General features: G+C 37.8%; 4 protein-coding genes and 2 long non-coding RNA genes across 13 annotated transcripts in view; 2 read left to right on the top strand and 4 right to left on the bottom strand.

Annotated features, from left to right (window-relative positions):
- The window catches only part of LOC131556111 (uncharacterized), a 1,797-nt gene extending 1,070 nt beyond the window's left edge, over positions 1–727 (bottom strand). The window contains exon 1 of the long non-coding RNA XR_009274571.1: positions 641–727. This is a non-coding gene — a long non-coding RNA (uncharacterized LOC131556111). The remainder of the gene's footprint in view (positions 1–640) is intronic.
- An 11,562-nt stretch (positions 728–12,289) lies between these two features.
- Positions 12,290–12,702, bottom strand: LOC131556112 (uncharacterized). Its single transcript, XR_009274572.1, has 3 exons — positions 12,590–12,702; positions 12,476–12,502; positions 12,290–12,378 (listed from the first exon to the last, which is right to left on the bottom strand). It is a non-coding gene; the product is annotated as an uncharacterized LOC131556112 (long non-coding RNA).
- Positions 12,703–75,149: 62,447 nt separating this feature from the next.
- Positions 75,150–76,791, bottom strand: PIGM (phosphatidylinositol glycan anchor biosynthesis class M). Its single transcript, XM_058802696.1, has one exon. It carries the CDS (start codon positions 76,789–76,791, stop codon positions 75,553–75,555), a length of 1,239 nt encoding a protein of 412 aa, XP_058658679.1. The 3' UTR covers positions 75,150–75,552.
- Positions 76,792–102,148: 25,357 nt separating this feature from the next.
- Positions 102,149–352,022, top strand: RGS7 (regulator of G protein signaling 7). Of its 8 annotated transcripts, none has more exons than XM_058800922.1 (19): positions 102,149–102,293; positions 103,405–103,516; positions 200,712–200,808; positions 230,578–230,628; positions 249,864–249,970; positions 259,964–260,015; positions 271,735–271,799; positions 273,517–273,593; positions 273,735–273,816; positions 290,705–290,779; positions 291,840–291,938; positions 292,679–292,740; positions 294,167–294,277; positions 294,753–294,878; positions 302,064–302,250; positions 304,996–305,085; positions 306,348–306,401; positions 307,211–307,291; positions 316,288–316,690. In XM_058800922.1, the coding sequence occupies exons 2-18, from the start codon at positions 103,439–103,441 to the stop codon at positions 307,283–307,285; spliced, it is 1,488 nt and encodes a 495-aa protein (XP_058656905.1). In that variant the 5' UTR covers positions 102,149–102,293; positions 103,405–103,438; the 3' UTR covers positions 307,286–307,291; positions 316,288–316,690. The 8 variants fall into 8 exon arrangements, with proteins under 8 accessions (XP_058656905.1, XP_058656904.1, XP_058656909.1 ...); XM_058800921.1 differs by having other exon boundaries at positions 316,098–316,690; XM_058800926.1 differs by lacking the exons at positions 306,348–306,401; positions 316,288–316,690 and adding an exon at positions 351,963–352,022.
- Positions 352,023–356,071: 4,049 nt separating this feature from the next.
- On the top strand, positions 356,072–396,939 carry GREM2 (gremlin 2, DAN family BMP antagonist). The gene is made up of 2 exons (XM_058802214.1): positions 356,072–356,267; positions 394,082–396,939. Exon 2 carries the CDS (start codon positions 394,083–394,085, stop codon positions 394,587–394,589), a length of 507 nt encoding a protein of 168 aa, XP_058658197.1. The 5' UTR covers positions 356,072–356,267; position 394,082; the 3' UTR covers positions 394,590–396,939.
- A 4,370-nt stretch (positions 396,940–401,309) lies between these two features.
- Positions 401,310–551,196, bottom strand: FMN2 (formin 2). The gene is made up of 20 exons (XM_058801633.1): positions 549,576–551,196; positions 534,383–534,549; positions 521,614–521,766; positions 517,320–517,376; positions 500,588–501,800; positions 500,486–500,554; positions 500,107–500,413; positions 498,940–499,084; positions 488,432–488,519; positions 467,485–467,546; positions 459,966–460,057; positions 459,698–459,827; positions 458,644–458,790; positions 456,771–456,830; positions 456,468–456,588; positions 447,680–447,772; positions 434,054–434,105; positions 418,124–418,273; positions 403,504–403,585; positions 401,310–402,115 (listed from the first exon to the last, which is right to left on the bottom strand). Exons 1-20 carry the CDS (start codon positions 551,137–551,139, stop codon positions 402,089–402,091), a joined length of 4,779 nt encoding a protein of 1,592 aa, XP_058657616.1. The 5' UTR covers positions 551,140–551,196; the 3' UTR covers positions 401,310–402,088.
- Between the last annotated feature and the right edge of the window lie 25,520 nt (positions 551,197–576,716).

Below are 576,716 nucleotides of genomic sequence, written 5' to 3'. Positions count from 1 at the left end.
AAAAATAAAGCAGATATAAACCTAGAGTTCCTTGTTCAAGCTGGAAATAAACAGTGCTGCCAATTAATGTTCTAACATCTATAAACTTGCTGATCAAGTAACGTGAAAATCTGAACACGGGCGGAGAAACAAGATAAGTCTCTCCTGATTTAATGACTTGGAGAAATTTATCTAGGTGGACCAAGGGGGGTGTAAAGTGCAGAAAATATTTGAACTTTAAGAGCTGTGACTGACTATAAATTTCTACCTGTTGCTTTAACAGAAACTCTATATCTCTTGCACTGAAAAGGTACTGGAAAGATGGGAAAAGACTGTGCAAAAGCCCACTACCTGCATGAGGTACAAAGGCATCTATTGGGTTTTGATTCCCAGCCACATTGTATACACACATATTGTGTGCTTTGTGTTAAGCCAAAGCCCCTCAAGCTGCAGGTTATATAAAATATGGCATTTAAACATGAACACTCTTATATGGTGAGAGCTGAAGTTTTTAAAGGAATACCTTCCAAAACTTTGGCTACAAAAGCAAAAAAACCTAACAAGTCCAAGTTGCTTAACTTCCATCTCCAGACAAGAGCAGGGCAAGATTTTACCTTCCATTCCCAAATGGAGGCAAGACAAGGCAATGCAGGGGGCTTACCTCCCATTTCCAAATGGCTCTGGAAAGGCGAGAAGGAGAGCAGGAGCCTCTGCACACAGGAGAAGAGGGGAGGAGCCTCACCATACTGGAAAAGAAAGGACAGAGGAGGAGGGGAAGATGCTTACATTGCATTGCCAAGTGGCTCTTGGTACTTGAGGAGAGGGGCAGGGTTCTCAGCTTCCATTCCCTAATGGCTCTTCATACTTGAAGAGCGGAGACAGGCATGGTTGTCAACATCCATTTCCAAATGGCTATAGGCAGTTGAGGAAAGAATCAGGGCAAGGTTCTCACCTTCCATTCCCAAGTGGCAAGGCAAAGAGAGGTGAGGTGCAGTGCTTACCTCCCATTTCCAAATGGCTCTGGAAAGGATAGGAAGAGAGCAGGAGTGGCTGCACACAGGAAAGGAGAATATGAAGCACTCTATAGAGGAGAGGACAGCAAATGAGAGGAGGGAAAGGTTCTTACCTTCCATTGCCAAATGGCTCTTCATTCTTGAAGAGAAGGGAGGAGAGGGACAAGGGTGTTACCGTCCATTTCCAACTGGCAACTGGTACTCACAGACAGGAGAGCAGTAAGGTTCTTACCTTCCTTTTCCAACAGGAAAAATTTACTGAAGGTGAAGAGGGGGGCAAGGTTCTTACCTGCCATTTGCAAATGGCTCTTCATTCTGAGGAGAAGGGAAGACAGGGGAAAAATTCTAGCCCCTGTCCTTCCTTCTCTTCAAGTATGTCACCATTTAGGAAAAGGAAGGTAAGAATCTTGTTTCTCTCCTGTCCTTGAGTACCAATTACCAGTGGGAAATGCAAGGTAAGAACCTTGCCCCACTCTTCCCATCTCCTCAAGAATGAAGAGCCATTGGGGAATGCAGGTAAGACCCTTGCCCATCTCATTCCTTTTCTTCAAGTATGTCAGCACTTGGAAAAGGAAGGTACCTTATCCCTCTCCTATCCTTTAGTACAAACTGACTTTTAGACAAGGTAAGAACCTTGCCCCTCCCTTGTCCTTGAGTACAAATTGCCTTTTAGAAATGGAAGGTAAGAATCTTGCCTCTTTCTTCTGTTCTCTTCAAGTATGTTGCTATTTGGGAATGGAAGGTAAGAACATCTCCTCTGCTCTTCTTTATTATGAAGACCCATTTAGAAATGGAATGCAAGAATCTTGCCCCTCTCCTTCCTTCTCTTCAAGTATGTCTCCACTTGGAAATGGAAAGTAAGAACCTTGCCACTCTTCTCAAGTTCCAAAAACCATTCAGAAATGGAAGGTAAGAACCTTGCCCATTTGCTGTCGAGTATAAGTTGCTATTTGGTAATGGAAGGTAAGGACCGTGCCCCTCTCTTCCCTTCTCCTCAAGAATGAAGAGACATTTGGGAATGGAAGGTAAGAACCTTGCTCCCCTCCTGGTTTTGAGTACAAATAGCTATTTGGAAATGGAAGATAACAACCTAGTCCCTCTCCTCCCTTCTCTTCAAGGATGTCTCCATTTGGAAACGGAAGGTAAGAATGTTGCCCCTGTGCTCTCCTCAACTGTCAAGATCCATTAGGGAATGTAATGTGATAATTTTGCCCATCTATTCTCCTCAGGTATGAAGAGGCACTTAGGAGTGGAAGGTGAGAACCTTGCCCCATTCTTCTCTTCTCTCCAACTGCCAGGAGACTTTTGGGAATGGAGGTTGGGAACCTTACCCTTCTCTTCTTTTCTCCACATTGATAAAGAGGCATGGGGGAATGGAAGGTGAGGACCTTAGTCCTTTTATCTATTCCCCTCAAGTACGACAAGACATTTGGAAATGGAAGGTAAAATCCTTGCCCCTCTCTTCTCTTCTTTAAGTTCATATCGCCTTTTGGAAATGGAAGGTAAGAACCTTGCCCTCCTGTCCTGTCCTCTCCTTTACGGAGGGCTTCCTTCTCTCCTCTCCTGTGTGCAGAGGCTCCTCCTCTCTTCCTCTCCCTTTCAGAGCCATTTGGAAATGGGATGTAGAGCCTGGCTTCACCTCGCCTTGCCATTTGGGAGTGGAAGTTTAGAACATAGCCCTGCTTCTGTCGTTCACTGCCAAGAGCCATTAGGAAATGGAAGGTGAAATACATGCCCCTCTCCTGTCCTCAACTGTCAAGAGCCATTAGGGAAAGTAACGTGAGAACCTTTCCCATCTCCTCTCCTCAGGCATGCAGAGGCACTTAGGAGTAGAAGTTGAGAACCTTGCCCCATTCTTCTCTTCTCTCCGACTGCCAGGAGACTTTTGGGAATGGAAGTTGGGAACCTTACCCTTCTCTTCTCCACAGTGATGAAGAGGCATTGGGGAATGGAAGGTGAGGACCTCGCCCATATCTCACTTCTAAAAGGAAAGGTAAGAAACTGGCTTCTCTCCTGTCCTTGAGTACCAGTACTGCAAGGTTCTTATCTTCCTTTTCTAAAAGGTAATTTCTACGCAAGGACAGGAGAGGGGAAAAATTCACACCTTCCTTTTGCAAATGGCAATGTGTACTCAAGGAAAATAGTGGGTCAGAGCTATTTCCTTCCATTGCCAAATGCTTTTCCACAATTTCCTAGAAGTGAGATATGGGCGAGGTCCTCACCTTCCATTCCCCAATGCCTCTTCATCACTGTCCATTCCCAAATGCCTCTTGATAATTGAGGAGAAGGGTAAAGAGGGGCACAGTTCTTAGATTCCATTACTAAACACCATATTATACTTGACAGCAGCTGAGAAAGGTTCTTACATTCCATTTCCAAATGTCTCCTAATACTCAAGGACAGGAAAGTGTCAAGGTACTTACCTTCCATTTCTGAATGGGTCTTGGAACTTGAGGAGAGGAGACACGCAAGATTCTTACCTTCCATTTCCAAATGGAGTCATACTTGAAGAGAAGGGAAGAGAGGGGCAAGGCTCTTACCTTCCAATTCCCACTGGTGATTGGTACTCAAGGACAGGAAGGAGGCAAGGTTCTTACCTTCTATTTCCAAATGGAGACACACTTGAAGAGACAGGAGGAGAGGGAAAAGGTTGTTACCTTCCATACCTGTTGAAGTGAGGGGGAGAACGACCATCCTATAATGCATCGAACTCCAAGTTTATTGATCGATCAGTCACTTTAAATAACAGTGTTAATTAACTTCATGCATATTCCAAAATCCAGGTTTACGATAGGCTAACAGAGAAAACTCTAACCACTCCTTTTGTTTTACAATACCGTTGATTGTTTACATCAAACAAAATCAGTGTTCTCACTGTGATACGAACGGTTCTCAAAACTTCCATAACTGTTCCCAGGGTGCCATCTTTTCCCAGAGAGGATGTTACCTTTGTTATGGGAAGACTGCCTGAGAACTTTATTGCTTATACAAGGATGCCTGAGAGAGACTAATTGTTTATAGAAGTCAGGCTGGAAACTGCTTTGAAACTGCTTCACAGCTACCTGTTACTTTTCTCTCAGCTGCATGGCTTCGTGGCCTTTTTCTTTAAGCCATACTTGAACTAAACTCCCGACATTTCCCCCGTCTTTTTCTTTAAAAGAAAGGAGGTTAGTTTGCCACATTTTCTCTATCATCCTACTAACCATCTTTTGGATACAGCTACAGAAACAAGGTAATATAAGTAAAAGCAATAAGAGTACTCCTAATATCCCTATAGCATATGTTATAAGGTTTCTTAGCCAGGGTCCCAATCCGAAACTTTTAAGCCACCCATCAATACCTAATCCTTCTTCTTCCTTAAGCTTATTAAGTCCTAGCCGTAGCTCTTTTATCTTAGCATGAATAGATACAGAATGATCAGATAAATTCATGCAACACATTCCTTCAAACTCTTCACACCCATGGCCTTGAGCTAATAATAAGAAATCTATAGCAGCTCTATTTTGTAGAACAGCGTGATTAACACTTTGTACATCTGAAGTTAACATATCTAATATCTGTGAAGTTTTATTTAGTTCACCCTTAGCCCAACACCCTATTTGTTTTGCTAGAGTCAATGCTTTGCTTGCAGCACCCCAGGGTAGGAAAGCTGAAACCATCACTTGTTTAAATTTACTCCAGAACCACGGATCTCCTATTTGACTACAGTCCAAGTCATGTAAGCTACGCTTTTGCCTGCTTACCTGATGACTTAATTGCATCAGCACAGATATATTAGGGTGAAATAGTGATAACTTGCCTAAATAACAAGGTCCACCCTGAGGTTGAGCAGGTATACCATTCCAGGCTCTATCTCCGCAAATTAGAAATATTCCTGTAGGTAATTTCTTAGGTGTCATGATGCTAGAGCCTTTACAATGGTTGTAGAGTTGTTTAGACACTATGTTTGGCTTTAGAGCTGAATCCAGAGTAGCCCATGTTTGTTTATATGGATTCATCTTTTGAGGATTAGAATAATCAAAGCTAAACCATCCACTGTTGGAAGTGCTGGCCATGCTAGCATTTGCACTTCCAAAAAGCTCCAACTCCTCAGGTGGAGAATGCAAAGGAGTATTAAGTGATTGAATTAACAGACATTGTTGGTAGCCATCACTCTGACTGGCAGTATACCCTTTCTGTGCAGGCAATTTAATATTTACCATACTGTGCATACATAAGGCACGGTTATTAATAAAACTGCAGAATTCTAGAGGAGACCATACTGGGAGTCCTACCAAACAGGTTCGAAAGGGGTTGGTAACTCCTCCAATGCTGAGACAAAGCGAAGTCTGATTAATCTGCCTAGCAAGTGTTAGCCATACATTATTTCTAGGTTGACTAAAATGTGTTAACTTAAATTCTTCAGCTACCACTACACTAAATAATATAATAAAAGGAAACCTCATTTTTCTGGTTTTACTTTGACCTTCTTCTTCTTGTCAGTTTTTAACCTTTAACCCTTTTCAAAATACACTGTACCTCCCACCGATAATAAGCCAAGATTTTCTGCTCATGCGACTCATAAAGATCTAAAGCTGAGGCAGTGTTGAGTCCTGTTGCATTTCGTAGAGCCCACTCCCAATTATATTCCCAGTTATGTCTATGATTACAGGTATCACACCATAAACGAGAAAGTGACAACTGATCCACCCAAAAGGTCTCATCACAACCTCCACAACACAGTGCAACCCAAGCAGCACAATGTGGGCTGTGACATTCAAGGCAGTTCTCTTTTGCCGATCCTTTTATATGGAAAGATGATAATGATTCAATAATGTCAATCAGTTCCCCGGTCGTCCGGCAACAGTGTTTTATCCCAAAGGGTTAAAACCACCCTCAGCTGAGCCACAATGTCCGGCCTTATCAGGCATTGCACGGTAGGTGGTAATTGGACTAAGAAAAGAAAGCTGTTAGCTGTTTTCATTTATATGAACCTGGAGAGGAGGTGAATGACAAGTCTGAAAACGATCCTTTCTGTCCATGAGATTTTCACATCCACCTCTTCCCTGGGTTTCTCAAAAATGTTCAAAATCAGTTTTATAGTCTGTAATCCTTTAGTCATTTGGCTGAAATGGCATCAGCTGGGCGATTCTCAGTCCTTTGTTGATTTGGAGTGGTGAGAAAGTAGTATGTACTTGAAGCACTTAAAATACTTAACTTAGCAGACTTATTTTCAAATTAATAGAACTTAACTGGCTTCAAAATTCTATGGGCTAACTGTGCTACACTCTTTGCAACATAAGAATAGGCAATTCTAATAACTAAATAGTATTTTCAGCTAGCAAGGTTTCTCTGATGTTTACAACAACACTTTGAACACAAGTCATAAAACAAACACCTATCCTAAAAGCATAAATCTATCTAACATCACTTAAACTTAATAGCACTTATACTTAAAATACTTAAACTTAATAGAACTTAACATTACTTAAACTTATCTTTAAACTTAATAGAATTTTAAATCAACAGAACTTACATGTAAAATCTCTTAATTCTAACAAAACTATAACAAAATCTAACTGATTTTAGACTTATTTGTAAATAATGTAAGATCAAACTTAACAGAATCTAACTTATCTTAAACCTAATATGATTTAACCTTAACAGACCTCGAAACTTAACAGCAAATAAACTTAACAAACTTAACCTTAATAGTATTTAGCATTTAATTTAACTTAAACTACTTAATAACAGATAAAACTTACTATAGACATAAAATATAGCATTTACTATAACTTACTTACAGGCCCGATTCTAAAATATTAAGCTAAAATAACTTTGTTCACGTGTTTGCTATAGCATTTCTATATCAAAAAGCACACTCACAACATCTCACTCATACAATCAGTCTAACATATCTTAACATTTTTAAACTTTTCAAAATATAATTCTAGAGTCTGATGTTCCACTGACTGAGCCATCCGGGCTTCTGATGTTAAAGTCTCTGCCAATACAGGTGATTTCAAGACAGCAACCAATGCCGAGCCAAACCGGCCGAAATTTGACCCATGCATACAGTACGCTGATTCCTGTTTCACAGTCTCTGCCAGGAAAAACTAAAGTGCCTTTAACTTTCCTTGTTTACCATCACTTGTTTCTTAATTTCAACAGGGATCTTTTCCTTTTGTTGACAAAAGTTACATCCATTAGGCTGTTAGGTCTTAAACTGAAGCTTTTGCCGGCTGTGGGGGGAGGGAGAAACGCTCCCGCTGCAAAAAGCGCTCCAGTCCCGCGGTGCGTGTGTCGGAGCGGGCGAAAACTCCCCCCCCTGCGCTGGGCTCTTTGTTTACTCGCCGGCAGGCTGACTCCGCTGCAGGCACCGCTGCACCCGTGGCTGCTCCCCCCGCGGCGGCTTCGCTCTCTCCCCGCGGCGGCTTCGTGTGGTGTCGGGTTGGAGACAGAAGAAGGTGCCGATGCTGCAGCGATGACTTCTGTTGGTGCCTGGTCGTCCGAGCGGCATTTTTGGGCCCATATTATTTGATTTGCAAATGCAGCTGACGCTTGGTGAGGTGCAAGAGCAGCTAATACCTGACTCTGAGAGGACTTTGCCTGTTCTTGCAAGCCTATTCCTGACGTTGATTTCTGTTTGATCGCATCTACCACAAAAGCCTGCTGTCCCGTAGATATGAGGGCCATCTTCTCTAATGCCTCTTCTATAGTCCAATTAGTACCTAGGGTGTTAAGTACTCTCCTATTAGTAGAATTACAATTTCGGAGAGCACACTCCCTGAGCAATACTCCCCTAAGATATTTTGGCACCTCAGCTCTTTCAATTTCTGCAGCAACCTTGTCAATAAAAGAGCTAAATGATTCCTCTCTGCCTTGCTTGATTCCTATATATATAGGTCTCTCTTCTGGTTCCTTTACCCTTTCCATCGCGAGTCTGACTAACCTTATTGCCTCCCGGCACTTCTCTTGACCTATTAAGGCTTGTGCCTCAGGACGAAAGAAAGGTCCCAGACCCATAAGCTCACTAACAGTGACGCCATGGAGACGGTCACCCTGCTGCCTTTGTACTGCCACGCACTCGCTAACGAGCGCTTGCCAATGAGCATTAAACAGCAATTGCTGATGTTGGGTAAAGATTAATTTAACTATGCCACGACAATCATTAATAAGAAGAATACTGGTGTCAAAAATATAGTCGAGCATTTGCTTGGCTGGTTCACTTTTAAAGCCAAACTGGCTAACAGTAGCTCGCAACTGAGATAACATCTTCCAATCTAAAGCACTAATTGTCGCTTGCATACCTCCGCCAGCCTGGGGGGTGAAAATAACCGGACAAGCCAGTTCGCTCGCTAAGCTTATCAACTCCTGGTCTCCCTTCTCCATTGCATCTTTGGCAAGAGCTGCCCACGCATCCCGTCTTTCCCGTGCAATCATCACCGCTCGATCGTTTTCCAACCCAGGGCTCTGATTACTTTTCGGGAACGGGACACACGTTTGTGGCCCTGGCTGCTGCGATGCAAGCAATACGGGAGACTCAGAAGTGCTATGCGTAGCCTGCGGCGAAGCGGGCAATAAAGCACCCTGCGGAGCACCCTGCGGAGCTTGGCTCGTCAGGGGGGGCTGGCTCGTTAAAGGAGGCGGTAGAAGCGGCGCAGAGGGTAGTAAAGCGCCCTGTGGAGCCTGGCTCGGCGCCTGGCTTGCCGAGGGAGGAGGCGAGGTCGGTAATGAAACCGTCCTCATTGCAGGGCCGAGAGGAGTCCCCGACTCTTTATCAAACTCCCTCTCTTGATCGTATTCTTTATTACGATCGTGAGCGGCAGTAGCCTGATAGGCAGCCCTCTTTTCCGCCTGAAACTGCAACAGTTCGTTATTAATAACCCGCCATAATTTACCCATTTTCCTAGCAGTTTTATCATCGTCTAACGTAGCCTGCCATAATATATCACCAAATTTACGCCACTCCGACAACTCGTGAACCGTGTGGGGATTCACAAAGACTCCCCTTTCCAGACCATAAGCCAAAAGACCTTGCAATTCTTTCTGTAAGTCTATACCCTTAATTTGCCTTTTTTGCAAAAATGTAATAAAAAGTTCATATGCGGCTTGTCTTTCCATACCTCTTTTTAAGTGCGCACTTTCACCTAGCAGCGTATTCCAAGACTTCTATGCCGCACGTATCAGCTGTCCCATCTAATTATGGTCGCCAGGGCACGGCGCGTATCGGCGGTTTTCTTTTTTCCTCCGCTTTAATTTCGCGCTTATTGCCGCTCCCGCTGCTTCGGAGCCTGAACCATTCCTCACTTATCCTTTGGTGTTCGCAATCCCCGTGATGGCCGCGATCGTCGTGGTGTCCGCTATCACGTCCGGGTGTCACCAATTTGTTGAAGTGAGGGGGAGAACGACCATCCTATAATGCATCGAACTCCAAGTTTATTGATCGATCAGTCACTTTAAATAACAGTGTTAATTAACTTCATGCATATTCCAAAATCCAGGTTTACGATAGGCTAACAGAGAAAACTCTAACCACTCCTTTTGTTTTACAATACCGTTGATTGTTTACATCAAACAAAATCAGTGTTCTCACTGTGATACAAACGGTTCTCAAAACTTCCATAACTGTTCCCAGGGTGCCATCTTTTCCCAGAGAGGATGTTACCTTTGTTATGGGAAGACTGCCTGAGAACTTTATTGCTTATACAAGGATGCCTGAGAGAGACTAATTGTTTATAGAAGTCAGGCTGGAAACTGCTTTGAAACTGCTTCACAGCTACCTGTTACTTTTCTCTCAGCTGCATGGCTTCGTGGCCTTTTTCTTTAAGCCATACTTGAACTAAACTCCCGACACATACCCAACTGGTGACTTGTACTCCATGACAGCAAGGACCTTACATTCCACTTCCCACTGGACATTGTTACTTAAGGGTAGGAGAGAAGCAAGGTTCTTCAATTCCTTTTCCAACAGGAAAATTTTACTAAAAGCTTAAGAGCGGGGGGAGATCCTTAACTTCCATTTCCAAAAGGTGATCTGAGCTTGAGGGGAAGAGAAGAGAGGGGCAAGTTTCTTACCTTCCATTTCTGAATGTCTCGTCGTACTTGAGGGGAATAGATAAAAGGACTAAGGTCCTCACCTTCCATTCCCCAAAGCCTCTTCATCATTGTGGAGAAAAGAAGAGAAGGCTAAGGTTCCTAACCTCCATTCCCAAAAGTCTCCTGGCAGTTGGAGAGAAGAGAAGAATGGGGCAAGGTTCTCACCTTCTAGTCCTAACTTCATACCTGAGGAGAATAGATGGGCAAGGTTCTCACGTTACATTGCCTAATGGCTCTTGACAGTTGAGGACAGGAGCAGGGCAAGGTTCTAAACTTTGACTCCAAAAGGGCAAGGCGAGGCAAAGCCAGGCACTACGTCCCATTTCCAAATGGCTCTGAAAGGGAGAGGAAGAGAGGAGGAGCCTCTGCACACAGGAGAGGAGAAAAGGAAGCCCTCCGTAAAGGAGAGGACAGGAGAGGAGGGACAGGTTCTTACCTTCCATTTCCAAAAGGTGATTTGAACTTTGAGGGGAAGAGATGAGAGGGGCAAGGGTTTTACCTTCCATTCCCAAATGTCTCGCTGTAGTTGGGGGAAAGAAAGCAGAGGGGCAAGGTTCCTACCTTCCTTTACCAAAAGGTGATTTGAACTTTAGGGGAAGAGAAGAGAGGGGCAAGGGTTTTACCTTCCATTCCCAAATGTCTCGCTGTAGTTGGGGGAAAGAAAGCAGAGGGGCAAGGTTCCTACCTTCCTTTACCAAAAGGTGATTTGAACTTTAGGGGAAGAGAAGAGAGAGGCAAGGGAATTACCTTCCATTTCCAAATGACTCATTGTGTTTGAGGGGAAGCGATAAGAGAGGCAAGGGTCTTACCTTCCTTTTGCCAATGGCAATCTGAAATTGAGGGGAAGAAAAGAGAGGCACAAGGGTCTTACCTTCCATTTCAAAATGGCAATTAGTACTTGAGTGGAATAGAGGAGTAGGGCAAGGGCCTTACCTTCCATTTCAAAAAGCTAATCTGACCTTGGGGGAAGAGAGGAGAGGGGCAAGGTTCCTACCTTCCATTTCCCAGTGTCTCATCGTACATGAGGGGAAGAGAGGATAGGGGCAAAGGTCTTACCTTCAATTCCCAAATGGCAATTTGAACTTGAGGGGAAGACAGGATGGGCAAGGGTCTTACCTTCCATCCTCAAATGTCTCATAGTACTTGAGGCAAAGAGAAAAAAGGGGCAAGGGTCTTACCTTCTAATTGCAAAAGTCTCGTCGTACGTGAGGGGAAGAGAAGAGAGAGGAAAGGGTCTTAGCTTCTCTTTCCAAAAGATGATTTGAACATGAGGGGAAGAGAGGAGAGGGGCAAGTTTCTTACCTTCCTTTTCCAAAAGGTGATTTGAACTTGATAGGAAGAAAAAAGAGGGGCAGGATCTTACCTTCCATTCCCCAAAATGTGGTCGTACTTGAGGGGAAGAGAGGAGGGGCAAAGGTCTTACCTCCTATTTCCAAATGGCAATTGGTACTTCAGGGGAATAGAGAAGAGGGGCAAGTTTCTTACCTTCCATTCTCAAATGTCTCGTAGTACTTGAGGTGAAGATAAAAGAGGGGCAAGGGTCTTACATTCCATTTCCAGATACCTTGTCGTACTTGAGGGGAAGAGAGGAGAGGGGAAAGGGTCTTACCTTCCATTCCCAAATGTCTCATAATACTTGAGGCGAAAAGAAAAGAGGGGCAAGGGTCTTACCTTCCATTCCCGAATGGCGATTTGAACTTGAGGGGAAGAGAGGGGGGGCAAGGGTCTTACCTCCTATATCCAAAAGGTGATCTGAACTTGAGGGGTAGACATGACAGGGGAAAGGTTCTCACCTTCCATTTCAAAAGATGATTTGAACTTCAGGGGAAGAGAAGAGAGGGGCCAAGGTCATACCTTCCGTTCCCCAAAGTGTGGTCGTACTTGAGGGGAAGAGATGAGAGGGAAAAGTGTCTTACCTCCCATTCCCAAATGGCAATTTGAACTCTAGGGGAAGACAGGAGGGGCGAGGGTCTTACCTTCCATTTCCAAAATGTGATTTGAACTTGACAGGAAGAAAAGAGACGGGCAAGGGTCTTACCTTCCATTCCCAAATGGGGATTTGTACTTGAGGGGAAGACAGGATGGGGAAGGGTCTTACCTTCCATTTCCAAATGTCTCGTCATACTTGAGAAGACAGGAGAGAGGCAAGGGTCTTACCTCCTATTTCCAAAAGGTAATCTGAACTTGAGGGGAAGAGAAGAGAGGGGCAAGTTTCTTACCTTCCATTTCCAAATGTCTCGTCGTGCTTGAGGGGAATAGATAAAAGGACTAAGGTCCTCACCTTCCATTCCCCAACACCTCTTCATCACTGTGGAGAAAAGAAGAGAAGGGTAAGGTTCCTAACCTCCATTCCCAAAAGTCTCCTGGCAGTCGGAGAGAAGAGAAGAATGGGGCAAGGTTCTCACCTTCCACTCCTAAGTGCCTCTTCATACCTGAGGAGAAGAGACAGGCAAGGTTCTCATGTTACATTGCCTAATGGCTCTTGACAGTTGAGGACAGGAGAGGGGCATGGTTTTCACCTTCTATTTCCTAATGGCTCCTGGCCATTGAGGACAGAAGCAGGGCAATGTTGTAGACTTCCACTCCAAAAGGGCAAGGCGAGGCAAAGCAGGCACTATGTCCCATTTCCAAAGGGCTCTGAAAGGGAGAGGAAGAGAGGAGGATCCTCTGCACACAGGAGAGGAGAGAAGGAAGCCCTCCGTAAAGGAGAGGACAGGACAGGAGGGCAAGGTTCTTACCTTCCATTTCTAAAAGGCGATTTGAACTTTGAGGGGAAGAGATGAGAGGGGCAAGGATTTTACCTTCCATTTCCAAATGGCAATTAGTACGTGAGGGGAATAGAGAAGAGGGGCAAGGGTCTTACCTTCCGTTTCCAAATGTCTCGTCATACTTGAGGGGTAGAGAAAAGAGGTGCAAGGGTGTTAACCTTCCATTTCCAAAAGGTGATTTCAACTTTGAGGGGAAGAGAGGAGAGGGGCAAGGTTCTTACCTTCCATTCCCCAAAATGTGGTCGTACTTGAGGGGAAGAGAGGAGGGGCAAGGGTCTTACCTCCTATTTCCAAATGGCAATTGGTACTTGAGGGGAATAGAGAAGAGGGACAAGGGTCTTACCTTCTATTTCCAAAAGTTTCAAAGTACTTTAGGGGTAGAGAGGAGAAGGGCAAGGGTCTTACCTTCCATTCACAAATGTCTCGTCGTACTTGAGGGGAAGAGAAGAGACAGGCAAGGATCTTACCCTCCATTTCCAAAGGGCAATTAGTACTTGAGGGGAATAGAGGAGAGGGGCAAGGTTCTTACCTTCCATTTCCAAATGGCAACTGGTACTCAAGGACAGGGGCGCAGCAAGGATCTTCCCTTCCTTTTCCACAAGGAAGTTTTTATTAAAGGTGAAGCGGGATGGGGGGGGGGGGGGGGGGGGGGGGGGGGGGGGGGGGGGGGCAAGGTTCTTACTTTCTATTCCCAAATGGCTCTTCATACTTGTTGAGAAGGGAAGAGTGAGGTAAGGTTCTTTCCTTTCATTTCCAGATGGTGTCTTACTTAAAGAGAAAGGACCAGAGGGCAAGGTTCTTACCTTCCATTTTTAAATGGTTTTTCATACTTGAAGTGAAGCCATGAGAGGAGCAATATTCTTTTGGTTCATTTCTAAATTGCCCTTCATACTCATAGAGAGGAGAGGCACAAGATTCTTACCCTCCTTTTCCACATGGTAATTTGTACTCAAGGAGAAAGAAAAGAGAGAGGGAGGGAGGGATGGAGGGGAAGGAAGAGGTCCCCCCTGCCTCCTCAAGGACCTTTTCTTCAAGGTTTTCCTTTGCCAACCAGTCCACCCTTTTATCATCCTATGTTTAATTAATTACACCAGTGACCCATTAAGGGCAAGGCTGTTCCTCTGCTTTGGTAATTAGTACACGTGTGGCTTATCAGGAGCCAGGTTGCCCATTAATGTAATTAGAGGTCCTCCAGTATTTTCTTGGTTTCTTCTTTTAAACTGATTCAAAGCCCCTTTCCATCAATAAGAGGCAACTGTTTGGAAAAGATGAGGGTTTTTTGTTTCAGAGAGATTTATATAGTGATACACCTTTAGCCATAGAAAAAGTGAAGGCATCAAATTCATTTTATCCTTGTATAGTAAACATAAACTTGTCCTGTGTTCTATACACTAGATTTGTTTGCTGTGAGACCATCTGATTTATTTGGGCTGAAGTTGACAGCCAGGTTGGTTTGACATATATTTTCACAAAAACATCCAAGATTGTCTAGGCAGAGATGCTATTTTTTGCTCAAAACCAGTGTTTGCCTGCAAATCCTTGAGGTGCAGCAAAATAGTATGGTACTACATCAATGTATGTTTGCGTCTAAGCATATGTCAGCATTGTCCCAGCATACTGGGCTTTGTTAACATAATTGCAGCTGATTGACAAGGAAAATGATTACTCACCCTTGTCTGGTATTTATTAGATCACATTTTGAATACTTTTAGTTTTGGTTTCCAGTGCAAGACATTGGCAAACTGGAGTGAGTTGAGTGAAGGCCAGCAGAATGATCAGGGCTGGCAGACCTGCCCTCTGAGCAGAAGCTGCAAGAGAGAAGTTGTTCATCCCACAGACCAAATGGCTTTGGGAAGACCTTATAGTAGTCTGCCCATATCCACAGGGAAGTTAGCAAGAGTGTAAATTCCTCTTCTGTTGAGGCATGGTAGATGAATGCCAAACAGCAGTTACAGACTAAAAGAGGAGAGGTTCCAACTGGAAAAAATTGTCCTGGGATCACACTGAGGACAGCCAAGCACTGGTATAGGCTGCCCAAGAAGTTGTGGAGTTTTTGCTGTGGCGGCTTTAGACACCTGACCCAGCAAAGCCCTGAGCAACCTGGTCTAAATGCTGAATTCACTATTAACTCTGAGCTGGATATTAGGGCAGATGCTGATCTGAGATCACTTCCAACCTGTGAAATCCCATGGAAGGCCATCTTCCAAGTGCTCTCATTATTTGCTTTTGAGTTATGCAAGCCACTGAATATATTCTTATTTTCTTAAGCAAGTGCAGAACAAATCCATGAAAAGTATTAGAAATTATAACATGGGAAAAATGTAGAAATTCTGACTGCAAATTGAGAACTCTGAATGGAATTGGTAACAGAATGTCTTGATTGCTAGCAGGAACACTTAAGACCGTGACTTCTAGAGAATATCTAGCTCTTTTGACAATTAGTTCACATTTTTTTTAGGAGCCAATGTTGATTAGGATTCAAACAGGAATGGTCCAAGTCTTAAAGTTTTGGTCTTCAATTAATGTAGTCCATATTTTCATTTTAAAGGGCTGTATCTTATTAGCCCATTATGAATTTTTCTGTATTCTCAAGTGTTTAATAATAAGTGATAGAGTAAGCTGCAGGTCAGATTAATTACTCTTTTTGACTCTATGTGTGCACTAACATTACTGAATGGTCTGTTACTGATAATTAAGCCCACAACATAATTCTTTGCATTGATTAGGTACCATGCAGGTTCTCCAAGTTCAGCTATTCCAAGATATGGACATCTAAGTCAGATGTTACTGCTACTGCTCCTACAGGTTAGAAAATGCCCCAAATAAAACAGGCCAGGATTTTCCAATTAAAAAAAATAGGCATGAGAGATTTTGCTGGAAAAGTGCCATACACTTGATCAAATTCATCAGGGTATGATCAGCAAACTTCAGGCTTATTTAGAAAAACTGCAGGAAGTTTTCAATAATTTATGCTGGATCTTCTTAATAAAGAGAAGTGAAGCTTATTGTTGAACATAGTAATCACAGAAAAATGATGAAGAGTCCCCTTCTTTCTCAAGAATCTAGTAAAGGAGAAAAAACTGCTGTGCTGCTTTCTCACAACTTAGCACATGGGCACCAAAATAACAAAGCATCTCTGATGGTAATTTTGACCAGAGTGGCTGACCACCATATTGAGGCTGTGGTCACACTTCCTTACCTAACTGCAGCAGAGCCAAGTGAAGACACTGCCAACCCTGCCTTGTTCCCAGCTGTTTGTCTGCACTATTTGCTGGGGCTACTGACTTGTGGACCTGCTGGCATAACTATTCAGTCAAGTGCTCTCTGCTTCAATTAAAGCAAGTCAGAAGAGCTGATATGTAATAAATATAAGGTTTTCTCTAGGCTGAGCTGTTGCAACTCACTGGGTGCTGAGGTGATCAATCACCAGCATCTCCAGGGATCTTGAACCTTCCCAGCACTGCCAGGGATCTCGAACTTCAGCTGCCTCTGGCCAAGGACCATTTCTTAATGGAGAAGGGAGACTAACCCTTTGCCCCTCATGCTTCTGAATTCTAACATCTCCATTCTTTTCCCCTGACAACTCTCTCCCTACAAACTCTGCCTTTTAAGTCATGCTAAAATTTTTTCTCTGATTTTTCTGCTGCCTTGGCCATCAGCTTCTTTAGCTGTCTTCAGCCTGCCTCCTTCCCTGGTACTTTGTCCCACAATGTCCAATCTCCCTCCAGCAGAGGCCTACTCCCACCGTGTTCAGATCCCTACAGCTGGTGTGCATTTTGACTCATACTTCCCAGTGCTTTGGTTGTCTGCTCAGTAAAGAAGCTTAAATCCTTTTTGGCAGGGTAGCAAAGTGCATGGGTTCCTCAGGAAAACAGGGAATCAGCTGGTTCTTGCTGTGCATTGAAGCTAGGCACAGAGAATTGCAAGAAGATGGAAATTTCAGTAACTCTCCAGTCCAGGAGGTATGGTGGGCTGGCTTTCAGAAGGCGACACTGAGAAATGTGCATAGGGAATCCCTGTCTTTCTAAAGAGTCTTACCCATTCTTCTCTATGGATTCATCCCCCAGTGATTGATGGATGATCTGAAGGAAAACAGACTACGTTTCCTCTCTGGTCTGAGCTGCCCTTCCTTATGTCTGGAGTAAAGCTTTGTGGCTGACAGGCCAAGCCTTGTTGGCACCCTTCAGCCTGAGCCTGCTGTTGTGGGACCAGCCTTAACAGGGTACCCTCAGCTCCCAGCACTTCAGTGTGTACCTTTAATGTCAGTCTCTGTCTTATGATTTTACTTTCAAATGAGATACACAGTAAAATCTGAAGTGGCAGAGAGATATATATCCTCACAGAGGTGCATACTGTTAAATATTACAGCTGATTTCTCCCCAGAATATTCCTACACTGCTGTGTTGGTACGTGTATCTTAGTTGGTATTATTTAACTAAGAAAAAACACTTGTAAATGCAACAAAAATTATCATAAAGGTATCACAAGTAATTAGTAAAACTAATTTTTTATCACGATGTATAATTAATGAGACTCAGTCTGCAAATACTTATGTTCAGCAGATAAAACTAGAGACTTCCTATTCCAGATATGAGATTTGTGATACACACAAAGGTCTGAAAAATGGACCATCAGTGATGAAAATGTGCATTTGTCACTTATACCTCAAAAATGTCAGAAAAATATGGACAATGATTTTTGAAATGGGCTTAATCTTTTAACAAAAATATTAAAAAGGCTTAGAAATAGATGAATGCTTTAAGGGCTTATTAAGTTCATTTTCCCAAAAGTTCTGAACTAAATTCTTCTGCAATTCCAGCATTACAGTAAGCCATTTATTCTAAATACAACAGGAAAGGAATATCTATCACCTGGATATTTTTAAATAGTCTCCCATAATACATTCCTGATAAATGAAGCATTGTGGGGCCAAGCTATAATGGGAGAAGAGCGCCACCAATGAAAGCACCACTATTGTCCTTGTGCTACCTTGCATCTCAAACTGCAGATGTACAGATAGCCTTTTTTTCCTTGGGAAGAAAATTTTCTTTTTGCACTCTGTTCAATTCATTTGCTTTGAAAGCACAAATACATCCACATATATTTTTGTCAGAGGTTTTTTAACAAAACACTTATCAAAGTGAAGAGACATTGACCTTGTATTCCTTTAATATTTCACCTATATTGAGTCACCACCTAAGCAATGCTGAGTATTGTCTTAATTCTAAGTTATAGCCATATTTGGCAAAGAACCACACTATCAAAATACAAATTTTAGAACCACTTTCCTATTACTAGAGAAAAGCGAATAACTGGTTAAGTCAATAAATGGCATATTAAAAATAAAATTTTAAGAGATTTGCACACAATTAGGGTTCGTGGAAAGTGTAACTTTGTCATTGATTTGGGGTCTGTTATAAATTTTAGTAGTTGTGTTTGAAGCTTGAGTGAGCAAAGCACAAACAGAAAATATGCCCCATGAGCCCTGCTCAACAACCAAAGGTACTTCAGCCAGGAAAACAAAAACCAGTTCAGCATGAAGAACTCTCATATTTTATTTTTAACGAATATGGGATCAGAGCAGAAATCATTGTTTCATCAAAGTAAGCTTTCAGTTCATTAGATACACAAATTTAAAAAACTCCAAAAATGTCATATTAACAATACACCCAAACCTATTCTTCCAAAACAGTATGTTTCAAAGTTGCAATAATTCATTGAGAAATGCATAAGAATTCCATAGAACTTTAGAAAATATAAGACATTCCTTGGTTAGATTGAGAAACTCACAAATGTTGTCCAAGTTACATATCAATATACTTTTCTGTTAACATAATTCTTAGTCATGACCTGGAAGACAGTTGTGCACATCTTGAAGCTAAAACATTCCTGGAATTCAGATTAGTCTTTGAACATGTGAGTAGAGTTCTTTTCGAAACAGAAATAAAAGATATGTCACTCAAAGCAATGAAGTTTTTCCTCATTATCCTACACACATGCAAAAAATCTGTTATAAAATGAAATATTATGAAATTTTTGATTACCCTGCCTTCAGAGGGTAAAAATGAAGTAAAAGCAGATAGATAAAAAAAGGAAATGTCATACTATAATATGGTTATACTAGAAATCTATGCTATGTTATTAGTTCATACACATATGTATCTGTATGAACTAATAACATAGCATAGATTTCTAGTATAACCAAAGTGTCTCTGATAACATTTTAAAATGAAATAATAAGTATAAATATTTGAGGCAACTAATTTAAATGGTATAAATGTCCAAAAATGTACAGTGTTGCAAATATAATTCCTGCACATATTCAGGAATTCAGTTTTCTAATTACATATGCAAACTTTTGCTTAAGAAATACTTCAGTCAATGTGGAAGAGATTGAAAATGATTGCAAACATTTAAAAATTACACATTATTTCCTGAAAGCTACAGTGAGATGTTCAAATACAAATATTGACAACATTCTCCATTAAAAATATAATTTTGAATTATAATGCATTTTAAAGTATTGTTATTTTTTTTCAGTTATATTAGACTTGGGATGAACTAGATTTTCTCCATGATCTCAGAATCTGATTGTTTTCTTGCCTCAAATACAAATTTTAAGTCTTCATCATGTTCCAGTTACTCAGGTTTTTGTCTACGTCCTCTTCAGACCAAATGGCATCTGACCTCTTCCTGAGTTGGGACTCACAGAACTGTTGCACACTAAATGTTCTGTTCTGCCTTCGTAACTCTGGGTGTCATCTTGGTTTGGTTTGTTTCTCTGAACCAGCCCCTGTCACAATCACAAAAGCGGACAATCATGATCCTCATCCGAGCTGCAATTTCCCTCCTCTCCTTCTCCAGTATGGAAAAGAGGTTCCACATCTTCCAAACCAGTTGCTCTGCTGGTACTAACGGTGCACTCTTATGGCATGGCCAGCAGTTAGTTCAGGCCTCTACACATGGCAGGCCATTCTCAATGTCCTTTTCAAAAATTTGATCCTGTCATTTAAATGCCAGAGCATTAAATTAATTAATTAAAGTTAACACATCCAGCAAACTGCCGAGTGAATAGTGACACAACTTTTTCCTTTGCTAGAATGAAAATCCCTACAAAGGCAAAATTCCCTTCCTGGAGCTTCCCTTCTCTTTCCAGAGCTTTCCTTCCTATCCTGGAACTTCCCTTCCCAGGACTTACCTTCTCTTTTCTCTCTCCCTCTCTCTCTCTTTCTTCTAACGTTCTTTTCTCAAAATCTGTGTAACCTAAAGTTGGATGAGTTAGAGTTTGCTAAGTCAGTGCCTTGTGGAGTGCCTTACTTTACTGGATGTTGATTTAAAATTTGCTAAGACCTTTGCTCTCTGAAGCTGGCAAGTAAAAGTTTACAATTCAACCTCCTGAGAAGTTTGTTGTCTTCTCCTGCACTCCACCCAGCAGTGTCAAAGAACTTAAGCCCCTTTAAAACACTCTGGGTGAACTTAGGGTGTAACAAGGCAGGAGAAAAGTGTTTTGAGAACATTTGGAGTCTTGTACATCCCCGGTTCTTTCTATGGGCCAATTAACCTCCTTTAGGTCCTGCCAGAATGGAAGCTGTGTGTCTGGGAGAGTCTCCATCATGGCACAGGAAGTGATAGAAAAATTTAATCAGGTGTAATTCCTTTCTATTGATTCAAGGACAGTGTCTGATCATCTAAATGATGTTTTGCTCATCTGTTCTGCACTTCCGTGACATACATTCATTGGCAGAATAATTCAGTGGCAGAAAATGGTTTAGGAGCATGTTTAATTTACCAGTCATAGCTAGCAAGAGCATAGAGAAACTATGTTAGGTGGGGACATGAGGCTCATCTCCTGACTGTACAGAACCCACATCCTCAGGGATCTGTACTTTTCTTTAATTTGAAAAGGCTACTGGAACAGAAGGAAAAACAGCACACATACCTGCAATGTCAAATAGCTCTTCTGACAAGTTTAAATAGGCTGCTTTAAATTGTAAATGAAGCAAATATCAGAACTGTTATGTTTCAATTTTTAAGATAACACAAAACTCAACATTTGCCATAGTGTTATTTTCTGTGTGGGGTTTTTCATGCTGAAAGCTTTCAGACAAATTCAGACTCCATCACATGAAAGTAAAACCTATAACTAAATTACGGAGACATTATAAGCAAATTAAAACCAGACTTCCTAATATAAACTGTTGCACCTATTTAACAAGATACAGTTCTCCAATGAAAATCTGTCAATCATTGATGTCTTTCAGGTCCACTTTTAGAAATAAACTACTCAGGCCTTTGTATTTTCTGTTCTAATGCTCACCTATTCAAATAACTAATTTGTTATACAATTATTTGGGTTCCAGCAGGATGGCATAGGGCTTTCTGAGGTGTTATAATACATATAAAAACTAAGAATATTAAGATTTTTCTTTAAAATCTTAGGAGCTATTTTTCTACTGACATCAAGACTCTTTGTTGTATTGCAATTTTATTAATAATCTAAATTATTATTTCATGGTCTGAAATAGATGTATCTGACACTACTTGAGTGAATTAATGTAGAAGTCAAAACACGGCCAGTATACTCTGTGCAAGCTTACCAGACAGTAATTAATTCATTACATGTTTTAGGTTAAAGTGAAAATTTGCCATGTTTAAGATGAAAAACGAAAACATACAAATGGCATGATTCATTACCATTTTCTGTAGCCCCTTTTCAGAAGAAATCAGTGCTGCCAGCGTATCTGACTGGAGTAGCTGACCTACTGAAAATTCAAAAGGCTTAAGGAGTTTAAGGATTATTGCAAAGTTCCCATGAATATTTAACTAACCAACCTGTCTGACTGATAGATGCCACTGACACTTTTAGAAATTCATTTATTCAAAGAAATGCCGTGTTGTTGTCAGAAGCTGATCTAATAGACATGTCCTTCTTTCAAGCTGGAACTTTGATCTGTGGTTTTTAACTAAGTGGAAACACTTTTCTGGTTGGAAGACACTGTGTTGTTTACTGGATTTCTCAGCATGAAACTGCAACCAAAAGGCATGTCATACTCTTGCAAATAGTTACAGCAAATTTGAATATGGCTTTTTTTTACTAGACAATGGCTTCACTGAATTTGTGGACTGTTGCAGTTGCTTTAGAATATGGTATATGAAACATTTGGAATTTGTTATCCAGCAGTAAGCTGTCTTTGCAAACACTCCTCTGAACAGGTTCACTCTTCAGCTGTTACATGGTAAGCTGAATGAGCCTGAATAATTTTTTTATGAGACAGAGGTAGAAAAAAAAATAGGAGACATCTAAAAGCCAAAGTGAGAAAAACAAGAAAAGTTCTCTAGGGCTGATGTAGTTTCCATCTATGACTCTGCTGAGCCTCTGTTTTTGAATCACAGAAGGAGGTTTAACCTGCCTCTTAACCTTTGTAAAAGTTTTGGTGTTTTGTCTTCCCCAATGCTCTCAAGAGTAAGATGGGGAGATAGGGCCAAAGTGGAAAGGTGATTGGGTAGGTGCAGATCTTACAAAGTAACTGTACCAGGGACATTGGAAAGTGGGACAAAGCAGTTCTATTCTTTATTTAATCATACACTCCTTTTTCTTTTGCTCCTATACATATTTTAAATCATATTTGCTAAAGAAACATTAGACTTTCCACTTGGAATTTGGAAAGTCTTTAAAAAGAAGAGAAGAAATACTTTCTCACTGTCTTGTATCTTAAGTATGGTTTATTTGAAACACATTCAGTTTCAAAGTCTGCTGTTTTTAAAGATAAGTGTTCTCATTGTGACTTGCAATAAAAGGTTTAAATCTAGATCAGACCTGACCTGGAACATCATCTTGTCTCCTGAAGGCCTAAATTTGATTCTGTGTTTCAAACTCAGCTGCAACTGTTCTATGTCTACAGTATCCCTGAAGAGGGTAGATATTGAGAGATTTATTAATAAATAACCCAAGAAGGAAAGGAAGACATTATAGGCAAAAATCAAACCTTAATGAAGCTATGACACTTCAGTTTGCAGATATTGTATGGCATAGTAGTCAGGTGGACAAACCCCAAACATTTAAAATATAATAAAGCTGTATTAATGTGGAAGAATAGAATGTAAGAAAATAAAGATAGTGCAGAAGGTGGTCTCACACCTGAGGAGTTGCAGCTGTACCAATCACCAAAGATTAGGAACAGGCCTGCCCTTAACAGGCCACAGCTGTGTCCAATAAGAAGAGGAGTGCTACAAAAGAGTGGGTTAGCTGGTGGGGAGGGCTGGTGCTTGTTGGCCGTGCTGTGCAGGAGCTGACCATGAGGAATCACCAAGATGGTATGGAACTTTTGGACTAAGATGACAATGTATTAATATTCCCCATGTCTGCTATTCAAAATAATTTTTAATAGATTTCTGCTTTTGACAAGTATCTGAGACTATCCCACATTCTTTATTGATAAAATCAATCTAAGGAGTAAAAGAATGATAAAAGAAAATTTAGAACTTACAGAAAAAATGTTGATGTTAAAGCTGTTGAGGGTATCTAACTTTTTTATACTGCTTGAAAAAGTGAAAATGCATAAATAGTTCTACCAGAACAGAGTTGTTTAAAGAACGCACTTGTCTCATGGAGGGGATTTATGCAGAAAAGGCAAGGGAAGGAAAAAAATCTTTCAGACATTTAATAACTGTTACTCTTATAAACACGTACTTTTGCAGTAAAACACTCTTTCATGTAGCTAGAAGGTACTTTAAATTTGTGTTCTAGTCAGCTGGCACGAAACAAAAATTAGTCCCACAGTATTACAATGCTCTATCAAGATCCTGAAGGACAATATTAAACCTAAAGTAATTAATGTGTTTCATGAAAAAAATTGCTTTACAGTCAATGCAATATTTGGTATTAATTTAAGGGACTAGCAGAAATACCTCTCACAGAACAAATGACATTTCTGATGGGTCATATCTGATGCTTAAAAGTATTGCTGGACTTATCATGACAGGCAGCCTGAAGGTCAGAAATACTTAATTCTCACTCTGTCAGCAACATTTTCAAGTCTGTTTTTGGCTGTAACCTTGTAAGAGGCTCATTCTTTGCAGATGATGTTTTTTTTTTTTAGTAGGAGGAACATGTGAGGGTTCAGAAAGCTTGTGAATGCTTCTGCTGGGGAGGGAAAATCTCACCTGGTTTCCTCAACTCAAAATTACAAAGAAAATAAGCTGATTATTTTGCTGCTTAGATTAAACAGGCTTAAGCCACAGGAAAAGTGGAACAGAACCAAGCAAGAATATTCAAAGAACTATATTGGCATTTCTTAATGTCTTAACCTTCCTAGGTTTTTACTGTGAGTTTTCTCTTTGTTAGAAATTTGTTTATATTATGCCAAATAAGGCATTTTTTCTTCATTTGACAGGAAGTTTCTGCAAAGTTTTATGGCTTCAATCCACGTGGATACTTTTTTTTGTCCTTGCTCTCTTAAAATGAGTATAAAAGCAATCCATCTTTTTTTTGTTGTTGTTGTTTTAAATTCAAAGATAATTTCTCTATTTCACAAGGACTATAGGAAAGAAAAATAAAATGCACTAGCTTGCTTTATTTTCCTGTTCCTCATGCAAAACTGTTTTGTCAGCAGTCAGAGCTACATTAGAGTTCAGCAGAAATATAGATGCTATGGAATTTTTTTGTCTTGGACTCCTTGCAGTTTGCTCTCTGTAAAGCAGTGAGACAGGACAGCTGAGAGAAATAGGTGGGAGCAAAAAGGGCAGCTAAAAAGGTTGTAAGGGAGAGGTGATGTAAGCCAATAGTTCGTTGGCCATGCTGCTTTTTGTGCTTCCTGTCAAATAGTAGAAAGAGACTGGCAAGGCTTAGAAGCTGTAGGGAAAAAATATTCCTATTTCACTTTTAAGTTGTTCTTCCTGTTACACATTTCTCAAGTATGAGACTTCCTTCACTCCACCTTTCACTATTCCTCCTTTTCCTTAAGTAGAGGAAATCCTCCAACTCTCCATAAATCAGTTACTCAGACTTGTGTGCCTCAGTAACTCTCAGAGGTGGGAACAATTCTGGAACTTGTTGGACTGGATCAGCTCCTAGGATGCACGAACCTCTGCTGGTTTAGGGGACCATCTAGCATATCCTTTCCTGAATGCATTCTACAGTCAGAACTCTGACATTTGAAGGATGAAGTAAACTCTTGTTCAAGATCTATGTACAAAGATGGAAGTTTAAATTTTGCAGCTGAACTCTCATGGCGCTACTGCACTGAGATCTGAAGCTGCAGACAAGAACACTTCTGAGAGTTTCTGCCAAATATGGAAATAAGTTATTACACATAAAGACAGCATTTAGATATATTGCTGGGACTGCATCAGGGCATGGCATCTTAATCTGAGTTATTGATGCAAACAAAAAAGGAAAGAAGGAAGTTTTGTAACTCTTTCAGATACCCCTCAACACTGGTAATGATGCATTTCCTTTGGGAGTTTGTTTCATTCTTGTCCAACCTACTGCACGACTGTACAATACTCATAAAAATTTTAATAGCGTTCTTTCACCTCGTGTCCAAGTGTCTGTATGAGGGATCATAAAGCTGCTTTTTCATTAATGTATAGGCTTTTGCATTAATTTATTTGATTTTTTTTTAAATGCTAAGTCATCCAGAAGGTTTGACTGTTAAGGTCAATGGAAAGAGGAATGACATGATGCGCAAATTCCTCAGAATTCAGCTAATGAACTATTTTAGTATATTTAGACTTATTCTTCTCCTTATCTTCATTAGTCTTCATTTCATTTGAAAAAAGCTGAGGAAGACATTTCCAAAAGGAAGGATTAAAAGCTAATTTAGAAACAAAACCTCTAGAAAATTGATCTTGACATAAAATATGTAACTTTTAGCACAGATTGACCAAGAAGTTGCAGTATTCTTGTCTGAACAAAATCTCAGCTAACAATTTTATTTCTTTAAGTAACACATCAATCCTTGTTATGTAGAAAAACTTATGGTTTGTATGTTGCTTCCCAAATTTAAAAAAAAAAGGCATAAAAATGCCAATCATATGTGTGAGTAAATTACTCTACTTGCTGTTTTTAAGTTTTTTTCTTCAGGATTATTAATTTTCTTTAATAATTCTCATTTAGGTTAATTTCTGTAGACTCCCATTCATAGTTCAAAATCTTTATCATGTACTAAGAAAATCTCTTAATAGTCCTGTCCCACAGAAATATCATGATATTATTCGTCAGTTTCTAGGCAAAAATGACTGGATCTTTCTCAGGATGCTTTGTGGGGAAAAGAAATGAGTTGTAATATGTCAGAACTTTTTTCTTTGATACTAGAGAAGCTTAACAAACATTTGTTACAAAGAGAATATTTGATACTTGAAAGAAGTCAAAACTCACATGCCATGTCTTGTCTCTCAACAAGAAATGCAGTCATAGCATGGCCACTTGAGTGTTGGGTTGTTTGATTCCTCAGTGTCTTTTGACAATAATTGTGTATTTTTTATTTCTGTCTTTTACTGCATGATTGTATAAGAAACTCCTTTCAGCCTTTTAAAGGCATCATGCATTAGATTATTTGCAAGTGAAATAGCTGCCAAGCATTTGTTTTGCAAATACAATTGATCAGGTTTCTTGCAATGCTGTTTTTTAGGCATGTTCGATTTCTCTCACTGAGAATCAAACAGTGGGTTCTATGCATTCCTAGTGACAATTATCTCTTTATATAAACAGCATTGAACTGCAGGGGAAATGCAATAATTGCTTTAAGTCATTTATATCTTTTGTCATCTATCAAAAAGCCCTTGAACTTCAAAATGCTTTCATTTGCATTGGCACTTAAATGCTTCAAGTTCCTCGCTAGAAAAAAAAAATTGAAATACTAAAACAATTCTGTAAAGTTCTTTAAGTTCCAGCAAGTGCAGCAAACAGATTTCAGTGTCAGCTTTCTGCTTTCAAATTCATAATTTGAACTGTGTGATCTCTTTGAGGAGCTCTGCAATATGAAATTATTACCATGTGATACAATGAAAATGAACCAAAGGGGAATGCTGGGTATAAACAGTGCACTTCAATTTCTCAAGATGACACGTTTGGAGAAAGCAAATGCAAATATTGTTGAAAACCAACATCAGCTTTAAGCTCTACTTTTCAGCCACATTGCTGGCCTTGTTCTCCACAGGAGTGGCTTCCTTCTTCCAACACATCATTTATCAGTTGCCTTTGTGTACTGCTCTTGACACTTGACTTTGCACTCATGCTGAGTGATTGGTGTATTCCACTGGCTTAAATGAAGGAATAGCCAGGTTAGCAAATACCTAAACATGGCCATGCTTCATTCAGAGATATTTTTTTTTCCTCTGCATTTGTGATCAGTCTTCACACTCTTTTGGGAGTCCCAACCCAAAGGCTTCCAAGGGATCAACCACTGTGTCTTGTAGGAGATGCAGGATCTGAAGCAAGGCCATCCTATTTTCCTTCTACTGGCTCACTGCTCTGTCTGAGGCTCTTCTATCCTTCCCTGGGAAGTCTGTGTCTCCCATCAGCACTTAAGAAGCACAAGATATTTCTACCAAGCTGAACTACTGTGTCAGCAGGGCAGGGAAGAGCTTGCTGCATAGCCAAATGCTTAACAAAAGAGTCCAGGGACTTTTTCACAGTTGTGCTTCTGTGCTTCTTTCTGGGCTTGCAGATGAGCTTTTATCACATAACTTACCAGGAATGACTCCAACCATGAATTTCATTCCATGAAATGATGAAATCTTATTAGTCAAAAGAGCAAAGGACATTGCTATGCAGGTGCATTGCCTATTGTTTTGCTGCCTTGCTGAAATTAATTTTCATGCTTATGCTGCCCTCACCAAACTTTAAACATGCAACAATTAATGTTTCATCTGGTGCTACTCTGTGCCAAGAACAGGACGACTGTTTTAGTAGATAAATAATGGATTCCTCAGCAATGAGTGCTAATGCCTGCAAACACATGAAGAAATTAGGTGTAATTAGCACTGTGTACAAGTCATTGCCATTTTTAAGCTGCGTAAGAGATACATCTTTAATAATTAGTTTATGTACTAATAGTCTAGTGGTGTCTGTGGGTGTTGGGAGGGCTGGCAGCAGAGCATCTTGCTCCTGGTACATCAGCCAGGGTGCAGATTTGCCTGGGCTGTCTTGGGTCAGAGAGTACAGAACCGACTCCAAGTGCTGTGTATCACTAAGGTATTTGAGTAGAGACTCTTTCCTCCCCTAGATGGACACCAGGCAGTGAAAAATTCTGTAAATTTGTATGTGTGGGCTCCCCTTTTAATGTGCATTTTCTGGCACTGACCCAGGTTGCCGCACTGGTGCCTTGAGGGTAGCAGGGAAGAGTGTGAAAGGAAGAAGTGGTGATATTCTGACTCAGGCTCAGGAGGGCAAAAAGCTACTGTAACTTAAAACCATCTTTTCCCCCTAGTAGCTCACTTTCCTCCTCACCGGCTGTTAGGGATATTCTGAATAGTAAGGCAGAAGCAGATGTGTTAGTGTGCCTTGCTCACTGCAGTTCAGCCTGTTGTACTGGTATGATTCCAGCCTTCCTTGTGGTTAAAATCACATGGCAACTGCTTGCATATTTTCATTTTTTTCTGCCACTGTTATGGCAAGGGTGCTTGGCAGGAACACTGTGTGGACAGATGGGACAGCAACCTCCTGTACTGCCCTTTCTAAATTTACAGCACCCCATGACTGTGATTACTAGTGGAATACATGGCTTGAGATCACTCAGAAGTTCAAAATACTCTGCACAGGATGCAGCTGATTACTTTTCCATCTTCTCCTCCTACTGGCAGTCGTCAATATGTGTTGCAACCAGATATAAATTACTTGTTTTTCTAAGCTGTTTGATTTAAACTACTCTGCAAAAGGGAAGCCTAGCTGGCCTGTTTATCATAGACACATGACCTAATTTTTCTGTCATCTTATTTTGATGATTGTCAAATTGAAGAACTTCCTTCAGTACACAGTTTGATGGGGCCAACACAGAGGTCTGCTTTTGCAATGGGAAGTTTAAGATAAGTGATAAAAATCCAAGATCATGTGTCATGGATTTAGAGTGGGATTCTAAAGTCTTTTTGTTGTTGTTGTTTGTGGTTTGTTCTTTGGTCTTGATTTTGTTTTTTGGTTTTTTTGTATTTGGACATTACAAAACTAAATTATAAAAAGAAGAGATGAAAAAACAAACTGTCAATGAAAATGATGGCAAGACAGAGGAGGATTTCTAAAGGCTGTGCCAAAGAAACAGTTGGAGAGAGAAAAAGGGAATGAAAATTAGAAGATGGTGTCATGGGCACCAATAGAGAGTAATATTTTGGGAAATGGTGTTTCTGGGTAGTACTAAGGCAGCTGAGAGGTCCAGATGGGTGCAACTGATCAGGTTCTGTGGTTTGGTGAAGAGAAATCCATGCAGATTTGAATAAAACCCAAAAAAAGGCTTTTGACCGTTATGAATTGTAATTGGAAAGCGCCTGAAATGAAACTGGAAAATAAAGTCTCCAGGGAAAGCAACTAGAGCAAATTTACAGGTGTGAGAAAAAAGGTGGAATGACAGGTATAGATAAACTGTGTCTGTGCTAATGTGGGTTACTAAAAAGGGTGAAAAATAGCCTGTGATGAGGTAAAGACTAGAAGGTATTCAGTGCAGGGATGCAGGAATGGGTTAACCTGTGGTAAGGCAAGCTGTTCTTGTCACGAAATCTATGGCCACTGTGAAACAGTCCTTGGAGCAAGACACTCAGAGTGGAAAACTGACACATAAATTAACCAGGGAAATAGGTATCAGATTTCTAAATATCTGTCAGTTGGAAGTGAAGGAAGACAGACTTTGGAGACAGAGGATACATAAAAAACCCCAGGTAATGTTGGGGTTGTGCTTTTCAGAAGCAGCAGTGAGGACAGGCAAGGTGGGCCAGTGCAAGGCAGCAGAGGTGCAGGAACTGCTCTGTGCTTCCCTGCCAAGCTTGTAGAGCTGTGCAACCCAGGGATCAGCAGGACTGAGAGCGAAGGGGTATGTCCTGGAGGCAGACTAATGAAGGATTTCAAACTCTCGTACTCTATAAAAGTGTCAGGATTTTATATAGACAAGAATGTAGGCCTATACTTATGTATTATTACTATCATTATCATTATTATTAATTTATAATAATAGTAACAGACTGCATAGAGAGACTATACATCTCAGTGAATCTCAAATCCAACTTTAGAAAATTAAAATACAGTAATGTTGAAAATGTGGTAAAGACTGGCCAATACATCTTCCTTGACCTTTCTGACCACATGTCACAGGTGGTGTTTAAAGTACAAAACCATTTACAGAGGGTAAACTCAGACTACTTCTGTGTCTGCAGGGTCAAGATAGAACAAGCATATGTATCTAAGGGGAAATACTTTTCACTGTATTAATTAGAACAGTTGATGATACTGCATCTCAATCCCATGTCCAGTTTTTGGCCCCTCACTACAAGAAGGACATTGAGGTGCTAGAGTGAGTCCAGAGAAGGGCAGCAGAGCTGGGGAAGGGTCTGGGCACAGGTCTGATGAGGAGTCACTGAGGAATCTGGGGTTGTTTAGCCATAAGAAAGAGGCTCAGGGGTGACCATATGGCTCCCTACAACTCCCTGGAAGGAGACTCTAGCCAGGTGGGTGTCAGTCTCTTTTCTCAAGTAACAAGTGACAGGATGAGGAAAAGTGGCCTCAAGTTGTACCAGGAGAGGTCCAGACTGAGCAGTAGGATTTTTTTTTTGTTTGTTTTTTCACAGAAAAGGTTGTAAAGCAATGGAACAGACTGTCCAGGGAAGTGATGGAGTCACCGTCCCTGTAAGTATTCAAAACATGTGTGGCTGTGTCACTTGAGGAAATGGTTTAATGGTGAACATGGTAGTTATATTGTTGGTTGGACCTGATGGTCCCTTTCAAACCTCGAAGATTTTATGACTTTTAAGTCCAGGAAATTTTGATTCACAAACATCAGCTAAAATTGAAAATACCCTAGAATCTAGAGTATGCCTGGAGTGTTTAGGGTTGGAAGGACCTTAAAGATCGAGTTCCAACCCTCTGCCGTGGAAAGGGCTGCCAGTCACCAGATGAGGTTGCTCAGGGCCCCATCCAGATCTTGAGCACTTTGACGGGTAGAGCACCTACAGCTTCGCTGAGCAAACTGTTCCAGCACCTCACCACCCTCTGAGTAAACAATTTCTTCCTGACATCTAAAGTAAACCTGTCCTCTCTCTATTCAAAACCATTGCCCCTTTTCCTGTCACTATTTGCTTGTGTAAAAGTCCTTTGACCTCCTTTTTATGAGCCCCCTTAACATACTGGAAGGCCGCAATGAGGTCTCCCCAAAGAATTCTCTTTCCCCACGCTGAACAGAAGTTGACAAACCATACCATCTCAATATATATGTAATAAATCAAGGTCTGGGGAGGACAGAACATGTGGGTGTAGACAGTTTTAAATACCAGATGATTCAAGTAGAAATACTGTGATATAAATGACTCTTTTGAAGACAGATTTTTCCTATGGTCCTGGATGTTTCCAAATGCATGGGTAATGTAATATTTGTTTGCTTAATACATTACATCATAAAAGCTTCTGAAGCACAGCATTCCCTATTCTTCAATGTTTTCAGTAACATCTCTCATTTCTTTTATTTATTATTATTGCTAAAATTAATTCAGTCCACATTCTGAAATTGTTCCAGAGTGCTCAATCACTTGGTTTTGCAACTGATTTTATGGTGTCTCAGAAAACATGTATGTGTGAGAAAAGAGGATTTTTCAGAGCTCTTCAATTTTTCCAAAATATTTGCTCAAAGTTTACCAGAAATTAAAATTCTATGTCCAGAACCTTCTGCATTTAGGAGTCTTCTGTAAAATTTGTCAAGCACTTTGATTTGATGAAGTGACAGCAGTTTAATAAGGCCAGACCAACAGACAGAAACATGCAAAACCAGGCCTAATAACTTCAATTTACCATTTTTCACATGCTCATTAATGTGTTCAACTTTCTTGTTAGAAACGAGCTCAATGTCAGTGCAAAAAAGACCAACACTGTGATTTTCATTCAAGGAAAAGCTAACACAATCCATGCCTAACAGGTATCAAAGAGAGTCCAGGAGTTTTGGCTCTTATGTCTGTGCTTGACTCCATTTAGATAAAATTTTGGTTTAAATTAATTACTTGATTTGTACCTTGTCAAATACTTGCTTTAGAGACCCAGCATGACATGACCTCAACAGAGCAGAAATATCCTTTTATAATTTTTTCATGACTAAAAATAGCAAACACACCCAGCTGTCAGCATTCTGCTTCAATTCAGACAACAGGTGAGAAAACAGTGAATTTTTATTTTGTGATTTTTGGGCCCACTTACATCTTATACCATCCTGATTGCTTCCCATTTCTGAAAAGCATAAGGGCTGGGCCCATTTATTGTAGCCTGCACTGCATGTCCAGATGGTAAATCTTGCATTTTTAGAGATCAGAGCATGACAGGCCATTTTGATAGCTGACACCAATGAAATAAAGTAGTGCCCAGCTCCTTTCTCCCTTCGGTCTTCTAATTGCACCTCCTACATATATGAAGAAAGAAAAATGATGCAGGAGCTGGTGGTTTCAAATGCTCTATTTGACTGTCTTTGTGTCTGTGCTTTCAATGACTTGATAAGCTTGAGAAATGCTTTGGGAGAAAAATTCATATTTTGTCATGACTTACAAATAACATATGCCCTTTGTATATTAAAATCAGAATATTTCAGTGATGAGTTGGATTACTAAATTTAGTTTCTGGTTAAATTAACTCACAAATTTATCCTGAGCTTTCATTAACTCTATAAATGAAAGATTTTGCTTTTGTCTTCTTATGCATGGCAGTGCAAAGCAAGACTTGGGCATTGTGTGATACTGTAATTAATCTTTGCTGCAAGAAAAAAAGAACTCATTCAGTATGGAATATGCATCCTTAATCTTGGTTTTTCTCAACTTTTGACTGCTTATTTTTTTATATGTCATTAATATTCCTCTGGTATTCTGCATTCCTCTGCAATGCTCATGCATAGAGGAGATATTTGCATTACATTGGTTTCCTTGCAGAATATAATCTTTCAATGCAGTTTATAGGAGGAAATGCTGGAGATACAATCACAGTAAAAGAAGAAAGCAGTTTTGTTTTTTTGAATGATATCCACAATGAGCTTGCTGTTGAAAACACAGTGAATAATCCCAAACTTTTGACACAAAAACATTCAGAAAGAAGCATTATAAAAATAATTTTTCCTGTGTTTATATATGCAAAGTATCGTAACTTCAGCCCAAGTTCCTGCCAGTGAATCCAGAGAATGAAAAATACATTAAAGAAATGCCATATGTAAACAAGGCAGGTTGTCAGTGCTTCTTAACAGTGTGCTGAGAATAACAGGAGCATTTCCTCCTGTATTGCTCACTGTATCCCATGTCATTTAAACGTGACTGAAATTTCTTTCAGGTGATATACATTTCTTCATGGTGTGTCCTTCAAAGTGAGCATTGGACTACACATATTGCAAAAATTAAGGCAGATTTTCCTGAGTCAAAATCTGCAATTTCTGAGAAGTTGATAATCAGTTAAACCTTAAAATTACAATTGAGAAACCTTATAATTACAATTGTTGTTAAGAGTAGGCTCAAATTTTCTTGAAAGAAAGTTTGAGTGGCTGATTGGATAGTCAAGGTCAGGGACCATTTGGTTTTCCAAAATTCTAGCTATAGTTACTGTGTCCCTCACCCTGGACTACTGTCTCTGATAAGGATGCACATATGTTAGTTTATCATTTATAGCAGCCACACAATATATTAATTTGAGCAGTTTTAAATTTGCCCTTACGTGTACTGGAGTTTGTATTGATTTGCCCTTACTGGATGTTGCTATGATGAAAATCCCTTTTTGAACCCAGTATTATACCAAGCCAAGAGCTGTAACTTCAAGAGAATCATATACATGTATATGTATCAAATATTAGAACCAGTTTTGAGGCTTATGAAACTATGAAATGTACATCAGTAAAAATGATCTTTGAACTTAGATAGTTATAGATGGTGTATAGGCTGTAGCTATATAATTTGAGGTATTTGGGTATTACTTTATATTAATAACTTTATTAATTGTGGTCAGCCTGGTATGTGTTTGGCATTAGAGGCTTCAGGGAACTGGTTGCTCCACCTATGTCAATTCTAAGATAATGACTGTGCTGATTCTACCCATTTATTCATACTTCAAATTGGCAAATAGGCTAATTTTCCTTCTTTCCTCTTTCCTGGAAGGAAGGAAAGTTTTTTACTTTTTTCTGAGGAGTATCAACTACAGCAGAAGCTGAGTAACAGGACAGAATTTACTCTTTTAATTGATTTTACTTTTTTATCTTTTTCTTGATTTTTAGCCTGATTATATAGCTTTTAATCACTGATTGCAAGATAATAAGACAACTGCAAATGGTATCCATTGAGTACTTTATACTGCATTCTTCCTTTAATCTTTCAAATGAAATTGAATTTGGAAACATCACTCATTTGGCAGCAATTCTTAGTTGAAGTCTCTTTTCCTGTTGCTGCCATCAAGCTGTGTTTTGCTAAGGCTGCTACCTCGTTAACTGTCTCATATTCAGTAATATTGCTAATAGCTACTATACACCTTGTGCCAACAAGTGGTTCAGAAAATGAAATATTCATTTGAAATGCACATAACTTAGCAGTGGTAGCTGAAAAGCAGCAGCAGCAAGTGCAGATGGAGTGATTTAATTAATTAGAATTATAGCCTTTGGGCTTTGTATGTGCTGTTGCAACTATAGGAATGTCTTTACTATTACATCCTAAATATCAAAGGAAAATGTGAAATCTTACTGCCTTTTCTATTAAAAGAGGTACATTTTTACAACCTTTGTTACATATTTTGCTGTTCTTTTTCGAGTATTCTGGTTTACCATGGGCAGATTTCGGGGTCAGCTGATAACTCACACACTTCTTTTACCTGTATGACCAACTTAGGTGAAAATTTGGTATTCCCCTATTATCTTAGATGGCTCTAGTCAACACATTGAACATTGATCTTTAAGAAAGGAATCCTTAAGTTTTAGGTTGTATCAGTGTAACCACCTTCCTTTCTGATTTTAAAAGTTACCATGCAAAGCAATAACCAGTGTTCTTTCGTTCCTACCAGGCCCACAAATATCTCCAAGAGCCTGCACTGAGCCCTTTGGTTTGTCCAGCCTGGATTTTTAGTCACAAATGGTGACCATAACATTATGAAGAAGGGAATTCTTTGAGACAGAAAGGACTCATTGCTGTCCTGGGGATAATAAAACACCAAATGTGAGTATCTGTTTCATTTGGCGTGGTGATTTGGATCTCTCTGTTGAGAAGTGGAAGGACTGTTTCATGGAAAGGTGACACTGGCAGCTTCGGAGGAGTCTGATTACTCTGCCTGACAACGTCTTGGGCATGACCAAAAAATATACCAATGTTACTTGTACTTGCTATTTGGCTGAGTATCCAGGTCAAATTGTGGGGGGAAAAAAAATGTGTAATGGGGAAAAAAAAAAGGTATAATTTAGCATGCTAAACTAAAGTGTTGGAGGTTATATAGGTTGCATCTCTAAAGCTTATAAATCAAAGTTTACTCCTGTTGGCAAGGTTTTCTGTGCTCAACACATCATATGATATCATCATTGGAACCATTTTTATTTCAGGAGTCATAAAAGGACATGCAGAGATTTTATCAAAACAGAATTTCACATTTAGGCATTGTGTTAGAAATAATGACAATGATAATGACAGACTAATGGCTCCAAACTAGACATACAATGATGATGGGACTCAAAAGTTGTAAGCAAGTGTGAAATTCCAAATGTTTTTCTCTGCTATAACTGTTTCATTTATATAGACACCAGGAAGCATTATGAACCTAGGGAAAGACTGTTCTGATGCAGGCAGGATCCAATTAAGAAAGGGAAAAAATAATTCTACAGAAATCTGTTGCAAATCCGAAAACTGCCAGTATATCAGACTGGAGCTGCATACTCTGAGAATGGTGCTCTGAAATTTGAAAGGTCTGGGTTCAGTTTCTGGCTTGGCTACAGATTTCCTCTAGGCAAATCACTCACATCTTGCTGTGGCTCAGTTCTCCTGTAAAGGGAAATCTGTGAGAGGGAGATGTTTCCCTGCCTTGCAAAAGGTTTGTGAAGGGGAGTTCATTAATGTTTGATAGATGTAGTGCTGGAGACCATATCACTGTCAAGCAAGAGTGGAATACGGCCTCAGCAGTACCTCCTGAAGCTTGTGAAGTGCAGTCTTTTGGGGAAATACACTTTGTTTTCCCCATCCTGGTGAATGGCTGCAACTTTCCCACTTCATACAATGAGGCACAGGCTTTGGAGAACTGAAGTGAACTGACTGAACATCCACATGAAGACTCCAGATGTTTGAAGAGTCATCTTTCTGGTTTTCTTAGTCTTGTCTTTATGCTGGTTATACTCTGATTTTGCTATTGAGACTTGTTGATATATGCAATTGTCTGACACAGTGAGAGGTTTCTCTGCTTCTTAGTGACTTCTTTCTACCCACTGCAGAATGCAGGAACTGTTGCTTGCTCAATGAACGAAAAATAGATGGAATTTACTCCCTTCCCTATTGCGTTGCTGGTATTTAAACAATGTTTAAATGAGACCCTTTTTAAAATCTGTAAAACTGTAGAACTACAAGACTTAACATGATTGCTACATTATTTAGGTCTGACAGCTCTCTTGTTTTATATTCTAAAGGAGCTGGCCCAGGAAGATGTTACATGTGCTATTTATCAGAGCTGAATTTTCAAACCCTCCCTCTGTAAGTTTTAGTTTTCTGACCTGAAAAGCAGCTAAGAAGAGTTGGTGGATTCTCTTAAGAAAATCCATCCAGAGTCAGTGGGAGGGCATTAGGGCTTGGACCCTTGCACTGCTTTACCCCAGAGATATTATACTAACTAGTAGTCATAAATCCTGTATGAGTAGTATTTGTCAGAAAAGGACCAATATTAGAATTTTATATCTAATATATAGCTATATATCTGTAGGAATGATATTCTGTGTTGTCCCTGTGAGCCAGCAGGGCCTCCTGAAGATAAGGAGAAGCCCTATATCTCTCCTGAAGGAACACCAAGGTCGTTACCACGGAGACCAGAGAAGGAGAGAAAGTTGGGAGATGTGGACTGTCGCTGGCTCAAGAGTGATGTGGCTCTCTGGGTGTCTACTGAGAACTTCGTTTCTCTTTTATGACCAATGGGCACTGTATGTGTTAGAGGGGTGTCAATATCTGGAGGAACTATAAAAGTTACGTTGGTTTAATGAAATCTCTCTTTCACCCTTCTGATGGAGTTGTGCATTACTGTACTGTGTCGCGCTCTACAGCGACATCTGGTGGCCGTCCTCCGTGATTACAACGGACTGTAAAAAAAAAAAAAAAATTGAATGGTACCCTGAAAAATATGAGTGCAGGCAGCAGGGACGCTGCGAAGGTCCGGACATAATTCAGACGTCTGATTCGAGGTGAGCGATTGGGAAAAATAATGGGAAATAATTTATCAAACGAGGAAATGACTGTTTTGTCCACGTGGAAAACTATATTGAAAAGACAAAGTGTTGAAACTTCTGATTATATGCTTCGCAGTTACTGATATGGTGCAAATCACAGGACTTGGAGGCTGATGCCGACAGTACCTTCAGTGTCCGGGCATGGAAAAAAGTTGGGAAGACACTATGGGAAGTGATATCTAAGGGGGATAAGACTGTTGTTGGTTTCGCTGCTATTTGGAGGCTGTTGTATGAGGCATTGAAGGAATGGAAAGTAGAACGAGAGAGAGGAGGAATTGGAGGAGCAGGAGTTGGAGCAAGAAACTGGAGTAGAGGAACAGGAGGAAGGTGAGCTTGAGCCTGTTGATGTATCTTCCCCTGAGGAGGCTGCTGCTGCTGCTGTGGAGCTTCCCCCAGGGTTTACTATCGTGAGAATTAAACGGCAGGCTGCGACTGTTCCTCGGTAATTATCTCCTAAAGACTATGTTAAACCTGTGTGTACTTCGCCTGCTCAACAGCTAGCTGAACTGAGTGCTAGACCAAAACACCTCCCGCCTGCACAGCAACTAGCAAAAATGAAGTTAGAGAAGAAGCCAAGTGAAAAACAGGCTGGGTCGGCCGCTCCCCCCTCTCCCTCCCCGCGGTCAGCCGCTCCCCCCGCACCTTCCCGCGGCCCAGCTGCCCCTCCCGTGCCCGTCCCTCGGTCGGCTGTTCCTCCCCCGCTCCTGGGGTTCGGCTGCTCCCCCTCCGCTTTCCCTTGAGCCCTCCGCCCCGCCTCTGCCCTCCTTCCAGTCGTCTGTCTCCTCCTCAGGTTCTCTTGAGCCAGCCACCCCCTCTCTGCCCCCTTCGAGCAGTCTGCCTCCCTCCCTCCCGAACTAGTCGAACAAATGCAATCTTTAACGTTGTGTCCTGCCCTGTCTAGTGACATCTCTGACGATGAGCTGCCGGTCATGAGTACATCTAAAAGGACCCAGGAATCTGTTTCTGTTCAACCTCGTAGCAGATCCAGGTCTGCTGGCTCTTGGACTCTGCCTCCCTGCCAGGTGGCTGTGACTCCTCAATGTCCTTTGCATTTTTGGGAGCACATAAGAATGAAAGCAGCTGAAGTAGAAGATTGGAATTTGTTAGAGAAAATAGGTCCACCTAGAAGGATGGGGATGACTGCTGCTGCTTCTGGTGGGCCTGTGGCTTTTCCTGTTTTCCAAGCTGCTCCTAATTCAGGACAACAAGACAGCCATCAGGTTTTTTCATGGAGGGCTGTACAGGACCTTCAGTCCAAAGTAGACCAGTATGGTGTTAACTCTTCCCAGGTGATGCAACTGATTTGTGTTCTAAATGCTGATGTACTTGCATCTTATGATATTGTTCATCTTGCCACGATTCTGTTTCAACCAGTGCAGTATGGTGTGTTTCAAGCTACCTGGAAGCAAATGGTTGAAAAGGCAGCACTGGGCAATATGCAGTTACCTCAGCAGGATCCAGGTCAGCTGTGGGAGCTGATGCCTTGCTGGGCAATGGACCACTTTCTAACCCGGATTTGCAGGCAAGCTGGGACCCCCTGGTTCTTGCACAGGCCCAGCAGCTGGGTATGAGTGCCTTGCTTAAGACAATGGAGATGGCAGCTCCTAAACTGAGGTATATTACCATCCAGCAAGGGGTGAAGGAACCTTTTCTGCAGTTTGTGGAGAGGGTTGCTGCAGCCCTCGAGAAGCAAGTTGAGGATGATAAGTTGAGGCAAATTTTATGCAGACAGCTAGCATGAGAAAATGTGAATGACGATTGTAGGAGAATTATTGATTCTTTACCAGGAGAACCTTCACTGTCTGATCTTGTAGTTGCTTACTCAAAGGTCGGTTTGGTGGAACATAAAATGGCTGCTTTAACAAGAGTCATGAAGTCCTCACCCAGATGTTCTGCTTGTGAAGAATCAGGACACGTGAAGACCCAATGCCATCAAACTGCTGGAGGATGTGCACATTCTAGGGTAGTTTGGGCCAGTAAAGTGCCTTGTCATCGATGTGGTAACTTTGGCCATATTGCTAAATTTTGTAAGTTAAGATCTTTTTCAGGTGCTCAACAAGCACGGGGAAACTGGAGGCGGAAGCAGAACGCGAAGGGGCACGTGGAGACAAAAATAGCCTGACGGCAATCACGAGCCCTGCCAGTGCTGCAAAGCTCTCCATTTGTGACGGGTACACAGGGGCCGCAAGAGGCTCGGCAAGGATTGATATACTGGTAGCTGACACAGTGACTGTTTTGACAAGAGGTATATGTGAAGTGCCTCTTGATGCTTATGGACCTATAGGTCAGGGTTTGAGTGCTTTTTTGATGGGAAGATCTAGTAGCACTATTCAAGGTATTAATGTTCATTTGGGTCTTATTGATTCTGATTATGTGGGACAAATTCAGGCTATGGTGTCTCTTAGTGAACCTCCTGTTGTCATTCAAAAAGGTACTTGTATTGCTCAACTTGTTCCTTTTATGAGTTGTGTTCCAACTGTAGTGGACTGGAGTCGTGGCACTGAAGGTTTTGGATCTACAGGACCACCTCAGGTTCTCTGGACTCAAAAGGTGGCAGATGAGCGTCCAGTAATACGATGTTTGCTTACTGCTAAGGGATATCACCCAGAAACAACAATATATCATGTCTACTTGACACAGGAGCAGATGTAACTATAGTTTCACAGCTTGTTTGGCTTCCAACATGGCCCCTCACTCAATCAACCTTAGGAGTTGTTGGGTTAGGTGGATCAACTGCTGGTGCTTTATCTGCAATCGCGATCACTTTAACACATCCGGAAGGCCAACAAGCTAACATTAGACCATATGTTAGTAATGCTCAGCCTATTTTATGGGGATGTGGTTGTTTAACCCAATGGGGTGTTAAAATTACCACAGATTTTTATTGGGGGCCACTGGGATGCAGGGCTTTAAACATCTGGTTGTGTCCTTGACATGGCTGATAGATAAGCCTGTCTGGATTGAGCAGTGGCCCCTGCCTACTGAAAAGCTTCTTGCCCTGCGAAGCTTAGTGAAAGAACAATTACTAGCTGGATATATTGAAAACTCATTTAGCCCATGGAATACACCTGTGTTTGTAATAATGAAGAAATCTGGTAAATGGAGATGTCTGCACGATTTGCAGTGGATAAATGCTGTGATGGCCGCAATGGGTGCTTTAAAATCAGGTCTCCCAACACCTACAATGATTCCACAAGGATGGGAAATAATTATCATTGATTTGAAAGATTGCTTTTTTACAATTCCATTGGCTGATCAGGATAAGGAAAAATTTGCCTTTACAGTGCCTTCTCTAAACCAGACCAAAGATATCAGTGGACTGTTTTGCATCAAGGAATGAGAAAGTCTCCAAGTATTTGTCAGTGGTTTGTGGCACAGGCTTTATCTAAGGTCCAAGAGCAATTTAGCAACTGTTATTGCTATCGTTATATGGATGATATCTTGTTGGCTTCTGAAAATAAACAACAATTGTTGGCTCTTGAAAAATGTGCTGTGAAAAAATTAGAGGCCTTTGGTTTGGTTATCGCCCCAGAGAAAGTCCAAAGACAGATGCTGTGGAAATATTTGGGGTTGATAATCACCAATACACAAATTGTGCCTCAACCTATAAAATTGGACATTGATATTAAAACTGCTGTTGACGTGCAGAAATTGGTTGGTGCAATAAGTTGGCTTAGGCCATACTTGGGGATAACCAATCATCAACTGCAACATTTGTATGACTTTTTATCGGGGATAACTTCTTCTACTGATGACGTTTGACTGCTGCAGCAAAAAAGGCTGTAGAAGAAGTTCAATTGGCCTTAACATCTAAATTTGTCACTAGGATAGATGTTTGTTGGTGTGCAATTGTTGATTTTGAGAGATAATGAAATACCATGTGGATTGTTGTGTCAATGGAATGACAAATGGGAAGATAAATTGCATATTTTGGAGTGGATATTTTTGTCTTTCAGGTCATGAAAAACTGCTCCAGGTCTGTATGAGCTTTTTGCAGACATCATTATCAAAGGTTGCAGACTTTACCATGAAATCCTAGGTTGTGATCCTGTAACTATTATAATACCAGTACAGCAATGGTATTTTGAGTGGTGTTTTTGAAATAATCATGAGCTGTAATCTGCTTTATCTTCCTTTACAGGTCAAATAGCATATCATTTACCCTCTCATCCTATTTTGAATTTCACTAAGGAAATTCCTTTTCAGGGAAAACAACTTTGCACTTCAGTACCAGTGGAAAGCACAACAGTTTTTATGGATGGATCTGGAAGAACTGGAAAGGCTGCTGTAGCCTGGAAGAAAGATGACCACTGGGAACACGAAGTAATGGTTCAACAAGGGTCTCCTCAGTTAATTGAACTTTGTGCTGTACTTTTGGCATATTTACCTTATTTTCTAGCTCTGTAAATATAGTTACTGACTCTGTTTATGTTGCTAATTTAGTAAAGCAGTTGGATCAAGCTGTCCTGTACAATGTAAAGGAGAAACCATTATTTGTCATGTTGTTGAAATTGTGGACTGTTATTCATAACCGAAAGCATTCTTATTTTATTATGCATATTTGTAACCATACATCTCTACCTGGATTCTTTGTGGAAGGTAATGCCTATGTGGATTCCCTTGTGGCTGCCTCAGCAGTAAAAACTGTGCCTAATATGTTACAGCAAGCTGTTCTGTCTCACCAATTTTTTCATCAGGGTGCTCAGGCACTACGGCAGCAATTTAAATTATCACGTAGTGAAGCAAAGTCAATTATTTCTTCTTGCCCTGATTGTCATATGTCTTGTGTCTCAAAATATTAAGGGACTAATCCTAGAGGCTTACTCCCTCTGCAAGAATGGCAAACAGATGTTACAAAAATGCCTGAATTTGGCCGTTTAAAGTATGTTCACGTCACAATTGACAGCTTTTCTCATGCCATGGTTGCTTCAGCATTGGCTGGTGAAACAGCTTGGGATGTTACTTGTCATTTTTGTGATGCCTTTTCCATCTTAGGCGTTCCATCGCATGTAAAGACAGATAATGGCCCAGTGTATGTTTCAAAGCAATTGCAAGTGTTTTTTCGTGTTTGGGGTGTTGGTCATTCTACTGGTATCCCTCATGCTTCGATAGGCCAAGCAATTATTTAGCGTGCTCATGGTGTGTTGAAGCGCCAGGTGCAAAAAACAAAAAGGGGGAATGCAGAAGGAATCGCCTCCAGTGAGATTAGACAAAGCCATTTATGTCTTAAACTTTTGGTGTCCTTTACCTGACTTACAAGTCTCTCCTATATTCTACCATTTTTCATCTTTGAATTCAAAACAGCCAAACTTTAAGAAAGGTATTAAGGTTTGGGTAAAAGATTCAATTATGAGAAAATGGACTGGCCCAGAAGAATTAGTAACATGGGGAAGAGGATATGCATGTGTTTTAACAGAAAATGGCCCTTGATGGGTCTCTGCCTGTTGTGTCAAACCTTATTTGGAGCACACAGAAAAGGACAGGATGAATGGCTCTACAGTGGCAACAAAATGAATAGGTAATTGTATTGGTTATTAGGTAGATGGAAGCGAAGACCCTTAAGGACTGTGTGGTAAAGATGGTAATTCAAGACAGAGTAAGGGTAGTTATAGGCTTACATTGAAATTCCAAAAGTCAAGTTAGCAGACGTTACTTTTGCTTCATTTTCTTGAATTCTCTTATAGAGAGGTTGGTAGTACTGAGAAGTGTGCCTTGTACCATCTCCTTTTGCAGAGCACTGATGGTCCCAAAGTAGGGGAATTTGATGTACCTAAGGGAGAAGTGTTGCTTTTGCATAGGGGTTGAACTAGTGGCTGAAGTCCACACTTTGAGCAACTAGGTTGGTTGCCTGTTATGATAGCAGCAACCAGTTGCAAGGTTAAGTGGATGCTACTTAGTTCTGAGTGGTGACTAGGCAAATGACTTGGTCTCTGACTCTGTGTGGGAGACAGTTATTTGATTGGAGGTGAAAGTGTCATTCTGCTACAAATGTGTTATCTGGAAATTGTGAAGTCTGTAACGGTATTTGAAGATCTGTCTTAGTGTTTTGTTTGTACATGAACCTTGTGATTGTGAGGGTGTGTGTTGTGGAGTTGGTAGAAGTTGGTTATCTGCAAGTGAATGAAGAATGGATCCTTCATCTGCTTGGATTTTTGCAAGGGCCCTGCAGAAGTCCTTAGCAGTTGTATTTGCTGGTCAAATGCAAAAAGGGGAATTGTAGGAAAGACATTCTGTGTTGTCCCTGTGAGCCAGCAGGGCCTCCTGAAGATAAGGAGAAGCCCTATATCTCTCCTGAAGGAACACCAAGGTCGTTACCACGGAGACCAGAGAAGGAGAGAAAGTTGGGAGATGTGGACTGTCGCTGGCTCAAGAGTGATGTGGCTCTCTGGGTGTCTACTGAGAACTTTGTTTCTCTTTTATGACCAATGAGCACTGTATATGTGTTAGAGGGGTGTCAATATCTGGAGGAACTATAAAAGTTACGTTGGTTTAATGAAATCTCTCTTTCACCCTTCTGATGGAGTTGTGCATTACCGTACTGTGTCGCGCTCTACAGCGACATATATCTGTATGTCATTTATATCATTTTATATCCAGATGAGATGTGTCACCCTGCAGAGGGAGCCATTGTGTTATCAAGCCAAACAAGACTCTTATATTTTTGTTGCAGGAATTTGACTTTTTTTTTGCATGTGTGTTCTTGTTAGGTCACTGGTTTTGTTTGTTTGTTTTATAGTGAGCTTGGATGAATGATTACAGATTTAATTTTCTTCAGTCTTTGCTACATTTTGCAGAAATTCATCACTTAAACCATTTGTCCTACCTAGAGATGACAATTACATGCTCAGTGCTTTCTCTACAAAGGTAACAAGATAGGAAAATAGGTTCATCCTGTTCCAGAGTAGCACGGACAATGCTTAATTTGTATAAAATGCAGAATATCTTACAAGGGTACAAACTGTCCAAGCATTATATGTGGCTTTAGACTGCTGTGTGCAAATGGGAGCAGAACTCTGCTGAGGAAAAGACAACAGAGTTTATTTTCATGGGAAAGAAGACTTACTGTCAGGGACAGTCTGTTGCAACATATACAGAAAAGGGATGATTTTTATGGATTAGAATTTAATTTGCTGCTGGTTCTAATTTTAATTATACTGTACCCCAACATTGCTAGGCTTCCCCCAAATCAGGAAGCTGCACTCCTGGTTGTTCTTTGCCAGTCTGCTAAGGTGGCTGTGCCTGGCATTGCCTCAGATGTTGGCAGTAGACACACGCTGAATTACAATTATGTTAGACAGTTCTTGGGAAACTAAAGCTGTTCCGTTTGTGTTATATGTGGGCTGAACTGGAGGACATACAGCTAAGAGATTCTTAATTCCAGATAGAGGTTCAAGTGATGTTTTATGCTGCAGCACCTTACTAATTGAAAGTTAACATTCTATGTCATACTGTCAGATTGCAGTGTTCAGTTAAAAAAGTTATTTTGCTTTCTTCCTAAGTAAATGTGCCGCCAAATTCGGAACCCCACCCATTTCAGAACAATACAAGTCTGAAGAACATAGTAAGCAATTTTCACCATGCCTTTGTTTGTGACATTTTTTCCTTTATTTTGGAGCCATTCAGCACCCATGATCAAAATGTATCTGTGATTTGCAAGACTTTCTGTGTTATGACAGAAGTGTCTTTCTTGGAGTCAGTGTATGTCCAAGAGAGCTTCTATTATTTTTACAAACATTTTTTGCTCTAGTAAACTGTAAGGTTGTGTTGCCTAGAAGTAGTTTTCCTATATTTTCTGGCTTATCCTTGTTCTTTTCCCAGTCCTCCTAAAGTTGTTTTATAACCTTTTTGAAGTGGTCTCCACTGGCTCTTGTATACCCCTTTTTAGAAAATACTGGAGAGTTAGCTCCTCATTGCATTTTTCCCTTCTAAAGAAGAGAGAACATGCTTTAATTTTAAAACTCATTTTTCCCAAACAGGTAGTGTTTTCAGACCAGAGTTTTCAAATGTGTCTAAATTTTGGTCAGGTCATAATGAGACTTACTGACTTATAATATCTTTCCCAGTTATACTTCCCAAATATAACTTGTCTAAAAATTAAGGAGAGGGATTTCTAATATTTTCTTACACTGAAGAATATATATTAAAGATTTGAGAAGTATGCTGGAGGATTAAAGATTTGAAAAATATGCTGGGGGAAGGAGGAAATACCAGCAGGATGGAGAGGCCAGGAATCAATATCACTGCAGCAAACTGTTCATCCTATTCCCTTCCTACCCAGTGAAGCACATGGTTCTCCTGGTTCCCTTTCTCCACTGAGTCACTTTCTCGCCCAGCTAAAACTAATAATTCATAAAGGCAGAATAAAGGGGTTTTTTCCACATCCTTCTTGGACTGTACTTCAATTTACTGTATAAACATGGAAACCTCTTCACAGCAATTTCACATTCCTGTAAAACCCTAAAATGCTAGTATTTTAGTAAATTTTGGCTTTATTTTCTCCTTAGCCCACAAATGTCTTTCTAGGTCGGCCGTCTCTATGCTACTATGACTTTGGGAAAATATGACCATGCAAGGAAAATCTCTTGTTTTGGGTGCTTCAAGATGAACTCATGATGATGCTCCTTCCACTGCATGTCTGGAAGTCCTGGAAATAAAGGCAGTATTTTACTGACAGATCTGATAGATAGAAACTGCCTGCACTGATTTGAAAGAAATTACAGTGGTGTTCTGTCAAACCTGAGTGGTACAGACAATGATTTTACTCAATCCTTTGTTGCCTAAGCAGGCTGGTGGGAGGAACCAGCAAAGCTCTGGTCTCACCTAGCTCGCACAGAGGGGCTTGGGTATTGACTATCTACACAGTATTTTTGTAAAGTAGCAGTATTACTAAACAGAAGTATTGTCACTTTGTCACTACAATTTCATTCTTAAAAAAACAGCAAACCAACCAAGCAAGCACGACTCCAGAGAGCTGTTCAGCTCATCTTGGAACAGCTACATACATTAGATTAAATACCAGATTCTGAGAATTCTGTTGCATGTATTGACTGAAAACTACTGATGGCAATGCTCATCAAAAATGTATGGCCTCAAGCTGTTCCACCGGAGGTGCAGGTGTTCTGTAGGTCCTATATCAAATTTATCATACCTCTGGATGTCTTGAATATCCTAAAGCATCTCAGGTGCCAACAGGCACCTCTACAGGTGCAAAAGCATAGAGAATTAGATCTCTGCTGCCTTCAATGAAAACCTATACATTTATCTCATACCAGAGCTCATATCACATATTTTATGTGTCCATATATGAGTGTCTAAATGTGGTCTTGAATTTTCCCCCACCTGGTTTTTAAAACAATGAGTCAGTCATATCACTTTGTGAGTTTTATTGAGGGCTTCTCTTTCATTTGTTCCTCTCTCTTTCTTTCTTTCTTGAGCAGAATATTATAAACTTCACCTGGACACTGGTTCCCAGGCAGCTAATCACCTACCATCCGGGCTATCACATGTAATAATGCTTTATCCAGATGCATGATCTGGCCCAGTTTTTTACAATTATCAGGTGGCTACACAGCTCAAGGCAAGCTGTTGTCTGGAATGTGCTCTGTGTGTGTATTATGATTGTTGCTGGTTTCTCCTATGAGTTTGACACTAATGAATGCAATTCCACTGAATGGTGTAATTTCCTTGGACTAGTATTCTCTGACTGAAAAGCATTGCACTGAAATATTTTTGGCTAGCACTACTTGAGAAGAATGAGACAAACAGAGATCTTTTGATCTTTTTTATAAATAAAAAATGATCTTTTTTATAAATAAAAAATCTTTAAACATGTGTATGCCATCCCAAGTCAGTAGGGTTTTTTTCATTTCAAAGTGAGCAGCTGATGAAGTATTATGGGCTTCAACAGGAGATATTTAATGCTACTATAAAAGTAGCACGAGAGATGGAGGGAAACTGTTGAGAATATTACTCCTGAAAACTAACTGAAACAGCTTTTCTTAGGAACATATAATTAGCTTGAAAAAAACCAATTCTGATTTCTCCACAATGAGTAAAGCACTGTCAAAAATTTTATTCTTGAGAATCTTTCAAGTCTGGTGCTGTTTGTTCCTTCATACTTGTGGCAGTGTTCTGATTGTTAAACAGTTTTCAACTTGGTTTTATCAGTTTGTTGGCAACTGGTGAAAAGGAGATGCAGAATGCTGCCAAATCAAGATTGCAGTAATTTGCATGCATTTTCCATTCTGGGGAAACTAACTGCATGAGATGCAAGGCAAAAGGGACCCCAACATAATGCTTCTCCAGCAGAATCTACTTTGCATCCCAAAACACTGGGTATTTCTATATGGCTTCTCCATCACTGTACTACCCGATCATCCCAAATTATCCTCGCATTTCTGTACATCAGGACAGTACAATATCTCATACAAGTAAACCCAGCTGAAGACAGGCCCCACAGGAAAGTCAGTAGCAGCAGGAGTATATGAAAAGACAATCACTACAATAGAGATCTGAACCACTTCTCTTACCAGGTAAGAAGATATTCTTACTGCTGCTAACAAAGAAGAAGAAATCAGTTCTTGATCAGAGCACCACAGGGGGGTGATTTTTCTGATACAGTAAGTTATTGTCTTCCATTAAATAACTTGTAATCCCAAACTTCAATATTGCTTTCCTTAGCAGCTATTTTAGGTTTCATGAACATTTGAAAGTTACATGTAATTTCAGTGTCTAATTATTTCTTTAATCTTCATTTTCAAAAGCTGTTGAGATAAAGGTCACAAAATGCTAACTATAAAATTTCTCAGGTCACTGCATTTCCAGAATTCCTTTGCTGTTACTAGAATGAGCAAAAATATTATGACTGCAAAATGGGTAGGCTAAAATATGTTTTTACTCCTACTATCCTTGCAAACATGAAGATCACAAGACATAATGATTGAGCAGACATTTTTCCATGGCTTGATCAACTATTGAGTCAACAAATTAATCCCTTTCAAATATAATGTAATAGGAATGTTGAAAATTTCTTTATATCAGCTAATGATTTAGTTTCAGGGGACACTGGTAGACATAATGGCTATCTTTATTCCACAGTGCAGCACAAAACAAGCCATTATCAACATTCAAACCTTTAAAATGCTGAACATATAAAAGCTGGCTTTGTCTGTCTTGGAGACAGACATTTCCTTAATTCTCTGAAAACAGAGCACAGGGGTTGAGTGCCTTCCCAGCTTGTTGTCATAGTCAGACTCCATCATCTGTCAGATTTCCCTACAAGCACCCTTACACTAAGCTGTCAGTACTACACTACACCCCTAACAGCAGCGAGATTTGGCAACTCGTTAGTAAGAGGACAAATGTAAGTGCTTTGGGAATGAACTTTTTGGTTTGTTTTTGTATTGTGCCCACCGTGGTTAATGTTGACCCTAAGTATTTGAAAGCTGACATTACAAACTGGGACATCTCCTATGGAAAGGAACAGTATTGGCACGCTCTTGCATTTATTATACACAAAATCTAGCAGAAGGAAATTTTGGCACCTGCAGTCATACCTCCAAATGGAAAAGACAGATCCCCATGGAGACTGCTCAGACTGACCTTGGGTAATAAAACACCATTTCATGTTCATGGACATAAATCCAGCATGCAATTGTCTTGCTGGCAGTGCTAGAAGCACTGCTTCAGCTCATGCAGGCTTGATAAGCAGAAATGTTAAGTGGCAAAATAAATGGAGCGTAAAACAATGTGCCGCAGGTACTTGGATGAAGTAACGACCAGACAAAATCAAATAAGAGAGTGAAATCTGTCTGTAGCTGTAAAAAAGGTTTTGGCCTGGGCAAGGCCACGGGTGAATTATGTAGTGAATTATGATGCATCAGAGCCATAGCTATGGCAGAGCAGGTGGTGTATGGCTGTGAAGGTGCTACCTAGGAATTAGGGAGGCAGGTCTGTGGCAGAGAGCTGGGCAGGAGGTGAAAGTAGGGCAAGCTGAGAGAATCTGGCAGGAATCTAAACCCACAGAAATAGCTTTCTTTTCCTGCCTCAGGCTATCTTTCTGAAAATGGACTAGCTGCTGATAGTGTAGATCCTTTGCTGATGATATACAGAAGCTATGTTTTAGCAGCTACTTTGCCAGAGATGTCACTCAGAAAACCCTGAAATCTGAACCAGAATTAAAAAAGAAACTCTTTTTAACATGAGCTGAGTGGTGATTAGTTGCTGCAGTTCAGTTTGCTGAGTCAGAGGAGAACAGACCTCACGGGTCATTTGGTTGATATCAACAGTGCTTGCTCACCACAAAAGAGGTTGAAGTCAGTGGGAGATGGGTGAAGGCAGTGCCCAAACAATTATTTAACAGATTAAATTTCTTTGACCATCTTTGTATTTTTTTTTAATGAAGTTAAACTTTTCCTCCTCCCTCTCTTTTGCATTGGTTTTGTCAGCTGCTGTTGTTTACAGGAAGCATTAGGAGAGAAGCAAAGCTACAGACCCAGCGGAGTTCCTCAAGGTCAGCTATTATGAGGCTGTTGTCTACAAACAACAATGTGCACAGGCTGTCAAGGTCCACAGGCTTTTCATTCCCAGCAACTGCAATTTTCTGTTAGTGGCAATTGGGAGGTAAATCAGGGCTTTATGACATCCAGCCACTGAATCTGTGTTTCACTTCTATTCTCTTTGGTTTGCATGAGCACTGAGAAGCAGTTAGTATGATTTTCATATTATCTCATCTTAATGTTTAAGAGTGCTTGCATATCACAAAGCATCACTAGAATTCAAGGACAGAAAAACTACACCACAGATAAAGAAATGCATGTTTTTTGAGGCTTTAAACACAGTAACAATAAAACCAAACGAGAGAAAAATTATATGAAATACTGTGGCCTGTCAGTGACCCTTTCAAAAGAACAAATTAATAAAGATTAAATTCAAAGTCACTTGTAATAGCAAGCTCAGACCCATGCTGGTCTGAGCCATCATTTTGCAATAACATTATGGAGAAGTAGGGCTGCCCTTTCCTGTACTCTAGAGACGAGCAGAGCTGGCCACAGGGCAACCCCAGGCTTAACTTTGATGCAACAATCTCACTTGGAAATGTTAAATTGGTGCCTATGATGACACAGGAGACAGAATAAAAACTACAAGTGTCAACACATGTCCATCTGTCTGGGCCTCTAAGCATGTTTAGTGTGTGGTTTACCCACAAAGAAAGCTATGAGTGCTCTGTCTTTGCTTCTGGCTCTGCAGACGGGCCTTTGCTTTTCTTTCACCATCACAGTCCTTTGGCAGTATGTGACCTGTGACTAGAAATGACAACACTTTGCTGGCATATGCTATGTGTAACACATGAGATAAAAACACATGGTTGTTTTTGGCTTTTGGGTGCAATGGTCCCAGCTCATTCCAGTACCTCCTTTCCTATCTGCATTTATATTCATGTCAGTGCTTCCTCTCTGACACTAGCAGGAATGCATACTGTCCTGGATTTCCTTCCCAAACTGCAAAATGTCAGAACAGACGTTACTTTCAAACCTTGAAATAGTTATCTTGAACAGAGACAAAGCAACCATGGCAAGTTGAAGCTGTAAAGGAATATAATAAGTGAGGAGTGTCTTCACTTAAAAAACTTAAATAACTTTTTTCACATCTTGATTGCCTCTTGCTACCCCCAAAGGCCATGATGAAACAGTTGTCTTCAAAGCCAAATTTGTGTTCTGGACTCATGCTGGGAGTTCAGCTTGTTAGATATGAGAAGATATTCTTCCAGAAGAATTACAGATTTTGCAGAGGTAAAAATTGGGACAAGTTCACACCTGATACAATTCCTTAAATACCCACCAATGCTAGACCCAGTGTTTAAAAATGCCTGCTGGAAGATCAATAAAAAAATCTGTTTTTCTTTTTTTTTTTCATATCAGTGTCAACCTATGGGTAGTCTGCATTGTGCCCTATAGGGTCATCTTCAGCTACAAAAGACTAATGAAGATGCCTGTCTTTAGTTCAGGAAATGCATCTTCCAGTTTCAGTGACAAGGCAGCTAAAAATTTAACCTGTTTCTTCAGTCCTCACTGTGAAAGTATTCTGTGGGAGAGGGCTCCTGGCGTGGTGTTACAGTATTAAGAAACAGTGTTTTTTTCCACTTTTTAATACTTTAAATATGTGGTAGAGGAGCATCCCTCAACTTATTTCTGTCAAGTAGAGGTGGCAGCTAAACCGAGAGGAATGGGCTGGCAGCTGTCAGAGCAGAGATGTTACTCACACAGCCTTCACAGGTAGCATTTTGGTGTCAGCTGCACCAGAGGTGTCATGGATTGAAGTGGCCTCCAGAGTGAATTTTCCACCCTAAGCTAACTGGGCTGCTCAGCAGCATGACTAAAATAAAATTTTGAAATCCTAAGCATGAAGTACTGTAAGCACAGACCTACCTGGTTGCTCATGTTGTGAGAAGCAAAGGTGTCAGAAAGGGAAGAAATGGGACCCTGAGCTGGGGGAAGCGCCTGGAGAGACCATTTTGCCTCTCCTGCTGCTGCTGAGTGATCAGAAGGCAACTCAACAGCAACTGGTGGGTCCTACCTTATTTTGGGGGGCTGAGGTAACTTAAACCCATCTGAGAGCTGTAGTGAAAGTATCCTGCTTTATTAATTAAACATAGGTGAAATAAAATTAGTATATTTTTGAGGAAATTGGAACTTCCTAATGCCATTCTCAGTTTAACAGCATTTGCAAACATGATTTGCAGCACGGGTGGCTACTTAGTCACTGCCATACTTCGCTCTCTTCTTTCTTCTGTAACAAAAAACCTCTATAAAAACTGTGTTTATGGCCTCTTTTGTGGGCAGTCCTGATGTGTTAGGAAAGCATGTGCCAGTGAAAAAGGCAGAGAGGTTTTGGGATGGCATATTTGTCCTCTGTTATTAAGTGTGGTGGGAGGCACAGAGCTATCCAAGGACATGAGAGGCCAATTTCAGTGACAGGTTTTTGAATATGTCTTAGCATAAAAAATTTCATTATCATTATCAAAACAGCTCTGTCTCTTGGAAATATTTAAGTCCATAACAGCTGCAAGCTTACAAGTGCAATGTTTAGGAAGGGGAGAAAAGGAAACGTTGCTTGAAGGTTTCGTTAATGTGCAGAGCTGTTTAATTAATCAGTGCTGGTATCTATTATCTATTTATCAACCTGACAGCTGCTTCCCTCATCTCCATCCCACTGTTTGTTGACACCCCATTTGCTTCTTCATTTCTGGAGAATGGAACATTAAGGCAGTAAAAAGTGGTGTAAAATGTGACTGGTATGGGGATAGTGTAAATTAAATCTTTCATTGATTTTTCTTGAAAGGGAAGGTGACCCTACTCTCTGTGAAGCTGTAACCATGGCAGCAGATCTAGTCACTGGGAAAAAAATGATGCTGCTTTTACAGTGGGAGGTGGAAATGGACATTTGAGCTGAATGTTTTCTAGCCCATGATTGGGGGCTAGAGACCTTTTCATTTAATAGGCTTTGAAAATAGATTATGCTACTCTGTTTTCTTGCAGAAAAGATGTCAGTGGGAAGAGACCACATTTGGTAATTGGGCTACACCAACACACAGAAATGAGGGACACTTGCATGAGAAGAAAGCCAAATCCCTGATGATAGTTTCCAGTAGCAGGTGCCAGGGACACAGCAGTTGATATGTAGGAATCAACTGTTACTTAGATAAAGGATCTTTACATCATTGGCTGCATAAAGGCACCTTTAAGCATTGATAAATGACTGTATGTAACCAGGAATTCAGGCCATAGCAGCCATGGCACCCTGTAAATATCTGAAGTCCTTTACAAAGAGGCAATTGTCCTTATTTCATGGGAAAGGGGGCAGCAGGAACATTGAGCCAGCAAGGCCAGCTTGCTTGCCTAAGGCTGGAGAAAAATCTGCACTGAATCTAGTGCTGGGAAGCATGGTCTTCAAGTCTGTGCTCAGAGCATTTCAGATCCTACACCACTTGCCCCCACAGCTGCCAGAGTGCTGTCCCAAGCTGTGCACCCTGTGGTTAATTAGAGACCTCTGCCCTTCTTGCTAGTTACTTAAAGAAAAGTTGGCTTGGACTCCAGAAACAGAAACTTGTTCCACAGCAGCATTTTGATTCAAAACTAGTTTTGTAATCCCTGCTGTGCTACAGAACCATGGTAAAATTAAAAACACTTGGTCTTCTAAGGCCAGTTAAGAGAGACAGAGAGGGAGAGAGACTTACATACAAACTGCTGCTTCTGCCTTTTTGGATGGCTGTTGCTCCATGGACAAATTCTCTGCAGTAATACACATCCAATTGGAACTCGGACAAGAGAAAACAATAAGCAACTTCAAATGTACCATTGAAAATCCACCAGCATCAGGAATTCTGCCCACTGACAGAGCCAGACATGCTGCATGCTTTACCCTGTGTGCTTTTTTATACAATATCTAAGGGTTCCCTTGTGAAATCCAAATATCTGATCCCAAACTTCCTTACCAGCTGTACAAAAGGCTGTGTCTCCTTGTTTGGAGACACATTACTTGCTGCAGAGGCCAGTCACATTTCCAGTGCAGCCATTAGGAAATCTGTTTCTCAGGTGGTGACTATTTTGCTCAGAAACAGAGAAATCCCCTGGGTTTTGTATCTACAGCACTGTCCCCCTGGCCAAGCTAAGTGGGAAAGCAACTGTGAGCAGGCAAGAAGGGGAAAGGGAATTCACTTCAGTAGGAACAAAGGAATGTAAGAGTCTTCAAAAAATATTGGTTTGAGGATAATGATCAAAGGAGAGAAGCAGAAGTCAGGAAAAAAGGCAAGTGTGACGGCTAGAGAATCAGAGGGTGGGAGAAAAAGGATTTAAAAAATATAGCAAACACTTTAATGATCTTGCTTGAAGATTTCAAAGGAAGAGAAGGATCACACTTCCTTCAGTGTTGGGTTCTTGCTGAAAGACTTCACTCAGATCCTCAGAAGATGCATTTTCCATTTTGACAGCTAACAAATGATTGTTCAGGCTGACTGGCAAGCCTCTTTTTCAATAGACTAATCTGCTGTTGGAATTTCTCTGACACCATTTTTTTTCTGAGTAGAAATTGGAAGAGAAACAAAAGAGACAAAAAAAGCAGATCTCTCTGCTTCCCTTTTTTCCACCTCATAACTAATTCTGGTGCTGTGTAGGGAGTGTATGTGAATATATATCCGTAATAGTACATGGGAAAGGGTAAAGGGAAAACTGGCCACAAAAAGACAGGAAAAGAGAAAATAGCAGAACAGAATACTCAGTGGCAGGAGAACATCCACATAATACAGCACATTAGAGGACATGAGAAGAAAATAAAGGGGGAAATAGGGGAAATGCTGATGCATATGGACAGATTTAGGATAGAAAATAGCAGATACAGATATGAGCAGTTAGTGGATGCATAAGGTGAAGCAAGATTTTTGTCCCAAACTTCTATTTGGGCAGTAGATAAAACTTCAAACATTCTCTCAGGTTTAGCAAATAGTTAAAAAAAAACCTGTAACAAATACCTTTCAAATAAAAGCTTTAATGAATGTCTGTTGGTTGTTTTTGCCTAACCTAAGCAAGAATAGCAAAGAATATTTCTAAATGACTAAAGAAAAAATTGTTGAAAGCCCTTTGCAAGATCAACTTTGTATGATTCAGATTAGCATATTGAAAAGGCATAATCATACTCCCAGCAGGAGATGAAAATGTCCATTTTTACAGAAATATTTGATTTTTGCTGTATTGTGTTCTGTTGCATATTATGCAACATTATGTTGGGTGTTTTTTAATTGTGAAGCCGCATAATATGAAATACCTTCTAGTGGCATATGGTACCTGCATATTATTTACAAAATCCTTCCTCCCTTCACTTGGGAAAGGTGATATTAGTAACACACTAGAGGAGTTGCTTCAGTGCTGAGAGCTCAGAGTAGACACAGCTGAAAATCTGTCCTCTCCTCCCTTAAATTGCCTTCCCCTTTCTTCTCTGCTTCAGTGTTAGGGTATCAAAATGCCAGGCAGAATATTCAGCAGCTAATAGGTGCAAGGATGAGCAAAATAAAATAACTAGGATCAGTGGGAGCAAGCTAACCTTATTCTGTCAGGAAAGATGTGAGTAGATGTATTAGTAGACAAAATAATGTTTGGTTGTGGATTAGGTGTACTGCCCTGAACTCACTGCAGTCATTTAGGTGAAAAACAATATAAAAGTTAAAAACAGGCCACTGGCAGAAGGGAGGTTTTGTTTTTCCCTAGGGAAAACTAGAAAATTCACACATACATTCCTATAACTTGTTCTATAAGTTCTATAACTTCCTTTCTGTGACTGGGAGAACATCCAGATGGAAATGCTTTCATGGCATGCATAATAAAAAAGTGCCTACTACCTTAGTTTCATCTGACACCTCTGGGTACCAGTGGAGATCAACCAATAAAAATTTACTTGTTCAAAGACAAGTTATAACTTAATTAGATTGTCCTACTGGATGTCTGTCATCCTTGATTAAAAAGTACACCCCTCAAGATGTCATAGCTGAAAAGCAGGAACCACCCAAAAATTCCACTCTGCAACAAAACACCTTGGGATCCATTCTACAAAGTCAGTAGAAATTACTTCATTAATCTCCTTCTGAAGCAAATAGAGATTTCAGCAAGTAAACTGATAGACATCTCTAGTTCTGCTGGCTCAGGAAGGATGTTTATCTTCCTACCTGCATCTGGCCTCCCACATCAGACAAGACAGATGACTACAGGGTATAAGCTTTTTCCCACACAGTCCTTGGAACAGATTGGGATCTCTAGACAGTGATGCACATTGGGAACCAGAGGAGCTGCCCAACAGATGGGTTGGGATTCAAGCTAGTTCAAAAACAGTTTAGGAATAAAGGAGCTGATGGGACTTGCATTTAGTTGAGAAATGGAATTTTAAAATCTGGATCACCGCACTGCTCCCAAATGTTGGCCTCAAACCTAGTTCTATAGAGGATACAGGGTGAGCTAAGAATATTCAGTGGAACTGTGTGGGTGTAAAACCATTTCCAGTTTTTACAGCTATTTAGATTACTGGGGAAGGTGCTGTATTTCTGACTGTTTGACTTGTACATAGAGCTCATGGATTTCAAGTCAAGCACAGCATTTTGAGACCAGAGTTGCTGAACCAAATAGGCAGAAGGATCTGGTCACAGACAAAGCTTGTAAAGGCATTGCAAAGCAAGCTAATTTGGTAAAAATGCAGAAAAGTTTTAGAAGAAAATATTCAGAAATTTTCAGGAGTTTTCAGATTACTCTGGAGAAGCTTTGGCTGGGAACCCCCATTGTTTTTATTTGGAATTTAATTTCCACACACAGAAAGACCAGAATACTAGATGAGAAGATTAAAAGGTGAAATCTGAGGAAAAAAAGGTAGGATCCATCTGAGTCACAGCAAAACATCTAAACCAAAATGCTGGCAGCAGTTAGTTGTGTTTGAGCTGGAGACAGAGTAAATGTGACCCACAGCCACTTGACATGAATAAAAAGAATCTTCTAGACAGAGATACTTTTTAAAGAAGTATCTTTCTGTACTGAAAAGTATGTAAGATTTATCAGGAATGGAGTCAGACTAGCAACTCGGACAGTTTTCAGAAAATACCCCAGCAAGGACAGTCCCTTCCCAGTGGGGAGCAGCAGCATGCCAGAGTGTCAAAGTTTTGACACTGGCACAAGGCCAAATGCCCCCATGAAAATACACTTTCTCTGGTGTCTGCTGTGAGATTTTGACCAGGAATAAACAAAGCAGGCTCCCACTTGAAAAAAAGAAAAACTTATTAACTAAACTACAAAAACAATTACTAAACTACACACAAAAGAAAAGAAAACACAAGGAAAATTAAAATCTCACAAAAACACTCTCCTCCTCCTCCCCCCTAAATTCCCAATACAATACATCTTCCAAAATCACCAATTCTGGGTCCAGCACCACCCTTTAGAATGCTCAACTTCCAGTTCCTCAAGAGGAGAGGGAGTCCTTCCATGTGTCGTGGTGGCCTTTTCCGTCCTTGTTCCGGTGCTCTCACCACCGAACAAGAATCAGGGCTGCTCCCAGGGTTGTCTTTTTAAGGATGCTTTGTCCAGTTCCAGTTCCAGAAAAGTACAGTCTTTCACCTTGGGGACATCTGTCCCCCCCATATTTTATATACCCCCTGGGGCCGAGGGGTACCCACACTGAATCTTCTTTGGCTCTGGGACATTTCTCCCCCTGGACTCAGTCTCTGTATCACACGGAAGCATGGCTCTGTCCATGGCTACACAAAAGAGTCCAGCATAAAATGCCACTCCATCTTCTCCCTTCTTTCAACATCTCTCACTCTCTCTCTCTCTAGTCCAGACCTTCATCACTCGTCTAGGAAGGGTTAATGTTCTGTGAAGTTTTCATTGTCCAAAAAAGGGTTAAAAACTCCTCCAGGCGGCTGGACTCCTGGCTGCACACCCCCCATCTCCTCAGCCGGGCTGCCTGCTGCCAGCACATGTTTGCTGAATTTCAAGGTAACGGCCACAAACCCAGGCTGCACTCTCTCTCTGTCTGTCTCCAAGGGGGGGGGAACAGGCTGCACATTGCTTCCCGGCATTTCTTTACTTCTTCCTTCCACCCTTGGCGGGGGGGCCAGGCCTACCTCTCCTGGGCCGGGCCGCATGGCTTTTCCCTCCCCCCGCCCAGCCAGCAACTGGGCCGGGGGAGAGACCCAACTCCTTCCCGCCGGAAACCCGAAGAGAAACTGCCAGGGGGAGAGCCCTGCTTTTACCCTGTGTTCTCAGAGGTGGATCCAATGCCCAGTGGTTGGGCCAGATGGCAATATTCAAATCTGAGCACTCATTGGCCCTATCTACAGCATCCCAGAAATCCTGTTTCCGGGTCAAACCATGACACAGAGGCATCATGGAAACATTACCAAGGACAACACACAGACAAACATGCTCAGAAATGCCACAGGGCAGCAGCACCAGACTGCTGAACAGCCGAGCAGGGCAAGGATGCTGAGGCCACACTGCTGGGGAATTGAGGCTGTTCCTCAGAGGAGCAGGCAGCTTTGCTAGGCTGTTATTCCGGGGGTGTGTGAGGAAGGGATGGTGATGCTGCTGGGGATGGAGAGTAAGTCCTGAGTTCATGTGGCAGAGGGTGTATAGGTCCGGGATTGCATGGCTCCTTTGCAGCATTATCTGGCTTATCTTCTCATCCTGGAAATGAAATGCTTTCATTCCCAGAAGCACTTGTGCCTACAGCAAAGAACCTTGCTTAGAAATTGACCTAACATTAACCAAAAAAAAAAAAAAAAAGAAAAAATCTGGAGAACACAAGGATATGTAGCCTGAAGTATCATCAGCAAGAAGCTTCCTTGAATCACAGTAAACTCATCATTCTGTAAATTATTAAGCATTGAAGAAACATAACCCCTTGACTTTTATAATTTTATCATTTTTCTACTACTTCGAAATTAAGTAAGAAAAATAAGTGCAAGGATTTTTCACATGCCATTACTGCAGGTGATACTGTGTCTTTTTGAAAACAGTTACATCTGTTTCTAATTTACACTTAAGCCTTTTTACACAATGTAGAGGGGCCTTTAAGGGTGTCATGTATACTCATACACACTTCAAAGGTCCTTTACATTGCCAGTGTACCAAACAAAGCCATGGCAGCCTCCATGAAAGATGAAACTTGCATGGTTTATGGTTTCTCTACAAATGAACTTCATGGCAGATCTGCAGCCAGCACTGAGAGATGGAAGGGCACCTGGACAGTTGAGGAGTAGGAATACTGTGTAGAGTAGTGTCCATGGAGCTTTGTCCTTTAGCACACACCTGTCCTATCCTTCCCTCTCTCCTCTCCTCTGCTGTTCATATATCTGCTGCAGCACAGAAATCTCACAGCTAAAAGAAAGAGAAGATGGAAAAAATTATTTTATCATGATTTCATGTGATCCCCTGGGTAGGTAAAAATAAAGTTGTTAAACTGGTGACCATGCGTGAATCTCACAGAACTGACAGCACCAACTCCTCTGTGCTTTTAGCAGAGCTAAAAATAAGCAATATGATATTGGCATGAGATTTCATAAGACTGTGTTCCCCTGATGATAAAGAAATGACTTGGCACCACCCATCCCAGTGCCAGATCAGGATATGGCATTGAAGAAATTACATGAAGAACAACAAGAAATGACAGGGAGCCTTTCAACAAAATCTTTTGAGGAGATTTCACTGGGGAGAGCAGGAGACTGAGTGGTTAGTGTGAGGCTAGGAGCAGCAGGAGACAGGATGCAATCAGTGTTCTATAGTGAGAGCAGGCATGCCCCCTTCTCTCCTCCTTCTTCCCCCCACAGACAGAGCCAAGGCATTTTGTTTTAAATCTGAACTGAATCTGATATCCAAGAGACTGTTCTGGTTTCAACGTCAATGACTGTACTCAGACAGCACTAGTGATCACTCTCACTATCCTGCCTTTCTTCCTGTTTCCCCACAACACTCCAAACATATCTTGAGACATATCTTTTTTTCTGGCTTCACTCTAGAATCAAAATCTCTGCATTTGTCGTCAAACAGAATTACCACATTCTGGCCAATGCCAGTGAGAAGGAAAATGTGGTGAACAAGATCTGTGTACCTCAGTGGAAAATTATTTTTCAACAAACACTTCAGTAGTATGAGGACTGAGAGAGGTAGTAGAAGTCACTCACAGTCAAGAAATAAAGGGGTCCTCTCTGAGCAGAATTACATCTCTGCAACCTTTTTGCCTTCAGAAGAGTTTCACAAGATGGGCTGGGAGAAGTTCTCACCCAAGCAGACTTTCCATAATTGAAATCTGCTAACAGAAGCATCTAATAGATCAATCATGCAAAAGCACTTCATGGTTGCTATTGCTTTTCTAGCCCACAGTCGTGAGTAATTTCTCATTTCCTTCCTCCTTTCTTCCTCAGGATGTTACAAGACAGAGCAGATTGCCAAGAGAGCAAATGAAGGGATGGCACCATAAGCAGCTGTCAAGCTTGGATTCTTGGAGAAGAACAGTCTGATCACCAGCAAAGCCCACAGAAATATTTGGCTTTGAGTCATTTTCTCAAGCACTATGGGGAACAGAAAAAGGGAGGGGGATAGTAGTGAAGGAGATTATTTTAATCCCTGTTTAATTTTGCTGTACATGGGCATCTTTAATTTGGAGTTGAGTTTTTCATGCACAAAACATAAAGAAGTCTAAAATGATAAGTATGAATCAGATATTTCCCAAATGCTCAAAGGATATTGCTCAGTTTGAGTAGATCACTGCATCATGACAAAGCTGTAACTATCTTTTGTAGTTTGAATGCACAGTTACCTCAAAAGGAGAGTTATTCCCATGCCAGATTAAGTCATGGGCATACAAAGACTTAAGCAGCCTGTTCATTATGGAAATTTTGCTACTTGGGTCAGGACTGCCTTCCTAATTTATTTCTGTAAGCTTCACCTATATGATTTGTTAATTTCTTTCAGCTTTTACCTTTGATATCTGTTTTGTATTTCCAAAGGCTCTTAAGAGATCAGTGTGGTCCCATGGTTGCTGTTGCTGGTCTCACACACAGTTAAGTACAGACAGAAGAGACATTTTCAATGATCTTTCTAACAGCAATATAAGTTGTTTCAATGCTGGTATGATACCAAGCATGTGGAGTGGCAACTTTCCAGTTTTTGTAGGGGCTGGCAGCTAGTATAGCTCCTTAATAGAACAGCAACATATTTCTCTTTCAGATTTGCTGTTTCTAAATGTCACTTTTATTGTTGATTTATAGACATCTTTTCTTGTCAGACCCAACCAGAGCAGTAGATATATATGAAATAGATATTATATACTCCAAAAATTATGCTTTTCCCCTTGATTGAATCAAAAATTATGGGAAAGCCTTGTAAAATTTGTCTCCTTTTAGGCCATTTTATAATCAAATCAAATGGTTGGATCTCTTTGAAAGACAAGTCTTCTAATTTTATGCTGAACATTGCACAGTGCACTGAAGAATTAGGACACATGGTTGCTAATTTACAAAGACTCTTGACCATATATATAGTTCCTGGAAGAGATTGTAATTTCACTGCCTAATTTGATAAATTTGAATGAATAATACATCTGTACTGTTCACTGAAAGGTATGTTCAGATTTCTCTTCTAATATTTCACTTGAACACTCTAATACCCTCCAAACCTGCATAAAGTGGGAAAAAATCTATTAATAAAAGTACAGCAAATGAGATTTTAATTGGACAGAGCCAGGAAAGTCAGTCACTCAGCAGTCTTACCCTGTTATCTCTCATGAAGAAAGAGACAGAATATGTGGTCACTCTTAAAAAATCAGTATTTGAGGGGCAAAGTTCCATCTCAGAGAAAAGCAATATTGTGGTTTCTGCATATTTAACACAGAAGTGGCCCCTAATATTGGTGCAAACATAAAGAGTTTTGGAGTCTTCCCAGGCTCCTGGGCTGCAGATGAGAAACCTCCAGGGCTGCAAGAGTCACTGTGGTCAGTGCCACCCAATTTGCACTGGGCTGTGTTACAAATAACCCCCAGTTCTCTATTTGGCTTGTTCAGTTAAAATAGCTGCTAGTGCTGCTCAGCAGATTTGTAGCTTTCATGACCTTTCAGGTCCCAGTTGACCTGACAGCTTCCCCTTTGCCCCAACACCATCAAACACCATGTTTGTTTGCCCCTGCCCACTCGTGGGGTTTTGGCTCCTCAGGTGAACACAAAGCTGAGTTTGTTGCAGTCAAGATTTCTGCTGCCTCCTGACTTGACCTACGTGGAAAATGGGGAAGAAAATATCCCTTAGTGCCAGTGTAAAGACTAAGCCACGGGAATTGCAGCAGCATCTGAACTTTGTTGCCTTGATAGAAACATGCCCAGAAGGGCTGATAGGACACCTGTAAGACTGCTGGGTCTTACAGGCACAGCACAGTCCTGCACAAATGTAATTTGGTCATTCACAGACAGCTATCATCCTCATGCAATGGACAGATTGGGCTGTAGTTCGAGATTATCTTGTTTGAAATGAACTCTTTGAACTCTGTACAAAGAATTCTTTAGACAAAGGTTTTTCTTTTCCCATTAAGGAAAGCTGAGGGTTTTTTCTGTATTGAAGAAGAGGTTTAAATTTTTCAGAGGAGAATCTTCTGGAAATGGCTGTGAAGTTGCTCAGCTTGGCTCAGTTGTCTTGCAATGTTTTGGACATCAGCTCTGAGTTTTAATGCCCATTTAATGCCCATTCTGTGCACAGCAGTCTTGGGTGCAAGCAGAGAAAATGGCCACTTAGACATTTGTGCCCTCAGGCTTTGTTCCACAGACAGAGATCTTGTCCACAGCTGGACATGGTTCCTTTCCAAGCAAAAGGGAGAAGGCTGGGGCTCCTCTCACCTATCATTTGCATCCAACATGTTGAAGAGTATTTCTACTTTTGACAGAATATCTATATCAAAAGATTAGAATATGAGGCTTTCATTGAATGACTGCATGGTAAATACACCAAATATTTATTGCAGTGTATTAAATGGCTTTGTAAGGCCAGAAAAACGTTTTTACAAGGATTATATCTTTTAGCCACAATTCAGTCTATTGAACAATTCTTGGATAAAATTCTGTAGTAGTATGGAAGTTTAGCAACAAGTGATATGATTTAAAGGAAGCAGAATGGTTGCTGAGGCCTAAAGATTATTAATTTAGATGCAGAGCTTAGTCCAAGTACAAGGTTGAATTTAAAGATGTAAACAGCTAAATGGCCAGTGTGACATAAACCCATATACAATTAATAGGTATGATATTTTAAGATGTACTTGTGGATAATAAGTATGTTTTCAGAAAAGCAACAATACAGAGCAGCAGTGAATGTCTTTCCACTCTGGTGCACTACAGTGCTATTATAATTTCCTGCAGTTTTTAATGAAGTTCAACTGCATCATCTACAGTAACTATTTGTGTGTCTTTGATTAAATTTATAAATAGACCATCAGAAAATAAAATTATGGGATATAATGGAGAACACAACAAAACTGAAAAGATGGAAGACCTTTTAGAATGAATAAGAATATATTGTAGTGGATGAAGTAAAAATAAAAGTGAAAACAAGGAATTGGTAAAACTCCTCCTCAGAGGCACTTGATTACTTTCTAAATGGCTACTGAGTAAAAAGGCTCAAATGATGGTTTTGCCATATCACAGGTTTGTTTATTTTTCTCTGTATTCTTGTTATTTGTAATACTTGTAATCAAATTTATTTTGGCAATAACAATGTATTCAGTGGGCTTTTTCAGATGGGAACCTCTATTCCTCGTTAGCTTTTGTAGTTCTGTGGCCAACTGGCATCAGAAGCAGTGGCATGACCCCTGTTCCATTGAAATCAGAAAGGGGAGTTAGGGACTAATAAAATGTAGCTCCATCCCCAGTTCTTGTGACAAACTGCAATTTATTATTTGTGTGTATTTTAAGTAGAGCACCCAAATAGGAAGTCATGAAACTTCTACAATGTGTTAATAAAAAATAACTCTGTAGATAAATTAAAGGAAATGTAGCAGCTTGTTAGAAGATAGTCAGAAGCAGACTGGATCACATGTTTTTGTTTTAATCCAGGAAAAAAAAGACTTTTAAAAAGATTGGCATGCTTTTCTGTGCTGGATATTTTTCTTTCTTTTTTTCTTGCATAATTTTTGCTCATGTCAAGTGGCCAATCCAGAAAAGCCTAATCCAAAACTGAAAAGGAGACATCAGAAAACATATTTTGCTTCAAGAAGGAAAAAAAAGGAATTGAGATTTTTGACTGATGATTGTCAGAATTACTGTGTCTACTACTGATTTCACGTTTTTCGTTTTGGTATGGTTTGGTTTTTTAATTTATGAAAATCTCAAGGCTCTGCCATATTTTCTGCCTAATTTTTCTGGTAACAGCTATTCAACTGGAAACACAAATTTGCCAAAAGGTAACCACTGGAGTTTCTTGATCCAGTTGCAATTGGTCTAGATTGAATTGGTCTGTATTCCTGCTACTGGGAGAAAGGAAGTTCCCCTTCTCACTGAGGCACCGCAAAAACCTCCTGACAAAGCTCCGGTGTATTTGCACTCTGTAATGCAAACCAGCACACAGTAGAGTGAGGACAGCTGGGGGAACTCACTTCTCTACAGTTCTGACCTAAATTACAAATGATGGCATGCTTAACAACTTCACTGAGGTCTGCTCTCACCTTGTCATGGAATTTCTGTTCATGGCAGCTTGTTCTGCATCCTTTAAAAGGAGACAAACCACAAACACAGCATTTATCACCTGTTTGGGTGATAACCTATGTTCCTATTAATGCTTTCTCCTCTGCTCTAGCAACATAAAAGGCATTTAAGTGGCTGTAATGGTTTTGGAAGGTGTTTGGTGAGCAGTGCTAGAGTCTGGGTTCTCCCAGGTCTCAGGATGGTTTGCACATTACACATGTTACTGGTAAGCCCCTGAAGATAGAAGGATCACTTGTGAAAAGGGATAGTTCACATTTCTAGTGCATCAAACTGTGACTTGTCAATACTGCACAAAAACCATGTTTAATTTATCACAAGAATCTTATTATATATTTTTGTCTTTGTTTGGGAAATAAGTGCACACATTATTTGTATAAACTACTGAAAAACTACCAGATTAAAATCACCTGCTCTCCCATGCAACCGACTGATACTGATGAGCTAGGTGTGACAGCTTCTAGATACCAACCTCTTTGCCATCTGCTCTCCCAGAAAAGAAAAAAAACCTTGCATTTGCTTTGAAAACAGCTATGCCATATGGCAGCATAGTACCTATTTAAATTCTGATGGCTGAAGTATATCCTTTAGTTTTCATAAGTGCTCTTGAAACTTCTTTGTAGACATCTGTCATTGGAATAACATCTGTAATACTCATGTAAAAGCATGTAATTTATTTTTTCAATATTCTGAACCTCCTCTTCTCTAACAGATACATTTTTCTTATTCATTCACCAGGCACACATAAGATTATATGTTCTCATGAATGTATTTGACCTTTAAGCTGCTAAACACTACGCAGATTCAGTCACTAAGGCATCATGATTCCTTTGTAAAGTGTTTTGATTTGGCCTGCAGTCAGAGCACTGGAAATAATTCTAGCACCTTAGCTTGATGAGAAATAATTGTGTTAGTTTTAGTAATTGTGTCAGCTTTTGAAAATACACTTTAATTTAGGTCCAAGTAATGCTCAAATTTCAAGCAGCTAAGTCCCCAGCTGACACCTCCTATTTAGACAGAATGCTAGCTACTAATCAACACTAAAGATCAAATTGTAATTTTCCAGACTGCTAAATTAATATGGTTTTAGCCTTGATGAATTGTAACAAAAATATATTTTTTTCTCCTTCTGCATAGGCATAGGCAAAGACAAAAGTTTGTGAGTGTGAAGCAAGGAGAAAACAGTTCAGCAAATCTCAGTATTAACTACTGGCTTTAAAGAAGGCATTTCCAAACATTTTATGGCAACACTTTACCTCTGGTGTCTCTTGCTGGGCTTCTAACCTCAGTGTGAAAAACAGGTCGAGGTGGCTCTCAGAAGTGCAGAACTACCTCTGCTCGTGTTGTGGTGAAAGAGCCAAGTGTGGCACCCAGGCTCTGCCAAGAGGTAGCCTGCCTGCAGGCAAATGACAGGAAATGTGCTGGTGTGAGAATAATTAAACAAACAAATCTGGTTTAGACAAAAGCAGAAACTTTCCCAACAGTAATCTATTCCAGATTGCAAGGAAGCATTCAACAGCTTTCTTTGAATTCTCAGGGAATCACTGTGAAATCAGAACTAACAAATGACAGAGAAATAGAGGGCAATCTTTTGCACTGGGTTAAAATTAGCCACCAGGTTCAAAGACCTGAGGACCACATCTACATGGAGTGGTCAGATGTAAGATACAGGACTTAGATGGGAGTTGTGTCACAGTAAAGAATTGCCCTGGTGGCTGTGGTCACACAGGTAATACATGAGCAGTTCGAGCTATACCACATACAGTGAAGGTTCTTTTAAGTGTTGCATTCAAAACACTGGGAACATGAGCAAATTCCTTTTGTCCAAAATCACATTTCTATAGCATGCTTGGCTGCTCTCACAGGGAAGGGATGGGAAGCAGGAGGCTAAAATGTGACTGCAGCTGTCCCTGTGAGCCAGCAGATGCCACGCTGAGGTCGGACAGAGGGAAGGAGTGCAACAAGGCACATGCACACTACCTGGAGGAAATGTCTCTGGGGAGCCTGGACCTACCACAGGCAGCTGCCACAAGCCCAGGTGTGACCAGACCTCCAGTCTCTCCAGCACAACAGCTGTTTTCAGCCTGGCCTGAATTCCTGAGATAAAACAATTTCTCAGCATGGGTCAGTCCAAGCCAGGCATCATTGGCTATGCTTGGAATGCTGCTTTTTCCTCTTTATTTAAATCATGTTTTAGATGGCAAATCTGCCAAACTCTTTAACTGTATGCCTTGTCAACTGCAGTAATCTGTAGAAAGGATTTACTTTCTGACAAAAATTCACTTATTTTCTTCAGCCAAAACTACAGGGTAAGCCAATCATCCTAGAGAGTGGTGCACACCATTCCAGAGCTAAAGCCAAACTATTGTTAAAACAGAAGACAATTTCAGCTAAGGGTTGGATCTTAATTTTATTTTGCAATGACACAAGTGATCATTAGTACAGGTAGCTGGAGCTGTGCCAATTTATCTGTTTCTCCTTTACACTCCCCGACTTTCTTTTCTCCACATCGAAAACATGTGAAGTCCCATAAAAGCTGTGGTTTCCTTTAGGGAGAGAAGGCAGCCAAGCTCCAGGGGTTTGGTGTGCTTGAATTAACCTGGTCTAATAAGCTGTCTCAATCTACCTGGTTTTTAATTACCTGGCCAGCTAAAAACACCTCTTTTCAATCAAACAGATCTATTTTGTCAGCTTTGATTTCCCTTTTCTCCCCTTCTCACCTCTCCATCTGTTACTAGCTGCTAGCTGTCATCTGTGAAATACCAGAGAAACAAGGTGCAGTTTTGGTTTACTGGCACACTCTGGAAGAAAAGAGTAAGCAGAGACCCAGGCCCAGAACTGAGGGTCTGTCTGACACAGCTTTGGTGTGTGTGAGATAAAGGGTCTAGCCAGGTGATGGAGCACATTTGGTGATGGGAGTGCTCTGCTGGGGACACTTGCGTGGCTAAGAATCTATGAACAACCATCATGGATCAGACCAGTATCCTTCTCCAAATGTGGCCAGCAACAGAGGAAAACCAGACAGCAGTGAGATTTGCCTAGAAATATTTCCCTAGTTCACCATGATTTGCAGCTTGTTGAATTCCCAAGACCAGAGCATATGGTTTTAGTATTTAATAGCCCCTGACATATTTTTCTATGTATTTGCATCAGTTTTCCACAGTCATGGACCTTAGCACCCTGTGTTCTGTGTCTGTGTCTCCAACATTAGGAGAAGATTTATTCCCCATTTTCTTTAGTAATTAATCTGCAAATTGTCTTTTGGGGAGAGCTAAGAATTTCACCCCTTCCCTCTAGAGGGAGTTCAATCCACACAAACCTACCCCTCCACTCTCAGGACTGACATGTCCCTGTAAACCACAAGGGGCCTCTTCCTACATCCTTAGCAGACATTTACCCAGTCAAGGTGGGCACAAAGTCCCTGAATTTGCTGCTGCAGTATTACGGATGAGGATTTATATGGTTATACAGCATATACATATCTCTTTAAGATATCCATAGATTTATGAGGAGATACATACAGTGATATACTGTAGATCAAGGCAATATCTGAGTATCTTAAGACTGCAGAGAAATCACTTCTGGGCACGCTATGGGGAAACTTGCACTTGTGCATTCCCACCATTGATATGACCTCCAGCTCTCAGCCAGCCCTTGTTCAGGAAGCCTACAAGGCTGATGCAAATGTAGAGCCCCCTGTAACTGCTTCTGGCACAGCACATCTGGTCCAGATTTCAATTTGGTAGTCTGGGCTTCTTTTAACAAAAGCATTGGAGAAAGATCCAGGTAAAGAAATCGTTGCACCTGTATATGAATGCAGAATTGTAATTTGCCTTCATAGTAACTTTTGCACAACTAGTAACTTTTTTCTTGGATAACAGCATAATATATTTTTTCATGGATATACAGAAACAGTTCCTGAGCCATTATCTGTCCCATCTGAGGTAGCTATTTCTACCAGCTACAGAGTTGTCTGCTGTTTCATTTTCCCAATACATTTGCAGTATAAATTTCCAATGCAATCTAACCAGACCAGTAATAATAAAATCTTATTTAATTATGGTATCAGCTCACTATAATTTTTCTAAATTATTTTCCTAAATTGTCTAGCTTTCTACAATGAATTCTATTATCTGCTTCCAGATTTTCATTTAGCTTCAACAGTAATTCACCCTCTCCTAAAAATGTAATGCTGGAATGCACATGAGAGCCTAATATACCCCACAAAAAAAGTTTAAATATATGCAAAAAAGAAGAATATTTTGCAATCAAAATGTCTTTAGTTAAGTGTTTACAGTTTACTGCCAGTCAGACTCATAATTGTTTCAAACAAGACTGCAATCACTTATGGCAGCGTGCTACAGAAATAGATTAGGAGATATCGTGGCTCAAATAAGGTGTCAATTAAATGTGTCAAGCCACCACAACTGGCAAAGGCAAACAGTTCAGCAAGCTGCAATCACTTCTTAGTGATAAATTAGAGGCAGAGGCAAGACAACAGTCAAGGTCTCTTAGGCCTCACTTTTTGCCCTCATTTCTTGTCCACTTTGCTCTATGCTGCATATGTAAATTTTGGCCCTGACCATGCAGCATTTCTTTCCAGTGAACAAACAACATTTGGTTAACTTTGAACATCAAACTTTCTTATACTTAATCAGCCAGTTTATTAGAGCATGAAGGAAAATTGGTCATGACTTCAGTTCCTGTACTGCTGGAATTAACAAGCTGGCTGATGCCAGCACTAAACTTGGAAGTGCTAATGGTAATTAAAATCTATTTTCAAATACATCTGACAGTTTGAAGGTGAAGTACTTGTTATTCATGTGAATTTCCACACTATGTGTAAAAAAAGGTGCTACTTTCTTCACAAAGGTGTCAGCTGTGGGAACAACATAATTAGTTATTAATTAATTATTAATTCTCTCTGATACAGCATTTGTTCCCTTTTAGTGAGTATATAGCAATATGTGTTCTCCACAGTCTCTGAGTAAGGAAAGCTTGAAACTAGAATTTACAAGCATTGCTATTTTAGTTACCCTGTTTTGCACACACACACACTCACCCCTATAAATATCTGAGAAAGATATGACAACATAGTGCTAATATTGAAGCTGACATAAATTATCAGTACCTTTATCATCATTTGACAAAAGTCCATGTAGCCAAACCAGTCAATTTTCTCTTAGGTGCATTTTGGTAAAATACTTCATATTAACAAAGTACTCCAACACCTAGCTCAAATGAGACTTTGTTCTTCCAAAAGGTAATCTTAATTATTCAATATATTCACACTATGTGGGGTGGAAGATAAAGGGAGGATAATCCTACTTTGTTTTCCACTTTGTCTTCTAAGCCTGTTTCCTGGCTAATTCAATCTATTGGATCAGTAGGAGAGACATGGGATAGATTAAAAAAAATGTTGACTGTCAGATCACCAGGGGATTTGAATTAATGTTTTTTGCAGAGAGTGGAGGCATATGGGCCACAGAGTGCAGTTCTCCTTGGAAAATTACTGTCAAAACAGTACCATCTCAATTAACATAGCTGCTGACTTGTCAAGCAGGAATCAGATTTTTCTTGAGTTAACCTTCAAAAAGCAGTTTCAGAGTAACTGCTTACTAATAACCTCTTGCTACACCAACAATATTGCCTCATAATAGCTTATGCAAGTCACACCTGTACAACTCCACAAGTGCTACTGTAGCATACCCTCTCATGATAATGTGAAGGAAGGAAAGTCATACTCATCCCTGACAATTGCTATCAAGATCCCATTTTCCTCCTGTAAAATGGGAAAGCACTTTTGATCGAATACCCTTCATATAAATAATGGGAATTTCACAGTATGAGCTTACTGCTCAATTTGCTTGCATTTCAGCTCATTTCCAAGGCTGAAGTTGTTTTTGTAGCTAATCAGATACAGACATTTCTTTTCGACATTTCTCCCACAGATGTTCTAGCTGGCTTCCCCACCAATTTCCATGAAAAATATGGAAGATCTCTTATGTGTAATTTCTTTATGTGCAAGCTATGAAATGCTTTATCTGAAGAGATCATTAACATCTGAAAGTTAAGCTCTAAGGATAATGAGAGGCTGCAGCTAAAGCTTTATCTACACATGAAGTAAGACTGCAGCCCAGTAAACAACCTCTTCTGCAGAAGCCCCAACCCCTCTCAGTATGTACCAAAAAGGGGTCAAGAGGAATTCTCTCAAAGTACTATCAACTTACACCACTAAAAAATTACAAATAAAAAGAGACATTCCAGCTATTAAAAATGCATGCAACAGTTGCATGAGTTTATTGCATCAATTTATTAATGTCTTAAAATAAATACAATTAAAATAAACCTCAAAACAATGGTACTTGCATCAAAGAAAATTTTATCTTTCTGATACTTTCACTAGTGCAGTGAAAGTGACTAGTGCAGATTTTTATAATGAAGAACATCAGGATACCAGTGGAATGTGCACCTTCAAGTACAGAGTTAGTTGATTCTTTATTGTGACTATTACACTTCAAGATCCCTGCAGCATGTGATTTTATTTTCCATATGCATCAAAATTTGTTATTCATTTTTAGAGACACTAGAGATTCTGAGTGCTAAATATAAGAAACAGGTAAGGAACCTGTTTTACAGAGGGTAGCTCTGAAAAATATTATTCAAAGATGTATTGACTGGGACTTTTTGTTTCTGTATGTGCAGGTAAATGTTTGGGCTTGTAAGTATTGTGCACATAAATACGCTCTTAAGGAAGAAAATTGCTTGAGTGGTTTGGTTTCAGTCTGAGTAAAGGGTTTGTCCTAAATTCAGGGTAATCCTATGATATCACTAGGACAGGCATTCTGCAGCTATCTTTGGCAAATATATGAGGAATATGTGATATATTTTGAGGTTCCCTGTGTTAGCTATGTATTTTTGCAGCCCTTTTGAAGTAGATTACTCATTCTTCTCAGATAAAAAAGGAAACCATTTGCTCATAATTTACTCTCTTTTAACATTTACTTTCTCTATACAATATAACAAAAAATGTTGGCGTTTTCCCTTGCTGCTAAGTGTAAAAGCTTCATGGTTTCTGATGAGCACAGTTTAGCACACCAAATTGCTTTCTTTACTATGACAGGAGTCAATACAAAGCAAGTAACACACACACACAAAAGTTACTTAATAAGGACCAAGTACATTTTGTCACAGATGGTAATTCAGCATTCCCACACTAAACCTGAATGAAATATTTATTATTATTATATTTTTGCTTACCCTGCTTTTTTAATAATTGCATTTATAAACTTTAAAGCAAATCACTGTTAAATGCTGAGCTTTGCCTGAAGCCACCTGAGAATCCAGTCATGAGTCTTTCGACAATAGGCTACAGTGTAAAAATCAAGGCAAAAATGATATTTTCTTGATTCTTTTCCCTCTTTCACCTCTTGTACATTGTGCTAAAGGGCTGGTTTCAGCGCAATGTGAAAAAATTCTGCAGATCAGACACATTTCAATGGGCATTTCAACCTTTCAAAAGCAAAGTAGTCGCCATTACAGTTTTGCAACACATCGTAGGGAAGGAACACTAACATTGAGAAACTTCAGTTCCTAATTATTAGAGGATAAATGGACACAAAGTTATCAAGCAAAATAATCTGAACAGCATCAAATGCAATAAATGTTTCATAGGAAATGAATTTAGTAAATTTTAAGGGCATTATAACTATTCACTATAACTTGTTCAAGAACTTTAACTTATTTGGTACTCCATTAAATTATTTTAACCCTTTTTAAAAAGTGAATAAAATTACTCAATTTCATTTAACTATGGAATTGTTTTTTGAAAGCAATTTGCAATATCTAAACTCTCAAATACCTTTTTGTTTCCTTCAGTTTATTTCTCTTATCCAGCTTTTTATGAGTCATCTGAATTACGTCTAAATCACAAACACATTTGGGTGATTTGGAAAACAACTGTAAAAAGAGGGACTCATCCTGGATTATTAAAATGACGACTGTAAATGTAGTTTTTTTTAAAAAGCCTTTTTATAGCTTGTTTATGCATGGCTTTCTCAAATTGTCACTGCAGGAGTAGTACTGACCTGCAACAGGAAGGTACCCTTCAGCTCCTGTTGCTGAATTCTGAAAAATGATGCAGAATTGCCGAAAAATTTGCCCTCTCAAAATGATGTAGCTATTAACAAGACAAGAATGTAGCTATTAACAAGACAAGAAGGAAATTACTTCTTACCTAAAAAATTACAATTCTGTCACGAATACAGTAACTTAAAATGCTGGGTTTTGTAGGTTTTTGAGGTTAGAAATGCCTTTTGGCTTGCATTTGCTTCCTTTGCTAATAGGAAGGGAAAAAAGGAGGTGTGGAAATGTCTGCAAAGAGCAGAAGTAGGTCTGTTAACGCAATACAGAACATTGCTGTGGGAGAAGAAAACACACTTTTTGCAAGAGAAAAATGTTTAACAGATAATGGAAGGTCAGGTAAAAAGAAAAATGAGGCATTGCCTGGACATCAGGATGGGGTGAGCAGAAGTATTGCACAGCAGAGCCTTTTCAGTCTTCTGCAGAAGCTGGGTATATCCAACTCTGCCCTGGAGAATAAAGCCACATGGGATGATTTTGCTTCATACGCTCACAGCACACACACAATGTCTTGCTGATTAATGTAAAACTGTGTGCAAGTGGCTTCTGCCACCAGTTTTTTGATTGATACACCTCTAGTGGAAGATGTAGACAGGCTGGTGCTATAAAACTTTCTTCATCCCAGACAAAGATGGAAATCAGTGCCACGTCTGTCCCCAAAAACCAAGACAGTCAAAAGAATATCCATTGCCTTACCCAATTTCTGGATTTTCAAAGAGGCTGTCAGGATTTTCACAGCTTGAAGGCAAGTGAGAAGGCAGATGGCAGAGAAAAGCTTTCCAGGGAGGGAACAGAAACACCCCCCCAAATACTCTGACCATGGAAATCACAGGGAAATTGTCCTAACACATCAGAATGTCTAAATTGGGCCAGAGTGGTACAAGGACATGATCACAGCTCCTGATAACATGTCCATTGGCTCTGGGCTGTGGGGACTCAGGGCTTTCCTCTCTTTCATGTAACCACCTCAGTTACATGAAACTCAGTGAGGCTGAGAAGCAATGGGCAAAATTCACAGATTAAAATACTGTCATTCCATGCTGCAAGACAGCACTACAACCAGGAAAAGAAATCCTGCACATGAAGTAGCTGGAAGTCAGTGCAGCGCTGTGCTGAGGAAGAGGGCTGCCTCAGGAGACCACCAGGGATCAGAAGCAGCCTGGCAAATCCACTTGGCCACACCCTTTCACAGCGACATCACCAGGAATTCCACCAAGTAGTTGAATTCCTATTTTGCCTTGAGGCCCACTCTCTTTTATACAGTAGGGGTTTCACTTTTGCATTGGGTGTAACTAAAAGGTGAGGCAAATGTGAAAATTCTTCTATTTGGCATATGCCTATTTAAAGTACATTTTACTAAAATACATTGTCAGTTTCTGCCTCTGTCAAAAACTGTATACATCAGACCTCTTATGGGATGTTCTAGAGAGTATTGATTCCAAAATGGCTCTGCTCTCCTCTCATCATCACCTGGCACTCAATTCCAAATCTTCCTGTGTCTCCTATGGGAATAAATGTGTTTTGACAAGTTTTAGAGCTTCCTATTTCAAAACTTCCCTTTTCTTCTGGGAACTGCTCAATTTCCTCAAATCCTTTCATTTTTTCATTTCTTTTTAATAGCAGAGAAACAGAACCACTGAGAAACAACATTATCAATTACTGTTTTGGCATAAACTCTAGTGCTTTTGGGATACAGGTGCCATTCTAAGTGTACTTTGACTCGGCATTTGTTACTGTTAACACCCACAATAACCATATATTAACAGAAATGTAAGGCAGTGGCCTGTTTTCTGGAGCCTGGCAGAAAAAACAAATATATAAACTTTACACATCTCTGTGGTCCAAGACAGTTATATGGGAAAAACTTTCTCCATGGCAAGGGGAATAAATCTATTCAAAAATTCAAACAGAACAGAATATGCAATAATAAGTGAAAGAGCGGAATATCTGAAATCTAAAATAAATTAAAAGTCTCAAAGAGTTAATTACATAATGAGCAGGTAGAGGCCCATAACAGTGCATAGCTAAAATGCTACTGGAAACAAAAGAAAAAATGAACCCCACTGCAAATGTTAAGTGATTGCCTTGCCAAACACCCCCTGACCTACAGGAATGTACAAAACTGTCAAACCCAAATTTTATAACCAAATTCCACCTTTATTATCTCCCGTGTTATTCTAGGTAAAGGCCAAGGTCCTCATCAGAGTAACACTGAGAATGAGAAAAAAGGTGCCAGGCCTAGTCCATAAGGGAGTACGAGCAGGAACTGAGTGGCCCCAGCACAGGGGTCAAAGGACGGCACAGCCCCACTGTCTCTGGAAGCAGCAGGTGAAGACAGTCAGTGCAGATGGGCAGAGCCCATTCACCAGAGCCCCAAACATGTTTCAGAGATGAACTGGTCCAGGGTATTTCCAGGGATTCTAATCAGGAGCAGGAGGACAGAGCTGGAGACAGTGCTGGAGAGAAGGTTGCAATGCCGTTTCAGGACCCACACAGGAGACAGGTACCCCTGCTGACACTGCTCAGGGCAGGACTGGGCTGCTCAGGGTAACTGAGGCCCATCAGTGCTCTCACGGCCTGAAACAGTAACATTGACACACAATGTGCTTTAGTACAACTTAACTGCAGTTGTTTTAGTTGAAGTGCTGGTGATATGTGATGCCTTACCAAGGACAGCAGGGCTGTTTATGGATTTTGGGCAGTTTATTACCATTGCTTCAGTTTTTTTGCAACTTGTGTTTCTTTTTCATAATGTGCAATAATCTGAACAATTATGAGGCAGTTAATTAAAAGGAAAAGCAAGCCTGCCATCCATATCAATAAGTAAGTGTTATATCCTTTGAACTCCAGAAAGAAGGCAGGAGTAAGCCACAGGCCTTGTCCCATGAACCACAGACAGAGAAGCAGCATGGCCCTATGCCAGGACATCTTAATACTAGGCATTACAAGGGGCAAAAGGCAGAGATACCAGACAAAGTACTGGGATGTGCATACTTTGTTAAAAGTCACAAAAATAGTGGTGTGTAGGAAACAACTGAAGGCAAGGTCTCTGTAGAACGCTATGGAAACAACCAGGAGCAAAAGCAGCTGGGGCAGGAAAGCTGCAAGCCCAAGGGCAAAACTCCATTTGCTCTCTGCTGTCAAGTACAACATGTAGAAATACGGAGAGAAGTTATGACGGATATCCCTCCTAGTCAGGTGATAGAGGTAGGCGTGCTCCAAAAACTCCCAGCCATAGAGGTGATAAAATGCCACAGTCAAGGCAGCCAGCACTGATCCGGCAACTGTTCCAAAGAGCAGCAGGTCGCGGTTCAGCATCGTTACCAAGAGGTGCCAGAGGCGCGCCATGACCGTGCCCTCTGCCGCCCTGTCCCGCAGCGCCCCGCGGCCCGGCGCGGCGCTCAGGCGGAGCGCTATGGGCAGCGCGTAGCTCACGGGATAGATTTTCATGTGCACGGCCAGCCCGTAGCACACGGCGGCCTTGCCCACGCTGCCCGCCTCCACCCAGTAGAGCGTGGCGAGCACCAGCAGCGCCACCAGCGCCTCCGCGTTGCCCCGGCTGGACACGGCCATGGGCAGCGGGTTCAGGAGCCAGGCGGCGGCGCAGCACCCGCAGGCGCGGCCGGCTGGGGTCCCTCGGCGCCGCAGGGCCCGGTAAGCGACGACGGCAGTCGCCAGGTCCCCGGCCACGAAGAGCAGCTTCCCGAAGGCCTCGGTGAGGAGCACGTTGGGCGTCAGCAGCCAGGCCAGGAGCGGCGTGTAGCGGTAGGTGGCCCGCCGATAGGGCGAGCGCCCCTCGGTCACCAGCCGCGCCGCGTCCGTGAATACCCGGTAGTCGACGTCGGTGTAGCGCACCCGCATGGTGCGGTCCTGGTGCAGCCCGTACAGCACCAGCGCCAGCCTCGCCAGCAGCCCTGCGAGTAGGGCCGCGCCCACCCCCGCCATCCGATCCGCGCGGGGCGGGGGAAAAGCGGGAGCCGGGAATGCGGGAGCGGGAACACGCGGGGATCGGGCGCTCCCGGCGGACGGGGCGCGGGCGGCCGCGCTCGGTGCCGCTTCCGCCGGTGTGCGAGGAGGAGGCGGCCCCGCGCCTGCGCGCTGCGCGCCGGGCCCGGGCGGGGCGGGCCGCGCTCCCTCGGGCCAGGCGGGGAGAGGGGCCGGGACAGGGCACGGGGCGCCGCTGGGCCGGGGCGCTGTGGGGAGGGACCCGTGGGGGGCGGCGGGCAGCGGTGCCTCTGCTGCGGGCTGGGAGCCTGGCAGGACATCGGCACCGGGTCCGGGGAGAGCTGCGGGGCACCGCCCCCCACGCTGCCCCGGCACCGCCGCTGCCCGTTTGCCCTCAGCCTGCCCTGAGCTGTCGGCTGCACGGGCAGAGAGGCGGCAGATGCAGGAGTAGTTAAGTAAGAGGGAAAAACAGCATCTGTTATTTACCTTCCGCAAGTGGCGGTGTTTTGCCTAGACCTATGAGCGCTCTCCGGAGCGCTTAGGTGAGCTTCCTGCCGCAGCAGATTTCTCATTTCATTAGATCGTAAACAGCGTCGTGAAAATCGGAGCTTAGAGAGAGTCACTCACAACAAAGGAATTAATTCAGATCTATTTTGAGGGCCTATTATGTATGTTTTTCAGATAGTTTTCCTGTCTGGTTATTTGCCATCTCACATTTGAATTGGGGCTGATTGAAAAACACGCATTTATTACTTATTGCTATTGCGGGTTTCATATTAGAACTTAAAAGGGATTTTCTTAGACATGCTTTATTAATCAAAAATATGAATTTGCTTGTTTAGTAGTTAATTGCAACCTCACTGTTTTTGCTGAGTGGTTTCATTTGGGAATATTTTGGGAGCTGTAGTGTTGATGGCTCACATCACTTACAGGAAATAATCTGCTTTTTCTCAGTTCTGGGGACACCCATCAAAGAACCGGGAACAGATCTTTTCCATTTGGCAGAGGCATCTTGGAGGATGGCCTAACTGGTATGATATTCAGGGAACAAAAGATATTTTTGTTTGTGTGCACACAGTTACTGATTTTTATCTGTTAAGGCTGATCTTCTGTATATAACAGTACAATGGGATATAGTCTGAAATATCGGATGGGAGAAGCATAATAACTAATCTGGAGAGTCAGTTTTTCCTCTGTCAGATACCTGCATTTTTTACTAAACTGGACATCTTCAATAGGAAATCTCAAGGGAATTCTCCATTAACTCACCATATGATGTCACGAAGTCCTAAAACTCATTGTTAGGATGTTTTTGGGAAAGGGAATGAAAGTGGTTGTTGATCCTTGGTAAATAATCACTTGTTCACTATTGCTGTTCTACTTTAGAACGGGAAAGATTGGTAACATTTTCTTTTTTATCCTCTTTTATGTATCTTGTACTAATGGTTGGGGTACTTTTAAAAATGCTTCCATCCCCATAACCATTGTTGTGCCCAAGCTTTTATCTGGAAAAGCTAGGAGATCGATACTGAATAAAATCACTGGGACTGAAATAACTTGGAAGTAGATATATGTAGATACTACTAATTTTTTGGTTTGGAAAAGTTTGCAAAAAACTATTCTTGCTATCTGCCACCGTTCTCCCAGGATTGTTTGCTTTTTTGATGCCTTCATGAATGGAACATGTTTTATTATTTCTGACCCTTGGAGGAAGCTGTTCATGGTCAGATCAGAACACATTGTAGTTTATTTGCTTAAGTGTCCAGGTTTAATGACATTGGTGGAATAATATGAGTTTAATAAATAAACTTAGGAGTATGCTGGTGTCTCATGGTTTTCTTGTCTGTTTCTGACAGTCTGTTTTCAGACAAATCTTTTATCTGACATTAACCGAAGTTGTTAAGCTGTTGGTAGTGACTGTTTATCAGGATTCTAAAGAGGAACAAAGTAGGTAATTTAATTCTAAAGGGTCATGATGTAAATAAAATGGAAAATCTGCCTTAGCTACTCTGACTGTATGACATTGCCTGAGCTGGAAAAAGAATTGATTTTCTTATCAATAATTTAACATCTTCAAAAATGCTTGAAGCTCTTCAGAGAATTAAGATTTGGCTCAAAAATGCATTTGGCTTCAGATTTGATAACAGCTTGCTTAACCTGATTTGTCATGTACTGTAGACTTTAATGCAGGAAGGAGGGCAGTCTTATTAAAGTTATAAATCTGTTGTTCCTGTAAAAAGCTGCTTTTATTTATATCAGTCACCATGAGCCACTTTTAGAAAATGCTGGGAGATAAAAGCTCATAGAACTACTGGGACTGAGGCTGATTGATTCCAGTGCACACGAAGGTACAAACAGCATGAAGAAAAGTGTGGAGTTGCCATTACATAAATAGGATTACATATGTATATATATATTCACATGAACATAAAGGTTTTATTTCACTACCTGCCAGGCATTTTGTTTACATGGTCTCAAAGATGGACCATCTTATAAACTGAGGTCACTTCCAAATTTGCTTCTATTGCATACTTGTGATGGGGGATTATAAACCTGAACTCAAATATTAACTTCTCGCTTCACCTTCTGTAATAGAGACTGCTTGAGCAGCACCAGGACGTATATTCCATAAACTATCTCCTAGGAGCTGCCACTACTTAAGATTTACATGGCAGTGGTAGCATTAAAAGGACAATGACCTTGGCACTGGTTGAGCAAGCATTCTAAAACCTAATGGAAGTTTTAACCATCTAAAAACCAAGGTACAACTGGAGGGTGGCAGCTGGAGTGAAGGAGACAGTGCTATTCTGGTTCCTGCTCAGCTAGGGGCAATCCACACATTTGGCCAGGTTCTTGCCTTTCAGGGGTTTACTCTCCACACTAAGGTGGAAAGTTATGCTTTGAGAAAGGTTAAGCTGAGGCTATGGCCATCAGCAAAGATGAACATACGGTTGAAAGGGTACACAAGGGCTAAATATTGGAGAGACTAACAGATTAAATCTGAGAACTTTGAGGAGAATAAAGAGGCTAGTGAAGGTTGAAAATGAGAAGAGGATTCTGTTGAAGTAACATAAGGGAGATGTTGTAACTGGTAGCAGTGCAATGAAGAACAGAACAGGTGGTGAGTTGTGATGGTGAGAACCTTACTTAAGATCCAGGTGGCCTGAGGGGCTGGACAGGCTGGAATATCTGAAAAATTATGGAAGAAAGAGCAGTAAAAGGCTTTTTAGGGGGAAGGCAGTTGAAGGATGCTTCCATATGATGTATTTTAGGTCATTCTACAGATATCTCAGGGTGAGACATTTCTCATGCAAGTCTCCTCTCAAAATCTAATTGTTAATGGCTAGCTATGCTTTTAGACTTTGTTGTTATGAGATAAAATTTGGTCATAAGAACTGTATGTTTTTCTATAAATTGTCATACTGTATGTATGCAGTGACTCAAGTCTATATGTATAAAAGGTGATAGGAAAGTTGAGTATTTAAGGAAGTAAGGAAGATACTGGGCAATAGCTGGTATTAGGTCTTCAGACTTCTGAAAGCAGAGACTGCTGTGCTATAATGTATTAGAGTTCCCTTTTAACTCTCTTGGGTTTTGGACTCAGAATGTTTCCTTGCATGAGAAGAACTCCTGCCTAATATATTTGTAAACTGACAGTAAGTTTTTGACAATATGATAAGTACAATCTGTTTCTTGTAGTGCATGAAATTCTGTAGAAAAAGTGACTAACACTTTTCTTACATATTTTGAGCTTGATAAAATTAATTGGCTTTGCAAATAGGATTGATGCCTTTCAAGTATTTGTAGTGTGTTGATTATTAGATATTATTAGCAAAAGAGAAATATAATTAAGATTATGTAAGGAAGTGTTTGCTTCTGCTTTAATACTGGAATGAGTAATACAGGAGAGTTTGCAAAAATTAACTGAAAAACACATTAGAACTCTTCACAGAAGAAAATCACCATTATATATAAAATCTACCACTCTCCTTTAAGCTTTCACTGTTAATGTGTTTTCTTAAACTGCCTGATAAATCTATACCCTTATTCGCACATTGTGCTATAAATGTGGCTACTTGGAGAATGTGATTGGAGTTGTAAAGGAATTATTTTTTTCACCACATTGTGATTTTGCACAGTATGCTTTCAAGTGGTGTGGGCAGAGTTCTGCTTGCAATGGTTATGCTGATTTTATGTCAGTGTATTAGGTACAATTCCAACCCTTCAGGCAAAATAAGTACTGGATAAAAATTAGTCTGTGGGGTAACCTCTTAAATTTACCATTAGAAGGAAAAGAAAATATTATATCTGAGAAAACACATGTGGTGGCAAGAAGTGCACGGATGTATGATGCTGGCCTAGGTGGCAATTGCAAAGATATGGCCTGTTTTGCTTTAAGGCCATGGAGAATCTGAGGTGTGATATGGTAAACAGGAGTTGCCTGCATCTAGGATGGACAGTGCCTGGCCCTTACTGCCTGACTTGCAATACCAAAACAAAGCACTTTTCCCCTTTGTGCACTGCTTCTGTAGCTTTGGCTAACGGCACAGGCAGCCCTGTGGATTAGCACTCCAGAACTGGGAGCATCCGGCCGAGGATTCTGTTGAATTTCCTTTGCTTTAAAATTATTTTTCTATTCACTTGTGCTAATAAAAGGATGCAGAGAGAGAATTGATGAACCCAGGCAAAAGAGAAACTGGAGCCAAATGACAAATTATGAATTTAGGAGACTGAGGATTCCTGGCACCAGACTGCTGGATTCTGACCATTGTACAGAATGACACATCCAGTGGCACCTCCAGAAAGCACCTGTGAAAGGCTAAATCTAATTGTGTTAAGCAGCACTTCTTGCTGGCTTTTGAAGGTGTAAGGGAAACATTTTGTGCCTTTTTAGTTTATAACTGCCTAAATTTTTTCCAATTCTTTGGGAGGGGAAAAGAGACAAAACTTGAAATGCAACTTTGCTCTTCTCAGGCTGTGTTGTGTTTGCAGTTACTCACTGAGATAAGAACAAGTAACTGTAATTACAGATAAAGTCTCAAACTAAATCTTGCAGAGCTGGCTGATAGGAGCACTAGGTACTATTCTCATCACCTCTGTTTCTTATGCTTTTGTGCATCAAATGGATTTCCAAGGTACTTTATTTACAATAGATACAAATATGAGTTCCAAGTCTTTAACGCAAATGGAGCAGTTATTTTATTTTATATAGCACTAAAAGGTTTATAAATTTAGGCAATAAAATCAATGATGCAGTTTCCTGCTTTTGACCTCATGGTTAAACCTGATTAGTTGATCGGAGAGGTTAATTTCTTAATTTCTTTTATACTTCTTGACCAAAAAATGGCTTATGAAGCGCTGCCTATCCTTCTCACAATAAACATCTTACTCTTTCTTCTGACTAAGCATGATGACAGTGTTGCATGTACTTGGAATACCAGGTGCAAACACTGATAATCATAAAGAAAATCAGAAATAAAACTTCCTCAGTTTTTGCTGGCATTTTGATCCGGTCACAATGAAAAGAAAGGAAAGATAGTTGGGTAGGGATATAGTTAAAAGTGGGTGTGGGGATCAGTGGGAACACATGCTTCCCATTGGATGATTTTCACTTTCATTGGGGAAATCTCAGATGCTTGGGCAAGGGGTTGTTGTCCTACCACCTGCTTTATTTGAGCTGACAGGATGCCTTAGCTGTTCACACAGACAGAAGACTGAAGCAGTGTGCTGTGAGAGATTCAGATCTGCAAGCGGTGTATTGGACGATAAATAAAAATAAAAGTAGATGCCTTTTGGACTATTATTTCTCTTACTTCTCGATAATATGGTTCAGCCTAACTGTTTTTCCAGCAGTGACTGTGCAGCAGTTTAGAAGCAGCTGCTACAAAAGGCAGAGCTCAGCTGCTGGGGCTGACTGTGCTGGAAGGGCTCCAGAGATGCTGTTTTTGAGGAGCTACAGCATGTGTGTGTGTATAGACACCCTGGGACTCCTCCTGTGGGAGTGGTGGAAGAGAAGAGGGAGTAGCTTGCTGTTTAGTTTCCTATTCTTGACTGGGGATGCCTAGAGATAGGAAAACCCCACTTACCCTATCTCTCTTGGGTGGAATGAAGGAACATCCTGTAGGAGAGAGGAGCAGCTGTTGGGGAGTTCTAGTCTGTAGAGACATAAGTAGTCCTCTGGTCTACCCAAAGCTGATTTTTCCTTTTGCTTCCAAATGTGTTTAAGATCTATCTACCTAAATAGATATCTGAATTTAAAAAAAACCCAAAAAGCCAAAGAAAAACAACAACCAAAACCAAAACCATGTTAGCTTTTCTCAGAAAAGTGCTCTGAGTAATGGTTGGTACTGCTAGCAGGTATACAGTGTGAATGGAAAAATGAGAATGAAGATTATTTGAGTTTCTTCATACTTCAAAAGTTTTGAAACCCCCAGTTCTTTGTTACATTAAGCTTCAAATACTCCCTCTGGAAAGGGAAGGAAACATTCTTTTAGCTGGCTTTGGTGCTTTTGGCCTCAACCAATAACGGGCTTCCCTGTCTTCTCACATGAATTATTTACAACTGGTTAAATAACTGTTTAAAATCTTTTGAACTCTTACTATTAATAAACTTTTCCCCTTCACTATTTTCTTGAGGATGGCATGGTCTTCTTAATATTTTTTGGGAAAGAATCCTCAATTTTTCTAAAACCTTTTAAATGCGTTTATGGGGATATGTCCTTTTAATGCCATTGCCTTTCTCTTTTTGCCAGCTTATCAGAAACAAAATCTTGAAAAGTGTCCTTGAGTAATAATTCTACTTTATTATTCCTTTTGCAGTATCCTGTTGTATTCTGCATAGTGGTTAAAATGCCATTGTACTTGGCACTACAGAATGATAATGTACATAAGAATGCCCAAAAGAATGTGCACATAAGAATGATAAACTAAAGAAAGATGTCTTAGAGACTCAGGTGCACAGGATGTATCCTTCACTAGCTAGCTGGAAATTCACCTTTTTTCTTCCCAGTACCTAGGGTTTTTTATCTCCTAAATATTTAGCTGCTCTTCATTCAATCTCTGGCAGTTTCTTGGCCAGATCATTTGCTTATGCACTGTCTGTCTGAGCTCTGCCTCTTGCTGTGTTAATGATCACAGGTGCTGGTGCTTGTGCAGAGTAGGTAGCAAAGTCCATCCTGTCTTTGGTGCTGTCTTTGGCACTCACAGTTCTGTCCCTTCTTCTTTCAGTGTTGAATGATGCTGTCCCCTAAGCTTATGTATGTCTGTCTCTTATCTCAGACTTCAGAGCTTATTCATTCTCTGCTGATTCAAAGTGACAGCTGTGCCATCAATCTGTTTGTCAGCTTTTCCCCCAGTTGGTGTGTTGGAGATGCTCTGCTTCACACACAGACTCAGGAATGCTGTCTGGCCCTTTGTGCTCTGCAGGTCTGCTGCACCTGGATCAGAAGTTGGAGTCAGACTCCATCGGTGTGAGCACTCGTGGTTTCAGTGGCAGAACTCCCATTATAGGAGGGAAAACCCAAGGAAGAGGACTCAGGCAAGCCACATTTGCAGACTTGGGACAATTCATACACAGTGTTCTGTATCTGCAGTGCAACTGGCAACAGACATGTCACTTGTTTCAGTATTGCTTGTCTTTCTTCATTCTGGTTACTGTTGAATTTCAATATTTGTCCTTGCTGACTGCCACATTGCTGAGTTTGATGGGTTGTTGCCACAATTTGAGTCTGCTGACACAAACTTTGCATATATTTAAGTAGAGATTCAACCAGTGGTTATCCTGTGTCAGAGTGGATCCTGCTTTGTTTGTATATAGTAGAAGATTAGGAAAGGGTGTGTTTTGAGAGAAAGAAGACAGCTATATCTCATATTTATTTGATGAACTTTTCAAAGAGTTGATTGTGCCAAAAAATACAGTATGAAAATATCCCCTGGATAAGATGTATGTTGGGTTGAATACCGATGCAATGAATAGAAACCGTAGTTTTTCCTTATTTTGATTACTGTGTATTAGTACAAATTGTAAAACAATTGTTTCTGTAAAAAGAACAGATTAGTCAGAATTTGATACTTACCAAGAAGTCATGCTATTTAAGGGTGATAGAAATTGTCAGAGTTCCTTGAACAACCAAGACTAGAATCATGCAAAATTGACATTATGTTGAGCTATATGCCATGCCTCTACAGAATGCATATATTACTTGCAATGAATCTTACTACTCAAGTGTTTTCTGGGGTAACTGTGTTATTCCTGAAAATTAGATGAAAAGATAATTTTCAACTCCCAGTAAAAATCCTGCTGGAGTAATTTTTAGCTAGGATAATTCAGACACAGTTGAAAAGTGAAATTTCTGCATCAGTGGAACTGTGGGCTTCTTCAGGAGGACTGCTCTATCTTTTAATTCTTGTTAAAATAATTTGAATTTTTAAAAGATGGAACAGTTCTTTGTACAAAATGACTAGAAAAGTAATTTCTTTTGTTTTGTTCTGTATTGTTTTGATTGAGTTGATGTATAAAGAGAGTTTTCCTTTCTGAGAGCCAAGCTATTTATAGAATTGCATAGGAAAAAATTGAGCAGGTCTTGCCCAAGGGAATATTGCTACACTCCTCCCATCAACTCCAGAAAGATTCATTTATTCAGTGTCCCTTTTGATTTTCCTCTGAATTTCAGAGTTCAGACTTCAATCAAGTAAGAGTACCTCTAGCAGAAAGAGATACCATACTGAGATTTAAGTTCCCCATATTCTTTGATGTCCTAGTGCAAAACTTGGTGTATATTTTCCATTTGAAATAAATGGACAGATCTACCTCATTCCTTGGAGAATTCTTAAAAACTGAAAAATTTCATGATGAGAATTTATCTCTAAGCCTAAGTCTAAAATGGTACATCTGTTTTTCCTTGCACCACACAGATTTGTCATGGTTGCGGCTTTTCATGTGACCATAGGGGCATCACACATTTTTGTTTGAATGGATTTAAAAAGAACACTAAGAAAATTTTCACCTAAAGTGGGGAAATTTTTAATAGATAATTCTAACCTAGGTTGTTTGTTTTAATTTTTAGGCAAATATTAACACATTCTCTGTACTGTTTCTCCAACCCTAACAACTTACAAACGAACACTGATGAAACAAATGTATAAAACATTTTTATTACCACAGTAACTGGCAATATTATTTTGTGGATCTTTAGGATGTCTTGCCATGACTCTCCAGTTTTAGGGATCTATTTTAAAAATAGAAGAAATTTTCTGCACCTCTATTTGAAGAGGGGAGAAAACAAACCAAGTTTTCGTAGATATTATTCAAACCAGGAAAAATCTACTTGTGTTAGCAATCTTTGCCACATTTTCTGTGGATTGAACAAAACCCTGTCACCAAAACTTTGACTTCTGTGGAGATATTTGAATATTCAGATACTGCCATCAGTCTGGGAGTTGTGAAACCAGGGGGTAAACAGGTACCTAGAGTGCTTTCAGCACTCTTCTGCTCTTCTTAGAACACTCATAGTTGACATGGTAGGGATGGTGTAATCACAGATTCATTTAGTTTGGAAAAGACACTGAAGGTCAGTCTGACTGTAATGGTACAGGTTCATTTCCTTCCTGCCTTTTGTAGACCTGGGATATCAGTTCTTGCTGTAGATATCGCTATTCTGATGAGAGAAGTGGATAAGAAGTTCATAATAGAAACATATTTGGTTTCTTGAAATAAACAAATTTAAAAAATTAAGCCAAATATGAGATATTCATTAATAGATTTGCTCCATCTAGCATTCTTGTCCACTTCTGATGTTTCTGGATATGAAGAAGTTTACTGGCAGGTTAGGGGTGGCAAGTGTTTCCTGGCTTTGATTGCAGTATAATCCTTGTAGAGGTGGCAGCAAATGGGCCTTTGAACAAATAATAAAGCAGAAGTGCACAGTGCATTTGTGTGAGTTATTTACTTTGAGATAATATTTACTTATACAGTGAAGCATGCTCCTATTGTACCATGAAAGTACAGCCAATAATGCTGCTCTGAAGAGTTCCTTGTTTTCTAAAGGTAAATAAATTGTTGTACATGGGGGAAGGATAAAAAAAGATTAATATGTAGGAAACATATGTGCAACAGTTCAAGGCTCTTGGTTATCAATCTTCCCAAAGAGTTCTGATTGCATTGATTTTTTTCTTTTTAATCTACTTCAGGTACATCATAATTTATCTTTTATTACATATCAGAGTATGTGGTGATGTTCTGCTTTAATTCTCTGGCAATCCAATGAAAAATTATGACAAGAATTACTAATTTTTTTCCATATTTTTCTTTGCTTAAATGCAGAGGCATATAAAATTGAAGGTAATCAAATTAAACTTGGCAGACTGTTGCTAGCTTAAATTGTTTCAAAGAAAATTACTATGGAGAAGACAAAAAAGCCAGTAGATTTAGAAGTCTTTTTTTTTTTTCCCAAGTTCTCATTAAAAGGCTTTGGCTTGGCATTAACTATTCCATGTGACAGTCAGTTTGATTTGAATGTCACTGAAGGCTGTCTCCACCTTCTGTTCTTCCAGGGTCTAGATGAATCTTTTTGGAGGTGTACTAAATTAAAAATTAATAGCAATAGAAAAGGGAATATCGAAGGGTTAATTCTAAGGCATTACAGGCTTGACTTGCTACCTTTCAGAGATTAATTTGTGACAAAGATTTTTATGAAGTATTGAATTTCATTAACTACTTAAGTCTGTTCCCATGTAAACTTAAGACTTCATTCTTTCAACCTATGTTTAAAAGTTTGAATATGTATAAGTGAAGAAACACTAGACCTAGACTTTCGTTCATCATCACAAAATACAATTCCCCTCAGTAATTTTCCTATTATTTTCTTTAAATGAGATAATGCAGTATTTCAAGTTTTTGTGTGTGTGTATGGTCTGTAGTGATATCCAAGTCAAAAGTGCAGAATTGTACTAGTTGACCTCAGGAGGATTTAAGAACTGAGTGACTTTCTGTATGTTTTTTGCTTTAGGAAGGTGTCAGAAACTCTTATGTAGTATAGAACTGAATGGAAGTAGGGTTATGTTAGAGTCTTTGCCGTCTGAAAGTTCAATGTCCAGCCTATGCTAGCTCTCTACCTTTCCACTGTGATTAATGGAAAGAAGGAGATACCTCTAGAGAGCTGGAGCAGGTGAGTCCACCAAAATGATTTACAGAGAAAAGTAGGCAAGAAAAATACTTTGTGTCTTTCATATATTCCTACAGTAAACATTAGGTGGGAAAATATGAGATAAGGTAATAAGCTAAACTTATTCCTTTATAATTAGTAATTCAGACTACCAATCCACACATAAAACCCCATAGTTCCAATCAATTTTTTTTTTCCCTGTGACCGGTTCTGAATATATATATAGAAGAGATATAAAGGAACACTAACCAGTAAATCATTTGTTATTAGTAATGTCTATCTGATATTATTTGATTGTCCATATAAGTAGCTCCAAGACTTTTGTGAGTCTTAAATTTTTACTTCAATTAAATTTGTTATATAATAAAGCAACTCTTCCTGTTCAAAGAAGGATGACAGCATTTAGACTTTGCCTTTTGTTTTGAGGAAGAAAGTATTTCTTCTTCAGATAAATGGTTCTGTTTATTTTCTTAGATTACATTTTTTTCACCTCCTGTCCTCTTCAGTTTGTGAGCTGAGAGCTTGCTGGGAAATGTGAGATACTATCTTTCACCAAAATACCCTGGAAGAGCAGTGGGAATCTGCAACAGGTCAATGACTTCTTAACCCAGGAAGTCCAAGCACATAAGAATCACCCCTTAATCTTCCTTGTTCTTAGACTTGTCATAATTTGTCCATATGCCCGAATTAATTGTACAGCTGAGAAAGTTACCTTTGTGGCCAGGATTACTCAGCAGTGTAAAGCAGTATCTGTCCTCCTTCAGATTCCTGTACAATCTGTCTCTGCCTACGCACCAGCTCTCACTTCTAGCTTCTTTCCCTGTTCCAGTATCTACTGCCTCGTATTCTCAGTTCATGTCCTTTTGTTGGAACCAGTATTGCTTTCTCCTTGAGTTTTTGAGGTGGCCTTTCCAGGAGGAAAATTCTTCTTTGCTCTTCATCCAAATCTGTTCCTCTCCATTTCTTGTGGAACCCCCACATGAAATACACAACTTGCTTCTCCCTAAAGGGTAGTGGTTGACAATTTAAGATCTCTAACCTCCAGCTTGGCTGATAACAGTCCAAAACAGCAAGGACAAGGATATGCCCAATCACTGCAGCCTTCACTGTCTTCTTGATGTCTTCAGGAAAATTCAGGCTAGGACCAACACCTTTTGTGGGAATAAATTTAGCCCAACAGTTTTTGGTAGATTTCTAAGCAATTTCAACACTTTTAAGAGAATAGCTTTAATAGATGACTTGATGATATGACCAGCCTTTTGTATGCTTGCTTATTCATTTCCTTACCATTGTGTGTTTTAGCTTGGCAAGTGAATCTTGTCAGCACAATTACATCATGCTGTATAAGTCAGGAGCTTTGCTCACACATGAAAATTTATCCAAAACAGAACTGAGCCTTGGTTAATGGAAAGTAGAAATTATAGTCTGAAACAAATAATTCTTGCAGCAAGAACAACCAAGATGTTGAGCATGAACATTTCTAGAAAGCCAAGGACTGCTCAACATGACAGCACTTGTCATAAAATCGGTAGGAGGGATACCTGCTTAAATTTGGAAATGAGAAAGAGTATCTGTATTAAACTGAAAATGTTATTTTAAGGATGTAGCTCTTGCCTTTATAATTTTTTTCAGTATTAGATGTGTTGTCATTTTCACAAACTGTTCTAGTTCAGCTTCTTTCTCCCTCTCTCCCCTCCCATCTTTTTTTGAAGGAGTGGGAAGGAGTCACACATCTTTAGTGCATCTTTAACATGATAGTCTGAAAATAATTCTAAGTATAATACTCACAGTAACTGTGATGAATAAAGAAGCTGTTGTCTTCAACCTTGTTACTTTTGCACTGCACCATCACAAATATATCGCTCTCAGAAAAATTTGAGAGCGCAGTCTTTTTAAAAAGACCTTGCTTACATCTCCACCAGCCAATTGTTTGACTAACCACATGATGTAATAGTACTTCTTCTTGTGCACTAATTAAAATATGGATGGGTGAGGGAGAAATAATCAGTTTGGGCCTTAAGACTGTCTGTGTTAGGAAACTTAGCAGGGCTAGGGATTGTGTTTCAGCACTACCCTGTGTATTCAGTGAATTTTATGGTGTGATTTTCACCTGAGGCAATTGCTTTTTTTTTCTCTGACAGTACATAGTGATGGGTATAATGGACTAGCAACCATTTGCAATGAGGAAGAGCCCTCCCTTGTTTTGAGGGAGTACAGATTACCCATATGGATGCAAGCTGTTGTGCCACACTTCCCAAAAGTAAGTGAATGGAGAGTAGCCTCTTCCATTTCCCCTAGAAATGCAGTTCTGTGGCCCAGTATGACAAGGACTTGGTGATAGGACTGAGGTCTTAAAGGATGGAATTACGAAAAGAATTGGAGTTATTTTCAGTAACTGAAATAGTAGAAGAAAGAGAAGTATCTTGGAGGAGATGGACTGTTAACTTGAGTCTCTCACAGTATACAAATGTTGAAGGTAACAAATGTAGTTAGAGTTCTCCAAGAATAACAATGTCTGTATTTTTAAAAGGAAATCTGAAATGTTAATTTTATCTTATAAATAAAAGTTAATCCATCTGCAAATGGAGAATGGAGTGTTGCCTGTGCATTTTCAACCCAGAAACCTGAGCACATTCAGGAAATTTTGCCTGAAGTTGCTGAAACAACTTGAAAAGCAGCTGTATGTATAAAATCACCTTCACTTACCATTGATATTCAAGTACTGATCATTGTTCAGTAGTAACAGAAAATAACTGATTCCATACCCTTCTAGTTTCCCCCAAGAAGCAGACTAATTATCTGCACTTGAATTTAGTCAGAGCATCAGGACCTACCTTTCAATCTTACTTAATCCAAAATTAAATTATGAAGGTATTTGTTATATTAAAATACCAATCATTCTTTCCCTAAACACTCTCCTTTTACTGAAATTGTGCTCACAAATCCTGCAATAGGGTTTGTATTGAACACTGATTTTTGAAAAGCTAGTATTATTTTCCTGTAGAAACAGAATTTTTTAAAAAGCCTAAGAAAATCCAGGTCTGCATAATTTGTGGCATGTATGAAAGTCCTTGCCTTACATGCTACATGTCTCAAAATACAAAGCAAATGCAATTTTTTCTTCCAAAATAATGCATCTTGTGCTTGAAATTGCACAGGTTTTTCTGTATTTTGGGTTTTTACAAGCCATTCCTTCTAGTCTCTTTCCCTCAAGCAAAATATGATCCTAGGAATACCACACCTAGCTTGTTTGAAAGATTAATTTCTTCTGGAAGAAATGGCTGTCTGCATGCTAAAACTGTTTTTTCTTTCTCTTACTGTGTTCCCACCTACCTCTTTGACAATAAAATCCTATTTTATGTCTTTTTATTCTGTTTTTTATCTCACTGTACTTGACCTACTATGGGCCAGAAAGGTTTTGTACTATTGTCTCTTTCCTTTAAATTCATGGCCCTAACTTTGTCTCTCATTGTTCATCTGCTTGCTTCATATCTGCAAATTTTTCAGTTTTGTTTTGCTCCCTGTGCCAGAGTGGCTGTTTTAGTGCTGTTTGCCAAATTACACATTTCATATGACCTGCTTCCATTTGTGACCTGGTGTAGTTGCACTTTTCTCTGCCATAGTTATCTCCTGTTGTGTTATGTGTCAGAAACAAGCTCACTGGCTATTAGGATGCTGCTGGAATGAGGTTTCAAATGAGCCTTTTCGGTGGGATTCCACAGGGTCTGAAGAACAAAGCCCCTTTCCTTACTCTACCTCAGGGAGCTGTGGTTTCTCAGGAAATTGCCATGAAATGGGACTTCAAAAGCTGTGGCATTACTAAGCCTGTCCTCACCTATGGGGTCTTGCTGTTCAAATCAGGAAGTTGCTGCTGTCCTGAGAAACCCTTCTGGATGTTTCTGCACTTTGGGTAGATGAGCCTTGCTTGGAGCCCTGTGCTGATACTCCAGGTGCTCCTGAGCTCCTGCCTGCCTTGGAAGTCTGAAAAATCAGTGTACCAATACAGAAGGTATTAAAAAAAATTAAAGTTCAAGACTGAGAGAAATACAACTGGAGAGAGGAAGGAAAGGGGATGGTTGCTGTGTCTGCACCACTCAATCTCAACGCTGTAGCTGAAGGGTGAAATTCAGGCCCCAGTGAGCAAGTTGGACTTTTCACTTTTAGGAAGGAGGACAATGGTGGTTTGAGAAGGAAGGAAGGAAGGGCCTGTGAAGTGGGGATGCCTCTGTTACAGTCTGTAGCAAAAGCTGAATAAAGCATCTCATTTCTCTGGAGTTGTAAGACTTACTCTTTGAGGATTTTTGTCCCAGAATAAAAACTGCAGTGTAAGTTTGGCTGCTCAGACATGCAGTCATTGCCTCAAAGCAGTCTACTCTCTGCATCCACAGACTGCCCTACTAACTGTAGAGCAGCAGTTCTTTGCTTTTCTGCAGACTGCAGGAGTCAGGAATCAGCACTGAGGAGGAGGAGGAGGAGGAAGTGTGACTTCTGTCCTGTTCATTCCCTCTGAATTGCTGGCAAGGAGAGGTTATCCAGGTAGCATTGCCCAAATGCTGGGTAGTGAAATGGAGAGAGGCCAGAGTGAAGAGGATGGACCTGGATGCAGCACTTGTACCCTGTGATGATGCCATTATTACCTGGTGATATTTAGAATCGAAACATTTTCACATTTTCACTGTTAATCTTCATCCATTTGAGTTCATGACTTTATTCTCTTTCTCCTCTAATTAACAAATACTGACCTTCCATTGTCACAGATGCCTGCATACAAATTATTGGGATATTGTGTTTAGCCTTGTGGATGAGGCTGGGAAGGACAATCAATAGCTGTGTTGTGACTGGCAAAGCACTCTTACAATATTTAGAACATCAGGAACAATACACTGGAACATGCTTCTCCAAACAAAAATATTTAGTTGGCGAAAAACGTGATTAGGTTGGCATGTGTACTTACATTTCTATATCTGCTGTTTGCTTCCTGGATGTGAGTTTCATGTCTGATGAAGCTTACTCTGAATGTGATTGTGGAAAGTGATTGCTGCTTTGCAAGTTATTGTCAGCCTAAATTGTAGGGTTGGTTCCATATTTCAAGGTCCTTCCTCTTGTGTGTTTGCAAATTTTGATGCTTTAGGGGAATGAAAAATATTCCCGATGATGAGAACAGAAATGCTAATATGGCCATAGAAGTAAATCTCCAAACAACTCAGAAAGGAAACATGAAATCAACTGGGAAGAGCTGTGGTTGAGTCTGTGGACCTAATCACTGCCCCCCCTGGGTGTCTGCTGTATGCCATGAAGTACCTTGATTGCTGCTTTTTGTTTGGTGAGCTTTTGGTCTGAGGTGAACCGAGCTGAAGCCAGATTTCACTTCTGTTTATTCTTCCACTATCAAATAGGACACCACTGTCTGTGATGAATTTGTGCCAGACATAAATGCATTATAATGGCATAACATGACATCTATTACTGTACTGTGTATCCAGACTGGTGAATGTAGAACAAATAGTATCATGAGGTCAAATGCACATTTGCATTGCCATCCTGTAGCACTATCAGGTGACAAGGTGCTGTATAAGAGACAGAGTGTGAAAGAACTATGAACACTGCTTTGACTTTGTGACTGTAAATTTCAGTTCCTTCTGACACATAAAAGCCATTTACCTAGGTTTTTAGCCACCCTACTGTGTTTTTTTCTGCCTTTAAAGAACTCCCTGAAATCCCTTGTGGCTTAGACTAATAAGTTAGCTTTTCATATTTTGCAACCAGTTTTGTTCCTTACTAGCTAAATTTATTCCTATATACAAAGCCATGCTGTCCTCATCTGGAAGTTGCTCAAAACTTGTTCCCTTATTATTTTAGTCAGGAAAGAGATCAATTAAATTTAAAGACTGGTTGTCCTTGTTTGGTAACAGTGGACTCTTTCTGCTCTGTACCTTTATTGCTCTTTGTTTTCTTTTTTGTCCAATCTCCAAGTATTTTGGTTTCCTATGACTCCCTGAGTCTCTTTTATTTGTTGAGGTGAATAGCCAGGTGCATTCTTCTTTTCTATAGCATTCAATTTTTTTCAGTATTCTTGGATTAAGTTTTAGATTTTATTTCATTAATTTTATCCTGAAAATTGAATCAGTTTGCAGAGAAAGTGGGATCAATGCTTGCTTTCTGATTGTCTTCCTTGCTTCCTCTCGTTCATCTTAGTCCATTCTCTTAATTTACCTCTGGAAGCTGCATAAGTTTCATTTGGAATACAGTCATTGAGACAGTGAAATCTGGTTTCACTCTGCTTCCTTATTAAATAAGTAGTACTGTCCTTCCCCACTGTGGATCATTTTCCAGTCTGGATGCATTCACGCTACCTTCCTGCCTTCAATGTTATGACCTCTATATTCATTTTCCCCTATCTCTCTCTCTTCTGTTATCCACAGGCTAAATATCTATCCATGGCTAAATATCTTTATTTCCTCTCCTACAAGGCAAACCTTTATACTGTAAAAATCTCATGCTGGACACTTGATAGCCTTGCATAACATTTTAGTTCCCAGTCTAGCACAGCAAAGCTCTGCTTTCTTTACTACCAGATTATTTTCCTGCTCCTGTCTGTCTCCATGCCCCTGCAAAAAATAAAGTTTAAACCATTGCTGTATTGGGAGGAAAGTAATTCTTTCATGCTAAGCATTTTATCTGTCACATACCTTACCAGGCTTCAGTGTCTGCTTCTTGTACTTGAAGTAAAACCTAGTGACAAAGCCAAATGCATATATCCTTGTGTTAAGCAGTTCTCTGACTGGAGAATGATATTGTGCACAGCGCCAAAATTCAGATATTTTGGAAAGAGAGTACACAAAAAAAGATTTCTTTTTCTACATGTCTTGCTCTTTTAATATACTTCTAGTTTTTCCTCACTGCCTGGGTATTTCAGGCTATAATGTCAAGGCTGCTTTGTTTTCCTTGTTTGCAGAGTGGCTTGGTATTATAATATAGTACAGTTTAGTAAAGATGCATTTTTTACTCACTGACTCTCAAATACTGAAAGCTGAAACAAGTATTATGATACAGGATTTTTGTCAGACTTTTCTTGACTGTCTAAACTACTCTGACTGACCACTTTGAACTACTGAATCTGTAGCCAGTCTAGGTATACTTTTTTTCAAAAATAAATAGCTTGTTATGATTTTAGGTAATACAGCCAAGAGTTTCACACTTTTCTAAAAATAATTTGTTTTCTCAGCCAACTGTTTTGAACTATACATCTAAACTTTTCAATTTAAGGAAGTTTCCTTTAGTATTGGGGAAAATGTATAGAAGTTGAATGTTTGCTAATAATCTTGTAGACTGAAGTAAAACAATGTTGTGGTAAGGAGTGCATTCTGGGAACGACTTGAGTTTATACTGTGGTTTGAAAAAACCCCAGCAAACCCACATCCCTATTTTGTGGTTCTGTTACATTTTTTTTAAATTCTTTTGTTAAATGGAACTATTTAGCCATTATAGACATTTTCTTTCTGTAATTTTTAGTCCTTTGAGTTTCTGGAGAATACGATTTAAAAAATAAAGCTCTCCTTTCAGCCTAAATGCTGTGTAGAGTTTAAAAGAATGAAAACTCCATTTCCTGTTTGAGAATGACTATATTTATTGTGTGTACTTGCATATAAATGGATGTAGATTGGTTCAGTTTGTGATGCACAATCAGCAAATTGATTCTGGCTGATTTAAGCCTTTAGAAAAACAAAGCAACCTTGGGGAAAAAAGTTGTTTTATTCTATTGTCTGTGGATATGAGGCAGGGAATTCATGAATGATATAGGGAACTTCAAAATGAAAGGTGGGGGAAGGAAAGAAAAATGATGAACGAAGCTGGTTAAACTGCTGAGCTCTCTTTTTCTCCAGTGCATTCAGCTCAGTGAATTAATGAGATTAAGTCACATCAACTCTGATTGCTGGAGGGAATGAGCAAAGTGGGCAATTTCAGCAGTAGCTAGCATAGGCAAGTTTGATACTTGCAGGCTGCCTATGATGGCGTGCTGCTGACATCTGAAGCTATTTCCTGACTTGATAGCTGCCACGTTTTTTATTATTTTTCTGGTACATGTAAGCTTTTCTTGCAGTCTAAAAAGTATGTTGTAGAAAAATTATTTTTTAGTAAGATAAAATACCTGTGAGAACTGACAAAAACCTGCAGAAGTCAGCCAGTATTCTGCATTTTTTGGCATTTACCGATTTAACAGGAGTTTCTAGAAATTCTATCTCTGTGTATAGAGGATGAGGTCAGATAGGATAAGGGACAACTTTTACTTTTCAAAATTTCTCAGTTGTTCCCTCATCTCCTTCTGAGCACTTTCAAGATATCTTCCCCCAAAACCGTTTCAGTAGCTGGCAAGAGCCATGCCCTGCTAACTGTGACCAGTGTGAGGGTTTCTGGATTTGTTTTCTCCTTGTTTTCTTCTGCTGCATTAGTCTTATTTATCAGCTCAGTTCTTTGCCACACAAATTAATCCTCCAGATAGTTCTCAGTGTTTCCTGTTAATTCTGTTAGGAGGTCTTTTGACAATTAATCTGTTCTGGTCTGTAACCATGGCATTCTCACACATGGTACTCTTTCCTCCCTCCCTTTATAGGGCTTCTGTGTCCTCCTTTCTCTGGTCCTTTCATGCCAAAGGATTCTAAATCAATGTCTTCCTAACTCATCCTTAATAAGTGGCTTATTCTATTTTGATCTGAGCAAGTGCTGTCATATGAATCAGGCCTGTCTGAGAGATTTTCTGGAGGAATGAAGAGGAAGAGCCTGTTCCTTGGTTTTTTGGAGTTTTTTATTGGTTTAGTCACAAAAAAAATACTATGGGTATTTTTTTCAACCTGAGACTGCTGTCAGATTGAATTAAGCTAATAGCTTGGGCTAAAAGCATTGTAGCTAAATTTACAAAACCACAATCCCTGTGTTTTCTTTCCTTACTTTGTATGAAGTTCCTCAGTAATTGGACACTCCTGTGTGAAGTATATGGCATCTGAAGATGCAGATATTAATCTATAAACTTCTCATCTTTGCCTCTGGGGAGACTGTTGTAAATACCAAGTGATAAGAGATGCTGAGAGCAACACACCCTTATTTTAATTATTTTATCTGAAGAAGGGACAAAATGTCCCATTTTGTGAACTCAGGTTTTGTTCTGTGCCAATAATAATTTTTTTACACAAAATGGAAAACATCCACAAGAGGTATTTTGGAAATTGGGAGACCTGAATTCAGAACTGTGCTTGAATTATGACTGTTAGTATGATGAGATCCAAATTTGACTAAAACCTCCATCTTTTTGTTCTATTTTTCTTCCCTGCAGCTTTGTTCTATCTCTCTGTGCTTGATTGATTTCTCCAGCTTGTAACTTATTGTAAGATAAGGGCTTATTAATCACAGGTCTTCCAGACAGTTTTAAAGGAATGTGGCGTGATGTTTAATTTCTGTAACCACTCTCACTTTTTGATGAAATGATGGTGTATAGCTAGTTGTGGTAACATTTCTAGGAGGGGAAAAAATCCTAGTCGGGTGTCAGCCAGCTATGGTAGCGTCTCTCTCTTTGTCTGAGAAAGCCTGCCCTCTTCTGGGTGAAGTTACAGCTGGATAAATTGTCAGGACTGCAGTGGAACTGCTTGAGGTTGTCCTCCTTCGTCGGGAGAAGCAGTTGGCTTTCCATGGATAGCTTTGGTGGGCCACTACATTGATATAAAATTCTATGTAGCTGTGGACTTTCTGTTACAATAACAGTAAGGGAAAAAATTTGTTGCATTAAGGTTTCAGATATATGCCAATTGTACTGTGTTCTCTGTGGGGGTGTATGTCTGTCTGTCGGTCTGTCTATCTATCTATCTATCTATCTATCTATCTATCTATCACTTAAAAAAAGATTATGGAAATATCGGTTTTCCTTATTTCTAATAATTTTGCATTCCTGTGAAATTATGTCTCTCCACAACTCTTATTTTTCCTATCAGATCAAAATTCTTTTTGTTAATCCAGATTTCTTTTCAGTTACCTCTTTCTTTTATGCTCTAAAAATATCTTTTTGGGTTTTTTTTAGCTCCTTCCCTAGCTGACAGAACACCAATAGCTTTGATCATCCTCATCATAAATTGACAAAGGTAATTAACATTTTAATAGGGTCGTAAGGTAAGTGACAAACCAAGTTCCTAGAGCATAAAAAAATGAAGAAAGTGAAGTTTCCAAGTCAGTCCTGGGTTCAGTTCCAGAAAATATATACTGTGACCTGTAATCATCATGATGACATTTGAAGACCTACATTAAACAGATTGATTGCAATTCACTTCTGAAGGAGCAGGTGTTCCCATCTCATCAAAAAGGCCAAAAGCTCGCCTGGAATCACCAGGTACCTGCTCAGAGCCTGGCATTGGAACACTTGTGGATTGGTAGGGTCACAAATACACGAGTTCCATTAAAGCAGGCAGCTTGTCTCTGTGCCTAATCAGCTAGTGAAAAAAAATCTGGGTCTTATACTTTAAGGTAGCACAATATTAACTCACGTCAGTGTTTGGAGTTCAGTTAGCATGTCTACATTATTTTAGTAAATTGGAATGTGGTTGTTTATAATGCTCTAAAGCTTTAAAAACTTGGTCACAGAACAAGATCATGCTGTGCTAAGAGCTTGCACAGCATGTTGTTACTCCAAGGAACATTTAGTCTAGCCATAAGACAAGATAAATTGATGGATAAAGGGGGCATACTGACATAATGCTGCAGCATTGGCCAGCAGGACAGACAGCAAAATTTCTGATCATATCCAGACAGATTGTTGTACGCATCCTGACATAATATTTTTACTTAAGAATGCCTTGTGCATGTGATATTACTGGAATACTTGAGTTGTACTGACAGTGAAAGCTAAACACAGAAAATGTACTCACCACCTTGCTCAATCATGTGTACTTTATTGCCTTGTTAGATAAAGCTGCCCCTTGGCAGCCTTTCCCCATCATCTTTGTTTTATTAATGAGTAGTTTTGCCTTGCATTTTGAAAAGGCCTTTCCTCTTCTGGCAGACCATGCTTTCTGGGGAGGCTAATGCTGGTTGTATATGAGATAAGTGAGGACTTTCAGCATGGGAAAGATGTGTAAGTGATTTATGAATTAAAGCTTTTTATAGGCTGTTGAACAAACACACCCAAGTACAATAGAATGAGACTATCCGGTTACATATTTTTTAAATAAATTATTTTCTTTCTACTTGTATTTATGAAAGTAGTCCAGCCCAGGGTCTCTTTCATCACAAAATGATGGCAAAAAGCAAATTCTGTTGGGTAGTTTCTGGCCTTCTGTTTAACCCTATTAGGGCTTAAAGGTCTACTTCATTTAGACAGTGGGCATGCTGGTGAAAAAATTTTGTTGTGCTTCAGTGTAGCAGGTCTGTAGTTGTGAGATGCATGACTGAGATGTTTAAGGTGGTCCTCTGGCACTGAGGACAAGATTAAAAACTATGGAGTACACTTCCTTTTGATGTTACTGGAGAAATACCTATTAACTTCCATGGGCCCAAGTAATTGCTCTGCTTTAGAGCTGCATTTATGTTATTAAAATTTGATTATTTTCAAAGAAAATATATAAACTTTGCCTATTAGTAAAGGATTTTGTATTTTATTTACTTGGAAAATAATCAGAATGGTTAAAACAAAGTTAAAGCAAAGGCAAAATTGGAGGTAGCATAGCCAAAATCTCACTCAGTTGGGCTTCTGCCCTTAGTTTTAAGGACAGTCTCAGAGAATAAAAGCTTGGAAAATATTGCTGCCTAAATTAGTCAGCTCTGCTGGGGAGCTTTCCAAAGACACATCACTGCTACCAAAATCTATTTGCAGAATACTTTATAGAAAGTAGGTAGTTTGAAGTCAGCTTTTGAGTAACTTCATGTAGGTAGTTCAAGAATTGTAGTACAAAATGCTTTCATTTTATGTGGGGTTTTTTGTCCCTTAAATTAACAACAAAATTAGGCAGAATAAGAAAACAAATATTGATCTCATTGGAAACTTGCTAATGTTTGATTTTTATGCTCTTTAACACAATTACTATGTTTAGGGCCTGGCAGAGCAAGTGGAAAGAATATGTACCTTATCAATGTTTTAAAAGATTTTCCTCCTGTCCCTCTTTAAGGGTAAAATTATATTTGAATTATATTTTGTGCAGTTCCCATTTTTACTCTGAAAAAGAAATTTAAACTCCAGTCTGATAAAGATTTTGAGTTTATTTTGATGCCATACCACCACAAGGGCGTCACTTGTGTTTTTAGCAGATCTTGGGAGGCATTTCCCTTGTCTTCTAGTGCACCTGTCAGACTTACAAAGTCAAATTGCTGAGCTCTGAACACTGCAGTGCTGCTCATCTGGGATGTCTGTGTAAAAATACACTGAGATCTTTACTGCTGATTCCCATTTCTCAACAGTGGACTGGGCTGAATCAGAGAATCTGTTGGAAGATTAATATTTTGAGCCTTACTTTATTAGTCTCACTGAGATGCTATTGTATGTGAAGTGAGTTTTAGTGGGAAACAAGTCTTAGTTGTCTGTTTAATCTTTGGTTTAATAAATTCCTCTGCTAACTACTTTCAACACTGATACTTCTTCACTTTATGGTTGTGCTGTTGAATTCTTGCCTTTGTTCTCTTCCACCTCAAAACTCCAGAGTTCTGTCTTTTCCAACACCATTTGTTTTCACATTTCCTTTTCCTTGTGACATGATAAATTATTCTCCTCTATCGAAGCTGAGACAGAAAATGTCTGTCTGCTACAGAGCTCCTTTTCTTTGCAGCCAGTGTATCTCACTGAATAGAGTGGGTGATTCTTATTGTGTCATTTCACCTTTTACAACTTCTGTCTCTGAAAAACATTCCTATTTCTGATGGAGATCACAGTTCTTTACTCCAGTGTTCATTCTTAGGACCATTATCAAACTTATGTCTTCCTTTCCTCAGCTCTCCAAAAAGTCTAGATCAGTTCTGTCCTTTTTCCGTCCTTTTATTGTTGCCACTGTGGCTCCCTATCATTGCCTGAGCTAATTTACCACATCCTCTGTTAAAGTATCTCAAGGCATCTGCAAAGTTTGGAAGACTAGTTAAAAGTAGTTGCAGTAGATGACAATGACAAACTTCTTGCACGATATTGTTGGTTTGAGCTCTCTGAGATGTGAGAAAGGTAGAACAAGTAAGGGTGAAGGTGACCCAGTTTGCATGGAAACCTCTGCTTGAATTGCACGATTTACCAGCACACACTCCACAAGGTGCAGTGCACAGTAGAGGATTCTTTTGCAAGATCATTCTTGTAATAAGAGCTACAGTTTCCAGAAAAGACACTTTCGAATCGAAATATACCAAAGTGTAACCACTTAAGTACCTTGTGTTCTTATGGATGTTGAGTTCTGGGCATTTCAACCCCCTTGCAAGAGCGGTATTGCAAAATTATTCTTGTCTGCATATGATGGGGAAGTAAGACTGAGACCTGATCTTTTTCTTTTATTGTAGCCAATGTGAGGCCTTCACAAGTTAGGCAGTTGCCTAGGACATGGCAAAACAGTCCCGAGGGTGTCTTGAGGTGTCCTTAGGGTTTCTTCCTATCTGCTTGAAACAGGTTCACTCTGCTCTCTGTGTTCTACTGCTCAGGAAAGTCTGCAGTGCCCACAGAGCACAGGCTCTCCTTAGTTTTCACTGAAAAATATACATGAGGTGTCCAGTATAAGACAGAGGAAAAGGCAGATTCCTTGTCGGTAAAGAAATATGAGGGAAGTGACCCAGTTTCCCCAACAACTCCCCTTTTCCTTCCCTATCCCATTAGCCCACATTCTCTTCCTGCCCAGCCCACCAGTGATGCCTAATCTCATTTACAGGGCTGCTGCCAGATCTGCTGGCAGCTGCAGTTTCTTGGCCGCTGTTTTCGGTGAGGGAGCCTAGAGCGCCGAGGAAGAGGAGGAGAAGGAAGGAGGAGGAGGAGGAGGAAGGCTGCTGCTGTGTGGCGGAGCGGCGGCAGCGGCAGCACCTTTGACGTGCCCGTCCCCCACGTGACGGCCGCTCCATTGCGGGGAGGGAGCTGAGCTGAGCTGAGCCGAGCTGAGCTGAGCTGAGCTGAGCTGCGCTGCGCTGCCGCCGCTCCGGCAGAGCACGGCAGAGCCGCAGCCTCGGCGGCGGCGGCGGCAGCGGCAGCAGCGCCTCCGCCCGCAGTGCGTGTGTGTGCGTGTGTGTGATGAGCGATCGCCGCGTCCCTCCGCCCGCTGCCGGCTGACACCCACCGCGCGGGGCGCGCCAGGAGCCGCAGGAGCAGCCGAGGAGCCGCGGCCAGCGCGCAGTGACCTTGGCCCAGAGGTAACCGAGCGGGCGGGCTCCGCGCCCCTCCGCGCCCCCGCCCCGCGCCTCCCGCCGCGGAGCCGCGGCCCCGCTCCCGCCGGGCCCCCGGGCGGCGCCGCCGCTGTCCGCGGTGCTGGAGGGAGCTGCGGGCGCCGCGCCGGGCTGCCCGCGGGGAGCCGGTGCGGTGCGGTGCGGTGCGCCCGGCCTTTGGCCGCCCGGAGCCGCGCAAACCCCGCGGGCGCTGCGGGGGCAGCGCGGTCCGGAGCGCGGACGGGGGCAGCCAAGCCCGAAGGCGAGGGGACTCGGGGGCTGGGGAGGGCTCGGGGGTTAGCGCTTGGAGTAGGGCTCGGCGGCTCTCCGGGCTCTCCGCATCCGCCGGTGTGGTCTGTAGATGGAGCACATTCTTACACCTGCGTGCAAAGCCGGAGCTACGGCATGATTCGAGCTCTTGCTCAGTGCAGCTCCCGTGTGACCCGGGGGAGGGCGGGGAGGAGACGGGGCTGGCAGGGAGCCGGTGTTTGGCGGTAAAGTGCGATGAAAGTAGGTGAAAGCAACCGGAACAGTGTTCTGGCTTGGTTCTTCATTTTCCCTCGTCACCTGCTCCCCTGCCCCGCCGTATGTACGAGCACAGATGGGCCGGTGAATGACAGGGAGGTTCAAAGCGTCTGGTTTGCTTTTCGTGCGTTTGGCTGCTGTGAAAAGTTGCTCCGACCCGAGCTGCGAGCGGAGGGCACTGCTGAATGCACGTCACGGGCCGAGTCAGTCCTCCTAAAACGGGCCTGGAAGGCGCAGAGCGTCCCTTGGTGAGCCCCGTGCCGGGGAGGGAGAGGCGCTTCGTGAGGAGGCGTCTGTGTGATGTGGTGGTTAGCGGTGTGGCAGGGAGCTGCTCTCTGTGACAATTCATTAACGTTTAAATTAGATCAACACTTTACATCCATAATTTACCGGCAAAAGAGAGTAATGACAGTAAATGGCGAATTAGGAGCTTTGCTCCCGTGTAAATATCTGTTGGAGTGAGAGCATACGCTGATTTTGATAACGTGTTGGTAGAAAGTCAGGTCCATTAATCATCAGGGAAGCAAGGAGACCTGAGGTGATGCCCTATTGAAACCACTTTTACCTTTTACAGTGCAGCATCCAAAAGCGGATCAAATTTGTGGGACATGGCACAAGGAAATAATTATGGGCAAAGCAGCAATGGGGTGGCTGATGAATCCCCAAACATGCTGGTGTACAGAAAGGTAAGCCTTTGTATTTTTCAGAAGCTGAGGAAGGTGAAGTCCTGGACTTTTTTGCCTAGCAAGTGAAGCCATTATTTTTGTTTCTCTCCAATTTCTTGAATAGAGAAATTACTGTATCTGTTGAATGGTTGTAAATGGTAAAATTTGCACACGTCAACATTGCATCTTGTTCAGAAGCAGCTGCTTTTCAATTTGAGATACTTGATGTATTTCAGTCACTTTCTGCATTGATTCATATGATATGTGATGGTGGTGATGTGCCAGAGACTGGACCATATTTTGAGCTCAAGTGTTCACTTTAAAAGTTTTATTTGTAAAAAGATTTCATATGTATTAAAGCTAAATATTAACTGTACAATACAGTGTTTCTGTCTTGTGCAGAGAAGTCGGAACCATTAATTTATTTAATATGAGGGGAAAAACTGATTAAAGATTTCACTTATGTCTGATTGCCGCAAGTCAAAAACCCCCCCAAAACCATACACTTTAGAATTTTTCTCTGGAAAGGCTTCTAGTGTAGTTATTCTTACAACACCAATACACTAAATTTCCAGGTATTGAACTCTAATAGTGAGGCTTATTTAGTGATTATGCTTTAATTTAAGTGAGAGTAAATGCTTGGAGATTTTGCATTATGTGTTTTTTTTTTAAAGTTCTGAATTGCATCTAAGAAAAAAGAATAACAACATAAATTCCGATAATAGTGGAGAAAAAAAAAATTTTGCTGTTGTAAATTGAAATAAGTAATTACACAACTGCTTGTTTATTCTTAGAACACAGTGCTTCTTAACTTGTTTGTGGTTGTTTTTACCAGGTGGAAAAAAATCAATACTTTACTTTGTTAGAGGCATTGACTTTTCCCCTTATGAGTTAACTATAATAGAAAACATCTGATATATAATCAGTTTAGTCTTTGCGGTGAACTGAAGTATAAACAGTAACTGTGATAAGTGTTATTTTCTCAGAAATTAAAAAATAGTCTCAAATTGAAGTCTGATGCATGCTTTTTTATCTTCATGTTTTCAGATACATTGCTGATTTCACTTAGTTTGTTGTATCTGCTGTTTTGTGAAGTTAGGTTCCTTTTTACATAAGTGAATGTGGTCATCCTTCTACAAATGCACATCTAGAAAAATATAGGATTACCTTGCCATTAACAGCACAGGTGTGTTTCAAAAGGCAATTGCATACATGAAACTATGCTGTACATATGAAAAGCAATATACCAGATCTTATATTGTTCATTATAGGTTTTTGATCTTTCTAAACAGAATCTTTCCACATTTGCCATTTACTTCAATGCTGGCAAAAAGGTCTTTTGTCCACTTATTTAGGACACAGAGGGACAACACACAGAAACTGTTTTTCTCTTCCTTTGGTGAGTTTGGTAAAATTTGTGACCTATGGTGTTTTGTATGACCTCATGCCAAAATTTATCATAGCCTCAGGGCAGCTTCACCTCTGAGCAGCATCCAGATTGAATGAACAGCTGAGAGAAGTGACGAGAGTCCTGGTGGTGCACAGGAGATTTGAAAATGAGGAGTGGGAATAGGACACACCACCTCAGGTGTATGCTCAGCAAATCAAGACATCAGACACTTCTTTTGTTCTCTGTGATACATCTGCAAAGGGATTATATGAATTTGTGTCCTTCAGTGCAGCAGGGGTCCTTCCCTTGCTGTCACTAAGTCACTAAGAGCACAAGTTGTGCTCTGAGTATTAAACTTTGAAAAATACTGACCTTCTACAGCATTGCCTGCCCTATTTGTTTGCGGGGTTTTTTTTGCCTATTTATTTTTGTAGCACAGTGAATTAAAGATAATTTCAGATTATATACACTGTGTTAGAGTAGGGAGAGAAAACTGAGTAGCCCTTCCTTTGGCAGTAGTCAAGAACAGACAACAAAATAATAGATAGCTTTTCAAGAAGTTGTCTGCCTTTTCTTGAAATAAGATATTGGTGTAAGCAAACATGTTCTAAATTCTGGGTCTGGAACATAAAAGGAGGATAGTCAAGTGGAAATGATGTCACTTTAGAGTATATAATCTCTGAGTATAATTCTTTAATAGGAACAACTAAATCACAGGATTCCTTGTAATACATTTGAAAACACAACACTTCTCTCTTTGTCTGTCATTGTGTTGGGAATGAGAGCACTGTATGAACAAAGAACTAGATCTGACAGGTTCGTGAAGGACTCTCTTTTTTGTCAACTGGAAACGTATGAACAGTTTTTAGAAAAAAATATAAACATGCTACTGGCTGGGTTCAGTCAGAACTGAATTTGAAGTCTTATATTTTAAATAATGTTGTCAAAATGCACAAAGGTGGAAATGCTTTCTTCCAGTAGTTTATACATGAACAGATGGAAAATCACACATTTTGTGATATCTGTACTGGCAAAGAGTAGATGGGATATCTCTTACTTACGTTAACGGAGAGTTAAAATTTGGCTGTGCTGTGAAGACTGTTATTTTGGCTATAAACCACAATTTTGTAATCTGGTAATTCTTCCAGTCTGTCTAACTTCTAGACACAATCTGAACTAAATATGTTCCTAACTACATGGAGTTACAGCCCTGTATTGCCTAAATCCTGATTCGGTCAGGAGGATTGTATAAAAAATTTTATACAGAATCAAGTCTTAGTGTTTTCAAATTTGGTTTTTAAGGCTTAATTGTTTCAAACTCTTGGCAAAAAAAGGCTGGTTTTCTATTTTTTAAAATGCATTTGTTTTTTGATTAGTTGCTTATTTGAAGAATTGAACAATTGATAATCAAATTGTAATCTCAAGTAGTATAGAGTGTAGATAGTATCTTATTCTCATAGTAGCTTTTATTCCTAGCTGAATAGAGGTTTCATTACATTTTGCTTTCAAAAAAGAATTTAAAAAAATCAGCATAGGATAATTCAATATTCAATACACACATAACTAAGAATAACTTGAATCTGGAAAAGACAGCAGCACTGATAAAAAGTTTCCTATATAACTTTTACTCTACCTTTTAAGATGCTTGTGTCAGTGTTTTTATGCCTTGGGGAATAATTTTTATTTTAATAGGATGTCAGCTGCATTATTCTTTTTGTCTATCAGCCTAATTATAAAGTAATGACATGTGACACATCATTGGCACTGACATACCTTAGAAAAAGTCCTGAATTTTCTGCTGGTAGCCTGAGGCAAATATGAAAAATGTAAAACCCCTCCTTTCATTTCTTCTCTGACAGAGTCCATTCTAGTCAGCAATTAAAAGAGATAAGAGACTGAAATCCCTACTATTTTAACGTCACAAATTGCTCATGCAGAAATCTCATATTTTGGCAACACTAACTTGCTGCAGCAAGCTAGGTCTTAGGGAAGAAACTTCAGATGTAGTAGTGTAGTGGAAGGCCCATACTGTGGAGTTTTTCTAAGTTTCAGAGCCTGACCAGCCTTTTCTTTTTTTTTTAATAGTTTTAAATCTCTGCGCACAATTAAAATAATGAGAATCTCCTGTTAGGAACTTCTGTTTTAGACCTACTACTGGTCTTGCTAAACCTTTCTTTATCTTCTGGTCTGTGCTTTGCTTACTTTTTCAGTCAAACATATGCTCCAACTATTAGGAGTCCTGATTTGCAAGTTTAATGGTTATTGTATTGCTGCCTGAACTAATTTCATTTGAGAGCTGATAGCTTTATTTTGTAGCAATAAGATTATCCTTGTTTGATAGGTAATATTCTTGTGCCTGAGATTTTGGCTCTCTACCTTCCTCATTGCCCCAAGTATTAAAATAGCTTTTGCCAAGTCTGATTAAAATCACTGACAGTGGGCCTTTTATAATCTAATAAAGATAATGAGGTGTTTGTTCTGTTTCTGTGACAGTGGTGGAAGGTCATATATACTCATGTATAACAAGGGCTGACTTTGTAATCTCAAACTCCTCAGTTTATCATGATCTGATATTCTCCATAGAAACCATGCCTCCAAAGCCTGATACTTTCCAATGTTGGTGCAAACGGGCAATAGCTGCAGGAACAACATCTGAGGAAACAGTGACACCATCTTTTAATAACCATTCTCCATCTCTGCTTCCACCAGAGATGACTTTCAATGTAGACTGCAGATAGTCCTGTGTTCTCATGTGGCCTTTGTTAACTGCTCCCTGAAAAGATTGTTTAAAAAAATGATATCATGGATAACTGTGTTCCTTAGGGCCTGCAAGACTATGGAAGGACATTTTAGGTGGATTTTTCTGAGTGCCATCACTCACTTTGAGAAGAGCAGAATTACTCTGGTACTACATGTTTCTGAATATGCCATGACATTCTATGAGGGCATCTTATTTGTTACTACTTTGGAAAATTCAGGGTGCTCTAAGGTATTAGAGATAAATTGTGTGGGATGTTTTTTTTTTTTTTTTTTTTTTTTTTTGTGTATGTGTGTGTGGTTTTTCCTAGTGTGTTTATAAATTTTTTTAAAAAATATTAAATTACACTCTAAATTATGCTGTTTCTCCTTCTGAGAAGAAGAGTGGCACTGGTGTGAGTCTGGTTGATGGTTTTGGTGTTATTCCAACACTCATCATTATAGAATTGGTGGGGAAGGATCTACATTTGTGAATCTTGGGAATTCCTGCTGTAGGAAGAAAAGAATTTATGTTCCTACCCAATAAGTTATGAGGAAGTTGTAGTCCTGGAATAGCTGGTTGATAGTGAAGTAAGATTTTACACAGGGAAATTTTGGGAACGGGCACTTAATAGAGATGGACAGAATAGTTGCTCAATGCTGTGGAGTGCCTTTTGTTCTCCTATATGCTCTCACCCTCATGTTTTGTATCTATCCTCTGTGCAGATTCATTTGGCTGTTTCCTACCCTGGAATGGTTATAGTTAGTGCTAGGTGTAGCATGTATCTAAATTTTGTCATCATTTGTGATAAAAGCAGTATAAAGGATTTGATTGTCTTCACAACTGCATAGAATGACTGAAAATCCCAAGGAGACTCGATTAAAAAATGTGTCTGAGTCTGCAGGTGGCTAGATCAGTGAGAGGGGCACTTGTCCTGTTTTGGTGCTTCCTGCTGGTATTTTCCATCCTTTCTGTTATCCTCTTCCTTCCACTAGGTGTAGAAATACGTCAAGTGATACTGCAGTGAGAGGTTTACTGCTGCTTACTGTTCTGAGCTTGATGTGCTCACATCACTGGCATTACTGTCAAATGCAAAAACCCCACAGCATTCTGTGCCACCATGGTAATTCCTTTCTCCATCCCACATGTGCCGTCTGAAAAATGTGTGTGCCTGTTTTGATTGTGCATTGTCATTTTCAGTTCCTCTGTTTCTTTCCTTTGAAGCAGTCTACATTTGTAGCTATGGAAACAATGATGCTATTGAGAGTGACGTGCAATATCGAGGCAGAAATTGTTTGTTTTGGAGTTTTGTTTTCTTTCAGTTCAGGCTTAAAACATTCTTTGTGGACTGCAGAAATTTTATAGTAACTCTATCATATCATAATATTTGACAGGTCCCCACCAAAGCTGATAAGAACTATACTGGTAAACACAATAAAATACTTTCATGTACATACAACTTTTTAAAATATGGTACTGCTTTAAAACTTTTCTGTCAGGGGTGTGGAAGGGTAAGCAGTGCAGGTATATAGTAATGTAGAGTGTGAACAATAGCTGGTTTTCAGCTATGACTCTAAAAAACAAAGCTTTTGTGAAAGAGATACAAAGAATTATTCTCTGTGTTGCAGATGGGTAAACTGGGGTGCAATAGTGACATGCCAGAGCAGAGTAGAAGCTAAAAATCCTTTTATTTTTGGTAAAAAAAGGAGCAAACTATTTTCTACAGAAGAGGGAGCATAGAGCTAAGACTGCAAAATACTACCTGGAACTACCTGGAATGGCATCCATTACTCTTGCCTTTTTTCCCCTGCCTCTTTTTTTTTTTTTTTTTTTTTTAAATGGAAACAGATTTCAGTAGTAGGGCAAGAAAAATCTGAATTTTAATAGTGTTAATATGAACCTTACCAAAGTGCATAAGGGAAGAAAACTTTGAGGGTGGGCTTAGTACTAGTAGAGATGGACCACTTCAGAAAAATATCTTCCGCTCAAATTTTGAGATGATGATGCATTGAAGAAAAAGTGCAATTTCCCCTGGTGAAGAGATCAGCTGAGAATTTTGATTTTTGGCGAGAGATTGCCACCAGCTACAACTAAAAACTGAAGATAAAAAAGGTTGAGCTGGTTTTAAAAATACATGTTGGTTATAAGAGTAACTGGAATAGATACAGTGGGAATGAGGCTGGCTGGGGAGCCATGGGGAACAGTGGAGCAGAACAGTCTGAGAAGCAGAGTTGGGAGCTGCAGTTTCATTTGGCACCTGAGAACAGCCTGGGTTAGTGCAGGACAGCAGTCTGGCCAAGAAATAGAGCTGTAGGAATAGGCATAGGAGCATCTCATAAATTCATTGCAACTGCCAGGGGAAGCTTTTACTAGATAACTTATGGAATTCTTAACTGACAGGAATGGGACTGTGGCATTTGGACTATTTAGCCTCCAAAAATCTGGGGCTGGTTTTGTGCTTGTGTGTGTATTTATCTGTGTTTGAAAGCTTCCTTTTTCAGATGCTGCTGTGGATCTTTCTCAGTTTGTAATGCTCAGTGTGTCTTTGAGAAGACGGTTTTATGGGCTTAGTTTCAGAGAAACTGCCTTGTCTGTGAAGGTGGTCAGGGCATCACAAAGCCAGTGACACCAGTCTTGCTTACTCTTACTGTTATTGCCTTCTTACTGTTATTCCCTCAAATATACTTCTGGCTAAAAGTTTATTGCTGATGATTATAAACTGGAAAGATGACATTGTAATGTATATTTTATCCATATTTTTCCAACGAAGAGGCCTATTTTTCAAGATTTTTATAGTTTCACTATTTTTACTCAATTGAGGACATCTCTATAGCTGTTAAATGAAACTGAAGTCTATTAGATCCATGGTGTCATTCAAATAAGAAATCCTTTTGGGGAAGGCTCTAAGAATTTATCATGTAGTATTCATATCAAACATGTGCTGGTTTGAATCTGAAAAACCTCAATCAAGAGCCAAATAATCACCAAGAACCATCTGGATGGAAATTTATCCATTGCAGTGAAATGATCATTCTCCTGGCATTCATGTACTGTTTTAACCCAAACTCAGTAAAATGGGAATTTTGAAGCTGTATTAGCTCTTCTGCGTCACTTCTGCTGGAGTTGTGTGTTTGCTTTCTTGCTGTGACCTGTGCTGAATCCTGTTTACTAATGGAGTGTGAAGTTCTAGGGAGATTGTGCCACAGAGAAAGAGGCAGCAAGCACAGAGGATCTCTTCACAATGCAGTTTGGATGTACAAGGATTATCTAGCTGAAAGTGAAAACTGCTCCCTGTAACATCAAAGGAATTTTTTGTCTCTTCCACTTATTCTTGGTGATGAAAATGATTGTATAATGTGATTGTACATGTGTGTATATGCATATCCTCCCAGCCATGCAGAGTCCTGCTGCCCTAAGACCTATTGATTATTGATTCATTATTGAGTAGAGATGACCAAATAGTTGTATTAAAAATATATAGTATTTGTATTTAAATATATAATAGTTTTTTTACTATGCCTCATGTATGTGATGTAACACTATTGTTCATTGTCTCCCAAGTTATGAAAATGAATTGCTCTGAAACATTTCAATTAGCTGTTTAAAAGCACCCTTAATTCTGATGGAAAGCTACAGTTTTTCTGATTTCCTTTTGTGTCAGGATGAATAAGCAGTTTATTGAATGTTTTTTGAAAGACATATTAATGCTTCTTAACACCTACACTTTTCTGAACTAGAAACTGCAAGAAGTATTAATCTTCTGTGAACTAGATTCTGCCCTCGGATGTAGATTCATGGCATCTCTTGATATCAGCAGGAGCCATATAATTGCATTTGATGTAGAATCAATATCAAAAAGAAGAATGACAAAGCTTAATAATAACCCTCAAAATTACAGAAACTTTAGTCAAGTATTTTACAGTAAGAATTCTCTTTATGTTATATACTTCTGTCTGTATGAAGGAGAAAATACAGAACATTTTGTAGCTGTACTGCAAACCCCCTGATATTAGAATATTTAGTGCTGCAGGCATAAGTCCAAAATTATGAAAAATGATGGCTTCTTAGGAGCAAATGTAAAAGTTAATATATGAATGCTATTGTATGGGGCTATACTAAAGTTTTTGTATGTATAGAGTGGTTTGTTTTAGCTGTGCAAAATAGGTGGTCTGTGGTATAATTAAACAAGTCTTAGTGAAATTTTGTAAAGATCTCTTTGCTCTGTGTGCAGAGTACCTTAAGTTTATCTAAGTACTACATTAGGTGGTAAAGTGCTACAGTTACAGGTATGCAGTTTTAGACAACCAGAATGCTATAAACAAGAGTTCTGTACGGCTGCTCACAGCATTACTAGTTTTCAAATGTCTCAGTTTCTTTAAGAGTTACTAAGCAACAAAAATTCTCATTCAAGTCACTAGGAGCTAAAGGTTTTTAGTGCCCTTTCATAAATCATGTCGGTGACTTGGTGGAGTCATCACAGTACCTGCCTGAAATATCTCGATTCTGGCTCCTGTGAACTGGAGGGTGTATCAGCGTCCATCACAGTACAGGAGCCATACTAATGCCCATTAAAGTTAGTGCATTGGTTTGGTTTCCAAAAGTGAGAAGAAATACCATTGGTTTGCTTAACAGATGAATAGCTGATACAGTGTTTTATCTGTGCTCATTTCTTAAAATCTGCACCACAAGAACAGTACTTCTGCTGTAGGAAAATCTTTTTCAGAGTTTAAGCAACGTGTTGCTCTAGAGACAGTTGTGCCCTGAAGCACTTAAATGTGTTTGGAAAGGAAACAAATGATCTTGCTTTCTCGTCCACTCCACTTCTATAGCATTTTTTTTTGGATGTTGACGTTCATATTCAGCAGATTACTGAACACACTGTTCTGTCCTCAATATAAGTATTGAGGTAGTGTTTGTATCTTGTTTTGAGGTACATTCAGAAGAAAAGCCCGTGGAAATATTCTATTTATGAAGCTGTATTTGAATTTATGTGTGATGTATCTGTGGCTGTCATGCCATCAGCCTTTCAACAGACACTGTGGTGCACAGCTGGTGACGCAAGCCACAGCCAACGCTTGTTGTCTCTGGGATTATTTTGCTTTACATTTGTTTTGCTCCAGAAGTTGAGGGCTAACTTTGATTACAAGTTACTGGACTTGACAATAATTTCCAATTCCATATTCCAAAGTTTAGGAACTCTCAGCTATAAATTACAGAAAATAAGACATGCTGTTTTGCAGGGCAAAGCTCAGGGCATTCACTTGCCATCTTTATATAATATATATATAAATTTAATTTAAATGCATGGAAGATTTATACATCTGCCTTCCCCTTCAAACAGAAATTCTTCCTTTGTGTTCTGTGTAATAATTTATTTCAATAGATCATTGTATGGAGTTTATTCTTGGTCTCTTTTGGCAGTATTAAAGGATATGGAGTATGGTCAAGGACAGAATGCTGAGTGTGAGGCATGGAGAGAAAAAATTTAAAATTGCGTCATTCTGTCACTCGCAATACACTGTATTCATGAGAGCTACACTGTTGAAAGCGAAGGAAGTCGACCCATCCTAATTGATCAGCATCAACTCCGATTTATTGATCAATCAGCCACTTTATATAACAGTGTTAATTAACTTCATGCATATTGCAAAATCCATGCTCATGATAGGTTACAGAGAAAACTCTAACCCCTCCTTTTGTTTTACAATATCTATGATTTGTTTATTGAAAACAGGACCAGCGTTCTCACTGTGATATGAAAAGTTCCCAAAACCTCCATATCTGTTCCCAGAGTAGCTATCTTTTCCCAGAGAGCCCAAGGACAGAGTGTTTTGCCTGTTATGGGAAGACTGTCTGAGAATCTTATTGTTTATAAAGTGGTGCTTGAGAGAGCCTAATTATTTATAGAATCAAGCCTGGGAATTGCTTTACAACTACTTTTTACTTTTCCCTCAACTGTATGCTTTCATGGCCTCTTTCTTTCAGCCATGCATGAACAAGACTCTCCAAACTACACCACCAATTTCTCCGGCTGGGGAATATGGCAAGACAGTCAGGGATGACCAGGACCGCCAGAATTCTGCTGGTGCTTCAAGAAGCTGGAGCTTCACTAGGTGGTGCTCTTCCTCCTGGGTAGGGAACACACATCCCCCAGGGATGCTGAGAGGGGTTCTCTTGAGGAAACAATGAATGCGGGTCTCATAAAGAGGTCTTCCATGCTAGATGTTGATCTTGGTGCCACTTCCCTGATCAAATTGTTGATCAAGTCTTTTGACAGTGGTTTTAGTTCATTAATCCTTGTTCTGCAGTTTCCAGGGTGGGAAGTTTCCACTGTCACCATGTGTTCATCAGTCTAAACATTGCTGTTAATTGTCTGCACTCGTGTTACACATGGGAGGCTGCTGCCTTAGCATTCTGTTGGCAAGCTGAAAGGATATTTTTTGTGCATAAGATTTTCAATCTAAATATAAAATAAGAAGCGCTGAAGTGATTTGGGGAGATCAGTCAGGAAAGGCTGAGAGTAGGTAACTTTTTATTTTTTCCCTCAATGCATGGAATGGTCTTCTAAAAAGCATTTGAGGATCACCAAAATAGAACTGAAATTTGCTCCAAATTCAGTCAATCATGTGATTTTGTCCATATGTCAGGGATTTTATTTTTTATCTTGACAGGTCTTAGCAAGAAGAAATATGTTTCTGTATGTTCTCACTTTTCTCCCATATCCCACCTCTTTAACCTTTGCATATAATCCATATAGATGTGGTAAATGGATTTTAGTCAAATAGGCCATGGTTGATATAAATATATTAGCATCAATTTAAGTTATAGCTATGTGGTTGGTTGCATTGATAATTTTGTCCTATTCTTTTTCAAAGCTATCTTGATTAGTATTTACAAGATGGACTGTTTCTGTGCCTAGAAATTGTATTAGCCACTTAGAGTTCAGAATGTTACTAGAAATGTATTGTTACTTATCCTGGGCACATCTTTGAATGTCTCAAACCTGTAGTAGATGCAGTTAAGGGTAAAGGTGCCTCCTTTTTTTTTTTTTTTAGCCATGTTCTTTCCTATTTACCTTGTAGAAGTAAAGGTGGATTTTTTTGCCTTATTTATGTGGCACTAAATGCAGAGTAACTGCTGTTCTCACTAAAGTTATTAAGGTTAATTCCTTAAAAAGTAGTACCACAAGCTTTCTCTGTTTGTGAAGTGCTACTACAGAAGTTGTTGCACTCTGGGGCTCTGGTGATCGTGTACTAGAAGTGTAAATTCCAGCTTTTCTTGTTTTTCACTGAACTAGGCTACATTGTACAATGAATTAGATGAAACATTAAAAATTTTATATTTTCCACTTTCCCTTCAAAGAAAATGAATTTAATGATGACTTTTAAATTACTTGGTCCTTCTCCAGGCTAAATAAGTTCTTACAATTGATATATCCATTGTAACATGGACAACTAATGCCGTGAATGATATCTGACAAGTGGAATAAAGGACATAATAGTCAGTAGCCAGCATAGCACCTTTTTCCTGGAAATGGATATAGGACATAATCTGCATTAGAACACAGTGTCAGAGAGTGTATTACACTAGAATTCAGCAGTATCCATACTCTCAGCCAAGGCTAGGGTGATTTGTGATCAGTGCTCTGTTACATCACTGTCCTAATGTCAGATCTCAGCTGATTACATCCCTATAGGGCTGAAAGTGATCATGCAGGAGGAGACTGAAAGTGTGAGAAGTTGTCTGGGTTGTGCTGCTGAGTGGTTTTGAATAAACCACTCCGTATCAAGTGAGCTGAAAGACACATAGGCACTTTGTGCTTAACTCTGGATACAGATAAGAAAAAGGTGGGTGTTATTTTAAATAATATGTGAAACAGCATTTATCTTAAATGACCCCTTTCCACTTCTCTAAAGAGGAGAATTGGAATAACAGAAAATCTGGATTTGTGCAGTGCTTTAAAACCATAAACTCTTCATGGCTGCAGAATTCTTGTAATGATACCAGAATGCTCTTTGCTTAAGAGCAAGGAGTTAGTTCAAAAATTGGGTAGTGGAAACATGGAATGAATAATTGTTCTTCTGTCATGTTTGAAAAAATGCTGGTTATTCTCTACCTCTTTCCCATTTTCAATTTGGAGATAATTCAAGTGGATTATGAAGGCACACTGATAATAAGATTATGGTTTTGAACATTGTACAGTATAGTGATGTCAGGTTTGCAATAACTATTATTTCCTTATTTTTCTGATACACCTTTTTCCAGTTGGGATTCCACTGTGATTAATTATGGATCCAAACTTTGGCTTTGGTGAAGTGATTTTGTTTCCCTTTTAAGTTAGGTTTCATCAGCCTGGAAAACTTTGTCTGTCTCCCAGTGGAATGTAAGTGGAGACATTGTGGCTAAATCTCCACATGGTGTGCTGATAATATGCTTTCTAGAGTCATTGCTTCTGTTCCTTTACCTACTTCTAATTCTTCAGTAAGTGATGACAGAGGAAAGGAAATGTACATGACCTATGGTACATGGCCCATCTGTGAAGACCAGATGGCATATTTAACAAATTTTCCAATTATTTGGTTATTTTCCCTTCCATTTCCTGTAAATTGTCTAGGGGAAACTCATGTGCTGAAAGAAGCAAGAATGATGGAAGTGCTGACCTTTATTGACAGAATGGCATTTTATGCTTTATAACCACTGCATCCTAATCTCATTCTGTAATGTCTCTTAAGTGCTGTGTTCAAGTGCTTGTGTTTCTATGGAAGTCAAGCACATGGGTGTTCGGGTTTTTTGTTTGGTTGGTTTTTTTGTTTGGTTTTTTCTTTCTGTTTTTTTTTAAATTCATGCCACTAAAAACCCAGAGGGTATCTGTAACTGATGTGTGGAGCCATGTTTGTGAGATTTTGCTTTTCAGGAATTTAAAGCTAGTCAGAACACTGAATAGGTGTCATGGTGAGTGACTCAAGGAACACTAAACCACGCTCCATTTACCCCGAGGTTTAATTTTTGTAACATATACTTTAATTTAATTGTATCTTTCAGCAGTATATCCTAACATTCATGGTGCTGAAGCAGGCTTTCTATTTACATTCATAGGGAAAGAGTGAGTCTAATGTGGATAGTGATGATTTGAATGAACCTATGCAGCTTCATACACAGTATTCCCACGAAACATGATTATACCTTCAAATCAAGTGGCTTGTTTGTTTCTTTTGCTTGGCAGTTGCAGTTGATTTGTGAATTTTTGGTGGTGTAGTTTTGTTTGCTTGTTTGTTTTCACTGAGGTTGATGTTAATGACTTCTGTGCCATTGCCAGCAGGATGCAATTCCCCAAACTCTGTGTATGCATGTGTACCCATGTAGGGTATTCTGGTATTCTATTTTTGCCTAAGTTGTGCTCTGGAATGATTAGCTTTGCCAATGACATAAAATATTTTCCTCACTCTGGGTTAGTGTCCAGTTTCAGTTTCACTTTTCGTAAACTTTTGTAAAAATAACATTAAGAACACCTTATTATGTCACTTCTAAAATCTGTGATGCTAAACCAATGTATTTGTCAAAAACATCTTTACGTCTCAGAAGCTGTGAGTTTTTTGATTATAAGAGCAACTTATAACACTAAAATCAATATCCCTGTAAAAAACTTTTTAGAATGTTGCTGTGTGCTAGTGAGGTTGTCATGGTCCTAGACACTGCATGATGCTATGTTGGGTTTAGTGCAGTTTCTGGCTGTGACCGAGAGACATACATGACAAATTACAGTTTGAGGCTGATCAAGATTTTCCTTCTGCAATCACAAAAACTTTTATGAGCCATTGGACATCAATTTTTGCAACTTTAGTTATATTTTCAGTGCTTCAGTTCAGTATAGAAATCTAATAAATCCTTAATTTGCATGATTTTATTGCACTGAAATTTAAACCATGTTCCCTGAGCAAGGGACCAAATTAAACATGACATACAGTTGATGTGGACTAAAAAAATGCAGCTTATATACAGAGGCAAGATTTATTTCTTAGTCTAATTGAAGCATTAGCATCCTAATCAGAGTTTTTATTTGACCCATTGTAATATTTACACAGACTCTCAATTCTTTATCCCTAATTATCCTATTGTTCTTGAGATCAAAAAGTTTTAGAGCTAGAACTCAAACATGAGCTGTTTAGTATCCATTACTTTCTCTGGTGTTAGGCTCTTTAGGGCCCTAGGGTCAATAATGCCAAGTTGTCTTCTAGAAGGATGGTGAAGGAACTGCATCCTGATAGAAACAGTATAAGTTTGAAGGTAAGTATTTCTTCCTCATAGCTCTTGGATCTGCTTGTATTTCTTGTTTTGTGTTTGCTAATATGATCATATTGCTTGCTCTTTATTTGTTGCTTCCCAAGTTCTGTTTTATGTTTGAGTTTTACTATATAGGTTTTGTTTTACCCAGCTACTAAGTCTGGATTCCTCAAACAGGAATTTGACCATATAGGATTTGTGTTTTTAGTCCTGGAGCCCAGGTGTAAGCCTATACCAGTACCAGCAAAAACGTCTGCTATCATCTGCTGCATGAACTTTTGGGGATTTCTGTAAAAAGACCCCAACATTTCTTTAACAGCATTCAATCTTCTTTGACATAAGTAACAATTTACTAGGACATCCTTGTATTAGGCTGACTGAATTGTTCACTGTACAAAAACAATGATGTAATATTTAGTGATACATGTAGATATAATGTTTTGGTAATTGATCATTGTTAATTTTTTGTTAATTACATTGTTGGTGTATTGCCAAAAGTCCCCCGTAACTGTTTTCAGAAAAGAAGACAAATTAGTCTGGTTGCAAATACAATGGCCTTTAAAGCGTCTAAATTTTTGCCTTTTCTGAAGTAAAGAGCCAAAGGATTTGTCTTCTAAATCTTACATGGTCTACAATCTGTGGACCAGAACATACCCTTTAAACATTACCAGTAAAACTGAGGTAAATATGACAGATCAAATCCATAGCTGTTATCCAAAAATAGTCACTTGTGCAGACTTAGATTCTCAGTGAGTGTAATCTAAGAGGCCCTATTGAAAACCATGACCTTTAGCAAACAAGTGATTATTACCCCTGTTTCCACTCAAGTCTTATAACTGATGCCTGACTTTGCAGCAGTTTGAACTTTGCAATCATCTTAAATGAAAGCAGGAGAAAGACCTTATTAAATAAAAAAGCAGAAGCAGAATTATTTTGGACATAATTTGAACATCCTCTCAGATTAATGACATTTACAGTATTAATCACAGACCCTGAAAATCAGAGTTGTTGATGCCCAGAATAATTGAAGCTTCTCAGCTGACAATGTTTATGCTCTTGAACTTGATATACATGAAAGGCAGTTTATTTGCATATAACTTCTCTTGTTTCCAAGTGCACTCTGTCATCATTGACTATTTTTAAGAAAGGTTAAGAATTCAATTTCCATTGTGAGGGTACAAAAATATGTATTTTTTATATTAATCAAGCAATATTGCTCTGAAAGCTACAACTCTGTAAATCAAGTAACAATTGCAAGTGATATTTATAGAAGCTCTGTTAGAACCATATGTCTTCTCAACCACTGCAGCCAATGACTCCTGTTTGTTACTTTTTAAGCAAGAAAATCTCTCTGAGCTTATTTTAATAATAGTCTGCAAGGGCCTTTTTCAGTTTTGGCTGTTCATATTTTTTCCTATCTTGAAGTGCTCACCAGACGTTGTAGTTCATCTGAACAGAGTCTTTGATTGTCAGTGCTTCACTAATATGGCAAGAGAAAAATGCCTTTTATCTCACAGCCTGACAAATTGATTTTTTCCTGCAGGGTACTGTTGGATCTTACAGCTTAAAAGTGCTCCAGTAATGTTCCAGATATATTTCCATTTGCTGTTCCTTAAATGGGATTTGCAGTTTCTGAATTTTGCCTTTTTTGGAGACTCTTTGACAGAAATGAGACTTTTTTAATACACAAAAAGGTGAGGAGAATGTTCTATACATTATTTCATGACTAACTTCAACCACACTCCCTCAAAGGAGGTGTATTTATTTTCTTTCACTTTTGAAATACTTTGAATTCAAGTTTTAAAATGAAGTTTCAAGGTTGCATGAAGTTTTGAAATCGTTTCTATTATGTTAGTTCATTTTTCAAATGTTTTAATTTTTGAGGAATGATTGGGTAATTGAAACTAAGCTGTGCACTTGTGATTTTCCTTTGAAATACATACTCTTATCAGTGCAGGTGTCCTAAAATATGATGTGATTTTTGTGAGCACTAATTGGATGAATTGATGGTAAACAGTATGAAAAAAAAAAAGCTGGGTAATATTACAATCTCATTTTATTACATGGAATTAATGTGCTTGGAGAAGGGAATGTTTAGGGAAATAAATTGCCAAAAGAGCACTGGCTTTTATTACTCTGATTTGATTGATCAAATATATGACATTGTTATTCTGTTTTTCAGTTGCTGGACAGATCTTGACTGTTGCTCTGTTTGAGAGGCTCTTAAGTTTCAAGCTTGTATTCTGTCTCATGTGTCTCTGTATGACCACTTGCAATCAGCATTTCAATCCTTGATCATCATAAACTTTGAAATGCTGAAATACTACCTGTAGATTCTTGTTGGCACAAGTATTCCTGTAAATGTGTTGGTGACTGATCACTTAATGGGCAGGCTAGTGTATGCTTTTGAAAGAGATCTATTTTAGTATCTCAGATGCAGAACTTAAAAAAATAAAAATTAGTAATGGCAGCATAAACTACAAGATCCTGATTAGTGGTCAAATTTTATATCTGCCACAAAATGGCACTATTAAGGAATATTCTGAACCACAGTTAGTAGAAAATAATAAAAGATTTTTCTGACTGCATACCCATGACTATCTGAAATTTGACAAATATTAATAACATTGCACAGGTCACAGTAAGTTAGATGACTTTTAAATGTCCCTTCCAACCTAAACTATTCTTGTATTCCATTAAATAATTTGAAAATTGATTTCTTTGTAGGGGATTGGAGTGGTGTTTTTTTCAGTGTGGGTTTTATTTTTTTTGTTATTTTTGTTGTTGTTTTTGGGGTTTTTGCCTTTTTTTTTGTATCAAGACTGGTTCTCTAAGTCTTAGCAGGAGACAGACTGTTGCTGAGCATTTATGTTGCCAAAATGGTAAATCAGATCCATTCATTAGTAGGACTACATGGCAATGTATTTTTAGAACCTTCCTGTAGTTCAATTAAGGTAAACTGTGTGATTTGTCTTTGACACAACAACTAACAGATACAATTTACCATGCTGCTGAACTTACTTTCAGCTTGATCTGGTTTTATGCCTCCTCTTGCACTGCAGAATGTTTGGCTTAGAAGCAAAACACTGGACAGGGTTTTCTAGTTGAAGAATGCAGGCCTTTATGTTGGTGGGTACAACAGCTAGAGGTATGAATTTGGGGATTCCTTATTTTCCTTCTGAAACAATTTCTATATTCAAGGATAGGTAGATTTTTTTTTTGTTTTGGTTGTTTGTTTCCCCGAGGAGGGTCCATCATCTAACCGCCTAACTATAATAAATATATCTTCCTGTCTTTTCCAAATGTTAATTGTCTATGTTTTATAAAGTAGATGATACATATTTTAACTGAACTAGTATTTTAAAATGGACTTTATGAAGGAATTTTAATTAAATTGTGCTTTGTTTATTGGATACAAATCCAGTTTTCTTGATAATGAATTTCCTTAATGTTACTTTGCATATGGAACCATTTGTTGTTTGATGACTTTCTTGCAGGTGTACTAGTTGACATTAAATTAGTGGTTGATATCATTGTAATTTATCAGTGTTCTCATCTTAGGCTGCATTGTATTGATATTTAACTACCTGCTTTACCACTGATAAGTATCTATTGGCTCACCCTTACCTGCACATTACTGTATTGATCTCTCTTCTTATCTTGCATTTTGTACTCTTGTACTTGAGTCAATTTATTCCAAGGACACAGAGTACTTTTCAAGTCATTTAAACACACAGCAGGAAGATTATCCAGGTGATAGTTTTATCATTGATTTTTATAAAAAGGACTGTTGTTCTTTATTCTGAGCTGGCACTTAAGCCCCACACAGCTGCTCGCTCTCTCTTCTCCCTTATGGGACTGGGGAGAGAATCAAAAATTGAGAAAACTAGTGGGTTGATATAAAGACAGTTTAACAGGAGAGCAAAATCTGTGTGCACAAGCAAAGCAAACCAAGTAATTTATTTACCACTTCCCATGGTTCAGCCATTCCCAGGAAAACAGGTCTCCATTATGTATAATGGTGACTTGGGAAGACAAATGCCAACACTCTGAATATCTCCTGCTCCTTTTCAACAGCTTTATATGCTGAGCATAATGCTGTATGGTCTAGACTGCCCCTTGGGTCAGATGTCCTGGCTCTGTCTCCTTTCAATTTCTTTTGCACTCCCAGCACACTTGTTGGTGGGCTGGGGTGAAAAGCAGCAAAGGCCTTGATGCTGTGCTTGTGCTGCTTGGCAGTAAATAAAACTTCCCTGTGTTATCAACATTGTTATCATCACAAATCTAAAACATAGTTCCATACTAGCTGCTGCTTTAAATTATAGTTTAGTGTATAGTGGTTCCCATGTGCTTCCAGGCTTCCACAGCTATGAGGTGTGGGTTTTATTGCTGGAGGACTCATAATATTGTTTTGCAAGCTTGGAACACAGTTTTTCAACAAACCTGCCTCCATTGCACCAGGAGGCATGAAGAGCATAAAATGCTTTTAATTGGATGATTTAATGACTAGGCCCAGAGATAACTTACTGCTCAAACTTTTGTGATGCTACTGAAAAAGTTTTATAAGTGGCTAAATTTTTGTCATCTCATCGCCTTCCTGTGAAAGGTAAAGCCTGTAACACCACTGGTATCTTAATGTTCAATGCACAATGCTCTTGTTGTTGGTTCTGTTATCCTTCCTCCTGGTGCTTAATTTTCCTGTTTTTTTTATCTTGTTCTGTCTTAACATCTTCTGAATAGGTGAACTCTGTCTGAATTTCTTAGTATGTTAGTGAGGTCCTTCTAAATAGACTGCTATGCAAAAATAACATACTCTAAAACTATTGGAAGTCGCTTTTCATCAGGACTATATTCTTTCCTTGTGTGCATTTTCAGAACTGGTAAAAAGATTACCTTTTTATAAAGTGAAAGTGGCTGCAGCCACAAAGAGGCTACTTTTAGTTACCGTTGAAGATTTTGTGTGTGTGTGTGTGTCTCCACACAACTGTGAATTAGCACAAATTTAATGACTCTTTCTTTCCCTGCTTAACATTTTCTCAAAAAGGAGTTTAACAGCTTCCTTTTTCAGGTTATTTATGAGAGTGGACAAAGTGACTGGTTAAGCATCTGTATCCTGCAAATTTGGTGTTCAAATGGATGGGTAATGGTCTTGTCTGCTTGGTTAAGTGAGACGCTCCAGCCAGAGTTTGTTTTCAGCCAACAGGGTTGCATTTGCATAAACTGGTGGAAGATTTAGAACAGCTTCTTTTATCAACTCTTTCCTCACCAGTTCCTGGTTAACACAAGAAAAAGTCTTCCAGAGCTCCACAACAATTGTTTGTCTACTGTCACAGCAAAAGATTCCTTGTATGAAGCCTTCTCTTTTCTAAAATATTAAGCTGTTTTCAATGTATTGAAGTAACAGACCTCCCACACTCTCTCTCTAAATATATGTTATATCCAAAACATGCCAAGATGATAGGAAAAGCTGTGACCAGTTATTTTCTTATAAAATGAAGCTATTCTCTAGATAACTCTCCTAATCGATCTTCTCTTAAAGAAGGCAAACATTAATTTATTGTCTATTTGATTAGTTAATATTCTCTTGCAGAATATTTCATGATTATCTTTGTCTTGTGGAGCCCATTTGTGTCTGCTCCAGCTGACAGAACTGTTCCTGGTACTCACCCTGTTGAATACACTTTAAAGAGTGCTGCAGCACTCTCTATCAGGCAGATTATTCATTGTTGTTTATCTTTTGGTACATTTTCTACTTTGCACTAAAATGGTGGAAAATTTTGGTTGGCTTGCTCCCCGGGTGTTTTGTATTGGTGAAATGATATTTGTGCAAAATAATGCCAACTCTTTCATAGGCTGAGAAGTTTTCTGCTGTATTCCCTGTTCTGTACAAAGAAGTATGAGGTTTCTGTGCTGGCACAGTGCTTCTGATGAGTCAGCTTCCAGCATTGCTGTTAGGAGCCATCCATGGAATTCAGGCCTAAGGTGTGCACATCTCTTTTTAATCGATGCTCTAATTAGAGAAGCTGTGTGGATGTGATGCTAAAACCCTTCACTTGCAGTACCACCTGTGTTTTCCCCTTATTCACTAAAGGTACTCTGCCTCAAAGCACCCCGCAGTAGACACTCTTTAAGTCCAAGTGTTTTGTGATTGGAGTTCTCCTATCACCATGGCACCTTTGCCTTAGAGGCACAGTCACTGTTCTAAGTTGATAATGAATGCTCTTATTAGTTGGTAAGATAAAAACACATTTTCTGAATTTATATAGATATGCCATAGAGCACTGGATTTAAAAAAAAATCCAAATGAGATTCTATAAACAGCTTTGAAATTTAATCTCTTGGCCAAGTCATATGCAGTACACTAAATACTTATTAAGGATAAGCTGTTTCTACTTTTAGAACAAACATTAAATGGCAGATGCCCATAATTCTAATACCAGATGCCCCTGATGGAAAGGATTTGTGACCTAAATACTCCTGAACAACTTCTTCCCTAAATGCACATTCACAGTGGCACATGACTTAACTGATCTAGGTAACTGGAGAAGCCTTTATCTCTGCTCATGTTAGAAAACATATATTGGCTAGGTGCCCTTGATACCATTCTGTTTGCATAGAATGGAGAAGATAAAAGTACAGAAGATATGGAGTTACTCTCTTTAGTGAAATCAGTTAAAGCACTCTGACTCCAACATGGAAGCCTGTGAACCAATATTCTAATTGCAACCTGAGAGTGCTAGAAAAAAGGATATTGCTCACCTTCTCCTAAAGACGAACTTTTGGGTATTTTTGAGTTACTACCAGTTGTACACTGAAATTGCTCATAACAGTGCTGATGTATGTTAAAAGATAAGATTGCTTGGAGAAGAGAAATGTTTGTGAAGACAGGGTGGATGCAAGAGGCTGGCTTTTTGCTTTGCAAGCCATTTAGAAGTCTTAGGCTTGCTGCAGAATTAATTAGAGGAAGTTCTTTTGTACTTTGTTATATACAAGGTCAGATTAGATTGCCGTTATGGTCTCTTGGAGCTTTGTGTTAAAACAGTCACAGTTTAACCCTGGCTAGCAACTAAATAGCAGACAGCTGCTTGCTCACTCCTCTGCCTTCCGGGTGGGGAGGAGAATCTGAATAACAAAAAGTAAAATTTGTGGGTTGAGACAAGAACAGTTTAGTCATTGAACCAAACAAAAATATACTAATGATAATAATAATAAAACAACAACAACAACAACAACAACAACAATAATAATAATAATAATAATAATTGTAATGAAGAGGAGAGAGAAAGGGAGGAATAAAACCCAAGACAGACAAACTATGCAATTGCTCACAACCCGCTGATCAATGCTCAGCCCCCTGAGCAGCGATCAGCTCCTCTTGACCAACTCCCCCAGTTTCTGTACTGAGCATGGTGTTCCATGGTATGGAATATCCCTTTGGCCAGGTCAGGTCAGCCATCCTCTGGATGTTCCCTCTCAGCTTCTTGTGCTCCCTGGCAGAACATGGGAAACTGGAAAGTCCTTCCCTTAGGGTAGGACCTGCTCCACAAGCGAAAAGCATCGGTGTCTTACCAACAGTATTCTCATGCTAAATGCAAACCACAGCACTGCACCAGCTACTAGGAAGAAAGGGAAATCTATTGCAGACAAAAACAAGACAAACAGTCAAAGGAAATTACACTTTCTTATGAAGTTCTAAGATCAAGGTTACCTAAGCTAGAGAAGGTTACTTTTGTTTCAGAATGATTTGTCAGCTTTGCCAGTAAAATATCCAAATTTTTATTGTTATATTTATTTATTTATTAAACAGAATTAATTCTTTTCTGGAAGTCCTTTCTTTTCCCTGTCTGGGGCTGTATATGTCTGCAAATGTCACTTTGAGACCCGGTGCAAGAGATCTCAATCTGTGGTTGATTCTAGCAGTGTTTTAAAGCTCAGTGATTATCAGCTCTAGCTGTTGGCTGTATGCTTGTCACTGGCTATTGTGCCCCAAACTTTGGGTGAAGGGGTACTTATGTATTTTCCACTGCTGGTTGCCCTTGAAATTTTTTTAAATGAACAAAATATGCTGTAAACCAACTGACTTGAAGAAATTTAAAATCCACCTATTCATCTGGATCCTAGCTGACAGGGAAAATTTTGTGTGCATCTATAGTCTCCTTTAAAGTGAATGAAAAAGGCTTGTTTTCCCTTATACATGTGTTTCTTGTGGGCTGGTGGTTGGTTGAATATTTTGTCACAGATATCATCCAGTCTAAAGTTTCAACATTGAGAACCATTTAAAATATTTCTCCTTATCTCCCTCCTCCTTTTTTATTTTTTTTTAATTCTCCCAGGAATAATATGTTTGCATTTTTTCCCCCCAAAAAAGTAAACCAAATTAAACATAGCCTAAGCAATGGCCTTGCTGTATGGTTAGTCAGTCTGTGTTTATTCTGTAATTTGGGGTTAAAATTGGTCCTTGAATCTAAATCTGTCTAATGGTCTCTTTTTTTTAAATTCAGGTTTCTTTTACCTTCTTTCAAGTGTTTTCCTCTCTTCTGTGTTTTTTGTTTGGTTGTTTGTTTTCCTTTTTTTTTTTTCTTTTCCCATCAATTCTATTTGTCTCATTCATAGTGCCAGGTCATTCAGGAATGACGCGTGGAAATGTTCTAATTTTGCCATGGATTAACCTCTAGAAATACTAAACTGTGATGCTTTGCTTAAAATTTGTTTACAATGCCTTTCAACAAATCAAATAGAAATTTGATCTGTAATTATTAAACCTTGTCTCCTGATTCTATTTATTTACTAGATGTTCATTTGAAAAATTGGTGTTCTCAGAAGAGAGAAACTAGTGAGATTCAATGTTGAATTAGAGTTGTAATGGAAGTTCTAATCAAAAGCAGCTTTAAAAAAAATAATATGAACTGTAGAAGGAAATCATAATGAATAAGTAACCTTTTCATTACAGCTGATGTTATCACTGAGCATGTTCTGTATTCTTAAATTTTGTGATATTTGAATTTATGTGTCTTTTCTAGAGAATAAGAATGCAATGTAGATGAAGCTGCAGTTGGTGGAACTTGAGCAGAAACTTCTACATTTATTTATTGACAGCAAAATTAAATTACTTTCTAAAGACATCTCAATACAGGGAAGGTAACAAATGTGACTGAAGCAAATTAATTTGAAACATCGGTTAATTTGTGGGAAGTATTTTCCTTCTTTTTGCCTTCCTCTACTTTCATATTCCAAACCAAACAATGCTAGAATGCCAAAGACAACATAGCTGCTGTGGTGGAAAAGAAGAAAATACTGGAAATCTCAGTGTGATATAACAATAAAACATGGTGTTTTGGTCTAGTAACAAGGTAAATTAACTCCCTTCTCTTTGTAGCTTGTAATGGTACAGACAGGGAAAAATACTTTAGAGCTGTAGAAACCAATAAAAATGGACAGTCTGCATTGCAGTCTGTAGAGAATCAAACGGTTCTGTTGCTAAGACCTTGGTCAATTAAATAATTTTGTTACTAAAACTGTAAACGAAGTTATTTCTGTGACTCAGAAGGCAATAATGCCTCATGGTGTGAAGCAAAAATTCTCCTTCATCTTTGATACTAGTATGTAACTGCAAATTTTGACTGCATTACTTGGAAAATATTCATTTGATTAGAAATGCAACTAATAGGTTGAACAATAGGCTTGTTTTGTTTGTTCGGGGTTTTTTTTTTTCCATTTTAGATGGGGGCAGGGATTTATTGTAAATTTTGTTACTATATAGGAGAAGTTACAACAGGAGAAGTTAACTTATCCCCAACACATGCTCTAGTAAGGTCAGTGACCAATGACAATGCTTCTTGTAGAAACAGTCAATCTTCAGGGAATTTAATCAAGACGGAAAACAAGGGTTGGAGGTATGCAATTCCTCTCTCACATACTCAACGGGACAAGAAATTTCTAGTCTGTTTACTTTGAATTTTAGTGAAGTAGCACCTATCCTCAAAAGCAGTGCTATGTAGTTTTCAGCATAAATACCCTTTAGAAAAAGGTCCCTGTGAGAGTTTTATCATTCAGGTACAGATTCCTGTCTGATTATAATAAACTGGTCTTCATGATATTGCATGCCAACACCTATGTCTGCAAGGCAGAGAGTACTTATTGCACATTATGACATTTGAATTGCCTATCAGCTGCCCATGGCACATTCTAATGTGGCACATTGTCTCTGTTATGAACTCATCTTTTTACAAGTTCAGGGTACAGATTTTTTACAAAGACTAATGAGCAAACAGAAGGAGGTGTATGATGCATGCATCCTTTCAGAACATCCTTCTGTGTACCAGAGAGCTGATACAGAATAGTCTACAGTATGTGAAAGAATAGAATTTTGCCATGAAAGATGGGTTTGGCTTGCACAGTATTTTTAAGAATGAGTTTATACAGTTCATTTCTTGTTAAGATGGAAAGGTGAGACACGTGGCTAACTCTTTCAGTGCATTTCTAGCTAACCCAGGAGAGTATTGTCAAGACTATCCTGGACAATAGGATATTTTTCAATAGCAAAGGTTTACACTAGTGTTACAGCAGGTGAGCACACACTGATATGGCTGTTTTTGTAGTCGTCTGTACATACACAAATATTACTTTAAAATATATATAAAAGGCTGAGTGATGTAATAATAGATTTAAGAGCACTTATTATTATTGCAAACATGCCTCAAGAGAAAGGCAGAATATCTTTTACAGAAAACATGATGGTGAGCAGATAGATAAGTGTGGATGTAGCTGCCATAATCATGTCTAGGAAACAAGTTCTGTTACTCATTTATCTACATGAAGTACAGGGGATGGAATATAAGCAATGGAGGCACACGTATGGAAATTCAGTTCCTAATAGTGTAGCAAATAGGGAAGAATTTAGAAATATGGTATGCTGTAACTGGCATTGCTTGTGAGAATCTGTTATAGTTACTTAGTGTTCACTGTTGAAGTATCTGTACTTACAACAACACAGCTCTCATCCTTCCTATAATTCTCATTTCCAGTGATTATTCCATGAGTGAGGCTATATTTTATGTGTGATGGGGAAAAAAAAAGAAAAGCTTTATGCTGGAAGTTAGCTGTAGAATCTGGAGAGATTATAGCCAGACTCTTCTGATGGGATTTCATTCCAGCCGATACAGCCTCCTTGAGCTCAGTGGGGCTTGCAGGTAGTGAAAAAGTGCTCACTTCACTCAAAAGTTCTTGTCTTCAAAAAACCAGAAAAAAATTTCCTCTCTTCTCTAATGCTAATTGGAATACTTAATTTGATCTCCACTTCAAGTATTAATGTTTAGTCTTTGAAGATTGTGAAGGTAGAAATCTTTGTGCATCTGTTCTGCAGTCTGTGGTGAGTCAAATGGACTTGGGTTTCATGGAGATATTATTTGTTCATATGACGGTGCTGTAGTTTGCCCATTTTGTTTTCTGTCATGTTCTTGATTTGATGCAAATATTCACATTTCATTTAGAGATGTATTTTGCTTTCTTGGTGTTTGTTTGGTAACAAGCTAGGAGTGTTGTAAATTAATTGAATAATCCTCACCTTTCCCCTTTGGAAGTTAGTTTCTCTGCAATTATGTAAACTTCTAAAAAGGTGTGAATGAATGAGAATTTTAGCAAGTAGTAACTTCCCAAGCTCAGTGATCAAGGAGACAGTGAAAAATGCTCTGCTGGACCTCCCTCAGACAGGGAGGTCCAGAAAGCAAGAAAGAGCTCATTGAGAATGTGAATGTGACTATGAGATGATAGAGTTCAAGATTCCGAGATAAGGGAGCAGGTCAAAAAGCAAGATCACAGTGATGTCACTTTAGGAGAGCAACCTTTGACTCTCTGACTTCAGAGATCTGCTGAGTGGCCACAGGATAAGGCCTTGAAGCAAAGAGGGACCCAAGAAAGCTGATTAATATGCAAGTATTTGTTATCATTATATTGCAGGAGTTCTATTGTTCTTCCATTGCAAGGATTCCATATTGCTAGAGTTTTGTACCTCCTTGATATTTCCCATAGGCAGCTCCTCTAGGCACTGACCCTCCCTTGCCCTCACAGCAGGCACTGACTCCAGTTCCCCTCAGCCAGCCAATCCACTCTTCTATAGCACTCTGCTGATCGGCTACAGCTGTGGCCTCTTAACATCCGGCCTGCTCCTAAGCCTTAATAATTAACCCAGCTGCAACTCTTTAGGGGGTAAGATTACTTTCTATACTACCTTTATTTTCTTATATTGTATCCTCCTGCAAGTATTACCTTGTCCAAGCTCAAGAGCAGACCATCTAAAAGGAAAAAATGGCAGGAGATTTACATGGAGTTTCTGTCAAAACTGACTCTCAAAAACAAAGCATATAGAAGGTGGAAGCAGGGATAGGCATTCTGGGAAGAACACAGAGACCCTGTTTGGACATGCAGACATGGAGTTAGGAAAGCCGAATCCCAAACGCAATGAGACAGACTTCTGTAAGTACAAAAGTGACAAAAAGACCAGTAGTGAAAATGTGGACCTGCTGCTGAACAGGGCAAGGTAAGGAAGGCTGAAATACTCAATTCCTTCTTTGCCTCAGTCTTCTAGTAAAGACTGTCCTTCAGGAAATCCAGGCCCCAGAGACTGGGGCAAAGATCTGGAAGAAGGTAAATGTGCCCTTGGTGAAAGATGGTCAAGTTTTAGCAAACTGGACATACATGAGTTGGAGGATCCTGAGGTGGGAGGCACCTACAAGTGCTCAAGGAGCTGGCTGGTGTTTTTGAGTTGTGATTGAGTGTGAGGCCACTCAGTTATCTTTAAATGATTGTGGGGACTGAGAAAAGCTCTTGAAAACTGCAAGAAACCAAGTGTGACTGCTATCTTCAAATAAAATAAGGGAGACTCAGGGGCCTACAGGCAAGTCAACCTTGAACTCTGGAAAAGTGAAAGAACAACTAATACTGGAAACCCTTTCCAGGCACATGGAAGGCTAGAAGGTCATCAGTAGTCAGCATGGATTCAGCAAGGGGAAGTCCTGCTTGACCAACTTGATAAACCTGTACACTGAGTTGACTGGGATCCTGGACTAGGGTGGAGCAGTGGTATATTCCACCTTTACTTCAGTAATGCTTTTGATGGTGTCTCCCATAAGATCCTCATAGAGAAGTTGATGTAGGATGAGCACACAGTGAGGTTGACTGACTTATTGAATGGCCAGAGCCAGAGGGTATTGATCAGTAGTGGAAAACCTAGCTGGAGGCCAGGAACTGGTGGTGTGCCAGGGAGATTTTTAAAGAGTCCTAAGTTTAAGATCTTCATTAATGATCTGAATGATGGGGCAGAGTATTTCCTCAGCAAATTTGCTGATAACACAAAACTGGGAGGAGTGACTGCTACAGCAGAAGGTTGTGCTGCCATCCAAAGGGACCTCAGCAGGCTGGAGAAATGGACTGACAAAGGACTTATGTAGCTGCAAAGTTGTTCCTGAATGTTGGTTGATTTTATAACAAAAATGCAATAGAAGTGCTAAGCACTATGCAAAGGTGAGCATTGATTTATACCATTTCCTATATATTAGTAAACATCGGAAACATACAAACTCATTTGTCAGTCAAAAGCCCTAGACCTTCTATATCTCCTTCTACTTCCCATCCTCCTGCCAAGTCTGCTTTCTTTCATGAGAGGCTGAATATGATGTCATGCTTACTTTAAATTATTTCCTAAATAACTCTGTTGCTATGGCAGCAACTGCTGCTGCTGCTGGAATTTACATGCAGAGCACTCCAGTCAGGAGATTTACAGAAAAGTAATTTAAAATGGTCAAGTTTGTTAGCATTTTTGTAGCCCACCCACAAAGCAGTTCATTATGCACCTCTTTGCTAGAAACCATATGATCTGTTATGACAGGCACAGTTAACAATATAATAAAAGAGAAAGAAAGGCCCAAGCTATCTAATGTAGGGTCTTAAGCAATTTTTTTTAGTCCTTGTGGAATGTAATTTGCTATTGTGTAGGAACAAGACCTCAGTATGATCAAATGATTAAGTGCAATGGCATTTTATGCTTTTGCTTATAAAATAAGGCTTAAGTCTTTAAAAAAAAAAGCTTTTAGATTTATTTTTTTCAAATGAAGACTGTATCAGTATACTACTTTTTGAAACATTCTGACATTGCTTTTGAAAGTGTTGTAGGACTTTTAACTTTGTACCCTGACACCTGCTTTCAGAGGTGAAGCCCAAGAATTGCCATGTTCAATTGATTTGCAGGAGTGGTTTTATATATAGACTGAAGAGAATATGAGTATCTGAAAGGGCTCAGCTTGTGTTGCTCCTTAAACTTTGTGGTAAGATTGTAGCTTTTTCCTGAGCAGTAGTAGTGAATATTGTAATTTTTACTCTATAAGAATTAAAAATAAGAAATTTTTCACTATTTCACAAACCTTGGAACAAAAATCAACTTTAAAAGCCAACTGATTTGCTTTTGAAGTTTAATTACAGGTATTACATTGGGATGATTTGAAATTAAATTTGGTTTAAAATGGAAACTCAAAGTACATATGACAAGTGATACCTGGTTTAGGTGTATTAATTGCATGGCATATACTAAGCTTCATAAGAGGGTTCAGCCTTCCTTCCTTCCTTCCTGCCTTCCTCCCTCCCTCTCTCACTATTCTTTTAAGGATAGGTTTAAGGTGTATTTTTTATGTTTCTGGAAATAAATGTGACAGCTCAGCATTCACACTGACTGTCAAGAAAACTAGTTATGAACATTTGATCTAACAAAACAATGTTACTTGACCTTGTCATACTCAAAATCAAGCATAACACAAATTTATGCTCTCAGAAAAAACACTAATTACATTCTTGGTTCTGTGTTATAGTATGTAAAACAGAGAACTATTAAACTACAAATGGAGGACGCACAGCTTTAATTAGAGACTTTGAAGCAGGATTTGAATTTTAAAAATGCATTTGCCTGTAAAATAATTTGCAACAAACAGCAGTCTATCCATGAGGCTAAATGGAAAATGCAAGTGAAAAGTAAATGCATTCATAAGCTGTTTTTTTTCCTATCACTATGTACTTCCCCAAAGTGAGGTGAAGCCTCAAAAAATATGCCTTAAAAATTTCAGGGCTTTCATTGCCACAAAGAATTTTCCTTGTATGGTGACTTTTAATGCCATAAAAAGACACAGCAAGCTCAGAGTTTCAATAATATCTCTATTAAGTCTGGAATAAAGCAGATCATGCTTTCACTTAATTAAGGAGTACCTGAAGTTTGCTAGACATGTCTTTACTGAATATGTTTTAATTTATTTCAGTTCACAAGCACTTATTTATGAGGTAATGAGTTGCTGAATGAAGTAAATATAGTATGATGCTTTGTCAGTTTTGCTAATCAAAATACTCAAATGACAGGATTGCATGACAAATACAGATGCCTACTTGCAAAAGTTAAAAGTCTTAGGAGCCTCTAATTATACCCCCGTTTGTTTGCTATGTAGAAGAGATTCCAAAATTCTTCTCTGTGCAATCTGTCATTATACTATACCTAAAATGAAAAGGGCAAATCTGGAAGAGTTTTGGTCGGATGTGATGCCTTTGGTGGAAGTTTTGAAACCTGGTTTTGCCTGGGAATGGAAGAACAGAATGCAGGGTAACGCTGTATCAAAGAAGTCACATCCTAAGTGCTCAGGTCTTGGCAGTGGAGCATTAGTCTTGAACAGACTTGCTCTAGACTATGTAGTTAAAAGAGTAGTTTGTATAAAAAGCAGTTTTACAGCATGCAAATAATTGTTTCTGTAAACTTTCAGACTTCAAAAACTCTTGCCTTTTGCCATCTGCCTTCTCTGCCTGCTTTTAACTATCTCTGCCTTTACTCACTTGCTTATAGGCAGCACTTTCAAAATTCATTATCACCATCAAGAAATCTCTTGGAAAAAGTACTCAATACATGATTGGAGGTGCATGCTGAGATTGTACCTAGGACTGGTAGTACCTTAAGCAGAAGTGGGATTTGTTCTCATTTTGTAAATTAATGTTTACATTGTTACTGTAGACATTATTATTTCTTTTTTCCTTGTGGGAGCAAAAGGGAAGTGTGAAAAAAGACAAGATTTCAATGCTAACACCATATTGACAGTGACAGAATACTAGTTGAGCTAGAACCTCAACTAGGGTTGAAAAAGGAGCCATCCCAGATGTCAGTTTACCTTAATATTAAAGGAGCTTCTGATCTGACCTGCCAGATTGTGGCCAAAAAATCTGAAAAATAAAAATTTCCTAAAAGCTTGGTTATTCCCAAATCTTTTGACTGTCCTGCTTATGCAGAACTTGACTTTCTCTGCTTGGCAAGGAGCCTAAAACATGGCATGGTAATATTTTGGGTCACTCTTCACCCTTCCTGCCCTCAAAGTCCTACTTTTAAAGATATTACCTATATCTTTTATTCTTCTTTCAGTTCGGCCAATTATAAAGTTTGAGTCCCATATAAAGTAATAGTAAGAACCTGTCACACTTTTCAGAGTTTTTTGGTTTTGCTTCTAGTACACATTATGGGTACTTTTGAGGAAGTTTTCGAAGGCTGCCATACTTGTTGCATGGATTAAAAGATTTTTTTTGTTTAGTCATGGTAAATGGGCTCCAAAATAAAAATTCTACTCTAGGAAATATCTGTGCTTCCAGTGAGACAATCTCCTCTTTTCAGGTTTTATATGTGGCAGCCTATTGGACAACTTGATAAATGGTAGAATACATGTTTTTTTACTGTTCCTGAAGGAAACCAAAGACTTGCAGTCTTAAATTTAGTGCCTTCAATGTGGAAAGCTCTGTGGAACTAGGAAGTGGCCATTGTCTTAGAAAACGTGTTTGGTTTTACTTGTCTTACTTAGAAATTCAGGGCTGTGCCTCTGAATCTAGGTGATCAGTCAAGATTGCCTTTAGAGGAGGCAGTGATTTTCTCTACTTCTGTTGCAAGGAAGGAATGTAAGAAAGAGGTGTTACAATTCTTAGTAAATTGAAAGCAATGATTAAAAAATAGGCTTTAGCAGTAACTAGTAATTTTTGACAAGGTGCATAGATCTAACATTTTAAATACTTCTACATGGCAAGACATGCTTTCATGAAGAAGCAATTCAATATGTGTGCGATTCTAATGTTTTTTAAAACTGATTTTAAAAAGAAAACAATCCCAAAAGAGTCATGTATGCTTTGCAATAATTATGTAATTATGTAAATGAGACCACTGCAGAGTTTTAGGCTGTAAAATGTCCAGTGCTGCTTGTCAGGACAAAAACTGTGTTGCTGGGAAGAATATATTCCTTTGAGTATGGCACAGCTAGTGTCCTTTTTATGTAATCAAATAATCTTGCAGATTTCAAGTATCTCTAAAATTCCCTTAGAAAATAATGTAATAAAAATGCAATCAAGATGATGATAGTAGTTCTTGTGGAAATTTGTTGGTGGTAGCTTACTAACCAGAATTCTTTTTCGTTTGTAGATTGTGTCGTTCAAGTCATATGCTTTTCAGTCGTGTATATTTCAGCACAAGTCACTGAATACTAATGAAATATGTTCTTTATCAAAAAAAGCTTACATTTTGGGTGTTGAAAATTAGGAGACTTCATACATTAAAAATGGCCATTTGCATCAGCATTTTTATGAATCTTTTAAGCTGAATTTGGCTGACTTCAAAGGCAGCTGTTATGTTGATTTTTGAGAATTACATATCCTTGAATGCTGTAAGGCAGAGCAGCGTTATGCGGTAGAAGATTGGAACAAAGCCACAGCACACCAGAGCAAATAGGCTAAATGCTAAATATTTTACCAAATAATCTCAGTGCTGTTTAGCTTTCTTGTCCTGAGACAAGGATTACTTTTTCCTTTCTAATCCATTAGGTTAATAGATATAGATGGTTTCTGTTTATTTAAGTTTTAGACACACAGTGTCCTTCTCATAATCAATCAGTTTAGGGTAAGTTTGCAGGGTACAAACCTCACAGTGCCCAAAAACGCTGCATTACATTTCTGCACTCATTACAAATCTGGTTAATTATGTAGGGACAGTTTGTTCTGTGGTTACACACAGCAGCCCACATAGGAAGTAACTGATTAAAATAAAGGTGCCTGACCTAGACCCGAGCATGCAACATTAAGAAACTCCCTATCAAACCAGGTTTTGAAAAAGAGTTCTCAATGTCTGACAGCTGTTTTTATGCACTAAGAGTATATACTAGAAAAAAAGGTGACTTGCAATTTCAATAAAATTTCACAAAATGCCAAAACACACCTTTTCTTGGAAGAGATGGAGAAAGAAAAGGAAAAGGATGAGACTTTCTTAGGTAGTATCATGAGGGAGAAATTTTGTCCTTTCATGAAACATGAATTTCCATGCTTATCATGTGTAATGGTATGTTGAGGCCAAGTGAAATGGCAAGCTCTCTTCAGAGCATGGTGAAGGTAGCAGAAAAATCTAAAGATAAGAAGTGATGCGAGAGAAGCTGTGATTAAACTCTTGCTTAAGCTATAGATGACCCAGTTAGGGCTTTGCTTGTAACAGAAACTGTAACTTTAATCAAGCCTATATGTAAAATTAATTATATTTCAATGTGTATTTAAGATTGAAAATGTATTTGTGCTTAGCTGGGGGCAACAAGTTGCAGCTTGCTATAGGCAATTTTGTTTGTGGGTGGTAATGAATGTAAAAATGTAATTCTGTTTGCCTTATATTTTAATTGATTAAAAAATTCTTATGTAAGTCTTCATGTATTTTTACCTTGTTAAAACCACTTTTTATCATCTTCCTCTATCCACAACTCTTTGGGTTTTTTTCTATAGATATGCAAACTGTAGCTTCCTGCAGCTTGCTTTGGCTTTGCAGACAGGGAATTCATATTATAGGAAAATAAGGGGGAGTAGAAGAAACTTCTGCCTTCCTGTAAGATAATTTATTTGTAAGGAGCTATATTACTGTTGGAGGTTTTTTTAAGTGAAGAGTGGAACACAGTGGTTGTTAAAAAACAAAATATTTTACTTTGAAATAATTTATATTTGCTGCTTATAAAAAAATATCTAAAAGTGAACTGAAAGTACATTCAAACTGCCTTCTAGTAAAATTAGTGAGGGAGTGGAAATGACTTATCACCCTGAAAATATAAAATCTTATCACTTGTCATTAGACTCACAGCCATAATCTTCATTCTTCCCCACTGGACATTGTTAGTTTGATGAAGTAGTCTTACACATTCCTTGTATTTGCCTTTCAGGGAAAGAAATTTTATGTGTCAGATTAGAAGTGTTGGTGTTACAAACATCTACTTATTAGAAGAAAATGTATTAAATGGTTACATTTCTGAATCAACCAGAAAGCTAAATTAGAGCCTGAAAACAATACACAGAAAATATCACTCCTCCTTCCTTTTTTCCTGTTCTTTGTCCCTAAGTTGCTTTTTCTTTAATGAAAATTTTGTGAACAAAAGGAAAAGTCAAAGCTAGTAAAGAAGATGAAACAACTGGGGATAGGGGAATTGATGCAGAAGAAAAATAGGGTGGTCCAACTGAACAGGTGAGCATAAAAATAAGTGTGTGTCCATGTCTTCCTGCATTCAGAAGAATTTAAGTCTTAAATTCATTTTAAACAGGACTCTAACCATGATTTGTAGGTCTAATAATTTTCCTACCTCTAGCACTTTTTCATTGTCTGCCATAAGCTGGAAGTCTTAGCTTGAGCTACCTGATCAGGAGATGTGAAGTATAACATGCTTCACTTGGTGAGCAAGAGCTAATTCTGGACAAAGCATGTTTCCCTATATTTCTTTGAGTAAAAACTAGGTTGTTAGCTGTTTTTTTTTTTTTTGGTGAGGGAGACCCCTGTTTTAAACAATGCTCTGCTTCTGGCCTGTTCTCTAAATGAGCCATGTGGCTAGAAAAAGAATGAGTGATTAGATTTCAAGTGTATGATAGCTACCACAAATGTCAGATCTGGCCTACATTATGCCTCTTATCCCATGGTTCAGATTTGCTGTGTTGCAGAATGGGGGCATTCTTAAAATTATTGCTACATTTATAAAAGTACTTACTTTTATCTCTGATTGTGATTAAAAATCAGAAAATAATTATCTCCAAAGCAGCGGAGAAGAAACTAAAATTGATTTAGTGTCCAAGGGCCCAGTAACTTTCCAGTATAAACTGTACGTGCTCTTTTATTCTGACATTGTTTGTTCTAATTGAATAATGTTAAAATTCTATTAAACTCAAGGGAAACAAAATTGGTAGAGGGTTTAGAGCACAAGTCCTACAAGGACCATCTGAGGGAGCCAAGAGTGTTTATCATGAAGAAAAGGAGGCACAGGGAAGACCTTATTTGTTCTCTACAGCTACCTGAAAGAGTTTGTAGAAAGGGGGAGGTTGTTATCGATTCTCCCAAGTAAAAAGCAATAGAAAAAGAGGGAAAAGTCTACAGTTGCACCTGGGGAGGTTTAGACTGAATATAAAAAAAAAATTTCTTCACCTGTGGGGTTGTCAAGTGGAGGCACACAGTTTGTGTTAATTGGCTGAGCCTCATCCCCAATGGGCCCCAGCTGTGAGCAGCAGGTGAGCAGCACTGAAGGCAATGAGAGCTGGAGTGCCCAGGGGCACTGACCAACCACCAAAGGGAACAGAGGCACACAGGTGCAGTGCATCAACATGAGGGTATCAAAGGTTGGGCTAAACAACAAGAGTCAATGCTTGCAGCCTTCTGAATGAGGTGGTGTTACTCTGTAAGAGCAGGTGCTTGAAGCCTTCTGAAGTGGTAAGGTGTTACTCTGTATGGGCTGAAGCTTTCTGAAATTGCGTGATGATACTCTGTGTGTTGTGGTGATCTCAACTGTGACATATGCTGTGATAGTCGAGCATTGGAGCAGACTGCCCAGGGAAGTAAAGTCTAAGTTTAAATACTCCTGGAGGTATTTAAAAAATGTCTAGAAGTGCCTAGAAGGCACATAGGAACATGGCTTAGTGGGGGACTTGGTAGTGCTGGGTTGATGGTTGGATTTGATGATCTCACAGGTCTATTCTGAGCTAAATGATTCAATGAGCTGAAAAATCTGGAGATTTTATCATTAAATTGTATTATGTTTTTGAGGATTTTAATTTTGCTTGTTATGGCTTATTGTCAGAAACAAGGCTTCTGCTGTTCAGATAAGTACCTTTGTTCTGATAAGCACAATTAGGCAATTGTCATTAATGCCAACACCAGCAGCTCCCAGCTGTGACTGGCAGAAGTGACAGAATTACATTTCTAGAAGAATATTTGCTGGGGACATGCTTAAGTGACAGCTCAGTAAAGATCAAGCAAACTATATTTTGCTGAGTAGTTAGTGTGTGGGCTTCATTGATCATAGCTTGAGCCAGCACATATGACCTATATCCTGGCTTTTTCCTCTGGTCCCCCCCTTCCTTGTTTCCCTTGCCCTAATACATAATATTCCAATATATAAGAAATAGTTTAGTGTTGTCATCTCTTATTTCCATAATCATAGTAGGTAGTAATTATTGCAAAATGGCAGCCATAGTATAGCTCCAACAATCCTTGCTCCAACTAGAAAATCACAAGCTGTCAGTGTGACACTTTCTGTATAATTACATTGATACTGTAACCTAATTTTCAAACTTTGAGTTTGCAGTTTGGTTTTTTCAAGGGTGCCCAAAAGTCAAACATTGGAGTGCAGGTCTTCAGATATACTGTTGTTACTACAGCATTTATCATTGTGTATTGTAGCATTTCAAAATGTTTTTTTAAACTTTTAATTTTTTCCTCTCATAGAAGGAAACAGTAATGTGACAAAGAAAAGGTGCTTGCTGAATAAGCATTCAGTATTTCTGTACTTATTTCTTATTTATATGAATACAGGAATACACACAGGTAGGAGGTTTGAGATTTCTTGTCCTTTTTCAAATACAGAATGTTCTAGTATCTGCGATTTCAAGTTTTGGTTGTTCTGAAAGACATCTGTGGCAGAAATGAGTCCAAAAGCAGAGTGCAAAAATGGACAGAACTATTGCTTAGCTCAGGAAAAGATTACTAGTTTGAATTCTTAAAGATTCAAGGTTATGAATAGGAGTGCCCAATACAGCCCATTGGATATCAGGGTAGAATGGCCTCTGTGACTGGCCAGGTTTCAGACTGATTTCTATTCTAAATTGCAGGAGTTGTTTTAATATTACCTTAATAATTATTTCATTTTCTTTTGATTCTTGGAGCTAGTGGCATTTCTGAAATATTTTCAAACAGAAGTCTTTAGCACATGTCAGCTGTTTGGCACCTTTAGTTAATTGGTTTATTTAGTATAATTTTATAAACAACTAGGGAAACTTTTTATTATGGGAAATACCAATCTGTTTTAATAAGCAGTGCTGTAGGCAGCTCTGTTAGGCGGATTTTATCACTGAGCACTGTCCACTGCTAAGCAGAATGGTAGTGACATCTTCCTATTTTACTAAATAGAGTTCCACCTTTTGGGAACCATCCAAGCTGTACAAGTGTCTTTTGTCCCCACTGTGTTAATATCACAAATGAATTTTGTTCTAACCTTGGCAGACTCGATGAGGAGTGCTCTCACCTCTCTGCTCTGTTAGGCAAGTTTTACTGTAGGACACAGGCAGATATCAACTTACAAAAGTACAGGTGATGCCTGGGGTGATATTTTTTGGTATCTTAATTTTTTTTCCTAATTTACTGATAAATGGATGTTGCTTTACAAATGTACAGCTATTCTGTGTATCTCTAGCATTGTGTTGTCTCAGCTCTGGAGATAAACACTCTAGATATACCATGATACTTTATGTATCATGATATGATAAGGAAGATGCTTACTTCCTCTACTCCTTTGCTGTCTCTTCTTTGCAGACAGTAAACATTATTTTCATTTATGTGGCAGAATGCATTCCTGATAAAATAGAATAATTCCTTAATAACAAGGATGTAAATCAGTGGGGATTCACTGTGGCTTTCAATGTTGTTGTTAATGAGGTGCAACTTTCAGGACCTCTGGAAGTGCTTCAAGCTCCCTAATACTGTGTGTAGACTTTCATCATACTGACATCTGAAGTCAGGGTGTTATATTTGGTTATCAACACATTCTGCTTACACATATAACACATATTTAAACTGATTTGGTTCCCCTGTGGTATTAGTCTTGCTAATCTGAGTCTCACTATCATTGCTCTCCAAAATTTTGTACTTCATTTTGATGCACCCTTCTGTGATCAAACTTTGTCATCTCTGAAAAAAATGTTTCTGTATAATATCCAAGTGAATGATGTAGGTCTGAAGCTAATTTCTGTTCCTCCAAGGATGGTAAAGTTCCGTCTCTTGTTGACGCTATAAAAGTGTTCTTCCCTAATTTGATATTACAGCAAATTAATTCTGTCATAAAATCCCGTGAGCTCAGGTTTCTGTTCAAGAAGTCAAGGCCTAGAGCCCCTTAGAGGTTCATGTTAGATGCTGTAGAATCTGAATAACTGTGGACTTCCAGAAAAATCAGTAGAATTTGTTCAGGGATTAAATTTGCTCTAAGGTTTCATGACCTGTAATGTGAACTTAATATTATGTCTAGCCCATTTGTAACTTCATTCTAGATTTTCTGATATCTTCAGATTGTCAATTTACAGCATCTGTTAGCAAAATCTCTTCTAAAGAAATGGATTGTGAATATATATTTGAATAGGCCTCTAAATTTTATACTTATTGAAGGCATTAGGAACTCTGCTTGAGTAAGTCCTTTGCTCTTTACCCTAATTAATTTTTTTTCCAGTGGAACTCTCCTTCAGTTTTGCATGCATAAAGTAACTTGCATGCATAAAGTATGAAAAATTTGTCCCTGAATCCTTAGAATGCCTAGGAGAACACAAACTGGCATCTCTGTCTTCCCACAGTTCTTGTTGGCATGAGATCCAGCCTGAGATTTCTTTAGATTTATCCTCTATACCAAGAGCCAAGTAAACAGAGAGGTATGAATATTCCTGTTAATGTAGAGCTGAATTTAAAGCATATGTTCTACTTTCTGGAATTTAAAAAAAAATTCCTTTTAGGAACTACTTTTGCTTTTGACATCCCTGAGATGTTTGAGCAAAAATGGTTTTCATCTACCTTGAGAGACCTGGAGAAGGATGGTCAGATCACTTCAAACTGTAGCTCACACTCAGGCTTCTGTTTGTTTGAAGATTAAATTCAAAGTGATTTGCAATGAGTACAAACGTCCAGTTCTTGCCAAATTTGCCTCAGTTCTCCAATCACTTTTAACACCACCTCCAACACGATTTAGAGTCAAAGTTATATTTGTTCTGCAGTCATACTAAGATTGCAGTGGGTAGGTAAGGCTCTTCTGAATTTGGCCAAGGCTGCTAAGTGGCTGCTGGCACCCTTTTGTCAGGGATTATGGCATGTTTTTTTATAGTTTTGGGTTGCAGTTGGGAAACAAAAAGCTTTTTTTAAAATGATGCATGTCTGAAAAAATATACATTGTGAGAACATGCTGTGTTGAATACTGAGAACTAAGTCTTATGCATTCCTTGCAAGACAGAAAGGTCTGCATCTGGAGTTTTCATTGATTTCAGATTATAATGTGAAATTGAGTTCTATACTAAAAGCTTTGAATATGAAAATTAATAGTGGGATGTCACGTCCTTCCTGCTGATAAAGTTTTCAAAGGCAAATCATAATATCTAAGAGTTAGAAATAACAGGCTTATTCTTTGCATTCTCATTCTAAGATGTAGGAGAGAGTTGAGTTTGCTTGAAGAGCATATTTGATTAACCATGAGACAGTTAATGCTGATGCTGAAGTGAAACTGAAGAATTCATCGTTCTGAGCTCTTATGTCAGGCTTTATGCAAATTCAGGCAAACATGACTTCAACAGCTTAATTGCAGTTTATGATTTTAGGTCTTATTTCCTACCAGAAAGCTACACTAGAATTATATTTTTTTATGCTACAGTATCTTGATTTTCTACACAGATAGTATGACAAACTCTACAGCTGCAGAATTAAAAAAAAAAAAACAAAAAAACCAGGCTCTAGTATGATTTGTTATTTGATTCTGGCGCTTCACTAATTATACCTATGCTCGTTTATAAAACATTTAGAATATGTCCTTCAGGAAAATATGCATATTTCTTTTAATGTGTTTTGTTAGATAACAAGCTATCTTTTTCTTCGTCTCTAATTTTAATACCATTTTTTTTCAGCTGCTCTGTCCCTACCTACAGGTATACCCATGGAAGTGTACCTGCACAGGGTGAATTCTACCTCTCTTATGCTGTGCTCCCATAAAGTTTGTAGCTGTGTCTCATTAAGTCAGATAAATGAAGGCTGCTTACAGTATGAGAGATAATTGGGAATCTGAACACAATTTTAGCATCACTTTACCTCTGTCAGACCATTCTTATGCCTTTGATTATAGGATGGAATATCTTCAGCAGATTAATGCCTGTAATTAAAGAGCAATGTTTGAAAGTGGTGAATCTGTTCATCAGTGTTTTGTTCCACGACATGGCTCCAAACATCCTGAACAGAAAGCACCATATGCTTTCCAGTAGGAATTGAAATTTGTGAGTGTATATAGGTGCTGGTGAGTAAGAGTAAATAAAAATATGAATTCAAGTTTGATAAGGGAAACTGGCCTTGAAAACCTGTGAAGTATACTCAGGTTTGAGACAGCTTCTGCTCCCAAGTATTACTGCCAGGTATGTCTGGCTGTAAAAAGACAGCTAAAATTGAGTTGTAGGAATAGGGATTTTTTTTTTCTATTTTATCTTTAACAACATTGAGAACTTAAAAGTAGGAGAATTATTGCGTGAAATTGTCCCTGAAGTAGAGAGATATCAGATTTTTTTTTTCAGGCTTAGTTCACTCCATGCAACACAATGATGACTAACAGATAGCACTCTTCCTGGAAAATGTTATTTGGCCAAAATGTTTGTGTGATGCATTATTTAGAGGTAGGAGAATTTACTGAGCAGAGACGTTTATATCAGCATGAATATTTGACTCTGGTTTGAACCCATTTTTAATTTTTACTGGTGATGGGATTAGACATGATCATCCAACTCATCACTGGGCCTTCTCCCACTTTTCAGAAGATAACTACAGGCCAGATATTCAGTTCTGATGAGCTCATGAAACAGTTCTTCCTTCACCACAAAACACACTCCAGCACTTGATAATAAACTGCATATGCTGCCAGATGGTAAAAATGTGAATCTTCAAATTTTTAAATAGTTTAAAATATATGCTGTCTCCTTTCTCCTTTATTTTTCTCCTTCCTTAAGGTTCTTGCTCACTTCTTTCCCACACCTTCCCCCATACTTTATGACTTCACTCTCAAGCACCAATTCTTCTTTTTCCACCCCTTTACCCAGCTGCTTCTATTGCTCCTCAAACTCTTTAATTCTACTCTCTACTTCTTCGTTTTTGTCTTTTTGCTGCTCTGCTAATTTGAAAGCTTTAAATTATTTCCTACATTTTTAATCTGACATTGGAACTTTTCTTCCAAATTGTCTTTGTAAGGTTCTCCATGAGTTGCCCATTCAGAGAGAAATTAGAGGGATGAAATTAACGCTTGGCACCTTCCTCAGGTGTCCAGTGGTACTTGAACAAGATTGAATCAGTTTTTGCTTTCTGCTTATGGACATGATATAACACATTTATTGCTAAACTCAAAGCAGTTCAGTACCTTTAATACAGAAAACAGATGTGTTTTCAGAAAAAAGATTCAAAAGGCTAAAAGACCACTCCTTGAAATGTGTCTTTCTCAGTCACTGCTCTGCCTTTGATCTATTGGTACATCCACACCAAGTAAAAGCAATTCTGATGGTTGGAGCTAGAGTCACTTCCAAATTTCAAGGGACCTAAAATACATTTGCTTCGTTTTGAATGAAATTATCAAACTTTGGCTTTCTCTGATTAGATTTCTTTTGCAAAATACAGCATATCACTCAGATCTGTTTTCTCATCTCCCCTCCATAAATCCTCTGGTTTTTATACATTTGGTGCAGTGCATGCAAACTTTTACCAGTCTAAAGTACCCATTTTAGTGTCAGCCTTGCAAGTCTCTTGGCATATTGGGAAATGTGAATTACTCTTCATGTGAGGAGTATTTGTAAACACAGAAAACCCATTGAATTCAATAGAGAGTGTATCACATCTCTTGTTTTAGGTACAACTGTGGCACAGTGAGGAATAAAATGCTTTGAAGATAATCTCTATCAGTGTTCTGTGAATATTTGTTTTCAATTTCATATTAATTGGTAAATATGCATTTGTTCAATGATTGCTTACCAGTTTGGAACATGAATTGCTTCCTCCATCCCTACTCAGCCATCTCAGCCTCACAAATAAAGACCTAAGTGTAGCTCAATTTTTAATAATCAAACATAAATTATGACAGGAAATATTGTTTCATTTAAGGCTCATTCAAATGGTTCAAAATTATTGAATAATCCAGCCTAGGTTTTAGTGATTTAATTTGACTTTGAACCTTAACAATGATGTAGGCAAATCCAAAATATTTTACTTTTTCCAAGCTGCCTTTATGTAGGGGGAGAGAATATAAGAAAATAGAGATAGTATGGAAAATAATCTTACCTGTAAGGAGTTACAGCTGGGCCAATTATCAAAGATTAGGAACAGGCCTGACTTTAACAGGCCACAGCTGTAACCAGTGAGAAGAAGAGTGCTATAAAAGAGTGGGGTGGCTGGGTGAGGAGGGAATTGGAGTCAGTTGGCTGCTTTGTGAAGAAGGAAGAGTCAGTCTTCTGAGGAGATGTCCACGAGAAACACCAAGAAGGTATGAAACTTTGTGATAGGAGACAACAGTATGGTACCCCTGCAATAAGATAACAACACCTTTATATTTCTGCATAATAGAAACGTGACTTTTTTTTCCTTTCATTTTAGGGCTGAAAGTATGTTTGAAATCTTGTCTCTTTCTTCATGGGAAGGGAAAATCTTGGTCTAGCTCTTAGAGCAACTGATGAGTTTTCTGTTTAACTGTATGTGTAGGAGTTGGGACTTGTATGTAGATTTGAATGGGAGCGGGGATCTTTTAGTGTGAATGAAAAGGACCTGATTCTCCTTGTTTCTGTCTTCATGTCTAGTGTCCCATCTCCTTAGCCAAATGAAGGCTGTGTGAAACCCTGACTGAAACAAGATGTTCTTTTGAGCACGTTATACGTTCCAGAGTTATAAATTTAGGACTGCTGGATTTTTGCCTGAGGAAACCTAGACAGACATGCAGGTGGATGTGTTGGAGAGTACACACGATGTAAAAAAGTTTTACTAGGGATCCAACCACTATATATACTCAGTCAACCCAGCTGCTGGACTGCGCTCAGTGGGTGGAATGATGCTGGAATTGCTAGAATGCTGCAGGCCACGCCTGGGACTCTTAGTTTACTATAGACATGCAGTTGATTTAGTGCCTTCAAATTCTCTTTATGGTCAGTGCTGATAAAGAGTTACTTTGTGTGGTTAGATTTTTTTTCCAGCCAAATGTAAGTGTTCTCTTTAGCAGAAGGAAAATCGCACCCTAGGAAGATTGTTGGGCTAAAAAGAGATCTCAGAAGGATTGGCTTACAGGCAGATGTCTGAATTGCATTGCCTGATGAAACCCATTCAGATGTCAGCAAATCTAATGTGAGTGCATTCCCTCATAAGAGAGGGTCAAAAGTTTTGTGGTCTTTGTACCCTCACTGCATTTTCCAGGTCCAGCCTAAACCCAGTTTTGTCCTGTTGCTGTAGCTGAACTTGTTTGAGGCAAGAGACTGCAATAAGAACCTGGTGTGAGGAGTAGAGAATAAGCCTGCATCAGAAGGAAGTGTTTTTCATATGAGAGATGTATTTCAAGGCTTAGACAATCTGTGGCTTCCTGAACAAGTCCTTCACAGAATCTGTTTGCAGAGTAGAATAGACCACATAACTCAGGCTTTAGTTACATCGTATCAGAAATTCAGAAACATTGAGGGGAAAAAAATGGGGTGAACAGAATCACTCAAGCACTGCAGTGTGCAGGGAGCCTTGCAGAGGACTGAAGGAAGTGCTGTCTTGGTTTTCTAGAAGTGTTTTTCAAGAACCGAGGAAAGAAAATCTTTCATGATTCCTTTCAGTCTTCAAAGTGTTAATGGGCTGCTAAAACACCTCAAGGCTGATGATGGGAAGGATAGATATTTTCCCTTTGACAGCTGAAAATATTGTTCCTTTTTTTTTTACAGACCTGTGCAATTATAAGTATTAAACTAAGTAGTGTGGTAAGACTTGTAGACAGTAGGATTTTAAGTTGGTCTTGATTTTGGTAAGGAGTGGGTAATTTACCTCTTATGAAAACCCCATTTTCCAACTGAATTTTAGTGCAGAGGTTGAAGAGTAGATTGTATTTAATAAAATGCAGACCAAATTTAGAATGGAGGTTGTTATATCCTGTCAAAGGGTGTAGACTTTTTAAAAGAGCATTGCTGTTGTTGACAGCTGTATAATTTGTTTTCAAAAGAATTGACAAAACCCAACAGGACCTGCAATGTCACCTTCTCTCCCGCAGAAGAATGCCACACAACCCTGCTTCACTTGATTTGTGGTTAAAATGCACAGATGGTTAAAATAATCTCTCCTGATGATTTCAGGAAATTAAATGTAGACGAACAAAACTTGTCCAAGCTTTGGCAAGGCAAGGGTTGGAAAATCAGTCTGTGAAATAGAGAAAATGTCTGTGAGGCCAGTGAAACTCAGATAAGATGTGAATCCCAAGATCATGTGTAAGGATGTTTGAGGTGGGATTATACCTGGAAGGCCCTGTGCAGTGTCTGTGTGCACTACCTCACTGCTTTCTGTGCCATTTCACAGGGCAAAACATTGCTCTGTGTCTGGCTGTACAAAGATAGCCTAAGTAATATAAACTGTGACATTGGCTAAGCTCTGAACCAAATGTGAGGCAGCTGTTTAATTTGAGAGTAGTAGCATTCTAAAGGCTCTAAGCCATGCTCTGTCAACTTTAAGAAATGCAATGTACACCCTTTTCCTTTTGAATGGAGGGTATATTTTATGCACTGATCTCTGAATCTTATGCAATTGAGGCTTTTTCTTATTAGTGCTCATATTTCCCTTGGTGTTTCTTTGTATTTCATGCTTTAATTGAGGAAGGGTTTGGCAGAAGGGCCTGTAGTTTAATGTTTCTACCCAAGGAAAGTTTTAAAGGGTTTGTATTTTCTGTTTTCCTCCGGAAACTTTGTTACAAGTCATTTGTAGCTGGCAAAGGAAATTCCTTCAGCTGACTGGTTGTACAGAGATGTGTGAGATGGGTGTGTATCTGGGAGATGATACTAACTATGAGGTAGTTTTTTCATAAGGAATTGCATCTTGTCAAGAGAAATTTTATTTGGACTTGAATTTTAGTTTTCCTCCTTCAAAGGAGGTACCTTAAGATTAAAGGCATCTTTTCTACCAAGAAGGTCATTGTTATTATCATTATCTCTTTAAATCCTGTATTAAGGTATGTTTTTATGGCAGTAGAAGTATGTCTGAAATACTCATTAGGCATTGTAGCATGAAAGCATTTTCCTAACTAAAAAGTATCAGAGCAATGAGCAGATCCACAGAATTGCTTGCTGGCTTGTTTAGGCTGAGCTGATACTGACCCTTGCCTCAAGCTCATCTATCCTGTCTCTTGCTGGGATAGTGCTTAATGACACCATGCCAATTTCTTTCTTATGTGGGCTGTGTCTCAGAGAATTCAGACTTCTGCAGCTCCTAAATTATTTTTTTTTTTTACTAAGTGAAATAAAAATAATGAAAAGTAATGTTTAGCAAGTTGGAGGATGCCAAGGGAGCACCTTTTTTTGCTTCTTGAGGTTTCTTGTCAGGGACATTTCTGTCTGGTGTCATTAACTTTGATTGTTTGCATAAGTTAATGATAGTTAGCTGTACAGCTAATAATCAAGCCTCTATAAAAACTGGTGAAATACATTAAGATTAGAATTCTTTTGCCTGTATCTCTGAGAAATGTTTAATATAGTTGGTGATTTTCCATAATATGAAACAAAATGGAGACTAAATCTCAAATGGAGTTTTCTTAATAGGCAAAAATCCTCAAGGAAGCAGAACATCTTTAGGGCAGGGTTTTTCTTTTTGAGATTGTAAAGCGAGGTATGAGAATTGCTTGATGACCTGTTTTTTTTTTTTTTTTTAAGCATTTCAAGATACATGAATCTCTTTTTTTGCTTATGAAATGAAATCTAAAATGCTGCTGAGGGGAAACTCAGTTATACTCTGAAAACTGGAGCTAATAGGCAGCCTGCCTGCTCGCACAGCACTTACTGCGTTTCTAACTTGTTATTGTTGTATCAGATGACATGGTGTTATTCTCAGAGTGCCAGTGTGGGCTTTAGGGAACTTTCTGGTGACTGGAAGATAAAACTATAATTTTCTTGGTTTTTTTTTTTTTTTTTAATTCTACATGCACTTGATGCCATTAAGTATCAGAAAATAGTCTCTTAGAATGAGCTGGAGGTATTCAGAACCTTTCTCTGTAATGCTACATATTTTGTGGAAGAAAATCATAAAGGAGGTAGAGGAGAAGAATATCTTATTAACTCACATGCATGACCTAAAAGGAAAACCATCTTTAGCACCTCAAACCACAATCTTACTCTTTTTGCAAGCAACAAAAGAATTTTTTGAAAGACTAGATAAAGTCAAATCCTGCCTTTTGATAACTTGTTTTTAGTGAAATTTGCTGGGTCGTAGTTATCCCTTGAGATTACCTATGCTCAAGAATTGTGCTGCTTTGTTTATACTCGTGTTGGTTTTATAAAGCTAAATAGCAGCATTATCATGGGAGGGTTTGTGAGGCAATCCTATTTTTATTTCAGGTAGTAATAACACCACTTTTTTGTAACTATCATGTTTAGTCTCAACACTAATAGTCTCACTATTGTCACAGTTGGAAGCCTCAAGATTTTTGAACTACCAGTAAAAGCTCAATATAACTTGCTGTTTACTTGAAAAAGTCTGTATTGGAATGCTGTCTTGACAGTCATTTAGTCTTCTGACAGTATTTATTTATTAATAGTACCATTTTTTTTTCCTGGACATTTTTTAGTCCTTGACTATCAAATCACTGCTGGAATGTGAGCAAATCCTTACGGTTCTTCTGTGCAATTATTTTGTCCTGGTTGTTACTTTTAGGTGGTAACTAGATGGATGCTGTCTGAAGACGGATATGGGCAGAAAGGTTTGTTTTCTGGGGTAGGCAGCACAGATGCCTTGGGAAAACCCCCTCTGGGGGTCCTTGCAGGACCTTGCATGTGGACTGCAGCTGAAACTTGCTTTGATGAGAAAATGCTTCTCACAGTCAGGGATGATATCAAGCTTTGAGTGACAAAGTCTCCACACAGGGTAGCAGGGGGTAATGAGAGGAGACCTGTGCTATGAAATAATTGCTGTAGTCCCCATCACATACACTTTAGGGACATTATTTCAGCCAGCCTCTTGTCTGGTCCCTGGTACAATGGATAATTAGGAGCGTATTTTTGTGTTTACCTTAGTGTGAAAAGAATTCAGCTGATCTCCTGTGAGGATGCTGCTTCATAATGCGAGATCTCCCTGGTTAGGTGGAAAGCTTGCCTTGGAAGTGAATTTGTCACCTAAACTGGTGCACTAATGTAGATGAGTTCACAGGGAAGCTAATCATCCTGTTAGAAAATGCCAGCAAGAAGTACTTCACCCCAAATATCTAAGCCTTGGGCATGGTAGATATAATGTAATTTCCACAGCTATTGATTCACTGGCAGCTTCTTAATGACAGTATTTGGAATTGTTGAAGTGTGAATACCATCTAGATGTGAAGCCTTTTAAAACCATACTTAATAAGAAGCTTTCTGGAATAAAATATGGCTTTCCTTTTGGAGAATGTTGAAATTTTAAGCATATCTCTTAAGGAAAATTTATTCCTTGAAAGAGAATAAAAACCTCTGAATAACTCTAAAGGAATGTAGTAAATGATTAAATTAACAATTGCAAAAGATTCTTTATTCAATGCATTTCTGTAAATTTTTGTGATGAGTTCTGTTACTGGACAAGAAGGTTCTGAGAGTGTTTGATTTTCTGTTGTCTTTGCATTTAGACTTTTTTTTTATTACCCCACTTTAAGCTATCTGTGGGCAATTGGAAATGCAAATTTTCTTTGAAAAGAAAATTTTCATGCTGATATAAGAAATAAACTTTTACAGTAAGAACAAACTAGAATGATCTCCCAAGGAACATGGTGGAGTCCCTGTGACTTCAAGATTTTCAAGATGGGACTGGACAGGGCGATGAATAATCTCATTTTAAGGCTCCCTTTCCTACAAAAGTTTGGCCTGGAGGATTTCTTGAAGCCTCTTCTAACCTGAACTGCTCTATTTTTCTAAAATGTGATGTCAGTTATTTTGTATCTATGTTACTGGAGGCTCAGTGTGTTTAGTTGCTTGACTAGCAGTTAGCTGGAGTTCAAAATTTTCCATCAGACTTAAACACTGTGAATTGATGCACATAAAACTTATGTAGGCTTAGACAGTTTTGTAGTTGCAAACACTTTTGCTGAGCAATTGAAGTATTTTTCTGAAGTGTAAAGCTTTATTTTCTCACTCCTTACACTGAGTAATAGCTTTGTCCTCCTCTTGCTCCCTCATGTAGCTTAGTCATGCAGGACAGGGTGAACATTTCTGGGAGCTGTTGGTGGCTGTTCATGTATGGCTGGGGAGGCCATAATTTGTGGTGACTTAACTGTCTGTTTTGAGGTTGTTTGTTTTCTGTAAAAGATTCACCTGTCTTTCAAATATATCATATTTGAAGAATGGGAGGAAGGCAAAAAGCCTTCTGTTATGAAGGTGCTTTGGTGGAGAGCAGATGCAATTTTTCTTCTACACGTTAACTTCTTCCAGCTATTAATCTTCTTTCATGAGAAGTTTCTCTCAGATGTGTAAAAATGCTTCCACTACTTTGTACTGTTTTAAATCATGCTGAAGTAATTAGGGTATAAAATGGTTGTTCCTCTGTCACCTTGACCTAGGCAGTAAAAAACCAGTTTGCCATTTGTTCTGGCAGGATAATGCATTTTTCAAGAAAGAAGGGGGCTGAAGAATAAAAATAAGAGTTCAAACAAGGCTACCAAAAGTGTTTCAGAGCTCTGTCTTCACTACAAAACCAGCATGGCTTATTTTAGGGGAGTTAGGAAGCAACTTGGAGGTGATATTTAACAAGTATGTTTAGTATGTGTCATTTTCCCTTACTGTACTCTCATCTTAATGCACAATTGCTCAATTGATTGTAACTATTTTGGATCTCATTGCAGCCTTTTGAGGGAAAAATGAAAAGTTCCTTTTGCTTTTGTCTTCTGATATGTGAATGATTATCTGATATAATGAGATATTAGAAGACATAGGATGAGCTAATTTTATATATAAAATTAGCTTATACTTGCATTAAGATTTAATTTTTGAAATCAACTGGGATTCTGAGTTTCTGGCTGAAAATGAAAAGAAGGGAGGTGATGGAAAAGACTTTCAAACCAGCAATGAATGCATAGAGCAGACATCTAAAGGGATAATGTTTTAAATATTTGAAATCTGTCTCTCAAATATGAAGTCTAGTATGTGTTTTCTAAAAATTATCTTGTAAGTATTATTACTGGTTTCTTTGTTACTGCTCCCTCCTCCCACTATTCATAGTCCAAATTGCCTCGTATGGTACTAAAACCTGGACCTGAGCTCCAGTACTTGCAGCATATTTCTACTATTCAACAGGAGCAGGTCAATGAGTTTAAGTTGCAGATATTCCAGGCCCAATTTGTATCTAACCAGGGTTGTCAGCTTCTGAGAGTAGGATGTTTAATTTTTGTGCCTGTGTGAAAAGGAAAGTTTCTTATTCCTGAATATGTTGGCGAGTTCAGGTTGTAGGGGTTTTCATGCATAAGAAGGTCTGGTTCTCATTATTTTGGATGGGCTTTGGTATTTCCAAGCTAATACAATTTTTAATCAATTTCTAACCAGATAGTCTTCTTTTCTCTTTCCTAGAAACACTGAAATGTAATGTTTCTAAATTTTAGCATTCTCCCTGTATGCTAAAGTTGCTCAGTGACATTATCAAGATAGCAGCCGAGGGTTCCTGAGGTTCTGAGTCACCGTTCTGCGGTAGGGTGCCAAAATCCTTACTAGACTTCCCAAGCATGCCTGATCGCAAGCTGAGGCTCCTGGGACTTCTAGGCTGCCAACGCTGTGACAGAAACTCTGGCATAACTTTCTTTCCAGTATCTGACAAACTGTGAGTGCTGGTGTCCTCTGTTAGATGCACCTGGCACACTTTTCCACAACCCAGAAATCTCATTTTTGAATATCTCATGGTATGAACAGTCTGCTTGCTGTATGTGCCCTACATCTATGGATTTCTTCATTTCACCTGCAGCCTTTTGTGCTGAGAATTTTGAAGAATGTCTTGGAGGAAGTCTTCTGGCAGGAGAAGACCTACTTCTCTGTCCTCATTGTTCTGCAGATAATAGGTGTTAGAGAGTATCCTTTTAAATTAATGTGTATTTTAGGATGCCAGGTACATTTTGAAATTCATAGTTAAAACATAGAATATATTCCTGGAATTGTACCAGAACTTTTTCACCAAAAAAAAAATAAAATCCCAAAAAATTGGGATTGAGGTTTGGATTTTCAGAAAAAAGACTGGAATAAAGTACTCATGAATATCAGTTACATGCACAAATACCTCTTTTCAAAAGCTCCCCCTAATAAAACAGTACTATGTGAGTAATATACATGTTTTTTAAATGTCAAATGTAAGGAAGCAAATTCATACACATGAAGAAGCTCAGAAATCTGAATTAAAAAGAAAATAGTGAAAATAACTAGGAAATGACAGGGAAAAATGTTAAGAATGTCTATGATTATTCATTTATATCACTTCAATACTGCATGTTATTACATATCTAATATGATTTTTATGACTTACCAAACTGCTACAATTTTGATGTTTCAACAAGTTTTCTCAAAGCACCCTGTATTAACTTAAGGCTGATAATAATTGTTTCAGAATAACAAACATGGACCTTGAAACAAGAGCATTATGTGTTATGGCTGTTTGACTAGCAGAACAGTAAAAAACCCTGTGTCTTTCATAATGGTAAATTAATAAAATGTGGCTGTTCACATTATGGAGATATTGGGATTTCATTTTTCAGTCAGGCTTATATTGTTATGGAGCAAAATGGCTTGGATCTAGCATCTGTCCTAGAAATTTTTTCTACCCATGCACACCAGCAGTCAAAATGCCTGGGCTCATTTCTATGTATTTGTGGGTGGAGAAAACCTAACAAGGAGAGTGTTCCAAGCAATGTCTGTTTTTTGTTTTGCTGCTGTTATATAAAAGGCTAAAATAATATTATGAGATCATCTGAGCATCTTAAATATGCAAATATGGGTTACTGTTACCTAACACTAGCTGTTTATTTTTCTGTGATTACTTGTTAGTTTCAGGAGGATTCTATTTTGTAGAAGAGTGCCAAATTTTAGGGATTTGCTATAAGCAGCACATTTAGATTCTGTATATTTTTAATGAAATAATGCAAGTGTAAATTTCTGTAGCTCAGTGGACCTTATTACTCTTATATTTACTTAAGTAAAACATTGAGTTCTCCATAAATTTTGCCTATACCTAATGTGTCAGCGGGGTTTCTGGCATCACAAGTCAGTTGGGTAATTTATGCTGGTGATGTCAAAAGTCAGACAATAAAAATAATAATATATGGAGGTGAATTTGATTAATTCAGTTTATTGAATTGCTTATTTGAAGTGTTTAATTGTATCTGACAGTTATACTGCTTCAAAATGTCGAACAGGATGAGTCTTTCTGTATGTCTGGAGAGCACCTACTGCCTTGATAACAAACTACTTGGAAGAGATGGTGTTTGCCCAGGAGTGCTGCAGGAATTCAAGAGGGAATTCAAGTAGTTAATAGCTATATTACTACTGGTGATGCGCAGTTTCTCATTTAAAATTTTCTTGATGCCTAGGATTAGAGGATGGTTAACTCAATGCCAGTGTTTAGAAAGGACTTAGTATGAAATCTAAACAACTGCAAGCCTGTAAGTCTCTGTTCTATATAATATAGTACAAATTACTTAAAACAGACTTTGTGAACTAATGATAAACATGATATAGGTACAGTAGATACCCTTGGGAAGTGTTGGCATGGCTTTTGTGAGAGGTGGTCTGGCATAACCACTGTTTTGGAGTTCTCTGAAGGATTTGGCTCATTGTTGATGAGGGTGACCTGAATGATGCGCTGTACTTGGACATCCCATATATAGTAACAAAATCTGGCTTCATAAACCAGATAATTTTATGGAAGCAAGGCCCAAGTGGGAAAATCTTTCCTTTGGCAAAAAATCAGTGGAAAGCCAAAAAATAAGAATAGTAATAAATTATTTATTTTGGTGATGGGAGGAGGGAAAGAAGACTTGCAGGGGTTTGATCTGCATTCTGAGCTATTCATTATATTTTTAAATTACTTGGAAAAGGGGACAGTGTAATGACAAGTTATTGTGGGAATAGGGCTAAGGCTGACTGTGAGGAATGGCAGAGGTATGTTAAAACATTGTCTAACTGGTTAAAGAAAGGGCAGGTAAAATTTAGGTAGGTAGATATCGGGATCTTTTTACTTCCATCAATTCATATATGACATGATGTTTTCCAAGTTGGTCCTTGCTACACAATGAGTTACTGTCTAACAAAGACAAACACAATCCATCCTTACAGGTACAGTCATGGAAACACCAACTTAATGCTAAATAGTGGTAAAAGAAGGAAACAAAATGCTAGTAGTCATTAGGAAGAGAATGCAGAGCAAAGCAGAACATCAGGGCAGTGTTGCAGAAATCCGTGATTTGTCAGCATTCTGAATTCTGTGGAGGTTTCTGCTCTTCTCAACGTGATGAGAAGAGAGTAGAGAAAATTAAAAAATGTTTTTCGGTTGCTATCCTTATTATTTCTTATCAGGAAGCTTGTTGCTTGTGCACTCTTTAAGATGAAATCACAATATTTCACCCAGTTTTTAGTCCCTTACAAATAGGAATTCAAGCTACTGCTTCTAAAATATGCCTAGTTTGATACAAATTGCAATATGAATCCAATTAATGTTATTTTCCAAGCAGTTTTTCAGGATGCAGCTGAATCAGAGCTTAATGACATCAGCTGGCTAGGTTCCTGTGAACTGCAGTCGGCCTGGAATCAGGCGTCCCAGAACAAATTACAAGAGGGTTTGGGTTCTTACATAACAAAGCAGCGAAAAATAAGCATTGTGCAGTTTTGCCAAATGTCCATTGGATGCACTCTCCCCTAAAAAAACTAATTCTTTATGCCTGCATCCCAATTTATAAGGGGGAAAAATGGCTTTTTAAAAAACCTTTATCACTCTTCAGATTGTTCTTCCTATTGCCAATATCTGGGTGGGATATTGTGGGAGAATCAAATAGCAAAATATGTAATAAGGAGTAAGATTGAGAAGGTTTTCTGCTTTTTCTTTGTGTAAGAAAACATGTAGCATCTTGAAATGCATAAAGAGATATATTGCAGAACACTCTTTCCATTAAACCACTGCTAGTTACAATCAAGTTTTTGCAAATCTCATCTACTCTTTGTGTTATCATCTGCATATAGGGCAGTTTCTCAAGTTTTCTATTATTTGCAATTTAAACTTGTATTTCAATCACTGGCAGGAGATATTTTTTTTAAATAAGTATAAGCAGATGCCTTCTCTTGCTTTTGGCAACTTTAATGGGGGAGGTGGGGGGAAAAATTTGCTAATTAATGTTTTTGCCTGCTGAGACGTCTTACCTTAAGCAAGCCCTGTTTGTCACAGTTGCGTAGCAAACGTTTTGTCCTGAGGACTAATTGGCAGGCTAGATGGACTGTGACATTCAAAAATATGGAACAGAATTCCAGAAAGTGGAATGCAGCCAGAATTTTAGACACTTCTGTGCATTTAATATGAGGTAATCTCAGTGGTTTTTCATACTGTTTACAGCTTCTGGGTATTTTAAATTGCAATGGATTCTGCAGGTTTTCTTTTATTTATTTCCTTTTTTTCCCCCCTCCCTTTAGAGTAAGCATCTGATTTCAAACCAAACCATTTTTTTCAGAAACTACTTAATATTTTTTTGAAATTGTGGTATAATGATGGAAAATCAATTGTGGTTTCAATATACTCACCCTTGACTGTTGCACTACATTTTGGATATTTTTTCCCCTTCTTCCTTTAGTTTACTGAGAAATTTAATAATTGGCTGTCGTGGGTTGATGCTGGCTGGATGTCAGGTACCCATCGAAGCTGCTCACTCCCCTCCACAGCTGGGCAGGGGAGAGAAGATATAATGAAGTGTTCATGAGTTTACATAAGGGCCAGGAGAGACTGCTCATCAAATACCATCATGGGAAAAGCAGGCTGAAAGTTGAGATAATAGTGGGATTTGTTGCTAACAAAATCAGAGCAGGAAAACGAAACCTTAAAAAACTAGACCTAAAAAACACCTTTCCCCCATCCCTTTCTTAAAAAACACCACCTCCCCCCACCCCAGGCCCCCTTCCCAGCTCTGTCTCCTCCCCCAGTGCTGCAAGGGCATGGGGATTAGGATCAGATCATTACCTGTGCTCTCTGCTATGCTCAGGGAGAGGAGTCCATGCAGCAGAAGACACCTGCTGCACTGTGGGCTGCCTCCCACAGGAGACAGTTTGCTGAGAACTTTTCCAACATGGCTTTATCTCATGAGCGTCTCAACTGCTGCAACCTGACTCCATCCCACAGTCCCCCTCAAATTGCTGTGGCATGGGTCACTCTTCCAGGGGGGCAGTCCTCCAAGCACAGGCTGCTCCAGCCTGGAATCAAGGGCCCCTTCTCTTCACTGGGCCTCTCGCCAGATCACAGCCCCCTTCAGGGATCCACCTGCCTTGGTGTGGGGCTCCTCCACAGGCTGCAGGTGGATCCCTGTGGACCTCCAGGGGCTGCAGGGGCACGGCTGCTTCACCATGGCCATCACCACAGGCTGTAGAGAAATCTCAGCTCCAGCTCCTGGAGCACCTCCTACCCCTTCGTCATCACTGACCTTGGTGTCTGCAGATTTGTTCTCACGTGTTCTCGCTCTGCTCTTCTCTGGCCACAATCACAACTGTGCAATAACATTATTTTCTTGTTCCTTTTAAGTATGTTAGCACAGTGGTGATACTGCTATTTCTAATTGGCCCAGCCTTGGGCAGTGGCTTGTCCATCTTTGGGTCTACCAGGAGCTGGCTCTGCTGGGCATCGAAGGTCCTTCTGCCTGCTCCTCATAGAAGCCATCCCTGAAGCCCTCCTGCTACCAAAGCTTGGCCATGCAAAGCCAGTACATTAACTGATTCAGGAGTCTATCAGTTTAAGAAGTGCACATTACTTTATATGGTTTCCTGAGGAACTTATTGAGGAAACTTCTAGAGAAGTTTCTGCAGGTCGTCACATGTTCCTGCCCGGTGTGGAGACTGTGATCTGAAGCTGACATTACTCTTAGTCCATGTAACTGAAGTTCAGGTATAACTGGTATCATAAATACTCTGCTCCCACTGACTCCATTGTGAATACTGATCTCATTCAAAAAAATTGAACCTTATTTAATATTTGCTTAAATTTGTGAATTCCTTTTGCTTTGTCTAGACTTGTCCTGCCACTCTCCCTTCATTCTCCATAGGTTTTATATTTTTACTTATCTGCTGTGTACACTGTTCAGAATCAAAACTCCTGGTTGCTTGGATTGTGACAGTGCCCATAAACCTCAGCCAGGACCTGCACTTTTCTGCTGTGTTTGACAGAAGAGCATGCTATTTTTTCCCTTTGGGAATCTTCTGGGAGTTGCATCCTGGAGGTTACTTATCCCAGCAACTATAGGCTGGGTACACATCTGACAATTTTCCTGTGTGCTGCAATCCTGTTATATTTTGTGATAGCACACTAATGACCAATATGAGTGCAGAATACTTTGCTTTGGCTTTAATGGTGATATTGAGATCAAGGTGAATCTCTGGTAAAGTAAATTTGAATTTGAAAAGAACAAATTTGGTGTTCTTTGTCGTTTAAAAAAGCTGAGAAAAAACCCAAACAAACCCAAAGCAAACCAAAGAAACCTGTTGTGCCAAGAATCCACAAACCATGAATGGAGAAGGGGTAATTTGCTCACTTGGGGTGTAGACTTTAAATCACTTGTGTTCCCTCCAAATTTGGGCCCTCTCTTTTCAGAATACTCCTAGTGAATGCAGTAAAACAAATCTTTTATGGAATAGTTGCAAGTTAATTCAATGATTGGCAAAGAACATGCTAGTTAAAGTGTAGCCATACTTCCTGTTTGCATTTTCCTATGCCGTTGGCATATTTTATTAAAGTATAATCAATCCTTTTTATCCCCAGATGCTAGCCCTAACAGTGTTTATAGTAATTAGAGAGCAAGTCTCTAAGTTTACCTCATCAATGTCAAACAACATTGAATACCTATTGAGCTATTAACACTATGTCTGTAGAACCTGCAATTGATGTTTTTTAGGAAATATATGGGTTTTACTGTGTTTCTAAGTGTTTGATTATTTGATCCTTGTTTAGACTCTGTTGTGAATAGTTAGCCTGAATGACAAGTTAAAATTATATAAATCATGAATAGATCTTAGATGAATTTTTTAAGACTAAAATATTTGCTGAGAATTTAAGGTATGGGCGAATGTTGACATGAAGGGAAAAATTTAATGCTTAGTAAAATGATGGGGTTTCAGTCACTAATAAATGCTGGTATAGTTAATTTTTTGCAAAATTTTATTTGTGGAACTTTTATTTAGCTGGCTATTACGCTTTGTTGCTTTGAAACCTAGCATTGCTAACACAAATTGTATCAGCATACCTACTGAGACTGCCTTATTCAGCAGTGATAATTCGTACCTTAATCTATGATTTGCTGTAGCTATGATTTTGTGAAGCAACGGGGGCATGACAGGAACTATGTAACATTAGACAGAAGCAACATGTGGACCAAATTTGAAAAGCTTCCTTAAATTTATATCTCCTTAAAATAGTATTTTAAAGAATTATATGGGATCCTGTCATATCTCAAATGCCTGAGTGCTTCAGCACCTAAAATGCTGGGGATTCAACAAACTCTATGTTAGAGACTGCTATAGCTTTGTGGATGTGTGGGGTTTTTTTTAGTTTTCTTGGCCCTTTAAGAGCTGTTTAGGTGATAAAGGATTTTTCCGTCCTTTAACATATTTTAATTTTCATGTGTTTTTCTCTCACCAGTTTTCAGTCTGTTATTGCACCACTGCCCTGAAAGGATTTTGAGATACGTCTTGCTTTTAGATTGACTTGGATGATAGGTTTGTGTGCATTAACATATACATTGCATATGTAATATTTGAATTCTCTGCTACTCACATGCTTTGTTTGGGGCTTTTTGTGGATTTCCTACTCTACATTATTTAGTAAACATGAAGGTGTATTACTCCAAGTCCTAAGTTCTTAGATAAAATTCCAAGTGTATACAGTAAAAGAAAATCAGCTTCACTGTTTTAGTCATCTGTGGGCTTTGAATTGTATGGATTTTAACATGTAATGTAACTTAGCAAAATTCACCATGATTTTTCCAACTACTAAAATTAGAAAGGCTTGGATTTTGGAATGTGTTTTGTCTGTATGTTTGGTAGCAATTTTTAATTAATTGGAAGAAGGGGTAAGATATTAATTTATCTGTATTTGTGTTCTTGATAGGAAATGTTGGATGCTGTTCCTTCTTTCTCTTTTATCGCTTTTCCTCTTGAACCATACCTTGTTGCCTTCTGGTATGAAAGAAGTATTTTTTAATTAATTCCTTCATTAACTGCTGAAGTTAGCAGGGCTCTCTTGGGTGAACTGAAGTTTGCTTCTTTCAGACACCTTCATTTTTTGGGCGAAGTTATGAAACTCTGAAAGGCTTCTACTTATCTGGAACAGATAAGTAGAAGGGTACAGATGAAGAAAATCCTATGCACAATTTTATGGGAAGGCTTTTTATAGAAAAAGGAGAAATTATATATCTTAAAATTTATTCAAAAGACTGATATAGAAAGTGCTTATATTATCTCAGAGATTACCTTGAATGCTTCTGTAGAGTTTCAGTATGTTCTAACTGAAAGTTATGTTTAGTACTTTAGCATTTTCAGTGTCATTTAGAAGGTTAATAAATTTGCAAACTGTATCAATTGCTTCCCAGAAATTGCAAAATTACTCTTTCAGTTGAGGCTTCCAAATACATAATGTTCTGAACTAAATATCAGTATTTACTGATAATAAACCCAATAAGAGGCATCTTCAGTGGGAAAATGAGAGAAATAATGACATGATAGTGCTAGAGGTAAATGACTTAATGAAAATAATTTTTCAAGAACACCTTTGTTCAGTTTGAAAAATGGGCTTCATTCAAATAAAAAACCAGTTAAGTTACCAACCAGAGATGGTATCAGACTTTTTTTTTCCTTCTGTAGTGTTTTGCCACAGGCAAATGGCATCTGATGATTACAGCGGCAAGGTTTCTTTTTCCCTAAGACAATTTCTCCTGAAACCAGGCAGAATTTAGTTTAGATTGTTTTCCCACCTTGTTGCCAGGAGATTGTAAATGACATGAATGGTTAATTGAAAATACTTTGTTTCAAAACCTTCTACTTCTGCATTATGTGTTTACATGTTTTGAAGGGATTTTTACCTTTGAATAGTGTACACTTTTCATCACTGGATTCAATGTGATGGATCTGAAAGTGTATTTGGAGACAAAACCCAAACTAATTCAGAGATGTGCGCAATTAACGAATGTAACTCCCGAGTTTCGGTAATTCTGAATGTTCATTTTGTTACTATATGGGTCATGTATGGCTTTTTGTAATGTTTTGGATAACACAAATTCTATAGTCTCTAAAATATCTAACCCTGAAACACATCCTAAAACTGAGACTAGCAGGTGATGCTGACTGGTGTTCTGCCAGTTTAGCTGTTACTGATTATATGGACTAGATCAGTACGCCTCAGAATAAATCCATGGTTAATCAAAACCATGAAAATCCTTTGCAATTTTTCCTTCCCTTATCTCAGAAAGGTTATATTTAAAGCTAAAAAAGATTCCATGATGGATGAGGAGTATGCTTAAAGGTATGGAATTAATTACTTGCTATCAGCCCACTATTAAATATTGCCTGAGTGGTTTTCCACTACTTCTTTGTCATTATGAGAATTTGTGCTCGTGCATTACAAAACAGCAGAGCTCATTGGTTACAGCAAGTACAGATCACTTGTTTCCATTGTTCAGACTGTGATGTCAAAGTGTAACATATTAGAAGCAGTAATGCTTCTCATGGATAAGTTTTGACTTTCTCTTGACCTCAGATAACAGATAGTAGCATTTTTGTTCCTTTAGTGTACAAACAAACCTAAGTATAAAGATTGCGTTAAAAATCTCCTTTCTAGAATGTAGATGTTAAAAGAAAAATCTGCTGTTCCCATCTGCCTGGAATGTGTCTCATGCTTACCTTAGAATGAAAAGAAATTCAAAATACCTCTGCAGTACCTTCTGTTGGAGACTCACTTTACTTTCATTAACTAACTGGAATTATATGACTTGAAGGTATTAGAATTTTTCTCCATTCTGAAAAAACAGCACCCAACAAAAAAACCCCTATTTTTTTGTGCAGATTATTCAGAAAGTTATTATTCAATGACTTTTAAAAATAATTTTACAGCAGAGTTTAAGAGTAAGGAAGTACCTGTAGCGATGTAAAACTGTAGTTTTGTCTATCATAGATGCACATTTTATTTAAAAATTCCTTGAGTGGCAGCAGAATGGAAAATACAGTTCTTATGGAAAATAAATAACAATGGAAAGAATTATATAATAATTATATAAACAGATTCTGCACGGTATATTTTCATGCAGGAAATATAAAAATATGTAGGTGGTGACGTGGTTCATGAGGCATCATGTAGGAGGAAAAACTGTGTTCTTAGAACTAAGGAATATGTGATTAGCTGTGCTCATACTGGGGATAATGTGACATGTAAAAATTATAGTAGTAAGCATATTTGATCGTGTGTAAAAATTGTTCTCTGCGTCATGCATTTTTTCAAAAATACAATTGATTTATCTCGACTGCATCCATCCTAAACTATGGCTTGGATACCAGCCTGTGCTCAGGGGTTGGAGAGCTTTAGGGATTGAGAAGAAAGCCCTTAAGATAAGCCCAAGAATGCTCCTATGAGGACATGGGGCAGGGAGAGCATACCAAGTGTGTCCTTGTCCTTGCCACATATTCTCTCTGTCCCTATGCCATCTATAGCCAAGTCCCTGACTTGTTGCCCAAGATGCAGCTTGAAAATCTTATATCCCTACCTAAGATTTATTTAGTATTAATAAAACCTGGAAAGAAGATTTTTTGGATCACAAATTATGTGGCAAGGAGATGAATCCTCAAGATATTTAACAAATTCTAGTGTGAAATCAATTTTCTGGCACTTGTACAATAAGCAAGTAAATATGGCAATCAATCAATAGAAAAGAAAATTAAGTTAGATAATTAGAGTGGATCTTAAGAATTATCTCAACTTTCCTGATTGTCATGAAATAAAACTAAACTGCTCAGTATAGATTTTAGAAGTACGTGAACTATTTTGGTCGAGTTTGTATTACTAGAGCCACATGCATTGCCTGATGGGTAAAATTGCTTTTGAAGTAAGTGCTGTAGAAGTGGTAGCCATTGATAAATTGAACTCACTTTTTCTTTAGGCAACTTAATACTTCCCACATTGAATATAAGGAGTTTATCTATTAGCACAATCTTAAGAGATTATCTTTGAAAGGAAATATAATTTGCACATGAATACTCAGCTTTCCTAACAGATGTTTAGTGGAAGAGAAAGATGCTACCTGTATGACAGAATGATTTGTATGATACTAATTGGCAGCTTAATTTTGCCAGACAGACAAAAGGATGCTCAGAAAATGTGGAGAATGTTGGATCTGAGAGACAGCTGTGCTTACATGCTGGAAGAATCTTCACAGATGTGAATTTATGAAACCCATTTTAATGGCAGCAAACCAAAGACACTATGACTCATAGAAATTGAAATCTGCTTTACTTATTCATCACTTTAGCAGGTTTTTTTTTGGACACGTGCATTAGTTAACAAAGACATGGACTATATCTGGTTACAGTGAGTTACTGGAGCTTTTTCTGAAAAAAAGCTGCTAATTTTGCAAGAGAAATGCAATGCTAGGGTGGGTTACTGAAATTTTAAAATCCATAGAAAGTAAGAAAGGCTTTCAGGAGTAGTTACTTTTCATAATGCACTACAAATACTCTTTTAATAACAAGCACCAGTTGGAAAATAGGAAATTAGTATATACTCAAACTCTCCATCTGACTATTCAGATGATCGGTGATTATGTGACTGGACCATGCTGGGGTCTACCTTTGAAAAAAGTTCTAAATTTCCTAGTAGTTTATAAATGTTTTTATTTAAGCTTGCAAATATATTGAAAAATACTTGAAAATCATAGAATGATAGAATAATATGGCTTCTGACTTCTTGCTGAACAGTTTCTTTTACTGGGCAGTGGTGGAACTCAGCTGTCTTGAGGCAGAGGATTACTGCAGCACTTTGGAAGTTACATTAAAAAAGAAAAAAATTAGTTGTATTAGTATATTTCTGCATAGACACATTTATTAGAGGTCTGCACCTGAAATTTTTAACAGCTTCACAATTTGATTGTGCATCTAATTCCCTAGTCTTGAAATATAACCAATTTAAGTCCTCAATACAGATATCTGCCGAATCTAATAAACTTAGATGTGATTTTGGTGCCAGTAAATTTTGAAAAAAACCTCAGTCCATGTCTCATTTACATGTCCTTGTATTTTAGGTAAAAGCTAAATAGTGTAAGTTGTTTCTATTTTTAAAATTCTTGTAGTGTTCAAGAGCTAATAAATTGCCATCCTGGTTCTGACTAAAATAATCAGACCTTAAGAATAATATGTATTTTATTGGCTTTCTTTGTAAATATTTTTCTACTAATTTTGAACTCAGACTTTTCTGACCTCCCCCTTGCCCATGCCAAAAGATCAGTTCTGTTTAGTTTGTTCTTATTAGTTGTAAGGGGCTAAACTTGTGTGGTTTCTTAGCAGTACATATGTTTATTAACATAGTCTATTCAAACATGGTAGCTAGAGGAAAAAGCTAGAAACTGCCATCCCCCAGCTGTAGACAGCAGTTCGTCATACAGATGAGGAAATTTTCTTCAATGTGTGGAGCTGCATGAGTACTGAGTGGCCAGCACAGGAAATGAATAATACCTAAGGAGTGCCTCTTTCTCAAATTAGTTTCTTCCATTAGCCAAGAAACTAAATTTGATTCTCCTAAATTTTGCAAGAATTTAACACTCAGGAACTTTACCGATGAGTAGAATGGCTAAAACTGTCCTTTGAATGTAGGAACTAATAGGACTGAATGAAAGGGCACAAAAATATCAAATAGGTGATATTAACTTCATAGCCTTGATGTTTTTTGGAAGCCAGCTACAACCTCTCCCCCTTGCTGTTAAAGTCAGGAGTAGCAGTGTAAAGCATTTCTCCCACTCTTGTCCTTGGACTCTGAAGTGGCACTTCTGCTCTCTGCTACCAGTAAAGCCTTTTTTATGGTTCCCACTGGCTGAAGGGCAGGAGTGGGACTTAGCTTTGACTCTCAAGCTAGCATTCACTTTTAAATGTAAACCGTCTTCTTTGTAGTAACTGCTGTTATTTAGTTTTCATGATTTGTCTTTCTTCCTTTACACGATCTTCCTTCCTTCATGCCTGTCTGTCTGTGGAGCACAGACCATCATCCTTGGTCCTCTTCTTCAGTGATAAAGTTACAGAATGATTTTGTTTGTGATGATTTGAACTACAATTAGTGTGCCAAATTGATAGTGTTTTCCTATTTGAAACTAAATATTTTTGTATCCAAATTAAATTTGTTTGTCTAACCTACGTGGTCAGCTGGAATTTTAACTAGGAAAAAAGATTTTTCTTCTAAACCTTTTTTAAAAAATTGTATTAGCTCCTGGAGACCTCAGGCTAACAAATAAAAATGTCTTCAGTTCAGACTGAGTGAACCTGGCCATGTCTTCTAGCAAAATATTTCCTTTATTACATTTTCTCTCCAGGTGTGCAGCACTAATCCAGACTTTGCCAAATTATATATGTTATTGAAATGCTTGTGCCTCTGTTTTGGGAAAGTGCAATCGAGTCCCACTAATACCTTTCAAATGCTTTTTAAAATTCTGCCTGTTACTTTCACTATGGATATTTTTTCTTCATTTACCTCTTACAGTCCAAATTCTTTAAATGTTTCAGATTTACAAATCCTTTTGTCTCAAAATTTCAAGGTCTTTTATATTGAAGTCTTTCTTTCACAGCAAGGTGTTGCTACATTTCCCTGGCTCGTTAGTGGTGACAGATCTCGTTCCCCTTTTGATAAATTTTGAAATGAGTACTTGTTTGGAAGCACTTGTTTAATGCTCAGTTAATACTGGGGTACTCAGATTCCCAGCATCATCTTAAACTTTTTGTGCACTGTTTTGCATGTGCTTATCCTCTCATTTAACTTTTGTAACATCTCTTCCTTTGATGTTGTGTCACTCTGGGTTTTTCACTTGGGTACTAACTCAAAACTATCGCGGGTCTGTTTTTGTCTTGCTTAGGATGATCAATTGAAATACGCACTGAATTTTCAAAAGCAAATGTGTCCCTCATTTTGTGGTATTCCAAACACATTTTGAAAACTAGATTATCTAATGTTTAATATTTTTATGCAAAAAAATGCTAATTTGGAAAGATTGCTGTACTACAGGCTTTCTTGAGTGGTAAATATTTAACTAGAAACAACAAGTATCACTTCACAGTGTTTGAAAATGTATTAGCCTCCAAGTTATACAAGTTTGTGTGGGTATATATGTCTGATTATTTTTGCTGTGATTGCTGTTGAAGCAGAAATAAATCTTGGATAAGAACAGGAAAAGGTACATATCCACAATAATGGTACCGTCTTATCAAAAATGCTAAATATAGCAGAATTTTGGCTCTTGACAAACAAGAAATGTGTTTTCCAAGTCAATAGTTGTCATTAGATGTAGAGATAACATTAGAAATTCAGATAAGTGTAATGAAAACATAAGGCGATTGAGTGCATCTCTTGTTTGCTCTCCTCACTGCTGCAGCCTAATTCCAGACTGTAACTCTTTGTAGACAGGTTCCACTCAGGAAATGTAATTTAATTAAGGTAAAGTGAGGCATAGCATTCTAGAAAGAAATGTTGAACTTCAGAGGAAAGAAATAGAAATGCAGTTCGTTTCTTGACAAGAAACTGAAGAGATCTCTAAACACTGTGGTTCTCAGTCCTCTTACTGGCATAGGAAAAGTAAATGGCTGTGGTTATATTTAAGCACATTACTGTAGCACAAAGTTCTGTCTTTTCATTAATCAGATTATTTTGAAAATCAGCTAGCAGAATATTGGTAGAGCTTCACATCAAAATCTGCACTACAAAGTTCATAAGGATGTTTGAACATTGGTCCAATTAAACCTAGAGCAACTGATGCACTTACTGTCTCCCTTTCTTAGGATTAAACTAGACATGAACAAACATTCCTGTTTATATAAATAAGCTGGCCTTTGTTCTTATGCAACACTTGCATATTTTCAGTAGCATATAGCCCCCTGGAGTTCTATTTCCCCATGTCAGTTAGAAGAAATAGTTAATAATTTCTTGTCATTACCGCACTAATAAAAGCTGTTCAAAGAAGTTAGTGTAGAAGTTTTTCCACAGGTGACATTAACAGTGATTTTGCAAGGACTTTTTCTTGGGGATGACAATAGATGATAGGAAAGAATTTCTAGCACAAACAATACAAAGGTTTTCAGAGAGAGAGGGTTTAGTACACAACCCTAGACTAAAAGCTGCTGATTTGTTGCCAGATTACACAGGGATGCAGAAATCTTTTGCATGCATATTTTCAGACTGCAGGTATCAAAGGAGTTTAACTTTGATGAAATGCTGTACTGAGATCTGATCATAGCAGTTACTAATTACTGCTGGTTTTGTTTGTGAGATGTACCCTGCAACTTTCTATAAGCTCTATGTCTCACACAAAGTGAAATTTAAGATCTTGGTATTTTTCTGAGGATATAGCACCAGTGTGCTTTTCACAGTCAACCAATGTTTTTTCCCTTAAGCTTCAAGGCATTGAAAGGAAAATTTCAATCAGTCTCAAACAAATTGTGAGAAAGGAGACCAGGAGTCTCTATTGAATATGCAGGAAAAAAAGAAAACAACAGGGAAATTTAGTTAATACAAAATGCTATTAATTTGCTTTATGAACTGGATTTCTTTTATGCTGGGATGTAAATGAATGAATGTATCTGTGTTTTTCCTCCCTGGTTTTTCTTGAATTAAATTCCAGCTTGTCTGCCTCCAGAAGTACTTCCCAACTGACATTTTCCAAACTTTCTAATTGACATGATGCTATTCTAGTTAAGTCCCCATGGTAACCTTTTCCAAGTCTACAAGTGGAACAGCAGTAAGATTGAGCTGTAATTGAGATGGTGAAAGTTTTTCAAGCCCTTCAGCATCAGGGAAATAGCACTATATAAAAATGTTAGTGGCATGATTTGCATTACCCTTTTTTACATAGAACGAGTACTTTGGTTTCAGACAGATTCTGGGCATTGGATGTGGACAGAGGAGAAAATCAATACCAGCTATGTCAACACTTAGCATTATTTTGAAGCTTGAAATGAGCTAAAAAAATATTTTTTTAGGATGAACAGCTGTGCAAGAAATAAAAAATTTGTCTAAGTAGAAGTGCACATTTTTTTCAGAACTTTAGCTCCTGCAGGCATATAACTAAAACTGTCTCCCATTCATTAACATCTGTTTAATGTTTTGTTACTTAGTGTTCATCAGTAAACATATTTTTCACTTTGCTGTGCACTTTTAGAGTGTTTACCGTTCTTTAATTAGGTTTTTCTTAAATCAATGAAAAGGTGAAAGCTTAAATAATGTTTTACTTATGCTGTAGCACGCATTTCTCCCTCTAATTAAAAGGGACTATTATTTAAACCAAGCAAAGCTATTTACAAAATATCTTTACTTTTTCTACAAAAATGTAACAGTTTTAACTGTAAGTTCATAATGTTCTGCTAGGTAATAACATTACACCTGCAGGAATAACAAAAGGATTTAAGCTATTAGCTTTAGGCAATGCCACAGAATTTTTAATGCTACCAGTTGCAAGTGTTCTAAAATTACTGATTAGGCCACTGAGGTTTTGTACATTCAATTGCAATGTAATTGACCCTGTTTTGAGCAGTGTCTTTGGCTAGATGGTTCCAGAAAACCCTTCTAATCTCAGTGGTGCTGTTTCTGTGTCGTACAAGTGAGCAATAACAAGAGTTATTTCAATGTGCTAGCAATGTCCTTTGGCCTAGTGTTTCAGGGAAAGGTGTGGAAGGAGAGGCACTGGACTAAATCGGCGTTAAGCAATGTTTTAATTGTCTACAGCTTTATGATGATATGCTTAAGGGTCTGTTGGGTAAGGCTCAGGAGGAGGGCCAGTAAGGCAGATACCATGGTGAGAATGTGTTATAGACCCCTCAACCTGGTGAACAGGCAGATGAAATGCTCTGTAAACAGCTGGGAGAAGTCTCACCATTGCTGGTCCGCATTCTCTTGGGGAACTTCAGCTCACCAGATGTCTGCTGGAAATAGCACACAGCAGAGAGCAAACAACCTGGAGCATTGCTGGAGTGTGTGACAGATAACTTTCTGACACCACTGATGCGAGACAGCTAGGGAGGATACCCTGCTGCATCTGTTTTCTGTGAACAGAGGGCTGGCTGGTGATGTAGTGGTTAGAGGCAGTCTTGGGCACAAAATGATAACAAATGATAACAAAATGATAGATTTAATTCTTGGAGAAATAAAGAACAGGATCATCAAAACATGGTCTTCCAGAGAGCACACTTTGGCCTCTTCTGGAGACTTGTAGAGAGAGTCCCTTGGGAGGCAGTACTGAGGAGCAAAGGAATCCAGGAAGGCTGAACATTCTTCAAGAAGGAAATCTTAAAGGCATTGGAGCAGGCCATCCTCTGATAATAACTATTAATACATTGGCAACAAAATTAAGGGTAAGGAGAATCTCCAGGAAACACAGTGACAAAGACTGAGGTTCTCTATCTCATCTTTGCTTCAATTTTTAATAGAAAGACCAGTTGTTCTGGGGATCTCAAGTCCCCTGAGGTGGAAGACTGGGACTGAGTGCAGAATGAGGCCCTCACACTCCAGGAGGAAGTGGTTCCCAGCCTGCTACACCACTTAGACCTACACAAGTCTATGGTGCAGAGTGGGATCCACCCTAGAATCCTGAGGGTGCTGGCAGATGTGTTCACTGAGCCCCTTTCCATCAGTGACCAGCAGTCCTGGCTAACTGGAGAGGTGTCATTTGACTGGAAGAGACACTCATACATGGCAAGGGTTGGAAAGAAGATCCAGGGAAGTACAGGCCTGCCAGCCTGGCCTCAGTGCCAGACAAGGTCACGAAGCAGATCATCCTGAGTACCATCATGTGGCACATGCGGGACAACCAGGGGGGTCAGACCCCATTCATGAAAGGCAGGTCCTGCTTCACTATCCTGATCTCCTTCTATGAAAGGGTGACCTGCTTAATGAAGGAGGAAAATCTTTTCTTTAGGAAGACTTTAGAGTCTGGATGTCAAGAAGGAGTTGTCATAGGAAGAATCTGTTTCCATACATAGCAATTCCCTTTCAGGTAGGAGTGATTTGCAGTGCTTTAGCATATCTGTGTATCATCCCTGAGGTGAATTCTTAGACTGTTTGTTTTTTTTTATTGAAACTCTTATTTAAAACAATGGTTTTCTGCCACTTCAAGAAAGCTCCCACCCACCCAACAAAAGAAACATGAAGTAGGCATGGACGCTGAGACAGCTCTAAGACAAAATCTTTGTGGCTGATGTTTTGTTACAGATGTGTCATAGAGTTTGAGGTAATACAAACTGGCTGCAAAGAGTTGCTTCTGTCTGCCAAACCTAAATCATAAAAGGAGAAAAAGTTCCATAAAATGACAAATGTTTTCTTCCTACCCTTGCATTTTGCAGTTCCCCTGTGGAATGTACTCAGCTGGCATAAAAGCAGTAACTTTATTTTGGACTTATCTTCTCTCTCTTAAGCCCAAACTTGTGTTTCATAGTCACCACACTATATCAAACCTGATTCAGGCTGACAGCTCATGGAGCAGAAAGCTTACCTCTGAGAAATGCTGCTTATGTAAGTAAAAATCTTACTAAAGGTGCTTTCTATGCATTAGGTCCAGAGTATTAGGTAAATCATAGAGGTTACTTAAGAATTTCTCTTTAAATTTGTAGTTCATTGACTACATGTTCTTTCACAAAATTCATGGCTATTCTCAGTGAATTAGACAAGAAGCTGTACTAAGCAAGTGTTGCAGGCTTTTAGAAGTATTTTCTAATGGAAGCATGGAAATAAAAATATGGAAGTCTTCACACTTAAAAGTGCCAAGAAAAAGATTGAGTATGTAGTCGTCAAGAAAAAGCACATAGTTACTTTCTCCCAGGGAGGCAGAAAAAAATCTCTGGTGTCAAGATCATGAACTGTTCAGTTGCTTGCTCCTGTTTGATCATAATATTGTTTATGAGTTTATTTAGAACTGTCTTTGCTGACGCATGTTAAATATATGCAGCTGTTTGGGTGGTTTGTGCATTTTTTTCTTAAAAAAATTTAACTTCAGTTCTTGAAGATACCCTACAGGTGCTTTTGACCACAGTTAAAATAACTCTATTTTTAAAAGAGGAGCATATTGCCATTGTTTAAAATTTAATTCCTGTGACCTATACTATACTATGCTTTTTCTTAAAATGACTATTGGTGCTAGCATTTAAAAACAGTTTAATTCTTTCACAGTGTGACCAAAAAATTCCCCAAACCAAAGGAGTTGGAGAGAGGGGGTGGGGAGATAGTATTTCCCTTGTTTGTAAGTGAAATAATTAGATATAATCAGAGAACTATGTACATTGTTTTTTTTTTTTTATTATAAATGTACTCTTTCTGTTACAGAACTGCTACTAAAGAGAAAAAGGCAGGTAATTTAGGGATTTTCCCAAATTTAGGGAATTTTTTTCCAAGCCAATATGATTCTCTCACATTAGGATTTCTAAGCCAGCCCCATCCTTGGCTGCTTTTTTTCATTGTTTTGTTGCCTCAAACAGTCATAAGCAGAGACCAAAGTGTTGCAGAGGAAACTTCTTAACTAAACTGAGGGATGGATGTGTTACCTGAATCTTCTGCTGTTTCTATCCTATTGTAATTATTCAACTTTTTCTAGTTTGCATCATTTTAATTAGGAGACTGTTGGTGTTAAAACTCACCAGCCATTCAGTAGTGCATAGCAGCTTTGAGGAGTATCATGTTGTTCATGATACTCTGTTCTTCATTATCCTGCGTTGCTTAATCTTATGCCTAATACCTACTCCAATACACTGTAGATACTTGTCCTGTTTCAAAGCATTCTTGAGTTTTCCTGATTTATTTTGATTTTTTTTCTTTCTTTTAATATGGAGAGGATTCTGCTGCGATATCTCTTTGGATATTACTATTTAATCAGCCATCTCCAATTTCCTAGCTCCAACTTCTGCCCTGTGATAAGGCAGGTGTTTGCTGAAAGCTTCAACAATCTGTTGTCTTTGCCCCATAAAGGTGACCCACAAAGAGTAATGTGGGGAACGTGGTTTTTCTTTTTATGAGAAAGAGCAGGAGCAGATTTTGTCAGGAAGGACGGAAGGAAAACAAAATGCTATTTGTAGTATTGCAGTAGGGTAATAGTCCTGAAGTGAATCATGGTGATTTCTTGGTGAAATGGTGATGGTTAGTCATGGTGAATTCTTATGTGTCCTTGAGAAGGGTGATAATCAGATTCATGAGGACAGTGATTAATGTGAGCTGGGGGATTACTACACAGGCTTAGACATCCTGCTCCAGGCTACCTGCAGATTCAATTCAGTATGGCTGTGTCATTTATGCTTACTGTACTGTTGTGATATGTCAACTTTCTGAAAAAAGAAGTCAATTTTCCAACAGAACTGGGGGAATTTCACTTGCTTTTTTTATGTAAGGATGCCTCCCATTTGGGATGAGGACTATTGGCAATAATGTAAATAGGTAGTGCTGTCTCTTGGCCTCCAGTATTGACTGCAGCTTTTGCTTAGCAGTGGTTATTCTCATTGCTTAAGGAATAATCAAGAAAGAGTATAAATGAAAGCAATAACTTGTGAGCTTTTCTGTCAGTGGGTTGTGGAGTCAGCTTGGACTGCTCTAAGTCAGTGCTTCTGTAGCACTTATCTTGCCAAATCCTCTTCACATGGGAGCTGTTTGTTCTTAGTGGAACAGATAATCTAGAGTCCTAAGCCTCTTTTTCTTCCTTTCAAAGTAACTACACAATTTGTCCTCAGTTTATACAGGAGATTAACTTAGATCCAAATACCAATGCCTGTCTGCAACAGTCACTTTGTTGATAAGGCCTAATGATTCTTCAATTCAGTAAAAGAGCCAAAAACCATAGTATGACTCTCTGGCTGAAGGAAAATACTGCAACACATTGAAGAGGACTCTGGTTTATATCTTATGAGCATATTTATAAGCCTTGTTTGTTTCTTTTGCATTGGTCCTTTGTCCAAACAGAAAGAATACATATTTCATTCTACTTGCAGAAACAAAAAGGGAAAAGAAAAAGAGCAGAAATATTATATTTATATATAGCAGAATAACTATATTACTTCAGAATAATTGTAGGTAATTAAAATATGCTCAAATTATCTACATTATAACTATTTAAGAAAATCATAATGAAGTTTAAAATGCATGTTCATGTTTTTAATAATTCCAGAAGAATACTATCTGAAAATATAAAACACAGATTTTAAGAGCTACATATCTTTTTAGCTATATGTAAAGAAAGTGTCAAATGTTTTATCCTAATTTCTTGCCATCTGTGCACTAATGAAAAAGATAATTTTGATTTGAAGATTGTATTAACAGTGTCTTTTCATGCAACACACCTTGTTATGGAAGATATGATGGATTTTGACCAAAAAACAACATCCAAAATGTGTCTGAAAGACATTATTACCTCAAAGTAACAATAATAAGCTTCATGTGGTTATATTTGTCAGTTTGTATCACCTTGATTTCTTTGTGCTGATTAAATGTTACATTTGCATTACTGCAAAGAACCACAATAGTCTTCCAGCCTTACCCTCGCAGGTATCTAAAAGGATTTTTTGATGTATTCTGAATAGCTTCAATATGAAGCTGAAGTATAATACATTGTGAATGCCCATTCTACGTACATTAGAAGTTTTTATGCTTTATAGCCCCATCAGGCCATATGTCCTTTTGCATGTCAAAGGTAAACTGTTACACATGACATCAGACTTTCACTGCTTTGGTGCCAGTAAATAAAATACTTAGGTCCACAAGAAGCCTGCCTTGTTTCTATTTTTGTGCTTAAAATGGCAAACAGACATCTCTCTTTGACCTTTAATGAGGACAACACTCATTACCAGCTGCTTGTGCATCTCCCATCTCATACCATTTCTGCCTTGGCAAAAGCATGCAGCTGTGCAGGTAAGGTTGAGTTGAGTGCTTTGGAGGCATTTCCAGCTGTGGCAGCAGAACCAGCAGTCACCTGGTTCTTCACAGGCAGAATCTAAAAGCTTTTACAAGTTGAGCTCTTCCTGTATTTCTGTACTCTGAACAGATCTGCTTTGGGTGGGTCAGCTGTAGAGCTTCTCATGGCCTCCTCTCATTCTGTGCAGTGGGAGAAGAGGGAGGTGGCCTCCTGCTCCTCTGTTTGCTCTCCCTAAGCTGAAGGGACTGCTGCACTAAGCAAACATTGGTAGCCAGTGGAAGCTGTCAGTGTGGCTTTTCTGACGTCAGCAAGTGAGAAACCTTGCTGACAGCACTTGCTTGTTCTTGGGTGATGGGCAATGCCTAGTTCATGCAGAGCTCTCTATGTATTTTGTGTAGTTTTTGTTGAGCTTTTCTGTGGGTTTTCTTTGAGCAAATGATGGCAAAATTGTCTAGCAAATGACTAAGAGCTAGATAGCATGGCATATGTAAGCATTTCAAGTGAAACAGTGAAAGTAATAAAATCAAGCTGAATATTTTCCCCCAGTGCATTTTCTATTCCATAATTCATGGTAGATATGACAAATTGGGCTATTAGCTTCATATCCCAAAGCTTCAAGAAATATTTTGCATGTGTTGAAACTAAACTTATATGCTGATCAGGCTTAATTATTCTTCCTACAGCCCAGACTTTTGTCTTCTCTAGGACTCACAGAAGACTATGTAGCCACATCTAAGAGTATTGCAGATTTTGTTTAATAACAACAAAAAAGAAGCAGATATGTAGTGATCCTTAGACATATGTATATGAACAATAATTTGTAAAAGTGGAGTTGCATCAGTAGCTTTTCCCATCAAATCTATTCAAATTATACACAAATGTTACTTCCTTTTGATTTATGATGCCTCTCCATTTATGAATGTATTGCTCAAACTTCTGAAAAGTTGAAAATGCCTTTTGAATTAAAATGGCTATTTTGAAAAACTCTCAGAAGTTTGTTGTTGAAAAATAGTGTTTAATTTTGACTCCTGCATGTCCAGAGAATGTTGAACAAAAACTCAGTACTGCCAAAAAGCACTAAAGCAGTAGGCTGGAAAAAAGAACTATGGAGTTGTCAGCTATACCTCACCGTTTTCAGTTAGACTTTGATCTTTTGAGGTGAGGCAAAAACAGTACAATGTCAGGTTAGTGTCTGAAAGGGAGAGCATGAAGGCAGCTAGGCTGTGCAGTTCTGGCAACCCTGATTTTGGCTTTGCTTGGTGTTTGTAATGATTAAATGACAGTTCATGTTTTTGTTGTTTACCAGTTTTTTAATGTCTATGCAATGATAATATGGTTATTATATTATGCAAATGTGTGTGAGTAGATTAAAGCCAAATAATAAATGCCTTGTTTGTGAAAGAAAGCATATTATATCTTTGTACTATTCAATTTATACTTAGCTTAGCCTAAGATTTTTAAAAGGTTCATTGTTTGTGTTTTGGATGTTCTTTCATTTCCTTCAGAGGTGAACATGGTGTTTCCGAATCCTCAAACTCAGAGAAATTGAAAAACAGAGTAGACAATTTATAATCTCATTCACACATGTTGGTGTCTTTCAGATGGCAATATAATCTGGAAGAAATTACATGTCATTCTTTTGCTTGAAATATGTTTTGGCAAGTGACATTTCATAACAATTCACAAAGAGAAAGTTTGCTGAAAAGGACTTTTGTTTTCATAATAAGGATCAACCGAATGGAAACATTAACATGAAACAATCGATTTCTAGGTAGAATTTTGAAGGAAACTTCCATCATGGCTTTTTCAGTTTCTATCACTTTTGTATCTACCTTAAAATAAAGTTTGCCATATTTCATACATGGTTTCTTGAAAATGGACCGTGTATAGACCATGTGCTAAGTTTAAGGTATATTTGCATATGAAAAAACCAAAGAATGAAATGAAAGAATGAAAGTATGAAAAACAAAGAATCTTCTTTGTAGTGCCAAAAAGCCAGAAACATAACTATAGTAGGAAAGCCTTGTTCATTGCTGGTGCTCTCAGTCATGCGTTTTGAGATTTGTAAAAGGAGTTCCTGAGACTGTTTTCTGTCAGGTTTACCGTTTATGATTGGTACCACCATTCTGGCAAACCTTGGCAGAGCACCTTGCTTCATGCTTCATCTTCTGCTTGCTCAGCATGCACACAGACCATACATAAATGTGCAGTTCCCGTGACTATGTGAAAGGTGCTGTAAAACTCAGTGCAGAAGCATCATAAATACCAAAAACATGTGTGTGCTGAATTAGATAAGAATCATTGAGATAACCAATTTAAACCATGATTTTAAACATTAAACCATGACATAGGCTTTCCTTCCTCAACTCCATCACCTTCAGAACAAAATCTGCCAATAATCCTTTCTGTCATAGGCACAGCAATTGCTGTATTCCAGTGAAACAATGGCTGGTTGCATGTGTAACATATCAGCCCTTGAATCTGTGAGGGTTTTCGTGGACCAATGAAACAGTGATCACTGGTAACCCTCCTCCCCTACCCCCAAATTACTGATAAAAATGCAAATTTATTATACCTTTTAAATATTTCAATTTGCATTCTCTAAGATAATCTTGCACCAAAAATGTGGTGATACTCTCAATTAGCTTAATTGGTGTAGGTTCACAGCAGTGAAGAAACTCTAGAGGCAAAACAATAGAAAACAGTATAAATATCTAAAGGTTTGTCACAATACTCCAAATACTCCAGATGACACTATCTTAGCTTTGTCACTGAGCAGATGGAATTAGCATGCTAATCACATTAAATGGAAATGCCTTCATGGATGTTTTTCAAAACCCTCAGTGAGCTTTCTAACTCGGTTAAATATCAGTGCTGCTTTTGTAGATCAGGTACCTCACAGCTCTGACCTCAGATGACATGCTGGCTCATTCTGAGCTTATAAAAAGTCACTCTTGGGGAACCATTTGACCATAAAAGCAAAACAAATCGGGCAAGTGGAGGAAAGTTTTGCAAATGTGGTGCTCTGCTGCTGAGTGCTGTCTTTGGAAAGAAATATTTCATGCAGGTGTGAGTGGTTTTCTGGACTTTTCCATTGAGCAAGGGAAAGAGAACAGGCTGAATATCGGGCTCTGTGATTCCCTCTTAATTTTGATATGAGCATGTGTTTGTATCCCACCTCACCAAAGTAACTATAAGTGACAATGGCTCAGTTAGAAATGTAAATGCTTTAAATGCCTTTGCATGTGAGCTATCATCCTCTGAAAGAAAATACCTTTTCTTCTCTGGAATTTTAGGATTAGCAATAACAAAATGGCATTGATGGACTCATTTCAAGCCCACCTAAGTGCCTTTACATTGGTAGTATTTTCTTTTTTAATGGAGGGGAGCTTTAAGGCTGTGTAAATATGCAGTCATATCCACCTATTCAGGCTGGCCTTCTCTGCAGGCTGCCAGGGAATCCTGTCCCAGTGCAGATGGCCCAGCTTCCCGCCCTCTGGGATGACCTGGGTCTTTCCAGAGCTGTTTCTCACCCATTTGTCCCTCATCCCTTGTTGATCTACAGGCATTTTTTGTCCTTTCAGAACACACTTCCCTGAGGCACACTCCAGGGTGGCTGTGTGACTCAGCAGAGCCCTGCAGTGGGTTGGTGGGAGCTGACTGGCATGACCTGCTCCTGTCTCTCCTGCAGCACCTGGTAGCTGGCAGGGACGCCCACAGCAGAGGTGTTCTTGTGGCAGCAGAACATCAGCTTGTGCTGTATTCTGTTATTCTTCTGGAAAAGCAACAGTGAGAAAGGAATCTGCCATTTCAGTCATGGCCACAGATGGCAGACTGGGAGTGACCGAAGGGGGGTACCTGTGCTCTTCATGTGTGCTTGCTGCACTCTTATGAAGTTTCCCTCAGGCTTTGCATGGTGTGAATTTTAGCTGAGTGGTACTGAAACACAGAAATCTTTCAGGGTTAAAAGAGAGGCTGAATGATGAGAGCATGGGCACCGCTGCTGTGAGCTCAAGCGTGGGGAGGGCATCCCTCAGGGCACAGGTCTCTGCTGCAAGCTGTGAGCACAACAGCCTGGGCTCTGAAATGCCATCCTCAGCCTGGGCATCTACGGTGGTCAGCAGTTTTTAAGGCATATATGGTTTCAGTGTCAAGTAATTGTTTCTCAAACTTGAAGCAGCTTTATAAAAAGTAAATTATTTTCTCTAAAATCTCACTGATTCCATGACCTCCAAAAGCCTTGAAAAAAGATTTTCTTACCTACTCTTTTTGCTCTCTTTTATGTGACAGACTGATGACTCATTTATCTGTTAGCAAAACTACAACATCTGAAACTTGAAAAAAAAAATCAATCCATATGGAGTGCTGTGCCTAATTACAGCAGTTACTAAGAAGCTGATAACACTTAATAACAATAAATGGTAGAAACATTCAAATTTCAAATTGAAATATTAATGCAAAGACTGTTTTCAGTTATGGTTTACGGAAGTGTTCTACATCTTCATTTCATAAAACTTGTGTTTAGACTCAGGTAGAAAGCTGTGGTGGTTTGAAATGGACTGCCAGCAGGACTGAGATCTTGGCTTGAAGGGCTTCAGGTAGTGAGATAAAGACCAGGAGGGGTTGAGAAATTGGAAGATGAACAATTCCTGTTTCTTTCTTCTTGGTGTTTATAAGTGTAGGAAGTTCTGTGCATGGTGAATATAACAGGAAACTCTCAGAAGTCAAAGCATTGCTAAGTTGTTCACTATGATGGTATGCCCACTACCACCTCCTTCTCTTTTCTTGCTTGCCTGAGTACTAGATATCAGTGGGGATCTCACTGCCTGTCTCTGGCTTAAGCTGGATGCTGGGAAGCTACAGAACACAGTAGTTAGGACCATAAGCCTTGCTGAACAGCTGAGGGCTGTGTGGCAACCAAACTGCAGCTGGTACATGAATGTGACTATAAGTAAATCATCTTACTCCTTAAGTAGTGGACAGCCCAGGCCCTGCTGAACTTCTGTGCATGGCAGGAGGGTGCATGCCGGAATCTTCCCTTGAACTGGGACACCTCTCAAAGTTATGCTTTGGGCTGTCAGTAAGTGAATTGGGAATAAATGTGCTGAAACTCTGAAATCTTTTCTAAGTGATGTAAGGGATTGACTGTACACATATAATTCTTTAGACATAAACTGTTGGCTAAGTCTGGGATTAGGTCTGGATCCAGCCCGCCTTAAACTCCCTCCGAAAGGAGTTTAGAGAGTGAGGGGGTCCTTTCTCAGTTTTGTCTGACCCTCTTCTCAAGAGTAAATAATGAAGTGTACCTCGCCATTGAGTCTTGTTAAAGCTCAGAGACATTTACTATTCAGCTTTGTTACGTTGCTATTTTATATCAACAAACTTATTGCTGCTTCTCTCCTGCAAGTGCAGTGCGTCGCTGCATCCGTGACACCCACGCAGCAGAGTGTGTGCATCCTTACAGGGCCTCTTGTCAGCAGCTCTTGTTTTGCTACAGCTTTTCTCACAGCAACCCAGCTCATTGACAGCATAGTAAGTGAAGACCTCGTGGAGTAATACAAGGTCTTACGCACACAGATTTAGGATTTAATCAGCATATATGATGCGGCCACAAAAAGAAACATATCCATATGCTATCTTTGAAATAGGTTCCTTCTTCTGAGTTTTGGAACTATTAGGTTCTTACATAGAAGCTAAGCAATCTCTTCCTGTTTGAGTTTTTATGGGTAAACGCTGTTTAAAAAAAATTTTAATATTTCAATTATTTTAATAAAATTTGTACTATAATAGATGTTTCTAAATGCTTTAAATTATTATATTTCTAATTTTTTGATGCTGTATACAAGCATGTGTGCATAACATATATAACCAAACCATGGCTTGTGATGAATAAACTGTCCATATAAATCTGAATGTGTATGTAAATGATAACAGTTAATATTGAAGTGTAATTGTATGAATAGGCAGAAACATAGTATTGTTGTTAGCTTACACTGGAAGTCTCTTTATCATGTTGTCTTTCCAAACAACATGATATTTCTTTCTGTTTCTTTCGGTCTTGTTTGCACAGAAAATGCAAGTGTACCTGTAAAGTTCTCATTACTGTGTAAACCTAGTGGCAGTAGGAACTCCAAATAAACATTGGATAGTATGTTTCTATTTCCATAACCATAGTGAGGTGTTCTCTGTTCCTAGATGTTCTTTTGAGATCTTGGCAAGGAAAAATTTGTCATATGTCAAATTAAAAATGACACTGTGCATTGGATTTTATTGGTAGATATTCTCTCATTCTATCTGCTTTTACTTTTGAGATTTTTCCTGGGACTGGTAAATTAAAGATTGAAGCTGGGAGTCCTGTGCTAGAAGAAAAATGTGTTCAGGTGAATTAGAGAAAAAGAGGCAATGTAAAGCCATTAAAATTCAGAACTACAAACAAATGAATGTGAAAGAATACCTCTAGTCTTTCTGCTGATTGCCTCCTATTGCCATCAAATAATTGGCTTGGATAGAATCAATGGTTTAAATGGATTAGGTGGTGGTGCTCTGTACCATGTCTGCCTATTTGGAGCACATTGCCGACTAGGAATGCAAATTTTTGCCCCACAATCATTTCCTGACTACTGCCACTGACTGAGATTTCTGCCTCAAATAAAGTTGAAAATCAAATATTATTTTTCCATTAATATCAGTAGATATGATGTTTGCAGCTACAACCTTGACAACCTACTTATGCTTATGCTGAAGTACCTTGACCCTCCTTGTGAGGCAGGGCAGAAAACAGGGAGTCCTGGGTCTGTCTACATCTGGCAGTGGAAAGCATAGCATTCAGGTTCCGTAAAATTGAATGGTGTCTGTTTGGAAAAAACAGGAAAGAAAAATTGAAATAGTCGGGTTTTTAGTATGCAGAATTACTCATAGAGTTTGTTGTCCTGCCAGAGTGTTTCACTTTCATTTTGGAGACCCTGTTTGTGTTCCTTCAAAAAAATTATAAATTACCTTGGTCACACTATGTGATTGTGAGTGGTTGAAATTCAGAACTCTAGCTCAATTTTACCAATACAAAACAGAACTAAACTTGAAATAAAATACTCTTTAATTTTCATAATTCTGAATTAATAGAAACAGTTTCTATAGTATATTAACTATTCAACACTTTATATTGGTATCTAGCAACTTACTTTAAATACAATAGAATTGAAATTTTTAAAAAGTAAAAAAAACCCCAACCAAGCAAAAACCTCCGTTCTCAACAGAAGGAGCAGAAAGTGGGAAATTGTTAGTAAGAGGAAGTGCTCGGCTTTAAATAAGAAATGCAATATTAATTGAGTTATTGTATGAAAACTCATTCTTTGGTAACTGCATCTTGATCTTAAGCTTGGTTTTATTTGAAATTATGCATCAGGATGCATATTTTTTGTACTAGAAAAACACTAAATTTTAATATGTCTTTTTAAAAATATTAAATGTCTGTAAGTTCTGTATGCACTTGTTTAGTCTTTTGATATGGTCATATTGAGATTATCCTTCTGTAAATGAGCACAAATCCTGTTAAGATTTTGTGAGTATGTATTTGCAGTTTTTGAGAAATGTGTGAAGTGTGGAATTTTTTGTATAGGTGTACCAACTTGCTGTTTCCTTTCCCTCTCCTTTATGTCCCCTTTTCTTTTAAGGATTGTCTCTTTAATAACTTGGATATAAGAAGGTTGTAGTCTAGTTCAGTTGTGAAAGAGAGTGAATGGCAACAATGTCTTCAGACATTTATAAAAAGGCCTGAATTAGCACAAAAAAATGGAAAACTTCTAGCTCAAGACCTGAACTGAAATAAGTTCCTGAGAGGATTCACTACCAGTACCAGTCAGTTCTTTGTACTTAGGAGAAACCAAGCTCTCCATTAATAGCAATTAAAAAAAAATCACCAGAAGTTTTTTATGCTTTTTTATTTTTCTGACATTTTTTTCTCTCTCATTCTGAAGCAGTACATCCACTATGTGCACTCCATAGTGTTCATTACCTGGCTCGTCATCTGTCAAAAATAGATTTTTGAGTTTTTCAGGCACCTAAAAGAAACTGCAGAAATCAGTCTACATAACTACAAAATCATTAACAATCAAGGTGGAACAGAGTGCAACCATCTGTCTACAAGTAGCTGTCTTAATTTCAAGATGTTGCATGGGAGATATTTCTGTGTAGTTTACGAGCAAATTATTGTTCTTGATTTGAGGATGTCAGTTGTAGTCTCTACCTGATAAATCAATGAAATGGGGGATATGTACTGTGGGAGCCTGGCAATGTCACAATTGAATTCTGGAGGGCAGAGAAGAGTTCTGTTTGCTGTTACTTTGGATAAAAAGGGGTGAAACCTTAGCTGAATTCAAGCATGTATTACTAACAGCCAGAAGGCAGATGAGAGGGCAATGAGAGTTTGAAAGGAAAGAAGAGTAGGTTACTTTTGGAAAAGCAGAAGGCACAGAGAAAAAGAAAATGCTGAAGTTGATGCTCAGACAGATAGTGGCACACTTTTATAAGGAACTGTTGAGAAGACCAACTGTAAATATTGGGGTTGAATTGAATTGTACAATAAAAAAAATATCCTGCGTGTATCTGATAATAGCTGTGAAACCTTGATTCAAAAATTTGGAAGAATTGCTGTATGTTATGGTAGGAATTTATTTAGCTTCCTACCTGAGCAAGCATTCCTGTATTGCTATCAGTCTTAGTTCAATTATCTTTAATTGATTAAAAGAGTTTATGAACCAAAATTAAATCCAAAAAGAAATTTGCATACTATTAGGTGAGAGGCTCTGCTGACAAGTACAAAAGAACTTATGAATTTTATAAGCCCTTAGCTGCCTTGGGAATAATTCTTTATTATGACTGAAATAAAAATTAATTCCATGGTAATGTGCTGCAGTATAAGCAAATAATTTTAGTGGGTTTTATTTTATTCTTTGCACTGTTATTTAACGGTATCATTTGATCATATAGATTACCTAATGAACTGAACATTGAGCCTCAAAATAGTAATTTTTTTTAACTGATAAGCTACAAGTATAATATATGCATAAAAATCAATTACAGTATAGGCACAAAAAAGTAAATCTCATATATGGAGATTCAAAGCCAGGACAAACAGAGGACAGACAGGAGCTTCACTATCTTGCAGCTTTAAGCAACAGTAAAGGAAGTCTTGAGTGGTCAGAAAGTAATAAAATATTAATAATGTAGGTGGGGTTTATAGAAATCTAAAATCAGTTTCAAATGGAATCCTTTGTAATTTTTTGTATGTGTGTGTGACATTTGTGTGTGTGATTTGAGAGAAGGATTATTGAATCAAAGAGTCTTCTTGGCACCTGAGCTGTTGAGGCCGGTATTAAAGATGCCTCTTGTAGAGTAGGAGTAGAAGAATGATGGAAGCTATAAAAATGCAGATGTTTTCTACATTTTATTTTATTCCATTTCTTTTAAATTATGGCAAGCCTCTTTTGAATTCAAGTTGATTGCCTCAGTCTTTGCAGTCCATGTGTCCTAGGCCCAAAAATTAGATTGCTTCAAAACATGGGATGGTGGTTGCAAGTACTGATGGACACCACAAGAAGGGAAAGAAGTTTGACTTGCTTAGAGGCTATCCTTGTGAAGCATGGATTAAATTTATTGGTTTTTCCTGTATTTATTTCACAACCCTTGCCTAGTTACTAATACTAGAGATGTATTGTAGGTGAATGAGACTGAGTTTTGCCCCCACTGCCTTGGGGCTGCACACAGAGCACAGACTGAATCTTGAGCTGAAAAAGGCTGCGAGTCTGGCTATGTCAGGTTCTTGCCTTTGTGTTCATGTGGCTTCTTGGCTGCTCATTACTGCAGAGCACAGGCAGGGCCTGCTTGTGTTTGTGTGGAGAATTTTGCCTAGGAACATTCTCTTTCTTCAGTGCCTTATGTATAAAATACAGATATCATGTCTCCATAAAAGGTTGCTTTGAGGAAAAAGGAAGTGCATGTTCTGAGGTAATCAGACTTGATCACTATTGCCAAGATTGCCCCCAACCAGGTTTTCTTGAGAGGTTGTGAAGCTCAAAAGGGCCCTTGCCCTTCTCAGATTATCAATCATCTCTGCCAAGAAGTTACTATCAGTGCCCTCCAAAACCTCCTGGGAACATTCAAGATGTCCAGCTCCTCCTGCTTGTTTCTCTTGCTGTTTGAGTTGGTGTACAGGCACTTCAAAGAGGCCCCCTGGGTTGATTTCCTAGGAAAGGCAAGATGGTTTTCCCCACAATACTCTCCTATAGGCACATCCTTACTTAGTGGACATGCTTGAGGTGGGCTCATTTTAGTCCTGTGCTGCTGATTAGGAGGACTCTGGTGTCTGATAAACCCCAGACAGCTTTTGTTTATCCATCTGCTCCACCACTTCCTCACTTAATTGTCGATGGTCCTTTTGCATCCCTTGTTGGTCTTAGTTTATAGCAAAGATCCTTTTGCCCCATTTAGTCAGAAATAACTTGAAATAATTATACTGCTGTGTCTGGGGAAAATACGGGTTTGAAACCAAAATGTACTATTGTAGAATTTTTTCAACATTAGTGATATAAAATTGAATTACTGCATAAAGAGTTAAACAATATATTTTAAAAATAGTGTTACTTAAAATAGCTTTTGAAGATCAATGGTTTGGTTCTCAAAGACTTTGATGGGATGGGGAAAGGATGAACATATGATAAAGTTCTGAGATCTAAATAGTGAAAACATGTTTTTGTGTCTGTGCGCTACATAGCATCCAAAGCGATGTAGGTTCTCTTAAAAAAGTGTTTCTATTTTTTTTCACTGGTTCATTTCATTATTACTTGATTTCATCATAAAACCACTACCTCATTTTCTTCCTTCTTCTGTGTCTGAACCGTTTTCAGTAGTATGCATAAAAGACACGATATATGTAACACTCCTCTGTAGTGCATCATCCTAACCAAGCCATTAAATGGTTACTAAATGGTTACAAAATCAGTCACACCCTGCCAAACTTTTTGCAGTGAAATTTTGAAGATACCAAGGATGAGAAAACATGACCTGAATTGGAATAATGTGCTTAAAATAGTATAGTGCTAGGCATTTTTAATAACTGCAATTGAAGTTCTTGCAACAGCACTGAAAGCTGTGCTTTTCTCCCAGTATAGGTAATATAAAGATCATTTAAATTTTAAGAGCTCCCATGTGCTACAGAAGCTGGAGCAACATTTTGTCTAAATTGAAGTTGTGTCTCACAACTCATTTGTGTACTCATTTCTTTCCTTGCCTTAAACCTTTTACCTAATATAATTTAATTTTTTAGTTTGTGTGTTACACGAAATATTAATTCTCTCTACTCATTTTGTTTTGCCTTTCATTGATCAGTAGAATCACAAAAGGCTACTGAAAGGGTCCTTTAGGATCATCTAGTAAATCTCCCCTCCCACAGACATGGATATCTTTCACTAGATCAAAAACTTGTATATTTCTTTCATATCTGTCCTCTACCTATTTGGTAATCTTGATTCTTCCTTTTTCAGTGCAGATGTTTAACCCCTTCCTTCATGAACCACATTCCATAACTTCATTTGTTCTTTTCCACACTTCCCTTTTTCATCACTACATCTTATCTAGATATAAATATTAATTATTTCTGTTTCGTCAGAAGATGGAATGATACTGTTGTTTTTACTTCTGCAAGTTAAATTTTAAAAATCTAGAGAAGTTAAATGTTTTAAATGCTGTTAAGTTTGTAATCAAGGTAACAAAACTACCGTGAATGTTTTAATTACATGAGCCTTGCCGTAATGTCTGAAGTTCTAAAATAAACTTCATGTTAATCACTTATTAATTATATTAATCTGATTTTTAGTGCTGTAGTCATGGATTTGACAGCATCTGAGATGACGTTAGGCGAGCATTAGTGAGGCTAAGAGCTAATTATTGTTTTATGTATGTGCTTGGCAAGGATGCAAGAGAGAAGGCAGCAGAAGCAGTTTGGTATTGAGAGCAGCCCTGGGGGCACTGCAGTGTCCCAGTTGCCTCCCTGTGAACTGCAGAGGGGCTGGGCTGGGGCTGTCCTGGTGCTGTGCCCCACTCAGGCTTCAGGCAGGGCCAGCGAGAGCTCAGCCCTGTGCTTCCTATGGATTGCAGAATGGATTTTGGTAGATTGCAGCAGTGTGGCTTACTGCTTCACCAGTGTGAAGAAAACTTGTTTTGGATATGAGATGTTCTGGCGCAGTAATTTTGTAGGACTATTGGTTTGCCAGCAACAATATTCAGTATTTATAAACTATGGGAATTACCACATGTCCTTCTATATTTTGGCACCTGATTTATCTTTTAATTTCTATGTTTTAAAGGGCTGTCGAAGGACATGCCCTGTGCTGCTTTTGAGCTTTTGATAAAATATTACAGTTTTGTGATCTGGTTTGGAATAGGTAGTCCTTGGAATAACTTGGATCCTAAAATAAAGTCTAGATTCCTAATTTTGCTATGCATACTGTGGAACAAATTCTGATTCACACTTTCCAGTTGCTTGTTACCATTCCTTTAGATGCTTTAGAGCACACAGTGGGGATGGTCTCACAGGATAATGAGCCTAACTGACATAATAAAAAAGGAAATAAAGTAAACCATAACTACCCCCTTTTTTGGGTCAAACTGATCTCACAATTATTCCTAATGAACTTTCTACATCTGGGGATATCTTGCATGTATTTTATTTAGAAAGCACAGTTAAATGTACAAGTGATTACTGTATGGATTCATAAATATAACAAAAATTTTAGAATTTTAAGTCTATGGTTTGATAAGAAATCTAAAACCAATACAATATTCCAAGATCTCCAGGAAAGCCATTTTGCATCAAGGTTTTTTAAGACATGCCCACAACTGCTTTGGTATGGAGAATGGACTACTGCTTAGGAATGAATGTATTAGATTTCAAAAATCCTATCTAATTATCTTTAAGTAGGATTATGTAGGAAAAAAATAAATTCCTAGAATTTAGAAAAAAATAAATAGAAAAATAAAAATAAAAAGAAAAAAAATGATAAGGGTATGTATGATGACCATTAATTAAAATGCAAATCTACACAGTTTCAGAGGAGATGAAAAGATAATGAGTGTGGATCTTTCCTTCGCCCTCCTCATGATTCCCTCCTCTCTTTCTGCTTTGTCTAACACATAAGAGCCTTTTGAAATTATTTCAGTGTACAAGTTATTCCTTATGTTTCTCTTGCAACATCATGTACTGCAACAGGATAAGGTAATGATGGAGCAAAGAGGCATACGGTAAACAAATATGTCTCTAAACATTCTCCTTCAGAATAATGAACTTCTCAGCTAAGTTTTACATATTAAATGCATTCAAGACGTCAAAATCTAAGAGGTTAAATTAGTTGTAAGGGGGGACCATAAAGAAATACAGTTTTGTAGTTTTGTGTATGGAATGCAACATCTTTAATTTCTGGAACCTTATAAATTTATATATATATAAATTTAGCTTTTGATAGAAAAGGAGGACATACATATGCTGTGACAGTCATGAAGTACTTAATATTTAGAAGCCCAATACCTACTGATGCTAATATTTATTCCCAAAATATCAAAGGAAATGCCTTCACTGACTACAGTATACTTTGATTCATGTCTCTGAGAACACAGAGTGGGAAAAAAATGTCAGGACTCTGCAGATTTCTGGAACAGAAAGAAACTCCAGTCAATTTTAAAATCTGTATGCTTTAATTTTACCTAGCATTACAATGCTCCAGCACAGCAAAACCTTTAGAAAGTTTATTATTTAATGTTTGTTTCCTTAGTTGTTTTTCACATTTCTCAGCCACTGGAAGTTACAGCGACTAGCCAAAGGTCAGTTGGTAGCAAAATGGAGAAGAAAACCAATGATTCTCAAGTCCTCATTAAGTGATTTCTGTGCTAAGTGTAACTTGTTCTGTTTTTTCCAAATGCCAGAGGAATCTTCTCTGTGTGTGGATATTTTACTCTTCTCTGACCTTATTTGAAGCCATTTAAAAGAACGGAATTAGGGACAGAATGAACAGATGTTGTACACAACATCTACAGCCCCTTAATTTTTCCAGGTAATGACTAGTTGTCTAATGTATTACCTCTTTTTAGCCAAAAGCAGGAATCTCTGGTTTCTGCTTGGAAGATGTAGATGCTTGCAGGCTACCTCTATGTATTATATTTTAATTTATTACTGTGGAGATCACTTTCAGTGTAATCACTCTGTATAGGAAAATATGGGGGTTTATTTAGTAAAAGTCTCATTTCTTCCAGCAATTTTTCATATCTATTTGCAGTATGAGACAGGTCATTCTAAATGTTTCCTAACACAGCTACAGGATTAACTGAGGTTGTGCTTCAGTTGTTAAACCTGGTTACTTTCTATCCTTTAAACTGGTAAAACAGATAAACTTATGATGGGAAAAAATCTCTTTCAAAAGACTTGTGATTTCTCAAGTGAGAAATGGCCTTATTGCAATCAAGCTTTTCTGTTCTGAAAGTAACTTTTAATGAAAATTGTTCCCATTCATGCTAACAGTTAGATCCAACTGGAACTAATACAGAGATTCTGACTTTTCCAAGTATTCAAATTAACCAACTACATATCAGTTGAGAGATTTGAGGTTGAGTTGAGAATGTGTTGTCCACCCCTACGGAAAGGCTGACAGAAAGGTGGCTATGGCATTCAAAATTCCAGGGAGCATTATGTCATATGTGCTGCTCACTGCACCAAGTAACTAGAATGAGTTTGTCCTTCTGGCAGAATAAAATTTGACCAAAAAATAGCATTCCATGATTCTTTCCTGTGTTTTGCCTATTTTATTTCCTGGAGTAAAAAATAATTCCACAAATTAATTTGTGGGCTTAAATTCTGATTTGTTTTGGTTTTATGTTTTTTAATTTTAATTCGCTCAAATACATTTTCATTTTTTGTTCTTAAGTTACAGTGTGTCTGATTTTAATATTGTTCTATTCTCATTGCATACATATAGTGGTATGTGAATACCAAAACTTGTTTATAACAAAAGGTTATCTCCTTTCCCAATCATGTATCAGATAGAATAAAGAAATGGTTTTACAGCCAGTATTCACAATTCTCAGAGCTCACATATTTCAAATCTGTTAATGACTGCTGCTCTACTTTCTTTTGTGGCGCAAATGTGGTTTGACAATAAAGACATAGAATGTTTCTAATCAAAAGGAAAATGACTGCAAAGGAAAATAAAATGTAGATACTGTAAATGTCAAACTATGACTAAATTGGACAAGTACAGAACATCCAGACCTGATTTGCTTTTAAGTGTCTAAATAATGAGAATTCAAAAGCTCTAGTGTTTTGATGGTAAGATAGCCTTTTCTGCTTTCTTTATTCCAAAGTATGATTGGTTTTTCTGGGAAAATAGAACATGAATTCATAAGAAAAATTCATGTTTTTAAAACAGTGAAAAATTAAATAAAACAAAAACACATAGTCATTTTAAATTTCCTTAATTCCTTCAGTCCAAGTCCAGTGAAGTCCTAGGCCTGATGCAATTTCTGCATACAACTCAAAGGAACTATCATAAAATGTTCTGCTTTTCCTAATTATGCTGCAACCAGTCAAAATATAAATTGGGAAATGCCACATTGGAATGGGATCCCATTTCAAAAAGCACTGGAACATATACACTGTGTCATCCACTGTCTTTTGATATGTCAGTTCACTGGTTTTTAATGAGTTAGGTCTTTAGTTGCTTCCATTTTCTTAGAAAATTTCATCCTTAATGTTTGCGAACAGTTTAAGTGCTTTGATAAATAAGCCTTTACTGAGATTGCTCCCAAATCATTGCATGGCAGAGGATCCCTGTGAAAATACAGCAATTTAGAGTGGGATTGAGAACAAACTATGTCCTTTTTCAGTGGTGGAGAAAGAAATCAGGTAAATTTAATTACAAGCAGTGAAGCCAAGAGGTCTTGGCTTGTGTTTTTGTAAGGTGACTGTGAACAATGGAAACAAGTGTGGACTGGCATTACTGCTCTTTAGCAGTGATTTCTTTTAAGAAAACTCCTTGGAAAGCTTACTTTGATCAAAGAGTATGGCTAACTTAGCTTTCATTTGTAAATAAGGAACTTGTGTTTCTGTAGAATCAAAAACCCATATGCAAATTCCTACTGACTCTCTTCTTCCAAATGGCTCCTAAAAGAAACAATGGGCTACATTATGTTAATCAAGTTATTTTTCTATGACTTCAGTAATTTTTAGAAGAATGTCAGGATTTTGTGAACGCCTATTTTGTGAATAGAAACATTTCCTCTGTTCTAGGAAAAGAAGATTTTAAATTTGTCTTAGAGTCTGACTGCTACAGTTAGAATCCTATACAGGTATAACTCTGGAGATGCTGAGAAATTATAAATCAAATAGTGGCAGCTTTGGAATTATTTATGAAATGTCATTCCTTATTTAAATTAAATTTTATAATTTTATTTCATACAAATACATTTTGTTTGTGTGTTTTTCCACAATCAAAATAAAATACATTTTAAAACTGTAAAAACCAATTCAGAAAAACCTGTTTATTTCCACATAAATTCACCCCAATGTTTTTCTTTTAAAATGCATGCAGAATTATTTTTTATTACTCCTTTCTGAATAAGAAGACCTATGACCTATATTTCTTAAATTCTAATGTTCTAATGGATGAAAAGCTTGACTAATTTTTGTAGTCAATAGGAGATGAAAAAAATTGCTTGGCATGTAGAAATGCATGATTTTTGTCACTGAAGGGCAGGCTAATATTTGTATGCATTGCTTGTCTTACATAAGCCTATAGTTTGCACTACAGCTTCTGAATTGCTAGTAGCAAGTACTAAATAATTTTGCTTTTTGTGTGATCTTCTCAAGAGGAATAAAAAGATGATCAGGCCTGGAGCTTCTGCTGGCTCGAAGGGGAGATACTGATAAGACTTTTAATAAGGAGGGAAAATGTACTGCTTTTATTGGGGTGCTGGTATCTAAATTGTTATGGAAAAAAAGGGAAAGTGTTCTGGTTCATTTATTTCAGTACTCAGCTTGATGTTTAAAAAAACCCCACAATCATGGTACATTCCCAATTTTTCTGTGGACTTTATCCATTATTATCTGTATTGTTCACTTGGCAGATCAATAGTTCAGGATTTCATTTGTTTTCATTTCTTTTACATTATTCTTTAAGTGAAAATGGGTCAATTCAACATGCTTAAAAACTGACATAGCCAGAACATCCACAACTGTCTATCTATTCAGATTAGGTAAGAATAAAATATTTGTTTTCAAGTAAGTTGTGTAACAGAGGGTGAACAGACTACTGTGAAACCAGTCCATCTGTCATATAATGCTACATTACTGTATTACATCTGCAGGAACTTGTGTTTTTTTAATGCCAAATAGAATTGATACTGAAAGCTTTCCATACTGTAATACAATTAAGAACTATTTTTTTACAACAACATGATTTAATAGTCACTTGTAAAAATTTATTTTGATGGTACCAGTTTTACTTCTGTATTTAATGGAGTTTAATGACTCAGAGCAATTTCAAGGACCAAGAGACTAGAAATGAAGTTTTTATACAGTATTTCTGTTCTCTAGGTACTGAAATATTAACAGATCAGCTTGCCTCCTTCAGTCTTCCCCCACTACAGAGCAGAGAGCAATGTAGAAATCACCAAAATACTTATCATTTACCATAAAATGTTATTTCTGTCAATTTGAAACATTTCTTGTAATTAATTTTTTTTGCTTATCAGTATTGGAATGATAATGATATTGTACTTTTTAAGAAAGGTTTCATCCTTGGTCAACCGTGGCTGCTTCTAAAATGATCTGTGGCTGTGATGTGGCTTTGTAATCTTTGGGATCATCTGACAAGTGAGGAAAAGACATTCCAACAAGAGAAATTTAGATTTAAAACTATTAGTAACAGAACACATAAGAAAGATGTACCAATTTAGATAAAAACAAATCTGTTTTTCAGACTTCAGAGTTAAATGAAAATATTTTGGAGTAAATGTAAGTATTCTCCAGAGGAACATCACTTTTTTTGTTAGGTGGATGAATATATCATAACTGTGTTATAGCTAATATTTTTGTGACTGTTTTTTGTGAAGGCAAAATGTGCTGTTGGCTAGAATTCACTTTTGTATCTGAGTTGCATATGTATAAGCTAACTTATTTCATTATTTTCCATCTCCTACAAAAATGTCTGCATCTGTTTTCTTCTTTTAAATCCCAGCCTGTGTGCTGTCCAGAATCTGTGCTTTGACTGTATTTTTTTTGCTGTTGAATTTTGAAATTTTACTTTTTTCTTTTTTGGAAAAAAAATTGAACATTTTGACCACTTTTGTAATATCGTGTTGAAAGATCCATTTGGGATCTCGGAGATCAGGTTTCCATTGAACTTCTCTGTTTCTGAAATGTACAGGGGACTTCACTTTTAGTGTCAGGACCATCGTATTACAAATGATCAGTACAACCCAGGAAACAGCCTGGCTTTGAAAGACTATATTTTTAAAGATTTATATTTTGCCTAAGAAATGTTATTTCTATCTCTGGTAGCACAGTCTAGAAGCTCAGATCTTGGCCTAACAGATTAATAAAAATTATTTATAGTTTAGCTGCTGTAAAAATACATATTTTATTCTGAATGAAGTATTTTTGCGGACATCTCTCTATTAATAAAAACAGTCCTTCACAAAGACCTTCTTAATCAAGCCGTATTTTCTTCTGAAGTGTCCATAGTAATGCTTCTCTTTCCTCTGTCATTCCAACCAAAATTTCATACATGTGATGGAAATAATTATTTTACTGAAAGCAGAAATGCAATTTCCAAAATTATCATTGATTTAGGTGGTTTTGAATTTTCACCATCTGGATATGTTTTTTAAGTCCTTTGGGTAAGCTCTCTCTGGGTTTTTTTGTGCAACAATAGCATTCAAGGTTTGAGAAATGTGCCTTTTTAATTAATTCTCATTAATAATTTCTAAGTTCCAAAAACCAGGTAAATAAAATGAAATGCTTTTCTTTATCTATCTGGAATTTAAACATGAGAACCATTTAGTTAAAGTAGTAGTTTTTCCATCAGTTCAGATATTTTATATTTTCTGTATCTGATTCTGACATTGACTAAATATAGGAAATGCTTCTTGGCTAGGAAAGGCCAGGGTAAAAAAAAATATGACGTATTAGTGCTATGAAAAAATTTAAAATCATATCTGAACTATTTTGCAAGTGATTAATTTAAAAAATAGCCTTTTTTTTTTGCTTAAGATATCTTTTTGTTGTTTGAAATTGCATTTTCATGAGGGCTAGGGAGCTGGGATTGCCAGCTGCCTGATTTTTCATAGGCTTAGTATAGCATTTTCTATAACCTTTTTTTGATTTCAAAGCTGAATCAGTGTGCTATATTCCTCCAAAGTTATATGATCTTTCTGCAATGCCAGTTGGGTTGTTTTTAGCAACTACTTCAGGCTGCTCTTCGCAGTCCAGCTATATAGCATTGATATACATTCAGTAAACTGAGTGTATGTCTTATATATCCAGATGTAGGATTCTTAGGTGAGATAAAAATTTAATTGAAAAGAGTGATAGTAATATAACCCTTGCAGTGTTATAGATTTGCTGGCAGTGTTCTGATATGTTGAGTTCTCAAAAAAATTACAGTGATACAGGCAAACTCGGACTATTTTTCTGAATTAGAATGAGGAAATTTTTTTTCTTTGTTTTCTTTTTTTTTTTTGTTTTGTGGAGGAGTGGAATGCAGTATTAAGTGTTTTCAGATCAACTTATCCAAACAAGTAACAGTGAGAAATAACTGTAGAATGATGGAGGAAATAGAAAGTCACTGGGAGATCTTCAGTTTACCCAGTGTATGCAGCTGAGAAAGAGTGATGCATCAAACCATGAGCTCAAGACTAGCAGTCCTTAGGAGAAAAGATAGTTACTGGTTGGCATAAATTACTACCTACAGAATGTACTGTGTGGTATTGTCAAGATTTTCCATTCAATCTTGTGCACTTTCTGCTGACAAAGATTACCCTTTATTCAATCTGTACCTGGGGATCACTGACAGCTTTAGTTTCCAAACGGGCCACATGGTTACAGGTTAGTGACAGGAGCTCAAAGTATGCTTTCAAGTTGTCCTTCTTTCAAAAAGCATTATAATAGGTATTTGAAAAGCCCAAGAACTCCTTGTATGGTTTGTATTAAACTACGAGAACCTTTTAAATGAAATGCTGGTTTTGATGAGTCAGCATTTTGGTTACATGAATAAGACAAGATCATGCTTAAAATTATCATTCTAACCCACAGTTTTAAATCAGTGAAGTGTGCAGAGCCTATCTTACTGATGCAAGTTGAGTGATGGACATACAGAGTTGATAGTAAGGAGAAGCCCGGTGGGACTGTTCATTTAATTGGGCCTCAAAAATAATGGCACAAAACTGGCGTCAATTTTCAAATAAATTCAAAATAGCCTTAATTATTCTTAATAAATGACAAAGCTTTGCCCTGCATTCATTAATGTAAGCACAGGCTCATATACATAGACCCACTCTTGTTTTACAACCAGTCTGAAACATTACCTGTATGTTGAATCTGAAACAGTATGGGTAATTAGGGAAAATAAATTTGAATCTTTATTCAAAATAAATTTGAATGTAGAAAATTAGGCTCTTCAAACCATCTCCAATGCATCTATTTAATATGATTGGAACCTTTTGTGTTGGTTTATCACTTGATTTTATGATGTCAAATAATTATTTCAGCAAATAGAGGCTCTGAAGAAAATGAGACCAGTCATTCTTGTATTCTTTTAATTAAGTTATTCTATAATTTAATGTTCATCAGAGAGTACCTAGGGCTGTTTCCTGTGTTGGTAGACCAGAGATGCAACATTGCTGTCTTAGAAAACTCATGACTGACTGCTTTTATATCAGCAAGCTCAGAGAGTTTGTGCATGACTGTCATTAGCAGTTTGGTTAGTCTTGCATGTTTCCAGCCATCTTTCAGCACTGTATTTTAGTCAAGAATCTAAATGTACTTTTCTGAACTTCTGAATATTTTAAACTTTAAATAAATATTTTCATACCAAGTAGGAATAAAGAGTTGAGATAATCCAATTCTGCATTAAATGGAAAATGCTAAAACCTTTGACAGGAAGATACTAAACCATCTTGTTTCTACACATTTGATTTAGAAAAGAAGTTGTCAGCATTCTTAAACTGAACTTATTTATTTTACTTTGGTGACTTTGCCTCATCACTGGATAAACTGAACGTCTCCCATTAACCTTCTATTTCCACCTCCAAGGTTATTCCTTACTGATTTGATCTGGCAATCAGTTTGCCTGTACCTGTGCTTTTCAGTGAAGCAGTCAGAAGAAAAGAGGCCCTTACTTTGTAAGGAACCTTGTATCTGTCTCCTACCCTGCAAGTTTTGTTCAGCCCATGTTGCTTGGTGTACATCTCTGCACAGGGGACAGGCTGAGGAAAATTTCCTGCAACCTTCTGGCCAATTGCACTAATGACCTTGGACTCTGTGAAGTGTTAAAGTAGACAGGGGAGAAAATGGCTAAGGAAACATGTTGCATACTGTAGGAAATATATTGTGACTCTTTGTACTTGTTAACAAGTTTGGATCAGGTTTGTAGCTAGTTCCACTGGGCTATTCCACCCCTGCATTTGTGTAAAAGGAGAAAAAACGTTTTAGCAAAATGAAGAAAGCTGTAGTGTGGGTAGACCCCAGCACACTCAACCTAAGAGCAATCCCTGTTCTAAAGTATGCTAACTAGTACAAAATTATGCTTATTTCATTTTGGTATTCTTGAGTATAGTCTTAATTCCTTGGCGCAGAATTTATTTATTTTTAAGGGACAGAAATCAAATTAACACATCCGTGTATGTGTAAGTAGGCCAAGGCTTCAAGTTTTTACTACATATCTCTTGAACTAGCTTATTTCCAGATGAATTACTTTTTCTACTATTCTTGTGTCTAGTGATCATTTTTATTTGGAGTAGATTTAGGTTCAATTTTAGTGGAAGAAGAAAGCTCTTTTCCTGCGCCAACAAGGGTTTTGATTTTCACTTTTGCTGTGTTTGAATTAATGAAAAAAAGAAAACCCAAACCAAAACCAGTTCTTAAGATGCGGTGATGCTGAATTATGCTTCAAGTTGATAATTTTTGCAAGATGTGCAGATGAGCAGCAATGAAATTATTATTTAGATTTGAAAGTTTAAAGATCGGGGTTTCACCCCACAAACCACATGGCACAGTGGCACTGAGGAACCACAAAAATTCTGCTCTTAGGAGCTATATTCCTTTCACCTAGCTGTAAGTAGCTGAAAGATACTGCCCCTGGTGTGTTGTCAAGACCTCCACTGGTCCTGGGGTAAGTTGGGCATGCCTAGCTCCCAGTGTGTTCAGAGCAAACTCAGTTGTCATTGTTCAATAACTCCTGTATCCTGTAGCCCTTCTATTACAGGATATTGTTATCTGCCTTCTTTTTGCTTTAGAAAAGATGCATTGTCACTGTTGTCATAGAGTTAGGCTTTGAAATAGATTTCACAGAGTCTTTATGTGTCAAGATGAAGGCTGCAAATTATCTTCACAAGGAGACAAGTGAAGCTTTAAATATTAATATTGGAAGTTTGTTCTGAGTTGTCTATGCATCAGAAGTTTTGTGAGTTTTTGTTAGGGTTGGAATTATCTCACTGGTAAAAATATGGCACAAATTTTGAAGAAGACATTTATTTAGAAAGCTTTCTGTAGGATCTGTGCTTCACTGAAATGTCTTTCTAGCTATACTTTCCCAGTTAATGATGTATAATGATGACTGAAAAACTAAAATATATGCTTTTACAGCTTCCTGTTCTCGAGCATATTGACCTTCATTTGCAGAGTGATCGAGACAAATTATTTGTGGGTTTATTTGTGTTACTTGAGAATGTTTAGCATTAAAAAGGATCCCACTACAAGATGAGCATCAGACAGATTTAGCCAGGTAAGAGCATGTGAATAGAAAAAAAATCCAATTCTGAGGTGAAGTGAAGAAGCGTCTATTTAATTTTTGACCATTGGGTCAGGTGACTCAGAAACAAACAATGATACATCAGGAAGGAAAATTATTATATCAGGCAGCAGCATGTGTTTCCCAGATTAGGCTTCTTGAGCAAAATTAGATTAAGATTTTCTTTAATCATTCTAATTAAAATATTCTGCCCTTTTCATTGTCTTAGGTCATTGTTGATGAATGACAGAGGAGTGCGTTGACTTCTGCTTCCCAAATATAATAAAGTTTGATGGTTTTCAGTGGAAGAGATTATATATTTGCTGAATTTAAAGCAGCTGTAACAGAAACAGCAACTGCATATTTTGAAAGTTAAACTGTGCTCCTGCATATATTAGATTGGATAGGTTTGAATCTTTAATTTAAACTTTTTCTTTTAAATTTCCCTTCATTTTCTAGAGCTCTTATGTTAAGATTTAAGATAACCACAAACCACAAGTAACTTCTTAGATTTCCATGCAAGAGGTCAACTGTATCTAATTAGTGGACTGCTGTTGTGTTGTGAGTTCAGAACATTCCTGCTCACTTAGGAGGTAATCTTTGCTCACTGAGTTACCCAGGCAGTTCCCAATAATGCTGGCTGCAGGGTGAGCTGCCTTTTGCACAGACAGAACATTAATATGAGCTTGATATAAAGGGTATAAAAGTGTAATTTTGCAGTGCAGACATCCTAGAGTTCACTTTGCTAATCAAAACCAGAGGACTCTCCCAGAGCTTCAGTCTCTCAGAGTTAGATTTTTTGCTATTTAGATTCAATCCTGTCCATGAAGAAAGTTTAGGAAAGCACATGTAATAGTTAGTAGTTTCTTCCATGTACTCTCAAAAGACTGACTACTGACAGCACTGGGCATTTAACATTTGCACTCATGTGTTCTTGAGCAAGCAGTAACTGTATCTCTCCACCTGCAATGCTGTGTTTGAGAAGTGTGGCCTGTGTTTGTAGCAATCCTTATTATGTTGAAAATTTACCTTTAGCATGTGTCCTTATGTACAAATTGTTTTCTGTACTTTGTCCAAGTGTAATGTACATTATTCACTCCATGGTTCTAGCAACGTTCTCACAAGCTTACTCTGCATGCATGGAATTTATCACCAAATATGATCAGCAAAAATATTTACTTGAATTTCAGTGAATTCCTATTCACTTAAGGGCAAAATAAGACAGTTTACCATCAGAATTTGGAAGGAGTTGATACAAACCTTCAGTTACTATGTGGATAAAAAATGTAGGGACAGATGTCATTTCACAGACAATGGCTGACAAGCATAGATATGCTTGACAATTTTCTATTAATAGCCTTTTCTATTTAAATAATTAAATACCATATCAGATGAATATTGGTTCTTTTCTTCTGTTACATTTTGCACATTTTTTAATTCTGAACAATAGACTCAGTTTTCACACCTTGCTAATAATATCTACTCTTTGTGCTTACTTTTTGGTTTGGACAATGACACTGGATTTGTATCCCTTAGGTTGTTAATATGTGATCTATAAAAACATGGAACATTGGAACCTCTAGATACTCTATGTATAAGTAGCTTTTTTCATGAGCAGTCTTGCTAAATGATTTTGTTTTCTTTTTTTCTTTTTTTTTGGTATGGATATTTGTTCTTTTTCCTATGTACACCCATGGTGACCCAAATGCTGTTCCCTTTCCTGGATCTACATAACTCCTTTATTGGTCCAATTAAAGCACAGCTGTGCCCAATGCTGGTTTGCTGTTTGCTGATGTGGGACATTAGCAAATTAGGACTTTAGAGGGAAAAGGGGCATGACAGAATTTTTTTCTGTTATTCTGTTTCCACAGTACAGCCCAGCCACAAATTTTAATGAAGTTTTTGGGAATCTATTAGGGGTATAGAAGTGACATACAAAAATTTTTTAAACTTTGAATAATAAAAGAGTATAAAAGACCCTGTCACTCAGAGTTGTTCATATGGAGCATTTTGGTTATTTAAGATAAAAGACAGAATAGTTGTAATTGATGATTTTGTCATCATTTTATTAAACATTTTGAGAAGTTAGATATTCAAAGAAAGAAAGAAAGGAAGGTGAAAATTATCAAATCTGTAAACTTCAATTATGAAATGGGAAAAACTGGCCTAGTAAGCCAGTGACTCTATTTAAATATTCTCCTTTTTCCAGTGAATGAGTTTTCCAGTCATAGTTCATAGGAAAGTAGACCTTTGATTTGGGCACAATTTATAAAATGTATGGTCCAAATTAGCCTAAAAAGTGATCTGGAAAACTGAGCCAATGTAAAAATCAATACATTAAAAAAATCAGAAAATTGATTTAAAGTATTTTTTCTACCTACTCCATTATTGTCTGTAAAGGAATGCTAGGTTTTTGGCTCTGCTGTCTCCAGGAATTACAACATGTTGTATTTTTTCCCCCTTCTCAAAACAAAAGAAGGAATTTTAGCTTTGAAGTTAAAAGCTCTTCTTTGTCTTGAAAATTCTATTTGAGTACTCTATCAGTCCCCTAAAAGCCTGTATGTGTCTATTTTATATGCTTTTATATGTGGTACAATACCGTTAAAACAATCAAAACATGAAGTTTAATATCCAACAATGGTTTTTGAAAAGTTGTTTTACGTACTTTAACTAAATCTAACTTTAGCTAAGTTGTTCTGCATTGCTGTTTATTTCTCAAGCATCCTTGAATACATATATTTTCTACTGTTTTTCATGAATAAATTACTTGCAGTTTTAGCCTGTTCAATAAAATTATAGAATATAAATTAAAGAAAGAACTAGAAAGAGAGGACATATCATTCTGAGAGACTGATCTAGATTTCTTGGAGATTTACTTTAGGAAATAATTATGGATTTATTTTTTCTTTATATTTTTAAATTTGTTTTTTATTTCTCTTTTCAGATGGAAGATGTCATAGCCCGCATGCAAGACGAGAAAAATGGGATTCCTATTCGGACAGTGAAAAGTTTTCTTTCCAAGATTCCCAGTGTCTTTTCTGGTAAGAATCAAAGTGAATTTCATACTATTTTAGTTTTGTGTAAGGGGATGCTCTAGTGAAAAACGCTTTTAAATAAGTACTGTCAAGATTCAGTCATCTGATCTGGAGGAGACATTATTTATCCTTTGAATAGTTTAATTATAGAAGTCTGATGTTTCTCTCAGATTGGAGTGGATTTACACAGAGATGTTTTTGTCCTGAAAAGTAGGTGAAGGGAATACTTAATTTGCTACAAAAAGTTAATTATTTCAGACTGGGAATTTTTTATGGCAGGTCATGTCTGGTTTTTAGCCAACTTCCATAGCAAGTGTAAGTTTAGTGTGTTGGCCAGTACACGAAGATAAGAAATTTCATAGTGGCAGAACAAAAGAAAAATCATCACCACGCTCTGCAACTGGTGCTGATCAGGAGCTGTGACATTTATTACAATATTCACAATCTGCTTCTGCAGCTCAGTGCCTGTGCTTGTGAAACTAAGTGCTGAGATCTTTGTGGGGATTTGCACGACAGCTGTAAACTCAATAGCTGCTTTAGGTCAGTACAGTCATAGGCACAAAAATCCATCTATTTATTAATTAATTAGCATGTAATTACTCTGCTATTTACGTGATTTTATGACAATTTATGCATTTATGTATGTGGGTATATACTCCACTGAGTATTGACTTTCTTTGAAATAGATGCCAATGTTTAATCAAATTTTTCCATAATCTTTAGGAGTGTATCCTTATACAGAAAGTATTATACAAGTTTCTACAATCTAGAACACCAAGAAGAACTCTATATTTTAATTTTCAACCTGTGGAATTTTTTTACTAGTGAATAATCCTGTCATAAAGAAAGATAGTGTCCTAAGAGTGAACAAAAGTGCTTCCTGATTTTAGAAAATAAATTTTAGATTTTAGGAACTTGCACAAAAAATAGCCTCTGGAGAATGGGCCTTTATTTGCCTGGAGTTGGTGCAGCATGGTATCTTATTGAAGAACTCATATTAATTGTTAATCTCTGCCTTAACTTGTGTATAATAGATTTCAGAGTAGACTGACCAAAATATCTTTTTTTTTTTTTTTTTTTTTAAACTGGAATAGGCATACTTTTAAAGGTTGAGTTAGAATATATATTGAGTTCTACATAGCAGTTACTGATGTACCAACTTTTCTATTGATGCCTTAATTTTATTAGCTTCAGAGGGAAAAAAAATCATAGGACATTTCATTTTTTTTCTCTTTTCTGATTTTCTGTCTTAAATACCAGGGACTGCCAGTAATTTTTGCTACACATGACTGAAACTCCCACCAGAACAGCATAACTGTCACATCAGTTCAACTAATCTACTTTCCTGTCAGTTCTCTCTCCTGAATGGAAACTGAAAGCTTCAACTCTGTGTCCTAAGTCACTAATTTCATTTAATGTTCTAGGAGTTTGTATATGTAGCAAACAAATATCAGCTTAACTCAAAGCTGTTGATTGCTAGGAAACATGGGAATAGTGTCTAAGGGCCAAAACAACAATAATGCAAATATATTTACCAAAAAATTAGAGTACTGTTAATACCCTCAAAAGCATCAAAGTATATGCTCTTCAGTTTAAATATATATACTTATATGCTCATATATTTTATATATAGGGGTGTGTGTGTGTGTTATGCGTGTCTGTGCATAAAAGATGTCTTGTACACACCATCTGTCCTGGATTATGCCCCATAAATACTGGAGCTTTCTACTGTTTGGTATTTTTTCCTTAATGGGGAGAAGCAAAACAGATAACTCTGTTATATATAACAGATAACCACAGTGAAATGATATTCCTTCAAGTACTTAGGAAAGACTATACAAGTCCTTTAAACCACTTGTAAAAGCTAAGGATGTCCATAAATTGTCGTAGGAATAGGGTCTTATGTGATACAGGTGTCATTGTTTTGTTATATGTATTTATTTAATGTACTTCCATTTCATAGTATTGCTTCTAAAAAGAGCAAGTGATGAACTAGTTGAAAGAGCAGTCCTTATAATTGCTGAATTACTGACCATCTCTAAAGATGACTGCATTAGCAAAATCAGCCTGAGGAGTGGTATTTGAATTTCATAGAATGTTGTGATTGTAATAAATAGGATGATGTAACCATACTATCTCATTTACTGAGTCATTCCTGAAATATTTTCACAAGTAAAATATGAACAGTGAGAAACATTTGAAGTACAGAAATATCTATTTCCCTATACACTATACAGATTTTTGTTCTTCAGAAAAATATAATCCTAAATTAAAGATTATTCCACTTTGTGAAATTTTGAAAAGATGAGGAATCATTTTGCTTTATGTTGCATATATTCTGTACATTCGCAGAGAGCAAATAAAAATTTGAAACTTTCAAGGCTCAAAGGGAAAATGTAGGCACGAGATTTTGCACCTTCTATATGATTATGCATTTTGATGAACAAAGGAAGGACATACTGTTTTTGTCCTCATGCTTTGGAAATGTTTTGGAGGAGTGAATAAGATAATGTATATAGACATCTTACTGGTCAGCAATAGTGATTGCATGAAGGTTGTCAGGTGCATTCGTTATTAACATGAATTAGAGTATTAAGAATAAAAAGGAGGTGATTTTCCTGGTCCATGGTTCACCTTTAGACCTGAAAATGGATTAAAAAACACTTGCCTAAAATGATGAATTTAGGGAGTCTGACATATGAATCATAGAGATTAGGAGCTCTAAAATATAATTTATATTTTTTCTAGGGAGAGACACAAGAAAATGCCAAAGATTTGCTGTTCACTTTGAAGCAGAAGGAATCATTCAGAGTTTACTGACAAATCAGTTGTTGAGTGTTTGTTTTGGAAGCCTTTGTGAGGTGGCGTGGGTGGTTTACCCAGTCCTTGTGCCGGAAGCTTCATAAGCTAATCAGAACATGAATATTTCATTAAGAAGATGTAGCGATGTCTTGTGGTCATTAGGAATATCAGTGTGATTCTTCATAGGACTTTAAAGTGTGCAATTCTTGGGTGAGCTTGCTGATAAAACCTGTGGAGAATGTGCCAGTTGAGTGGTGTGTAAGCTTGATGTGGAACATGAGCATTTTTATTAAGGAGCAGGGAGAATTATTGAGAAATGTAAGTTGAGTTAAAGAATACACACAGAGGGAGAATAAAAACTTTTCAAGAAAAACATGCTCATACTTATTATTACTGGGTGTTTCTGATGCAGGGCTCATTGATCTTGGAATGTAGTCACAGCTTGAACCGACAAAAATAGGAGAAGGAGATCAGTGGAAAGGTGTGTTTTTGACATCTCCTGGGATAAAGAGAAAATGAAAACATTAATTTACCTTTCACTGGAAAATATGATCCATGTGAAGTCTTAAGTTTTTTTCTCATTCCTGTAGGTGAGGCTGATATAGTATCTTTTCCATATAAATATTTTGTTTTCCCATTTTTTAGAAAGATTATTGCAGTTATTACATCTATTTTTTGTTAAACGTTTGCTATTATTACATCCATTTTTTGTTAAATGTTTTTCTTAATCTCAGAAAATGCTCATTTCCCTTTTACCTGGGAAATCATGAAAATAACGAGATATTGCATTTTGATTAGCAAATGTATTAATATAATGATTAATTGCCAGTAGCAATATGCTTGGTAAAAAATTAAAGAATTTATGTTTCTGAACATAAAAAAATCCAACTTAAAGCAGAATGGCAGTCTCAGTAGCCTGGACAGATGTCGTGAAAGACTCCAGAGGAAAGCAGTGTTATAATCGCTCATCATTCTCACAAATCACAGGTGGGTGAGCCCAAGGAATGAGTCACAGGGGCTACCTGCAACAGTATTGCTTGTTATACAGAGGCAGGCAGCAAAAAGTGAGGAGCAGTACAGTGAGGATTGGATGACTCAGGGGAATAATAATAGCAGAGTTTCATCTGTCATTAGTTTTGATCTTTTCCAGTTGAGTAATGAATTGTTAACATCTGATGACTTCTCAGTGCTGCCTGTGAAATTACTTGATTGGTTTATCCACTTCAGTACTGGAGATTACCAACCTGAAGCACAAAGTGAAATAGAAAGCCCTACTTGGTTTGACAAGAAGCAAAAACCACAAGGCATAACACTTCGATCAGCTGGTGACTTTGGAGCAAAGTAGTATTGCATTATAGGTAAATGAAAGGATTTTGGAATTTCTGGTTTTGAGAGATTTTTGAGAGTAAATGAATCATTTTGGACAATCTAGGATTCCCAGATCCCAAGTCTTGAATTTTATAGACTTTGTTTTTAACTTCTGTTTCTCTCATGCTGGGTTGATGACAGGTTCCTACATCGTTGTTCTATCTATTTCTTCATCTCTCTTTTCTTGCATTGTCCTAAAGTGTGATTTAATGGTAGAATCATTGCTGATTTCTTTGTTCCGAATGAGCCTCTCGTTACTTGCAAACCAAGCCTTCAGAGTTAAAACTGCAAGCTCACTGCCTTGATGAGGTTCCACTCTTATGATGAAAAGCTTGCTGTCAGTTCAGCAGGGACAAAAGCTGGATCATTTCCTCTCCTGTGCCCTCTCAGATGAGCAGATTGGAGCAGGAACTTGCCATGTTTACTGTTTCACTTTTCAAAGCAGAATTTTGAGAACAAAAAGTTAATAAGCCTCTATTCCCAATGGAATAGTTTGTTTGAAGTTCTACCACCAGTCTCTTGCATTTGTAATTTTTTCATAGTGACTGATTTGCATTCAAACGTTCATAATCTTTTCAGAGTGGATTTTTTTTTTGTTTATGATTTATAGTCATGAGTAGAAGAGATTGACTAATTGGAGCCATAAGATAGGACACACAGTCATTTCCAAGTATTGACATAATTAAGTGATTAATGAGTGGTGGTTTCTATGCCTTACAGAAAACCAAAGCGGATTTTTGAGTGCTGCCTGCATCCCTTGACGTTCTGTTTCTGTTTTTCTGCCTGTCTTGGCCTCGTGACTGGGATGGTTACTGAGGGTGATCTTAAGCTGCTTAAAACTTGACAGAACTTTTGTATTTTACAGAAAATCAGGATTGTGACAGCTTTACCATTGGGAAGTGCAGAATGAACAAGCTGGGGTGGGCTGGGATCAAATAAGATGGATGCTCCTCAGAAAGAAATTAAAAACTCCTTCCACTATCTTTATTAGTAGAATTAAATGAGAGTAATCCTATAAGAGTAATAGAATTGTTTGGGTTGGAAGGGATCTTAAAGATTATCTAGTTCCAGTGTCCCTGCTATGGGCAGGGATACAACCCCACTAGATCCTGCTGCCCAGGGTCCCATCAAACCTGACCTTGAACACTTCCAGGGATGCTGCAGCCAAAATTTATCTAGGCAGCCTGTTCCACGATGATTGTGCTCTCCATTTTCATTTTAAGGAATGTATTAATATCAGACCTTTATTAAATTACTATTGGAATGAAAGGCTTTTCAAAATGTTATTTTAAACAGAACAACAAATACTAATTTTAAGGTTATTACTTCTTCCTAACCAAACAACATAGCAAAAAATTTTATTCATATGCTTACTTTTTGATTCAGTGGTAATTGCCATTGGGAGCTTTACTAAAAAGAAGGAAATAAAGTATAAAAAAGTCCAAGGCAATTTTGCAAAATTGTCCTAGGAAACTGAAATATACTGAAAACCCATTTAAAAAGTCTTTTAAAGTAATCTATGTGCAAAACAATCATCATAAATTTCTGTTCCCTTAAAATATGAAAAGATTATTTTCATAGACATTTGCAAAAGAGATAGGTATAGAAATCCTGCAATGATGGAAAAAAACCCTTAGTAGCTATTGACTTACTGTGAGATGGAAAATTGCTAGGAACATTCATCTTTGAGGTTTGTCCACATAAAACACGCAGCTTGAATTAAATGGTCTTTTTTCCCAAATGCATGCTTCCTCCCAGACTCCTGTTTCCAGAGAATTTGCTCTGGGCCTTGTTGATCAGCCATAGAAATTTTTTGTTGCCTTTTCCTACTATGTTGTTTCATAATGAAAATACTTCCCTGCCTTTGCTACGTCTTCTTACTAATCTCCTTGTGTGTAAGATTTTGCCACTGTTTCAAGTGGAACAAGATTGCAGCTTTGAAGTATTAGAAAATTTAAGAGGAGCAGGGGAAAACCTACTGCATTCAGCAAAGCCAAAAATTTACCTACTTTGGCACCCTTGACACTCAGTCTCTGGACCCTGGGTGTGTGACATTCATGGAAAATGTGGGGTGAAAAGGGAGCCCTGAATCAGCCTCACATAAACCTGAAATTATCAGAAATTCCACAATCTTTCACAGCTTCAATATCAGTAGCGTGCCATTTTTTTCTGTTGTTAACACTGGTTAATAATAGTGTTCTGCTGGTTTTCCATTGGCAACAATGAATAGTACTTTGAGAAAGCAGAGAAAATAGCCCCATCCAAACATAAGTATAACGCTTATTTATGCCATTTGCATTTGCCCATGGAGGCAGTGCATACTATATCAGCTTAATAGAAACCCTCTTAAGCTGATATAAACTGCATCTGTAGTAGTGATAGCTTAGCTAAAATCTGTTATGTGCACAAAGCCCTGTAGGAAGAAAAGGCTAGATTATGTCTAACAACAAGTGAATATACAGAAATATGTTCAGGAGTTCTGTGAAAAAGGTTTTCTTTCCTTGCTATATCTTGGAAATCTCTTTAAAATGAATATTACTGATGCTGGATAGCAATGGTTAGAACAAGTGGAATAATTATCAGTGAGAATTTGTTGGGGATGTGTATTTTAAGTATTTGTTTTCATTAGGAAACAGAGCAAAGTAAACTATTTAACTCCACATGTTTAAGAGGTACTTTTATGACTTTAAAGATGTTTAAATCGCATCAGAATTTTTACACAGAGCAATTTGAGGGAGGAGTGCTTTCTCAGGGGAAAGGGTTGGTACTGTGTCTGCCATCATTAATTTCTGAGACAGGAGGGAAATTTGCAGCTCATATTAAGAATGGGGAGAGGAAGTGTGTAGCTGAAGACAAATGAAGTCCTCTTTCAGCATTAGTAATGTTGCCACAATATGAAATCTGTTTCATTGTACTCTTATTAAGTAGTCTCTGGATACTATTTCAAGAAGGAACATCCACTTGGACAAAAGGAAAAGAAAACCAATCTGGTTCCTCTAAGGTCATAACCCTTGAGTCCTAAAAAGTATCCATAGTCTTGCCAAAAATCAAAACTTTGCAATGATACATGGGATTTTTAAATGTCAGTTTGCAGAGTGCAGTGTAATTCTAAAGCTGAGAATATGGATTAGCAGGTTTGCGTACTGAATATATTGTCGGTTAGAATGAAATAAAATAGTTACAGGGAATTTCTGCATGCAATGCTGTAGTTAAGCAGATACTGTAATTGGTTTATAAACAGACACAATAATTATTGATGCAATTATATTTTGGAGTACACGGTGAGAAATATCTAATTTTTAAATTTACGTGACATTTTACCCTATTGTCCGGTGGCATGTTTTTGGTTGCGTGCTGACTATTAACTATAATTTAGCAGGCAGTGTAGACATATGGTAAGTATTGCTGGTACAGGCAGAAATAGCATATTATTTACAGGCATCCTGCTAGGTATAATAGAGTGTAAGCAAATTTTCTTTTCTCTTTATGATGATACATATGTGTCTGGAATAATAGTCCCCTTTTCCTCTTAAATTATGTCTAACATTGATTCCTTTTTTGACTTATGGAGCATAATTTCTTTCTAATTCAGTTTTACTTTTTTAGTACACAATTTTCTATCTTATTGTCTTTAAATCTGTTGTTTCAAAGTAAATTGAAATATTTAAATGAACTTAGTGCAAAAAGAAAGTGGTTCTGTATTTGCAGATTTCAATCTTCAATTTTTACAGGCTCATGTGTATAGTTGGCCAGCAGTTAAAATAATCAAACTAAGTAAAATCATTCCCCAGAGAATATGGCCCTTATGCAAGAAATCAAGTTAGCAGGGTTTACAAGATTACTTGTGATTTAGCCCCTAATTCTGTTGGTTCCAGCTGTGAGGAAAGAGACATTGTCATTGCACTTGCATCAGAAGACTGCAGACTTGTCTTTGCAAAAGGAAGCAAGAAATAAATTGTAGTAACTGCAATTGTTTATATTTCTGTTGTTGCTGAAGTTATCTATAGGCTAGTTTTGCATGGTACTGAAGCAGTTCTGCTGCTGTTTTCTGTCAGCTACATTCCTGAAACACACATTAAATTAGAAAGTCACCCTTGTGGGAAGTAAAGGTAACTTCATGAAGAATACATACTGTGACTGACAATCTATCACTATGCAAATAAAGGGTCCATTGATAGTAATAACTTTTCTTCTTTAACAAAATTATGTTAAATGGAATTATGGTATCAAGAACAATTTGTTAACAGGAAATAAGGGTGCTCAAATGCACGATGAATGTTGCTTACAATGCTCCACGCATTTGACAAAGCCTATTTTACTCCTGAGCTTCAAAATAAAAGTCAATAATTGAGTTAATTGTTTAAAAACCTAGTTTCTAGTCTATGCAGTTGGAGAGTAAGCCTTGATGTTACAAAACCAACACGTAGGCTGGCTGTAGTTACTGTGTTTTCTCTGATCCCAGCCCCACAGTTTGAGCAGTTCCCGAGGCCAGAGGATGTTGGCAGCTTTGGAGGCACAAAGCCTGGCATTCCTGCTGGGTGCCTTGCCGCACAGCATCTGTGTCCTTTTGTCTTAAAGGATGAAGACCTCAGTGGGGATGCTCTTGGTTTGCTTATTTCCTCTTCTGGGGAAGATCACTGGAGTAGGTGCTGCTTCCTTGCGCGGCTCTCCATAGCAAAGACCACAGTGGGAAACAGGCAGAGCAGGTGTCTGAGGAACAGAGCAGAAACCTAGGAATCCTCCAGAATCCAGGTAGATGGCACAGAAGAATGACTTGGTTGTGGGAAGGAGAACACAGTCATTGCTGAGACTTGGCTAGTGAAGCCAAACTAATTGGAAAGCATTAAGAATATTAAAAAAAAAAAAAAAAGGCAGGGAAATTAGTATTAAACTCCCCTCCCCAAGCAGACATATTGTGAGATAATATTTTTTATTAAAAGGCATGGTGGTGCTTGAGTGTAGAAGCAGACACATGGGACTTTTTTGCATTCTTTTTTCTTCAGAGTCAATTACCCTAATATGTGCATGCAAGGCTGTCATGGATACCAGCATCCATATGCTTGTCTGATACCAGAATTCTTGCCTTTTGAGATTTTATAACAAAAAGTGAGACAGCCATAATGTGGAACTAGTTTAAAAACATATAGAACTCAGTCTCTAGGTCTATATGTCAGATGCTTTGCCTTTTCATCAAGACCATCTTCTTGTAGGTTTTGGACTTATTATGAAAAGAAGGTTGCAGATCCTAATAAGTGTACAGTAAAATGCTCAGTTGTTTTCTGAGCTGTATCTCTAGACCAGGCAATATGCTGTGAATAGAGAAAAGGCATTGAGCCAAACCTGCCTGTTAATGGCTTGATCACGTGAAATCCACCTTCTGCTTTTCTTCCCACATTTTTACCCTGTCCTCATTTTTCTAGTTGCTTTAATCAGTAATCAAGTTGAATTCTCATTTTTTTCATACACTTTAGAGAAAAATAACTTCCTTTGTTCTCTATTCACTTGTTTTTTGAGTAGTAGTATTTTTGTGTTCCTACTACCTGAGTTCTAAAGTGGGTGTTTTAAAAAAAAATCAATTCCTTTCATACTTAGACAAGCATCTGTTCAATAGGACAAATCAGAATCTGTCTTAATGAAAGGTGGAGGTGGAATGACTCATCTCCTTGGCTTTTGTACCGGAGGTCAAATATAGTTTACAGAAATATTTAGGCCTTGCCTGTTACTTACATCTTTTCAGACCATTGATATATAATCTAAAGAATTTATCATCAGTACTAATATGACAAGCCATGAAGACATGGTTACCATGGTCAGCATTTGCAGAGGGACGCCATATGCTCTGTGTGAGTGATGGGTTGGTTGCTCTGGACTGGAAGTAGGTAGAAAATATGGTTTTGTCAAAGAACATCATGTTGCTCAAGCAGGATTTATGAGGCTAATCTTAATTTTGTGTCATGTGTACAAGGAAGCTTCCAGCAAGCATGATGTCCCCAAACTCTAGACCATTTAAAGGCCAGTAATTGAATCTATTTTCCAGAAAATTAGTGGAAAACCGGTCATAGTAGCAATTTACTGTTCTAGGACAGTTGGTGAAAGTAAATAGAAGAGTACAGCTTGTCTCACTTTTTTTCCTCTCTTGTAAAAATACATTTCTTCACGTTTGAGAAGAAAAAACAAACAATCACCCCCGAACAAGTGGACATCCATCTCTCTCCATTTGTTGGTAATAGCTCCTTTTGACTGCAGTGCGAGGGACAGGGAACACAGCTCCAGTGTACTGAGCAGGTACAATTCAGCCCTGGTTGTCCTGAGCTCTGTCACACCAGCAGAAAGGTAAAGCATGCATGGATTGGATGGTCTAATGTGTTGTTTAATTTCATGTGATGTCACTGAGATCTAGGACAATCTAGGACACTGCTTCTAAATTACCTCTGCAATGGGTTAAATGACCTCTGTAATTTAGTCACAATTAGTAGAACTCTCCTCCTATTATTCTAAGGGATGATATGCCATATTTAATCCAAACAGTCACCTAGTTAGTTTTGGATTTAGTCTGGTATGATTACACTTTTGATTATTCTTAAGCTTTTTATTTCTAATCACTAATGATGGGATCCAAAATTTAAAAAAGCATTTGAACAAGTGTATATGGACACAACTATATTAAAATGGAATTGTGAATTAGGCAGAGGAAGCCTTATAGGGCAGTTAATAGGCTATGAAAGCCAGGCTATTTTAGGAGGCTAGAGGGAAACCATTGTCAGTGAAATGCTAAAACTGAGAATAAATTGAACATGAGATAATATTTTAAAATGTATTTTAGTAGAACCAAAAAAATTGGTAGAGTAACAAATTCAAACTAGTGTACTAATTGGAAAGTCCCAATAGAGGAATGGAGGACTACCTGATTTCAGAAAGGGGAAAGGAACCTGTGAGCTCTCAGTTACAGGGAAGAATTGAAACAGGCTTCTGAACAGGAAGTGTGTTGGGAAGGGGGAAGGCGCCGTTAAGTTTTTTTAACTAGGGAAGGAATGGCATTACCAGACATTACCTGTTTAAAGGTTCCAAAGTGCTTTTAAGATTTATACTTTTTGATCAAAAGCATTGCATTTTTTTGGAAACTGTTTGCATTATTTGGGAGCAGTGATTACTCATGTACGTGTCAGAAGATAGGAAAAGACTTCCTCAGTGTACATAAATTATTAACCCTGGAATGAGTCATAACTTCTTGTGGAAGAAACAGAATTTTATATGGATAGTGTGTCTTAACATTTGAATGATGTGAGTTTTGAAGGACATTCATGTTCTATAAAAGGCTATTTGAATTATGGTTATCCAGGACAAGGGTCTGTGTAGACATTGTCTTTATTCTCTGCAGTAATCTTACCATTTTGTAAGAATTAAGTATCTCCAGTACACATGTACTGGTGTTTTAAAATGTAGTATTATAATTGGTTTCAATTGAAAAATCACTGCTTGATAGCTGAAAATTTAAAAAATAAAGTTTCCTTCCAATTTTATTTCTTTTACAACAGTACAGAAAGCAAAATAAATATTGAGGTTAGAGAGTGAAATGCCAATTTAGTTCTATATATTACATCTATTTTAGATCAAGTCATAATTGTTTGTCTGAGAAGAAGCTCCCACTTTAAGGGGTTTGTGTAAAATAATTTTGGATCCTTTGTTATAAAAAATGAGATAAAAATCTCTAGTTCAGTGTATCTGAAATACTCTTCTGTCACATCTCTACAGCTCGGCTATTCAGGCCCATCCATCAAACTGAGACATCAATATTTGCTGAATCTCTGTGCTCAGTTTGTTACTAGTCAAGCCAAAATAGAAACTGTCTGTACTATCTCTACTCAAAAACGGAATCCTGATGTGCAGATAGATGTAGTGAGAGATCAAGAAGTCCAGAAATAAGAGAAAAAGATGAAATATAATTTCATGAATAACAATTTGGTACCTTCTGTCTAAGACTACTTTCAGATGCAGATAAGTATTTGCTTTAAAATTTTACATGACATTTGTGCTTTAGCAAAGCAGTTATTCAGTGTACATGCTGTATAATTTTATAATGAGTTATCCAAACAGGAAATTTTATTTACAGAAAAATGCAAACAGAAAGAAAAAGGGACACTACACAGATTAAAAGCAAGAGTTGCTAACTTTTGCATTAGCTTCAGAAAGCATATGAGGCGCAATACATGGCAAAAAGAAAAATTGACTATATTAGTTGTAACATTTGCAGTAGGTGTCCTCAGTCAGCTGAAACTCTTCTCAAATCAACAGATCTGTCAAATAAGAGATTTTGGCCCTAGGTCTCATATCTAATGAAGATTTGTATCACTGTTGGAAATCTTTTGGAACTATGTTTTCTACCATTATTTTGGAAAGGAAAAAGTTCCTCTTTCTGACATAACTAAAAAAATAAAATGTGTTTTTCATCCATGATTAGTATTCACTTGGTAAGAAAGAAGAAGAAAAGAAAGAGTGTAAAAGATTCTGCCTCAAATCCAAAATGCGCCTTTTTTTGCTGATTATTACTATTTCCAATGTGAGATTTTTCTGTTGGTAAGTGAAGCCTGAAACTTTAGTGCTAATGAAATAAATAGATTCATTTAAAAAATTTTGTACTCAAAAACAATACCTAAATATCTTTTATGGGAAGACAAACTTGAGTAAAATCCATGCACCTTTGATTTCATCATTCTTTACTCAGAATCTAACTAAATCACTGAACTAAGCACATACCATGTCACCAGTACATGATGTATGTGTCTAAGCAGCTATGAAATAATCCAGTTAATTGTCTGAAATCTAACAAAGTGTGGGTGCACCCACTAGGAGTGAGATGTTGCCTTGGGATTCCAAAGGTGTTTACTCTTTATCTGGAAGGTTCTTTACAGTTTCCATTTGAGGGTGTTTATTAACAGCATCAACCCTAGCACTGAATCACGCAAATTGTCCTTTCATGACCATTTGTAACTGCAAAATAATCCTGTTTTCCCAAAGCAACTTCTGTATAATACAGCAGTCTGAGTGTAATTAGCATTTCAAAAAATGTAAAGGACATGATAGGAATCAAAGTGCTGGAAAAGAGTGATTGGTATTATATACATGCTATATTTTTTCATGGCCTTTTTATCTGGCAGATACTCAGGGTAATATATAGTTATAGTGCAATGAAGCCAGATAGCAAGCCTGAAGTTGAACTCTTTTCATTGCTTAAATGTTCAGTTTATATTCACTCTCACCTTCTTAAATAACAGCAAAAAAAGAAAAACCTGGCAAAATGAATGCTAACGTTAATAAAAAAGCACGAAAACCCATTTAACTTATGCCCAGCCATCAATGCAAATGATATGAAGAATTTTCATACAAAATAAAATCAAGAACAAGCTTGATATACTTTGAAGTCCTGCCTGAATTCATCATGTTAAACACTGACCTTTATCTGTATGTTTTCCTGTATCTTGCATGGCTTTTCTAAATAAATAGACCAAGGGTCATTCATTATTAAAGAAGTATTGCAATAGATAGTGCAGCAGGCTAACAATCAATGTTATTAAAGCTGAATCTTCCCATTTGAAGCAACATGAAAATTTGCCTGTCATTCTTTAATTGGGTTTTTTAAGTATTTTGAGTATGAGTATAGTATTCCTCTTGTAAATGCAGCAACCCCTGCACCTCCTCCCCTCAAAAAAAAACCCCCAAAATCCTGGTGTTGCCAAAGGCATACTAGCATATGCACTAGGTTATGCAAAAGCATACCCTATGGCTCTTAAGTGAGGCTTAAAAGTAAGCCCCTTGGATTTTCAAAATTGACTTGATTATTCTCTCTTTGTGGCAGTAGTCATTTCATTTGGCCTCTCTGACCATTACCACAGCTATAAAGTGAACTGTGTACTCACTTCATCATAGTACAACTAGGGGACTTAATGTTGCTGGAGCTGTTCCATATACCATTGTACAGATTGTAAATCAATTAAATAATTTTTCTGTAATCGTTTGCAGGGCACTTTGTAAGTTTTACATCTTTAGGAAATAGCACTTGTTTTGGTAGTGCATCTTCTGGGACAAACTGAGCATTGTTGTTTCCCTTGCTGAAAAGCTTTTTTAAGCAGTGATCATTCTTCTGTCAAATCCTTTGCCTTGTGCCAAATATAGGTAACCAGCTTTGGTGCAGGTGACCACATCAGTCAAACCCAAGACAACAGCAGGTCCTTCAAATAATATATCTATCCCTCAATAGCCTTGTCCCACTTGTTTGTACACACCCACTTGTCTTTCCTTTTGCTTTCTTTTCAGCATAGTTACCTAAAACTGGCCTCTAAGACACTCCCTTTTCTGACCCCCAGAGACCTGTCCTCCCTCAGCTTCCCTGCACACAGAGAGGAGGGAGCACAGCTTCTCCTGGTTTTTACACACATGACTTTAATTACCAGCATTCGTCTTGTGAAGGCATCAATCATACATCAAACAAAGTGTTTTTGGAGGAGGGAATATCATTACATTGCTAATGCGTCTGGTAAAACAAATGTGTTTTATGTCAAAATAGTCTGAATGTTTCTTCTTTATAGAGTGTGATCATGCCCAATTTAGAGCATGGTTGCTTTAGTTGGCATAGCCCAGGGAGGTGCTGGAGAGACGATCAAGCACAACTTCTTAAACAATATGAGGAGTTGGAACCTTTTTTTGCACATCCCTTTCACCTGTCAGGTAGCAAAAGTGCAAACGAGAATAAAAATGTACAGTATTGTATGGAGAAATTTATGTTTGAAGTAAATAGCTCTAGATGGTTATGGTTTCACCACAATTTTGCATGCATACTGACTTTAGAAGGAGTAAAAAAAAATATACTTAAAGTTTCTTAAGCAACTTTAAATAGCCATTTGTTTTCTGTAAGTCTCAACATATGTCATAGCTGAGAAGAATTTGAGCCATATTTCAATATCTTTTTCAGTCACTTCTTGAAACTGTTGATTTGAAACTTTTAAAATGTTTTTAGGACCATAATGGAGTTACTTTGGATTTTCCCATTGAAACTAAGACAGAGAGTGGTTTTATAATATTCCCTTTGATTTATCATTCAATAAAGAGAAATTACTTTTAAGCATAGCACCAGAATTAAAAATAGATTTGAAATTAAAACTTAAGAAGACATGATTCAAAACTGCCAAAATAGTAAGGTTGCTCTTACTCTTATTTTTGAAGAAAACATCTTTTAGAAGCTAAATTCCAGATACTTCCCAAATGTTTTCATCCCCATTGTATATAACTCACTGTCTGGAAACTGGTATAGTAGTTACAGATGCTGTGTTTTTTACAAATACACTTTCCAAATGGTATTTGCTATATGAAATTTCAACAAGTGTTAGCTTTTCAAGACTCATCTGTTTTTTTCGCTACATGGTAAGAGGAGAAGTGACTCATCAAGAAGAGAGAGGCATGGTATGAGATAAGGAGAGCTATCACTGCTATCATTATAGTGTTTGTATTGCACAATAAGAATACCTTTGAATTTAGTTTAGGTTAAAATGGAAGTGGCAAGTTATTAACGATATACAGTGGAATAAAAATTTTTATTTATTCTGATAGTGATTGACAAGCTAACACCTTAAGAGAAAATGGCAGAAAAAATTGTCCATTATTTTCTTCTTATTTTCTCTCTTGTGTCTAAAACTCTCAATGGAATGTCCTTGAGTGCTCTGTGTAGCAGATCCTATGGCTCTGTCCTCTGGTCTAGTCAAAGAGCTCATAGAATCAGAGGATAATGAAGCACATCCATCTTAGTTCTGTTCAAGCTTTCTACATCTGCTTAATTTAGAAGAATTATCCATTAAGAGCATTTATAATGCTATATCTGGCAAACCAGTTTTCTGTGGTGAAATGTTTTCAGAGCTACACTTTTTCAGGAGAATGTTTTTGACATTGCCTTTATCAGAAAGTACTGAATTACTGATGTTTTTTTATTGTTTTATTATTATACTAGCATTAGAAGCTGTCGTATGAGTCAGAAAGATGAAGATGAAAAATTCTGTTTGTTTTATGCTAAGAAAAAGGTTTTGTCCCTGTTGAATCACACATTTTGATAGCATTAAAGGAAAGTATTTTTAATTTTTCAGTTTGTGCAAATCTTTGATGTTTGATGTTGGGGTTCCACTTCATATCAAAATGAAGTTTGAGAGCCTCAAAGTTTGCTGGAAGGTAAGAAACTCTGGTGTCTCTAGTTCTGTTGTGATTTGTGAAGCATCCTTTTGAAGATGCACTTTTGACTGGGGATACTCAGAAAATAACAAGTCAGGGGCTTTATTGAGCAACCAGTGACCATGATAAACACAGAACATCTTAATTATTCAGTTAAATTGTCACATCAGAAATGCTGATTGTAGGGTCCTTACCAGAGGCACTGGATGTTCCAACACGTTTGAATAACAATTAGTATAAAATGCTTCCAAATTAAAATTACTGAATGATCTCTGCAACGTGAAATAGCAGAATAACTCTTACCTCTGCTGGATGATCTGTCTTCACTGATATGCTTGGTTTGATAATGATCATCTTTACTAAGTTTAGAGTACATCAAATTTAGGCATCGTTAAAGCATTACATGTTTGTATTTGCTGTGTGTGTAACAAGAATTACTTGTGTGGGCTTCATCTTAAAAACCTGTGCTCAGGGCTGTAATTTTCCTCTGTATTCTCTGTGCACACGTTCTTGTTTGAAGAACAAGAACTTGTCTACCTGTGTTAGTTTACTTGCTAAAAACATGAAAACACTAACTAGCAAGGACATCTTTCATAATGCAAGCTAAATGATAATTTTAAATATGTGAGAAGGAAAAATTGCTGAAAAATAAAGTGTATTAACAGTAGTAAAACCTTGTTGCTTCCTTTCCCTGAGTGACAGTCATTTCTAGAAGCATAGCCTGTGAGGGAAAACTCAATACTGTAAGTGAGAAAAGAAGCCAGTTTTAAAGTTGAATCTACAGATACTTTTTAATATACTCACTTAAACTAGTTAGCCATCACTTTCTTTTAAAAAAAAAATAAAAATACAAGCATATGAATATATTCCATCAGCCATTACTTAAAACTGTGGAATGTTGTTCCAGAAATAGCAATAGCTAGACATAGTCTTTGTTAAGTAAATAAAAGATGAGAGCATTGAATTTGAGATGAAGATATTCTTCTGATATTTTCTGACTGGTGTGAATTGCTGTTGTGCTTGTGTGCTTCAGGACAAATAGAGTAATCTCTCGCTTGAGTGCAGCAGGTTTCACTGGCTGTTAATGTGGCTAGCCTGTTCCCATGCACTGGACATAATTTGTTGATAATAAACAGTGCTAAGGCAGGCATTTATTTGTATATTGATTATTGACAGGAGTCCAGTTTTATGCCAGGTCAGATAGAATTGCAATAGTAGAAATGAGGACTAAAACAGCCAAGTATATTCTTGTTTTGTTTTTAAGTACAAACCTGCTTCATTCAAAGTGGAGCTGAAATTTGAAGGGGATAAGCTGCTTAAGACTTCCCTTCTATGAGACTTATATCCATCCTGTTTTGCACCAAGCAAAGCTCCCGCCAGTAATATTACTACTACTCCCATTTCCCTTTATTTTGAGAGGAGAACAGTTCTGTTCCCAGGCTGTCAAGCTGCCATAATCATGCTTTTTCTAGTCCAAGTACAAGCACCCTTTGCTGATTTCTTATCTGATGAGAACGTAGCAGGAGAATTATATTAATTGCTGGTGCCAGATTGAGCAGGATATATTTATCTATGAAGAAATACTTTAAATTTTTGGATTTTTTTTGGGTTTTGTTGGGTTTTTTTCCTGTTGCAGGGGAGTGCAGCTAGTTTTCTTTTGTAATCTGTTGATGAATTAATTTTAGCTCTTTTAAGGATGTAAGACAATTGAGCAAAAACATGTTTTTCCCAAATGTCTTCTTACTCCCCCCAACCTTGGGACCATATTTTGTGTAGACGTCGCAATTCCTTAGCTGATTGACAAATGTTTACTGTCTCCAGGCCCTCAACACAATAATTGTAATTACTTTTGCCTTCCACTAGTGAACAGTAATCCTAGTACTGGATTTCTATTTGCTTTATGTTTCTTCACTGATCCTGCCTTTATTTTCCCAAGAGAATATATATCATCTGTTTCTGAGTCTGTAGTCAGTGGTTAAGGAAGAAATGGTGGCCATCAACAATTTTACATAAAAGATGTAGAAGTCTTCAAAAATTACATGGGGAAGCCAAAAGTCAAATAAATGGTTTGTACAGGGGCTGGGAAGAGAGCCAGGTTTGGATAGGTAGCTGAATGGCTGTGTACATGTTCCCTCACCCAGGGTGATTTTACATCTAGATACTATTTATTCTTACTCTGACAACGTAAACAGCAAAGACGCAACAGGTGCTAAAAGTAGTATCCACGTCACTGCATACTCCTAGGCAACAGTATGAACCTAATTTTTTTCTGCATTTTGTGAAGAATGAAAAAAATAATGGAAAAAAAAAAGAGAACTACAGTCTCATGTTAACAAAGAGCTTCTGTACTCACAAGTCTAAGTTATAAAAGACCCATCCTATGTCCAAGGTAAGACACCATCGGTTCTCAGTTCTTTATTTCGAAAGAAATAAAATGTTGAAATGTACATTAAAATAACCTGAAGAACAGACTTCAGGGTCCAGGACATGCGCTATTATTTATTGCACTAATACTTGCAGGTTGATCTTTTCAAAATGCTTCTTTGTTCTCTAGCCCCCAAGATCTACAGCACAGTATGAGGAATTATTATCTTTACTGTAGGAATAAATACCAAAGGTTACATCTTGGGCTGGTGGTCCAGGATTGTTCAGAATAATGTCTTTTTATCATTCTTCTAGTTGATAATGGTGGAAAATTACTCTCTCCAGCTTGTCCACATAAACTTACAAATGCTTCCCATGAGGTTGTGGATTAGTGTTATTAAATGGTTGCTCTGGATGCAATGAATGTGAGGGAAGGGATAGGAGAAAACAGAAGGTTTTTGCAGAAATTGTTTACTTGTCCAGGCTCCAAAAGACATTCCTAAATTGGAAACATTAATGATGGCTCTCATTGCCTTATACTGATGGAAAAGCAAAGTACTTTGCTTCAAAAATGTATTTGAGTAATGTGGTACCACATTACTTGTCAAAGCTGAAAGTTGGCTTTTGAATTCCTATAAAAATGTCATAGAGAAAAAGCCAATAGTAGCTACAGGGCTGCAATTTATATCTTACAAATGCTGATATGAATATCCCTTGGGAAACACAGCAGCAAGAGAATGTGTGTGGTAAACTGAAACATAGAAGGATTTATTTTCTCCAAGTTTTAGTTTTTGGTTTAATAAGTTCACTGTGATGGATGGGAACATAATATATAAAATGACTGGCTTGTATACTCAAATTTATGAGTATATACCATTGAGCATATACCATACTTCAATTTTCAGATTGAGATAGAAATATATTACTTATTATGGATGATATGATTAAGTTTATTTTAAATCCAAGAGCCGTTGATTGCAATTAAAATAGTAGTTCATGTCTATCTCAACTTTTGGTAAATCTCTATTGATGGATAAATCTTTTTAGAGAATTTAAATTGTCAGCAGAACTTATATTTCAGTGAATAATTGGTAATTTTCTTCAAGAACTAATAAATTTTACCTTTATTGTGACAGCGTTCTTGAGGTGCATATGTAAGGAACAGCCATGAGAAGAACTATGAGATTTTCATATCTTTGAGAACAGACCCAGTAATATCTGCTTCAGATAGTTGTGCCACACAATTATCAACATTTAGAATAAATTAATTAATAATCTCTGAATAGTGATGAAAGACTGCAAATGAAAATTATGCTGAGTTTGGTGATAGTATTGAGTTGGAGCAAAGTAATTTTTATTTCTAACTCATTTCATTCCATACTATATAATTTTTTTTGTTATGCCAAGCAACTAAGCATACTAAAGTCATATTTTGGTAAAAACTGGATGGGATTAGATTTTCAGTCAGAATAATGCTTAAAAATATAGGTACTTAAAATTTGAATAACTTAATTTTCTTTCTCTTTTGAAGATGTAGCCCTGCAGCAGATCTTTTGAAGTGTAAACTCTGAGACATCGGAGTATTAAAATAATCATGGATCTGGAGGAAATACCACAAAAACATCCAGCGCAGATTAATCAAGAATAGAAATTCATTTGAACTTTCTGTGGTCTATTGAATATGAAAACGTTTCATATTTCAAATAGAAAAAAAAGAAGCCTTGAGCAAAGTTTTGATCAGTCAGTGACATTTCTGGTGTAACACCTGAATATTCTGATTAAGGTTGAAGGTTTCTACACAGCTTCAGCAAACTTTCTTGTATTTTATACTTTTTATTTATTAGTACTATTTGAAAAACAGCTGATCTGTGCTACAGGCTGAGGAACAATGGTAATAAAGAATGAAAACTTCCAGATGACTACTTTGGCCAGACATAGCATTTTTATTCTGCAATTTCTTGGCATTCTGTTGTGAAATTCATGTTTTCAGACGTTTTGTTATAGGCTAGCCTGTTTCCCTACACTGGATTGTTTCTTTGAAGATAATTATTTTGTGCAACTCCTGTATTGCAGACTTTTTTTTTTTAATTGGGAAGAAGTTTCCTGTTGAAGTGGTGTCTGTATGTGTGAGAGTGGCTGGGTAATGATCAGATTCTTGGGAAACTTGTGGTTCAGGAGCTTCTGCAGAGAACTTTGCTGTTGTACTAAGCATTACTGAATCTCTAAAGGGTATATTTTTTGTCAAAATAACTAAATTAAATAGATTGGACTAGTCAGGAAATCGACACTGATCAAAGAGGGTTTTTTTGGACATCAGTTTTGAGAGTCTTTAGTGAAGAGAACAGTAAAATCATGAGTCACAGAAAGAGTGTTTTGAAATAGCAACAGTGGAAAAACCCGTTTTCAAACCAACTGTATAAATTAAATATTATTGTGTAGGAACACTTTGTGAGGAAGTACATTGACATTGTTGCTGGGCAAATGTCAAAACTGCGAGTCACTGTGTCCCCACTGACTTTCTTCCTGGAGTCAAAATCCCAGATCAAGTCTAATATTATGTATATATTTATTCCCATTACCCCTGAATTAGGAATTGAGGATTTTCCCCTGTGAAAATCCTCCATGAATGTTAAAAGTGTCTAGCAGAAATTACATTGCTCCTTACTTCCTTCCATTGCCATCTGTGTGTGGGTGTCTTTTGGGGGCCAGTATGACAAGAATTGGAAGAAGCATTTCTGAACTGAAATATTGTATTTCTTAGAGATATTAATGTGGAAATGTAATAAATACATAATTGCTTGAAGCATGGTCAGAAGTTTCACAAAGCTTTTTTTGTTGAACTTAGAAGATTTTTGGTTCTACACTCTATTTTCAAACTACTAATGTAAAAAAATAAGAAAGCAAAAGAGTTTATTGTGGCAGAGATAAACTCAGGCATCTTTTACTGTGCTGTGAAGATTATCAAAGTGCAATGTGCAAACACTGATATGTGTATGAGAGAAAGAACATATGCTTATCAATCTACCTGTTTTCTATATACAAAGTTGTCAGCAAGACACAGTAAAACATCCAGTAGATAGAAAAAGAAGGCTAGATGAACTATTTATGGCAAGTAGCAAATTTTTCTCTTAAGAATACATTGTCAGTTTTCCTGAAACAATCTTGGATGAGTTTTTCATGGTGAGAATTCAAGACAATTAGACAAAAGTGATGTTACTATTGCCCTTTTACATGCTATTTTAGGAATGGGAGGTCAAACTTGGCATAGGAGTCACGTACTCATTTCCTTCTCAGCTTTTCTTTAGGGTGACTGCTCTTACACTCATACCCTGCAGTGTTCTCCACCAGGATACATGTGCCAGTGATGTTCTGCTTCCTATTAAACAGACTGCACAGCAGCAGGGAGGGGATTCCAGGTGCTCAACTTCCCACATGGGTGTCCTACTGGGCTGTAAATAATTTATTTTCTCTTCTCATCTCCCCAGCTATTTAACACAAAAGCGCTACAACTCCGGGAAAAGGAATTAAAAGGGGTCAGAACCAGAATGCCCTGACCAGAATGCCTAAAAACTGAGGTGGAGACATTCAGGTTCAAAGGCCAGAAACTGCTTGTGTCTGAGCAGAAATTTGGACCAAGCTGCCTCTTGATTTAGAGAATGTAGTTAGCAGACAGTAGAGACTGTTCTCTTCCATGTGGAGTTTCTAATTATTTTTAAAAAGAAATTACATCATCTTTGAGAAAGGTAGGGAAAAAAAAGTCTTTTAAGCTGGTGGCTAGGTACTGACCTACGAGGTGGGGCACTGATACTGCAGAACAGCCTCATTGCCTGTTGATTTGCACTGTACACACTGGTGGCATGGACACCATTATGCTTGGTGTTTGGAGTCTTCGTGCCCTCCGCTTGGCATTGGATCCAGAACTATTTTGGAGGATGTAATTTAGCTTGAGTTCCCAAAGGTAGTGGTAGATGGAGAACATGATGAGTAGCTGAATTCTTGGCTGTTTCCCTCTTAATGATACCCAAGTATGTCTCCAGGTTTTTGAAAGGTAAAGAGAGGAATTGATTGAGAGAAAAAGGAAGGGGCATCATGATGAGACAAGTTGGAAATCACTTAGTTTCTTATCTTCTTTTAGCATTATTTAAGATTTCTGATGAACAGGAAATCAAGTAGATCTTACTGGTAAGTATCCTGGTCTCCTTATTTATCTGTTTATAAAAGTTCTGCTTGAAGAAAACATACAGGAGTTAAAAATAAAGTGTGCTTTTATTTTTTTTCTGCTTCTGGCTGGTTTGGTTTTGTTTTTCTTTTTTATTTGGAGGTGAGGATTTCTCATAAATGAAATTTCTTCAGGGCATTTTTATGTTGTTCAAAATTCTACTCATATTTTATGGGGTTTCCCCCCCACAAATATTTTTTACATAGAGAAAGTTTTTAAGACTTTACATGTCATGTGCACACTGAAACTCTATTATCATTCATCAAGATCATGAGGCTTTACATCAGTTCGAAGAAAAGCATAAAATTTCCTTTGCTGTAGACAGGCTGTACAGGGCTTTCATGCAACTTAGTTTTTCTAAACAGCATTGCTCTTCTCTTGCAAATGTTTAGCATGGAGCAATGTTCTTCATCAAGATGCTGAACTCCAGTGCGTGGGATAAGAGCCTTGGGATTGCCGGGTTTCATCAGTGGTTACTGGCATATTGCCAATTATGCACAGCTAGTGTCACCTGTTAGATGGTCATTTGTGGCTGTGGAATAGATCTAAGTAGAGGATGTCTTTTGGGAAACTTTAGAGATAAAAGTTGCTGAAGTGAAGCAGCAATCCCTTCTGCTGAAGGACACAGGGACCTGTGTGAATTGCCACTTTTATAATGAGAGGCACAGATACACAGCTGTATTTAATTATCCTTTTAGTGTTTATAAACCAGATTTCTGCTCTGAAGCTTGGTTATGAGACAGAGTGTGACTCCAGGGTTTACATTACTGAAATTTGTTAGTCAGCACCATAGATTTCTTTCATATCGGTAAGGAAATGGAAGAGATTTTTGAATTCTTTATTAGCTCTTTCACAATGTGACTGTAGGTGAATTTTCCTTCTAAAGTAGAAAGTCACAACAGTATCAAGCAACATGTTGTTCTTCTCATGGTTAGGCTAGCCAGCATTATGGGTCCTTTCTGCCCTTCTAGGCTTGAGTGTTTCTGAGCATTTCTTACAGCTGAGAATGAAAGAATCCAACTCAAAAGCAGTAGGATGATTCATTTGAGGGTTTTATTTCTGCAAATTCCTTTATCTACCTTCACTTTGGAAAAACGTATATTTCAGCTTATGTTGTTTTAAAACTAAAAAAACTGCAATTACTTTTGTGCTTGAGTAGTTTCATTAAAATATGTCATATTCTCTCTCCAGTTAGTATTATTCAGATGACATTTTTAAATCTCCACCTAGGTACAGTCTTCCTTAACAAAACTCAAACAAGTGTGTGGTCCACCATCAATTATAATAGGTCAAAAGAGTAAGTTTCTGCATTTGTTTTCATCAGTAATTCTAAAAAAGCAAGTGGCAGAAATATGTGTGAAAGTTGAGATGTAAATAATTTCCTAATCAAATTGCACTCTGATCAATGATGTTTTTTTTCTTTTAAAAAATCAACCTACTTAAATAGTAAAGGTCAGAAAGGTAAATATGTAAGTGCAATCAGCAGCGTATTCAAATTATTGGTATCAGCTCTGTTGCCACTCATGATAAAAAATTCTACCTAGTTAAATCTGTAAATATATTTTACATTAATCCAAAAGAATACAGAAAAGAAAGAAAAAAACTATTAACTATAAATATAGGGTGGTAAGAATTTATGGGCTACATGATTCTTCAGGCACTTCTGCAACCCCAGTCACAGAGAGGAGTCCCTTCATTCTTCTTTCACCTTTCTGTGGACAGTGAAATCCAGTGATGCAAAGCCTGTCTTTGCTCAGGGAAAAATTAATCTGAATAATCCAGTATAGGTACTGGATAATAATGTATTTTTCCATACTTTAAGCCAAATATAATATAGCCATTGTTTTTCTTCCCTCTGCCTGTAACTATATAGTAATTGATTTCTTTCAGATATATGCATGAAGAATTCATACACAAACTGTGTTTCTCAGATTAAGAAAATAAATGCTAAAATATCCATGCTGATATAACTGTGGCAATATATGCTATGGTTTGTGATTGTGAAAACTTCAGGGAGAATACAGATAATTTTTGCCCCATTCACCAATGAAAGGCCTTTCTTGCAGAGTCCTCCTCTCCATCAGACAGCAATTTTTGTTAAAAAATAGCTAGTGCTGGATGCCTGAGAGACCACTGGTGCTTACAATCTCCCTGCTCATCTAATCCACTTTCTGTGTTTCCAGTGTCTGAATCAGTGCTGAGAAATGGAATTGCACATTATATTTTTTTAGTCATGATCAAGGATTTTGAAGTTTATATCAGTGACTAAACTTAATTTCCTGATGCATCACCACAAAGTGATGATATTGAAGACGGAAGTTAAAATGACCCAATGCCCTCCTCTCTCAATATAAAAATAAAGAGAAATAATGGAAATACAGTACTGCTTCCTTGCTGATTTAGTAGTGGTCTTGTCTTAAATTTAGACAGTGATGTTTTCTAGAGTCATGTTTGTTAAGTTTTCTTAATAAAAGAAAAAAGCTCCAGGTTCTCAAGGCGAGGCGGTGGTGAAGCGGTGAAGCTGAGCCAGCCAAGCACGAGGCTCCCGTGAGGGAGCACCCAGGGGGTCTGCTCCTGCCTCTCAGCACCAAACAGGCCCAGCTGCCCAGATTTCACAGTGCTGGGCAAACATGACCATCATGGTTATGTTGCTCCTGAGAGCTCAGATGGCAAAAGACTTGATTGTCAACAGCAAAACCCTCTCTTTTGCTGTGAGCAATGCAGGGGAGCTTCATGCGTTGCTTTCCCTCTTCATTATCTGCAGATATTCTGAGGTCTAAAAGTAAGAAGGAGAATAGGTTTCGTTACTAAACCAAAATATCAACAGCAAAAGACTGTTTTCTTTGCAAGGTTGAACCTGTGTCTTTATGAAGTAAGAAATCATTGAATTGTTTCTCAGTGGTCTCTTGGTTTGTGGTTCTAATTAATAAATTGTACTTTCTTGCAGCTGTCTCTTCTTCCACTAGATATGTTTTTGGATTTTGAAAAAGAGCATTTTGAATTTTGCTTTTTTTTCCAGTACTACTATCATATCTTTTTTCTGTCAGATCAAGGCTTACATGGCTCCTTGCATCTGTGCATAGAAAAAATTTGATTTATAATTCCCGTGAAACTTTCTATAGGTCAGAACCAGCACTTTTTGAAAATGTATTCTGTAAGGACTTGTTTAGAATAGGTGATTTTCTCTGAAGGGTAACCTTAGCATTGCCCTGGCCTTTATGACTTTGACTTGGAAATTACTATTGCAGAGTTCAGAGAGCATGCTTTCCTCAAAAATATTTTCTTAAAATGCTGTGACAGCCTCAGCAGCTGCTATTTTTGGACCATTTCATTTAAAATTAATCACTTGTAGAATCTTTAGCAAGTACATTTCACAAAGAACATGACAGAGTCTTTTTCATTTGTATATGAATATAGATGTGGTTTTGCCTATTTCTTTAAAGAAGATTAAAGTCTGTCTTTTTTTTGGACTTGAGTAAGATCTTGTGAATTTTATTGCCTTTATCAGGATAGGTGCTGGTATTTAAGGAATCTCACTCTTGGCTTTCAGGTTCTATGTCTAAAAAAAACCCTTTTTTCAAATGTTTTCTGCTTTTGCTAGCTTTAAGTATTATTAAAAATTATTGCTTTGCCTTGTCCAATTTTATTTGCTTTATAAATTGGCATGACAACTGAAGGTTTTTCTAGCATTTCAGTTGGCAGTTAGACTGAAGTCTTGTGCACCTTGCAGATCTAATATCCAACTTGCCTTTTTTTGCTGCTTGCTGGAAGTGAGGCAGGGAGACCTGGAGAACTTGAGAATCTGCTTTGACAATGTTATGGCTGGGTCTTTGATATCACACATTAAACAGTATACAGAAACTGAGTATCTGAAACAGCATTTTCTATTTTGAATTGCTGAAATTTTCCTTTTCAGGTGAGTCCAGTGCCAAGGTAGTGGCTTCCATGAAATTTACATCATCTGACTAGCTTGTCTTTTTGCTAGATTTCTGGTGATAAGACAGAATCAGGCTTGAGGGTTAAAGATTTTTCATTCCATAAGTATTAGTTCTTGTTTAGAAATAATGAAGTTTATAGTCTTGAATCATAATTCCTATAGATGTGAAGTGTCATGTATGAAAACTGTCAAGAGTTTGCTGAAGTATTATTTTCCAGCAAAACAGTTTTCAGCTGTTTTGCTGCCTTGGTGTAGGTTTTTTTTTGTTTGTTTGTTTGTTTTGTTTTGTTTTGTTTTTTCTTTCCCTGAGATAAGAAATTAGAGTAATGGTTTTGCCTTTAGAAACACTTTGCCTAAGTAATAAACCTTAGAAGAGGGCACAGGAATAATTAAGGGAAACAATATTGTTGATTAGACATTAAAACTAGTAGCTACAAAAACACCCAGCAAGTTCTACAAGTTAATACCTTTATTATTTTAGGACTAGAGTTGGCCCCAAGATCTCCCAAAGAAATATGAAATAATGCATTTCTCACTTGCCATATGACAAATTGCAAGTTTGTTTAACTTGAATAGCCTTCACTCTAGCAGGAGAGTGTTGATGTTGAAATTTATTCATCTGTCATCAAAGTCATACCTCTGAAATCACCAGTGTGTTAGAATGCAACTGCTGCCTGAAAATCTGTCCAGGCTTTCATGTGCCAGGGTAATGGCTTCGGGGTAAAGTGTCAGGTAGAGCATCAATGAACTTTCATAATCAGATGAAATCAGCCATTTTCAAGAAAGTTGATTTCCCACTATTATTTATAATAAGCCAAAAGACATTGGAACATATGGAGGTGAAATTTCTGGTGTGCAGACCATGTATACTCAAATGTGCGTTTTAAAAAGAGGCAAAAAGGAAAAAGTGTTTGAAGGCAAGATGAAAAGAATCGAAAACTTCTTTCCATATGGTACCTGAGAGATTTGAAAGAAGACTAAGTTAAAAATCAGTTTTCAAAATGTCATTTTGTTTTTCCAGTTTTTGTCTTTGATCTTTGAAGATTTAGGAAAATATTTAGGGCTGACTAACTTCTCTAGTCAGCTGACAGAAAAACATAGCTATGCTTGGAACTGCATCATTGACGTTTATGAAGTTTCATCTTATCTCTTTAAACTAAAATTCTTCCTTCAGTGTCAACCTTGTAAATGTCATATATATAAAAAAAGGATTATTTTTTTTTTAATAAAATATTTTTGGGGTATGAATATCTGTCTGAAATATTTTGTATCCCTCCAATAGCATGCAAAGGTAAATTCCCTCATTTAAGGAATGCAGCAGTGTAAATACTGTGAGAAATTCTGCCGTTTTAAACTGCAGTTAAAAATCTCTGAAGATTTAGACATTTAACATAGCAATGAAAAAATACTTGCTCTGGACATGGTTGTTAAGTCTCTAGAGATTTTTACTGCTATGTAATCAAGTTTGTAATGTGTACACACATGGAAAGCTGTGATATAATCAATGAGGCTTTGTAAAATACGTGATAAAGCTATTCACTGAGTGTAATAAAATAACAGCTAGAAGGAGAAACAAGATTTCCTTTCTTTTCTGAAATGCCATTTAAAATACTGTTTTCATTGCTTAAGAAAAGCAAAGAAAAATATGCAGTATGTAAAATACAGGAAGAAACTGAATCTAAGGAGTGACAGGGGAAATATACTCCACATTCAAATGTTATATATTATAGTGCGTTCAAGAGCTTTTATTGCTTTGATTTGGTTTATACTTGTGTAAGTTGTATAGATTTTTATTGTTGTTTTAAATTTAAGGTTTATAGAAGAGCTTTGTTGTTATGCTTGGTGGGCAATGGATGAGCAACTTAAATATTGGTTCTATAAGCAAATATATGATGTCTCTATTACATTGCCTGTCTGAACTGGGGTTTTTTTTCATGAAACATGAAGAACATGGATGTGACATCCCTCAGTGTTTCACCCATTTTCCCTCTAAGCCAGTTTGGTTATTTCAAGTTGCTCAAATTATGAATGTGGTTTGGGTTTTTTTTATTGTCTGAAGCAATGATTCGTAATTTATTTTGCAAATCATATTCACAGTGGGTAAAGTTCAACTGTAGCTCTCTGTCTGAAATATAAGCCTGACTTCAGCTTTTGGCATAAAGTGCAAAGTGTGATAGAAGCACAGTTGATAGAAGTGCATGCCCAACAGGAGCAGATGGATTAGGAATTAGGAGGTGAGGTTGGAAGGATACTCAGTGTGAAAAGGCAGGAAGAAATCTGGTATCAAAGGTGTTAGGTGGTAAGCAATAGCATGGGACCTTAAAATAAGGCAGGAAATTAAATAGAAAGAAAAAGATATGCAATAAATGAAGGGATAGAGAGCAGGGGAGACTGGAATGGTAAGGAAAGCACTTCAGCACCGAGGGAAAAATGAATTTTGTCAATAGCTTAGCCACGAGGTGGAATATGATATGCAGGTAGTCCCTATATAGATAACTTTGCCTTTACTGGTAAACTAATTTTTAAGTAGGGTTGGGGGTGTGCACAGGCAGTGGGGAAACTTAGATTAATAAAGTGGTTTTCTATGTACATTTTGTGGTAGTGTCATTTTTAAAATGCAGACTACTATTGTGCACTTAATGATTTCTCTTACTTTTTGTAAGTCTTAGCCTAAAGAGGTTCTATGCTTCACTGCTAAAACAAAGCTAAAAAAAGAAACTAAACTAAAATAGAATGGCCAGTGTTTTTTTTCTAGACAGACTGAGCAAAAAATGTAGATCTCTTCTGTGAAGGAACACAATGAACTGCCTCAGGGATCTGAAGAATAGCAAGAGAAAACTTACTAATCTATAAATGCCTTTTCTTTTGCTCCTAGGTTCAGATATTGTTCAATGGTTAACGAAGAACTTATCGATAGAAGACCCAGGTAATTTCTCATGTTTTCTTGTCTTCAAATTCTAGGGGGTTCTTTCAAAGTTATTGGACCTGACTTTGTTTTCTGCTGCAGTGGGAATGCCATGACAAACATTGGACCAGTACAATTTCAATGGCTAAACAGATATAAAATCTTAGATATCTTTGCTAACATACTGAGGATTTTGATTATCCGTTTTATTGCAGCAGGTATCAGAAAGCAACATGAGAATGATAATGATAGTTCTTTGGTAGAAAAGAGTGTGTTTGAGTGTTTGAGTGCATGAGGAATTTACTCAGTGTTATGCTGAATAGCTTGTTAAATACAAATTGTTTTCTTACAGAATTTTGCAATACACAAATAATGCATAGAACTATTAAAAATACATTCTTGTACTGTTACCAAAAGTGAATCTTAAATTTGTACACTTCTATAGCATCTTAAATGGAAAATGAAATGCAAATAAAATCAGTGAAATGATGAAGAACAGTTCATTACTTGATCAGCTGGGTTAGGATATGAAAGTAAGGGTTTGGTTCCAAACTCTGCCTTGGTTTCTTGTGTGTCCAGCAGGAAACACAATTTGGTTATTGTATTTAGCTATTATTTATTTCCTGGATTTACAAGAATCTAGTTACCTGATCAGAAATTTTCCATAAAGGAATGATTTCTAGTAGAAAATGCTGAATTGTAGAAATAAAATATTCTATGGAGGTTCTCATTTTCTTTTGGTGAGAGGAAAAATAATCTTCCTTCTTTTAAAAATGATCAGAAATTATCAAAATTTGCTTTTTGTCCTTTGCTTTCTTTCAGTATTTTTTTTACATTTTTGGGAGTAATTTTTTCTTTATTTTTAAAATGTGTTTTTCTATCAAATTAGAACTCAAAGTATGATCATTGTAAAAAGCAAAATCATTTAAAATTGTGACTTGAGCAAGGAAGAGCTATCAATACATAATTTGATATTTGGAAGTAGTCAGTTCACAACATATTGACATGTTATGTGAGAGACATGACTACATTTTTAGCTAACTTTGAACAGTGTTGTATGCTTGCTTCCTGGAGATAATGTGGAGGCTTCAAGTGACCTAAGTGTGATATTGCATTTTTCAGTTGTCAGCTACAAAACACTCACCTATTTGTGTTTACGAGAGTTTGAAAGATTTTTAGGCTACCTGTATTTGATATGGAAGCTTAACCTTTATTTGTCAAACCAGAGCTGCAATACTGGAATAGGTTGTCATTCAGATTACCTGCTTGTTGCAAAATTTGGAATAGAAAAAGCTTCTGCTAAACAGAAAACATGTCTCCTTGGTTCCTTGTGTTCATATCCAATTAAAATTAAACAAACACACAAACTACTAACATATGGAATCAAAACACCACAATAATTTAACTGAAGCTGGGTTTTATCCTCTCAGATTACACGGATGGAAAAAAACTATCCACAATGACAAAAATGTCTTATGTATTTTGGTCCTAGTCCAAAGTCAGCTATCCGGAGCTGGTTAAATTCTGATCTTCAGAAAACAAATCACCCTAAATGCTTCCTTTGGGTAATGCTCAGAATTGCCAGATGACAGTGAACTTGACAGATGGTGAACAAGAGCTTTTCACATGACAGAACTTCTGAAAATGTTCTGTTTTTTCAAAATCCATAAGTTTCTTGCTTTTCATTTCAGTTCTGGACAAGTCAGTCTAGAACCTTATGTGGAAAAGCCCTTAATTTCTGCAATCTGTTGTCACTGTAATTTGGATTTCCACTGTCTTCTGATCACTTTTTACCTGTGTCAGGGTTTAACTCTGTTGTCTTTTGAAACTACCCTAAAGGGTCCTGTTACAAATCACTTGTGAACCTGTGCAGTTTTGTGATGCAGAAATAAATAATGCCTTAATTTGCACTGAGAATTGTCATCTCTGTCTAAATCTGGTATCAGCCACATACCTGGAAGAACAACATAAAGTCGATTGGAGTGCATATTTTAAGAGTATGTTTTACTCTGTTCAGACTCATGCAAGGAAGGCAAGTGAATTGTGATTTAAGGGGTAAATGGAGAGATTCTCAGAAGGGTCCTCAGGTTAGAAGGAACCTCAGAAGATCAGGTGGTCCAGACTTCCATGGAGAGGCAAGCCTGGGTGAGATTACCGAGCTCTCTGTCCTCTCTCATCCTGAACACTGCCACTGACAGGACCTTCAGCACATCCAGTGATTATTCTCACTGTAAAAAATTTGAATAGATGAAACCTCTCTCCATGCAACTTGTATTCATTGCCCCTTATCCTCTCAGTGTGGCTTCCTGTGAAGAGAATTTCTGTCCTGAAAGCACTGGAAAAATGTGTTGAGGCCCCACCGTGAGCCTTCTGTTCTCCAGGGTGAAAACATCTAACTCTTACAGTCAACTTGTTCTTTAATAAAACACATAACTAGTAAGAAGAAAGTGATGCTACCTCACTTTATATATAAAGGAGTAATATTTTGAAATTCAATTTCTCCCTTTGTTTTGCATAGGGATACAACTCCAATACCATTTAAGTGAGAATGAAGTAGGCAACAATATGGGTAGTGGGAGAACATAAGGCGGAAGGCCTGACAGCAACATTTGCTTCAGTGTGTTAATAAGTGTAAAGCTTTCACCTGGAAAAAGCAATTCAGCAAGAAGTAGTAACAAGCTGGAACTTATAAACTGCCTGTCAAGAAAACCATGCAGATTTTTAATAAATGGAAAATAATATTCGGTGGAATATTCGAAAGATTTTGGCTTGCTGCAGTAGATCTCCATCAAGAAAATAAACTGGAGATGATAGGTGGATTCTGCTAATTTGCACCAGATTTGAAGTTATTTCAGTGGAGCAGAGCTTTTGCCCAGAATAGCTGTGCACAATGCACTGTGCAGTTGCTGTTACATCGTTTGCTATTCAATATGTAGTTAAAAAATGTTTGTGTTTCAGCCTACAATTCATCTGTAAAATTTTAAGGAACAGAAATTGTCCAAGTTATTTTTAATAGGGAAGTTTTATTCAGGCATAAATATAAGCATGATCTCAACCTGAAACGAAGCAATTAACTGAGTTTACAGAATTGTAAGGGCTTGTGGTTTGGCACTTAGACATGTGTTGTCGAATTGACCATTACAGGGTAAGTGCTGACGCTTCACTGATGTTGCCAATTACTCTTAATGTGGAAAATCTACTCTGTTTTTCTACATTGTGTTTTTCTTTTTTGAAATGATCATTAATGACGTGAAATGCACCAGACTGACCACATCAGACACTGAAGTTCCTTTAATCTGTAGTGGGAAAAATAGAACAAAAAGGGTAAATTATTTAAAGGTATCAGCTCAAATTCCCAGGAGTTGAGTCCCCTACTTGGTTCTTGCACTGATTTCTTCAATGCCCTTTTGGCAAACACTTGATTTCTGTATTCCCTAATATTCAACATCCTAATAGTAAATGATGCTGTTTTCTCCTAAAGGAGAAGGTGCATTATGAGTTTTCCAGTCTTTTCACAAGGAAATGGTGTTATTCACAAACACTCATTTCCAGTCATCCTGTGAATAATTTTCATCTAGATGTCTCAGAAAATGCCTCTAAGTGTAGATAATATGTTTAGAACATATTCCTCGTGTTCCTTTTAAGTACCTTTATTCCTGAGTGTTGCTTATTTAATATTCTCATAGCTGCAAACCAGCTGAATTTGGCTGGAGGCACTTCTTTATCAAATGGTTGCTCCAGCAGAACCATTGCAGCTGCACTAGAATGCTCAACCTCTGCATTTACATTGCTTTGCTCCAGCTCATTTAGGCAGCCTGTTGAAGTAGTTTGTTATTGCTCTTGGTCATCAGGAATTACACTGAAGTCAAAAAAACATATTATTAAATCTAAGTTTTATAGTTATGGAAAAAAGACTGCCTTGATTTTTACACCCTCCTGTGATTTTCCAGTTTCACTTCTCACCATTTGTGTTTTCATCTAACTGGTGTAACCAATCTGTAGCTAGATGCCCACCAGTATCCATGTGAACTGTGGTCACTGAGCCAGTGCAATAACAAGGGAGGGCTCAGTAGCACAACATCTGTTTTTGTTTCTTTGCTTTCCCTCTTTAGTAAAGTCTCTCTCCAGCAGCTGCTGTGCTAATAATGACCTAGAAAATACACAGTACTTGTTTGAAAGAGTTAGAAGAGAATTGTTAAGGCTTTTATTTGAGCTTATGAAAGTTTACTTGAAAAATTGTTCAGTTCTCAGTTTTGCCTTTTCCTCAGTTATATGCAGAAAGGTAGCAGCAAAGAGCAGGAGCCAGACAAGATGTTCTAAACAATTGCCATTTGGGAAAACACACCAGAGACCTGCAAGCAAAGGGGAAGTACTTCCAGAGATTGCTAAGAGAAAAAAGAGTCTCTTATGAGAAGGAATGAAGAAGAGAATGGAAAGGTCACGTTTATCTTTGCGGTCTTTGCACTAATCAAAACCTGTGGAAGTGGAGCAAGAGTAGAATGCTCCCTTTTTATTATCCTGGCTTAAAAAAATAACCAGCCCAAAAGCTGAATAAAAGTAATTTATACTGCCTGCACACATACCATACCTCTCATACTGGGAACCCAGGAACATCAGACACTCTAATTTTTCACATGCCTGATAGAAATTCAGGCACATTTTTTTTCCATAGCAAACCTCACAAACCTGTGTCAATTCCAGTGTAACTAACTTGCCAACTTTCTTCTACTGGGTGAATTTGATCTGAGCTTGTCAGATCTTGTAACATTTCAATGGAATAATTACTTTAATCTCAGATGCACAAAAAGAAAGTAGAACAAAATTCTGTTTGAGAATCGAAAATCTCAGAATTTACAGACACTCCTTTATTACCAATAATATTAACATTGTGATGCTCATGCAAAAAATCTATGGGTCAGGTTTCCTATAATTACAAACAGCATAGGGAATACTTACCTGTGTGGCAATCAGTGGGCTTCTAGCCACTCCTGAGGTTCCAGGAGTGCAATGGTAAATGTTCACATGAAGAGGGTGTTTTATTTGCCCAAAGGCTTTTGAGAGGTTTTGTAAATGGTGAACAGAAGTGTAAGGTCTTCAATTCAGTTGTGACAGGATATGTCAGATTTAGTGGATTTCGTGTTTTTTTCCACTGAAGCTTCTTCCAGATTAGTATAATCTATTATCCTGTGTAGACTGCATGTGTTAGGAGTGCTTCCAAGAGCGCACAGACCTGCACAGCCTCCTGTTGTGAGATGTTTTTTCTGCAAATGTGCCGGTACTGTTTGAACAGTCTCATTTCCATGTAGTCAGTCTTGAAAGTGATTAATATGTTCCTTGTTTGGCCATTTTATTTTCTCACTTGTGGATAGGTGGTAGGTTACATCAGTACTCATTTTCAATTTTCTTTGATGGAGCAGTCATTTCTCCTGATCTTTTTGGTAGTGTGGCATCTGGTTAAAAAGAACAGATTTTACACTTATTGGGAAGATACAAATTTTGTGACTGGGATTGATGCAAAGTATGAGATCATTATCATGATGTAAAGTATGTTATCATGAAATTGGTGACAAAGTGTTTCCTTCACATAGCCAGACAGGTCAAACTATTACAACTGTTTTATCATGCTAAGCATAACTAAATAAAATTCTCCCTTTGTTATTTTCTTAAGGAGGCATTGTTTTGCAAGATTTCATAAAAATAGTTCATGTATTTTCACCCTAGTAATTATGAAATTTTATAAACATTTGAATTACCTGAGAAGTATGAATGAGTTTTGTCTGTTTAATTTATAAATAAATGTCCATCTTGGAGTAATGGGTAAAGATGACAAGTATGGAATTTGCTGCTGTCTAGCATAATATTCTGTACAATAAAATGATTGCAAAAATAAAATTATAGTACTAGGCATTGGTATGACAAAATACACAAGTTCAGTAAAGTTGCTTCTGTGAGCAACCTTTCTGATATTGTCAGTAAAATACTGATTCAAAATGACTCTCTTTGGGCTTTGAGCAACCTGACCTACTGAAAGGTGTCTCTGACCATTTCAGGAGGGTTGACACTAGATGAAATTTATGGTCTTTTCCAACCCAAACAGTGCTATAATTCTCTGATTCAAATATAGTATAACTATAACTTGTGTGATATACACATTTTCTGTATAAAACTGATCTCTATTGATGCTTTCTTATTTCTGGTTAAAAGCAAGGCATCAATTGAATTTTTTAAATTTTAGTTTTCTTGATAGTTTAGTTTTCTTTTCCTAATTCCATGGTGCTGACTTCAAAGACATTTATTTTAACAGGAAATAATATTGTCTTTAAAATGAAAATCTCCAGATTATACTCAGAATTGTTTTCAGTATTCAGTACATCAGTGTCTGATACTCAATTTGGTTTTAAAAATTGAAACAAACCAACAATCATCATACAATTCAGTAGGCAGCATGGGCTTTATTCCACTGAGGACTTTGAGAGTCTTATTGAGAGAAAAGGATGAAAAAAAGTAATGACTAGAATACAAAATATTATTACAAAAATAAGTCTGAACAAGCCTACTAAGATAAAAAGTTAATTGTAAAACTATTACCTGATCAAGATGATAGTAGCTGAGGTATCAGTATACTTTAATTTTAAGCAATTTTTTTTTAAAATACTTCAGCTGCGCTGTTGCATCATTTGAAGGAATTATTTTCATCCTGTTGCAGAACATGTTAGGGCACGATCTAAATTACAATTGAAATCTTTACCCATGAAGTTAGGGCAAAATATGCTGTTTTAGGGAGAACTCTGATAACTTTTAGAAATAAATAAATAATTTAATTGCATAAGTTGAATTATAATATCTTCTTAATAAATGATTTTATCTCATTTCTAGTAAAGTTACTAGGAATTTTTGTGCTTTTCTTACTGTTTGACAGCCTCCTTCTGAACCCTTGTGATCATACCAAGTTACAGAGGTTTAAGAGAAAGAGCATTTGCTAATTCCCAATTCACACTGGCATAATTAATTAAAAGCAGCTAAATAACTGTCTAGAGACTTCATTAGATTTCTGCTTCCTTGTTTGCCAAAGAACTGTGTTACATAGTAATGGAAAATGCAAGTAGGTGGAAGTGAGATTTTAAATCTGGCCAATTTAATTGAATAAAAGCAGTTGAAATCCTATTTCATCTTGCCAACAGCTGCTGCAGCTATTTATAGTCAAGTAAACAAAAATGTTTTGATATTTACATGTCATATGTTAGTATTTGATGACTGGAAGGTTAGTGTGAGGCTTTCTCTGGATTTTGTTAATTATTGACCTTAGGAGCATTTTAAGTTTTTCCATAGCACATGTAGAGAAATACTGCTCTACACACAGGGGCACAGTGATGGTCCAATATTTACTGTGCAAGGACATGGCTCGCAATTTCATCTTGGACAGATAAATATTCCCTAGGCATTCCCTGATTTTTTTTTCAATATTTCTTCTCCTCTCCTCTTTTGTTAATCTCCATGGTTCATGTTCCAATTTTACTGCGTAGAATCTTCTGGTTCTCATCGTTATGGCTGGTGGTTGGATCTAATTCATGTGTTCTTCTACATTCAGATGTTCTCCCTCAAATGTTTCTCCCTTTTTCAAATTTCACTGGATTCATTCAGTCATCTACTCAAATTCCACAAATTATCAGGATTTTAGTTTTTTGTGTCACAGATTGGATGACAAGAGCCATGTTGACTCTGGTTTTGTAGCTGCAAGACTGCATTTGGCTTCAGAACACTTGAACCACAAAGTATAACATATCTAGTGTCACTAGAATTTAATTTTTTTGGTGCTAAAAGCTACTGTTCTCACTAAGTCTGAGGCTCAAATTAATTAAAAAATTAAAATCAAGCCATAAAAAGATTCTATTTACCTCAATTGGTCATGCAGAAATTGTTACAAGTAGTTTACACTTCCTTTTGAAAATTTCCTTCCTAATTACTATTTGCTTTATAATACTTCAGTTAAACTGGAAAACTTAACCTTTTAATAGCCTTTAAGCTTATTAGAAATGTTAAATATTTGCCTCTTGAAATGTTGGAATTATTTATGTCATCTGATGTAATCTCTAGCATGAATTAAAAAACCCCAAAAATATAAGAAGCAGCTACTATAGCATGGTATCTGCGGAACAAAATCATAGACTAATTATAGTTTGAAAAGATCATTGTGTCCAGCCATTAACACAGCACTGCCAAGTCCATCACTAAACTGTGTCCATGAGTTCCACGTCTATACATCTTTTAAATACCCCCAGAGATGGTGAATCAATACTTCCTGGGCAACCTGTTCCAATGCTTGACAGCCCTTTCTGTGAAAAAATGTTTCCAGTCAAAATCACCCCTTGTGTCATTTGAGATCATTTGCTTGTCCAATCGGTTCTACTTGGAAGAAGAAGCTGACCCCCACCTGACTGCAGCCGCCTTTCAGGCAGTTGTACAGACTGATAAGGTCACCCTAAGATTCTTTATCTCCAGGCTCAGCACCCCCAGCTCCCTCAGCCACTCCTCACAGGACTTGTGGTCCAGACCCTTCGCCAGCTCTGTTGCTTTTCTCTCGACATGCTCCAGTGCCTCAAAGTCTTTCTTGCAGTGCAGGCTCGGAAAAACACCTCTGGTTTTTCTTGAGCAGCAGCAGCAGTTACCTAGCAGTCTCTTACTGGGCATGTACAATTGGGAAGGTTCACATCTGAAGTGTTTAGCATTTATCAAAATCCTATTTCAACTATTTTATTGTGTAATGAATTAGTATCATGTAGTTTTACATTTTCTCCTCGCAGTTTACTTTTTGCTGAGCTCAGTAATGTTATACTTCCAGCAAATTTTATATCTGATGTAATTTCTTCATTCACAACCTTCTGTAGATAATTTAGGATTATCCTGAACAGCCTAGGACCTACTAAACATAGTTACAGTGATTAACCCCACTTCAGTGTAATATTATTATTTCAGTGTAATATTACACTATTTAGTGTAATAACTGACCTGCTGTGCCTAACCTTTATTCCCTCCTTTCTACCTATTGCTTTTCTCATGATCTGCTTAATACCTTTAGAAAACTTTTGAGGTAATCATGCCAAGAGCTCCCTGGGAATCCAAGATAATATGTCAACCAGATTTTCATAACCTTGAATGTTCTCTATTTCCACATAGGAACACTCACAGAGTTATGAGATGTATCCAGCAACAAAAGTCATCCTGAATCTTCCTTTTTTGTTGCATTTATCTTTATTTTCATTCCTTCTATCCTTTATTATAGTCCCTAACGTGCTGTCTGTACGGGTGTCTGTTTTGTGCATCCTTTTTTCCCCTCACATTTCCCCAGGATGTCTTTCTAAAACCTAAGGACATATTTTTCAATTTTTTTCCCTTTAGTACTAAGGATTATTAAATTATAAGTGGCACACTATGGATAACAGCTCACCCATTTAATATTTAACTTGCCATAAAACACAGATTGACCACTATTTTGAACCATATTCTTCTGCTCATTTGATCAATTTATTTTAAAGTCTTTGATAGTTTTTGCTGCTGCTGTTCTCATGAGTCTATCTTTTCCTTCTGCATTTAGATTCTGTCACTAGAGAAGAAATAGGTCATTCATTGAGGCTTCTTCTCTTTTTGTGGGGAAAAAAGGCACTTCTGAAAGAGTTTTCACTGAGCTATTTTTGCTAGTTAATATCTGTCAGTATTTCTTTATTTTTAATAGCAGAGTTTGTCTGGCTGAATTGATAGTTCTCTATAATTATCTGTGTAAATCCATTGCAAAGGGGAGAAGTGAGCACTAGGAGTGGGAGTTATGATAATAGAAACATGGGATGGTATAAAATGGAAATTGGCAACCTTGGAAATTTTGCTCCCTCATTTTAATTAGGACAGTGAAATATATTTTATTTGCCAACCAAACTACTATAAATAATGGACAAATAAAACTCTCTAAAAGTGATCCTGTTTGTAATAACTGCCTTGGGGATTCTTGTATATGTGCATCCCAGATAACTGAATCTGGTCACATGGGGAGTGGCATGTTATTCTTCAGAAAAGCCACCTCCACACTCTTTGTTGCTATCCTTCCTGAGCTTTGATGCCATTTTTTTTCTTGGTGTGTGTCTCAATGGCACTGATTTACCTATAAAGCTGTTAACTCCTCATGGACTTTAAAAATCACAGCACTCTTCCCACGGAAAAAAAAGAACATTATTTGCAGTATTTTATGCTCTCAGTTTGCTGGATGTATGAAGAATGTTATAAAGAGAATTGTTTTATTCTTTTTTGAATTGAGTGCGGTGAAAGAGGCAGTTATTTTTCTAGCTGTGGCTGCTGTGTATTCTTTGTATTTTCTGAACTGCTTGGTCATAAGTGGGTGTTTTGTGATTATGATAGCAATGCATGACAATGACACAAAGTTAATGGTTGGTGCAATAGCAATTCATATCAAAACAGACTTAGAGACTAAAAAAAATGTCATGATTCATCTTGACCAGCAGTAATCATTGTGAGAGTCAGGGCTACCTATTGCTTCCCTCACCCAACTTCACAACTTCCATGCTGACTGATGTCTCTATGTTTCAACAATATTATTTTCTGTACAAATGTTATCTTCTGAACAAATGTTTTGTGCACTGAAAAAGCCTGTGCTTACTCTTTGTATTTGCTGGCCATGAATCCAAGTGGTGCATCAGCCACACTAGTTATTCACACGCCCCACATCTGCCAAACCTTAAGGACAGGTCTCGTCCTTTAAAACCCCATCCCAGATATAAAACTGTCTGTGGCAGTGCCCATTGGTCATGTGCCTGGAATGTGCTTCTCTAGATGCTCCAGTGCTTGTGGTGTCCAAACAGAGCTGACTGAGAGGGGAGTTGGCAGCCGTGCCTTCCCCTGAGCGTGACAAAGAAGGGGAGAAGCAATGGCTCTGTGCTGTGGTCAGGAAAGCACACCATCACACAGGGCACCGTGTCTGAGGGAGCTGGGATGCCTTTCCTGGCTGATACCAGCATGCACAAATTCCTGGGTGTCATGTGGAGAGTGAATCACATGCTTCCCCACCGAACATTTGCAGCCAAACAATTTTGTCACATATCTGTAGACTCAGCTACTGGGGGCGAGAAAAGTAGGAAGATCTGGTGTGCTAGCACTATACAAGAAAACCTGAAATAATAGCATAATAATTATAATACTGAGCAAAAGTATTCATGCCCAGTATTTTGGGTTTTTTACAGATGCTTGAAACTGTGGAGCAAGATTTCATCTGAAGGGATTCTCAGAAGTAGTGTATTTGCAGTAATTGGAATTTTTGTAAAACTTGGTTTTTTGTCTTCAGCAGGTTTGCTCAGAAGGGTGCACATATGACTTTAAATATCCACTCAGAGTTTTATACTGGAGGAGGGAATGAGTGAAGTGTTTGGAAATATCTTACAGAGATAAGTTCAGAGAGTCGTTAGGGAAAACAAGACACACAGGTTTTGATTTCCTCTATTTTGCCTTAGAGAAGCATGGGAATCAAAGCTTAAACCAAGAAGTTGCAGTTTCAGAGGAAGACCCAGAAGGAAAAACAGGAAACCCATACTTGAAAGGAGTTTGGATTTCACCCTTCTATCACTTTGATTTGAAGAGACAAGACATATAAGTGATAGAAGAGCAAAAAGTCTGTCATTTCTACAAAACTGAAAATAAAAAAGATCAAAGACTAGTAATAGTGAAATTAGAGGAAAAGTTTTATGAATGCTGACTTCCATTGGTACAGCACTAGATTCCACCACTGGAAAGCCTGATTGCTAGTGTGATATTGACAAGTACTTTAAAAAATTGAGGCTGGAGATGACCGGGAAACTGTGAAGGCAATTCTAAACATTTTCAGGCCACTTTTCATGACTGCGTACTGGACACACTGTGACAAAATCTAGTTACCAAATTGTGCTGTAATCAGTTTTGTGTGGTAATTAAGCCTACCTGTAGCTTACAGCTTGGATGAATTTCTTCCAGCCTCTGTAGCGGAGCGTTTCCATTTTGCCAAACAACCACCACAAACAAATATTCCAAAGGTGAAGTTACAGCACAGCTCAATGCCAGCACCTCACTCCTCACTTGTCTGTTTCTTGACACCTCATGTTGCAACTCCAAATTTTTTTTCTTTTTACTTTTTGGTCAAAATGAAAGCTTTTCTTATCACCTCAAGTCATTGCATTTTGACATCTCAGGCATCTACCTTTCAAGAGACAAATTTGTTAAGAGAATAAAAGCAGATTTTAATAGGACATAGCAGCAGTTAATGCGTCTGAGCTGAAATACAGCGGGAAACAATCACTTAAGAAAATTAATAGGAAATACTTTAAAAGTTTTAAAATGGAGAGTTTGTGTGTTGCTAGCTGGGAGATGCAGCTTTTTTTAAAGGACTTTTTTCCCCCCTCCAATGTGATAATTTCTTGCTTTTATTTTTCCTTTCCTGTAAATGAATCAAGGTCTTTGGTTTGTTTTTGTTTTGTTCTCTTCAGAAACTGTAGGCCAGCTTCCCCTTTCCTTCAGTCTTTGATGGTAACGTCTTCTGTTGATCCTATCTGTATAAAAGTTTTTCAGATTTAGGTCAGTCCCCCCATTCACCCACATCCTGAGCACATTGGGCAGGTGTCCCTGTAGCACAGTAATTGAGAAAATACTCTTGATCAGGCATGAGAAGTAGGACATTGTGATTATGTAGATGATTATGATCAGATTTATTGCTAATACAGTATCTAAATCTTGCCAATACAAAATATAAATACCAACTGTATCATCTACCACAGTGGATTATAGCATAATCAGGCTGTGGTCCTTCCTGCTGAGTCAGTAAGACTCCTCTGCTTTCTGAACTTCTCGGGCAAGTCTGGGTGCAGCTGAGTCCACTTAGTCTCAGATTTGGTCTCAACAGTTGATGTTTAAAGGCTTATATTGTAAGGAGGTGCAGCTAGAAATGTACAGGTTTGCAGTCTTTGGCCTTGCAGAATTCACAATTACAAAGCAACAAAGCATAAATGTAACTACTCCAGGATTTTCTCTCTGCATTTGACTGGATCTTAGTGCATTTTAGTATCCCGTCCTAAGGTGTTCTTCACCTTTGGGCTGGATGTACTCTTCCAGAGTACCTGCTGGTGGGAGTTTCCACCCAGAAACTGTATCCAGCCTTGGAAGACCAGTTTCCCCAGCGGAATCAGTCTCCAGAAGCATTTTACACCCTCTCACAGGCTAATGTAGACGAAAGTCAGTCACAAGCATCTCATCTCCCCATCACTGGAATACACTAATCATGTGAGCATGGAGAAATTCATCCTGAAATACCCACCTGGCATTCTTATCTTAGGGCAAACTGGACTGCCCATCAGAGACAGGGGCAGAAAGGGGAGGAGGCAAGAGGATCCAGCTCTGTGACAGATTTCATCACTGTCACAGTGCCTGTTGTGTTGGATGTTTTTGTGAAGAAAGTAGTTGATGTTTCAGGTGTGCATCATTGTTCTAGACTTGGGATGCACCTCATGTTACATATCATTTCAGACTGTAAGTGTGGAAATTAACAGGTGACTCATAGCCCATCTTTGATAGGTTTTCCTCCTTAGCTGCTGAGTGATGCTCCTACTAAAGCTTCTGCCCTGTTGATGGCATCAGCAGGCACTGTCTAGCACAAGAAAAATCCTACCTATTTAGGTAAGATGCTTTGTTAACCGATAATGTAGATTGTGATTGTTATCTTGAAATCAAGTATGAATTTTGTTTTAATTGTGTTTGAGTAAATAGTGCCTCTTCCTTCACCACTGGGTTTGTCCTCCTTAAAATGACTCTCACCAAGTGCTTCTCCCCTAACAAATTCAGATGGGATAAAAGAGTGTGGTTTATGGTGTTGTGGGTGTTCAAGAATGTTTCTAGCTGGTTTATTTTCCCCTCTTTAAACACCAAAGTCAGGCTGAGACAGTGAGTCTCTCCTACGCTTCATGTCAGCGTGAGGGGAAGGTTGTATTTTATTACTCTAATCCTTTGCAGCTTGTGTTCACACTGGCAATGAAATGACAGCAGGAGTGAGGTGAGAGTAAGTGATAAAGTCTTGGCATTAGACACTTACAATGAATGTGTGCTTGTGAAGTTCTGACTCATTAATTCCTTTTCCAGGCTGCTGTGTGACTTAGCAGTGCACTTCAGTGCTGTGGTGGATTTTAGATTCAACAAATAACCCAGAATACCAAACACTTTATTGTTTCATGGAAAGGGAAGTGTTCATTTGTTTGATATTTTTGGACCCAAAAATATATGAGAACTGGGCAGTTGGGGGTTTTCACTGTTGTTTACATCATAAAGCAATTTTAAGGATGCAAAATGCCCCAAGTCATGTTCCGTGTAGGAAATCTTTCCACACAGAACATAAGACAGACTCCAAAAAAGGACTTTCAAAAGTGGAGCACAATTGGAAAATACTCTATTTTTCTTTCCTCACTCCCTCAGAGATTACTGCAAGGTGGCTCAGATGTTGTAAGACTATACTGTTATGATAGCATAAAGTATTTTATGGACTTTGGAGTAAAAATAAATATAGATATCACATCACAGATAGACCTGAGATGTGTAAGAAAAATCAGAATTCACACTAATCACAGAAAACCTATCCTTTAAGGGGTTTCAAAGCACAGAAACATCTTTATTCCAAAGAAAAACAAGGAATGTTCTTCCTTTTTAATTCCCTCCTGTGGGCATATCATAAGAAACAACTTGTTCCACCAATACCATACCCTGCAATTTAAGATGAACAAACTGTCAGCAATCCACGTGATAATTATCACAGTAAGGAGAAAACTGCACTATGTTTAAAAAGAAAATAAAGTCAAAACTCAACAACTAGCGTATGTTTTTCATTCCTTAGATTTTGTCAGATTACGTTGTCCCAAAGCATTGAAAATATCTGACTCTTGTATAGCAAAGTATATTAAAAGTGACTGACATTTAATCTCTCAAGATCACTGTCTTGTAATGGCACAGCAGATGGCTTGGCAATATTATGTCTCACAGAAATGATTTCTAATCAATCTATGTATATGTGTTGCTCACTTCACCCACTCAATTAAATAAAGTTCAACAGCAGAGTGAACCATGGAATTTTTAGCTTTTTCCAAGCTTTTATCCCAGCAATAAAATACACATTGAGAATCAAACCTACACTCAAAGCAGTATTTTGATTTTATATAAATTATTTTGTGTCCTGTTGAATTGAAATGGGCTCATAAAAATGCATTTCTGCTTTCACCTGAGGAATTCTTCTTCCATTAGCTATTGTTGCTCCCAACACTTTCCTATTTATTCCTATAAAAATTAAAACAGTGGTTAGGGTAAATTTGTGTTTTAAATGTGCTGCTCCACTTTTCCACAGCTTAATTGCTAGGAAAGATCTGGAACCTTAAATCAGATAGTTGGTATCTTCAAAAGAGGGTGTTGAGTTGAGGAAGCCAAAGTCTATTCCATTTTACCAGTTACACTTTCAGGAGCTTGGTCTTCCTCAGATTTTTGACAAGACATCTTTGGCTGCAGTTTGTACCCCTTGTATAGCAGCTGACTGCCATTTGAATTATGGCTCCTCAGTGAGGGTATCTGGGTGTGACTGAGGATTTTGTTTATGTTCTGTGGTTTTTATACAGAGTGACTGAGGACTGCAAAATAATAGTTGTGTAGATATCACATTTCTGTGTGCATCTGTGTTCACTTGCCATCTGAAAAACCTGTATTTTTTTTTTATTCTGCTCCTCCAATTTTTTGAGTTTGTATTCTGAATACATATAAACATACTCTTTCCACCTGACAACCAGTATGTCTGAAAACATTTTTCAGACTTCTTTTTTCTTCTTATCTGATGCACTTCACAGATGTTTTTGATGTTCCCAACCCACATTTGCCATTTTTCCAGATGACATGTGATTCTTAAATGAAAATCCTCTAACCTCATACACAGGAAGGAAGATATATAATCTCTCTGTATTTGAATTCTAGGCATTTTGACATGTCAGATTGGTCTGCTGCTGGCTTCATTTTCCTTTTCAAGCTTATGGGTTTATTTCCTAAATACTGCCGTTGTACTTCATTGGCTTCTTATAGTAGTTATTTTCTCAGTCTGATTTTAGCAAATTGAGATGGGTATCAAAGTGTTGCCTCTGTAATACACTGGACAACCTCATGCTTAGAGAATAGAAACCTCCTGAGAGCTGACTTTTCTTTGTGTGCTGTAGTTCCGCTGCTGCTGCACAGAGAGTATCAGTATTAGTCCTCTACCAGCCTGGTGTGAGACAGGGAACTTGTGGATATTACTCACTGGGTGTAACTTTGTAACACTCAAAGCCTGAGCTATAGTGGATGTTAGGTGGATACTAAAAGGGAATATTTATGCATTTATATTCATGTAATTCTGAAAGAAACCGATGGATTGGCAACCATAAAAAATGAAAATTAATTGTGTATTAGTTAAAGAAAAAAAAAAGGAGAAGTTTGTTTGTCCTTATTAAGGCTTAGTAGGTGAAAGGACAAAGATATACCTTAACATTGAGTTAGTGTGGATTCCAGCTGAATGAGATTGCCTGAGGTAAGAGTATAATCACCTTACTCCCCATACATAACTGGAGAAGAAATATAGGCTGCTGTTGGGACTAATTCAGACCTTAAATAACTGTAATTGACTTCCAAAGAAAGGCAGATAACTCTTTCTATTTTTTCATGGAGACCTATTGTGACTCTACTTGCTTATATGTACTGACTCAGTCAGTGAGAGAAATACCAGCCCTTACTCCTACTGCATCCAGCCTTGCCTGGAATATAGGCTGTTCTGGCAGGAGCTTTCCAATAGTTTCTTCTCCAATTGTCTTCATCCCTTTTTTGTCTCCTGTATTCCACTTCTGCTTGACCCATCTAGAGTCACAGAGCTGTAATATAATTCAAGCTCCTGAGGGACTTCAGGAGGACTCTAGTCCAACTCCTTGCTCAACTCAGTGAAAACTGTGAAGTCAAACATGTTGCCCTGAACTTTATCTGTTCAGGTCTTGAAACCCTCCAAGGATACAGATTCCACAGTCTGTCGGGGCAGCCACTCCTGCTGCTTGTCTGAAAGTCAGAACTATACCTGATTTGGTTTATTACCATTTTCTCTTTTATTTTTTTATTCTTTTGTTTACTTTATTGCCCTGCAAATCCATGAACATCTTGCCTCCCACATTTTGAAATCTTCTTTCAGGTATTGGAAAAGTTCTTCTAGCCACCTCCAAAATTTTGACACCTTCCTTTTTTTCAGTCTGACCAAGCCCAGCTCCTTCAGCCTCTCCTTATAGGGTGCATTCTTCAGCCCTAGTGATATTGGTGGACTCCCACTTGACTCACTCAAAGTTTGTTGATGTCTTTTGTGTACTGCAATGGACATGTTAATCATAACTGGACATAGTAGTCCAGATATGCTCAAAAAATTGGAGTGTAAAAGGAAATAATATGAGTTTCTTGTGATCTTGAAAAATATTATGATTCAGAATTCAGGAAGCACATGAAAAAAATCTGGAGCCTATTTAGTGTAGGCTTAATCAAAAGAGAATGCACTCATCTGTGTCAGAGCTCCCTGGCAAGCCCTGTCACCCTTGTGTGAGAAAGCTTTTCTCTAGAAAAGTCAGCACATTTCTTCTTTGTTTTTCTCTCATTCCACCAAGATACATAATACATGCAAAAATAAAAAATTTTTGAGTTGGCAATAAGTTGCAATGGGAAGAACAAAGAAAAGCTTAATAAAATTGAAAGGCAGATGAACTGAAGCAGTAAAAAAAAAATCTCACTGGCTGACATGATACAGAAAGCATTGATTCAAATTTCTGATTCAAGGATAATAGCATTTAGCAGCTTGAAATGAATGAATAACAACAATATATGAACTTTTTATATTAAGGGCAAAGTTCAGATGGGAATTTACAGACATTGCAGGCACAAGGAATAAAGCAGCTCCCTTCCTTCTGTTAGAGAGATTTCTTCTAGGCTTGCAGCTGGGAAAAGTCTAAGTAACATTGTGGAGTTTTACATCAGGCTGGAGAGCTCATAGCCAGAGAAGGTGTGTTGTATTTTAGGTGATGGTTCTGTCTGGAGGGACAAGAATCGGTTTGCTAAAGATGGGAATGACAATAAATGTTTGGTATCAAATAAGCCCTGTAGTGTGCTCTCAGTTAATACTGTCCAGATCCCCTTTCTTGTTCCTTTCATGTGTTTGCTGGCTTTGGATTAGCCTAAACTTGTCCCACTGCTCCTCCTGTATCTCCTATGTGAGTCAATGTCTTCAGGTGAGCAAAGGGTGAAGGAGGGAATTTTTTTGGATGCTAATGAAGTATGGGTAAATAAATAAGCCTTCTCATATTGAAAATAAGAATGGGTGAAACATAAGTGAATGTCTCTTTCTGTGTTTGTCAGCAAGAATACAGACGTCAGGACTTGAATTTCTTTCTGTGTGATGATGCTTGACTGCAGGTTGGGTGCTGCAGTGGTGCTTTTAATACAAGACTGTGCTGGCCATTACTGACAGCCGTTATAGGCAATAGGAACAAATGAGCATTTCTTAGAGGAGGAATATAAATCTGAGCATTATCCAGAGGGGTTGTGGTGTCTCACTCTTTTGAGTTATTCAAAAAACACTCAAAGTTCTCAGCTAGTAGCTTAAGGTTTCTCTGCTTGATTGAAGGAGTTGGACAAGATGACCTTTGCAAATACCTTCCTACCTCAACTGTTCTAGGAACCTGTTATTATCCTTTGCCATTTTTCCAGTAATAAACTTTTGAGGACATCTCTATCCTTTACAGTAGCTCTGATAGCTACTGAGAAAGATATCATGTAATTAGAATCAACTATTTTAACATGTAATCAGAAACTGTTCTGAAGAAGAAAAGCAGGCTGAACCATCAAGGTAAAGGTGATAGCTGTTTTCAGCTTCAGAACAAGTGAGTGAACATTAAGGCTACCTTTTAATGTCAATATAAGTAGTGGAACCACAGCTACAAGTGGGACATGTAAAATCTACTTGTTAAGGAAAGTGCTGTGTTTTTTTGGTTGCATCATTATGTTACACAGAAAAAGACAGCTCTTTCAAGATGGTAGGACTTTGAGAACAAAGTGGTTGTCTGCAGGGTATCAGGTGAATATTAACCACAAAACTAAATTGCTGAAAAAACGTTACTTAGCTCTTTAGTTTATCTTTCTTTTTTTTCTTGAAACAGTTGAAGCTCTGCATTTGGGAACTCTGATGGCAGCACATGGCTATTTCTTCCCAATCTCAGACCATGTTCTAACTCTGAAGGATGATGGCACCTTTTATCGATTCCAGGTAAGTATTTTCAATATGTTCTTGACTTTCACAAATAGAGCCTGAAAGGCCTTACAGAAAAGTTCATAGCAAATTTAATATACTTTGTTTCTTACATAACCTGGTAAAGAGTAGAAATTCTCCTAAAAGTAACAAATTGTAGAAGTATTTTATTTATAAATTTTCAGCAAAGTGTTGAGATGATAATGGCTATTTTGATATTTGGAAAAAAAGTGTGAAAATGCTGAGTGTGTCATGAAATAAATTAACGTACTATTTTTGAAATGTAGTAAACTATATTATGTTATTGCCTCTTATTCCTAATATGGTCTGAATTTAGAAAGGGGGAGATATTTTAAATATCAAGTCTGTACCAGAAATCTGATAAATAATGGAATTAATATTTATCTTTTTTTTTATTTTGTGAGAGTTTCCTTACTGGTAACTCAGTAGTATTGGAGTAGTGTGTATTCTTCTAGCAAGTGCAGAGACATTTTTATATTGATCTGTCAGTCTCATTGCATACAACCAATGGGCAGATGGTTCAGAACAAACTGGAAGCATAAATATGTACATATGTCTATAACTATACTTGCACATATATTATTCAGAAACCCACATAGGTGTATTTCATTATATCAGGTTTCAAACTAAGGCCCTGAGAGCAGAAGTGTTGTTTTCTAATAATGACTAGTGGGCTAGAATTTTGCAGAACAATATTGCCAATGACTTCAAACAAATACGACTGCAAAGTACCAGATTGTGGCTTCAATTGAAAGGATTCACTTTGTTTGTCGTGTGCCACTTTTGATAATGGTGGCTGTGTTCTGTATTGCTCTTTCTATTTAGTGGTATTCCTGGTCAGTATCCCGAAGAGCTGCTCTTAGCTCTTGTTTACATATTTATTGCTTTGAAATGACATGATGACTCTCACTATGAACTTAAGTTTGTCAATTCTTCTCTGTTACTTCTAACTGTATTAAATATTCAGTAAAATAACATCTGGTAGAACAAAATCTATTGTCTTCAATATATATACGTCTAAATTTTGTCTTAAAGATTCTTTTAAAAAGAAGTCATCAAGAACAAAATAGTGCTCAAATTGTGATCTTTCAAATGCAGAAGAAAACTGGTGATTGGAGACCAGTCATAATTTCAAACATTGTATTATATTAATCTCTCTACAATACTTTCACCAATATTTTGGCTCAAGTCTTGTAGACCTACATAAGGGAAGAGAGAGACTTGTAATATTCGTATAAATCAAAATCTTAGCATGAATATAATTAAATATGCACAGCACAGTCTGGCAATGAAGAGCGTTATTGCATACATTCAAACAATATTATCCTATTTTCATATTTAGATCTTGTGAGTCAGACTGCAAAAATGTTGTTCTTCAACAGAGCAGAAAGTTAGATTTGTACATGGGTAATACTAAGAGTAAGCATTCCAAGCCTCCTCCCCTAGATCCACAGTTACCTTTGATTCTGGAGATACTATTTGAAGGAAAAGGGATTTTTTAAGCTCATGAGGCTTCAATCTACTCAGTGCTCAGTATAAAGAAGAAAGATAGCACATGGTTGAAGGGGCTTGCTGAAGTGCTTATAAGGCAAGTGGAAAGGAATCATGGAGTGGTTGAGGCTCCAGTTCTTGGCTTGGTGTCTAAATAAGCAGTGTCCAGAAGGACAAAATATACAACAACTTAATTTTGTGGAGAGTAGTACTTACTTAGAGGAGTGCTTGTCATTGAATTCTGCACAGCTGCCTCCATCTCCAGCACGAGAAATGAGCAACTCTGCTGGCATGGCAGTCTGACTGAAGGGGAGTATGGACTAGAATTATCTGCACCATGGACCACTGAGAGCCCTGCAGCTACCCTGCTTTGAGCTTTCCTCACAGAGGCCCACAGCCTAAGTTTGGACACAAAACTTCAGTGAGGGCTAGATTGTATAATCTTGTCAGTGTATTTACATAAGTTAAGAATTTGGCACCTATCTCACAAATGCATATGAAATAAGACTCTTTAATCAAGTGTTGCTCAGCCTGTGTCCGCTGTGTTTGGCTCGTTTGCTTTTCTGTGATACTTTTTGCATTGCCATTCCTATGCCAACAGCATGACTTTGTTGTTGTGACAATGCAACTTTAGCTGTTAATGTATAGGATGAGAAAAAATTCATGGTGGTGACATATTGTTAACTGGAGATATAACAGCAAAATTTGTGTGCTTACATCTCCACGTTCCCCACCAAAATAAGGCTGGTATAAAATCTGTTACTGAACTGCTAAATTAGAAGATGAAGAGAACATATTCAATGGGGAGGAAAGTTTGACTGCAAATGTGTGAATTTTGCACTAGAATAGATGTTCAGGTTCTCTGCACATAGTACCCTCTTGGTACTGGACGGGATTCACAAATTTCCAGATATTTTGATAAAAAGAGAAAACCACGCACCTGCCGGCACTGAAAAATTTGGAAGCCACACCGGCAGAGAAATCTTTGCAGTACAAAGACCTAACCTACAAAAAACAGACTAGCTATAGTAATGTTCTCCATGTGCTTGATGTTTTGTTCTCAAAAGGGTGACACATTCCCTCCTGACACTAAAATTATCTCTAGCTTGTTTTAAACCACCTTCTGTTGTATAGAAATAGCTAAAAGCAGTGGAGCTTCATTTGGACAAATACCCTTTTATGGACAAAAATTATTCTTTTCCAGTTATTACTTTTGCCGTCAGGAGGCAAGAGTATAGTTACATCTGCTTTTTTAAATAATATGAAATTAAAAAAATTATGGATCATTCAGTGACCTACTCAGGTGTTAATTAGGTTTGTTTCTGTGATATCAATTTAATTCAAAGGAGATGAATATAAATATTAATTGCCTTATTAAGAGAGGAATCTTTGTATTAGACTCAATAAGAAAAAGCAGAAACAGCTGCCTTGCCTTTTCCTGGTAATTTAAACCTGTGACCAAAAAAGGAGCTCACCATCTTCCTCTACCCGAGACCAAATAAATTTGAGGGGCCCAAATAAGAAAGCTGCATCTTGGAAAAACATAGCTTCCCTGGGCCAGGGATTACTCACAGAGATATTTCATTTATGTCCACACAAATGATAATATGTCCATGTTGGTGAGGAATGCCTGACTTGCCCTCTCAGCTGGTAAGCTTCTGTAATATCATCCCACAGAAAAATATGCTAATTTCCTCTACAAGCCCTGAATGCATAGTGTCTCCTGATGTTAATTGTGAAAAACAAACCATTTCCCAGTATCTTTTAGCTGTAAAAAAATTCCTAGGATACCCGAGACTAGTGAGAGTCACACTCCCATTTTTAAATGAGATTACTTCATGATTTACATTAATTAATTTTCTGAGATGAGGGTTAGGTTTTGCTATTATTTTGTACCTTTTAAGATGAAAGACACAAATGTATGAGGAAAAGTATGCAAACAGGAACAGTTTCTTGTGAAAGCAAGAGTGAAGGTAACAGCAAAATTAATGGACCTTGGAAAGATGAAGGACTTTAGTATCTTCTCCTGTTCTGCCACTGGGAACACTTTCTTGACAAATGCATTCAATTGATCTGGCCTGGTTTTCCCATGCCTAAAATTGGGGATAAAATTATATAGGAATCTCTGTAAGGATCTTGAAATATCTTTGTTGCAAAATAGTTTAGAGTGCGAAGTGTTGTGGGCACCTCATGTCTCAGGCGGAATGACATTGCTTTACACATCTCTATGAGCCAGCCTTACTGAGCTGGCTCCTTCTAGACTTGTTCTGGACCAACCTTTGGCCATTCTGAATTCTGAGTCTGTGGCTGAACATCACAGCTCTTCAGCCACTCTCCAGAGCCTTTCTGGATAATCTACTGTGCCTTCAGGGAAGGATTTTATTTGAAGCCAGATTTTAGAAATGAAAAAGAAACAAGTTATATTATACAGAATTTGGCAGATTTTTTTGGCAATTGCAGGTGTGATAACTAAGTAATTGTCTTTTCAGATCAGGCTTGGTATACACAGGTTCTGTTAAGGTTTCTGAGGGAAAAAGATTTCAAATCCATGTGTCTTTCTGACTGCCCCATCAGTGCCACTTTTGATTTTTTTAACTCCTTACTCAGACACACTTTGCCTCACACTGCTTTCCATGCTCATCCTCTTTTTGGTTAGAAAAGAGGAGCCACAGAGCCAGAATCTTGTTTCCAAATTCCTCAGCCTTTTTTTTAATTATATTGAGCTAACCATGGAGCCCTACTTGCTTCCTGTATGGGCATGACAGTGCTAGACTAGCGATCTTACCCTTTTACTTTACCAAGAAATCATGCTTGTGAAGTGAAATGAATGTAAAACAGAATGCCAGTGAAATCCGCCATCCATCATGCAAAGCATTTGAGATTGTGCACAGCCACTTTTCAGCAGAGGCTTCATTTCTGCTGTTTATAAAGATTCCCTGGTGCCTGAGAGAAGAATAGCAGTAATATGCAAAGGTTTATAAGTGGTTTGAGTACTCCCCTCCATCCAAGTAATTGGATTTTAAAAAATTTTGTGGAGTGGAATGGAGCAGCTTCAGAGACAATTCTTTTCTTATTACTATCAACAAGGGGAAGCTGAAAGATGCCTAGTGATTTCCTCCCTTGGTTATAGACTTTAATGCATAGAAATTAATAATCTTTTACAAAAGCTGATGGGTAACACTGATTTTTGCAAGCGGCTGTTTCATTAGCTCAGATATTGTTATTGATTAATTTTGAGGTAAAGCCGAAGCAGATCTATTTACTTTATCACTGTATTCCTTACAATGCATAGCAGCCACTGCTGCCAGTTTGTTTATTGTGGAATATGTGCTATATTTCAGGATTTTGTTTCATATGACTTTGTTACAGAAGGATTATGGATTTATGTGGTTAGGTTTATTTAATGATATTAGTGTATAACTCAAGAGAACCAGTATGTATTTATGTGTGCAAAACTAGTTTTCTGGTTAAAGGGCATGAAGATCCTTATAATGTTTTGCTCAGCTTAAATGTATCTGCAATCGTATCTGCAGTGCTAGGTAAACCTTGTTTCACTTGCTCCTGGCTTGTTCTGGCTGCTGATTCAAGTTACACCTACAATCAAGCAAAGTGCCTCAAAAGCATACTGATAAAAACTGGCAGCATTATTTCTGCCTGGGCTGATAAACAGTTCTTGACTTTCCCATAGCCGCTCTACCGCCCACCTTCCTTCATCTGCAAGTGGGATGTCATGGCAAAATGACAAATGTTCCCTCTTTAATACTTCTTCATGATGAACTGCTTCATATTTCCTTCTGAGGAAAAGTAAAATTCTTAAGGATGATAATTCCTTCAAGTTTTCTACACTCATGACAGATAACCAAACCACATCAGTATTTCATTATCATCTCTTTGAAAATGGTGGAGTTATGTAATGTACATGCTAATAAATGTACATGTTATATCACATCCATAGCTCTCCTGGGTGAAATCTTCACTTAGGAGCTTCTAGATCGTGAAACCAGGCACACAGATTGTGTAACATTAATTGTATGGGAATATTTGACATTGCAAGGGATGCTGTAATTATTTTACAGTGTATTTGGATATGTGATTTGTAACAAATAGTTGAACCAAGCTTTGTTTGCATAGTCCAGCAATTTAGAAGGTAATTTATGTGAGCAGAGCCTCCCTGCATTGCTGTGGGATATTTTTAATAGAACAGATGAGAAGAGGCAGGTTTTTTCCTTTGCACATGCCTCCTATTCTCATTCCTGACCTCGTTCCATTAGACCAGGGATCTTCTTATCTGACTCTTTTTATTTCCTAATCCTTCTGTGTTGAACAAAGCAAATCTTTTTTCCAAAGTCTTCATGGATAACCTCCCTAGCAAGTTCTTCTCAGAAATTGTTAAATATCTGGAGCGTGAAATTGTGCGGAGACTTTTGGAACAGAAGTGGAAATGTAAACTCAGCACTTGCATCATGGTCACGTGTCATGTGATTAAACTGTTTGATGTCTGTAAGGAACAAGGTATATTTCAGATTAAGACCAGAATTTTATGACTGTTAAAGCCAAGCAATTAGACAAGAAAATGTGGAATATTCCATTGGAAAAACATCAGTCATTTTAACTACATGCATGTTTATTGTTGGTGCTTTTTGTCTATACAGTCATAGCATTGCAAAAGTCCATTAAGCAGAAACTGATTTTTACATCAGGCTTTATTTTAAGTGTCCAGAATTTTCAAGGGTCTTTTTTCCTTGATGTTTTGGACTTTCTTTCTGTTTAAATTTTTATCTGTACCTCATCGTATTTTTTTGCCTTTTTTTAGGAGAGTTTTCCTAATCTCTGCACACATCAATGCTATTTCCTGCTTTGAAAATGTATGTTAGATATCTACTCTTTGAATACAACTTTATCAGCAGCTGTAGCTGTATTTGAGCACATATCTTAGGGTGATACCATAAATCTTTACTAGCTGGTAACAAAGTATTGCCTTGGTCAAAATACATAACATCTAATGTTTATTTCTCTACTAGTAGGGATTTTGCACTGTCAGTGACCTAATATGCTTTTGAAAAATCCAAATATTAGCAATCCTTAGCTTTCAAAGATTGGAAACATATAGAGTATTACACCTGTTCAATCTAAAGAGTAGACATAGAAACATTATAAAAGAGAAAATTTTAGCTTTATACCTTTTCTGGAAATACCTCTCTTCCCTTTGCTGTAATCTTCTGAAGCTCCTCAGCTTTATGCAATATTTTTAAAAATAACTGTTGATGTTTCAAAGGTTACTTGAATGAATATTTTTTTCCATGTATAAACTACCCTTCAGGTAATTGCACCCCTTCAAACATCATGCAGATAATTCAGTACTTTTGATAACTCTCACCAGTTATATAGTCATTGTTACAAAGTCCTGGAGACAGAGGAGAAAGAAAAATACCAGAAGACGTATTTAATAAAAATATTTACACATGCATATAAATCACAGTCCTGGGGAGCCAGGAGTCGTTCTTTAGCTTGGTGAGGCTTTTTTTTTGCTTTTTTGGAAATAAACACAGTTTACCAGTGTGAAAACACAAAAAAAATCCTTAAGCTTTCTGTGCTGAATTTCATCAGCCTTCTAACCTGAACTGTCTGACCTCATAAAAACATTTCCCTCTCTGAAATTTTTTTTGCCCTGTGCTTTGCCCTGTAGCTTTATCTCCTTGTCCAAATTAATTTTGGGCATGTTGGCAGAGCTGATTGCTGGCAGAATTGAACTCTGTTCCCTCTGGGGGGCAGCTGGCTGGGGGCCAGCCCTGGCCGTGCTGCAGCACTGAGCCATGAGCTGCGCTTCTCCAAGTCCCATGAAACACATCCCAGAGGGGTCAGGGCTGGCAGGGCAGGGACAGCTGCTGCCTGCCTGGCTCAGAGCCTCGGCAAGGAGACCTCATGCCTCTGTGAAAGACCTCTGTCTGCCCACCATCTCCTCCTTCTGCAGACTCAAACAAGGAAGGCATTTAATGATCTTCTGTACTTATCTCTACTAGCTGTTATTTGAACCCCTTTCTCATCTTGTAATGTCTGCCTTTTACTGGGGTTTCTTTTTTGCTTGCCCTATCACACATCTTTGAAACCTTTTAATATGGCTTATCGTGTAGTTTGTTAATTAAAACTCATGTTCTGTTTAAACTTTTCTGCTTTTATCTCCCTGGCACAGAGACGCTTACACTCATCCTTAGTAGCCAGCGCATTATTTTCTGCTTTTTCCTCAATCTCTTCTCCACATTTAGGTTGCACCTTTTTATCCTTCAGAAAAGCCTTGGTCACCTCTGCCTCCTAGCGAGCTAAAGTGACAACGTTTCACAACACTGAAGATCATGTCCCCTTTCCAATACTGTGTTTAGTGTCCACACTGTTTCACCCCCAAAGTGCTTCACCCCCAAACTTGCACCCCCAAAGTGCAAGTTTCAGTAAAATTTAAATGTGTTATTTAAACTAAATGCTGAAAAAAGTACTCTGGCCGCACATAGCTTTCCATTTATATATGAAACAGCAGAGTCCTCCTCCACCATCACTAACATAGTTGTGAATATATAGTATTTGTTCATAGCCTGCTGTGAAATGAGTGCTGAAAGTAACCTTTGGGATTTTTCCCTAAGTCAGAAGATGGAATTTGTTTTTAATTTCAGCTGGGATAGGAGTATATGCAATTTGTCATGAGAAATCCTACGGATGCATGAGGGGCTTTAATATGGACTTTACAGCAAGTATGTCCACAACTGGGAGTTTCAGCCGGAGAGCTGCTTGAGCAGATATGGCTTCTCTGTATTTAGTAACCCTCACTACACACTTTTTTCAGAAGCACTACTTGAACCTGTAAACAGAGGTTTATCTTCCTTTTAGCAGAGAAATAATGTAGCTGTGCTTTTCTTCTTGGGCCTCTCTGGATTTACATTTTGTGCTCTAAGGAAGGACTGTTCTCACTTCCTGAGTTTGTAAACTGTATATTTCAATGATGGTGACTTTTTGCTTTATATGAATCACTCTTTTAAATTTTATAGTTGCTTCTCCAAAATGTGCTGAGTACTGCAATTCATTCTTTAGGAGTTAATCTTCTTTCTATTTGTGCTCATATGTGCTTCTACTGGTCACTTTGATTTCAGTGGCACTGTGAAGGAATGGTTGATTGGAGAATTACTTATTGTTGGTCCCTTAAAATGTACCAAATGGCTTTTAAGAAACACATCTTAGCCTTTGAAGTTAGCTTGTGATAGTTCCTTTTTTATCCTTTAGCTCCTTGATGTTGCTTGATAAATAACAAGTTCTAAATTGGTTCTATTAAATTTGATGTGTCAATGTTACAAAACCAAGAGATTTTTCACAATATATATTTTATTTGACAATTGCTGTGAATGTGTCACCCTTCAGCCCTGTAGGTTTCCAGATTAACATTAAAACAGTTTTGAAGGGAAGTGGGCAGCAAAGAGGTTTCCATTTTTGCAGCTGGGAGATTTTTGAGAAAAAAACAATGAGAAATAGGGAGTAAAGCAGAAGGTTTTCCTGACGGACCACCTGTGTTTTGAAATACCACTCAATCACTTCACACATTTAATGAGTTGCATTCAACTCCTCAAATATTATGTAATTCTCTGTAGCTGTGTGTATATGTTTATGTATAGATGCGTGACTCAGTCACAGAATATTCTGAATTTGAGGGGACCTCCAGGGATCATCGAGTCTGATTCTTAAGTGAATGGCCTGTATGGGGATTATGTGCTCTATAAAAATGTTATAATATCCATTTTTACCAAAAGTTGTGATTTAAAAAATGAAGTCATTTGTATGAAAATATCTATACAGTCTTATATTCTTCATTTGTTTGAAGTGAATTCTTTGAACAATACATGTAGCACAGCCTTAATAAGTATAGTGTTGAAGTAGTTTTTGATACTTTGTCTTTCCCTTAAAAATACTCCACATTTCAAATCACAACCAAGTAAACAATTATTAAAAAGGAGGTGTTGATGTCTTTGGGAAAACAGGATGTTTTTAGAGGCACTGTTAAACAAATGACACCTGGGAAAGATAATTGAATATTAATCTGTGAATGAAAACTCTCAAAAATCAAGAACTGACTGAATTTCAAAGCTTCTTCTGTCTTTATACCTCTAAACCTGATTCTCCAGGACATGTGAGAGATGTACTTCTAGGGAAAATGTAAAAGACAACCCCATTATCTAGCCTTGTGGATTTTGTTCCCTTAACTTTGAGAACAAAAACTCCAGGTTTTTTTTTCTTTTTCAATGTCATTTTTTTTCAATGTCATTTCTTTTTCAATGTCTAGCATGATAAACAGGTGTACAAATGTAATTTTCTGTTCTGATGCCAATTTCAAAAATGTCAAGTTAACAGTTTAATAGATCTACCAAAAATATAAAATTATTCTGAAAACCAGTAACAATTCACGGACTGTATAATGCTTGTATTGTCTAACTTGAGTTTCCTACTTCTTTTTTTTGCCTATAGACACCCTATTTTTGGCCATCAAATTGTTGGGAGCCGGAAAACACAGACTATGGTCAGTCTAGAAATACTTCCTATTTCTTTTGGAAATTATGCATTTGGTTAATGAATGTTTCACAGCAATCTGTCTTGTTTCACCATCCTACTGTTTAAAACATAATTATATGTCATGTAATTCCTGTGCAAGAGCTACTGATATTGAAATGAAAATGTTGCTACCTTTTTCAAAGTTTGTCAGAAGCTTATCAAAGTCATATTTTGGAGTGGATCTGAGGAAAAAAGAAAAGAGCCCAAGTCCTAAAAGTCAAGAGTCATCAAAACCTACCTTACTATTTATATTCTCTGTTTGCTCCAGCAAGTGTAATTATTTACAATGAGAGAATCTCAGTGAAGCAGAGGAGACTTTATTGATGGTTGTGCAATGCTTATTATGAGATTGAGAACCAAAGATTTGACTAGTTTAAAACTCTTATCTCCAATATACACCATGTGGAAAATTACTGATTATGAAAACTAATACAGTTCTAATATGAACTGTATTGGAAAATACAGTTTATTTTTTATATGCCTGTGACTTGGGAGTTTATCAGTATTATTTGTGTATATATATTATTATCAGTATATATTGTAATTACTGATGTGTGCTTAGACAGCAAAATCTGAGGATAATAGGTAGCAATGTATTAGGAAAATATATTATTAAAAATTATAACAAAGTTAGGTTCTTCTGTACTCAAATAGTGACCTAATTTTTAAAGAAAGTGTATCTATGAGCAGCCTCCTGTTCATTCTAATCCAAACTGTAAGTACTGAGCTCATCTGAAGACCAGGTAACTGAGCATGTACATGATAGGTTATGTTCTCAAAACTTCAGACCATGAATATCTCATTTTACAGTTTTTCAGAAATGTAGGTGAGTGTTCACTTGTAATTTGGATTCTCTGCCCTTGGGAGCCAAAGACTTCAGGATGGATGGTTCCAATAAATTCTTCCTTCCTTTTTAGAGCAGGCTTAGTTTAATTTCAAATACATTGCCAAATAAAATAATTTTAAGCCGAAACTCTCAGCAGAGCTGCATCTCTCCAAGGTATAGTTTGAAAATGTGACAGTTTCGTCATCCTATTGGAGTAGAAAAGTGTTCAATTTTTCACTGATATTTGAAGATGTCCAGTAAATAGTTACTGAAAGCTCCCAAGGAAGAGGGATTGTTACCATATGTGTGTGCTTAGCCACTCTGTATGAGGAAAATAGTCACTGAAGGAAAAATGATTGATTTACCATTTATTACTTCACTGAAGTCCCCTAATATGTTAAAGATCAGCAAGTAATTAACTGGTTTAAGAGACATTGAGTTCTTCAGCTCTAATGTATCACATTACTGGGATGGTTTTAATACATAATTACATGCTTACCATGTCTGAATTTAGGATCAAGCTGAGAAAGTTTATATTACTGTCCTTTATTCTAAAGTAGGAGATACTAACTTCCTGTCATACCTGATCAGTGGATTGGTCAATGAATTATAAACCTTAGTAAGTAGAAATCCTGTATAATGTGTCCAGGTTTGCACGCCAGGAATACAGAATTAAACTTGGAATCAGCGTCTTCATCATGCAGGGAGGTGCTTTTGTTGAACAGTAAATTTACTCATTTCAGGGCTTTTGAGATTTAAATATGTTTCAGTTGCTGAGGTAAGCTCTTTGGTGGCAGAGGGGACGAGGAAGGGGAAGCAAATCTCCCAATCTTGCTATCACATTGCTCCTTCAGTGTCATGAGCCAGAAGTGCAGTCCTGTGTGAAACAGTCCTGTGTGAAACAGCCTCTCCGTGCAGCAGTGCCAGAGCATTGTGCTGGAGCTACCAAAGGGGACGGTGTGTCACCAGAGCTGGATAATGCTGGGGCATTTGCAGGAAAATAAACTTTTAAGGCACCTTTTCAATAATGTTCTTATTAGGTTAGCGTCATCCAAATCCCAGAAATTAGGATTTCCCTTGTAAACCATGCTGCTCAGAGGAATGCAGGAAAATCAATATATTTAATCAAAATGTTAAAGGAACCAAAATAAATCTAAAGTATGTTTGCACATTCTGCATATTTTCATGGTAATTGTTATTTCCTGGAAAATATAGTACATAGAATTTATGTTATTACAGATATGCAAATGCATTTCATACTTGTCATGCATTATGGTGCTGTGTAGTGCTACCAATTTCATGGACTTGTCTTGAACGAGCTTAAAACTGTGCCCTCTAAAATTATTGACTGTGGCAGGCATTAGAAGTCTCTCAAGACCAGCAAAAAGCAACCTCTCTGTAATAGTCCTTGATCAAAATTACTAACAAGGCAAATAAATTTCTTTGCCATTAACCTATTTTAACTAGCCATTGGAAATACTCTAGAATTTTATTTTAATTTAAAAATTAATCCTAACCACTCATCTTTACTCATCCATAACTGAGCTACTGTCCAGAATGTAGCATACTGCCAGGAAAATAATTTATCTTAAACAAGAAATTAAATGCGATTGAGATACTGTGTGTTAGTTTATTGCCAGAACTAAATAAGAAAAAAATAATCCTTACATATTTGTATAACATGTTAATATCTTCTCTAAAATATAATTTGATCTATATGGGCTTGTAATAGCAATTATTTGGCTTAAAAAAATATTTTTCTGTGGAAAGTAACTGAAAAAGATCTACAACCAGAATCTTCCAATATGCCACAAAACCACAGACACACTCTGATAATCAAGCTGTAGTGCACTGCTACGTCGTGGTGGCAAAAAGAGGGCTTGGATTAAGTTATTTTATGTCAAAATGGAAAATAGCCTTTTGATTGTAATTTCCAAAATATTGACCATGATCATTCTGAGGTAGCTGAGAAACAGTCAATTTTCTTAAAAGTGCTGAAAATCTTCCTACTTTTTCTTGAAAATCATGCTTTAAGTGTTGTCAAGAGAGATTCCTCAAATTGCAAATAATTTTTACAAAGGCAGGTCCTTAAGTTCCATCTGTTGAAGTCCTGTTTTACTGCCATATGTCTTGGAGTCCACCCAGGCAGAACATGTTGTTCTTTGTAGAATCCCATTGGTTTTAGAGTGATTATGTTAGTGAAAATAAGTAATAATGATAACAACTACTATTATTAAGGCTAGAGTAGTTCAAATAACTTTGCTTTTTCCTGTCAGTTAAGTCATGTTCCTGAATTGTGTTTAAGTTTTGTGACAAAGAGAATTGGATCTCAATTCAGAAAAACTGGCTCTTGAAATAGGCACAGCTAGTGGCTGAGCATGTGACCTGCTTGGAATTATCTTCTCTTTTGTTACAGATACAATTTTGTAACTGGTGGATTCTTTTTTTCCTGGCATATTATAAACGGGTCATGTCATTAAGGATTAGTTAAATAGAGGAGCTAGTTAAGACAATTGCATCCCAGAAAGGGGAAATATAACGCCACATACGATGTTGTTATTCCATGTGCATTTGGTCTCAGTTCTAATGGAACCTGTCAGGTTCTCTTGGAGGTTTAGTGACTCACAGTTGTTGCAAATTTGAGGCATTTAGTCCATTACTGTCCTCTTTTTTGAATAAGTAGAAAATATGAAATGTTAGGGAAAAATTCCATTCACAACAAAATGGCAATTTGTCTTTTTTTTCAATTCTTTAGGCTTAATTTAACATATTTGTGAAAATGTAAGAGGATTGTAAGAATTTCAGACATAAAATAAGAAGAATTAGTAACTTTTATTCATTTTCTCTAGTGAACTTTTGCTGATAGTGCCCTACTATCAGAGGGCACTCAAAAGTATCTTTGACATATCAGTTATAGTCTTAAGGATGTTTCCACATACCAGAAGACAAAAAGTCAGCTGTGTCTATATAGTTGCAACAGGATGTTTGAGCATTGTAAATTTTTTTGTGTGCATTTCTCTCAAATGAGTTAAAAATGGAGGAGGACTGTAGAATGTTGGTGAGTTTGGTGAGTTATGGAGAACACAGTAGATAACTGATAATGCAACATAAGTTTAAGGGCACTTGACCATGTGATCTTTAAGTGATGCTAAATGAGACTGTTTTTCTCTGTCTTCAAAGCAATTTCTTAAATTCTGTTGCTGTGGAGAAAGACAAGTTTTGAAAATGTAACATATTTTCAGTAGCCTCCCAGGTAAAGTCACTACAAAGTATTACAAAGGCAATCTCCTAGGAAATTAGAGCAATCATGGGGGTTGGGGTAAGTCTTAATTAATTGCTCCTTTTTAAAGTGTGAGATACTTTAAAAATAAATTGACAGAGGCCTGTCCATGTTTTGTCTCTTCTGCTCTGTTCTGAACATGAGCCATTTCACCTGGCTCGTTTCCCTCCTCTCTCCCCAACCCACAGAAATGCTAAAAAGTACATATTGCACAAAAAGTAACTGCAGTCATGTATCGTGTTTTTCATATGTTGAAAATTTTCATATAATTTTCTCTTTGGAGTCTCTTGCCTGCTTGTTTTCCATGCTTAGTTTCAAATTCCTCTATGAAAATTTGAGTAGTCCAGGAATTTCCTCTCTCATTAGTCTTTCTATACCCTTTACCATAGAGTGACTGTTTGGAAGAACTGTGTGGAGAATGCATTGTATATTTTCATTGCCCAAATGCACAGGAAGGATTTCCTTGGCAACAGCATATTAGTAAGCAATTTGTATTTGAGAAATACTGATCCCTATTGCTTACCTGAACTCTGCTGGAACACTGCATGTTCTCAGCATCTCTGGAAATCAACCCATAACTATGAGTCAATAGCTTGGGGCAAAACTGGTAGCAGAGAAGCACTTTTGATACAAATTGTCATATATATATATAAAAATATTTGTTAAAATTCATGCCATGAGAATTTACAAAGAATGTGTGAATGGTTTCTGGAGAGCTCTGCAGTTCTATAATCTCAAATCTTGATTCTCAGTTCCCAATTTTTCTACAGCTGATGTCACACTATGTCAGCAATGACTCCTGCAATCAATTCTTTAAAGTCCTTAATGCAGATCCCTCTGTTAAGGACTCATCTCTCAAAATTTTCTGGATTTCTAGGTGTAGTAAGAAACAGACTTTTCCTACCAGAACTCCTACAGAGTAATTTACTAAACTGTTTCTAAGACTGAGTTGTGACTCCTTAAGTGAATGACTTGCCTTTAGGAAGTTATATATACATAATATATTGACTAAGATCTTGGTGACAGGACTAAGTGTCACTAAAGTCTACCAAGAATAACAGCCTCTCAAGAAAAATGTGACTGGTGTCAGTGCTTGCTATGCATAAAATTTGATCTGGGTAGAACCCAATCAAATGAGCTTTAGGAAGTACACTTATATTAGCAGATAGGTGGAAGAGGTGACCTATAGTATTTTTTCCCACTCTGAATTAATATACCATTATATTTCTCTGCATAGAGACATTTTTCACTCATTAGAAGCTATCTCTGTTAAATAATGAAAGTCTCACTTCAACAAGCATGGCCTTGAATTTTGTTCTGATCCTTGCTGATTTCTGACATTGACAAATCACTGCAATGAGGCCTCTGTAACCAGAAGGCATTTCCAGATAAGGCTTTCCAGTCATCTCACCACTTCAGAGTTTTGTGCTTACCTGAATGATTCTTTTGTAATTTAAATTGTAAAAATTGTAACTTAGTCCCATAATATGAGGAGCATGGAAAATGTGTTTGGCCAATGCACGTGTATGCACACATAAGTAAGGGTAACTGATGCAAGTACATTTTTCTGCAGTACTGTTTCGAAAGCATTGATAATCTGCATCTAGGTCCCCTATAAATAAAAATAAAGTTTCTTAACAGAATTCTGATGTATCTAAATGTAACTTGGAATTTTTTAAATTGCTTTTAAGTTTCTATGTTGAGTAAACTAAATAAGTTTCATAGAATGTCAGGAATTGGAAGGGAATCACAGGGATCATTGAGTCCAGCTCCTGGCCTTGCACAGGGCACCCCAAGAATCACACCATGTGCCTGAGAGTATTGTTCAAATGCTGCTGGAACTCTGTCAGGCTGGTGTTGTGACCATTTCCCTGGGGAGCCTGTCCCAGTGCCCAACCTCCCTCTGGGTGAAGAACCTTTTCCATGTATCTAACCTGAACATCCCTGGACACAGCTTCTGTCTTTGTCACTGGTCACTACAGAGAGGAGATCAGTGCCTGCCCCTCCTCTTCCTCTGAAAATTAAGCTGTAGATTGCAATGAGATCTCCCCTAAGTCTTCTCTTTTCTAGGCTGAAAAGCCAAGGGACCTCAGCCCCTCCTCCTGTGACTTCCCCTGATCCCATCACCACGAGTGTCCCAGATTAGGAAGGTGTGGAGGAGGCAGTGTTGGTGCGCTGCTGTGATCACTGTGGCATGTCTCACGTCTTCTCCAACACTGGGGTCCCTGTGGGCTCTGAGGCTATTTGAATGCTGACCCTAATGGAATCTTAGTGCTGAGGCTGAGGTCCCCATCACTGTGGGTGGTCCAGGTTAGAAGGGCATGGAGGCAGCAATGCTGGCACTCTGACACGCTCTACTTTGCATGCCTTTTCCTGCCCCATTGTCCCTGGAGCTGTAGGCTTTCTGACTCTCTGAAAATATAACCATAATGGAAAGTTGAAAGCATTATGATAATATAAAGAAGCATGAAATGATTCAATGGATGTAGATTTAAGTTGTATTTGACAATTGGATATTCTTAGTCTGATCTTGGGTGACCTTTTTCCCATACCAGTTTTTTGTCACCCTGGCAGGATTTTCCAAGGCCATCATCATCTGGGGACTTCTGTATGTTGAAGATGAATTTGCCTTTTTCTAATTCTTGATCTCTTTGGTAGTTTGAAATTTGGGTTCTTTCTTGCCCTTTGTTTATGTAAAAAAGTCCTCTGCTTGTGTAAATCTATAATCGAATTGCTTTCCTGAAGTGTTATGGGAAAAGAATAGGTTCAAAGAGTAAAGACTAGAAATGGAGAGAAGTGTTTCATAAGTTAAGGTTTTGATGATTTGGCAATTTAATGCAAATAAACCTGATCATGGTCTTCTTTCTAAATTAATTTTATTAGCATTTACTTAAGAGTATGGTTCTTTGGTAGATACACAGGGCTCTGTGGTGACCCATTTTTAAGATAAGTGAAACTCAATCGCTGTTGCTAAGGGCAATTTTTTTACTATAGACTAAGAGCATAGGTGACCTAAAGATGGTATGAAATAGCCCTAGAAATCCCAATGTTTAAATAAAAGAGTTAATTTCATGCTTTTCATCCTGCAGTCATGTTTTGTGCTGTAATTCTCCATCTGAAGCAGGCACTTGCATATGGAGGGAGAACTGTCTGCCTGCAGGGCACTTTGAAACCCTTAGACCTTGCAGTGCTTGCTATTTTCTTTGCTCTTTAGATACAGACTAGGCTTATACACACTGGCTCTGAAAACAGGATTTTGGCTCCGGGAGTACATAAATTTAGCCTGGCCTCAGTGGAGATAATGAATGTTCAGTGAAAGCACACTTGTGTGAATCCAGCTGTGACCCCACTGGCACTGGCACAGTTATGGAAGGAGTTTGTGTGCGTGGTGGGAGGGTGCAGGTGCCATAGTCTGTGGTCTTCAGAGGCCCAGTTGAACTCCCATTGAATTTAGCTGTGGCCTTTGCTCCACTGTGGCAAAAGGGAAGATTTAGCCCCTGTTTAGCAACAAGATAAAATTCCTCAGGGTGGGTTTTGGGTGAAAGTTCTGTTGTTTTTTTGGGGGGTTTTTTGTGGGTTTTTTTTTTTTTTTGAGTAACTGTAATATAACGTGTACTCAGTCCAGTTTCTTGAGCCTAGAATGAAATGTGTCATAAATCTCTATGATCTTATCTAAAGAAAAAAAATCTAATGAGGTTTCATAGGAGCTTTCAAATGCAAGTCAACTGTCAAGAATAGGAAACAAGTAGCGAACCATGAAAATTTTTTTTGGATGTGACAGTTTAAAAACTTGCAAGAGGCAAAGTACAGGCATCCTCTATGCAACTCTGGCTTTGTAGTCTCACTTGAAACTCTCAGATTGCCCACATTTTGTGAATGCCTGAACAGAATTTTCAAGAGCTAGTAGACTGTGTTTACTCCACAGCTACAGGAATGTATTTCAACGCTTGTTTCTTGTTCAAATACCCATTTATAAACATCACTGACCATCTTTCATTATGAAATGTTACAAATTAATACAGCCTTTAAAATTATTGGCGAATCTGTTCGCTCATGGTAATCAGTCACTTCCAAAGCACAAGCTATAGCATCTAATATATAATTCACTTTATTAGAGGCAATTATGTTGATTGCAAAATACATCAGAATACACTGGCTCTAAAAATACGTGTATAAGGCAGTCCATATTTAGCAAATTGAGGTTATTAATCAGACCCTGTTCCTTGCATATCATTCATCCCCATGGTGAGCATTTTTCAGCGCCCTTGTCAGGGAGGGGCAAGCAAGGGCAGGTAGGCAAGAACTGAGGTTGGCAAGAGTGCAGGCAGGAATGAGGTAGCAGCATGGATAGGCTACAGGGCTGGTTAGAGATCTATCTACAACACAACTCAAGCCTGTGCCAGGGGCTGTAGCTAGGCTTGAGCACAGTTCCTGTGGATAGGCCTCAGCGGAACCCCTGGATGGGGCTCTCGGTGGAATTACAGCTCCTTGGTGCACTGAGGGCCCTGACCTGGAGCTTTGTGGGACGGATAAATAGAGAGCTATATACAGAAATAGAGAGCTTCAGGTGGAGATCCTTCCTGCAGGCTGCGCTTCTGGTGAAGCTGTAAAAGCACTGTCAACATGTGGGATTGGAAAAGCAGGCACTGTAATTCACTGAAATTCTGGGAGATCCTGACTCTGCTTTGAGAGGGAAATTGATTGACATCCTCAAAGTCCGACTACTGGACAAGTACACTTACTTCATGTGTGATTTGGTGCAGAAAAGGAGTGGTGCCTGTGAAAGGTACCATATTTCAATCCATATTTCAAATGTCATTGTCCTGAAAGTCAGAAAAACAAAACCTCACTACTCTATATGTTCAAATTATATGGCTGAAAATGAGGGTGATATTCACTTTCTTGCTTTCCAACCTGCTACTGATTTTTTTACAGATAAGCCAAATAATATGATAGATAGCATAAACTGGTGAAGACAAATTCCTGAGCTGCTGCCAGCTTTTTGTGGCAGTACAGTTAGCTGTTGAATAGAGGCTCAAACATGCACTTTTATAAGGATGTAATTGTTAGCACATAGCAATGGCAATAAATTGAGTCAGAGTAGGAATGTCCTCCAGCACTTTTTCCTCCTACACTAGTGGATATGCTGTACTTCTCACAACAGTAATTTCTCCTTAGGCATATTCTACCTTATTCACAGTGGCACATGGACACATTTCTGGCATAAGGAATCCAAGCCACAGCTGTTTTAACCATTAGACTCCTCTGAAGGGGAAGGGATCTGGATATTTCAGTTTAACAAAAAGGGTCTGAGGGATAAATATGGTTTTTTGAGTCTTGGCCAAGTCATGCTCATAATGAAAACCAAACATCTTTATATGGACTGGGAGGAAAGAGGGTCATTAAAAGAACCCTGAAGGGAAAATGACTGCAGTAGAGTTACACAGTGAAGACACAGTGTTAAATTAATAATGTGTCGAGCTAATTCATCTCCTGGTGACCTGCTGGTTGTTTCTCTGGTGTTGAAATCTCTCATATCTGAAGATACTTTTTTGATGCAACTTATCCTGACAGAAAGATGAGCAGTCAGCTACCTCTGAAACAAGAATTTTTGTAGGAGTAGCAGGAAATATTATCCCAAAATCTGCCCACAATGGGACTCAAGGAAGTGCTAAACTAACTAAAAGTGTCTGCACTGGGACTATAAGAATGTGCTTTACAAGTTTTGATAAAGTGCAGGAACATGGAGCTTTTATTGTTTCTGTTCAGTTGGTATTAAATTGGTAGAGAAAATTTTGACTCCTGGAATTCTCAGAACTGTCTACACATTATATAAAGTGTGTATTTTATTGCTAATATTTACAAGGGGCTTAGATTTTTTTTTTCTTGTTCAATGAAATAACCAATTTTGAAGGAAAAGAGGAAAATGCTTCACCTTAAAAGAAGCGAAATGACAAAGACTTTCTCTCTCCTCAAGAATCTCTTACCAGTGTACTGATTGTGAATGCAGCCTAGGTACAAAGGGTCCAAAATTCATCCCCTCATCTTTTTGTGATGTTTCAGCATGCATGCCAATGCATTAGTGTAAGTGTATAATATATTACAATGCATGAAAGCTATAGAAACTCTCTGTCTGCTGTGTGTGACGTGGATCTAGATCTGTCTTTGTAGATTTTGTAGACACAGAAACTGCCTTGGAACCAGAGGGGTTGGAGGGGGGGGCAGGGATTAGAGAAAGACACCATGGCTTCTTATGAGACTATGAAATAAAGTAGACCAAATAATACACACAAAAAGAGGAGGGGAAGAAAAAACAAAAATTGCATTAAAATATAACTCATTTTACATCAAGTAACATCTTTAACTGCAGGTAGAAGTGCTTGTAATCAATTCAACTAAAAGAGCATTCACTGCAGTGGGTTTGCATGCATTTGCAGGTGTCTTGTCAGGAATAAATATTTCCATGGCATCTTAAATTATATTTGGGTTGACTAACTTAATATTCAAACCTACATGTAAGATGAGCACATCCTTCCTCCTAGTTAGGAAGAATTAAGTTCCTGTGTGAAGTTATTTCCCAGAGAGTCTTTGCTTCTGTACTAGACCAGCTGGCAGTAGGAACATTCCTAAGCACAACCAGCAACTATGGGCTCTTTTTGCTGATTGTGGAGATAAATTAAGGTTTTATCACCTAATCTGATCAAAAGATTCATCCATCTCACATGAGCAGTGCTCTGAAGTAATGAAGTGGGTAGGAATTAGGATACAATTCCGATTAGGAATTGTACTGCACTCGTTGTCTCACTGGTGGGGGAATCTGTAAAATATTCAGAGTTTTTTGGAAAGTATTTGCTGCTAAATAAGGTCTATTGAAAATGTACTTTACCATTTTATTAATAAAGATTCTGCATTCTGTCTAAATGAAGTGGAGGAAGGACAGGTCTTCTGAAGGATTTTTGGATTTAGAAAATAAATGAAAGAATATTTTTTCTCATATGTAGCAGATGATGCTTTTTTTCATTTTTTGGTCTCACATTATTTTCTAGTTTAAGTATTGGTTATAGCAGACTAATCTGTATGAGACATGAGTTTTATCTAGAATTATTTTTTAGCTAAAATCTTCTTAGGTTGAAAGTTTGTGTTTTCTAAATATAGACTCAAAATAAATAAAACCATGTATTTGTGTTCTTACAATCCTGTTTGACTAATACAGCAGCAGCTCCTGCTGAAACTCTTATGCATTATGATTTATACACAGACAGTTTGAAAAATGTCTTTGCCATTTTTCTTTAATGTGCTAGTTCCCTGGCCATTAAAAAACCCTGACCTCAAGTATCTCATGAATTTTGCACATGATGTCTGTTGCATAAAGCAGATTTTATTATTATTTAATGAACCTATGTATCTGATCCATCATTTCAGTTACAATCCCAGTAGCCTTGATCCCATATTTAAAGCTTTCTAGAACAAAGGGAGAAATCAAACAAAAAAGCTAGCTTTAAGCCAGACATGAAGCTTTAATTTCTCATCTGCCATGTTTGTGAGATAGTAGCAAATTCTGTTTATTTTATTCTGTTCCAGCTGTTTACCTCTGCAAGCGGACAATGCAAAACAAAGCAAGGCTAGAACTAGCAGACTATGAAGCTGTAAGTACCTGGGAAAAAGTAAATTTTTCTGCTGGGCCTGATGAGCCTGTGAAATAATGTGACGCATGAGAACTATGGGCATTATGTGTGAAAATCTATTAGTTATCCAGTTCTTCCAGCTTGTCGGTCTAACAAGCTGGAAGAAGCTTGTCCAGTTAGCCTTCACTATCATCTCTCAAACACCATTTAAGAGATGATAACGAAGGCTAACTGGACAAATGTTGAGAATACAGTCCATCTGTAATCATACTCTGCTCAGATCCCCATGCCAGGATCACAACTTCACAAATCCCAGCTGCACTATGAGTGTTTGGAAGCAGTTGTTCTCTACAGCATCTAAGGTTTGAACAAAGGATCCCTGACAACATTTCCAAAAGCTCTCGATAGATGTAGAAATGTGAAACTCATTCTTTATAAGGGATGCTGACACTTGAGCCTTTTCCCATCAGCTAGATGAGAGGCAAAGAGGCTCAGACTAGAGGCATTCCTACTCCCTGACAGCTGTGCTGTGCCTTGGGCAAGGTAAGATAATTGGGGCCAGGAAGAGCTTGAAAAAGGGAGAGTTGGATTAGCTGATGAGGATAGCATTAAATAAGGAGAGAGATGGCTCGAATTCCAACTCTACCCCCAAAAATTCCTGAATTTTTCATGAATCTCTCAACACAAAATTCATGAACAGCCCTGTCTCTGGGCTGAAAGCTGTCCAGCTGTGCTGCTGTGACCTGATAACAGGATAGTCAGCCTGGCCTCTCAACACACCAGACACTCCAGCCACAGCACCATGCTGACACACTGCATTGCTTCTTTTGGCACAAGCTTGTTTTTCAGTGTACTGCACTGTGGGACATGCATAATTTTATACTCACATGCCTTAGAAAACTCCGCTTCAATGTACAATCCATAAGAGCCTTTTCTGGTATTGAAAAGATCTCTAGAAAGTCTGCTCTTCTCTTTCTCTAGTGTTCATTCTCAGTGATTATGGTACAGAGATATGTTTGCAATGCATAGAAATATAGTCAAAATAACACTTTTGTTAAGAAGACTGAATACATGCTGTTTAAGCTGGGAAGAGATTTAGAAAGCTCTGTTGGAGACTGTGAAAATGTTCCGTCATCAATGGCAGAAAGAATTTTGCAATGATTTTATAATTCTTCTTCCTGTTATTATTAGTAGGCTGCAGAATAGATACATTTCCTGTACAGTATTGAAGAACTATAGTCTGTACTTTTAAAAATGAGGATAGCTGTGGAGGTTTGACTATACTACCAAAAATGGCAGCCAACACTGTCCAGTGGAAACCATTTGCATGGATGACTGATGAAGAATTGTCATTTGGATCATCCAAATGGACATAGCTGCTGTTATCTTTCATTGTTACATACTTTCAAAACAAGGATGTTTCTTTGTACTATTTCAAAATTGCTAAGGTAGCACACGGTATATACAAACGTTTCTGAAATCCCATGTTCTGCTGAAGGATGCATCTACCCTTTTTATCAGTTTCAAAACTAAAATAGTCGAGGCATTCAAAAATATACCATCTCATTGGGTGGCAAGAACAAACTTTGTATCAGATAAGTAAGGTCCATTTACACTGACACAGATATCATGACCTGTATTACGTTTTGCTGAGGGGGAGGTGAGGAGAGGAGGGACAGATAAAGCCAGAACCTATTAAGGAGTAAGCTAACCCACTAAAATTGTGATGTATTTGCAGGAGAGTTTGGCCAGGCTACAGCGAGCTTTTGCTCGGAAATGGGAGTTTATTTTTATGCAAGCTGAAGCACAAGCAAAGTAAGTTCCTTTGGAGATGAGCAGTTTTCATTTCACATGATTTTTTGAGGCGGGGGGGAGGGGAAGTGGTTGGACACATTTTATGTTTAAAAATGTCAGTCTTTGACACTATTTCTTTTAAATGTCCTATGACATTGCCAGGGTTGACAAGAAGAGAGACAAGATAGAGAGGAAGATTCTCGACAGTCAGGAGCGAGCATTTTGGGATGTGCACCGTCCGGTGGTGAGTGCTGCTGGGGCCACGGGGTCTGTGAGCAGGGCTGCTGAAATGTCACCTTCTCTGCAGCTTTGGGGTGGCCTGGGCACAAGTGAAACAGCAGCAGGGTGAGGGGTTGGGGCTTGCCTCCCTCTTTTAAGGATCTCGAGTTTATATGAATCTGGTATTGCAGACTTCAGATGTGTCTGCATCCAGCTCATGATTTTCAGTGAATAGATGTGTTGTGCCTGGTTTCTTGAATCAAAAAGTACCTGTCTTTGACTATTATCATCTCAAAGGTTTCCTGGGTATGAGTCACACAACCAAAATTATCAGCATAACTAAAAATACTCTTAAATAAGTCTATTTTTCTTTTCTAGTCTGCTTTTTTGCTTGCTAAGCCTTTTAACTTCATTCCAGTTATGCTGCCAAGCTATTTTTGAAGTACATAAAGATTAAATATTGGCTTTGAGCTGTGGGAGTCACTGTCTAAACAAGATTTGTCTGAGTTCTTTGTCAAAGTCCATCTGAAACAGAGGTTTAAAAAAGAAAGTTTCTTACATATGCAACTATACTTGAGTGCTAAAATTGTGAAAAAGAATGTAAATTATTTCAATAATTCCAATTAAACTGTACTTTTTTTTTTTTTTTTTTTTGCTTTACTACAGGGCAATATTGGTTTCCCTTACCTAGAGTTGATAGAGTTGAGCTTTCCTTTCCTGTTTATGCAGTTTGGTATCATTACCAATGAAATCATATATGAACTATATCTTTTGCTCTGACACTGGGGAAAGCTACCTTTAGTGGGGGAAGTAAAATTAGGTGATGACACGTGTGGAAGAATAGAATGCAATGAGAAAGTTTAAATAAAAAATAATAAATTGATCATGGTCAGCTTACATTTGCAACTGTGGAAGTGAAGTGGTCGTAGAAGAAATGGATTTTTAGGTAGGATTTATGATGTCAGATAGCAAAAATAACTTGATGTGAAAAATTCCAGCCACAGGAAATAGATTCAAAAAGACTGGGATATTATTGTCTAATCACTGACATAAAACAAGGAAGGAGAACAGAAAGTGATTTTCCATCTGATGTAGGTTGGAGCTACATAGGGAATAAACACAAAGTATCTGTGGACCTGAGACCTGTGAAGGTGAAGAGAGCTTTTATATTTGCTGCAGAAATGGATCTAAAGGTTTTGAATCTGAGAATGAGATGTTATTTTCAGGTTTGGAAGAGATGCATTGTTGAAGCTTCAAGGGAGTAAAAGGGACCAGGACAAGAGGAAATTGAATCTGATTAAGAGCTTTGGCTGAACTGTGGATAAATCTGCCTGGTCCAGCAGATGTTTTTAATCTGGCTGTAAACATACCTAGGAAATATCAGGGGCAAAAAACTGGCTTACAGTCAGCAATGTAGGCTCCTGGCTTTAGAAGATATAAATAGATGAATGGAGGGGTTCATACTTTGGTTAAACTGCTCCTCTCAAGAGTCAGTGAAATAATATTATTTTTAAAAACACCATTATAAATTTACTGTCACAGTAAAATCCAGAAGCTTCTTTTGAAAAGAACAAAAGATAAAACACAAAAAGACTGAAAAGAGGAGGGTGATGCTAGAGCTAGTTTCAATTTGTAATGGATTTTCAAGCCTCCAAAAGACCTCCCAAAAAATTACAGAAATGCTACTGCAACTCTGGAGAACTAAATTTTTTTAACAGTTTTTTAGGGTGATCTTTGGATAAGAATCTGTGTATAATATAAAGCTTATTTTTATTTACAGTGTTTCACCTTTTGATAAAAGTTCAGAGGCTAGGGGCAGTGACAATATAGTTCAAAATCCACTCCAATGTATTTTTTTTTTTACTGAAAACAAGTTTTGAGGATCGAATGTTTTATTATTTTTATTTGGTTGGTGGGTTGAAGGTGAGAAAATAAATATTTTTGGGGGGTTTTCTTGCAGGCACCTGGTCCTTAGTGGCTTTATTGCTATGTTGGTTACCTACCCAGATACAGTACTGATACAGAAGATTTACATGAAAAGCATAAACTATGAATATTAAATTTGCATTGTATTTCAACTTTGAGTTGATGAAAGGAGTAGAAGAGGGAAGCAAGGCATCATTCTTAAAGGACAGTGCAGCAGTGCACTGCAGGAATGGGAGACATGAGAACAGCTGTATGGCACTGGAGCCAGGAGAATGGTGATGCAGAAAAAGAGGATGATTAGGTATCAGAAATGTCACTATGACTCATAGGTTTAAAAGGGAAAATTAGCCAAGGTTTGACATGTGAAAAGGATTTGCCTCAAAAAACAGCACTGTTTCATAGGTCCAAGTCAAAGGCAAGCCTGTAGGTGATTGCAGAATTTCTAGAAGATTTATGCCACAGTCTGAGGGACAGACAAATTCTTGAAAGTCATTATGACTGTTACTATGGATTTGCTGGTCCATAATTTTTCCTGGGTCTTCAGACTGAGATGATGCTTAGAGACAAGCTAGAGAAATTTGATTTGGAAAGGTTTATTCAAATAATCATCTACTGCTCAATTTTCTTCTGAGAGACAGTTAAGAGAACAGCTTTGTTATCTCACTGTTTAGTTTCCATTCCAATGTTTATGTAATTGCTGTTTCCCTGTGGGGGTGTTGTGGTTTGGTTTTTTTTTGGGGGGGGAGGAGTGGGGGTTGTGATGTGTATTTCAGGGTATGTATGTGGGAGTGCAATCTTGATCATTTCTGTAAATCCCAATTTCTGCTTTATGCAGAAAGATCTTAGCTTGCAGTTAAAAAGAGTATGGTCGAGCTTCAGCTGTAGATAACTGCAGCCAGCAAGGACATCCCAAACCATATTTAGTTTTACTAGTTCAGATACCAGCCATAGTAAAAACATGGACATTTGTGTCAGGGAGAGCTGTATAAAGTCCCTTGCAATCCTAGGAGAAAGTCCATGTTGTTATTTCCAAGGTAGAGCCAGTATATGGCATAGGTCTGAGATTAGTATTATTCACATAAGTGATGCATTTCTCTTGTTAATGGCAGAGTAAACACATCTTGAAACTCTTTCTCTTCTTTTCACCTACCTAGAAAATGTATTATTTTCATAATTTTGAAACTTCTGTTGATAACAGTGTGGAAATAGGTAAAAAATTGGTTAGGAGGATTAAGGTGTTAGTCAGAAACAATAACAAATCAGGCTAAATTGGGGAAGTGAGTTACTTCTAGAAGAAAGAAATTGAGAAGCCGCTTTTTCTCTAAAAGAAATGTCATGCTCCTTATTAAAGTCTTTCAAAGAGAACTTGTTTCATCTTTTCTGAATTATTATCTCTTTTTAAACTCCATAAACTTAGACTTGTTAAAAAGGGACAAACAGGTACTAAAGCAGTAAATGCTCTAAAACATTCTCAAACCCACACTAAATACAGTCAGAGCAAAGTAGCTGTAGCTCACTCTAAAATTAACTCTTTTAGGTAACAAGTAAGATAGCTGATGTCTTGCTGCTACAAATTATTCATTTTTCTTCCTGAGTTATATATTAATGAAATAATATGGCCATAATATAAAAATCCTTTTGGATACTTGTTGAGATTCACATTAATTCAGAAGATAGTGGGGGAAGTATCCTTTTCTTTGAAAGTCATCTGTGTACTTTGTAACTGTGAAAACTTGAAAAAGCATTTCTTTTTGTCCAATGCCTTTGCCATCAGTCTGTGTTGGTTGTATTACAGTCACACTTAGCAGGTTTCTGTGCAGTTGTTTTTAAAATGAAGATGTGAAATACACAACAGATGTGCTAGAAAATTGCATTGTCATGTGCGCCTCTTCAAAGTTTAAACACTGGCTGTGGTTTAGTCATAGTGTGATTTGATAAAGCACGAGTATGAGTCAAAGTGTGAGCCAGTTCTTTTATTCTGCCATTTTTAACTTGGTTAAACCCAATCCACAGGACTTCTATTCCCATTGTTGTTACTGTTTTGCTCGATTATGGTGATTATTTTGGTTCTCTGGGAAAAAATGGATATAAAATATTGATAAGGGTCAGACTTAATGACCTCCAAGGTCTATTCCAACCTAGATGATTCTGTGATTTTATGAAAAACAATAACAGTATTTTGTCTGATTTAATACAGGACAGAGAAGTATCTGGGGCGAGTATGTCTGGATTTGGGTGCTCCTTGCCATTGCTTCCTAGCACCAAACTAGGAAAACAGTGTTCTTCAAATATTTTATAATTTGTCACATATCCCACACTTTTTGCTTCTCTCTCTCTTAATGAGACTCTATGTCCATTAATTTAATTTTCTCTTTATTTAATTGTGTTTTTAGTGGTCTGAACATGACCCTTGACACCTGACCTGGCAGGTAACATTACCAGGAGTTGAGAGCCAGGCAGTGGGTTCTTCTGTATTTTAATAATTATTTCATTCTGTCCTTCAAGATCAGCCTCAGAGAGTTGTAAAAACAATGCATTTACCTTGGATAGGATAGTGCATGCCTGCATTTCACACTCAGTGCTAGACTTCTCTGGGCCAGTCACTTGCAGAGCCAGAGAACTCTGCTTTTTCATAATATTTAAAAAAAAATTTATAGATGTCTTCAGAAAGCAAATGTGAATCATGCCATCCAACTTCTCTAGTGATATATACACATGTAGTTTTCATGTCTTCTTTTGCACCTGTTTGACCATATATCCTTACAAGGGAGTTACCTCTACAGGAGACAGGGAATGCAGCCAAACCAGGAGTTGTCATTCTCAGATAATTGCCCTTCTGGTAAGGAAACAAAAACCAAGTTAAATGCTTTAACTTCAAAAAATGGTTGTAATGTTTATGATCCATACTTGCATGTAATTGAGGCACTAATTTATAAGCCCTCTAGCTGGCCTGCTATCTAAGATCTTTGTAGAAGATTTTGTACTCACATTGTTTAGCATTTTTATTTAGTCTAATACTTGAGAAAAGGTGGGGCAGATGGGGAAAAAGAAGCCAAGTTTCTTGCAAGAGTGCAACAAAATGAAGTTTTGGAAGTTAAAATTGAGAGGTAACAAGCTGTGAGATAGTTAATTGATGAGATGGTGGAAGGACACCAAGAAAAATGATATGACAATATGGTTTTGAGTAAGATCCAGTTCTCTGTGAAACTAGGAAAGTGACCTGAAGAAGTAAGTATAAGGAATTTTTTTATAAGTGCAATGTTTATACACTGATCTTTGTATCTGTGGGAAATAAATTTTCTCCTTTAATCCAAAGCATTTTGTCAAAGATCTTCGTATAAGTCAAAAGGCATATAATCAATTTCTAAATGTCACCTGTATTTGCCATCAGCTTTTTCAGAGATGTGTTAGACTTTTCTGTTGCCACTTATTTTCAAGTGAATAACCTCAATTTCTTCTGTATGGAATCTGTAAAACAGCAGCTTCCTGCCTTTTGTGGTAAAAAAACTATTGAGAAAGCAATATTGAATATAAGTACTTAGCAAAGGGGCAAGAAAATGGAAAAATTTAACAAGTTTCCTTGTGCAATACTGGAATCTTCACATACACAAAAATCATTTTAATACAGCCTTAAGTAAAATTAATCCTACTGAAACACCATTTGAATAAATACAATGGATCTAATTTCTGTGCAACAATTTCTGGTTCTGAAAACCAGTCACGACAAACCTGAAATGCTATATCATAAATTAAAACTAATTAGAAATTTAATCAACTTGCAAAAATAATTAAGCATAGAACTTCAGTGCAGGAGTATTTTCTTGGGTACAGCTTCTTGTTTAATTTCATATAACCTGTCTCAAGAATTCAATTTTAACATCCTTATGCATTTTTCGTAATATGTAATTCTGTGACACACACACACACTTGCTAATGTTTTTTTAAAAAAAATTATCAAATCTTGTTCCCTTTAAGGTGAAAGCTGAGCTTTCAACAACATCCTTAAACAACCAAGTGTGTGAGAATATGAGGATCACTGTCATGGTTCAAGATGTTTTATCTCCTATGGTTACGTTTTATGGTTTCATTAATTAGTATTACATTCCTTGAAAATTTCTCTGAGTCTCTCTCCAGTTTCAAGCAGATCTTCCATTTGCACTGCCAGTGGGATTCCTCGTGTGTCTGATGCTACTCAGGGAAAAGATCTGAACTCTAGTTTGAGAAGACAAATAAGCATAAAGTGGAAATTGGTGCAGTGTAGGTTTCTTTATTTCGGAAAGATGCTAAGAATCTTTGAAATTTTAAGTGGTCCTAAAGTCTTTACTAAGTGAGACTTCACATCTCTTAGTTTGAAAATCATCTGAGTTTTACCTTGCTGCAAACATAATTAAAGTTTGATCAAACTGATTGATCAAATGTCTCTTCTTTATCTGATTGTGTTTGAACCTCATTTATCTTGTCCAAATAAGAGAAAGAGCTCATAGTTGAACTTTTATCCATTAATTGCACACCTTTCAGTGTTTTGATTAGGTCAGTTGCAGAACAACAGTGGAATTACTGTTATTTTGGTAGTAGTCAGTGATCTGCAAATCAATCCTTTAATAAAGGATGTATTGATTTTAATAATTGGTCCAATGGCAAGATTCTCCATGTGGGGCCCTCTACAGTATGTCTAACTTATGCATAAATGCAAAAATTCATTATTTCTCCATCAGTATATTTCTAGTGTATGACACAATAAGTTTTATTGCTCATTCATTTTAGTTTAACAAATAAGTCTGTAACTTTTTTTTTATTTATCTCTGTTCTTTAATGAGTCAAAATGAAATTAGCTATTGAGGACAAGTATTGAACATTTAAATTCATTCTATGCTATCTGCATAATTCTCTACTAAAACCTTCAATGGAAGAGAACACTTAATCCTAACAAAGGTTTTATTAATTCTTATGAATTAAGACAATCCCTTCCTTTGAAGGAAGAAGCTCAATAAGATTTTACATTCAACATTCTGTGGCCTGAAACATCAGTCTACGAAATGAATAAGAAAAAATGAAAAGCTTTTATTTACTTAATTAAAAGCCAGCTGATAGCTCGTTTTAGCAGTTAAACTGTGTACAATTTATTTCCATTATCCTACTTGACTGTAGATCACTATTTTCAGGTATATTTGCAGCATATCAACAGATGTTTTGCATGTTTTATAAATAGATTAAGAAATATGAACAGATTTGAGGTTATTCTATGCAAGTCCAGTTCCAAGTTGTATTCACTTACTTTAGTGTCATACTGAATCCATATATTGCAACTATTTATCATATCATGAGTTCCAAAAAAGATAGTGTTTGTAAGTATAACACATACATAGTGAAAAGACTATAGGTATTGAAAATATCTAATGAGTTAGTAGGACAAGGAGGTTCTAATAACTTCGCCCTGATTATCTGGCAAATTTATGAGGCATCTAGAAATAAAATATGAATCATGCTTGTACAGAATCTATGCTTGAGAACAGTCTTGGGATTTGCTTCCTAAAAATTATGTTTCATAGGTGGTAATTGAAAGATATAGCTATAATTCTGAGAGAAGGTAATTTCTAACAGTCATTAATCTGTAGGAAAGCTTTTAACATCATGAGCTGATTTGAGAAGCTTGGTCTGGAACTGTAGAGGTGAAGTCTTGATAGGAGCTCTTTCCAAAGTAGTCATCTGTCGTAGGAAGGGGACCAGGACACCAGATGGTTCATCACAGGTCCAGTTTATTGAAAAAAGCATCAAACACTTATACAGCAAATAATAAGCTTATGAATATTCTGCAAGCCAGGCAATCTATTGGTTAAACTATATCATGAACTCTTCCTCATTCCTTAGAGGTTACATCTCTCTTTTCTCATGTCTCTTTCACTATTTGTTATTATACTACAGCTAGGCCCAAGGACACTCTATCTAGCAGGTGCAGAACTTGGAATTAGCCACGGTTTTGTATTTTTCCAGTCTCTAGCAGCTAAATTCCCAACATCTCCCGTTTTTATTTTTTAGAAAAAACAAAGTTCTATGAGCTGTGTTACAGTCTTTGCAACATAAGAATAGGCAATTCTAATAACTAAACAGTATTTTCAGCTAGCAAGGTTTCTCTCTTATAAGGGATCTAAGCTAGGAAAACAAACCAAAAAGGCTATCACTATTTATAGGATATGTTATACAACAAATACAAAAAGAATTTTATGTGCTATAAGGCTCAAACCAAACTCAGGTGTGCTAATACAACCCACAAAAATAAGCTAAAGGAATAACATGTGCGCAGGTTTCATCTGTGTAGATTGTCTGATAAGTTTGCTTTCTATTCTCAAACAGCAGATATACTTCCAACAGAAACGACTTTACTCGCAAATGCTTCTGATTGTCTCTTTTAACTAAAGTTTCTCTGATGTTCACAACAACACTTTGCACACGTCATAAAATAAACGCCTATCGTAAAAGCATAAATCTATCTAACATCACTTAAACTTAATAACACTTATACTTAAAATACTTAAACTTAAAATATTTAAACTTAACAAAATTTACCAGATTTTTAAATCAAAAGAACTTACATGTAAAATCTCTTAATTTTAACAAAACTTAACTATAACAAAACTTAACTGACTTTAAATTCTACATAACTTAAACCTAATATAATTTAAACTTAACAGACTTGGAACTTAACAGTATTTAACATTGAATGGCACTTAATAGATAATTTAACTTAAACTACTTAATAACAAATAAAACTTACTATAAAAACGGAATATAGCATTTACTATAACTTACTTACAGGCCTGATTCTGAAATGCTAAGCTAAAACAACTTTTTTCACATATTTGCTGCAGCATTTTTATACTTAAATACACTTAAACATAAGAAGTTTATTCAAGGTATACCTGTGAGAAAAATTCTTTTGAATTCAGTGTTTGCTTTTACATCTATCACATCTAAACAAAGCTTAAAAAATACAAAAAACACAGTCATTACATCTTACTTCTACAATCACTTTAACACATCTTTAACAATTTTAAATTTTTCAAAATATAATTTTAGAGTCTGATGTTCCACTGACTGAGTTATTTGGGCTTCTGATATTTAAAGTCTCTGTTAATACAGGTGATTTTAAGACAGCATAACGGATGCTAAGCCAATTCGGCCGAAATTTGACTCCCGCATTCACCACGCTGATTTGTCTTTCACAGTCTCTGCGGCGGGGCTGAATCACAGCGTGCGCTGCAGACACCGCTGGTCGGGTCGCTCCCCCCGCGGCTGCCTCCGCTCTCCCCACCGCTGCAGCGTAACATTCCAGGTGGCCGCTCGGCACGGCTGCTCCCCATGGTGCAGCGCCCACGCCGAGTTCGGAGCAGCACAACCTCGCAGGCGTCCCGAGCCGCAGCTGCTGCTTTGCACTCAGAGACATGCTGAAGTGTATTGTATATCACCCGCCATGGCTTGCTCGGTTTCTTTGCTGACTTATCATCTTCTAACACTGCTTCCCATAGTATATGCCCAGATTTTCTCCATTCCGAGAGTTCATAGACCGTATGAGGGTTAAGGAAAATTTCTTCAACGTATCCGTAGGCTAATAACAAATATATCCCCTTTATCCCTCGCCATTCTAGATACGCGGTGAATAACTTATATGCTGCTTGCCTTTTCATACCTCTTTCGTGAGCGCTCTTGCAGCTTTCCAGACTCCGGCAGCACGTAAATGGCTTGAGTCACCGATGTGAACCCCAAGGGTGCTTCAAAACTCCGGCACCGTCCCGGCTGCGAACAGGACCCAGCTCCAACTTCCTTGACCGTGGCGTGTTCTCCCCCTTTTTCTTTTAGTTGAGACAAGGGGTCAGCGTTCGGGGTCAACCATTTGTCGTAGGAAGGGGACCAGGACACCAGATGGTTCATCACAGGTCCAGTTTATTGAAAAAAGCATCAAACACTTATACAGCAAATGATAAGCTTATGAATATTCTGCAAACCAGGCAATCTATTGGTTAAACTATACCATGACCTCTTCCTCATTCCTTAGGGGTTACATCTCTCTTTTCTCATGTCTCTTTCACTATTTGTTATTATACTACAGCTAGGCCCAAGGACACGCTATCTAGCAGGTGCAGAACTTGGAATTAGCCACGGTTTTGTATTTTTCCAGTCTCTAGCAGCTAAATTCCCAACAGTCATCAAACTTACATACTTATTACAATTTACATTTGTGGTTACCGTGGCTGTTGGACTGTATTCCAAATAATAATCTCTGTGTTTGCTTTTCATTAGAGCTATGATGCAAGTGGGAACTCCACAAAAGCACTGTGATATAACAGCAGATATTGGAAGTCCAGTCAGATTGCTTGTTTGTCAGTCACACAACTGAACCAAAAGGGCATGTTTCCAGAGAGATAGTTGTGCGAAAATTAACTGTGCAGAAGCTTGGACTATGGTACTACTGCAAGTATCATATAATAAGATAATTTACACACTACTATATGTGTGTATGAAACCCTAAGTACTATAACATTATATAATACAATCATTAAGTAGCTAGACCCATACAATTTAGTTTAGACTTTGTAGTTATGAGATTATGCTGCGTAGTGAAAAAAATATCTACCACCTGTGTCATAATACTTAAACTCAGAATAATATTTTCCCTTTCTTCAGACATCTGCTGATTTACTGGGATCTTGTTGCTAGAGGTGTTGTCAAGTCCTGGTGCTCACACATGTGATTTCTCAGAGTTATTTTCACAGAACTGCTAAACCAAATGGGAATAGAAACTAAAACATACACTTTTAGGGAGGATCATAAAGTTCATAAAAGTGTTTCAGATTAGATACACCTAGCTGATTGCAAATTAACCCCTGATTAGGTTCTGCAGTTTTATGTAACAGTATCTTTTTCTAACCAAAAGGAAGTGGTTCCTGTAGCCCAGTCCCTGTGATCACTGGTTTGTCTTTGCTGCCTTGGATGCTATAACAGGGGCTGGTGAGACCTCCTCTGGCAGCACTATCAGTGCACAGTCCTATGGATTTGCAGGTGCTGGCAGATACAGCTCCAGGGATTATTTTTTTCATCACTTAGTTGAGGTTTATTGATTTCTAATTATAAAGTGAGCTACATTTTTTAAAATTTTTATCTGAATTTGCAATTTTGCTAAATTTCCTTTGACTCGGCCTTAAGATAACAGCCATTTTTCCAAATACTGTTAAAAGACCTGGCCACTTGTACTCATTATGTTTGGAACGTTCCTCTGAGACTTTCTATTGCACCAGCAAAATTTTTAACAGTGCAGCTCTTCCACTGGAAAAGCCCCTTTATTTGTTGACCCTGAAGTGTGTAAAATGAGGTAAAATCCCAGCATACAGTGACAATCATTACTTAAACCTCAGCTTTTCCTTGTAAGCCTTAGTGGGTTCTGCACACTCGAATAACTTCCATCTCAGTGAAATGAAAAATTGGTGCAGTGCAGGAGAATGTAGCCTGTGCTTTTCTTTATGAGAGCCTCAGTTTTAGCCATTACTGACAACTTACTCAATATAGGATTTTAATGTCTCCTTTGATACTAGACTATGTATGAGAAAAAACAGTCTTCCCCACATTACCAGAGTCAAACTGGGTATTTTTCCAGCTAGTAACTCTCGTTTTTTTCCAGCTGAATGCCACTGATTTTTTTTTTCCCCCTCATTCCTTTATTTTATAATCTTCCATTTCTTTTATACAACCTTCTCCCCTTGATTTTTAACTATGCACTGTTCAGATAGCTGCACAAGTAAACTGGAATAAAAAACCTACAAATAAAAATGAACTCTGCTGTTCTGCTTATCACTCACTGCCTAATTAGCTGCTTTTCTCTACTTCAGAAAGTGATATGAATAGTTACTGTTGAGGGTTAGAAGACTCACAGAAAAATTACAGGAATAGCATCAATGACAGAAATATCAGAATAGGTTGTTGCAGAATCCAACTCTAACATTTGACACTCAGAAAATTTCAAATTTTAAGCTTACTCCTTTGTGATAATCTTCCATTTCACATAGTGTAAAAGAAATATTTAAATCTCTGCTTTTCTTTTATGTTTGTGTGTCTGACTTTTATCTTTTCCAGTGAGAGAGACAATCTGTGATGTTTGTACCCAGGTCCATAATTTAAATGTAAAGTCTTGTAAATTCTGAAGCCTGGAGATCTTAAAACTTGGTATTTTGCTATTACACTTAACAAGTTAGCGTATGCCTGCAAAACAAATAAAAATATCTATTTCACAGTGTACTGACACTGAAATGTAATGAAAGTGCCTAAGGTATGTGAATCAATCTACCTAAATATTTACTGCTTTAATGAACTCTGAATCTATGGGTGTGCATATTGAAATGAGGTAATTATTTTAAATAGCACCTATGTATTTTTAGCTAAAGAGAAATTACATTTCCTTAAATCAACCTGAGGTTTGTTTGTGTGGGTTGGGAGTGCAGCACAGGCTGCTGCAGGGCAGGGGCAGTGGTAAGAAAGCAAGCAACAGTCTTGTTCCCACTCTGCTGCTGTGGGGTGGGGAAGGCAGAGAGATGAGTTTCACACCAATGTGAATACTTGATTGGAGTGTTCTGTAAAGTGGATTCTTTGAATTTCACTCCCTTCAGTTTGTGAAGAGTAGGCTGCACCACAGAAGTGTAGGCTGAGAGGGACCTCTGGAGGTCTTCTAGTTCAAATTCCTGGTCAAACCAGTGCTGACTTCTAAGGTGAATAAGATTGTCCAGGCGCTTGGGTTAAACAAGCTTTGAAAATCACCAAGGACGGACATTCCACAGCCTCTCTTAATTTTATTGTGAAGTATATTTCTTTACAGCTGACTGGAAATTCCTTTACTGCAATTTCAGATTACTGTCTCCTGTCCTTCCAGAGTGCACCTTTGGAAAAGGTTCATCTCTCTAAGCCCCCCTGTAGGCACAAAAGGCAGCAGTTAGCTCTTCCCTTTTGCAAACATAAAAAAAGTCTGTTCCTCCACTGGATTTTGCCATTTGAAATATATGTCTTGTGTTGTTTGTGGGGCTCAAAAGTAGTCTTGGTGTCCCAGAAGTTTCCTTTTGATGCTGAGTAGAAAGAAATAAGCACTTTGCCTGCTGGCTAAGCTGCTGCTCGTGCAGCTGGGGATGTGGTTTGTCTGCATTGCTGCAAAGAGATACTGCTGACTCATGTTCAGCTTCTCCTTCAGATCATTTCCTACAGAGCAGCAATCCAGACAGACAGTCCCCAGCCTATGAGAATGCACGAGCTTATTCCCTCCCACATGCAGGGTATATTTGTCTCAGATACATGAAAACTTCTGGTTATTTTGGCTTAAGTAGATTCACAGTTAAATTGCTGTCTTCTTTGTGAAAGATAAAAAAGACATCAAAACTTCAGCTGACCTAATTATAAATATTAATTTACTCTCTATTGAGCATTCTGCACTTTCTAGAATTACATCATAGCAAAGAGGTTTTTATACAAAAAAGGCATTAACAGCTGTTGATTTGGACTATATGGCCAGGCAATAAAAAGGGTACTTGGAGTGTGCAACTTTGTACAGCAAGCAGACTATAAATACTCCATACCCTGTGCTGCTTGGATGGAAATGTACCGTGGTTCAGGCATGCCATATTCTGTAAATAATTAATTCTTCCAAAGAGTTGTTACAGGTTTCCTAAAATTAATACACTGTAGCACTATTAGAAGGGCTTAAATAATATATTCACTGTTGCCACAGTTATCAGGGATAGAACATTAATATAAAGTGGATTTTTTTTAACTCAACATCCTCTCAGATGGCTGCTTCAAATGCTGGTGATAGCCAGATCAAGGCATGTATGTTCTGGTTCCTCCTCTGCTTACAGACAAGGCTTCTTTCTTCTTTGGTGTTTCTTAGCAGAAGCCTGGTGTGCATCCTCCTAGACAGCATCAGTAGAATGTGCTGCTGCTTGGGATTAATACTAACCTTGTTATCCAATAATTGAAGTAGGAATTGAAATTTCTCTATATGTGAGGTTCTGTATATGTGGGGTTCTTTTATATTATATGTGATTGAAATTTATCTATATGTGGGGTTATTTTATATTATTTATCTGTATCCATTTATATCAACAGTGAATTTATCACGACTGGACTGACCTGTCCTTTGATTAATACGAGGGCATTTGTACTTTGAGATAAGTGCATGCTAATAGATGGATGAAAAAAACTTAGTGAATATATGACAGATTTTCACACAGATATTTAAAAATTGATGAGGACTAGATTCTACCCTGATTATGATCTTGCTCTATGATAATTTCAAGAAGGTCACAAGGCTTTCCTCTGTGTGTGTTGGGGGAAAATTGTTTTCACACAGAACATTACTCCTGAAAGAAACAAGCACTCTATTTACACATATAGAAGACTTCTCAAGTCTTCCAGGAAATCCGTTTGAAAACTATTTACAGTATTAGTATGCAAATTATATACCACACACTAAATGGGATTCTTGCAGCAGAGCACTCTGACAGGCATCTCACTGTTTGAACTATGGTAGTACAGTTAAAAAAACAACACAAAAAGAAAACACAGCTGGATATAATTGTATTCAAACACATACTTATTATGTTAATGAGGGCATACAAATAAAATTAAATGTTGTCCAGCAAAGGTTTTCCCACAAAGGCTGAGTTATTTTAGCAAAATGTTCACATAATGCAACTTTTTAATGTTTATTTTAATTGAAAAGATGTTTGATATTTATTCCTAAATATTTACAGATGAAATTTGGCAGCATCAGAAAAACAATAAAACCCATCTCATATCAAGTATAATTTAATAAATATACTTCAGCTAAGAAGAAAAATTGTGTCCCAAACTACTTTAGGTACTTCTGATCATATAATTTAAATAAAATTATGAGAATGCTCTTGTATAGAGGTAGTGATGCATGTCCTGAGTTCCTATTGTTACCCCAGGTTGTCAGAGTAGTTGATACACCCTTTAGCCCTGAAGCTTCCTGACAGTTCCTTGCCTCTGCCTTCCTGGGGCTGCTCCCCTGCCAGCTTCTCTTCAGCCCCACCTTGGTCCAGCCTCTGCTCCCACAGCCTCTCCCTGCCCGAGCAACTTCACTTCAGTGTGAGGGCTTTGAAGCAGCCAGGTGTCAGTAAGAATCCACTGAGTGCTGTACAAGGTCACTACTGGGTCAGGCCTCTTTGCTACCAGCAAAAGTGTTGCCCTTGTTTTGTCTCTAAAGGTCACCCAGAAATTCTTGTCCCACTCGCATCAATCTGTACAATTCTGGCATGGAAGTTACCCAGGCGATTTGCAAGATCTGTCCATACCAATTTACTTCTGGTGGGCTCAAAATTTTTAAAAATAAGATGCTTCAGATGAGGTTTATCCCCTTCCTTTTCCCCTCTCCATTTTTAGGACATACTTAAAAGCATAACTTCAAAGCATGCTTAGAAGCATAAAAATCATAACTGAAAACTGAACAAATAACAGTTTGTGCCTTATGTAAGTGTGCCTGCTATTCAAATTGTTACATTCAAAGGCTGTGGATGTTGTTAAAGCCGCTGCTTTCTTCACTGCCAGCTGCTGCTGTAATCCTAAAGTAGATGTACTTGGTTTTTTAAACTTTATATCTCAGTATACTGCCCTGGGAAATTGGTTTCTGCTTTTAAATTGGCCATCATACAGAGCTTTGTATTTTTCAACGTGTTTTTGTCTTTGAGATTTGCAAGTTATTTCTGAGTTCAAAACTTCCCATTTTTGTTCAGAAGCACAAAAGATACTGTCCCAATTCTAGTGTGTCAGGTGCAGTCTTAAGAATATTGTCTATTTTTATCATTAGCAATGAGGAGCTGTTTCTACTTCAAATGTTATATGATCAAATGCACACTAATTTATTATTTTAAAATAGAAACTTATTTATTTATTAATTTTTTAAAAAACCATACTGGATTAAAAAAAAAAAAAAAAAGCAAAAACAGTCTGTTGTTTAGAAAATTCTCCAGAGGCAAAGTAACATTGCTCTGTTTAATGAAAGCTATTTTTTTCTTAGCTATATTAGATCTTAGCCTATACAAACCTAAATTTTGTCTTATTAAATTTAGGGTCACATCAAGCATTGTCCATTATGATAAGAAGACAGAGGTGTATCATTAGAGCTATAATAAGTCCAGCTTGGCTGTTGGGCAAGTAAATTCAATATCTAGCTACTTCCATTAAAAATGCTTCAACCTACTTTCAGTAGAAGCCTGTTCCCACTAGAGAACAGATTTTATAGTTTCCACTCAGTGTCAAATGTAATCCCTCCAAAATCAATAGATAAAACTCACCTGAGAGCAAAACACTTTTTTTTATTTGTTTCCAGCAATGGGTAAAAAACAGATTTACAAATAGATTTTTGTACTTAAAGGGAAGTGTCAAAAGAAGATGAATTAGGTGAAACTAGAGTATTTGTGTGCTTTGGGAGGCCACAGAGTTGTGAGAATGAACCACTGAAACCCAAATCTGATGTGTGGAGAGTAATTTTATTTACGCTGTGAGTCTTCTGGTTAGGCTGCAGAAACCTTTTTTGTTGGTTTGGTTCAGTTTTTTCTTTTTCTTTTCTGTAGAAACAAAACCTTTTTTTTTTTTAATTTCATTTTAAAACATAATCCTCTTTAAAAATTGACCCAAAACCAAATGCTCCTGAAGCAAACCTGAGGTTGACAGCTGAGGTGAATATTTCACAATTCTGTTTATTTTGTCTCATTAGGTCAACCATGCTCCTTAGAGGGATAGCTAGAATGTAATGAATGGCTTCCTTGGCAAAACCAAAGCAGAAACTGACTGGTTTCCACTGTCTTGGCAATTTATTTTATTTCAATTTTACGGTGGTGAATTTATTTTTCAGTCTTGCACTCTGAAGGGGAGTAGCTCAGAGAAGTTCCATCACAGATTTAGCCTTTTGCTTTCCTTTCTCTTTCTTTTAATAGCCTGGCTGTGTAAACACTACTGAAGTGGATATAAAAAAATCTTCAAGAATGAGAAATCCACATAAAACAAGAAAGGTAAGTTACTATATCAAAAGCAGGAGGTGGAGGAAATTTATATAATGAATTTTTCCATAATTTCATAAAGCACTTTTTTCTTACAGCTGCAAGTAGTAAATGCATGAAGTGTATGTTAATATTTCAAAAGCTCTTAGTTGAATTAGTATTAACAATTTTGCTAATGCTAAGTGAATGCTATCACATAAGATTTTGGAGAAATACAAAGAGATTTTGAAGATAAAATTCATTTTTGCATGCTTTATTCATGTTATTCAGTAGATTGAATAAAGCACATTAAAATGTTTCTGTCAATAATTAAGGAAAAAAACTTAAAAATTCACTATAAACTCTAACAGCAGTTCTTGTCCTGGTCTTCATCAAAAGGGTGTCTCTATATTACAATTATGCCCACAATGGATGACTGGAAATGATGGAAGAAATTAGCTCTATCTAAATTAGGTCATAATTAGAGTGTAACTTCTCTAGGGATGTACAGATGGATTGGCTCAACACTTATAAATCCTTTGCACCATAACCATATATATTGACTCCCACTTTAAAGTGCTTCCTTTGAGGTGCATTTGCATGTTGACCCATAGGAAGGTAAGTTTTAAAAAGGAAAGTGGATTTAGAGAAAGTTTTAGCTTGGCTTCTTTATGGTAGTGAAAGGTCCAGATTAGTGTAATTTCCCAGATAGTAATTGCAATTTTGGAAGTAATCCAAATAATCTGTGAGTTAGTGTACCTCTCAGGATACTCCACCTACCAGTCATCTCCTTATTTATGCTATTACTTACTGTAATAGCATCTCCCAGTGTCATTCCACATGTTTAGTATGATGCTAATATAGAGACCTAAAAAAGTAGATCCTTGCTTGTGGCTTTATGGAGCTGTGGGAGTTTGGGAGTCTTTGTTTTACACTCTAGTGCAGAAGCATGATTTTATCTGAGTGCATGAGTTATTGAAGTTGCTTTAGGTAGAGATGATCTTGGCTAACTTCTTGAGCACAATGTAGTATGGGTGTGTGTAGAAAGCACTGTCTGAAAGCAACCATCATTGTTCCATATTTTTTTGCACAGTCTGTCTATGGCTTACAAAATGACATTCGAAGTCACAGCCCTACGCACACGCCAGTGCCAGAGACTAAGCCACCCACAGAAGATGAACTACACCAAGAGGTTTGCAACATAACTACAAAAATGTACTTTTAAAAGAACTTTTCAGGTGGTAACTTTTTAGGTATAAACCCAAAAATTATTGTAACTGGGAAGTTATTCAAAACAGCTGTTGCAAACATTTAATGAACCTTTTTCTTGTCTCAAGGTATATGGATTTAGGCATGTAACTTCATCAAAACTAATGAGAAAAAACCTGAATTTTTTTCATCATGCGTTAAACACCTCAAGGCAGTAGGAAGTAGGCCAGTGAGTGGGTTCATTGTATAGCTCAGCCCATTAGCCCCTTTAGCTGTAGACAGCTTGCTCTTCTTTCAACACTGATTCGAGGCTTGGGGGTATTCTTACCATTCCATACATGCATGTATAGGTTCACACACTTATCTACTGTTAAAACTTTGTTAATCTATTCTGAGATGTTAGAGTCTGGAGAAGTTAAATATCTGAAGAAGTATTAGTTCTCCTCAAAAAATCTAAGAAATGGCTAACTGGATTTCTCTTGATGAACCTTTAGGGAAAATGTTATATTGGGCACATTTTTTGTCTCTATGAGCTTTTCTCTTTATTGGAAACTTCCATTTATTTTAGAGCTACACTGGTAAAATGTTGTTTTAATTCAGATATATTTCTCTTCTGTGCCCTAGGATAAATTAATGTTCAATTACAGCCCTAATAAAAAAAGTTATAGAAATAGAGTCAAGCAATAAATTACTCATAAAACTCTTTTCCTTCCTTTCTTGCAGATTAAGCACTGGCAAATGCAATTAGACAGACATAGATTAAAAATGTCAAAAGTTGCAGAGAGGTACGTATATTGTCACATTTTCTATTTTTTTTCAATTACACTGGTAACTATTGGGAAAAATGTCAGTGTGAAATAGCTTCAAAGACCTATTGACTGCAAATAGCTCTTCAAAGAGAGACATGAGAGCTCAGATGTCATAGAAATAACTGATGAGAGTTTACTTTAAGTGGAGAAGTATGAAATTCTTTTAGAGATAAAAATATTCCAGTTATTCCATGATACATTTCTGATAAACCTGAGTCTCTGAAAGAGCCTCTGACCAAGTGATTATAAGTTTCACCTTTCATTGGCAGGGAGGCTAAATGGGAATAGGTCTGGGGTTGTTGTTTTGATATTTCAAAAGGGCAATCACTGATGGAGAAAGGGAATTGGCTGGTGTGGAGCTCAGTCAGTGCTTGAACAAAGTGAGTTTGGGCTCACTTTGGGTCAGAGATGTAACCCTAGTAGGAATCTATCTGCAAATACAACCTAAGTTTGTCAGGAAGGAGCTAGAAAGCAAATAAAACAAAAAGCCCAACATTGCCGCAAATTGAGCTGCATGGGGCTTAGTAAAGGAAATAAGACCAAATACAAATTGGTCTTCATCTTCTTATAAACATTTCTGCTTATATGTCTACTCATTTATGTGTGTATACATATGCAAATCCAAATAAATATTTATTTATAAAGAGAGCAGGCAAAGATTTTTTTGTTTGCTGAACAGTAAAAAAAAAAGTACACAAAATATAATAGGAATTGAAAAGAAAGAATAGTTGTCCTCACTTGTCAATAATTTTACAAGAATTATGAGACCAAAGGAAACAGCAAGCATAAATAAGGACAATGGGAGATGTAAATTACCAGAATACAAGAAAAATTTTTAGTGTGTGCGACTGAGTCAGACCAATTCCTGAACATTAAAAAAAAAAAGTTAAAAATTGATTTATTTTTGCTGGGAATAATGTCCTTGGATTAGGAAATAATAATAATAATAATAAAAAGATATTTAAGAGAAAATAAAAGGAGTACTAGCAGCTGCAGGGCCAATAAATATAACCTGTGTTTTAGAATAGATTTTAAGGAAACTGTTGATTAAAACCACAGGGATATAAAACATGTTGCTTTATGAAAACAAATGTGCATGGAGGAGGTTGTATGATTTAATTTATTAGTGCCTAAAGGAACCTTAAATGGAGCTATGTGGAAGTATTAGGGAAGCTTATTTTATTTCTACTCTGGGTATGCCTGAGCCACCCCCCCTTCTTCAGTGGTCCACTGTCAAACAGCCTGAGCAAACCCATTTCACCCTGAGCTTGTGGCTGCCTTCTGAGTGTGGGCACACAGTTACCATGGCTTGGTGGATGTAAGCTAACTTCTTAGCTGGGGTAACCTCATCAGGTTTCTTCTCCTCCTGACGTGACAATGTTTGATGCTTTTGTTTTCCTAGTCTATTAGCTTATACAGAGCAGTATTTGGAATATGATCCTTTCCTTGTGCCCCCTGATCCCTCAAACCCTTGGATATCAGATGACACCACTTTCTGGGAACTGGAGGCAAGGTATACAATTTTATTTCTTCTTTGGAAGTAAGACAGTATAACATGCTTTTCTGGAAATATGAAGATTTCAGAGAGAGGTACTGCAGGAGAATACTGAGGCCTTAGAAGGGCAATGCAGTACCCTTTTGGTCTTTCCAGTTTTACAGATTTGTAAGATGGGAAGTGCTATATATTAATAAATCTGTGTGAAATGTTACAGTAACCAGTTTCCAAGCTTTCACTATGGTAAAAAAAAAAAAAAAAAAGGACAGCTTTTAAAATCTGATAGCATTTCTAGTTGGAAGTCTTTATTTTTCTGTGTATTACCTTCTTCCTAAGTAAGTATTAACAGTCTGCTCATTGCTGAACATTGCATAGATGTGAGCACTCTAAAAAGTGAGAAAACCATGGAACTTTAGGGCTTAGTCTAAAATATTAATACATTGTTAGAATACTGAAGTATTGGTCACTTCGGGTTCTGTTTTTAATTCTGCAGCAAAGAGCCAGGACAGCAGAGGGTGAAACGATGGGGATTTGGCATGGATGAAGCTTTGAAAGACCCTGTGGGAAGAGAGCAGTTTCTGAAATTCTTGGAGTCAGAATTCAGTTCAGAAAATTTAAGGTAAATGAGAGTTACTTTATTTTTAATAGCTTGTAAGTTATATCGGATTTTTTCTTTGTTGTTGTCTTTTCCTGCTACTTTTCATTTTTTGACCCCTTCAAAATTTTCATCACCTTTCAGAAATAATTCATCCAGATTGCTACTTGCTTTCATGTACAGGCTGATGGAAATATTCATATAGTTAACAGAGACTCACATGAAGCATATTTTTCCATTCATATTCAACTTTTGGTCAAACTACTCATATAAGAACTTTTCTCTAAGCTTGTCTTTTAAACACATATAAAATGGATTCATTCAAAGCCTGTTCAATATAATTTATTTAGTCAAATATTATGAGAAAAGTAAAATTAAAATAAGAAATATTAAAAATAAATAAAGGATCTAAAAGTAAAATTAATCGACTTTCATCAGGTTGATTGGTTTCTGGGGATCATTTTGAATGTCTCCACCAATATTCTAGTACTTGTACATCTGACACAGCTGAAGTAGGGTGACATCTAGCTCTCAAATTCCTCACTCATTGTAAAACGGAAAGTGTTCTCAGTGTATGCAGCATAGATGGTATGTTTTCAAAAGTGTGCTTACAGAATTACTTTTAAGTGAGGGGAAAATGACTTGATTTTAAAAATGGCAGTCCATCAATTGGTTAATAGCATGTTTTGTTTTTGCTGTTCTAAGAAAGTCGTATTTCAGTAAGAGTTATTTCAGAGAGATTATTAACAGCCTTTCTATAGACAGAAAAAATAAGCTGAGCATTGTACAAAAATATAGGCAACACGTTTTTATCTTAATTCCACCTTCTTGTCAGATGTCATTTGTATCACTTTCCATTCACCAATAACATAGTAGTATAATACCCTATTTGCATTTACATTCTAGAACTCAGAATAGTCCTAACCTACTTTTTTCCTATGCCAATTTTTACTCCAAAGTGGTGCAGCATAGCCATTCATATAAAATTATGCTTTTGTAGCATTTACAAGAGGCATTTAATGTTTATGGTGTTGATTTATAAATGCCGGGTAATTGCACAGATCTCCTTGTTGTTAATTTAAATTTGTCAGCAGAATAAGGAGTTGGAGTCCTCTAAGTTGCTGACCATGTTCATATTCAAACATTAACTTTGCATCAGAAATATAGCCTGACCTGTATGTGTATGTTGATGACTTTATTTGTCACAAATACAGATTTTTCTTATTAAAAACGCCAGTTGGTAAATGAATATTTAAAAATCAGAATAATACCAAGAATAGGAAAGTTTTTTTTTCTTTTTAAATAATTGTTTAAAGAGCATCGTGGTTATTTGTTATGCAGAGCAGCTGTTCAAACATGAACCTATTGAGCCCAGTGTGTGCTGCAGTTTGTGGTGCTTTTCTGTGATTAATTTGTCTCTCTGCCAACTAGACTGTTACCCACATAATCCCTAACTCTTTCGACTAATCCTATTTACAACACTAAATACAGGCAAACTGCAAGTAACTGATCTAGAAAAATTCCCTCAAGAAATTTCTTCAGAGATGATTCCTTGACATGCCATCTACTCTTCTGTCTCTTCCTCTAAATTCTTAAATTGGCATTATAAAATATAATATCTGAGAAACAGTGAATATGATCTTAAAGGCCAGGCAGGGGATAAATTTGCTCTGAGAAGGTGCTTTCTGTGATAATTAACTGAAGGGAAACTATCTCAGAAGCTCAAAATTATGTTTGTAAATGCCTAAGATGTAGGGAAATCAGTCCATTAGGTTCACATAGTAAATTTGGGTTAGCAAACATGAATTTGTAAAGCTTGTTGTGTATGGCTGTCAAAATGTTTTAAACGTCAATAACAGAAGTTAAAAGCTTGATGATTTCAAGCATTACCACAAAATAAACCCTAGAAGGCAACCACTTTCATTGCTCACCTGTTAACTCCATCATGGTAATTTGGGGGTTTTAGTGGTATTTTTTTAATTATTATTTTGACAGCCACCTTAAGAGAAATAATTATGTCCACCCACATATTCCTACTGCAACAAATTCAACTCAAATCAGTTGCTGGTTCTTGTACTTTTACAGATCTAATAATGATAAAATTTACAGCATTTCCAAGCCTATAGTTGGATAGGCAGCTGGGACTCTGCTTTCAAGCTGAGTACACAGGATACAGCAGGGACTGCAACCATGGCAGGAGCTCCAGCATTAGGTGATTACGTGTCTTATACCTCATTTTGTGAAACAAATACCAAAACCATGAAATGATGTCTACCAGATACACCATTTCTATTCAAGTGTAATGATATTACATAGCAAGAAGTCCCAGTGTTACTGTTACATTAACTTTGACTGAGATTGCCTAAGGTGTCTGAGAATATCATTCTTGGCAGATAGAGATCCTGTCCTAAAGGGTCTGTATCCCTGCCTTGGGACACAGATCCTGTCCTAAAGGCTCTGTATCCCTGCCTTGGGATACTGATCATGTCCTAAAGGCTCCGTATCCCTGCCTTGGGACACAGATCCTGTCTTAAAGAACACAGCAAGGATGAAGGACCTTGAGCTGAGATTTCATACTAAGAATTGTGCAGTGATCAGGAAAATAACCAAGTTTCCCCTTCTTACTTTGTATCTCTGTTCTTTTTTCTTTGCCTGTAAATGGGGCTTAATAGTATTTCACTCTCTGGAGTAGTGTTGAAAAGGAATAGCAAAGGAATAAAACTGCATAAACAGTTCTGTCAGTGCAGTAACTTCATTACAGTGTGACTGCAGTTTGCAGGTTGGATTCTGCACTCACCTGATGCAGGGTATGACTTGTGATCTCTTGTTACCATGCACATTTTTTGGAAGAATTGCTTTGTGTGCTGCTCAATACACAAAACAAATAGCTAAAGTAACATATGATTTGGATAATAGATTTATGAAATTCCCAATGCCTATTACAAAAATGGTGACCATTGTTTATAATTCACAAGACTAAAGTCTGAGCATGATCCAGTACTACTGAGCTTAGTCACAAGGTTTTCCAAGTGTTAAAAAAAGTACTTTTCAAAGAGAGTGAGTTTATGAAATCAAAGTTACTGAATCATGGTACCTGGAGACCTAATGTCTTTACTTTCTATAGGAAATTGTATTCCTCTTCTTGTCCTCCCTTTGTCTGTAGAGTAGCAGAATTATTTGGAAAATTAATATTTGTATGCTAACTACAGGTTTGCTCCCAAGTGGTTATTCTGTAGGAATTGCAACCTGTAAAGATTAAATAATTTCAGACCTGCCAACCTGAAAGCCTGTCCAAATCCTTGTGCAGTGAGTGTGATCTCCAAAGCACTTCAAAGAGTGAAAAACCTCTTAAGTTAGTGAAGGGAGAGTGGTGACAGGTTAGATTCCATGATACACAGAAGGAAAAGCCACTGGATCCCTTGCCCCTTCCTTGATGCTCATTTCTTAGGTCTGTAATATGTGACCAGTAGGGGAAAAGGGACTTTGCACTCTTGTTATCCAGAAAAAATAAGAGAGAGACTGAGAAATTTGATAGATTTGGATGTCTTCCTTCAATAATTTTTGTCTAACCATCTCCCTGCAAGCTGACATTTTATGAGGTGTTTATCCTTTACAGTGGTGATTATGAGGCCCTGTTGTGGGTGCTAATAACCTGACTGAAATTTAATCCTCAAAGCTGAAATTGCCTGTGAGTTATTCCTCATTCAGACTCAAGCTTAAATGCCAAGTGCCAGCAATGTTGCCATTTCTGCAGAGTAGATGAGAAAGAACTAGTTGCAGGATTTAATGAGTTTCTCGGTCATATTCTTGAAATCCTTCAGTTCTACTATGCCTTGAAACTTGAAGTTGTAGTGGGTAAGAGGGTGGACTCTAGAAATCAGAGAGCAGTGTTTCCTGGCCCTGCAAAAATATTATGTGATTTTATTCATTTGTTTAGGTTTTTGTTCGCTTTTTCTGAAAATGCTGAAAGGTCTAGCCTCTTAATTGTTTTGTCACATGCACTGAGTGCAAAGTTTACATAATTCCCACTCCAGTATTTCCACACTGACTATACCTCATGTGTTTCAGAGAGAACCACTGCAGCCTTTCTCTCATTCATTGTTCCTGTGGGCTAAATTTAACTGATTAACTTGGTCTGGAATCTGGCTGCACCTGCCTTTAGGTCAGTTAATGGAACAGAAGATGTGTTGCAGCTGTGCTATTTATCCATGAGGCCGCTGTGGCTTTGAAAGCAGTCCAGCTGGAGGACATAATCCCCAGATACCTTGCAACACGTGTTTTAGCAGCCCATGTGGCTGGATGTGCTGCCACTGTGCACTATGCGCCCTCTCTCTGCTGTGTGACCCAGCAGGTGGCAGCCCAGATGCTGGGGTAGAGGACAGCAGGGAGGTTCACACTCAGCTACTCGGGTCTCTGTTCAAACAGTGCTGAACATCTGCTAGAAAGGGTCTCCATGGCACAAGCAAACCTCCACCAACAGGAAATGCAATTTCAACCCAGGGCAGCCAGACTGAGTTCTAGTTCCTTACACAGTCTGTGTATATCATTGCCCAAAAAATGCAATTCCCCTCCTCCCCTCACCTGCCCTTGCACACAGTTAATGTTGCAGACTGTGTGCTTTTTGCCATAGGAGTCTTCCCTTTCTCTGGTCACAGCTCATGAGGCAGAGAGCTGTAAAATGGTACAGGGAGCTCTTTTGATTTGAGGCCCTGTGCTGATGTCTTGTGACTCCATTTCAACTTAATCTGTGCTGTTGGTTGCCATGGGATATTTGAAAAAAGTTATTTTTGAAAATGCAAGAGGGAGCAGCCTTATTTTTGTCATTTCTTAACTTTGAATATTTGAATTCAACTCCCTGTGGGAGGAGGGCAGGCATCTTTTTTTAAAAGATAAGTAGATTAAAATCTTAAAATGTGTGTTGGCTGAGAAATAAGCACCCTAGACATAACACAGAAATCATATTTCTTCCCACTTTTGGAGAGGTTTCTATATTTAGAGTTTCACATTTTTAGTTGAGTCTTTGAATGCTATTGTTAGAAGGGTAAAATTAAATTAATCTATCAAAGAACTGGTGTTCAGCATGCAGGAATTGGTCTATACAACCTCCCTATTCTATGCTGCAAGCATAGAAGTTAAATTTATTGAAATTTATCTCCCATCTATTTTCCTAGAATTGAGTATAACCGACTATATGAAAATAGTTTACTTGCAAAAGCAAATAGCATCCTAAGGCATGTTTGCAGTGACTTCCAGAGTTATTGGCAGTGATACAATGGAACAAAAAAGGGAGTGACATCTCTGAGCTAGATTTGCAGGATGTCTGCAGGGAGACAGATAATGTGTTTTTACAAAGAGCATCCTTCCCTTTCATTTTTGTGTTCCTTACCTGACTTGGAGACACATGAGCAATCAGTCAATCCCAGAAGATGCACTTGAAGGGGTTAGCACTGCAGGATATGTGCTTTTAAATGCAAATATCTAAAGCAGCTTAAGGAAACCAAAGTAGGTTGCCCGTATTTGAGAGAGTGAACTGAATTAGAGTTTGTGAGCTTTGCAGTTTTTAAACTTGAGTTATCAGGCATTCCTGCATTGCCATCAGATTCTCAGGATACATCCCCAGGCTCTGTGCAGAATTATGTTCAATTCACACTGTAGTTCATTAATAAAAGAGATGCTACCCAGAAGTTTTGAAACTGGAGTTCTATTGGCACAGGTCCCCTTTGTGACCTTGGAGAAACCACTGTACATTATTAATATATTTGCAAAACTGGGACAATATTGCTTCTCTGTCTCTTGGAGAATCCTAGATGGAAAAATCGTGCTTATGTACAATTGAAATTGAAGGTTGTAGAAATACCTAAAATAGTCTTCTTGGTAGCATGAAACTAACCATGCTGGCTTGTGGAAAATGAACACAGGCCTCTTCCATCTTTGCTACAAAGAAATTTCAATACAGAACTATGAAGGAATAATTTCTTCCTGAGAGGAAGTGAAGGATATCTTATAGTACTATAGGTTTGCTATGCTTTACTATCCTCTCTTAAGCCTTTTGCAATAATTAAATTAGATTTTGGATTGAGGGGGATGTTATTTTGCTTTCTTGGGGGTCTGAGTACAGTTTCACTGTTCTCTCTTATCCCATCCTTGTTGAACTCAGCTAAGACAATTTAAGTTGATCTCACAGTGTAAGCAGGATGCAAACCACAAGGTGTACCCAATTTATTTGTGAGCCTTGGAAAATCCAGCTGATTTCAAAGTTAAATCACTTCAAAGCTCAGCTTCTCTGTTTCATAGGATCAGCTGTGTCAGAACAATAATGAAAAGTTGCAACGGTATATATTGCATGTTTACCAAAGTCAAACTTTAGTTGAGCTTCTTGGATTTGGAGGAGAACTAAGTGGTCTGAATCATGTCTAAGAATGGAATCCTGAATTAATTTACGATTATTTTGTGCCATGAGAGAGTCAGAACACCAACAGAAGAAATAATGAAATAAAGCTTGCAGCTACTTAGCTATGATCATAAAGTGCTCAGGACCTTTTCAGTGGTCTTGTTCCAGACTGAATGAGGATACAGTGAACTGGCTGCACTAGATATGGCTGCCCAATGTTAGTTTGCTCAGCAGCAGAGGAGAGAATGTGCAATTCCATTCAGCATTTTTAACAAAAATATGCATGTAAATGGAATGCTGAAAAGAGAAATTGAATTATAATTAACAAAAGAAATGCTTTTTCAATTGTGTATGATTTCTGAGTAACAAAATTAGTTACATGGTTTAGGATTTAATAAGACTCAGAGATTCATGTAGATAGCAAGAATATAAATGATTAGTTTTTGAAAGAATGTCAAAAAGCAGTTAGTTATAAGTAATATAAGCCCTTGTGGTCCAGCCAAAATGAAGTGTCAGTTTAATTCTAGCTAAATCTGGAATCTTCCTGCAAGCACGTTACCCATACATAAGTAATGAAGGATTTCTTATCTATCCCATGAAGAGCCTTCTAAAAATTGCTTCCCTGGGTGGATTGATTGCCTTGAGACAGTACACCAGGATGCTGATCCCAACATAAAATCACTCAGCTTTTTCTTATTTTAGCATGTCCAGATGAAAACTTCAGCTACTTAATTTCTTTTTTAAGAGCAAGCAAGAATGTGGGCACTTCATTAGTGGTTATCCTGAGCTGGAAGTCAAGGTGCTGTGTTGTGCCATAGGTTCTGGTTAGCAGTAGAAGACCTGAAGAAGAGGCCAATCCGTGAAGTTCCTGCTCGCGTCCAAGAAATCTGGCAAGAATTCCTTGCTCCAGGTGCACCCAGCGCCATCAACCTAGATTCAAAAAGCTATGACAAAACCACTCAGAATGTGAAGGAACCTGGGAGATACACATTTGAAGACGCTCAGGTCAGTTTGCAATTGTGTTTATGGACATCTGAAATGGAATATTGGCTATGCAGAAATGAGATGTATTTGGGAATTAAATGATAGCACCCTGTTTCCTAAAATGCCATTGTGGCAATGCAAATGTGTAACATTCTTTCTTTCATGAAGCATATGAAGTTCTTCATGAAATTCCTGTGCTTGATACTGAGGTTTCAAGTGGACCTTGAATGGAGGAAATCATGTAGTGAAGAAAATATGAAGTACTTCTGTATTACATGCAACACTTCCTGTGACTTATAACTTAATATTTAATCTCTGAAGACTTCTGAGAAAAGCAATAGAAAATAAATGGATTCACAGTAAAAGTACCAGAACTGGTATCATCCCCCATTTTCATCAGCAGCCCAGTGATGAAAATTTAATTATTAATGCAAAGTGAAATGGTGTCAAAAGGAGAGATTGAGATCATATCCCTGCAGAATTTCCTGCAGTTTGATTATTAGGTCGTCATCTTGGGAGTCAGGAGATGCTGCTACAGGGCCCATGAAGGAGAAAAGGGAATTGAATTGAGGCTTTTTGGGAGAATGCCTCTGCTGTAAATATGAAGGAGAATAATTTTACCTCCTTTTCATTTTTCCATTATGCGAACAGCAACCTATGAAGAAAAAATAAAATTTTCAGTAGACCCTATGTCATAGCCACTGTTTTGAAGTACTCTGCATTAAACCACACATACAATTTTTACTTGCGTCTGCTCACCCCTGGAGATTTAAGAATGCAAAGACATAAATGGCAAAAGTAAAAAATAGAGCAAAATTAAAGGTTTTTAAAAAATGTGTCTTTGCAGTTGAGTGAGTAATTGACATTTAAATTCCTTGCCAGTATCCTTTTTTTTGTAATAAGTGTAAAATTTCAATACCCTTTTATTGCCAGATCTCCTTTCTTGTAATTTTGTCCTTCATTTATGAAAGAATGGAATATTCAGTGTTTATGCAAGCAGGACTTTGTCACCTGGAGAGGACCTCTGCTTCATCCAGTTCAGCACAAAACCTTAAACCTGGAGGCCTCAATTTCTGTGGAAAAGGGACAGGCTGCACCTGCTGTGTTCTTACTTGAAACTTTAGGAACTTTAAAGTGTCCCACCTGAGGTGGAGGGTTTTGCCAGGGCTAGGGCTCTGCCTCTGCAACAGGCTTTTTTTGGCCTGCCAGCTGGGAAGGAGACTGCTGGTGTGCCATTCTGGCAGTTAGTGTGTCATTTAATTGTGGTTAAAAATGTGTTAAAAGCATTTCTGGACTGGAAACATAGAAAGATGAAACTCCATGTCAAATGTAGATACATAGGTAAAATGGGACACATAAGTAAAAATAGCCCATTTGTTCTAAATATGTGCATTAATGCGTCCCTGGCTAACTTGTACATTAACAATACCGATACAGCCCAATTTATTCTTGCTTTTACAGGCATATTTCTTGTACAGAAATTAAATTTTAATGCTCGTCACCAATTTCTGCGCTCTGTTGACTGCATTGTCTGCTTTCACAGACACTGAGTGAAAAAAAACCTTCCCCAAATAAAGCAATCTAAGTTTTGAATATACATCAGAATTTCTCTGCTTACTGTAAGAAATACAAAGACATTTAGAATAACTTCTATGGTTTCTAATACAGCAAAAATTAAACATCAGTTCTAATTTTACCTTGCCTTAATTTTCAGACAAGGTGGGGAGTTTTGTTTGGGGCTTTTTTGTTTGTTTCAGCTTTTTTTGTGTTTACTAATTTTATGCACTACCAAGCTGAGAAACAGTATTTTCTTTCCAGTTTGTTTGCTGTTTCCCAATTGCTGTGCTACAAGTTTCCTACAGTAAAAAATAGAATCTGAATAAAACAAAAAGTCCATGAAAATAGGTAATGATAGAATAGCTAATGATTCAGGGTTTAAAAAAAAATATTTTTGAGAGTATTTTCTGTTCTGGCTTCTTTTTCTACAAATCTTTTCTCTAGCATGTCATTAGAACTAGAATTATCAAGTGTTCTGCATCACAGATTTTTTGTTTTTCATCTTTTTCAGAAATTAGAACATTCCAAAATTAAGTTTTTTAAAGCTGCTCTTGTCATTTATTTTCTGAACAAAGGTTTCCAAATATTCACATGCCTCTGAAGAATTAATATCTTGAAAATTAGATTAGCCTGAAACTGTTTTCCAAATTACATATGTATTTTCCTTTTTTATATTGTTAACTGGAGAGCAGACTAAACACCTGTCAAAGGATTTTGTCAAGAGTAGCCAGCGGAAATCCTCAGTAACCTAAGCATTAATTGTGATGCTGAATTGAAAACCTCTTCTTAGACTCTGAAATCACATGAGTATCTCCAGAAACTAATTCAGAAAATCTGATGAGGAGGGACCCAGAGCTCTTAATTTCATCACTTAGCTAAACTAACTTATTGTAAGGGAGGTTTGAAGTTGGACCTGAAGCTAGGTCTCAGTTACCAGTTCTCAGAAAATAAATTTGTACTGGAAAATTTGGTCTGTAAATTAAAGGAAGGTGTGTTGTGTAATTATATATAAGAAATGGGTGGGATTTCAGCTTTAAGAATAGAAAGCAATTCAGCCTTCGCTTCAGAGCTGAGACCTGCTATCCTGTAATACTTCCTATTCATTAGTAGTGCTACCTGGTGTGAATTCCACGGCCAAAACATGTGGCTGCCTCCCATTTTACATGTGTCCTCTTCTGTGGCAGTAACAGCTCCTCCTTTCCTTTTCAGGAGCACATTTACAAACTGATGAAAAGTGATTCTTATCCTCGTTTTATACGATCCAGTGCCTACCAGGAGCTGCTACAGGCCAAGAAAAAGGTATTGGTCCATCTTGCCTTTGTCTTGCCACTGTGCAAAGCAGTGGTTATGTTTGCAACAATACTCAGTCTTCTCTCCCCTGTGCCAGTGCAACTGGATATCTGGTAGGTGACCAGCTTGGCGTTTTTGGAGGGTCACATACACACAGGAGTTCAATATACATATATGTGTATATATCCTGCATGCGGGCATGTTTCAATAAGTTAATCTAGCAAAACTTATTTTTATTTTTACATCCCATATTGTACTGTTTTCTCTGTTATGAAGCACCTTAAATTGCAAAGTGCTTTAAAAATACATTAAAAAAAATAAAATAAAATCCCAGAAGAATAGTCTTTCATGTTTGCAAGTTTGCTTATGTAATAATTGTTGTTCTCTTTATTCCACCTATGAAAGCTACAGAATGTGTTTAGAAACAATCTTATTCATATTAATAACTTCTAACTTCAACTATAAATATAGGGGCTTCCCAATTTTCTTTCTGTCCCTATTACTACATGAATAGTTTTGAGTAGGCTAGAAATCTGACTTGAAAGACTGATCATGTCACACTTTGGCAAACAGAGGTTCATGTCTTGGTTCATGTAATATTTTCTTAGAAAAGTCCAGTTATGGAATGGGTTCTGAATAGCCACAGCCCAGAGTATGTGGAGCAGCTTGTACAATGGAGCTTTCCATGATGATAAATAATTCTATTAGCGGGCTCTAAACAGTAATCTCCTAGAATCAGCTGGGAGCCCTGTTCCTGGCAAAATCGGGGCCCCGATTGTTACTGGAACAAGGTAGTTATTAACACTAGCATTCTGTTGTTAATAATGACAACCTAAAATTATATGAAAGTACTGTGTGATTTTGTTTTTTGTTCGAACGTTGATTTCTGAAGATCCAATATAGAGAGAGATGTTGAAAATACCAGAAAGCTTCAACTGTCCGTGTGAAGTCCTTAAGTTTGTGAATGTCAGTTCATTAACACAAGATGTGCACTTCATTATTTCTTTTTACTTTCAGTTTTTCTTTAAATTCAAACCAGTTTGATCCCCATGAAAAATTACTTTTGTCTAGTACTGTATCTGTTTTGCCCATCCCCTGTTTTGCCAAGTCCCATTACAGCCTCACACCTGTGTTTGCTTCCTGATTTATACAAACTTTGTTTTGCAGTCCATTGTTGCATCAAACCTCCTTTTCTACTCCATTGTTCTTGCTTTTCTTTTCCCCTTCCTTTTTCTTTTTGTTTCTTTTGTTTTATTTATCTCAAATTTAAGTTGGAAAACACTCTGGATCGTCGAACATCTTTTGAGAAATTCACACGCAATGTGGTAAGTTTGTTGCCTCGGAAGACTAGTAAGCCTGATGGGACATCCTTCTTCCCTTCCCCTCACTGATCCCTACTTTCCCTTTTGCTTTTCTAACTTGGTGGTTAAAAGTGTATTCATCACAGCTTGTGAATTTTCCTGGGAATGACAGCTTTATAATGTGCTTTCATTACAACCCCTCCTCCCTAGTCCCTTTCCCACTGATCTCAATAGTCACACATGGAGGAATGGACCTTTGGGAGCCATGCTTTTTGCATTAGGAAGCATGAAACTAGTCACTTTCCCCCCCCCACTATAATTTTAGTAAAGAATCTGTGAAAACATGCTTGATGTTGTTTCTTTTCCTGGTGCCTTCTAAAATGCTAAGTCTAAAACAGTTGAATACATTGGATTTCCATCCTGTCTTCTTTTTATTTTACTAAAAAAGACTTGGTCCCTGTTTTTTCAGTTGGGCACAGGGAAAAAAAACAATAATAATTTTCCCATCTTCCTTAATGTCTAACAGCTTCTACAGGACCAAAGAATTCATGCTGTTTATGTGCAAGGGTTTTATTTGGGTTCATTTTCATAATGGACTAAAAGAACTGATTTTTTTTTCTTTTCAATGTATAACTTTCAAAAGCTATTTATCAAAGGCAAAAAAATGAAGGCTGGTAGATTTTGTCTGGGCATTCTTTTGCCACCTGCCAGAAGATCCACTGATTTAATGATACTTGGGATTCTTTTTACTTATCCAGTTTCTTTGGGATTTTTTTTTTCCTTTTACATTGTGAAAGTTCCAACTAAAGAATTCAACGCATTTATTTTTGTAGGGCAGAAACATCCCTATTTTTCCATGCCATAAAAACTGTACACCAACACTGAGAACGAGCACTAACCTGTTATGAAAAGAGGTAGAAAGATCTTGGATTATACTCGAGTTTGTCTGCATTGTCTGTTGAATTGTGCAGGTGACGCTGCTCTGTGTGTGTGTGTGCGTGTCAGTGGCTTTTTCTGTGACCTGGTTAGTGGAGCTGTGTGTTGAAATGAACAAAATGAGAGCTTTCAGCAAAGATCATGGTTTTTGTTTTTTCAGTTTCTAGGGAAGGAGAAGCAGTTGTCAGAAACTGTCTCCCCTGTAATGAGGCTCAAGAGTATTGCCTCAAGTATTTAAAAAATACATATATACTTTCCAGTAATCAAAAAGAGAAAAAAAATGCAGTGAAAGTTTTGTGAGGCTGTGGGAATATCTCACTTTTAAAAACAAAACAGTAATTCTTTAACTACTTTCTTATAGGTAAAGGCTTCCTGTAATATACTTTGAATCCACTGTAATCAGGAAGAAATTTGGATTCAATGGGACAAAGTCAGTAAAGGACACTAAAAGTAACTAAACAGCTACAAAGGAAACTATCCCAATGTTTGAAACAAAAACCCCTATGTTTTGCATGGTGGTGTTGCCATAGCATGTTGCAGTGTGATTTGTGTGTTGTCTAAACAGGTTGGATCTATAAAACAACATTGTACATGATAGAACTATACATGGTAACTCCATTACAATTCGGTAGGAAGTTCCATATTAATAAAAAGTCTGTAAAAGAGAGTTCATAGAGTGGGGAACACATACGGATGTCTGCAAGCCAGACTTTTTCCCAGTCACAGCACCTGGCAAGCTGCAATGCTACATTTATTCATGGCTTTTTGAGCAGCCCGGGGGTCAGGAATTGGCTGTGGTAAACACTGTGCAAACAGGTGGCCATGAGGGGAGAAACAGCAAGCTGCAGGTAGAGGGGTCGGGAATACAGTGCAGAAAGGGAAAATGAAAGGACAAGACTGGGAGATGCTGAAATCCCTCCCAGAGCAGCCTTACAGATAAACCAGCAGTTCTCCAAACATGGGAGCATTGTGCCCTGCAGCCATGCCCAATTTTCATCCTGCTAATCTCAGGGCAGAAGTACCAGAATAGCAGCATGCCAGAGATGCAAGGCAGGCCCAATAAACCACCTGTGAACTAGAAATGGAAAAGAGGATTTCTGGACATTAGTTTGGTAGAAGAGGGGGATTTTTTTTTTTTCTTTTTCACAGAGCAAACTCTGAAATAAAATCTGTGGTATTGCTTTTTTTCCAACTACTGCCTGTTAACCTGGGTGGAGTCTGTCAAGTCGGGTGAGGTATGAAAGAAAAACATGTCTCTGCTAGATCTATAATCTCTATTAGACTGACAGCTCTCAGCCTTGCAAATTAATCCAGAGCATCAGGATGCTCAAACGCAAACCTTTTTTCCAAGATGACTGAATTCATGTCAACCACTTCCTCGGCACCCCTTTCCACCAGACATCCTTGTTCTTCCACTCTTGTTCTTGGTTGTGATGAGTTCATAATATGTAATTATCTATCTTGGTACAGTGGTTCCAAACAGCAGGGATGAGGGAAACATTTCTCAGAATATTCCACACTTTACCGATTAACTTGATCAACTGTGAAATGAGGGACTGTGGAATAGATCTGTTCTACTGATTAGTACAGAAGATAGGTGTGAAAAGGGTCTTCTGCAACCTGGATAAAGCTATCATCTCTGCTTTATTGAGATGAAAATTACAGTTTCTCTTCTCTGATGGTTTGCAATATTTAGACTAATTTTCACTGGATTTTTTCCCTGAGTTATATCAAATATATTTATATTATATCAATATATTTGTATTAAACTAAATTGGACCTCGGTTTCTTCCATTTGAAGTGTTTAATAAAAATGCAGTAACCTTGGCTGTGTCTAGGGACTCAGTCTGAACAGATGGACTTGTAATTCATTATCTGATTTGTTGACTCTAGGAGGCTCCTGATCAATGTTAAACTAAATTGGGTTACACTTGCCACAGAAAGCATTTGTTAAACTAGAAATTTTAGAAACTTTGTAGAGGGCAATTACTCCATACTATTTCATGAATTACATAGAAATAACCTATTATAATGAGTCATTATTTTAGTCTGATAGAGAAAGAATAGAAGTGGAGCTATACACTAGGCTCAGCTCTGCATTTCTTTGACATTTAAAGGTTTTCTTTCCAGAAAATTTTCAGTAAGCTGATGCAGTTCATGAAAGGTCTAAATGCTCAGTTTAAAAACTGACTAATTAGATGCTCTGTAGATTTTATATTGCAAAATTGCTAATGCCTTCAGCAGTCTGTGGCAGAAAACATGGTTAGCCTTAGAAACAGGTCTGCATTCTCATAAAATATACACAAGTAATAGCAAGCTGGCATTTGCTACATGTAATATTCATTACTGAACATTTTATAGTTAGTATCTGAGTAGTAACTCCAGCTATCCTTGGTCTGCCTCACTTACACTCCTGGGTGCTGTGTGACAATACAGAGCACAGACCCTGCAGCACTGCTGGGATGAAGCCATCAGATAAGTGGAGTGACACGGGCAGCCAAGTGTGTCACAGCTTTGAGTCAGAGGCACAGAGAGCACTGACACTGCTCTGGGCTCCCCCCTGCCTGGCTCAGCCCCTCAGCTTTCTCTTTGAGACTGATAAAAGTCCAGTCACCTGCAGCTCCCCAAGGGACTGGGGAAATTAAAGATCTAAGTGATGGAGCAGGAGGATCTCATTGCTAAAGCAGTACACAGACCGAAACCAGCAGTTTCTGTGACATTTAAAGGCTCAAATTCTTTTGAAGAATTCACATGGGGAAAAAAGCTATGAAAAAATTAAAAATGAAATATTAAAAAGCTCAGCAAATTTACCTCAAGTGCTAATATCTAAATTACAGGGGAGAGAAGTAGGTGAATGTACGCTGGTAATGTTGATGGGGGCAAAGAAGTTCTTTAAGGGACAATTTTGTCTGTAATTTCTCATGTACATGCAGGACTTATGACAGTGGCAGACTGAGCAGGACTAGAGCCCCAGCCTGGTTCTTAGCTGTGATTGCTGGTCTGGAACCCTCAAGACAAAGGGACCTGCTTTACAGAGGGATGAGTAATTTAATTTCCACTCCATGTAAATTTTATTGTCCCACCAGGGACTAAGTTAGTGAGGCAAGAAGGGGTAGCCTCCCTCCTTAGAGCTGTGGGGGAGCCACTCCATCCTCATGCCTTGGTGCCGTGACTCCAGGCACCACCATCAGTGTTAGCATTTCGTCTGTCACAGTTACACAGAACACACAAAAAGAGGTGCTTGTATGTTTGTGAGGTCTTGGGGAAATACAGCCAGTACAAAACAGACCAAGTTCAGTTCTTCATATATTAATAGTAAGCTAACAAACTATATTTATCTCCACTCATAACATCATAAACAGAACCCCATTTAACAATTCTGAGTTTGAAATTATTATATCTTATGTTACCTGTATCCTTTCCAGCTGTCTTCTCCCACTTACCTGGAAGACCTTGCTGACCAGAGTCCTTTGATTTTTTCCCCCTCCAAAGCAGTAACAATAGACCATTTCATGCATGACATTTGAAATGCAAAGGCCATTGAACACAGCACATTTTCACTGAGTTTCGATCCAATGTCGCTTAACATGACATTGTGAATTACTGCCTAGAGATGGAAATTAAAACTCATAAAAGTAGCTTCCTCAGTTCTTATCAGTGGGTCATAGACTTTCTAGATGTTTAAAAAGTGTAATCTCTTTTCAGGTTAAAACCTATGCCTTTTATAGAGGAACAAAGCACATAAATAATTTCATCTGTTAATCATGAAATTTTACTATATGAATAGGTAAAACTTGTATACCCTACTGTGCCAGACCAAAAGTCCATCTAGTCCTGAAACCCTGCCAAAGGCTAGATTTTTCTCAAGTATATCATTATCAAAGAAACTCCATGCAGTTTCAGCTCTGGAATCTCATTTTGAATTTACTTACAGGTTATTCCCAAAAATTAAACAAAAAAAACAGTCAGAAGAAATATAAATCACAAAGCTACTTATTTGACAAATACAAAACAAGAATGAAAATAACAATTAATTGTAGAAATGAAGGCCTTCTCCATTTCAGGAAGAGATGTCTTATTCATGTTTGAACAAAAAGAACAAATAAATAATTGAAATTTTTATTTTGGCCTACTAATTTGTAAAGACCCCTAGTTTAAGGAGTTTTTTTTTAAGAGCTGTGCCCACAGAGGAGAATTTTAAAGCACATGCCAGTGAGGAATGGCTTCCTTGTGCTGTTCTGCAGTGACTGGAGCTCAGCTGCTGTGCTCTGTGCTGGAAGAGAGGATCTTAGGAGTAATACTTACACAACCAGGGTCATCCAAGTGAGGAGGCAACACAGACTGCTCAGGTACTGGGCCAGTGTCTGCCATTTTCCAGCTGACAAAATTTACCTGATTCTTAGGCTATTTGCAGGAATGAGAACTGCAGAGAGGTATGAAAACCTGAGGAGTCAGGACCAGAACAAATATACTAAAAAAATATTTCTCTTGTGCATCAGTTCCTACATTTCAGATGGTTATTCAAATTCAAACTACCCCATCTGGCAAGAGGTTTTAGGTCAATCACAAATGAGAGCAGCTCATCAGTAAATGCAAAGTGCAAAAGGAGAAAGAAATGGATGTCACTGGATTTGGAGTGAGCCAAAACAGGAAAGCAGTTGTTCAGCCACTGCCTCCTGCTTCAGATCATTGCAGGAAACAGTTTGGGCCTAATGAGAAAGGAACAAAGGGCTGAAAATCTCAGCCAGAGGCAGAAGGATTTCCCTGCACATGTAATCACTTAGACTGCAGCTGTGCTGACTACTTGTTCCCCAAATTCAGTAAATTTTAGCCTTGTCCCCTTCCTCTCATCTGAAAGAGAAATACACCTGCACAGATGGCTGACAGCAGCATCCTGTGCTGCTGTGGAAGCTGAAGCGGAATTCTGAACGCCAGAGCAGTGCTGAAGCGATTCTCTTGTCCTGGTAGAGCAAGGGCTGCCTCCCCATGGAAAGGGATTCACTGCTTCTTCTCCCATGTCACTCAGATGTGCTCCTGTCAGGGGCTGTTTACCCCCCAGCTCTGTGTGCAGTGCCCTGCAATGTCACTTGGAAGCTTTCCCTGCTGATGTGGCTGAGCTGGGAGTGTGCTGCAGGTGTTTCACACGTGAGCAGATGGGGAACGCTGAGACCAAGGAGGGCAGCTTCTCGCCCCACATCTCATTTTGCTCACAGTGGGACTCCATCTCTCCTTCCCCATCAGATGCGTGGAGTTCTCTTTTCTACTGCTACCACTACAGGTCCTGGGGAGTGGCACCTGCACTGGCAATAAAGAAACATGAAGAAGGAACAGTTGAGGTTGCATAGCAGAAAGGAAGATAATTAATCTTCTAGAAGGAAAATACTTGATCTTTCTCTACCATACATTGGAACTCCAGTGTCTGTAGACATTTCATATTGATTTCTTTTAAGCCAGATGTGTAAGGAGGTTGTTGCTGACTTTTTTCCTGGATCATTTGAGGTGTTAGGGTCATGCTGCATAAATGGGTCAGTCAGCACAGCTGTATTTAGCAGCATCTGTATATAGCTTTACAATTTTGCCCCCTAAATTTGCTAGAAGTAAAGCTGAAAACTCCATGTCAAGCAGTTAGTATGCTCAAATAGGGACTGAATGCTGAGGCCAATTGATTTTTGTACTTCCATGGGCTGTGCTGCCTTCTTGTACTCTGACTCCCTTGTCAGGGTATGTGTGCAGGATTCCATTTAGGCATCTGCATTATTAGTAAAATTCCTAAATAGTTGTCCAAAGTGCACTAATATAGCCAAAAAAATCCTAATCATCTTTAGAATTTAGCCATATGCTTCCAAATGTTGATGGCAAGAATATATTGAAAATATTAAGGATCTCCTCTTCATTGTTCAGATAAACATTTACTACTTCTGATTCGTCCCTCCCCCAATTTTCTTTAATCTCATTAGGGCAGGAAACATCTTCATATGCTACAGCTCTGAAAACTGCCATGTTAGATGCAGGTTCCCAAATCAAAATCAGTCTTATAGAAATGCTATTAATATTGTATTTGAAAGAAATAGTTAGGCTGAGCTCTTAAATTATGACCCACAATGGATGATCCTTACATCAGTCTGTAAATTAAGTAAATCTGGAAATCTCCTAGAAGCAGTAATTATGAAACTCTACCACAGAGAGCTAAACTAAAAGTATACTCTGGAACAGAGTTTGAAAGGAATATTTTGTAAAGTGGAAAATAAGAAGTCTCTGCAGATCTAATAAGATGTGATAATTCTGTATCTGGGCCTGTGTATTAAAAGCTTATTTTCCTAATCAGAAAACTTAATATTATTCAGAATAAGCATTTAAGAAGATCTCTTAAGGAGGGTATATCTTCTAAGCTGTCACTTTTCCAACTTTGTGAAAAATTAGAACTTCTAAGGCATGGAAAAAGGCCATTTGTTGTTGTTGTTGTTCAGATGGAAGTTTCTCTGAGGCAGGGAGGGGAGTTGAAGGAAGGGGCCATCATCCAGTGATCCAGTGATCACTGTAGGGCTTTGGAGAAAAAATATCCAAAGATCAGCAATATCCAGGGAGCAAGTTATGTGGAACACAGAAAAAAATTGTCATGATATCTTACTGTGTCTCTAAGGGGAAATTCAAACAATATGTAGAAAACGATCACGCAAATGACATCAACTAATAACTACCTTTTGGCCTGATTTTATGTCAAGACTTCCTATTTTATGTGACAACATAATTCATTCCTGAGATGCTAGAATTTGTTTATGGTCCATCTAGAAATTCCAGAAATTTTGAAACTCCTAAATAGTTGTTACAAATAATAATAAAAAATTATTTCACAGATTTTATACCACAACAAGCATTTATGCAGCTTTCCAGTGTAGTATTGAGCAAATTGTAACTAATAGAGAGCTCCTGGTTTTAATATTTTAATTAAGTGGGTTATGCAGTTCAGTACTAAAGGGAACTCATACATGTTTACAGAAAGTAACCGGACTTGTACACCTGTGAACTTAAGTGCAAATAACCTAATGAAAAGCAAAGATAAGCATATGTTCAATATTTTCTGAGATTATGTGTAGCACCAAAAGTCCTGAATTGTCTAACAAAATTGTCAAACAAAATGTTAATCTCAGAAATGCTTTTAATGTTTTAAATTGTGTTCCAAGGCCACACTGCTGCTGAGGCTCTTTTGACTATTTGAAAAAGAAAAGATGTCTTACTATAACAGCTTACCTGCTGCATTAGAGGAGAACATAATTTAAGGGTTAGAAACTATCAAGAAGGTGTGAATTTAATGTACATAGAAAGTGGCAGATACAGGGAAGACAGAGTGCCAGGAAGGAGACTTTCCATCTTTCAAAGAAGTAGGTAATAATACTGTCAGGTGATATGGGGAACCTGATGGATGACCAGTCTAACCCAACAGTGCAAATCATAAGTTCCCTATCAAATTATGTTGTAAGGGAAGTATTAATCCTAATTTGTTCAACTTGTATTTCACAGTATAAAGAATAAAATAGTTATTCTTCCTTTTATGAGGACCCACTCCGATAGATTGCATTTGAGCGAATGCTCAAGACCCACTAACAGATCCCTGTGAGCTTAAATTTAATTGATAATGACAATAGACATTAAATTGTGTAATTCCACTGAATTATAATACTGCAGATGGCTTAACAATTTATTGATATGGCAGAATATGTTCATTTACTGCAGAAAATGAAGCATCTCTCCATAGTTACAGTATTTTTCACTGTATTCTCCCTGAAACCAGTTTGATATTTCTGAATTGGGCACTTAAAGTGAACAATATAATAAATGTAAGTATTAAATATCTAACTGGTGAGTTAGAGCCATTTTCTATTTAATGTTTTATGATATATTTGTGTTACATTGTCAGGGTATGCCTGTGATGTCAGCTTGCTGTGCCAGCTCTGCCTCTGTTGGATCAGAGCCACAGCAGGATGGCACTTGGAGAGCTAACTCCTTTTATGTGGCCGTAGGAGAGCTAATTCCTGTTCTGTGGTTTCTGTCTGGCTCAGATAAAGCTCAAATCTGCCTGAAGTATACCAGAGTGACATACCTTGCACCATCTTCTTCATGCTGTAGACCTAGCTCTTGTGGGACAGTCATTACACCTTATTAAAAGAACTTGTTAAACAATTGAAACCACATCCTTGCAACAGGAGAAATGATGAGGAAAACAACAATTTGGAAATCCAACACCTTCAAAGCAGTGTTATGCGGTCACATGTAATATACCTGGCCAAAATTCCTTATATATAGTAAATATGGTCTCAACAAAGCTATAACTGTGTTCATGGAAAAGCTGCTTTCCTACCTATATGCAATCTGCCTCTTACTTTCTTACCCTAACTCAAAAGTAGCTTTTTTGTCCTCTGTGACAGAGCTACTGCAGTTTGCACATTCATCTTTGCAGCACAATGCACTCCTGCTTGTGGTAGCCTTCAAGTTCTGGGTGTGACTGACAGCAAAAACTTCAGCATCAATTTCTCATCAGCCAAAACCAATCTTGTTCAAAAATGGCCTTTAAATTTGCTGGTCTATTCTGTGAAACAATCTGGCTGGCTGGCAGTGCAGGTGCTTAAGTGTAAGGACTTCCTGTGGTTTAAGATTTGACAGACTCCAGTTGGTGCCCCTAGTTATTTGAGAGTGATGTGGCAACACTGAGTGGTTGCTGATGAACAGGTTTGCAGTGATCATGCCTCTGTTTTCTGTTTTTGTTTTTTGTTTTTATCTTTTCCTCAGGGGAAATCGCTCACATCAAAGAGGTTAACCAGTCTAGTGCAGTCCTACTAAAAGGATCACCTTGTAGCATGGAAGCAGACTCAAATCATTATACATACTTTGTAGCTCACTGATTGCCTGACTCAGAGGACAGTAGAACAAGATGTTGCATGAGCAAGGACCTGACTTGTTTTCTTTTGTGTATACTAAGGCATTACAGACTCCGAGGGACTCTCTAGCCTTTCGATGCCTCCATTTCGAAAACTGTCTGCTCACTTCCTCCTTCATATCAAGCTGGATCTGTGTCTTTTTATTTTCTGCAAGCTCAAGTACAGTGAAAAAAAAGCTTCTGCTAGGCACAGTTTATTAAAAAAATACGTCAATCAAAAACTGGAAGAAATGTAAAAAATGCATATATTAATAAATATACATATGGCATCACATTTATTGCACAATAAATTAGCACAGAAGGTTTCATTTCACTGATGTATTCACATTGAGAAAGAAAGCCTGTGTCTTTGTCTGTTGTCTGTATATTCTCTGTTAATGTTTCTTGCATTTATTTTTATACCATATTTAAAAAAAGAACACCTTTTACTCCAGATGTATTAAAGTTGATCCTTTCTCTGTAAATTTGTGTATGTTTATATTGTTGTTTTATCTTTCATTAAAAGATGCAGAATCTCTTTCCTTTGGGAAGTTTGAGATTTTAATATTGAATCTGAAGATTAGTCAAGAGCAAAATGATCCCCAAAAGTTACACACCTTGTGCTTTCTAAAAAGTGACATGAAATGGCATTTTCTTTCTCTCAGTGACACCTAATCAAACACACTTTATTGATAATCATTTACTTTTTCTTTTCTTTTTATCGAGCTAGCAGCAGAGAGACCTTTCCCGCTTGCTCACCATGGCATAAGCAAACCTTTCTTTAAGGCAGGCCCCACTGCTGTGTAACAGCGCGGCCCGAGCGGCGACTCAGCCGCTGCCCTGGGGCCCATGGACTGGACTGCACTTCCTTAGCAATGGACATGGGCAAAGCTGCCTGAGAACAGCAGGCTGCACGTGCTAAATAGGAAGGACAGTGCTTCTTTCTCCTTGCCGTCACTTGCGACGCAAGGCAGCATTTCAAGCGGAAAAGGTGGTGCTTTGGGAGTGGTCTGTGCAGTCAAGCTCCGGTAGGAACGCAGGAGCAAGCTGTCATTTTAATTCCAGGGCTCTGTTTGGGGATGCTGTTGTGTGTCCACTACTGAGCTTACTCACAGACCTGTTGACAGATTTATGAGCGTGTGTTGATGTTGCCTGTGAGACAGTAGACATGGAGCTCCTGAAGCTATATCTGAGCTGGAACCAGAAATCTGCTTGGCCTAAGAAACAACACTGTCAGCTGATAGAGGTGATATAAGGATAGTGAGGCAGAATCTCAGAGCAGAAAAAAAAGGATGGGAACTAAGTCAAATGACAAAATGCTGATACCTCCAGGGCATGGTAGTGTGCACATGACAAACAAGCCTTTTTAGCAATGCACAGAATAGACTCAGGACAGCCAACTTTACTACCATCTGTCATGCTGACTTTGGTTTGATATTCAGAATCTTGTTTCAAAGTCCTAAACATGCACACACAAAGTGGGATGGTCATAGATAAAAGGAGACAATCAACTTGAATGCCTTAATACCAGAGACATCTCATTGAGCATTGGAAAACCACCTGCGCTGGTGCCATTAGGGACAGCACTGTTGCACACAGCAGCTCTGGGCAGAAGGGAGCTGGGCTGCCTTCTGCAGGGAGCACTCAGCTCTGTCAGTAGCCTGGTGCAGCCACAACCAGGAATGCAGCATCTTTAAAGAGGCAGTCTGAGTGAACCCAGTACAAAATGTATTACAAATCCATGAATGGCTGTTCCCTATAATCTGCTCAGTTGAGGATTTTTGAGGTTTGGGGTTTCTGTTTGTTCATTGTTTTCATATGCCACTGTGTTTCTGGTTTCTAGCTAGGATGACAATTACTGCTTTAAAGTGTCTCTGTTTTTGTTAGCACAATTCTAGTAAGCCTTTATAGAAATACCCAATCAGAGTTGGGTCCTATCAAGATCTTAGCAAGAGCTCTATACAGGTCAACTCAAAATATTCACAGCATAGGGAGATCAGATGAATTTTAGTAAGTAGCTGCAGTGAATCACAGATCTTAAACTGAGATTTAATTTTACCACAGAAATGTGAGCTCTGAGACATGAGCTTGGGGCCAGGCAATCCACAGAAATCTGAGCTCTGCTTCACTTCTCACTGCCAAATAGAGATATTTATTTCCAAACTCCTGCTGCCACCAATTGCATATATTGCCTCCTTTGCCTTAGTTGTTAACTAATTAGATACCGCTGTCTGCTTCAAAGAATCACTGGCTTCAAATACCTAATGTTTCAATTGCAAACATTAGGCATTCCATGCAGCTTCACCCTAAGAAATATTTTCTTTTTTTTTTTTCAAATCACTTTGCAACACCAACTGGTCTATAAAAAGTCACGGAGCATTGGTACTCCTGAACCCATTCTGTACTTATTCTAGTTTTTTTCCTGATCGTTTAACTCTATCTGGCAACTAAGTACCCTGCAGCTGCTTGTTCACTCTCCTCTACCTCCAGTGGGACTGGGAGAAAAACAGGAAAAAGTAAAACTCAGGGGTTAATATAAGAAAAATTAATAATTGGAATAATTTATGTTAATAATAACAGTAATCTTAATGAAAATGAGAGCAAGAGAGGAAGGAATAAAATCCTCCACCCAAGACAGACAAATTATGCACAATGCAATTGCTCACAACCCACTGATCAATGCTCAGCCCCCTGAGCAGCGATCAGCTCCTCTTGACCAACTCCCCCAGTTTCTGTACTGAGCATGGTGTTCCATGGTATGGAATATCCCTTTGGCCAGGTCAGATCAGCCATCCTCTGGATGTTCCCTCTCAGCTTCTTGTGCTCCCTGGCAGAACATGGGAAACTGGAAAGTCCTTCCCTTAGGGTAGGACCTGCTCCACAACGCCAAAAGCATCGGTGTCTTACCAACAGTATTCTCATGCTAAATGCAAACCACAGCACTGCACCAGCTACTAGGAAGAAAATGAAATCTATCCTAGCCAAATCCAGGACATTTCCTTTCAAGAAATATGAAGCCTGTATTGAATGGCTGTCTCTCCCTGTATTTGCATAGGATTTAACATGATGTCTCTAAAGTAAAAGCAGGCATTACTAATAAGGATGTCAAAGTAGTCAGGGAGCTGTGTTAAGGTTTCATTTGAGCTTGCTCCAAGTGATAAAACTCCACTGTTACATATGAGTGAACTTGGCCCAAACAAAATCAATCCTACTACTAGAGGATTTTTAAAAGGTTTGTCTACAATCTTCTGGTACTTCACCTCATCACTGTCATCAGGCAGTGAGTGAAACAATACTGGGACTGGAAACTCCAAGCAGGCACAGACTTCCTTTTGCTTCCCCACAGAGAAAAGCTAAATTTGTGTTTTGAAATTTATACAAAGATTCACTTCAAGAATTAAGATTATCTCAGATAAAGGCATGTTTGTACAATAACTGAACAGTTGCAGCATGACTTTGGTTACGCAGCAATTTACCGATTCAGAATGTCAGTGAGGCCACAAATCTGCTGAGGAAAAATGGACCAAGAGAGAAAATCACTCTGAAGGAACCATATTTCTTGTCTTCTAGGGAAAAGCCATCAGTCAGTGCCTCCTGGCTCTGCCCAGGAAGCTTAAAACCCCCATGTGAGATATTAATTGTAATTGTGCTTAAAGAACTGGTTGGAGCTTGAATCTTTCATCTGAGAGTTGGGGTTCTTCAGCTTCTTTCCCCAGACTTTGAACATAATTTCATCCAATTCCCCAATCCTTGTACATAAAACAGCTCTAAAGCCTACATGATGAAGCGTTTGATGGTGCTGCTACACACTTCAGATAGTTTTGTGCTCCCAGGTCAGGCTGTGAAGGAAAATGCCTGGTGGGAGAGGGAGAAGATGCCCTGGCACCTACCTGACAACAGTAAAATATTCACCCATTCTTCTGTAAGAAGCTAGTAAAAAACAGTCCTTCAACATAGAAAAGCAAAGGGGGAGAAAAGGGGGCTTACAATAGTGATGAGTTAAATTGCAAAAAGCTGAGCCAAAACAGTAGTGGAGACCTGCCAAAAACTAATGAGTTGAAGGTGAACACAGGACTAAAAAATGAAAATTAATTGTGGTGACCAGAACAGAACCAACAAGGGAGGAGAACTGGAGAGCTGAATAATTAGGAGCAAGAGAGGCAGAATGCAGCTGGTGAATTGCCAGCCTGCTGGCCACAGCCATGCTGAGCTGGAATTAAAACCTGAAAAATCAGGCAAGATCAGCTGTGACTGGCACCTTAAAACCCAACAACAACATTTTTTTCATCTAGAAAGCAATACTGAATAATAATAAAATATCTGAGGTTGCCTTTTACAAATTTCACAAGATATAATTACCAGATAGTCTCCTAAGAAATAAAAATAAGGAGGGCAACAACCAGTTCCAGAAATCAAGATTTGTAGGAATTAATTTAGGGTGTTTTTTTAAGAAAAAAAAATTAAAGCCAAAACAGGTAATCTTAGTCAGGAGAGGCTGTTTATGGTGTGTAACGAACTAGGAGTTGGAAAAGCCAGAGGTTTATTTGAAACTCTTCCAATTATTTATTTTTATGCATGGTGAATAACAGCATGCATAAAAATAAATAATTTGAATTTAGGTTTTGAAACTGACATGGTTTTTGTCTTTTCTAGCTAAAGACATCATGCATAGAACTAACACTGCCCCTATTTTAGTAGGTGCGTAATACTGGACTTATAATAACAGGGCCATAAAACATAGGAATTTTGCTAAAAGAATTTTAATAGCCACAGAGATTTTAAAAAAGTAAGGTTTTAATCCCAACATGTTCAAGGGAAATTATCAGCAAATTATTTAAACATGTTCTGTGTCCACAATTCATTTAAGCAAGTTGCTAAGTGATTGTGACTCACACCAGTCTGCCTTTTGATCTGACTGTGATGAACAGATTGCTTTATTCTCCTGTGAATTGAAGATATGCTGAAGTTCCAATATTAAAGAGGTGAAGGGGAACAGAAGATGAGTTCTCTGAGGGTGGATTCCCCTCCTCATGCTGTTGCTGACTGTGGAGTCCTCAAGTGGTATTGAAAGTACAATTGAAAGCGTTTTGTTTGTATATACATCAACTTGAGGGGTGCAGAGTCTCTCCAGGCAATCATTATCTCTGAAACAACAAAATTTTGTTTCCCTAATATCTAAAAAGAATCTTCCTTGCTTTGATTTATCCCTTTATTTTTGACCAGGCTGCTGCACTCACTACAATAATATGTTCCAAACATAAATGGATATTGCAACATCACAGCCTCCTTTGGTTTTCTCACTGATTTGTTCTGAAGTGTTGAGTGATTTTATTATTCTCCTCTGGGCCAGGGGTTCTTACGAATTTCTTGGAGATGATTCTTGCAGGACTCCCACCAGGGTTTTACAGGAGGAGGTCAGAGGATTGTTGTTGTACTTCTGCCCATACACACACCTACAGGAGTTGCCCATTTTGCAGTAGATTGCCTCTACTGAACTTTGACAGTTTATGTGGCACAGTGATGCCCAGATCCTGTGCAGTCTAGCATAGATGGTTGCTCCCCTTTGTGTACAGCTGACTCCTCTTGGGTCAGTGAGGTGCCTTGAGTTGTCTCTTGAACAGCATCATCTTTTTTCAGACTATCTTTCTCTTTTCCCAAGATCTTTTTTCTTCATTATTATTTTTTATTCCACCTGTGCAGCACTAGCAGTCCTTTTTTCTGGTGGTATCTTTATGTGAGAGTGAGGAATCTGCTGGCCTGGTTCTTTAACACAAACACTTGAATTAGAATGACTACCATCATCACTATTTGCTGTGAGGGATCTGTATGTGTAAATTGCAAAGAAAAAATTGTCCAGATAATAAACTCGGAGAACCTGCTCAAATGCTAGATGATAGTCCTTATTTACAAGTGTGGACATGGACAGTAAATATCAAACAATATTAAGACACGATGGTAAATGTTACCTTGTTAGTGGCATTTGCACAATTTTATTGTACTTTGCTCCCAAAATATATCTGCTGCATTTGCCTTCATTTGCTTTCTTTTTGATTTGACTGGATTTTGAAATATCTTGTTAGATTCATCACAGATGTCATCTTTCAAAGGGGGTACTTACTATTTCCCACCCTTCCTTTTAACCTGGCACCTGCTCCTTCAGTGTGGGTATCACATAAATGAGGCATTTCATTATGCACATTATCTGTTCTATCCACCTTTTTATTTCTGTACCACTTCCATTTTTAAAAGATGAGTGGCAATGACATATTTAATGTGACTTACTTTTCTACCTTTTTAGCTGAGAGGAATGTATAACCTAAACTCTATGAACTTTTTTTGAGTTCATCACTTTTGATGCACTGTTCTTTAGAAAACTTTTCTTTCAGATTCTCTTTCTTCTCTCCCCCTCCCCATCGGTAATGTCTTTTTTTTAGGATTCTTCATCTTTTATGTTTTTTTTTTTTCCTTTGTTCCTCTGATTCTTGCTCTATTTGATCTCCCCTACATGGTCTTATGGTGCCCACTAATGCTGGGGAGGTGTCTCTGGGAGCCTCAGGAGATTCCAGGGAGCTCAGCTGTTCCTTTGCTTAGGTGAATGGAGATGGACAAAAAGTGTGACTCCTCTGGAGCCCGGGACTGCTGGAAGGGAGGGGGTGAGTACTTGGGCCTTTCATTCCCAGCATCACAATTTGGAGTAAGTAAGGAGCTTGAGGTTCTTCCATGATAAGAGTGAGGTGAGGGTGTCCACAGAGTGATGCAGAATGTCTCTATCTGTTATCAAAGAAAGTGTATGTGGGAGGCAGCAATGAAGATTAAAGCCCAAGACTAGGAAATATTTCTAAGTCCTGGTCCATACTGGTCTGGGCGGTAGCTCTAGTGAACAGGTCTGTGGAAACTCATGTTGTGCCTAAATCACAGATAAAATGTTTTGGGGGAGGAGGCACAAATGTGGAATTTCATCAATGGATAGAGTAAACTGCTGATAGAGTTCAGACATTTAGATAGAAGCACTCAACTAATGAGAGAATTGGTTTCCACAAAGTTGTTGTTAGGGAACTGTTAAGTTTTTAATTCTTAAGTAATTTTGGGTGACTCCATTTCTGCTTTGTCCACCCCTTCTGAATTAGTTCAGCAACCTTTCTTGACTAGCAATCTTTCTTGACTTTCTCTCTTTCCTTTATTTCCTTCTCAGCTGTTTTCCTAATCCTTTTCTGACAGTGTGGGAGACCCCAGCTATAAGGGAGTAGCTGAAGCTGCTCTCCCACCAGTGTGGGAGAGCATTTGTGTGCAGAGGGGAATTTTCACTTCCATCTTTATTTTTTCCCCGTAATGAGAAAATTGAAATATTAGACTTCCACTATGTTCCAAAGGGTTTCTTCCCAGTGCAATTCCCATTGAACAGACCCATATCATCTACCTTTTCTGTATACTTGTGGTATTGGGAAAAAAAAGAGACACATCTCATCCTCCAACCAACTAAGAAGCAAGCATGTAAGATAGGATTTTCAGATCTCTCTTCTGCTGCTGGTCATAGATAAGTGGAACAACAGAAAAATATTTTCTCAAACCTCATTGCTGTATTAAAACTGTACTCCGGGATCCCATCTGCAAGGAGTGCTGGTTATTCCTGCCCCAAAGCATACTTCCACTGAAATCAGAGATGTGAAACTTTTCAGACTGGCTTTAAAATGCAGTTACTCTTTATTCCTAAAATTGTGCTTGCTAGCTGGATGTCAGTGGGGGAATCCCTTTGGTACAGTAGAGTGGGCTAGTAGGGTGGATTTGGGTTTTTTTTGAAAGATGGTTTGGATTTCTCCTGCTTCTTTTTTCACCCCAGACCACAGGATGTGCTGGGAATGCACCTTTAGGTCTCTAGAAAAGCTTTTGAAGACAACCTCTTTCCACAGAAACCACGGACTAGGTGGAGTGGCTTTGATTATTTTGTGTCTTTTGATAAGAAAGGAAAAAGCAAAGGTTTACAGGCCAGAAGACCTCAAGGAATATGAGAGAGAGGAGGGAGTGATAAAAATAATAAAACCAGCTAGCTGCTTTTATTGGACATCTAAGTAAAGATTTTTGAACATGTTACCCTCATAGCATAGCAAAGGAAAAAAAAAAAAATAAAGGAAAATAGAAAGGAAGAAAGAAGAGACAGGAAAAAAGCCTTTCCATGCCCAGTGTGGTGAAGACGACTGATGTTGCCTGGAGAAGCTTCATCCTTTTCAGATCCCGAGAGCTTCTGCACCAGGATGGAGGTCATTACTCCTCCTTACTGAGGTCTTGCCATCTTGTGCGTGCAGCAGCAGCTCTACCAGAGAAAATCTGTCTGCAGCAGTCAGCATCAGTCCTTCGTGTAATGCAGAAATGGCTTTTTTAGCACATCCATCCCCTGCATAGTCCTACTTTCTGTTTTACAGGTACTGACATGGTAGGACCTGCATTGCCAGTGTATCAGCACTGATCTGCTGCACTGCTGCTGCAGTTTCCTGCAAGGGAAAAATGTGTAATCTGAATGGTACTACTATGAATTGTGTAATGTTTGCTACAAAAAATACTCATTAGAGAAATTTACTGGATGGGACTATTTTGGTATTCATTATAACACATTGTTTGAGAAAACTAAATAGAGCATAAAATCAGAAACAAAAGAAGAAAGTCAAAGCAGTTTTCTTTAACACAGTAGAGCAAACTAGTTAGGTATTATCAAAAGCCTGGTCATTTTTTTTTTCCTTCCTTTTCCCTCCCGTAGTCCTGAAGTGATCATACACCTCTTTTTTCTATTTGACATTTTCGGTTTGAGTCTTGCTGATGTGCGTGCTGACAACTGATCGATATCCATCGGAAACAAACAAACCCGATATTCCGCTCCTCCTGTGCACCCTCCGCTGCGGCGATGTTGGAAGCGGCGATTCCGAGCTTCCCTCGGCGCCAGCCCCGAGAGCTCTGCGGCTCCGTGCCCGCCGGGGCTGCAGTGACCCCTGCGGGAGCGCGCAGGAACCGCGCCCGCTGCGCGCACCCGGGGAGCGGCGGGACCAGCGCTCCCTGCCCCGCCCCTGGCCGGGAGTCGCCTTCTGTCACACCCAACAGAGACACCCCGGAAGATTTTTTTCTTACATCGGAGAAGACCATCACCATCTGCTTCTAAGAGGATCCTGGGAACCAGCGATGCTGCACTACATGAGCTCCTTCTACGGTGTTGGAGTTTTATCAAGACATATTTGGTTTGTCAGAAATTTGCTTCAGCAGCCAGTGGCGCTTGGTTTAGGAAGAAAAAATCAGAGCGCTGTGCAACCAAATATGAAGCACCCCCAAAGGAAGAAGTAATGGTGGCAGCTACGGAGCAAAGCCAATACATCAAGGTCTGATTCGACTCTGGAGACATGCAGAGGCTGATGGAATAACCAGTTCTACTTCTACTAGTATCATGTCCCAAATAAAGACTGCCCCTCTTCCAGCTGGCTGCCCACAGGAAGGGGAGTTTGGAAGCAATGCATGGGAGCACATAGTTGTTCCTGTTTTCCTCCAGAGGAATGAGATTTTGGACCAATGATCTGTAAGCAAACAAGCTGTTCAGAAGGAAACCCATTGCTTTCTGATTTTAGGGAGAACCTCTTGACAAAGGCCAAAATATAACTGGTTAACAGCTGCCAGACTGCAGCAGTATGGTCTGTATTGCTCTCCATGCTTCATTTATTTTTCATTTGTTCAATTCTGTATCTTGTTAAGAATGAGAAACCAAATCTAAAAGCTGTGCTTGATTTCCTGGGCTTCCACCTGCACAGTTTCATTGATTTTGGTCTTTCCTCCTCTTCTCCAGAGCCCCTACTGCCTCTGATGGGATTACTGAGAAGCTGTAATTCTGTATTTCAAGCTTTTTTAATCTCTTTTTTTTTTTTTTTTTTTTTTTAATATATCCCATTCCAGCTTTACCAAAGAACCTGCCCTCTGCCTGTGTGGAAAACAGGCAAACCAAAGTAGGCACCCTAACAACCTCAGGCATTGAACCATTTTGGGGAGGTTTTTCTGTGTATGAGGAGGATCTGCTTTCCAGTTTTGAAAGCTGGAGGATGAAAGAAATTCTTTCTCTCCATTAGAAATAGACAACTAACCTTCATAAGATAATGTTTAATGAAAAATACTTTAGGTATTTGTATGTAATATTGTTTTATTTCTGCAGTCAGTACTATGGGAAAAAATTGTCCTGGCTTTAGGGGATGGAAAGGAAGTTTGTCTTTGCTTGGATATATGGCACTACCCTTTGGGATGGTGTCATTTGATAATTCCTGCCACATGTTCTTATAAGTAGGATGTTTTTGTTTCCTTACTGTGTCTCCCCTCAAGTCCTGCTGGGTAATATTTCAGATGGTCACGGTCAGAAAAGGCATGTGACAACTTCCAGATGTGCAAATAATCAAAGCGAGCTGCAGATCTAAGGGAGCACACCAGCAAACAAATGGAGGATAACTTGAAGGGCTGCAGTCTAGGTGGGGGGTCACGTTCAGAGGAGGTGTAGCAGGCTGAAGGATAGTCTTTTATTATCTGGAGAATTCACTGATGTCTAGATCATTTGCTAAAAATGAGGTAGTCTGATGATGTGGCTGGGCAGGCAGTAAAAGCCTAAAACATGGGGTCTGGTTGTGGTTTTCCCACAGCTTGGAGCAGAGCTGGCTTCCCTGGGGAGCGAGGAAGGCTCTCGTAATGCGCCATAGCTCTGAGCTGAGCTGGTCTCTGGGCTCCAGCTTGCGTGATGCATCAGAGACTAAGAAATGCCCTGCTGTCTTCCACACCACCACGGCATCTGGGGCTGCATCCTTGCTGAGCTGGTGGTGCCTGAGACAGTGCTGTGCTCAACTGGGAGAGGGGAGGGTGCATCTCAGCTCAGAGAAACCTGTGTGCTTCTGTTTTGCTCCAACTTGGCTTGTATAGGCACCTTGTATAGGCAGCTTTTAGATTTGGCTTGGGTACTAATAGCTAGTTCTAAGCTGAGTTTGAGGAGCGCTTAATCAAAGCCCTTAATCAACCCAGGTGACTCTTGTTAGTCCATCCTCCCAGCTTTATAGAAACAGACAAGACAATTAAAAATGTGTGGTGAGACACAGCATTCCTCTTTGGGAATGTAAAACCATTCATCACCAAGATTTAAAGAACTCATATTGGTCACTGGCAACCTGGTATTTGTAGAGGTGAATGCACATGACTGTGGTGCAGTGTGTGTGAAGCAGTAAGGAACACCAGGATGGAGGATGCATGTTGCTTCTGTGACACAGACTGAACAGTCCTGTCTCTGGTCACAGGAGGGACAATGTTCACTCCCCACAGGATCCTACAGCAAGTTTCCTGGTGCCTTTTTGTACGCTGACATTTGATGTCACAGTGCCTGCCCTGCTGGCACATCCTTTGAAACAGATGTTCTCTGCATCTGCCCGCTCTGTGTGCGACAGGCACAGCTCTGCTGGAAGATTGCTTTCCAAACCCTTCCAGTGATGGAAAGGGGTGGGCAGTATTACCACTACTATTACTACTAGTACTAATTTGTTTGGCAACACTGCTGGCTCAAAACCTGGCTCAGCTGCTGATGAAGAAGGGAAGATCTACCCATGTCGAGAGAACTTCAAAGGTTTTGAACTACAGGCTGATGCTTTTGAAGCATAGCTCTGCGGGACAGTGCTACCAACTGTTCTTTCCCCTTGGTAATAAAGCTTTATGGGATATTTCGTGCAATCCTAGATGGGTCTTTTGCTGCCTGGGAGGTAATGGTGTTGTATGCTAGAGAATTCAGTTCCACTCTAGGAAAAGGAACAGTTTTGTGCCAGTTTGTCCATCATCAATGGCTGCTTTTGTCAGCTGGTTTCTCCATATGGCATTCCTGAAGCACCTGGAGAATTAGTCTGACAAAATTAGTCTTTGGTTTTGTGCAAAGAGTACTTTTTTATGTACATGGAAGGGGAAAGACCAATACACTGCTCTCCTGGAGAACCAGACTGGTGCCTGTGTGCTAGGAGGGGCCTTAGCCTGAGGAGGGCATTGGCAGCAGCAAGTGGGGGCTTGGAAGAGGCACATCACAACATGGGTAAACACACAAAAGGGAGGAGGATCCTTCAGTGCATGAGAACACTGGTACCTCAATGTGCTGCAGGAAAGTGGTGGCCATGAAGAATTAGGCCTGCATCATATGACAGATATTTATTGTGATGGCTCATCTCTGTCATGATCCATGTTCGTAAGACTGAGCTAACAAGGTCATCTTATGTAGTAAACTCTGAAAATATTGGAGGCCTGCATTCTTCTACTAGCTGGGGCATTGACAGCACATGTTTCCATCACTTAAAATGTGGCTGTCAAGACTGCAAGCTCTTAGACTATGTCCACAAGGAAAGATATAATTATGTATGTATGGTATATTAAAAATGGAAACCATTCAGCACTGGAAGTCGACTCAAAAAGGACAGATGGGGAGATGTGATAAGGGAAATAAAGCTACGACAAAGCAGAAAATTGTGGAAGAAACAAACTAAGTGGCCTCTATCTACCAACTACCCATCTGTTGGTCATCCACCAATCTCTCTACTTGCTACATATTTGGATGTTACTATTTAAAAAACAGACAAGGGAGCAGCATGTGGAGGTCTGGCTGGGACAAGAGGAAAGCGGCTAAAGGACCTTTTTACTGGCTGGTAAATTCATGCCTGGTCTCCCTTCAAGATTTCATAGTTTAGAAAGAATTTCAGTTTGCTCTTCAAAAGATGCGTCAGTCTGTTCTGGATTAAGAAGACAATATGCCTTCCACATTTACTCCCCCCGCAAAGCCTGATTTTTGGAGGATTTACTAGTCATTTTGTTTCAGACACATTTCTTAACAAGTTGGCTTTCTTCATGGTTAAGCTTAAATTCTGTTCTTCGTGAATCCTATAAGGCTCCCTATGTGGTGTTTGTCCTTTCATGGTCATTGCTGACACATACTCGCTGCACTCACTGTGATCTACTAAAATTGTTTTGTCAGGGTAAAAATTGCAAATTAAAACATTCTCTAAGAGGGAGGACCCCAAATATAATTATATAACAAAAATTCCCCAATCATTTCCAAGCAATTTAAAATTGAATATAAATCTTTCCTTTACTACCAGATGTGATCTTCCCAAAGCTTCAGACATGAACAATCTCTCTAAATTTTCCTGCTATTTCAATATCCTATCCATAGAGAAACCAGCCTGTGCCTCTACCACCTATTCAGGAAAATTTGGAAACCAGGTCAATGACTGGTACCTTTATCCATTAAAATCAATGATCATACATATTTTAATTTACTTTCTCAGTTTTCCTTCCTTTCCATTGCTTGTTTGCAGCCGAACCTCCATTTTCCTCTCCCTGACCCTGCCTTTTTTTAATGGGAATCTAGGAAGTTCCCTCTATTTTCCTTTTTCTGCCTTTTCTTTCTTTACAGTCTCTAGTGTCTTTCCCTTATTTTAATAGCCATAATTCTCTGTTGACTGCAGATCTTGGCTATGTCCTGATAAGGTCAACAGAAAGGTTTTCCCTGGAATTTCAGATGTGTTTCCATATTGGTTTTTCTTTCCACTCCTCTCCTTTTATTTCTTGACGCATGGCTGGCCGATTTAGACAAACATTTTCAGAACAACTTGTCCTCAGCTAACTAAACTGGTAAATAACAGATAAATATAGTTTCAATTGGGAACAGCTTTCTGGCAAAGGATGGAGAACAGCACTAAAGAAGAATTTTTCTCACCTTGAGTCATGGGACCTGGTTGGTTAAATTAAAACCATTTACTTAACCTGCATGTAGAACGCGCAAACAACAGAAATATCCTTTACTTGTACAGATGCCTACCGTACCCTTGTTGTTGTGAAACACAAATAGACCATTTTTCTTTCTTTCTTTGAATCCAAAGCAGCAAAAAACCAAATGTATGTATTTAAGCAAAGGCCCAGGCTTATTTTTTCAGTCATTCTTTTTTTTTACCCACCACCTAGAAGGCTCTGTCATAAGCTCCAAGATTCAACATATAATGATAGAATTATAAATTCTTTGATGTCCTAAGGCCAGCTACCTCCCATCATAACTCAATCTTCCTGCTACGCATTACTGTCTTCTTATCAAAGTGCACTTCACCGAGCACACAAAAGGGATGCTGCTATATTTGTTAAGATGATAATTCGCATATTTGCTATGAAGCATACAGAGGACTTCTATATATATTTTTATATGTGTTTATTCATTCAGAGGGGCTAGAAATCTAGATATCACAGTGCTTTTGATATATAGAGAGAAAATAAAAAAACAATTCACAATAGTAAGTCATTGTATTTTGAAATTTATTGTAATAAATTATAGCAATAGTTCACAAAACCCAGCTATTATCTCAGATTGTCTCTCTCTGCAGAATCACAAAAACAATCTGAGTCATCCTGACTTGATTCATGTTCAGTTCCTTTTTGGGAAGACTTCCCTCACCATCAGGCCACCTCGCCTGGTAGCATTTTTTTTTCTGTGAAAGCTCAAGTTCTGTACAACAGTCCCACAGCCTATGTTGGGTTCTGCAGAATGAATCATGGAAAATATGCATCCCTGCTTGTTTGCAGCTGGTTATTTTTTGCTGAGGTCCATGTGGAAGGAGAACTATGCAACTTTTTCCTCCATGATACGTGTCATTTTAACACTCTGATAGGAATGGATTAATAGAGACTTACCAAACATATCAAAAGATGTTCAGCATTTCAAAGAGGGAAAAGAAGAGGAGCTGACATGCAGAACCAAGGTTGAGTATCAGCCATTTTCAGAAAGAAAGTTAATTTATCTTTATGAATAAAGCAAGGCACAACAGATTTTTTTTCCCTTTTCCTCCCAGGGTCTTTTTCATGGCCTGTCACTAAATTATTGTGAACATTTTATTTATATTTGCTGTGGCTTTCATTTCACCTATATATGTTATATGAGTTGGTACATGCAGAATATATTATTTTAATTAGTTAATGGAGCTGATTAATTAATAACTTGATCCTCTTACCTGAAAAGCATGACAGGAGCTCAGAAAATTACTTGCACTTGCTACCCTTCCTTGCATTATTTGAGAGAGACCTCTCTGAGCTGAAAATGCAGCACAGTAACTTTATATAATACCTTAGACATGAAGTGAATAATAATGTGTGACTTCAGGGAAATGAAGGTATGCAGAGTACCAATGACACTGGCTAATATTTCTGCAGTTGAACAGTTCAGCAGTGAGCAGCCTTGCTTCTGACAGTGTCCTGAAAAAATATGGTACAAATTTTACTATTAAAATCATCACTGAAAACATGACAATCATTACGAAGATTTCCAGATTCCTCCATCTAAAATGAGAACTGAAGGAACTTTAGAAGCAAAAAGTTGAAGTGTTTGATAATGTGAAGTTGTATGACTGAACAATTGTTATTTATCTGCTGAAGAAAAGTGAAGTCAGGTGCAGAGAGACAAGTTGTAGGGGCTGTATGAGCTGTATGTGGGGAGAACGCATCACCAGGGGTCAATGGGCTTAAACTGGATATGGATATATAAACTGGTTCATATCCAGGGCATAAACTGGGTGTCAACTCCAGGCACAAAACTGGTTGGGAACTAATGTAAACCCTGGGAATATGCATTTTTGGCATGAAGTCCTGATTTCCTCTGTATGTGTGTTGAGCTCTGAAGTACGGCGTTTGCTTCAGGCACTCTTAAAGATTGTTCTGAGACCAACTAAAAGGCTTGAAAGCATCTTTGGATAGAAGTGGTAGGTGTGCAATCATTTAAGCATGCCAAGAAAAAGTTTAAGGATTTTGGTTGTAGATGGTAAGTATTTACTTCAGGACTAATGCTCTTCCAATCTAGCAAGAAAAGATATAAAAAGACCTTGTGGCTGGAGCTGGACAAATACACAGGATGAAAAGGCTACACATTTCGCCAGGGAAATACTTAGCTACTGGTGTGGATTGCAAGAGATTATTGTGGCTTTTCTACCATTAGCAATTTTTAAATCGAGAATAGATGTTGTTGGGTTTTTTAAATCTAAAAGATTTACTCAAGTTTAAACTGGATGAAATTCAAGGATGTCCTGTGTCCTAAATTATGTGGTTAGGTGACCACACAGTGACTCCTGGTTTTATAATCTGAAAATCCTATTGCTCTGACAAATAGGGCTGGAGGAGCTTTCACTGAGACTGATGCCTTGGATTCATGGATGCGCACTGTGTTTTCTGGGGTCAGCGCTCACCTTTCTTCCTTCTGAACCAGCTGAGCACTGACTGTCCAGGCTGTAGAACTGCACTAAGCAGACCTGTCCTGCCTAGCCCAGGGATGCTCCTTTTTCACTTATTTCTCTCCTCCCAGGCTGGAAGCCCACATTCCTTTTTCCGAGGAGCCAGGAGCCACCTTGAACCGGGGAACTTCTGTAGCGCTTTGAGAGTAACCATTCACAAAGACCTTACAGCTCTGAACTACAGCACGCACAAAGAACACTTTTTTTCTAACAACTACAAAATGCTGCAATAAGCTTTGCTCCAATGAAACCTCTATTAATGGTAGTGGAGATTGGTATGCCAGTGACTAAGGATTTGACTATCAGATAATTGCAATTATATGTTCTTTCCAGAACAACTTGCATTATTTAGGAAGAAAAACAAACTCCAAGCAAGCTGGTCAGAGGTTTTGAAATATTCAGATGCAGAGCTCCAAGCTTTAGCCACTGGGGTACAGTCCACAGTGCTACTAAGCAGGCAATAGGCTCAGGATTTATTTCAGTGACTGAACTTACAAATACAGAAAGTTCACAGAAAAGCCTGCTGTTGTGAACTTTCAACCAGCATTTGCACACTAAGAATCCATAGATTACTTATATAAGAAATGGATGCATATCTGTCCAAATGTTTAATAATGATACTATGTGAGAAGCATGTAACAAGTAATTTTCCTCTGCAGTAACAATATATTTTTTTGCATTGTATACAGGATAGTCACAATAGCAGTTTCAATCTTTTGAAGCTTCTATGTTCAGAAGATGATATTTTGACAACAATTATACCCAAAATGCAGGTATTAGAATAAGAATTTTCAGGTCAGATGAGACTAAAATTTGGTAATGACTGAATTCTCTTTAATTGTTATATGCACGATTTAAACAAGACCTTGATACTTAAAAGTAAACTGAACTGTGCAGTATGATCCAGTAAAACCTGTTTTTATAAGTGCTCTTTGTACCCTGGAAGACATGGGGATGGTGACACTATTGATTTTCAAAGGCCAGCTCACCTGTTTCTGGTTACTTTGGCTAATGGAGTGTGCATGGCCTGGAAGGGAGAGCCCTGTTTGGCCACAGTTGCCATGCACCCTTGCCTGCTCTCTCTGGCTCCCCTGTGAAGCATTCATCAAGTGCACATGAGTTACATCCACACCAGCACAGCCATGGTGATTTTCATTTCCCCGTTGCTCCCAGAGGCATGAACACGAGCTCCAGCCCCAGGCTGACACTTACTGCGCTATTGCCAGCACAGCTGGCTCCAGGTCTGGAAGTCTGGTAAGATGAGTTGTAAGTCCTGTTTCTTCCACGTGCACTCATGTTCCAGTTGCAACTCAAATATATTAAAGCGGTTTTCTCTCTCTAAATGTATCTTCAAATATCTGCATTTCAGATTTATGCTGTTGCCAATTCACTTTACATTTTGCATTATACCAAATGCCTGCTTTAACTGTGGATATTTGGGCTCGACAAGAACAGGAGGGAAGTGAGGAGAGGGAAGAGATTAAAATGAATTGTGGGTGTATTAGTAGGATTTCTAAACTTGGGTTTAGGTCTACTGAGTCTTTGGCAGCACAGTTTCTGTCTCAGAACTTTAGTGGTGGGTGCCTACCAAGATTGGGCAGTTCCCAGGCTGGGAGCCCATTCTGTCCCACTGGCACTAACCACACCTGGAGCATGAGGTCTGCTGTTCTGTTAGCACCAGTCTGCTCTCTCACCTTGTTTGCATCTTTTCACTAAAGCACACACAGGGAAAATGCTTGTTTTGAGTCTAGCTACTTCATCCTGAGAGGATGCAAAGATACTTGTTCTTCTTGCAGCCAAAGGACTCTCAAAGCCTTGCATTTTTGGAAGAGGTAAGTGACGAAGGAGATGGATCTGCAAAGGTAAGAAAGACCATTCCTCAGAGACAGAAATTACAGCACAACTCTTGTTAAGTTCCCAAGCTCCAGCTTTATGGATTACAGTGGAGAACCTCTGCCACACTAAATGCTGCTTTACTCCTGCTATCTGTATCAGGCAAGGAGATTCTACAGTACTTTCAAGATACCACTCCACAGGATACCACTCCATAGGATGCTATTAGAATAACAGAAGGTGAAGCCAGGTGATGAAAAACACATTTGTCAAGAGTTTGGTGTGACAGACATCCATTCCTGAGCTGTCATGTGCTCTAGTATCTGTTTTACATTCCTGCACAGGGTTTTGTAACAGTGAGAGGAAGTGGTCAATTCTTTCAAATTTGAGAGAGACGTGCTGGCACTGATTTCTGTGGCTGCAGTCATGTGTCAAGAGATTATTTGTGCTGGCACTGTGAGCTCGATACATGTCTACATTCTTGATACTTGAATCTCAAAAACTTCACTGGAAGAGATGCCAGTAAGCTGTTATTTCCTCTAAGTACCAGTTCTCCGTAGATATAATCATAGTAACAGCCGTCACATTTGTGCTAACACTGGCCGGCAAGGACTGAAAACTTGGCCCTGTTGAAATCTTTGGTAAAGATTTGGCTGAGAAGTGTAAATAGGTTTCCACACAAAAAAAAAGTATGGAAGGAAAAATAGATGTCTGTGTAACAACAGCAAAATGTTTTTTATTTTCAACATCCCCAATGTCAATGTTCTTACTCTATAAAAAGTTCAAATTTGTTTGTGCTGCAAGGAAACCTCCACAACAAAAGTTCATTCCTCATTTTCATATCTACCTCCAAAACAAAATTCCTGTCAGGGTTGTGTTTTAACCCAGATGGTGGCAGAACTACAGCCTGGCAAGATACCCGACTGCCCAATGAGGGGTGATGGGACAAGTCATATGCCAGCTGAATTCCTTCTGGTGAACAAAGGGATTTTGTTAATGTTCTTAAAAGCTGATGATGCCCCAGAGGGTATCCAGCCTTCGGACAGAAATTTTCATCTTTGCAAATGTGATCTAACAGGTGCCCTGTGTTAATCAAAACAAGTTTGTTCCTTGATTGGTTTTAATTGATTTTGGAAGCCAGCTCTGTAAAACAAATACCTGTGGCACCGAATATCTAAACCATGAAAAATACTGTGGAGCATCAGGTCCTCAACCTAATAGCCACAGGAAATTCCAGACTAAATGTTCCCAAAAGTTGAGTTGATCATGCCTCATCTTTTTGATGACCCTAAGAATTACTACTAACATGTTACACAAGGATTCGAAAATGCTGCCAAAAATTAAAGGTTGAGATTTTCCCATTCTAGGCTCTTTACCTATTTCCTTTTTGATTTACCTTTTATTTACTCATGACGCTGATTTATTTTTGCTCAACATGGGCAGCGTGAGCAGCAGGAGCAACAGCAGATGGCAGCACCAAGCTGCTGGATCGGGGCTGTCAGCGCACACAAGGGGAAAACACGAACTGAGATTTTAACAAAAGTTTCTCGGAGTTTGCTTTCTGATCTCCTTCTTTTCTCCCATTCCTTTGGATTTATTTTGTTGTCTTCCGATTTTTCTACTCAGTATTGGAAAAATAAAGAGAAAAAAGAACAGCAGATGAGGAAAGTTGCTATGTCAGGTCATCCTGTATTGATTTAGAAGAAGATGGTAAGACCTGATGTGACCTGCTGAATGGATGACATGAGGTTATGGCCTAGCCTACCAGCACTTCACGTCCTATTAAACACTCCACAGGGGCAACATCTGGAGGGTTAAACAGCTGCTGGGTAATGCAATTTTAAATACCACTTCATCAAAGTAATAGACTCCACAGGACCCTCTTGGGATCTGCACACTGATGTGTTCCAGGCTTTGTGTGCTGCAGCCCTTTTGTGTAACACATTAAGGAGCCCCTGATAGCTCTCACTTTAGCAGAGTGATAGAACCGAGTTTTGCACATTCATCTACGGAACAACGCCTTGCTGAGCCTGGGATCAAACACATGGCCTTTATGGGGTTTCACTTTTTTGTTTTTTTCTTCCTCAAAGCTTGATATTTGGTGTACCCAAAATTACAGTAAGCTAAAGAAAAGATTTAAGAATAGATTTACTCTTGAGTCTATTTTACAGCAATATATGAGCTTCCAAAGGAGATCACATCCATGTTTTCTGTTCTCCAGGATAGTTACAGAGGAGGGAGCAAATCTCTGTTCTCAACATAACCAGCCAAGCTTTCAATCCGAATAACAAAAGGATTCCTCAGGCCCTTACCAGACCTGGCTCCTCTCCTGCATTCTTCAAATACAATCCCTATCTCCAGCAACACAAATCATGAAGGAAATGTGGTCTCCAATTTGGTCGACCACGGAGGCTGGTGCCACCACCTAAATCAACACACCTGACAGTAGGATGGTATGCAATTTTCCAAAATAGCTCCTTCCAATTTTTTATAGCTGCTAAGCAACAATTAGGAGAAGTTCTGTTAAATAATTAATTAATCAATCGCTTTAGTCACATTGAATAATTAATCACTTTGAGATATGACAGCTCAATAACTTTTTCTATTGCCTGCTAATGCAACATTTGCTTTCTGATTCTGAATCCAGTGAAACCCTTAGCAAACACATATCCCTGCTCCTAGGCAGGCAGAATTTGGCAGCTGTCACTGATTGAACTTCGTCACTACCTGGAGCATATGGAAGGACACTTGGTGACTCCTTTCCAGGGATAAAAGCATTGGGTAAAACCTGCAGTGAGCCTGAGCCAGTATCCTTTGGCCCAAGTCCATTGAAAGACTTCAGTTCTTTCTGAGCGAGTACCTGCCCTTGGTGTTGTCTTTACTTGGACATCATTCTCTCTGCTATACTGCAATCACTTCAGATTAAAGGGCAGAGGAAAATTCCTCACTTACCTGCCATAGTTTTGGTTGAGGTATTCTGGGTAATTTTCTTTGTAATGCCTTTTAAAGAGGGATGTAGTCATAGAGGAGCAGGAGGAGTTATGAACCTGGCAATAGCCACCACTGCCATTTTATTTTTGTTATTGGGTACTTATAAACTTTGGGATGTTAGGAAAAGACCAGAGAAATGACTTGTTTTATCTCTTTCTCTACTGAGCTGTACAAAACAATCTTCAGCTACCATAATGTCAACAGAGGCAATGAACAGAGCCCTGAATTGTCTCTGAAGTATGTGCTGTAGCCTCACTTGACATCCTCCATGCCATTCCTGCACAAAGTATTTACACCAGTACTACCCACAGATGATTCTATTAGGTAACTATTCTTTGGAAATTGTAACATTTTTGAATGCACATATATGAAAGATGCCCTCTTCTCACTAAACTGGTTTGTGGCCTATGCTTTAGAAACAGAATCTATTAACACTGCAGGCATATGAGCTACTGTAATTTACTTACCGAAGTTATTTTCCCTCACTCATTACTGCTGAGGGCACCACGGCTGCCCTCCATCTGTGGAGAGGTCTTCATAAGAAAATGGGGAGCAGTAGGGAAACAGCATGGATTCTCCAAAGAATGCATTAGTTTATATATTTATTTCAAATGTCTTTCATGTCTTGGCTTTGTGCATCTTTTCCAAGAAGCAAATGTTTCACAGATGGAAAGAAGCAATTTTCAGTTGTAAAAATTCTAAACAGTTCAGGTGAAATGAAAAACAGAGCTTCCTGGAGACATACCAGCTTTTTCTTTTTATTCATTTTTTCTTTGCCCCAGCCTCACTTTGATTGTAAAAATATTCACCCACCTCCAGACTTTATAGCATGAGAAATGCCCTTCCTGGGGTCTAATCTATGCCTGAGGTATCACTGCAGGTCGATCAGAAAGGAAGGCTCCTATTTCCACACAGACTTTACACATCTGCTCTGATTCTCTGCAGGGTGGATCCTCAGTAACCCTGCAGCAAAAATTGAGTCTTGTATAAACCAAGCTTATACTGGCATAGCTCCTCCTCTTCTACATTGTGATCAGGAAGAGGTCTAATTTGTCCACTGATACTCTGTTTTCTGTCAGTTAAAAAGGTTTGGTAGTGAAATTAGGGGAAAAGATCACAGTCAATTGGTGAGAAAGAGTAATGAGCTTATTTTTGGATTCCTCCTGCTGATAAAACCTTTAAGGATTTATGGCAGATCAAATTAGCAGGAGCTTTAGTAGATAGCCTCATAACCTTTGGATAGCCAACACTGCCTATGAGGCAGTTAAATCTACTGCACACTCCCCACGGGGAGCTTAATTCATCCTCCAGGACATCTGCCTTGGAGCCAGACACCCATAGCCAGACTCTTACACATCCAGGGCCTCCCATGTGGAGACTGAGGCCCAGCAGTGGACAAAAGAGTGCCTGCCTAGCGCTGCTGGTGGCCATGAGGGTGGAGCTGGAGCAATCCCCTCATGGGGCAGACGTCTGCAATGAGCAGAACAAGCACAGGGCACCGGAGCATCTCCTGGGTGCTGGGGGGTGGGTCCAGTTCCATGGGCTCTAAATCGTTTGGGACACTTAGGATCAGAGACTAATAAAAGCAGAGAAGGTGGCCTGTGATTGTAGGCTGCTGCCACGTCTTGGGGAAGGCAGGTCTGACACGCACTAATGCCTAAAGCTCAGCCACTGGCGCCCTTTGGATATTGCAATGGATTTTACAACGCACATTTGACAAACATGCCGTGCGAGGGCCTGCAGGAAGAGAGTGAAACACTCAGCAGTGGGTGCTGAATCAGGGTCTGAGCGTGTAATCCAAGGCTATTTGCTATAAAGTCTAGGACATTCCCTTAAAAATGTTGAGTTGTGCAGGAAATATCTGGTTACTTGTGTAACTGTTTGCAAGATACACAAACTCATCAGGCTCTGACTCCTATGTCTTATGACAATAATGCATTTTCTTCCAGACATGTTCACTTGCATATCTGATACACATACTGCTCAGCCAAAATGACTTGTTAGTGATTTATTTGGAATATCCAGCCTTTACCATATGACATCACCTCCTCAACTTGATGAAAAAAAGATTTAGAGTGAATTCTTCCCATTAAAAATAATGGGGCAATAGGTTTCTTGATGCCAATATTTACTGATATCAAAGAAAAAATATTGTCTTGGTTATTTGTCTTAATTTAGCTCAAGCAGTACACAAAGCACAGTGTACAAAAACAATATGTTCCTTCTTCTAAACCAGATCATCACTTACTAATTGCTATATGATTTTAATGAAAACAGAGGCATGGTTCAGTTATGCTTCATAAAAATTATCTCACTATATTTGTTTCTTTTCTTACCCAGATTGATAGAGAGGCCACGTAAAATTACTTTCTATATCTGCCTTTACACAGAACCTCAGAAAGATTGCTTTTAAACTGTGCATTATACAAAATACCGGAGAATGAGACCCAGATCCTTTGCTAAGTTATGTAAGAAACAGTTACATTATGTATATGTAATTGTATATATACAGGTAATAAAATATGTACTCTGTGTCTGTGTGTGCCCACACATATAGAATTAATTTTTATACTTTAATTAAAGCTTGTGGATCTCAATGATGTTTGAACATTCCTAAAATTCAGGTGTTGTATTTGGATACATTTTGCACAGACCATTCAATATATTTAAATCCAATATAAAATCCAACCTAACGCTAGGGCAAGTTCATGTGAGAACTGATATGCTCAGAGAGAATGCTTTGCTTAGGAGCATGGACCCGGATGCAGACAGAGCCGTGCCTTACCTTCTTGTGACTTTTGTCCTGTTTAGAAACTCACATGGAATCCCAAATGTTGCAAGCTCAGATAAAACATCAGAGAAAAATAATTTCAAGGACAGACATGTGAATAGCTAAAAGACTTTGTAAGAACTAGTCTGCTTCCAGCACACCAGAATAAGAAGGCTTGAGCCCAGATTTTTTACTGAGGACTCTAGGAGACATTTGATGATGAATGAAACTGCCCCTTCTCTGTTGCCTTTCCATTGCTTAAGAAACCTTTTTCAGAAGTTACTAATGCATTTTTCTCAGACCTTTCTACCACAGCACGACTCATTTACAGGCATTCAGCAGATCTTTGCTTTCCTCTACATTGGGAAATTTCTCTTCCTGCCTCCTCTTGAGCAGTTCCCATTCCAAGCTCCACACCAGGGGTGTGGTGCAATGGCAACCATGTTCTGTCAGTGACAAGCACATCAAAACCCATGAATTGGTGTCTCCTGGACTTTAGTGACTGTAAACAAGCCCAAACCCTGCCACACATGCAAAATTAACTTTTAGCCATAGCTCACACACTGCTACTTTAGGGAAGGAGGAGAGAGGATTTCTGCCTGGTTGCCACTAGATGGAGTGAAGCCAAAACTGTATATTTTATTAGGCTTGTGATGGAAACACAATCTTTCCCTACATAGGTTTGGGGTTTTTGTTGTTTGGGTTTTTTTCTTAAATAAGTCTATTAAGCTGAGAACCAAGCCTGTCTGGTTCTGGACTGAGGGAGCCCTGTTAATGTTAGTGTGCTGCTCTGATTTGTAACTTGGGTTCATGCAAAGTATTGATAACACATGGACTTTCCATGCTGTACACCAGAGAACTGAAGTAAAAATTTTCAAATTACTTTCCTTTCTTTGTCTTCCAGCACCCAATTCAGATGAGTAAATAAGGAGTTTTAGCTGTGGAGAGAGTCCTTGTGCTGCGACTACAGAGGCACACAGGTTCTATCTTTGGGCTTCTAAGGCAGATCATTAATACCTGGTGGTGCTGGCAACCTTCAAAGAGTTTAAGCAATAGTCCATCTTTCCTTTTCCTCTTTCACTCTGTTAGCCTACCTTTTGCACTTGTCCATGTGCATCTAAACTCCCATACTCTGCTCAACTAATTACATGCTCATAACACATAGGGAAATCACAAGATATTTCTTCTTGGTGTGTAGTATATTATCAATAACTGTTTTCATAGCACAGCTGGTACTCCCTGATGTGCTCAGCATTGTTCTACTCCATCTAGGGGAGCTTGATTCTTGTTTTAAATGGTAGATGACAATAAGGTCACAGCTATGGTTTTTCAAAATCTAGTACACACAGATGTGTACTTTGAAAAGTGCAGTGCAGTTTGAATGGCGAGCATACCCACATAAAATTCATTACACTGTTGTTTTTTAATTATACCAAATCTGCATATGCCTGAAACACTTGAAGTCCCTGAAAGCCCAAGGGTGTTTTAGGAACTGTTTTGCTTAGAGAATAGAATAGAATAGAATAGAATAGAATAGAATAGAATAGAACTACTTGAGTTGGAAGGGACCTACAATGATCCTGTAGTCTGATCCATCAGATCCATCAGCCTGACCAAGGGCTGACCAAGTTTAACACATGTTCACGGCATTGTCCAAATGCCTCTTTAAGGCACTGAAAGGGTTTGGGCATTGAACACTACTCTAGGAAGCCTATTCCAGTATTTGACCACCCCCTCCATATCTACTAAACTCCTAAGAACATTTATTTCATCCTACATTTTATTTGGCAAGAAAGTAAGCAATTTTTTCATACTCTTCCTTGAATCTGAATTATAAGCTATTTTTTCACCCTTACTCCTTCTGAAACAGGAAATATTACTATTTTACAAACTTTGAAGGCCTTCTGTTAAGCAAATGAAAACCTTGCAGATCTCTGCTACTGCTAATACTCTTCCAGATGAGGCTGCTTGGATGTTGCTTCTTTTCCACCAAGTGAGGCTCCTTTTTACAGAACTCAGTGATGAAATGATTTAAGACAATAGCTGCTCAGAAATCCAAATACATCTCATCAAGAGCCTTTTAAAAGAAAATTTTGTTGAGGAATGTTTCTGCTTGAAAAATAATCTTGTATTTTCTCCAGGAAGTTTTGAACACATTCAGGAAAAAATAGAAACTTTGAAACATTAATATTTATACTTTAAATATTCTGTTACTGTATTTTTCATATATTTAGGAAAGCAATGAAATTACTAATCATAACAGAATAAGAGATTATAAATATGATTATTATTAATTGATGGATATTTTGACTCTAAACATAATTTTGTTTGAGATTTTGAAACGGGTTAGTGGAAATTACAGAACAGCAAAAAACCCTGACATTTCAATGTAGAGTGCATCAATTTGAAACCAAACCACTGTTTCTGTCTGAAAGAGTTTTTCAACCACTTTCAGAGAGCTCCCCATGCCAAAGGCTCACCTCCCCATGTTGTGCATGCACACTTTCAAGTCTGCCAGCGTTTAATAATGAGGGACAGATTGTGAGATCTCAGTTGTGCAAGCAAAGCTGATTTTTTCCATTCCAAGACTGGAATTGAAGTGAATCAGGGCAAGAGCCAGACATTCTCATCATGGACAGGAGAAGAAGAATGGGCAGGAGTATAGAACAGAAAGGGACAAAGAACTGCTCTAGCAGCCCAGGCTTGCTGCTTCTGGGACTTCCAGGGGGAAAGGGAAACTGAGCATGGCTGGGCTGCTTCCAGCTAGGATTCTGACAACTTCCCACATCCCAGCTCTTCCTTCAGCAAAGTGGTAGAAACATCCCTCTGGCACACACAGTCTGTTTTCTAACCAAAAGGCATGACTTTCTAAGCAACCAAATTTTTCTAAGCTACTTTTTGAGCTGGATACAGCTGTCATATCATGACTTCCCAGTTAGGAGTATGGCAAGGCTGTCCCAAGTGCTACAGGACATTTTGATGCAAAAAATAAAGGGTTCATTGACCTTTCTTCACTAATGATTTTCTGATTATCTCCCTCTTCCTTGAAAATCCTGCTAGAGTATCGGTTCAACATCACATGTTACAAACATCAGATACATTAATAGCTCTTGAAATTAGCATAGGATTTCTTTCAGGGCTCTCACACACCTTCTAACTATTCCTCATCCTGTCTTCTTCACAATAGCTGGCACCACTGCATTAAAAATGTGCTACAAAGAAGTTTATGATTATTTGTTGCTTTGATGAAACACTGACTGTACCCATTAATATCCATATAAATTTCTAACCTGCATGGGTGAGGGTATCTACAACTAATTAACTTCACTTTCTTAAAAATCACATCAAATACAAAAGACTTTGTGAGATTTTTTGATACTCAGTGGAGAGAAAGAAGCATGTTTATAGGGCAAATAATTTCTTCTGATGCCATAGATGAGGCTATGATACCAGTTACTCAAGGGGTATCTTTTTCCTTCTGCCAGTCACAAAAGGGCACGTAGGTGAATAACTTAAAGTTGATAATTATTACTTTAGAAGGTAAAATTGCATCAGATGAATCCCAACAACCATGTTGTAACTTTATCTTGCAGTGAAAAACAAGGATTTGGCAAGCAAAAACCTCTGTATTAGAATATAGCTATGTATATGCTTATGTATATATATTTAAATAATAATGTGTCTATCCAAACCCCATAAATGAACCACTATATTATTCTAATAATATTCTAATAATATAGTGATTCTTTGCATCAACTAGGTTCTTTCCTCTTTCACCTACCTTTCTATCTCTTCATAGTCTGGAAGATATCGCTATCTAAATACTCGGTATGAGGTCCTAAATTTTAACTTATTGAAGAAAAACTATTTGGAAACATCTCACTCTCTTAATTGCATATTGTTTGGCAATATTCTGTAGTGCAAAAAGGGTTTTTAAATTAGGTTGCTTCCTGTAACTCACTTCCTGAAACTCATCTTGCAAGCCTCAAGTCTTTATGTCGTTTTGCAGAGTGAAATACCATTTCATTCTGAGGCTGTAAAGAAAATTGCTTCCTTCACCACTGTTCAGGCAGGATCACCAAGCAGAGGGGAGAAGGGATCCTGCTGGGGGCTGCACTGGCAGTGCCCGAGGTCAGGGAAGGGGAAAGTGGGCGGCCGCAGCTCGTGTGCGCGCGGTGTTTGCTCCCAGCGCGCTCGTGCCTGGGAGCGCAGCAGCCACAGCCTGCGCTCAGGACGGACACAGCTCTGGCAGCGTGTCCTTGCCATTCAAACCTGCTATTCAGCCTGCCCAGAGCTAGGCCTGTCCTTAGGCACGAAGGAAAATTATGCCAGTGAAAGCAATTCTTTTTGATATGGAAAAAACGTCAGAAGGGGCTCGGATAAGATTAGAAAAACAATTTCCTTTGCTGACCAAACACAAATTTTAAGCCAGGTCACCAAAGGTGAAATGTCACTACACCAAGTTATGTAGTTTTGACTTCCCAGTTAATCCTTATTTCAAGGTAATGAAACTTAACTGTCAGCTGGAATACCATGTCCAGCCCCAGTATCTACACCTTCAAAAGGATTTTGAAAAATTGGAAAGCATTCAGGAAACCACTTCAGGAATGCTTTGAGAACTCTTTAATCCAGCAGACAAAGGCATAACAAGATCCAGTGTCAGAAAGCTGTGTTTTGAAATATTCAGATTAAAATAAAGGTTATAAGAATTGCATAAGCAGGGAAGGACTTACTACATTATCCATCACTTCAAACTTTTGAATCTAGACTCCTTTATCTTATTAAAAAGATCATCATTTGCTTAGCTAGAACTATGGATTTGAGTTGAGAATTTCAAGATTTTTAAGATTCCTCTTGAGCCTTGATAAGCAATAAGTCAATGTGAAGTAAGGTACTTAACTTTCAAGCATTATGTCTCTTCTCTTCTCTCTTTGAGCATGTACTTAAAAGTTGGTACAATAGTAGCGTACCCAAAGGAAAACCCAAGCCAAGCTTTAGACAAACTTTGATCTTTGATTATTTTAAACTATGGTCTTTGATTCTTATAGAAGAAAAAATACATTGTGGTGGTTTTTGTTGTTTTCTTGGGGTTTTTTTGTTTGTTTGGTTTGTTCGGTTGGTTTTTTAGGAGGCTTGGTTTTGGAGTTTCTGGGTGGTGTTTTTTTGTTAGTTTGTTCGTGATTGTGTGTGTATGTGTGTGTGTGGTAGAGATGTGAATTATGATGCAATCTTAGACATATGTTCAAAGTACGGGGGAAGAGATAATGCTGCACTTAACAATTTGCTCTAAGACTCTTTCCACACTTATTCAAAGTTCACTTGCAAATTATAGACTCATCAGACTTGATCAGTATTTAGAGGCACTCAGCTATATTTTACCAAAACAATAGTCTTCAGACCATTCGTATTTTCTGTATTTGGCATTCTTATTGCAATGGGTACCTGGTATTGTTTATGCTACCTGAGTAACATAAATGACACCAGGAGTGGATGAGTGGTCTAACGCATCAAGCATGAGTAGTTGTACATGTGTCTCATCCACAGAGGCTTCCTCTAGTGAAATTTCATTACTTAATCAGAATATGAAAAATTGCATAAGCAAAACTTTAATTATTTGAGGTCCTTAAAATATTCTCTGAGTTCTTTGCACCAGCCCAATGAACTTTCAGAGAAAAGTGGACTGATACATCAGAGAATTGTGATGTCCCCTTCTCTTTAACACATAATTTTTCTAGGTGCTATGCTGCATGTCCTTGTCTTTGTATGTAACTTTGTAGTTGTCAAATCCTTCTGTGACCAGAGCTTTCACAGACTTTTCCTTATGTCTGTTTTCCTCTCATCCTGAGCACTCCAATTCCAGATTCTTCCGTTCCCACAGGCCTTAGGTTTAGAAAATTATGCAAATTGTGAAAATTAGAAGGCATACGGGCAAGTCCCCTTGCTATTGCTACACTATGGAGCTTTGCTCATCTGAAGTTCATTTTTCCACTGCAGATGTCCAGGACACCTGAATGAAGCATATGATACTTTATGACACGAAGTAATTTTTTCACTGTGTGTACCCAGAGCGCTTCAGGAGCAGCAGAAGTTCTAACCTTTACCTCTGAATGTTTTTGAATTTCCTCGTGGTTAGAGGGAATAGCACTAAACCTGCCCTCTTACGTAACATTTAAGCAGACAGTGATGGTATTGAAAGCAAATCTGTAGACATGCTTATATATTCAGAAGTTTGTTTGTTTACTTCTAATTATGTAAGTTGGCTTGCTAGGAGCAACATACACCTTCCTTTTCAACTAAAGGATTCACGAGGTTGTTAAATGAAAGTACAGATCTAGGACTAAAACAAAAATAACTATGGTGTGCATTGCCTTCTGGTTTCCAGAATGATTCAAGTGGTCTAATCTTATTTCATTAGCCTGTGAATTTCTCCTTATCCTACCCAGGCTTATCATCATATATAGAAAACTGGATTATTCAGATCTTAAATAGCATGGCATGAAAAGAGAGTAAAGTACACATGGCAGTACTGTCATTTTTAACTTGCTTAAGATCCTTAAGTTCTTTGCAGTTGGAAGCTTTATAAATACTTGGTTGTAATCAAATACATCATTTAGAGAAAGTACACTGCTTTTCCACATGCAGCGTCAAGCACTCATGACAACAGCTGCAGAGCCTGTAAAATAATCAACATACCTGCACTGCCTGGACTGCTCTGTGTTCCCTATGGATGAGCCCCTCCTGGTCCCTGCATAATTTACCATAAATTAAAATAGATAGTGTATTTCATCTCTGATTGATATCAAAATGGATAAGCATCTGTGTGAACAGCAATACGTCTCATTATCAAATCTTATAATCAAATTGAATAACTACTAAGTGATTGGTATAAAGCACCATCAAGTCCAACTCCTGGCCATGAACAGGACACCCCAGGAGTCACACCCTGTGCCTGAGAGCAGTGTCCAAACACTTCTCAGACTCTCTCAGGTTGGTGCTGTGATCACTCCTGGGAAGCCTGTTCCAGTGCCCATAGCTCTGGATAAAGAACCTTTTTCTAATATCTAATCCAAACCTCCCCTGACACAACTTCACACCCTTCCCTTGTGTTCTGTCCCTGGGCACCAGGGGGAAGAGATTGGTGCTTGCCCCTCAGCTTCCCCTTGCAAAGGAAGTTCTGCACTGCCATAGACCACAAAAGACCACAAATTCCCTCAATAGTTCTCTTGAATGTTAATAAAGGGCAGTTGATTTTTGAGAATGGACACTCATCTGCATTCATTTAGATTCTAGCTCAGCCTCCCAGAGGTGGCAGGCAAGCTGGGTTAGCAGCAAGCATTCTCATGGAAGTGAAGATGGCTGGAGCAGGAAGATGGCACACCTTGCTCCTAGAATTTGTGATAGAACTCTTCAGATGACAGATTTGCTCTTGAGATGTATTTTTCTTTTTTGGTAGTTCTGCTCTTTTATCAGTTTGAACCTGACATTGTATTTTTGTGGTAAAGGACATTGCTGGAATCCAAGAAATTCCTTGTCTCTTCAAGAAGAGGAAAAGACAAATCTTTATTTAATTTCTCCATAAATTGACTCTCTTTAAATATTATCTCTTTACATACATAATTTTTATTGCATAACACACAGTACTTGGGATCATGTTTTATTTAAAAGAAGACTTCATAGTGAATCCACCCACAACTGACAAAGATCTCTTAATAACTAACAAAAAATAAAGAAGGAACTGAAGGAGTTAAGAAACAATGTGCAAACAAAAATAACTATATATAGCTAACAATGTGCTATTAGTTACTGCACATATATTTCTCAAAGTTTAGATGGATAATTTAGTCAGAAATGGACAGACATTATGGTGTGACATTAGGAGCAAAGAGAAGGAAAGAATTCCAACAGTTACATAAAGTTGATAAATTAAGTATTAACTGTGCATAAATTTTACAGAACTGGCCAGGTAAATTAACACAACTTGGCAAAAATAATTCAATTCATGGTCAATTTGTACAATTAAAATAGGCTGGTGCTGTTCAAACTGATACATTTCACTTAAAAATACATATAAATATTCCTAGATTTCCAGCAAATAAAAGACTGCACTTATTCTGGCCCAATCTCAGTCCATTCTGTTTCATCCAACACAAGTGAATGGTTTTGTAGTGATACAATTTTTTTTTGTAATTCAGTTTTAATGGTCTCTGATCACATCTATTTATTTCCTATTATGAAAAAGTCTCTTAAGAAAATTACTTAGAATCATAAAATGTTAACGGTTGGAAGGGACCCTAAATATCATCTAGTCCCAACCTCCCCTGCCATGGGAAGGGACAGCTTTCACTAGAATATGTTCCCCAAGGTCTTGTCCTACCTGGTCTTAAACACTTGCCAGGGCTGGGGCATCCACAACCTTCCTGGGCAACTTGCTCTAGTATCTTATCACCCTCACTACAAAGAATTTCTTCACCATAGCTACCCTTTTTTTCTCTAATTTTGTTTGCAAATGTTACTCCTTGTTCCATCACTACAGTTCCTGGTGAAGAGTCCCTGGACAGTTTCCCTGCAGGCCCCTGCAGGCACTCGAAGGTTGATGTGAAGTCTCACACAACCTTCTCTTCTCCAGGATGAACAGCCCCAACTGTCTCATCCACCTTTTCAGGGGAGTTGCTCCAGTCCACTTAAAAACTTCATGGCCCTCCTTTGGACTTACTCCAACTGTTCCATGTCCTTATGCTGGGGACACCAGAAGTGAATACAATACTCCAGGTGGGGTGTCACAAGAGCAAAGTAGAAGGGGAAAATCTCCTCCATCAGCCTGCTGAGCAGACTCCTTATGATGCAACCCAGGATTCCACTGGAGAATCTTTCTGGGTTGCCAGCACACACTGCTGGCTTATGTTGAGTTTGGCATCAACCATCACCCCCAAGTCCTTCTCCTCAGGGCTGCTCTCAATTACTTTTCTGCCCAGCCTGGAGGTGTTCCTGGGATTGCTAGGACCCAGGTGTAGGACCTTGCACTTTGCTTTGTTGATCTCAAAGAGTTTTGTATCAGCCCATCTCTCACGTGTGTCAAGGTCTCTCTGGATGGCATCCCTTCACTCCAGCATGTCCACTGCCACTCAGTGACACCACCCAGCTTGGTGCAGCAGTAAAATTGCTGAGGGTGCACTCAATCCCACTGCCCATGTTGCCAGCAAAGATGCTGAACATAAAGGGAGCAGGCACTATGTTTTCAAGGGCCTGCAGAGACAGCTATATGTGGCAAACATTACATTATAAGATATTCTGTGCTCTATCACCTCATCAACTAATTCAGAAGCTGCTTAGTATTATTTCTTCAGAACAATTAGCTGGCATGTTCATAATGCATTTGAAATATTGAAGAGGATACTGTCTTTTGTTTGAACTGATGGTTTCAGTTAAATGCTTGTGTATTTCCCAAAACATCCAGTGCCAATCACTATCAGTGAGATATATTTAGGTTTAATTAAAATATCAAATTCAATAGTGCCATGTGATATTAATATAACAAGGAATATTAACTTCTGCCTTGTGTGATGCACATATTAAATTGTTATCACATGTACTCCATCCTCAACAAATCCTTGGCAGGATTCTTGTCACTTAAAATCTGCCCCGCTGATTTTGGAGCATCTTCTGCTGCGTGGGGTGAGGGTAGGCTCTGTTTGCTTTGGGCAGCTCCAACATCTTCCACAACCTTCTTGCTCTGTTGTAGTGAGGAAAAAAGTGCTTGTTAAGTTCAAAGGAGACATGACCTCAGTCATGGACAGCAATGGCTGCTTCAAGAGCAGTACCAGGGGAAAGCCTGAAGTACATAGAGAGCAAAAAAAGACGGAGCATTCCTTACAAGGTGTAACAGTAACAGCAGGCTGAGAATTGTCCTTTCCTCTTCTTCATAGTGGCTGGACATGAGATCCACAAGCAAGGACAATATGTTGCTTTTTGTGATTTTCTTCTCCTTTGCAACATGATGCAACTACTTAGGCTTCTTTAATCTCAGGGAAGTTCTGAATGATTTTTCCTCTGAAACACTAGAGATTTGAAACACTTTAAAAAGAAAGAAGCCAAAGATTCAAAAAGGAAGAAGCTTGGGCATGTTATATGGGGATACAATAACTACAGCTGGGCTATAGAACCAGATTTTGAGAGGAAAACCACCAGGAGATGAAGACCTAAAGTGAAGCAAGGATACACTAGCTGATGAAGCTGGAGACAAACTCTTCCCAAATTCTGAAACTTGAATTTTACTTTTTCTCCCTTTCAAGTTGCATGAACTTGTGCTGTTTGGGAGTAGAGGGAGACATCACACAAAAAGTACCACTTGTAAGAATCTCACTCAACACGTTTTCATGAAAGAAATTAACCAGAGACCCTGTTAATTACTCACAGTTCTTGGAAGAAGCTGCATTGGCTGCCTTCCTGGTTCCACACATATTGCCTTTATTAGGCGTTATACAGCAAGTGAATCATACATGACAGGGCTGGTCTGGCTCTAATATTCTGAGGTTATCTGGTCTTATTTAGTGGTGTTCCCTAGAGATCCAGATGTCCCCACAGCCCATCATGGCAGAGAAGAAGGAAGAGAACTCATCTCAAATGGGCTTCTGTTCTCTGCTACTCATCTCTCTTCTTTGTCTAGATAATATTGCAATCTAACCAGAGAAAATAGAATGGAGTGGAGATTAACTTGTGACTTCATTCATTCATACCATCCCAGCTTTTGGGAGGGTTGTCTGCTCTAAAACTATTGAGCATCATCAAAACAGGGAGGAACAATGTCTAAGGTTAATTTAGAGAAGGAGAACACCAGACTTCAGAGAGATTAACATTGTTTTTTCTTTTAATTGTCGCTGAAAGTTGTTACAAGCAAAAGTCTAGACTGGTCATAGAGTGAATGAAACAGAAAATGTGATGCTTTGGCACATGAGATCACTGCTTTCATTCTGGATTAGCAGTGTTTGAAGGATTCTCTGTAGCTCAGGTTCCTCAAGTTATTTTGAAGAATTGAAAGGTTTTGTAGTGTTCATGACTTTATGAATCACAGCTTTAAAGATAGTGTTGAGAGGCACTTCATCAGCCAAAGCTGGAATCATCCCCAGGGAAGAAAAAAATTTTCAATCATGGAGAAATTTTCTTCAGGCCCTGTGTAGACTAATCTTATTTAATCTGGTAAAGTGAATTTGTGAGCCTTCTGGAGACTTTTCAAGGGTAGATGTGTGAGGAGCCATTATTTCCTCCCAAAGAGCAAACAAAGCAGACACAACTTTCAACTACCTGAAAGCCTGAGTGCCTGGAGCACATAGATGGGGTCAGGGTATCTAGAGAGCTCAAACGAAATTTTGATGGGAATGAAGTGAAAGAAGCTAAAGAAATGTAATAACAGGTTTTTTTCCTTCTAAGGTGTATAAGGTGTGCACAGAGTAATTTAAATTTGAAGTCAGAACAAGGCAATACTAATAATGTTTCATTCATGATGACTGTGAAATACAGAGATGGCATTTTTGTCAGGAATGCATTTATCCATGTTAATGAAGTTCTTTATCGGGGGTTGTACGAAGTATTTACTCATGTTCTGGGATGGGATGTTGCCCTGTCTAGGTAGACACATATTTTAGAGTTGTTTTCCACATAGCAAAGATAAAGTACTGAAAAAAACAGGATCAAAATTACCACTGCTTAGAGTGCTTTCCTGGCTTACATCCACAATGCTAGAAAGAACTCCAAACTAAAAAACAGGTGCACTATGTCCAAAGGCATTTAGGTGCCTAATTGTCTGTGAAAACAGTACGAGCCGTTGAAGATCTTGACAAGTGTGATTTATCTTGCAGGGACGCCACATTCTCCTGCATTCTTGCATCTTCTCCTAAGCCACGACCCGACATTGCCCACACGACCTATCCCACCGGCGGCTCAGTTATCGTGCAGATAAGCTGTGTGCCAAATGTTCTGCGTCAACACTGGGATATCATGTTTTGTAATTCCCATTCAGAAAGGTGGCTTTGAACGGAAGTTATTAAGGAGCCACAAGTGGAATACTTGTGCTAAGTGAGTGTAGTTGGGGCGGGTCCGGCCACTGAAACGGAAGAAACTCAAGACCAGGAGTCAGTCACCAAGGACAGACCAGCCCAAGGCTCCAAATGGAAATGCACCCAGGAAAAATGAGAAATCATGGGTACCTCAAACCAAAGAGTAAATCAGAAGCAAGGTGAAGAAATCAAAGAGCCTGCAGCTAAAGTTGCAGATAAACATGAACTAGGACTAGAACAAGGCAATGCAGGTTAGTTGAGAGGCAGGAACCATGAAGAAACAAAAGGGGTATTTGTAAGGCAGTGGGATCAGTTTGTGGGGCTGTATCTGAGTCAGAAATGGCATCCCTTGGACAGTCAGGGGTCTCAGGACAGCAGTCTTCCAGGAGAGTATTGAGCCAGATCCTGTCTGCAGAGCTTGACTGCTTACTCAGGGCCTAAGAGAGGAGGATATGTGTGTAACCTGACACAAATCACCTGTTTGTTCATTCAGTGCAGATATGTCAATATACAAACAGGAATAATTCATATGATCACCAGCTGGGACCACCAGATTTCCCAGGTTTCTTCTTTTCTGATTTATGTAACTGTGGATTGTGTCTTGGGGCAGAAATGAGGTTGGGCTATGTGTCAGACAGTACCATCTCTCAAGCCTCCTTTGGCTCTGGGGCTGTGCTACAGCTCTTGGTGCTCTGCAGGCACTCCTGCCAGATGTGCTCACAGACCAAGACAAGCTCTGTGTTCAGGGCTGCAAAGCAGAACAGCTTCTGTAGTGGCGACGACAAAGATAGGGACCTTGCTGTGAAGGAGATGGGCACCAGTTGTTTATGTTTTGTCTCAGTGTGAGACAAAAGACACGGATTACAATCATTCCTGAAGGGTGGCCACATCAGAAGTAGAATATAGTCATTAAATCTGTACATTAAAAGTAGGTATAGGCTCCAACATCTTGCTGAATTAATAGCTCTGTAATTGCCAGGGGACATTCTAAGGTTAGTCTGTTAGTTTAAGTACAGCATACAAAAGAAGTCAGGCACTCACAGTGGAGGAAAGAAGCAGCAATATCAATACTGCAAAATGTACTTTACAATGATATTGCTGGAGAAATGCTATCTGCAGAATATAACGATTTCAGTTTTTAAAATATAAACAAAAACCTGGATAAGTAACTATTTTTAATGGTATAAAATGCTAGTTTTAGACCACACCAAAGAATAAATATGCTGTGTATTTTCCCTGTCAGATCAAGACCCTTTGCAGTTCTCACTAACCAAACTGTAAAAAAAAAAAAAAAAAGTTGTTTAGAATCCAAAATATCTCAGTTTGCTTACTATTATATATGTGAAAGAAATATGTGTGAAAAACAATAATTGATCCAACAGAAAATGAAACATTTTTGGTTTAAAAATAAACCCCATGATGAGAAAATAAAAATTATTTATGAAGTCAAACGACTTTTAAATCTTTAAATTCCCCACATACCTTCTAGGATTATAGTAACCTGTGGAAGGTCATTATAGTTATAAGGGAAAAGATTAAATAAGCACTTAAGCAGACATAAATAAAACAGACAGGTTAAAAGCTATTAAATTGAACAAGACTAGAGGGAAACTTATCAGCGCTGTAAAGGAATCCAAACACAGAAAGAAACAAACACAATGTTGAAAATATCTAATGGGAAGTAGCAACTCTGCAAACACAAAATCTTACTAAGTCCCATCTATACCAAAGAAAGTTCTTGGTCCATAAGGAGGACTATGGCAAATATATTACATGAAAACTTCTCTAATGAGTTCAGAGCTTTTTCCCCCAAATAACACATAGCAGGATATAAAATTTGCACTAAAATTATAAGACAATATGATTGCAACCTAGTGGCTAGAAGGAAGCCTAAGGGAACAGAATGCTATAACGTTTGCTTCAGCCAATGCTCAGCTGGAGGGCCGTACCCCTTCCTCTGACACAAATACCTGTCTGCTCAGGGAGAAAAACAGGAGGCTGAGAAGAGGCCTTGAAAATGGAGTCTACATTCTTCCCAGGAAAAAGTCAGAATGAAGACTTAGGAAATACTGAAAGACAGTGTACACACACACACATATATATATATATGTGTATTTGTATATGTATGTATGTATGCGTCTGTGTATATATATATATATATATATATATATATATATATATATATATATATATATATATGTCAGCCAGTCACTTGGATCAGGAGCATGCAGGGAGAGACATGCCTGTGACGGCTGGGGGGTGACAGAAGTGCAGAGGCTGCTGTGTCTCTTGGGCCATGGCTGGAAATGTAGCTTGGTCTCCAAACCAGCAATTTCATTTCTCCAGGGAAAAATAAATCTCAACATGTGAAGGAAAAACATTTAATAAAAAAGAAATGGGATTTTTTAGTTATTCTTGGGGGGTAACTAAAGTTCCAGAGGTGTAGCTTCACTGAATTCACTGAGGGATGCTTCTGCTAATAAAGCTTTTAAAATGAGGGATGGACTATACTCCAAGTATGGGTATTTCTAAATAGGTCTGGGTTTATATATTTCTCAATATTTCTATTTTTATTTTTCTGACTTTTGCCTGTACAAAATATAAACGAAACCATTCTTAACTAGTTTTCTGTATGCCCCAAAGAGACAAAAGTATGCATGTTTTATAGGGAATGAAAAGCAACATACCATTTTGTTGGAAAAATTTAATTAAATACAGAATCAATTAAAATGTTATGGAGGTCACCATTAAGAAATGTACATTCTGGTGTCATGCAAAGGTATCTCTGCAACTCCATCCTCTGTTTCAAATGCTTCAATCTGCCAAATTTGGATCAATATTGACTTTTAGTGGCATCTGATGTAGCAACAGGCATAGATGCTGCTTAATTCAACAGCATCAGTTAAATGCAGGTCATTGAATTAATTAAGAGTGCATCTGTTATAACTCATCATTTTATTCTCCCTAATTTTAATAAGCAATTTTGTCAGCATGCTTACTGGAAGTATTACAAGATCTTCGTGCACTGAGAAAACCCACAGGACCTATTCATCTGGTTCAACTGTACGTTGTTTAGACAGAGGGTCAAACCAAAGGCTCGCCACTTTGCCCATAAGACAGGTCTAAGATTTGCCTTAAGATTACAGCACATCTGCAGGAGGGACAATACTTTTCCACAGGTCACTTAAGTCATCCTGAGCAAAAGGAATACCAACAGCAAAGATGCACCAAGGAAGGACAACCACAGCCGCTTAGAGTGGATAACCTGAGACTAAGGACGAGGAGCCATCCTGGTTCTATTTTCTGTGCATGCCGAGATTTGGCGTGTAGCTAACCCAGCCGAGGCTAGGAGCCCAAATAGAGTAAGAAAAGCAAACTGAACTCAGGCAAAGAATGCTTTGTCCTACCTCAGATTTAGCCCTCAGGTGATCAAGCACTGCACGCTTTCAATTTTACCGGCTAGGGATATTTTTCTTAAATGTTCACAGAACAACGTGTCTGAATATTGAGCATGACACAAAATGTCACGAATGCTTAAAGTTGCGGCTCCTTCAGCTCGCGGAGGAAGATGCGAAGGGAAGGAGGGGTGTTTTGTCAGACCCAGGGTGAGAATGTCCCAACATAAACAAAGGGATTGGACGTCGTCTTGGGGAAGGGGGGGCGTAGCGGGGGAGCGGGAGGGTGTGAGGGGACCGAGCGGAGCCGGCAGTGCCCGCCAGGTTGGGAAGCCGGCGGGAGGAGCGGGGCGGCCGGCGGCGGAGGGGAGGCGGGCGGGAGGAGCGGGCGGGCGGGCGGGCAGGCCGGTGTGAGCTGTTTGGCCACCGGAGCCAATCGAAAGCGGGGCCTTGATCCTCTCCTCGGGCAGTGGCTGCGCCGAGCCAGTGCCGCGCTGCCCGCAGCCGTCGGGACCGGCACAGCCGCCTCGCTCTCTGCGCGCACCGCCGGCCCCACCGAGCGCCTATGGGCATCTGCAGCCGGCCGGGGCTTCGCACCACCGCCACCGGCAGCAGCGGCACAGGGCGGCGACCGCCACCGCGCTTCCTCGCCCCTTGGGATCTATAGCCGGCGGACGGAGCGCGCTGCGGACCCTTCCCCGCCTCCGTGCAGGTATGGGGCGGCCGGGGGACCCTGACCCGGCACCGCTCCTCTTGCGGCCGGCTCGCTCCCTTCCTCCTCCTCCTCCTCCTCCTCCTCCTCCTCCTCCTCCTCCTCCTCCTCCTCCTCCTCGTCCACCTCCTCCCCTGCCCTGCTACCGCCACCCCGGGGACAGGCGGCGGGCCCCGCGGGCGCCGTGCGGTGACAGCCCGCAGCCCCGTCCCGTCCCACAGCCCCGCACCGCAGCCCCGTCCCGCAGCCCCGTCCCATCCCGTCCCGTCCCGCAGCCCCGTCCCATCCCGTCCCGTCCCGCAGCCCCGCACCGCAGCCCCGTCCCGCAGCCCCGTCCCATCCCGTCCCGTCCCGCAGCCCCGTCCCATCCCGTCCCGTCCCGCAGCCCCGCTCCGCCGCCCGGCCCGTCCCGGCTCGGCGCGGGGAGCTCGGCGGGGCCGCGCACGGCTCGGGGCAGCGGCGCGTCCGAGCCCGCGGGGCGCTGGCACGGGCACGGAGCGAGCCCAGCGAGAGCGGCGCCGGGCTCCGAGCGCCCCGGGAAGGCACCTGGATGGCCAGGTTTGCCAGCGTTTGGGGCGTCGTGCGTCGCGTCCCCACCCTTCCCCGCAAAGGAAAAAGAAAGACAAACCAGAAAAAAAAAAATTAGTTCGTGCTTGAAACCTGTGCCCCTTTGTACCTTTCTTTCTTTGCTTTGGGTTAATGATGGTTTGTGATTATGAAACCCCACGAGGGATCAGCTCCAAGAGCGAATAGCATTACTTTAAATCATGACCTGGAAATATACGTGTGCGTATACAGATACTCGGGTTTTTTTACCTTGAACTTGAGGATTATACAAACTCATGTCTGTCTCACAAGGAGCTACTGACTGACTTTCTGCTAAAGTTAAGGAAATATTTGTGCTTCCACAGGTCTTGCAGAATTGGAGGCACAGGTCTTAGAAAAAAATTGCAGTGGCATTTGGCTGAACAGCTCTTATTTTTAGCATGCTATTGTGAAAGGGGTTATATAACTTTTGGTGGATTTTTGAGGACAAAATTAACAGCTCATAATAAGTTAAACCTCTTTTTTTTTGTTTTGTTTTTTTTTTTTTTTTTTTTTTTTTTTTGGTTTGGTTTTTTCCTTCTTCTTCTTCTCTCTGAAAAGGAGAAATAAACAATGAAATCCCAATGAGTAGAGTCAGGTGAACTTCAGCCGAATGATAGAGATTCCCTGAGAAAAAGCCCCAGGTTAGGAATCCCACAGTCCTCTCAACAATCATGAAGCAGCAGGTGCAAGACCAAGCAATGTCAGCTCAGAGCTCCAATTAGGAAGTTGCTTATCAGGCTGCTTCAAGGTTATTTCTTGCTCAACCGGGGTGAAATTAGCAATCACTTCAGAATCTTGTGTTCCCACCCATGCCAATACAATACAGATGCTGTGTTTCCTTAGGGGATTAGATTGTTTCTTGAACTTCAAATAGTACAGACAGCCTGAAGTATTTGCTTATAATGCTTGATGTATTTTAATGCAGATGCTTCACTTACAAAACTTGGTTCCTGCTTCTCACACTGGTCTTTCTTCATTACTTGCAAAAGTTTAGGAGTAAGATGCTAAGATTTTAAAAAATCGCTTCAAGAAAGTAACTGTGTGGAGCAGCAATGTGCCTACCTTGAGAGCCAGGACGTGAGGGTGCTGTGACAGTGTTCACACTGAGCAAATTGACTCTCCCTCACTTTTGTTGCATGGTCCTCATGAACTGCTGTCATCCCACTGAAGTCCTGAATTCTTGATTTGTGATCACTGTGCAGCTGAAAAGGGAGGACTGGTTTGTAAAATCTCTGTTCTGGGATGAGCGAGAAACCTCAGCAAGTAGGATTTTGCCTCCTCACCTCTCTTGCAGCCCGCTGTTCGGGCAGAGCTCTTGTGTGTAGGGAGGAGGTTCATGTGGTAGCAGGGAGTTTCACTCAGTCTTCCATTGCAGTGTGATAACTAAGTGAAAGATGTATCAGTGAAAAGCATCAGTAAGACATCTACAAGAGTGCCACAAAATAAATGCGGCTAGCCCAAGGTTTTGAGCTGATTTGTTTAGCTGAAATATATTTTCTTTTTTTTATCTTTTAAATATACTGTGCATGACTTTCAGTGGGGAATATAACAAATGTATGAAAAGTTGAAGAATTTAACTGTGGAGACTTTTGCTTCTTTTCATAGTATCAGGTGAGGGTAAAAATTATTATCTGAAGTACCCACTGAATGGCATCAATAAATTGGAAAATGCTTGGTTTCAGTCACCATTTTTCAATCTCTGTGAAACAGCAAATCTCAGAGATCCAGATCATCTTTTGTAATAAGTAATCCTGTTTGAGTTTTGCTTAATAAATCTGGTAACTGATTTAATTCTAACACTATTGCTAAAATAACATAATATATCTCACCCAATCATCAGAAACTGGTAAATTCCAGTTTGGGATCGGTACAGTGATGTTTACCAATTTCTGATCTTGAGTTAGAATTGTTTCAGTGAGCAGTTCCAAGTTACTGAGTAAGAATTGAGCGGTTCAAGCTACTGTGCAGATTTACTGACATCTGAAGAGTATCTTAAAGAGTAGCATAAAAATGTCTTTCCCTCCACACACGGCTGCTCCTGGGTGTAGGTTGTGCAGTTATAGTGTTGTGGTTCATGGCAGGAGTGGGCTTTTGATGCCTATCCTTCAGTTGCTCCACTTATTTCCCTCCTTCTCCATGTTGTTCATGGTGGGCCAGTTGGATTCCTTTAAGATGAATCTAAACTAAGAGACGTGCTGGAATTGTTTCTGGAAATACAATCCATATGACCATATCCAGCTTGAAGTAAAACTCTATAAAATACATACAGTGTCTTCTGTGCCTAAATGTTTTGCTGTGCCTGTCAGTTCCTGTTGGGCTGTGCTAGCTGCTACAGTAGACCTGGTCCATTTGCAGCATGCTGTTCCTGAGACACCACGCAGTCTGAAGACCATACTAGCCATTTTTCCCAGGGGTGTGGGCTGTAGTCCCTGCTTCTTGCACCATTGCTCATGTACATGTTACCAGAAGACACCTGGATGAGCTGGACAGCACAGCCCTGCAACCAACCAGGGCTGTCCTGCTGAGATATCTTCAGTTCAAAATAAAGATGGCTAATGTGGTGGTTTTTTGGGTTTTTTTTCCCCTAGTCTGGCATGTGATAGGAGGCTAGTTTTTGAGTGGGAACTTTGGATAGTGTAGCCTTGTGCTTGTCTGCTGAGTGTGGACACAGCAGCTGCATTTAGGAGAGGACAGCTGATGCTCCTTCATGGTCGTTTGCCTGTCACTGGCCATAGCCCTTCTGCGTATACAGGTCCGTAAGGCTGTTTGTATTCTTTGTTGCATTTGGGAGTGGTGAGAAATGTTGGCTTGAGACTTTAAAGCTGTCGTTTAGAAATGCTTCACTGTGTTCCCTTGGTGCAGCATTGTGGCTGACTGCATCTCCCACAGGGCACCAGAAGAATTGCTTGGGAGCAGATCTCACCTGTGGGGGTAGTTCCTGGATTCCAGTACGTGATGAGAATCATGCCCTGATCCTGGAGTCTAGTTGCCTCAACCAGGGGGAGAATGTTTAAGGGGAGATGTTCAGAAACATCCACTTAAAACTTCAAGCTTCATTAAAACATGTTAAACCTTTTTTTTCTGCAGTTTTCACTGTAAAGGGAAAAAAGTTTCCATTTTCTGTTTCTTGGTGATTTAGCTGGTTTCTTAGAGTTTCATGGTTTTATTTGGTTTGCTTCTTTGGGGAAAATGATTTTAAAGTGAAAAATCATTCTGCTAATTATAAACAGTTATCTCTTTTATGAAAGCATTTCTTACTTTAAAATATATTATTGGAGCAATCAGGGATTAGGTCCTTCTTTCATGTAGAAATGGAAGATTGTTGTCATTGCCTCAAAAAGTGGCTTTCTTACCGGCTCTTCAGATTTACATGTGTTTCCATTGGATTATGATGGAAATGGTTGGACTGCATGTGTAGAGCATGCTTGATACAAGTATTCTTCTTGTCCTGGATCACTGGGACTGCTCCAAGACAGCATTTCGATTGCAGAAAATGTTGTGCTATATAGAACAGTAAGAAGTGAAAAAAAGAGAGGATTTCCTACTCCCATGACTGTATTTCTGTTGCTAGAAGCTGTCTACTCCAAGTCTTATTTCAATGCATAGCTTCTCTGTGGGATGATGTATAGATTTTAACGTGAGTTGTGTAGATGATGGTATGTCACTTGAAACCATGGTATTTCTCGTTCTCAATGCATTAAGGTTTTTATTATCAATTTTTAGAAGATTTTTGAAGCCTGTTTCAGAAAGTGAAGAAGACCATAAAAATCTGTTTCGCTCCAGGACATTAAAACAGAAGGCAATCCATCTTTCAATATCTGGTATGATACAATCATGGCAACTTCAGTTGTTAACCTGTCTTTCTCAAAAAGTCATCTTACAGCACCTACTTCTAACGTTGTTGGTTTTTTTTTGTGCTTAACAATCTTTATCTATGACATTCTGAACAATATTTATCGATGACATTCTGAATATTTTGTTCTTTGTTGCTGTTCAGATAATATCTCAAATACTTATAATGGTGCATTTTAGATTAGTCATAAAAGTTAGGGGGATTTGCTAAGGTCAGTTTTCCATGTAGACCATGCTGCCATATAGAATTGGTTATACTGTAAACGTGAGTTGTATATAGAAATATGCATGCTACTGTCTTTATGACAAGATTTTTGGAGAAAGAAAAAGGGTGAATTTATCTCTCATTCCCAGCAATTTTAAAGTCATTGTTGCTTGGGAAGTGAGTATTTGGAGAAACCATAATTTGCAATGAAACTTGAGGAAATTAAAATTGTGATCTATTCAAGTAGAGAAAGACTCATAAAAATTTTGTTTCTGTCTATTTTGTGCTGAGGATGTGGGAGAAGTAAAGTACACTGTGAAAGGAAAATATATTATTTACCCTCCAAATTTCATTTTGGAACCAGTTTTTATTGAGTGTGATGGGCAGTGTGCAAATACAGTGTCAGACTGTGGATTTAACACAATAAATCTTGAAAATTTCCTGAATTTTTAACATCTCTTAAAACTTGGAAACAACACTTGTACAGCTCATGCAGAACGCCTTGTTGACCTTGTGTTGTACAAACACTTTCTGGAGCTGGAAAACTCTGTTGAGCTGGTCTAGATGTGAATTATTTGCCCGTCTCCGTTTACATGCAGTGTTGTTGTGGATTCCAGCCATGTCTCATCTATCCTATTACTCTACTTAAGTGCTGTTATGATAATGCTCAAATAGACTGATATTATACAGTAGTGCTAACAAAAAAACAAACAGCATTGTAAAATTTCTCCGTGATCATTTCTGGCATGGAAGGGCAGGTTTTTTTTTTCCCTGGTTCAAATCTCAGACCTAATCTCATTTCCAGTGAGGCCAAAACACTAGCATGGCTCGGAGTTAAGCGAGATCCTGCCCATAAATCTGGCCAGTCTCCATTGAGATAACATCTGGAAAGTTGTCATTTAAAAATATGTGGGAGAGCTTGGGATAGGGGCGTAAATAGTGGGTCAGAGCTTCTATCCAAAAGGAAAGCATTCAAAAGGAAGCTCTCAGATGTCAGACATCCTTGCTGTAGGCATGTTCTTTGTTATGATCCATCTATCGTTTGTCCGTTCCTGTTCTGTCAACATAATTTGGAGCTCAGTGTCCTTTGTGAGGAACAAGATGACTGACAGGCAAGGAAGATGGGAATATGTGAACATGTTGCATGACTTAATGGATGCATCCAGTAAAGTCTGCTAATAAAGAGAGAGATAGCTATCTCTTGTATTTTGATTTAAATTGTTCTCTGGCTGATACCTTTCAGATTACTACACACAATGGATTTATACTTAGCATGTTTGTTGACTTTTGTCTATGTTCTTCATTAATGATGTCCATGGAAACTTTGCCTGATTCTTCAGTGAGAACAGCTTTTGCTGGGATAGTCTGAAGAGTGACTACTTACAAACTGAAACAAAGTCTAAGCATCTTGGATTCCGTGTAGGCAGGGGAAGATTGTTCATCTGTCTCTTTAACTCTTCCATTCTTTACTGAAGCTGAGCCTTTGTTAAAGTCATGGCTCAGAATGTGTGGCTTCTTAAATGGTAGCTGAAGATTCAAATGCCACAGAAACTGATTATGGGGAATATTTATTGTTTTGTTCAAAAATCACAGAAGATATGTGAAAATAGCACCGTTGTGTTTAATTCTTGATAAATGTAGTGACTCTGTCTCTGTAGAAACCCTGAAGCAAACAAGACAAATGCACACAACTGGAAATTGAGCTAATATATGTTACCTGAAACTGTCTTGCTTTCAGGTTCCCAAAGTCCCTTCAGTCACTTACATAAAGTTATTCAACAACTCAGCCTAGATTTTTGGGTGTTTTTGAACTGTAAGACAAATCCCACCTTTGTCTACTGTACATTCCTCTCACATGAAAAGAGGCTTTAAATACAAACAGTACCATAATAGATCCCATTTTGTTTTCTTTATCTAATTTTTTTAAAGTTGTCTGCACTTGGTGTTCTTTCTTCTTGAAGGAGCATTGCAAAAGCTCCTTCACAAAGTAAAGTCTCCTATTTTCTGAATTCTAAATCCAAAATTCCTGTTGCTTTTTTCCTTCAATTCAGGTAGGCTGCTTCCAACTAGAAAAATATTTTTCTGTTGGTGTTTCAATAGCTGACTTTAAAAATATGATACATGCAAACACTATTTTGAGTACCTATCAGAATTTGCCAATCTTCTCCTTATAAAAATAGCCATGTTTTTTTTTCAGCCCAAAAATATAATATTTTGTGAAACTTGTTTCTTTGGAAACAAGTTTATTGTGTTATTCCAAGTTGAGCCTAATTATTTTCTGGACATCTCTAAGGTTTCTTTAAAAGAAGCATATGATATTACAGGAAGAATGTTCCTCTTGTTTGCCAGAGAGCTGTACTATGTTTACTATAATAAGATTAAAGGAAATTTGAAAGTCAGCGCTAGCTCAGTGGGAAACTGATAAACACACATTGTACTTGCAGGAACACTCTGCCCAGTAGTACTAGGAAATTTATCACTATTTATTTAGCAGCTCAGACTCTCTCTGACAAACAGATTTGGTGTCCATTTAAAAGTACACCAGATGCTAAAAAAACTTCTACTAACATTATGGATGGGATTTGTGGAATCTGAGCTGTTATCCTGGCATAGACATCTCGTGTGGTTTAGGATTGGGAATCTCATAGCATAGTCTCTCAAAATAAGGAGTCTGTATCTTATGGATCCTGTCGCTTTCCAAAGACTGTGGTTTCATTCCTGGCACTGCTGGTGAGGTCAGCTATTACAGCCACAGTCATAAACAGCAATTTTCAGAGTTTGAGCAAGCTAGACAAGGGTGTAGCTCCTTGGAAAAGTTATTCTGGAAGAGGTAAAACCAGCAATATCTCTGGGTCCATATCATGCACTGGCAGTTTTTACTCTTGAGAAGCAATGGCTGTCCAGTCTCATATTTGCTCATTGTGCCTTGGCCAATGTTTCAACTAGAGAGTGAAATCTGGAGAAAAAAAAGGCCACAGGGATGACTTTTCATTTCTAAGTTCAAGTTGAGGTCATTTTTACGTGGTCACAAATGCTGCTTACACATCAGTAAAATAGAATGAAGAAATTTTGCTATGAAATGCATGCAGGAAGTCTTATTAGAAATTCTGTGAGTAGAGGGGAATGCGTAATCACACAGTGATACATAATCTACTGTTGTAAATGTCTTCACCACCTCCAAAATAGCAGATCTCTTGCTAAAGTGAGCAGATACTCACTGTGTACTTCTGAGCACCGCAAAAGGCCAGTGGATTATTCCCACCATGTGTTGGTAATTAGTTGGAACTGCAGGATGAAGTCACAATTGGTTATAGAAGCTACTGTGGTTATCTGTTCATGCTGTGTATGGTAATACATTTATTTGATAAATAGGTGATTAGGGAAATTAGTTAATTTCCACACTTCTCTCAACCACGAAATTTCTTAGAAACAAGCCTAAAAAGCAAAGATCACTCTTTGTGTGAAATTTATGGATTTGTATGCTACCCATGAAGTTACCCCAAAATATTAATTCCTTTTCCTGGGGATGTAAGATGTAAATGTGAGCTCCTAACCTGCTTCAGATATTAAAGTCTGATGTAATTTGTTCAAGCTGTGGAGGAGTAATTTCATTCTCTTGTGTTCCTCTCCCCAACCCCCCACCCCTAAATGTTCTTTAAAGGTCTGTGGAATCAGTGGAGATGACCTGAGTTATCATTTCATTAAGGACCCTGCCTGTCCATTATAGCCATGTACAGTCCAGCACATTGTGGAGTCTTTGAGATTTCCAGGAACCATGAGAATTTTTATTCTGCCTTTAGGTGATCCATTCAGGTAGTAGAACTGCAAATACATGGGTACACAGCCCATACCAAAGGTTTCCTGTCTTAAAGGAGACTGTTGTGTGTGCAACTCTGCTGGCCACTATTCCAGGATTGAGTTCTCCTGCAGGTCTGTCCTTGGCAAGTTCACCTGCAGATTGAAGAAATCTCTGGCTTTGTCATTAGGTAAACCAGAGTCTTGCCTGTTTTGGTGTTTCTGCTTGGCTTTGTCCCCATAGATAGGCAGACTGCAGTCAGAGTTCTTGCAGGGTGCCCTGTTTTATACAAATGGTATAAAATTGATGAACGACACACTGCCAGTTCATCTCCCCACTCGGACGCCACCTTCGTTTACTCTTATAAATAACTGGATAGCAGTCAAACATGATTGACTTAAGCTGTTACTTTATCTGAATGTGTAAGATGCAGAGAGTTGGAGATGCTAATGCCATGCTTGTTGTTTGGGTTTTCTTCTTCCACACTGAAATTTAGATGTGTTTTTTAAGACCGTTGAAAGTTATTGGCCATTCATTGGGTTTAGGGTTATTGTCACTGTTTATAAAACTACCCTAAATTAGTTGTTTTTCTTGTTAAATTAGAATCTGCATGGTTGGGTTTGTATTCGTTAAAGAGAGGCTTGTTTTCTGTTGTAAAAGTGAACTGCAATTTAAGATTTTTTTGGTTATGAAGTGCTCCAAATTAGATTTTTCAGAATCAGAAAAGGCCTTGATGCTGTGAAAGTGCTGCTTGGCAATAACTAAAACTTCCTGTGTTATCAATACTGTCATATCCAAAATAGCTGTATACCAGCTACTGTCAGGAAAATTAACTCTATTAACTCTCCCTGACAAAAGCATCACAAAGTATTAATGGTCCAGAGGGTGTCCATGTTTTGTTCTTCTGCCTACAGCTGTGCCCATGTGACATCACTTTAGCTAGGCATAGGTCTAAACGTTTAAACTGAAAGGGTTATCCTGCCCTTGTCTCTGCTTCTGGCTGTTAGGCTGTGTCTTAATTCTGTTCTATCCTTTCTTCGTCCTCTGGCATGTCTGAAATGATATGCAATCAATACATATGGGAAACTGGGTCAGAAACTGTGCTGTAAATGTTGACATAAGTGTTCAAAGCACTGTATATCCCCTAACTAATGAGGTTGGTAGGTGTAGACTCCTTGCATGATGTCTTGAAAACCCTGTTAGTACCAAGTGGCCCTCGTGGTCTAGATAGATGAGCTTAGTTGCTAAGTGTGGAAAATCTTTAGATAAGATTGTTATTTAAGACAGCCTGGAGACCATAATTCCCAAATCTTCTGAAATGACGTGGCCTAATGGGAGTGGTGAGACCCTGGAACAGCTTGCTGAGGGAAGATGTGTGTGTCTGCAAATGTTCAAGACCAGGCTGGATGGGGTTTTGAGCAACTTGGTCTAGGGGAATATGTCATTGCCCATGGCAGGGGGATTGGACTAGCAGGTCTTTAAATTTTCCTTTTAACCCAAACCCTTATATGATTGTATAATGCTGTCATTGTTTGAACAGAACCTTATGATTCACTTTATGAACTGTAAAAACTCTTATAGTCATTGAGCACTTTAAAAAAATTGTGAAAGACTAACATGTTTCTCTTATTAACTGCTGTTGTGGTGTGATACATGTGCGTGTGAGCAAATATGAGTAGTGTCTAAAAGAGGTAGCTCTGACTTTATGTGTAAGTACAAAAAAATTAAATGTTTTGTTTTTCTACAAAGCCTATAAGGATATGAATTCTAATGCAGATTTGCACACACTGGATTAAATTCCTTGCACGGAGAAGGAGAACAATGTGTTCCTTCAAGATAATGTGAATATTCTTTTATACTTAAAAAACCCTAACACTTTTACCCATGCCTTCTATACAGTGAGAATTTATTGCTATGCTACCTTCATTATTTAGTGTTTATAACCTGGGACAGCCAAAGTTTTTATGTATGTTTTGCACAAGGCCATCCATAGATGTTAAAAAAATTTAACTGTAGTGAAAGAAAGAGACAACAATTGCTAATTGCCCTTGCACTTTTCTCTTTTGAAGCAGCATATCTAAACTCAAGTCCTATAAAGTAGGGAAGAGAGGATTTGCTTCTGATGAGTTGAATTATTCCATACATACATTGTTTATGGACATTTCAGCTATACCTTTTAGTCTGTGTGATTTTCCTGGTAGTTGTGAGTCAACATAATATTTAAATGGAAACTTTCAAAACAGCTTTGTTCCTACCTAGGTTTTATGATAAAACTTGTATCTTGTAATTCTGAAATTATTCAATCACCTTTTCCTGACTTGCATATGTTGTAAAGGTCAGAATTGATTTCAAATTTGAGTTAAACTAGCTCAGGTGCTTTGAGACATGGAGTTAACCTACTAAAGATTATGTCCAGTAAAGGGTTGACATTAACACTTCTGAACTTCATTCTTTAAGAGTCACCTTATTTATAGCAAGATAAATGCACTTTCAGCTCTTGCACAGAGTGGCAAAAGCATTCTTTGGGTAGCCTAAGTAATCTAAAATATATCTTATCTGGGAAACCTCAAAGGATCTATTTATTCAAGAAGCTAGGAAAATTTAAGGGATGTATACTTACAGCCTGGATTTCAGAATATACAACTGCTGCTTGCACATTTTAAGAGGACTGTTAATTTCTTTTAATTAAATAGAATGTTTTAAACATCATAAGCTATGTTCTCACAGAGTTTATAGGAAAGATATCTTGCCATGCTAGAAATTTATATAAGAACTTGAAAAGTACATTCAAGAAGAAAATCCAAACAGATTAATGCTTTTATGTTAGTGAAAAAAAAAAAAGAAAAATGCAAATAGTGACAGAAATGAAAAGTGAGTTGAACTTTTCAGTGGTCTGAAGTTAACTTCCAGACTGTTTATGGCTTCACAGTGTGTGTGGGTTCAACAAGTGTTTTGGGCTTTTTAAAGCAGCTTTAGGGGGGTTTTTTGTTCATCGCAAGCTATTCTGCTCACACATTCACTGTTTTTTAAAGTATTTTTACGTGGCAATTTAACATGATTCCTAAGAAATACTTGCAAGATGCATCTTTAAGTAAGATATCTAGCTGTAAGCTGTCTCTTAGGGTACAATCTTTTTCTAGGAGTGTATACATACAGCTTGCTGTTTTTAAGGCTTTTCATGAGAAGTCAAGTGGAATTTATTACTTCATAGGCTTCCTTGGTTAGCATATGTGAGGGAACTCATGTCTAACCACTGGTAGATTTTTATGTTGAGTAACCTTTACAAGTATTCATTGCATGTTAACTCTTGACAGATAAAATTACTTATTCACTATTGACTTATCTTTGAAGGATGATTTACTTTGTCACTACTGAGTAATCTCCATGCTATGTTGAGACAGCAGTCTCTCTCCAGATCATCTTGTGGCATGCAGCTATTGCCCTGATGCAGAGTTGCTAGAGGTCTGCAGCAGGAATGTGCAGGAGAAAAGGGAGAAAGACAAATGCTGAATCTGTGCTGAGGACAGCAATCACTGGTGTATGCAAGAAGAAGAGTTTCACATTGTAGATCTTGCTTGCTCCTGTTCGCAGGGCAGCTCTGCAGGGCATAGTAGGGGAGTGGGGAGATGAAGGCTAAGTATTTAGCCATTTTCTCTCTTTCTGTTCATGGGATTGTGTTATTTTGCTACACTAATAAAATCAAGAATCCAGAATTGCTGTGACATTGCTCCTCTGTCTCGGTCACCTTCTCACATCAGCTTACCCTTCAGTTAAAATGTACCTGTTCACCCAACCTTGCATATGCATATGACTTACAATAAATCCTCAATTCCTCCATAAGTTAATGAAAGGAACATTTTTCTTTCATTCTGGAGATTTCAACACAATCTCTGAGTAATTTAAAAAGAACTTAAGAATAATCTACATGTATCTAACCGCAGTGGCACTGCTTACTTATGTGGTGGGTAAAAGTAGCCTTTGCCTTCTTCTCACCTATTTTCACTATACAGAAGACTGGCCTGTTAAGAAAATCAGAGGAGTTCTACAAATAACAATGCTTAGAGTGCTAGTTTGTGAACAGGAAGCCCCAAATGTTTTGTTGGGTAACTTATTTACCTTAAACCTTTTTATTAACAGTGCTGAAGTTTTCTTCTGCCTAAAATTACAAAGGCTAAGAATTTTACATGCTCCTTGGTCAGTATGTGGAGCTGTGAAGATATATTAGCCAGACAGTCTTAATTTATTGAATTTTGTAGAGAAGCAGGAGACTAATAGCTAAGGTAAACTGCTTTGTGGTGACCTGCCTAGGTGGCTTCCAAACAAATGAACTGTAGACTGAACTGCACAGTATTATGGAAGTGCAAGGCATAGTTTTCCAAAGCACCTGTTTTTGAATGGGAAACTGAGCAACCAAAATAATTCAGTAGAGGCATCCTTCTCAAGACTCCTAAGGACTATTGAAGAATACAAAAATTAGATGGCCAGTATCAGGAATTCCAGAAGTAGGGCAGACACCTGTAGCCTTTGTGCTGCCAATAGGGAGTTTGGGGGATTAGCTTTAAAGTGTACATGTTAATGTTCCAAAGTGGGAAATTATTAAACTTCAAATAATGCTGAAGAAAGTAGTGTTTACAGAGCCCTACATTTCAAAAGTGGAGGCTTCTGCAGAAGCGTTTGGAAAAAAAAAGAAGGAAGAATGATTGAGAAATGCTGCAAGGTTCTGCTTAATGCTCCCATTTTTGGATGTATCTGCTGAGATTTTCAATCTGCCTGGAAAAAGGTGCAACTGCAGGCTGGGATCACTATGAGGGTTGAATGCATAGGTTAAAGTACACTCTGGAACTAAAGGTGACAAGATCCTTGGAGCTATAAGAAGATGAAATTAGATCCAAAGTACAGCTAGACACATATTACCCCCTCCCCTCTACTGTTTAGCCCTCACATAAGGAATGGCCCCTGCTGCCAGTAGCCAGAATGTCACAGTTCAGAGCTGGTGAGCCTTTCAGGGGCTGTGGGATTTCCCAGATGCTGTTAAGGATCACTGAACATGACTTTACTTCAAGATGAGGAAGTCCCATACAAGAACCAATTTTTCAGGTCCAAAGTTCAGTTGGGAGCTGTGCACACACAGGAATACAGATACTGAATTCTTCACTGATACTGTATTAGCCTTGCACGAGAAGAGATTAGGATCAGCCTTTCTTTGCTGAAATGTTTTGCCTGGTACCGCCAACTGGCAGTAAGTAGGTCCTTCCAGCCAGGAAACTACCAAACAAGACATTTGTGTTATGAAGCCAACAAGTAATGCAAAAACATTGTGGGAAAATTACCATTAGCCTCAGAAAAACAGTTATGTGTCACCATTGCTGAAACTGAACTTCGTGACTTCAGATGATCTGATATCTCTGGTTTGTTCAGCTGGTCTGGTATCTCTAAAGTGAACCTTAACTAAGTGTTAATTTGGTTCAAACCAGGAGTGTAAATCAATGGAGTATGGGGTGATTCCTATTATATTTATATATTTATTGCTTTAGAAATGCATGGCACTTGTACCACAAAATACTCCTCATTTCTTTACATTTTCTCCCAGAAAAATTTGTATTACAGCTTTTTCTCCTCCTTCACTTACTTCAGTGTTTTACCCACAGTGGTCTTCTATGAAGTTCTTACTAGATCCCTATACCTAAGGTGATGGAAAGATAAAATGTTAGTAGATAGTTATCTTTGGTGTTGGTACTAAATTATTGTGGGCTCAAATGTCTTTGAAAGGCATTTAATGGGAGACTGAACCATTCTCACATGTCCCAAGTGAGCCTGCCAGGCAGCTTCACTAACTTGCATAAGAAAGAAAAATCAGAAAGCAGAAAGTTTGGGTTGCCTCTGGCTGGCAGGATTTCATTGGACTGGATGTCTTTAGAAAAGAGGGAACTTGTCGAGGCATTTTTGGGGGATCCCTTTATAGCCATGTTTTATGGGACCTCTTGAAATTCTGGTCGTTTTGTAAAGCCAAGGGCTTCTCTAACCTAGATTAGGATTTGCTAGGCTAGATTTATTTGCCATTTCACACTAGGCAGAAAACATTCATCTTCAGAGTTTTCTCTTCCCTTGTCCATTTTTTAGCTCTTCATAGCTAGACGAAAAATAATTAAAAGTATAAGATTATTTTAAATATAAAAAATAACTAAAGAAGCAGCATGGTATTAAGTGCAAATGAAAAATAATTTGAAGTAAAATTTCAAGATATTCTAAGAACATAAATGTTGTTAATATGTTGTTTTAAATTACTTCCTGGCAAACTTTTTTTGTGTCATATTTATTCTTTTTTTCCCCCTATCTTTCAGCTGTCATAACTAATCTGTAAGCATTTGCTGGCTACTTAAAACTGATCAAGTATTTTAATGCAGTACATTTTTGTGCTGCCTGAAATGTGTCAAATATCAGCAAGTCTACCTGAAGACAGATCATAGCCTGATCTAAATGACTATATATTTTAAACCTCAAGGATTTTGTACCGGTATTTCCACAGAGTAAAATTATTGTGTCTCTATTGTGTCTCTGTTGAACTAAAATATTTTTTTTCCGTTCACTTCAATGAAGTCAGTATTTGTCAAATAAAGTCTCTGAAATATTTTTAAATACATATTTGCAGGGAATCCACCCATCTGCCGTGTTTTATTTTCCTGAGCTTACTGAACACAGTGGGCAGGTGTGGAACTTTTTGTTGTTAGAAGCACTGCCAGTATTGCCTAGTGCATGAAGCCTTGCAGGGTGTTCTCATCCTCTGCTGCACTGATCTGTTTAAGGATTCTGTCTTGTAATAAACTTCCCTTTGTTTCTTGCTGTAATTCCTTGGCAAAGAGTGATGGATTTATTTTTTATTAGACCATGAACATATGTATATCCACTTGACTCTAGATTTGCATTGGTTTACAAGAGAGTATACATGTAGCATTGGTTTAAAAAACATAGCAACTGACTTCTCTCAGAAATAGCAGTATATTTGTTACTAAATAACAATACATAATAAGAATGCAGTAGTAAAGAAATAACTAATATGGGTTGTAGGTTGCTTTTAGTGAATGACTCTTTCCTGGCTTTTGTGAAACCGCACACTGCCATGTCATCTCACCTGTTTATAGTAATCAGAAATATTAGATTATATGTAGGTAAGGAAGCAGTTCCTCATAGTGAAAATGCCAAGGAGAAGCCCTTACTCTCTGTATTAATTTAGGGAACTACCAACAATAAGTAAATCTTATTTCAAAACTTATATCAGTGTTGGAAGGATAGAGAAGGCAGATGGGAAACTTGAATTCTGTTCCAGTGTGTGTTCAGTTTCTGTTTGAGGGCAATTTCATTATCTTATTTGTCGTGCTCTGTGGGAAAGGGAGTGTTGGACAGTGCGTACAGCTTCACAGAGCTTTGCTGTGCTTGTAGGACAAATACCATAGCTTTATGATAACAGCTGTTGACAAACTATTCCACACCTGTTAATTACAGGTATTACAAATAGAGAGGAATTTGGGTGTTTGCTGTCATGGGGACATTACAGATGTTTTCTTCTGTGCAAACCTCTGCAGTTGGCCTCAGATCTTTGAGGACGTGGTTGTTTGTCAGCCTGTTCTGTCATCCTGAGACCTCTGGGTAAGAAGCCACTCAGCTGTCCCATTCAGTTTTTGGTTGTGGAATTTGGCAGCTCCATCAGCAGTGTCGCATCAGCAGTGCCATTGCCAGCCTTCTAGTTCAGTGCATCTGTCACTGCATCTGAAGGGACCGTGGGGAAAAACTCTGCTCTCATGGAACAATATTTCCATCTTCTCATCTAACCATCCTGGCTAGTTAAACAGTTTGGACTCCTCTGTCTTGAAATTGGTCTTCAAATATGGTTTGAAACTATGCCCAAATTAGCCTTATATGGAAAAATGTGTCTATGTGTTATATCATATTTAAATATGTTTTAGGAAACCTGATTTATTTTCTAATGATTTATAACTTACATTCATTTTCTTCAGAAATAAACAAGGCAATGTTTCCTCTGAATAACTGAAATTTTGGAAAAGCCAAGGCATTCTTCAAAATCCCGAATCTTGACCTCCTTTGCCAACAGAGGAGCATTGCACAAAAGTTATGTATTCTGCCTGCAGCAAAAGAAGTCAAACTGAGTCTTTAATTCTGAAACCATCTGATCATATCTGCATTGTAAGCCTGGTAGGTTCACATTTAGCAGATTGCAGTGTGTTAAACGTCAGGCTGGCTTTGAGTAGTGGTTTGGTGACTGTAGCAAAAAGAATGGTGCTTTATTTCTGTGATAGTTAGCACAAAACCAAAAAGCCTAGGAGGATGAGAAGAGAGATGACAAAACTAGGCAAAAAACACTTCTACAAGCTATTAAAAATGGTCCTTTGGCAGATAATAATTATTATATGTTATATATGTATATATATCTATTTACTTAAAAGGGAATTAAAAGAATTTTGGGAAGTTGTCTGGCTCTTCTCCTGCTTATTAGGATCCATTTAATCTAATGTAATCTATGGCAAAAGTGATTTTGTTTTTTTCTTTTGCATCACATTTTCCTTAATAATCCTGATGATGAATCTACAAACTTAGGCAAATCACTTCCAATGCCTCACTCTCTGTATCATGGTGCTTGCTAATAGGAATATTGCCTGAAATCTTATCTGCTAACATTACTACATTCAAATCTATGAAGACTAAAACCATAATTTCATTCATTGCTATTGCCCATTATGCATTTAAAAGCTATTAACATCACTCCTCTGGACTTTGCTTCTTTGCATTAAAGAGCACTGATTCCTGCAATCTTGCCACATTGAGTTGGTTTCTGTGTGAATAAGTGCTCTTGTCTTTCTTCCTTGCCTCCCCTTGGGAAGACTGCATGGCTTTCCTGAGGCATGGTGCCCAGAACTAGTTCATAATTTACTACTTTCCATTCTGTGTTTGTGCACCCATGTTTTCGGGGCCAAAAATAGACTCTTGATTTGTCCTTAACATCTTCAGTGTACCATCAGCGAAGGGTGGTGGCCACACATCTGAGTTTAGCATATAAATTGGATTAGCTTCTGGTTTTGGATTTTTGTTTTAAATTCCAGGTGCAGAGGAGTTTCTTGTCTATGTGGAATGTGTTGGGACTGGTGTATTACCGTGATGACCATTGTGAGAGGCACCAGTGCACACTGAAACAATAGAAAACTGAGGGACTGTATGGAAGCTGATTTAACAAAAAGCTGTCAGTGAAGTACAGAGCCTTTTAGAAGAATAAATATTGCTTCACAATTGATTAAAAATAAGAGCTATATATTTAAGATGGCAGTCACCTTTCCCTATTTTAAATGCCAACTGGTCCAAACTTCAAACTTATTCAACTGCTGTACAATTTCCATCTCTTAGTTCTAATTACAAGTGGGTAGAGGGTGTGTTCCCTGCTGCTTATGACTTGCTGGTGTGCAGGATACATTACCTCACTTTTCTTCTAAGGTCTGGTAACTTTAACAGGCTTTTAGGCCTGAATGCAGGAAGGTAGTTAAGTGTTTGCTTAACTTCTACAGTGTTAGTTTAAAGCTGCCCTGTCTTAATCAGAGTCCTAATTACTAAAATGCTCCCATACCTGCATGAGAGTTAGTCCTATCTGTTGACTATTAATTATATTACATTTATTCTTGCATAAAAGCGGCTGTAGTTAAATGGAAAGCCTTAGCCCACGTGGTTCTCAGAATCACTCAGGCTTTTGGAGAATGAAGGTGCCTTTGTACAGTATCAAGGGAGAAACTTAATAAACAGGTTCTGTGCATAAGGCATGTTCCCTTTGGCTGGTGATTGCGGTGTCTGTATGGTGGCAGACGTACAAGCTGGTGCTCTTTGGCACTGAAGCCATCACCTGAGAAACAGTCTGGGACCAAAGGAACAGACTGCTTCAGCCTTCTGCTGAATAAATGCTCCTGAATGTTTGCCTTGTGTTTTTCTTCTTCAGGTGTTAGCACCATCACTCCATCTCTTGCCATGTCATGTCAAGGCACAACATTTTGCCTAAGAAGGGTAAAAATCCATACGAGTTCAATAGCAGAACAAGTGAGCAGCTCTTTTTACAGCTCTAGGGCTCTGTTCTGAAAGGAAGGTCGGACAAATATTTGCATTCGAAATGTGTTAGAACTTCTGACAGATTTTTTTATTTTCAAAAAAAAAAAGTTTGGTTCTGTCTCATGAGTACGCTGGCAAATCCGTTACTTGGAAAGAGAATGGAAAAGTGCTTCCTCCGGCTTTTTTTGCCAAATCACACTGCTTGTTTGTTTGTCCTTAATTTGGTTTTATTTAATTTTGCATTGCACTAATTGCATGGGCATATGTAGCATCTTCACATGAAAAAAGAACGATCCTGTCACCATCTTCCAAGTTAGATTCTGGATCAGGCATGGATAATCCAGCAAAGGTAGATGTTAGGACAGGTAGGATGATATTGATAATGGAGAAAGAGTGAAGCAGAAGGCGTCAGTGTTTCATATATCATATAGATAATATTTTTGCAGTGTAACCAGTGGTTTTGTTTAATCACTTAAAACCCTGATGTTTTGGCAGTAGAAACCTTTGCACTTAAAAGGCAAGACAGTCCAAAGTCAGATAGAAGGATGGAGAAGTTAGAGTACATTTTCATGTTTCTTTTTCCATGTTTAATATTTAGTTTTGCGCTACAGTTGCAGAGCATATTTTCAAGATAAGATACAAGATCCTCTTTTAAAGTACCCCATAGCCATTGAGGACTTGAGATAAACTGCACATACCATTTTTGGAAATCTAGTCGTAAGTTAGAGCTGTACTGTTTAAGACACTTGCTATAATCAAGTTCTCCTGGCTTTATAGCAGAAGGAGGTTTTTATGGCGAGCTAGCTGCCCTAACACATGTGCCTGTTCAAATTTGCCACATATCTCACCTGGTCCCCATTGGCCACTGTGGAGGAGTGTGCATCTCTCACAGGGTCTGTCTCTGATGTTTCAAGCTAAACAAACATATTTATGATTAGCGTTCTCAGGTATCTGAAATGGTACTACTCATCACATTCTATATTATTATTATTATTATTATTATTATTATTATTAATCCCTCTCACTGCAGTGGTACAGACTGTACTACTGCCATCAAGCCATTTAGATATAAGGACCATGCATCTTTCATGGGAAGCCAGAGCATGCAGTTTCATCTGTCAGCGCCGCCTTTATCAGCCACACCCTCCTGGTTACATTAGCCTCCCCCGCCCTGGAACAGGTAAGTTGGGTGACAGCGTTCCCAGGCCCCAGTCTGGAAGGAGTATCAGGGCGTGGTGTGGCCGCTGGTTGGAGGCAGCGTGCTTGTAGGCTGGAGCTGGGAAGGCAGAGCAGCCCAGCACTGGCACGGGGGCCCAGCAGTACCACTGGTGCTGCAGGCAAAACAGAAAAAGCCAAACCTTTCTGGCTGGATCAGCAAACTTGTCTTGCTGCCTGTGTGGCTGCACACATGCATGTGTCCTGGGGGGGGGGGGGGGGAATGTGAGATCAGGAGCAGAGTGACAGTGGCTCACAGTCCAGAGGACTTAAACTGCATCCTGGACTGGGTGACAGCCTAAGATGATTTAAGCTTTATCTCAGAGGGGCACGGTTGGCATTCAGAAATATATGCCACTGACATTAATTGCTGTTTTGGTTATTTCCCAAGGTCAAATACAAGGTTTTCTATGGGTCATTACTCTTCCCGAAAGTGGAGTTGTGCTGTCCTAAAATGACTATATATAGTGGGAATATATATTTGAACCTATATGCTGCTAAACAGAATCTAAAACTGAGGGGAAAAGGCATAGGTTTTAGTGTTTTGGCCTGTGATTAGTTTCATTTGGACTCAAAAATCTAGAACAATTGACCTTCTTAATCTGTCAGGGAGGATGTTATAATACAGGGATCTTAAATCCCTGTATAAAGACCTCACCCTCCATACCTCAAAACCTAATGACATCAAAACAATGTTGAATATGGTATTGTAATTCCCTTTAGGTCCAGGAATTTTGTGTTTATTGCCTACCTCATAATCCAGCTTTAACTGTAAAATATGCTAAATGCCTATTTGTACTTTCCATTTTCTCACAATCCTTTTCTGCAGCTTTTAGAGGGTTTTTTGGTTTGGTTTTGTTTTGGTTTTATTTTTTGTTTGTTTGTTTGTTGTTTTGTTTTGTTTTGTTTTGTTTTGTTTTGTTTTGTTTTGTTTTATTTTTTTGGGTTTTTTTTAACAATGGGAGGGGAATGCAGGTCAAATTATCTCCGGTTCATGTGTGTACTGAAACCATGAGCTTACATTCATAAACAGGGAGGATGTTGTTGGAAGGCTTGTTACAAGAAAGATAAGTAGCGTCCCCCACTGGCTACATTTTTGGATGACTGGTAGCAAGCAGTTTGTGCTGTTCATCTTCCACCAATGGTGGCTGTACGTGAAACACACATGACAAAGCAGGGCTCTTGGGGAACTGCTGAGAGGCCCCCAAATTTCATCTTGCATTTGGGTGAATGGCAGCAGACAGCATCATCACCTACCCAGCTGTACATCTGGGCATCCTACAGAAACACTAACATGTGGACACATAAGCAATGTCACAGTCCAGAATAAAACTGGAGGCTTTTTAGGTGTGGGAACAGATGTTTTCTGGATTGCTGACATTGATTCAAGTGATATCTATGTCCCTGTCACCTATTCCTAATGTGTCTCTAAATCTCTTGTTTCTCTTAGATGCTTTGCCATGGATTTGGCAAGCAGCTTTAAACACATAATATTTTGGTTCTTGTGAGGGGGTGGAAAATAGAGATAGAGAAGACCTCATTAAAACTGTAGTATTGAGGGGAGATCTTTATGTCTTCTGTACAGTTATGCTCTAAATCCACTAGTAGCTTGCATTCTAAAGTGTTTCTGTTATTTCAAAATCACCTGTCTCACTTTCTTTTTTAAGTCAGAAGTGCCATTGCACATTCTGCTTAAACCATACAGCTTAATGATTTAATTCTCACTCCTGTTTCTCTTTTTTTTTAATTTTCTTACGTAAGCTTTCCTCCTCTTCAAGTTTATAACAAAGATGTAGATACTGAAATGTGCACTTGCTTTGATGTAGCTTTTTGTGTCATTCATGTTGTAAAACAAAGTGTTTTATTTTAATAATCAAAAGGAAAAAAGCCCCACAAATGTCCCTGTGTTTTTAATAAGCAGAGTTTTGCCAAGTAGCAATTAGTACTCTTCAGTTTTTGTGCCAATTAAGAGCTTCTTAGGATCCTCTAAGAAGAGCTTTTGCCGAGCTAGCAGATTTCCAGACAGGTGAACTGCTTTTAGCTTTACCTTTGCTAGGTGCATTTTTTGTAATGTTTTTCGTAATTACTATTCTGTTGCTCTGACATTCAGCATGCTCTCATGCTGCACAAATCACTGATGTGATATGTATGGAGCTTCTCTATATCTGTGCGGGAAAAAAATTACAGAAGCTGAAATAATCACTCAAAGCAAAAGCTGTTGTTCTGAGGCTAAGTAAGGGAAGAGAGTCTTGTTTTCCTAAGCCAAATTCTTTACTGAGCCTCCTTTCAAAATACAGTGTAGAAAGTCCCATGGGGCTGTGGTTATCACTGACCCATTGAGGTCCATCATACTGCAGGAATTGTGGTAAGTTCAGTTGAAACTGTTTTTGTCTTTTCACACAGTGGGAATGAAGGTTTTTAGAAGTGTTGATCAAAACTTTTTCTCAAAGATACTTTTTCACTGGAAGAGATACAGACATTTTTAGACTGAAAGCACCTGAAGGCTGTAGTTTGAATTGACATGCATTTTTAGGGTTTTCCCTTTACTGAGACAAAAATGTGCTTCATGTTAACTCTGTGAAATGTCTTGGCTTTTGAGGATTTAGTAACTTTACATTGACAGTATCTTAAAACCAATTTTTGCTCACTTCACCTCCTTTTTGAAAAAAGAAAAGGGACAATTCAGAATCTTATTATTTAGCTAATCTTAAGTGGAGACATAGGTCAATGTTAGTATTTGCTCCAGTATCAGGATGAGACTTTCAATATGTCTGGTTCTCATAGTGTCAGAAGATATTTTCCCTCGTTCCTTATTTTAGATACCTATCCTCTTAATCCCATATTACGCATAACTTCTTTAAAAATTCTACTGTTTAGCCAAGACATAGGAAAAAATATTAGAAAAGTCTAGTTCATAGGTGTACATAATGATTTTTGTATTTTTGGTCTAAATCACTCATAAATCATCTATGTGAGGTGTGTGTGAGATCACTCATTAGGAACCAGAGTAAATCTATGGATCTGAGCATTTTCTTTGGGACAACCTTATTTAGCTATAATCAGCCACAGTGAGACTTAGCTGGTGGCACAGATGGCATCTGGTTGCTGAGCCATTACAAGCACTTTTATCTGATTGAACAAAACCTTCATCTGATCAAACTCCCTTGCTGCTTCAGTGTGAAATATGTGATTGCTTGAACCAGCACTGAGTGGTTAGGATTAGTAGAATGGTGTGACCTGTAATGCCTGTGTTCTCTGACTACTTCGTAATAACAGAAAAGAAACTAAAGCAAACCATGAATGGGTAACCTTCCTGATCACTCATTCCCTCTCTTCTCAATCAGTTTTGCATTTACTGGTCACAAATGGACTTGTTAGCTAGGATCTGACATTGTAGTCATGTCAGGAGGGAAGCTCTTTGTCACTTCACTTGGACCTTAGAAGTGTTGCCCCTCTCTTGTCTAGATTCAAGGAGGAGCTGCCTAGGGTAGATCTGGGGAAGAGTCCTTGAATAGACCTGGAAGAGAAATGGAGTTTGCAATCTCACACTGAAATTTATAGATAGATGTTGGCTAACTCTTTCCAAGATATTTTCCTGACCTTTCTGAAATTAGCTTTCTGAAAGAGCCATAGAGAAGAATCTTCAGATTTCCTTTTACTTATTGTCTATTTCTGCTGAGCTTGAAAGCATCAATAATGGAAAAATACTCAAACCTTAACTGTGGTGACACAGTTTGAATGGCTTGTGGCCAAACACTGTAAAAAACCCAAGGTCAGAATAAGTTAATAACGAGCCTCCAGGTGCAGTTTATCTTCTGCCTGTGTTTGAGTAAAGAAGGTGCCCAGTTACTATGAGCCAAAAAATAACCTCTCTGCCAGTAAGTCATGAAGTTGGAATCCTTCCTCTCCAATGCTGCAAAATTGTAAGTGCAACTGAGGTTACAGAGATAGGAGTGGTCCTGAAACTCTCTAAGAAGGGGAGCTCTGGCACTTTTCTGTGGATGTGTGAGCAGAAGTGGTTGGTGATTGCCCCTGTCAGCATTCTCCCTTCTTCTTTTGTCATAGGGGAAGATATTCCCTGCTGTTATTAAAAAGTGTTTGAACTCATTCCACCCCACAGGGCTCCTGTATGATGTCTGATTTCTTGTCACTTTTCATGCTGGCTTTAAAACTGGATCTACCCAGATGACTCAGAAGACTGAACTTTGAAATCCAGGTCTGATCGTCTGTTTATCATGCAGCATTCCATTTCCCAAGTTCTGTATTTGACTGACAGCTCAGTTCTGAGACTTTGTCCTGCTCCTAAGGTTCAATCATTGTCAAAACTGGCAGATGTAGATCTTGCCTTCCAAATAGTGAGGAAGTTACTTCTTTAACTCCATCACTAGCTTTGCCTCTGGTTTACTAGTCCAGTGGCACACTAATGAATCTCCTTTTGTGCTGTGAAGGGAGTCTGAAGAAATCAGCTTGTGTTTTTAATTACATGTTTGTTCAGCCTTCCGAGGATGTCAGGAGCTGTGAACAGCAAATGCCAAGTGATTGCCAGGAATAAGGCTGCTGACTGCAGTCCATCATAGACAGAACCCTTCTGTGTAGCTGCCACTGCCTTGCCATGCACATACCGACGATATCTGATTTTGATTATAGTCTCTCCTCTGATGATAGTGCTGTCTCGGGTTCTCCTGGAGACAAAGTCTTGGTCAAGTGAAAACATAAGCAATGGTGTAGTCAAGGACAAAGTCAGTCAGTCTCCCCCAGATTCCAGTCTATTGACTCTTCTTTCTTCCTCATTTGGAGTGAACTGAGAGGCCAACGATCTCCCTTTAAATGAGCATAACTTACTGTATCATGTTAGTCTAGACAAAGGAAATCAAATTAATTAGCAGAAAGACTGCAAATGTGCTGTGGAGGAGGACCTGTCATTAGAGTACCTCATTCAGGCTTCTGTGGCTTGCTGTGTATTCAGAATGATAGCCCTGGTCTTTCTCTCTGCAGAGGAGAAATAGAATAATACTAGGCTTCAATTAGTGACAGAACTATAATTCAGTCATGGGCAAGGAGAGGGGGAGGTGAGTAGGAAGATGACTGCTCTGCAAAGCCTAAGTCATAAAACATAAAATCCTAATTTACACATGGCAACAGATCCTTCTGTGATTGAATTACAGCCTGCATATTCAGTAGTGGGTCAGGTCTGTAAACCAGAATACAGACAGAGCAAATATTTACATTCTGTGTGTAATGACAGAGGGAGAATCACTGATCTGAGCATGAATCAAAGCCACGAGAACATAGATGTGGGACAGACATGTGTTGCCAGCAGTGTGAAGTGGGAGGAGTGAAGTAAATTTCCAGTATTTGGATGTTAAATTTCCTACAAATCATCCTACAGCATTTAACTGAAAATTTGTCTTCTATTTACTTTTAGTTGTGACACACATGCCAATAACAGTGCATAAATGGCAGTTTTCCCTTTTATTCTGTGTGCTAAATGTTTTCTAATATTTCTGGAAAATTAATTGAAATGTATAGGTATTTAGCATTTCATGTTGACAGTGCATATATAATTAAAATCTTATTTGTATTCCTGACTTCATAACATCTCAAAAGATTTTTTTCTTTTGACAGCTGTTGAGCTAATGTGATTTTTTTTGGTCCATTTGACAACTGTGGCAGTCAAAAAGGTTACTGTCACTTTGGAAATATCAATAGACACATCGTGAAGTAAAAATTTTTTTTTATGTAGTAGAAAACAACTTAAAAACAAGGGTCAAAATATTTGCAAACTGAAGAACTTGCAGCAAGGCATCAACTGGTGGATGGACTAGGGTAGGCAAGAAGCTGTGTAACTCTAAAGGTTTTCAACTCCAAATGTCACGTTTGTTCATGGGTTTGCAAAAACACAGAAAAAATCTCTGTCAGAGCACGTGGTTTCTGCACTTTTCAGCCCTTATAGGTGCTAATGATGTTTCAGTTGTATACATCAAGTTTTTCTTGTAGACACCCTGAGTGAGCAGGTTCCTTTCAGAGCAGAGCCCACAGCTGAGTTAAACATTTGAAACAAAACTAATTAAACAGGGATAGTGAGGGAGCATTGGTTAACCCACAAAAAGTAACTGCAAAATTAAGCCAAGCAGAGGGCTGGTGCTCTTAGGGAAAGAAGAAGAAAACATCTGGTAATTCTCCAGCTGAGTTTGTGAAAAGAAGGGGTTACACAATATTACAGGATAAACCCAAGGATGATACCGTGTGTGGTGTGCAGCAGTGACTTGTTCCTGCTTGGCATGCATCGACACAGAGTGCAAACAAGCTTTACACTGTTGGGCCTGGGTGAGAGAATGTGTTAAAGAATGTATTAAATGGATTTGAGGTGACCTGCTGCCGTTTCAAGGTGTCTTGTGTTACATGTGCACATAAGAGCTCACAAACTCTGATTTTCTATGGGTGTGTTCAGTGTGCCAGTCCACCACAGTAACCCTAAACGTTCCCTTTATTACTCACACTCCTGCTCTAAATTCTGATACCACTGACTTGTTCTGCCCATCTCCTTCCCTGAAATATTTTTCATGCCTCTCTGTGTACACTAGGAGATAAAATGCTCTTAGTGCCATGCAATAGAAGTTCCAAACCTGCCTTGCTGTCCAACCCATTTTAAATTTGGCAGAAGGAAAAAAAAAAATTAGTTGTGAGGAGTTGTCAGATGTGTTGCTTATAAACTGAAGGAAAGGCAAAATAGGATGAGAGGATTCCCTAGATTTAGCCTCACTGAGGAGTTAAAAGTGCTTTTCTGTGACACTAATAACTCTGGTAAGGCTCTTAGTTATGTGTTTGCATGGCATAGACCTGGTTGGAGCTAGCAGGCTACATGGGGTCAGCACTTGTTTTATTTGCTCGTTAGCACAGATCTTCTGCAGTCTGTCCCCAGAACTGCTGCAAGTTTTAGTCAGGAGGACTGATGCCTTGTCAGGCACATTTAATCAGAAATAAATGTAAATGAAAAATTCTCCAAGAAATAAGTCTATGCCATTTTTAAGACAACTATATGAAAATACAGCTGGAATGGTTCTTACAAGTGACAGATTGGAAAGTAGTGGGATATATAGCCGAAATTTTGTTTGTATGGGAATTTGCATACTACCTAATGGAAAGATTAGCCTGTGGGATGTTGGGATAGGAGCAATTCTTATTTGAACCATCTGTGTTTCAGCTCTATAAATAGAATACTGGCTTACAAAAATTCATAATATAAAGACTAGACCATCAATAACATTTTAGATTTTTCAAACAGGAACAGGACCAGAGTCATAATGTGGTAACTGAGGATAGCATCTTGACAGAGAGCCTGAAAGAATAAAACTATCTGAATCTACCAGAAAATCTGGAAATTTTAAATGTTACTTCTCTGCTGGTTAATCTAGTATTTCTTTTATAAAAGATTGCATGCCGCCTGTTGATTTTTAGAAGTACTTGCATTTTCCTGATCATTAAGAGAAGCAAGCACTTCTTCTGAGCATGTTTATGATGCTTTAGAGACCTCAGTTTTCTCCTAGAACAGACCTTGTTCAAATGCCCTCTTTTTAGAATAGTGCAAGTACAGTAAGGAACATATATTGAAGAGTAATGGTCATCTCCCTTATTGAGGCTAGAAAGTGAGCTGTGCATTCTAAAAGTAGTGTGTTGTTTGAAAGTATGAAGAAGTGAAGCTCCTAACTCCATCCCTGTTCTATCATAACTCAGGGAAACTATATTGGAAATTTTCATACAAAACGATTTTCATTTACAAGAGTATGATGTTTTTAAAGAAAAGCTTGCCTAAGGGTAACAAATCTCCTTTTCTTTGCGAAAAGAAGAGTGTTGGTGCCATGCCGTGCAATTGAAAGATGTTGGATACAGTCCATTCTCAGTTAATTTCTGACCTCCAGTAACTCACTTCCCCTCTGAGCTCAGTTCTGGTCCCACCATAATGTTGGTCACCAAGTCAGTCTACAAACATTTGAATTTGTGTTGTTTAGTCAGGCATTGGTCTTGGATGAGATTTCTATGTTCTGTTGTAATGCAAACAACAAAAATATAATTGAGACTGTTCATTGCAAAATAGTCTTTTGTAGCATCGATTCTCCAGTGAGGAAACAACGAAATGAGCTATTGTATTTAAATGCTGAACTTTCCCCATTCTTGTGTTGACTGTCCTCCATTCCAACAGGCTGAGGGATGGTCACAAATGAAGACATTTGCTCAAGTCACCACTTCCCTTCATATTTAGGTTTTAGTTTCCCAAGGGCAGAAGTCTGCTGTTTTCTCCTGAATGAAATGCTGCCAAATGGGAGTGTAACAGCTGCCTTCAACACAGAAGAATAAAGTTAAATGTAGGCTGTTTTTACTTGCTGTTTTTCAGTTTTACAGAACTGATTTGCCTCTTTGGGGCTCTTTATCTTGTGCTGGAAAGCTCAGAAACACTGAGAAGGAGACCAAGTATCTTTTCAACTTAGTTCGCTCTTGAGGGGAGACATTTTTTAAATTCATAGGAGAAATATCAGTCCTTTCCAAAAAAGATCTTCTCCTTGTATCCATTCCTTCCACCCCCTGACTGTAGCATTCTTCAAAACCAGGTTGTGAGGAAGAGAATCAGCCTCACGGACAGCTAGCAGAAATCTGGTTTTATTTTGTGGGTTTTTCCCTCCTCCCACTGCCCCTTTTTTTCCCCAGTGTTGCATATGCTGCCAGTACTGATGACTACCCAGACACTTCTGCGTAGGACATCTCACTCTGCTTGGGACAATTCACATGTGCTCACCAGGCAGACATTTGTCTGTGGTTGGTTCTAAAACCACAAGTTCCTGAAGCTGAAATAGCAACAAACTTTAGGGCTTTTAATCATAATGATACAAAAAAAAACCCCCTTTTTCCAGTTACCTGCTAGTATTCAGAGTTATGCGTGTTCCTAATCCCCTAAAAAAGGCCTTTCTATATTACCACAAGTACTGTAGGATGACTTTGCTTTTACATTTCTTGCAGCTTTCATTCCTTCTCTTTATTTCACTTTTCCTGTTTTAAAATGATAAATGCTGACACAATTGTTGAATCAAAATCTTTGCTACTGATAAATACAGGGTCATATGAAGTTGATAGTACCTTTATTCACTATATTACCTGGCTAACATTTAGCCTTAAAAAAACCCAAACCAACAAATCTTGCAGCATTGTTTCCTATGCTATTTTTTTTCCAGTTGGGGCCTTAGTAATTGCATCTATTATATGTGTGTGTGTTTTTTTGGGAAGCACTGGTATTTATCATGGACATAATCACAGAGGACAAGTAAGGTTAGAAGGAACCACAGTGGGGCATCTGGTCCAACCTTCCTGCTCAGACAGGGTCATCCTAGAGCACATTGCACAGAGCTGCATCCAAACAATTCTTGAATGTCTCTAGTCAGGGATACTCCAGCACCTCTCTGGGCAATCTGTTCCACTGCACCCTCATGCACACATTCAAGAAGTTCTTCCTCATATTCAGATGAGACTTCCCATGCATCACTTTCTGCCTGTTGCCTCTTGTGTTATTGCTTGGCACCACTGAGGAGGCTGGCTTCATCCTCTTGGCACCCTCCCTTCAGACTCTTTTAGGCATTGATGAGGTCCCTTCTCAGTCATCACTTCTTGAGGCTGAACAGGCCCAGCTTCCTCAGCCTTTCCTCATAAGAGAGATGTTCTAGTCCCCTCATCATCCCTGTATCCCTCCACTGGCCTGCTCCAGGAGCTCCATGTCTCTCTTGTACTGAGGATCCCAGAACTGGACCCAGCATTCCAGATGTGCCTAACCAGGGTTGAGTAGAGGGGCAGGATCACCTCCCTCGACCTGCTGGCAATGCTCTTCCTAATCCATCCCAGGAGACCTTTGGCCTTCTTGGCCATGAGGACACACTGCTGGCTCTTGGACAGCTTGCTGTCCACCAGGACTCCCAGGTCGTTCTCCTCAGAGCTGCTTTCCAGCAGCTCAGCCCCCAGCCTGTGCTGGTGCAGGGGCTTTTCCTCCCCAGGTGCAGGACCCTGCTCGTGCCTTTGACAAATTTCAGTCACTTCTTCTCTGCCCAGCTCCCTTCCCTGCCCAGCTCCTTCCGAAGGGCTGCACAGCCCTCTGGGGTACTGCCCCCTCCTCCCAGCTTTGTGTGCTCAGTGAACCTGCTGAGGAGGCACCTGCCCCTTCACCTGAGGCATTGATGGACAAGGTGAACAACACTGGGCCCAGCGCTGGACCTTGGGCAACACCACAAGTGACAACACAACCATGTGCCACTGGGTACAACCCTCTGGGATCTGCCGTTCAGACAGTTCTGAATGCACCTCACTGTCTGCTCATCCAGCCTGCACTTCCTGACTGTGCCCATGAGGATGTTGTGAGGGATGGTGTTGAAAGCCTCACTAAAGCTGTGGTAGACCATATCCACTGCTCTCCCCTCATCTATACAGGTTGTCATTTCATGGCAGAAGGCAATCAGGTTGGTCAAGCATGATTTTTTATTTATGAATCCATGCTGACTTCTCCTGATCACCATTCCTGTGGCTAGAGATAGACTCCTGAATGAGGTGCTCCATCACTTTTCTCTGGGTTGAGGTGAGGCTGACTGGCCAGGGGCTCCTTGGGTTCTCCTTCTTGCAGCTTTTGAAGACTGGTGTGACATTTGTTTTCTTCCAGTTCTCAGGCACCTCTCCTGACTGCCATACCCTTTCAAAGATGATCGTGAGCAGCCTTGCTATGGTGTCCACCACTTCTTTCAGCACCCATGGACGCAGGGCCCCGTCAGGGCCCATGGACTTGTGGATGTCAAATTTGCTTAGGTGCTCTCTAACCCAATCCTCCTTCCTTCCACCAGTCCTTTATGCTTGTCTCCTGGGTCAGAGATGCCTAAGAGATGTCCTATGAGACCAGTGCAAAGATGTTCAGTCACTCTGCGTCCTCTGTTACCAGCATCCCCACTCCATTTAGTAATGCATCCACATCGTCCTTGGTTTTCCTTTTGCTATAGTTACATTTGAAGAAGCCCTTCCTGTTCTCATTGACATACTTGGCCAGATTTAATTCCAGATGGCCTCAACCTTCCTTGTCTCATTTCTATTTCCCTGACAACCTCTCTATATTCATTCCAAGTGGCCTAACCCTATTTCCATCTCCTTAATCATAAAAGTATGTCAAAATACCAGGGCTGACTTCATCAATACTTTCCTTCCCCTCTCTCTGGTCTTCTGGAGCTACAGTTTGCAACCAGGTTCTTCAGTGACTCTCCTCACAAACTTCTGGTCCTGGTTTAAAAAAAGAGAAACTTCTTTCTATTCCTCCAGCACTAATACTCCTTAAAAAAAAACAAACAAACAAACAAACAAAAACCAAAAAATCACAGGTTTAAATGCTATGCAAGATAAGAAGAATTCAGCCTATGAAGAGGTGAATACTATAAATCAGTGAAACAATATTTTATACAATATTTAGGTCAATATACTTTGTGGCAGGATGAGAGTGCAAAGAAAAACTGCTGGAGTAGTGTGATCTGTAACACTAATGAAGTGACCAGATACATTTAAACAAGGTTTGAATGAGCTTCTGTTAAGTTCTGGAAGGGAAGAATAAAGCATGAATTGCTGCTGGCAGTAAAGGCAGATAAGAAAGAGAGAGGACAAGATGAGAAGGAAAAACCCAACATTCAAGCTGGTTAGTTTTAGTTTCAAGGGTTGGTTTACTTTCCTGTTTTCTTCATTATTCCTTCTGTCCTAAAAATAACACATAACACATTGCTGAAAGACAGAAATAATTGGCTGAATTGTTGTTTCCTCTTGTATTTTTGTGCATGGATCAAAAATTCTTTTAAACTCCCAGTCTTTTCAGGGAAAATTCAAGATAAAGGTCTTGGTAGTAGAAAATCTATTCAGTGAGAGCTGAATTACTACAGTGGAGCATCCTTTCAACTAGCGTAGACTGTCTCCACCAGTGTCTTTTACACACTTCCATTTTGTTGATGATTTATTTTTCAATACTTTGGGTTCATTGTTTGCAGGAGCTACCTTGATAAGGAGAACTTCTAAGTTCTGGCATTACTGGGGAAATGCTGTCCTGAAGAATGCAGGCTGGCATTGTTGAAAGCTAACTTCATCTCCCCCTTTCGAAAAACAAAGCAAGAGCTTGCACAGTAGAGTGTGACTCCTGAGATGTCCAGCCTGCAGGAGAACCTTGCCTGGCTCCTTCAAAGCTTTGTGGTGTGCCCTGTAGGCAGTCTCGACTCCCTGGGGGAGAGGTGTTGGTGCAAGAGAAAAGTGTGGATCTCCTTTGTGGAAGGGAGAGAGGAGGATGGAGAGGAGGAAGGGTCTTCATTCAAGCGAGCCAGTGAGGGTACTAGGAATTTATTAAGTCTGAAAGAAATGTTTTCCCCCCAGCCATCCTTTGTTAGGGCTGTGATGCAACAAAATAGCTTTCTTTCAAATCACTGTAGAAGGTTCTTAGAGGACAAGAATGGAAACATTTCTGCCTGTAAATTGCAGTAATGGCATTAGATATTTGTGTTTAAATAATTACTGCCTTTTTTATTTAGTGCAGTGGTTTTGAAAAGTGATGTGTGGTACTCCCAGGACATGGTAACTACTGCTACAATGCAGATCTGAATAACTGAATCCTAGCTGCAGTATTGTGGTTTCTACACTTTTAAATGTTCGGTCTGCCCAGCCTCCTGCATGTTTTGTTGTTGTAGCTGGCCTCACTCTTGGCAATTTAGTAATGGGAATCTATTAATGATGGAATGATTTAATAAGACGCCCATGTCTCTGCAACAGGAGATACAGTACAGTATTCAGTTATTGCTAATGCTGTTGTGACATGGGAGAAATAGTTTCCAAAGGATAGTTAAAAGAGAAAAGTTAGCACCAAATACCTCCTTTGCACAAAGATGCCTGATTAGTCTTTATTGAAGTCTTTATGAGAACATTGTACCATTAGAATCATGCCTAACTATTAATAAATTAAATAAATAGCATTTTTGGCTTCCTGGTAGAGAATTTGATATTTCCTGGCTATCCACATCTGTTGCTAAAGCCAAGTTTTAGTTCTTTGAAAAGCTATTGCCTGGCTTGTCTTCAAGGAACACTTCTTGTGTCCCATCTTAAATGTGAAAACTAACCATGTACATCGTGTTCTTATATTATTATACATATGACTGGTTTACACAGATTCTTTTTCTGACTAGGTCTAATAGGAAAGTAAAGGGGCCCTAGAAAAAATTTTTTTGGAACAGGGCTTCCTGCATTCAGCCATGCTCAAGTGATCTCTAAGGAGAGCTCTCATGTCTCTGAAGTTTACAGGGTGGAAACTGGAAGCAGGTGATACGGGTGGTCAAATGTGGCCGTCTGTGTATTGTACTACCTAATGGGACCTGATTTAATCTAGTCTGTAATGCCTGCCTTTCGCTGGTAGTCACAGAGAAATATTTGTCTAAGGGAAGCTCTTCTGCTGTTAATTAAATAGAACTTTTTCAAAAAGCAGAAAAAAATCTCTGAATTTTTTTATCAACTTCCCAGCCACTGGCTCTTACAGTACTTGAGACTGTACTTCTGATGGGTGTATGATAGGTTTATAGTACTAAATCTTCTTCATGAATCCAAACTCTGGTTTAGCTGAATACACAGAGTCTCAAATTCCATGGTAAGACAGATTTTGCAAGTTTGGATTTTTTGGTTGTGGGTTGGTTTTGTTTTGGTTGGTGGGGTTTTTTGGTTGTTGTTGTGTTTTTTTTTTTTGTTTTAAATTGCCTACAACTTTTATTTCTGAATTCCCTCCACAAAGGTCTGGTGAAGAGATGATTGTATTATACCTATATCAGAGTTGGATGCTTCCAGGAATGCTGATAATGCTGAATGCTTTGTCTGTGCTACAAAGTAGGTGCTAAAGGAAACAGGGGGTCTCTCACCTCCTGATTTCTGAGCAGCTAACACAAAATACCACAATGATCTTTCAGTTACATCCCTCTTTCTTTCTGTCCACTTGCAACCTTGAAGTAGGCTGATCTTCAAAACAGGAATTCCCAGTAAGAATCTTCATAGTGAGCTGAGAAACTGGCTGTGACTTTGAAAACTGGATGAAACATCAGAGCAGCCACTCAGCACAGATGGGCATGGGTGTTACCTCCTGCCCTGCCTTTCAGACCATAGCACCTACTTCTTCTCAGGGAGACTTCTCTGAAAACTATGACCTTGAATTCTGAAAGCAAATTCATTGCTCCAACGCAGAGAGAACTTCCTTAAGCACAAAACTGTAAGCAATTTTGGGGGTTACATTACTGCCTGTCCTGCTCTGGAGCTTGATTACTTTCAAGAATGCGTGAGTTATAGGGCCAGGAGATCGGTATGGAAAAGGGAGCCTGGATTGGTAGGTACTTTAGGACACAGTAACTGGATGCAAAGAAGAAATAAAGCTAGGGGCAGACACAGTGATGCTGGGTCTTCCCCTTCCAGCAGTGACGTGACCTCTGAATGACAGAGCTGGGTTTTGACAGTCTTGCTTCCACGCAAAGGATTTTTTACACTCCTGAGCCTGACAGCCCAGCTCCAGCATGTTGGGTTTGATGAGTTTATGAACTCATACTTGATGCTGATTTCCTTATCTCAGGGAGAAAAAACTTGCCACGTGACATGTAAATGCAGCCAAGCCTTGTTGGGTGTCTTGTCTAAGGTTAAGTAATACTCAGCTCATGCACTGGAAAAAAGGTGTGGGGGGGACTGGCAGCAGCTGGCAACAATGCTTGAAGAAGTTGAAAACTGTCATAAGGGACCTGCCACTAGGTCTGCTATGGGGACCCCCAGTGCAGCAGGAATGGGGGGGCCCAGGCTGGCGCTGGTGCACATTGTAGGGGTGTTGGTCTCTTGAGGCAGTTCTCACTTGCATGGTCTCAGGCACATGCTGTTTCATTCTGTTCCATCTAAGTAGGGCAGAACAGCCCTGTCCTTGCCAAAAGCCAGATTCTTCTCCAATACATTTTGTGTTTCTTCTCATCCCGCTCTGTCTGCAGACAGACAGCATTCACCGTCCTGGTTTGGGCTCAAATTCAGTTTGCCAAAATGTTCTCTTTCTCTGGGAGTCCTGAAGTTTCTCTTCTCTTTGCATGTGAGTGCTGAAAATATATGTGTAGTCCTTGGCAAGTTGCTGGCACCGTGTGACCTTGTTTGCACCCTTACTTGCTTGAATAGGGGATTTGTATGCCCGGGCTTAGAAAGGGGTGATTTGCAGGCTAGTAAGGTGTAACGCTGTGATTAGAAATTCCACGATCTGACAGAATGCACATTTGACCTGCTAGTGTAGAATAGATTGTTACTCCGTTATGTAAATATTTTAAATTCAAGTTTGATAAGGATCAATGAGAAATAGGTGGTGTGTTCCTACCTGTCTGTAGAAGTACTTGCACATATTGCAGTGTTTGGTTTATAACTGTACAATAGTGGCTTTGATTAATAATGCTTTATTAGTTATAAACACAGACTTACTGAATAAATCCTATTTACTCTATTGAGTGACTCTCCATGCCTACATAAAACCATTTAAGCAATTAGAATACTGCTATAGTATTTCTCTATATTGTAGACTTTGTTGTTAGTTCTCTGTCAGCTTTCCTGAATTCCTACATAGGATTTCTGCTTGACCACCAGTCTTGGGACAAAAAGGAAACATGTCCTTTCAAGTTTCATTTTATGAAGAGAAAGGGCAGGCGTGGTAACACAGGGTTTCATAGAACTGTAGAGCCATGAAAGTTGGAAAAACCCTTAAAGATCATCCCAAGAAAAGAGGAGGGGGTGGGGGAAAGGGTGTGTCTCTCCTTCTGACCTTTGCTGTCCTCTTCTGTGCCAGGATCAGAAAAATGAGACTGGAGAGGCAGTATTTGTGTATCAAAAGAGTAGAAGAGTATGCCTGAGAAATGTGGCATAAGGCATCTTGTGGAGAGCTCACCTCTGTCTTTTTCTAGAAGACAAAGGTTTGTAAATCTGGTTTCTTTTCCTCCCCTTTCTGTATAAAACACAAAGCACTGGGAATCAGTTGTTTTATCTACTACTGAAATGCAGCCATCAGTGCAGAATAACATGAGAACAATTTGAAAGGAAGCATGGAACACTATATTCAACTGAAACTAATTACCTGATTAGGTTTTGGCCTGGCTGTGTGGGTTGACATCCAGTGGACTTGGCGACAATACCTGCCTGTAAAGCCAAGTCTAGTCTTGCTTCGTTTAAAGACCTTGGACAAAACTTCTGGACTTGCATGCTGAATGCTAAGCAGTGTGAAAATAGGCCACTGATTTAAAGTACCCATGGCTACACTGGGTGTTCAGTGGGGAGATGGCATGGTTGCAGATAAATGAACTTTTTTGTAGTTTAGAAGCACTGATTTCCATTTAAAGGTGGCTCTCTTTCAAGCATACACTTGGGTGATATTTAACTCTGCATCAGAACATCCTCTGTTTACAGCTATACGATTGGCACTTTTGTTTCCTTCAGCACTTCAGGCTTCTCCCCTTAGAAACTTACCCCAGGTCTGACATTGAGATCTTGTAGACTTAGAAAATAACCTTAAGCAATGTCATCTATCTGGTAGAGTAGTTCCTTTTCTTTATCTGCACAGAAGTTAAACATGTTAGGTCTGCTTTATTAGGTGAGAGGCATTTGTTACTGCTATTCTTGTCTTCTTTTGCACCTTTACTACAAACACTTTTTTGATCTTTTGGTGTCATTGTTTGGAAAGTGGCATGTTTTCCAGATGACCTGTGCAACATCCTGAACATTAGACATTAGACACACTAATTACTGGTGTGATGGTAGTTTTTTGCCTAGGTATCTCTCTAAAGGAAAAAAAAATAAAATCATTCCAATGATTAAAATCATTGGAAGGGATTGAAGCTTTACTGTGAGGAGAGGGGTAAGTCTATCTTCTGTACACTATAAAAATATTCAGTCAGAATAAAGAAAGATTTGGATGGGAAGCTTCTGTGCACCCACTTCTGGCACTGAAGAGCCCCTTTGTTCTCTTTTCCCAGGGAGACTGGTATGAAATGAACTGCCAAATGAGCAGTTCACTAGTGAGACTTTATAAGGAAATTTAGTACACCTAGTCTGATGTTTTGGAAGCACATTGAGACCCATTACTAAAATGAATTGGACAAGAGCTGGCAAGAGATGCTCCACAGAACAAGAATACGTAATAGACAACCATAGAAAAAATATTTTTGCCATCTGGCTGACTATTTTAACTTAGCAACAAGCTTATGCTCTAACCTATTCCTTAAAATCTAAAATAAATATTGAATCCTCTCATGTTTACAAACCTTCTTAAACCATTTTCCCAAGAGGCCTTGCATTTGTGAAGTTCTCTAAGTTGTGTTTAAGCATTTCCTCTTACTGCAAAAATAAATCCATCAAGGTTTTGGCCTCATACAAAGACAACAAATACAAGCCTGTAAGTGCCATAAGAGCCCTAAGAAACTTAAGAAGCAATTTAAAATAATAAAACTAATTTTTTGGACACCCCCTGCTACTTCTGTGGAGAATGAGGCTGGGCTGGGACTTGGGGGCTAAAGACACATGGGTGTGCACTTTGTGTAACCTGGTATTCACTTCCCCTCTCCCCTGCCATCCCAAATCAACTCTCACCATCTTGGCAAGAGTTTCTAGAGCCTTTGCTAGCCAGGAGTTTGCCCAGCTGTTTGGCCCAGGATTTCACAGAGAAGGAGGAAACATTTCTGGCTGAAGCTTTTGTAAAACCACCACTTCAACCACCAAAGCATCAAAGTCCCTGTGGAGAGAAAACAAGTAGTTGGAAAGTTTGGGGAGGGGTGAGGGGGAGCAGTGTGACTTTCCAAAGGGCCTGGCCTCTTCCTGATAAGTAATCACCGTAGAATAGAGCTAATCTAGGAAAAGTGATGGGATTATAAAGACGATAAGATCTCCACTTCTTCTAAAAGAATGCGTGAAGTACCAACTCCATTCCATTTCTGTGGTTTGAAAATATGTTTCTGCTAACAGTGCCTTGTGCTGCCTTTGCAGGATGGTTTGGAAATTTGCCCTGTCCGTTCTTCTGATGGCAGCACTGGTCCGAGTGTCGGAGGCCAAGAAGAGCCGCCCCGCAGGTGCCATTCCCTCCCCGTACAAAGGCAGCAGCAGCAACCACTCGGAGCGGAGGCAGCAGCTGAACAAGGAGGTGCTGGCCTCCAGCCAGGAGGCTCTGGTGGTCACCGAGAGGAAGTACCTCAAGAGCGACTGGTGCAAGACGCAGCCGCTGCGGCAGACGGTCAGCGAGGAGGGCTGCATCAGCCGCACCATCATCAACCGCTTCTGCTACGGGCAGTGCAACTCCTTCTACATCCCACGGCACGTGAAGAAGGAGGAGGAGTCCTTCCAGTCCTGCGCCTTCTGCAAGCCACACAAGGTCACCTCTTCGACCGTGCAGCTGGAGTGCCCCGAGCTGGACCCACCGTTCCGACTCAAGAAAATTCAGAAGGTCAAGCAGTGCCGGTGCATGTCTGTGAATCTGAACAGCTCAGGCAAACTGTGAGAACAGGCACGTAGCTGCTGCTTGGTGTTGTCTCCATCAGCTTTACTGCTGCCTCTCCCCTCCCACTGAGCGGACTGTCCATTTCGTTGGTTTGTTTCTTGTTTTCCTTTTTTTTTTTTTTTTGGTGTTTTGTTTTCTTTCAGGAGGCATCTCTCCAGCAAGGAAAGGCTCCTTGTCACTTGCCTACTGGAATAACGCTTTATAACCAGCTGTATTAGGCACTTCACCATAAAGTTTCATTGTATTTTAAATATCATCTGGCAGTTGAATCTTCTGGAGTGGAGCAGGCTCACAGAAGTTGGGACTGATCATCTAAGTGACCAGTTGGCTGAATCCAGCATTAAATGTTTCCACTGTGTGGAGTAAAGCCCTCTGCCCTACACTCCAGTTCCCTCCACAAGCTGAGAACGCCTTCCCCGTGCTTTGGTCTGGAGCTTGCTTCTCTCACTTGGAAGTGCTGGGGTGCTGCCCAGGACTGAGGGACACAGATGAGGGAGAGTAATGAGGAGTAATGTGTGAAAAGCAAGTGAGACTTTCCGATGAGGCTCCTCTCCTTAAGACAGCTCCAATTGTGCAATGACAAATGATTCTGGGCTTGTTGTCTGAGCGGCAGATCAGAAGCAAGGGGAAGAGGGTGAGGCACTGGGTCAGCCACGGTGACCACAGAGCAGACTGAGGGTGGGTTCTGATGCTGTTGTGGTTAGAGTATATTGAACACATGGCCTCGGCAGCAGTGTTTATTTTGTAACCTAGCTATAGTAAACAGCTGTTTAAAGTATTACAGACCTAGCCATGTATATTTTTCTTGTGGCAGAGTATGCCAGCGATTAAAATATGTTAAAAGACTCGGTTGCTAGGTTGGCTGCCTGGCTTAAAATGGACATGGTTTTACTATGCTTTTGGTAGGTTTTTGTATGTTAGATATGTGTGTGTTTCTTACTCCAAAAAGGACAGCATCCATTTATTACCTTACATTTATGCCTGCTCAAACCACGGGAGGTATAAGGGTAGTTGGAGAGAATGTTTAAGGGAATGATGTGTCCCCAAAGGTATAAAAGCACTGTCACACAAAGGACAAAGTTTGGTCATTGCTGGACTGAATACAAAAGCTACATAGGTGTCATCAAGTTTTGGGAGTGGTGTCCCTCCCATGATTGGAAACCATGCTAATGTGTTAGTGTTAAAGGACAAATGCCTCAATCAGTGCTGGTGGAATGGGTCACAGCTGTGGGAGCAGGGAGAGAGTAAGTTGTAATTGCTACACTATTGGTGGTCCACTCAGTTTTTGAGACCTGCACAATAAGTGTTGGTGAACACTTGCAGTTCATGTTAAATCATACTATGTTGTTATTCAGTTGATGGAGTTCAACATTTGTCCTGTATATCCCATTTGTTACAGTTCTGACTTGTATTAGTCCCAGCTGCATTGAAATCCTGTCTCAAATCAGCCCCTTCCCCCAAACCAAAGCCAGGGCACACGCAGTTGTCTGGAGCTTACAAATTAAAGACGACACGCCGACTCCCTGTGCCTGTCACACTGCTGAGCATCTGCAGCCTGCTGCCGAGCCCTCCCCAGCAGCCTCTGTGCATGCAGCCACTTCAAGGGGTCAACGTGTTCAGCACTGTCACCAGCCAGCCGGGGCTTCAGAGCCACAGCTCCCCGTTATGTGACACAGGCCTCCCTAAGAGGCTTTGAGGACTGATCTCCACAGGAGCCCCAAGCGGTTTACAGGGGCTGCCGTGGCCAGGGGGAGGTTGCTCGGCTCTGGCAGCCCTGTTACACGAACAGACGTCGCTTTTCTGCTCTGACCTTCCAACGTGTCACAAGTGCACAGGGAGACTCCTGGTGCAGGGAATGCTTTAGGCTTTAGGGGCTGCTGCTGCTGCCCTGTGGCATCGCACCAGCCCCAGGATGGGCACAAGTCAGACTTGGTCAGTCTTGAGAGTGTGGGTGTGGGTGGGGTGCAGATGGGGAAGGTGGCAATATAGTCTACTAAGACTCTGGGGATCTCAGTCTTCACCTGAAAGGAATCAACTGAAAGTCAGACACTTTGGACCAGAGCGAGAAAAGCACCCTAGTAAATTCACTTAAGAAAAACGTGCAAGAATCTTTACCTTTAAGCTATGCCCTGCCTGGGTTTTTCACCAGTTTGCAATATGAATATGCTGCAGCTTAAAGCTCCTTCTAGGAGCTGTGTTTATGTAAAAAACTGAGTTGAGCTTGTAATGGTTAAAACTGTATTTAATTCTTGTTTTATAAATGAAAACAAAAAATGAAGAAATGCTTTAAGTATAATGTAATTATTTTATAGGTCAACTATTAAATTATAGATTAAATAATAAAGCTACTCTAGGGTTATATGGCATCCAGGTGTTTTGCTTCAACAGTTTGTGTCGAACTGCTCTCTAACCAGCTTCCTTTTCACCCTCCCAAATATAGGTGAACGATGGCTCACCCTGACAGGTTGGGAAAACCTAACTACTTCTCCCCTTGTTTCCCACTCCCCTCAGAAGTACCTGGAAGGCAAGAGGGAAAAATAAAATGCATTATTCTTAGATTCTGGAGTTGATTTTGCATGCACATATTCTGGGTTTTTTGGTAAACTGACGAACAAAGCTCCAGCACTAGCTGAAACACTGCCATCATTTGCCATAAGAGGAGTAACTGGCCTAAATAATTTTGTTTAAAATATATACAGATCCTTATGTAACAGGCACTGAAGTACTCATAAGGGAAAAAAAAAGTTATATCCTAAGATATAGGTGAGTTTTAGTTGTTGCTGTCAGCTCTTGAATAAGTTCAACATACGGCAGTACAAACATGGGGTACTATTTTGGGGCTTGTGGTGTTTTTCCCCTACCAGCCCAGAGATAACTCAGTTTCTTAAGGGAAAATTTCTGTGTGGGAAGGGAGCTGTCACATTGATTGATGAGCCTCCGTGTGACCAGAAGAGATGCCTTGGTGGGTCTTGAAAGAAGCAGAACCTAGACCACAGCTAGCAAGGGAGGGCTCGTTCCTTTATGGCACTGTGCTTGTAGGAGCCCTTTGCTGTCTTACCTTCCCTGTCTCTTGCCCAAATCTTCTCACAGTTCAGTGTTTGGAGACATTTTTTTAGTAGCTGTTGCTTTAGAGAATGAGTGTTTTGCTTTGCCTTAGCTTCCTAGATGTGGGCAGGCTCCCTGCTCAGACCTCCCAAGCACCTCTGTCCCTTGGCTCAAAGGGAGCTCAGCCGTCACCTCCTCGAATGCCCCTCTCTCATTCCCACCATCTCTTGGCCAGTCTCCTGCTTTGCAGGTCATGGATGGCCCAGCACCCACCTGAACCTCTGCTGCTTGAGGCACAGCCCAGACTCCAGCTCCAGTTCTCTGTTGCTGCCCAGCTGTTGAACCATCATTGTACCAGAGGCATACTCTGTGATCCAAAAATCTCCCACGCGTGGAAGCAACCCAAGAACAAGGCGAATCTCTCTGAGTAGATGGAAAAGCTGTAGGTCAGACAGATGCAGTTACTTCTTAAAGTGGACAGGTGCTACAGGACAGGGAAATGCAGGAAGACAGTACATGTTAAGCTCAACCACAATTGAGCTGCCATGTTGGCAGCGCCCCAGTTTGGGGTGGGTGGCAAGTGAAGTTTTTAAGATGGTAAATTTGACCAGCAGCTGGGAATAAATGAGATAACAGTGTTGATGCAATAGGGACCCTTTATGTTCAGAAACACAGCATTTTTACAGCATTTTTTTGAGGCAATGGACTTATCCCTGGATGCTCTTATAAGAAGAATATCAGATACAGGAACAGATGGGTCAGTTTTAAGCAAGAGAATAACTCAGAGAACCTGTTCTGTAATGAGAATCCTCTTGATGGGTGGCAGACATGAATGGTATTGGGGCATAGTTTTCTCTTTTCTCCCTTTTCTGACTTGTTTACACTTTATTCAGAAAAACTCAGCTTCATCAGTTTTTGCTGATTCTGTCCATAGTAGTTTCAAATTATTGTAACTGAAGTAACTAGTATAGTGGATTTGTCACAAATTTGGCTTTGCTTTTAAACTAGAGGCTGCAACAAAATAATTGCAACACAATGACTTGCTATATGTTCTCTCAATGAAATTAGTATTTGCTTCCAACTTTTTAAACTGATCACTGAAAAACTGGGCAAGAAAAAAAGTCAGTCTGTGGAAGATCCCTCTAATTATTATTCCCACTGCCCCAGCTGGTTAATACTTAACTAAGTTTTGGAAGTGTTTTGGGATGATGAAAGGTGCTACAAAAAAAGCTAAGCCACTACAGTGTCACGACGTGACAAAGTGCCATGCTTCTGAAAGGGCTTTAATTGGCAGGCAAAACAACATGAATCCTCTTAGCTCCTCATAAAAAACCAAATTGTTCTGCCAGCATGTCACATCTGCTGCTCAGGTATGAAAGTCCTTTTGCTGCTGCATTTAAGTAACAGTGAACAATATGTGGTGTTAGCAATCAACAAAGGCTCAGAATTTTGTCTGTGAGGGGCAATACTTCAGTGTAGAGTGCTTGATGTTGCAGTAAAGAGGGGGATGGCAGTAAATGAGGGGAGAGGAGGCCAATGGGGGGTTCCTATCCTTTTTTTAAAAAACCCAAAACAAACAAAAGAGCATTGGTCAAGAATTCTGTAAAAAGTTGAGTATGCTGCTAAAACAAAGAGCAGAAGTGAAACTTGTGCTGTGAGAACATTCCCTTTGGATGTTCTGTGGGTTAGCTGTGGTGCTGCACATAGTGGGCTACTTTGCATGGAGGTTTGGGATAGGTTGGAGAGGAGCTGTGTAAAAGGGAGACATGTTCTATCAAATAGGCTGTGTCTGAGTAAAATGAAAGAAAAATCCTTGTAGCAGCATGTGTCGTAAGATCATAATACAGTTCCATCAGCTGCAGTCAACCTTTGACATTTCAGAAAGAGAGAGCCTTGAGGTAACTTTTATCATCCATGCTGCAGATCCTGTAGAAAGGGTATGTATGTGACAAATTTAAGAGGTTGCTGAACCTTTTAGGAGGTTGCTAAAACACTTGTATATATAAAAAAGGATTATAATATGCAGATTAACTTCTCAATGCATGCATGTTTTTACCTTACCAGCAATTTCATGAGACTGTTAAATCAGCAATGTAGTAGGACCAGGTTACAAACCTGAGCTAAATGTAAGACTGGGAGGCATTCACAAGCTGGAGAAGTGAGTTTTACATAGTCTCCTTGGGTAAAGAAGCTGGAGGTCTCACTACCATCACCTGGGGAAAAGGTAGTATATCCACATAACTGGGAATTACTGTCACTACCCTTCCAAAAGGCAAGCAAAGAGAAGTCTTACTTCCTCTGCTGTCTTCACAAAGGCTGTTGTTCCTTGATCATGGGAGCCAGAATGGTGCTTAGGGAGCAAATAGTTTGTAGCACACTACAGCATAGCCAGAGAGTGACAAGGGAAGGTAATTATTTCATTATTATTCCTTTTATTTTCTTATAAATTAACATTCTAAAAAAATTGGAATAGAAACACTAAATACAGTATTGCACATAGTGATCTTTGTTAGATGATCTATTATTTCATTTAGTATAGTAATATACATACTGTAGGTACTGAAGAGAACAGGAAGGCTACAAATGAAAACATGCTACTGTATCCTTGCACTTAGGAGCAAAGTTAGGAGGAAAAGACTATTGTTTACATAAATACAAACATGGATTTGAATCAGTGCCATTAAAATAGCTTTACTCTTTGAAGTTTTTTTTCCATAAGTTAGTCGTAACAGCAAATAATCTCGTTTTCTCTTCCCCGTCAACACAAAATTTTAGAATTCCATTCTTGGTAATTTATATCCCTGCCAGAAATTACTGCTAGTACAGATTTTCACATAGGTTTATCAGCAACAGGAGACTTGCTTTTCACACAGTGAAAAAAACCATCTTTTCTAGTGCTTGGTATATGTGAAGAATAACAGATTCCTGAGGTCATATTTTGCACTTCCTTTCATGACACCCTGTAGAGTATATTAGCCTCTGAACAGCTCGGAATGTCTCTTGATGTGCTAGATTAGACAGGGAATGATGCAACCCAGCAGGTTAGAGCTCATTGCTTTACCCTGGTGTCTTTTAGGCTCCAAAGCTGTGAGCAACGTGCATCCAACTGAGCTGCACACACGGTCTGCTTTCAGGAAAAATTAGCTTAGAAAGAAAAACGTTGTCAATCAAGCTGATTGGTTTAGGGCTAATAAATAAGGACTGGAGGAAGGGGTTGTTATCAGTTGATTAGTCCAAAACTGATACGGCAAATTCTGGATTGCAAAAAGGAAGTAAGCACGTGGTCTAAAATGGAAGCCCTAAGTAATATATTTCAATCATTAACCTCTTATTCAGGGACACCGAAAGCCTGGAGGAAATGTCTATAATTCTGTTAAGTGTGAAATTGATGTCAATTAGTTGGTAGTCTATGTTCTGTCACTAGAATTGGCTACTGTTTTCCATAAATGTTGTCTCCATGTGCATCTTTTAATAGCTCTCTAAAGGAGTTTTAAATTAACTGTAAAGCTAATTCCAGAAGGGAAGTCATGTACATGTGGCCAAAAGCCTGACTTAAGTGATCAGCAGTTAAAACTATACTATATCTTCTAAAGTTCATGTAAAAGTATTAGCTGCTTTATATATTAACAAACTATAATAGCCAAATCTCTCATACTCTCTATCATACTTCTGTGCTTTTCTGTATTTTTCTGCTTTTTTTTTTTTGCTTTTTCTTTTTTGCTTTTTTAGTGCTGGATTTCTGACCCCCATACCACCTGGCATTCACTATCTGGCAGAAGATGAAGTAAAAGTATGCTGCCTTATCGATTTTAAACATAGTTACAGTAAACATCTTGTTCCACAAATATTTAGTCATGGAGGGCAACCAAACAAGTTGGGAAAGCATTGATTATACTGTATAAACAGCACTTAACAATTCAAAATACAAACTACAAATGCCAACATGAAACGGATACAAACAATTCACTAGGAGTAACATTTCTTTCCCTAAACTAAGTGCAGTGCCATGAAGTATTTGTCAGATGTTGCCAGTAGGAATGGAAATGTTTTACTGTACCAAGTAGCATTCTTATGAAGTTCAACTTAATGCAATTTTCAGCATGTTCAGAACTGATGCAGATACCACTTTTTATGCATGCTGACTTGTCCTATTTGTAATATACCATACACTTTACAAAATACCATTTTTGAGTGGCAAAGGAGATACAGAGTACAGGGAAGGTGTTTCAAGTCCATACCTAGTCTATTTCTGGGCACTCCAATAAAGTGATTACATTTGTGAATGAATGCACAATAACACATCAGTTGGTGGAAAACTAGAGAACAAAACGCAAATTTTAAAAGGTCAACGAAGCAAATGATCAGGATGATGTAGTTTCCTTCCCTCTCACTCCCCACCCACAGGCATGTTGAATTTTGGTAACCAGGTAACAATGGCTTTTGAATTTCTTCTCTCAGATTTTCATACTTATCTTTGCTTTCTGAAAAATAAAAGAAAATTTAAAAATAAGGACAAAATTTGAGTGTACACAAAGCCAACTTACACAAATATGAAAAGCATAAGAAATGCATAGGCAAATGCTAGATTATATTTACTGTAGCACTGACTTCACAAACTTTGAAGCTAGAACTGAAGTAGACTACAGCTATGCACTGCTTGTGAAATATTTTTGTTTACTTTCCTGTTCACTCATCAAATTTTCACTAATACTGAAGGTCCCTGTTTCAGTGCAAATAAGAATGATAATTAAACAAATAGTTATTTCCTAAAAGAAATCTCTCAATGTCTTCATATAGAGCAGTATGTAAGTTAGATGGAGAACTCCCAAAAAATGTTATTTTGTTTTTTTTTTTAAATAAAATGTTGATCTGCTTTTAAGTAAAATTGATAAAATGTAGTTTATAACTCCTTACCAAGCTAACAATCAATTTACATTTCTTGTGGCACTAGCTACAATCAACTCTCTCTAAACATTCAAAATAAGTAACAATAAATGCAATATTATTGCTTCCTGTATCAAATTATATTAGTTGGAATACAGCAAATTACCTCATGCTTCATTTACAAGATGTGTCACAGATTATATGACTACACAGCTATGACTACAAAGCATGTAAGAATTAAGTCATGTCTTGGGGTGGTGGGGAGCAGAGGACACAGAGAGGGACACAGACGCATGAAAAAAATCTTCTAATATTTTTCAAACAAAAATGATGGCCAGTTTCTATAGTTATGAGGTAAATGTGAGGTACCAGAATAATTTTTCTGTAAAATCAGTCATGATCCTTACAACGGTTAGGCAATCATAGGGGAAAAGTTTCATTAAATGACCAGAATTACTTGTCTATTATCACTGAAGTTATTTATTTGTTTTCAAAAGAATGGTGAAAGCACAGTATTATCTCTTTCTAGTGTTTCTATTCCAAACAAATCCATATCAGTGGATCAGAAAACACTGTATTTGATACAGTGATCCAGCTTGAAAAATGTGTAACTATCAAAATTCTTCCTTTAATGCTGTATCTGTAGAAAAGAGAATGAATACAAACAGAATAAGCTGGAAGACCAAAATTGCCTTTCTGCCTTCTATGTGCATCCTACACCAAGACTGGGAAGAACACAAATTGGCACAGTGGGGCAATAATAAACTGGTCTTGCTTGTGCTACACCTATTTTGTGGAGTAATGTTCATAGGCAGACTTCAAATTTGTTAATTTAACACCTTTAAGAAAAATGTTAAACGTTAAAGAAAAAAAAAAAAACAACCCAAGAAAAAACATAGATCAAGAATAACCTACCTATAAAATGCAAAGAGAAAAAGATGAAACAAGTGATATAGACAGAAGCACTGCTACAAATTTTACTTACAATTCCAGAGTCATGTTTTGGTCTAATATTGTACAGTGACTTCCCCTTTTTCTGCCTGCACACTTCCTCTGCTTCTTTGACTCTGAAGAGAGAAAAATCTATAAATACTCCTGTACACCAACAACATTTACAAAACAATGCAGTATAAAACTTAAAAGTTAAGGCTTGAGGACACAAGTGGATAACTTTATTCTCCATATATTCATTAGCATGCTCCACAAAATAGTTCTTGCACTTCAGGGCTGCTGCAGCCATACCCGGCACTTACATAGACAGGCATAACCAATTGAATAATCAATTCTAGTTACAAAAGCAATCAGTACTTACTGCAGCTGAAGCTTCAAATGTATGAGGGTTTAAAATACACTGGATGATATGAAGCTTACATTTGAGAGCATTCATACACATATTGCTAAGAAAATTACTTTTCTTTTTTCACTGTTTAAAATACTTCTTCATCTATGCCAACCCTCAGTACTTCAATTACAGTTTAAACAAAGTTTGTCACTAAGCTATATTCCCCTCCACCCATTTTTGTTTGTATTTAAAATGGCAAAATAGCTTAACCTAAATTTCCAGTCTTTACTCTCAAACTTTAAAAAACAAAAAAAAGGAAAATTTCTATGGAACACAATGTTTAACCCAAGGTGATGCATGTGACTGCACGCATCTCTCTAATTCCAAAGCTGAGGAACCTCAAGGCTTACGTGACCACTGGGGAGGAAAGCACTTTGGCTGCTTGGATTTAAAGAGAGGAGGAGGTTCTAAAAGCAAGGGTCTACTTAGTGCTCCCTGACATGGCAAACAGTACCAAATTAGGACCTTGTGAAAGGCCACCACATTTTGGGTGAGAGAAACATCCTTTTTCATCATGCAGATAGAAAACAAACTGTGAAAGGCAGAAGACTAGACTCAGACTGGGAGCCTGCCAGAATCCAGCTAATGAGTTCAATGTCACACTGTAAAATGTTTCTTTACAATTTTCACTCATTTTATTTGATATATAAAATGAGTGAAAATTGTAAACACACATGATTGCTGGAACACTGATAATACATATTTTTGTTATGAATTCTCTGAGCTGCAGACTTAGATAAACACTCTCTATAAGAGAACATTAAATCATGTGAGATCTTTAATTTTTTTTAATAAGAAATGAGATTTTTTTTTTATAAATAAGAAAGTAGAAAACAAAAATGCAAATCCCATATTGGCTTGATCTTGCTGAAAATATGGACTTGAGATGGCACTTAGTCTAACTTTTCACCATTATCCAAGACTGAAAAAAGAAACAACAGTTGAATGATATTAAGAAATCATATATCCTTGGCTGGTTCGTTGCAGTTCATCTCCAGACCACTAGTATGCCTGTTATGTCACTGAGACTACACACTGAGAATCCAACTTTGTGTTACTGTTATTTTTGAATATTTTTGTGTGTGTGATAAGGGCCAAAATTTTGAAAACAAAACTCCAACTCAGTCTGCTAAGCACATTAAAAAAAAAAACCCTTCATATTCATCTCTACTTTATTCTACTTCACCAGACACGCCTTGTTCTTTTCATAAATTTCAAGTTGATACATTCCAAAATTAATTTAAATGTCAGCTGTTTTCCAGCACTTCTACAACCTGCCCTCTTTAATGGCCTTGTATATGTTGTTAGTGTAGGGAGACCTTCATGTGCACAGGTCCGGGGGAAAAAACGTTTTGAAACCTCTTATTTCAAGCTGTAATGCTTTCTCTCTGACTGCAAATCAGACAGAATGCAGCATAATCTAGAACAAAAATGTCAAGCAGCCAAGTAATTCACCTTCAAAATGTATACAAGTAGATTCAGTAAAAGAGGCAGCCAAAATGTGGTGATAGCTTCAAACAGAAAATTATGGAAATGATGCTGAATGGAGAAAAATTCAAAGACATTTTCTTTTCTCTATAACAATTTTTCTTCTGCTTCATGTCTACTTTTCTCCAAAGGAGGAAAAAATATCTGTGACAATGATCTTCCCACGATCTTTTCTAAACATTCAGACACATTCCAACCTATCAATGGCCACTCTTACGAAGTCAGATATAAAATAGCAAATCTATCATATAATTTCCTCTTTTTCAAATACAAGTACAGTTGGCTCCCCTCACTGTAGACATAATTTAAATAACAAAACAAAATCTTACATGTGTGTAAATTAGTACCAAACCCCTGTATGTGTACAGGGGCTATACAAGTACTATTGAGTTTATCAAAATGACTGTTTTATCAAAGCAGTGGAATATGTGCAGGTATTCAGACTACTCAACATGCAAATGGCAGCATATGCAACGTAAAAAAAAACTATTTAACAAATCAGTTCTCACTGATCTAGATGTTATTCTTGGGAAATGCCAGGGAATCTTCAACTCCAGTCTTTGTCCCACCTAAACATCTCCCTTCCAGGTTGGATTCCTAACTGCCTGCTAAGGTCATGAGACAACACAGCTCCCTGTAGGTCTCATGTTAATTCAAAACAAAAATCCTCACACAGCAAGGAACCCTTGATAATGCAGCTCTTTTCTAAAGAACCAGGTCCCATTAAGTGTCACTGTCAGTGCAAAAGGTTAATAACATGCCACCCTGTGAAGGAGGAAGTCAAAACTTCTGCGTCCCTGAGATAGCCCTTCAAAAAATGATCCACAACCTCCAGACTGATAAGTGACAATTTTAAGGTTGTGTTTCCCAAATTTCCAGTGTTATGTAAGAGGTGCTGGTCTCAATAGTATGGTTGCGGTTCTCAAGGTTTTGGGAGCTTTATGAAATTCCTTGGAGTTTGAGCTTATTTATTCATACCAAGGGAAATACAGAAGATGAGAAGCATGACTCCCTAATGCACTTAAGGCTGAGAGCAAGCAACCACTCAGTTCCAAGCATATCCCTGACTCACTGTGTGGGTTTGGGACAGTCCACAGCCTCCTGGCTTGCATCCTGCTCTCTGTGCAGGAAGCTCCAAGTGGTTGGACAGAGACTCAGTGAAGCCCATGTGACCCATACATATGCTTCTTCAGCAAGAAATGCCCTGAGAAATGCAAAGATAGCACACCAAAGGCTCATTTCAAGGAGGTTTAGTTTGTGACCATATTAAATCTGGAAGCATGGAGAACTGTGTAAATCTACAGCTATATTTAAAAAAGAAAAGCTAGCAGACTGGTGAAATAGAGTCAAAGGCAACTATTAGCCTTCCACAGGGCCAAATCATAAACCAGTGATTGTGTTTAGCAATTTTGACAGTGTGCAAATATATTTTGTGAAGGCTGATCATTCAGCTTAATTAAGATTTGATTAAATGTAAAATTAAAATAACTTAATCCTTCTGGAAGAGGAAAAGGATGTGTTTTGTAGGAGCATCAGCAACATTTAAACTGTGTGACCTGGAGAAGCAGATAAAAGGTTACATTTGAAGTAAGGGCAATAGTCTTAGTCCAGCTGGAAAATAATTACCACTGGCAAGTTTCTGTCATCTCTATTGGCCACAAATGTTTTTTTTCATCTTTCCATGAAACTAACAAGATTTAGGCAAAAGCACATTGCTTGCCAGCTCATGGCTGGTTCAAGCCATATTTCTCTCAATGGCAAGCAAATCCCTGTGTACCTTCCTCTTGCTCAGGCTTTTCCTGCACTACTTCCCACTGACTTCAGTGGCCCCCTGATCAGCACAGAGGTGCAAGACAATAATCTAAGACAAAAAAGTGCAAAAATTGCCTGAACACTACTGATTGTGGGTTAACTCAACTATGGTGAGTTAATAGACCTTTATGAAGAAACTAATGGACCTAATTCAATAATGGGAGGAGGAAAAAAGGATTTTTGGAGAAAACAGCACAAGACTTCCAACAGTCACAAAAGGAAAAGCAACAGAAACACAACAACATATTTCCAAGCTCCAGTCCAAAATGACACTACCACTGTGCCAATTCAAAGCTCAAAGAGCAAAAAAACAGTTAAAAAGATATTCCTAGGAAAGGGGTAGGTATTCAATTGTCAGGCCTTCTGTGGAAAAATAGGCTGCCACTGGGGAGACTGTGGAAGAAAAGTCTGAGGAAGGTGAGTGTTCCCCAGTTCCTGAGAATTATAACCCTTAAGCAAAGCAGGCATGTGATAGATTGATTTATTGTTCAGAAAATCTGTTTTTACTTAAACTATTTAGTTCTTCACTACTAATACTTTTCTGTTAGAGAAACTTTCGCTCCCCTCACAGAGCCAGCACTCTCAACAGCAACCAAATCCTCAGAAGCAGGACAGGCCTTTCAGGCATGATCTGAGAGTGAGAGAGGAAGATGGAGGGGGAAAAGACATGGTGCGCTCTTAGAGAAGCCGGGTGGTATCCCTAATTTCCTAAGTGTGGGGGGAATGACTTGCAAGCTTGCAGTGTGCTAAACTTTGCTAAACTGATGCTCAAACTGTCCCACCTCATACTTTACAACCACTTCTCAAAATCACTTTGTTTCAGCAAAATTACTTTGGTTCATTTACTATCAATCCCTGTCCCATTTTATGCCAATTCTGGCTCAAACTGAGCATATTAGTTTGACAGAAAAAATAACATCAGCTGATATTATTTTTAGCAATTTTTGCCTCTTATTCTTTTCCCAAGTATTTTCTTGATTTTGTCATAGTGAGCACATAATTCTACAAAAACTAGAGTTCTCAGCCTAGACAACCAACGAGTTGAAGTCTCACTGTAGTAATCTGAAGAGCAGAGTTATTCAAGCCCAGGACAGATTCTATAAATACTTAAGAGCGCTCATCACTTGAATCTCCTTAAATAATAGATTTAGCTAAAGCATTTTTCCCATTGTTTCAGAAAGAATATACTTCCAAATAGCCCCAACAATAAGAAAACATGTAGGGAACATAGAACATTGGGTGATCAGTGGATCTGTTAAAAAAAAAAAAAAATCTACAAGGGAATGAATAGCCAGTCACTTACAGAGCCTAAGAATTATAGTCTTGAAATCTGCTACTGAGTAAGATTGAGTCTATCAATTGTCACCTGTAACAAAATAGTTTCTTATTTCCATCATAATAAAAACTTTTCTCCATCACTATCATCTCCTTGTACCTCACATTTATTGTGAGACAAACACATAAAAATTATGATTAAGTTTAAAGACAGCCTGTAAGATGAATAAGCAAATTTCACTTCAGCATGCACACAGGAAAAACAAACCAGACATACTTAAAAACCCAAAAGACAGAATGTTTTTATCTACCTTCTAGACCAAAAGCCAGCCTGGCCACAACCTTATCAAGGCTTTGAGACTTTCTGTCATCATTCAATCCATTGAAGGGGTAGCCACTTCCCTGCCACTAAACATTAGTAATTTTGTCTGAAGTATCTGTGGCAGACAGATTCATTTCTTACTGGCTCCATCTAGGCTTGGTCGCCTCACACTTCACTAGCGAGCACAGTGACATGACAAATGTAATCACAGTGAGAGGACTGGAAAGTTGTGCCTTAGATAGCAGAGCTGCTCGCAGAAACTTCCACGATAAACTCAGACACATATTTCTTTTACAGTTGCCAGTATAGTTTATGAAACCCAAAAGACATTTTTCTGCAGATATTCTACATTTTTTAACACAAAACAAGGCTGAGGCCAATACTCTTTATACTACCAAGTGCTTATTATCAGTTAAATAAAAGGAGTGTTGCCAAAATATTTTATGTAGCTTTGTCTGGGCTGAATATTGAGTTAAACTTGTTTATAATAATAACAGTACCTTTACATCTAAAAACAAATAAAAAATCCTCCACTAAATTATCGAATGCCAAATGTCTTTCAGATTTCAAGGGCAAAAAACTTTAAAACACTCTCCTTAAACTCTTTCAGGATAATGTTCTTATATTTTATTCATTGACTAAAATATTTAAAATATTTTTTGCTAAGGGAGAAACCAAAACAAAACCCATAATGGAAAATTACAGTTTCCAACATAAAAGTTGAATAAAAAAATGTAGAGCTTTTACTTTCATGCCAATAGGCTTGAAGTGATGAGACAGATATGATTCAGTAACTGACTGCAAAGACTTTATATAGATAAGAAGTACACTGTAATGCACCTGGTGCCCTCAAACAAACTAATGAAACCTAACTTTAGCCTACCAACGGAGTGATAATGTATTAAACTATCCTGACATCCCTGCTAGCTCCTTGCATGGTTAATTCAAGGACCATAAGGCAGACAGTTGCTGTTGGAAAGACACAGTGATTAATCATAATTTTATCCAGAGGACCACAGACAAAGAGATTAAAACATTGTAATCTGGCCACTTAACATAGACAATAATCTGCAGCAGGACCCTGAATAAGATACTTCCTCTGTCAACAACGTAGACATTGGGGAATACATTTAACATTTTTTTCTAGTGTGAATCATGTCAAATGGGTCTAAAATAAAGCTTCAAGGCCAACTGAAATGAAAATTAGACTTTCCCATTTACAGTCTCACTGTGCTTCACCAAACGCTTAAAAATATTCTGAAAGTATTGTAATTCAGAAGTATTTAGTGTTTCCCTTAGTTCTCTCTAGCAATCATACTCTTGATGATCTAGGGTTTCTGCTCTTGTCTATGAAGAGATATACAGATATAAGTAAGTAAAGAGAATACTGTGCAAAACATGATTTAAAGATTATAATTTTAAAATTCAAGAGAATTTCACATTGAAAATGTAATGAAATAGAAGAATTGACCTGTTAAAGAGTGGCTGTGCTTGTAATAAAATGCAAACATACATATCCCCACTTAAATACATTAAATTTTCAGAGTGGCCCGTATTGCAGGCTGTTTCTGGCTACCTTCGGGCAAGATGAAAATCACTTTTCTACAGACTTGACATATCAAGATTGAAATTATGCTAAGAAAAGTTAGTCATCACCTTCCACTGTTTTTCTTGGAACTGAAGCCAGGTTGCTCTCAAAGAAGCTGGCTACATTTGGGCTATTTGATTAGGAAATCTAACAGGAAATAATAGGGAAAGGGAAGAAGACTAGAAGTGAGGTAAAACTGGTTACATAATCAGCAAGCAAAAGAAACAGGAGTGTGAAACTTGGTGTTAGCTGTAAAATGTTTTTAAGCAGAAGATGGGGTAAAAGAAGGCAAAAAGCCAAGTAGAAAAGGATAAGCAAAGTCTTGGTAAACAGACTACATGGAGAAGACAATTCTTAAAGAGAATAAGGAAATATATCCTGGACAGAAGTGTTGCTATAATGGGTATGTTGGGGCTACTACATTGGATAATTGATAGCTACCAAATTGTAGTACAAGCAAATATGAATGAATAGAAGGGATCAGTGAAGAGAAAACAGAAAAAACCTGAAGTCAGCTGGAGAGCCACAACACTAAGAGATCTCCAGTGCATGAGATGGGAAAGTAAGAGGCCTTGAACTTTGCTGCATGAGGTCAAAAGTGCCCATCCATCATCAGGTAACAACTCAAAAATTATTGCAGACATCTTTAGGTTCTTCTCAAGAACATAAGAAAACCCTCTGATATTAGACTATTCCCTATACTGATGGCATGAGACACGCACAGAGCCGTGCACTTACACTTAATGGATGTTGCCACTTGGCCAACTCCATGCACTGGTTTGGCAAACTGCTGGAGAGCAAGGAAGTTCACATCCTTGATAGTTCAGGATCAGTCTGGGTGACAGAAGGTTTTAAGCCTTTGTGAGCATTTCAAATGTTTGGGGGCTGATATTTAATGACAAATGCTGCTTGTTTGTAAAGCGTTACAATGCTTTATTGCACCTCAAATGCCAAAGTGATCCTTTTGCCTGGGAATAAAACCACTAACAAGTATAACAAGTGTAGTGCCTGACAAAAGTTCTGCTTACATTTTTTAATTATATAATTATTTTCACTGGTATACAAGTAACTATTGAATATGCAGCCCCCGCTTTTATCATAGACAAATTCCATTCTTTAATCAAGAGGCAGTGAACAGGAAAAGGTTAAAAAGAGATTGAAAAGATCACATGGTAGAAATAATGGTATCCTGTCCTATCACTACAGCTTTGACTACGACACCCAGTCTGACATTACAGCCATGAAAACAGTCTGTAAACTTTATTATGAAATGATGATTCTTAGCTACCTTCTTTTTATGCAAAATACACATACTAGGATGCAACATGATGTGCCAGCATGGTACAACACCATCACCAGATAGATACTACTGAAGAACCCTTTGCTATTTATGTGAGGGCCATTCTGGAATCCAACCTCACACAAGTCACAAAAATTAGGAAATATTACACATTTGGAACTAGTTTTTTACTAGATCCTTCACTTTGTTTAAGTTTAATATTTGTAAGCACCAGTTGGCTCACAGCTGTAAATGGAAATATTTTTCCTGTCTTATAAAACACAGGATTGCTTGAAAATGTTAGACTAAGGTATTCAAAAGGATTTTCTACCAAAGATCCAGACTGAGAAATGCATCTCCAAATGCTTTTTTTCTCACAAACCTTTCCCTCAAAAGCAATGCTAAGAAATGAAAGTTCTGTTCACCTCCCTCTAACCAAAGTACGATGATCTATTAATTAAAAAAAAAAAAAACAAACAGAAAAAGTAATTGCCAAAAATGGCCAAGGAAGAAGAAAACAAACCATACATGTTAAGCAACCTCTTTTATCTGGATAGCAAACAGTGTCTTTGTGAGGTACTGCCTCACAGCTAGCTACTGAATCTTTGGTGTGTTTAGGCTTTTTAAAGTAGATTTTTCAGGGCCCATAACAGTATATTCTGATCAGAAAACTATTCAGGTTAACAATTTTGAAATACTCCCAAAAACTGAAGATCCATGTAATCATTCGATCGAATGCCATGTAAAATTGTCTTCTGTTTTGAAATGTCATTATAACTGAGTTGTAAACCCATGCCTACCAGCATGCAGCTCAGTTGGTTAAAGTGTAATAAACACATTGAGATTAAAGCTTCCAAGAGACGTCAGCAAATTTATCTGCCCATGACTACTCACCAACATAACACTTGGAGCTTTCAGTTGGCATTACAGGAGCATGCCAAGCAAAATGTGACCCCACTAAACATACTCCACATGTTCATCATTTCCTTCTCATGTTGCAGTCCATATACATTTTTCTTCTCTTTTCTTCCATCTCTGCATTTCTTTGCAAGTACCTATTCCCATGTCCCTCGATGTCTCACTCTCAAGTCTGACTCACTGGTTCATATTATAAGCGTTAAAAAAATATCCCTTAAATTACTCTGAGAGGACATTGCTCGTGCTATGGGATTTAATGCCCTCCTCTGCAAGCAGAAGTGGCAGCTTACCAATATGCTCCTCACTGTGCAACGTACAGATATCCCATGCCAGACCTTAAATTGCTCAACAGCAAGTTTTAAATCATCCTGCCGAGGAGTCTGTAGGGAGACATACCAGTCTTTCTGCAGAGGGAGATCAATGAGCTGTGGAGACATGCTGGCCAGGAATCTCCCTTTCATCTAGATATACACAGTGTGACACACCAGGTGCCAGCTTAACTGCTATTCTTACGGGAATGGGCAACTTCTGCATTTGAGAGACGAGTGCATTTTTCTGAGTTTATAGATTATTTTTAATGTGTCAAAGATTTATCGTGGGAGTTAAAGGGTTGGATAAAGTCAGCCAAAAGAAATTCTCAAGCTTAGTGTGATGCAAGATATCAGGGACTTACAGAATTTTACCATTGTGTTGATCCTGCTTATGAACTCTCCTCTGCTGGCATCCCTGACACAGCCTCTGCTCAGCAACACAACTTGTTAGTAAAGGCAAGGGCCTTTGTGTACCTTGTACCCACATTTACAGGGCACCTCTGTGTGCCCCTCACTCCTTCCTCCTCCAGCTCTCCCATCTAGAAATACAACTAACTTGGTAAATCTTTGCCAAGATTCACAGGCTCTCTAGAACAGCAAACAGTCTGAAGAGAGGGAAGCACATCCAGAGTTGGAGAGGACTAACAAGTGTAAGCACGTTACTCGCACCCAGAGAAAGGGAAGGGGAACTGCAGCCCTGCACCCAAGCTTCTGCCATATCATTGATCCTTTTCTAGTGAGGTCTGAACTGGTATCTGTGACCTGATGATACTAACATTTGACAGCAATGGAACTTTGAAACCTAAAATTTCCTAAAGGACTCACTGCTTTTTGCTACTGTAATGAGCCAGGGTCTATCTATTCCATGGCCATAAAGAAAAGATGTAGTCCTAAAGATGAATAATTGTTGTCCATAGCAATATGAGATTTTCTGATAAATAACTGCATTTTTGTATCTTAGTTCCAGGACCAGCAGTTGCTTAACTTTTTAATTTTTCAGAATATTTCAAGACTTCCCCCTTGGGATGTTGCTTCATGAGCTCTTTTTATCTTTCATTCTTAGGACAGGATATCTTTACCTGGTAGGAAAATGGTAGGGTCTGGGCAACAATTCTACAGGCCTTTAATGGATGTCAAGAAAAATAAAAATACTTGCTCTCACAGAAGTACTAGACTGGAATAGCACACTTCAGATTGACTACATCTAACTACAAACGTAAAGAAATGTTTTCAGAAGCTAAAGAAAAGAGATTAATGAGAAAAAGGTTGATACATTTAGAAGTCAGCTCATAAAAGACACTTTTTTTCAAAACAGGAGGGAAAACTAGGCACTTGTAGATTGGTGGTCAGATTGCCTAAGAGTTTTTCTAAGGGGAGACTTGCAGAGCTGTAACTGCAGCTGTATAGATGCATAGATATATATATATAGCTGTATAAATGTATAGATAATAAGGGTGCTAAACAGGAAGCTTGTGAAGTTCAAAATCATACTCTCTCTTTTCAAACAACGTAAAAAAATATTAGGGAAAATATGTCAGCTCTTCTAGTCTTTCTTGCTGATTAAGCACAAAATGCAGGCTACACTAACAGTAAAATTTTCAAGAGTTTGCAAAGTCTGAATGAAAACCATAAACTATGACTGACACATTATAAATATATTTGAAGGACAATGACAACAACATCACAACTGGAAAAAGTCAAAACATGCCCCAATAAGTTTGATTATGGCTCTCCTTTTCTCGTGGGCTTTTCTGGCTTTTATTTTTTCCTTTGGTGGGCTTCTTGTTTATTTTGGATTTTTTTTAAAGTTGCTTAATCAGAAAGTCGTATTTGAAAATTTTCACTTAAAAAGATATATATTTAGGATAGATATATCATCAGAAATGTCAATCTCCACAAAATATCATAAAAAAGTTTATAAACAACCCAATATCAATTTCTGATGGAATGATCTACTTAGCCTTAACTGTGGTGTGACCACAAAAAATACTGCTCAGAAAGCCTCTTGGCAGACCTATGCTTTTACTGTAATTTTCAGATGCATTTTTTCTTTTTATTTCTGCTGTATTTAAAATTTTATCATATATAATTTTCCCTAAAGATGGTATTTTCCAGTTCTGCTTTACTTCAAGTGAGAGAACAGTAAAAGCAGTAGAAAACGTCAGAAAAATTAATTGTTTTTAACTTTGCACCATTTTTCTTTTCTCAACTTCTCGTAAGGAAATAGAAAGTCTGACACTTCAATGCTTATCTTTTGCATATAAATGCCTGGCAAACCAATATGCAAGTTGAAATGCCAAGTGAAAAGTGTTTAAAATAAGAAGTGTCTGACTGCTTTTGTTAGAACATACACGCTTAACCTATCACTAAGAAAACATAGTACCACCTATGGAAATACCATATATGAAAATTCTTTGGTTAAATTATTGTAAAAGAATAAGTAAGATGCATATTTGCAGCTACTAAATGAGGAACAGCCTCCATTAGCAGTCCATATGGAAACTGGGATACAAAATATACTAGAAAAATCCAACGCAACCAGAGCTTGATAAAGATGATGAAGCTAAAAAAGAGAAGGGAATAAAGCTATACATTTGACAAATAATTATTGTAAATAAAGTATGTTTCATGAGGCATAAACCTAGTCAATAGCTCACCAAGGTGGCATACCACAGTCTTTGAAAATGTCTCACCATATCTGTCACTTGATTTTGCTGCCAACAAACAATTACAGAAAGTTTCTCTCATCATTACTGTTTTAGCCTGCTCCTCAAATTTATCAGCAGAAAAAACTCCAAGAACATTACCTAAAGGGGAAAATCTACTTTCTTGAAATAATTATTTATATTTTAGTGGCAATAGGCAGTTTTCAGATTTTTGTCGCCTACAGATCTCTTGATCTAGGCCAACATTTTGAAAGCCATCACGATGTACATTCTTACACCTCTGGGCAACATGTGTATTTCCATTGAGATTTTTCTCCTTTGATTTCTCAATACCAAGACACCTTTATAGCACACCATCTTGTCTTTTATTAAGAGAGACAGAAATGCAAAATCAAGAAAAAAAGCCTAAAAGACAGCTTCAGATATCAGGTTGAACTATGATTGGAGAAAAGGCATTTTCTGTGCAAAGGCTTTGGTAAGACAGTTGTTTAACTAAAGAAGATCCTCAATTTTCAGGAAAATTATATATCTTACTTTAAAAACTATTACTCTTACTGCTAATTTGGCCAAAACATTCTAATTCCTATAATGTAATGAAGAGAGCTTCATTTTGCCAGACCTGACACAGCAGCACTGTACCAAAGATCTGAGAGCTGAGTACAACTAGACATCAAAGGTCCCCAAAGTCTAAACCCTGCCTCACCTGAACAAACAGAAATTGAGTGGAAGATTTAAACATGATGAGGCAAGTAAAAGTTAAAATTCAAACAAAAAATCTACTTGTAGGTAGATTTTCAGGATGTATTATTTTTATTCTTAATTTCAGTGACCTCCTGGACTGAAGTTACGCTGTCCTGCCTGTTCCCCTGGGAAAGCCTCCTTCAACTCACCAGTTCCGAGCCCTGGTTTGAACAACAGTTCCCCTACTGTTCTTCCAAGGGATCTCCCAGTTTCTTTCCCTACTGTACATCCTTCTCACTGCCCTTTTCCTTCCCTGTCACATCTTGCAGCCATTTTGTAGGTTATTTATGTTCAGTTCCTTTTGGGCTACAACCACTCTTGCCCTGGAAGGGGCAGGCTGGCAGCTTTTTTTCTCTGCTGCTTCAACATCTTCTTAGTATACACATACACTGACACTCAAAGAGGGTCAAATGTATCTCAATCCCATTCTTCTCTTAAGCTTTAGATGTTTAAGGAGGAAAAAGCTCTGTGCTAATTTAGTTAATGTCTCTTAAAGAAAACTACTTTCCTGTGAGAACCCTCTGGGGGATTTATTGCTTTTTTAAAAGAAAAATAGTATTTTGAAATAAAAGAACATTTTGCTTAAATCCTTTTCTATAAAATATATAAAGGCTAAATTACCCTGTATTAACTAGGCAGCTAAATTGCTGTATAGGAAAATCAAAGGTATTATTTAACTGTCAGTTAAATCAGTTTCAAAGAGATGTACTTAATTACATAAAATAATTCAGACAGTCAGTAATATGAACGAGATCCCCAGAGATCTGCTGTGCTGTGTTAACATTTGTACCATGCTCTTGCTATAGTAGCAGAACCCAGGTTTTTTCACTGTGAGACTTCTTGTTCCAAAATGTACCCAGTTACAGCAAATATATATGGTATACACAACATTAACTGTAGAGCTGCCTCAGGGAAGTCTTCAGTAACTTTCTAAACCGGAAGTCAGATGTCTGTGACAATTACATAGGATGAGTACACTTGAAAAAGGGCGTGTTCTTATCAAATTACCCAATAACAGGTTGATGTTAATAATTTAATTAATCCAAAGCTTCAATCCCATCAATTTTTACACTCAGATGTAGCTTCAACTCAAGCTGCCAACAGTAGTAGGATTATATAACAATGCTTAGAATTTACATGTTTGCATATGTTTCATTTTTCCTGATATGACATTTATTACTATTTAAACAACTGATTAATTTTTGGCATAATTTTTACAAACAAAGGGCGAACACAATGGACTATCTGCATGCAGATGAGTAGAGATTTCATAACTCTTCTAAAACATGGACCAGACACCATGGCTGATTTTCAAAGCTTCTGTCTCATTTCTTTATGCCATATTATACCACACCTGCTCTTGTGTACCCCATCACCCAGGCTGTGATTTGCAATATGATTCAGTCTTTTTTTAACACGGGGCTAATTGACTTATTCCTTCTGTCTTCCTTTTTCCTAGCATTGCCAAACAAATATTTACAATATGCCATGTCCTAATGCCTTGACTTTCTTTGACTAAATATGCCAATGAAAATTTTAACTTTCAGGCCTAAAACAAGTCTTCCATTGCTTGGATTCATAGTAGCATAGTAGTTACATGCTCTGCCAAAAACACTGTTCAGGTAATGGACCCAAAAAACTTTAGCACAAACTGGTATTAAAATTCCATTCAAAAATTAGGATGACTGGGGGGTTGGGGTGGTGAAGGTGGGTGTCATGATCTGTTAAAAAAACAAAATCTGAGAAAACTCCAAAAGGCATTCAATGGGTTGTGTGCTAATGAAGTGTGGCTGACTGGTTTCTGTGCGATTGCTCCCAATAACATTCTTTGAGAAAAGCCTTTGAACAAACAAACAAATGTACCTTTCTTGAAGAATAAGTTTGTTTTCCTTCTTCCAGAAGTCTTTGAAGTCAGAACTGAATTCATGCCAAATACTGAAGAAAGAATGTGGGGACACCTCCTTCTCGCCCATTTTTGGTTTCATACAGAAATAGGCTGTAGTTTCCAAAAAGCTGTCAAAGAAAGCAGAAATAGCAAATGCTTCAGTAGTCACTGATATTGATTTCTTTTTTGTACTTGACACTGAAATAGTATTTAATTATTCTTGGTAGCAGATCTAAAATAAAAGAATAGAAAAACATACCAGTTCTGAGCTCTTCACATATAAGTAGGTATAAAATGTAAGATGATTTTTCAGTAAAGTTGGCATCTGGGATTTATCAGAGTTTCTAGTTTTGACCAAAGTATTTTCCATTTGAAAAACTAAAATGAACACAATGTCCACAGCCCTGAAAATCCAGATATCCACACTCCCCCATATCCTGCTTTCCTGTTGTGTTTAAAGCTGTTTTCAAAACGCAGAGTCAAAACCCATCAAGGACTGTAAATAAACTTCAAGTTCTGTTAGGTCTGTGCTACAACACAATAGCTTAGGCTGGAGACTACACAGAAATATTAAAACTCAAACCTGCTTTGTACTAAACAAGAAATGACGCAACAGAAAACTTGGCCCAGGAAGGGCTGTGCTAAAAAACAGGTGCCCATTGTGACTCTACCAGAACAATCCAACAATCCCTTCTGAGCACAGTGAGAACAAAGCTAATGCAGCAAACACATGAGCTACTCCTCAAGTAAAAGCTACTCCTGTAATGCAAAGGTCATATTTCCCACACTGAGTGAGGACTGTGAGTGCAACTAAAAGTTAATGTATTTCTGAGTTTGAACTGCTTCTATTTTATTTCAGGAATGTTACAGGAAGGTACAGAATGATTATTTTTAAAAATATTGCTTGATTAACTATTATTCAATTTTTTTTTCATTGTATGTTTTGTAAATACTGGAGATTTTAAGAATGTTTCCCTGATCTGAAGCTCAACATGCAAGCCACTGGATAATTGCTCATTTTATGAAAAACGCAATTGAAAAGTCTCACTTGAAATATAATTGTAGGTGCTTTGCTCACTGATCTATTACTATCCATTGACTCCTATGATAATTTTCTCTGAATCATAGATCACAGTTTTAATACTTTAAGTATGGGGAAGAATCCAATTTTGGCTAAACGGATGGAAATGTAATTTTAGTCTCAGAAGCCATATCTTCATTCATGGATTATTATGGTGAAAATAACATACAAAGATTCAACCATTCAGAAGGGTCACTCACAAATTCTGCAAGAAAATTTCACCCTAATTCTCAAACCCGAATATTCCAGTTGTTTTGCCCAACCTGAAAAATAAGCATCTACATATATTATTATCATATTGCTGAATAAAATATTATCATATTGCTGAATAAAAAAGTCTACATCTTAAAAATTTAACATCAATTTACCAACCAAATTTTACATCACATTTTTTTCTCCTGATTTGGAATTCATTTTTCCATCTGCTGAAGCAAACTGAAGATGTTGACCAACAGAGATGTAGCACATAAAAATACAGAAAACATTCTCATTTTTAAAGTCATTACATTGGTACTCAAATGCCACCTTACACAGTCATGTAATTTCTTCAGTTCTGTCAGCCTACCATGGGTCTCTGTTCTTTAACTCAAGTGTTTGGCCAATAAATGCCTTTTTTTTTTTGGCTGGGTTGTGTTGTCGGTTTGGTTTGGTTATTTTTTTCAGATGATTTATTAACGATTAACAAAACTGATTAAAATACTCAATTTTACTTACTTATATTGTCCCCACAGTTTTATACTGGGAAAGGTATTTATCATCTATCCTCTGATTCCAGAGAATGACTCAAAAAGAATATCCCTGACATTGCAGTCAGCTGCACTGTTTTAAACTTCCTCCAACTGTCACATATTTTCAACTTTTTGCAAGACTACAAATGTTATAATTTTTTTGGGCATTTTTTCTCCCAGTCTCATCCCCCAGACTTACAGCTCTGCAGCTGGCTAGTGGAGAAGTCATATTAAAGGCTTATTTGAATTTTCAGAATGAGCTGACAATATTTTTGGAGGAATCTGAGAGATAAAGAACAAGAGAGAAATCTTGAGGCATCAGCTGAATCACTAATTTTTTAAGAAGCCCTCTGAATTAAGTCCATTAATGATTTACAAAGCAGAGAAAGACAATTTCATATAAGAAACCTAATTTTGGGAAATATATGTTCAAAATATTTTGCAAACTACAGTGATGAGAAAAGAATTTGATAGTGAATGGCCATCTCAAGTAATGCTTTAATATATGAGATAGTGAGCTAGAATTCTATCACAGGAAAACATCCCAAGAAACAGGAAGCCAAACAAAATGAAATTCATACTGTATAAGTGAACACTCAATTAAAAAAAAAAAAAAAGATAAAGAGCACTAACATCTATTAGAGATGCAAAGACTTCCACTGCTCTTCAATTATTCCAACTATCCTCTGAGAGCAGGAGGAGATAACCAGTGTTTTTTCCCTGGTGACTGAAAACCTCCCTGAGGACGACTTGTATAACCATTGCAAACTTACACATTCATACAGCTGCGTCTAACAGCTGTAACATAATTACTAGGTTTATAGAAAGCAGAGAAATGCTCATACAGGTTGCTTGACTCCCTAACAGTTAGTTTGGGAGGTAAGGAAAATTAGCTGTCTGTGAAATGCGAAACAGCAGCAGCATAGCAGGTTGTCATTGTTAGCATGTCACACCTTTCTAATGCCCAGTAACAATGCACAAGACATCAGCTGCAACACAATAATACTTCAGGGTGTAAATCTCCACGAATCAAATATTTTTTTCTATACATGCAGATCAAACAGTTAAGACAGTTGCCATGTTTTTTCCAACCAGAGAGGTCTACCCTTCTTTAGCATTAAAGTATCTTAGAGTTCATTTAGAAGACATATGGAAACCTGCTTGTTATACATTTGATGCTGTCATTTTTGTAGGCAAAATGGCATATTTCACACATGAAAGACAAAGCAAATAAAGCCACTCCAAATGCATCAAATAATAAAACATGGACAGCAATAAATCCTCTCTGTTGCCATGGTCTTTAAATATCTGATTTGGAAATGTTTACATATGTCAAACTAGATATATCTCAAGGCTAATTCCAGGAGGGGACATGCATTTTAAATACACAGAGAAACTTGGATGATATTGCCATAGGCCCAAGACTAGATACAATCCTTTCAGACTTCAGTCAGGCAGAATATATCTTAAATATCTTTGGTCTTTGCTCTGAAAAAGCCATTCAAATTTTCCTTTTCATTCTTCAGCAGATTTTAAACAAAATATCTGCAAATACCATTGTTACTCTTCCTAACTGTGCATCTCATAGATATTTTGAATCAAATAAAGAACTAGTTATCAAAAGCCTTTTGTTCCTATACTCAAATTAACTTCTGCATCATACAGACTTGGGAAACTCATCTGACCTGTTTAAATTTCATTTCACCTATCTGCAAAATTAAACATTCATTTTGAAACAAGTATTGCTTAGTGTCCATTTTTCAACTGAAAAGGTTCCTACTTATGCATACTCTTTCTGAGAGTCTTAAATGAAAAGAATGTGCATTAGAGAAGATCTTTGAGTCATGGAAGACGGAAAGAAGGGCATGCAACTCAGGGATTAAAAGAGGTAAAGGAGGTCACTGCCTTTGCTTCTAACAGCCTGACTTTTCAAGCATGATTAAAAATAAGACAGTGATGTTCACACTACCGTCTCACCCTGACACAGCAAAAGCCAGAAATCTTTAAACAGATTACAGACTGGGTTTCCTATCCCTCATGTTGGCCCTGAAGGAGAATTAAATAACATCATCTTTCTCACAACATTGGAAGAGTTGCTCATCTCTGACAAGTAAGAAAGGAAATAGCATCAGGAAAGATGGCTAGTTCCTTTTCTTTCCTTCTTGTCTTCTAATGTCTTTGTTTCAAGTGTTTGGGCAATTCAGTAAAATCACTTCAGACTGATCTCTGAACTCACTGCTTACTCAAATGTGGAAATTTGATGAATGAATCACTAGACTTTTATGTGTGCTCCCTTGAGTACAACTATGAGTCTATGAAAGTGATTTTTCTATTTGGAGGGAAGAAAGGAACGGATGTACTAACAGCCAAACCAAATTTAATCATATGAAAAAGAAAATAAGCTATTCACATTGCAAATAGCTCATTGACAGCAACACTAGCTAATAGATCTGATCCATTAGGAATATTTTAAGAGCAGCTATGGATTATTCAGCTTTTTTTCTCATTCTATTCTGAAAATAGCGAGCAAAACGTTGCACACAATTCCAATTCAAGCCTGCTGTCTGGGATGCATTGGCTGGTTTATAACTGTGTACTAAAGCAAATCAACAATACTAAGACAGCAGTAGTTTCATCTCAGCATTATTTGATTAGGCTTCCTTGGCCAAACAAATAGCAAAGTAGCCATAGGTACAGACACGCCCTGGCTGACCTTTCTGAGAAATGCTGAACACACACACACACACACACACAAACACACATGTATCTGGTTTCCCCATACTGCAAACTAAATCACCTGCAAGGGTGAAGGTTTGCTCCAATGCGGATTTAAAACCAGAAATAAAGGTTTTCTGTTCTACTTAATATTCTTCTGTTTAATAGACTACATATTTTGGTTAAAGTCTGAACATGGATATTCTTTTCTATTTTGGCTTTATGAATCTCTAAGCATCACTTATGTACATTAGTGATTAAGAACAGTTAGTGTAAATGATTTAACTTGTTACTTTTGTGAAGCAGTTGTGTTTCAGAAGCAGTTCTAAATCAAGCTGAAACTACTAAAGTACCTTTTTTTTTCAATTAAACTCATGAATAAAATTTAGAACTAAGCACATTCTACCAAAAGAAAGAAGGCAAAAGGGAAAGAAAAGACTATATGTGCCTACTACTTTAAATCTGACATGAGTCTTATTTAAAGCCAAACTGAGTTGATGAGCTGTAAGCCTGTTCACAGTGTTGATCCTGAATTGTTGTCTATATACAGAAGGTGAGTACAATATATAGGTAACAGTATTTCCTTCCTGGATGCTAATAATTTGAACAATCATATTAGCATTTGGTTTGTTATATAAATAGGCCAAGGCTTTGTATCTATTTTCCTACTGTATTCAACATCTGAAAGCAAGAGTTAATCTTCAGATAGAATACCAACCAGTTCAACAAGGTCACACAAAATATGTAAAATAAAAGAGTACCAGTATCTTGATGACTGAGATAGCACAAGCCTGTTAGGAAACTTTATATGCACAGCATTTTGTGAAGAGTGTAATTTTCTATTGATGTATTTTGTTGAGGGTCCTTCTCTGCACTATAACTTTACATCACTTTCTCCACCTTTTCTTTACTTTTAAAAAAAATGTATAATTTCCTCTCCTCACTGCAGTCTCTTGTTCTGCATAATTATAAGTGAAAAAAATGCAAAAAATAAGTATAGGTTCATTCAAGATATCCAGTACCTGAAGGCTGGTAAAGAAATTTCTTCTTGTCGTTTTATTTCCCCCCCCTTTTTATAAAGGAATAAAAGTAACTTTCTTATATTAAAAAGAAAGTTGAGATAATATGCCAGCTTAAATTAGCTTCCAGAATCATTAATCTCATCTTTCATTTGCCAATTTATATTGTGTAACTGTGTATTTTGTAACATTGTTCCTTAGAAAACAAAGGTCTCAAGAGATATTTTTCTTCCCTCTAAAAAAAACCTGCCAAACATTTGCAATGTTTTGAATCCTAAGTCATCTCCCTCATGCCTGGTCCCTTGCCTCCTATAAATTCATATTAAACAGAAACACTTCTTATTGCTTCAACCATATGAAAATTAGCAGCTTCAGTAACTGCAAAAAAAAATCCCTCTACCTTTGAAGCACCATTTCTTTTTTCTCCCAACAAAAGCTCAACAAAAAGCATCCAATATGAGGAACAGAAAATTATGTATTGACAGGCCAGTCTGTCTTGTTCATGAGAATTTTAATACCCTCCCTCCCACTACTAGGAATGCTGTACAACTTTAGTGATGATATGCAATGATCAATATTATCAGCTGTACATCATTATTAGTGACACAAATGCAGAAGTTCCATAGTTTATACAAATGGCAGCAGACCCTGTATCTGGATGCTGTTACATAGCACAGAGCATATATTGTGACACAGACTGTTAAATTCCATGGGTATTAGGACTATAGCTTTGCACTTAAACATTTTGGGAAAAATAAATTTTTAGGAAGACCAACGATCTCAGTGTGTTAACAGGAAATAAACCCTTCACATATCAGATTGCTACTTCAACCTGAATTTAAACTGCTGCTCCAGACCCTTCTATTTACTTAATTCAATGGGAGAGTAAGTTCCTGTCTTTCAGGAACAAAGTGCCTCATGACAGCAGGTTGCAAACCAGCAAAACAAAATGGTCATAACTAAATTAAATCATACTTTTGTTGAAAGCTGAATGTGAGCACTGAGACTTTCAAAACCTTTATTTTAGAAAATATTTTTATCAGGTCCAGATTAAGATATATTGCTTGGGTGTGATGAAATTTGCCTAATCTATCCTTGTTGCTTATATCTTCTGTAAACATCAGGCTATTAGGGATCATGGTTAATACTACATTTAAAAAGCATTCTGCAAGATCTTCCCTCACTGGTTTAATTATTTTTTAATTTGTATTTTTATTCTCATTCATCTCTAAAACAATAGGATACAACCTGGTCCCTCTATACGTTTGGGTTGATTCCAGGCTTTTTTTGCATTATTCTGATGTAAAAAAGTGCTCCACTGATAAAAAAATACCATCTTTTATCCAAGGTGGCATAGGATTAGGTGCTAAATTTTATCAGGAGGGAGCTATCTTGGCAAACAGAATTTCTGCTGACAAAAAAACACTGTGCTGAAAAAGCCATTCTGCATATACTGAGTCAAATTCTAGCCATTTGAAAATCAAGGATCAGGAAATGTAGGTTAGAGGTGCTTTTGCTACCTTCATTATATCACATGCAAAGCATTGGTCAGCTACATCTCACCCAGTGACTGGGGCTTACGTGAACCTAAATTTTGCTGTGAATATTATCAGTCATATTTCCATTCAAGAATATTATTCAGAATAAAATATGAATTGAGAAAATGCATTAGAAACGGAACTAACTTTGTCTTTTCTTTGCCTTCTAACAGGCCACTCCAAGGGAAAAAAAAATCTAAAAATCAAGCATTTTTTAGCATGACTCTTCAGATGCATTTTTAATTTGCATGTGCTCTTCCCATGAATTTTAAAATTAAAATTTTAAATCAGTTCAAACTTTCTCCCAAACCCTTGGTTCGAAGTAGTTAAAGTTCTCTAGATGCACTGGTGTTGGCTGCAACCCACTGTTACCTGAGTACCTTGCATCAATGTATGGGCTCTCTATCTTGGACTTTAATGCTTTTAATTCACGTTAGTGTGGATATCATGCCCATGCCTGCCAGCTAAGCTGCTCCAGACATATGGCTAGCTCTGTGCTAAGCTAGACACAGGCAATGTGAGCATGTGTAAAACAATACCATGTAATTTTGTGCACTGGAGAGTCAGGCCCAGTAACATATCCAAGAGAAAATTATTTTTCTCTCTTAAAAAGACAAACATGTGAGCTTCAAACATATTAAATAACCCTTGACTAGCTGAACTTGAAGAAATAATAAGGTGCTGTTCGACACAGAACACAGTGGTAGAATGAATTTCAACAGCAGCGGGCTGACACAAAAGCTGCTGCCTCAGTGCTCTAAGAAACAGCTAAAAGCCTCATGTGAAAGCCCAACTTGACTTCAGATCTTTATATTAACACTCCTCATGTTCACTGGAGGCCTTCTAAGCAATCGTTATTACTTAAAGAGGTTATATTACATAAGGAAGTAGTGCAGAACTGTTGTGCACTAAATATTGTGTTAAAAGCTTATCATGGTTTTTCAATTTATTGATTACAGCCTCAGCCTTGTAATCTGTCTGCTGTCATGGTGTGGCTCATTTCTATAAGTGAATTCATGAAGAAGCATGGTCAGGGTTATCTAAGAAAATACCAATTATATAATGGAATAATATTTTTTCTTAAATCTAGAGCAAATTATTTAGATATCTAGATGGAAACTACACACATGCTTTACAAAATTTCAGGTACACATAAGATTAGCTAATCTTTAAAAGTATAATTCAGCATAGATAAAATTTTATATATGTGCGTTGACAAAAACACACTTTATATATAGCAAGTGAAATGAATGTACAGGGTTTTTTTTACATAATCATACTAATTTCTATTATGGTGCTCAAGTCAGACTTAGGTTTCAGTTTCTATTCTTTGAAGTTTTATTCTTTATAGAATAAAAACTGTCTGAAATACTTGGTTATTATAGAACATCCTAGCATTTTAAAGGTCTTTTGATGCAGTTTCAACTTAACCCTTTGTGATTGCTCTGGAGAGCATTCTTAATTCATTGTGCAAGAGCTCTGTCCTTAACATGCATCCACTCATATCATCATGGCCAGCACAACTATGAATAGAAGAAATTGATCCTTTGCTGAAAACAGAACTGTTCATGGGGGTTTTCATATTCTGAAAGTCAATTACAGAAAAATCCCATGACAGGAAGTTGAAAGGCTTCAAAATCTCTCTTGATGAACTGTCAGGTTGGAAAGGTCTTTATTTGCATTTTTCAAACTTTAAGCACTTGAAGTTCAAGTCTCAAGTTATCCCAATATATTCTCTTCATAGAAGTGAAAGAACCTTTCTGTAGATGAGTACAGAAAATGGGCAGAAAATCCTTATTTTCTATAAGGATTGCCCGTGAAAAGGTGGCAGACACTAAAATTAATAGAAATATTGTATTAAATAACCATATCAGCTCTGGATTTGTGAACCATTAATATTCACACATCCAAGAAAAGCTAGAAAAACCATATTCCTTTGGCCTAAGAAGCCTATCTCTGGGCTGTTCCTATCCTTTCCAAGGAGGCTTCATGGGGTTTCTGGTCTGGGGTCACCACACCCTAATAACTTTCCTTAGGAGGAGGCAGGAAGTTTTACTTCCTTTACAGACTGATTCTGGTAGAACTATCTTTCAGGCAGCAGCTGAGCAAAAAAGCAGGTGAGGCTATTTCACGAGAAGCCCTCATGTAAGACATAGTACAGAAGGGATTTGGCCCAGTGAAGCTGTTTCTGAACTAGCTTGTTAAAGCACTCAAGGAAGAAGGCAATGAGGGTGAGCAACACACAGAGGAAGAGCAAAGAGACAATGCCTTCTCTCCTAGTCACCTAAGCTCCATATATGAGAAGAAGAACTATATCATGGATCAGCTTGTGGAGTTTCAGCAGTAGGCTGATCCCTATATTATGGATCAGCTTGTGGATGGCAGCCTTCCATCAGCTGGAAATTGTTATGGAAGGAATGACCTATATTGCACAGATTATTACTGGATAGTTCCCAGATGAGTTAACACAGCAGTTGTGACCTAATTAAATCCCATCCCTGACGTTCTGCTTTTCTATTTCCATATACATAATGACAACAACATAATATTGTAATACTTAAAATAAATTGTAACATGCAGCAAGGAAGAAAGGAACAACTCCAGGGGCAGATCAGCATAAGAGAATAAAAGAGACCCATTATCCACATTTAAGTCACAGACCTTGCAAATGCAAACACTGATTATGAAGGTCTTAGGAAACCAACCAAACAGCTCAGGTAGACAACATGATGAAAGAAAAGTCCTGCTGAACATAATCAGAAGCTGATGCACAAGGGAGAAGCACTGGAGCTAATCACACATACACACACGCACACAAGCACTTTACTTCAGCTGCAACAGCTCAAGAGGAATATCTTGAATTTTTGAGGGCTACTCAGTGAAACCACCTGCTGAACATAAACTGGAAGCCAAACAAAATGTGACACATTGAAAGACTTTAATTCATGTATTATTTTCCCACTAATTTTACTAGCTACATGGTTCCCCTATTCTTTTCTCTTTTTTAAATCCTCAGTCTGATGCCATGGCATTAGTTTTGAGTTGATCAGATGCAAGTTATTTTAACTATATTGTTATCAGGGTGTTAGCCGTATTGTCATCAATGCTATTTAGCTGTGTAACTGCAGTTGCACCTTAAACTAACATCCTTTACCTTTTACTCTAAGGTCTAAGAATAAACCCTCTACATGAACTTTACAATAAGTTGTATAAAAATCAGTTTACATTGCAGAATATTAGATCTCTGAATTGTACCCCAGTCTGTAAGGAGTTGCATTAACTTTTGTTCATACTAGCACTGAATGCCATTAAATGCCAACTAATTTCAAACCAATAAAATAAAATTATTTTTCAAAGCCAGTAGGCCAAAATATTTTATTTTAAAGATAACATTCTTACAGGCAAAAATCAATCATCTAAATGGTTAAGGACTTGTGTCACTAGGCAAATATTTTCAGAAAAGGACAAGGACTTCATCTTCCAGGATAAGACCAATTACCCATATTTTAGAAGAGACTTTCTGACATAACTGAACTGCTGGCTAAGTTTCCATTACTGCATATCTACGGTCCTGATATTTTGTCAGAGACAGGATACTAAACTAGAATGATCCAAACTGTTTAACAGTCTGTAAGCTTCTTCTATACACATCTCCTCTGCTCAGCAAGTATTTACTTTTTGCTGATCCAACTAATGTATACCTAGGGTCTGAAATGTATTACTCTTAGTGATTCCAGCCTACATGCTGGGAGCCACACAGCGAGAAACAGACATAACAGTGAAGAAACCAACAATAGATGAATGGCCAAAGAGTAGTGAAAGACAAAGTCCAATAGCATATTCTCGCCTTTCAGTTAAGTTTCCTTCTGGGTTTTTTTTGGTTTTTGGTTTTGTTTTTTTTCTAAACTACATACCTCTTCCATTCTAAGCTTTTCACCAGTTTATTTCTATCATTAACTCAATTTTCTCTTTAACTTTATAGTTCACTTTTGGAAACAATCCAAAACATTGTGTGGAGGGTAGCGAGGTGGGAGGAACATTTAATGTTTTGAAGGATTACCAGACTTAGGTGCTACATTTCGAGGTGTTGCTTTTCAGCAGTGCCATTGTACCATACTGTCTGCTATTTCTCTAAATGTCATCAACTTGTCAGCTCATAAGCAGGTGTAAACCTTTGTTCCTCCCCAAGTTCTCATGTTCAGTGATGTAAATGGAAGTCTGCAAAGAGTGTTGTGTCAAGAATACTGGGGTTTTTTTGCAGGCAATTTAAAGGTAAACATTTCTCTTCAAAATTAATGTCATTTTGTTGCTACAGCAAAAGAAAGCAACAACACATTTCTAACTGGATTATTAAAAGTCCTGAAAACAGAAGAGGTGCCTGGGAGGCTGCACTCAGAAAGCACTTAAAAGCCCAAAAATCACTGGAATGTGCAAGTAATGGAAGAATGGAAATTATAAAATAAACCAAATAAAAATATCCAGACGTGGAGAGATGAGCATTTTATACCAAGCCACACACATCCTAAATTCCCCACTTGATATTTACGTCAAAAGGCAAAAAGTCCTCTGTTTGACTTTTTATAAAGCAAATATATATTCTCATAATGCACTGAGATTTACTAAAGAAAAAATTAAATTCTAGGATTTTTTTTTTAAATCAGTGATCTACAGAAAGCCAGGATAGCAAATAGAATTTCTGTCTTTCCAGGTCTTGTTAGGCATCAGCAGGAAAAACAGGTGAATGATTTTAAACCACCAGTATGAGACTGTTGCCTTACTGACTTATCACTTCAAGCAGGGTTATACTATCTGAAATACTAAAAAAAAAAAAAAAAAAAAAATCTTTAGTATTCTTTAACATTTCTAGCATACATTGTCTCTTACAGGAGTGGAATATTAATTAATTATATGAAATATGAATAACTAAACTTTTAGTGCTGCTGAACTGAATTCAGAATCGAATGCTTTGTTGTTACACTAAGAGATGACAGGAAAAATTGAAAAGCATTTGACTGTGTCTTAGATTAAAAAAAAAAACTTAATTAAATTTTTGAAACCAAGTTGTTATTCCAAGAAGAGGAAAATGTTTGCAAAGGGGAAGGAAAAGAGCATTTTAACTATTTCAGTGAAAGAGAGATCAATGTTACAAGTCTGGATTTATTTGCTTTTTAAAAAGATGTGAATCTGGAAGCCTTCTAAGGAGATAAGAACTTAATACTGGGTGAGGTATTATAAGAAAAAGTAACAAAGCTCCATGCTACTCCTCTAGAGCTATTCAGTTGGTGAGGTATCAAGGCAGAGAATTATGACCTTCAACGTCACTGAATGCTGTTTCCAGTAACTTCAGTCAGGTTGTTTGGCTATTGGTTCTTCAGAAATGAAGTGCAGGAAGAGGAGTAACTAATTTCTGATTTTAAGTCTGCAAAATGGTATTTCTGCTGTTGCTACTACCTTTCATCCTAGCCCGGCAAATGAGGTATCACTTGTCATATTATTTGGATGATAATTTTGTTGCAATCTTGGTTCCTACTTTTTGTGCATACTATGATAAAAGTCCATCTCATTCTGAAATTGTATTAAGTACACCTGGAAACAACAAGACTTCATTTTTTTTTTTTTTGCTGCTTAAGTAAAATCACATCTGAAAAGACGAAAAATATTTAACACTAAGTAAATGAAAATAAGAAAACAGAGAGCATATCTATAATACAAGTCTTGGGATGGAGAACATTAGTTCAAATTTAAAAATAAAAACAGAAGAAAAAATAAAGGGGCACCGAATAAAGGATTCCTAAAATACAGAGGGATCTCTTTCCCTTCCTCTCTCTTTTCTGTTTTACTTCTCTCACCTCCCCCCAAATGAGTGATTTTTGCTTTAACTTGACAAGTATTTCACAGTTTCTCAAGCATTTAGCAATGAGGATCTAATTGGAAAGTGCCAGGTTCTTTCTTATTGCACTTTATCAATATTGTTAAGGGAATGATGTAATTGTTTGGGGTTTGGTGAAGACATTCCATGTCGCTTCAGTGTTAATACCAGGCTGGAGCCTTCCTTGTCTGCCTGCGTAAGCTAGATAAACATAGACCTGTGTGCTTTCTTCTCATCTCAGGATACTTACTCAGAGAGATCTTGGAACATATGCCTATTGTGAGCTAAACATTTCACTTTTCATTTTTATCCATGTGCCAGAAATCCATTCCTAGGATAAACACTTTACATACTGACACTCTTAAAGTCACTAAACACGATAAATAAAGAGAGAATACATCATTTCAAAACTGATTAAACATTTTCTCACTTGTGACAAATGAACAGCTATACACTGTATGGAGTCCCTGGAGCAGACATTCCATTTTCTTTGTCTTCATTTTCTGTGTAAGATTAACTTTCCATTTCAGCTCATCTATTGCACAACTGAGATTTTTTAAAATACACATTGCTGCATTTTCCCCAAATCATTATTCATTTCAGAAACAGGGTTTTTTATGGCTACAAGATCTTTTCTTCTGGATTTTTGTATTTTAATGGAGACAAATTAACAAAGAAAATACTAATAATAATAAAAAAAATCATAGTTTTTAATGAAAGCTAAAGAAATGCTCCCCCGCAGTAGACCTGAACTTATACATAGATTGAAGTCATCCACTTCAACAAGGAAAATCCAAGCACATTAATCACATTAACTTTGCTCCATCTAATCCATCACTTTTCCTTGCACTACTTGTTTGTCTCGTCATCCTATGCACTGCTGTCTACCTATGATTAGTCAAATGCAACTAATCTTTTATTTAGCTTCTTAAGCTCCTATCATCTTTTTCATCCACTCCTGACAAAAAGAATCCCAAGCATTTTATTTTCAAGCTAAATTAAAAATCTTACTGAAATAATCACACATAATACTAAAACTGTATATGTAGTTGTCTCCAGTGTTCTTACAAAAAGCACTAATCTGATCAAGAATTTCAGTGGGAAGGTGGAAGGAAGAAAGAAAATATCCTTGCTAGATATTCACGGAAAGGAGTAGCGATGAAGCAGAATTTTCTTCTTTGACAAATTGTGTAAAAGGAGCTGGGAGAAGAAAGAATTAGAGATTAAAGTCAGAAGAAGCAGACCAAGCTGAACAAGAATCCCCAGAACAGTTTGCTTTCTTCCCCCATCAGGCTAATAAAACCAGTAGAAAGTTTTTGATATGATGGTTCTAGTCATGTCAGGGAAAAAGATTAGAAGGGAAAGTGAATTAGATACCAAAAGATAGTGATAAGTCACAAGATTTCTGAACAGATTGAAGATTCCACTGTCATTAGATTTCTGTCACCTTTGGATTTCTATTCAAATCCACTTTTGACAGGACAAATATTTTCCTTAAAAGAGCAATTAGGCATCACAACAATCTCCTAACAGTGCCAGCTTCTCTCAAAGTTTTATTGTGAAGGAAAATTTTAAAGATAAGAATTATGTAACCGAGCAGCTAAACAAACCTAAGAAATGTCAGGAATGCCTTTCATATACTTGAGCAAGAGGCACGATACTAAGCCAAAGCAATAATACCCTAATATTATCTCAGCTTGTTAGAGCATTGTGCTAACAGCACCAAGGTTGTGGGTTTGATCCCTCTATGGGCCATTCATTTAGGAGTTGGACTTGATGATCCCTGCGAGTCCCTTCCACCTCAGAATATTCTGTAATGAACATTAAGGCAACACAGACCAGTTCAAAGCAGCTGTCTGTGATTCTCTTATACTCCCTTTCTACACCCATGATGTGCCACTCAAGGAGCCACCATCTCCCCACAAGTAAGAAGGGAGGCTCTTGTGGCACTCACTCCTCTTGGCTTCTTTTTCAGGTACTATCCCAAGGTACATGGCCCAAGGAAATAAAGAAAAATGTACCAGGAAGGACATCAACCACCGTGTGGCATTACTGCAGGTAGCAAATTTGTTGAGGCCATAGAATGGCTGACAAACCTAGTAAAAACTAGGAACTTTTATAGTGATATCTTTTAGAGGAATCCTATTGAGAGACTTCACAATTCTGGGAGTATAGAATGGATATATGCATTAGTAGTTATTAAGTGATAGCTGTAGCTAGTAGAAAAAGAAAATGCTATTTTCAGTGAAAGAAAAACAAATACAGACTGCGAGTTTCCCTAAATCTGGGCTATAAATGCTGTGCACCATATTTTGATCTCTTTCTGGGACTGATAAAAATCTTTCCCATTTAAACACTGCTGCTACAGAAGTCTCCAAAAATATCAGAACAAACCACATGTTGTGCAATGGAGTGAGGTTCCCAGTTTTGAAAACTGTCTCAATTGCACAGAATGAAATTTAATGAGGTATTTTGCTTTCTGCCACAAAAACAGTATTTGAAGATCTATTAGCAATTCTACAATGTAAGTCACATTTAATTTTACATTTAATTTGTATACTAAAAAAAGTTGTTTTTTTTAAATAAAATGGATATTTTATAAGTACAAGAAATGGTACCTAATAATACTTGTTTGGGGAATGCGAAATACCTCTCAAATCACCATGATACTGGTGTAGTATGAACAGTGTTTTCTCAGTCCAAATGGTATACTCTGAATTTATTTTTACATAAGGTTAATGCATTTTCTGAAAGACAGGAGTAATGTACAATATTCATTTAAATTGTTCCAAACTTTCTTCATTTGCAAATTAAAATTCACAATAACTAAATATCACTTTTATTTCTAAATGCATTTCTATATCAGTCAAAAACACAGTAATACTGGCTACCAATACATCAACTGCTAAAAACACCATATTTTTCAAAGAAAGGTCTTATGACATTACTCCTTCTTACCTTTTATGTGCTTCTGTCAGTGACTTCTCTTCATTTTCTTGGTCTATTTTGGCTGTAAAAATACAACCAAATAATTAGCAACAAAGTGAAAGATAGAGATGTTTCAGGACAATTTTAATTTTACATATGTCATGTGTAAAATATATAGAAACCACCTGAGGATATACTCATGTAGATAAATTCTGAGGAAAAAACCAACCAATCAACCCCCCATTCAACAAACAACCACACAAACAAAACGACACAAATTTTGATAACCCTATTAAAAAGGAATCCAAAACCACCACTGCAAAAAGAAAGCAATCCAAAACTCAAAGCCTTGAAAAGGAAAAAAAAATTTTCCCAGTATTCTAAACAACAACCAAATAATGAAATTGACTTAAAACCAGATCTTAAATAATGATTCCAAAAACTCAAATAATACGGGAACTTGTCTTACAAGAGGAGGAAAAGCTGAGCAAAGAGCAGGAAGGATTCAGCCTTACAGCTTTTGTACAAGTTGTGTGGAAATTACAAATGAAAACTCTTTCCTCTCCCTGCACACACATCCATTAGTGAAGTACTAGAGCTGTAGCAGGCCTGTATTGAAAACATGATTACTTTTATATGAAGGATATTAGCATTTAGTGATCATGTGAAGGAAATTAATATTTTACTTGTATCATTTTATATATAAATAATATTTTAATTGTATTAATAATACAGTAAGAAACTGTCCTTCCCACACAATGGTGAAAATATTCTCCATTTACCACAGGTTCTCTTTTTTTTTTCGCCCACATTTCACTAAATTTAGATGACTGAAAGAATGCTTAACAAAAAATCTATAAGAATGTGCATGTTAACTTAGGCATCACCAATGTGCAAAGCAATTGTCCATCAGCTCTGAGCATGAGCTTAGGTGAAATTTATATTTATGCAGTCATTCAGGTAATACAACTTAAGTCTCATTTAAAGTCTCTGCATGCTTAAACGGAAAGCTCTTTTAATTTGGTACTTGGCTCTTTGTTCAGTCTGCTAGACTTCTGGACTGTGAACTTGCAAGGAGAATTATAGTATTCCCAAGAGTCAGAAAGTTTTGAAAAATGAAAAGGCTCTGAGCTGTCCTGGTAACAAATGTCAGTGCTATAACATTCATATAGAAATCTGAAAAAGAAGGAACCTTTCAGCTATTTTTTATTCCACTTTCCAGACATAGCTCTACAATATTAACTCATTAAAATTATTTTTCTGCATCATAGATACATTTTCTTTGAAAAATTTCAAATTTTTTGAAAAAAAAGCAAAGCAATGGCATAATTAAGATACAAAGATAATCACCGTTTTTCAGTTAAAATGTTTCAATCAACAGTAATTTACAAACATTCACTGAAATAGGCATGTGAAATCTGTAGCAAGGAAATACAAACAGAATTGCCTTTTACTTTCCCCAGTCACAACAATGAGCTTTGTCTAGTGCTGCAAATGCTTTTTATTAGTAGCAATGTAGTCTCCTGAGCAGTAGCACTGCTGACTAGTGCCCAGATATTTGCAGCGGGAAACACTGGATTTGGTAATCATTACTTGAAGTCTTGGACTCCACCATTGTTATCCTGAAAGTGAAAAAAAAAATCCCAGCAAACCACAGAAAACCTGAGGGAGAGATGGGTAAATGTTCTCAAGGAAATTGAAGAGCACGTGAATCCTGAATGATTACAGGTTTCAATACCAAATTGAATCTTGGCCCAGATTCTTCAGAAGGTTTGTGAGGGCTCACAACCCTTCTGAGTGAAGTTGAGCCCAAAGCTGAGTGAATCTGGGCTGACTTAAGAGTTTTTCTTGAAAGCCTTGCATTGCTTTGGATAAGAAACCAGGTGAAATGTGGCAGCTTTTACAGAATTTCATTAATACTTTTCTTTTTTTCCATACTTTAATCCTGAAAATCAAAGTATGACCAGTAAAAACTTATAGTTCAAAAGAAAAACTGCACAAACTCTCTGGATCAAACGAGATCAAATACCTCATTCTGCATTAACACAATCACTAAGTATCTGTGGATGCAACTCTCAAATAATTCGGTTACTGAAAAGTGCAATTTGGACTTCTTTCACTTAAACAATGCTTAGAAATAGAGGCTACCATATTCCATCCTACAACAGTCTTGTATACTGGTGCATATGTTGTATTTTAAGGATATAAGTATTTTTATAATTTCCAAGACTGATGGGATGGAATATCAATAGAGTTGCCTTGTTTTAGGTACTTTCTTCTTTATTTCAAATATTCTGTACAGGTTTACAAATAATTGTTTACCCACCAGTAATGGAGCAAAAATTCCACAATTTATTTCTCAAAAGAGTGTAATCATATTATCCTAAGCTTATCAAAGCATGTCAGAATACCCTCATTTGGGCACAAGTTTCCTTTCAATTAAAGAAAAAAAAAGTTATTATGGTCCAGAGAAGAAGAAAACCAAAACAAAGCAAAACAAAACCAAGTTATTTCTGGTATCTATACTTTCAACAAATTAATAGAGAATTAGTATTACACAATGAAAAGAAACAGTAGAAACCTTGAATGGCAGAGATGCATGCAATAAAGAATTTTCTATAAAGAATTTCTTTGTAGTTTGTTCCAAATGCAATGATATTTTTAATCCTTCCTCATTTTACCAAAAAGATATTACATAGTGAAAATTTGCAACCCTTTTGCATTATCATTTTTCTAGACAGAAAAAGTTAAAGATACTACAAAAACAATTCTTCTTCCACAAGTCAACAGGTGGCACCAGTGAAAGAGAAAATACGGTATATGCACTCAGATCTGTCCCTGTCCAAAGAAAATAATCAGATGACTGCTTTTGCACTAGACACAGTTAACATCCAAGAGCTGTGGAAAATGGCTAGCTGAAGATATGCAGTGAAATTTAATTGGCAAGGGAAGAAAACCTCCTGTTATCAAAACAACAGAATTTTTCCTATCCTGGATACCTGGATACAATGGAATAACTATTAGATGTTGAAGCAGCTGGAGATTGTTATAACCTGTACATTGGGAATATTAGCACCTGATATTAGTGGTTATATGTACTTTGCTCAGTAATAATCACCCCATTGGTAAACTACTTCAAATTATGTTTTCCTCTTTGACTAGGCGCAGGAAAAATTTAGTTATGATGGATCCAGTTGATTTGCCCCAGAATGCATTATACTTCATCATTTCACTCATTATCATGCATCTATATTATCACTGCGTCCTCCAAAGCAATTCATCACAGGTATAAAAGGAGTGCATGAAAGGCACTGGTTTGGCTTCTTCATTCTTGGCATATATCCATTAAGAGCCAAATACCAGCTAAAAGTTGCCCACTTTGGAGGAACTTTCAGGGGAGAAAAGTGGACTTCCCAGTTACAAAGACAACACCTATAACAGGTGACATGAAAAAAAAAAAAAATTAGTAGCTATACCCAGTCCACAGTGATCACAACATAGTGATCATCAACGGCCAACACAGAAAAATTAGATAAATCCTGGGATACCATGGCAGCTGACTGTATCTGAGCACTCTCTTCTGCTTCTATAATTATTCTCTATCTTCAAGAAATAAGATTATTTCAAAAATATTATTTGATTGTCTTTGAAAAACATTAAAAAAATCTTGTAGTCATGGAGTATCCATATCTGCTTTAATATATATTTCCAATCCATCAGCTAATATAGCAGACACTGCCTCGATGTAGGAATTTCTGCTTTTGAGTTAGTTTTTTTCCCAAATATTTTATTGACTCATCATCTTTTCTAACACTCCCAGCTAAGAACTTGATTCTTGACACTAATTGCTGAAGTACATCCAAATAAACAGTTCCAAATCTATTAAAAACTATATGATACCAGGAAATACTAACTCCTCTATTTTGCGTAATACATTGGTAAGCAAAAGTAGCAGATTTATATGTTGGCTTTCACACACTGTACATATTGTAGAACTTTTCATGCAGCTTTCACAATACTGAAAACATATATATTCTGAAAAATCTACTCCAAATTATATAGGTGAAAAATGACCTTAGGTCACATTGAAAAACATGGCCATCTCAAAACTCACAGCAATTTAGAGTCAAAGTGACCTCTAACAGAGTGAAGTGACCTTATCAACGGTTTACAACATGCACTGGTTTAGTTATATTTTCCCTTTTTAGTTTGAAAGCATCTTTAATGCCTTCTTGTTGGATGACATTCCACTGTTTGCCTGCTTTTTCCATTAAGATACCTTCAGATTATTTAAAGTTGGTCTCCTTTTAGAGCGAGGTCTATACTTCCTAAACACTTTATATATTTGGTCAAAATTCAAGTACATTCCTTCCTCCCTACGTCATTGCTTACCAAGTGTGAGGACTGTACTATATCCAAGGCTCTTATATAAATTCTTTTAACTACAGGACATATGTATCTCTTCAAAAATTACTCACATCAGATGTCCTAATTTCTATTCTATCATTTTCTTTTTTTCTATATTTGCTTAAATTTACTGCTTGGTGTTTTATAATTGGGGCATAAAACTTGATTTCATGCAGCTCAAAATGAGGTTTCAAACAAGATCTCACAAATGAAGTCTAATTAACTGAATTCTCAAATATTCTGTCCTTATCAGCACATACCCACATTCCAGAAAGATACATGTCATTGTTTTGCGCATTTGCTCTTCCCATTCTTTTTTTGATTACAGTCCTGAAAATGTTTGGATGGTCACTATCAAAAAGGAAGTGGGTTTTGGGGAAGACTGAAAAGTTAGACAATCATTAATTTTTAAATAATGACAGGGGCTTGTGCTTAGTGGCTTTGTGAAAAAAAAAAGGCATAAAACTCAAGCTGAGAATTGAATCTGAAGTATGCAAGGGATTTGATGAAAAAAAATAGACTCAAAGTTAGCAAATAATAAGAATTATCAATGCCCTCTATGTATAAATGTACTAGATAAGCATAGTCACACAACAAGCTGACCTGTTGGTGCCTATTCAGAAAGCATTCCAAGTACATCTTGCAAGTCTACTCAAACTGCCTTCAAACACCCTGACAGAGCTTTTGTTCCACCAAAAGTTTTTGTTGTTGGTTTGTGGTATGATCTTGACCCAGTGATTACTGTCTGTAGTCACCGTCTGGCCCCAATCCCTGCTGCAATTTAAGCTATTTCTGCTGAACCAGTTTCAAAGAGCTATGAGTAAGGAGATGCACGAAACTGCCATCCCTTCTGATCTCCCGATCTCTCTTAAGGGAATATCACATCTTCTCAGGTAATTGAATACAGGAATGCATCTGAGTAATCTCAGATGGAAGGCAACAAGAATCCTTTCATCTGCTTGTCTATGTCCTAAATATTTTTGCTTTTTTCCTCTCTTTTTATTTAAAGTGTTAACTAGTATTTGTTTATAATTAGCTATGAATGTGCTTTCCAGTAACTTTCAAGTGGAGCCAGTTTTTTGGGTTTTTTTTCCAACAGATACAAAGCCTTTTCAATGACTCATTAGAGCTGTGTTACTATAGTTTTGAGACTTTCTATTTACACCAAAAAAAGATCTAATTACATTTGGATGGCTGATTATCAGGTAAATTCAGTCTAAGAAACCCTTACAAGTGTATAAAGCAGGATTTCTTCTGGAAATTTTATCAAGAGTCTTACATCCTTCCATACTTCCTATGACAAATTCATAAAAGGTTGTAAGCATAAAGAATACCTATTTCCCCTCCCCCATTTTGTGAGATTTTTATGCATACAGGTAAGAGAACTGTTGAATAGAACATTTAAATTTAAACACTCAGACCCCAATTTCTTGAATGTAACTTGGGATAGAGCATCCAATATGCTGAATATTTTTCTAATGGTGTTATTATTTTTTTAAACCTATGATCAGATAAATACATAAATATTTACATTGATTCAAGCCCATTATACTTCCTTATGATGTTATACCCTCGCACAACAGGAATACAAATTATGTGCTAGCTCCATAGAGTATGAGCAAGATTTATAGAATCACAACTTAAAACTTCATTGAATATGCAAGGGCAAAAACTTGAACTTCCTTAAAAGTTAAAAAAAAAATTAAACTTAATAGTCTATAAAAGGAGCTTTACTTTTGATTCAGTATTCATCAGCAAGTGGTCCAACCACATTGCTAAAGTTGCAGAAAGCAAAGGCAAGGACTGAGAGAATGAAGAAGACTGGGTTTGATACTAAGGAACCTGAAGGTACACAAGCTCATGGGACCTGATGAGATTCATCCATGCCAGAAGAAATGGCTAAGACACTATCCATCATATTTGAGAAATTGTGGTTGTCCAGTGAAGTTTCCAGTGACTGGAAAAGTGGAAACACAACCCTCCATTTTAAAAAAGGAAATAAGGAAGACCTGAGCAACTACAGCCCAGTCAGTCTCAAGTCAGTGACAGGCAAAGTCATGGAGCAGATTATCCTGAAAACTCTGCTAAGGCAAATGGAAGATTAGAAAGTTATTGGTGACAGCCAGTATAGCTTCATTAAAGTGCAAAGACTGCCTGACAAATTTGGTGGCTTTCTATGACGGGGTTCCAGTGCTGGTGGGTAAGGGAACAGTACTGATATCATCTGCCTGGAATCATACAAAGCATTTGACACATGGGACACTGGGTGTATAAAAAACCTGCTGATGTTCACACTCAGAGACTTGTGGTTAACAGCTCAACGTCCAAGTAGAAAGCACTGACAAGTGGAAGGACTCAGAGATTGGTTTTGGGACTCTTAACAGCACTTTTTAACAGCTTTGTCAGTGACATGGACAGCGGGATTGAGGGCACACTCGGCAAGTTTGCCAAAGACTCAAAAGCTTTGTGGTGTTAGGAAGGGATACCATCCAGAGGGACTACAACAGGCTTGACAGGTGGGCCTGTGTCAACCTCACAAAGTTCAACAAGGCCAAGTGCAAGATCCTGCACCTCAGATCAATCCTGAGTACAAACACAGGTCAGGCAGAGAACGGTTTGAGACCAGACAAGAGCAGTAAGACCTGGGGGATTTGCTCGATGAGAAGCTCACCATGACTTGGCAATGCATGCTCACAGCCCCAGAAGCCAGCCATGTTGTAGGCTGCATCAAAAGCAGTGTGGCCAGCAGGTGAAGGGAGGTGATTCTCTCCCTCTATTTGCTCTTGGGAGACCTCACTTGGGGTGCTATGTCCAGCCCTGGGGTCCCCAACCTAAGCAGCAACCTTTTGGAGCAAGAACACAGAAAGCGATAAAAAGGCTGGAACACCTTTCCTATGAAGACAAGAGAAAACAAAGCTTTAGGACCGCCATACAGTACTTAAAGGGGGCTTACAGGAGAGTTGGTGAGGAACTTTTACAGGGACATTTAGCAAAAGCACAAGGGGAAATGGCTTCCGACTGAAAGACAGTACATTTACATTAGGTACAAGGAACATCTGTGAGGGCAGTGAGACATTGGAACAGGCTGCCCATAGAGTTTGTGGATGTCCCATCCCTGGAAGTGTTCAGGGCCGGGTTGAATGGGGCTCTGCGCAACCTGGTCTAGTGGAAGATATCCCTGTTCATGGTAGGGGGTTAGAACTAGATGATTTTTGAGGTCCCCTCCAACCCAAACCATTCTATAATTTGTCAGCATTAGAAGGATGACATCTCCTGTCAGCTGAATTAAGGGAGAGAAAATTGGGACCCAAATACAATATTTAAAAAAACTCTGAAACATAACAACAACCAAAAAACCCCAGCAAATCACTATCATACTTAGCTATGTATGTTTAGCAGATACTCACTGTAATGTTGTCATGTCTCATTCACACAAGTAAAATACATTGTATTTTGCGTGCAGCTTTGAGCTCCTCACATGACGTGCCCTGCTGCTGATATTAAATCCTATGCTGCCTAAAAGTCTCATTTAGGACTAGGCAGGAAACAGATGTGAAGTCAGACAGCATACCTATGACTAAATATATGTCTTCAGGTACAGTAAAGATCCAGCAAGAGAACTGTTCATCTGTGAGCCTGGACTTCACAGCGCAGAAGAACATATGCTATTGTGATTAGGGCTCATGAAGGACCTAAGCTTTAATATCCTCTTATTTTTCATTCTCCATCCCAGGAACTATGTAATAAAAAAATCTTATTTGATTACATTTTTACTGGAGAAGAGATTTAAAATGTGAGTTTTCAGCCTTCTCCAAGTATCAAAAAAGTTTTTAGCAATTTTTTTCAGAGGCATTTTTTTTCATAGTCTTTTGCATTGGATGACTTGTATCATGCTATTCTGATACTCATACATTGATCTGTTCTCATGTGATGACAAAATACCTTTTTTAACTCCACCACACCAGTGCTGTCTGAAACCGCTGTGATGCCTACAAAAATGATTATATGAGATCCTGTGCCAAAGGAATAAAACAGCTGACAACCCCAGTCTAAAAGTTTGGTCTTTCATGGACTTTGAAGTGAGGAAAGGCTAATTCAGTGAAGCCTGTCTAGTGTTGCAAATACAACACAATCTGAATTAGGATTACTACGTAAAAATGCACACCAATGGAGGTGCTGACATCTGAAGTAGGAACAAGTTTATATCATGCTGATGTTAAACTATTTATCAGCATTAAGATGTCAGTGTGAGATTACAAGAATACTTTCAGGACAAAAAGAGCAAGTTTTAAAAGCTCCTTCAATAATTCAACAAAAAGAATATTAACAGAAAAATGCAAACATTTATAAAATTAAACTGCTTAAGTTGAATTCCTGCATCTTACGTTCTAATGAGTTTATGTTGCTTGCCCTTCATATTCCTTCAACATTTTATTCTCAAAGGAAAAAAAAGTATTTTTTAGATATTACTAATGAGGATATTTTGGTAATCATAATAATATTTAAAGTGAGTGTCTCCACATAAATTACTAATATCCAATCTCTTAATGTTCCATGCAATTTTTTAAAGAAAAACAAAAGCATATTTATTCATATATCTTCCTAATCATGCTTCAGTCATATTTTCCTCAAATTATTTTTAGAAAAATTATGAACTACTGCTATGTTCTCCCTTATATTTATCAAATTATAAACACAATATTTAAAGAAAATGAAATCTGCAAAATCAATCATTCTGGGTTAGAAAAGGCCAGAATTCAGATTACCATAGCAGCACTCATTTTGCAATCATCTACAGTATTTCTGGAGCCAGGAACTTAACCCAGACATCCAAGATTCAGTCTGATGCTTTAGTCTCATTCACAATCCATCATTTGATGATGCACAGCCTTTTGCTACTTGACCTAAGAGAGCAAGTCATGACCAACTATCTGGTTGCAGCTACAGCAATAAATAGAACTCACTGTGACTTATACATTCCTTTAGTAACACTTTGGAAACCGGGTTCCTGAATGCTCTTCTAGGCAAAAGAAGGAGGTAGTTACAGACAGTTCAACCAACAGGACAATTTTAGCATCTTTATTCTGTAAGATCATGAGGATGTGACTAGAATTAATGTCTGGAGAAGAGTCTATATTCTTGGGTCCAGCAGAACAAAACCTGGTGCTTGTATTCACTTGCAATAGCAGAACTGCAGTTTTGCAAATTTAGACCAGAAGGAACCAAAGACGGAATGGCTACCCTGTGGTCCAAAACTTAAAATCACACTGGAATAATTCTTATTGCTTTTAAATGAACTAGCCAAACATCAGAAGTTTTTGTTTTTACTTCTGCAAACAATGCTTGTACTTCTCCCATGGCATAATGGTTTTTTTAAGGATAAAACAAATTATATTGACTTGGCTTCTTAATATGATGTAGGATGATTGGCTCAGATTTGAAGTCTGCAGCATTTTTACAATTTATAGAATCTCAGTGGAAAAGCTGTGATTTCAACATACTGAATCTTCCCACTTCCCTAAAAAGACTTGCTATTCTGAGGAAGTGATGGCTGCTACCTCCTGCCATAAGTTTCTTGCTTTATCAAGCTGACAAGGATGCACAGCCAAGACAGCACCTCAACAGCACCCAGAGACTGCTTTTCACTGCAAACTTAACCACAGTTAAAACCTGAGGACTACGAATCATTTGTGGTTCATGTACACACAGTTCTTTCAGTTTCAGCTGGCCAACCTGTCCAGTGGGGACAAGGCTAAAGGACTACTAACTGCTAATGAAATTCCTCTACAAACCCTGTGATAATTAGTACCCTCAGCATTTCCCCACTGTGTCATGTCAGACTCATTTTCACCAGAAAAAGAAGTGATTTCTGAAACTCTCCAAGCTGGTAGATGTGATCTCTCATGTATTTGCACCCCTATCTATCCACAGCTGCATATGGAACAATGGAGACAAGGTTCCCAAACAGTGCTTTGTTTTCAATCTCTCTCATTCAAATTGTGATAACTTGTGAGGAATACCTCAAAGACAGAAAATGTGACTATATATGCTATATTGGGAACATGCAAATTTTAAACTTCTACTGTTTGGTATGAATAAATTTTCATTGGAAAGGACAAATTTTATGGGGTGAATCATGCTTGCCAATATCCACTAAGCCAATGTAGAAAGGAGAGCACAGGTAATTTAACTTTCTGCTAAGTATACTGATCACTATAGGAATGATCATGAAGTCCCTCAAGAAAGGACTGGCATCCTGTCACTAATTGCATACTTTAATGCACATGCTGGCTGTTTACCCTACTGACTTGGATAGCAAGGCAAATACTGAACAGCCTTCATCAAATGTACCACTACCACTTTAATCTAAAAATTTCATTATTCTGAACACATTCTTGCTTCTTTCCCTTCTTTAGCTTTCAGATGAAACGATCTTTACAATCAAGCTGGAGATATACGACCTGTTTTGTCTCTGATGAATCTACTAAAGTGTTAACATTAAAAAACTGTTTTTTAATTAATACATAATTAGCAACAATCAGCTAGACTAGTTGCAGTAACATAACCCAAAGTTATCTAGCTGTGTGTGGCAGTTACTATTCTTATAAAGCATTGCATTTCTAACCCCTTGCCAAGGATATTTAATTTGGTATCCAAGTTTTCTTGCCTGTGGGAAAACCATTTCCATTTTAGCTGCTTGCAACATGTATAAGTGAATATGCTGTAAGTAACTAGCTCCTTTGAACTTTTGGGTCCCATTATGCACACAAGTTATCTACTCTGAAAAGGCATCATATAAACATGCCAAATAATTCAACCTTATGAAAAATGCTTTTCATCTGAATTATAAGTTAAAACTTTTTCTGACTTTAGAGAAACTGGAACTTGAAAAGATAAAAACGTAAAGCTTGATTTTTCTTTGCCCAGAGCATATGTTATATAAACAAAAATCCCCAAAAGGTGCCAAGAATTGTCCCTCTGTTTTTCTAAATGATCACGTGTGCAGTCTAGCTGAAAAGACTCATCGATTATGTCTACACAAACAACAAAAGCCCCTAGAAAAAATATCTAGATCAAAAGCTTGTCAAACACTGAACAGGAAAGAGAAATCCTGCTTTAAACATGGCCTCTTTCAAGTCGGAATTCAATCCCATGAAGTAAAAACAAAGGATTTCATAATGAAAGGTATTTAAATTACTTTATTTTTGGAACTTAACCAGGGATTCTTTCTTGCTATATGTTAGCCTTTGTCTTTCTTACATTAGGACAGAATTCTGCTTAATAGGCCCTACTATTTAAAAAAAAAGTAGATAATTGTTTAGTCACACTTTTACTGTGTTCACAATATACATTTCCAATTATTTTCATCAACATGACATAGTGATATTTTTACTGACATTATGGGCTTCTCCCTTTGTTAACCACCCAACAATATACACTATTAATATGGGAACACAGCAAACCTCCTAATGGATGTGATGGATATACCTTTTTCTTTTCTTTTTCCTGACTCTCCAAAAGTACAGACATGTAGTCACAAAAGAAATTGCATATCCTTGCAAAACCAGATCATTATACAGCATATATAAAATTATAATCAGGAAAGTGTAGCCAGAAATCATAAAATAAGCATAAGTATAAAGTTAGATACTTTTAAAAATATGGTTTCTAAAAGAAAAAACACAATTTTAACAAATTTTACTTCTGCTGAAACACAATCATATAATCATAGAATGGTTTGAGTTGGAAGGGACCTTAAAGATCATCTAGTTCCAACCCCCTGCCATAGTCAGGGACACCTTTCACTAGACAAGGTTGCTCAGAGCTTCATAACCTGGCCTGAACACCTCCAGGGACAATCCCCATGTTTGATTTCCTACTCTGTTAATAAGGTAAAAATGACATGATTTACAGCATACCAACAGTGATATCTTGCAGACAAACTTGCGATTTGAATGTCCCCTATCTATACATAAAAACTATAATATTAACCTAATGCAAAACACTTGATACATGTTCAATCATACCACTACTGAAATATTTGTATGCCATACATACATAACCAGAATTCAGCTTGAAATTGGTTCATACCTACTAGTGCTGGAGACAACACCCTGATTGCCACACTTGTCTTAGAAAACAGCAGTTCATATTTGATGATTAAAAATATTAGGTGTGCTCAATTTATTCCCTGTAATTGAGTCCTGTAGCATGGATCAGCACATGTGTAGCCTGGTTCAGTCCCCTCCAACCCAAACCATTCTGCGATTCCATAGGTATTCCACTTATAACATTTGGACAGATAGTCATCTTGGATACTCTAACCAGGAAGATATACAAGCATATCTGACAGGCCTCTCAAATACAAAGCACATTCAGTTAATAAATATTTCTAGATATGGTAGCTCTAGGTTAATGAATTGATAAATCAGCACTAGAAACAGAATTCTCACATAACGCCTGTTCAGGAGACAACAGGTCTTCGATTATAAAAGGAAATATCAAAGCAGAATGAGCAGCAAAATGTTAAAATTATGTTGGTGTACTCATCAGGGTATTTTGCTCCTGATGCATTGAATTCTGACTTGTACTAAAAAGGCAAATTGGTTGATGCAGAGTAGAATTTCAAGAGATGCTCTGACATACATTAGTGAAAACCCAAAGTTATCCTTATTTCCTATAATCTCGTCAAAGAAAAGTCTAGTAAACAATAGTCTATTCATTTTAAAAGTGTTTTTCTCCTAATATTCAGGATGCCAGTTGATCCTGGATATTTTTAATATATTTTTTTATTGCAGTGCTATTCATTAATCACATCCAAATATTTCATATGGATTTGCAGTAGATCTGAAAAACCTTTAACTACTTTTGTTATGCTTATTCCATGTTTTTGGCGCATACAAAAGAATTATCTCAGTGGAATGAAGTTAATGAAACAAATCCAGCGTCAATAATTTTTCAAGGAACAAAGGCTGTAAATTTGTTTTCTACAGGAATGTTGAACTTAAAAGATCACACACTCAAGCCAATAGCATTTGTCTTTGCTGTCATGCAAAAGAGAGTGAGTCACCTACAGTACAAGAGAACAACTTTGCAAATCTGTTAGAACTGTGTGGCATCTGATCAAACTAATCCATGTCTTTCTATGATGCCAAAATAAACAGTCCCTTTCCCACAATGTATAAACATTGTTCCCATAACTTTCCTTTGAAATGTCATGAAAAGGTTAAGCGACGTTTCATTATTTACCTTGACTAATGAATTGCTCCATGTTGTCTTTGAAGGGCTGTAGGTGCTCTTCTAGTGATAGCTGATAAACTTTTGCTGCTTCTGTCTCACATGCTGAAATTGAAGTAACAGATTAGTTTAGGATGACACATCATAGCATGGATCTGCATACTACAAGAAAAGACACTTTAATTAATATCCAGGGAAACCGGTGGAATATGTGCCTCAAACACACTACAGGTACAAACACTAGGATAATAGAGTCAGGAACAGTCATGTTCCCAGTAAAATATTTTTATATGCAGATAATTTGTGGCCAGTGCGTGAATTTAAATAAGTGGTAGCAAAAAATTAACAAAAGTATCCAGTGGTTTTGAGGGAGAAAGACAAATTTAAAGGGCAGAATCGTATGGGAACAAAATTAAAAACTCAGATTCCAGGCTGTATTGATATACCCGCCCCCAGGTAATGGTGCCTGAATTAAATAAGGTTCAGATGTAAAACCTGCACCAAACAGCAGGAATGACCTTAATTTAGGGAGTTAAGCCAGAGGAGGCCTTGATACTTGATAAAAACACAGATGTGGTGAAGAGTTCTGCATTTTTCAAAAGCAAAAGGACTAAAGTGAAAGATTGTAAGAATACTCATTGCTCGAACTCTCTGAGAGAACCTGAACAAGAACAGCTTGCTTCTTATTGGACTAAAAACCAAGACAGAGAATCTGGAGCCTAAAGCAGCCCTGACACAACAATTATTTGTGAGTAAGGTGGTACCTTCACACTTCCAAGCTAATTTAATTTGGGTTAAGAGAAGACCCTAGACTTTATTTTGAGATGAATGTTGAGCTCCAATTACCACCATAAGGGAAATCTTTTTAGGCTATGACAAGCTCCTATCATTCAAGAAATGAATCCTCCTTGAATTCTGTCTCAGAATTTCCAGTTCAAGTGCATACATTCCAAAACATGCATTTCCTTGCTTTCTGTAATTTGTCACTAGAATATAAAGCCCCACTATTCATATAAGCCATTGCTATTCCTCATTGTAACTGAAGAATTTAGAGTGTTGATCTTGATGAAAGTAGTACAAAATACCAGTTCCCAGTATTTCTTCACAAATGAAGAAGTAAGATACTGAGTAAATGCTTGCGTCAGAAGGTATGTGAGAACACAAACAGCCTTCTAAATGTAATATTTTTTATCCTCAGCTTCAAACTCAAATACATTTATCTCCATGAAGCTGCTCAGCTAAACATCCCAAATATCAAAGGAATAGATTGGCAAAGGGAATCTGTGATGACTTTGTAACAAAGTTTTGTCTAAAGCAAACTTTGTAACAAAGTTTTGTCTAAAGCAAAAGCTTGTCTGATCATTCTTAATTGACTCAAAACCTGGTCTTATGTTCCCTATTCTCATGTTTAGTTATTCTCTCATTTTAGCAGATATATATACAATTGAAAAACTTAGGCAAAGTTAGCAAATTTTAAAAACTCCATTTGCTTCCAGCAGATTTTAAATTTTCTTATATTGAAGGAATTGAAAGGTATTCAAGGCACCACAAAAGAGACTCATATTGGCAGTCACAAAAGCCAAGCACGAGGTAGAAACTGATGTCACAAGACTGAATTGCCCAAACAGGAATAAAGATACTTTTTGTTACTTTAAAGCAAGGTGAAGGTTTCAGTATCCTCTAATCCCAAATTATGCACTTGAGACCTTCCAAAGATCTCAAATCCTAAATAGAAGTTGGCAAGGGCAGAGACACTTTTTCTCTAGATCTCTAAATCAATTTTAACCTATAAGCAATATATAAATAATGGAAAGGACCGATAGTACATCTAATTTCATCTCCTCTCAAGATCATACGCTGCAGAGAACTGTATGCAATTTTTCACAGAAGCAATCAAACCAGATTCTTGTGGGCAATTCAAACTGGTAGCTTTTTTGCCCATACATGCATATGTGTCTCAAATGCTTCTGACCTGGAAATTGATGTGATATTCTGTGCTCAAAACCAGTTTAGAGATTTAAACAAATTGCAATTTCAGCTGTATCCAGTATCTCAATAATTCATCTCATTCTCTATTTCTGTTATTTCTGTGTTAAAATACAATTAATTGCATTTTTTTTCAAGCCATTGTGTTAGCTTGCTCGTCCTATATTTTTGTTTTATTTTTATTTCAGGTCAATTTAGTAAAAACATATAAAGTTTCATTACAGCCAATATCATTTAAGAGACATCTGTAAGGAAAAGGAAAGTGACAAAACACTCAGTGCTTTGCACTAACATTTTCAGTGATTGTGGTAAGTGATGTAAAATGTGCTCAGTCTCATTATCAGAAAGAGTTATTTTACCTTTCTGAAAAGGAGAAAAAAAAACTTTTCAACATTCATACTATCTGTCTAATGCATATTTTCCAGCTGGTTCTGTTGGATACTAAATTTTAGCCCCTGGAAGCACAAATCTCTTCTAAATATAAAATATTTCTATTTGAACAAAATGAATGAGCAGATGACCAGCTGCTCCTCAGGCTTACTGCATTTTCTTTGGCAAGTATAACAATGGGCAAGAGGAGTTTTCTTTTCAAACTCCCAAAATATAAAAATTTAATGGAAAATAAAAGCAAACAAATAAAAACCCCACACTGAACACAAAAACCCCAACCTATAAAAAAATAAAAAAAGCAAGCAGACTAATGAATTATCCTGGATGAGTAATTAACAGATCCATTAAGCTGTTTTTGTTAAGTAATTCAGAAACTGCATACTTATCTACAGAAGTCTTCTAGAAGTCAGGTGGATTTTCAAAATAGTTTCAGATATTTGAGAGCATACCTTTAATTGAGACTTGCTAGACTGTGTGTATTAAAGTTTTTATGGAAGCTTTGAAATTATGTCCTTAATTTTCTAAGGTTTGGACTACCCAGGCTTCCACAGGAGATGTGGCTGTGTCCTACTTGTCCAAAACCTATAGAACAACTTTATCACGCCTTTCTCAACTTCCTCAGTGCTTTCGGGATCCCCTACAACTGCAACCTGTGACTTTAAAAGAAAGTTTAGACTTTATCTAAAGGAAACAATGCTGGCCTCATCAAAAGACACACTCTGATGAACCCAGCCACAAATACAGAAAGAGCTCTTAATTTTCTTCTATTTATTTTTTTTGGAATTGTAATGACTTACACTAAGAACTGCTGAGTCTTCAAGGGCTTCCATAGACAGCTCCTTGTTTGGAGTTTTAAGGACAGTAAAATATGACTCACAGATTGACTGAAAGCCTGGCTTTAGTTTACATCTGGTTTAGGTTTAGGAATCTGCATGTGGCATAGCTGCAGCAATTAACCCTTTCAGTGATAACAGAACAAACAGAATTTATGGATGTACAGTTGTAAATGAGTAGGCAAATGTAAAGATTTAATTTGGTTAAAATAATACCTGTTTCTGTAAAGGTAAGTGATAGAGATAACTGGAAGACTGACCCAAACCACTACTGTTGCTATTATTTTGCTACTAATAACCTTCAGTGATTTGGCATTATTTTATAAAAGACTGAAGGAATTTTTTCACCAGAATATGGATCTATGGATCATAGAAAAAAAAAAAAAGGCTCTATTTCTTAATTGGGAAATATCTTAATTCACATTTGTAGCAAAACCATTAATGGAGAATGACAAAACCACAAACATTTCAAATTCTGAATGTTTTTGATGATGCAATTCAAACTCTAAAGAATACAATTTTTTCCTCATTTCAATCCTCTCTACTCCAGCTCTGCCTTCTCTTGAAACTTGAAATACTAAATATTAAAAATATTAAATATAATAAATAATAATAAATAAATATTTTAAAAACTTTTGGGGAAATCTCTTAGGATATTTATTTCATCAAACTTTAGTTTTTTAAAAGACAGATCACCAGACTAGGCTCAAGGCCTTTTCTTAACTGGAAAATCTACAAATCCTTAGATTGTCCCTCTCCTCCTTTAGGAGAGGACAGTCGAATTTAGAAGAGCAATCCCTTCCCTTTATTCCACCTGAAGTGGGGCCCTAAATAGATTACGACTGCTCAAGTTTGTTAATTGAAGTTGCAATTAATACCACTCTTACTTCTGATCAAGAAGTGGCATTGGAATGTTGCTAGAGTCTTGGATCCATAATCAGAACTATGATGGAACACAGTCTTGAGAATATGAAAAGATACAAGGATACATGTGTGTTGTGTGAGAGAGAGGGGCAAATAGAATGCTGCAATTTTTTTTAAGCTTTAGTCTGAAAGCATTAATATTACTTATTAAAGAACTAGCAGCGGATACAATCTTATTTTGCAAAGTAAGCCCTGCACCCCACAGATTTGACCACGAAGAGGAAAATTCCATCTCAAACTACAGCTTGACTGAACTCTCAGGGATGGGAACTCTTTCTAGGTATTGAGGATAACCTTTACTGAGGCAAGAGGAATGACTAGAAAGCCTATTGTTGTCTGAACTCTCTCAATTGCACATTGACACCATCCCAAATACAACCTTTAAAAGCCTTTTTATTGTGTAAGATGGTACTTCCAATGCTCTTATTCACACAGCAGGTGTTAAACACAAGAGCACACAACAACTCTACAACTAGCAGCTCTACAACTAGCAGGTACAAAATGAACAGGTAACTTCAGGTGACTGTAAGAAGCACTGAAAAAAATAGGGAAAATGTATTTTTCCAAGATACTCTGGGGCTTTTCTTGGAACATACTTTTAAAATACAAAGTGTTCTGCAAATGCTTAACACTTTATAAACATTCTCAGTCACATTTATTCCAAATCAGGGAAATGTACTGGGCCACACAGCCTAGCTTCTTTTGGATGGAGAATTTTCAATGAGTTGTAAACACTCAGAATAAGAAAAGAAAGCATCAAAAATAATGTTTAATTATGATAATTATTGCTTGTAGTCAGTTTCCAATCAAATATATTAAATATGACATTATGACATATAAACAAGTACTGAATTCAACTCAATTTCATAGCAATCTGCATTTCATTGTACTATTAATCTCTTCTCCTAGTCACATTTACTTTTGGCCTGACATTGTTTCTAATTCCCTTTTAGCTGAGCTTCAGTGAAAGTTTTGCAATAAGTGACAAGTGATGAATTAGTTTCTGATTAGCAAGAATAAACTTAATGTTGTAAGGCTAGAATGCTAATGTGTAGCCAAAGAATAGTTTCTAAACATTTTTAACTTGCTATAATTCTATAACTCTCAATGCCATTCTAGTGTTCTAGTTCTTTCCTAAACCAAATACATCTGGAAGAATTTCATCCACATCCATTGTGGATTTGGGCCACAAATCCAACATTTTCCTAAACAAAAATTTAACCTCAGGGCAAAGAGGTTTAGAATCATGATTAATTTACTACATGCTTTTCCACATCTTTCTGCTTTACCTGGAGCACTCTGAAGTGTCTAGAAAAACATACTGGTACTAATAGTTATATAACAGAGGTCCTAATCAGTGAGTGTCACACACTGCTCCTGTGACCCTGGCTGCCCAATTTTCTTTACATGGTGAGTTGATTTAAGTCATGTGGCAAGTGCTAAAGTTTCTTCTGTGGAATGACATAGGAACAGAAGTCATTGCTTGGCATGACTGCATCAAGGAACATTGCTGACAGCCAGGAGAGATCAAAAGCAGATCAAGTTGCTTAACAAACTATATGTCACTGAAGTCAAAAAGGATAAAGTGGGAATCCTGTAGAGCTGTGAAATCTAGGAGCAACAGATGGAGCCAAACTCACTTGATTTGTTAGTAAGAGGATCTACTTGTTCTTTGGTCTTCTGTCTTACAAAAAAAAAAAAAAAATCCGGTATATAAGTGCTATCCTTTGGATCTGTATTATTTAAAAAACTGAAATTTCTATTCATCTTGGAACAGGCAAATGGCATGCTTCTAAAACTCCTTGGGATTTGCAATTTTAATCTGAAATACTAGAGGTGATTTTCTTTTCCAAAATTTTACAAACTGCCAAGGCATAGAGTTCATAAACACTTGAAAATGGACAATAGCCTTGATAGTCAAAAGGGAAGAAAGCACAGAAGTTTGAATGAGACCTTTTTCTTTTTAAACAGTCAGCATAACTCTAATACAAACATAAACCCAAACTCCAAACTGCAAAAGAACACGTTAGCAAAATAATTTTACAGAAGCATGAAGATTATTTATATCTGCCTGTCTCTGTGTATACTACTGACATCTTTAGATGGAAAAAACACTGCAGTACTAAAACGAACTGCTATTGTTACAGCTATTAAACTTTTTTTTTAATAATAACTGTCCTCTACTTTATGGGTATTCTGTTGAGTATTTTTAATTAAATTTACCTTTGAATAATGATCATGGAATGTTTTCTAAGACAGCGATAGTGTATCTGCAGAAGACTTTTTTCTGGGTGAATCAATATCTCCTTCCCACATTGCAATAAGCATGATCTCACTGCATGGTTTTCAGTGTATTTGAAACTAACATTAAACTGTTAGTGCCTGCATCAGTATCTACAAGTTGCAGTTTCTCCGTAACAAAGAACAAATTAAACACCCACCCTCACCAAATGGTGAAATCCACTCACAAAATCTGCCATCTAATTCCTGATGAATGTAAGTCCAAGGCTACAGTCCACATCACAGTATAAAATTCTAATGTATTCTGGGCACTTATTTCTATGCCTCTAAAGTCAGTGTTTCCTAGGAATAATCAGTAGTCATTTAATCACACTGACTTCAAAAGAATAAGTTAATATTTAGAATTTTGTCAGAATTTTCTCACCATCATACAACCCTCTTCCTGTTCAGACATTTGATAAGGCCCTTTCTAGCTCTAGTAACTCAAGACTCCACATGTTCATTAGTAAATCTGGTAGTGTACTTAAAGTAAATGAAGAGAAAAATAGCCCCTTGGAAGTAATTTGACACATTCTGGTAAAACTTGTACTCTATTTATAAATTACTGTAATTGAGACAGGTTATTCTATCTCACTGAAATCATCACAACAAGCAATCAGAACACAGAATTTTTAGTGTATTACTAAATTTTACTACTACTGCTCTTGTGGTCATGAAATCTTTTAAGACAAATGGTTTTTAATTTGTCTTGTCACTTTTCTTTGAAAAAGAAAGTCAACACAAAGCATTTTGCATATCTGGAGACTATTAAGAAGTCATCACTGATATTTAAGTCTGGTGTTGAAACTGTCACTTCATATTCAGGATAGGATGAAGCTGCTGGCGCTGTCCCCAAAAATGTTTGTACCAAATGCAATAGAGAAAGAGCAATGGTGCTTGTAGCTATTCTTCAGTTTCATTAACTGCAAAACAGACTGACAAGAGTCAGTCTTACAATACAAACCCTTGAGCCTAAGGGTTGGATTGTAAGCACAGAAAGAATTCAACTGCAATCTGAAGGCAGATTGAAGCATGTAATTTCCATTTTTACAGAACCCCTGCTTTGATCACTACACAATGTGGATTTATTCCACAAGAGATTTATGTCTTTGTGCAAATTTCAATTTTGATGTGAAAATATTCAACCATGTGAAAATATTCACCAAAAACATTTTTGGTGAATTTGCGAGGAAATGTGTATTTATTTACATGCACCTGAATTCAAGTATCTTTTTGAAATAAGACCTAAGTATCCTTCTTCTACACGTGCCAGTTTAGATGTCAGCTCTGAGATTATCTAGAAGTTGCAAGAAGTTTTCATTACTGAATTCTGAGACTTTTTCCCCCTAGGCAGGTCAGGAGCAGTAAATGGATGATACTACTGTTCATTCCTCAGTGTCACCCTGAATGACTTTGATACAACTTTAAATACTAAAAATACTAAATACTTTAAATACTCAAAATATTTTAAATAATTTTTAAAATATCCAAACAGAAAGTTTCATAGCAGCAAGAAGAGAAGGTCAGATACCATTTGGTAACCATGTTATGTTTTTGTTGTAATAGAAAACCTCCCATTCTAGGTCATCCAGGGATTAATGGATTACCAAACCATTCCTAGGTCTCTAGAGGAATGGCATTTAAAAGCAGCAAGGCAACAGTAATATCACTCCTTGATTTGCATTTCTCCCTCAAAGATTTAGCACAGTAACATAACTGACCAGTTTAGCAGAGATTTTTTGCAGTAATATTGAAGATTATGGATGATTTGTGCAAACTACACTTACTTAAGAAATTCAGTATTTAGATCCCCATGTTAATAAGAAATATATGATAACTATTCCTCATTAAAGTCTACCAAATATATCTTAAACTTGTTGAATTCACTTAAAGAAAACATTTCATAAGAGGAGAAAAAATACTTCCTTTGCATATTACTGTTCAGTAAAATCCAGATATTTCAAGGGTCTTTAACAATTTCATACATATTATTTTATCTGCTAGATAGTATTTAGACCTGGTTATAAACTTTTTTTTATCATGGACATGATCCAACAATTTGCAACGCTTTTTATGGTCAAAGATTTGAAATCAGCTTACACAAAAGGAAAACTAAATTAGTTTTTTAGTTTGGTTTTGAAACAGAAGATTTAACCTAACTGTTTTGATGCTGTTTAATTTAAAAACCTTCTTCAGGTTATCTACACAATTATGGAATATGGCATAAATAGTCATAGAAAAGCAAATTAAAGAGGCAAACTACTAATTGAAAAGTTAAAAATACACAACTATTTTTACAGTAACATCTAAATTCTCAAAATGATACAAACAAGAATAGAAGAGATATAATGGTAACATAAAATTAGCTTTTAATCTAGGTTCTGTACCTCGCAAATCTTTCTTCATTTTGCGGAGATCTTTTTGAAAATCATCAAACTTCAGTTGTGAAGCCTGGAAGAGATCTTGTGGATCCGGAAGAGGAAAGATGCATTGTTCCCTTCCAGCATCCTGATGAATAAACAAATGAACAGTTACCTAGTGCTCATTACTTTTGTTCTATACTAAAATATATAACTGAAATCCCAGGGAATATTTATACATATTTCTGCATCTCACTAACAGAAGAGCAAATTTAGTAAGATGGGCTGCTTAATCTGAATTTAACAGAGTTAATTTTAATTTTCACTCACCTCATCAAAATTACGCAAATAATATGAGACAATGTACGATAGAAGACTTCTGCTGTTGTCCTGTATAGAAGAGGATAGAGTTTGCTGTGTTACTGAAACTCACAGAAAAAAAAATCAGAAAAAATAATTCTGATAAATGAAATATTTAGTGTATAAAAAATACTTTGTTGGTTTGGTCCCTTCATTAAAAAAAAAAACAAAACAAAACAAAAATTGAAACATACAAAAAAACCACCCAAACCAATAAGAAGCATAGTATTGCTTCTAATTACAAAAACAAACCACACCCTGCAGTTCCATTTAATCATTAAATAAAATGAAGAAAGAGAAAACACTCATGTAACACACTCCTCATATTTTTAATTCTATCTGATTGCAAATCAAACCCTTACATTCTGAAATTTCCCAAGAAGGAAAAGAGAAATTGTTTCTGGGTTCATGCATATACAAGTTCGTTTGCAACACTACAACTATAACCAAAGCATAGTTAAATGAAACAAAGAAAGTTTTATAAAAATGGAATTTGGGGGGCTGGGGAGAGCATTGGGGGTTGAGGGAGCTTTTTAATTGCTTCTCCTCTGTAAGCTCTCTAATGAAACTTCAGCAAAAAAATCTTCCATTTGAAGATGATTTCTGACAGAATTAAATTTTTAGATATTTTCAGAAAAGGATTTTTTAAGAACTTTCCTGACTGATCAGTCGCAAATGAACTGAAAATATATCTTCCAACTGAAAGCTTAATAGTCATAACATTTCCAGCAAATTACGTACTGAAGTCTTGAGTTACCAAACTAAATTTAGTGTGCCTAAATTTCCTACTGATCAGAGCTCTAAAACTGGGATATATTGGGTTTAGAGTCAATTTGAAGTAAGCTGTTCACTGCTCCCATGGTTTACCAAAGAAACCAGAATGAAAGAAGGAAATTCCTCCATCCATTTAAAAAGGCAAATGGCTGACATGCTCTCTCAACTCAGGGTTAAAACTCTGCTCACATCACCTAAACCAGCAGCTAATATGTATGTTTAGTGAGGGACCAAGAATGGAAACCAACACTTTTTTTCTGCCATTTGCAGAATTGAAGATCTTGACAGTGACTCGCCAGACAGATGTAGCAACAAATTTTAAGGCTCAAGAGTTATTGCTATAATCTGTCACATGCAGATAAGGTTTTTCATTAGCCATAGAAACTCTAAGATTGTTTCCTTGTAAACAAAGCAGGTATTTGAATGCAACCCCAAAATGATTAAATGAAGACAAAAAGTGCTGGTAACACACAAATTACAGTTTTGCACTGAGCAAGAAAAAACACTATTTATCATTGTCTCTACTGAGATTACTACACTAGACAGATCTTGAATCAAGAAGTCCTTTACTCAGGTGACTACATGTTCCATTGTCAAATACAAACTCTGTAATCATGGTGTACATAAAGAATGAATCTTGGGTTATCCCAAATGCTCTGAATGCCTATCCAATAATTTTTAGGAGTGGTATTTTTCCCCTCACAAATATTTTGAATCAGCATGGAACTCCTTCCACTTCCGTAATAAACTTTTAACAGTAAGATCATAGTATTGCTTCTAATTACAAGAAAAGTTGAAAGGATGAAGTGTACTGAAAACCAAATTTACATCAAACTAAGAATTAAAACAATTTTAAGTATTTTTGTTTGTACAGTAGTGAAAAGAGATGGTTAATTTTTATAATTCTACAGAAATGCATCCAACTCTAGAAGTGTGATCAGGTAAGCACAGTAGCAAAAGAAGTCCCTTCTACATGCCTTCATAAGCTTCACACAATTCACTCAGAAACAAAGTTATTTTCAGAGATTTTAACCTTCTCAGGCCTTCAGGAAGTCTTGAATCAACTTACACTGCTCTTGACATCTTTCAGTTTTGGCAGAATATCTAGTCCAAATCCATCAGCTTGTCCTCGTGTCCTGTTTCCACCATTCATGTAATTCCCAAAGGCAAGAACCAAACCAAGAACCCGCATAACTCCTGATTCATTCTTCAATGTCTAAAATACAGAGAAAAAAATTCTGTTCAAAGTCCAATAAATATTTATGGTTAATGAACAGATTTGTTGATGTTGTGTTTAGAAATAATACTTGCACAAAGACTCAGATAAAGGAAGTTACCTTCTACTGCAACATGCAGAAGTAGAACAATGTTAATATGTAATTTTATATATATGGAGAATATTATCTCAAAAATGGATACTTAGAAAAAATAACAGAAAATCTGTACAGTATTACCAGTCATGACCTGTTAAGAAAAACAAAATAGCAATCCTTAACTGATACTGACATTGTGAATGACATATTTAATTTCACAGAAAATTCATCAACAAGTTAATAAAACACCGAGGTTTAACAATTAAAAACATTAAATAAAAGATATTACATAGTAAACCGTAAAACAGTTGAAATGGTTCTAAGTTATTAAAATACTGATGAAACCTGCATTTTAAAGCTATGTATTTGTTTTTTATGGGACTGCAAAATTTCAGTAATCTCTTCTGACTAGATATAACATTGCTATCTCTAGATATCAGAGATATTACTAAGTTGCACATTTCTCAACCAACACAATGTTAGCTAAACTGGCATTCCTTTGAAAAAGACTGATAATGGTGACTGTGAAAAGAGAAGATTTTGCTTTAACAAAAGGAGAGGGTGCATGGTTTTCCAGAGACTGATACACACTGATGGCAAAAGCATTATATAATTTATTAGCAAAAGCTAATCTTAAAATTCACTTTGATGTTAAAGTACAATCATAAAATGTGCAATTCTGCTATCCTTCAGATTTTAAATATTTGAAATACCTAAGTAAATAAAGTGAAAACTTTTGAAATATGAGTAAAGTCTAAAAAGATTAAAAATCAGAAATTTAGATCTGTTTTTTCACAGAGCACAACCTACCTCACACAGTTTCTGTAACAATTCAAGTTTGCGACGGATTGAACCAATGCTTTCTGAAAACGTTGACTGGAACAGGATGCAAAACACACGTTCTGAAAAGTTGGGAATCAGTGAGAGTTCATAGAGGAACCTGAAGAAGTGATTAAAAAAAATTATTTGAGTCACTGTCAGCAGGTACAGACTTTGGGGGGTTTTTTATACATATTTTACTACAGAAGTGAAAGTTTTCTAAGTGAGCAAAACTGCTCTATCATAAATATGTTCTTACTGTTCTGGCTTATCCAAAGACTTGGCATTTTCTTTTTCCTTGGATGCCTTGCTATGCTTTTCTATTTTTTCAAGTTCATCTGATTGTGCTCTCTGGAATAAAGGAAAAAAAAAAAATAAAAGATAAAAAATGGTTTTGACTGGTCAAACAACAGACAGAAATTTGCCCTTGTAACAAAAATCAAATTCATAGATTTTTCGTTCTAGCATCCGCTTATGGTAAAAACCATAGGAGTCCATAAAGTATGAAGTCCACAAAGTTTAACTATAAAAAGATCTGATGGAGAATAGAGTATCTTGCAAATAATAATATTGACTACTAGCAGTCTGCAAAGTATTGACTCATTCAATGCACTGAGACAATGATCTTAATTCCCAATTCCTCTTCTTTGCTCATTTACGAGATGTTTGAATTGAAGGACTCAAGAGGAGAGTTATATTTCTCTTCACAAATTTGTTGGGTTACATTTGAATGTGATCTGATCTTTAAATATATATTTTAATAATACATTTTCTTAAATAAATGAAAACAGGTTTTTTTACTGCAATTTAAATTTTCTTTGGGATTTGAAAAAACACTTAGGAAAAAACCCATATTTATAATGGAACTATCATACATATAATACATGAGAACTACTGCATAATTCTTTGAAGTAAAATTAATTTCATTTTTATCTTAATAAGCAAAAAAAAAAAAAAGAGTAGATATAAACTGCCTAGCTTCTTGAAGAAAGCTGTGGCACACTGTGAAGTCTCTTCTTCAATATTCCAATCAATAGAAACTGAGCCTCACCATTTTTTTTTTTCAGTGCTCCAAGCTATGGTAAAATTTTTTTTACAAACAGTAGTACTGAAAAATGGAATGGCATGGAAAAGAAAAAAAGTGAAAAGAAAATTTCTCCTTCTGACCCTTTTTTTGACAATCATAGCAGTTTCCAAGAGAGATCCAAAACATTAATCTGCCCAAGAGTTAAAAAAAAGTGTATCTACCTTTATTCCTTTAAGAAAAATTACACTCATTTTTTAACTTTCTCCACCACAGAACTTGAAGACAACAGTAAAAAATTATATTCTAATCATTCAGATAATGGCAAAGTGTAAGAAATGCTGCACCTGCATTCTCTCTTGAATGCTTTTGCAGAATTAGAAGAAGAGCTGTTTAAAATCATTATGACTACTCCATCAGGAACCTGAAACCAGAAATTAGAGTTTGGACACTTTTTCTGAAATTGTTGAACATCTTCCCATGTGAAAAGGGTGAAAATACTGATGTGAAGTAAAAAGATGAAGAGATTGAAGAGTCATATAGCAAAATCCCTTCAGAGTGTCTCTTAATACTTCAAGAAGCCTGCAAATAATGCAGTCACCTGTCTATAATGTCACATATCCTAGTATTTAGTCAGCCTTTCTGTGGATGCCCTTCAAAGGTCATCTCTAAAGTGGTCCCATCTTATATATTAAATACTTCAACAGATAGCAAATATATATTTTTTGTCCAGCAATAAACTTTTTTCTGGACACTAAGAGATTAAATTTGTGGCAGTACCTGTACCAAAGATTAATAGAATAGCTGAGGATTGAAAGGACCCCTGGAGACTGTCTAGGTGAACACTGACAAAAACCAGAGGCAGCTCGAGAAGCTTGCTCAGTATCACATCCTGCCAGGTTTTGAATATCTCCAGGGATGGAGACCTGATGCCTTCTCTAGGCAGCCTGTTCTAGTGCTTCAAACTCAGGAGGCCCTCTATGTCTTGTCCTTAAGTCAGGCATCCCTGAGTCTTGATATGTGCTCTTTAGTCCCCCTCCCCAGTGAGGTATTTGTTTGTACATACTGGTAAGATTCCTCTGAGCTTTCTCTTTTCCAGACTGAGCAACCCCAGCTGTCTCCCAGCCTCTCCTTGAACAACACTTCTCCAAGTCTTTAACCATCATTGCTGCTCTCTGCTAGCCTTGCTCCAATGTGTCACTGCCTCTTGCCCTGGAGAGGCCACACCTGCACACAGCATCCTAAATGTGGTCCCACTAGTGCTGAGCATGTCACTTCCCTTGACCTGTTTGGGCCTCCCTTTATCTGCTTGTTTATATGTCATCAGACCTTTCTCAGTTAACAAGGGCTAGGCTGAGGCTTGTTTACCAGTTTTTAATTTTAGAATACTGGCAGTGGCCATTCATAACACTCAGTTACACGAATTCCCTATTCCAGTTTTACTTCAGTGTAGGGAAAGAAACTTGGGAATTCATCCTCCAAAGACACTTTTCTGCATGAAGTCAAGGCAGATATAGGATCTGTGAATACAATTACTGTAGCAATTGTTTCTTGTACAATGCTATCCTGAGAAGAAGGTTTCCAAGATACTAGGATCAGAAAATTTAATCAATTTTTAATCCTATTTTAGAAGACTTTTCCAGGACAAGGGCTAGAAAAAGACAACTAACTGCAGAAGTATTAACTTAAATATTGCATGTGCTGTTGTGGAGAAGGCTTGGGTTTGGTTTTGTGTTAAAAATGCCAATGTAAATGGGACATGTCCACACTTAATCTAGAACACTCTTACCCAGGTGAGAGTTAAAAGAAAAGAAAGTTTCCATCACTTCTCAAATCAGTAAGACCTCTCTTGGGAACAGGTGAAATCTACAGATTTTAGAAGCTGGAAGGATGCCAAGAGAGGTAGCATCGTTCCAGTGGTCACGTCATCAGAGCCACAGAGCTCTAGGTGTGCAAATGACATGACTGTAGGAGGAGCTATTTTATTTATTCAACTTGTATTTCAAAAACTTCATGTAGTCAATTTACACTTTTTTTACACTAAGTTTTTGAAAAAAAGCCCAGCTTTTTGTAAAAGTAAACTAGTTCTCATGCTAACAAATTAAATTAATGTCCATTATTTCTGGTCACTCTTTAAATTATCTTCTCTCCTGTTAAACTGAAGGAAAATCACTTAACATTTTTTTCATAACAGTTAAAGAGAAGTAAGTATTTTAGCATGGAGCATAAACCTAAATGGTTATTTGCAAATATTTTAGAATAAATACTCAGAGTTCTCTCTCTCACAGCCTTCTACACATCTTATCACAGCAATCTATCACATACATGAATGTTCAAGCACTTGATGCTTCTCCACCAAATCCCACGGGCAAAGGTTAGGCAGACTCCCTATTCCTTATTTAAGCCATTATTCTCAGGTTGTGTATGCAAACAAGTAACAACTGTCAGAGATACAAAGGCTAAGCATGATCCACTCATGGGCAGGCCAGAGCAAAACTCAAGAGAGAAAGTTTACACCCTCCACCAAAATCAAGAAGCTGAAGTATCCAGCCCAAGTTCAGACTCAAATTGGAATTTCAAGTCACTAATTAGGGCTCAGTTATCCAGACTTGTGATCAATGGTACTTTAAATTCTGACAGAAAAGGAATACTGTGTCTATTGCACAGGTATTATCAAAAATAATTTCTCAGAATTTTACCAGATTTCTTTATTATTAATGCCTATTTTTTCTCCAATTTACAGATGGATAATTTTTAAAAAAGCTTTTATATTGCCTTCCAAATGTGTGTCAAGAGAGAACACATTCAATAAATACTTATCATAAAAGTCATTAACCTAATTGCATTAGCATCTCTTTGAATGTTACTGCTCTTTTTTTCGTTGATTTTTTGCTAGATATAGATATATATAGCATCAAAAGTGGAAAAAATAATAAAATGTACTAGAATTTGATATTAACTATATCTAAAATCAGACAGCAAAAATCTGAATTAAATTACTGCAAAAATATTCTTCTTCAGTTTAATTCTTTTCCCATTTTCTTCCAGAGTATGAATTTAGCCAGTATTTGCTCTTACCAAAGTTCATAAGGGCCCTTTTTCCATCTCACAACATAAATCTCATACATATCCTGGTTCGCTTTTTCTTTCCTTACAACAGAAGCCTAGCTCTGAGTTTAGGTCATTTCAAACGTATGAAATTTTATTTTTTTGCAAACTTCACTTTAAAAGTTTGTGTTCTATCTTTCAAAAACAATAAGTGAGTTGTCTAAGGAATTTTGTCAATAGCAAATGAAACAAGGATATACAGAGATACCCTGGTTAATAATAAATACCATATTCTTTTCAAGCTGGATCATCAGAACTCAGTATAGTTGTAGTTTGTAAGTACAGTTTGGCTTTGCCAAAAAAAAAAGACATCCCATTGTAATTGCTAGTTTAAAATAAGAAAAAAAATCACAAGAAATAATAGAGGAGAAAGTTTGAATCTTAAGGGCAGAGAAGTGTGATGCACTTCAGACTTGTGGATGCCCTTTCTCCCCAGCAAAGGCATTTTGAGGTTTTTGAAAGCATCGACTTAAGTCTTTTAAAGATAAAGACAATATGGGCAATTTACTGGGAGCCTAATTATGAAAATATGCATGTTTCTTTCATGATGGAAAAAGGGCAAAATGAAAGATGATAAATTATTCTATAGCATTTTTAATCCACCTTTATACAACTGTTTCCATGACATAGCAAAGACACAAGCAGAAGCAGACATTCCTCATTTCAGTGATGCTTAAGCTACAACCCCAGCTGCTAAGAGGCAATCTGTTTCAAAGTAAACATTCACTGATTTGCCAGGTGCTACATTTCTCATCAGAACCAATATGTCCTAACACCACACAGCAACTGGAATGTTTACCTGCCTTCTCTCTCTCTAATTATAGCTATCACCTGATTTCATTGTTATTAGAGAATTTGGAAAAGCACATTTACATGCAGTTTTATATACAAAGATTCTCCCATTAAACTGTCTAGATACAAATACATAACTAATTATCAACATGTATTTAAACAACTCTTCACAAAGCAAGCTACACAACCACACCTAAGAGCTATTTGACTGTACAGTACAATGCTGCACTAACACAGTCTTTCTCACTTAATACAATTCAACTTAATAATATTAAATAAATTATTGAGGGCTTGGATCTTTGGTGGGGTGTGGGCTTCTTAGTTTATAAAAAAGTCACTAAGATATAGACAATATCTTGGTGGTTTAACAGGAGTTTAATTCCTCAGTAAACAGGAATTGAACCCTCGGGACTGTGGCTTTTGAAATTAGGGTGTGTTTAGGTTTGGAGACTGCCCAAATTTCATTCACATTTAAGAAGGGAAAGCACTATGCCAGACACATGCAATCAGAAAAAATGGTTACGTTCTGAAGGAAGAACTGTAAAATAAATGCTCCCATATGTTCCATACAGATCAAATAGAAAGACTGAGAACTAGTACAGTGGTATTGAAATATCCAGCAAAAAAAATTCTCAATCCATAAAAAAAACCCCTAAGAACTAAAAATTAAGTCAATGGCTAAGAAGTAAATGCTGCAAAGTTATTCCCACTTACAACACAGGATGAGATTGAGAAATAAGGGAGGAATCAAACATGCCAGGCTCTCTGGTACCACCCATTACTTACAACAGTTATTGAACAATACTGCTATAATTAGTCAAGCTAGAAAGGGAAGAAAATGCAAGGTCTGAAGTGTTTTGACAGAGGGCTGAAAGGAAAAAAAGAATACAGAAGTCAACTAAAAAGAAAGCTTCTTTCAAGACAGAGTTTCATCAAAAAGAAGATCCAGGATTAAAATTCAGGTCCCCTTATAAAATCCTACCCAAGTAATATGAGGGCTTTTCTTGTAATCTGTTTGGTTTTTGGTTGTGGTTTTGGGTTTTTGTTTTTTTTTTCTGTTTTCCACCCAAGCAAATATAATAAAATTGGACTGGTCTGTTTTCTATTCCAAGCAAAGAGATATATTAGACAGTGGAAAACTTGATTCTTTCCTGAGATTTACACATGGTATTTTCCTTGATCAGGACATTTCCTAGAAATCTTCTGTAATAAGTGAAGGTAATTAAAAAATGCACACAACGTCATTTGGTTATTTCAATGAACCGCAAATTTGCAAATAATCCATTATATTAAGATTCCGAAGTATATTAGAGATGACATTAAGTAAAAATTTAAAAAGTTTTAGTTCATTATCAACATAAGAGGAATATATTTTAAAACTGAAATGAAAAAAACACAACTTGTTCACAATAAGAAAGAGAAGAATGCAAAAACTGATTATGACTGCAGTATGTATTCCATACTTCCCACAAGAAAATCTCTCACATTCACACACATGTAACTTATAAAATTAATTCAAATTTTTTGCCTGCTAAAAACTGCATGGCATGGAATATATATGCACTGTGTAAGGAAGCAGATTAAAAGTAATTTAAAATAAAATACCATCGGCCAAAACAAAAATGTTGTGGAGCAAAGAAGCAAAGAGTTCATAAAGATTTGGAATGTTTTTAGAAGAGGTTTTTCTTTTGACCATTATCTTCTGGGCAGTGTTGGTTAACCTGGTTCTTCAGGAATGAATAGCAAAAGTCCTTTCTAGCTCTCATCAGACTTTTGGTTTCTTTCTGTTTTATTTAGCTCCTCAGTTTTTCTGTAAAGTGGACTAGAGCTTACTATCTCTCTTTTTGCACGCCGAAGTGGATTATTTAGGGGGACTTCATAAACCATCAAATCATTCCAAAGCAGGGGGCTAAAAGCTAAAGTCTAAAAACCAAATATCTGAAAGGTGTAAAATTAATTAACATTCTCAAAACCACGAGGGAAGTTAAGGATCTCGTACAATAACATACACTGGCCTTCAACGCTATTCTGTGGCTCACAGCTTTACATCTTGTATTTCAAAGTTCTTTGGAGGGCAAAGAGAAAGCCTCCTCACTCTTTCAAGAGGTGCCTAGCCAGACCTCCACACATCCAGGCACTGCACTCACAGACAGGGCAATGTTCACTGGCCCCAGGTGAAGGCAGAAAATACACTTCTAAGATACAACATTTTGAATTTTTTACTTTACAGGCTTTGTCAAGTTTTAGAACATGCTTGAGCATACTCTGAATCCCTGACTTTACATACCTTAAGGTTAAATCTCTCTGATTATTACTACCAGACATTTATGAAGCCCCTGGAAGTTTATACTACTTTTTAATACACCATCTTAGAGAAATTCTTTTCCTTTCAAAGAATTAAAACTATTTTGGAGCAATTCCTGAAGCAAGAATAATTAAATGCTCCAGTTCCATAAAGAGAATAACTTCTGTTACCAAAACTTTTTTTCAGTTGAGCAGGATTTTTATATTAGTGAAATTACAAAGTGAATTCAAAGTTGTGGAGTGTAAGGTATGGTTCTATTGATCAAAGACTGCCACACCCAAGAAGCAAAAAAAGGAGCAAAATTAACATCTGTTTAGTCATTTAGAAGTTGATCATGTTACTCATGTAGAAATACATGCACTTCATAAAACACTCAATGGGAATAAATGCAATTAAAATACTTGGTATTTTCATTGCTTTTGGGGAAAATAAAGTCACGTCAAAATAGGACTTCTACAGGCCTTCTGAATATTATTGATGCCAAGTAAAAATACCTTCACATGGACACACAGTATTCCTACATTTTATGGACTTCCTCTGACTACTCACATTCTCATAGAGGGCTTGCAGCGTCTCTAGATCAACCACAGAGTTGTCCAAGTTCACAACAGCTATGAAAAAGAGAAAAGAAAAAAGAGTTAGTTGTTCAGGATGATAATCCAGCTGTGAAAGAAAGCTGGTCGCAATACTCAGCAACAGTTTTTTATGACCTACTGGTCATACAGCTTAAGGTTTTAACTTTATTAATGCCTTGAATAGCGCAGTATAGTATGGCTAGAAACCTGGCAGAGTCAGGTGTCGAGTGTTAAAGAATTCATCTCCCTCCCCCCATACACATAAACATGATCCCACAAGTATGGCCATAGTCAGAGATCAGAGATAAGCTTTACATCAGACTTTCATGGTCCAGCTGAAAGCATTATAAAAATTTGTAAATCTGCACCACAGCCACACACACAACAAAGCTCATTCCTGTCGCTGGTTGACTTCAGTCTTAAACTCATTAATCCATAAGTCAGCCAGTTAACTTCAAAACACCTGACAAGGGTCAAGTCTTCTATGCACTAAGCCAACACATTTAGTACGGATACAAAATATGCCTTTCCTGTTCCCAACCAATTCTGGTGCCACACACACACTGTATTTTTTTTCAGTATCAAAAAACCCCAGTGGAACAGCTCAAATACAGTGATTTCTATCTACCTAACTTGGATAAAAAAAAAAAAATTCATTTAGAGGTACACTCATTTAGAAATGGAACCCTGACTCCCCACTTGTTATAGAAACATTTCACAAGGCACAGGAAATATTTGCGCAAACTACTGAAAATACGTTCTCAGCTAATACAAAGATTTATTTTTCAAATGGTGCTTTTCAGCATTCCTCTTACATGGTTTTGCAAACACAGTGACCATTCATTTAAAAGCTATATAAATCCAGTTTTCCTCATCTATATCTTGAAATTTAGAATATTGCATTAGAATATATGTGATGGCACACATATTTTTGTGTGTTTGTGTGTGTGGTGTGTGTATGTGCACTTGCACAATAAGCTGAATAATTCCCTAAGTGAGATTAACCTAGAAATTGCAACATTGCTCAGAGCTAGAGACCCAGCAACAAGTTAATTTTTGTCCCATAAATCCATGTCCTTAATAGTCACAGAGAAATTCTGTATACACTTAAAGACTACAGAATATAATTCAAACTCATGTGTTTCTGATTGCCATCTAGAGATAGCACTCTGAGTCTGGCACTTATCATGTTTCCCCTTTCCAGGCCTGAGACATAGTTTTAGTTGCAGTTTAAGAAAATTATAAACAAAAAAGTGTTGACCATGATTAAACTAAGCAGGTCACACTGTATCTCTAAGCAGAGCACAAAGCTAACTTTTAGGATTAAACCAAAAATAATTTTAAAATTCTTTACTTTTTCAGGAATAATGTGGGTTTTTTTTCTATTTTTCCCTTACTAGAAAGCAATGTAGCAGCCTATGTAACAGTTAACCGTTCAGGAAGCAACATGTTTTTTGTTTTCTTTTGGGGTAGGGGGCACATGCAAAAATCTGCTACTAATTATTTGGGGTATTTTTAAACTTCCCTCCCTCATCCAAGTGTAATAATTGCTGCAACAGAGACTTAAAGATGTCCTCTACACAGGGCATGGTATGATACATTATATTTAATAAACCCCTGTTGCTCAATCAGACTATCTGTATGCCTCAAAATGCACCAAATTTGCCTCGTAGAACTGGACACTAAAATTAGCACACAAATAGAAACTGGGTTGAGATAGGTTTGAGAGCCCTACTTTAAGAAAACACTAACATCAAAGGCTACATACAAACAGCTTTATTAAAACCAGGATATATTATGAAACTCAGTTTATACTATCTAACATTTCAGCACTTTTATGCTTATGCAATGTTTTCATATATGGACACACTTGCAACCCTTGAACTATTTATTTGGAGTTGTGGCTGTCTTCTCCCTACTCCACCCCCCTTTCCTTCCAGAGACTGTTCACTCCTGAGCTAAGAAATTCAACATAAGTTCCTGCCCTGACTTTTGCTCAATGTTAAGATCACCCACGGATTACTCAGGGAGCAATAGAACACTTTTGTTTGAATGCTTGCAGGAGATAAGAGAACGCCTGGCAAACACAATGGTGCCAGGTCTGTGTACTTTCAACAAAACAGGTATGCAGAAGAGTGTACATACTTCAGGGAGCTGCTTAAAACAAATCAGTCTGAGACAAGGACATGGAGAAGTTAGATCCTAGGATATATCCTTCAAGTCTCTGCCTCCAAAGAGAAATATATTTCTATATGTTTCATCTAAACCTGCATATGTTCATAAGTAGCACTCCAACATCTCACTAGGATTTTTCCATGTACACCTTAGGTATGCTCCCCATACTCTGAGGAGTGAGGATATGAGCTTCTGTTCTTAGGCAAACCTGCATCATTGCCAAACAGAACGTAATAGCTGACAAAATAAATCAGAACAATTGCATATTTAATTCCATTATCTAGGCAATTTGAACTGGAAAAAAAAACAATGATGTCTCCTTATGCAGCCAAGCTTACTAGTTAAACATGCCCCCTACAATCAGCATGACTACACAAACATCTAACCAAAGGATTCCATATGTGGTGGCAACAGAATGATGAAACGCAGACAAAGATTAATTTCCTCATATGAAAATATTTTTAGCCATGCTGCAGCTCCAGTATACTTTGATGCAAACAACTGGAGAAGGGTTTGTGTTAGTCTTGCAGACGGTAGATATTCTCACCCATGTCATTGGTTTAGAAAGTGATTTTTTCTTTTTTCAAAGCTGACATTGAATTTTCTGGCCTTGACTACTATGAAAGTGAAGAATATCTATTGGCTTTTGCTCTAAAAGAAAGAACTTTAATCACATCAGATCCAGAAATTTAGTCCTTACTGTCAAGATCTCACAGTTTTGTTATTTTCTTGCATTCCTACTACCAGTGCTGCCAATTAAACCACTTTAAAGCCCTAAAACTGTAAAATCATTTGATCCATATATATAATTATGTATATATACAAATACATAGACATAATTAAATCAAATTTGAACCAAGTATGTGCAGATGCCCACAGAAAAAAATTAACGGAATTACAAACCAACAATTTCTTTCTTCTATTTAAGCAAGCCAGGGTAAACAGATGACTACAAAAAATCCACCCAGTAAAATGAGGGGCTGGGGATCAATCAGAAATGATTAGCTGATACTATAAAGAACAGAGAAGAAGAAATTTCAAAGTATTTATAACCAAATTAAACGGTTTGGGGAACTCTTGCTGCTCCTCAGCTTTCCTGATATTTTCACTGTTTTCATTATAATCTACATGGAAATTCTAAACTGGTATATTTGTGAAGAAATTATATCTTATTATCTAATGGCAGAATATGAAAATTTTAGCAGAATGGAACAATTTTCTTTCCACTCTGTATTTTTATTATATAAATTGAATTAGAATATATATATATATGTATACAATCTCACATTAGAAAAGCCAATTTAGATATTAGATTGAAGCTGGAAAGACAAAAGAAAAATGCAAGCAGAGAGAGAAAGATTTACTATTTTTATTAATATCAAGTGATTTGCAAGTGTAGAAGTTATGTCCCCTGACAGGAGGATATGTGGCTTGTAAAAAAATGAGATTAGGGCACATGATCATATTCAGAGGCATGTTTGAACTGAAAACTGATGGACCTTCTTCCATATACACAGAAGACAAAACAGAGACACAGTTTTAAAAAAACAAAAAAAAAAAAAAACAAAAAAAACCAACCACCCCAAAATAAACCAACAGAAAGCAAAATACAAAAAATAAACCAAACAATAAATTATCAGAACCCTCAAGTCTTCAGGGCAAGATAGTAATGAAGCCAACAAGAAGATCAAACTTCTTGCCAGCAAATATGATTCTGAAGAGGAAATGTATGAGAAAACACCATCAGCAGAAAGCTGCAGTGTACTTTTAGGAAGACCATAAAAGAAAGTTGCTGTACTTTTTCCTTTGTTAGACAGACCACTGCTGTTGATATTCATATATCTAGGAGCACACGATCTACCAGTTGCCACTAAACCAAAGCAAATAGACAATGCAGAAACAGCTAACCTACCTAAATTGGTGAATTTAGATTCATACCTATGGCTATGAATCTAAATCCACCAATAGTACCACTCACATAAGCTGTTAGAAAAAAGAGAACTTCTTACAGCCACCCAGTCTTTGGAAACCTTATTTTGTTCGAAGTCTAAAGCTTTGGAATTTCCTTTTAAAATGAAAAGGCCAAAATTCAGTTTCCCACTGAGTAGAATTTCAGAAAGAAAAAAAAAGTGTTATAAACCAGACCCTTCGGATCAAACTTTTGTGTCATAAAACTCTCATTAGCACAATCATATATGGATGATTTCCAGAAAACTGGTATTCAGTTGAATTCTTAGTCTTAGCCTTCCCTTTTCTCAGGGCAGGTTTCAAATTAATAACACCCCATTTGTTTGGCCTTTGCAAGTATGCTTCCTAAGCTTTTCTGTCTCTGGACTCCATCTAAAATTAAGTGTCTTCTTCTTGAAACCTCCTGGAAGCACCACTGTGTCCCAAAAAGCCTGACTAAGCATTTTCCAAATACTACTTGACTGACAACAGATTACAGTTTAAGTCCTCATAAAGAAGCAGTAGCAGAATTAAAACCACATCTGAACCTGTATTGCCCTACTCAGATCCATCCTTCATGATTGCAAACAAGCAAACCACCCACCCAACTCCTTCCTGCTGATTTCCACCTCAATTGACTTCTCCGTGACTCTCCAAAAACCAAGCAGTATTGCTTCAAGAGGCCACTCCTTTTTTCCTCCTGCACATCTTTGCCTCCTCACTCTCCCATCTGCTCTCTTTCTCCAGAAGAACACCAGGGGTTTCTGCACGACTTCACAACTTCTCTGACAAATGGCAGAAACAGATGGTCAGTACAGCAAAATACAAAGGCAGATCTATTCTTCTTCACTGAGAGAAGGACCTCCTGTTTCTGCAGCAACTAACCACAGTGCTCTTACCACACAGTTCCGTGTGTGGCACTCATCTGGGGGTCACTCGGCTGTTATGCCCTTCATGAGACTCTAACATGCAAGATTATAGGATACTGAGAGGTTCCAGCTTCCATGGTACTTCTTATGGACTTTGATCTCCAGATATTTCTACTCCACTGAAATAATCCAAACCCAAGGAATATTACTGTAAGCTGAAGAGTAAAAAAACCTGAAAAGGCTTCAAGCAGTCTTACAACAAAAAGTTGATTCTGTTGTTATTAAGAACCTGTATCAATATATAGAAATATAGAAACAGTAAGCTTTATATAATTAGAGTCTCAAAACTGCTATGTAATTTTTTTAGGCACAATGGTACCATTAAAATTCATTCAACCAGATTTCACAGGACTTAAAATTATTTTAAAATATCTAAAAAGGGTATTTGCAAGGAAGAAAAAGGCACATAAGTGAGTACGTCCAATGTGTCACTTTGAATGATCTTCCTTGAATTATTATTTCTGAGTTAATTAAAAACAATAGCTTCCTCAAGTAAAATGTACAGGCAGTAAATTGAAAGTAGTCAAAATCCAACACCATTAGAAAACTGGCAAAACCTTAAAAATTGGAGAACTCTGATACAAGAGAAACAAGTCAGATAATATACAGCTTGATCAACTTATGCTTTTATCAACAAACAAGGAAAAATAGATACAGAATACATACAGAACTGGTCTGTGAATACAGAATGGAAGTCTTCTCAGACAGGTGTCTTTGGAAGAAAAAGCAACATGAGACATACAGACACAAGCAAACCAGGAAAAAAGTTTCAATGCAGACAATTTCAGGTTCATTGGAATGACTGAGAGCTGACCTGCTCAATTCAGAAGTAGAAGAAAAAGCACCTGCATCAGTGTTCTCATCAACAAAAGGGCCAAAAGAGCCTAAGAAGGTGATCAAACTGCAATGACCTCTTTTGCTCCTATGAAGATTATGTTTGGATGTAATATCAAGCTACTTGCAAAATAAACCCAGATTTATGCCCAATAAATACTTAGTATTTATATTTAAAAAAAAATAAAACTGATCAGCAAAACTTTCAGTCTCTTATTGGTTACATAGAAAACCCATGACTTCAAAACTTTATATCCCTTGATTGGCCCCTCCTCCCCAACCCCCATCTCCCAATCCTGCCCCCCTCCTCCCTTTCCCTCCACCCCAGTTTTTTCCTGTTCCCCCATATCACTTTTGACCTAATTCATCTAAAATTTACAAGGTCATATTTTTATCTGTAATAGTTCCAACAACTTGACAACTACTGCTACTGTCTTGGCATTCTTCTTTATCTTAAGTAAAAGAAATGTGAATCTCCAATGCAGAAAGTTAAATCCCAAATGGGACTCTGAAATAAATATTGTGTTTACACAACAGTGCTAAAATCTTGTGTCCCTGTGCTAATGTAAGTTGTGGCAATCCCACAAGGGTCATGACAGCATAATCTTTAAAGAGCCTCAAAAAATAAGTAAAAAAAAAGAATTTTTAAACATGACTTGCATACCTTGCAAACCACCCCCCCACCCCCACTGAAAATTGGTAGGTGGGGTATGGCCGCACTGAGTTGCCAAAAATTAATAACTTCATATTATTTATTACTTACCTCCTTGCCCTCAGTACCTTTGTGATAGAATTGTCTATTCAGAAATACTCAAAGTTTTCATCCTGACAACGTTAAAGGGCACAAAGCACAAGGGAGACTGGGGCTTCAAGACAGGTACATATAGCATGGATCAGAGGCAAGACACCATTTAGAACTGCTTGCACACAGTTTTACTGTGGCAGTAATTCACCTTGATCTAAAGCTTGTGTAAGAAACCAGAACAGTAAACAAAATTTCCAAGCAGAAGCCATGGATTAAGTTGAGCTGTTGCTTCAGATCATTTTTAAATGACTTAAGAGTTTTAAATACCTTCAAGAACATGCACCCGCATTTCTAGGAAGGCATAGAATAAGAATCAATTAAGCATGAATATGTTTTGCAAAACGTGAAGTAACAAAAGAAGTAGACTTCATTGAAAGGACTGAATCTTTTGCATGATTTTTCTCTTATAAACATAATTCAACTTCTAGACAGTTGTCTTGTTCCCTAACTTGTATCCCAAATATAAAAACTGTATCGATAGAGGTTTTCTACATACATGTAAATATATATTCACACATAAAACAAAATATATCACCAGATTTTATATAGCTGTACACAGCTAATATAAACAGTTACATTACATACATTTCAAACAAGTGCCTACTTTGTTAAGGACAGCAGTTACCGATTATGTGAAGTCAAACTTCATACACCTATACAGTTTGTTCACAAAAAGTGTGCAAGTTCGGCTCATAGAGAACAAATATATTTTGTTTGACTCAGTGTGTCGCCTTCTTGTCTAGGCAGGAAAAAAAAAGCTGAGAGTAATGCTGTAATCCTTTCAGAATAAAATGTTTAAATACAAACATGATTGCCATTGTAGACTGTTTAATTTAGAGAGATTGTATTTCAGCTCTGGCTTTGAGAGGTTTGCTGATTTGACTATAGAGACTACTTCAATGCTTATCTTAATTGTTTAGATAAGATTTGTTTGAATTTGGCAGGTGAAAAAAACATGGGTGTGGGATATAGGAAGGTTGAGAAAAGACTGGCATTTTACCAGATACTGCGAATTTTAAACTACAGTGCACAGAGGAGCAAACAGTCTCAATGAACCTGCCAGGGGCTGCTCATCAGGGAATGAGACTGAGTGGCAGGATTCAAGATTTTCTGCAAACTGAAAAGGATTACTATGATAACTCCCAAAACACTACTGAAGGCTTAACATAGTATACAACTGCTAATTATATAATACACATTTAAATAAGTTTAAAAATATATAATTGTGCTTTATGATTATAGTAGGGGCTTGTTCACTCGGTTCCTGACCCTTAAATGTATTTTTAGTGTTTCAAGAACAAGACTTCAATAAAAAATTAATATTGGCATAAAGGTAAATTTTATATGTAAGAATTTCTTTTACAGAAAACATAATTATTGCTTTAAAAAACCCCAATGCCCTGTGGCTTTTATTTCAGTATCAGTTTGTACTAAATTTTTTCCATTTCTGGTTAAGGTAGTACAGCATACCACAGGCATTTCATTTAGGGGTTCCCAAAAGAAAGACAGTCATACCTGTCAAGTATATATTTTTTGGGGGCAGACTACTAGAACATGATGTCTGAAGAATATACTTTGGGGATGTTTATGTGTCAGTTTGTATTTACAATGCATGTTATAAAAACAAACTGTACAAACACATGAGCTGCAAAAGCATGTATGCAGTAGGTCTGGCATTGCGTATCAATCTGTCTGAAGACAGACATGATTTGTAGCTTTAAATTTATTTTTCAGGCGACATAAAATTTGGATTTCCTGTGTGTTAAACTTTTCTTTTAGATCCATACAGGCTTTAATGCCTTTCAATCTTGATTTCAATGGGTTTAAGACCAGGCTAATTTTACCAGTGATTGTGTAACTGGAAGAAATTAGCAAGACTTACTTGGAATGCAAATGAGGCTTCAGGCTTCAAACTAATTGAGACTTTGAATTACATGTGAATATTTTTCAGAATTCAAATTTGCTGATCCAAATTTCAAATTCCACCTAATCTATTTCTATAAGAATAGCTCACAGCAAACAAAGTCACCTCTAACACTGAGAAGTGCAGCCCATAAACAGAGACATGCTTTTTATTTCTTGCTTTAGGGAGCTCATTATAAATTATAAATTTAAACAAAATGCAGGAGGAGAAGGAAGAAGAAGAAATTTATCTGGAACCATCCACTAGTGAACTGCTGCATTTGATAAAATTATCAGGGCAGATACGTAAGACACTTTCTTTTTTCCAAATAATAGATTCTCTGCGGTAAGCAGCTAACTTGGGATCTTAGCTTTTTTTCTCTTCATTTACCCACAGTTAGTGCATAGTTAATGGAGCTCCTGGTGTGTCTGGTTGGCAATGTAGAATACTTTCATTATATTATTTATCAACACTAAATGAGCTAATAGCTGCCCAGCTCATAGATCTGAAAATGTACTTGCTCTTGAAACATTACCACAAAGGAGAGAGCATCTTAGGCTTTCATAGGACTCTGCTCCCAGCTTACTGCAAATATCTTTATCAACATTGAAAAGCAAGATATTAAAAATAGTGATTAATCCTCAGTGAAATCCAGGTGGCAATGGTCTGCTGGTTTTGGTCTGCTGAGCAGACCAAAACTCACCCAAAGAACTGCTTTGATTGCACTGTCTGTAATCACGATCAATGACTAATCTAAAATTCTCAAGGAGCGGCTAGAAGTTAAAGTAAGTTTTGAACTAGAGCTAGAACCAGTGCAGTATCAAAATGATCAACAAAGGAGACAGCAGCATAACCTCAGAATGTCTTTCTATTGAATTGCTTGACGTATTTAACTTACACAAGTTAAGAAGCTAGATGTTTACATACCTGCATGACAAGATACCTGAAAGTAGACGGCTCTGTAATTTCACAGACCAAAAGCATGAAAGAATGAAGGGTATCTGTAAATTAATCTGGCAAATTCACTATGGAAAACATATTTAAAGTGCTAAAAGTGAGAGAAATCAACCTTTTGAACAATGTTTCATGGGATATGACTTCTCCATCACTTAAGGTATTTCTATGAAATCCTAGACTCACCAAAACCAACTGCAAAACTTTCAGCAACTTCAAAGAAAGCAAAAGGTTGAAGGGTCAGATTTTCAGCTGGAACTCAAGATCATTTACACTGCTAAAATGTTCATATTTATACGGACTAACAGCCTGAGGCAGAAATTAGCAGGCAATATTACATAACTTGCCTTATTTAGCAGCCAGACCAAATGCTTAGAATGTTCCTTCTAAAACCCTAGACTTGAGCGGCATGTCTGCCTTTTGCTACGTCTCTCTGAAATTCTCTACCATTCTTCTGTAACATCAGCAAGCTTAAATCATTTTACACATACTACATGGAATGTTGTTACTCTTTGGTGATTTACAACAGAAAGTACTGCAAGTTCTTTTAGCCATGAAGATACCTATTATCATTCAGAAACAAGTTTTCGCTGTTTATAGTTTCAGCAAGCCAGATGTGTGTGATATCACTATCCACACAAGCAGAATTAGGACGCACTGTGTGGAAACATACAGGGTTTCAACCATCATGCAAAGCAGGTCCTCCTTTGCCTGTAATAGCTGTACAAGCAACAGCTTCAGTCACAACCCAAAATGCAAATTTTCTTGGTCAATATCTATGAAAACAAAACACTTGAGAGGTTTCCTCTCAAATCGAAATTTCTCTTTCCTTCTGTCAAATGGTGGTAGTATCTCACTGAAAAAAATTTACATACTTTCAATTTATTCTCCAAATAAAATTAAAGGGGTTTTTTTGGCACTGCAGAGAGCATATTATTGTCGCCTAGTATTCTACATGTCTGCCCTGTCTGATGTCTGGATAAACACACCAGGGATTTCATTGTATTAAGCCACGTTAAGCCTTTCACCAAATATTCTGAAGTTAGAGTACTAAGGAGCTACAGATGCTAAGAAAGTGATGTAATGATCTTGTGATCTTGTGACACCACGTTGTAAGTGTGGTGGGATTATGAAAATAATGCAAAAAGATTTTTGGCTAGGTACATGACAGATGACACAGCTTTACTAATTCAAATCACAATACTGTGATAGCTGAGTGCAGACGGATGCCTGTGTTTGGTTTAAGTTCCATCTTTTTCACACTCCAAAGTATTTCTCAAAAGCTGGTATTAATTCAAGGAAATAAAGGCTGGGATAACAACAAAAACCAAATGCCCATGTATGCAGAAAACTAAAATATATACATTAAAAGAAAAAAAAAAAACCCTTGAAGTTATTTGGAACCACATATGTACGTTTTTTACAGTATAATGACTAGCTATGGCCTACTGACTTTAAGATTAGGGCATGCACTCGCTATTGTTTCAGCTCAGTAACACTGAGTTGTGTTTTGTGTTTAGGAAGCAAAAGCAATTGCAACCTCACTAACAACAGAAAACACACTACACTGAAACAGAACTGCACACCCATTGCTTGGGGAGGTTTCATGTGAAACAGCAGAACAAGAGAAATTAACCTATCTTTCACTGCCGGGGGATAACAACAAAGCAAGAAAAAGACGAGAAAGCAGTAAGTAGGAGAAATCCAGGTATCTCAAAGTGGCAGGTACAGGAACACCAACACACTGACTGCAGCATGGGGAGCAGTGGGCACTCAGACTAAGCAAAAAACCATGATTTCCCCGGCACTCTTCCTTACCCCCATCATGGATGAGGCAGGGACACAGCAAACAAGCCACTCTACCATCTTCGAACCACGCTCTCTCTTCCTTGCACTCGGACCCCTGTCTAGAGGAGCTATTCCCTGCGTGAGGACCGTGCCGAGCGGCAGTGCAGCCGCAGGCTCCAGCGCCCTGCCCGGCCGGGCGCCTCCCGGGCGGCTCCGCTCTGCCGGGCCGGGCCGGCTCTCCCGGGAAGGGCGGCCGAGCTCCCGGCGGCGGCAGGAGCAGCGCGGGCCGCTGTTGCCACCTGCTGCCGGAGCGGGGGCCGGGCCCGGGCGGGCAGGCGGCGAAAGGCCCGCGGTGGGCGAGGGGCCGCAGCCGCCCCGCCCGGGGAGGAGCGCGGAGCGGGCCGGAGCGAGGGAGGCGAGCAGAGCGGCGGCGCAGGTAAGCCGAGCTCAGCGGGAAAGGCCAGGCTGTGTGAGTGGTGTGCGAGTCGTCTGACATGTGCAAAGGGAAGATTTGTATTTGCTGGTGGCGGTGATGGCTGTTCCGAGCGGTACGGGAGGACGACAATCAGCGTGACACTGACAATGTAAGGCTGTACATGGTGCCATGAAGGTTTACACTGCGGAAGAGAGGCAGCGAATACTGAAGGGAACATGAGCCGGGTGTATGAAGTGTAGGTGTATGAAGTTAAAGATAAAGCAATTGGGTGTAAAAGATGCACCGCGTTCCTTATGGAGGAAGTTCTCGCCTGAGCAGAAAAAACACAGTCAGTGCCCTCTTACAGATCACTCAACAAGCAGCTTAATGAGTCCTAAATGGTATTGTACCATTTCTGTGTTAGCCGGTATGCTACATAGCAAACATACTAGTGTAAGGTTTAATCTGTTAGCCATATTTCTTGAGTCATCATTCGGATCTAAATTTTACAGCATGAGAGTTATTACTCAAAGCTGCTAGGCAGATTTACCAAAAGAGGAGTAACGCTTGATTACTTCTGAATAAAGTACAAAGCAATTGGAGACGCCAAACCAGCCTTGAACAAAATTTCTCCATAGGATAAGGGAATAAGATTTTTAGGAGTAACACCATAAATTTAGATTTTACAACCAGAAATTAGCTTAAAGTGAGAGGTTAGTTGAAAGGCTAAAGAAAGGTTGAAGGTCAGAAGAAAGCTTGAAGGCACTTCATTCGAGCCACAGAGAAAAAAAGTCAACTGATAAATTGAAATGCACTCTTTTTCCCTCCCTTGTCTTTTCCCAACCTCAATATTCCTACTCCTCAAAATCACATATATGATTAAGTATAAGAGCATGGGGGACACCTGTAAGTAAAAGATACTCTTCAAAAGTGGAAATCAGCCAAAGAAAACAAAAAGCAAAGTCTTGGAAGTTCAATGTAAATTGGACAAGAACAAAAAGGTCTAAACCCAACTTGCCAAATGCATAAAGCTAGTAATAAAACTGCTTTCAAACACATCACATGTATGAAGCCTGACAGGAAACAGCTGGGCATGCAGATAATCTGGCTGTAAAAAAGCACAAAAGAAAGAGAATCAGAAAAGGTTAAACAAACTATTTGTGTAAGGATTCGCAACCACAGCAAAGGTCAAAGGGGTTCTCAGACAAGTTCTGTACTTCTCAAGTGATATGTTTTGGGCACTGTCTCAAATTGAACAAGCTTCAGAACATACAAATAAAAATTTTAAGAGGATTCCTCAGATGATACTGGAAACTACAAACCAGTCAGTCTGATTTTTATGCCTGGAAAATGCCTATGTGTTATACAAAAGGACAGTTTTTTTAAAGAATCTACAGCTAAACCAATGTAATGAGAAAGCAAGGTAACACAATTTGTAGTAGGCACTCACTAAGTAGAACTGCTTAAATGAAGTGTCCATAAAGGCCCAGGTAAGATGGATCAGGTTAATACTGAATTTGCAAAATGCTCCTCAGTATCCTTTCCTAAGGTTTCAGAAAAAATTTTGCCGTTGTGGTATAAGGGGAAACATCTACTTGGATTAAAAGCACCCACACCAACAGACCAAAAAAACCAAAACCTGCTCAGAAAAAAAAAGGAAAATCAATTACCAAAATGAAAGATTAGATTTCAAAGTAGAAATTTGCATCAAAGAAACCTTACTAGGACTTCTACAGGTTTCTGTCCTGTTTAATGAGCATGAGGCGTCAATGTTCTCAGATAGATAAACCACTTAAGCTGACCACAAATACATATAAAAGGATCTCTCAAATATTCAGTGTCAATACATGCAAAGTAGATGGGGAAAAAAAGAACCCAGACTGTAAAAGTCCTGTGAGGCATACAGAATTAGCAACTGCTGCCCCAAAAAGACACTCAGGTATTTTGCATAGTTCCCTGAAAACATAAGCTCAAAAATTAGCAGCAGTGAAGGGCAAACAAATTATCAGCAACAATACAGAAAAAACAGAGCCTGAAAGATGATGATGTGACCTCTTGGCACAGGCATATGGTGCACAAAGATCTTGAAAGCAGCATGCAGAGCCAGCCAGTCACCTCCTCGGCAAAGGGAAGAAAAGAATCATGGACTGTAGAGTGGTGACAAAGAGAAATCAAAAGAACAGATAACATGTATGAAAGCTGTTCCAAATAAACTTTACAGTTTGAAGCCAACTACTCAATAAGATAAGAGACCTATGAAAATTACATAATGAGCAGTCAGTGCCACTCACCTTAGCTTTTTATTTTATGATTATCTACAGAGGAGATCAGGTACAAAGCTAGATAGATCTCTGCTTGGCCAAATATAACATATAGTTTTAATTGATTTTTTTTTAAAAAAAGACACAAAAATACAGTTATAGGTACACTGAACGTTAAAAAAAAATTTTACCTACATCTCTTGTGATGATACTAAGGCCCCACTTGAACTACCTTGAATTTAAATTGTTAGTAGCTATATACATATTAATGGCATTAATATTTGAATGAAATTTTTTGTGTGTATAAATGTATACAAATCTAACAAACACATGAAAAATCACAAACTCACTGTTGTGGCAAACATCCTTCTCTTTTGAACCTTTTTATGTAATGAAAAAATATGTAACTATATTATTGGAAGGTCTTAATTAGTAGGGATTTCTTAATTTTATAGTGCTAGAACCTCTATGTAGGTCAGCAATGTATAAGAGTATGACCAGTGGAAAATACTTCTGCTATAACAGCGACACAAGGTGCTCTTTTTCTCCCTCCTGCCACTCAATTTTTACATGGTACTAATGCTAACAGGATACATTTTGTTGCTTTTATGCTAAGAGTTTTGTAATCATCGCTGTTCCGAGTGAGTACACAGTTCACAAACGAGAAATAACAGTACAGGGGTTTTTTGTTTCTTTTGGGAGAAAAGTATGTTCCTGAAACTTTTCTCTAACTTTCAAAGTTAGATCAGACTTGCAAGAAAAAACTCATGGTTTCAACTCATGGAACCAACAGACAGACAATGCAGTTACATTTTCTTACAAAACTTCTCTATTAAATTACATTCATATGTTCTTAACAACAACAAAAATCTTTAATTATCCAAACTGTGCAATGTGGCAGTAATTAGTCTCTGCTGATTCAAATATTGTGAAGAAAATTCAATTTTATTTTCCTCATTTAAAACTCTAAACTTATGTTCTTTAAAATGAATTTTGTACTATAGGAAAAAAATGTAATAATTCTATAAATTTGGTTTTAGGTGTAAATATCATATGACATGAAAGATTCAGTTCCTTTCTTGATGATACTAATATTTCTGTCCTTCATTATCTTGATTTACTGTACAAATATTGAAAGAAAATTCTAATTGAAGTAGTATTTTTCCCCATAACAGCTGTTGCTATTGCTTTATTGACCTCTGCTCGCTGTAAACTAAGTCTCAGAAAATCTTAGAAGATAGAAAGAGGACTAGAGACATGCCTTAAATACTCAGAGCTGGTTTTCAGGACCTTTATGCACAGCTCAGGGGTTTATGCCACATCCATTGGAAACTGCACTGGAAACTCCACCTGTCCCCAAGGACTTTTGTTGTCCTTCCTCCCCAGCTGTGTCTGACAGGAGGGGCTGGACAAGGGGTCCAGAATCACTGCTCAATACAGAACACCAGGGCATAGTAACAGCATCAAAGCAATAGAAACAGCTGCAGCAATACATATGTGTGACGCTCTAATTTAACTCTAGTCTGTATTCTATAAAAGTAATTTTGTATATTCCTTTATTTTTCTTCCCAATAATTCCCCAATAGGAGCTTGTAAAGTAATTATAAGTGAATAAAATGTGTAATCATACAATCTAACAGCAGGCATAATGTCATGAATATGGTAGCACATAGTCAAGAGGAAGCAGAGAAATAGGACTCAGAATTATGGTGTGAAGTTTTGAGGAGGTGCTAGTACACTAGACAAAAAACTGCTGAATCAAACCAATCTTTACTTGGGTGTGTCCCTGAAGAATCTAAATAGGTGTTGGAATGGCTATCAGAGGGGAAGATTAAACCATAATATTTTAAGGTGTTGGGTGTTTGCACACACAGTATTTGATTAGGAAAAAAGAGAAACATTTAAACAATTTCAGTTCTCTACTAATAATTCTGAAGTGACAGGTAAAGTTTCAGACTTTGTAATTAACCTGCACTGATTGCAAGAACTTTTTTTATCATTAATTTAATAAAGAAATACAGACTTGCCGCCTAACAGAAAAAAGGTCTGGATATCTTCCTACAGCCAACATTTTCCCCCATAACTTAAATGGACGGGAAATAACAAATTTGGGCAGCAGGTTACTTATACTAGTAAACAGTGGCCGGATAACTTGATCCAATCATGTATTGTTTTGTCTTCATAACTTGTTTAATCAGTAAGATGTGTTTTAGGAAGGTACTGAAATATTTGTGAAGAATGGGCACTATAAGTTTCAAATAATTGTGCTTGTGCACACACGTTGTTAGGATAAATAATACTCAGATCACCTCTGGACTCTCTATGAAATAAACTAATCCTGAGTCTTATTTTCCAGATGTTCAGTCATTCTTTCCTGATTGCTTTCCATTTTGAGCATCTCTTGGATCTAGACTACGTGATAGTTCAATACATTAATAATCCTGCTCAGAACATTGAAATAATGCAGTGTAAGAGACATTTTATCATCCTTCTCTAGTGAAATAATTTAGTTAAACCTCTGACAAAGTCTCTCCTTGCTCATCATTTCTACATGTCAGCATGAGTGGTCAAGTAAGCAAACAAACCCAAGATTTTCTCTTTTCTTTTGTCACTAATAGTCAAATACGAAGAATAAACATTTCTTTTTCTTGCTAACATGTAAAGTATGTTCACTTCCTGCACATCTGTCTTGAATTCAGGGCAGAAGATATGTTTGTTGTTCAAAGTTGTACTGCTGTTAGCAGAACAAACTCTGCTGCAGATATAACTTCTAGTAAAATAAGCTTAAATTCAGATTACAGGGTTGGTTTTTACCAGCTGTTAGGTGAATCTTCCTGCCCTTTCTCTAATTATTTTTCCAAGTTCATTCTTTTTGGAGGCCTGTAATAGACAGTCTTGGCCTTCCCTTTTTTTTCCCCCCTGCAGATATCAGAGTGGGACAGGTAGTTCAATCAAATTCTGCACACTACCAGTGTCTCAGAGAGAGGGAAAAAATGACTTATTAAATGAAGAAAATGAAAAGTCATCCAAAATTCAGAAGCATAAATCCCCAAATTACTTCCAAAAGAGCCAAGGCAACCACAAGGTGCTATGCAAGCTTTTACAGAAAAATAGTTAAGAGTATTGTAGCAACACAGTCCCTGGAGTGACAAACCTTGCTGAGAGAAACTTAATCAATTGGAAAAGATAACAGACAACTTCAAAAGCCAAAGAACTGCATATGCCATTTTTGAGAAACTTGTACTTTCAACATTTACAAGGCATGCTTAGAACTAAGCATGCCTTCATGTGCCAAGAAATAATTTCCATACATGTAACAAATAGTAGATTAAAATCTCACTGTGTAATAAATTAATATTTAGGTGCATAAAACACCCAGTTTACCTTTTTTCCTGGCTGACATCTTCAGCTTAATTTTTTCCTTCTATTTTTATACACACACAGAACTTTTTGCTGTTCTTACTGCACTTATTACCAGTTGTAAGCACAAAGGAAGATACACTGTATCTTTATAAATAAGGGCATTTAGGAAGACACTGACAAACTTATTATTTGTACCATGGCTGCAATGTCAAACAGTTGCTATATTCCAAGTGTTGACAGACAGCTTGAACAAAGATACCTTATTTACAAGACACAGTCTTGAAATGCAGACACAGGCTTAACAATTATATTTTAATGCATAAGGTGTGCATCATAGGTTACTCTATACACCAGAATCTTTGCACACTTGCATCTCTGAAATGTTAAGAAATGCCCCTTGCCAAAAATGTTATTGTTAAACCCCAAGTCTTTTCTCTAGGAAGAAAATCTGAACTATAAAGGAAAAAGAGGTAAGAAGCGCTTGTTTGGCATTTCTCAAGTTTTGGCCCTATCATGCAGTCAAATACAACAATATTTCCACTGGGAACATAATACTGGATAAAGGATATTTGTGGTGGAGTGAAAATACAAAAGCAAGCAAAACGCCTGGATAAAGTGTTTTGCATAGTTGATAGATGATTGCAAAAAAGCCCAGACATCAGTAAGACCTTGCATGAAATCAGAGGAACCACGAGTATTCATTTTTATACTAATACCAGAGAAAGGGCACAGAAACTAAAGAGACCAACATTTCTTACAGTTCTAGCCTTGCCTGCATAAAATAGATGGGAGTTCTGTTAGGAATTAGAATCTACTAAAAAAATCCCCACAACAACAAAAACTAATCTAGCAAACTTTGAAGCACTACTAGAAAGACACACTAGAGTACAGAACAAATGTGCTCTGATTATTATAACTAATCCTTCCACACTGTAAAAATATTTTAAAAGCAGACGGTCTCTGGGCATTTATCTTACTAAACCTATTTCCAAAGCTGGAAGCTGACAAATGCAATTCTGCAAGCAGACACTTAACAGCCATACAATAAAACAAAACTATTTAAAATGTATTACAATATACTGAGATCTTCTGTTAAATGCCACATCTGATCAGATATGCAGACAATATTCTTGCAGACAATATTTCATCTGTATTTTGTATCTTAACAAGCAAGTGAAATTACACCAAAAACACCAATCAAAGAACAAAAATTTAACAAGACATGAAATACTACATTTGACCAGGTCTCAAGCTACTTTAAAGTCTTCACTAAACACAATCAGATTTAAAACTTGCAATCCTGAATTTATTACGTGGATTAGTACCCAGCATAATTGTTTTCCCTTCTGTTCACGTAGAACTTCAAAATTTTTCAAAAGCACCAGAAAAATACAACATAGTAAATATCATGCAAAACAAGAAATGGAATATCACTCAGCCCTGAAAGTTTCCCTCTCCTCGTGGGTGCCTTTCTGAGGCCAGTAAAAAAAACAAAAAACCAAAAAACTTCTGTGATTTGTGTGAACACTGCATCCTAAAAGTATGCTTTATGTTTGAAAAAGGGAATATTTACAAGAAAGCTATAAGTTACCTGGTGTCACAAATTGTTAAGAGGGGGGTGGGGGGAAAGTTTCATTTGACTGCATTCCTTATTTATGGAAAACAATTGCTTGTAGTGTACTGAGATATGTGTAAATTTATATGTCAGTGTACATCAAACATGGAAAAACCTCAAGACCACTACTAAAAGGCCTACCCTACCCCTGGCCTAGGGGACAAATAACACTGATCACGTTTTTTACTGTATTCATTGTCATACAACTTAAATAATAACGTTGCAAATACATCAGCTGTTTTTGTTAGTGCAGGCACTTGATCATCATTTGAACTTTTGTTAGTATATTCTTGTTATTATGTTCAAATTGCAGCAGAAAATCCTAAATGTTTTAACACTCAAAAATATGTAAAACCCTTATTTTCAATAAAGAATTAACACCTTGCATATATAAAGGTAAAGCTAAATACTTGGGGTTTTGATTCTATAATTTCTGCATGGGCTCTATGGTTAGATCACTCAGAGACCTCTGCATGGACTGACTGATGCCAAAAATACTTCTGGGCAGTATCTCTATTTTCCTTGTACCCACCATGCAAATATTTCCTGCTCCTCACCACATTTTCTCCATGCCTATTCTATGTTCTCAAAAAAAAAAGAAAATAAAGAGACTTCTAGCACCAATCATTTTCACAAATTCCCCCACCAGAAAAAAGTTTTCTTGTGTTTGTTTAATCACTTCTGCACAGCAAGGGAATGAAAGAGCTAATAAATTCCCTTTTGCAAAGACTTTTGGTTTTAGAAAATGGCTATTGAAAGAGGAATATCCAAAATCTGCACACAGCTCTTAGATGATCATGTGTGCTTAATATTGTAATAGGATAAAGGTTAAGAATAATATTGTTTGACCCCTTCAACTACTGACATTCATGCCATGTTATTGTTAGTGTTGCATGTTAAGCAAGCAAATTTTCAATGAACTTGTGTTGGCTTTACCACAGACACAGATGTTAGGCGGACTCCTTTTTTCATAAGGTTCTCATTATTAACTGAAACCAAGTTGAATATTTGACTGAAGGAAAGGACCATATCATTGTTTTCAGATTTTGCTCTATGACTTAACTGAACTACATCTGCCAGCTTTGGAAATACCAAGTACTTCTTGGCGCCAGCACTGGCGCCTTGCTCTATGACTACCATCTTAAGTGCTTCAGCTTGAGGAAGTCTAGTAACCATTAAAACAGTTTAATAAAACCTTAAAACTGTGATTACGAGTTACTCACTAGCTGACAGAGTGCTCTCAAATTTGTTCTATTTCTGAATAATTTCGCAAAATAAGCAAATCATAGTAAACTGAATGCATGGCTGTAAATATGTAGCCTAGAAAGTTCACAAGATGTTTTTGTGATTTATGAAGTCTGTGTTATACTTGAAACCACATTTATTTAATAGATAGGCTGGCACTTCACAGGATAATTCAATCTGCTTCAAATCTATCCAAAGCCTTTGGGAAACATAAGGGATGCTCTGAATATAAATGCAATTCCACTTTTCACCTTTTTGCACTACTGTCTCTTAGCATAAATGTGAAAAGTATTACGCTCCCCTAAAAGATCTCGCTTTGTAAAAAATGCTGTTGCAGATGAAAGAACGCCACGGTTTGTGCAAACCCAAATATAGGAACTATTTTATAAAACAAATAAATTAAACACTATAATTCACTTTTCTGGATATGTCCCCAAGGTTTTCTGAATTAAAATAAACAACACATCATTTCTTCCTCAAGAAAAATCAAAACTCAGTGTCTATATTATATACCACTTAAACAGCTGATGCTGAAAGGGGAATAAAAATGCCAGAACAAGCTATTTTTCAGAAAAAATAGTGTAAAAAAGGCCTCAATTTATTTTATATATCAAAAGATATAAATATTTGGCATTTACAGATCATTAATTATGTGATCTGAGAATAATCAATAGTTATTTCACTTACCATGCTGAATGTCCTTCATGTCTAAATGAAGGCTAGACATTAATATTCCAACAGCTTGAGATCTTTTGTTACTTAACAACTTGACAACCTGCCAAAAAAATACAAGTATTATTATATTATGCAGGATAATATACAAGATATTTGGCATTACTAACAATATATTCAAGAAATAGTTTTTGTAGTCTATACACATATCCAAAAATGAGCAAATTTATTATTCTTAAAGTTTGCTTCTGCTGTATAAACCCATTACAATTGTAACTTTATCACCTAGTTGAATTTAATCCTAAATGGTTCCCCTAGTCTTCCTTCTTCATTAGAATGCACACTCTACTTCACACTGATGTTACTAAGTGTATGAAAAACACTGTAAAATAAAAACTGTGTCTATCTTGGAATTGCTTTGGTTTCCAAACCACACAATCATTTCCATCTTTGATGTAAGTTAAAACTGTGAGAATTTGTATTTTATTTGAATGTTTGACGTAGTAGGCGCCAATATGAATTTTATTTTAAAGTCAAAATAACCACGTACACATTGGGGTTTTCTTTGATCAGTTTAAGGATTATAAAAGGTCACAAAGCTTTTTTGTTTCCAAAATAGAAAAAAAAAACCAAAATCAAGCCATCAAAATGTCTTGCTTTAGGGGGCTAAAATCAGTGATTAAAATAGACTTTCATACATGTTGTTTTTACAATCATAAGAGCAGCATGTGATTCACAGACTATCTTACAAAGAGCTCTAAGGTTTTTGAATTCAACTTGATGTAAATTTTATATCATTGTTAGGAGAAATAAGTAATGCCAGAAAAGGACTCCTATCTGTAAAATTACATGATTCTAGAAGAAATAATTTTCAATGCCAGGATTCAACCATTGCATAGAAGAAAGATTTAATATTTACTCTGCATAGGTTGCTGAGTTTTACACTGTACTAATCACACTGATGAAAACCCTTGTGAGTCACTTGGAGGAAAAAAGAAAATACAGATAACTAAAACTGTTAGTTCATGTCAGGAAGCATATACGTATTTTTCAAGTTATAGCGCTACTGTTGTAGTGCCAGGAGGCTGTATCAACCACAGCCACACTGGCAAAATTATTTAACAGAAAAGAGATAAGAAAAAATAGAATTAGGTTAGCCAGAGTAAAGAATGTAATGATCCAATTCACATCTTAAAAGCTAAAAAACGTACTCAGAAGATGCTTGCCGTATGATTCACTGATTCATTGCCAACTTTGATTCACTTACATTTTCAGATACAGGTCTGTGCCCTGATGTTTGAACAACAGAGAAGGAAAAACCTGACCTCTCCCATTGGAACTACTTAGGAGAGGAAACTTGAGAAACTCGCTGTACTTACAGTATAGGTTTTCTGAGGATGTGGTTGGCTGGCCAACTGTTTAATTTTATTTTTTCCCTTCTTAAATCTTAATAACCATTGATTATGAAGATATTTTATCCCCCTTTTCTCACAGATGCCAAACTAGCTGCAGTGGAGTGAAAATACAGCTGTAGAAGCCCTGAAGATAAGGGACTAATGTCTGTGTCTCACACATGAAGAGCCAAATTGCTCTGCTGCCAACCAAGGATCCTTGGTAATAACATGCTGTGAGAAGTAACAGGATGTGGCTGGAGAAGGGGGCCTTACAGGGGCAGGGCAGCAGTTTTCTGGGACAGAAATCCTTGTTCTGGCTCCTGGAGATAAGCACAGTTGGACATACAGGAATGAGGTCAAGAAAAAGGATTGCTGACCAAAAGCTAACCCAGCAGAGGGGGATCAAGACACCAGAGACACCCCGAAGCCCTCCAACCTATTTCCAGAACGGTCTAGAGGAATGAACTGTGCATGACAACTGATTTGCATAGAAAGCAAGAAACTTATCTATAAATAAGTACCCCCATGAGGCTCCAGGACTTCATTGACTATTCATGGCTCCAGGACTCTGGACATCCCATTAGCTGGATCAGCACTGGAACAAGGACTGGTGATCTTTGTCCCTCCCTCCCTCCAGTTTCTCTCACTCACTCTACCTCTTTATTCAGAACCCACCACTGTGTGCTTATACTGGAAAATGAGGGAATAACATATCAATTTCCAGGACAAGTGTATAATTCGCTAATAAAACTCTGTAAGCTTTTACAGACCTTCTGGCCTTTGTCATTCCTTGTTGACCGTGAGCATCTGCACACTTGTGTGTTCCCTTCCCTTTTGGGGTGGGATATCTCAACAGCAAAAAGTACTGCTCATTAACCGAAAATTTTAACATTGGAAAACAAGTATATCATAACTGATGTTCACAAGGTTAAAGATCTAAATTCAAGGTATGGCTACTCACATCACCTGTCAAAAATTAGCAAGAGATTCCTATTTAACTTTTAAATCCATTTAATATACTATCTGGAATTTAAAACTAGGATATGATAGTCAGGTTTATTTGGATTTCAAAAATAAAATTAATGTCATTCATAAATATAAAATTAGGATAACCTGCAACAGTCTTCTAATAGGGAATCATCACTCTGAATATTTTTTTTTTAATGGAACAAACATTTCATTCAAGCCTGGAATAGAGATAAATCCAGGTCACTAAGAGATTTTCTTCTTGTAAAGAGAAACTGTTATAGATTTATTTCTTTGCAGCTACAAAAGGATTACAAAATAAAGTAGATCTTGGGTAGCAATGTGTAGATCAAATCTTTCCAACAATTAAGTTGCAATCTGTAATAAGAACCAAACAAGTATTTTCAATTCAATCAAAAAAAAAAAAAGTGTATACAAAATTTAAAAAACAACAGAATCTCTTCAAATGATGTTGCTACCAAACCATACTTCCTTGAAAGACAGAAAAACAAAAGAAACAATACAGTAGGTTACGCAAAAAAAGTTCAAAAACTTCACCCTAAAGTTGTGTATTCCAAATACATTGAAGAAACTGAATTTGGTAAAGATGATGTGTGGGGAACTGTTGATTTCAGCTCCTGTCATTATTGCTCAAGTCCAAAACATCTTGTATTGATAGCATAACTAACTTGCTGGTGCCTGCATATAGTGGGAATCCTTTGCTGCCTTTATTTTGAACTAGAAAACTATCCCAAAGCAGACAAATAAAGTGAATTAAAAATCAAATGCAAAGTAATCACAAAAGTGCTATCAGAAAACAACAGTAGTCACATAAAGTGGCAAGAGCTCATCAGAAGTAAGCTTGTATGTTTACTATCCCTCAGATTCTGCAAAAATGGAGTAGAAATGGAACTGATGTAGGATACTATGTTATCGAGGAGTAAAACAAAATAAAAGAGGAAAATTGAGAGTAAAATAGCTTTGCGAGGTGGTCTTCCACAAAAAAAATATTACAACTGCATTCAGGTGTGAACCTACCTAGAACCAACTTGACCTTTCCAAAGGAAGCAGAACTATACTGTTCTCTCTTGGAGGCCCAAAGAACATGGATGAGTTGGAGTCTGATCTTGGGAATCTCCCACATCTAATTCTTCTCCCACGTACTATTATATTTTCTTCAAATTGTGAAATCAGAGTTTCTATCTTCCATCAGAGTTCTAAAACTCAGAGAGCTACTAAGATCAGGCTTACAAATACAACCAGCAAATCAACACTAGAGAAAAAAGAAGCAAATAAATTAACTATGTTGTTGCCATGCAGACTAGAACAGGATTCCTGTCCAGGGGGCAGGACCAGACTTAGTGACCTAGTAGATCCTTTCAAGTCCTGGCTTAAAAAAGCAGGGAAAAAAGATGCTTTTTCTGAAAGTGAGGCAATAGACAGGAGAATAATTAGTTGCTGAGTGCCACATCTTGACAGTGATTAGAAGCAAAACAAAACAAAAAAACCACTGTCCACATGAAGAGTAAGTTATCTTTGCTGCCAAAATTCTGAACCATGAGGATATCAAAAGGGTGACAAAGAGCATGACTTTCAAGTGAATGGATGCAGAACAGCAATAGATGAAGCAGTTTCACATAGCAGCTACCAAATTTCCCTGGTTTTATTCAAAATGTAGGGTTTATGTCAACTTTTGTCAACTAATCTCTATTATGCTGTTCATTCCCATTTCAGTCAATTGCATGAATACTAGAGTTTCCTCCAATAGAATGGATATAACAATACAACACTAATTCAGAAAATATGAATATTAGCATAAATGCCTAAAGCAATTCCCACATTTAAAAGTAAAACAATAAAATAAATCAGCTGCATAGTCTGGGCCTACAGGCTACAGACAAGTGACGCCATTTAAAGGCAGAACAACAAAAGTTCGATAAATCCAATCTCTGCAAGATCTAAAGTCTCAGACACAATACACAGCTCCTTTTTAGTCTGGATTCGGGAACTCTGCTTTAAACAAATTTTAAAAAAATAAATAAAAAGGAAGCTAGAGATATTATCTGCAGCCTGAAGTCTAGGACAAACTTTCTAATTCTTGAGTGGTCCTCATTGTTGAGCATTAACAAACTACATGCCAAATTTGTTCCTGATTGTTTAACACAAGCAAAAACAGTCAAAGAGATATTTAGTGAAAGGTAATGCAAGACACATGTTTGATGAGAACCCCGAAGCAAAAAATATGAGGATTCCTTTTCCCCAGAATAATATTTAGTTAATGCATGGAATTTTTCAATGATTCTTGCTTTCTATTTCTGATTTTGAGCATTTAGAAAAATTATCCTGAAGTTCTCACTGGTTAAGAGGAACTGCTGTACATTACACAAAGTCACATCCAGGAAAACCCACTTTACAAAGATCCATTGCTCATACAAGTGGCAGGGAAGAGGCAGAAACAAAGTTCCAAATCAAATGTTAAGAGACAGGATTGAGGCAGTAATAGTCACCTTCTCACTGGGCTCCATGACAAGCCTTTTCTGTAAATTCAAGTGTATTCCAAGTGTAAAATGGACAATCACAAAAGTGGACCCCATCATATCTTTCCCATGTATATCTTTCTTATAGTTATAACAGAATACTCTTACAGGCAGGGGACTTTTGTGTGTTGTGGGTTTTAGTTAACCCTTTGTTTGCCTTATTTTGAAGGTAATTCAGAGGTAACTTCTGGCTAGTAATGGCAACTGTGAGAGTGGAAATGGAATACTTCAAGTAGTGTGGTCACTTTGGTGTAATAGGAGATCAAAATTTTTCCTTAATATCTACAAAATACCCCTAACCCCCCAAAAACCAACACCCAGTCCCAGCTGTCTAACAATATATCCATGCTGATGGCAGATACTGATTCAACTGAACTCACAGACCATCAGACACAAAGCCTAATTTTCAGCATCTCTCTGTCTCCCATCCTAACCAAAATGGAAAATCCCCTCTGGAAACGAGCTAGTTTCTTTACCCACTGAAGAATTTCATAATCTATATCTTTCTCTTTCTCGTATAATTTTAGATGTAAATTGTTGACATGTTATGCAAATTGGTAAAGTCAAACAGCCATATCTGAAACTTTATGCTTTAGGGTAGCAATGAAACATAATACTTACTTTTTGTACATTTTCGCTATTACCCTGTTGTGTTATTTCATAAATAAAGCTTTTACCAATCTGGATGAGAAACAATTAATGTCCTTTTGTGCAGTTTTAGCACTAAAATAGCACTATTTGAAATTAACGTCATAAAACTATTACTGTAGGAGTAATCTTTCACTAAGAGATTGTTACGCCAGTTAATACTCATAATTTTTGACATTAGGTTAGAAAAATACTTAGAGTGCTTTAATTCATTTAGAAATTAGTTAAGTTTGATAAGCATTGTGTTCCTCAACAGGAGTCTGAGAAATAGTAAAATGTCCCTTACTAAAAAACAAGAACCACATTCTAACTCTGAGGACTGGAGTGGTATTTTATTTCCAGAAGTCTTCTCTTTCTTCTTTGTGTCCAACTTAAAATTCAAATATCCTGAAATCATAATATAAACAGTTTCATTGGTACATCTTTTATGGACCTAAGGCTTTTGAAACCAAATGAAATTTTAGCAACATACTATTTATATTCTGGGATGGAAACAGTGTTTAAAATATTAATGTCAATAGCTTCATAGTGGACTTTCCACATGAGAAAATCTTTAACACTTTTTTCATTTACATGATAGATTATAAGCACATGGTCCGTGAATCAAAAATTCATCACAGTTACTTCAATAATATTTTCCAAAAGTACAGTTAGAGGGTTACCAGTAATGTTTCTAAAATGACTTTTCAAAAGCTAGGGAAGGAAGTAACCTATGCAAGTCAACTCAGTCCATTCTATAGCCTTATTATGCTGACTGATATCAAGGTTTTCTGATTATATACCACTTTTCCACCAAACTCGTTCAATATATTCTGGCCAATGTTTGCCATGCAAGTATATTCTTAATACTGAGAATTAATGTGAGAATTATCATGAGAGCATTTTCATGAGCCTGAATCATAAGACCATTTTCTTCCTCCTTTATTAATTACTTGTGATTTAAGTGCTGCAACAACTTCTATGCAGCAATTTCTGACACAAGTAAGAGCTTAATTTAATAAGTAATCATTATGGACTGTGCTCATTTCACGCAGATGACATGAGCTATGGAAAAGGTTCTATGAAAAAGACTACCCAGCCACATAATCCAAACTTGTATTGTAACTACATGGAATAGCTGAACAAGACACAAGAGTGGGTTTCACTCCCCTGCTTGGATCAAACATCACAGGTTTGATGAGATTGACAGTTTGGTTTAAAGGATCACCCAGATCAAAATCACCCCAGTCTCACTAAAAATTTGAGTGAAATGCCTTTAGACAGAATAAGAGGTGACACAGAATCACAGTTAATATGATCTATATTTTCAGCTGTCAGATCTCCTCAGTTAGTCACTCCTTTCCCAGTTACTTTTATTAATCTTTCTTTGCCTCCCTCTTCTTGGCTCCTGTTTTCCAAACTACCAGTAAAAAGTCAGAGAAAAATCTTCAGGATTATACCTCAAGTTCCTCTTAAGCAACAGGAACAGACCTATAACCTGTTGAGTGTCAAAATTCAAGACACCCTTTATACAGCAAAAAATATACATATAATTAAATTTATCCACAATTCAGGTCTAGGAAATTATGAGGACATGAGCAAAACATTTCTCAACACTGGCAAAATGAAGGAGACACAAACTGGGGGAAAAAACCCAACCCAACAAAACTTGCAGTCTAAAGACCTAAATTTTGGTAATGTTATAACAAGGACTTCTAATGAAAGTCAGACCACTTTAATAGGTAGTAATGGCAGCCCCACCTACAATATAGCCTATAAAGGACTTTCTTTGAAGATTTAGTAGGCATTCCTGTTGAGTGAGCCTGCACACATTTACAGCAGCTGAGAATTTGATATATATGCATTAACAGAGCAAAATAAATCACAGTTTGACCCTAGCACCAAATAAGAGGTGGTAAGAACAAAATCAGCTGCATTCACAAATAAATAATAACATTCCATTCTTTCTCTTTCTCTTTCTTTAAAGTTCTGGAATGGATTTTAGTGAAGCCTTCATTCAATGCTAGGTATAATATTGATTTTTTTAAAGCTTTATAGATTTATATTGTATTACTTACAGATGATCATGCTGAGAAAAAAATTACAATCTATAGTTGGGTAGGGTGAAATTGACTCATTCATTAACAAAGAACCCCAATCAACCCAGAGCAATAAGAATAATTTTACCACTTAAAAAATACTCACTATTCAGAAATTATTCTATAATTCATATCTATATGCATACACAACAAACATATGCATGTTTGCACACACTCTCTGGCTTAGAGAATGAAAGCCCTATGTGCAGAACAGCAATGTACTTCAAAACCATTAATCTTTCACCCACTAAAACATCCCAAAACTATCAAATCTTTCTGCAGATTAGCTAGAATTCCCCCTCCTGCCATGTGCAAAAATACATTTTTATTTCAGCGTGCAATAAAAACAGTTCTATTAAAATCATATGTTTATACAGAGTACCAAATACTCTATACATTTGAAAGTTATCTGTACATTTTTTCATTTTCACTACTATTTCCAGTGTAGCCAGTGCTTTACATCCAATCCATCTAAGCAGTACATTTACTCAGCAGACCCTGCACATCAACACAAGGAGCAAAAACAATTGCCAGACAAGAGCTTTTTGGGAAAGCAGCAGAGTGAGAGTTCTGGTTCTCTTCTGTACAGTGCTTCTTCATAGTTCAACAGGTGACAAAACACATCTGCTTTGCATAACATGTCCCTGTAAAAATCACTACAGAAACACCATTTGTAAGACCTTTACAGCACCCATAACTATCATAGAAGCCATGTAAGTCAGTAAGCACTTAAACAGCACTTGGTGCTCCCTGTAAAAAACACACTTGTGGAATTACAGCCTTGCTTTCCCCAAGTAACTGTTTCTTCTCCTAAACATGGTTAGACTTCATTATCCAAGTGTTTACTTGATTAAGAGAATTCTAAAGAGAATTTACTATTGATTAAGAGAATTCTAAAGTAATGTCCTGCATTCCAAATTGCTGAGAGGGTCTACGTGGAATATATTTGTGAAGCTGTTCTATTTCAATTGTCTTATGTCAACACTGTGAAAAGCCCTAACTGGATTCTCACACATGAGTATTTAACTTTGACATCTGCAATAAATGATAGCTCTAACCATAGTTCTAATGAAAGCCTGTTTATCTGTTTAGTCAATCTTTTCTCCCCAGATACTCCAATTCAACAAGTCAGACTTCTCTATTAGGCAATTTCTTTCTATTTTTGAGAGCAGTACATGTGTTTGATTATCAGAGGAAGAGAAACAGAATTATCTTCTGTGAATTAAGGTGACTCACATGAATGTTTGTCCTAGGTGACAGCAACTACTTGATTGCCTTAAACTTCTGTTTAGAAATTTCTGTCAGAAAAAAACCTGTTCTCGTCAAAGAAGTTAAGAACAATCAGTCATTTTAATTTAGCTTTCACTACATTTTTTTTAACTTACTGACAACAGATCTAAATTTATGGCATTGCAAAAAAAGAGAAATATTTAGTATTAAAATCCACATCTAATGTTTATTCATAATTACTGTCTGTCTTTAAGCTCTTTGTATGTTACAGAAGTAAACAGCCATGATTTCCACTCTGTTGGGAGATTTCATCACCAAATCTGAAATTTTCAGGGACACACAGCATCACTTTTGCATTCCTTTTTTAACTTAAACAGCTATGACAGTAATTAAGCTAAGCATAACCATTAAAAACCGGCTTTATCTAGAAGATGGAAAGAGGAGCAAAGGTCTTGCACTTTGGACATTTACTGCAGAACAGCAAGATAGCAATGGAATCTTTCATTTCATCCCATCCCAGTTAGTACAGCCTAGTGCAGCAGAGTGGTACGTGTGTTTGCACTGTCCTTTCCATCCATCCATGCATCCATCCCAACACCTTGGGGATAATCATCCTACCTTCATTACCAGCTCTTTTGCCTGCTGCGAGTTGTCAGCACAGTAAAGCGCCTGACCAAAATGTGTCTATGGGGGCAAGATCTCCAGAACCAAGAGGTGGAGAACTAATAGGTCACATTCAGATATAGAGATTTTAAAGAGACCCACTTTGTATCCATGTTGGAATAAAGTCTTGTACCGCACTAACCAGCTTGTCAAAAGATGATGGAAAGATCTGCCTAGCTTTGAGCTGAGTACAAGAACATGAAACCAAGATAAAACAAGAACCTTAATGACTTTTTAGGAACCCACATAAGACCATCCCCCTCTCTGACCTGAAAGTTTAATTGAAAATTACTTAGCATACCACCACAATTTGATTTTTACACAAACACCAAGAAGATTACAGCCAAATAGTCATGTAAACATTCAGATTAAATTCTTTTACTCTGAGGTTTAAACTTCTACATTTTAAAGTGTTCTTCCTATTTTTATTATATTGAACACCAATCTGTCTCAAGAAACCAGTTTGATTAATGTTGGATTTTTCCCAGCTGTGCTGGTCATTTATTGTCTATATAAACTTCATATTCTTTATACGCATAAACACAACACAATCCTAAAACCATTCTGATTGGTGTAACACTAGGAATTAGACTCTGAAGCATAATTTTTCTCTGAAGTCATGGCACTTCATATGCAAGTCATTATTTAATGTATAAAATTAATCAGAATAATATATATACTACTTCTTGCACATCTGCAGTCAATTTCAAAGCATCATCTATGCACCAAATTATTTTAGTATTATTTTTGTTAAAGTGGATAAAGCAAAGATATTTTTAAGAAAATACATACTTGAAAAGTAATTTATGAAAAAAGAAATCTTCAGCCTTTAATACATACAGCTTTGAAATACATCCTACATTCTCTCCTTATCTTAATTTTCTATAATGTGTATTTATAAATGGTAACAATTCCACACCAGTCTTAATTCATCTCAGCTGCATGCAAAAATCTGTCTTTATGTAAAAAACAGCCTAGAAAAGATCTTAAATTAAATGAATACTCACTTGTTTAGTCTTTGTTTTTGTAATGGTGTCCGAAATGGGTTTCTTCCTCTCTTTAACAGCTGTTTTAGAAAACAGTTCTTCAAACTCATGATAATCTATGGAAGGCTCTTCAATTTTTTCCCACACAAGTGAAGCACTAGAATCTCTAAAGTTAAGCAAAAGACCTATGTAGGGCAATGTCAAACTAAATAAGGTCATAAATGGAGGAATTAAAAAAAATAAAATAGCAGCAATTTATAAGTTGTTGCCTAAATTCTACTAGCAGCATTTTGATAAAAACTACTGTTGATTCTTCCTCATACTTCTGGGTTTTCTTTTTTCATGTGTGATACTGTCAGGCTTACTTATATTCATCCCCTCTACATGCCTAGGAATAAAAATAGGCTGTATATAGGCTATAAAATGTACAGACATGGACAGGAAGAGAAGTAGAAATAGACAGTTATTTACTGGCCACCTGTGCAACAGTGGCAAGAACTTCAGAAGAAAGAATAAATTCATCATTAAATAACAGCAGATGGGTTTTATAATTACTAGTCAGAGATATAAGAAAAATAGTTACAAGGAAACTTTTTTCACGACCAGCAATGATCTTTTACAAAACCCCCCAAAAACATCAACAACTGAAACCAAGTCATATCAAAGCTATCAGAATCGCTTTATGCAAATAAATTGCAGATTCTATCTGAGTCTGTTGAGTGTGCAAGGTGCAGAAAAAAACAGTATTTCAAGGTCACTGAAGCAAGGGAAGAGAAGGATAGAATATGTTCAGCATAGATCCATCTAGAAGGAAGACGCTACCAAAACTTGCAAACTGCTCCAGAGAGAGACCAATGCTACCTTGAAATTTGAGGGGAAATCACAAATAATTTGACATTTTCAAAAACATTACACAGAACACTTGGTGGCACACCATCACCCTCGGATCTCTTATCCGCATGTGATATGTAGCCCCAAAGGACACTGAAAACGCTACCATCAAAGAGCTTCCATGTGCAGAAAACTTTTGTGCGCTTCAAAGAAAATGGGCACCCTATACCCTGCTTGCATCCATGTTCTCCCAAAGGCCTTCCTAGCAGGAAAGACTTTTGCTAATGATAAACAATACCATTGAGACAGCCATAAAGCAGAACCACCACTCTATGACTCTATTACTCTATGACTTACCTTTTACTGTGGAGCTGAATTCTTGTCCAGTAAAGAGGCTTCATTGGCCGAGAAGGCTCTATTACATGTTTCCTGCTCCCTTTCTCCTGATTCATCCCCATTGCAAATAAACCAGATGGTAATGGAGGAGGAAGAAAACCACAGCCCTGGGGGACTGCTGGGTAGCTGCTGCCCTGGACTGCTGCTGGAAGGGGTGGTGCACTTCCAGGCAAAGGTGGTGGGGCCGGAGGAGGCATCCCCAACCCAGGCAAAGGAGGGGGTGGTGGAGGGACACCAGCTCCAGGCAGAGGTGGTGGAGGATGCACAGCTACACCAGGCAGAGGAGGTGGAGGGGGCACAGCTACACCAGGCAGAGGAGGTGGAGGGGGCACAGCTACACCAGGCAGAGGAGGTGGAGGGGGCACAGCTACACCAGGCAGAGGAGGTGGAGGAGGTGGTACAGCTGATCCTGGAAGAGGTGGAGGAGGAGGTACAGCTACACCAGGCAGAGGAGGTGGAGGAGGTGGTACAGCTGATCCTGGAAGAGGTGGAGGAGGAGGTACAGCTGCACCAGGCAGAGGTGGTGGAGGAGGAGGAGGTGGAATGCCTCCTCCAGGCAGAGGTGGGGGAGGTGGTGGCAATCCTGCTCCAGGGAGCGGTGGTGCTGGGGGTGGCAATCCCAGACCGGGCAGCGGAGGAGGTGGAGGAGGGACACCAGCTCCAGGTAAAGGTGGTGGTGGTGGAGGGGGAGGTGGGATACCCCAACCAGGCAGAGGAGATGGGACTCCTGCTCCAGGCAAAGGTGGTGGTGGAGGTGGTGGAGGGAATCCAGGGCATGGAAGGAGAGGAGCTGGAGGCAGCATTGGTATCTCTCCACTTGGCAAATGTGGAGGACGAGGGAGAGGTGACATTGTGGCACCTGGGAAAGAGTGGTCCAGGTCTGTCACTGCTGAAACAGCAGAAGAAGGGAGTCCTGAGCCAGGTAGAGGTGGTGGCAGTGGTAATCCTGCCGCAGACATGGGAGTAACAAAGGAATGGCCATGTGCTCCAGACAGGGGGGCAGCCTGTTCGGTCGCTGGCAGTGATGGGGGAATGCTACATGTGGGCTCTGGGGGCAAGGAAGGGGGATGTTCACTACAAGTTACATCTACAGTACTTAGAGGCTGATGGGAAACTGTCATTTCAGTCGCTCCTTCAAACGCAAGGGACAAATCAACTTTGGGTCCTGGAAGAGGTGACTGCGGTATACTCTGTACTGATTGGCTTGCATCCAATGGCACGGAGATTAACTTCGGCGACAGAATTAAGGAGATTTCAGAACAAAATGTGGGCTGTAGTTCTAGAGCTGGCAAGTTCTGAGTAGGCCCTTCACTTTTGCCCCCTTCTAAGTGCGGTGGTGGGGGTGGCTGTGGCAGTGCACTGGCTGAAGGCATTGTATGTGTTAAATAATCCTCTGTGGGTGACGTTTGTACAGATCTCGCCTGTGACACAGTCCTGGGTGCGGTCTCCTCTTCATTCCTTTGAAGAGTCACACTGCTGAGTTCCCCAGAGTCTGTGTGTGCGTGCTCATTTTCCTGCTCCCTCCCAGCAGTCTGTACCTCTGCAGCAGGAAATTGTTTCTCTAGTTCTGCAATTTTTGTCCTCAGATCCTCAATAGTTTGCTCAAGTTGTTGGATGACACTGGCACGCTCCTCAGATTTCACCTCAAAAGCATCCTTTCAAAGAAAACAAATAATAAACTCAAACAAGGATAACATTCATCATCATATAAAAATTAAAGTTAGATCAAGAATATTAGATCAAGAATACTCTTATTCCAGAGGTTCAAAAATAAGCTATTTATGTCAGGGCTTGAAAAAGTGTGGAATCATTTCGGCTAACTACATTTTAAGTGGAAGAAGACAGTTAAGGAAAATTACTTACTTATTTATGACAATACCTTTGTCAGTACAAGGATATTTTAGACTGTGATTACACTTGTCAAAAGCAAAAATGAGTAGCAGCCCCTCCCTCCCTGCAAATACCCTGGCTGAGAAAACAACCAACCACTGAGCACAAGTACCACAAGCATTTGCCTGCACGTGGATATGAAGACATGGTGGTGGGAGGGCTCAGCATTATTTGAATTCTGTTAATTGAAAAAAATGTTCAGTGATTCTTTAAAGGGATCACCATGAGTAGCAGACTCAGCATAGTATCGACTGCTGCATTTCAGTATGCACCTTAATGATACAACACAGATCAGAACACCACAAATGCTATCTTTTGGAAAACAGCTAAATCTCAGAGCTGAAAAAGTATACTTTTCTCCAGCCAGCATGACTAGGAAAAAAAAGAAGCAAGAAAAAACTAAGGGAGAACTTTCATTCTACCTCAAATTGATAACACCTCTGCCAAGAGACAGACTGTGATAGGAAAGATTCCTGCCTGGAATGATCATTCTGTATTTAACAGGTTTCATATTTTTTCCTCTCTTTCTCTAAAGCATCTGATCCTGCTTGCTGTAGACTGAGTAGAGGAACCATTAACCTTAAAGGTACATTTATTCCTACAATTTTAAAGAGATACCTGTGACAAACTGTACTAAAGATAATAGATATGTGCTTTCATCCAAACCAGCTAATAGAAGAAATCTTGTCCAAAAATAGCCATTTGTGCTTATTCAGGATTGATGAACAGGAGATAGACTTGACCTTACAACAAAAAGTATTCTAAAAATCAATTATTTTCTAGCTGCATAAACTTACATGTACTTTTAGTAATTTTGTTTTCTCTTTCAATTAAAAATATTAGCCAGCACTTCAAGCATTTAGTTGGTCATGCAAGAGGTTTCACAAGTGGTTACAGCAAAACTTAAGTGCCTTTTTATTTCTTTTTACCAAACCTTATGCATCTCGGATGAGACCATAGGCTTGCTTAATAGGAAATATTTCAAATATTCAAATTATAGGTTTTGTAAAGAAAACTACAAATAAACATACAGTACTTGATATACCAATTGCCTTGATTTGTTTCAGAGAAACGTTTTTCTCATCTTTTGACACAGGAAAGTATTAAAAATATTTTTTTTTCTGGAAAAGAAAGTTATAACTTCCAGCTGGGGAATGTTAATAAAACTTAATGTTCAATAATACTTAAAAAATGTTTCTGCACAGAATCAGTTTTCAGATATAAAATTTCAATTTCTTATTTATCTTAGAATTTCTAGTTGTTCTAAAGCAATCCCAGAAGTAAAACAGCAACAGCATTTAAACCAAAAATTGCTTGATTTTTAAGTACCCTTATCAAAAAATTTACAATTTCTTAGACTGTTTGAACTTTCTGGAACAGCAGTTTGAACCAAAGGCTGGGTATTACAATTAGGTCTCCCTGCCACAGGTTGACAAAAACGTAAAACAGAGAAAGGAACATGAAAAAATGAATAGTGAAGGAATTAAGACAGACATAATAACTAACAGTGTAATAAGGAAAAAAGGCTGAGAAAGACATTCCCATTACAAATTACTCATGATACTTCAGTCCATCCAGTTTCCTTTAAAAACTCAATGCTTCATAGCAACAACAGTTTTATTGGAGAATTTATTAATAAAGGAGCAATTTAATATTGTTTATCCCTTTGTTTCATCTGCTCTTATCCCCCTACCAGTCACCTGCAAATACAATAAGGCCTATCAGTTCTTCAAAAGGCAGCACTATCAAAGGAAATGTGCTGCCAGGATTATTAAGGCCACACACCAGTTTTCAGCTGAGATCAAATCCAGTTTCCCCAGACTGTAATTCTCCTAAGCTCCCATTTTATACTCTAAGAACACTCCACAAGGGTTTTATAGGAGATAGAGTAAATTCATTTCTGCCATAAACAAACTGCAGCCAACAGGATTAGGCACAATATTCAATGGCTCTGAAGAGATCTGCCTTAAAAATGGCTGATCTCAGAACAGTTTACTGTTTTAAAAACTCTTCTACTTGGTAGATTAGATTCAACTTCTAACAAGAAAAAGAAGTAATTCTTGAATACTGTAATTCTATGTTAGCTGCAGGAAAAAACTAGAATCCACTCTCCTACAAGACAATTTACCCTGCAGATTAAGAAGTTTCTTTCAGGAGCAGAACTATTTTAGAAAGATTTTTAAAAGTGAGCAACGCAGTGAGATGAGTTATCAGTTCAGGCAAGAAATTAACATGTCCCGATGAATTAAAGGGGCTGTTTAACCATGCCCTAAGAAGCAGCATTTCTGATATCCTTGAGATAGAGAATTTCAAACAAGCGGGTGATTTCCTATCATGTTCTACCTAACAATCACCAACATATCCAGTTTTCATGGAAACAGCATTAGTATGAACAAACAAGGCTTTGATGTGAATGAAGAGATATTTATCCAGAGGATATGATGTACTTGAATTTGTTTGGTCTAAAAAAACAAGGAAACCAAAAGCAAAACAAAACACAGCCCCAGTATTTATGTGTTTCAGTAATTATTTTAGACAGACATATTTTTCATTTAGACTTTTAAGATGCCCTCAGAGTAGTTTAATTGGATTTTTGACTTTGTCCTATTTTAAAGTTGACCTCTAGATTTGAAAGGGCTTATCAAACAAGAAGGAAGTCAAAACTATGTAAACCCAATCAGGAAAAAAAATTATACTATTTTCTTAGAGAATAAGCAGGAGAATACTCAATTTTTCATACATGTAAAAGATGGTCAAAAGCTGTTGACAAGGACCAGAAGACTGAGATTAAAAAACCCACACACACATAATGAAAAGAAGCTTCATTTTCAATCCAGGGGACAATTCCACAGCAGAAACCTATGGGTTTTAAAAGAGATATGAGGAAACTCTGTCTTGCCTAGAGTTCTTACCCAGGACCCAGGTACTGTGGAACTGTCTTCTTTCTGTAAAGAAAGAAAGAAAGGTGGAAGCTTAACCCTTGCTTTATCCTGGTGGCTTGAGTATGAAAGAGTGAGCAGGAAAAACATTTCAGAGGTGTGTGGCTATAGAACAATGCCCAGCATTTCTCACACAGGCTGTACATGTTCCATGTGCAATGAGTTGGATGCTCAGTCTGGGACTGATCTCTTTGGGTTGCACTGATGCGATTGTTTGTACACGGATCTGGAAATATTTGCTTTGCTGGCTAAAGGTTGTACACTTGGATCTGCACATGTACATTACATAGAATTCATTCCAATCCTGTCATGTTTTCCACATGTGCATTTCAGATGTCCAGCATGAAGCTGATCTATATAGATGGAACATGTCCAGGATCTTCAAACATGTAAAAGATCAGAGTGCAGCTACCTCCTTCTACAGAGCTGACAACCTAGTTTGTCAGATGAGTGACTGAAACCTATAGACCCTTCCATAACTAAATTTCCAGGCAGAAAAAAAACCCTCATCTGTGAAAGTTAGCCCTGGTCTATCTATATATAGACATACATATGTGTCTGTACTTGTCTATAACTTCCTATCTCAGCTTTCATTCACTTACATGCTTTAAGAACAGCCATAAAGTATCTTTTTTTAAAATAAATATAATGACAGTTCTTATTGGTAATTTTGTCATATTTGAAAAAAAAAAAAAAGACATATTACATCTTGGTTTTAGAAATTAATACCTTATGCTATTACAAGTCAAAAAGTTGCATCAGCTCCGTGATAATTTTCAGCAAGTTGTGTCACCTAGTGTCATGAAATTTTCTCTCTGGACAGAATTTATATTTAGATAATAGGATTATATTTGCTTTGATTTCTCTTTTTTTTTGAAAAAAACCTTGAATTTTTAGTTTCTCTGCATCACAATTCATGAATCACAGTCTATGCTGCTACCCAGTTGCAAGCCCACCCAGGAAATAGAAGCATATAGCTAAACAAAATTAAGATGGCAAAATAAGGCCCCTCAGGTCTTCTAGTAAGTGTTCCTGGGAGCACTTGGAGGTACTAGCAGTGCACAGGAACTTGGAAGGATGCTCTTTCCAACTGCTTGTTAATAAATGCTGCTTTTTCTACGCGAAGTGAAACATTTTTGAACGCGCACGCTCACCGAATGGCACAAAGTAGAGCCACAGTAAGAATTTAATTCAGTCAGAGAAATGTGACCTCTATTCAGGTTTCTCTCTTTAAAGCTGTCTCATTTTCAAAGCTACTTCTTGCAACTGCAGATCAACCTTAAGAAAAGGAGACACAACATTTAACAGGCATTTTTAGTGCTACAGTAATTGGCAAATGAGAAGTACTGGTGGAGACTTGATTTGCATTCAAACAAAATAGCATCCATCTAATTATTTTCACATTTCACTTAATCTCAAGGCTCATTGCAGCATTTTATTTTTACAGCAGTAGAAATTGAGTCAAAAGTTGGCTCAACTTTTGACTCAGGGAGAATTGCTGAAGGAGTAGAATTAGTATTGGATACTAGTTTCTTCCTCAGACTACCTGATTAAAACTTTTCAAGTGAAGCTTTTACTATTCTGAGATTGCACATATAGCAACGAGGGGTGCGCTTTTTCACATTGGTCAATCTTTCTTCCTACAACCACAAGAAAGTGATGCTCCCCAGTATAACAATGAACAAGCAAGCCCTGAAACAAAAACAGTGTTGTGCATTGCCCTATCTGAAGTCATAAAACGTATTTGGTAAGTGTGAGCTACTCCCACATATTGCAAGAAATGGATTACACCAGCCTGCACAAGGCTGGCAATGGACTAGGTAGCTCTTTCTGTCCTAAAGAGCTGGGACATGTCTAATCAACCCAGTGGTTTTGTCATGCGTGACAAAACCCCCCCAAACCATTGCATGCAGAGATCAATAATTATTGAAATTCAAATAGTTCAGATAAACTAACACAGAGTCAACAGGGAACCTATACCTTTGAAGAAAGATGCAAATGCCGACTTGGAAAGCTGGAAGTCAGAGGAACAAAGAGCTTAGATTCTTGAAGTTTCTGTTCCTGAACAGTTTGAATTCCTTATCCCTGAGCTAAGCATATTTCAGAGGATAAGATCTCAGTTCTTTACATTACCCATTTAAATAAATAATCAACTTGAGATACATCAAAGATTGAAAGAGTTTTCTCTTTTTAAGGAATAACTCTTAACTTAGTTGGAAAATAACCTTAGATTATCCCCAGGTTTTACTATGATAGAAATCTCAAAAGAATTTTCATAGACTGAAGACAAGGTAAAATAAAATCTCACAGAACCATTGACCACCCTAGGAGATGCACAGGAGTGAAGTTTAATTACTGTAGTATTACATAGCATTACTTTAAACCTTCACAAATAACACTTGTGGAAGCTTAACCCTCACTTTTTATCATGGTAGCTTGAGTATGAAAGAGTGAGCAAGAAAAAAATACTGTGTATGGCTATAGAGGACTCCCTAGCACTTCTCAAACAGGCTGTGCATGTTCCATGTGCAATGAGCAATGTCCTGACTATCCAGGCTGAAAAACCAACCAAAATGTCCCTCTCAAATTTTGAACATTTCTGTCCTGGCCTAGATGAAATTTCATTATTAGGGAGGCATGAAACAATACATAGATAATTATGACTTCAAAAGGGGTTTACTATCCACATAGCTTAATTTAGCTCAGAAATTCATTTAACTGTTCTATCACTCATCCAGTGTAAAACAAGCATGTAAATGAGACTGCATACTGAAAGAAAAGCTGAACTTTAATAATTTTATTATAAAATTATGTAACCTGTTTCTGGTGCCTTTGATTTATTGTGCTGTGGATTGCAAAGAGACTGTTAGTGCAGATGAAAAGATAACTAGAACCTAGCCATTTATGTCAGCAGCCTATAAGCAAGAGGTACCTTAAAAGTCAGATTTCCTTAAAAGTTAGGATAAAAACTGTCTGGATTTATTTTCTCCTCAATATTAAATTGCTTGCTGAAATGCCTAACACATGATTAATTGCTTCCTTTCTTTGTCACCTGTGTTTTTTCTAAAGTATTTCAGCTATGATACCAAAGTGTTTGGTAGTTTTCCTGTGTATCTGGGCCAAGGCAACAATTCATCTCATTCTGTTAAAACATAAAATCTGGCATACCTTGAACATTACTGCCTTGACACATTAGAGAAAGGTGTTGAATTTTTCAAACCAGACCTTTCCCTGGTTTTCAATTCCACTTGAAATTGTCCAGCAATCTGGAAAGCAGTCACTGTGAAAACTAATTCTATTATTATTTTCATGCTCTTTATATACATCAATTGTAAGCTTTTATGCTAGAAATAACAATATGGATTCTATGAGCCAAAATGTGAACATCAATAGTTTAAATTTGAAGGGCCTAAAACACCTTTAAGCTCTAGTAGGGGAGATGAAGAAAGGTGAAGATTTTTCCAATGAACTTTGCCCCATTCTGATAAGCAACTGTCCAGAGTATGATACTTCTGCACGGTACTTGTCCTTTTCATCTCAGAGTTCAGCCAGACCACAAAATGGGAGGTTCACATGTTGCTTTTGTCTTAAGCTTCCAACAGGGAATAGGCAGCAAAAAATATCCACAGTAACAATAAATCTTTGTAGATACCCTGAAGCACAAGCCCACTACTCACAACAGAAAAGGTTTGGAGAAATGGAAAGAGAGCCTCCACAAATATATCCATAAACATGCTGAAGGCAGGGGCCTGAAAGTATCTCATCTTTTTTAACTCTTTAAAAGTGTGAAAGTTATATTAGAAACAAAGTCGTATCATTTTGAGTGAAAGAACTTTAAAAAAAGGCAATCAAAATCAAGTAATCAAAAATGAGCTTTAAGTATAGAGAAGTTAACTAAAATCTTTCTGGCATAGTGAACATTTAAGAAACCCCTAATTTGTATATTTAGAAAAAGCTGAATAATCATAAACAGCAATTGCACACTCTGGAATATGCAAGTTAGTTTTTATGAATAGTTTCGGCCTTCCTCTCTAAAGAATAAATATGAAGAAAAACAGGTATTCAAAATACAGAACAGGAAAAAAGTGATTTTACTGCTTTTGTTTGTACCAGCTTAAGATGGAAAATGTAGTAACTTTTGATATAAATGTAAGTAGAAGATAAACTGTTACTCTACCTTGTATCCAAAGAGTAGAAATTATTCTCAGCCTTACTTTTAAGTTCTCATTTAGGTTTGGCAGTATGTAATTTTTCGTTTGTTTTTAAATTATTTAGGGCACTATTGAGTTAAATGCATACTTATTTTTACTAAGAAAAGCATTTTTTATCTCCCTTCTACATGGAGAATATTGTAGAAAATCTCAGGATTTACACCACTAAAAGGTAGCACCTGATATTTAATGCCAAGGGAAATATAAGAAGAACTTGAAAGAGTTCTCACTTTTGTGTGGAGGAGGTCTCTCAAGTACTTTAAATCCACTTGCCAAATTAAATGTCCTGCTAGGAATGTTACAAGATGTTTTCACATACTGATATGTACACATACACACTGACTTACACACATACACTTTTTCAAACTGCTTTCCTGTATTTAATGTAATTTCTTCATATGTTCTCTTCAATTTTTGTGGAATTCTTTTTTAAGAAAGCTTGAAATGTAAATAGTATAGTACCAAAAAATATTCTACGTAATCCAAGTATAGGATGTTACCATTGAACAAACAAAATCTCTGTTTTTACTGCTCTGCAAAAGATGAGAGAAATTTCATAAGTAAATAATGGAACTTACAATACAAATCGTAGTTTGGTATAAAAGGAGTTTATGGACTTTCACCTGAAATAGGATTTATGGTTTAGACAATTTAGGAAAAAATTGTATTTTAATAATTAATGAATACAGCTCATAAGTTTTGCTCTAACCAGGAATTCATAGATGGCATAAGAACTACCTCAAATTTATCTATTTTCATGAGTAAGAACAGTGAAAAGTCAGAGAAGAAGAGAGTAAAGAATTTACACAGAATTTTCAATAAGCATAAAGCTACTATGCATTTGCATTCACTGCTCCCTAAGGGAAGTTACAGTGCTCTGCTATTATTTTACGAGAGACTCACTGTAAAAGGCAAGAGAAGAAATACATTAATGCTTAGAATCAAACACAGACAGAAAGGTGATAATTATTTCTATGCAATCCCTATCCCATAGTTCTCCCTTTTCAGAAAGGGAAAGTCTCTCCCATTATAGTGAGAGGATTTAAAGCATTGGAGTTGAAGCATTGCCAAACAATTCTTGTTAAAATAAATTATTTTCTCAGTTTTACTCTCATTCTCCTTTTCCTCTCATCAATTATTGCCCAAACCCTAACACTGGTGCTGCACATCCAAGAATTTGTACCTTAAATGACAAAAAACCCCATCTTTGTCTAAGTATAAAGCATAGTCAAAACACAAAGAGAAGAATGCCCATATGATTCAAGGATGTAAAATCTACATTATTACTATTACTGTTGTTGATATTATTATTAATATACATTCTCATAAAATCTGTGATGAAGAAGCTGTGAAATGAGATTAGTTGCAAGAACTTGACCCACAATTTAAGAATTTTAGTCAATGCCTGAAAGGAGTAACTCACAGGAAATAGAGGTTTTTACAGCACACACTTTCATCTCTTTTAGCTGTTATCAAAACAATGCATCAGAAACAGAGCAAGATTTACCATTTTCCCACTGACTAGGCAAAGCAGGAAATACATACTACCATTACCTCATACCCTTGCTCAGAGATGGGCAAAGTCCTGAGAAAAAAGACCAAACATGAAAGCTAACCTTGCTTGGAGGAGGGCATTACTGGAAAAGAGTTTGTACATCATGACCTCCTAATTGAGTGTCCTAGCTGAGTGTTCCACTCAACACTGAACTGTGCTATGATTCTTCTGTGTTTCAGATCTATGATATATGTCTGTCTCAATAAAAGTGGAAAAAGAGAATAAAGAATCTTTGAAACTAAAATGAGCATAGAAGTAAAACTTCATCTTGACATTAAGAACACAGATTAGAGAAAAAAAAATTTTAGTCTCACCACGACTAGGAGGGAGAGTGCAAAAATGTGTTATTGTAACTCCACTGAAAAGAATAAAATGTATTGTTTCTTTTAAAAAGGCAAACATTGCCTTCAAGCAAAATAACAGAAGTCAATCCAAGTATTGTGAAGTCTGGATATAATACAAAACACTAATATTTGTTCTGAGAATTAACTGCTTACATTTTTCTACCACACAGGCATGACATTCTATACTCCTGTTTTTTCATTTAAATATGTAGTCTGTGATTTATATTCCATGTTTTTGTCAATTAATTATGTCCGATGCAATTTTTTCCCTTTTATTTTTTTTAAACTTCTGCCTCATCAAAACTAAATAGAAGATGGGTTCACGATTGTGGTTGAAGAAACAAATTTTATCTTCAGCAGGATATTGACCTATTTGCTTAAATGATACTAATTCATTTATAACTTTTTAATTATCACTTTAAAGGAAGTCATCCATGAGGCTGGTAGACCAAACCAAATGTTTTCATTTCACTGGTTTAAAAAAACCCAACTAACTAACCAAAACAACAGTGACAGAGCAGTGCTTTCTAAATATTTAGTGTTTTGAGGAGTTGGGAAGGTAGAGGATCTGCTTTGAGAGATGCTCAGATTGCTAAATCTTGGTTTGATTAAACAGGGCAAGTGTATGTACATTCTAAAGGCTAAGTTATTAATTAGCAGCAAGCCACTCCTTTGACTGAGACAAAAAATTCCCGCTGTAGAGTGTCTGCAGGACCGCCCGGGAGTGAGTTGCGAGTGCCTCGCAATCCATTCAAAAATGCTTAACTGCCATCTAGTGGCTGAGTAAGCAGAATTTAGGGTGCCCTTCAGACTGTCTAAATAAGTACTTCCCTCTCTTCTGATATTTCTATTTGTCTTCTCATCCTTCTTTCATGGCCAAAGAAACCCCACCAGTATCAGATGACAGTATTTAATTGCAAAGTGGCTACTAGCCGTGTGGGAAGCAGCACAGACTGGAACAGTCAGTCTCTGTTTAAGCTGTATTAAGGCCTCAACTCAGAGAATATCACTTCATATTTCAAAAAGTTTAGTTAATTTACCTGCTGCAGTTTTAGGAAATAAAACATCTATTTGTGCTTGTAAGGCTTTCTGAAGACAAACCAAAAAATAAACCTGAAAATGGCAGCATGTTTGAACTGAAAAGTAACTTCTAACATTAAGAATCTAAGAATTCCATCAATAAAATTTGAAACTTCTGCATAAAAATTATGTTTCATGAACATAATGCAAATCAAGTGTTTTATGTTCAACTTGTTCTGAGTTCCACAAAGTTAAATTCCCATTTGCTGCCTAAGCAAAACATTCTGCATTTCAGCAGTTCCTATGACCCTGGCAGTAAAGGCTCCTGCTAGGTTTGTATAATTTCATTTCCTGCAAACTTTGTTTTCCTTTCTGTGTGTTTCCAATAAAACATCATTTACTTTGAATGCTAACAAGAAAACACCATCTACCTACATTGCTTCCCGAAATCCAACTGCTTAAAGCTAAGCTACCCCAATTCTAACATTGGACTTACAATTAGAATGTAAGTTCCTCCACATCACACATTACAAATCTGGCTTTACATTTTGCAAGATAAAAAACCCCAGAGAAATATCTCTGAATTTCTTAAACTTTTTGTTTTCTGAAATTTGGATATTCTGGCATGATTTTGTAGAAAGTTTACATTGGTACAGTTCTTAAAAGAAGAAATGCAATTCTATTCAGTTGATTCATAAGGAAATATAAAAAAAAAAAAACTTCTGTCATAATCCTTTATTTCCTCAATGAGACAATTGTATAAGTAGATCCTTTTGAATATTTAATGCATATTTTTGGTTGGTCTTTTTTTACCCAAGTATGTAACTTATTTTTCCCTGCTGAAATCTACAAGTCCGGCAGTCATATCTTTGTAGGAAAATAATTGTTTTAGACTAACTGCTCATTGCTTCCTCAAGCCTTCTCTTCCCCCTTACAAAAATTAACCTGTCAAAAAGCAAAAGGATGGAAGGGGACTAACACTTTTTCACATTTTTTTTCTTAATAAATATCTCAAGAAAGAACACACAGAATCAAGCAGTGTTAAAAATGCCACAGCCACAGAGCTGTTTGCGAGGCAACAAAGAGTTCCCAATTTTCCTCAGGTTTTTGTTGAAGCCAGTGGTTCACTAGTCTTGTTTATAGTTAGTATATGTGCTGATAAAAACTGTGTAATACCAAAATAACACAGGTTTTATACCAGACTACAAGTGTCTTAACAGTCTAAGGCAGGTTTATAAAATCTCACCTTTTTAAAAATTCTTTTTTGTATTTCACTGTTTGAGACTAATCTTTTGTCTACCTTCTTTATCTTACCTTCACCTATAAAGAATAATCTCTGAAACTTACTTTAAGAGAGAGTTTTGGGCAGCATGCATGTTTCTGAGACAAATTCTAGTTGTGACATTTTATAATAACGAAAAGTAAATTCCAGTCCCACCAATGTTTTATACTTTTTAAACAGACTGATTATGTATTTATCTTACAAGATTTCAGAACCTTTTTTCTTGTATTACTAAGTGTCAAAATTGGAACATTTCCAATCTCACTAAGCTATTGCCCTAAGGAATTACAATAAGTCATAGTCAAAAACTAGCATCTGAACAAGGGTCCCTACTGAGAGAGGACTTACCAGTAAATTGGGGTGTTAGGCATATTCTAAAGATACATCCATGAGTCTATTTTTATAAAGCAGAAAGTATCTTCAAGATGGCAAAACCTGGGATACAATTTATTTTTTTAAGATTAGACTTGTTTCCCTATGATATTGCTGGAAAGTATGCCAATAGATCATGCAGTAGAAACCCATCTTGAGCACCTCAGAACTGCCAAAATTTTGTCTGGCTTTCAGTACCAGTGGAAGTACTTGGAATTCCAAAAGGGCATATCATTTTGGTTGAGGATTTATTTGTTTGGTAAGATGTGGTGAACCAAACCAAACTAAGACAGAAACATTATGAGCATAAGAATTTTTTGATGACAAGCTTTTCTGATGTAAATAGGGTTTAAATAGTCAGTGTAAACTATTTTATAACCAAACTGCCCTAGACTGCAACAGTTGGGCAAAACCTCCTCTCCTGAGGTGGGATTACAGGGACCAGGCATGAAATGGCATGAAGTATTCATTGTATTTGGATGCTGACAATTAAATAAATTTAAAAAGGGCTTTGTTTTTAAAATTGTGTGGTCCACAGAATGGACTCTCATCACAAAAGATCCAACATAGAAATTTAAAATAATTTTATAATTTTATAATATGGTGTATAAAGCAATTCTTTTAAAGTGCCTTTCAAACAACTTTAGGTTTCTGGCTCTGTAATGTCCCACTACTAACCAAAGCCTAGTTTACATAAACTCATCCTACAATTAAAGGATTTTTTTTCTTCATCTTTTTGGTAAGAATCTATTTTTACCTACCATGGAAACAAAATCAAGCTACTCTGAAAAGTAAGTTAAAATATACAGAAAAGTATGAGAATAGTACAGAAGATCAGGGGTACAAACAGAACCGAAATTGGTTCTTGCACAAAGTACAGCTGTCAAATTTAAATATCAGGTTTGAATCTAGAGTTTCTAAATTAGAACGCTCAATTTTTCTCTTCTTCTTTCACTAAAGGAGTTAAGGCTAACAAAACGTTCTCTGTTCGTAGTGGGAAGACTAAGCACACATCGTTGCTATTTGGCATTTCAAAACCAGGACTTGAAATGGCTGCCAACTTTTCTTACTTTTCCACTGCCTAACAATTCCTGTATAAAAAGCAAGCACACCCCCACGTCCTTTGTTTTTGTAGCTGTAATTTAGAAAAAATAGATATTTTGGACTCAAAAAAACACTCTTAAAAAAATGTCCAGAAATTATGCTATAAAATATTCAGATTATATATAATATTGTAAAGATAAGGAAAAGGAGAGCATACATATAAAGAAGCTCCTTCAAGTGACAACAAATTATACAATCCAGGCTGTATTACTTGTGCCTGTAAATTAAAGTTCTTCTGATTCTTTTTGTTAAATGTTTATCATAACTGAGATAATTTATCAGCACATCATGTTACAACTCTGTTCTGGCCAATAATCTTCAATTATATTAGTACTATGTGGGAAATGTGTTTTCCCAGAGAAAGGAGGGTGGAGTCTGTAAAAAGACTGAGTTGATCAATTCAAATTTTAAACTAGAGCTCTCTCATTTATGTATGAAAAGGAAAAGAGAAAAATCACCTACTAGGCTAACTTCAGCCAACCCTTTCTTTTTTCAGAAATTAAAACTGCAGACCACACAAGAGGGTACATCTCTAATAGAAACATGTTCATCACTTAAAAAATGTACAGATAACATGAAGAATGATCTGATTGCAGTACAGGATTTACCTACAAACATAATGGCCATGCTATTTTCTAGATGTTTTTATAGATTGATGTAGTTAAATACTGATAGATTATAGATAGATAGATAGATAGATAGATAGAAAGAATATGATTGACTGCTTCAATCACTACAGAAATAATTTGAACATATGACAACATTTTATCCACATACAGTTCCTCAAAGGAAAAAAACTGTAGACTCTGATTTTTAAAATGAACCAGAATGATGATGACATAATACAGCAAAAACTTCACTTTCTGCAAGTCAGTTGATCCTGTTAGTCCTGCAGGTCATTGATGAATAATAGCATAGAATGGAAGAAGTTCATGTTACTGCCATAAGGCATCACCACAAAGTAAGAGGGATGGGGATCTCCTAAACACTAGCAAATGGAATTCAGGGATTGGACAAGATACTAGGCTAGTCCTAAAAATAAAGAAAAGCTCCCAGCCACAAGTAAATGCCATTCAAGTGATCATGCAGTGCTCAAGAGCTCCTGGTTAAACTTCATTCTCATCGGAATTCTCAAAATACCATTTTTTTAATAGGTAAAATAAGTACATATTCATAGACCTATTTAAATTAATTACATTTCCAATAAGAAAACCATATTTATAGGTCATTTCTTGCAATGAATACAAGAGACTGGGTAAATCCATTCCTTTCATGCAATAACTTCCTCGAAGTATAGGGAAAAACGGCTTTACCACAACTAATAATCGAAACCATTGTTAGGGAAACCTGGGTGACTGAAATATAAAAATATCATGAGAAAAATATACTTTAGGTTAAACTTAAAATACCAGAATGAAGTATTATTTTGTAATATTATTTTAATTAATGAGCTGCAGTTTTAAAATGTTCCATACTATGAAGTTAGAAGAATTTAGATAACCAACTAGCAGAATTCTTTACAGTTGTTTGGCAAGGCAAGCCATAAAGTTAGTACACATGCTCTCCCCACCCATGGCTTACAAAATATGTGATCAAGCCCAAATGAAATTTGTATGTCTAATGATCAATAGTATGCATTTAACTTCACATTCCTTATTTTTCCCTGAAAAGCAAATTACTGACCATTTTCACAAATGCTGCTTGATACACTGATGCTTGAATTGTCCTGTCATAACACAAAAAGCCCCAAAACAAATACCAAAACCCAAAAAAACTACCAAAAAACCTTAAACCCCACAACAGAACACCCAGCAAACCAAAAGAAACAAAAAATACCCCATAAAAGAAAACCAAAACAAACACAAAGAAGGAAACAAGGGAAACAAGTTGTGAAATAGAGGAGGAAGAGAAGAGATTCCAAGAGTTTTTGGTCGCTGCTTGTTTCAAACCAAGATTTCAGAACTTAGCCTTCCTTCTAACGACTTCCAGAACAAGTGAATAGTGTTATTCACAAGACAGACCAGACTGTCTCCATTGTCCCAGCCTTACATGATCTCCTTTTTAAGTTCAGCATGCCCTCTAAACCTGTTCACATACTACCCCTGCTGTAAGCTTGAGGAGAGAGTCAGAAAAAAATCCCTGCCACTATCTTTTACAAGCACTTTTATAGATTAGCTACTATAATAAGATATTTTATAACTATTCCTTACTAATGCCATCATAGGGTTAACTTAGTTTTGAGCAGACGATAACATTTTGTAATAATCACCTTAGGCAGGCAGGAACCTTCAATCCTTACACCTGCATCCACTGTGGACCATATAAAAATACCCTCACTTTGGAGTTTTTTCATACAGAACATTTAGTACACAAAACTATTTCAAAAATATCTGAGAAAAAGTAGTGCTTCCTGCCCGCTTTTAAAAAAATAATGAAACATTTCTGTAAGAATCTTACCTGTGCCTGCTGAACACCACCCTCTTGCTTCTCTGTTTCTAGGACCGTAGATTTCAACTCTGAATTTGAAAAGAGGATACAGATTTTAATATTCTATAAATTAAAAAAAGACTGATCTTTTAAAATAAGCATTAAGAAATTCGTGAAAGGAGTATAAAGTTAAAAAGAAAAGAATGGTACTGTCCCACTTTCCAAATTATCCCAAAAATTACCTGTCCTTAAAATGGATGACTCTTTCCAGCTATGTTTTCCTTTCTTTCACTACCACAGAAATTTGAAAACTCCACAGTGCTACAGGTACTAATATATATCTTAAAAATAGATCAAAACATAAGACACTCCACAGCTAGGTCCTATTTCTTATTTTAAAACCAGATGACTTTTCTGACCTTAAAGAACTACACTGTGTCTCAGTTTCCTTGCCCAATAGGAAATAATCAGGAAAAGGAAAAATCAAACAACTCCACAGCAGCTACATCGTGCAAAGATCTTTAATCAGTTTAGGAGCTACAGCTAATGATGTCTCTTTACTGATCATGGCACAGTTATTTACACATAACAAGAACAGAAGTATTTTTCTCTACACCTGCCCAGAGACTATATGTGTGGTGTCTTTGCTGTATGTTTAAAGGTACCACTATTCAACAGGGAAATCTCTTGACCATTTGCAGAAAGAGTGAAACAGCTGTGAACTAGAGCTTCTGGATACATCATTTTTGGACACTTGGCCTCCTCACAGCTTTCTGACAATCCCAGCTGTTGGGAAGTGAGACATACAAGGAAGAAGTTTAATTGCAAGTGTGAGTTATGTCGCAAGGCTTGAAAATTTACAATCTACAATTTTTTTACCTGGCTGTGGATAAGCTGCACCTAGCAATAAAGAACTAATCATTTAGATTTTAGATTTTTCTGTTTGAGAGAAATGTTAGTATCTGTTTGATCTTTGCTCACAACAGATTTATTCTATGCTGATTTTCTATTATTAGACATGCACCCACAATGCTGAATGTCATTCAAATTAGCATAACTACCTCCCTTACATAAAAAATGCTTAACAAAACAGGACCAGACTGCTCCTATATATTAATCAATATTAAACAATTTGACAGAATTATCTAGCTTATTTTTACCAAAGAAATGTTATCCTTCTAAAAAGGATTCTAAATATAAGCTGAAGTAACGGTGATCTGAAAAGTTAACTTTAAGGTTAGTCAAACAAAATTTGGAAATAAAATCTACTTCCAGCAGACCAAACCTTTTTGCTAAGCAAAATGAAAAAAAACCCCAAACACTACCATCACAGTTGGAAAAAGAAGATTCGGGAAAAGAGTGCTGTATGAGAAATGAAACCTCTCCTTTAAAGCAAATCAAACAAAATTTTTTGATTGGGTTTTTTTCTGGTTTTTTAATATACTTTTTTAAAGAGACTAACTTGGATTTCAGGTAAACCCAGACTGCTATTTAGTGGTCTAAGACTGTTTCATTTTGCAGAAGTTGGATAATCTTTGAATGTCTTCACAAGTGGTTAAACAGCCCCATGGGAGATGGGATGATTTGACTCTAGTGCCTGCTTACTTGCCTTTTCCTGCTTGTCAAGTAGAGTAGTGTCATCAGCAAAGAATTAAAATAATTGAATTGCAAATGCCCTGTTGACTTTAGATTTGGGCAATGTGCTGAGATGTGGTAATGGTGGAGTGAAATGCCATAAGAAGAGACAGGAAGAGATTGGGTGTTCAAATAGAAAATTAGTCCCATACACATTGATCTTACTGTTGATGTTGGCCCATTTTGTCCAAAACTTTAACTGAATCCAGAACTGAAAAATGCATTTAGTATAAGTATTTGCTGACTTGAACCCAAATTCATATTAGATATTTCCACATGTCTGTTTTTAAATAAGTAACCAACCTAAAAAAAATAATGAAACAATAATTAACCTGACAAAACCCACTGCCCCAAAACCACAAAAACTCCCAACCGCCCTAACAGCCCTTTCCACACTTCCAGCAATGCTTCACATGATACAGAGCATACAGAAACACTATTAAATACAAACTATACTAAACAGATGATTAACTACTTTGAAAAATTTTGTCTCTTGCCTTACTTAAAGCTTGAAGTCCTACTATCTTTTCTAATGCTAATGTATACAATAAAAACAAAGGTTCTATAAAAACATCCTGCTGCATCTTCTCTCAATTAATGCTTTTGTCTAAAATGCATGGTTTTTTCAGGCACTATTGTTTCTAATGGTGATCTCTTTAATTCAGACAGTAATAATTATATATTAAAAAAATACAGCTACCCTGCACATAGTAACTTAAGCTTTTTTAAAAATATTTGTCCCCTACGCACTGCAAAGACATAAATACACAAAATAATTTAGTTAAAAATTTTGAGGAAGGTGTTTATGCTCAGGTTTCACATCACTCACCTCCAGGTTCTTCCAAATGACAAGTATGTGAACAATTAAAGAAAGTTAAATTATTCACCTGCCTGAGTTGAATTCAAAAGAATTATAACTTTTTCTTTTCCTCCATGTGGTACATTGAAAAATCACACCAAAATTTCAGTAAATAAATCTTAAGAACTGCTTCTATTAAACTTAGAAAAATTCCTGATACATAACTTTTCAATTTATTTCTAGCTCTATTTCTTAATACTTTTGCAGGTTTTTTTTTGAGAGGGCACTAGCTGAGATAAGGAGCAGAAAATTACTGTAAATGTTACATCCATGTAGTAGGTGCAATAAACAGAAAAACATAGGATGGAAACAAATCACATACAGAATTAATACATTTTAAAATTATTAGTATTGTACTTATGATAGAAACACACTAAGTGTATCTTTAAATTTCCAAATGTTTTATGTTATCAACATTCTTCTAGATTTTAGAGAAACTAAATTCTTGTTGACTTACATCAACCTCTGTTGGGCTAAAACCTCAAAATAATTTAATTTGAAAGTCACCCTTTTGTTCTTCAAGTGCACAGCATGTTCATAAATAGTGTGATCACACATCCATTAGGTAAGTCTCCTAGCTGAGAAACACAACTCTCAGAGTAGATGGCATTGAATTCTACTGCTACATATGGCAGCACTTCCATTGAGTACAGCATAAAACAGGAGATCATTGGTTAAAACCTGGACTAGCTCAACAATCCAGCACTGCAGAGTTCCACACTCTCAATTGCATCAGTGAGATGGATGCAGAAATGTTTCCTTGATCTCCAATAGAATTCCTTTGGTAAAAGACATAGTATTAAACAGAAAAATACAGCAGTATTGCATTTTTGTTTGCACCGCTTGTTTTGCTTATGAACACTGAAATAAGTAATACTAGTAAAAGTAAAATGTTGCCATGGCAAAAGGAATAGTTCAGACATGTTCCAGAGGAAGTGGCAGAGAAGTCCCAAAGAAAAGCAAATCTGAAATTAACTCCACCCAAAGCCTATAAGTAATACATAGAGATCTGTTGAAATAACAACTCTTCAACTCTGAGCAACGAAAAGGAGGAGTGGAAAGGAATGAAAAAATTGTGAATACCCAGTGGCTCTCCATGGACAGCATGGGGATGAATGCAGTCTACAGTTTTGAGAGCTGCTGAATACTAATTAATGGAAAGCAAAGCCTCCAGGAACCTGTGGTATTTATGGGTCAACACTACTAACAGAAAACAAGCTTGAAATCCTCTTCTATATTTCTTTGTCATCTACAAGGGAGGTAGTTGCTTGGTTTTAATTTTCAGTGTCAATAAAGCTCTTAAAAAGCATGAAGAAGACTGCAGAAATTCATCTGGTAGGATAACCTCATAAATTTTAAGAAAAACTGACCTTGTAAACAAGTCCTTGTTTTATTTTTTCAGATACATTTTTTCTACCCCTCTGTCAGCACAGGACTGCTGAATCTACAAAGGAATACTTTACACCACTCTAATAACTTTCAGTACAGCACCAGTTGGTTTCTGAAGTTTTCATATTTTTAAGAAGAAAAAAGAACTCATATCTCATAGCTCTGAAGGTATGTATACTGGAAAAGAATAAAGATCACAGCACCTGGCAAAATCCATTATTTAACAAATGCCAGGTACACATCTTGGTTGCTAACAAAAAGAATGCATTTTTGGTGAATATTTTTTATTAGATTCATACTAGCTGACATTATTCTGAAGTTAATCCAAGATTCTCAAAACCAGGTGTTTGTTAGTAGCCAAGATACTAAGTTTATATTTCAGATTCTAAAACACAGCAGCCTCCTATATCCTATACATTTATCTTCTCTATATCCAAGAACTGTACCTTCTCCTGAAATTTTGAGCCTTTGTTCTTCATCTGGAGGTTTGGGTGGAGGCCATGCAGATGGAATTCTCCTTGGAAAGCTTCCTTCAATGTAATCTGTTGAATGTGTGGGTTGGCTAACTGCAGCCCAAGTATAAAGCTGGTCTTGCTGTGATTAAAAAAAAAAAAAAGATGGAAAAGTTCATATAGAAAGACAAGGTCAAAATATCTAAGCTTTTGTTTCCAGTACAAATAACTCAACATCCCCTATATCAAGACAGACTTGGTTTTATGCTCTTCAGTCCGATAAAGACTTAAGATATATCTATATTAAAATACTTATGTTCATTAACAACAGAATATTAAGCTTTTGGTTTTCTGGTTTTTTTTGAGTAAGGAGCTCTTTGCCACTTCTTTTCTTACAGCTATAACATATTCTCTCCATCATGACTGCACTTTGTCACATATGGCCACTTTTATGGCTTGGAGGGAAATATTTCTTTCCACACCATACATAATCATTTTACACCAAACACACAAGCAAGGAAAATGGACAGAATTATTTCAGCAGTAATTAAACCGATATATGCACTCTTTGCAGCCCTATTTTTATCCTTTCCATTTTACTATTTTTAGAAAAACAGGTAAAAAGGTGGATTTTCTTTTGGAGTACAAAGAAAAAAACTCCAAACCAACAGCTAAAGGTGTTCTTAGTCCTCTGAGCTCAAATCAGATTAGATCCTTCTTGGTCAACAGCTTTGAGTTTGAGTCTCTGATTAAAAGGAGGACACAGAGAGTTTCTGATGAAAACTAGGGCAAACTTAGAATTTATGCTAACAGCAAGATTTTAGATGATCACAATTCAAGCAGTTATTCTTGTGACTCCTAGTCTGCATCAGCATGCACAGCTTGTGATTAAACATTTATAATACTGTAAATTCTATAGAGATCATTCACAGCAATTGCACAAGTAACCTAGCAAATTATCTGTAAAGATGGAAATATTGTAGCACAAAACTAGAAAAACCATCAAGTCACATAATGAAAACACAATCATATCACAGAAATACCTTCTTACAAAGATGGTGTTCATTGGACTTCATTCATTCTACTGACTGAGTAAAAGCGGGTACATATTTCATTTTCAGATTAAAACTTTTTTTTAAATTTGACAGATAATGAGCTTTAAAGAGAAATGCAGGAGCAAGAAGAAAACGATGCTTGTTTTTGGGATAATCACTATTGTATGTGACTAAGTTTCTACTTGCCTGAAAATAAATTGCTGTAAGAGTAAAAATGTTCCATTGGGAGCAACTTACTTGGAACAGACAAATGCTGGTAATAAAGGAAAACCCTCTGTTTTACAGAGGGTGCCTCAGTCAGGGTCAAAGGAAGCTCATTAGACCTTCCCAGTACAAAAAACATGGCAAAAATCAAGATACATACATTAGCTTTAGATAAAGGTAAAAATAAATGGATAAAAAGCTTAATGAAAAAATAACATCAGGTTCTTTACATAACCCTGAACTCTGTGATCTTCGAAAAGCCTGTCCATTAGAGTAGCATTACGATGCTACTGTATTTGAACATCTGAAAAGGCTTGATTAATTCAGTCCTTGGAGTCAATTCTTTCCCTTTGTCTATTTCCAGCTTTTTAAAGGATATGAGTTTCTGAGTTTGTGCCCAATTTCCAATACTGTTTGAGTAAGAGGTAGAGGGAGTTCTACCTGTACATGTTGTGTGAAGAAAAAGTCTTGGATTTTGCTATTAGTCATGTTTCTGCACCATTTAAATCTCAAAAAACACCGAGGAAAATAAGACTTGAAAAAGTCATTGAAAAAAAACAGAACAATTTTTTTCTTGCCCATTCTACCACTTTTTACAGTCCAGGAAACACAGGGAAGAACATGCTCTGCACAGGGTTAGCTGACTAAGCACAGATGACTTTAACAGGATTGCATGTAGGGTTATAGGGCAGTAAAACAAATGACAACTAATGTTTAATGTTTACATAGCATAAATGAGGAGGACAAACAGTTAAACTGTTCCTGGACATGACATTTCACCATGCCAGTTCTTGAAAGATATAATAGAAAAATTTAGCAACAGATCCTTGAAATGAGATAAGTCTACATGAATCAAGATGTATTAAAAAAAAAAAAAGAGCTCAGAATTATTGTACAGATGGTACACATTATGAAGGCAAGAAAATATGAAGTACTTATGTTCTTGCTGATATAATTTACAGCATATAAAATATAAGGCGTTATAAATTAAATCATCATACAACTTGGTAAAAAACTCTTAACCCAGCATAGGAGCTTTTTTGTGAGTTTAAAAGATAGTATTTTTTGGTTGCATTGCATTTCAGGGGGATTTCTTTGTTTTGTATTCAATACAGAGAAGAACAATAGACTAGACACCTCATATAATGGAAATTTATAGATGTAAATGTAGATTTTCAAAAATGCTATAGACTTGCACTATAATGAAAGCATATCCATATAAACAAGGTATTTAACAATAACTATTTTCAGATTACTTGCAAGCTTATAAATGCTATTTAAAATATGAAAAACCCTCATGCCTTCATGACAGAAAGATAATCTGGATGGCAAGTTGATAGTCCATAAATTACACTTTAAAAGGGAAAAGATTAACCCCATCTCTACTTTCATGCCCTTTAAAAGATACAAATCATTTGAATATCTTAATTCCTATGTACTGAAGCTATGGTCCAAAACCTAATCCTCTTTGTGTTTTGTCTTCAGCTCCTTGTCAGTCAATATACTAACCCACCTCATTTCTCCTCTTACAAATCTGATAATGCCATAAATGTGCATGATTTTTAGAACTGCTTGAAGAAATATGCTATTCTGTGATGCTGAAGTCCTGTTCCAGCAAAAAAACCAAAATAGTCCAAATAAAAAAATTAAGGTTTGTTTTTTAGTATTAATAATTACAAAGTAATCATCCACGAACCTAGATTTCCACATTCAATTTTTTCTCCTTTAGTCTTTTCATTTCAGAGGCAATTTTTACTAAATATCATTATACGTACAGTCAATGAATACACTTACCGTGATCAAGTTTTGGATACATCTGGAATTTCCCCTTCACCTTGCTCAGACTCCACTATTTAGTCTTTAAAGCATCTTTTTTGAGGGAAAAAAAAAATCACGTACATGTCCTAGTAATAAATGATCCCAGTCTTATTTATTCAGACTCATCTCTGAAAGCTTCAAGCTGTCTGAGTCCAGCGCACTAAGCATGATGTCAAGAAGAGTTCTCGTTTCCACACGTCCTTACACAGCACTTTCCACTGGTTCTTAAAAGTGCAGAGCATTTGCACATGGGCGAGGCAAACTGCCTGCAGGATCTGATGGTACCTAATCAATATACATTTTACCACTTATAGATGCTAGCACTTAGAATCACAGAGCCAGGGCTGTAGTTTAACTCACTCTCTTCCCAGACAGCTCTCAGTGTGCACAGAGGAGGGCTTTTTGTTAAAACTTTTCATTCTCTGCTACCACAGTGTTACATTTCAACTATGTAATAAATTAATATCAAATATTCACTTCACTGCTCAAGCTGGAGATTCTTTCTGGCTCATCTTTAAAAATGGAAATGAATGTTGGAAGCTACTCAAAGAAAGGCCCCAAGCAAATGCCTTGTGGCTGGTGGACCCAAAAGTAGGGCCATGAGTTAGACCTGCAGCAAACATCAGAAGTCATTCTGGCGGGCCTGGACCTTTCAGAAAAGGGTTCACACATTTTACACACAGACACCAGTTTTGTTCCCTGGGCCACAGACTGAATTACAGATTAGTAAAACCCTCACTGCAGGAATATAATATGCGACCTTGAATGCATGCTATATTACTCCTGGAGCTATGCAGGTAGTACAACCTTCTGCTCAAAGTTGTTTCAGTTTTTAATCAGCTGTTTATCTGCTTCTAGTTCAAAGAACAAAAACAGCCATTGTGAGAACGGCTTAAAAGATGTATAGGAAATGGGGTTGAAATAACAATAGGTGTATGCACCTTTACCTCACATGGCTGCAAAAGCATGAATTAGCAATGGGAGGATCAAGAAGGAAAAAAATCTTACCAGAAGTATTTAGAAAATTCTCAAGGAAAAAAGCCAAAGCACAGTCAGGTGGGAAAGGTGAGACAGTACAGCAGCACAATGCTCTAGTATTGGGCAGCAGTAGAAGGAGGAAGTATTTCAGCAGTACCTCTAAACTTTCTTACATGAGAGTGCATTGGTACTCATATGCATCTTGGTTCTTGTATTGAGCCATGATGCAATAGGCCTCTATTTTGCAGAACTATCTTTTTTAATAATAAACTTGAATTTTTTTTTCACTAGAACTATAAAAATTCAAAGTTATACTGAAAAGGGAAGAACAGAATTGTTGGCATGTTCTCAGGCGAGTATAAATGGGCCAGGAGTAAACACAGAGCAGTGGTTACGAGAAGGTTCCTACTCATCAAGTCATTCTGGATGACATTCTTTCAGAGTGAAGAAGTTGAAGAATTAGGAGAGGAAAAAGTATAATTCCATTCAAGATGTAATAAGATAAACTCATAGAGGAATTCCATTTTATGTTACTTGGGATAAGAAAGGACCAGATGCCACGTCTCAGAAATGTTTTCCAGGCTAAGAGCTCCAAAGAGTTTGTCCAAATTTGTATATAATTTCTTGGCATTTAGTCTGTTTCAAGTGTGTTGAAGGAATTAATTTTTTTTTTCCATTGAGGCGGTTTAATCATTCTAGTATAGTAAGCATAGTACCTCTAAAATGAAAGAAAGTCAACTGCATGTTCTCCACTGCATACAAAGAGTTAATTGTGGAAGCAAGGTTTTAGTTCGAGAAACTAGAGCCAGACTAAAACGGTCTTATCAGCAGGAGACTGCTTTATTTTAAGCAGCTTTTTAAATAAAGAAATCAATACTTTTAAGAATGGGGAAAGTGGTTTACTTTGTGAGGACAGGTTCAGTAACAAAGCTCTGTCTTGCCACAGACAGAACCAGAGCAGTGATTAAACATGGCCCTTGACTTGTGCTGCCTTGAGCTGCACTAGTGAGCACAGATGCTTTCCAGCAAGTCCTTCATAATACTGTAATGTGTAGCTGAAGCAGCACTTTATCCTCATGAACTAAATTTGTTACATAAGCATTTTACTTGAGTCAGAGGGCTTTTTCTTTTTAGAGAACCAATGTGCCTAAACAATGAAGTTAAAAACACTTCAATTGTCAAAAGTCATGAAACATTTATTTCCCATTAAATGACTTCAGCCTCCTCAACCAAAGAGAAAAATCATGCTTGATCACATCAAACTTCGCTCAGGATTCAACACTATATCCCAGGAGAGGCAAAGAAAGCCAATAGCTCTGCAGTTAGAGGTCTCACTGGGAAAGGAAATCGGGAAACGAAATTTCAGATTTCCACATCTATTCTCATTCTGTTACAGTGCTGTCTTGGTCTTCCTGTTCCCCAGTAACTGCTACATTTTTCAGAGCTGAATAGGCTCAACTGGTGAGCTTACAGTAAACTTTCCTTGGAAGAAGGAACAGTGGCTAACCTTCAAGAAAACAGGTCAAGACCTAGCTTCTCTACACATCCAACTAAAACACCCACTTGGAAGGCCACATCCCAAGACCACCAGGTTATCAGCTACTACTAACAGGACCTGAGGGTTTGCCTTCTCATTGATTCATCAGAAAATGTAAGCTGAGACAAGAAGCATCCTCATCAGGAATTGTTTTCATTTTCACTGACACAGTTCTTCTACAAGTTTGGACTCTGAAAAATTTGAATTATGCAAATCAAACTGCTTACTTAGAAAATTTCTCTATGCAATTTGACAATGTAATTTTTACTATTGTAAAAACTCTCTTTGAAAGAGATATGCAATATATATGCAAATTCAACCCTCAATTTATTTACAATTCCAAGTAAGAAAAGGCATCTTTTTATGACTGACATTTTGAAGAAAGAGAACTAACCTAAAGAAAGTCATAAAATATAAATATCTCTTGAGGTGGCAGGCTGACCACCACCTTCATCATATGCACAATGATACTAAAAATTTTAAACAGGTACTGTAAACTTAACATTCAGTATATGGCTCTTGAGGCTCTTCAGAGCAACAAGCAAATTATCAATGTTCACTGCAAAAAACAAACTCTGAAAACCTAGCAACATGCTACACATAAAACATCTAAGTTGAAAGTGCATATAGTAGCATCATCGCAAAGAAACAGAACAAAGAAAGAAAAAGAAGAATAGAGTAAAAGAAGACCTCAGGACCTGAGCTAACAACAACAGCAAAAACAACAACAACAACAAAAAAGAACCCAACCATTTTCCTAAGAATGGAAGTAGAGAAATAGCATAAGAACAATACTTCGGCCCAACAATCAACCAACTGTTTGCATTGTAGTACACTCAAGAACATTCAGAATTGCTCACCACAAAAGACAAAGTGCCACTAAGTGTGACTGGGCAATGGAAGAGGAGACATGGAGGCTTTGATTTGGCCAAAATGAACTGCTATGGTAACCTACACTTGAAAAAAGGTTAAGACAGCAGATTAACCATCTATTTTCTCTGCTCTAGTCCTCAATTTTCACTTGTTCACTTTTAAATTCTTATTCACTATTGACTCCAATGTATTATGATAAAATCAAGTACTCCAATGTACTGCTCTGATAAATACTGGTCTGAGGTGGAACTGCATTCAGTCTTACTTATTATATGCCCAAGCATTGAAAGTATGCTTGTAAAAAAAGCTGCATGTATTGTTGCCAGCTATGTGCTGCAGTTTAGAATTAAAGTTCTCCTAGCTGCTCTCAGTACTTGGGAAAGTTCTTTGGAAACTGATTCACTGGTATATTCTGTCTGTTTTCTGAGAAAGGAGTCTATTTACAGTCTGTTTTCCTACTAATTTTCAGACTGATATCAGCAGTGCAAATAAGTTAAAATTAAGTCAAGCCTTCATGTCACTAATTTATCTTCCTTCCGACTTGCAAAGTCCCACCATCTGCTCCTACTCAGCAGAAAGAAAGCAGTGTCTTTATTTCCTTAGAAAGCATTTGCATCGCCACAGGTGGCCAGGAGATAATAGGAAAACAGCCATTTTTTGCAGCATTTTCCATTCATGCTGTCTGTCTCTCTGCTTCCTTGGGGAAGCATTATTTCAGAAACAGATGACAGCCTAGTCAGGCATCATAACTGCAAATGGCACAAGGGGAAGTGCCTATCCCAAACTGTCAAACATGACTGTATAAAATCACATCATAATACAGCAAAAAAAGATACCAGCCAGAGGACTTTATTTAGCCCTTTCATTATAGCATGAATTGAAACTGTTAATAAATCAAGAAGGCATTAACAGCTGTACTCAACTGAGTAACAGCATTAAATAGAAGCACTGAAAAGAGATGCAGATATATAGCTGAGTCAAAATCAAATCACAAACAAAGAAAGATGAAAGGAGATGATATTTTTTTAGTGCCCCTTGAAATGTAGTCATTACTGGACCCTTCAGTGTGAAATAGAGATTAAGTTCTTCGAACAAAGGAATTCATTATGAATATTAAGGTATGCTCAGTTTTCTTCTCAAAAGCACTTACAAAATTATAAAAGAAAGCCCCTATCAAAAAATAATTTTTCATTCAGAATTTAGGTGTTTTAAACCTAATGCTCAGAGACAACACAAAGTTACTTGAAAAGTCTGTCAGAAGAAAAGTAGGAATTTTCTATGAAAGAAAAAACTGCCCATAGCTTAAGACTATACAATGTGAACTGAAAAATCTGAAGCAGGAAGTCATAAGTAGGGATTACACATCCACAGTGTGTGTTAATTGCAACTACTGGATAAAATTCAAACATCAAGTACTGTCAGTATTTCTTAGCACTGAGATATTAAAAAAAGTTGCCTCATATTGATAGGAAAATGCCAGATTCTTCCTTGTTATGAACAGTTTAAATGCTCATGGAAATATTTCTAAGTTATACACATTATTGATGACTCTCTAAAGATAGTTATCTTATACCTTAGGTGATTATTAAGAGAGGAGCTAAGCAGATGAGATCTCTACTTATTAAAGACTGTGATCCTCCAACCATAAGAAAAGACTTGTCCATTGTTACATTCTTGCCAAAGATGCACTCTGTAGACATGTCAATTTCAGGATTATTTCACTCTACTAAGATAACAGAATGATGTAGCATGCTAAAAGGCTTAATACTACAGCTGCACTACATATTGGAAGGTAGGTGGCTCTCACAGTGACAAATAACAAGACAAGGGGCAAAAGCCTCAAGCTGCACCAGGGGAGGTTTGGATTGGGTATAAGGTAAGATTTCTCCATTGAAAGGGTAGTCAGGCATTGAAGAGGCTGCCCAGGGAAGTGGTGGAATTACCATACCTGGAAGTGTTCAAAAGGAATGTTGATGGGGCACTTGGGAATACGCTTTAATGGTGAACATGGTGGTGCTGGGTTAAAGGTTGGACCTGATGATCTTAGAGGTCTTTGCACACCTTAACAATTCCATGATTCTATGGTTTATGAATGGAAGACTTTTTCACAAGGCATTAATGTCTTGCATATCATTCACTCAGAGGATATTTTGTTTTATTTGAATCTTTAGAAACCCTCTTGAATAAGTCACAACTGCTGAAAAGGGAGAAATTCAAAAGGCAATAGCCATTCAAAAGGCAAGCAATTTTTTCAGAGAACACGCTTTCTGTAGGCTTTTAATAATCTATCTTTCTAGGTTGCCCATTTACTTGCTCACTTTATTTTTTAGTTAAACTCCCTGCTTTTATTTTATAAAATACTAGCAGAAGCATGAAAGACTAAAGATAGCCTGATGAGTAAGTTGCCATGACATAAATGAAGCAATAATTAGCAGCCTCCCTTGCAAACAGGAAACTAGCAGTAAGGGCAGCTATGTCTAGACAGAGAACCTGCCACTGAACATTTACTTACTCTAAGATACTCTTTACATTGTAGGAGTAGGTAGGAAGAGCAATGACAAAAGCTTCCTTTGCCTCTTAACAGCTAAATCTTAAAAATACCAGTCCTCGTCTATTTACATTACTTTTAAAGCTTTATTCAACTTGTATTTTTCAGACTAATCTTTTATTCTGGGCAACTGCCATCAGCTGTTTCAAAAGAAATAATTGATAAAACAGGCCAAGATTGAACATGCAAGTTTTCTTATAAGTTATTAAAACAGTTCTAAAATTTCTGTTCTTTGGGCTAATTTGACAAAAAGTTCAGAGATACTTCATGAACATGTCATCTCCAATCATCATTAAAAGACTTGAGTAATATAAAAGCCTTTGGAAACTGGACACCATCCTCAGCATAAATGTGGTGACAGCTGATGATTCTCTAAAGGTTTGTGCTCTAATTAAGCATTTGTTGATCCTTCATGTTTGCCATATATGAAAAAAGGCGTAAGCATCACATCCACAAACCATAGTGTACACCAGAGACACAAATGCCAAGAATTTAAATTAAACTGAATTCTAGGAGCCATTATAAAACTAGCCCAAGAAACTAAGGGCTGTGAAAGTTGTCTTTACTTTTAATGCACTGCTTAATTGCAGCCAGACAAAAAGGAAGAGAAAGAAATATGATCCAAAGTGAAATCAAAAAGAGGGCTTGTACTATTTTTTAATAGCCTACACTGAATCCTGGAATATCTTGGGACTAAAAAAGCAAACCAGATCTCTTGCATTACTGAGAAAACAGACACAAGATTTGGATAAACATTTCTAAGAGAGGGAGAAGTAGAGGTGACCAGCAGGCATGAATAATAAAGAAAATAAGAATATAATCAAAATGTGCAATTGCAAATATTTCAAGAGATTTCAGCATTAGCCATGTTAAATTAAATTCTAGAGGTCATCCAGAAAAGACCATCAGAGGGAGAGAATAGGACTTTTCAATAATCTGTTTATATTCATCTCAAGCCATGGGCAATAGATCATAGAGTGAACAAAACTTACTTAATTGCTTTCATAAACTGTAACCTAACATCTTCACAAAATGAAGTCTGTGGGACCACACTAAAGCAAGAAGGGAATAATGGATTTTATTAAATTTAAAAAATAGTACTTTAAAGTTCAGAAATACAAGGAGTGATTCACAAAAGGAGAAAAGGATTCAAAGATGGGTTTCAGTGGAAAACGTATTGGAAATTCTGCAAAAAAATATATATATTCTGAAAGAGTGACCTAAGAGACTTACAAGCACCAGACTAAGATGAAAATCAAGAGAGGCAAAGAAGCAACAGTAAGGAACAGGCAACCACCATGGAAGCACCTTCAAGAAGGAGGAAGGCAGGCCAACCAGGTGGCAGGGACCAGGACAGGGCTACAGGAGCTTTGCTGAGGGCAGTTTCAGCTAAGTGAAAAGGATATCAGCCAAACTGGAGGCAATCCAAAACTGAACTAGGGGTCTGATGAACTCAGAGATGAGCTAAGAATATGGGTCTGGTTCTGCTCCTAATTTTGGAGTAAAGTCAAAGATGTACCTCTTAATTCTAGATGGGTGAAATTTAGGTATTAAGGCTAGTCCTTAATTAAGTCCTGATTCCTAAGTCTTTAAAACAAGTTGTTAGGTCAACAATAAAGTTTTGCTCTAATGAATTTAAAAAATGCAAACAAACAAACAGGAAAAATGTGAATAGGAAAAAACCCTAAAGTACCCACATGGAGAGAGATCCAAGAGAGGACACGACTAACCAACCTTACACGTGCTTTTTAAAGTAATATTCAGCATCACCATAATTTTTTTCAAGCTATTTAATTCCCTAACCTAACAATTAGCATTTATTCCTGTAAAATACTTTAAACTTACTCTAAGAAGCAAAGTGATGCCCAATTTTCAAGTTTTCAGCCATTACAATTTATACTGAAATTTCTAGATATTTTTGTTTCGGAGAACACGTAATGAATAAACTGATAGGTGTTCCTGTACTGTCCTTGGTCACCAAGGCTGGAGTAGGAACATATTCCAAAACTCTGCATCAGCAGCTCTCAGCTCTGCACCACATGGAATGCAATTATGGAGATCTGGTGCTCAAGACAGCTGTATGCTCCTTTGAAGTATGATGAACTCCTGGTTACATAATAGGGCCGTACACCACTTCTGATACTGTGTGTTATACCAAGAGTGTGATCTATTTAGGGGATTTATACAGAAAAATAGTCACAGAAACTGTGACATTTGTGGTTTACTGATGGACTGAGTCACATTAAGATCGCTGCTAATCCAGCAACATCTTAAATTCCTGATCTTGACAGATGGTTGACGTGGCACTCGGCTACTACCATGTCCCTCCATTTGGATGTGTTAAACAAAAGATAACTAAAGTATCTGTTACTCAGGAAAAGCATGGTATATCAGTTTTTAAAAAGAGTATTTTCTGTTTATTTGCAAACTTTGAATTTGAGAAAAAATCTATTTAGAATGCAAGAGAAGCTTTTTTAAAATGTGGTGTGCAATAATCTATAGGAAATTGCTGGATATATGGTAACAGCAGGAGAGTGGAAAACACTACCGACTGTTTTAAATTACCTGAAAAATAAGAAACTTGTCTATTCTAGTAACTTTTATGAGTATATTTAACCACGAGCACTTTCAAATGCTGCGTGATTTTAAGTTGCCTGAGTAACCTCAGTTTTATAGTTAAACTGCATTTTCCAAATAATTTCAAAAATCCGTTAAAAAAAATGCCTCAAATGTTGCATCTTAAAGAAAAACAAAAAGTAACACCAAAGTCAAAACATAAAACATAAAGATATTGTTAGAGAACTTTGTAGATTAACTAGGTTATTTAGGAATGCTTGTATAAGAATTCAGTGGAAATAATTTATTCTCACAGTTATCCCTTTTCTAGTTGTGTAAAACTATTCTTCAGGAAAGATTTAAAGAGTTAAGAAGTAATCATGTTCTCATATCTATGCCAATTTTTTTTTGAGTGTTTGTAACCAAAATTCAGCTTAATGTGTAGAGTAGGGATGATCTTAACTATATCAGCAAGACATTAAGTAGATAAGTTAATATTTGTATACTATTGTGAAGTTAATTAGTAGAGAGAAAAAAACCTAATTATCTTTAGCCACATAAAATGGTATTAGGTGCCATAGCTTACAACAAGAAGATCCTAATGTTGAATTAATTATCCAAGAGAAAGGAAAAGTATGTAAGGTTATGTCTACACCCAGGTTTGTAACAGTAGGCAAACACCTGGCCAGATAGCCCACAGGTACAGATAACCCTGTAGCCAGAATGCCAGCATATTTACATTGACCTCTGCACTATTTTGTATCAAAAGCATTTCAGGGGGGGAAAAAAACCAAAACAACCTAGCATAGACATCTAGTTTGAGTTCTGTGAAATTTTGCGACATGATGTTTTCTGGTTATCCATTGATTTATATTTTTTGGTGAAGCAGCTATTGATGGAAATCTTGGTAGTCATACTGAGTGCTTGGATTCAAAGAAGACAACAATGAAAACTGCAAATGAAGGACAGACCAAGATATGAGTTAAAAAATTATGAAATCAAGTTCTAGGAGAACATGCTGATGTGGATACAAAAGCGTACATACCTTAGCAGAGAAAAAGAGCTGGTCACTCTCCTAAGGGCAATTTTCATTAAAATGACAAACCAAATTCTTTCAGGAAGGATAAACTATTAGAAAATCATGTCCCGCTTTAAAAAAGAGACAAAAGACAACTTTTTCAGTACTTACATCAAACGTGGGTGTGCTTTGCTTGGCACTCTGGTTACATGGCTCTCTGAAGCAGTCAGTGAATGGAAGCAAAAGACCCATTGCAATAATGCGAGAACAGAGCTTTTCTGCTTCTTCTTGTGGTGCATTTTCCTGCTGGCTGAAGAGCTTTTCCAGCAGAGTTCGTCCTGCCAAGGTGATGAGAGAGCAATAAGAATTTGTAGCTACACGCAGGACACGAGTATTTAGGCATTACAATGCGTATTGAAAACTTGAATTATTAGAAGTAAAAAATATTAAATAAAAATATTCTTAAGAAATGTGTCTGATAGTAAGTCTTCAATATAAAACATTTCTACATAATGATTGTAAGTGCTCTGGAACCTGATTAATTAGGATCAAGAAAATTTTCAAGAAAAGTATGTATACATTATATGTGCCACTGCACTGTAAAGTATGAACAAAAATCCATGACTTGTTATTGTAGCATCAATTTCCTATAAAATTTTTCTGAAGAGAAAATCAAGACATTAGCAAGAGATGAAACAACTTCTTCCAAATATGTCACACAAAGTTAATGCAGAGTTTAGGCTGTCAACTCCTGGAATGAGCCCTTGTTTTTTGAATCATAAAATTGTAATAGTCCTTGAGAAATTTTGCTCTGTTTCTTTGGAGAAACTCTCAATAAAAGAATAGTGACAAAAAACCCTCATAAATATTCTGTGTAAAATTGTATTGTATACAGCTCCAGAGTGGTAGAGTGCTCCAAACTAAAATGCAGTGTCACAAGCAGCAGTTCAGAGAAGAGAAGCTTATAAAGAGCAAGAAGATACTTATTCTTCTTAAAGGGCCAGATTTCATTACCAAAGTGTTTTCTTTTGCTATCCAACCAGAAAATGAAAGGAAAGCATATGTTATATAATATATAAGAGGAGAAAATCTTAGTGGTTTGAAATATGACAATGTTTTGTGAATTTAGCCAGAAATAGACTATAAAAAATAGTTACATACACAGGTTGCAGTAAAATCTACACAGTAAGAATATTAAATTGCTTCAGCTCTAAAATGTCAGATGTAAAAAGATGTCAAAATTCAGATTTACATGATATGGATAAAGAGATGAAATATAGATAGAAAAAGAAAAAACAAATGGAGTAATAAAGTTAATTTCATGTTTGAGTATAAACTAGCTGGGAATACAGCTTGTACCTAAATAAGTTCTATAGCCTGTTTTTTCCAGCCACTCATTCAAAGCCAAAATTATTAAAAAGAAAAAAAAAACAACAAACAAAACCCAAAACTGTTAAGAAAGCATTTTAGTGTAATTTAGCATAACAAAAAAATAATTGATAATTACAATTCTACTGGTTTTTGCATGCAAGATTTCTGATTGAACATTAACTTTGTTCAAAATTTAAATTTTCCCAGGCTTTCTGAACATACTAAAAAGGTTTTTCTTTCAAACATCTGGAAGCAATTTTAAAAGGATTCTGTAAGTCACATTTGGCTAGAAATCTCTGTAAACTTAATTTAACGTGACAATACACTAAAATAAACAATGCATTAAAATGTTGGAAGTTGTTTCTAAGATTTTCTTCTCCACATCTGAAGATCTGATAATTATCTGATTATTAGTCCAAGTTTGCTAGACCTTTATTAGACAAAATATAATACATTCAAGGGAATAAAACAGGAGATAAGCTATGAGATAAACTTTTACAAGACATAAATTTTGTTACGTTTGATAGTTCGATTGCTTCTGTTTCTTGGCTGCACCACCTAAAATGCAATGCCAACAAAACTGCTTAATCAACATATCCCTCTATCAGAGTTCAGCTGTTAATTCTTTAAAATAATTTATTAGTTCAAGGCACCTTTCTTGCTGACCACAGAGGAGCACTTTGCTCACACCCAGAAAGAAGGAATTATACAAGAAAATTACACATTTCTGCATGCCATGTAATATATTGAAATTTTATCCATGACTACTAAGTATCAGATTTGATAAATTTGCTTTTTTTTTTCTTCCCCTGGACATTTCAACATTTAAATAATCTTGTCATGTTTAAAGAGCAGTCTCCTGCATATTCAGAAAAAGAATAGCCCCTTCCTTTTGCTTTCACCTAATTAGCAGGAAAAATATGTATAAATTACAAAACAGGATATGTAGCTTTTCTCCCCTTAATTCACCCAGTCTTTTGCTAATTTTTATAACATTTAACTGTGTTGCTCAGGTTCAAATAGATTGTTCAGAAACTTAATTGCTATTCAATTGCAGTTTAATTTTCATACTAATTTTAAACTATTTTCTAAAATATGTATTATTCAAACAACAGAAAATAAGTATATGTATATAAAAAAGTCATTAATGAATTTAATTAACTCAGATTATGATAAGAGAAATTATATCATTTTGCCCACCTGAGCATGAATAAGTCTTGGAATAAATAAGATTGTAAAATTATTTCATTATGTTAGCAACTACTTCTTAACCTAAAAGAAGTAAAATTTAATTTAAACTGATTTCAGGCTAAATTTCAGTCAACTAAAAGACTTTTAACTACAATTTTACATTGTTAGTTTATAAATAAAAGGCTCCAGCAACAGCTTTTGGCCTCAGACACCTTAATCATTCATGAGGTAAATACATGAAGTAATAACTTCTGGAGGTGAAGATGTTTGCAAATAATCTGGAACAATTAAATTATTTGTAATTTTATAATTATTAGATGATCAGCTGATTTCTGCTATGAGTTGAAATGGAATGGCAAAAAATTTCTCTTGACTGCCTTCACCTGCTATGGAACCAGTAAAAATTAAACCCAAGGTCTCTGAGATCTCTTTTTTCCACTAAGAGGTTAAATTGCCACTGCTCACATTTAAAACATTTCTTCCTAGAAATCCCAGGTCACTAAGTTATTGAACCCAATTCTTACCTTTCCCCTAATTATTTTGGCAAGGCATGGGAAGCATACTAAATTTAGAATTAGACAAGAACTTCAGCTTTAGATCAAATAAGCATTCTGAGCACCCTGCCAAAAATCTTCAGCAAGTAAGATGACTATAAACTCAGAAGATATTTTTTAGGAGCTTAGAATAACTTATTATACCCCAGTGAGGAATTAAAAGACTTTCATTTTTCTTCTGTTGCAAAAAATTACACAATTAATCAACTAAAAGAATGAGAAGATGAGATTAAGTATCAGGTATTCTGGACTTCTGTGTATATTTTGTTATAATTTGCTATTGTGACTCAGCAAGAATCTTTTGGCTCAGCTTCCAAGTTCCTTATTCTCCACGTCTAGATGACCTGCCTCTTTCTCCCATTCCCATGAAGATGAAGCACTATTGATCTTGTCTCCTCCACTATGACACAACAGGTCCTCATCCAATCCCTCTGATCAAGAGTTGAACACGACTGTTCGCGAAAGCCATCTCTGTAGGATATGTAATCTATTCACTACTGAATGAAAATTCACATGTTCCAGTATGGTTTCCTTTCATACTGTCTCCCTGTATGAAAAATGTGGGTAAAAGAGTGGTCAGCATTGTCCACGGAGAAATACAAGCAAATCCTGACTCAATGAATTCACCTTATAGATCTTTGATACGCTCAGAAGACAAGCCCTTCAAAGAGCTACAAGGTGAGCAACAAAATCCTTAAAAAGCAGCAATACCATAAAAATGTTGTTAGCTTTGAATTTGCCTAATTATCAAGGGGAGGAAGAGACAATAATGGAAATGAAAATAGGAAAAAAACTGGAGTAATCATACTCACAGTCTTACTGAAAACGTACACACTGAGGCACTGTGCTGCAGCAGAGCTTGCAATAATGCTTCCCTGAGGATCTTGCTGTTATAGCCTCACATTTATCTTTAAAGATGTTCTTCTATCCTCCTTATGCTGGATTTCCAAAAGCCCAGGAGCACAGCTGGTAGTGAGCACCAGTTGAGACTAATGATCAAAATGAGTTATACTCCAAAAGCTCCCCCTTCTGCCAGTCTCAGTGACTGCCTCTCCAAAAAGCCAGAGCACTACACCACACTTGCACCATTGACACAGCAGCTGCATCAGTACATCTTAACCTACACACACACTGCAGACTTTCTACTTTTATTGTTCCTAATGCAAAGTGAATGGCTTCAGTATAGCACGAGTTCTGAACACCCTTATTCAGTCACCTCAAGACCTAGCTATGTACATATTACTCACATCTTTAAATGCTGAAATCTGCTTGATTCCTTTTCCCGTTTACTCTTCTTTTGTCCATTTTAGTAAGATCAGAAATGCTCACACAGCAAAGCGATTTTATAAGCTTTGAAGCCAAATGTGCCATAGGCCTTGCTCTATTTTTAGGAAACAGTACAAGAAATAAATGAAAAGGAAGAAGAAGTAGACAAAATGGTGAATTTCGATTTACAATATTTTCTTTTAGTCTTGCAAAATGTGAAAAGACAATTGTAGTCTTCTTACAGTTTCTCATTTAGAAAGGATTTCAATTATGAAAATAGTTCTGCAAACAAAGACTAACAATATACAATGAACCCCAAACTAAAAAGAGAGAGAGAAAATAGGAGGGGAAAAAAAAAAAGGAGTTGCATTCAAAAATTAGGAAATGCTGTACTTCAGCTATCTGCTGTTCAATATTAGTCTAAATTATTCCTTCATTCCAATTCTTTTTCTATCTCCTTTTTTATGTATGCTGCCAGCAAGGTGGCAGCTAACTCAGGCCTCAGTCATCTGGCTCAGCACCTGAACGGTGCAGCACCAAACATGCCCCAGAATGCCAGAAGAGGACAAACATGTCAGAGAGACAAAAATACTGTAAAGATGTTAATATTTTTAGCTGAGATAGCAATCGCAACTACATGCAATTTCTTAAAATTTTCCGCACATATGCACCCATTCATTGTATTCGCTCAAACTATACAGCAAAATCTTAATGAACAATTTTTCAGGGCAAATCAGTTAAACTCCATTTTCACCCTTTTGCTGTTCAGTGTACTTTACCAGGTCTCAAATATTTCAAGCATAATAATATTTTACATATAAAATTGTTATCTCAGTGACAAAAAAGTATTAAAATGCTTTAACGTTTTTATTTCATTTCAAAATCTTTTCAAATTTCCAGTTTTTCAGCTAACCTATACCACTCAGCCTAAATATAACATGCAACACATGACTGCTGAGAAAGAAGAGGCTTTCCAAGATCCACATGAAACCTGGGAATGTGCAGAATGAAAACAGAAATTGGTATCCTTGCCAACTTTTCTTCAGATGATAAGTCCAAGTACTGCATAACAGCATATTAAATATGCATTTGCAGTACAAAAGAAGCAATTTAGTTTTGTCTGTTATTTGCCTGAAGACTGACCTGGGAGATTACACCCAAAATTCCAGGATTAGAAACTTCATTTATTGTTCTTTTTCACTGCAGAGTTTCTAATCCTCTTCTGATTTAAATTGGAAAACTGTTCTAGATGACTCACCCTGTGAGGTTGCTTTAGCTGTTTTGTTTTCTGTTTTCTAGGTTTTTTTCTTTTTTTAATTTTTTTTTAAGGGATTGAATTTTTATTGACAGATACTTTTCTAAAATCATGTGATGTATGTCTGACAGCCTGGTTACATAAAACATGGAAAACCTAGTAAGCAACAGCCACTGCACAATATTGTTTCATAACAAAAAGAAAAAAAAAGCCTTCTGCTTTGAATAAACACAAAATAAAATAATTTTAAGTCTATAATTTCTAGGCAGCATAAACTTTAAATGAAATTGGTCAAGGTCTAGGGTTAGGGCACACATTGCTATAATACTGTCAAATATATTTCCTTTTGTTCTTATTATCCATGTGATAGTTGATCTCTTCTTTCACTGATTGTACAGAAGCCTATGTTTCTAAGGGAGGAAAAGCCCACAGATTATATATATCGATATCTTTATATATTTCTACTGTATATTTCAATATTATGTATAAAATACTATTTCTTCATATTTATATATTATGCTTTAGTATTTAGAATGTTAATCAAGTTAACGATATGTGGAAACACCAAAGAAGATTGTCCTTCCTTCTCTGATGTTCCTCCTCCAGATTTCCTGGCTATGTTCACATGGATGGTATGAACTAAACCCACACATCATCTTAAATTCAGAAGTCAAAGTAGAAAGCCTGTCTAAGCCTGACAATTAAGAAAAAAAGACATATCAACATTATCTCCCTCATTCCCACAGTTTTCTATGGCTGCCTACACACAGTTTCAAAGTCAGAAATGTCTATTTATTAAATTACAGAGAATAATGTATTGATTGGATCGATTCATAGACTATTCAAACAACAAGAATAACACTATCAATTAGTTTTACATTTCTCAGTCCTGTACTTGATTGTCACAGTAAACACTATGCTTTACTTTTGCCAAGTTGTCTGAATTTCTTGGCATCTTAATCTCACTCCTTTTACAATGTCCTGTCTCTCATAGTATCTTTGTTAAGTATTAAAAATTTTCCATGTAACTCTTCACTAGCTCTAAGGATAAGACCAGAGTACATCAACTGTGCAACTCAAGCAAGTAGGTTTTTTTCCTTTATTTTAGCCTTACATTTATCCCTAAAAATTTAAACAGATTCCGGATTGTGCAAGACAGCTTTAATAAGTGTATAAACTGTGAGATTTCAACTCAGCTAAGAATAAGCAACATCTTACACAGAAAAAGAAAGAGAATCATATAATTCTAACAGCTTCAAGTGCTTGAAACATCCCAAAGAGAGCTAAGGAGCAAGTGTGCATGCTCCCTTTTGGAAGCAAGGGCATTAGCTGCCACTGGAAGAGAATCCTGCCCCTGCTCCCAGGTGCATGCAGGGCAAAAGTAGCACCTCAGCAAAATGGCCCTGAAATTCTTCCAGAAATGCCCTGATGGAAAAAGCAGAAGTCTGACAAAATTTGAAAAAAGGATTCTCCAAAATTAAAGGTGAAAAAGACAGATCACTGAATTAAGGAAGTAAAAATTCACACTGGAAAAGATGTTACAGTTTTCAAAAAGCCCCACATCGCCGCCTTGATCTATAGTTCTTGACTGAGCCAAGCAGCTGTATTTTAAAACAACCTGTTCATTTGTGCTGACTATGAGACATGACAACACCACCAATTTCAGCATATAACCCAGTGGTCTATTATAAGATTACTTAAACAGATACCGTATTTCCACAAATCATGCTAGAAAGCATGTGAAAATCTAATTAATGCAGACCTTCATCCTGATGAATGAAATCCTAAGGTCAGTAACTAATTTTGAAATTTGTGTCATAATATAGAAAGACAGAAATAGAATGAAAATTTTACTTGGCAGTAAAAATATCAAGCCCTACAAGTGTCATGGTCAGGACAAAGGTCAGGACGTAGGTCTGCTCTTGTGTTAATTATGTAATATACTTTCCACAGCCTGACTGAGCCCATCAATCACAACACTAGGGGGGAGCAGGCCAAAATGACACAGTTCCTCTGGTGGCAGTGAAGTAACATGACAGAGTCCCTTATCTAAAACCACCAGGACTTCTATTCTTTGGCTAAATGATTTGCAGTGTTACCATTATATATGGAAATGCAGATGAACGCCTCTTGTGTTGTCTAGAGAGCAGCTGTAAATAAAATGTTATCAATGTAGTCTTATTGATCTTTGCTAAAACCATGCTGCATTTGGTTGGTTTTCTTTACCCTTTTGTCATATACTCAGCAGTTAATTATATCTTATCATTTCCTCCTTCAAGACTTGTTCCAAAGACTTGCTTGCTGCTGCAGTCAAAAACAAGATAAAATTGGCCTGATTATTTGCAATAACAACATCTTACTTTTTATAAAAAGCAGGTATCATAGCTTTGCCATCACCAGAGCTTCAAAATATATTAAAATATTTGTGAGAGACTGTCACAGTGCTTTCAGCATTCTTCCAGATTAGCAAGTTTGTGAAGCACTCTGTCTCCCTAACTCAAACATAAGCTCCTTGAAATTTTGCTTCCATGGTTACTAAGATTTTACACCTTTCCCCCACAGTGAATTTTTTTACATATGACATATGTATAACAGGATAAGCTGAGACAGAATATAAAACTATTCTTTTATCCCTACCTTTTGCTATATATCATTTATGGATGTCATTTAGTGACATATATAGGAAAAAGTAAGAACACCTTTTTCAGAAGTTTTCATATAGTAAATTTCAGAAGCTGAAGAATTTAAAATTATTGTTAAATACCAGAAAATTCCTCAATTATGCTATAGCAGTGGCATGGAGGACAAGATGCCTTTCTAAAAATATGAACAACATGTTCCCCCACCCCAATATGAAATGACATGTCTCCCTCCACATGATTTCTCTTCAGGCACGCAGTACTATTGCAGCTTACAGAGGTACATTTTTAAACCTTCCCTAATTACACCAATTTATATGAAGGAGAACCTATATGTGTCTGTCTACCAAATATTTTAGGCACCATATGCATCTTTGGCAAATTTCATATTGTGTTTTCCAGGTACTTAGCTTCCTCTCAGCAAGTATTTAATTCTGTCTCTTTACCCTTTTAGTTTCTGTGGTGATTTGTGATGTGAAGGCAGTAGTCTATGCCAGGTTCTCACAGACTGCTGGAAAGCCACAATGATTTCTGTCTAGCTCTTTTAAAGTAAGAAGCTCCTCTGATGTCTTTTTGGGCATCTATTACTAACAGCATCTTTTGTCAGTCTAACCTGATGGAGACTATTCCTTACAACCCAATTTTGTAAAACTTTATTCCACATATAATACAATGTGGCCTATCTCTACCTTAGAAGTAAATTCTCAAGCTCAAGCTTGTGTGCTCAAGCAGCCAAAAGCCACAAGACACAAATGAACTCAACCAAACTGGCGGTCTTTAAAGTGAGACACAAATAACACATTTCGTTCAACCTACTCATTAGTTCCCAGGCATGCCTAGCTTTCTTTCTCCTCCATGACCTGTGTTCCCAAGGCCTGCTAATCTCCAACTTTAATAACTGATTTTTAATATTTATCAAGATGTACAAAAGCTTTTCTTTGTATCCATAAACAAACAACAGTTAGCTGAAGAAAGGGTAAAAGCAGAAAGTTAGAACTACATTCCACAAAAACAAAAAACTAGACATGCACACCAATGTATTTGTGCAGACATGTTCTTCTAGACTTCATTTGAAGGAAACTAGAAACACAAGTCCCTTGTTATAACTGGGGCTTTATGTTCTTTCACTGATGTAATCAAATATTTCCCTTAACAGTTTCTCTGCATAAATTATTTCTTGAATCATTACATGACAAAATAGCACTTGGATACACAAACTCTTTTATAAAGGCATTTTTTTTTTCTTTATAAACACTTCCTTTTCTTCCATGACTTTTAAGATGTGTTAAGGTAGACAGCTATTCTGATACTACAGCATAGATTTCTTTCTTACAGTGATTTCTTTTCCCTATCAGGGCAAGGAAGAAGAAAGTATGTACTAGGGGAAAAGAAACACCTATCATATCTCTGCGTCTTCAAGGGACATCTGAGACAGATCTTGTCAGCATCAAATGACCTCTAGAATGAAAGATGTCTTCTGTAATTAGTTCCACAGTAAAGTTATCTGTGTTTTCTCCTGATTCAAATTCACATCAGGTTCAGAGCTCTGGCATTGCTGAGAACTTTTATATAGATCCTGAGAGCAAAAAATTCATACTTATACTGACAAATAAGAATGTCTCAATAAATCTAATTTGTTTCCTGCCCCTACTTAGCTATATATATCAAGATGTCAAAAAGATTATATTGTTAATATTTATCTACTTCTATATTTATGTGTTTACATTTAGCTTTATACATATTAAGGTTTACTTTTACAACTTGTGTTGTTTACACACACACTCTCATAACCACTGCTTCTTACTGTTGCAAAATTGCTAACTTACTTAATGGTTATACTGCTGTGCAACTACAGATGAAAGAAGTCATGGTCAGTATTTATCTGAGGATAAAACAAGATTTAGCATCAGAAAACATAACTCATTTCCTGGTCAGAAAGCCTAGCTATTTCCATCAGTGTAAAGAAAAAATTCTGGACAGCAGCAACACAGAAATAAAAGGAGGAGCAGTGCTTTTTTCATTCAAGGTAAAAAAGCCGACCTTGTTGTCCCTAATTTTCTTTACATTAACTGCAGGAATGCAGGAAGCTGCTGTTGCTTAGAGAAGATAGTAGCTCCTGAGCCCATTTTGCTGCCTTTTCTAAAGCATTTAATGAAATGCAACTGGCCTTCTATTATCATATCAAGAGGCAGGAATGAAGTGACAATGTAAAGTCCTAACATCTGTCCATCACCTTCCTGGTACAGCTTGCTTTTGCCCTGTTCCCTTTGTACCAGCTCACCCCATTCCCAAAAAAGAACAACTGCCTGCATAAAAGTAAGTTTCTGGAAACTTGCAGTCCAGCTAAGTGGTACAGAATGATGTTTTTAAATGCATCTAAAAATAACCCGAGCTGCAGTCACCCACACCCACACATATAGGGTTCATCACCACTACTCCTTATGTAAGCTGAAATTTTGGCAGAGGTAGTTCTTAAGGAATACACTTGGCCATATCCTGAGCTTGATTAAAACACTAAACAAACAAAATATCCTGGGTAATTAGTATTTCAGTAGTTTTTCATCACCTGTATTCACCACTTAGTCCTTCATATACAGTCAGCTTAAAATATCCCTAGAGTTGCGTTTGAAATCCAAGGTTTTTTGCCTTAGAACAGCACAAGTAAAAAAAGGACTTGTTTCAAGAAATAGGTTTTTTAGGGTTTTTTTCTGCAAATAAGTTCTACACACAGTTTTTGGGATTTTTTTTTTTTAAATAGACCAATGATGTCCCAAGCTATTAAAAAGGCATGTATATTTAAAAAAAAAATAATAAAGCACAATTGGATCCAAGAAATATAATCAAACTTAGCCTCCACATAATTATTCCCACTGAAATAATCCACTGCTCATTTCACAGAAATGAAGTCACTGAAGCACACAACATCCTTGAATGGTCAGTTCCAGACAGGCACCTTGTGTGATGGATATTCTAGTGGTACTGTGTCTCAGAATCAAATAGAGATGCACAAACTTCAGCTATAAATTGCCCCTTTTCCTTTCCCCCTTTGCACCCCAAAAAAGACCATCAGACAACCAAGACCCCACAGTCCTACTCCAGACACATTGGGCTGCCAATGATGCCTCAGAATGTGGCGCTGCTCAGAATGTGCTTGCCCAGCAGATAGAGCCACTCAATCTCATGACCAAAACCTGCTACTCCCAATGAAGTTCCAGATAAAGATCAAAGTATTAATCATGAGATCCCATCAAAACAAGCCTGTGGCAGCACTGAATTCCAGTGGAATTACTCATGTTGCTCCAAATCCCATATTGCAGTGCTGGCTCAGTAACATTAAAGTAACTTATCAGCACTCAGCAGTCTTTCAACAACATATTGCAGCCCATTTTCAAACACAATTTAGTACAGTTGAAGGGCCGTGTTGGAGTCATCCCCTCACCCCAAGTTTTGTGTGTGCTAGGCAAAAAGAGGAGGATCTTTCCCTTCAGATGCTCGCTAGCAACGCTCAGTGTGGCGTGTGATCACATACCACGTGGAGGGTGCTGCTGGGCAGCTCCCTCAGTTAGAGGAGGCTACACCCCATCTGATAAAAGAATCATCTGTATCACTGCTAACAAACATCAGCAGTGCAACAGCAAACCATAAGTAATCTTAAATAACAGCTGCATGATAAACAGTCTTGCTCAGGATGCCGACAGATACAAATCCATATTGCGGGCAGCATCACATGAATCAGAGAGCTTTTTTTTTAAGCCTCATAAAAGGCATTTAAAAAGATCCACTTTGCATCTCAGAAACAAACTTTCATCTAACTTTTTCAAGTTTTCACATACTTATCTGTACTAAACCTAGGTATATGCCTGCAGACACTGCACTGCAATTGCAAATGGGAAGAAGCATTAGCACAGTACAAAAGTAAAATAAAGCAGCAGAAATCAGCAGACATGAGTACACAAGCACAGCACTGGCTTCAGGTTTTGTTTGATGGTAACCAGGGTTTTTGTTTGCCTCCTCTTTACAGATAGAGCAGAAAAATATAAATCTCTGAAGAAAAATTTAAAGATAAAATATCTGTTTGAAAGAGCTTCATGCAGCAAGTGTGTTATAAGCAGCCAACAGTGATTAGGAAAGGCATGGTTTTGTCTGGGTCAAGTTTAATTACCATCTGGGGCAGCTGATGCAACTCATTCAATTTATGTAAAAGACACCCTTATTAGTTCCTCTGCAATCACTGCACCTCAAATTAATGCAAACTTTTTTCTAAATCTGTCTATTGGCCCTTTCACTTCAGTTATGTTAATGTTTGGAAACACCAGTTTCATTTTCCCACCCAGATACTCACTTCACTTTAGTGCAAATTATTCACTGCCACATACCAAAGTGAGAGAACCAGCTCTTGTTGAGCTCTTGCTCTCCTGGGACCACCATATAAAACCATGGCTCCACTGTGCATTGGGTAATCTAGAACTTGTAATTACTGTCACTACAAATTCAAATGCAGCTATCCACATAAAATGTGAAATAGATCCAATGCCCGAATTACAGAATGGCCTTAAACTTGTCCATACCATTTTCCTAAAACATGCATAGAATTCAAAATACTGTACTTTTCTTCCTATAAAAATCAAAATTAAAATATGCAAAGTCTCTGCCATTCAAGTACTTGGCTTCCGTCTACATTTGACATTAACACAGTCTTAAAGAGTTCATATGGCTCTCTGTGAAAACCAAATGGCACACAGCCAAACCACAACATGGTGCAAAAGTAGGCCAATCATCTGCATAGGACCTGCTGTCATTGAAATCGATGATAAAGTGCTGTGGAATATTTTACTTGATTCCAGTTGGAAATGCAGAGCAACACTGCAGTCACTGCACAGCAAAATGGGATTTCATGCTGTAGGCAAGAAGCTGTTTTGCATTCGGTTTGCTTTGTTTTTGTTTTTTAGGCTAGAAATATCCCACTATAAAGAATCTTATTTCTAAAAGCCTGATGCTAATTCCCAAATCAATATACCTCATGCATGCAAGTAAAATACATTTTTCACAAGTAATATCAAATGAAAAGAAAATTATTTCTGTAATCATTGTTGTGTGGAAAGGTTTCTTTAAAGAGGCTTTTCTACTCTTACAGCAATAGGACCTTATGGAAATAGTAATGTGAAGTTTATTTTCCCTTTTTAATGTACACTAGTTGTTACTTTTAAATTCTCAATGAATTTTAGCTTGTAAATACATTTTTTAAAACTGTGAATGGCCAAACAGAGATGAGTCATTTCCAGTTCCCTCACTTTAAGCTTTTCTGCATGAACTGAAAGATATAATTGTCCTCTGCTCGTAAAGACAGCTGGTATGTACATGCAAATGAGGGTCACTGTAATTTCCATAAGAGATAGAACTACTGTTGCATTGGACACCGGTCCCTTCACAATAACAGTCTAAAGCATTGGTGGGAAAAAAAACCCAAACCAAAACAAAAATTTTAAAGTAAATCAACACCTTGTGAGGAAATGTGAAAAAGTCTATTTCCAAGAAAACAGATATCTAAAAAGAAGTACCATGTTCTCGAAGTTTGCCATATACAACTTATTTCCATCATAGCACCACCATAAAGTCTAATTATAGATGTAGCAATTAAAAAATTTTTCAGTTGTTTGTACGCTGTCAAATGTTGATAGCAAAAAAAACCCAGTGTGCTTCTTATATGCTATTAAAGTAGTGAACACCTCAAACTGGTAAAAATTAGACAGCATGTCCAAAATGAAGTCTAAGAAACAGGTGAAGGGGATTTAAAGCAAATTAAAAAAAAATATTCAGCTCACTTCACAGTGGGCTAGTCTCAGAGGGGCTGGCTTTTTCTGTGTTAAAAATTTTGGATTCCGATTTTCTACACTGAAATTGGAGATTTTAGTTCAAGGCTACTAAAAATGAAAGCATTGTGATTTGAATCTAGAAAATAATTTTAGTTATTTACTTCCTAAATCATACTTTTTTGTTTGCTTTTCATAAAACCTCAAAAAAAAAACCCTCACTCCATTTTTTGCAAAGACCTTGTGCTGGTGTATGGTTGCTGTGTTCATGTATCCAGAACTAACTTCATTAAAATAAAAACCTGATTTCATCTAATAGCAGGTACTCTTAGGGTATGTTTTCTTAGTTGTACAGGTTCCTCAAGTGAAAAATCTATGGAATATGCTGCTGAGTTTTCTCTGTATACATACCTCCTATGTGGCAGAAGTGCTCCTAATTACAAATATATTACCTTCAGAAAGAAACTTCAGGTGAGGGAAATAGAAAGGGAAAAACACCCCTCAGAGTGAAGGAAAATATAAGCATCGACTCACACTACTTCATTTGTGAACTTTCTATTCCCATGTCTTAGGGACAGGATGCAAGCGGCCTAGCAGGCAAGGTAAAGGTTTACTGAATGAGTCACCTTATGTAGCCTGAGCAGCAGCCTGTCACAGTTACCAGATTGTACAACCCCCAGTTTCCCTTCTCCTCCCCTGGTTTTGCTGCCTTTCAATGCATTCACTTTTTTTCTTCTCCTCCTTCCCCCTTTTGAAGAGGAAATTGGTTCCTTTCTGAAGTGCTGTCCATCTGTGCTTAGCATGGCCTTTTCCTTTTTGTACTAAGCAAATCCTCCTCATTGCCTTAGTTTAACACCAGGTGCAGCTCTCATGTGTTTATAGTACACTAGAACTGCACCTAGCACAAGAAAACCCCAAACAGGATCCTGGCTACAGAAAGCTTTGCATTTGAAAGTTCTATTTATGCAGAGAGCTGATCTGCCTACAACAGTGCAGCTTTTTGCATTTTTCAACAAGGATAATTTAAGGCATTCAGCCTTTTCCTACAGGATGTAGACAAAGGAGACAAGTAGAAAGAAAAACTTCAAAGAGTTATGCATTTCCTTTACTGGCAGTACTGCCAGGCTGATGAAATGTGACTGTGTTTGTAAGATCAGGCCTTGGATTGCAAGGCCAAGAGGTACTGCATGCAATGAATTAAAGTATTTTAAAAATATTTTCAAAGCTGTTGTGGGAAGAGAATAAAAACCAAAACAACTCTTAATACATATCACTCACCTGAAAAGACATTGGGAAATGTCTCTGTAGAAGCCTGGACCCCTGAGGACTTTCTTGAATGAGTCAAAGGCACTCTTTCCGTTTGAATTTTCTCTCTAAACCCCTTGTTCTCCAAAAAGTCTGCAGAGCTCACCTTCTCTGTTATCTCACTTTTGTGATTGGACACCTCTTCTGTCCAGTCTGCAGAGCGACTGAACAAACCTGCCAAACTAGCAGACCTCTTCTTCCTGACTGAGACTTTTTCCTTTTTGTGGAAGGACTCCTGCCTCCTTGTGAAGAGTGGGCTCTGGGATGGGGAGGGAGAAGGTGAATGGTTGGGAGAACTCAGTTGCCTAGTTGTGGTTTTGATGTAACAGGGATTAATTAGATAGGGCTTAAAACATCGGGAACCAAGCACTGGACTGTCCACTGTTCCTTCAGAGGACAAACTGCCATTTTTCATTTCCGTGGATAAACCATTATGCAGCTCCTCTTGACTGGCTGACAGAGTGTGTTTCCCTTCCTGAGTCTCAGCAGCATGATCACGGCCTGCATCTGAAATATCACTCTCTGTTATTGAGCCCTGAAAATCAACAGCCAGCCCTTCAGCAATTTTAGCCTCAGCCTCTGCCACTGGAGATGGAAAAGGTTCTGTGGAGCTGTGTGTCTGAGCCCCGTTTTCTACTGCAGTTCTATCCAAACCATCTTGTAGCTCACTGGCTACAGCATCCACTCCAGCAAGGGGCTGCTCCTCAGTCAGTAGCTGACGTTCCTGTGTTTCAAATAAGCCGTTACCAGGAGAGCCTGTGCCATTCACCGCTTCCTTCGGCTCACGTTCAGCTGCACAGGAGACGGGAACGCTTTCCACAATTTCCGATGCTGCTGGAAAAGCCCCCTCAGTGTCTGGGCTCCTCTCTTTGTCAGTGGTAGTTACTGAAAAAAACCGTTCAAAATCTAAGGGGGTTGCTTGAGAATTAGCCATGTGTCGGCCCATTGTTTTGGTGACAGAGTCCTCAGTTCCAATGTTAATTGCCCCCTGCTGCTGCTGCTGCTGCAGTCTAATAGCTTGCTGGATATCAGAAAGCAAATCCTCTTGTTCTGCGGCTGAATGGAAACTGTATATATCCGTATCAGAGCCAGAGCTGGTCCTTTGTCCATCCTGTGTCTCTGCAGCAGCTGGAACAGTTTCATTTCTGATTTCAAAATGTTCAACATCTGTGTCTGAGAGACCCCCTTCATCTGCAGAGATGCTTATATCGGGAGTTTTGGTTACAATTGAATGAGTACTGTCCAGCTCCCCAGGCTGCAGGGCCTGGCTTTCCAAAACATCCTCCCGTGAGCTGCTATTCCCATCTTTAGCCTTGGACAGATTTTTTCTAATCCTCAGATTTGAAAACACAGAGGGTCTGGAGTCCGATTTACCCTTCTTCTTCCCCGATTCGCTTCCCTTTGCATGCTTCCCCAGTCCCCTTCTGCCTCCCGATACCTTCTTTGTGCCGTCCGTATCCTTGGGCCCAGAGGCATCCTCTCCTCCTTCTTGCACATCACCTGCATTTTTCTTTAGCTTCCCATCTTGATTCCCCATGATTTTTCGCAGTGCAACACCTCTGGCAATCAAGCCATGCTCGCGGGTTTCATTCCTTTGGCCTGCTGGCAAGATCCCCTCTAGCGAGCCAGGTTTGTTTGCAGGCGGCGGTGATGCAAGTGAGGCAAATGCTTGCTGTGCCTCTCTCCCATCTGCTGGAGCTGCCCTTTTGCATAATGTGCTGCTCGCGCTGGGCTCCGCTGGGACATGCTCAGTACAGCACTGAGAGCTGCAGACAGCTCCTTCCAATGGCTGCTGCTCCTGGAGCTGCCTGCTCGCCGGGTTTCTGCTGCACTCTTGGTGCTTCAGGAAGGATTCTGTGAAAAGGGTTTCCTTTATAAAAGTCACTTCTTTTTCCACGGTTTTTATTGCCTGCATTGCAAGCTCAGCTTGTCACCAAATCATTTATGATTTCAGTGCTTCAAGCTCCTGAAGGGAAAAAGGAGAAAAAATAAGTTACTTTCATTACTCTGCAACTGCTCAAACAAATAAACAAGCAAACTTGGAAAGAGAAATATTATGATTATTTAATAGTTTATAAGGTGCTTAAGCATATGCTGCTTTGACAGATTACACAATACCTCTGGTGATTTATATGCTTGCTATTTAAAGGCCACCAAAACAATACAGAATTTTAAAAGAAGAGCCATTCTTTTAAAGTAGCTAAAATAAAGATAATAAACAGAAAGTTCTTTCCACATTTTTAAAGATTTGCACTCAAAATTCAATGCATTGTGGTAATTATGCTATAAAAATCCTCCCACAATTTGTATTCTGAGAAGGTAGATATACTGTTATTCCCAGGAGGAATCAGCTCATCAATATTAAAACATATCACCATTGTTTTCCCTGATAAGAACATCTGGCATGAAACAAGATAAAACAAAAAAGAAAAATAGCAGTATTCAAATGCTACTAAGGAAAAAGATACAGTAAAGTACTCCTCTATTTCACCCAACATATTTAATAATTGATTTAGGTGGGAACACTTCCTTACTACTTTGAAAACTTGTTCAAAAGTTTTAATCAGTTCCTTCTTCTCCTTCATTTTTTGCTTTAGATGTATAAGCTTCAATATTTCATAAATACATTTCCTGAACTTTTAGACATTTCCTTCCACTTTCAAAATTTAGAATTAATATAACAGAAATAGGAATCAAAGGACTTGAGAATGCAAAATTGCCAAGTTGGATCAGTTCATCTGTCCAATACCTTGGTTCAACACCAAACAGGTAGTAATTAGATTTTCTGTTTACAATTTACCATCTCTAAACTGCCCAGTCTATTAGACTCAGTTTCTGTGAAAGACTTTATGTATTCCTCATGGCTATGAAGTTCCTCAATTGCAATTTCCCTTTCATCAGCTCAAACCAATAACTTCATTCCAGAGAAAAACATTCTACAGGTTTATCTAACTCTTAATGTAATTCCTACCAGAGATTTCACTTCTTTTCTCTCCCTTAATAGACATTAAAGAAGAAGCAGTGCCATTCACGTTTTAAAAACAATACAGGCATCCTCCCCTCATACCCCCCTGCCCCCACTTCCTCCAAGATATCCAGATTTTTTTTCCCCAAAGATTTCTAAATACCTTTACAAATCTAGGCTCTCATTATATAAACAGCAAATCATTGCTTTTTATTTGTTTTGGAAACAATAACACTGGTAATAACACATGCAAATTAATTAATTTGGACTATCATAATTTCTTCCTTGTGCTTCTTGGTCACTTACTGCTCTGATGTAAGCCCTGTCCTGAGGGGCCTGTGGTTCAGGCATGTGAAGGAAACCTCTTGTCTACAAAAACTTGAGTGTTGTATGTGGATCAGATGACCTTGCATACTCAGTGGGATGATTTGGTTGTTTTGTTTTTGTTTTTTTTTAAATTATTTTTCCTTATCTAACCAGGTCAAACATCTACTTTTTTTCTACTTTTATCACTTAACTTATATAAATATACTACCAAGAACTAGCATAGCAAAACCTGCAGGAGCATGTTACATGATTTTGCTTTTTTACTCCACTCTTGTTTTTGCTTTCTCTTATGCTACTTAGTTTCTACTTTGTTGCAGTATTTTACCTCTTACATAATTATTATGTATTCCCAAAAGGCTTTTGAAAGCACAAATAATTTCAGTCCAACTGAAGATACACAATAAGAATTGAGGCACAGTTTGAGAGAACCATTGCAGTACAATAATACCTTGACGGGTATTTTAACTGACTAGAACTGACAAACTTAAACCTTGATTACAACTGGAGTACTTGTATCTTCCAGCCTCACTTAAAAACTCTTTTTCTGCTAAAATCTGCCAGAAATTAACATCATACAGGAGTAATATAAAGCTACAATGGACCAAATGTGTAAGGGAACTGTAGAATTAGTGTAATGTTCTGAAACGTTCCCTTTCCTGCCTTCTCTGTAAACCTGCCTGGCAGATCCCAGACACTTCCATTACAACTAATGACAAATCACCAGAAGTGATTACTCTGCAAATTGTGTTGCAAAACCAAGTCATCGACACAGGTAGGCTTATGAGAGAGTCAAATTAAAGACCAATCTTCATTTCTTAATTAGCTACTAGAAGCTTATAATACGCTTAATTATGTTAAGTACTTTATTTCCTAGAAGTTTTCATACAGCACATCCTGATGAGTCAGTCATTAAAAAAAACCCCACATAATGTACAGCCATAGATTTTTTCAAAATTAAAATATATTATAATAAAAAATCCAAATGTTAATATTTGGGAGTGTGCTTATTCTCAGTCAGTCTTTTAGCTTCTAGAGAAAAGAATGTTATCAAAAGTCAGCAAGAAACCATTTTGGCATCACTATAAGCTACATTTTAAAAGCTGACATGTATTTAATATTTTACACCAAAAAAAGAGAGACTTTCAACAGACACTAAATGGAGAAAAGAAAAGGATTTCAAGAAAGTTCAAGAAAGATATTTCATTTTAGAGATTAACGATAACTCACTCTGTTACCACAACTTGTTCTTAGCTTGCTATAAATTGCCAACAAACTGCTGAGGCTAGTCAGGGAACCTGCCTGCTCATTCAATATTTGCCACTACTCAACCAGAAACACTGAGGGGTGAGACTACAAGCATGAGACCTGAGATCCTCCTAATCTCTCACTGTCCCCCTAAACTCAGGAGATGCAAATAGCAACACACAGAGGAGAGTCAAAACTCACAACTCAAGACACGTTGTCCTTGCTCTCCCAGAGACCTCCACATGAACACATTCCTGTTAAAACACAAAACCTTGTAACAGGACTGTGATTATTTTCGAGACACTTACCATGCCCTGCAGCCTCACTGGAAAGGCGAGCAGCTCCCCCAGCAGTGCCTGCCCAGCCCTTGATCAGCTGGGAGAGGAAGGGCAGCCCTGACTGCCCACACCTGGGCCCAGGACTCAGCCTCCTGGAGCTCAGCCAAGGCAGAGTGCCGCCCTCCTCTCGGGTCAGCAGCTCTGCCTCCAATTCCTTACAAAAAGGCTGGGTGACCAATTGGCATCCTGCCAGTTCAGACCTATGGCAAACATGGGCTGCCTGGAGGAAAAGAGGGGTGCCTAGGGGAGCCTGCTCAGTGGAGACACAGCTTTTTGGGGGTGGATGAGTGTTCACTATGCTTTACTGACTGTGGTATTTCATTTTGCTCTCAGCAGCAGTTGTTGAACAAGTCCCAGTAAAGTGAAGACAACACTCTGTTACTGCCTCAGGCCGTGCCTGCTGGAGTCCAAGCCTTTGGGCAGGGTTAGGCTTTGCCCTCAGGACCCCTGGAAAGGGTTTAATGCACAGAAGTACTCCTGTGAAAGACATTTGGTGACTGAACAAAGAGGCCTAATAACTTTTTCTACTGGTCCTAAATGAATAGTTTTGAAGAACTTGTCAAGGCATACCAGGAGTATCAAGAAGAATGCCAGGCTAAACAAAACAGATTTTGCTCAATACATAAGTGAGTATAGGTCTCAGCTTGCTACTGAAAAACATGACAGAAGCCATAACAGAGCTGAATAGGCCAAGGAGTCTCACCAGCAATGAAATGTGGCAGCCACTTGAGGAAAACTGAGTATTCAATGTCTCTACAGTGAAAAAAATATTTCAAAGAAATAATTTAAAGGCACAAAGGACCCAAAGCAGCATCCCAGCAGTGATGCTGCACCAGCACCACTGCAGCAAAGATGTGGAGGGCAAAGCATGACCTGTGCCGTGTGCCCCCACAGCACCCTGCAGAGTGACTGAGGGACAGGCTCTGCTCTCACAGCCAGCCCTTCCAGGAGCCCACAGTGGCTGGTCAGGCTACACACATGAGTACATGGGCTCTGTGCCCTGTCACTTCCCTGCTGGGACACAGGGGAAATGAGGCTGCTGCAGCCCAGGGCAGGGCCTCTCCTGGGTACGACACAACATGGCAGGCCAGGGTAGAGGCTGAGTAGAGGGGGCTGAATCTCAAGCTCCAGGGACTCAGTCTCCACACAGAGCTGGGCTGAGGCTGGGGCAGCAGCAGTGTGAGAGCCTCAGCACTGTACAGCAGGCCCTGGGCCCAGGCTCTGCTCCCCCAGCATTCTCTGCTCTCCAGCCTCTTCTAACACCACTCCCAGAGACAACATGGCTGCAGGGGATCCTCACATATGCCATACACACCCTGCAGAGATTAATTTTAGTGAGTGGCTCAATGTGTGTGGGTTTGGTTTGGAGATAAAGGCACATGGAGTAACAGGAGGGTTTTAAAGTACTCCAGTGTCACATTACTGACCAGGATATGGTAATGCAGAGTGTATGAAGAAAGGTTTGTTTAAGCAGATGAAAACATTCCACCCATCTATGCTACTACGGCTTGAATTTTCATACTCATTCTCATTCAGTTCAGTGCTGGTACCTGGTACCTGTTCCTGCTGTCCTGTGGCAGCAAAAAACCTTCTCTGGCTGCTGTTTTGAGTGTGATGCAAAATTTATCTTCCCAGAAGGCATCAACTACCATTAAATATTCCCCTACATTTCCAAAGTCAGGCTCCAAGCATTTGAAAATTTTTTCCTGGCCCTACACCCCCATCTCTTTCAGCTATAGGGAGAATTGCCTTTTAAAACTTCACAAGGTGTGAATGGCAAGGGACAAGTCAGATCAGAGACGAGACCATAGTGGCCAGAATTAAAGCCAATCCTGCCCTTGCTTCATTTAGCTTCTAGTGGATATGGGATTCTGCTCTTTCTTCTATTACTTGTTTAAGCAGTATGAAACCATGCCTTATGCATTGTATTTATCTTACATAGAGGTGATCCAGCTACTGGGACGGCTGGTTTACCTACTAAAAGACTTCCTTTAGGAAGGTTCAAGGAGCTTGAACCTAGCCAGCAACGATCCTAGGTGAGATTTGACTGGCTTAGGAACTTTTATGGAGTGCATAAAAAACTATTGACTAGGATTTTCAAATGCCTGCTACATAGTGCTGTACTTTCTTTCTCATAATTTCTATCTAGTGAGAACTATCATTTAAAATTCATGTGTCTGAAGAAGCAGTGTCTCCAGCAAAGCAATGTTTGCCAGCTACATGCTGCAGAAGGGCACTGACTAGGAGCCAAAAGTCTCTATGAAGCATTTAACCTTCTGAATTTTTCACCAAAATGCAATAATACATTTATGCATAGTGAAATAGAACAGTTTTTGTTTAAAAATACAAAGAGCTTGACATAGCAAAACTCATACATATTGCAGTAAGTCGCTTTATTCTTTTCCCTTTGCATTTCCATATTATTACTGCTTCTTTATTGTAAAATATACTTTTCATCATAAAAGCTATGCAGAACTTATCACAGTTACTTATACAGGAGGACTTGGCTGAACAGCTGCACTGAAACTCTTGCCAACATTCCCAAGATTTATGCATTGCATTTCAGGATAAGGTCACAGAAGCAGGCTCCGAAAGCCCAGGACTCTGCAAATACTACAGCCAGAGACTCCTCTATTTGGAGCACAGTGTACTGCACTGCTACTTTATCCAAACCCAAGCAATGAGGAAGGCTGAAAATCTGGTTTATTCCCTATTATGGACTAAAAAGTGAGGCGTCTTGTGGCATAGCTTCCCCTATTCCTGGCGCAAAGTTTATTTCAGACAAACTGTGTATTGAATGCAGATTGCCAGCACTTGTTTGCTGGTATATGCTGAACGAATTCAATGCAACTCAGTTTAGACTACAGCAAGAAATATCAAAATATCAGATGAATGGACTGTAAATGTAAATAAAACCCAATTTCTACCATTTAAACCACTGTAAAAAACTATCAAAAAATTGGAGTAATGGTCTAAGTTATAATTTTGTTTTCTAAAGAAATGAAATTTAAGAAAGAAGGTTATTTCCTCAGATGTCATAATAGCTTTTGAACACAGTAGGAACATCAACCAAACTTTTAAGATGGAAATCATTAAACCCCTGCAAAATTCACACGTGCAGAATCACTGTTTGCATAGAGGGGGGAAAGATAAGCAGAAATGACTGTGTCAGTTGATCAAGCGGGATTAACATAGTTTACATAGATTAACATAGTAGAACTACCCACCACAAGCAAGCATTTCATAGGAAAAAATGAGAGTGGACAAGATTTATTGTACTAGAGGATAGAGAAAGGAACAAAGAACACAAAACTGTAGGAAACTGGGCCTCCTCATTTTCATTCCTCAGAAAAGAACACATTCTGTTAAATCGAGTGGAAAATTACATATTGTCTTGTTGGTTTTCTTGGACAACTCCCAGAGTACTTAATGACAGGTTTGAAAAATGTAGACTTTGATCGTATCAGTGAACCTTTTTGCCTGCAGAGAGCCCAAAACACCATGAAACAATGGCGTATTTTTGAGCCTACTCCTTTTCTGCTGTAGACAAGGGATTAACTAAAGTACTTAGTACTCTAATTTTATCTTTTATACTGGAGAAATTATCTACTAGTCTGAAGGAAAAATTGACAAACTTCAGTTTTTCCTGAAATTCCTTTTAAAGTTTTTAAAAATCTCAACTGATTACATTGATTGTTTTTGAAAATAGGTGAAGAGAAGAAATAATATTAATTTTTACCTTCTTATTTTAGGCATCAGTTATTGTTCTGATGCATACAGATATGTGGATGTTTAAAATTTGGGTTACATAAAAAAGTGAGCATTTGATCAGCTTTCATTTCTTGTTGAAACACCAAATGTCCTCCTGTCAATTGCCGTATGTTCTCCATAGAGGGAACAACCCTGGGGCAAACTCTGCAAAACACTTGGACAAGTTCTCAGAATGTGATAATTTTAATTTTGTACTAATTAGTTGCTTTATTTCAAATACTTTTGGCAATTAGAAAGCAGGACAATGGACATAAGCTGGTCTACAAGTCTACCTACATGCAGCACTTGCTAGCACCCAAGCAGTCCTGGCTGCCTCACTAGGCTGAACTATCTGTGTCTAGGAATTACTGCACTGAGACAGCTGCAACTAAACAAAGTGGGTTCAATCTATAATTTATGTTTTATGTCCTCAGCTAGACCTTAGCATGAGGGACCTAAAGTCATGGTAATACAGTGATTTCCTACTGGTTTTGTAGTTAAAATGGCTTTCCTTTTGTCTGCTGAATGGTTATCATATTAAGCTGAGTTAAGGTCCTGATTTTTAATAATGATTGTACAGGAGGCAAAACATTTAACTACAGTAAGACAGAAGAAACATAGTCCAGATAAATAATCCAGATGCCTAGATAAAGGTCATGAAATTCAATTAGGATGATGATGTTTTTATATCAAAAGTATTATGATGATATGCATAGAAGCTATCATTGAACTACAGCTTTTTTAGGGCTAGATATGTAGAGCAATTAGTGTGATCCAGTCAGGGGACTGGGTGTTCATTTCATGATCAACTGAAAGCTAAATTTTTCCAGATCGCTGTTCTATTCATTATACTCATTCCCATCTTTCATAGTCTTATGCCTTCTTCCTCAACGTCAACATCTTCATCTGACCAAGTATCTAATATCAACCTTCTTATTGAATTTTTTGTCCTGGGCAACTTTCCTTTGACTTAGCCTCCACCACTGCTGTATACAAGAGTTTTTCATGTGATGTCTCCTATTTAACGATTTATCCAAGGTCATTAAATCATTGACACAGGTAAGCTTATGAGAGATAAACAATTTCATGATTTATCCACGAATATACTCAATATGATGGTGACCTTCTTCTAGAATACAAAATGGCACCTCTTTTTCTATGTTGGTTTATCTTCATTAATTCCTTTTTCTGAAGTTGTTGATCATGTCAAACACTTACATTCATTTGCCAGTTTCTATTGCACCTCCCCTTGCAGTGCCATTTCTCCCTTCTGCTAACTAACCCCGTTCTCCTCTATACATGATACCTGTCCTGTCCTTAAGCAGTGTATCATCACTCATTTTTTATCTTTTAATCCAAAATTTTGTTAACTGTACCTAGAGGCACATCTGTGGTTATGATGGAAGGAGTCACTTCCAGCTCTTAATAGGTAGTCAGTAATGAGTGGAAGCATGTAGTACCAGATATCACTTTCTTCCACCTATTATTTTGGGTAAGGAATGCAATGAAATTATCTCACCAATTTACAGTTCAGGAATTTAATTTTTTTTTAATTTTGCCTTTCATATCTTGGCTCTTGCATAACATTAGTAAATGTTAACACCCATGTCTTTCAAATATTGTAAAGACATGAGTGACAATGTATAGGATATTCTGTATTCATCATCTATTTTATGTATAATTTTAATACAATTTACTTTAGCTTTATGCAGCAGATTCATTTCCCCTTTCCTAACACTGAGTTAGATTCCAGTCTTCTACAATGTCACAGTCCAAACTAAACTGGTCAGAAAGAGAAAGGAAAGAATTAAATGTTTGCTTCCCTATCTTTTTAAAGAGAGTTTATGCTGTGAAAATATGTTGAAAAGAGATTAAGGAAAATTGTATTTAGTTAATAAAAACGTAAGTTCTGAGAGACAATTCTAAAGAGTGTAGGGAGTAATAATTCAGAGAATGCTTTCTTGCTCAAGGTCTTAATTTCTCCTAAAATGGTAACATGGTCTCCAGGGAAGTGGTGACAGCACCAAGGCTCTCAGAGTTCAGGAAGTGTTTGAGCAATGCTCTCAGGCACGTGGTGTGATTCTTGGGGTATTCTGCTTAGGGCCAGGAGTTGGGCTCCATGATCCTCATGGGTCCCTTCCAACTCAGCAAATTCTATGATTCTATGAAATTGTTGCAGCCTAGAGTGCTTTGGGAAGTTGGTTATAGAACCTGAAGTACTATGAAAGCATTAATTTATGCAACAATTGGCAAGAAAAAATTCAAGAAAATGTTTTACTGTGATCTGTCCCTAACCTTTTCAATATCCTTGTACTAAGAGCTTAAATAAAATTATTTAGAAAGTAGAGTTCTTCCCAATGTCCAAGTTTCACACATTAAATTGTCAGTTTCACACATTAAATGACATGATATTTCCATTTCATTTATGTTCAGGAAAGATGTTCAAATAACAAAATTTAAACACTCAGCAAGAGTCCTAAATTAAACTTAAAGAGACTTTGTGTGAACTGCCCATAGAACAGCTCATCTTTTTATATGTGTTTACAATAAGAAAAATTATACCCTAAGGGTTCTTACTTTTCAATTTCTTTAAATAATGTACACCACCTGGGGAAAAAAAGATTAAATGTTCAATTAACAAAATTCTGATGGATTTCCCTGAGCCAGCTCACCTGGGGTGATATTACAGGAGGTGTCTGCTTTACTAAAGTAGTGTCAGGCTACTGTAGCTCAGTGTAAAGAAAGAGGAAAAAAAAGTCATAAGGGGACTTTTAAATAGAATGTTCCCATTGTCATCTGGCACTTTAGTTGCTTTCTGCCAGAAATCTTCCCAATATCCACAGATACTGAAATATTTCAGGATATATTACCTGAAAGAGTAAATAAAAGCCAGGATTCAGGCTGGAGACATATCTGGTTCAAAATCAAGCTTCTAGCAGTCGTTAGTCTGACAGGCTGCAGACAGTGATGTAGGAAACCCTCTAAGTGTAAGCAATGGGAAATTTAATTCCCCAAGTCTGTCATTCAGGTTAATGGATGTCCTTGGATAAGGGGGTTGGTTGGTTTGTTTTAATTGAGTCTCACAGCTCCACACAGTCTTGTACTGGACACCTTGTTCAGGGTGTGCTATCGTGTTAGCTGTGGTTTGTGCCCACAGACACCTCAGTCGAAGGCGGGACCAGCTGCACCAAACACACAGCAAAGTGCTACAAGAGCCCTGTTCCTGCACCAGAGAGCTGATAATCTAAGCAGACTCACATGGATAACCTCATTAACTCAATTACATTTATTCTCTTCCCCCTGCCTTTCACCGCTTTCACTTTTGCATCACAGTGCAGTGAAGAGGTATTTGATGGGCAAATATCAGTAACCTTCCAGAAAAAACAAGCTAGAAATAGATTCTTAATGTGGAAAGGATAGACATCCTGGCCTAGTAAAATTAGATGGTTGTTTCGTGTTTATAGCAAATATGTGTAAAGTGGGAAAAGAGCTCTAAATCTGTCAGTATTTTCAAATCAAAGGACAATAAGCTACAGAAGAGCTCAGGCAGTACAGATCATACATGTCACCAACATGGGATGAATATGACATGAAATTCTCAATCAAAATATAGCATTATAAGGAAGTGTAGAAAAATAAAGGAAAAATTGGAAAAGGAAAACCAAAGACAGATGGAAGATCTGTCTTTTCTGTAATACATCATAAGGAAGTATTGCTTTGACCTGCCTTCAAGTGTCTGATTCCTAGGTGGTTTAACTATGGGTGTAGACATGATCCTCATATTCCCATTCCATCCAAATCCATGAATTCTCAAGCTCTGAAAAAGCAAAGACAACCTTTGCTGTCTCACAGATACCAAAGTGCTGGATTGCTCCTGCACAATTGCAGGAACATATAATTACACCTGTGAATGTACTAAGCATTATTTTCCACCATTACTGTTACCAGTGCTATTTTTGTGGTAAGATACTGTAGCTCAATGTGAGTATACAAAAGAGAAGGAAACTCATGACAGGACTAATATTGACATTAGGCTTTAATGTAGACCAAGGGCTCACTGTGCACTAAGCATCCTGTAAACAGAGCAGAAGACAAAGTGTGGGGTTTTGGGGAGTCTGCTTGGTGATTTTCACTGGTCATGGGTTTGCTTTATTTTATTTATATATTTTTTTAAATTTAGCTAGGGGCACAAGACAATTACCAATGAGGCAGAAATATGCAATATTCAAAAAAACCGCCTTATTTTAATCTTGTTGGATAATATCTTATACCAATCTGAAAAACAAGGAGAAAAGAATTTGACAGGATATTTTACAAATCATGCTTTCTTTCTATTCCACTCCACTGACCTTACTGTTACTCACTCCCATTAGGGATTATTCATGACACAATTGTTTTTCTTCCACCATCATGTCAATATCTGATTAGACACAAATAGGCTTCTTCTGTTCCTTTTAATTCAGTGCTTATAAAAATATATATAAAGTGCCATAACAGGCTTCTAAGCAGTCCAAAGTTTCTGTATGAAATTTTATATTAACAGTCTGACATTTCTCCCTCTGATGTGGAAACCCAGCTGTGTCCCAGAGAGAAAATCAGATGTCTTTACATTACATTAAACCACAGCTCTCAAGATTGTCTGCACAGGCAGGAATAAGTCAATTGCAAATAGCTGTGAATAGACATCTGTTTAGCAGTATGCTGGATATATGATTTTTCTGATAATAGAAGGCGAAAAATTTCCATATATATATCATAATTCCTTTAAAAGATAAAAAAGTAGCATAATATATATATTTTTTAAATTCAACTTCTATAGTTCTCAGCACAGTTACAGTTCCTTAAACTGGCATTAGCCCAAATTATGTATTAATAGGGCTGCTTATGTTGCCAATTAAAGCGCTAACTGCACGGAAGATTTCAGGGAGACCTTAAGGCAAACTCACACCAAAGCCATCTTTATTTATGAATATACATGTATCTTGACACAGCTGCCTTGATCCCTCAATTAGGGTCTACTCCAGCTGTATTGTAGAAATCTTGATACTCCTGTTGTTGTCGTTTGGAATGAATAGATTCTGCCCACTGTTTTCTGGGGAAGGCATGCATATAAAAGACAGAAATACCTCATTCATGACCTAGAAAACCATTTCTTACTCAAATATTAACATGCAGTATAGCTTATATTTCAAAGAGATAGAATGTCGTGTTGCTTAAAAATTCCTCTAATAATAGTGCCTTCTGTGAGTTATTCTGTTTTGATTATATTTCATTCCACATTCTCTTCTGATTCTATCCTGAAAACTAGTGCAGAGAAGAGAGTCTTGAAATATTTATAATGAGTATATGTAAAGGCAGCTTTAGATAACACAAATTTAAACTCTTCATTGAAATGTAGTCTGTATATAAATGGTAGCTACTCTGTGTTACAGAGTATAACACTTAACAAAGTCATGAAGTTCTGACAGAAAAGATCCTAAAGGCTCAGGCTGTTGCATGAAGCAGAGAAACCTCCAGATTGGAATGTAATGATTAAAGCATTGGAAAGAAACTGAGTTTCCTTTTGTACATTTGTGAAGACATCATAAGGAACTTAGCATTGGTAAGGATTAAAATTTTGAACATGTAAATATTTTTTACATCAGATCTCCACATGGAATAAAAAATTATTTTCTTATGATGAAAAATGAATTTAATTAAAAAAAAAGGAATTTTGATCCAGGTCAGGGATGTATGTGCACATAAATAACAAAAATCATGTATGTTCAGTATGATTATAAACTTTAAAAACTGCTTGGTTTTGGGGGATTTTTAGTTGTTTTCATCTGATGACTCAGATTCATGAGGAGAAGTCTTACAGATATTTTGTAAACACCAGCAATTTCAGTAACTGGAATTGATTACAAGACTGTTTCAGACATATCTAAAATAAGTCTTCACTGCTTAAATGTCCTTTTACCTTGCACATCTAGATTTTTCTGTTATAGAATCATTTGTATAAAAACTACAGGAAAGAACATTGTCTCACTTTTTTCTGTTAAAAAAAATTCTTAATAAAACCTCAAAATGAGATGCTTTTCAATTCTTCTGTACTCTTGAGTGCAACTGGTTTCTACAGGCACACAGATCTAACTTTGATTATGTGGTATTAGTTACTTCAGCAGTTTGTGGTTTTTGCACATATTTTACACTGTTTCTTCTTCTAAAGAAATATCCACAGAAACTGGGTTTATACTGCCACCTCATTTATCATCTCAAACGAGATAAAACAGTTCTGATGTACTAAGCCACCTACTTGGTTGGTTATTTTTAAGCACTGGGGGTTTAGTTTTTGTCTGTGGTAAGATTTCCCCCTGCTTCTCCCTCAACATCTCTAGACAGCTCATAACTTTCTATCAGTTAAAAATGGTAAGATAATGATGACAATCCAGCTTAGGGAAAACACTTGCAGATCTTGGAAGATTGAACATGAGCTGATCTAAAGCATCATTATCTGCTATTTATTTATTTAACATACTCATCATGTTTATCTTTGAGGATTTATTTTAAAATCAAAACCCACATCCAGCATAGGTGGGATGAAGGATGAGCACAAACAGTCTGACACTACACCAAGGCTATTTTAGAAATATTATTCTCCTTTGTTCCTAGTTTACCCCACCATACCTCCTTTGGAGGCATGTAGGAAAGAACTTTTTTCATGAAAGAAGACTATTAAAAACCCCAAGAAATCCATCCATTCAATCAGGTAGCCTGGGTCACATAAATATAAGTTAGTGCAGTGCTATGTGGGCAGCCTGAAGACCCTGTCAGTAGTAACATAGGAAAAGAAGTGCTGATCTGCCAAAGCAGCAAACCTCCTCTGCAGTGCAGCTGCTTCTCTCTCATCTCTCACTTGTGTACATGCTGTAAGCAGGATGCAGAGCAAAGGGAAGAGAAACAAAGCACAAAGGACTACAGCTGTTATGGTGTGAAGCTACTACTTGCTGCCATGCAGCCAGGTACATGCAAACAGTACAGGGTGACAACAGGAGAAGGTAGGTGGAGACTGGGGAGAAAGAATTAATTACTCTTCCCTGTTTCTCCTTTCAGTAAAGTAATATCTCAACACACTCTCTAATGATCTGCATTGGCCATCCAGTGTTTAGTCTTCTAAAAGGCTTATTCCTAAATGACAGATAAAGTTTAGAGAACTCATCTGAGCCTGTAGTTATTATCAAGCTTTTTACAACAACTAAAAAACTTTTTCTCTTTTGGACTCTGAGCTTCATAGGGAGTCAGGAGTTCAGTTACAGATCTATGCTTTTAGACCTTCTAATTTCTCTGAAACTATGTGCATATGTCAAGTCTTCTGTCTTAAATATATTTAGTGACACCAACACCTTTGGAGGCAAATGCAAGTGCAAGTCTGCAGCTGCTCCTAGTCCAGCCATCTCTGACTGGCTCAGTTTTCTGTCTTTGATATTGTCACCCATGTGACGCTCCAAATAAATCTCATTCACATATGCACAGATTTCAGTTTCTCTCTCAGTCTTCATGTCTAAAAGTGCCCTTTACCCTTATGCACAGCTGGTTGCTGTGTGGCATTCCTTCTACTTAAAAGGTGGAAAACCTCTTAAGAGCCTAAGGCTGCTCACAACTGGTCCCTGAAGTGGCTATAAACTAAAACCCCAAATTCAGCCTTCTATCCTGTGAGATAATTCCAATATAATCCCAGAAGAGTTTCAGATACTGCCAGCAACATGTGAGCCACTTAGCCTTGTGTCCAGCCAGAATCCTTAGTTAGATTGTTGTGGTTTTCTTCAGCTCTTAGACTATTTCCCAAACATACCTTAATTAAAGGTAATAATGATATTGAAGTGTTCATAATGCAGCCTTACCTTGTTTCCTGCCAAAATGTATTCTGATGTGAACTCAGCAACTTCTACTTCAGGTCAGAGAAACATTTCCACACAGACTATACTTATACGAGAGTCAGAACGTCTGGCTTTTTTGCTCTGGGCACCATTTCCAGTCACATGAACTGGGAACAGTTTGATTCAGATGTTAACAGCCACTGACATTTGCAGGAATGTTAAAAAAAATAAATCATAAACGCCTTAAGAAATTTTACTGCTTAAAAGACTTAGCACAGAAGTTATTGAAAATGTGGTGTGTTTTTTTTTTTTGGAGGAACATAGGTGTTCATAGTAATGTGCCACATAACTATCTGTTATGTTATGGAGCAAATCAAATTGAATAAAGTTTTCTTCCCAACTTTTATATCTTTGCGGCCTCACTGAAGGAAAACTTGTGAGTAAAAAAGGGAAGGATCTGACATTTTAATTTTAAATGGGTATTGGAGTTTGGGAAATTAACATACTGACAAAAGTAGTGGATTTGAGTAAATCTGTGATTGGCACCTAAGCTTCCAGTAAGCTCCCTTCCCTCCCTTTATTTATTTTAAGCACAGTTTTTAATTCTGCAAAGTGATTTATTTTTATTGTTGTAATTTGAAGGAGCTCTGCATCAGGGGGAGGGGGAAGATGACAGATTTGTGGTTTACATTTCATAGGACTGTGGTAATGGAGACACTCAGAATACAGCTCTCTGTTCCAATTCATTTCATGCTCCAAGGAAGTCTCATGCTCAGAAGGTGACCTTCAAGGGGCATTGCTCTGTCCCTGAATCACTGTATTACAGGATAAGTCTTAGCTGACAGACTCTCATTCCTCTCAGAATTAATGGAAGTTACACGGATTATTTTAAGCCTTCCTCCCACCTGAGATACTTTCTTTCTGCACTGTCTGGCTTTTTAATGTGACCAAAAATATAAAAATAAAAATCAAAGAACCTCATGGAGCCTACAAGGAGTGTTCAGAAGTTTTGAAAACTTTTTTCTTTAAGGTCAGTGAGAAAGGAAGAAATAACTCCAAGGCAGCTAAATATAGATAAAAGCAACACATGCACATTGCTCCTTTACAACTGCCACATGGTTCTGGGAGCAGAATATTGCTATTTTTCTAAGAAGAGCAAATGGAAAAGAAGCAATGTATTTCCTCTTTCTCCATGATTCCCACAGCTCTTGCATTTTCATTAAAGAGGTAACCAAATGGTTGGCAAACCAAGATCCTGTGCTATGTAGAGGAGGAAAAAATAAATTGGTAAATGTGCAGTGACAAATTGTTCTAACTGGTAAACTCCTGCTGTCCAATGCAAGTTTTGCAGGAAAAGCCTATACATATTTTGTGGCCATCAGACTTCCTAACCAGGCCCAGATCACCTGAATCATACTCGGATGGACATGGAGTCCATCCAACATTTGTCAGAAAGGGGATTTTTTGTCAGATTTTTTGTTTGGATTAGCAAAATGCAGAAGCAGAATATCCCTTTGTAAATGACATTTTTTTAGCCATTCAGAAGCTAATGGTCATCTAAATGATCACATCCCTCAAAGATGAAGTACTGACAGGAAACTGCCTCTTCCATAAGAATTTGGGACATCAGCAGCCTGTTGTACTGAATAAGAATGAGCTACACAGCCAGTGCTGGTGTTCCACAGGCATGGCCGGGGTGTGGTGTTTCAGTAAGAGCTACTATCCTTTTGGTGTGGCACCCACACTGGAAAACCCATTTGATGCCTGCAAGTAACTGAGAATAGATATGATAATGTAATTTTTTGAAGGTTCTCCTGAAAGATATAAAATTCCTGAGAATCACCTTGCATGTACATCTCAAAAGTTAAATGTAATGAGGCAGTGAGTAGAACAGTTGTTTCATTTAGTTTGAAAGCATGAGATGTTACTATTCATTTGCCATATTTTCAGTCTAGATTACAGCTAAAGTATTACTTTAAAACAATATATACTTTTAGCCAAAAAGTGGGAAATTTCCATACTCTAGAATAAAGAATCCCAGCAACCTTCAAGCACAGCCATGTGAACATCACAGTATTCCTGCTTCACAAGATTTCTTCCCTAATCTAAGATTTAAAGGACTAGATCTAAAGGATATTAATGAGCTCACTATTTTCTCCGCCCTCACATTGACTGCATCATCATTATTAAGGCACAGAATTAGACCAATAAGACATCATGACCATCTGAAAACTCCACAGTTCAAAACAGGGGGAATTATCCTGCCAGAGTGGGTTATCCAGAGCAAGGTAGCAAGATTACCATGAAGATATCATTTGAGACTATTTCATGAAGATAGCTTATGAAGCAAAGATATCGAGAAGAGGGAAGATAGCATAAGCAATATAAGATGCTACAGGATAGTCAGAAAAATAATAAAATATATTTTGTTTAAAAAAACCTGAACACCTTCCACCCCCACAAAAAACTACAAACCAAAATAGCAAAATGACACCCACAAATCATGGCAAGATTGCTTTAGAAATTGAATGGGAACATTTCCTTTTGACTTCATTTTGTCTATAGAGCTGTCACCACAAGAAATTAAGCAGATAGTGAATTTGCTCCATCTCACCAGCCTACAGAGCTCCCTCCACTTCAATTCTAAGACTTTGTGTGGGATCCCCTGAATTTATAATCCTGGTTTCAACCCTCCACGGAGGGCTGTGTGCTGATCATTTCCTGAGTCACATGTGGGTGGATTTTGTATCTTTAGCACTACGTGAACTAATTTCACTTCAGGTGCAAGTCAAAGAAATTGCTCCCGAACCTATTTTCTTCTAATTACTAAATTATTCTATCTTACTGTTTAGACAAATATGATGAGAACTAATGCCCTACAAGAAAAGCACCTGTATGGAGGTGCTGTGTTTTGTCTCTCAGTGTTACGGTCAAGAGAAGAAAGTGGATTTTGGTTTATCCTATCTGTCAGGAAAAAAAAAAAATATAGTGAAGTTGCCATATTTAGTAACATTGTCTAGAAAATCACAGCAGTGGGAGACAGAGAACATAGGATATAGGACTTTGGTTTTTTGATTTAGTTTTTTTCTTGGTTGGTTGGTTATGAGTTTTTGTTTGGTTTTTGTTGGTTTTTTTTGGTCCCTTTTTTGTTTGTTTGTTTTGTTTGTTTTTTTGTAACCTTAGTGAAATATAAGCAGAACGCAGTATGTATTAATATTGTTGCCCTGCCAAAAGTCATGCCCAGGGTAGCGCTACTGGAATGATTTTCCACTGCCCAAAGCAGGACCTAGAGTGAGATGAAACAGGAATAATTTACCTTTTCCCTCCATAGACTGTTGAAGGCAAGCTACAAATGGTATTTCTTGGAAATTGAGCCACTAGGCACCATAGCTTTTTTGAAGAAGAATCTTGCAGAGGTTCTCAGTATTAAGAAATCAGAACTCAGATTTTTATATATAATACAATCTTCCTGGAGGAGAAGATCCCATGTGCTGGAAATGAAATGTTACATTAAGTTTGAAGGATCACAGGGGACTTAGCTGTGACAAGTTCTAATCCTACACCCATTACCAAAATGGAGCTTTAAGACTGAAAGCCACACATGTGACTTAAAAACTAACTTGGAACACATCACTCTGATGTTTTAGAAGGGAAAAACAGCAAATGGATGAGTTTTAATATAAGGAAATATGATCAGTAAGAACACTTCCCTTTATTTGAAAGTTCAGCACTGGGCAAGCTCTTTCACTGCTCTCAAATCCTGTGGTAGCATCTTTGATTTGATTTCTTGCTTCTATTAGATGTGTGATGTACCAGTACTTGTGATGGTCTAGGTACGGAAATTCTTGCATATAGAAATACTGAGCATTTTAAATTGAGTTGTTGATCAAGATAGAAGATGCTCACACCTCAGTGAAGGCACTCCAAGGACACAAGAAAAAAACAGATTATGGAGAAACATAAAGGTCTGCACTGTAATTAAAACTGCCCAGAAGTATATCTTCACACATACAGGGGAAGAAGGAGAAAATCTCCTAATATCATTTTTTTGTTTGTTTGTTTTTGTGGCTATTTTGCCAGATGAATAGCTTCTCTAACACAGAAACCCATAAAAGATTATGTGATAAATCTCTATAAATTTGTCTTTAATTTTCAGTCTTTATTTTACTTTCTGGTCATTATTTCAAACCCATTTATGTAAATACTGCTGAATATACTGTTTTGTCAGAGCTCCTGCAGAGTAACTTAAGGCAGTTATTTCGAATAAGCAGTTTTTCATGTGGTATAAAACATCCTCAGAACACCAGATGGATATTATTAAATTTTATGATAGCCCATACAGAGATAACACTCATTTTATGGAGACAGAAAGAGTCATAAACCAATTACAGTATCAGTTCAGTCTTTACATTATGTTCTGCATTTTGAAGGCAGAGGCAGAATTCCCAGTAAAGTCCCATCAGACAGCACAAATGGCCAGAAACTGTACAGAATATATCTACAATAACTGAACTATTGAAAAACATGTAACTCTTGCCCTCAGCCAGAAACAGCAAATTCATTGCTCTACTAGCTGCAGTCAGCTGCAGGGCAAAGCACCAGGCAGGGGATTCTGAGGAGAATCATAATCCCACCATATGGGATAATACCCTATAACCTCAGAAAATAGGTACATGCCAGTGAATATACTCCAAATTGTAACACTGTGCCTACTGGGTCTTTCATGCATCTTCTAAAGAAGAATTTGTGTAATGGGAGAGAAAGACATCAAGAAGATAAAGAGAAGATGAAAGCTGATAATTAAGAAAATAAAGCTGCTGACTTTGTTTATAGGAAGCCATAGAGTTTCTTTCTGAAAATTGCAAGGATTGGGAAAAGGTTTCACAGTTCAAACTGAAACTTAATTCAAGTGACTGTCATTGTTTTCTTGGCAGATCCTGGGTAATTCACACAGCTGAACTTGTGTGTAATGCTCTACACACTTGGCAAGCACACAAACCAGGAGAGATCCAGCAACAGCAACCTCAGTGACACCTCAGTATTGTCTTGTTCCTTTTACAAGCACGGAAGCATGGACAGACAATGTACCTTGCCAAAACCTGTTGAGCAATTAAGCAACAGAACTGCCTTGAGCTCAAGGCCCGTGTCCCAGACATTGAAGACCACAGTCCTTACAAAAAGCCTTAACTAAATCTGTATCCCTGTTTTGGGTCCCCAGCTGGCCCTCAGACTCAGAAAGGTCTGAAGCTGTACCTGCATGGTAGTGCCAGTTGTACCAGACGAGAGAGACACAGTTTAGGGACAGAGGAAGATTGGGCTGTAGATGCATCTCCTTTTGAGTGTTTCTCAGGAAAGAGGTGGAGATGCCGTGTGCCAGTGGCCACACAGATTTATGTTCTCTAATGTTGGTTACAAAAGCATATCCTGCCTAAAACTGATGTGACAAGTGCTGGGATGGATTTTCTCACATTACTTCCAAACTCACCCACCAGCCTGAAGTTTTCACTGACAAAAGCACATTGTTTTGATGTACAGGTTATATATCTCATATGCTACTTCTTCACCCTTCAATTATTTTTACTTTATTTAGTGCTCAGTTCCTTGTTAAAAAAAAACCCAACCAAATTCACTTATAAACACTTCCTCCCTCCATAGCAAGCTCTGAATATTTTAAGATATTTGCATCAATAAAGTTTTCTACTTATTCCTGAACTCGATGACCTTCCTGTGTTTTAGCTTGCAATAAAGCAAGTTATGTTTTGCTACCAGCTAAAAGGTTCCTACCCTTAAGATGTAAAGCATGGGCTATATGCATGTTTTAAAAATGCCATAATTATTTCTGTTAGCAAAAGGCTTCTTACAAGACATCTTTATGGGGTAAATATAACTTTTGAAGACATGATATTGCCAAAAAATTATAAAATATGTAAAAGTACCTCCTGCAAACATAAAAAAAAAAAATCTGATTTTAATAAATATATAAAGGTATCTTTCTTGAGACAGTATCTTAAGACCCAGTAAAAATCCAAGGAATTCACTGAAATGACAGCAAACCTTACCTTAAGAAGAATCAGCAGAGGCTCTAGTTTTTCTCCTACCTCATATTCAATCAAATGCTTATGGCAAGACTTAATGCTGGCTCCTTCCACCTCTCTAGTGGTCAAAGAACAGATAGCCAGAATCTAAGCTCTCCTATAGGTTTGTCAAACTGAATGGGAGTAACATCTGGCTTTCTGCCTGAAATTAATTGGAGAAAAGTATTACAGGCTGTGTACTTATCATCAGCTGCCAAGAAGCATTTAGATAATGCTTCTTTACAGGAGGAGAAAGGAAGATTTTTCATTTCATTTCCAGAGAGATGCATGTACATTGTCAGCCAGATGGCAATTAAGGACTGACTGGTGAATATCAGAGAAAAAAAAAAGTGGCATAATTTAGTTTTTCCTTTAAAAAAAATGTAATAGCAAGTATGGAATGGGGCACTTACATTTTCCTACAGTTTTCAGGATGAAGAGCCCAGCTGATAAACTTTCAGTTTTAAGTTCTCTGCCTCTGTGCCTTGTTTAAGCACTGAAAGTCAGACCTACTTTTCCCTCTTTCGATAAATCATCAGAAATTACCGTTTCTTCAGGGCTGTGAAATTGCACCTGTGACTCTTTACCACCTCTTCTGACTCTGGCACAGGTGTTGCAGTGCCTGTGTCAGGGCTGCATTACTATGTCAGCAAAGGATATTCCAGCAGCTTTCTCTGTGGGCTGTATTAGGATCCTACAGGGAGGAACCAGAAAACAATAAAAGCTGAAAAATGTGGGCAAAGGGGAAAAGAAGAGCTCCCTGAAGAGCATAAGTTGAAAGCCTTTCCTGCTAAAAGGCCATTAGCATTGTAATGTGTATGGTACACAAACATCATAGTAACCTCTGTTTATTATTGGTACTATTTATTATTCTATTTTATTTTTATTATTATTGCTCTTAAGTGAGAAGATTAAACTAGGCATACATTTGGATGAAGATGGATGGATATTGTAGCAGAGAATAGAGTAGGAAAAAGGAGAAGATAACAGAAATAAAACAACATAAAAATTAAAGCAGGAGAGAAAGAAATTAAAATCGAACATAAAAAGAGTTTGGGTAGAAAAAATATGGCACAAACTTTTTTCTGTTCCCTTTGCTTCTTGGATCACAGCACATGTCAGGGAAGGCCTGGAGGGGTAGGCATTCCTTAAGGGCTGGCCCATCAGCCTGGCTGCCTGGCAGGGAGGGTCCCAGCAGGATGCTTTGGGCAATGGCTGCAGGAGGGTGTCCCCAGCCCTGGATCAGCTCTGTGCCCACTGAGACTGGTGGGGGATCAGGGCTTAGCCAGGCACACAAGGAGACTCAGCACTGCTAAATGAAGTGCTGTGGGCTGCACAAACAACCAGACTCTTTCAGGCAGGAGGGAGATGTTGAATGCCTTCCCATGAGACTGGCAGTCCTGCTGGCAGAGCAGGAGGGGTTTTTGCCTCCTCACTGGTAGCAGATCTCTCTGCTCTGCCTGCATGGTGAAATGCAAAAATGTGAGGGCTGGCACTGAATTCTCCTGGATCTGTTTTAGGTAGAACAGATGCAGCACAGCTTTACAGTCCAGAGCCATCCACTGTAAGCTGGCAAGGCAACTGGAATGAGAGCTGTATGAGTCTTTTGGCATTTACATCAATGAGCAACACCAGTTTTCCCCACACATAAAAACTCTTTTAAATCATCCCTGCAAATTTACCTTGAGCTAGTCTGAAAAAACTGAGAAAAGTTTGTTTTGTGCACAGGAGCAGTGTGAGTTCTGAAGCACGAGAGTTGTGCTTGGTGAGGCTCAGTAAACTCACAGCTATGAAACAGGGAAGGTGCTGCCCACGCAGGGAGCTGGATGCAAGTAGAGTAATGGAGAGAGGAGATAGCTGTGGTACTGCACAGTAATTGGAATATAAATCAAGATTAATCTCCATGAAAATTTTTTTTTTGGGTCCTGACAAAGGCTTTATTTCTAATCCTAATTAAAACAGTCCTATAGATTATCAAATTATTCCCAAATTAATTTCTGCAAAGGTTTTACTGTACTACTGATTTGATAATTCCACATATTTGTTCCAAAACATGGTATAAATGAGCACACACATAGCAGAAATTTACACCTGCATAGAGCTGACTTTTCTATCACTTAACCAAAAACATTACAAACTAACTCAGCCATGAGAGTAAAGATGATGGCCTCAGTATGAGAATATATATATATCAGCTCTTATACTTAACTTTTAATCATATAAGGTCTATATATTGGTATCAAGGCAGGCATGTGGATGGTTGAACAGAAAAAAGCTGTAGGTTCATATCTCTAATTATGCTTCTACCAGCTACACTTTCATCAGGAAGTCATTATAGTTAAGCTGGGAAAAACTTTGTGCATGTTTGTGCATTTTGGAAGATACTAAGCATGCCTGTTTCATTTGCTTTCATATGCATTTGTTAAGCTTTTCTGCATAGTTTGATTAGCAGAATAGCATAATGGAAAAATAAACAGTCCACAGGCATGTGTTGTGTTTCACATTTATTGATGCAGCAAATTAATTAAGTGGAGCTAGGCTTAGCCACCAAATTAAAAATCTAATGCTGAAATTGGGAATCAATCTCCCTGTTAGTATTGCCAGTGATGTCAGCAGACAGCACCTAGGAAAGGTTATGTTGGTTTTATTATTGTTCAACATTATGTTCTTTTCTTTGGCCTCTAAATAAATAAATACGGCTAAGCTAGCAATCTATTTGAAGAATTGCTATTATTCAAATATAGCTTATAGATTTTGAATCAATTTTCTCTCTCCTAAACCACAAAAATAGGAAACTTCATGTAACTATCCAACTCCAGACAGTGCAGCATTTGGAAAACACTGCAGCATAACACCAAACTGATGGAAGGCTCAGTTCTGCAGCTTTTAGAAATCACTGTATTTCTCTGTCTGTTCCCCAGTTTTCCCTTTCCTAGGCTCCTTTTCTGATGCTTTTTTTTAATACCCTAAAGATGTTCTCTTTTTCTAGGCCATAGATCTTTGTTCTTCCACTTTGGCTCTTACTAAAAGAGTTATCTTTTTCTGTTAAAATTATATGAAAAAATTCATACCTGAAAATAAATGTGAGAAACCCCAGATATGATGGTGGAACTGTTAAAAAGTTACAGAGTCTTTCTTTGTCATTTGGGTTTAACAGGGAAGGCAGGCTGAAAAAATGGCATTCGTTTACTGGCAGGGCAGAAAGAAAGATTATATAGTCTAGAGGCTATTAGTTCTTGGGTTAGTTGATCCTGAAGGAAGCAATATACTAAGTTAAACACTTCTAAAATAAAAGAATTTGTACTAGCAGGGAAAAAAAACCTTTCTTGATGTCAGTGGCCCACATAAATATGCAAAGCTTTAGAGCTTGTTGTGAGGTGAAGGCTGCTGAAAATGGTAATTTATTGTCCTATAATATTTACAAAAAGCTGCCTAACCCAAACAAGCAGAAAAACCAAAGAAAAGATGACACTGACCCCTCATGATAAACTACTTGTTGTTCTGCCTTTGAAGAAAACACCAGAGGAACAATATTAAGTACTTCTGTTACAAGTTTTCTTTTCCCTTGTGGCATGTAATATTCACTTTCACATCAAGAACCACAATCAAGGACTGTTTTACCAGAGAGATACCCTCTTGGTCTTTTATTTGTCCAGAAGGCAGAATTTAGGAATAAATACATTTAACGTTGCATACTCTGTTATTTGGAGAGTGTATATAATGTAGGTGTGTACAGATATATATATACAGATTCTCATATAGCTGCAGATTTATTGTTAGAGATTTCAAGTGAATTTAATAGAATATATGTAATCAATTTTTAACAAGTTAAATTTTTTAAAAATTCAGATCTTAACTATCTTGATATATTTTCATGCTTTCTTTTCTTTCTTATAGTATTTCTTTTTTCTCTCAAATGATCATGCAGTGCCACCTAGTCGTTGCTGCTGAGGTTTGCAGCACTTAAAACAACTACTCTGAAGGGTTATTAAAGAAGTGATTTTCTTTGACTCTTGGGAGGAAGGGGTGGTTATGTTGTTCCCTCCTACCCTCCCTCAATATTATTCTAACATAATTTGTTTATAGAATATTTTAAAAAATTACTTTTATGTCATTTTTTAAATTTTAGAATGCTCATGTTTCTTACTACGGCATACAAAACATGTTTATCTGAAAATACAAAGCTACCAAACTTCCAAAATTCCACAATTAAGAAGTGATACTTAAGAGGAGCAGTTACAACAAATAGGAATGGACACAGAATAAAGATTTCCCTCTACATGTTGCATGTGGAGGTAGGAGCAAGAGGTAGCTGACATTACAGCCACAGGAAAATGTGGCACGAACATGTGGAAGTGACACAGCTGCTCCTTGGGGCTGATCCTGCAGTTAATGGAAGGACACCCCTCAGCTCAAACAGCAGCCTCAAATATGCAAGTAAAATGCAATCATAAGAGGAGTTTGAAGGGTTGCTTTTCAAGTCTTGAAATGAGGGTGTGTCTTGTCATAGTCGTATGAAATCTTTTCTGGTTTTCTGTGCATCTGCATCTCAAATACTT

Source organism: Ammospiza caudacuta, chromosome 3 (assembly GCF_027887145.1).
Source record: "Ammospiza caudacuta isolate bAmmCau1 chromosome 3, bAmmCau1.pri, whole genome shotgun sequence".
Classification (NCBI taxonomy): domain Eukaryota; kingdom Metazoa; phylum Chordata; class Aves; order Passeriformes; family Passerellidae; genus Ammospiza; species Ammospiza caudacuta.
Note: the sequence above shows the minus strand (reverse complement) of the source record. Positions and strands in the feature narration are given on the sequence as shown.

Coding starts and splice junctions, on each gene's coding strand:
- PIGM (XM_058802696.1), bottom strand. CDS start 76,791: ATGGCGGGGGTGGGCGCGGCCCTACTCGCAGGGCTGCTGGCGAGGCTG.
- RGS7 (XM_058800920.1), top strand. CDS start 103,439: ATGGCACAAGGAAATAATTATGGGCAAAGCAGCAATGGGGTGGCTGAT. Junction 273,817..290,704: donor GGGATGTGCACCGTCCGGTG/GTGAGTGCTGCT, acceptor TTCTTTTAATAG/CCTGGCTGTGTAAACACTAC. Junction 294,879..302,063: donor TTCAGTTCAGAAAATTTAAG/GTAAATGAGAGT, acceptor GTTGTGCCATAG/GTTCTGGTTAGCAGTAGAAG.
- GREM2 (XM_058802214.1), top strand. CDS start 394,083: ATGGTTTGGAAATTTGCCCTGTCCGTTCTTCTGATGGCAGCACTGGTC.
- FMN2 (XM_058801633.1), bottom strand. CDS start 551,139: ATGGGGAATCAAGATGGGAAGCTAAAGAAAAATGCAGGTGATGTGCAA. Junction 499,085..500,106: donor ATTCAGCTCCACAGTAAAAG/GTAAGTCATAGA, acceptor GCTTAACTTTAG/AGATTCTAGTGCTTCACTTG. Junction 459,828..459,965: donor TCTTTGGATAAGCCAGAACA/GTAAGAACATAT, acceptor TCACTTCTTCAG/GTTCCTCTATGAACTCTCAC.